The sequence below is a fragment of the Leopardus geoffroyi genome, chromosome C2 (assembly GCF_018350155.1).
Source record: "Leopardus geoffroyi isolate Oge1 chromosome C2, O.geoffroyi_Oge1_pat1.0, whole genome shotgun sequence".
NCBI classification, from domain to species: Eukaryota; Metazoa; Chordata; class Mammalia; order Carnivora; family Felidae; genus Leopardus; species Leopardus geoffroyi.
The window spans coordinates 153,152,004-153,708,556 of NC_059333.1; the positions used below are offsets into that span (position 1 = coordinate 153,152,004).

Below are 556,553 nucleotides of genomic sequence, written 5' to 3' on the forward strand. Positions count from 1 at the left end.
CTCACTGGACCATTGTCCTCAGAGTCAGACTCATCAGTGCTCTTTGCTGCAAACAAAGCTCTTCCTTTCTGGACTTGCAATTTGAGATCTCTTTTGGCTTAGCAATTCATATTCTCCCAGATGTGATTTTATTTAAAAAATAATTTGCATATGCCTCATTGTTGCAAAAGAAATACATGCTAAAAAATGCCTGGAACTACACTAAACCTCAGGCAAGGAAAAACAAAAAACAAAGCTAAAACAGTGACTTTCCCATCTACCTAAAGGCAACCATTTTTAATCCCTTGGCGTGTATCTTCTCATACCCTTCTTCTATACTGTGTGGTGTGTTTGTGCATGAATTTTAACTACGGGGCACTGTAATAACTTTTAATAAGTATAAAGCCAGTAATGAATGAGATAGAAAACAAAACCCGGTAGGTTTGATTGGTATGGCCAAAGGCTTATTCTTGAAAGCACTGGCAAAATAGATCTCTGTTGGTCTCATCCAGGGAAAAAAGAGAAACACACAGAAGTGAACAGCATTTGAGATAAGAACAGGGACGTAACTAGACAGATGGAGATTACAAATGTAAGAGAACACGATGTTTGTAAACGTGTAAGGATGCTACCAGAAAGCTTCTGGGGAAATGCTTGGTGACTAGTGGAAGCAGTCTACTAACAACAAGGAATCCACTCCATTTAATTTGGGCACGTTTGTCTTCAGATCAAAGTCCCAGGTGTGGCCCTGGGCAGGTGGGTGACGCACAGAGAAAGTCGTGACTACGGAATGGAGGCCAAGGATCGGGGACAGTTCGGCCACATGGAGGGGGTTGTTCATGCACGATTAGATAGACCTGCACGTGCTCTTTAACGCTCGTGACGTATTACATTCAAACCGCATCTTCAACACCCTAAAAAGGTTCAAGTTCTTCACCAGCAAAGAAATTACAGACCAAACTCCTGAATCATTTGCAGCCATTTTTTATTCCAAACATGTATTTTTGTAAACCTGCATTCCCCTAACAGTGCAAGTGAATTAGAAGTGACTGCATAAACTTTAATACACTTTTAATGACTTTGGGAGGAGGAACACCCCTCCCACCAAAATTCCTCAACGTAAATATACATGGATGCATCAGTCAAGTTCTGGAAGTGAAGTTAGCGTGGGTGTCTGCCATGCAATTAATCACTCTTAAAGCTTTTAAACTCACTCTGCCCGTCACACCGTGCACATTAGGAAAAACAACAACAACAACAACAACAACAAAGTCTGAAATCTAGACCATTGTGCTATAAAGCATTGCACCATGTGGGAAATTTGCTCGTTATCCCAATGTGCTGAAAATCGGAAGACATTCTAGTAGGTTCATCTTGGCCCTGGTGGCATCTGTATCTTCCCTTCAGCCATTCTTTGTTTCAGAAAATATTATCCGCTGTGTGTACCACTGCTCCACACAGCAGAACAACACATTGCTTAGACCCCTGTGCGTCGGAGCACTTCTGAAAGGACACTCACTTTCTGCCTTTTGTCTGCTAAAGGGCCATTTCCCCGACATAACAATCCTTTGCGTGGCCTCTATATTCCCAGAAGTCTGGGTCAGGTGCATGTGGGTTTCACCAGATGCACATTTCATATGTAACCTACGTGTAACTGCATTCCCCTGGCCATAATGTCTTTTCCAAGAATAAAAGTAGCGGAACAGCCTTTAAAAAAAAGGACTCTGCTAGGGTTTTAACAGGTAGCCCACAGCACATGTATCACTTGGGGGATCTACTATACTTCTGCATTGAAAACAGGTCCCAGATATTCCTGGGAGGCCTGCTGGTTTTCTGTTTGTTCTTAACTCCCTTGCCTTTGGCTCAAAGATGGTAGGCTATGCGTGACTTGGTGAAAGACGACTTTCTAGTGGATTTTCTACAACATTCACCAAACGTGAGAATACTCCTGGTGATGCTGATGCTGGTACCAGCTGACCGAGAGAGCGGATTCCTGACGTGTGCCTGTCAGTCACCATCAAGCCAATGGACCCGCCCCCTTCTTCTAGTATCTCCTTATTCCTAAACCTTGTGGTCTTTTCTTGGGAACAGGTCTAGGACTCACTCTGGGGATGTCCCCAACTCATGAGTCCCATATCAACGGAGCATAAGTCAACCATTCTTGAAAAGCGGGCATTATTTTCAATTTTTACAAAGGTCCTTTTTCATATTTAAAAAGTGTCTCAATCTTCCCATCAGTTAAAACCATACTGAATACATAACTAAAAGCCAAAGCAGATTGAACTAATGCTGTGTAAGAGGATATCTGATAGGATTCCACAGTGAACCCACAGAAGCAGGAGGGTTCGAAACTGGAATGCACTGTGGACTTTCAAAAGAATATTCTGGAGAAGTTGTACAGATGCCATTCACCCTGCCTGCTTCCCCTGAGAGCCTATTGAGAGGGCTCACGGTGGGCTGGGCTTCTTTATCACCGTGTCAAGCAGCTAACTTCCTGCTGTCGCCCCACCTGCTACTCAGCACCATCAGACGTGCAGAGGCACCGTCCTTCTCCGGACAGATTCCTGGAGTGGCTGCCTTGTGAAGTCTTAGTGATCTCCTGAGCGTATGACTGCCCATGTGGGTCTGCCGTTCAGAATCGACCAGGGGCAAACAGATCCTGGCTCCGAGACCGTCCACAGGGACAGGAGGAGTCATCCTCTACGTGGCCACCAGTGCGTCTGTACCCCTCGTAAGGGAGCTGGTTACAGGCTGTAAATGCGTTTGTCCAAAGCCGCTGAGGGAGCTGATGCAGGCCTACCGCCTAACAATCTTCAGTGGCTTATTAAAGGACAGCATGATACTATGAGCAAAAGTCCATTGAGGGAAAGCCGCACATGGGGTCTCACAGAGGAGACTCTCCATCCGCCTCTGGCGGGAAGGTTTGGCTCTCCGGGCAGAATGTGACGGAGTCCTCTGGGGAAGCCCCAGCACTTAACGCAGCTCCTGATGCACAGCTTAAAGGTGTCCTTTAAGCGAGTGACCAAGACCCCCTCAAAACTGCCCTCACTACTTTTGATACAACTCACGGGGGAACTCTGACAACTGGTGTCTTTGACTGCATCTGCCCGGTAGCTACCTCTGCCTCCGTCCCTGTCAGAAGCAACATCCCCGCCTTCATTCTAAGATCAGCCTAGTTCATGCCATTGACCCTCTGGCCTTGTCATCTATTCCCAGATTCACCAGGAAGGGACACATAATACGTTCATTGTCTTTCTGCATCAGAGTCAACTGCATAATAAGAAATGAAAAGACGCTTCTGTTCCACGCCAGGTTCACAACTGTCCGGCATCCTCACGATTTTGCCTAAACTTTGCTATCTTTCCAAGTATTAGCCAAGTATGTGCGTGGAAAAGCCTGTCTCCTCTGGAGTTCTGCGTCTTTGCCACGATGTTCACAGACCCCCCAACACGTTAGCTTCCAGTAGACGAGGCCCTACAAGAAAGGTCCCCGTCTTGTTTCTTCTTTCGGTCCCATTTGCTAACATCTTTTATGCACCTGGGGCTCCAGCGGGCTGTAATAAGCCGTTAAGGACCCTTTGTCAGACCCTGTTCTCAGCCGCGTGTTTTTTTCTCTCATCAGAAGGTTTGTGGCGACCGCGGCCAGGGCTGCGGCCAGTTACTGAGTGTCCCCTGCGGTCCAGGCGCTGTGCCGGGCACACTACACGCATCATCTCATTGCCCTTCTAGAAAATCACATTGCACTCAAAACCAGGCGGCACAGCGCGGCTGATGATAAACACCAACCGGCAAACAGGGAGACTGGAACCGAGGGCAGCAACTCAGCATTCAGGCGCGCGGTGGGCAGGGCAGTGCCAGCGCTGCGCCCAGGTCCCAGTGCATTCTTTTTCACATCCTTTCTGGATGCCTCCCCGGGCTGGGGGTGCATTTGCAGCTCTCCTGCAGAGGACTGCCTCTGGGCTGTCGGAGCCGTTCTGCCAGCCGGAGCTGAGAGTGGGAAATTTATAGCTCCCCTGCACCCAAGAATCTGAAAGATCAGCTCCCTTGCCCCGGGTTGGGGCGACTCTGGGACATAACTTACCTCCAGAGCTCCCTGCAGGATCAGGCTGAAGCTACCCTCCTCGGGATGTCCTCTGAAATGGCACCCTTGCCTGGCTTCCTCCCCTTCCCTGTCCTGCTTCCCTCACCCCTTTACTGCCGTCTCCTACGGGCAGAACACTACCTTATTCAGTTACTTGCAGGCAAATCTTTGTACTGGAGTCTGCTTTCGGGGAACCTCCCTTAAGACGCTGTTTTAAAAACTAAGGACAGGTTGAATGGTCATCTCTGGGAAGGAATCTGCAATGGCCATCAGCTGGGACAGCAAGAGTGGGAGGGGAAGTGGAGACCTCTGACCTCAAATTACCACGAAAAGGCAACACATCACAGCATTCTGACACAAGTCTTTGCTTGGTGGGCACTGACTTAGTCCTCGCGGTGAGTGGACTCGGATGCATGACGTCCAGGATGAGATGCCTTGCTGAGGTTTGCCGGGTGACCCAACGGCCTTGCTCCAAGCTCTCGTCCATCAATCCAAGCGGAAGGAGGGTGTGATGTCCGTATAGGTGATGCCGAGCAGACTTGTGCCAGGGGCAGGTTTTTCCATCCAAAGTCCTGTTGGAAGCCTTCCGATGCAAGGGATGTATGAAAAACCGCTTAGAGTCCTTTAGCACATTATTTCAAACGACTCCAGGCAACAAAGATGCGAATTGTCTTAGGGGTCTGACCTCAACCGGTATACGTGTGGTGCCGCCTGCTTCGTGGCTCACACGAGGTCTCCTCAGATTATTTTATGTGCACGTGTCTTTTTAACAGCAAGTCCCAAAGTACGATCAGATTTCTATGGATGCACACGTACTTCCAAGATTTCAGCCCAGAGATCAGTGCTTGAGTGAATTATATAACTATTTAATAGAAATAATAAAACATCGATACAAATATAAAGACATAATCAGTATATAAAAGGCTTATATTTATAAAAATACTTTTAGGTAACAGTTTTCCCCTGAGGGTTGACCACGCACGTTGCATCCATAAATATGGTTCACCTCTGTAGCTTGCTTTCCCAAGTTCGGAGTTCACCTTTAAGAAGACACAGGTGGTGGCTCCAGTCACGTGACCTGGCCGGAGCGGCTGCCTCAGGGTGGCTCCTGGGCTTGACAAAAAACGAGGAAGAGAACAGCATCAGTGGGGCCTCCGAAAAATCTGGAGAAGATTCTTTCTTCCAAATATGGAAGATACAAAGATCAAGGACGACAGGCGGCCGATTGGGTCACGTGACTGGTGTGGCAGGTCACTGGTTTTTCTGGACCCAGTCCCAACTGTCTTCGTTCTCTTTCCGGTTTTTCTCAGCTTCAATAATTTCTTTGTACCTTCGGCGAAAGAAGCCCATCTGAAAGGCAGAGAGAGGAGAAGCCGGGTTAGAATGCTGGAGAATCAGCCCTTTCGGTCCCAAGGCAGCCTGGGGGAGGAGGAGAAAAAGTCCTGTACTCACAGACCTGGGAAGGCTTGGAAAGCCCCTCAGATTAGACCGATTTAGGAAGAGCATTATTGTGGAGCCACTTTTCAAAATGCACGGACTTTCTGCAGGTTCTCTCATGACTGTTCCTTATAAAGTGCTTTTGGTGAAGTGTTTTCCGAACGGTGTGCTGGCGAACGCTAGTTACCGAGAGTTATTCAAAGGCATTTGGGAGTAAAATAGTGATTTGCGAATAAAATTCACAGTCAGATGAGTTTGGGAGATGCTGCCTTCTTTCTTCCTTAAAAAAAAATTTTTTTTAAATATATATTTTTGAGAGACAGAGCGAGACAGAGCACGAGCAGGAGAGGGGAAAAGAGAGAGGGGGGACACAGAATCCCAAGTGGGCTCCAGGCTCTGAGCGGGCAGCACAGAGCCTGACGTGGGGCTCGAACTCATGGATGGCGAGACCATCACCTGAGCTGCAGCTGGACGCTTAGCCGACTGAGCCATCCAGGCGCCCCTCTTCCTTTAAGACGTATGTAATGCACAGTAGAAAGTCAAGGATCTAATAACCCTTAGTAAAGGATCTAAGAAACTCAGGGACTTGACATTTCCTGAGCTCATTTGGCTTTTGATAAACCTATTGTTATCCGCGGAGACATCAGCCATCGTGGGGGAATTGCTAAATACTGCTCTCACAGAACAGGCTTTGAAAAGCGTCCGTCAGTCTGCATTCTTCCTTGCTGTTCCTCTAGATCTTTCTCTCAAACCTACAAAACATGCAGTACCTGCCCCACACCCAGCAGTGTGAACTCTCCGAAAACTGGCATCTCACCGGATCCGGGATGGCAGTTTCCTTCAGCTCAGTTCTGGAAAGACCTTCCCCTCTGACGTCACATCCGGCAAGACGAGTTTCTGGGTTTTCTCGAACAGGCATCACAGACATTAAAGCATGGGAGCTGACCTTCTCCCATGCTCGGAGAGACCCGGCACGTCTTGTCCTTTGTCGCCAGCATTCGTGGCCGCTGTTTCTGACGTCAGACATCCCTCCCTGCCTCTGCCCTTAAACGTGGCCAGCTGGAGTGGGGTACTCCAACACCCCCTCTTCTTGGCTGTGACAACCCTCAGGTGCACGACCTACCAGAGTTCCCCGGTGGAACTTGCCCGAAGCGGTAACCAGCCTTACTTACCACGTCTTGGTGGGCCTCCTTCTCTTTTGCTCTCTCGCTTTCCTGCTCTGATCAGGGTTTCCTGTGGTCACCTTGCAAATCAATGACCCGCCCTCAAATCCCCATTTCAATCCCCTCGAATGGAGGAATTCAAACGGCCGCACGCGTTCAGTCTGCTGTCGGTGAGCCTGCTGTCCTGCAGGCTTGTGGTTCCACACCGTCATGAGCTTGTGACTCCCGTGGCCACGTTCGAAAGCGCTCACGACCAGGAATTTCTGCAGTGTGTCGCCAGGAGCGAATCTGAAACCTGCACCCAGCGAGTCATCAGGCCAGCCCAGCTCTCACGGGCACGCCCACTTCTCTGTCCATTCGTCCTCATACTCCTTCCCTGTGAGCTGAGCGTCCTCAGTCATCCGACGGTCGGAATTCCTCGCCCCAGAGAAGGGGCTGATTGGCCTCTCCGGGTTGCCAGGGGAATCCTGGGAGCGCACTCGGAGTGCAGTCAGTGAAGGGGCTGATGCAGGTTGAATGACGGGGAAGAAGCTTTCTTAAAACAACTGCCAAGCGTTTGCGGCTCTGAGTGTCAATCCGCACGGCCAGTGTTGTGGACACTGAGTTCCTAGTGTTTTCGGCCCTGGAAGTTTCTTCTCGGCATAAGACTACATCTGCCAGGACCCCACTTTCTGGCACTCCCCTCCACCCCCCTGCCCACACACACTTTCCTCTCCTTAAGTCCCTATCACCTTCTCCCCTCTGCAAGGAATGTGGAATCAGGGCTTGGTCTGGATGTTCCGGAAAAAGGCCGTTGTCAAGGCCCTCAAAGCACGCCTGCAGAAGGTCAGGAGAGCAACCCAAGACTTACTGGAAATGTCTCAGGAGTTACTGCTTGAAATACCGTTAAGATAAAGATGTGGTTGGGGCGCCTGGGTGTCGCAGTCGGTTAAGCGTCCGACTTCAGCCAGGTCACGATCTCGCGGTCCGTGAGTTCGAGCCCCGCGTCAGGTTCTGGGCTGATGGCTCAGAGCCTGGAGCCTGTTTCCGATTCTGTGTCTCCCTCTCTCTCTGCCCCTCCCCCGTTCATGCTCTGTCTCTCTCTGTCCCAAAAATAAATAAACGTTGAAAAAAAAAAATTAAAAAAAAAAAAAAGATGTGGTTGACTGGGCAAACATGTCATGAGCACCTTCTGTGCTAAGGAGGACATAATCACGAGAGTAAGGCTGGATGTAAGATGGAAATAAGGTTCCTTAGCACGGAACTCTGCCTGCTGATGGTGCAATGCTTCACTAATCCCAGCTAATCCCAGATTACTCACTTTCAATCCCAGATAAGTAGCTCATCTCTAGTCAGGCGGAATTTCAACGGCTCCCTCATTATCCTTCACGTTTGTCTTAAGTCTGAGGACTCCTTGAAGGCAGGGTTTGTGCATTTTGTCCCCGGAGCTTAGCATATCACCTGTACTTGGCAGTAACTGCAGAAACACCCACAATCCTGCGTCCCCCGCGTCCAGGCCCCTTACCACGTGACTGTGTGGGAGTTCCCATCATGAGGAGGGGGCTGGCTCCCACCCCTTGACTCTGCCCTGTGACTTGTTCTGAAAACCGGATGCAGTGGAGGCGAAGCCGAGTCGGTACCCCGCTTGGGCCTCAAGAGGCCTGTCGCACTTCCCAGAACCCTGCCCAGCCTCCACGAGTTTGGTCGAGATGCGAGCGCGCTCAGTGAGGCCCCCGAAGACCGGCCAACCCCCAACTGCCTGCAGGCACAGACACGAGTCTACCCGAGACCAGAGAACCCCCCTGTTAAGCTCAGCCCGACCCACAGACTTGTGAGCTAGACAGACGTTTGCTGCTCTTAAGCCATTAAACTTCGGGATGGTTTGTCACGCAGCATGAGTCAAGCGATGCAGCACCCCGTGTTTTCTGTCTGACTTACTGAAAGTCTTCCTCGCAGGGAGAGAGGCAGGGGCAGCTGGTAGGGCTCTAGACCGAAGGAGCAGCGCCCTGCCTTGTCCTGCTGAACAGAATTTTCTTGCTCATCTCCAAGCGGCACAAAAGTCGGCTCACTTTCTCATAGCTGTGCTAGCATAAGGATTTAAAATAGAGTGTGCAAGCAATCTAGCAAGGATCTAGAGCAGCCAGATGCACGGTCGCATGGAGCTCCCGTGTGCCCATGTTTAAGTGTCATACTTGTTACCAACGAGGTGACAGCACCATCATCTCCTGAGCTCTGTGTCCGACACAACCCGGGCGTGGCCTCTTAGACGGAAGGCTGGAGCTGGCCACTGGTGTTGGCCCTTCTTCGATGCAGCCCAAAGACCATTTCTTAAAACTCAGTCCACTCTCACGGCTAGGGAGTTGGGTACAGTGGTGCAGGCTGTGCACTGTATGAAGGGGGCAGTGCCCCTCACGCTGTGGATATCATGGACATGTCCATTTATTACAACTATTTCCCAGCAGATGGCAGTAGAGTGTCTTTCCCCCCACTCCCCCTCAACAAAATCCGCAGGTTTCCTGAATTTTCTAAAGGATGGGAGTACAGTTTCTGGACGAAAGGGGCTCTGTTTGCTAGTTTGCACAAAGCTGAGTGGTGGCTCTCTGTCGAACTAATATTGTTTCTTACACAACTAAGCTAACTCCGTTTCAGAAAAAGAGAATATCAGCTTTGGGCCGTTTAGAGCCTCGTTGTGGCTTTTGATACAGAACCCAAAGCCCAGGCTCTGAGTTTACCGAGCAGTGGTCCCCCAACACCTGTGTCACACCAGGTCTGCCCATTGCCATAGGACCTTCTCGGAAGATGTGTACGGGAGAGACGCGACAGGGGGAGCCCCGAGTCCTGATGACTGCTCGTGCTCCAGCCACCTATCTCCTGGGCCACAGGTGAGGTCATTTCCTGGCTCTAAGACACCGATGGCATTCTCAGACCTCGGCGGGTTCCCAAAGCAACCCCGGGGCTGCAGCCTGGGGGGCACACAGCTGCATACACCCAGGGTTCACGCGAAGGCGGCCCAAGACACGGAGCCCTCGTCCGGTGGCGATCGTTTTCGAGGAGGTTTTGGAAATTTTGGGAAAACTGCATTTTCAAAGTTTATGCTACAGGATGGATACACACAAGGAGTTATAAAATTCTTAAAACGAAGATAAATTGAGACTTCAAAGACATTTCTCTGGCAGCAGGCCTTCCTTAGGCACCTCCTCTGGCTCTGGTTACTCTGGGGGAGACGTCTGAGAAGTGCTGGGCAAACCCGGTTTGGCTGCCAGCTGAGCCCCCTGGGGGATGATTCATAATGAGTTGAAGCTGGACCCTCAGCAGCCCCACAGCCCATCCCCATCCAGTGGAGTCAATGTTGTCCTGCACTTTTTTTTTCCGGAACCTTCCAAGGGCTTGCATTGCCACTAGAAGGGCAGAAGGCCGTGTTTAAAACAGTTCTGTCTGCAGCGGAGGAAACGTTCACGGAAACCCTCAAGGAGGACTCAAGCCAAGCCTTGCTCAGCTGCAGACAGAGGCATCAGCTTGCTTTCTGGCTTTTGTCCGCACCGGCCCTGATTGATGGCAGCCCGCAGCCCCAAAGAGCATCGCCCTGAGCCCTCCTGACAGACTCTCACAATTTTCCGATATAACCTTCTATCAAAAACCTACCCGAAAACAACTAGGGAAACGGCAGATTTCCTCAGGATAGCCCTCATCAGGGAGGTGTTGTGGGAGGCTCGAGGCCTAGGAAGAGAGAAGAAGGCCTGACCGAGTTTTGGGGTCTGCACCAGCCTCTTCCTTCCCAGCCCGATTTGGGGTGAGTGAGGGACTGGACTGCACAACTCCACAGCATCTGTGCTCTTGTGAGATCCGCACCCCCTCCTCCCCCGGCCTGTGGGTTACCTCCCGGGAAGCCGTTCCAAGGACCTCGGACACACTCCTTCTTTGGACTAGCTCGGGGCCTCATGTTTACGGTCTCTCCGGTTACCCGACTATTTACACAGCACGTCTCTGTCTGGAGATGTCGGCAGGGCAACATCAGTCCAATATTTACTTCCAAGCATAAATAAGTCCCCACTGAGTGTCCCTGGCACATGGTTTTAATTGAGGCAGCGTGAAGGGTGTTGGTGGCTGTGTGTGTTCGCACACGTGCGCGTGTATCTGTGCGTTCCTTCTCTGGAGGCGAGGCAAGGATGGGCCTGGTCGGAGGGAAGGCGATAAGGCCAACGACCCCCGGAGGGGCTGCCAAACCTTGCGCGTTCTCCGAGCCCTTTCACAGATTTCTTTTTCTCAGGGATTCTGCTTGAGATCAGAAGTAACGCTCTCAAATAAAAACCACGAACCCAACGCCAGCTCGAAAACGGCAGGCTCTTGGAGCGGGCCCAGCTGAGGGCGGGGAGCAGCCCGCCTGCCCGGTGCTTGGGAGAGGGGAGGGCCGGGGTCCTGGCCATCGTGGGAAGGGGCTGGCCACAGGGCTGGCAGGGGAGTGGCACTTCCCTCGCTGCTGGTCATCTCGCCTGGCAAAAGGGGCAAAGAGGAGGGAGGGGATGGTTCCTTGAACACGGGAGAGGAGGAGGCAGAGGGTTTCTCCTCGACCGAGGGGCGGCCTGTGGGTTCTGGCCAACTGCCCAGGGGAGGGGGTGGGAGGGAGAGAGAAGCGGGGGGCCCTAGACGCGGCTTCTTCTCCTAAAGGAAGAGCCTCCTGGCGGCCTCACTCGCTTGCCACCTGACTCAGAGGCTGGCTTAAGGAGCTGAAGGCACTTCTTAACGTGTCCGAGTCCCACACCAAGCGGTCTCCCTACCGTAGCTCTGAGCAACCACGCTTTCTTCCGTAAACAGGCCTTTGTGAGTGTCTTGGAGAGGCACGAGGCCCGGGCAGGAGCTAAGGGAGAGGGGAGGGAACTCATTTGGATTTTTCTCCCTTAAAAAGAGTCTCACGTTTCAAAGTTTTCTTCCTGCATGGTGGTTTGGCAGGCTACCGTAATCCTGACACGCACAGTTTAAATTATGGCCCTCGGCGTCTGCTAACATCCCAGCTTTGGCAAAGCTGATGAGGATCCATTTCAGTATCTGAAGAAGGGGCTGGTTAGCTCAGGGCCCTCACTGTGGATTTGGTACTGGAGTCAGGGCCTGGGGCTGCCAAGCAGGAGAGCGTCTGAGGTGCAGTGAGTGGGGGGGGGCGGGGAACCTTCGGGAAGGCCCCGGGTCTGCCCAGAGGAGGAGGCCAGTGGTGGGGGTGGGGGGCGGAGGGGGGTCTGGAGCCCGGCTCCGGAACAGGCCATCTGCTGACCTGTAAGGGGTTTCTTTTAGATAAACACGTAGAGCAACAGTGGATGATGGGCATGTCAGCGGCCCAACAGGGACATGCGGGAGGGCCCAGGAGCTGGTGGCACAAGCTTGGCCCGGCCAAGTCCTGCTCCGGTGTGTGTACGTGGCTCAGCCACCATCTCTGGTCACTTAACCGCATTTCCCAGAGGTCTTCCAGACTGACTAAGGCCTCTTCTGTCTACCTCTGTCCTTTTGCCCAGAGTCTGTCGCCTGGTAGGGACCCAACACTGTCTGCTGAGTGAAGGGACTAGCCATCTTTCAAGGGTGAAGCGTGCTGACCCGCAGGCCCGTGTGGCACAATGAATACATCAGCACAGCCACCTGCTTTGTTCCGTCTCCCGACCACGCTACGATTTGTGTTTACGTGGCACATTGTGGGGAACGGCCATTTTTGGCACATCGGCTCGAGGCAACGGCCAACGACCTCAGGGAGCCATGTCAGGAGCCACTCGAAAGGGAACTTCAAGAGATGTGGCTCCTCAAGGCAGAGGACTTGAACGCCGCCTACCTGTCTTCAAAGGCCCTGGGGAGGCACCCCCTGGTCAGCAGTAGCGACTGGGGACCACTCAGTGGCTTTCCCCTTGACGGAAACGGAGGGGAAATAAACGAACTGTGGCAATAAGCCCAAACCATTAAGACTTCCCATGGAAGTTACATATTAGGCTGGCTTTTAGTCCAACTAATCAACAGACTTCTAGGCACTGGACTGTCCATACGATATCAGATCTCAATTCACTGTATGTAAGGCATCATTCTGAGGTTATAGACATAGGAATCACAGTTGACAAGAGGTCTGTAGGTGAAGTTTTAGGAGTCAATAGGTCATCACAATAATCCTACATTTCGTTTGCCATTTTCAACCTCCTAGAAAGTCATCATATTTAGTTAGCTGTTTAAGAGAGAAGATATTGGGGCACCTGGGTGGCTCAGTCAGCTGAGTGTCTGGTTCTTGATTTCGGTTCAGGTCATGATCCCAGGGTTGTGGGATCGAGCCCTGTGGATCCTCGCTCAGCATGGAGCCTGCTTAAGATTCTCTCTCCGAAGAATGGAATCTTGCCATTTGCAGTGATGTGGATGGAACTGGAGGGTATTATGCTAAGTGAAATAAGTCAGGCAGAGAAAGATACCATATGTTTTCACTCAAATGTGGATCTTGAGAAACTTAACAGAAGACCATGGGGGAGGGGAAGGGAGGGAAGTTACAGACAGGGAAGGAGGCAAACCATAAGAGACTCTTAAATACTGAGAACAAACTGAGGGTTGATGGGGGGTGGGGGGAGGGGAAAGTGCGTGATGGGCATTGAGGAGGGCACTTGTTGGGATGAGCACTGGGCATTGTATGGGAGCCAATCTGACAATAAATTATATTAAAAAAAGAAGACTCTCTGTCTCCCTCTGCCCCTCCCCCACTCATGCACATGCACACGCACGTGTTCTCTCTAAAAGGAAAAAAGAAAAAAAAGAAAAACGCTATTTTTCTTAAACTTCCTCTGTCAACCTCCTTCCTGCATTGTAGCTTTGCCTGAAGAGATGACCCACACTGAATGCCGAGTGCATTCAGGAATGTTGCACCAAGATTTACTTTTACTCCCTTTTCCCCAAAGGAGCTCAATCATGATTTTCCCCCTGACACCATGGAAGAGAGGCGAGGTCTCATCTACTTGAAAACAATCGTGACTTTTGAAGAAACCATTGAACGTTTGCCCCTAGTTCTGAACATCACGAATGTGGCAGATGAAAGGCGGCCCCCCCTCCCATGAAGATGTGGCGTCTATTTCCCCTCCCTTGAACCTGGGCTGCCAGGTGACTGCTTTGACCAACCGAGTATGGGGGAACGATACTACGCCAGTTCTGGGCCAGCCTTTAAGAGAACGAGCAGCTTCCTCCATATGCTCTCTTGGGGCCTCAGCCACCACGTGAGAAGTCAGACCCCACCCTGGGGAGGCTCTAAGTCTACATGGAGAGAAAGAGGGGCTCAGCCGAGTCTGGCCCCCCAGACATCCTCACCAAGGTGCCAGGAATGTGACTAAGCTGTCTTAGACTCCTCAGACCAGCCTGGCCGCCAGGGAAATGCCACTGAGTGACCCCACTCAATGTCACGGGGAGCAGAAGAATCACCCAGGCAAACCCTTCCTGGATTCCCGCCCCACACATTTATAAGATACAATGCGCCTCAATTTGGGGGCAGTGTGTTACACAGCAGCGGCTAAAAGGTACGATATAAAAGCCCACAGGCTTGAGCAACGGCACCTCAGGAAACCATGAAACCCTAAGGGGGCGAATGCCTGTCTAACTTCCTTCTTTTATGAGAGTCACCCCAACCCCCACCCCGCCTGCCCAAGTGCCATCTTGAATCTTTCTCCTTCCCGAGTCTTAGCGGCTGGGATCAGTAGGGCACGTGGGACCGAAGCTGAGCCAAATTCTCTCCCTGCCAGCTCCCTGCCTCCAGCCACAGCGGTGGACATTCTCTCCCCTGGACTTGCAGAGCTGGGCGTCAGAGGTGGCCGATCAGTCTGTGTCCGGGGCTAGAAGTCACTGAGATGTACCCCTCAGGAGCAGCGGGGGGCACCCGTTTTTTTCCCGTGTGCAGAGAAGTGTGGAGAGGCAGGTCAGCTCGGGGAGAACAGGATGCAGGAGTGTAGAGGGGCAGCGGCGAGGGGCTGCGGGGGACAAAGGGAGGGAGAGAGGGGGTTACCTGGCTTGGTTTCTGGACACTTTCTGGGTCTGGATGCACACATCTCCTTTGGGGCCTATGTGTATTCTTCCATCCTTACAATTCTTTTTTTTTTTTTTTTAATTTTTTTTTTTTTTCAACGTTTATTTATTTTTGGGACAGAGAGAGACAGAGCATGAACGGGGGAGGGGCAGAGAGAGAGGGAGACACAGAATCGGAAACAGGCTCCAGGCTCTGAGCCATCAGCCCAGAGCCCGACTCGGGGCTCGAACTCACAGACCGCGAGATCGTGACCTGGCTGAAGTCGGACGCTTAACCGACTGCGCCACCCAGGCGCCCCCATCCTTACAATTCTTGCTGAAGTGGCTGTGAATGGATTTATGGGCCTTTTTTTTTTTTTTTTTTTTTTTGGCAACTGACAAGAAGGGCCTTGGTGATGCCTGAGGTAGGAAACGGAAGGGAAAGCGGGCAGGGCCGGTGAGGTGACAGGAATGTCCTTCTGTAGACCTTCCGCCTGCTGGGTGAGGGGGCCTGGGAGTGATTCACACCCAGTCTAGTCTCCTGTAGGCCCCGCACACTCAGAATGCCTCACCCCAAGCTGCCTCTCTTCCGGAATGAATTCAAATCGCACCTTCCTTACTCTCACCCAGGGAAACCATCCACTGTCTAGTGAAAACAGTGACGGACTGTCTTCCTTCCTGACCTCCCCAGTCCAACCGGCCACCAAATCCCTTTCTAATTGGCTCTCCTCTCCTCCATCCGTGGCCACTGCCCTAGCCCCCGTCCTGTCCCCAGATCTCTCTCCCGAGACAGCTCTGGCCATGCCACTGCTCTGTCCACAGACCCACCCCTCCCCCCTTTCCCCTTTCCCCTGGGTGGTGGGCGCTTTCAGAGAGTCGGGGTCGGCCATCTTACTGCGGGCCACTGCTTGCCCGTGACATACCTCCCACGCGGCTCCCATTCTCACCTCCTCTTCCTTCTTAGGGAACATCCACCTGCCCTTCCCTGCCTGGAGAACTCAAACCACATCCAAGGTCAGGCTTGGATGACACCTCCTTTGCGAAATGTCCTCTGACTTCTCTCGGGTGCTTCTGTGTGTTCAGCTCGGTGCTAAGCATTTTGCCTGCATCCTCCCTATACCTCGAGTTAGAGGTTGCGGTCTCCGTTTTACTGAGGGAACGGGGGGTCACAGAGGGTGACCGTCCCCAGCCACACGGCTGGCAAACGTGGGAGCCAGGTTTCAATGGTACCTTCTTCTCAGTTTCCTGAGAAGTTTGCACATGCTTATCACCCCCTATTCCATTTATAGGTCTGTGTGCTAGATGGCGGAGCATTCAGGGGCAGGGAGGAGTCCCAATTATCGTCGTATACAGGTGCCTACCCAGCGTTTGGTTCAAAACAAACGTTCAATAAATTGAGCTGAAGTGACATATTGCTCTTGGAGGATGAGCAAAGTGGCTTTCCGCTTTGGTGTCACTTAACTGCTTCCTGAAAGGTGTTGTTAGACCCTGCGCTTCCCCCTCGTTAGTGATGGCAAGACCTCGTCCGGGGTAACGCCACCGCTTGACTGCCGCCGCTCTGCCCCCTCGCCCAGTCCGTGGTAGAGGGTGGGGTTCGCCTCCTCGGGTCCTGGCCCTTTGGATCACACAGCAGCTGGGTGACATCAGGGTCCTGACTACCCACGGCAGCTATCTCCTGCAACCTCATTCTTTAAACAAACACAGCGGAAGCAAAGCTAGGCAGATGGCAGGTGGAAGAAGGCACGAGTGTGTACACAGAGTCGGGACACAGCCCTGAATGGCAGGGCCAAGGGGGTGGCCAGAAGGAGGGCATTCCCTCATGAGCAGGTACGGGGCATGGCCACCACACTGCCCACTCTCTGTCCCTGTCTGGTCTCACGTACCCAGCCTTGGAGGACTTTCTGTCATCTGAGGAGCCCAAAGGCAGAAGGAAGGAGTACACACACACACACACACACACACACACACACACACACACCCCAACCAAAGCTCTTGCTGTCTTTTCAGATCAAACATCGAGCTGGCTTTGTTCTCTGCCTGTAGACCTGAGGCCGTCCCGGCCGGAAGGAGTCGGAGGACACAAGGGGGAGTTGAGAACCTATCTGGCCACGCAGATTAAACAAACGACAAATTGGCACGTTATTTTTTGTTTCTTTTTGAACAGGTAATATGCACTCCTGGCAAATATATAGGGAAATGGACACTTTTGATATAGTGCTTGTGGGAGGGGGAATGGGTATAACCTTTCTAGAGGCGATTTGCAGGATGTAATAAAAGGCTTAAAGTATGCATTTCCTCTGACTCAGCAATTCCATTTCTAGGGTTTCATCTTAAGTACATAATGAAGGATTTGTGCAAATATTTGGCTCTAAGGATATTCACTGTGGCACCGTTTAAAGGGGGTGTGAATCCAGGAGCCACCTGGCTCCCAGCATCGGGGGACAGGACGGGTGCATGCAGACATGGGGCCGCCTGGAGGTGGGTTTTTAACAACACGGAAAGAGGTTTGCAGTATCGTGTTCGGGGTGGGGCGGGGGAGGCTGAAAAGAGTACACGGAATGTCTGAGAAGCACGGGAACATAAGAGAAACTTCTCTTCAAGGAATGTGTTCCATGCAGTTTTCTTTAAACCTCCAGAACTTTTTCAGGGGACGTAGCCCTCCACTTACGGCAATCAGCCCAATTGTCCGTCTGAAGAATGTGTAGTGAAAACACGGTGTTTCCTGTGTCTCGACTTCTTGGATACAAGTATGTGTATTATGCTTTTATTTCAGATGAATAATTGCACCCACTGTTTTAACGTTAGAGGCATTGTACCTCTAAACATGTCGTGTGTAGTACTGGGAAGCTCAACATCCTTCTCAGAAATAAATAGGTGCTATGAGAATGCTTGGTCTATATCTCTACAGAGAAGCAGGTCAAGAAGAGACAATACTGTTCATCGTGGTTATTCTGAGATGCAGACTCCTGACTGAGCGTTTTTGTACTTTTTTTCTTTTAGAGACTTAAAATTTTTTTAAGTCTTTATTTATTTGTTTGTTTATTTATTTAGAGAGACAGAGACAGAGCAAGCAGAGGAGGGGCAAAGAGAGAGGCAGAGAGAGAGAATCCCAAGCAGGCTCCACGCTGCCAGCATGGAACCTGATGTGGGGCTCGAACCCACGAACTGTGAGATCACGACCTGAGCTGAAATCAGGAGTCGGACACTTAACCGATGGAGCCACCCAGACGCCCCTATACCTTTTTTTTTTAATGTTTATTTATTTCTGCGAGAGAGAGAGAGAGAGAGAGAGACAGAGCACGAGTGGGGGAGGAGCAGAGAGAGAGGGAGACAGAATCCGAAGCAGGCTCCAGGCTCTAAGCTGCCAGCACAGAGCCAGACGCGGGGCTCGAATCCACAAGCCGGGAGATCAAGACCTGAGCCAAAGTCAGAGGCTCAACCGACTGAGCCACCCAGGTGCCCCATACACCTTTTTTTTTTTCTTATTGACAGGTTACAACGTCTGATCGATGAATACAAATTATTTTGTGACCCCCAAGAAAGTAATGATTTGAATTTAAAGCATCCGTCCATAATGATATAAGAGGCTGCTTCCCACCTGCATCTGAAACCCGGAACACTAGCAAAGCAGGGCTTTGGTGGCAACAAGTCCCAGCTCTGCCCCCTGGTGCTATTCTAGGACCTGGAGACGTAAGGACCAACCGGGGATCCACTTACCTGGGACATGAGCGCTCAGGAGGGGCACACCTTTGCTAGATAATGACTCTGAGGTTGTTACTGACGAGCACAGAGGCTCTGAAGGGAAGGGACTCCGGACCTCTGAGAGTGTGAGGCAGAGAAACCAGCTCAGACTTGGGGTGTGGACACCCCTTTCCCCTTGAGAAAGTGACAAGAGGCAAGAAGGCGGGGCCGGTGTTCCCCGGGGAAGGAAGCAGGGCAAGGATATCCCCGGGCTCACCTACAAGTGAACCACCCGGGGTCGGGAGAATGCACCACGCAGCTCCCCAGGCAGAACTCTGGACTATATCTCATCTTAGTTGCCCGAGTCCTCGGGGCAAAAGTCCTTTTCCTATTCCACATGGGAAGAAAACAAAGAGTCGCTCGGCAGTGGCTTTGCTTGCGTTTTCTCTGAGCAAACGGTGAACCACCCCAGGCCCTGCTGTTCCTCCCAAGCTTCTGTCGTGGAGTTGGGCTCCCGCCTTTCTGGTGGGACCAGTGAGAAGGTAAGAACAGGGCGGGGCTGAGACGACTGCTCTCGCTCTAAAGGTCCAGGCCTCGGCTGGAATGGCCTCAAGTGGAGCCAAGAGTCCATTCGAACCTGAGGGGGACGCTGACCTTGCTTCACTGTACCTGCACCGTGAAGGAAGTTCTAAAAGGAAGCTCCTTTCAAGAGGATCCTCGCGAGGCAGGAGGGCTGGGCATCCATGGGTGGGGGCTCCACAGGGCCCTGCAATCACCAGACTCACCTTCCAGAGCAGAACAGCCAGCAGCAGGAAGATGAGTATTCCCACCAGCAGACTTATGGCAATGATCCAGCCCACGACATAGCCACGGGGCTCCAGATTATGCAAGGCTTCGAAGACCACCTAGGAGGCAAAGCAGAAGGGGGAATGATTTTCAAATGGAAGTGCCCAGAGCGTGACAGAGCCCGGCCTGGGCTTGACGTTCGGAGCGAACTACAGAGGAGTCCAGACTGTCGTTACTGAAGACGGGACTCTGTTCAGTTCTCTCCTGGTTGTAGACCGATGGGTTTTTCACCATCAGGGGGTGAAAAAGCCACGTGAAATCCAAGCCCCAGGTCTTGAGAGGGTTGTAACAACAACAAGCCTGACTTCAATATCATGAAGTGAATCTAAGTGTGGTGAAAGTCTCAGAAGACGCACTCTTCTGCATTCGGGCAACAGCAGCCTCCCGTGCATTACGGTTTTGTGATGGAGGACGTGGGCGTGCCGGCTTCTTTCCAAGTGTTCGGCTCAACGTGTCGCTCAACGCAAGCATTTGACGGATGCCACTTTCCTGACAGACTGTCACTCCCCAAGGGTTGGGACACCATCCGTCTCCGGTCTCATGGCAATGCCTAGCACACGGGAGACCCTCACTCCTGAAGCTCCGGGCTCTGGTTTTCGGTGGGAACCATGTGCAATCCCAGCCCGTGCCTCCGTGAGGCAAGTTTCCCCAAGTTTTATGGGAAGTCAGTGGTGTGCTGGAACTAGCCATCGGCCGGCAAGGGCCAGCAGTGTGCTCCTCTTCCTGGTTGCATCGACGTGTGGGCATTTACGCTGCAGAAATTGGGAGACAAGTCAGGGCCCCCCACCCGCCTTCCGGAGAACGGATTGCTTAACATGTATTGGCTCAACACTAATTGGACCCTTTGGCTCTGCTCCAGCCCCACTGGGCACAGTGGGGTTTGGTTTTGTAGAATTCCAAGCATCCATTGTGTCCTTGCCGCATAGTAACTTTGCCCTAACGATCACTGCCCACTCAAGCTCGCTGCAAAAGAGACAAAAGTCCCAGCTCTGGGCAGTCATTGTTTCCCTTGGCTGCCCAGCTGGCCCATCCCCGGGTCTTTGTCCACGCTGGGCCATCCCCTCCTTGGGGAGAGCCTGTCTGAACCTAGCTAGATGCTGGAGGCCGGCTGTGGTTTCCACCTTGCCTGGAAGCTTCACTAATCATGGGAGCCCAGGGATTCCCCACTCAAGCCGCATGGGGTGATTGGGCACAGTACCTTACAGTGACCAGCACTGCTTATGGCCCCTTTTAGGGCCTGGCTCCCAGCTAACTCTTCCCAAATGCTCCTCTGTGCCTTGTAATCTCCTATCCACGTTACACAACTACCCTATGAGGGATTCAACACCCATTTTACAGAGGGGACCATGGAGGCCCAGAGAGGACAAGCCTTTTTCTCTGAGCCAAGTAGCTGAAGTACAGAGTCAGGATTTGAACTCAGGTCCAGCCAACCCCAACCCCCCAAATCTGAGCTTGCCAACACTGCACCAGTGAGTGCCTAGATGACGGTGGCTCTTCTTAAAGACTACCTGTTGGCTAAATAGGTCATTTGTTGACGGTGCCCTGGTGATAAGAAAAGCAAAGGTGTGCATCTCGATCTCATTGCATCCATTCCCACAGCCCGAGTAGGAGGGGAGGGGTGTGTGCTGGGGGAAGGGGCTGGATGGCCAGTCAGGAGGCAGACAAGCTGCCATAGTTGCACCCATAGACGCTGACTCCGGAACCTCATCTCAAAGACAATCAGGCAGAGCAGAGACCATCCCTTCCTACATGGGGGCAAATGAAAGAAAACTGCCTACACACATAGTCATTCTGGGAACGGAAAGGAGGCCTCTTTGCTGTATTGTGCTCACTGGCTATGTGACCTTGGGCAAGGTACTTAACCTCTATGAGCCCCCTTTCTCTCATCGCAACATAGGGGTAAAACAGCACCTCTGCAGAGAATTCAAGGGGCTAAGACACATAGAGCCCCAAGCATGGCACCGGGCAGAACCCAGCTCTGACAAACAGAAGGTGATTTCTCCATCACTGCCGGCAGGGAGGTATTTTTGAGGTTGGGCGTGGTTGGCTACTTTTCCATTTTTAAAAACTATATACAGAGAAAAGTAAACACAACCCAAGTGCACAGCTCACTGCATTCTTATCCCACGCATGCTAAATGCACAGGTGCAACCAGTACCCAGAATAAGAAACAGAATGGGACCAGAACCCCCCGGAAGTCCCCTTTGCACGCCTTTCCGGCTAACCACCTCCCCATCACGGGTCACCGTGACCCTGACTTCTAAGGGCCTGGATTAGCTGCACCTGCTTTTGTCCTCAGTACACCTGGAATGGCACAGCGTCAACTCTGAAGTCTGCCATCATGCGCCCATCTGTTCAGACTAGAGATTCAGGTCTTTAAAGACAGATTCACGCCCTTGGGTTCTTGCCCCTGAAAGGCTGTGGAGTGAGTCACCCCCTACATTCAGAATCTCTCATGGCGTCTTGTACAGATGAGCCTTGAGGCACTATGGCCAACAGGTACGGTCTTAGACAGCCAAGATACTGCCCTCCGTTTCCTCCTCTGTGAAACGGGGGTATGAGAGGGAAAATCAGATAGCGTTGTGAAAATTCCCAGTGCAGGGTCACGTAACATCAGTCTGCCGAACCTTCTCGCCGACAGAGAGTTGCTGAGACAGGCTGTGAGCTCAGTGTGGGTCAGCTGTGGTCGAGCCCCTTGGATCACCCCGATGGCTTCTCAGGGACGCTGCCTGCCCTCCGCATCAGAAATCTGCGTCCTGGCAAAGCCATGCTGGAGATCTGGTTTTGTGCATACAGACACAGCTAAGAGTATCCACAGCAGTTTAGTCTAGCAAATTCCACAAGAATGCCCTGTCACTTCGCCGGAATGTGTGTTTAATCCTTTCTTATTTTTAGTGATGCTGTCTGTCTTCTTGGATGCATGTCTCGTGCTTTGGCAGAGCGGGTTCCCGTGCGTCAAGCCCCTAATGAGCTCACATGGGGGAGAAAATCAGAGCGTCCTGCAGCTTTAAGAAGTCACATCTCAGATAAAACCCCAAAGGAAGGCACAGCAGCCGGACTACAGTGGGGAGTCAACAAGCAGTGACCATGAAGCCTCCACTATACCACTAAAGAGCTGGTGATCCTGGTCACGCCCCTGGACCTCTCTACGTATCTTTTCTCTGTATTCTCTTGTTCCCATCCCCAGTCACTATTCCAGGTCAGGCCTGGTCTGATCTCATAGCACCCTTTCAGGGGCCCCGGAAAGGCCATCAGGGGTTGTCTTTTTTTTTTTTTTTTTTTTCAAATATTTATTGTAGGAGAAAGAGAGAGAGGGAGGGAAGGGGGGAGGGAGGGAGAGGGAGAGAGAATGTGAGCAGGGGAGGGGCAGAGAGAGAGACACACACACACACACAGAATCTGAAGCAGGCTCCAGGCTCTGAGCTGTCAGCACAGAGCCTGATGCGGGGCTTGAACTCATGAGCTGTGAGATCATGACCTGAGCCAGAGTCAGCCACCCAGGTGCCCCAGGAGTTGTCTTCTTAAAACGCAGGTCTTATGTTGCTTCTCTGCTTACGCTATTGGTGACTTCCCTTTACGCTGAATACATATTCCAGGGTCCCAAGTTCTTTACAGTCTGGTCTCCTTCGTACCTTGCCAGCCCCTTGCCGGGCCATCATTCCCATCCTTGTTGGTTTGCATCATCTTGCCAGCCAGAACTGTGCTCTCCGGCCTCTGCAGGCTGCTTTGGCCGCCTGCAATGCCTTTCTGTTCTTGTCCATTTGACAAAATCCAATATTGCTCATCTTAAAAGTATTCAGGGGTGCCTGGGTGGCTCACTTGGTTAAGCTTCTGACTTCGGCTCAGGTCATGATCTCATGGTTCATGGCTTGGAGCCCCACTTCAGGCTCTGTGCTGACAGGGTAGAACCTGCTTGAGATTCTCTCTCTCTCCCTCTCTCTCCGTCTCTCTCTGCCCCTCCCCTGCTCACGTGCATATGTGCTCTCTCTCTCTCTCCTTGGTGACGCCAATGCCATTGGTCCATACTTAGAGCAGAAAGGGGCCAGGGAACGTTCCAGTCTACCATCGGAAGGACATGCAATCATCTTTTCGCCTGATTTCCAAGTTTTAAATACTTTTGAAAATAGGATAATATCATGGGGAAATGACAAATGTTACAACATTAAGTGCAAAAAAAAATCAAGATAGCAATTTAATATCTAGAAGACGTCAGCTTTGCAGAAGCATGGTAGGAAGTTTTAAAAGTACACAGGTGCTTTTTTGAGATTATGGGGTTTTTTTCCTTTTTTTCTGTTTTTTGCTCTTAAAACTTCTTTTTAACTCAGTGTTTTAAAGCCAAGTTGAAAAAAAAATGGAAAAAGAGAGACTCTGCTCCTACATCTGCTGTTCCAAGAAACCTGACTTTTTGGCAGGATTAGTCATTCTTTGAGCTTTTGGAAACATTGCCATTTTCAGCCTCTGTTAGCAGAGAAGCCCTATTGTGGCATCTCAATGTACAAAACGGAAGAAAACGGAGGTTCTCTGGTTGTAGAGAAGGTAGGCAGCCCGAACCCAGCCCACTCAGCACCCCCTTCCTACGCCGTCCCTCCCTACCCCAGCTGCAGCAGGCCCTGAACTGGATCAAGGGACCCCCATGGCTCCGCAGGACTTAGTTTTAAAACCTTAGCCGAGAAGTGCTGTCTCTTAGTCCTTATCACTCTGTAAGGTAACGATGCATCTTCCTGTTGACGGGCTCCAGCACCCTGTGAATTCCTACAGAACAAGGCTTCAAATGCACGTTCTCCAGCCACCTAAACCAGGATTGTGATTCATGGTGTGGTTCATGAATGCAATATCCTCTCGGCTCTAACATCAGGTGGAGCATGGATATAATTCAGTCTACAACAGAAGATGCTGGGGTTTGAAGCCGGACTCTCTGAGTGTTCTCTTCTCTACCTCAAAAATACATTTGCAAATGTTATCTCTCGGCGGGGAGTTCTGGCCATCCGTGCATCCATCTGCCCACCTACCCACACGCCCATCTGTCCATCCATTCGTCTGTCTGTCCACCCCATCCATCCATCCATCTGTTTGTCTATGTAGCAGCTGCTACGTGCCGGGCACTTGTAGGGGGTCCTTGATGAATCAAGCAGATAGTGTTGTCCTCACGAAGCTTCTGGCTTTTAGAGAATACTGATCAATTAGACACACAGATGTGAAATTATAATTTTGGCCAGTGCCCCAAGGCAGAGGTTCATGGTTATAAAAGACTCTGAGATAGGCGTGGCAGTCAGAAACAGTTCCTGGAGGAGCTGCTGATGCTGAGAGCGATGAGTCAAAGAGAGGGGAGGGAACAGCATTCCAAAGAGAAGGAACAGCCTATGCAAAACCCCTGTGGCCGCAGTAAGCTTGGCAGGGGTGAGACAGGGCCAGCAGACAGCGGGGTCGGAGCAGGCAGAATGAACAAGGTGCCGAAGGAAGATGTTCAAGGTGAAGCTGGAGAGACAGGAAGGGCTGGAGGCTGGGTTAAGAATCATACGTTTCATCTTAAGAGAAACGGGAATCCGACGCAGGGTGTGGACCCGGGGAGGGATATGGTTCACAGTTTGCCGGGAGCACTTCGCTGAAAAATGACAGTAGATGAGAAGGGAGAACTTCGTCCGGGGCGGGGGGAGGGGGGGGTGTTCAAGGAACAAACAGCCCTGGTAGCAGGGTTGCAGGGGAAGTGGTGCAGGGGAGATGTTGTGCTTCCAGCACGAAAGGAGGTGAGGAAAAAGGGGAAAAGATCTGCGGACGGTGGGGGGTCTGGTGGTGGAGGCTGGGAGACCCGAGGTGGCAGTTCTGCCGTGGATGAAAGCCGGGAGGCTCGTGTGCCGGACGTGAACTAATAATACGTAAGAGAAGGAGGGGCTTGAGGATTTGTCTCCACAGAGGCTTTGAGGAGGACGGACGTCAGGCCGGGGCAAGAGCGGGCCCACATCCTGGGTGTCCTGCCGGCTGCTGGGGAGTTTCACGCACCTGAGGTTGGCGAGCCGGTGTCTGGGAACCTCCGGAAGCCAACTTCCGGTCTGGGGCAGCTGGCAAACCCGAATCCCAGTGCTGGACTCGTTTCTGTGTTTCTGGAAACTTTCAAATTCCCACCACCGCAAGTAGGCCTCGTGTCACAGCTGGCAACGCTCGGGTCTCTGTGAGGCCTGAGGACATGACCACAACGGGGTGCGCCTGGCCCAGGCCCCTGCGGGACAAGGGTTTCCGGTGCTGAGAGGACCGTGCAGTCAGCACTACCCAAAGGGAGGTTCAACCTCAGACCCAGGTCGGCTGAAGGTCAATTACGACGGCAAGACGCTCTCTGCAGTCGACCTCACACGCACCTCACAGAGCAGGAGTTCGAGTAAGAGAAAAAGTGGAGGGGACGGAACATCTGGGACGATGAAATGACATCTCCACCTGCTTCTGATTACATCTAACAGCCAGTGAGGGGGTAGGCGCGGGGGGAGGAAATGTTCTCAGCAGAACCACGTCTTAAACTGCTCTCAGAACACAGCCCTCGGAAAGCACACCCGCTCAGGGGAGCAGGGCGACTTCTGGAGACCACATCAATGAACAGAAAATAAACGGCGCGTTTGGCGAGATCAGCATCATACGTCTGTGCCGTGACAAACAGAGACGTCACCCGTGCCCGTGGCTGCCGGGTGCCGGGTGTCGGAGATGGCCTGCTCTGTTAGAGTTTGCAGAGGCGAGAGCTGGGCTGGTGCCATAATCCCTTTGTGGTTAATCACGGGCCGCGTCTGTTGGGAACGGGCTGAGTTCTCGACGCCGCGTTGAGAGGTTTTATGGCCACCACTGCTGATAATCCTCACGGCTGCTCTTTAGAGGACAGCTCATCCACCTCAGGCTATCCGGACGAGGAGCTTATGCATCTGGTGAGGGACCAGGCCTCACCAGGAAGAGGGCCAGAATCAACAGACCCCGGAGTCGGCACGTGATGTGCTGCTCAGGCCACCAGAGCCGAGGGTCGCTCCTGAAACAAAGGGCCAGCTGCTTACCACCCAGGATTGTGATCCCTACCACCTGTTCAGAATGGCCTTCCCACTGTGCGTGTGGGCGCGAGGCAACGGGCCAGCACAGGGCAGAGGAGCACAGGGGTAAGGAAGGCTCGGGGCTTGCAAATAGCCAGCCCCAGCAGCCCGTCCTGGCTCTTCAAGCGACAAGCCGTGGCGCCCCAGGGTGGAAGGTCTTTTCACCTCCTGGAGCCTCAGTTTCCCTTCCTGGGCTCACAGGGAGCACTTCCTTAATAAACTGGTTGCACACACACGCTCATCTCACGTTGGCTCCTTTGAGAATCTAGCTTAGGACACCACACGGCTTCCTGTGGAATGCCTGTCCTTCGCCCGTCCCTTAGAAGACTCCTTCGGCACCTGCTCAGGGGTCGCTGTTTCTTCCCACGCAGCCCGCCCTAACCTCCTGAGCCGGGCATTCGCGGTACATAACCACACCGGGCTGCGAGCACGTCTGCGTGCCCACTTGCGTGTGCTGTGAAAGTCTTGAGGGTATAGAGCGATGCTGGTTCATACTCACTGGGGGTTCAACTCGTGTCTAGTGAGAGAAGTTGATGGACCGGACGGCAGTCTTGTCCTAAAATACCACCTTTCGTAGCAGAACTCTCTAGAGTCCAGGGGTTCGGCGTGGGGTACAGCGTCCACCAAGGGAAACGGAGAAGGGGGAAATGCCAGGCTCCCCACCCCTGAGGCAACTGAAGCGTATTTCAACCTAGGAGTGGGTTCTGTTGTTTACAAAAATAACAACGATGATAGTGATCGCGATGATAACCAGAAATCATCGGTTTAGGATAAACTGACCAAGACTCTTGAGGATTTGGGGGAGGAAGAGGCTTATTCTTCATGTGGTTCAGCCTGTCCTTGGCCATCTCTTTATGCAGTAAGAGCCACTATTTTTTTTTTTTTATTAAAGAGCAAAAAAATTTTTTTTTAAATGTTTATTCATTTTTGAGAGACAGAGAGAGACAGAGCACAAGCAGGGATGGGGCAGAGAGAGAGGGAGACACAGAATCTGAAGCGGGCTCTAGGCTCCGAGCGGTCAGCACAGAGCCCGACGCGGGGCTCGAACTCACAGACCGTGAGATCGTGACCTGAGCTGAGGTTGGACGCTCAACCGACTGAGCCCCTCAGGCGCCCCAGTGAGAGCCACTATTAACTGAATGTCCATGTGGACAAACCAGGCAAGGGGCTTTGCATCAAGGAATCCTTTGATTCCTCCCAACCCTTTCGGACGGGCATCCCCTACACGTGACCACACAAATTGCCACATCTTTACTGATGTAAATCTACCTGTCTGCCACCATCACCTCTTGCCAGGTAATGGTCACAACCTTCTAACTAGCCTTCTTATTTCCACCTTTCCTTCCTCCAGTCCACTACCCACACAGTAGCCTGTGGTTTGTTGTTGTTGTTGTTGTTTTTAATGTTTATTTTATTTATTAAAAAAAGTTTTTTTAACGTTTATTTATTTTTGAGACAGAGAGAGACAGAGCATGAAGGGGGGAGGGGCAGAGAGAGAAGGAGACACAGAATCGGAAGCAGGCTCCAGGCTCTGAGCCATCAGCCCAGAGCCGGACGCAGGGCTCGAACTCACGGACCGCGAGATCGTGACCTGAGCTGAAGTCGGACGCTTAACCGACTGCGCCATCCAGGCGCCCCTAATGTTTATTTATTTTTGAGAGAGACAGAGACAGAATGAGAGTGCGTTAGGGGCAGAGAGAGAGGGAGACACATATTCTGAAGCAGGTTCTGGGCTCTGAGAGGTCAGCACAGAGCTCGACGTGGGGCTCGAACTCAAGAGCTGTGAGATCACGACCTGAGCCGAAGTTGGACGCTCAACCGACTGAGCCACCCAGGCGCCCAGGAGCCTGTGGTTTTTAAAGAATACACAGCTGACCCTTGAACGACACAGGTTGAACTGCAGAGGTCCACTTACATGTGGATTTTTAAAAATAAATGCAGTGCAGTGCTGTGAATGTATTTTCTTTTCCTTATGATTTTCTTAATAACATTTTCTTTTCTCTAGCTTACTTTATACATAGTAAGGACACAGATATATAATACAGATTATTACATATCCGTATATAGGTATATAATACAGAGGACATAGTATATAATACGGATAACATACAAGTTACATGTTAATTGACTGCTTACATTATCAGTAAGGCTTCTGGTCAATAGCAGGCTGTTAATAGTTAAGTTTTGGGAGAGTCCAAAGTTCTACGTGGATTTCTGACAGCAACAGGGGTTGGTGCCCCTAACCCCTGTGTTGTTCAAAGGTCGACTGTGTATTAGATCATGCCATTCCCCTCTTCAAACAGAAGCTTTCATTGGCCTCCCTTCGCCACTGCCCCCTCTGGTGTTTCACGGCGCAGACCTGCCCGTGTGTTTCCCCACAGATGCGTTCACCCTTCCGCGGGCTCTTGCCACACTGGTCTTCAAGTTGTGAGCACAGCGGGCCGCTTGGGTGTTTAAGCAGCTCTCCCCCTGAGCTGGGGCGCTTCTCCCCATCCTTGGCAAGCCAATTCCTTCTCATTTTCTAGGTCTCACCTTCCTTGGAGAAAGACTCCCTGACACCTTTAAGAGAAAGCATGTTGCTCCCAGGGGGCCCCTGGGAGGCTCGGTCAGTTCAGCGTCTGACTCTTGATTTTGCTCAGGTCATAATCTTGCAGTTCGTGAGATCAAGCCCCACATTGGGCTCTGCTGACAGCACTGAGCCTGCTTGGGATTCTCTCTCTCCCTCTCTCTCCGCCCCTCCCCACTCATTCTCTCTCTCTCTCTCTCTCTCTCTCTCTCAAAATAAATAAATAAATAAACATTAAGAAAAAAAAAAGAAAAGAAAGCATGTTGCTCCCATAGAACTAACCTCAATTTGTTGTTGTTTTTTTAAAAAATGTTTTTAGGCTTATTTAATTTGAGAGAGAGAGAGACCATGTGTGCACAAGCAGGGGAGGGGCAGAGAGAAAGGGAGAGAGAGAATCCCAAGCGGGCTCCACACTGTCAACACAGAGCCCGACTCAGAGCGGCCTCAGTCTCACGAACAGTGAGATCGTGACCTGAGCCGAAATCAAGAGTCGGAAGCTTAACCAACTGAGCCACCCAGGTGCCCCAGAACTAACCTTAATTTGAAATGAAATCCTTCTTTGCTTCCCTGTTTACCATCCTCCGTCCCCTCAATCAGCCCTGGGAGGGCTGGGGCCACGTTTATTTTGTTCCCCATCGCATCCTAGCGCCTGCCTAGTACGGTACCTGGCTCTTAGCAAGGCCCCTGTAAATATTCATCAAATAAATAAGCAAATGTGACTATTAGGAAACAGGACTCATATTTTGGCAAACTTTGCTGGAATACTTCTCAATTCCTTATGGTTATAACTTAATTCTCACTTGTGGGGCTGGTGGGTGAGGAGTAGGACCGGTGGTGACCTTCCAATGACCCTCTCCTGCAACCTACATCTCAATGTAACTTGAGGTTCGAGGGGGAAAAACTCTCTTGCCTCGTGGAACCTAATTTTAAGTGTAACTGGCCACGTAAATGGTAAAGTACAGGTCACAATCTACTCGGTGGCTGTAAAAATTGTAAAGCTGGCATCAAGAAACAGCACAACAAAAGGACCATAAGTGGCATCTTTGAGAATAGTCTCTGTTTACCACGTTAGGTGACGCCCGTCTGGTTGAGATGCCCCGGCTTGTGTCTTTGGTTGGGGGGCACTGGTAGTTTGCAGAACAAGGGAGGAGATCTCTAGGACGGAGAAAGCAGCTTTCCCGTGTTATGGATGAGGAAACTGAGGCTCACACAGCCTACCTGATCCCCCAAGTCACAGGGAGGGAGAAGGGCTGGAACCCGGGCTTCTCTGACTCCCGAGGGGAGATGCAGTCCTCTGCATTCACAGAGGACTGGCTTCTCGAAAGGGCTGAGCTTGGGAGTTGAATGGAAATGGCTTCAGAGAAAATGAACTCGGTACTTGCTGCCCTGTTCAGCCAGTGCTTGGCTGGGCAGGTGACTTTAGAAGCGAAAGTGTGGCTGCAACGCTGAGGCTTCATTCTGGGGTCTGATTAGAACGAGAAGGGAAGGCCCCCTCTGGGGTGAGGACAGCCAGGTCCAGCCTGAAGGAGCTGGCTGGGCTCCCAGGCCACCTGGGCGGTTTTAACAGAGATACTTTAAAACAAGTCAACGATTTCTTTCCATGCTGGAGACTTTGCTTCTGTCCAGGCCCTTTCACCCACAAAGGCTCAGTGACTTCCTGGGGGAATGGCTGGCTGAGGCAGGGAGGGAGAAGGAGCCTCAGGCCGGGACGCGGTGTTCTTGCCTCAGTCACTGTGAGATGCCGGGCAAGTCATTTCTTCTTCCCAAGTGTCGGAGGTCCTTCGTTCACTAGAGGCAGAGGCTTAGTGGTTCTAACCGGGGTGGGGGGGGAGGGGGCACAAGGAAATCTCCAGGCACTTGTTAAAATTCTGACCCATCTGAAGGGGTGCTGAGGGCAGTGGGCTGTGTGAGGGAGGTGAACGCCCCAGTGTGGACAGATGGTTCCCATGCACCATGGCAGAAGGTGACGGGCCCCAAACGCCTGCCCTGTCAAATACGCAAGGAAGTATCACTCCTTCAGACATACTATTTCTTAAAAAAAGAAAGAAAGAAAGAAAAAAAGGCAAAAAAGCCCAAACACTCCTCAACCATCTTTGGACAAAGATTTTCACATTCTCTCATTAAGGCTGCAGATGGCCCGGGAAGTTACTACCAACAGAGTGGTCTAAATGACTGAACAAAGTGTGGCTCAGATGGGTGCCCCAAGAAGAGCCAGGGGTTAGCTGGCCTGATGCTGATCCTCAGGATAAGAGAAGCCCACGAGAGGGGACAACTGTCACTTCTTAGCAGCCCTGTATTGACCCCCTCCCTCCCTTCTAGTGCTGGGGAATCCTCCTCTGTGTAAGTCTCAGGGCAATGGTGACACAGAGATGCTAGTGGTTTGCTTTCCCTGGGGTGTGGTCTCCCGGCGACAGGGACCCAACCTCGGCCAGTGAGAGGCTCCCCACTGACTCTAGAGCAAGAGGCTGAGGGAAGCCAGGGACAGCTGTGTCCAAAGCACCACGTGCACTCTTCCCATGGCCTGAGCCCGTGGTCCTGGCTCCTCAGGTTTCTGGACTCCTCTCCTGCCCTCAGCCTGGTTCTCCAGACTTCCTGGCAATGCTGAGAGCTGCCACATATCCTTCGCACCCATTCTGACTCTGCCCAAAAGAGAATCAGTCCTTCCCACTTGCTCCTAAGATCTTAGCCCAGTATACACTCCACATGGCAATGACTTCTTCACCTGTGGATTTATGTGTGTATCCTATTTTCTTCAGCTGGAAAATATCAAGAAAATCGGTGTGCGATGTAATTCATACAAGCTTCTCATCCAGCCTGAGAAGGGGGTTGGGGATGGTGGCTCGCAGTAGTAAAGCTGATTCTCCAGATTCTTGGTTTGTCCTGGGGGAGTTTCTAGCCTCAGTTGTTGGCAAATCTCCCTGAAAAGTGAGAAGGGCCAGGTCGGGGCGCCTGGGTGGCTCAGGCGGTTAAGCAGCTGATTTCGGCTCAGGTCATGATCTCACAGTTTGTGAGTTTGAGCCCGGCATCGGGCTCTGTGCTGAAAGGGTGGAGCCTGCTTGGGATTCCGACTCCCTCGCTCTGTGCCCCTCCCCTGCTTGCTCTCTCTCTCTCAAAAATAAATAAAAATAAACTTAAAAAAAAAAAAAAACAAGGGCTGCGTTGAACAGAATAGGAAATTCAGCATACTACTGGCACTTGGAAACCAGTACAGAATATAACACGACAGATCTCACCTGGAGCTCTCAGGTTTGGATCTGTACAGGTGAGCTTGATGGGGCTGGTCTTAGACACCCCCCCCCCCCCGAAAGTACCCTCCAGATCTATTTGTTAATAAACATTCAAAAATCGATCACATATTTCTAGTTATTCACTCAAATGCTTTGTAAAGCACTCAGACCATAGCATAAAAAGAAAAGATCCAGAGAGTCCCAGGAAAATCACTTGATTTCCCGATTGGGGAAATTTACCACGGTATACACATTATGTGGTTACAAATCAGATTATTTCCCCTTCTCACCCACACCCTGCTCCTTACCAGCTGAAAGGACACTTCCTGTTCATTCCAAGGCCATCAGAATTTGGTATCTAATCTAAAATCTTGTGAAACTTTGCCCGGTTTAAATTTGGTGGCTAGCCTCCATGGAAATTTCCCCTCAAATAGATAGCTGACAGAGAGCCAGGCCTTCAGAAGACTCATGCAGGGAAGAACATGTTTGTTCTAAAAAAGTAAACCTTCCTACTCAGAAAAGACTTTTTTTTTTTCCTGCCAGGAAAATTGAGAACAGACTGTAGGACTTCATCTAGCTCCTGGGTTGAAAGGCAAAGTCCTGGAAAGGAGGGAGAAGGCGACATTGTAGGATTTTGATGGGTCAGTGCTAAAGAAAACTCATTGGAAGTGAGACCTTCTTTCTCTCTTGATAATGAAAATATCACCACAGTGCTCAAAATGGAACAGTAGTTAACGGAAGTGGCATTTTGGGGGCATCCAGATGACTCAGAAGGCCAACGATGGGATGTTAAGCAATGTCCTCCCGGACCCCACAGCTCAGTGTTCTCACTGAGGGCGATGTGCCCAGTCAATTGGTTTTTCATCTACACAAGGGATTCCACCTGTAGGAAACCTGCTAAATCACATCCCTTAGCTCTCAAGCGGGAACACCGTGGTCTACTCAAACTTTCCAAACCTCGCATGTTGGGCTATAAAACTTTTTAACCAGACCTATGACAATGAACGATGAACCAGTCTCCTTCACTTCTCAGGCGAGGGTCTGAATTAGCAGTGAAATGCCCAAAAGGCGGTGAGGAGAAGGCAAAAGCCCGCTCTGAACACCTGATCCGCTGGAAAAACTCGCCCTAGAGGGTGAGAGACGCCAGCGCCATTCCAAGTCACCCTTTTTGGTTCCTGTTATTAAAATTAGTGCCTGGACAATTTCTCAGAGTGAACAGAGGAGTCCAGCTCTGCACCTGGCCGCCCTTGCCCACACTGAGCATGGTATGCCCAAGCCCTGGTGCAGCTCTAATAACCCTCCCCCATTCCCCGATTCACCTTCGTTCCGCACTAGCTGGTGCTCTTGGCTCTGGCTCGCCACACACAGGAGCGGGACTGAGGTTTCGTTGCAGTCCCCAGAGACTTATTTTTTTTTCAGGGTCTTACACGAATGGGCTTTGGGCCGATTCATATCCTAACACTGAGACACGTGGTGCTCCTATTGTTGTTGCAAAATAAGTTAACAGCCTTTTCTTTGCAGGTACACAACCTCTATGACTTTATCACATTTGTAAATTTGTCACGGCAACACCGACCCCTCCAAGAGTCCCTTGAGAGGAGGTGAATTCCAGGGAAGTAGATGCAGAAAGGTAGCGTCACTGCCTAGCTCGGTGGCAAAACCCGTTCGCAGGCTGCTGTCTCGACCCTTTCTATCTGCCCAGGATCTGAGAGTGAGTGTCAAGAATGCACCTCCCCTCCCGACCCCTGAAAACCCGTAAAAGGCAGCACAATCCCAAGGCCACACTTCCCCTCCAGCCTCCCCCACACCCCTACATCCACGCCTCCCGCTGCCGCACCCTCCTGTGTCTCTGAAGCTTGCATCCCCCTAACTTTAGGCAGGACAAGGGGGCAGAGAGTGAAAGAAGGTTGGAGGGCTTAGAAATTTGGATGTGACTTCTTGAAAGTTATTCAAACCACTTGTTTTTAAGACGCCTAGTGTTTATCCATGGAGCAATATGATTGGGGAGGCAGATGAGGTTTCAGGGAAAGGTCTGAGAAAGATAAAAATAGTCTTGGCTTTCAGAGTGGAAATCCAAGCCCTGTCAAGGGTACTTCCAGACTATTTTTCCTTGAGCTGGTCATAGCAGAGAGCCTTCACATAATGATGGCACAGTAAAGAACAATGCTATCACAGGAGCAGACCGCAGCAGTTCTCCGTGGGGGCCTGGGAGCCAAGGCAGGCATGGTCTTGGGTCTACCGCAAAGCCAACATCTTGGCTCAGAGACTGTCTTTACCCTCAAATTCTAGCACCAAGCCACCCAGATTCCCTCACCCTCCCAAGAGGGCTGTTCTAAGGCTGGCTGACTCACCGTCATCTCTTCTGGGTTCCCATTGGCTATCTCCACCACCCTCAGGGCAGCATCCACCTTGACCTTGGCACGGGTCATGAACTGGATGACAGATGAACTGTCCTGTGGAGGAAACAACACAACTCAGTGACACATTTATCAGTGACAACGGCTGGGCCTCAACGTAGCAGGAAGAACTGAATTCCGAGATTCCATGTGGGCCGGACGAAAATTTTATCCCTGAACTAGGTACCTCCCCATTCCAGGCACCCACGTAAACAGAGGTTTCCAGTCTGCCTCTCGAGAATTCTTTCATACTATGGCGGATGCTGAAAAGCTGAAGTTTTGCCAGTCATCAATACACGCAAGCTTGTGCACTATGGTTTCCAAGCGGTAAGAGCCAGATATTTGGACACTGATATTGACATACTCACAAAGAGTAGAAAATAAATAAAGCTGTTTAACTGTGTACAACAAATCCAGGCCTGGCATTCCATGGAAGGCATCTGATTTATATTTCTCAAGCATCTTCCTGCTCTGACCACAACCCTCAAACCCTTCACATGAGTTACTTTTAACTCTTTTTTTACCCTTCAATGAGGCTGTCTGGGGGTCAAAAACCATTTAACATGGAGAGAGGAGGCTGGATGGAGTGATGAGAGAGGGACACATCTAGCTTATAAATCAGGCCATGGTTTGAGGAGTAAGGAGACGGGGGAGGGCTGCGTGGGCACATCTAAGACTCAGGAAGAGCCCACCAGCAGTGGCCTTGGTGTGGGGCTCAGATCCACAGAATGAGAAAATGGCCACCAGGCAGGGATGGGGTTGGGATCTGGAAAGAGGGCAAAACTGCGGCTCAGGGAAGGGTCAGCAGCTTGAGCCAGTGGTACAGACAGTGCTACCTTGACTGTGGGTGGAGGACCAGCCTGGCTTCCAGTGAGGAAGCAGGACAGGCAGGGAACTGGAACATTCCGCAGCCCACCTGTGGGGGTGGCTGGGGCTCTGCCAGCGAGGTGACTTGCAGTAGACCCACCCACACTTCCTCAGTCTGCCTGCCACACAAGGAGGTACGTATCAGATGCCAGCTCTGACCCACTTCTGGTAAAACCTACCCCCCCCCCGAAAGTGAAAGCAGAGGACCCTCTCAGAGAAAACAGTTCCCTCTGCTCATCTCTGCCAAAGAAACCACAAAGACCCTCCTGGGAGGGCACACGGGGAGGCCACTTTGCCTGCTTCACCTGGGAGGTATGCGCTAATTATTGTCCCCTTTTTTTAAAGGGCAGTGAAACCGATTTTCAATGCTTCCGGGAAGCTTGTCATGCAAACGAACCGCTCCCGTCAGCTCTCCTCCAGCAGTAAATACTTCTGTGTGCGAATAATCTTTTACCAATTTAACAGTTTCATAAATGTGTGGTTTATTCGCAACCTTGACTAATCGTCACTGTGGATCCTCATAATCACAAGGATAATAACAATGATGGTGGTAATTGTCAGAGTTAAAGGCGGGCAGATGAACAGCCCGCCCCAGGATAGGCCTCCCTGTGGTTGGAGAAGGGCACTTTCAGAGCAATCTGAATCCTCTGATAATTTAAAAAGTCAGACCCTGCATTTCAAATGAAAACTAGTTAAGATCAAAACAATAAAACCTCAAATTCCCTTGTCTGGGGCTGGACCTTGAGGTCAAAGGAAAATAAACACAACTGGAGGCCCAGGCCAACCTCAAGGCTGGAGGGGCTCCAGACCCTTAGGGAGGCCGGAGGGCTCTGGGGCGTCTCGTCTGGTGCTCACTCCCCAAGGGAGGTCATGGCTGGCTTCAGGGGACTGACATTCTGCATTTCAAGCTCTAGGAGCAGCTGGGGACCCATCTGGTTCCAGGGCAGCCTCATTTTAGGCTCTCCTCTGCACCTGAAATTTCTGGCTTCTGCAGAAAGGGCACTTTCAGGGAGACTGATCGTCCAGCACCTACACACGACACCCCACGGCTGTCTCTCAGGGCGCAGACTGGACTGGATGGTCCTTGGGAACGGCGGTCAGTGGGACATGATCCTTGGCAAAGGGTTACCACTGGCCACTGACAGGGAGAGTCACGCAGAAGGCCAGGCCACTGAGCCGTGTACACAAGAAAGGCCTGAGGCCTTGCAATTCAATTAAGGACAAATGACAGAGTGCAAGCGGCAAACATCTGGGTTGTGGGTGCAGGAGGAATCAGAATGGCTTCCCCCGTGCCGTCCATGCCCGGATCAGGACTCGTCGACAGTGACGAGTGTGGCGTGGGGACTAAAACTGTCAGATGAAGATGAACGGGACAGGTAAGTATACGGAAGCCTAATCTTTCAGCCTGACCCAGGAGACCCACGTTGGGAAGGCACTTCCTGCGATGTGGGGCTTCCAGACACGCTTCCGGAATCACAGGACGGCCACTGGGACTCTAGCTTTCGCCTGGTCCTCTCCCAACGCTGTCCCTTTTCTTTTCTTTTTTTTTGTAATTTGTTGATTTTTGAGAGAGTGAGTGGGGGGGGGGCAGAGATGGAGGGGGAGAGAGAGGGAGGGAGGGAGGAAGGGGAGGGAGAGAGAGAGAGAGAGAGGGAGGGAGAGAAAGAGAGAGAGAGGGAGAGAGAGAGAGAGAGAAAATGAATGAATCCCAAGCAGGCTGCCCATTGACAAGCGCAGAGTCTGAGGCGGGGCTTGAACTCACAAACCATGAGATCAGGACCTGAGCCAAAACTAAGAGTCAGATGCTTAACCGACTGAGCCACCCAGGTGCTGCCCCCCACCCCCCCAACGCTGTCCTTTTTTAAGGGAGAGGAGCAACAGGGAAACACTGCCGGGAGAGCCCAACTTGCCCCAAACTAGTTTCCCTGCAAAGGAAACCAAGGAAAAGAGAATTGTGCGCGGCTCTCCCTGGGCGTGTGGGGGCCGCACCAGTCACAGATGGAAAAGTGGGCGAAACATCTTGCATCTCTCGTGCCTGTGACTTCTCAGGTCAGCATGCTACTGCCAGGCCTAATTTAAAACTAACATTGGGATGACTTTTCTAAAGATATTCATTCAGGTTTATACCGACTAACACACACAGTTTTTCCAGAGGAAAATAAATAGAATCTCTGTAGCTAACACGCATATTTTATTTTATCTTCCCAAGTGATTCTTTTTAAAGCAGCTGGTTGGCTGTGGCCTTTCATACTCCGCAGCTCTTATGTTAAAATAAATCACAGGGAATTTGTATGATATTTTTAGAGAACCGCTAATTCACTGACTGAGGTATTTTTAAATGAGCCACTTGTGATAAACTCGTAATAGCAAAGTGACCTGAAGATCAAAAGTTGGACTTCCCTGAAATAAAGTGTCATCTAAACAAAGGACTGGCAAACTACCACCCATGGGTCAAATCTGGCCCTTTGCCTGTTCTTGTAAATAAAGTTTTATTGGAACACAGCCATGCCCATTCATCTGAGTATTGTCTATGGCTGCTTTCTCAAGACAATGGCCAAGTTGAGCTGTGACAAAAGACTGTGTACCCTGAAAAGCCAGAAATATTTACAACTGGCCTGTCACAGAAAAGGTGTGCTGACCCCCGATCTAGCATGGGGTCCGCAGAGCAGTGCTAGAGGTATCGCATGGGAGCTTGTCAGAACGACAGAATCTCAGACTCAGTCCCCAGGAATCTGCATTTTAACAAGGTCTCCAGGGGATTCTGATGCAAGCTGAAGTCGGGAGAAACTTAAATGTGCCAAACAAAACACCCGGGGAGCTTATTAAACTGAAGGATGCTGGTTCAGGAAGCCTGGGACGGAGCCCAAGATTCTGCATGTCTTTTCATGTTTCTTTTTAAATTCCACATTTCTAACAAGATCCCAAGTGCTGCTGATACTGTTGGTGCTCAGACCGCATGTACAATAGCAAGGGTCTAGTGGCCCCCACCCCTACCCCAGCATCTTCCTGCAGCGAATTACCAATGGCACTTGCCAGAAACGTTTTAAAGGGGGCAGGCAGTGTTTCATGAGAAAACCTACTCCAAGGCTTTTCTTTTTAAAATCTCTTTTTTTTCATTGCTAAATAAAACTTTTATTTTATTTTTTTAAATACAATTTATTGTCAAGTTAGCTAGCATACAGCGTATTCATACTGGATATCACTATACCTAATAATAATACCAATGTTTAAAAGAATTTTTTTTAATGTTTTACTTAAAAAAAATTTTTTTTTACATTTATTTATTTTTGAGAGACAGGGAGAGACAGAGTGTGAGCAGGGGAGGGGCAGAGAGAGAGGGAGACACAGAATCCAAAACAGGCTCCAGGCTCTGAGCTGTCGGCACAGAGCCCGACGCAGGGCTCGAACTCACGGACCGTGAGATCATGACCTGAGCCAAAGTTGGACACTTAACCCACTGAGCCACTCAGGCGCCCCTGTAATACCAATGCTTTTAAATGAACCGAAGGGCATTACCTTCTTCAATATTTCTGTGTTCAGCAGCATGTAAATGTCTATAGTACGACTTTCTTCTTTAGCAAGCGCGCTAAGGTTACAGTGCATTGTTAGGCAAGAGATTCCTGGTTTTTCACAGTCCTGAGAAGAGAAATCAGAGAACTTTCTTTCAAACGGTATTAAGAACAAAGACAAATGCGCAGCAGTTTATGGAGCAGAGGGCTCCATGAGCTTCTATTCTGGCGACTAAAACAATCCTAGGCAGAGAATTCCAAAGGAAGATCGTAATCATTCCTTCTTGCCACCAGAGGGCAATGGAGGGATTTCCTGCCCCTGCAGGCACCAGAACACAGCTTCAGGTCAAGCAAATGGGAAAAAGCCACTCACTGGTTTACACTACCCAAAAACTGGATTTCACAGGGACAGATGACTGTTTTCAAAAAGACACACATTTACGTATTCCAAAAGAATTTTTCTTATGAGTTTTGAACACAGGATGTTATTTCCTGCATTATGTGATCTCTGCCTGTGCAGTTGGCAAACACACTTTCGTGCTCCTTTTCCAGGTAGAGCAAATTAGAGGGCTCAGAAGTCATATCATGACTCACGAAAACACAGGAGGAAAGAAAAGCACGTTTGACCAAGAAAACACGCGAATCACCAACAGACACCTACATTCCAAATGTAAGTTACAAAAGAGGAATTCTTCTCTTTCGTATGGTAGAATCCAAAACGCACACACCTACCGGCATGATGTTTCGTGGCTGGGGTAAAACTGCCAGCCGCACACAGAGTTGTGTCTGTCAAACAACGAGGTATCACTATACCTAATAATGCTAAGGGCTTTTAAAAATAATTGTATCATCAGCACTAGGTAAGTTAAAAACAAAACAAAATACAAACCAAAAGAACCCATAGTGCAAGTGGCAAACAGTCCTCCTTTTTTTTTTTTAGGAAAAAAGAGAAAAAGAAAAGTGAGATGTGCCCATCCTGAAATAATAAGCTAAAGAGATATAACCAAATATATGGGGAAAGGAGGCTTGGGGAAAGCATATAACTGTATCTTCAATACCTTCACTTTAAAAAAAAAATGGAGGTATAACTTACATAGAGTAGATGGAATAAATCTTAAGGGTCCCCCTTGATATATTTTTCATGTTTATACCCAGATCAAGGTGTAGAATAATTCTGGTACTGAAGCAGGTTCCCTCATGCCCTCTCCTGTTGACATTCCTTCAAATGTAGCCACTATCCTGAACTTCATTACTATTGCTAGCCTTGGTTTTTCTGAACTTCCTATAAGTGAAATATTATGCTATGTGTGCTTTGGCTCCAGCTTCTTTCAGGCATTATTATGTCTGTGAAATTCGTTCCTGTTGTAACGTGGGGTAGTATTTTTCCTTGCTCTGTAATATTCCTGCATGTGGGGCTACACCACAATTGTTTACCCATTCTCCTGTTGATGGGGATCTGGACTGTTCCCAGCTTTTAGCTCTAAGAAGATTGCTGTCAACCTTCTTATCCATGTCTTTTAGGGCACATAAGTACACATTTCTCTTGGGGGTATACCTCAGAGTGGAACTGCTGGGTCGTGGGATATGGAGATGTTTAGTTTTAGTGGAGACTGCCCAGGAGTTTTCCCAAGTGGTTGTAGAACCATCAGTCTTGATTAGACTCATACTCGTTGGAGAAATGTTTTACTTTGTGCTTGGTGGGTTGCAAGGGTTTTCCCTTTGCCAGGCAATGGAATTTGGAATGTAAATTTAACACTTTGATTGAAACCTCAGGCTGAAAAATAGGACTTGACCACAGTCCTTGTGACTTGAGACGTCAATTGATTAAAACCAGATTTGGAAAATAATAAATGCCAAATAGAAAACTAGTCTCTCTATCTCCTACTCGCCTTCCTCGTGAGGACCACCCATGTTAACCCAACCAGTGAGCAAATTCTTACCAAGACTTTTCTTCCAGACTTTGTGAAAAAGGCAAATATCGTATGGAAGATATTTTCTTGCTCTTGAGGGATGATGCAGGGGGTTGGGTTTTTTTGGAAAGAACAGTTTCCCTTCTCTTGGCCCACCTGAAAGGGAAAAGAAATCTGTCACAGTGGTCCATCCCAAGAATGAATTATGAACCTGGAATCCCTTACTGCAAAGTCATCCCTTCCCCCTTGACCATCCTCCAGCGGACAATATTGCTGCCAAGCTGAAGGGTGAAAGCAGTACCATCAACGAGGCCAGATAATCCGAAGTCCCTAAATAATTGAGATGAGATGGCACGCAACATGCGAATGGAATGTCACCAGGAGACGGTAAGACTTAAGGAACAAAATAAACCTTATACTTCATGGTTTCCAAAGCACATTTATAAGCATCCCGGTAGCTACTCCTGGAGATGAGCTTTCACCCTCCTTGTCTGGAGGAGGAAAATGAGACTCAAGTTAAGTCCTTGCCAGCATCACAGAGTCTAGAACCCAGGTTTTGAACCCAGGTCTTCTAAGACCAAGCGTTCATGCATGGTCCACTGCCAGAGGTTTTCAATCTGTGTTCCACAGAATACCTAGGGTGCTATCAACCCCCCTTAGTCATCTCCCTAGAGAGGAGAAGAGGCATCCAGCAGGACTTCTCTGGGCCCCTTTCTCTGCTCCAACTAGAGAATGACCTATAACGTCATTTGAAATCAGAGTTCTGCGGGGCTCCTGGGCGGTTCAGTCGGTTGAGCGTCCGACTTTGGCTCAGGTCATGATCTCACAGTTTGTGAGTTCGAGCCCCACGTCGGGCTCTGTGCTGACAGCTCGGAGCCTGGAGCCCGTTTCAGATTCTGTGTCTCCCTCTCCCTCTCCCTCTGCCCCTCCCCTGCTCGTGCCCTGTCTCTCTCTCTCTCTCAAAACTCAACATTAAAAATTTTTTTAAAACAAAACAAAAAACAAACCGAAACAACAGTGTAAGCCTTCCATGGTGGTTTCTTTAAGAATAACACTATTTTTGATGCCTAAATTGAGGATATGGTGAGAAAAACAGACTTCTTTACATACATCATTACATAACCCTGCTTGTCGCTGAAGACCGGACATAACTTAAGGTCAAGTTGTAAAATTTGTAATTAGTAATTCATAATTTAGGACTGCGTTTATAATCCCTTTTCTAACCAGAATCATCTGTTTAAATCAAACTCTCTCATTTTTAAAGCTCTTAAGGAAAATATAGTGTGTCTGAATTTATTCAAGAATGTTTCAGGGGTGCCTGGGTGGCTCAGTCGTTTGAGCATCTGACTCTTGGTTTCAGCTCAGGTCACGATCTCATGGTTCGTGGGTTTAAGCCCCACATCCAGCTCTGTGCTGACAGTGCTGAGGCTGCTTGAGATTCTCTCTCTCTCCCTCTATCTCTGCCCCTCCCCCCCAAATAAACATTAAAAAAGAAAAAAGAATGTTTCAACTTCCCATTCACAGTAGGGAGCAAAACTTAACATTTTACAGCAAGAAACTTCTAACTTAAGCCAACAGTGCTCATCTTTTAATAACAAACTATAGAATAAGATCCCCAAATTTGCTGCATTAATCTCGATTTTATCTTTGGTCTAAACACATATGCCAGGATTTACTATAATATATCTGAAAACAAATAAGATGGTCTAATTCCCCCAATTAATTATTACAAAAGAGTGTGCTGCCTTTACAAATCTCTCCTAGTTTAGGACTTCTTATTCTTTAAGAATATCTCATAATTTGGTACGGTCTCAATTACTTTGTTTGAACCACAGAATCTGGGAAGATACATCAGCCTGATTCAGTCTCAATCAGCCCTGGTTTTGGCTGCTTTTAGAGGCCACCAGAGGGAATTAATGGGAAGAAGGCAATGAGATTTAACACAGATTTGGGAATTATTCTTCGGAGAGAGTATGGCAAACTGTGATAACTATTTGAAAGTCCCTTTTAGAAAGCAAAACACAGGTCCCTGATGTAGTGAGGATCACGTATAATCACGAGACAAATGAGAAAAACCGTTGCAATGTTATGGAAATGGGCATTCACGGTTTGCAAAAAAAATTTCAATAAGAAGCTTGGATTGAAAATGTACTGCATTTCCGGGGCATCCGGCTGGCTCAGTCAGTAGAGCATGCAGCTCTCGATCTCGGGATCGCCAGTTTGAGCCCCATGTTGGGTGTAGAGATTACTTAAAAATAAAGTCTTTGAGGGACACCTGGGTGGCTTAGTTGGTTAAGCATTAGACTCAGTTTGGGCTCAGGTCATGATCTCATGGTTCGTGAGTTTGAGCCCTGCATGGGGATTCTCTCTTCCTCTTTCTCTGCCCCGCCTGTGCTCATACGCACACGTGTGCGCGCGCGCTCTCTCTCTCTCTCAGAAGTAAACATTTAAAAAATTTTTGAAAAGTGGCTTTGTCATGATATATGCTGATGTCAAAGGATGTACGTGTACATAAAACCATTTTGTGAGATGTGTGAATGGGAAGAATAATATAAGTTGACGTATTATTCTTAACGTAATTTTAAGAATGCAACTGCGTAGTTAGGTTAAATATTGTGAGTCGAAGTTATTTAATTCGCGTTTCTAACTTCTTTTATTGAGGAAAAGTTTATATTCTAATATGCACGGATCTTCAGAGTGTAGTTTGATGAATGCTGACAAATGAAGTCACCCACATCACCACCCGCCCCAGTGAAGGTACAATCTGTCTCTCATTCCAGAAAGTTCCCTCCTGCCTCTTTCCAGTCCAGTCCCATCCCCCACCCCCAAGGCAACCCCATTTCTGATTCCTATTAAGCTGGCCCAAAGAAATGTTGAATGCACCTCATTAGGGAAGCGGGGTATTGTGTTATCTGGGGGTTGCCCTCTATTTAGGCACGAAGGGCACACAGTGGGTGGATGGAACGCATTTCGTTCACTCAGCATTGGAGAATTTGCACGTGTGGTGCTCATGTTCTTAATTCCACTCGTTTCTCATTCTGAAGCATCCTCCACTTAACCTGTTGGTCTTCTGGAGCAAACATTCGCCGAAAGGTCACTGCGAAAACCGGTCCTGCTGCAGCCCCGGGGTGCCTGCATGCCTCTGCTGAGAGGGCGGGGCCTGGTCACACAAACACTTTGGTCTGGGTTTAGAGACACAGAATCTCTGAGTCTTGTGCGATGCATTTGTCCCCGATCAAAATCAGGCGTGGAGGCAGAGTTCTTCCTGGCTCTGCAAATTGGTGCTTTGGGTCTCTAGGCTGGGAGAGGAAGGGCGGGAACAGAGCCCCAGACCAGCCAAGTTGGCTATCCTTGGGTGCAAGGAGCCCAGCACTGTGAATACCCCCAAACAGGAGGAAGCTGGGAGGCAGGGCGAGGGGGTGAGCACCAGCTGAAGCCTCAGCGTGTGCCAGGCGGGGTGGAGACGCGGCTCAGAGCTTCTGGCCCCTGGAGTCTTGGGCGGCCTGCGAACAGGGTGCCGACAGCTATGTGATGTGACCCCGTGTGACGTCTGATCTGCCCCAGGGGAATGTGGAGAAGGGAAGTGGAGACTGAGTCTGTGGTGAATGAAAATCTCAGCCAGTTGTGCTCCCGACTGTGGTTACACGGGAATCACTTCAATTGGGGAAAATGACATTTTTCGGGGAGGTTCAGGGTGGTCCTCGTTCAAAGGGAGTTCGAAGGTTGCTTGGCGCTCTAATGGGTCTGATTCCGATCGCCTAATCCTGTTGCCGATGTGCAGATGTTCCCTCAGCTAGAACTGAGCAACCCAGTCCCTGTCCGGGTCGTGGAAGGGCAGGATTTTTCTATGTTGGGTAGGTTTGTATGCAACAGCCACGACACTACCTAACACGTGTGCAGGCTCTGAGTGCTTTACACACATTAGCGCGTGCAGTCCTTGCCCTGGGAGGTGAGTGCTAGTACCATCCCCATTTTACAGATGGAGAAACTGAGAGGCAAGGGGAGGCCAGAGGTCTGCCTGAGGTCTCTCAGCTGGCAGGCCATCCAGCTCCAGAGCCGGTAATTATAACCATGTCCCTGCCTCTCAGGTACAGAGGAGGCTGGGGCTGGGGTGGCAGTCACGCACAGGCACAGGTGGGGGGAAAACCAGACCTTCCTGTTCCTCCCTTGATCAAGAAGAAGGAAGCACTAGCTCAAAGTCTGGGAGGCCCAGAACCCTTCATCCTGACCCATTTCTGCCACTGGGGCCAAAGACTGACTCCTGGCCAGAGTGTGGGAGATAAAAGCGCCTGTTGGCTGAGAGGCCAGGCTTCTCCATGCTGTCTCGGCCTGGAAGGGGAACAGAGCATCCCGGAATGTGGTTTCTGGGAGGCAGCTTGGAGATCACGCCGTCCCTTGGCCTCAGCTGACAGATAAGGAACCACAGGCCCTGAGTTCCAGGACTTGTCCAGGTCATGTGACTGGCTGCTGGCGGCAAGAAGCACCCAGTGAAGGCCCAGAGGGCCTTGGGGGGCACTCGACAGTCCCGGGCGTCGGCCCGAGCTCTGCCTGCTAACAGCTGCCCGTTCGAGTCCCCGGGGTCTCGGCGTCCTTGTGTTCAATCAGGGTGGTCGCCTAGGTGGTCACTAAGGTTGTCTTCACCTGCTTATTCCATACTTTGAGGACCACCCGTGCCTTTTGTAAGAGCAGGGGGCCACCTGATCTCACGTCATGTAGGTAAGCAATTGCCGACATCCCCTACTCCCAGCTTGGTTGTAAACACCTTCTTTGCATACTTTTTTTAAAATGTATTTTGAGAGGTGGGGGGAGGGACAGAGAGAGAGAGAGGGAGGGAGGGAGAGAGAGAACCCCAAGCAGGCTCGGTGCTGTCAGCCCAGAGCCTGACACAGGGCTCGAACTCATGACCATGACACTGTGACCTGAGCTGAGATCAAGAGTCGGACGCTTACCAACTGAGCCACCCAGGTGCTCCCTCGCCACTTCTTTGCTTAAAACCAAAGGGAAACGCTGTTTTCTTCCTGCGTTGCAGACAAGCCAAACACCACGGCGCTCGTGTCCAACAGATTCATTTCTGTGGCTGGCCAAGGACTCTGTGGCCATTGCCCCCTGCTCGTCCCTGCCCACTCAATTCTCATCTATTTTCCAGACCAGCCGAGTCCAAATGCTTCCCATGACACGGCTGCTTATCTTCCAGGACCTCTGGGAGCTGGATGAGGCCCATGTCTACTGGAATGTGAATAATAGGTCTTCACCAAACACACACAACAAGGACAAGAGGATGTGGGCCATAGTGTCAAGGCTGGATTCGGCCAAGGCAGCTAATGAGGGTTTTCTGCTGGCATTTGGTCTCCTTTACTCCCCTTGTCCGGACCCCAAAGAAAACATTGTGTAAGTCAAAACCAGGAGATGGTGGTGATTTGGGAAACTGTCAGGAGCCCAAGGACAATGTGGACATCACTTGGTGGCAGAGTCCGAGTTAGCCTCGGTCAGGAGCCTCTGTGGTCAGAAGCCTCCGAGGTCCCAGGCCCATCTGAGGACGAAGTGCTTGGTACACTTGGCGTGGTCTAGCCAAACCTCCCTGCATAAACTACGGGGTTCAAAGTATGAATCGGGACGATTCCAAAGGCATGATGCTGCAACAGAGAGTCCGTTACCATTCAGAGGAACGTCTAGAGCTTTTACTAAAGACTCTCCAGGCCGTGGTGGTCTGATAAAGGGGTTGGAGAAAACAAAGCACTCCCATGTTGTGGCCTCAAGAGAGGGGCCTGCCTATGGTACCTCTGAGTTGTTTGCTGACCTAGAGGTAGAGAGAGGACATAGGTCTCTCCTGGGGTCCCAGAACAGAGCCACCCTAATGCAGTTCTTGTCCCTGGGCCTCAAGACTGGAGGGACAGAGCAGTCCTCCAGTCTGTTTTCGGAGTCTCATTCCCCAAGCGTATCACCCTCGAAATCAATCCCAGCTGCTTACGGCCCCATCCCTGTACGGAGTTCAGATATAAACGGGAATTACACCAGCTAACGTGGGTACCATTCTAAAAGTTATGGGGGTGCCTGGGTGGCTCGGTTGGTTAACATCCAACTCTTGACTTTGGCTCAAGTCATGATGTCGTAGTCATGAGATCAAGCCCTGAGTTGGGCTCTGCAATGAGCGTGGAGCCTGCTTGGGATTCTCTCTCTTCCTCTCTCTGGGCCACGCCCCTGCTCATGCTTTCTTTTTTGAAATAAATAAACTTAAAAAAAACCCAAAAACCATTAACAGCTAAGGCACATACTGAATCCTCAGTACCCATGCATAGAAGGTGCTGCTATCAGTGGGGTGATCATATAATTTATTGCCGAAACGAGGATATTTTCGAGAGTGAAGCGGGAGACTTAATCAGATGGACGAGCAAGACAGAGACACATATCAGGGATGTGCCAGGCAAACTGGGCCATCTGGTCTCCTTAACTTTCACTCCTATTTTACAAATGGGAAGACTGAAGCCCAGAGGGCTTAAGCAGCCTGTCACACACCTAGATGCTTTGATTATGGAAGGAGTACCATCTCCAAAGCTTCCCCCAGGATGCCCCCTTCCTGTTCCTCCTTCCTTGGGCCCAGGCTGCAGAGCCTCTGTCCCCCACACTCCCGGGCCCTAACCTCATCGTCGGCTCTCTCACAAGCCCTCAGAAATGTTTCCCTCTACCGGCAGTCGGCCTGTCATGATCTGCATTCTTGACTCAGAGGAGGTAGTGCTTCATGTGGATCTTGGAAGATAAAGAGAACTCCTAGAGAGCAGAGTGAGAAGAGGAAGGCAGTTCCAGGCAGGGACGAATAGCACGTGCAAGGGCACAGAGGTGCCAACAGCAGACTTGCACTAGAGAGTACCTATGAGTTCAACATGGCTCACGCACTGGACGAATGTTGGGTTGCGGTGGGCAGAAAGGAGGCAGTAGAGGTGGGCCTTGCCACAGAGGAGGGTCCTGCAGACAAATCTCAGATGGAGGTGGGACAGCCACCTAGAAGGCGATGAACAAGTCTCAAAGTGAAGGAACCACTTTTCACCCGGGGCGTGTGATATTACTGCAGATTTTTAACAGGCTAAGGCATAGACGTCCCCTTTCTACCAGAATCAGCCCCATTTCTTGACCATCCTCCAGCTGGCTGGGGTCCAGGGATGGGAAAGTTCACCAAAGTGTCCCTGGCTTGATGTACAAAGTGAACTGCCTTGAACACAGTACACAGCCAATAAAAGAGAAACGGGGGATCAGATCAGCAGGGGAGCAAACTCAATGACATTAGTGCTCCCTATGAAAGATGCTCAGAGTCTTTGCCAACGTGGGTCTTAGATGAAGTTTGATTCGAAAACTATGTTTGTTGAACTGACTTGGATTAAAGAGGGCACAGGTTCATTTTTGAATAACACGTGTTTCACGTTAACTCACATTCATCTGTTAATCAGTGACTCTGTGTTCTCTGTTACATCTTGGGGCCACTTTTCCGTATCATGTCCCACCAATCACAGCGGATGGCAACTGGGTAAACATGACCCGTCCCCTGACTTGCCACCTGCTCCTCTGGATTCACACACCCCTGGAGTTTGAAAACCCAGAGAATGTTTCGAATGCCTACTTTGCTAATTCAATTACCTACTGCCCAATCTCGGAACCAAGTATCAAAAGATAATAGGCCCCTTCTGCCACAGGAGGCAGAACCTTCACCACAGTGGCTTTGGTGATACTAATTTTAGGACTTCAAGATTTGAAATAAAAATAGTACTCAGAAAATGTTTGAGAAATGATACCCACTGGCTAATCAGGCTGACCTAAGAGGTTTACTAACAGAAAGATACACCGAAACTATACCTTTTCCATTCAGCAAAATATAAACTGATAGACCATCTTTCCTCTTATAGAGCTCTTTATGTTATGCCTTATGTTAAATCACGTTGCTCTGATTCACTATTATTTCTTGGTGTTGACCGAAGAACGGTACAAGAGGCTAACATTTTACGAACAAATCCTAAAACAAACATTTTCACGCATTACCAGTCATTTCAAGTCTTTGCAAGAATATAGACCCAGAATAACGCAGAAGAGGCTGGCTGCCCAAAGGCTCCGTTCATTTACCTTGATTTTTCGACTGCAAGGACACTATTTAACATGAGCAGAGAAACCGCTAACAATCCTGGGTAGTTCCTCCTAACAGATAGACCTAGCTTTATGTAACGAGTGTCTTTGAAAGGTTGGAAACAGTTTTTGTGTGCATGCATCATTTCATGCGAAGGAAGGTTCTCAAAGGTGTCCTTTGGTAGACGCTCCCGGAGCACGGATTCTTCTGCTTTGCGAAAAGGGCCCTCTTGCTTATCAGTTCAGCAAGTTCTGACTTTCCGATATTTACCTCTGCGTGGAGCTAGACACTTTCTGTGTTCATACGGACACACAGAAAGGACAGACACTCTGATGATCTCAACAACAGGAGGTACGTTAACATGAGGTGCTGACTTTGGCCAGTCCCTCCCAGCCTGCATCCCCAAATGAAGCGAATACCCTGTGTCTGAACCGAAACAGCTAAATGAGGGCCTAGCAGTCTTCCGTAAAACAATAGCCCACCTCCAGACTGGCAGTGTTGGGGATGAAGCAGGAAGACGAGGGGGTTTAAGAATGATCTGGTGTCGTTTAATTTTCCAGACAGGCAAAGACGGTTACTTTTAAAGAGACTGAATGGGCAAGGGGCACTAAGGAATCTACTCCTGGAATCATTGTTGCACTATATGCTAACTAATTTGGATGTAAATTTTAAAAAATAACAAAAAAAAACAAAATAAAAAAAAAATAACCAATGGAAAAAAAGAAAAAAAAGAAAAAGACTGAAAAGATCATAATGTTCACTCTAGATGTCTCCTCTCTTTCTAATTAAAAATTATCCTCTAAATAAAATGCTATCTTCTTGGGGCACCTGGGTGGCTCAGTTGGTTAAGCGTCCAACTTCAGCTCAGGTCACGATCTTGCTGTTTGAGAGTTCAAGCCCCAGGTCGGGCTCTGTGCTGACAGCTCGGAGCCTGGAGCCTGCTTCAGATTCGGTGTCTCCCTCTCTCTGCCCTTCCCCTGCTTGTGCTCTGTCTCTCTCTCTCTCTCAAAAGTAAACATAAAAAAAAAAAAAAAAAAGCTTTCTTCTTCCCATTCCCCATGTCACCCGGCCTCAGCTCCCACCCCTCAAGGCCGCCACCACCTCTGTGAAATGTCAGGGTGTTACAGAGAACAAAACTGAAACAGGAAATCAAGGGGCAAAGCTTCAGAACCAATCTTCCAAAGGAAAAGGAGAGCATAATCCATTGTACAATGTGACCTCTGTGTGAGTCCGCCATTATTTCATACCATATTTCACTCCTTACGATAAAAGCCAACGATTGTTTCCCCCTCACCAGCTCTAGGGTTTGGCGAAAACAATGGCATGCCCTCCCCGCTCCCCCACACCCTTTTCCTCTGGGTGTGCTGGCCAACAGGCTGGAAAGTCCGTACTTCAGGCACCACCAGGCCGCCCAGTAGAACAGAATTCATTTACATTCAATCGGAGAAAGCCAAATCTCCCAGAGGAGGCCCATTTCGCGAGCACCGGGATGGTCTTTTACTGGAGTTAAAGGGATACAGATGGGAAATAGTTTCAGAGAAGCGGTGACAACAGAAGAATTTCCAGATGCGGTCAGATTCTCTTCAGTGAAAAAAGTGAGACATAAATATGTTATCTGAGCACTTTGACGTGCATGCCAAAAATGTTTTCCTTCCACAGATAATGAAACATTTTGGAAACAGAACAATCTGTTGATGTGGATAATAAATGAGTCAGTAGCCCTCATGTGGGACACAACACAGCCCTTGGATTTGGATCGGTTTATTCAGATTCCGGGTCTAGCTCTTAGACCCATCTTATGGTAAAGAACAAAGCCCGTCCCCATCTTCCATGAAAAGATAAAGTAACACACCTGTTGATTCACTGAGTTGTCGCTGCATTTATTAGATGTATCCCTTTATAATTATCCCTTTCTCAAAAAGTAAAGAACGATCATTTTCTGATTATCTCCCGTGGAGCCATCTGTCTAACCTCCCTTCCAACTTTCTGAGAGTATATTCGTCAGAGCGGTGAAAAGAGAATCCTTAAGTCTAAAGTTTCAAGACTGTGAGACGCCTAAAATGTGCTCTCGGTCCTCATGAAGGACGAGTGAAGCTGGTTCCCGGACAGCTGGGGAGAGAATCACTTCTCAGCGTCTAACAATGTTGAGAAAGTTCCTTTCGGTCAGAAGAAACTTGGTGTGTATATCAGAGAGGAGTCTTCCTGTTTTGGTGCTTCTGAGGCATCCACAGTAAGTCCTGGGCAGGTTCAATGAGAACCACGTGTTTCTAGGCAATGACCGACAGCTCTGTTTATCCTCAGGGAGATTTCCTGTTAGCAACTCCAGGCACCACCCCTCACCCGGCAACGACAGGGCTCTGTGTCATGATGCTCTTAAGGAATGAAGGAAAGTAAATGGTAGAATCACTCACTTCTAACCTTTATCCATGTCAGGGACCAGAATAATCCTGTCCCAAAGTGTGAGCATTCCAACCGGCCCACACACCAGCTACGGAGCATTAATGCTTCCAGATGTCACAGCGGCCGTGAGTATAGGACCCTGGGCTCCTTGATCAGCTGGCACCCTCAGTCAGCAGGCCGAGGTCACTGACTTGATTCATTGGCTCCGCCCACACGGGTTAAAGGGCAGCCTCTGGACCACACTGTGCAGGGACAGCCCCGGCTGAAGCTTATCGCCACCTTCCAGAGGCTGCGTGCCAAATGTAAGCTGTGCAAAGAAACACACTTCCTCCCTCTAGCCAAAACTAAAATTGACCCAAGAACCCAGGAACGTATGTCTCTCTCCAGAATTCAATCAGCCGTCTCCCCGTTTTTAAGTGTCTGGCTTCTGTTAGAAAGAAAAAAAAAATTGAAGCCAACAGAATCCTGACTCATTTTAGGAACTGGACTATTCAGCTCACATTCAGACATATGCAGAACCAAGGGAAAAAGAAAAAAGAAAAAATGGTTGGAGGCCATTGCTGAGATCAGCGGACTTGACTCTGTGTGTGTGTGTGTGTGTGTGTGTGTGTGTGTGTGTGTGTGTGTCTGTGAGGGAAAAGGAGCATGTTTTCACGATGTCAGAGAAAGTGGAGTTCAAGTTTGTTCTGAGAGGCCTTCATTTCTGGTAAGTGATTTGGCCCCTTATTTCAAAGTTTTACCTTTTTACTTATTCCCACTTTACAATTAAGGCAGCCTCTGCTGTGAGTTAAGGGAAGTTGCCAAAACATCTTGGGATTTCAACTCCATGCAAATTTCCTGAGTTCCGAGGACATATGAGGTGCTCGTTAGATGTGTTGCAGGGTATGCAGGGGTCTAAGGACACCACCCTGTCCTACGGCAGAAAGAAATACTTAATGTCGATTCTATTCTTTCATTTATCTGAGCATATACTATAGTCGGGCCACCAAATGCTGGACACAAGGCAGCCATGACTTTCTTGTCATAGTGTTTTCAATCTTGTGGAAGAGGACAATTGAAAAATAGTCATTTCAGGCGGTGACAAGTACTATGAAGAAAGTAACACAGAGAAATGGGATGGAGTTGATGGAGATTTGCAACATTAGCTAAGGTGACCAGGGAAGACCTCGGTGAAAAGGTGAACTTGGGGCTCAGGCTCACACTATGAGAAGGAGCCAGCCATGCAAAGAACTGGGGATAGAGTGCTCTCACAGCAGAGGCAGGGGCAAAGGCCCTGGGCAGGACTACCCAGGAAGGTATCTGGGAAAGCTTGATGGGAGAGAGGATGTGTGAGAACTAGGTCTTGAGGAATGAGTGGGCTTTCCGTAGCCAGAGGGAAGGAAGGAACCATTAGGAAGGCTAGGAGGCCCAGCGACATGCGTGGTGGGTAAATCAGCAGCCCTCATGGTCCAGAGTGGCTGGAAGACAAGGCCGGGGGCAGAGGATATTGGAGGACATGGCCTGGAAAGGTGAATGGGAGGTCACGCAGGGTTTTAGACCACGTGGTTTTGACCATTCAGATCTCCTTGTTAATCTTTTTACAGAGAACCCCAGGGGTGTCCCTGAGAGTTACACAGATAAGTTAATACAAGCCCTCAAATGGCAAACCAGGTCCTCAAGGAGAAGAAGAACATCCCCCTGGACTCCGCATCCTGGGCTTTCTAGGCCTTGAATTCTTGTTGGTAGGAAAGCCCCTCCCCGGATGAACGCTGGTTTGGTATAGGATAAGCCCTCGCATTTCAACAGAAAAGCTGAGAGTGGAGAAGGGGGAATAAAAGAAGCATGGGTCCACTATGGAGGAGAGTAGTAGACTCTGAAAAAAAAAGTGAGTGGTTCAGTGTTGGGTTATCTGCTGGGTTGGTTTGGAGCACCAGACCTGGCTGGTGCACAAGTTAAGTTCTGGCCTCCAGCAAGCCTGCCACAGGGGAGACTTCTTGCAATTATCCTCCGTGTGTAACTAAGTCATGGAGCCCAGGCCTTCGCTCTTGCAAAATGTGCCTTAACAACCGGCCGGCTTCAGAAACCGGTGTTACTGTCCAACTGCTGTTGCCCTCGAACTAAGTGATTTCCTTTGCGGCAGAAAGCTCCCCCCGGGTAAGGGCTAGCAAGCACACACGAAGGGTCCTGGATGTCCAGTCTGGACACCGCCAAGGGCACATGGGGCCTGGGGCTTCACCGGAGAGAAACCACAGAGGGCTAAAAGCAAGGAGAGAGAATTCTCAGGAAACACAGACTCGCCAAGCCAAACCTTCACACGCAAAGATCACGTTACAACCTCCCGAGACAGCTCGGGGCCTCCACCCTGAATGAAGGTCTCCACGAGACCTCCCCGACCACAGTTCTAACTTCCAGGTAATGCTAACGTCCAAAGAGATGTCACAAGGCCTTGCACGTGGCTGTACGGTCTGGTCGTTAAGAGTGAATACTGACTTTGAGCATCCGACCTCAGCTCAGGTCATGAGCTCACAGTGTGTGGATTCGAGCCCCACATCAGGCTCACTGCCGTCGGCACAGAGCCTGCTTCGGATCCTCTGTCCCCGCTCTCGCTGCACCTCCTCGCCCCTCTCAAAAATAAACATAAAAAAAAAAAAAAAGTGAACGCTAACTTAGCCACTTATCAGCTCTGTGACCTAGGCACATCCCTATGCCTCTGCTTCCTTGGTAATTTCTAATGAATATTAAGTTAATTTGTCCAGATAAAGTACTTGGTATATTGCCTCATCTGTAACAAGTTCTTAACAAAAAGTTATTATTATTACTACTTTTTTAAAGCCTGAATCTAACAGCTCCCTCTCAGAATCCTTGTGGAATATTATTTGCTACTTCACCAAAATAGAAAGGGTTTACTTTCATGCTGAGAACAATGACATCCATATCTACCATCCAACAGAAGTTTCTGCTGGATATATTTATGTGAGAATTTTGACACAGGTTCCTAAAAGTGGAATTGCTGGTAATCGCATTTTACATTTTGATGGTTACTGTCAAATTGCTTTTTAAAAGTCGATTTACTTATATTGAGAGAGAGTGGGGGAGGGACAGAGAGAGATAGAGAGACAGAGAATTCCAAGCAGGTGCCTCGCTGTCAGTGCAGAGCCCAGTGCATGGCTCAAACCCATGAACCATGAAACCGTGACCCAAGGCAAAACCAAGAGTTGGACGCTCAACTAACTGAGCCACCCGTGTGCCCCTATCAGATTGCCTTTCATACCAATGGTATTTAGGAGTGCTCATTTTCCCTCATCTTAACCAACTATGGATATTAACAATCTTTTAGATTTTTTCCAGTTTAATTGGGGAGGGATCTTGTTTTCATTTGAGTTTACACTGCTCTGATTACTGGTGAGGCTAATGTTTATTGCTTATTTGCATTTGTTTTTTTTAATGTTTATTTGCCATGAAAACTTCTGTGAATTGCCTGTTCATATCCCTTCACCCATTTTTATAATTTTTGGCCTTTTCCTTATTGATCTGAAGAAGACATTTACATATTTGTCTGTCAACCATGTTGCAAATATATTCTCCTAAATAATCTTTTAGTTTGTTTGGGATGTTTTATGATCACACAAAAGTTTAACATTTTTATAGATTTAAATCTGTCAATCTTTCCTTTAATGGTTCTGGATTTTATGATTTGATTAGGAAGAAGAGCTTTCCCATCCAAATATTATGAAAATATTCAGTACTTTCTGCTAATATTCCTTTTTTACCTATAACTTTCTAATCTGCCTGTTTTTTTCCCCCAGTGAGGTCGAGGTTTTCTGTAACTTCTTTCCAAATGGAGAGTCAGTTGCCTCCATATCTTTTATTGTGAAGGAGTCTAAACATCTCTACTATTTGGGGCAATTGTTTCATTGGATATTTTTTCTGCCTCTTTCTCTCTATCCTCTCCTTCTGGAACTCCAATTATGAGTATTTCTATGTGTATACTTTATGATGTCTAACAGGTCTCTGAGGCTTCCCTCATTTTTTGTATTTTTTTTCCCTTTCTGTTCTTCAGATGGGATATTTCTACTGATCTTCAAGTTTGCTGATTCCCTGTCAGTTCAAATTTGCTACTGAGCCCCTCTAATGAATTTTTCATTTCAGCTATTTTCCTTTCAACTCCAGAAAAGTATTTTTTGGAATTTTTGGAACAGAATTTCTGTTTGGCTCTTTTTATAATTTCCATCTTTTACTGACGTTCTTTGTCCAATGAGTCATTGTTATTATACTTACCTTTAATTCTTTAAACATGGTTTCTTTTAGTTCTCTGAACATATTTATAATGGCTGCTTTGAAGTCCTTGATTACTAAATCTAACATCTGGGCTTCTCAAAGGCAGCTTCGATTGATTCCTTTTCTCCCCCTGCGCCCTGTTTACCCTGTTCCTTCTTCTTTGCATGTTTCACATACGTATTTTTCTAAACTGAAAGTTTTAGATAAATATTGTGGCAACTCTGAGTTCTTACCCTCCTTTGGGAAGAGGTAGTCATTACTTTTTTTGTTTTGCTTATTTGTTTAGTGCCTTGATTGGACTAATTCTGTGGAATCTGTGTCTTCTGCAATGTGTAATCTCTGAGGTCTCTGCTTTCTTTTTTTTTTTTTTTTTTTGTTGTTGTTTACATTTGTTTTACTTTTAAGCCTGGTTTCCTAGGGGTTGTCCTGGTTCAGCATAGCCTAGTGATGAGCCAATGACTGGCCAGAGGCTGTACATAACCACCTGGGTCTTGTAAGGCTTTTCCACCCTTAGCCAGTGGACCGGTGTGTGGCTTGAGGAATGCAAGGTCAGACAGTTTATAAGCGTGCCCCAAGCTTTTACTTTCCGCATGCACAAGGCCTCATATCCAGTTAGTTGATTACCTTATATTTCCTGGGGGTGAGCAACATTGTTTGCCATAGAGATACGTCTCTTTCTTTCCTTACAATAAAGGTTATTCATTTCTTTTTAAATGTTTTTAGTGTTTATTATTTTGAGAGAGAGAGCCAGCGAGTGAGCAGGGGAGGGAGAGAGAGAGGGAGACAGAATCTGAAGCAGGCTCCACGCTCTAGGCTGTCAGCACAGCCTAACGGACTGAGCTACCCAGGCAGCCCAACCTTATGGGTCATTTTAAAGGTGTGCCTCTTGTAAGTAACTTACGCTTGGATTAAAAAAAATCTAACCTAGGGCGACTGGGTGGCTCAGTCAGTTGAGTGTCCGACTTTGGCTCAGGTCCTCAGGTCACGATCTCACAGCTGTGAGTTCAAGCCCCGTGTTGGGCTCTGTGCTGACAGCTCGGAGCCTGGATCCTGCTTCAGATTCTGTGTCTCCCTCTCTGTTGGCCCCTAACCCACTTGTATTCTGTCTCTGTCTCTCTCAAAAATAAATAAACATTAAAAAAAAAAAAAAGAAAAACAAACAAAAAAAAACCCTAACCTGACAGGCTCTGTCATTTACTAGGGCATTTATTTCATTCACAGTTATTTTGATTATTGATATGTTTGGATTTATTCTTGCCATCGTATTATATATAAACATGTGTATGTATTTATTAGTGAGTTTTTTTTTTTTTTCAACGTTTATTTATTTTTGGGACAGAGAGAGACAGAGCATGAACGGGGGAGGGGCAGAGAGAGAGGGAGACACAGAATCGGAAACAGGCTCCAGGCTCTGAGCCATCAGCCCAGAGCCCGACGCGGGGCTCGAACTCACGGACCGCGAGATCGTGACCTGGCTGAAGTCGGACGCTTAACCGACTGCGCCACCCAGGCGCTCCTATTAGTGAGTTTTTAAAAAATTTTTTATTTTTAGAGAAAGTGTGCATGAGAGGGGGCAGGGACAGAGGGAGAGGGAGGAAGAGAATCTTGAGCAGGCCCCACACTCAGCACAGAGCCAGATGAGGGGCTCAATCTCGCGACCATGAGATCGTGACCTGAGCCAAAATCAAGAGTCAGACGCTTAACTGACTGAGCCACCCAGGCACCTATGAGTTCTTTTAAAATGCTTCTTTGGTGGTTTGGGTGTCTTTGCTTTCATTCTTTTAAGGCATCACTAAAACTTTCATGTATTTAGACTTTTTATTTTATCAAAGCCTTGAGCTAATTGGTACAGAAACTCTTCCCCCAAACAAGACGAGAATCTTGACTTGCTTTCATTTCCATTTTTCCTGCCTTCTCATTCTCATCTTGAGATCATTTGGATCTCCCTTTCAGGTTGTTATAAAATAACGGAATAAGTTCAACTGGCATTTTGGGGGTCATTTAGTGCTACATTATTGGAAAACCCCTCCAGTTTCCAACACGATGCTTTATTCTCTTACATCCATTCTACGACACAGCTCATAGGCTGAGGTTTTTGTTTGAGGGATCAAAATTTTAGATGTATGAGACGCGAGCTTCTCTATTTCACGGAAACACTGTCTTCTTGCTTCTCTCTGAAGATATCAATCTCGCTCATTCTACCATATTCTGTCGGCATCACGATTACACCGTCCGGGATGAGGTTTTCTTTTTACAGCAGTTGGTGCCTCTCTGTCCTGGGGTTGACATGCTGCAATTCAGTGAGTGTTTCCTGGTGGTCTGTTCATCGTCTGTCCGTTCTACTGATTGAGTCTGCCTCTGGTGGCTGGGCAATGCTCTGAGGAGGGGTGTGAAATACACTGGAGTAGGAAACACATGAGCTTTGGAGCCAGACAGACCCGATTACGGACGCTTCTCTCTGACTTACCAGCTGTGTAAGACGCTGGGCCAGCCTCTGAGACTGGTTCCTCTACCTGGGATAAGGACCACCCTCCCCACCCCACCGCCACCCCCGCCCCTTGTAGAGGTGCTATGTGGATTACATTTGACAGCTCATGAACACAGGCCACGAAAGCCTCAGGACAGCAGGAAATGGTATGTTAGCTTGTCAGGTATTTAGGAGAAAGCTCTTCATTCTTTAGTCATTGATTAAATGTGATCGAGTTAATGGTGCCAACACCACCGTCTTTTAAGAAGCTTCTCCAGGGGCGCCCGGGTGGCTCAGTTGGTTAAGCGTCTGACTTCAGCTCAGGTCATGATCTCGCCGTCTGTGGGTCTGAGCCCCATGTCAGGCTCTGTGCTGACAGCTCGGAGCTTGGAGCCTGCCTCTGCTTCCGTGTCTCTCTCTCTCTCTGCCCCTCCCCTGTTCACACTCTGTCCCTGCCAAAAATAAATAAACATTAAAAAAAAAAAAAGAAGCTTTTCCAGATCATTCTAGGGGAAAGCAATTCAGTCCTCCATTTCTAAGTTTAAGCTTCTGCACTGATGTATCAGGTACATCTTTCCTTTATAGGGATATAGACTCATCACAAGTCAGGTGAAGCTCCCATATCAACTGACTCATTCTGGTAGAAATTAGATCATGGGCAGTCCCGTCTGATGTGTCTGCAGGGACAGGGTTGGAGGGGGTTTATAATTTACTTCGATATATTTTAATTTTTTTTTTCAACGTTTATTTATTTTTGGGACAGAGAGAGACAGAGCATGAACGGGGGAGGGGCAGAGAGAGAGGGAGACACAGAATCGGAAACAGGCTCCAGGCTCTGAGCCATCAGCCCAGAGCCCGACGCGGGGCTCGAACTCACGGACCGCGAGATCGCGACCTGGCTGAAGTCGGACGCTTAACCGACTGCGCGACCCAGGCGCCCCAACTTCGATATATTTTAATGGATACTAGTTATTAATATCATATTGATGTCAACATCCTAACGATGCCCTATGGCAAAGTTATTGATGTGTCTCCTCAGAAAATCATCCCTTATTTCCACATTCTTTTACCTCCTGGAAATCAGGTCAGTTCTTCAGAATAGCTGTCCCAAAGCAAGGACAGAGCTGGCCAGAGAGGTAAACCTTTTCAGATGGTTTTGTGGGAGGAACAAAGAATGGAATGCGTACTCAGTGTCTCTAGATTAACACTAGAGTTCTTTGAAAGACCCAGGCTTTCACCTAGCATACGGTTCCAGCCCTTTATTCTCTGTAAACTGTCATGTCTGACTTTCTTCCATCTTGCATTTTTACAAGAGCCAAACCCCAAAGCCCCCACTTCCAGCATCAGAAAGCTGCACACACATAGGTTTTCAGTGTCAGCAAATAAAACTTGAATCCTGAGACAAACCTCCCATCCCTGTCCTTGAACTTCATACATTGTGAGTAAAACTTAACTCTGGAGTGGGACCACCACCCAAGTTCAAATGGTCGCCCCTTCATAAGCCATAATGCTTGTAACCTATGTGCTAACTTAGCTTCTCTGAGGCCCGTGCCTAGGGGCTCTGCTAAAAGGCTTGTCTGTGTAGACAGACTACACCAAAGTGAAAGCCATTACATTTTCCAGGCCAATTCCCATCAAGCTGTATGAGAGGTTATGTCCTCACTTCCAATAGGAACTTTCTCTAAGGAGCAAACGCTTGCCTCACAAGGGCTGTCTGGCCCACAGAAGCCACTGTCCACAGGTCATTTATTGGCAACATCCATGACGTGTGGTTTGACAGCCTCTGGTGGCAAGTGGCTTGGCCTTTCCCATTCCTAGGTCAGGAGAGATGGAGTGATCCACAAGTACACAGAAATGAGGCACCCCAGAAGGAATGATTAACTTACCAACTGTCACAGGAAATGACTTCCTATCACACTGCCCAGGTATCTGTCTGCAGTATGCTCTGGAGAAGGTGTAGAAAACAGCTACCTTTGCCAATTCTGTATAAGACCAGGCACAGAGAACAGAGAATCCGATACTGCCTCCATTGTACACATACAACTGGTGACCTTTCCCCGTCTGGAAAGTTCTCCCCTTCACGTGTTCTCCTGGTGAACAACCACACATCCTCTCAGCCCTGACTCAAAGAGTCTGCGTTTCCTTTGCCCTTCCCAAGGTGGGATTTGCACCTTTGTACCACGTGCCTGGGTCTGGGCATGCCTCCATGCATCTGGCACATGGTATTGCAGTGACATTTCCTAGGTCAGTCTCCTGCAAGTCTGAATTTCCGGAAGTGCTGAGTGACTTATTCCTCTTAGCAGAGCCTGGCACATAATAGGTACTTTTTCCGCCAGTGTTTGCAGAAGAAACCCAGAATGACTTATTGTCTGCCATGGTATAGATGTATGTATGTATGTGTGTATTTAGGAAAGAGAGAGGGAGTGTGCACATGTGTGAGTGGGGGGGAGGAGAGAGAGAGAGAGAGAGAGAGAGAGAGAGAGAGAGAGTCAGATGCTCAACCAACTACCCAGGCATCCCTGCGATGATTTTATTTTAGATGGTCCAGAGAAGTCTGATGTTCTTTCCCTCTCACTCTCTTTCATGGTTATTGCACCTTGGCTTCCTGGTGGATACCGTGCTCACCGCGGCTCACCCACACTTTTGCTGTGCTGTGAGAAGTCAGTGTGTCCCCACAGGGCACCGCACAACGCTGATGGGTGGGAGGCAGTGGAAATTAAGTCTTTCGTCGGACCACCACCGTGGCTCTATTTCTAAATAGAACACAAGCAGAGTGGAGGGGCTTAGAACATTTGCTACAAGGAAAGATCATGAACCACAGCGGGGAGTATGAAGGGGTCACGCTTCCTTAGGCTCCCTAGAAAAATCTCTCCCACATGAGCAAAGCCACACTCCACTCGCAGCAGCTGGACCTTAAGAAACCCTCTGGGAAAACACAGAGTCTTTGGTGAAACCTAGAGGCAGGTCTGTCCTGCCCAGGGATCATAGCTCTAGCCCCAGACGGGCCTGAACGAATTACTATTTTTTAAGCCGTTTTTTCATGTTTATTTATTTATTTTTGAAAGAGAGAGCAGGGAGAGGCAGAGAGAGAGAGAGAGGGAGAGAGAGAGAATCCCAAACAGTGTCTGCACTGTCAGTGTGGAGCCTGATGTTGGGGCTCAATCTTACAAACTGTGAGATCGTGACCTGAGTTGAAATCAAGAGTCGGATGCTTAACCTATTGAGTCACCCAGATGTCCCTGAGTCATTATTATTTTTTTATGTTTCTTTATTTATTTTGAGAGATCGAGGAGGGGAGGGGCAGAGAGAAAGGGAAAGAGAATCTTAAGCAGGCTCCACGCCCAGCACACAGCCCATAAGTGGGGCTCAAACTCACGACTGTGAGATTGTGACCTGAGCCGAAATCAAGAGTCAGATGCTTAACCGACTGAGCCGCCCAGACGCTCCTGAATGAATTCTGAGCCAACAGCTGGAAAACTGTGCCACAGGCTCAGGGCCAGAGGTGGGGTGATGGTCCAGTGCCCATGGGGACGGCACGCCCACCCTTAGCATTCTACGTGGATGGCGACCACAGGCAAAACAGATAGTGAGGGCAATGTTGGAAACAATCTGAGGGTCCCACAGGGTGTGGGGAGGGATGACGGAGGGCCCTCCCCCAAGAGGGTGCTTCGGTTGGCTTAACCGTAGCTGGCGGCTGGCCGCTCAGCCGTCCCAGGCTGGGAAATGGAGGTGGCCTGGGGAGGGGATGCCACCAGGCCGTAGAGTTGCCTCCTGTGCGGTACAGGAAACGCGGGCCGGTTTCTCCCCAAATGGGTGAGTTCCACTTGCACGACGCCACCCAAATCTCCCAAATGAAATCCCTACTCCACTCGCAGTCCTGGAGGGCCAATATATAGAACGCCATGAGCTTTAGGGGCCACACCTGTCCCAGGGAGCATTCTCGGGCTCTGCTGAGAAAGGGAGGGGCTGAAGCTGGGGACACGCTGAGCTTGCCTCAGAACAGGACGCCCTTGCTCTCAGCCCCGAGGGCTTCAGGGCAGAGGATGTCCTGCCCATCGGCCTCTGAAACAGGTACCCGGGGACCCTCGCCTCACCACTGCATCGCCTTTACATTACCAGGGTCGTCGTAATCCAGCCCTGACTGTTCACGGGAACGAGGTGCTTCACTACCTGCTTAGCGAGGTCGGCCAGTGAGTTGGGTTTTCCATACCATGAAAAGGCCGTAAGCCTCTGACCACGGGTTGGCGTATCCAACGGGAGGCTTGGCCATCCTTGCGGATTCTGTTACAGACTTCGTGAAAATTCTAAATACGGCCTTGAACATCGAACGGGTTTGCTTCTGAGGACTCCAACGGTGGAATGAGGCCAGCTGACACCACGTGGGCTTTTGAGCGTCCACTCAGCCACACTAACAGCCGTGCAGTTCTGCAGACCTTCAGGAAAACCATGTCTCACGCCTCCCAGGCAAGCCAGCTATTTATAAATGTGTTCCAAAGTCCGTCCCAGTGGCTCCTCCTTGGTCCAATGATTAGTCAAGAGAAAGAGGGGTGTAGTTGGTTCTGAGATCCTCTCAGAAACTGAGTGCCTTAAATTTCCTGTTTCGGTCAATAAATAATTCTGTCTATGAAGAAAAAAGTTCTCTCTGCCACCCTACAGACGTTTCTGCCGACAACTCTCAGGGCACGCTGAAGAGGAAAACGCTCCTGGGCCCGGGGGAATAGGTGGAGTGGTGGGTATGACTGATAATATTTAAGGGGGTAGACAAGAGCACGCGTGACCTTACGCCGGGTTCAAGCCACGGCACACCGCTGGGAAGGAACGTGGGCTCTTTTCTTCTGTGTCAGCAGAGCTCACAGACGTGGGCCCTTCACGGAACAGGAATGGAATATCATGAGGGAAGGAAATGACCAAGCAGGCAACTCGGGACGGGGCGACCTGTTCTACGTTCGACGCTTCACACGGTCCGGGTTTTCAGGCCACAAAGACCCAAGCGGACCGAGATGCCAGGTACTGCTGTCACCATCACATGACGCTTTCCACACCTGTTGGGCAGCGTCTGCTTCAACTGTCGGCTCAGATGTGTGACATGTGGTGGGCCTTGCTACCCCAGTTTTCAAGCTCTCGGCGGAGAGACCGTCCCTTCGTCTGGCTAGAGCTATGTCCCTCGCGTGCCCGCGTGAAGAGCAATGATTCCGTGACTCCCTCAATGTGACGGCATGCCTTGACTCACTTGAGCATCCTGCCCCGGTCCTTCCCAGGAAGGGTCCCCCCTCACACCCAGCCACTTCAGACTGAATCAGCCTGAGGCAGTTTTGAACAGTATGGCTCTCTTCCTGAATTCATGTGGACAGAGTGAACAACTCTGTTTCAGACTGTAGATTTTTCTTTCAGCCCACAGATATTCGTTGAGCATATATTACATGCCAAGCATCGTACTAGGGTCTGGAGATATCGCAGTGAGCAGAGAGAAACCCTCGTCCTTATACTGTAGGGGGCCAGGAGGAGGCAGATAAACTGGTCAAACATGAAAACACATGGGATGTCAGCTGGTGATGAAGGTGACAGTGAAGAATGAGCAGGAAAAGGGCACGAGGAGTGGCGGGACCAAGGCCGGCCAGGGAGGGTGTCACTGGGCAGGTGGTATTTGAGCACACAGCTGAAGGAGGTAAGCTGGAGGTCATGTGGCTCCCTGGGGGAAGGGTATCTGGGTAGAGGGAAGGTCAAGGGCAAGTTCTGGAGGTAGGAAAGTGTCTGGTGTGCTCTAGGACCAGCAAGGGACAGTGTGGCAGGAGTGGAGAGAGCGGTCAAGGAGGAGGAACTGAGGTCACAGAGCGACAGGAGACAGACTGTGGGCCAGCTGGGGTGCCGGAAAATTTGGGGGTGGGTAAGCCATTGGATTAAGATGACCTGACCCACATTTTGGGAGGCTCGCTCTGCTGCCGGGCCAGGAACAGACTGCAGGGGGGCCCAGAAGGAAGCAGGGACACAAGTGAGGGGCTACTGCGATAACTGAAGACAGATGATGGTGCCTGCGAGCTGGCAGTGGAGGTATAACACGCGGTAACATTGTGTGAAGGTGGAGACATTAGAGTTGCTGGCGGATCAGAAGGGAAGTATGGGAAGAGAGGCGTCAAGGATGATCCAAGGTCTTTGATCTGAATCACTGGAGAGACTGAGTAGCCATTTGCAAAGATGGGGAAGGCTGTGGGAGCAGCAGATTTGGAAGGGGACCACTGAGAAGACCACAGTTTTGGAGAAGATTGAGATTCCTGTCAGGCATCTAGATAGAGATGGCCTGAAGGCAGTTAACCATTAAAGTCTGGATTTCAAGGGAGAAGTCTGGGCTGGATGTCATCAGCACACATTGAATACAAAGCCACGAGTCTGGGTGAGGTCTCTGAGATTGACCCCGAGCCCTACAGATGTTGGGGGGATGAGGAGAAAAGCCAGTGAGAAAGGAGGAACCAAGGAGACCATTTCAAGGAGGTGAGAGGGATGATCACATACTAGCTGTCAAACTTCCCCTTGAGATAAAATCGACAGTTGACATAGAATCAAGTAGAACTACACATTCTGTACATAAATGTCAGTTTCAATCTACACCTGTCTTAGGAACTAAGCCTTCATCCCCCAGGCCTCGGTGACCCCTTGAGAATCTTCATGAATGCTGTGGATCTTCCCCACAGAAAAATGTAGCCTTAGCCACACCTAAGGTTGCCAGGAGTTTCCAGAACCAGAAAAGTCTATCCCAGAAGTCATGTTCATAATCAACCCTTCCCCATCCCCAGAGACGTCTTATGGCATTAACCAAACTGTCCCAATGCAGAAATTCAGGTGTTGAGGGTCCCCGGCTTCTCCAGGTATGTTTCTAAAGGTTGGAATGAGCTAAACTTTCTGGGTCCTCGGGGCAGAAGGCAAAATGTGGATGGGCTAGTTCGAATCTGAAGGCAACAGTGACAATAAGCGAGAACTCACCATCATCTCCTGGACATGAAACATTTCTGCACCTCCAGATGACAGTCGATTGGGGAAAGTGATACTGACAGATGACCCAGGAAGGGTGCTTGGCCCAGTATTATAGACCTGTGGGTGTGAGACACACACAGTGAGTTTTAATAGAAATACAGATCTTCGTTTCATGGCATGCAGCAGATACTCCCACAGAGACTGTAGGGTTTGGGATCTAAAAGGTCATGACTTCAAGTGATCTGAGATATTGAATAATGGCAGGTTTTAATGAAACAGAAATCCGCCTAATACACATTTTAAACCCCCCAAACTTCCAAATTACCTTGTTCCCTTTCAGCATGTCTTTGTCTTCTTCCTGCTAAAAATCATATTTCCTTTTACATACCTAGGAATTACTCATCGGCTATTACACTTGGTGGGAATATAAACATAGTCTAGTCCCGTGGTTCTCAAACTTTAATGTACATCAGAAAAACCAGATGGGCTTGTTAAAACATATACTGGGGGAGAGTCGTGCCCAGAGTTTCTGCAGTAGATCTGCTGGTGGGGGGGGGGGGTGGTGGTGGTGTTGTTGTGAGGGGATTTACGGACTTCTAGTAAGTTCCCAGAAGATGCTGACGCTACTGGCCCAGGAACTGTAGTTTCAGAAGCACTGATCTGGTCCAAGTCCTGCTTTTACAGTTTGAGGTAACAGAGAAGACGAAGTGAATTTTCCCCAAACCAAATGATGTAACTTACAGAAAGGGCTGTTCTTACTACACCCCCCAGCTGATCAGGTTTCTCCATAACTTACAGCTGATCTCTTGCTCATCCTGTTTGAGGACATCTGTGTACCTCTTTTCTGCCCCAGCATTTGGTCCTGCAAAACTTTATCCTCCCACCCTCCTGATAGTCCTGTTTTCTGTCTCCAGAAGCGCATCATGTCCTAAGAAATGAGAGGAAAGACGGTGGCCGCAAAGAGACAGATAAGGGAAAGGGGATGGAGGAAAGGTCGAGAATGGAAGTCAAGGCAAAAACGGAGTATGAAGGAGAATAAAAAAGATGGATAGAGGTGTAGAGACAGAAGGTAGATTAGTGGTTGCCTGGGGCCGGGATACGGGAAATGCGGCAGGCAGAAGAATGGCCTCCCGAGACGTCCCTGTCCCCAAATCCAAGGAACCAAATCGTGAACACGCTATATGGCAAGGGGGATCTAAGGTTGCTAATCAGTGTCCCTTAAAATGAAGAGAGTACGTTGGACTATCCAGGTGGGTGTAATGTAACCACAAGGGTCCTTAATACAGGGAAGAGGGAGACGGTCAGAATCAGGGAGGTGAACTTTGAGAAAGACGCAGCTGGCCATTGCCGGCTTTGAAGATGAAGGGGACCATGAGTCAAAGAATGCAGCAGCCCGTAGAAGCCGGAAAAAGTAAGACAGATTTTCCCCTCGTGGCTTCAGAAAGGAACAGAGCCCTGCTGGCACCTTGATTTTTGCCCGATGAGACCCATTTTGAACTTCTGACCCTCTAGAACTGTACGGTAATGCATTTGTGTTGTTCTCAGCCACCGAGTTTGTGGTCATTTCTTACAGCGGCAACAGAAACGCCAACACGGGGAGTGACTGCTCAAGACTGTGGAGCTCCTTTTCGGGGGGTGACGAAAATGGTCTAAAATTAGGTGACAGTGATGGTTGCACGATTCTGTAAACACGCTAAAAATCCATAAACTGCACACTTTAAACGGGTGAACTTCACGGCAGAAAAACGGTATCTCGATAAAGATGTTATTGCTTTAAAAAAACCAAAACATGGGTAGAATCAAGAGAGAGAAGCAGCTAAAGGCTGCTCTGGGGCCTGGGGACTAGAGACAGAACTCGGGGATTCAAGGCGTCTCTGAAGTTGGGGTCAGAAGGGCAGAGCCGGGAGGGGAAGGGAAATCTGGCCAGGTCTGCAGACACCGACAGGACGTCTCAGGATCGAGCTCCAGCCAGCTCGTCCCTAGAAAACCGCGTGCTCATTGTTTCTGCAGTAGTTGGTTCTGCTTCAAAGCGCAGGGACATGACGGAGGGGAGGGGCAGTCCTTGCCAGCTCTTGATTCCAAAAGAACAAAATCCACCAAAGACAACCGCCCCAAGACGCAAGAAAAGGAAGGAGTATCTAACCACAACTGAAGGAACGAATTGGAAGTGAAACATGAGTGCGCAGAATTGAAAAGACAGTTATTGACTTGTCTGAGGGAATCCCGATGAGAAGCATGAGGCAGGGGTGGGGGGGGGGGGGAAGAAGAAAGTGGTTTTGCTCTGTGCTAGTTCACTCACTACCGCAGGACGGGTGAGAGGGCCCCGTGTTACCACGGTTATTTTTTAACAAACGCCTTAAGCTTGGATTCTCCGCCAATGTTCTCGTGCAGTAGATGTGTTCTTTTCCACCATTATTTTTCAGGTGAGAAAAATGATGAACTCTCGATGAAAAAAAGACAGCCTATCAGGGCTCAACAGATGATTGTGTTCCTGTTAAGAAAAGTTTGATGGAAGGCAGAAGGCAGGCCCAAGGCTAGTATTTCTGCCTTTCACCTGTCTGCATCCGCAGTGAAGTCTTTAAACAATTAGTAGCTTGTTGAATAATAGCTTTGGAAAAGACAGAAAGACCACGCTATACGGAAAGTCTTATGCCCTTCCTCAGGAGCGATGCTGCCAGAATAAGGAAATACGGAACAGATTTATCCACATTCCTGATCTTACCCTCCCCCACTAGCTCCGTTCCTTGGTCATTAGGACCATCAGCCTGGTCGGTGGCCTTCCTACATTTCAGTCATAATAGTGACGATTAGATCAGAAAGATGAGTCACCAGAGCACCCTCAAGGAAACTGTCAGCTTTGCTGACACAAGAGGATCGCCTTCTAATCGACGACACACGCTATCCATCTTTCGGACTCAGTCAGCTCCCCTAATCCTGAACGGAATGCCGTGTACTTCCTCAGGCAACTGCTAATCAAGAGATTTATCTAAGGGGCACGGCCCAGCCACTCACTCCTGGCCCCCTTCTCCAGCCTGTATCCTATGTCGGGTCAGATGTGAAGAAAGCTTTTTGCTTGAATACCAAACTTTAAGCTCCCTGCAAAAATGCCTTCAGAGAAACACGACTTAACCACATGCCCTCAGATGCATTGATCTTTCTTTCCTTCTTTCATTTTAGAGGGTGATAAGAACACTTTTGGATCTTCAGTATAACTCCGACTCTTGTCTTCTCTCTTAACACCTACACCCTCTTCATTAATGGTGTGCGTCACGTGAACCCTTCTGAATCATTTTCTGGACTGTATCTTTTGTTGTAAGACACCTCCAAAACTTACCGCTAAGAGTGGGTACGTAATTAAAGTGATTTAAGTGAACGAAATCACTCCATCTGGTCTTTATCTGTTTTCCATCCAATTACAAAAAGCAATGGAGAAAGATAAACTAATTCTGAGAAGCAATTCAGAAACACAGAGGTCCTACTCACAGCAATCACTGTGAGGCTTCGAAAGCAGGTCTAACCCCATCCTCCCCTTTTCCCTGGAAACTAAGCACAGCGTGTGACAGTAGGGGCTTAGCTGGTCAGGAAGCACCTCCTCTCTGAGCTGGGAACAGGCATCCCTCATCACGGTTTTAGAGGTCTCTTCGCTGGGACAACACTTTAGAGAGAGGAAGACCATTGTCTGGGAGATCCCACAAATGTTTCACCACCTCGTTCTCTAGACCCACACCCCATGATTATTTCTCATCTCTTCAGTCCACCTCGGAGTGGCCACGGGGAAAGAAAATAGTAATTATTGGTCATGGCAGTCGATGCCAGACCGGAAAACCATCTTCTCTATGGGGACGAACGGGTAGAGGCCGGGGACAGCTCTAGGAGCTGGAATGGAGAGATGTGGGCTGTAGATTCCAGTGCACCATGGGTCAGCCAGGTTCATCTCCCTTCACTTCAGCCACAGCTCCTGGCAGGGGGCTTGGCCACACGGGGTTGTCCCGTCAGAGCCTGACCAGTGTTTGCCAACTGAGGAGAATGGACTGGATGAGGCCGAGGTCCCTCTAGCTTAACACACAAAGATGTTCATGTTGAACAGTGCTGGCCTGAGAATTTATACTTCACAATGAGGGTCGGCAAACTGGCCTGTAGGCCAAATCTGGCCTGCCACCTGTTTTTGGCATGGGCTGCAAGCTCAGAATGGTTTTACACTTTCAAATAATTGGGAAATACACACACACACACACACACACACACACACAGACACTGCGTGGCCCACAAAACCTAAAATCCTTACCTGCTGGCCCCTGGCAGAAGATGTTTGCCCACCCTGGTCTAGAGAAGGAATGGTGTTCCTTATGATGTCCAGGGTCCACACCGGGTGGACCTGCTGAAAATGGTGCTTCTATGACCAGGGAGAGCCAGCCACGGCTCCGTGAGGGAGCAGCACGCTGCTTCCCGTGGGGAGCTTACACATTCTCACACCACTTTGCTATTGGAAGACAGCACTTGTGAATGGCTGTCCCTGTCCCTTCAGGCCGAGTCAGCATGAAGAACCCCAGGAAAAAGGGGACAAAGCAAATGCTGGGGGCTGCCCTCCCCATAAGCTGAATAATGATGGAGAACTCAAAGGGATCCTTTGGGGCCAGTTGGGTTGGGATGCTGGCCAGAGGCCTTCTTGGGGAAAGCTGGGGTTTATCACACAGTTCTCCTTCCAAGTGTTGAAAAGCAGAGGGGTCTATACAGCAGACAGGGAAGGGATTAATTCTGCGTGGTTACGGGAAACAGCCCCCCCCCCCCCCACCTTCCCCGGCCACACACACACTACACTCTAGCCAAGCAGGCTGGGACAATTTCTCTTGGAAAGAGCCTAGTTCTTTAGCTGTTTTTCAGCAGAAGATCCATCTCATGGGCCCTTCCGTGGGCCCTCAGTGACAGAGACCGTCTCCAGGGGTGGGTACCTGAAGGGTGATGTTGAGGGGCTGAAAGTGACACTCCGTGTCATCCAGCTGAATGAAGTTGGACGCATCCACAGACTCGCCGTACACAAAGGAGGTTGGAGACATGATTCTGAAAGAGGAAAGCATTTAATCCGTCACCCTAAACCTCGGTCAAGCAATCCATGGTCACAGTTGTCCTGAGAACCCAAACCTCTGTCTCTATTTAATCTAGAACCTTGCTCCCTCCAGTGTCTTCACCAAACCCTTCCCTTCTGGAATTGTTACTTCTTTTTCCTATAAAAGGACACAGCCAGATTTATGTTTTCCTAAACAGAAGCTTCCAGGAATGTCTTGTTTTATATTAAATCAATAAACTACACATACAAATATGTACTGAGATTACATTTCTAAAAGGAAGACGATGACAATGGTAGCTTTGAGTTCAGCTGTTTGTTGTTGTTGTTTTTTTTTTTTTAACTGGATCACAAAATTATACATGTTCTGTTTTATCATTTGAAAAACATTTTGGGGATTGAGGAATAACAGGACAAGCTTTTAAGAAATAAATATAAATGAATTATGTATCTGGCGTCCTACACCCCACTCCGACAGATTCATTAAAACAACTTAAATGTCAGACTACCAAAACCACGAGAAATTAGGTATTAAAAGCCGAGTCTGTTCAATGATAGCATTTTTCTTCAGACTTCAAACAGTGGCTATTTAAGATGTGGTTAAGAATTCGAGCTCAGTTTGTAGCGATGCTTTCCACATTGCCCATGTGAACAAAATTGAGACGAAACCAAGCTCGGACTCACTTGAATTCCGAGACAAATCACGGATTCTAGATGACATTCTAGAAGCCACTCGCTTGCTCACACACGGTAATGTAAGATTTCTGGTACCAAACCTGAACGGACAGCTATTCATCTACTTCCAACGTACATGTATTATTTTAGAAATGTAGTGAGTTTCTGGAGTTACCAAATGGCAAGAACTGATTCCTTTAAACTAGCTTTGTTTTACGTTCCTGGAAAGGTCAGAGGTTGACTCGTGTGTGTGTGTGTGTGTGTGTGTGTGTGTGTGTGTAACTGATGGCTTCAGTGGGGGCTGTTAACGCCTCCACAATGAGGCCTCCTAGGGCCTGACAACAGGATCCAGTGTTTTCTCTTTCCTCCCCAAGGGCAGGGCTTGGTTCAGGCCATATTCTCACCGTGCCTCTGATGAGGCAAGTAAATAAACCGCACGTGGTTAAAAATAGAACAGAGGCAGATCTATGCTAACTTGCAAATATATTCCTCTGATGCCTCCTGTCTCAAAGACTTGACAAGAACGCCCAGAGGGCAAGCACTCCCAGAGGCTCGTTGCAGGCACCCAGCGGCATGTGAACTCTTGCAGAACGGCCCTTCTGCAATGCGTTAACACTTCCGCTTCTAGCCAAGGCCAGGACCCAGAAGCACTTGAGAAGTGAAAAATGAGAAACTCTGAACCTCTAGAAAGTTCAGCTTGCATCGGGGCAGGGGTTCAGTGGGTCCTCATTTGATCTACACTTAATTGTGCAAATCCTTTTTCCACTATCAAAGAGGTATGTGCTCTGTTTTCTGAAGCCAGAAACAGGAACTGAGTTCTCATTTTTCCAGGCCTGGGCTTTGGCTGAAAACCACCCCGGTTGCTTTGGGTCCCTGCAGTCTGCGGCCTGCAGCCCTGCCTTCCAATGCCAGCAACGCTGAGTGGCCGTGGACTTCCCCCGGGGCAGACGCCGTGCCCGTTGGATTTGTTCCCTACCCATTCCGGACCACCACAGATGTCGGGCAGAGCCACCGCAGGCTCTGCAGAAGGGGTTAACAGAAACATGCAAAGCCAGCGCTGACTGTGAAGCTGATCGGAAAGGTGGACCTTTCTGCAAGCCAGCCAGGGTCGTTGGGACACATCTGGCTGTAACCTCCGGCCCAGCAGCGTTCGGCTGAGATTTGAATCCCAGACATGATGACACTCTGGAGGGGTGGGTGCTGGGAAAACACGCACATTAAGGTGTACAGAACGCTCAAAGAAATTATGGGGCTTCACCTTGCCGTCCAACTTCTTGTGCTACCCAGCAGGTGGGTGGGTAGCTGGGAAAGAGGAGAAAACAAGCAGGGAGGAGGGCACGGGCCAGTAGCTCTAGCTTTTGCCCTGCATTTCAAAGCTGGGAAGAAGTGGGACCGGCAGGGCCCCGGACTCCCGGCTACTCATGCTAATACAAGCAAGGCCCGGTGTGCCACCGTGGGGTCCCCCTGCGTTTTGGCCGGCCTGGCTACTCACCCAGTGATGGACGTGTCCACCTCGTGCATCAGCGGCACCGTCAGCGTGAGGGTGTTGTCATGCAGGGACTCGGAGCGCTCCACGTTGCCACTGCGCGGGAGGGAGACGGGTGAGTGCCAGTCAGTGCTAGCTACCCGGCAGCAAGCTTGTTTGTTCCGAGTTAGACCTCAGTCCGTCACCCTCCAAGGGCTGACTGTGCACCTTACGTGTCCTCAGTTCTGTTTCCGGTCCCTGTACAGAGTCACGGTGGGCACTGTGTTGTCCCGGTCGCGATCCCCTTCCCAAGACGTGAGTACAGGAAGTGTGTCGGGGAGGTGACCCCCGGAGACACCAGTTGGGAGTGGAGGAGGGAGACGGGGAAGGGAAGGAAGACGAAGAAGGCACACAGGGCAGGCGGTCGGCTCTGTAGTGGGGTTGGTCTGGCTACGGGCATCTGGGAGGCAGCGTGGAACACACAGCTCGTCTTCCCAACTCAGTCTTCCCAGGGAGGTGGGTCTTTGTCCACGGACTCCTGAGACCCGCCACTCGGGGGACAGGGAGCATGCATTTCCTGGCACCTGCCCCACGCACCCAAGTGGGTGGGCTCTGGCCAGAGAAAGCCTCGGCAGAGGGGCAGGTGCGGGGAGCTGAAAGCTGGCCGGTGGGTGCAGGGGCAAGGGGAGTGCTGAACGCTTATGGCGGGACACCGCCAGCGCGTGCGACTTCTGTAAGTGCTTGTTCCGCGAGCGGCGGGCCGGCAAGGTGCGGGCACTGCCGCTGGGAAAGGGTCTGCTGGACTTGAGCAGCTGCTGCTCAGCTGGGGGCCTCACCCACCAGCCATGGAGCCGAGCAGCCGAGCCCGGGAGAGAGGCCCTGGCCAATCCTGTCATGAGAAAGATCACGGGGGCTCCCTCTGGAGACTTCTGGCTGCGGCATGTCCACATACAGGTGTCCCCTTTGGAGCGAGAAAGGGGAGTGTTGTTGAGGTCTTTCTGGAAAAGGGAGGGCAAGGAGGCTGATGCTGTTGGGTGGCCGCTTTGTGCCAGGCATATTGCACAGCATGATCTCACTGGGTCCTAAGAGGAACCCCGGAAGGGATTGCCCACCTCTGACAGGTAAGGAGCAGCTCAGACAGATTAGGGAGCTTGCCCAAAGGGACCCAGAGCAAACCAGGTCAGTCTGACTCCCAAACGAGGGCTTTTCCATCGTGATTCCTCCTCCAAATCTGATAGGAGATTTGGGAGGTTGTGGAGAGGGAGGAAGAAGAGGAGGAGAGAGAGAGAGAAGACGGAACTTGCTTTCACTATTTTGTTACATTTCCCAGATGATGGGTTCCACCACATGGCCTGAGTGTGGGACCCCGGCTGGAAGCCAAGCTCATTTTCCAGGGGTGGAATGCAGTAGCTCGGAGCCCTGCTGAGGTTTGGGCACGGCTCACTGGATCGCTCCCCACCACCCCCATTCCCTGAGGCAGGCAGAGTTCCTGCCTGCTCCCGGCCCTCCTTCCGCCCCCACTGCCTTCCTCTCCCACCAGCAAGTGCTAAAGGCAACAATACTTAAATAGCAGCCCACATCCCCTCTCCTTCTTTCTCCTATTGTTCTGAAACAATGGTGCTCTGTGACTCTGACCCCTGGCTCTTCATCCGTCTTCCGCATATGGGGTGACATCCATCACTCAGAGGGCAGCCAGTCTGCAGAAGCCGGATTGTCAGGTGCCCACCTGGCCTCTCCTTCCCCGGGGGGGGGGGGGGGGGGCAATAAAAGCCTTAGAATCACTGCTAGAGGCCCACCAGGCTGCAGAATGGATGGGACAGTCACGCCCTGGCCTGCCCCCTCCCCACACCCGGCATCCTGCCAGGTCTGAGTAATGGGTTCCTGAAAGAAGCCCCACCCCTTGCCCTACCAATTGTGCAGCCACCTGTGGCTGCTGGCCGCTCGGGCCCAAACGGTCTCATCTGTCATCGAGTGACTGCTCCAGACCGGCTGAAGTTGAAAAGTTGAGATACAGAGGCCAGACATCAAAAGGCTTCCGGTCACTCTGCAAGCTCGTGACTTGGGATGCTTTCCCAGGGTCTGCAGAGCCAGGCTGCTGAGAGAGCTCTGGAGGACTGTTTAGCCTCAACTTTACATCCTCCTAAATCCACAAGTAGGCAGGAGATCTTCAAAGGGTGGCGACGGGGAGGACTGAACGATTGATATTTTAACTGTGGCTTTCAAGATAAGGGGCTTTAGGGATCTTTCAGTCATAGCAGGGAGTCAAGAGCTGAGGCCGCCCTCTGGGGCAGTGAGACAAGTTTTCCCACCATCTGGCAAGAAACGAGTGCCGGCTGATATTCCGCTGCATGTTTAACATATAATACAGCTTCCTTAACGTTTGTGATTCAAAGGCTAGAAGATTCTATTTCAATTACGTAAGCTGCCACTACTACGTGTCCCCTGATGCGATGTAGCAGTATTAATGCACAAAAGGGGGTGTTCTTGATTTTAGTAAGTTATTAGCATGATTTCTTATGTGCCCAGCACTGCATTGAGACGTAGTACCCGCTTAATAGGTGTTTGCTGAGTGGAAATGTGCCCAGTCTAGAGGCAGGGACCCCGATAGTGGTTCTCAGCCTTGGCTGCTTCTTAGAATCACCTGATGAGACTATTTCAAGCTGCCGAAGCTCAGATGTCATGCAGACCAATAAACCGGAATTTCTGCAGGGTGGACCAGACGTAGGTAGCTTTGAAAGCCCCCTGGGGTGATTCCAATGGGCACAGCTGGAGTCTACGGACATGCGATTCTAACAGATAAGAGTTTTCACCCTGGTGCCCGGGGGCTCTCCTTCTCTGACCACTGATTAGCTCTGGGTGGGGTTGGAAGGCAGGTGGAGTTTCCTCTTTTTAACCAGGGAAGTCGCTTCCAATGTCATTTATTTCCTGCCCAGGAATATCGACTGTCCCAGGTGGAGAGGGACGGAGAGTGCACTCTGATGGGTCTGCCCGACCACAGGGTTTTCTGTGGATCCAAGACTCAGCAGGAGAATGAGAATTTCCAGGTTTGATCGGCCATTTGCCTCCTTTTATTAAATTCAACGATCTCGTGCTCTGTGGGCAAACTGTGGCACGCGTCACTTCCCGCTTCAAACACTTTCTGCCTTTGGGATGGAGGGCGGACTTCCTGAGCTACGTGGGCCTTCCGTGGCCCAGCCGGATCTCCTCCGTCAGTCATCTTCCCCAGCCTTCCCCAGAGATGGCTCACGAACCCCCCTCCGTTCCCTGCAATGCCCACCACCTGCATGGGTCTTAGGTTCTCCTGTGTGAGCTCTCGACGCCGTGCCTCTGCGTCTTCAGCCTGAAAACACACTCTTCTGGTAAATACCATCCCCCGGGGACGCCATTCTGGGTTCTAGCAATGGGAAGAGAGTCCATCTTCTCTATGCTTTGTATGCAGTTCTGTTAGGTCGCAGTCACGTTTTAGGTGGCCGGGAACCGTGTGATCCTCAAACAGTACGCATGGGAAATAACCAAGTCTCACACAAGCCCGAAGCTCGCAAGCCCCGCCAATGGTCATCGGCGTGGAAACGCTAGTAGCCCGTGGCGCGGTCCCCCCTTGCCAGGCTAGAAGGTTCTGCAGCATTTCCGGGCTTGCTGGGCTGGCTGTGAACAATCACGGCTGTTGGTATTGACGTCTACTTTTTACATGCGCTTAGTGTGTGTTCACCACGTCCGACTAGTGCTGAACCGAAGGCCAGAGAGTCATTGCCTCTGGAGCGGATGTCGGACACGAAAACGCGAGGGAAAAAGAGCCAAATAAGCACTGTGACATGCGGCGCTCTTCGTTTTAGGAGAGAGAACATTCTCCGAAATGTTAGTGATAATGCTTTAAAAAAAAAAAAAAAAGAAAGAAAGAAAAGAAAGAAAATACAGAAAGGGGCACTGAAGCCAAAAGAGGCGACCGTGGTTGTGGACGGAGGGGCTCTGAAAATGCATGCTTCCGGCAGCCAGTCGTTCCCAAGGGAAAGGGAATCTGAATGCTGCGAGCTTCAAATAACACGGAGACTGAGGAAGGCCTCAAAGGAAAACAAAAGCGAAGGGCAGTGGGAGATACAATCAGGGCTTCTTTGTGTCTGCATCTCACCGGAGGTGCCTGCTGGTCTGTGCTTGTTGGGGACCGACCTGAGCTTCCCAAACCAGCGGCTAGAGATGGAGATGGGATACCTGAGGGCAAAGCCATTCGTGAGGGGCCCGGCATGGACTGCAGAGAACGGAAAGACTCAGGGCTTGGGAAGGATCTCAGTCCGAGACTCTGGGGAATTGGTGCGTCTGTGAAAATTCAACAATCCCTGGGGGTGGGGGGGGGTGGGGGGGAGGTGATAGTGTGTTCGCTCCGATGCATGGTTTGGCTGGGGTATAAAAGATGCCAAGATTCAGAGGAAAGCACCAGACCAGGATTTCCTACGGTCGGGGGCAAAAAATCCAAGCTGAAACGTCAAGGATGTACTAGCAGAGAAAGGAGGATTTCTGGAGAAACAGCTTTTAGAGAGAAGTGCTCGTGAGGGCAGGGTGTCTGCCCTTTCAGGCCTCAGGGCACCTTGATCAGCACAGGGTGCTGTGGGGTGGGGGGGTGGGGTGCATCCCCAGAGAATGTAGGGGAAGGCGTCTGGCTTTCCCTCTCCTGGCCCAGTGAAGAGAGAGGGGCATGAAGAATCCAGAGACCAGCAGGGCTGAGGCTACTGAGTAAGGACTCTGTGTGAGAGCCCGTGTGGGGTCCCCTTTGGTCCCGTCCCTGAGGGTAGCCTCAGCTGAACGGGTCTCTAGCTGTGGACAGGCTGAGGTTGGAGGATATGAGGAGGGAGAGCAGCTGAGAGCCCGCAGCAGGGGGCTGGCTGTGCAAAGGCAAGAGTTAGCTTGCGAACACCCCTGCGGCCGGGGGAGTGCAGACACCAGCACCTGTTAAGGGACGGGCACTTTTCCTGCTTCACACACACCTCCCACAAGCCCTGCTGCGAGCCTGGGGGGCCCGGGAACTCTCCCAGGGAAAGAGGGGGCAGGAGCAGCATCCCTGGAGGAAAGCAAGACCATTCCCGAGAGAGACAGAGACAGAGACAGAGACAGAGACGGAGAGACAGAGAGGGAGGCAGGTAGGTTTCCCTTCTGCCGCCTGCCCACCCTGAGGGGCGAGAGCCTTCACTTTAAATCAAATTTTGATTATTTCAAGGGACACCTTAATCACAGGTTTGTGAATCTGCTGTGAGGCTTGAAGTGACTGAGACCTCAGAATGCACAGGACTGTCCTGGACCCCCTCCTAGGACAGCCAAAGAACCAACCCCCCCGAGTGGGCTTAAAGAGAGTACAGGACAAAAAGAAGATGCTTTAGGACTGCCGGCGAATGTGTCCCGCTTGCTGGATGAATCCCGCTGTCTCCTGGTCTCTGACTGATGTTACGTAGTCATTTGCTCATTATCTGTCCCCCTGCTACCAGCCCACTGGTTCCCCAGGAGGAGGGGCTGTGCCAGTGTCTTAAGCAGCACACTGGCTTGTGGGAAGTGCTCGGACATTTGCAGACTGAAGGGGCGAAGCGTGCCTGCCCTCGCTCGTTCCTGTCTCCTCCCCTGTAGGAAGCTGCGTGTCTGCCTCCAACTCCAGACTGGAGCCTTCTTGAGATGCAAGACTCCCCCTTGCATGGGATGCAAGACTCCCCCTCACCCATCCAGGATCCCTCTCAGCCCCAGTTCGGTCCTTGGCCCATGACAGCCACTTGGCGATCGTGCACGGGGGGTGGGCAGATGGTCCCAAGCGTGACTCTTGCTGTATCTGGGGGCCGGAGACGTGGCTGAGCCGGTGCCTGTTATCCTGTGCGGCACGTCGCCCCTGAGCTGGCCCCAACGGGGCTCATTTGAAGAGTCTAGGACATGTCTTTCTCTAGGATTGTCATTCTCATCTCCTGAGGGCATTCTCCTCATAGGAAGGCTTGGGTTAGTTTCACGAAGCTGAGCTTGCTGTCTCCCTCTCTCTGCACCCCAGATCCTGCGGATTTTCAGGTCTGAACCCTGTGCCAATAACCTTGTGACTCCACAGAGCATCTTTCCCTGGTTGACTTTCAGTCCTTGCCCGCTCACTCGGTGTCTGGCCTTCCGACTTCCTGGCCTCTATTAATCATGCAGGTTCTTCGTTTTGTTTTCTCACCTTTTTCAGTGGTCCTTGCCTGACCTTGGCCTTCAGGGCGTTTGGTTCAGATCGCCAGACCACCTCCAGGATGGACTTAGGACTCGTGGCATGAAAGTTTGTTTGGAGGTTAAGGCAACTATAGATAAGACATGATAACTGAACGCAATGCGTGATCCTTGACCGGACTGTGGACCAGTGAAAAGTGACTGAAGAGTCACTGGGACGACTGGGACAACTGGAACACAGACTGCAGATAACAGCATTGTATCGGCAAATTTCCTGAATTTGCTAACTCTATGTGGTTATTTAAGAGAATGGCTTCCTTTAAGAAGGACGTGCCCCCTGAGGTACTTACGGGAGGGAGGCATGACTTCTGCAACTTACTTCCAGATGATTAAGAAAAAACACACACACACACACAGAGAATGAGAAAGCAAATGGAGCAAAGTGTGGCCGCCGGGTGATACCGGGCAAAGGCTATGTGGGAGTTCTTGAATTACACTTGGCAACATTTCCGGTGAGTTTAAAAAATCATTTCCAGAAAAAGAAAATTCAATAGCCTTGGGTGTCCACCCTACAGCTCAATTGAAGCTTTTTTTTTTTTTTCCCTATTCACCCACCTAAATACCTCTCCGTCCATCCCAGCTGTCAGCCGACCGCTACCCCGATGGCGCTTCAAGGTGCGTGTGGGTCCTGGCTCGTGGAGGCAGCTGACAACCCCCAAGGCCCTTGGGGCTCGAGGATACATTGCAGAGAGAGGGGCGGGAGCACCGTGCGGGGGGCAGGAGCTGCCCTGCATCGTCCCCCCGCCCTCACTGTCGGCCCACAGGTTTTCCAGGACAAGCTCTCTCTTGCGGAGTAGGTCTCGGGGCCTGTGACCACGGGCTCGGCCAGGCCCTCTGACTGCAGGGCCCTCTCCCCACGTCAGGGAATGCAACGGTGTGCTCGTGAGAAACAGCTGACTCCGTCCGACAACCCACGGGGGAAGTTTGTGAACGAATCCGCCACGTGAGCTTGGCTGAGAATCCTCACCTCTCCCGGTCTGTCTCTCCTTGGCTGTAAAAATCATCAGCTCCGACTGGATGATCCCCAGACACTCCGAGCTCCGTCTGGCCCGGTAGCCGCATAAGCAGAGCTAGACAAGCACCACCCCTGAGAGATGTGGTTCCACCCCGCGGCCTGGGGCTTCACTGCTGAACTGTTTCTTCCTCCTCAGCGTCCTGAGCCTCATCAAAGCATGACCTGGCCGTGTCCTCTCCCATGTGCACAACTCTGTTATCTTTGAAAAAAAAAACATGAAATCCCCCTTACCTCTGAGCGGTAACGATGAAGCTAAGAACTTCCTCTTCCCCAGACACGTGGCTGGTGTCAAAGATCACGCTGAATTCATACTAGGGGGAAAAGAAAGTGACACCTGGCGTTAGCAGGCATTCTGAACTTAACCGCTACGGTCTTCTGCAGTTTATGACCTCTGGAAGCCCACTTGCATGACAAGCTTTATTTTTCACGTGTATCTTTCTGGTTGCCAGGCCAGAGATACAGCTTTAGCAGTAAAGCCAAGCCCGGAGGGCGCTCTGGTGAGAGGCACGCTGTCCTTTTCAGCAACTGGGGTTCCCTAGGAAGTGATAGGCTTGTCCTTTAACCCAGGCACCTTTCTAAATACCACTCACACACCACCTTCCTAAAGTCTGCAACATCTGCATATCGTATCACCTGTGTCATTTACTTTGTACTTTCCCTGCCTTACTTTTTGTTTAAAGACTTTAAGTTTATTTATTTTGAGAGAGAGAGAGTAGAGGGGGGGGGGGGGGACAGAGAGAGACAGAGAGAGAGACCCAAGCAGGCTCCGTGTTGTTAGCAAGGAGCCCGATGCAGGGGTTGATCTCATGACCTGAGCTGAAATCGAGAGTCGGAGGCTTAACCGACTGAGCCACCTAGGGGTCCCTAAAGACAGGAAAATTTCTATTCCCGATCACAGATGGGAACCAGGGTCCCTTACCATTAAGAGAAGACTGTCATAAAAATAAATGAAAACAAAGCATTCTGTTGCCTGCTGAAGGCCCTGAGCCGGAAGGTCCACTCTATTTTGGTGAGAGGGAGATTAGCAAGTGACAGGGAGGTGTGAAACACATGCCAGCACTATCAGAGACCTTCTTCTGCATACGATGAGGGAGAAAGGGTGTTGAACAGGTAATGCCTGTCTCACTGAGAGTCAATTGAGTGCAGTGTCCCTGTTCTGCCTCAAATAATCTCGGGACCTACAATCGTCTCAGGTACTCCCAGGGGTGAGCATCCTGTGACTGGGGGCAGACCGCCCTGAACAAATGGTTTTCACCAGGTACATACTGGGCATTTGTGGGAATGTGGGAGGGGCCTCTGGGTAAGGGTTATAAAACCAGGCTCTGCCACAAACTATGTGATCTCAGCCAAGACATTCAACCTCTTTGCATTTCAACAAAAAGAGGTTGGACAAAGCGATTTTTTTTAATGTTTATTTTTGAGAGGGAGGGAGGGAGGGAGGGAGGGAAAGACAGAGTGCAAGCAGGGGAGGGGCAGGGCGGTGGGGGGAGACACAGAATCTGAAGCAGGCCCCAGGCTCTGAGCTGTCAGCACAGAGCCCAAGGCGGGGCTCGAACTCATGGACCGCGAGATCATGACCCGAGCCAAAGTCGGATGTTTAACCAACTGAGCCACCCAGGTGCCCCTGGACAAAATGGTTCTTAAATTCCACCAAGCTCTGAGAGTCTCTGATTATTTCATATGTAAATATTTGGGTTCCTTTATGACTAATGCCAGGCACTGGTCTAACTTTGCAACACTGGACTCAACTGCCCTGAATGCTACCTGAAAGTAACGGACGTTGGCCCATCAAATACAATGTATACTGGACATCCCTCTCTGGACGGAAATTTCTGCTGCAGCAGGGGTTGTTAGTTTCCAGGGAGGGTGGGGCATGGAGACGGGATGGGAAGCAGAGCTGGAGGACACAAAAGAAGGGAAAGTCAAGGGTCTTGTCCCAGCACAGGGTCAGAACTGGCAGGAGATCGGAATTGAACACACTAAAGACCCAGGTGAGGTCAGAAGCCAAAACCAGAGACGGGGGGCCTGGGAGAACGGAAGGCCGGAGACTGGGCGGGCTGGTCATGACCGACGGAAACGCGTGGCCTACAAAGCAAGCTGACGGTGCTATCACGAGGCTCTGCAGGTGGTCTGCAGCCTGATGAGCCACAGGGTCTCAGGCACAGGGGAGGGCAAGGCGGGCACGGAGAGAGGCAGTTCCTGTCCCCGCTGTGTCATTTCTTGGGCCTTCTCCAGGGACTCACCCCTAGACCTCCTGTCTCCAGGTTTAGGGTCGCTATGGTTTCAGCCTCTGTACGTGGGAGGAAGGTAGCAGCATTACCAAGCTGGGAAAAAATCCAACTTTCCAACGTTCATACTTCTGTTGGTTCCCAGGACTATTTTGAGAGTTAATGAATTTTGACAAAATTCAATGCTTCCGAATTCAACGTGGCTTTGTTTTCGCTATATTCATTTTTATGACTACATACCCTCTCTTTATGGTAAGCGATCCTGGATCCGTACATGGAAGGGATAAAATTTTCCTCTTAACGTAATCTTTAAACTAAAATTAGCCAGACACACCTTAGGTTTGATTTGGGATACAGGCTGGATTTTACAATGAAATGGCAACTGCTACTGTTTTTCAATTAAGTCTATTTTCTGTTGCTGAAAAGATTTCAATTAAATTTGTGTGTGGAGGTGCCATGTATGTTTCCACGGGGCAATCACGTCCAGGGTTCAGGGTGGGATGTGGCCAGGGTCCTGCTGGCTATTTGTAACTCGTTTTTTCTTTTCTTTTTTTAATGTTTATTTATTTCTGAGACAGAGAGAGACAGAGCATGAGCAGAGGAGGGTAGAGAGAGAGAGGGACATACAGAATCCGAAGCAGGCTCCAGGCTCTGAGCTGTCAGCACAGAGCCCAACGTGGGGCTTGAACTCACGAGCTGTGAGACCATGACCTGAGCTGAAGTCGGACGCCCAACTGACTGAGCCACCCAGGTGCCCCTGTAACTCGTTTTCTAGGGGAAGCTACATCATCCCTTCTCCTGGGATGATTGTGGACAGAATGAGCAACAGAGCAGGAGAGGGGTTAGAAATCACAGATGTAAGAGCCACTGTAGTTTGGAGCAGACATATTCAATGAGACTGAAGGGTCTGAGCGATTTGCTAGGAAATAAGCAAACCTTCTTGTCACTAGAATATTCTCACAAATGGTTTGCAAAACAGCTACCAGGTACTGGGACCAAAATGCCTTGGAGATTAAAACAATTTGATTCTATGACAAGGGGGAGGGGAGGGGAGGATTACATTTTCATTTTTGGGGGTGGGGGGGATGTTCGGCAAAGGAATGTGAAATTTCCTTCAAATCGTAGCAGGAAAAAAATAGCTTCCATTTCAAAAGGCAGACCTGATCTTTTAGATCCTAGTTTTGCTTCCAAAAATCACATCTTCTACATATCTTTGCATATTCTTATAAAGCTGGCATACACCAGAATGTTCCATGAATGTTTGAATATACTGGACCATGACCACATTATTTAAGCTCAGAAAATTTGGGTTCCTATAAATGCCAAAGTGACTCTAATTTCTTTCACTTTAAAAAAACAAAATGCAATACCAGTATTTATGTTTTAAGAATTTTATGAGGTCTCTTCAGAAAATTTTGAGTACCCAGGGGAGTGACAGAACGGTAGGTCACTAGCCCAGACCACGTTTCTCCTATGTTGTCTCTCTCACAGTGGCATGGAATGTCCCAGAGCAAGATTTTCAAGAAGGCCAACCAGACGGGGCTTGCCCAAGTCCCAAGGCCATGGTACGTCTCTCACATTCAGGGTACGTCACGTGGATCAAAGGGGAACATGTGCCCAGGGCCCCTGGGGTGCCACTGCCCAGGGCAGGGTTGTGGAGGAAGACTGAGGGTGGGGGTGCAGCTGACCGGGCAGGTGGCTGATGGGAAGGGCTGGGGGCCTCTGTGAAGGAAGTGCCCTGTATCTGCCCCTTACCTTTGACTTGGACCTCATGAAAGGAAATCCCACGCTGCATTTGAGGAAGTCTGATTCCAGCAGTTCACAGGAAATGCCCATTTCCTCCTGAAAGAGAAAAAGCACCAACGGATGGGCTGGCTGTGTGGACAGATATGTGTAAGTGGCCTCTGAGAGGCAGATCGAGACTTTAGCAAACACGGTCCTTCTTTGGGGCAGTTCCCAGACAACGATCACTGCTGGCTCCGGTGGGAGGGGAACCTGGGACCAGGCCCAGTCCCCTAGCCCTCCTCTGGTGGCCCACCCTACCTATGGTCCCCCTGGGAAGGGAAGCAGGTACCCAGGACATTCTTAACTAATGTTTCGGCTCTGAACCCCGGTGCTCTCCTGGTAAACTGAACCAGCCGCACGTGAGCTGGATGTCTCCAAAGGTTTGGCTTAAAGACAACAGGACACTTTCTGGACACTTTCTCCTAAGCCCACACTCGAATCCTGCCTTTCAAGGTCTTGCTAGTTTTGGAAAGACAGACTCTAAGGAAAATACACACCAAGGAGGTGTGTGAGGGCTGAGCAGGGCCCCTGCAAGCCTGCCCAGGTACAAGGGCAAGGAGAAGTTTCCTTGTGTAGCCCACCAGGGCTGGACCCTACACACGGTGGCCTGAGAAAGCCAGGAGAGGGGTCGTGGCCAGCTGCTGTCTTTCCACCTGTGTCTACAACACAGGGAAGCCAAGAGGCTCTTCAGAACCCACAGGATCCAAGTTACTGAAGCCAAATCAAGACTTCCAAGGGGAGACGGTATGTTGCAGATTCTGGAGAAGGCAAAGGCACAGAACTAGCACTTGCTGTGTGTCTAGAGGCCAGGACACCAAAGTTCAATGAGGTCATGTGCCTTCTTGGTGCACTCTAAAGCCTGTCTCCTTCTCCATTCCACAGCTCTGATTTTCTAGAGGGAATAAGCATACACATTACTATTCTACGAACACCCTTTGCTATTCTACACCTCTCTTTAAGTTGTCCCCACTATCAGGAACACTCTTTCTCAGTCCTGCTTCCAAGGCTTACTTCGTGCATCTTGGCACCAAATACTCATGGGTGCTAAGTTCACACCCAGAGTATGGAAATGGAACAGGATTCAGAACAGACCCTGAGCATCTGTTGGGTTCGCTGAGTCAGCATATCACCTACCATGATCAGTGTGAAGGGCACAGGTCTGAAAGATGTCAGTCCTGTCCTTGAAGAGCTCATAGCTTAGAAAGAAGAGACCTCCCAGCAGAGAAACCGACATTTACACGTCAGAGTGAGGGGCTGCTCTTGGAGCCTGGGGGTACGTGTTGGCAATTTCGATAAGGAAACCAGAGAATAGTTTCTCAAATGCTGTCTCGAGACCTGCATATCCCAAAGATTGGTCCTAATGATTCACTGTGGTGGCTTTGTCACCATCCCCTTCCTCATACTCCTCCCTGCAGAAGCAGAGTCCACATTGGCCCAAGGAGAAGCTCCTTGAAATCCTAGCTAATCAGCCTGTGGGCATCAGAGGCAGCGAGCCCAAGCCTAGGTGATGCTGACTCTCAGTTTCCCTGGCACAGTTCCCGTTCATACCTGTCATGGGTATAATTACTCTCAAGAGCATCCCAGCATGTATATAAATTACACGATTATTCAACCTAGTTCCAAACTCCCTTTGTGAAGTTCAATACCCCACTAGAAATCCCTTTCAAAGAAGGAAAGAGGTCTTCCTTCCTTCCCTCCCTCCTTCCTTCCCTCCCTCCCTCCCTCCTTCCTTCCTTCCTTCCTTCCTTCCTTCCTTCCTTCCTTCCCCTTCTTTCTCCCTCCCTCCCTTCCTTCAACTTGAGAGGGTGAGAGAAAGTAAGAGAGAGCACACGCACGTGGGCAGGAGAGCATACGAGTATGTGTAGCAGGGGCAGAGAGAGAGAGAATCCCAAGTAGGCTCTGCAATATCAGCACAGAGCCTGACGTGGTGTTCAATCCCACGAACCATGAGATCATGACCTGAGCCAAGATCAAGAGCTGGATGCTTAACCAACTGAGCCACCCAGACGCCTCCAGGAGAGAGGTTTTCAATTCAAGTCAAAGGTCTACCTGTTCTTGAAATAAAGACTTATTGCCCCAAAGACCTTTTTAGTTTTTGCGTGAGTGTGCAGGAATGACCGTGGCTTCAAAAACTTGCTCTGGTACTTGAGAAGCCCTTGGTTTTCTTGGCCTTGGCCTAAGATTGCTTTTGATCGATTATTCAAGAGCTGCTGAATTTCTTTCTTTCTGTTAATTCCAAAATGCTAGAAAATAACATTGAAGCCAGCATTTCTTGCATTAGTCTAACTCTTTCTGTCACTCTACTCAGTCTACTAGAGATTATAAAATTCTGGTTGGATCTTGGTGGGGTTAAGCAGAAAGAGCAAAAACCACAGACCTCTCTGGGATTCGGAGCGCTCAGTGTACGACTCATGACTCATGAGCTCCTGGTGGCGCTACAGGAAGGAATATCATGCATCACCCTTCTGCTGCCTGTCGGCACCAATACAGCCCTGCTGGGGTCATCTATTTCCGCACCCCGCTCTCCTACGACAGTTGTGAAGTACGCAAACACCGTGACTCCTTGTACGGATGGTGTGGGTGCTTGCCCGAGGACCCCTTTACTACATGGGTTCAATCAGCTCCCGGCTGAATGGGAGCCGCTTCGCCCGGGGGCTTACAACGCCCTTCCCCGCAAGGATTCTGCAGCCTGTGGTTGGCATGGGCGCAAAAGGCCATCCCTCTGCCTCCAGGTGAGACCAGCTCTGCTGTGCAACTCGGGTTCCAGTGGGATTAGGTTGAAGCAGCCTCCAGCTGACAGCACATCCATTTGGTTCCTTCCTCTGTCCCGTTCTGCTCCATTCATTCCGCTTCTTTCCAGAGCATTTCCCTAATAAATCGCTTGCACGGAAACGCCCAGCTCGGGTTCTGCTTCTGGTGAACCTGACCTCACGCAATACTCTGTAGAGCTGAGGCTCCCGGCACTGGGAGTCACTGGCAAGTACGGGGCATTTGGTCTCAGGTGAGGAAAGGGAATGCAAGGGGAACCTACAATGCTAACTGGTCACGTTTAAATCCACACTCACCAAGAGAGAGCTTTCTTATCTGCAGTGAATAAAATCTGTATAGCCCCGCCCAGCCAGGGGAACAATTTACCCCAAAGCAGCATCACGTCCTCTTTGTTCTGGCTTCACGTTATGCCCAGCGCAGAACTGGAAAACAGGCTTATTATGGAGCCGTTCGCCCCCTTGGCAGGGGCAGGCACGTTGTAGACACAGAGAGACCCAGTGAGGTTTCAAAATAGTGACCTACTGGGGGTTGCTCATCACTTCTGCCCGGCTCTGGGTACCGTACCGCCAGGAGGTAGGTGGGCGAGGTTCCAGACACCAGGTGTCTCCTTAGCTCCGCTTTTCCCCATGTCCCAATCGTTGCTTACCCTGACTTTAGGTTAGAAAACACAACTTTGTCACTGTCGCAAGACTTATGATGACCAGCTCTCAGCTGACTGGGAACACGGACCAGTGAACAAACTGTCTCCCTTTGTCCCTGATTGCCAGACAGTGTAGACATCTGATGACCCAATTCAAATACGGTACAAATTTACTGCGGAGGGAAACGAAGCCCTTGCTGCAAAAAAAAAAAAAAAAAAAAAAAAAAAAAAAAGCAGGCTTTCATGAAATCAACGAAAGTGATGTTGGAAAACTGCTCAAACCACCGAAAGCCACTGATAAATCTCGATCTGGCTGAGTTTAGGTTGGTTAACTGATAATTATCCCTGGATGACAACACTTTAAGATGCTTCCAAAGATATGGATTTAAATAAAAAAGATCAAGAGAAGTGCTTGGAAAAAATACACCCTTGTAAAATGACCCTTTTGTGATTGTCCTAAAAAAAAAAAAAAGGCAAAATCTGAAACAAAGAATATTACCTTATGATATAATAGGAATATTCACACCCCAAAGCTGCCTATCTAGCACTCGATTTCTTCGTCTCCAAAATTAACATGTTATTTTAAAGATGCTAGTAAAGCAAATAAGCTTTTGCCCTGGGTCTAAGATGTCCTTGACATTATAATTCCAGTGCGACAAGGACTGTTAAATGTAGGATAATATAAACTTATTTCCATAATTTTTAGTTTTCCTCTTCTTTTAACAAAATATTTTAAAATGTTTTATTTATTTTTGAGAGAGAGACAGAGCACCAGTGGGGGAAGGCAGAGAGAGAGAGAGAGAGAGAGACAGACAGACAGAATCCAAAGCAGGCTCCAGGCTCCAAGCTGTCAGCACAGAGCCCCACATGGGTCTTGAACTCACAAACCATGAGATCGTGACCTGAGTGGAAGTCAGACGCTTAACCAACTGAGCCACCCAGGCACCCCTAGTTTACTTTTCAAGTAAACACCCAATCAAGTCTGAAAAAAGGTTTTTACTCTGAAATTTTGGATCTTATTCTAAGAAGATTCACATAACTGGCCTTTTTCCCAGTCCCACTTTTCCTTGGCTAACAAGAATATCCAATACCATAAAATGCTATCGGGGCTTCTCCCTGGAGATTAAGTGATTCAATTTGAATTAATTTTTTTTTTTTGTAACCGACACGCATTACTCTCGGGATCAGGAAAACATCAATGAACATTTTCTAGAACACGTGATGAAAAGCATACTTGGTTTATGCACATTTGCCTCTGTGTCCTCGATGCCTGGCACCGTGCCTGGCACTTAGGGGCTCCTGAGTTTGCATTGATTAAATGAATGGGCCTTGGATGGTCGAGGATTCGGATGGAGGGACTGCAAGAAGAAGTTCATTTGCTGGTCTGCCTGGCAGGGGCGATGCTTGCCTTGGCAAAGTCCCCCTTTCTTCCAGACATACCTCAGCTGTCCCAGGCCCGGGAGCTTGGCCGGTGGAGTCAAGCCCCAGTCCTGTTTGTAACGTGCAGTGGTTGGCAAGAAGAATCAGACGATGAGGTTAGGGAGCCTCCTTGGACTCCTTCCTCCCAATCACACGCCATCTCATTTCATTCTGGAGTGTGCTTTATTTGACTACCAACACAGCGCTCTTTGCGAGCCGCATATCTGCAAGGTCCGGGCAAGGGCTAGGCACCCGCAGAAGTTTGAAATTTGACTTCTCATTTTCTAGCTTCCTCATGTGTCTGTCAAACTGAAGGTGACACTCATGTTCCCATGTCTGGCTGCCAGTCTAGAAATTTAGTGTTCATCTAAGATCTCCTCCTCCCACCTTTTTTTTTTTTTTTTTTTTTAAGTAGGCTTCATGCCCAGTGGGGACTCCCAACGCAGGGCTTGAACAGACAACCCTGAGATCAAGACATGAGATGGAGTCAGACACTGAACCGACTGAGCTACCCAGGCACCCCCTCCCCATTCCTTCTAGGCACTTGAGGTGTGATCCTTATGAGCTGGTGAGAGAGACCTCCATGTTAACTCAGCTAATACAGAATTCGGGTAAATTTCGGAAGCACTTTATCCCCAATTCCCTAATCAACCGAGGGCTCAGAGGTGAGCGGGGGTTCCCAATAAGTTGGCCAACTGCGTTAACATAAAGAGAGTTTATTCCCAGGAAATACTTTATTGGCCCCATTTGACCATGAGTCAGCCTGAGCCTCACCAGAAAAAACAGTCCTATTCTCAGAAGGGAATCCTTTGGGACGGGGCCCATGAAATTCCTACCCAAGAAGAAAACCACATGGGCTTACAGCATAGAAAGTGCACAAGTTAGCGTCCCAACTGTAATTACTGGCTCAGGTCTGCAACAGCTATGTGTCCTCAGGGAAATTAACCATCCTTTCCTTAAGCTTCTGTTTCCTCACCTGTCAAAGGAAGGCAAAACACCTGCCTTATAGGACTCTGCTGGTGCCGATGGCCATAAGCACGGAATCCACAGATGGCCCCTACTCAGTAATGGCTTACTACGTGCCAAGTGGCTCCTCTGTGTGGTAGCTTCCCCTCTGATGCCATTTTACAAGGAGGAAACTGGAACGCCAAGCAGTGACGTCGCTTGCCCAGGCATTCCTAGCTGGCACCGTAAGAATGAATCAGAAGGGGCCTGGGTGGGGAATACCAAACAAGGAACGGACAAGGCCCCCCTTTCCCCCTCCCCCGAAGAATCCATGGAAACCAAGCCTAAAGGCGGGGAGCACAACCCGGCAAACCTGGCACATATGTTACAGATGCCAAATATGGCTGATGGCCTGGCAAGGCCGGGTCCGTGGTTACAGACCTCCTGCCAGGCGGGAGCCGGCAGCTGAGCAGCCCAGGGCACCAGAGATGATCACCCACACACACGGGGCGTTTGGAGGAACGGGGTAAAGAAAGCGCTACAAAACAAGTGCCTTTCTCAAATTTTGTCAAAACCCCGTTGGGCAGCCAAGGCGCAGACCGTGCTGGGTTTGTTCTTTTCACGCTTAAAAAAGTGAAACAAGCAGGAACTACTGTCCGGACAAATGTTTGAGACGGACGAACCGTGTAACTGTTAACGCAAAATTCCCCTCTGACGTGAAGTCCTCGAATTTGGCGAGGAATTTGGTGAGTGCAATTTAAGCAACTCTGAGCCAGTCACAGGCAGGGGGATGTCAGTGGTAGGTAGGTCGGTTGGTCATGGGAGGGAGGAGCAATTATCTGACCCAAGTGGAGCCAGGCGTATTCTTCCCAACAGTCCTCTTGGCCCTTAGAAAATAGTGCTTTGAAAGCTTTAAAATGAGTAAAAATATTACATTTTAAAAGCCAATATGAATTAGAAATGAGTTGAATAAGCTTATTCCTGTAACATGTCCCCCTTTGGTGCATTACATCAACCCCATATAGAGCTAATCGTTATATTTTCACAAAGTGCACACAAATAAAAACACCTCCCTCAGTGCTGGGGGTTGCTCCCTTTGGAACCACAGGGATATGAACTTGAGAATACAAACAAAAAGAAATCAGGCAGCTCTAACTGAAAAGCCCAAAGTGCAAAGAAAGGTGAGTAAGCCATGCCTTTTAAGGCTTAAGACATCATGATTTGATTTTCATCTAGGAACTTTGTCCTTCTGTTAAACAGAGGCAATGTCTTGTCTTAGATTTAAAAAAAAAAATTTTTTTAATGTTTATTCATTTTTGAAAGACAGAGAGAGACAGAGCATGAGGAGGGGAAGGGCAGAGAGAGGGGGAGACACAGAATCGGAAGCAGGCTCCAGGCTCTGAGCCATCAGCACAGAGCCCGACGCGGGGCCCCAACCCAGGGCCCGTGAGATCATGACCTGAGCTGAAGCCAGACGCTCAACTGACTGAGCCACCCAGACACCCGCAAAGAAAGATCAGTAAGCCATGCCTTTTAAGCCTTAAGACGTAATGATTTGACTTTCATCTAGGAACTTTGTCCACCTGTTAAACAGAAGCAACGTCTTGTCTTAGATTTTTAAAAACACGCTTTCTATTCTTAGATTAAAAAAAAAATAGTTCCCAGATTTTGCAAATTCTTCATCAACCAAGAATTCAAAGTTGAATTCTATCTCACAAATCAAATTATTTCGATTTTCTTTCACTCTTTTTTCCTCTTCCCTACAGGTTGGCTGGAAAATCAATAGGGTGAGGGCCTCTCCGGAACCTGCAGGAAAGAATTTAACATCGGGGGCATAAAAACAATGTATGAGTGGTGTTTGCATGAGAAAGGAATTAAGTGTTTGCAGGAATTCAGTGTTTGAGGGTTACTTATTAAAATCCTGGCCAGGAATCTTGGTGTTAGAGATGTACTAACAGTGAAGAGTTTTACCCCACCTACAAACCCGCTTACACTCCTGCCCACTCGAAACCCATTTTCAAAAGGACTGCGCCAGGAAGGGCGTTGCTACTCAAAGTGTGTTCCTTGCACCTGCAGCATCACCGACACTTGGGAAACGTGTTAGAAATGCAGATTCTCAGGTCGGACCCCAGACCTGCTGAATTAGAGTCTGTATGTTAACACGACCTCCAGGTAGCCTCTGATCGTGACCATGTGACAAGCACTGCTCTGCATCACTGAGCCCACCCGCTCAGGAAACAAGAGTGGAGACCACCTTCCTCATGCTCCCCGCCCTCCAGAAAAATATGCACACGGCTGATGTTGAGGGCTACTGCGTGTGTGAGGACACACTCTTCTGGAGCTGGAGATCTGCCCATTCCCATGTCCCTTATCTAGGTCCCCCCCACAGCAGACGCCGGGACAAGGATTGGGCTGCAAGTCCTCTATTTGGGAGGCGACCCCAGGGCAGGAATGCCACGGACGGGTGAGAAATCCGGGGCGTCTACCCTTCAACATCCGACTCTCCTTGTCTGAGTTGTCCCAGGAACGCCGACCGTCCTGCACTCCCAGCCCCTCGGTGCCCGAGCACAGCACACGCCGGTCGCCGAGAGCGCCGCGGGCAGAGGGACACAGTCCAAGCCTCAGCTTACAGAGGAGCTGGCAAAGGTGGTCTCCAGGATGGGTGGAGGGGATATGAAAGGACTTGGCCATTACCTCTCCCGTCCTCTCCCCTCTCCACAAGCAGTTGGTGCGGTAAGCTGTGCGCCTAGGACACAGACAGCCACTGACGAACTCCCCTTGGCCACAGATGAGGAGACGGGGCCTCAGAGAGGACAGGGCATGCTATGGGCCGGCGAAGGCACGCCCCTGGGGCCAGCCGCTGACTCGTTTCTTCCATCTGGTTGGTGCGTCCACTTAGCTGCTTTTGGACACACCTCAGGACTCTCCTTAAACAACTGGCATCTTCTTTTAGAATGATCCCTCCCTCCTTTTTCTTTCTTTGCTGCCATTACACATCAGCTCTAATGTCCTCCCATCCAGACCAGCACAAGCCCCCTCTTAGTGGATGCCCTGCTCTCGGCTATTCCCCAATCTGTTCTACAAGCTACTCCAGGTGAATCCTTTGTTTGCTTTTAACCTTTTAACCTTCAAAGGTTATTACCAACCAACACCCCTCACTGGTTTCTGACGGGAGGATGCACTGGAACCAGCTGGAGCCAGGGATATCATGCGCAGTTGTGTAGGCTGTTTACTGCACAAGAGAAGTAGCTGAGGGGGGAGAAGGGTTGAAAAGCAGCTCACGGCTGCTCTCAAATCCTGCTCCTCGACAAGAGGCCGTGGGCCACCAGAGGGGGCACTTCTCTCCAATTTGCATGACAAGTGCTAGAAAGACCATGTCTAACGTGGAAAGCTTTCTAAAAAGGACTCAGGTGGAGCCCTGATGCAGACCCACTGAATCACGGCACACAGCCCAGGCAAGCATTTGCTCAACAAGCTCCCCGGGGGGTTCCAACGTGCACTCGAGTTACACACCCTCAAAGGTGAGATGACATTACAATCACTGTTCAAGATGCAGATGGCAGGCCCCACCCTCCAGAGCGGGGCTCCTTAGAGCAGAAGCAGGGTCAGAACACGTGGATTTGGAATCATCGGAAGCACAGGTACGATGCCAGCTTTTGAAACAGACCCCAAGGGCTAGGAGAGTCACTGCCTTTTTGGAGGTTAAGAGATTGAGACCCAGACTGAAGGGGGGTAAAAAAAAAAAAAAGTGCTTTCCTTGGGTTCCAACTCGTGAGGACAGAACACCTGTCAATAGGTCCCACACTGCCTCACACGGGAGCCTCACACACTGGAGCCCCCATGCCCTCCAGGAAGTGGCAAAGAGAGGCGAACTCCAGAGACCCAGGCCAGCGCCAACATGGGTGCCCGCCTTCTGCTGCCCCCGAGGAAGCCCATCCATTCATTCAACAAGTGTTTCTTATTTTGTCTCAAATGGGAAACAGCTCCTGCAGAATAATTCTCATGTACGAGAGACGCGTGTTTTCTGTTACGTCTCACATTCTTTTGTTCGTCCTCTCATTTAATAATTGTCTGCTGAGCAGCCCTGCTGTCCTTCGCTGCTCTTACAAGCAGGCCCCTGTTGCCTCCCAGGAGGTGCTCCCAGCCTGCGGGGAGGGAGAAGGACCCAGCTGCTGGACGAAAGACCCCTGTATACTCACTCCTGTATGATGGCTGCCCGGGAGTGATGCACTCGATGGGCAGAAATTGAGCTCCCTGTACAAATCCAGAACACGGAGGTCAAAAACTATTACAAATGATGAGCAACTCAAATTAAAAAGTACTCTTCATAGGGGCGCCTGGGTGGCTCAGTCGGTTGAGCGTCCGACTTCGGCTCAGGTCATGGTCTCACAGCTTGTGAGTTCGAGGCCCGCGTCGGGCGCTGTGCTGACAGCTCAGAGCCTGGAGCCTGCTTCGGATTCCGTGTCTCCCTCTCTGCCCCTAACCCACTCGCATTCTGTCTCTGTCTCTTTCAAAAATAAATAAACATTTAAAAAAAAATTTCAAAACCGACTCTTCCTAAAATGGCAAGATCTAGCTGAGGGCCCTCTTATTCAGAACTGTATCTAGCAGACTGAATAAGGCAAACGGGTCCCTGCGGGACTTACGCTCCGTTATTAACGTACTCACCAGGCATTAGTGGACTAATCTCGGGTGCCAAGCACGGAGGTACTAAGCAAGCCTTCCTGTTAAATACCAGACGTAGAGCGACGGCCTTGGTGGCTGATCTAACAGAGCAACATACACCGGTTGAGGACTCGAGGTGTAGGGAATGCCCACGGGAAGGTCAGAGAGGAGAGCACAGGCTGTATCTCAGGATGTTCCGATCGCTCACATGCCAAGGAAAAGCCTGGTACCAAGAACCTTGAGTATCAATACCAAGATTAGGACAAGAGCAAGTTGGGACACCCGGGTGGCTCGGTCGGTTAAGCGCCCGCGACTCTTGGTGTCGGCTCGGGTCATGATCTCACGGTTCGTGGGTTCGAGCCCTGCGTTGGGGTCCACGCTGACAGCGTGGAGCCTGCTTGGGATTCTCTCTCTCCCTCTCTCTCTGCCTCTCCCCTGCTCGCTCGCTCTCTCTTTCTCAATAAATAAATAAACTCAAGTTAAAAAAAAAATAAAAAAATTTAAAAAAGAACAAGAAGAAGCCCGTTTTATAGCACTGAACTGAGAAGGGCCCTCTACTGTAACTAAATGCTAATGTCATGTGTCCTTTTTGTGTTTTCAAGAACGCCATGGGGAGTGTCCTGGTTTTCTAGGATTATGGTTGGCTTTCTCTATATTTGGTTTCAACATTTTCAGTTAATTGGCCAATTATTTAAAATGACTCACACACACAAAGAGTAAGGGTTGCTTTTGGTTGTTTTAATGACTAGGTTTTAAGTTTAATCTTGCTGGAGTTGTTTGTAAAAGATCTGAATTTTCCTGGTTCTCTTTAAAAAAAAAAAGGTGAGCCGCAGGTTCATAACACGTTCTCGGGGCCCGTGTGTTCTGAACTTGTTGTTCCGACACTCGTGATGTCAGAAGCTGGCTTTGGTGGCAGGGGACCGGCGCATGGACTGCCTTCTTCATTACCTCCCAAGCCCTGACGCTGCAAAAGTAATCGGCTGATCCGCATTTTCTGTGCCTCCGTCTGTCATCTCCTGGGTGTCTCCCCCACAGACAGTTTTTGCTCGTTCTTTATTCTCCCTTGGACAACGTTTTCATTTGTCTTGCTTTCCACACTGGGTTTTAGTTCCACTTCAGCGGGCTAGACTGACCACACAGCGCCCCGCTCACAGCAGGGCAGAGGAAGGGTCCACAGCGCTGGAAGGGCCCCCTCCCTCTCCCCTCGCACCTCTCCACACACACACACACACACACACACACACACACACGGCCGTGCACACACAGCAACTCTTTGTGAACGGGGAGAGAGAGATGGCCACGCTTGGGAATTCCCATCCCCTCGGGGGAACTCTTACCCTGATGGGGATGCACTGAGATGTCACTTGTAACTCTGGGCCGAAGTTACCCACCTTCTTTCTCCTCCCCCGCCCCGAGAACTTCAATATACCTTCCTTGGCCTCCTTCTCCACTTCCCTCCTGGTTTCTCCTGGGAACACTTCCTAGTATGTTACTTTTGCAGGACGCCTTATCTCAGGATTTCAGTCCAGGGAACTCAGAGGCCATCAGAGAAACACACAGGTTCCCTCCTCTGTCTGTACTCCAGGTAGGGGGAAGGCGCCGGTGGGAACACTTCAGGATGTGAGCACCTGGCCTCCCGGGCCTTAGAAAAGCTCTCATTCTCTCTAACGCACGATGCAGCGCTGAGCTGCTTTACTGGGAACGTCCGTTCCAACGGAGCAAACCGGGATCTTTTAAAACAAAGAATTCCACCCGCCCAGCGTGAAGGGTGCAAGCTAAGACAGCGGGTGCAGACTTATGTGACTCATATATTGATTTCAATCCACTTAAGTGCCTCTTAAACATAGACTCGTTTAATTAACGTTCCTAAGCATTTTCTCTTTGTCCACTTTGGGAAGGAGGCCTCCCACGCTGCCTGCACCAGGCTCCGGGAAGGGGCCCTGAACGGCGGGCGGCGGGCGGGTTAAAGCCACTCTCCTCTTTACAGAGCTTTCCAGGGGGAGGGCCCCGGGGCCCCGTGAGCTTCTCGACCTGTGATTGCACAGTGAGTTTTTTCACACTGACTCGGGTTCAGGTCGTGGTTCTAGCACTTGTCCGGTGGTGCCTTAAGAACCTCCCTGTAAAAACACAGAGAGGAATTCCTACCCCACCAGCTTGCCGTAAGGACTTAGCCAATCACTTTGGTGCTGCCACCGCGGTGCAGGTGGTTGCTACTCAGCTCCCCGGTGGGGTGGGGGGGGTACTTTTCAAGTGCTTCCTTCCCTCTGAGCCGCTACATTTGGGGGCAAATCCTTAGGCCTGTTTAAAGCCTCTCCCAGAGCTCGACCCTCAACCTGGCTGGGCTGCCTGAAAACTAAGTGACACAATCAACGTGCACTGAACTCTGACCACATGGCAGGCTCCGCCCTAGGCGCTTTGTCAGGACGGATGGGTTTATGCTTCTCAACAACCCTGCGAGGTAAGTATTAGATCATCCATTTTGCAGAGGAGCATCCGGAGGCCGAGGGAGGGTGAAGGAACCGGTCCGAGGCCCCCCGGCAGCTGCGTGGTAGCACCAGAACTCGACTGGGGCCGACCGACCCCAGAGCCGATAGCTCCTCCCCGGGACCAGTCTGCAAGGGGGCCTTCAGGGCACCGGGGGCGCAGGTTTTCCTTCCTCTGTTCTGCAATCACGTGCCTACAGCGCAGAGGTTCTCCAAGTCTCTTGTGCATCAGACGGACCCTGCTGGGACTCGCCCGCAGGACTTCTGATTCAACGGTCCGTGAATGCACTTTCCTCATCGGGTCCCAGGTGATGCGGACGCTGGTGTCCCGCTGGGGTCAGGAGGCCATGCTCGGAGTAGCGCCAAGCTGGATTCTCAGAGCCACTGGCCCTGGGCACCACCCACAGTGGAGGACGGCCTCCTGAGAAGGAGTAGGACTTGGGGCGAGTGGGTGGCTCAGTCGGTTAAGCATGGGACTCTGGATTTCGGCTCAAGTCACGGTCCTGCAGGATGTGAGCCCGGCGTGTGGGCTGTGGGCTGACAGCACGGAGCCCGCTTTGGATTCTGTCTCCCTCTCTCTCTGCCCCTCCCCCCACTTGTTCGTGTTCTCTCTCTCTCTCTCAAAATAAATAAACTTAAAACAAAAAAAAAAAGAGGGAGTAGGACTCAGTCTGCTCAGCCAGTGAACACGGGACACGGCCCCTTCCAGGGAGGCTAGGAAGTCTGTGGGGCCCCTGCTGCTGGGGTACGGGAGCCCTGCACGGGCCAACCACTGTCACCGGGATACCCCCACGTCACCTTTCTCTACACTGCCCCTCACCCCCCTCAAGCCCCAAAACGCAGCCAGAAGATTGACATGACGGTACCGTGGTGAAGAAATGCTGAAGAGAACAGAAGGGCAGGAGGGAATAAACATTTACCGAATGCCCTCTCCTGTTGGGCCTTGAAGTGCCATGTCATCTGAGCCTGCCACTGTGAGGCAGGGCTCATAACCCCCACTTTACAGATGAGGAACATGAGGCCCCAGGAAGTTGGACAACTTGCCATAATGTGGGCAGCTACATCGCGATTCCAACCCAGGTCAGTTTGGCCGCTCGGCACCCAAGCCTCCTCCACCCCGGGTTGCGCCCCTGTGACCGTCTGGATGGTAGGCATCCTGTCTCAGACATAACCGGACCCAGGCAGGCTGCAGAGAGAGGCCTGGGGCCCCGTGTGGTATTTCTGCTGGAGAAGGAAACATTTCACACACAGCGTCTCAAGCCATGAAACGGACTCTGGTCTATGCAGGGTTTCCCGGCCAGAAATAAAAGGGCCAGATGGTGTCTCACCTGCCTGGGGGATCCACGGCTTATCCTCGGCCCAAATAGAAACAGCAGTGTGACTGCAAGGAGGGCGGCCCCAGGCCTTCAGAAATGGCCAGCAGATGCCTATGGTGGCAGGCAACGTGCCCATCCGTGAGCCTCAACCAGCAGCCCCCTCGTGAAGAGAGCATAGCAGCTTTTTACAAAGAGCACAGAGAGTTTTCTTTGGCACAAGATTCAGGTTTCCTGCCCTGTTCCAATGACCTCACGAGGGAAGCGCCCTTGGACCCCTCCCCAGTGCCAACAATCTCGGTTTCACAGCTCAGGCTTTCTGCTTATTAGGGGAGAGACCTTGTTTCTTGTCTTCTCGAGGCCCTCCTCCCTCCTCCATCTGTGGCTCAGTCCTGCCTTCCTCTGTGCTTGGAGACGACAGGCTGTCCTTTCAGCTGGAACCTTCCGGATGAAGGGATACAGAGGAGGGAGGCCCCTCTGTTGCGAGCACCAACTCTGCACCTCCTCAGAGCTCTCCTGAGAAAGGACACGCGGGGGAAGAATTCTGTGTTTGAATCTTACAATTGGCACTAAAAAGTGACAGGAGAAGTCACGTGAACCTTGAGACAACAAAAGCTCCCACTTGGGTTGTCCAGGCCTGAGTTCTTTCAAGGGTTGCAGAGAAGAACCAGAAATTCTGGCTCCTCCCCTGGGTGGATATCATCCAATGTCACGATCCCACCATTGGCATTTTAACCCACTCATTTCTAGAGCCATTGGTCATGTCCTAGAGTTACAAGTGGACACTTAAGATGGCCACAGAGCACTTAGGAGTCAAGGATGGGGTAGGGAGAACCTCTTCCTTCATCAACATGAGCAGGGGAAGTAGGAACCCTCAACTACTGTGTCTATGGTTAAGTTACTTGCCTGGGCTGAGCCCGGTTTCTTGCCCTGGCACGTGAGGATAATAACGCTCGTCATCCAGCTTTGTGAGAGCCTACCACAAATTCCCTCTGGGGAGCCAGGAATTGTGGGTGGCACTCCCCACGCCCAACTCCCACCCCCCCCCGAGGGGTGGGGCATGTGACCTAGGCTAGGACTTTTATGACATGAGATTGCTCATTCACTGCAGCTTGGCAGCCATTTTGCCACCCTGAGGGGACAGCCTGTCTGAGCAATGGACCAAAATGACAAAGAGAAGCTGACAGATGGGGAGACACTGTAACAACTTTCTGAGGCCCAAACAACAGACTGTGGCTCACGCCAACCCTAGGTGTTTTTTGTTTTTCGTTTTTTTTCCAGTTTGCAAAGTAATACATTGTTTTTTCACCCAAGCCAGTTTTTATCACTTGCCACAAAAAGCATTAAAACATGTATAAGTACCTATCTCAGTGTTCTGGGAAGCAAATTAAGTGAAAGCCCTTGAAAGGGCCTAGCAGAGGGTGGTGTGGAGAAGGGTCCCCAAATTCGGGCCATGTGCTACAACTCTGGGGCCCAGCTCCCTGGAGAGGGGGGGAGACTCAGCCACGATGGCTCCAGGCACCAGAGGGGGGCCGGGGGGGTTCTCATCAGAGGGTTTTAGGGGGACATGTGTTAGATTCCACACTGAGATGGAGTCTTCTATCTGGATCCCACAGAGGAATGGCCTATATCTGAAGCAGCCTCAGAGCTGACCTAATATCATCAGCCCTTTAGTTGTAAAGGTGACTCAGGTTCATTCGTGTCTGGCAGGCATGCCTAGGCTTGCGGGACCTTGAACCCTGTCCTTGTCCATCGTCATTTGGGAATGCTGCTTCTGGACCTTGGAGGGCCAAGAGAATCTTTGTTTTTAACGAGTGCCAGGAACTGTTGCAGGCACTCTACGGACAGTACTAACTTATAAGTCCGGAACATCCATCCTGAATAGGGACAGTGATCTCCAAGTGTGTCTATAAATTATTTGCTCCTCCTCCCCTCAAACTGTGGAGTCTCAGTCCCCAGCCTCTGAACGTGGGCCAGACTTACTGACTCACTTCCAAATAACATCATGTGGCACAAGTGATGCATTCTGTGTGACCTTCTGAGAGAAGGTCGTGAGCAGGTGAGCTGCCTGGTTCGCTCTGGGGAAAGTCAGCCGCCATGTTGTAAGGACACTCAGACAACCTGCTGGCAGCACCCTGGGGGGAAAATGTGAGGCCTCCCGCCGACCGCCACCACCAACCTGCCAGCCACGTGGGGAGCTACCTCAGAAGCAAATCCTCCAGCCCCACAGCCCAGCCAAGGCTTAGACAGCTGTAGCCCTAATCAGATCCTGATGGAGCTCTCGTGAGAGACCCTGAGCGAGAAGCATCCCAAACTCCCGACCCGCTGTGAACGATAACGACCGTTGTTTGCAGCGACTAGGTTTTGAAGTGATTTGCTGCACAGCAATAGATGCGTAGGCATCGTTAGGGCTGCGGTACAGAGACCCAGACTCAGACAGTTGGGGAAGGGGGTAGACTAAGGCCCACCTCATCTGGCTCCAAGGCCAGAGTCTTCTCCTCGCGCCCACTCCTGGGAGGGTGCTGAGTCACCAAGCCTTCCTTGTATTTTGGTCATAGGTAGGGTGACCATGGATCCCAGTTGCCTGGGACAGTCCCAAGTTATGCCTGCTTTCCTGGGGCTAATTATTAATGATGCTCCCAGTAAGTCCCTGAAGTGTCCCAGTTTGATAGACTCTATGGTCACCCCAGAAATAAGGAACCCTCTTGGAGGACACTCTGAAGCCACAATGACTCTGTTCAGTGTCCAAGTGACAGTCCTGCTCACCTTCCTCCCACCTGACCCACACCTGTGAGCTCATCCTCTATTTTGGATATTTCCAGATAGGAAAGATATTTCCAAGATCCTATCTTATCTCCTTCTCTATTTTGGGCAGGGGACGGCAGCAGGTAGGATGACAATATTTACTTCCTGGCAGTTTCCTGATGTCGAGGATTAGGCCCTGTCCTTAACTGTGAGGCAGCATGGCAACAGAAAAGCTTTGTCATCAGACAGATGGGGGGTATAGTCCCACACTGCCACTTGGTAGCTTGGTGACTTGGAGAAAACCAGCTCAGGTCATCCTGAGCTGAGTCTTCCCCTCTGCGAAACAGAGATGATCATTGTATCTCCTCAGGATCAGCAGGGGTGCTTCCTGACACAATGTCTGTGACTGTGCCCAACAGAGGCCCTGTCACACCCTGGGTGTGCTCCTCTCCCTAGCACGGCTCTGCTGAGTCTTTGTGAAAATCAAGCCAGAGCCGGAAGCCAACCCGTACTCGGTTTTCTCTATCACAAGAAAGAGTTGGATGGGGTCCTTTCCTCCTCCTGCTGTCATTTTCACCCAGACAGAGAGACAGAGAGGGCACAAGCAGGGGAGGGACAGAAAGAGGGAGGGAGGGAGAGAGAATGCCAAGCAGGCTCTGCACTCTCAGCGCACAGCCCGACTCGGGGCTCGAATTCACGAAACTGTGAGATCGTGACCTGTTCACAACTGACGGAGCCACCCAGGTGCACCCAGGGAGTATCCTTTAGAAACACCGGATTCTCGAGCTCTGCTCCCGACTTTCCAAAACCTCCCAAAGCTGTGCTCTGCTTCCTCCCTGTAGGATCCTTGAGTTAAGGTTGAGAAGTAAAGACAATGACACCCCTCTCCATCCCGCCTCACGTCCGCGCCTCCTGGCAGCTGCCCCCAGCAGGAAGTAGACTTCATTTTTCCACCTCGAGTCCGGGTGGAACGCGTGACTTAGTCTGACCAACAGAACGCAGCAGAAGCGATGCTCTGCCTGTGGCAGGCTTCATCTCCGGAGCGCTTGGAACTTCTGCTGGCTCTCCTGGAGCCCACATGAGCCTGGGCTGGCCTGCTGGAGGACGAGACCACAGAGCTGTCACTCCCGTGGCCCCAGACAACTGCCCGCAGGCCTGCCGGCTCCCCACAGATGCCCCCGCAAAGTCGGAAGATGGGTCTGGTGTTGCGGGACCACCGCCAGGGTCATGAGCAACGTAAGATTACTGTTACTGTATTGGGCCACTACAGCTGGGGGTGGTCTGTGCCAGTGATGGGTACAGAGTTGTTGTGAAGGGTACATGAGGGCCCCTGTGAGTTACTGACATCCCACCCGGCCAGCAGGAAGCACTGAGGAAGGGGTGGCCATGATGACGTGGTTGGCCACCCATCCGCCTCGCCAAGCCCATGCTGCCAGCCCAGGAAAGCCCTGGCCTGTCCCTACTCTTCTTGCTATGAAGTTATGGTCAGTTCTTCTTTGGTTAGCCCCCATGGAGAGGCAGAACGGATGTCCACAGAGGAAAGCAGAGAAAGAGGAGAGAGACAGAATATAAGAACACAACTGCAGAGTGGTAGTACATCTTTCGCTAGGCTCTGAGGGGTGGGGTCCCCACTGGGCCCACTGACTCAAGCTAAGGGAAACGGGGCCCTGGAGACACGGGACGTGCACGAGAAACCCGGGCATCAACGCATTCCACTGTACTTGTGTCCCTGGGGACCGAGGAGTGAACTCCTGAACACGGGAGAACATACCAACTCAGGATGGATGACAAAAAATGGCCATCAGTTTTATTTACTGTCCCCAAACCTTCAAAGTGCTTGAGGGTACCTCAAGTAGAAAGAAATGGGACAAAAACACAAATAGAACAAAAACAAGGGAGGTGTTTCATACACTTCTTCAAAGAGATGGTTTTCCTCAGTCCCACTTAAACAGAAGATAACTCACCGGTAAGACTGTTCTTTACCTCAGTATTTGTTAAGTTATTGAAGCACATTTAACTTTTTATTTGCGCTGCACTGACCTGTGTTAAGATGTTAAGATTAAAATTTCTTCAGCATTGATATTCTTGTAAACAGAAGGAGTTTGTGGTTGAAGTAATCGATTCCTTATTTACCTTTCCTAAAGCCTGGGTTTTATTTGTTTATCTCAAAATAAGGTCTCTTGCACAGTATAGTTTAAATGTCATAACTTTTCAGGCACTTTCCCATTTACATTGCTTCCTAATTTATATCTCGCGTCAAGCACAGTGATCAGGAGGAGTCAAGGTCTAGATTCAAACTCCACCCATCTCCATCCAAAACACAAAGTCCTATCTGTTTACCTCTACTTAGAATGCAGACTGTCTTCCCTTCGGGCTCACAGAAAATCTCAGGAAGGGATTACGGCCAGGAGGAGAGTTAACCAATGCTTTTGTTCAAATGGCAAAAGGCAGTTATGGGTTGAACTCGTGTTGTGGGAGCTGGCGTTGGGGTTGGGGTCAGAAACCAGTTTAGCATATGCCTCAGATGCCCTGCGTCATTTGCTCCTGGCCCAACTCTGATTCCAGCTCTGGCACGGCAGACGGTCCCGTGGGCATTCACACTCAACTGCGCCCTTGCCAAGGTAGGACCATCTCATCCTTCAGAGGGAGCCCTCAAACGACTGGGAGCAGGAGCTGGTAAATGAATGCCCAGTCTCCTGTCCTCTAACCGAGATTTCTGGTGACTTTCTGCACACCTCTAGAAGGTACAGGCACCACCAGCAGTGACCTATACTCATATGGGCTTTTCTTCCCTCCTTCCTGTTCCCTGGGACCCCGCACCCGCATCCTCATTTCAGGCTTGGCAAAGGGCAGACATCATTTGCCTGGGTGGGGGAGCGTAGTAGATCTTAGGAAAAGGAATGGTCTGGAAAACATCACTTTGGGGAAAAGTTGAACCAAAAAGCCCAACAGTCCCACCGAGGCTGAGAGGAAGACGTCCAGAGGGAGCTCACGGGGAAGAGCCATCCCGACAGCTTACAGGGCTCACGGGCAAGATACGCAAGGACAAATGGCTCTTCTGGACAAACGGCCAGTGTGTGCAGGGGGAAGCAGAGCAAGAATGGAAGAAATTAACCCGCTCGGGTTCCTGTTCTGCAAAACCAAACTTCCTCTGGCCTTCCTTTCATCCTTCATATCCGTTTTGTCCCAGATGTCAAGCGCAGCCCATGGAAACTGCTAGACTCTAGGTCAACCTTTTCATTTTCTGCTGCCTCCACTCCAAAGTCCCCTTTAGAGCAGTGGCAGAGCACACTCCTTCCTTGCCAAAGAGCAAGACGGGTTCTAGAAAGCTGGGTGGACTGTGGGTTTAAGAAAACCCAGACGCCCAGGATGCATACCCTGTCTCCTCATTGCCCAATTAATTCATGGGGCGCAAGCAAAATAAAATGGTCGCTGTTATACTTCCAGCCAAGTGAAAGAGACCTTATTTCCCAAAGCCAAAACTAATATTGCATACTGGAGCTGGCTGGAAGCCGATGCAGAGCACAGGTACGGCATTTCAGGGAACACACATCGTAACCCTGAGCCTGGAAATCAGAGCGAGGAGCCTCGGGGTTCTCCCGCACCAAGCTACGCTTTCAGAGGGGCTGAAGAAAGAGGGAACTGTTATGCTAAACCTAGCTATGGTTTTCTGAAACGAGGATCAAAAAATCGGTATGCGTGCGCCTTTGTGATGTTCGATGCACCATTTCCTTTTCCAGGGGCTTGTCCCACTGGTAAAACGTTAACGTTTTAGGTCTTTTAGAGTCTGAGCTTCCCTCCCCCATGACACGGTTCAGATTTAAAGCTTGGATCCGTCAGCTGGCTAATGACCATCAGCACCAACCAAATGTATAAACGGTTCTTTTATGATGACAATTCTGGTCTCAATTAAAAAGCTTCTATTTTCATTAAGGACAACTTTTTTTTTTTTTTTTTTTGTGGGGGGGGGGCGCAGTGCTGATTTTCTAAAGTAAGGAAAAATAACAAAAGTAGGCCCTTTCTTCCTTGGATATAACCGTGGGACTAGAGCTTTATAATAAATAAGTACATAAACATTTTTATGGTATTTTGTAAACCTATTTGGAGGTCCCAATAATAAGGAAAAGCAGAAGTTGAAATACACACACAGCCTCCCTCCCTGCGGCTCACGCGGGGACATCTGGCCGTGGGTCTGAAGTCGGCCGGTGCCATCCGGCCCCACTAGTCCCTCGCTTCATGCTGGTCTCTCCCCAGCTCACTCGCTCACCCATCTTAGGCATGCCGAGCTTCCCTGCAGGGTCTGTGTTCCTCCCAGTCTCAGCGTCTCTACTGGAAACCTCCCACAGCGCCTCAGGAACATCTTCTCTGGCAGCCAAGTAAGTTCCAGTCACCAAGGTCACAATCCACCCCATGCAGGATTGTTTCCTTGATGGACTGTAAGCAGATCGAGGGGAGGGCTTACGTCTGTTTCACTCATGTATCTCCTATGCCTGATCCACGTTAAACACACGACTGAGGTTTGCTGAGTGAATGGATGGCACTGTGATCCCAGTCATGACCCAGGTAGCCGCCATTTCTGCCATTCTAAACACCCACCTGGCCATTTGTGAGTTGTGTACTTGCAGAACTGATTACTATAGACCTTAGGATCTAGATTAATGGTTACCTCCCAAGCCTTGTACTAAACGATGCCAGCGAGGGTTCTATGTGATTCATTCAGCTTCTTGTTGGTACAACTAGCCTTTGGCTTATTGAGAGTAAAGCAAAACAAAAATAAAGGCTTTTATCTTATGAAAATCACAGCTGGGTCTACAACCCAGTATCACTCCATGGTACACAGTTCGGCAGGAAGTTAGAAGCGTCACAGGATTCCGGCCGTTGCATGATACCATCATTCAATAGCCCACTGGTCTCCTTGTTAGACTCGCTGGCCAATAGCTCAAAGCACCAGCAGCTCCTCTCTCACCTGTCAAATGCTCAACTGGTAAATGTAAACACAGGGAGGATGGTGCTATTTCCACCTTTCCAATCCCACTGAAGGCAAAGCCTTCCCGGGTGATCTTCCTCTTATGTTGGGTTCACTTGGGGACAAAGTCATTTCCTCCCATTCCTTGGGAGGAAAACCCAAGGGTGAGGCTCCTGCCAGTCTTCCAGGATCCGGCGTGGAGACACGCAGGCACCGAAGGAAAGCTAACTCCAGGAGGAACAGGTAGGGAGCTGGGTCTCCGTGCCAGTATCCCTGGGAGACTGAAGACAGCCTTGCTCAAACTGCAGCCGTCTCTGCAAATTCATCAATGCTTCCTTGCCCCTTACCTCCCACACAAAACACTGGTAATAACGTGTAATGAAAAAGACCTGCTTTCCAAAGCGCCTGGCCCTCCACAGGGTGATGGCCCCTGGCACCATATCACGCTGCGTGGGATATGTAAATAAGCCTCTTTATGCAAATAAGATGCACTTGAGCTCACTGGGGTTGGCCCGTCTGGGCCTGAATTCCCACTCTGCTACTTAAGAGCTCCGGCTCTTCCTTAACCTCCTGGAGCCTCGGTTTCCTCATCGGGAAAACGAAGCTCGTGGTTGGACACACCTCGCCGGGTTGGTGTGAGGGTGCCGCACGTTAATAAAAGTTCAGTCCCGGGCAGAGGCGCGTAATAGTGCTGCGGTAAGGGTCAGCGCCGGCGGCCTGCTGCTGTGCCCATGCATGTATGTTTCTGGAGTACAGAGAAAGAACGTAAACTTCCTGCTTCTTTTTGTGAACACTGGCCAAAGCCTGACACCGATCTGACAGAGGCCACACAAGAAAGACAACTCCAGACAAATCTTGTTTATGAAACCAGGAACAACAATACTAAACAAAATGTTCGCAAAATGAGTCGGGCAACAAAGTGAGAGCATGATACACAATGACCAAGTAGAGATTGGAGCTTCTATTAAAAAAAAAAAATTTTTTTTAATGTTTATTTTTGAGAGAGACAAGAGCTCGAGTGGGTGAGGGGCAGAGAGAGAGAGAGACATGGGTTCGGAAGCAGGCTCCGGGCTCTGAGCTGTCAGCACAGAGCCTGACACGGGGCTTGAACCCACGAACCGCGAGAACATGACCTGAGCCAAAGTCAGCGCTTAACCGACTGAGCCACCCAGGCGCCCCATAGGTTGGAGATTTTAAAATACATTTGATCTTATTAAAAGGTCAAAAAAGGGAAGCAATATGAATAGTTTCATAGGCCAATATTTGAAGAATAGTAATGAAAATAAGTAATTTCAGTGACCCAAATCGGTCAAAAACTTTAGACTTAACTGAATTGCACTGGGCCTCATTCAGAACAGAAAATCACTCAAAACAAATACTTATAAAGAGGATTTCTATTAGGTTGTGTTATAACGATAAGATATTCCAAACAGGTCATTTGAGGAAAAAGGCTGTGGTAACAGAGAAACAAAACAAAACATAACTGATTGGTCAGATCTGTAATTTGGGATGTTTCTGCTATAATGAGCAAAGCCTATTTATAGAAAAGGGGGCCTGTCTGCTCTAGGTCTGGGTACCGAGAAGCAGACCCTGAGATGAGGGTTCTTGTTCAAAAGATGCATTAAAAAATGTGTTCCAGGGAACCGGCAAAAAAAAGTGGGGGAAGCAGGAAAAGGGATCTGGGGAATGGAGGAATCAGGCAAGGATGTAAGCTCAGGCCGAGTCCCACAGAAGGTGGCCTCACCTGATCCCACGAGGGAGCTCTGGAGTGAGGCACCTCATAGCTGTCCTGATCTGGGGTGCTGGGCGTTGATAACATCTGTACCACAGTCACGGTCAAAGGCCGTCCAGGTCAAAGCACTTGTGGTTCTTCATAACTATAGGTAAAGTGGCTTCTGGAACCTGAGGTCAGTCCTCAATAAAAGAGTCACAGCTCCTGGGTGTTAAAAGAAAACCAAAGTTTGGGGCGCCTGGGTGGCGCAGTCGGTTGAGCGTCCGACTTCAGCCAGGTCACGATCTCGCGGTCCGTGAGTTCGAGCCCCGCGTCGGGCTCTGGGCTGATGGCTCGGAGCCTGGAGCCTGTTTCCGATTCTGTGTCTCCCTCTCTCTCTACCCCTCCCCCGTTCATGCTCTGTCTCTCTCTGTCCCAAAAATAAATAAACGTTGGGAAAAAAAAAAAAAAAAAAAAAGAAATGCAAGGATCTTACAAATAGACTGAAAGTATATCTGGCAATATGTCAACGCTGATCCATGTTAATGCACTTCCTTAATGTGACTAATAAAATATAGAACTCAGGTCTCTAACCACCAGCATGATCCATTCAAGTTGACAATGAGAAGGATGCTCACTGTGTCCACTGTTGTCCAACCTTGCCTTGAAGTGAAGGGCAAGGTGTTCCTCTGGGAGAAGGAGTGAGGTTTTAATGTTAAAAGGGAGGGTTAAATCGTGATTTGCATAGGATACGATTTCTACCTAAAAAGGGTTGAGATGAAGGACACTGATAAACTAAGATGCATGTCAGTAAAGTCACCTGCTGAACTTACACCAAACTTGAAAGCTTTTTCCCCCATATATATGTAAGAGCCAGTTAAAAAATATAATGGATCTTCCAAAAATTGTAACAAAAGGACCCCATCTACAACGGCAAATATCCAAGAATGACAAGAAGATGGGGGAGCTCACTGGGGACATGACGATATTCTTTTGAGGGATGGAAAGGAAGAGTAAATGAACAGAGTAGATTCTTGGATGAGAAACCTGAAAACTGAAAAATGTACATGTTCTTCCAACATTAAAATTAAAGTACATATTTACAATGATTCCAGTCACATTGCAATGGAATTTTTCTGAACTTAAAAGAATGATCTCAATAAACATGTGACATTAGACAGAACAAGTTGACAACGTGGAGTGCTAAGGGAGACATTGCTTCTTCCAGATGTTCAACTGTCATATAAAGCTTCCGCAATTAAAGCTGCATTTGGTGACCCTGACGTAGAGAGATCAGAGGACAGAACAGAGAAATCCAGAAATGGATCCAAATGTAAACGAGAATTCAGAACAAAGATGGTGGCTTCAAGTCAGTGGTGGTGTGGGTGGGTAAGGGGGTGTTTAACAGATCTTTTGGAGACATCTATTTGGAAAAAATAAAGTTGGATCTGTACGTTTTTCTCCTTACACCAAAGTAAATTCCACGGAAAATGTACATGTAAGAAAAATAAAACTAGGCAGTTCAGATACATATTGGGTAGATATCTGGAGACTGGAGAATTTCTAAGCCAACACCAAAGTCAGAAACTACGCATAAAGGGCCACCTGCGTGGCTGAGTTGGTTAAGCATCTGACTCTGGCTCAGGTCACGATCTCACGGTTTGTGAATTTGAGCCCTACATGGGGCTCTGTGCTGTCAACACAGAGCCTGCTTCAGACCCTCTGTCCCCCACCCGCCCCGCCCCCACTCAAGTGTATGCACACATGTTTTCTCTCTCTTAAAAATAAACAAACTTAAAAAAAAACAACAACATGGGGCGCCTGGGTGGCTCAGTCGGTTAAGCGTCCGACTTCAGCCAGGTCACGATCTCGCGGTCCAGGAGTTCGAGCCCCGCGTCGGGCTCTGGGCTGATGGCTCAGAGGCTGGAGCCTGCTTCAGATTCTGTGTCTCCCTCTCTCTCTGCCCCTCCCCCGTTCATGCTCTGTCTCTCTCTGTCTCAAAAATAAATAAAAACGTTAAAAAAAAATAAAACAACAACAACAACAACAACAACAAAGAAACTATGCATAAAGAAAAAGACAAATAGGGGTGCCTGGCTGGCTGAGTCAGTACAGTATGTGACTCCTGATCTCGGGGTCGTGAGTTTGAGCCTCATGCTGAGCATAGAGATCACTTAAAAAAAGTTTTTTATAAAAAAAAAAAAAAAAAAGAAAAAGAAAAAGAAAAAGAAAAAGATGAATGACTTTGACCACATACGAGTTAAAGGCTTCTGTTGGGCAAATTGTCACAAAAAAAGTTAAAAAACAAAGGACAAATTGGGGACAAATGTCATTGGCAAAGGATTAGAGTTCCTGGTATGATGTGCATAAAATATTCCACATGTCCTCTCATATGATATATATTCAAGTACATAAAAATACAAGAAACTTGAGACCTATGCCAACAATTCCCAGTGGTCATCGTGGTGCTGCGGGGTCGCAGCAGATCTCTCTGCTAAGCAGAACCGATGCCCCTTCCAGGCTCGAGTGGCAACAGGACCTCTTGCTACCCCTCTTCCCAGGCACAGAGCCGACACCTGCTTCATCTTTGGGTCCTCGGCCTCTCCAGATACCGCCGAGGTGTTCAGTGGAGGTCTATGGAAGTCTCACGCCTCTGCTTAGAGGAGCTAGGCTGCATTCAGGAAGGCCGAGCTTTCGTTAGGCAGATGCTTGGCCAAGGGGGCACCCCACCATGACGTGTGGTTTTCCCAACTGTGGCTTTCAGGAACGTGGCACCCTTAGGAGGCGCGCTGGCCACTCCTCTCCCGCGGCTGACCTCACTGCAGGGTGTTCTGGGACAGCTCCCACCCTCCCCAGTACAGCCCCACCTCTCCTGCCAGGACCTTCCCTGCTCAGCCCCAGACGCCAGCAGCCCCAGGTTTCTCCGTTGCCCTCTGGCCAAGCCTTGGGGGAACTGCACCCACCTGCTGAGGTGGGCCAGCCAGGGCAAAGGGAACAGAGCCCTGCAGCCAAAGGCTGGGGGCTCTGAGAGGTCCTTCTTTCATCTTCTCAGGGGGAAAACCAGAACTTTGGTGGAGACCTCTCAATGCACAGCTCTAACCACCTTGCAACCCGAGGGACCCCCAAGGGGCTGTCGCTGTCACACACATCCGCCGGGGTGAAGGGAAACCTTGACCTGGGAGCAGCATGAGCACAGTGGACAAAGCCCAGCCTTGGCCTCCAGGCAGACTGGGCTCACATCCCAGCTATGCTGTTTCCTGGAACTGCCTGATTTCTTTAGGAGCCTCAGATTCCTCTTTTTATTTTTAAATTTTTTTTTTTTTTTAACATTTATTCATTGTTGAGAGACGGAGAGAGACAGAGCACGAGTATGGGAGGGGCAGAGAGAGAAGGAGACACAGAATCCGAAGCAGGCTCCAGGCTCTGAGCTGTCCGACGAGGGCTCGAACCCACAAGCAGTGAGATCATGGCCTGAGCCGAAGTCAGAGCCCTAACTGACCGAGCCACCCAGGTGCCCCAGATTCCTCTTTTTAAAATGGGTTGCTGAGAGGCGACAGTGGGTGCTTAGAACGAGTCTTCATATCCCCCCTTATCACAGATAGGTCTGCATACCCACCACGTAAGCCCTGTTAGCGGCTCACGTGTGTTGGTAGTCTTGGCTAAAATTAGCCAAATAACTTGCACCAAATAACTTGCTCTTTGGCCTGCCAAACACCCGCCTTGGGTCCTGCGCCACACTTCTGGTGGGTCACGTGCATGTGAGGCCATGTGACCTGTCCCGCAGAGTCTGGGGACTCCCTGAAGGCAGAGGTGGCCTGCCTCGTGTCTGTCAACCTGAGGCCGATGTTTCTAGATAGCTCAGTATGAGGCCTGCATTTACTCCAGTCTCCTTCAGTCCTACAGCCCCTGGACCACTCTTGCAGATGCTTCACTCTGTCTCAGTGACCAGCAGAAAGAAGCAAGTGAGAAAGAAAGAAATGTGGCCAGTGACTGAAGAGTCAGAGGTCAGCCTCGGCTGCGCGATTTCTTTCTGGGGTGAGGGCAGTCACTGCAGACGCTGTTGGTCCATATCCCTGCCCCCCTCTCTCCAGCTGTGGCACCCGAGGTTTTGCATTGGCGGGCTTTCTCTAGGGACAAAGCCGCTGCGGCCTCCATGCAAGGCAAGCTGGAAGTGATCAGCAGTGTAACGCCCTCGGGAGCAGCCCTCGTCCACTGACTGTGGGGAGGTGTGGATAAGGCCCTCACCCGCCTTGGGCAGCCTAGCTCTCAGCTGTCTGATCTATGGGCGCAGAGCTCCCCAGTGGGAGCGGACCCAGTCGCCCAGAGTATACCTGCCTTGATAACCTATCCTTTTCCTGCTGCTTTCTTTCCTCTCTCCCCTCATCACCCCCTGCCTTTACCTCTGCAACAAATACCCTGCATTTGAATTCCCGTCTCAGGGTTTACTTTCGGGGAAACCTAATGAAGACATATATGTTGCTTTTTGTTCTTTGCAAGAACCCACAGCGTAGATGGCTTTCAAGCCCGTGGGACCGTCGCTCACATGCCCGGGCCTATCACGGGCCTACAAACCTAGGGCAGAAACCCATAGACAGAGGACTGCTCTGGCAAGGAAAAGCTGCTGGCCTCAAATGAGGGAGCGCAGGGGGACCCGCATGGTCTGTCACCCCCACAAGGCACAGACAACATCCCTCAGCACCAGTGGTGGCTTTCAGCACCAAAGGACCGAATTCGTTCTTCGGGTCAGGCCCGAGTCTCCACAGCAAGGCTCTCTCACCAGGTGGGGGTAGCATTTCTCCGTTTCTCTGATTCTTTGTGGTTTGCCTTTCCAGGGAGATAAGAGATCAGCATAACTCTCCAAACCACCAAGTTGTTCAAAAAGAGCATTTAGCACTTAAAAACTACTAGGGCAATATAAAATTTAATGACGACTCACATAGTGACCATAAAGTACCCAGAAATAAATATCTCTACATATAGGTATATCTATCTATATACCCATTTGCCAGCCATTCCTTTATTCAGGCAACAATATTGAGATGTGACTATACCCCAGGCATGGCTACAGGCGGTAGGGATGAACTGATGAATAAAAAGTTATTCCAGGGGCGCCTGTGTGGCTGAGTCGGTTAAGCGTCCGACTTTGGCCCAGGTCATGATCTCACGGTTGGCGAGTTCGAGCCCCGCATCGGGCTCTGTGCCGACAGCTTGGAGCCTGGAGCCTGCTTTGGATTCTGTGTCTCCCTCTCTCTCTGCCCTTCCCTAGCTCACGCTCACTCTCTGTGTCAAAAATAAATAAACTTAAAAAAAAAAAAACTTATTCCATACTATATGGAGCTTAGTCCAGTGGGAGGGCTAAGACAATCAGCGAAACAAATGGTATATCAGATGGTAATAAGGTCTATGGAAAAAATCAGGGTATGGGAATGTGATAGGGGTGTTTGAGACAGTAGGGTATTTCTAATCGGGTGACATTTAAGCCAAAATGGAAAGGAATTGAGGGATTGGGCCATGTGCATATCTGACAGAAGAGCCCGTGCAAAGGCCCAGAGATAGGAACAAGCTTGGTGTGTCACAAGGAACAGCAAGGAAGCCACTGTGGCTACAGTGGAGAGGGCAAGGGGGAAAATTATAGGAAATGTGTTGAGAGAGACAGCAACTGGGCCAGATCTTATAGTCTTCTAGGTATTACAAAGAATGAAGTTTACAGTGAGATAGGAAGCCATTGGAGGGTTCTGGACAAAGGAATGTAAGGGGGCAAGAGGGGAAGCAGGGAGACCGATTATGAAGGAAGCGACTGCAGTCAATAATCAGGCAAAATAAGGTGGGGACTTGGGTCAGGATATAAGCAGTGGTAATGGTGCAAAGGGTTGGATTATGGATATACTCTGCAGGTCCAGCCAACAGGCCATTTGTGCAACAGATGCAGGCGTGAGAGGAAGAGGGGTGGGGTAAGAAGAAGGGAGTTGCTATTTCCTGCAAATGGAAGGTTTGGTGGAGTTAGGATCCCATTTCAGACATCTTCCTGTGCCACTAGGAATGTTCTCATTCTTTTTTTTTTTTTTTCTTAATGTTTAATTATATTTAAGAGAGAGAGAGAGGGATAGGAGCAGAGAGAGAGGGAGACAGAGGATCAGAAGCAGACTCCGCGCTGACAGAAAAGAGCCTGACGTGGGGCTCGAACTCACAAACCACGAGATCATGACCTGGGCTGAACTCGGACGCTCAACTGACTGAGCCACTCAAGCGCCCCTGTTCTCATTTTTGATGTGGGTGGTAGCTAGATGGGTATAGACACATACAAAAATTATGGATCTGTATGCGTAAGACGTGTGCATTTTACACTACGTAAATTATATCTTAATTAAGACATGCTATTATAGGGGCGCCTGGGTGACTCCTATAGACATGCTATTATAGGGGCGTCGGTTAAACATCTGACCAGCTCAGGTCACGACCTCACGGTCCGTGAGTTCAAGCCCCGCATCAGGCTCTGTGCTGACAGCTCAGAGCCTGGAGCCTGCTTCAGATTCTGTGTCTTCCTCTCTCTCTACCCCTCCCCCACTCAGGCTCTGTCTCTCTCTCTCTCTCTGTCAAAAATAAACATTAAAAAAAAAAAGACATGCTATTAAAGACTAAAACCAAAAGCAGACGAAAAAGGGAGGTAATTAACTGTGCTACCCGTTGTGCTGGGCTCAGAAAGAAGACTGCATTTAGCCAGGTGGAGTCCTACTTGTCTTGGTAGTAACACAGCTGATCTCCAGACAGCCCCCTCCTTGGCCCAGTTTCACCTTTTCTTTTTCTCAATCTTAGTCCACCGCAGCTGGGCTCATGGTTGTGCATGACTTTCTCACCCTGAAGAAGGGCCCCTCCCCCTGACCGTTCTAAGCTGTCTTGAGGCTCTCCTCTGGATCCCTCAAGACCTCTCCTTGGTTTTGGGCTTCTCTCTCTGCTCCATCATATGTACCAGCTAGCTTCTTTTCCTTTAGGGAAGAGCCCACCTCATTGCTTCCTACGTGGGCAGCCATTTTCATGCTGGGGAGAAACAGTAGTAGAGGCAGAGACCGATTTCCCTGGTTAGCCAACCACATTGTTGGCAAAACCTCTGAGAGATTTCCTGGCGGATGAGACAATGAAATCTGGGCCAGAAGGTGACGTTAGCATCAGCTCAGCCACTCTCTGGTGTGACCTCAGTCTTGTTAACCTTTCTGAGTCTTGAGCATAAAATGAGTGTGTTCCTTTAGTCTTGTGAGTTTCTCTTCCTTCATCTATACATTGGGAATAAAAGCACCCATCACACAGGGCCATGGTGAGGTTTCAATGAGATAAAGCACCCAGTATAGTGCCTGAAGGATGTTCCATAGATGTCTACTCCTTCTCTCCCAGTCCACTCGGCAAGTGTCCTCTGGGCCATCACACCTGGAGCCCACCAGGCCCCTTCCTCCAAGTGCATTTAAGGGTTCTCGTCAATGTCTTGCTAAGTTACCAGGTCAGATGACATAAAGTCAGGAGCTACGACCAACCGCAAATTTTGCTGTGTATAAATACTCAGTGTGAAAATGCGGACCCTGATTCAGCAGGTTGGGGATGGTCAGGTCTGAGAGTCTGCATTTCTAACAAGCTCCTGAGTGATGCCATGCTGCTGGTCCATGACCATATTTTGAGTCACAAAGCTATAAATAACACAACTAGATTTCCAAATAGCATAAAAAGACTAGAAGAAAAATAGAGAGTAAATGCATCACAAATAAATATAATTGTGCTGTGGCTGCCACATTAACAGAAATACCATGTTTAGAACTGGGGCAATCATAATCCATGCTGGGCTCACTGGACGGCAGTTCAGGCCTGGGATCCACATTTTAAGAAGGAAGAGGCCAAACCAGACACAGCATAAAAACAGAAATAGAACAGCGAGGAAGGGACTGGAAATATATACAGCAAACAGAAGGCCAGGGGTACTGGATGCTGGCCTCTCTTGTTGGCTGGACAGAGAGCTGTGGAAGCATTGGAATGGCTTCCTCTTGTGAAAATAAGAAATGTATACGTCAATGAAGATAGATAAGGTAGACGGTGTAAAGATCATCTTACACTTTATCAGGGTCTGACATCAGCTGGAGTAGATTCATTGGGTGCTGCCTGGTAAGACAGAACTGAGTCATATCACCTGCTGGTTCATAGCAGGTGCTCTGTTACTCTCCCCAACAGGTATCCTTGACGATGACTTTAAAATATCCAAAGGGGTGCCTGGGTGGCTCAGTCGGTTAATGGCCAACTTCAGCTCAGGTCATGATTTCACAGTCTGTGAGTTCAAGCCTCACATCGGGCTCTCTGCTGTCAGCACAGAGACCGCTTTGGATCCTCTGTCTGCCTCTCTCTCTGCCCCTTCCCTGTTTGCTCACTCTCTCTCAAAAATAAAGAAACACTAAAATACATATATTTATGGGGCACCTGGGTGGCTCACTTAGTTAAGCATCCAACTTCCCCTCAAGTCGTGACCTCATGGTTTGTGGGTTTGAGCCCTGCATTGAGCTCTGTGCTGACAGCTCAGAGCCTGGAGCCTGCTTTGGACTCTGTCTACTTCTTTACCTGTGTCGTTCCCCCCACTCATGTGCTCTCTCTCTCTCTCTCTCTCTCTCTCAAAACTAAATAAACATTTAAAAAATTAAAAATATATATATATTTAAAATATCCTAAATGCAGTAATGGAGAGTCTGAAAGAAATTTAGCAAATGGAAAATAAGATGGTGATCATGGGGGTCATTTGTCTGTTTGTGATTCATTCTCTCTCCTTCCCCCTTTCTGCTATGTTTCTCAGAGACACGTCCTTGTAGACAACCTCTCTCAGGTTTCTGCTATGGCTGACTCCATCAATGCCTCTCAACGGCCACTCTTCCCTTCCTCTCATAGACAAAACAACCTGTGTTTGGGGGCAGCGACGTGCCGAGCTAAGAAAACTTTCTCTCAGCCCTCATTGTGGCTAGGGTTGGCCATGTGACAGGGTTCTGGCCAATGAGAGGTACATGGAAAATGCCAAGTGGAGCTTCAGGAAAGCTATTTAAAAGGGGGCAGGTTTGGGGCGCCTGGGTGGCTCAATCGGTTGAGCGTCCGACTTTGGCTCAGGTCATGAGCTCGTGGTTTGTGAGTTCGAGCCCCGCATCAGGCTCTGTGCACAGAGCCTGGAGCCTGCTTTGGATCCTGTGTCTCCCCCTCTTTCTGCCCCTCCCATGCTCATGTTCTGTCTCTCAATAATAAATAAACGTTAAAAAATTAAAAAAGAAAAAGGGGGGCAGGCCTAAGTGGACAGCTACACGCAAAAGCATGACACTGGACTACTTTTTTACACCATAAAAACTGCATCACAAACAAAAAAATTAATTACACCATAAAAAATTAAAGTGGATTAAAGACCTAAATGTGGGACCTGAAACTATCAGAATCCTTGAAGAGAGCACAAGCAATAATTTCTTTGACATTGGCCAAAGCAACATTTTTAAAAATATGTCTCCTGAGGCCAGGGAAACAAAAGCAAAAATAAACTGTTGGGACTACTTCAAAATAAAAAGCTTCTGCACAGTAAAGGAAACAACCAGTAAAACAAAATGACAGTCTATTGAATGGGAGAAGGTATTTGCAAATGACGTATCTAACAAAGGGTTACTATCTAAAATATATAAAGAACTTATACAACTCAACACCAAAAAACCCCAAATAATCCATTTAAAAAATGAACACGAACAGACATTTCTCCAAAGGAGACATACAGATGACCAACAGACACATGAAAAGATGTCCATCATCACAAATCATCACGGAAATGCAAATCAAAACCACCCCACCTCTGTCAGAATGGCTAAAATCAAAAACTCAAGAAGCAACAAGTGTTGGCCAGGATGTGGAGAGAAAGGAACCCTCGTGCACTGTTGGTGGGAATGCAAACTGGTGCAGCCACTGTGGAGAACAATATGGAGGTTTCTCCGAAAAATTAAAAACAGAACTACCATATGATCCAGTAATCCCACTACCGGGTATTTGCCAAAAGAATACAAAAACATTAATTCGAAAAGATACACACACCCCTGTGTTTGTAGCAGCATTATTTACAACAGCCAAATTGTGAAAGGAACCCAAGTGTCCACTGATAGATGAATGGGTAGAGATTATAAATATTTTTACATAATAAAATATTACCTGGCCATAAAAAGGGATGATATCTTGCATTTGCAACAACATGGATGGATCTAGGGAATATAATGCCAAGCAAAATAAGTGAATCAGAGAAAGACAAACACCATAGGATTTCACTCATACGTGGAATTTAAGAAACAAAACAAACGAATAAATTAAAAAAGAGAAAGAGACCAAAAAAACCCCCAGACTCATAAATATAAAGAACAAACTGGTGGTCACCAGATGCGAGGGGGGGGTCGGGAGATAGGTGAAAGAGGGGATTAAGAGTCTTTATCACGATGAGCACTGAGTAATGTATAGAAGTGTGGAATCACCATATTGCACACCTGAAACCAACATAGCACTGTATGTTAGCTATTGAAAAGAAAATAAAAAACAAATAAAAGGGGGCAGGGCTGTTCTCTTTCCTCGTCTTACTGCAGCTGCGGTGTTGGAAGTGGAAACCAGGAAACAACATGCATGAAGGAAGGCTGTCTGTGCGCAAAGACCAAAGGAACTAGGTTTCCTGATGGCATCACACAGTTGCTTCCCAATCCTGGACGGACCACTTCTGGATTTATCTTTACAAAAGAAAAGCCAAAATCCCATTAGGATCGGCTGCTAAAAGTTGGCCCGTCTGTTACATGCAGCCAAACACATTCCAAACTATTTTCTCAATCAGTGGTTTAATCCATCTGCCTAGGGTAGAGGACAGGCTGGCCAGTTACACTCAGGTGCCTGGGTAAGTGGCCATCAGGAAGCAGCGAGGCTACTGGGAAGTCTGGCCTCAAAGGGATGAAATAACAAGTTCTGGCAAGCTGGATCTTAACAGGACGTAGCTATGTATTCACGTTCTCTGTGAAATTCCAAGGGCATATATATTTGTTCCCAAATTCAGATGCTCGCAGAAATATCCTGTGTGCCACTGACATTATCACGTGAGAATATCTCACACACACACACACACACACACACACACACACACACACGTCAAGAGCTGGATCTTTGTCAATATGCTTATAACACAGCCTTCAGGACGCAAAGAACACCAGTCAGCGGCAATCCTACTATAGCAAACACTTTCAGGGTTCCACCAGATCCCCTAGGACCCCGTCTAGGTGTCCACCTTCTGGCTCCAGTATGCGTCTTCTTCCAAGAGCCAGCATCTGTGGGTCTTCCTTGGAGGCTTGCCCTCAGGCTACTGGACCACTATGTCCACACCTCACCCACAGAGGGCGGAAAGTGCTGGGACTTTGATCCCTCAGTAGGGGCCCTTAACCAATGACTGGTGCCGTGGGGGAACAAAAGCCCAGCTTCCTGACCTCGACCAGGACTTCGCTGAGGTGGGACTCACACTTCCCAGCTCCCCTGCAGGATCAGGCAGAGGCCACCCTCTGCAGCACTGAGCCTGAGATCACCCCTGCCCTGTCCCGCTTCCCCGCTTCCCCACTCCCTCTGCGTCTGCTTCAGGGAAACCCAGCCTGAGGCACCCTTGTTCTCCTTAATCTTTTTCGTTTTCTTTTGTTTGCCTTGGCTTAGCAGTCCATTTTCATGGCTTTCCTTTTAAGAGGTGTTGCACTGCTTTATGAAAAAGATTTAAAATCCAAGACTCTCCTTCCCCTTAGAAGAGGAAATTATTAAATTGCTGTTTTTCAATTCATTAGAAAAAAAATCCAGAGGTTTAACACATGTTTTCTAAAATAACCCCTCCCCCCATAGATTTACCCAAGTCCTGCAGCTCTGGGAAACGTCCTTCTTAATTGATCCTTGTTGTAGCTAAGGCTCTGTTGACATTTCTAAAGCAAAACGTAGCCTTCCTTCCAAACACAGTGAATACACAAATGAAGCTTTTCATATATGTGAAAAACGAGCCCCACCGTGGAACACCGAGGCCACGTTGTGATGGGAAATGGACATCTGGGTTTTTCTATCACCTCTCACTGCCGACTGGGGCAGGAAGGGCCCAGGCTGGCTCTCAGGCACAATTTCTCCAGCGGTTAGAATCTCTGACCTGGCCGCAAGGCCAAGTAATCCAGGTGAGGAGCTAGGAACCTGGCCTCAGGGTACCTGCTCCCTACCACCCACTCTTGTCCTCTCCAGGAGGAAGGGCAGCAACCAGCAGAAAGAGCTCAGAAATGGGAAAGGCACTAGGCAACTTGGGATTTACCCTCGGCAAGCGGGATGGGGAAGACCGACAAGGGAAGAAAGAGGAAAAGAACTCGCTGCTATGTCAGAGCCACAGATAGGCTTGGAACCCGGTGAGTTTTTTCTGCCTGGCATTATGCAGGAAGTTCAAGGTAAAGTCACCGAGGGGCTTGGGGCACTGGATTAAAAACAGAAAAGGGGCGGAAAAGACTTATTATTTTCTGAGTATCGATATCCACCCTCAGGCCTCCCTTACAAGGGCAAGAAGCAAGTTCATTCATCATCTTAATGGCCGGGCCAAGATGACTATAAACATCTAAGGGTTGCATTTTACTCGGGGCGACTATTAACTTGACAAGAGACGGGAGAAAGCAGAACACAATGAAAATCAGTTCCTGCCGAGCAGCCGCAGAGGGAAGGCAGGCTCTTTGAAATGTGCTCACACCAACGGCCACTCGGCCACTCGCGCTCCTGCCTGGAAACCCTTCCTGACACAATGCTGGCCTTCCCAGCTCCACAGAAGACATCTCGTCGTGTTCCTTGGTGCAGGTTGCAGTTCCTGTGTGCAAACTTCTATCTGAGAACGGGCCAGGGCACTCCCACAAATATAAAGGCATACAAACATGTAAGTCCCTAATCTTTCCCACTCTTCTTTGGGTTAGAAATGGGATCATTTTTATCGCCTGGCGCCATCTTGAGTGGTTTGCCTTGAAAGGGAGAAGAGAGAAGCCCCTGAGAGAAGGCCTTTCTGTGCTAAAGGTAGAAACAAACTGGAAGAATCACTTTACAAGAAAAACAAACTTATGAGCCCTCTCTGCCTTTGTCATAAAGAACAAGCCATTGAATGCCACAAAAGCTGACCTGGTGCTTTCAACTCAGAGGCCAAGTTTAATTTGGAATGCAAAGCACTCCTCAGAAAGAGCAAAACTAGGCTTTCCTTCACACCACTTCTAATGGACATCATCAGGCTTCCCACACTGGGCCCTGTCGTGGGAGGAGACAGAAGGGCCCGGTGCCCACTTCTCTACCTCAGTCTCTCAGGGAGGTTAGATGGTGACACCACAGTGTGTCAGTGGGATTCAGTGACTTACAAACAACCGGGGCCGGGCACTAACTATGTTTCTTATGAACTTGAAAGGGCACAAAGCTCTAAAAGGCATTGTAAGTGGTAGGTCTCCATTTTCCCAGCGGGATTCAGGACTCTACTGTTTCCTTACTGGTCTCTTTCCTTCCGGCAATCCCAAGACTGAGTCTCACCCGGTCTTCCCTGGTCTGTTTGCTCTTTCTTGATTCTTCCTCCAGCATGTCACAAACTTCTGTCCTCTCTTCTATTTCCTTAGTCCATATAAAAATGCTGGATTCCCCCCACCAGGCTTCACTGGGCCTGCAGACCTTTGGGTCGGTCCCAAAGGTCTGATGAGGGAGCATGATGCAGGCTAAGGGGCAAGCACAAGCTAGCACCGCCCCCCTCCCTAGGTGGAGACATGTGTGATATTCCTTGGACACCCCCGGCTACCCAAAACAGGAAAGGACAAAACAAAACAAAAAGCAAATGGTTAAGAAAAAGGCAATCCCATCCGCAGCCTCAAGTCCAGGAACTCCCTACAATCAAGGTTAATGCTTTGCTAGAGAGAAAAACAACCTTAGATTGACAACAGCTAGGCCTCCAGTAAGTCTTCAGCACATGAACGTCTCTCTGGAAACTCCCTCTTGACTTTGTCTCTGACTCCATGAAATGGTCACCCCCCCCCGCCCCCCCACTTTCAGTGCAGCTCTTCCTGCCTCCAGGTCCTGTCCCTATGCTTTCATAAAATCACCTTTTTGCACCAAAGACATCTTCAAGAATTCTTTCTTGCTCGTTGGCTCCAGACCCCACGAACCCCCCATCACCCTCCAAATTTATCACTCTCCCTGCCTAAAGACTCCGGGCCTAGCCCTACATTGTTCCGGGGGTACATTATTTTCCTCATTCTCTAAACTCTGATATTCATCACACATATCACACATTTGAACCATATAGATCTTGGATTTTAAAACGTCGACATCCCCAAACCAAAAATTCTAACACTTCGGCAAATAGTAATGAAAAAAGAAATCAATAGGCATTATTAAAAAAAATGTTTTTAATGTTTATTTATCTTTGAGAGAGACAGAGACAGAATGCGAGTGGGTTAGAGGCAGAGAGAGAGAGAGACCCAGAAGCAGAAGCAGGCTCCAGGCCCCGAGTGGTCAGCACAGAGCAGGACGCGGGGCTTGAACTCACAAGCTCTGAGATCATGACCTGAGCCGAAGTCGGACGCTCAACCGTCTGAGCCACCCAGGCACCCCAATCAATAGGCATTATTAAAAGCAAACAAATGGGGACTACAAAAGTTAGCCCACTTACTTAACTGATGTATATATTTACACATATACACGTGTAAATATATATATTTACACATATACGTATATATACATATATATTTACACATATACATATATGTATATTTACACACACACACATATACACCAAATTTTCCATTATTTTCATGTAATTTCAATTTTTTAAATAAAGGTAACTAATTAAATATAAAAATATGTTCAGTTTAACACTAGCTATATTTTTTGATGTTATGAAGGCACACGCCCATGCACACACACTCCTGCAATCCCTTTGTTAAGACCACAGGTCTTGATTTTCAGTTTAAAAGGAAGAGTCTGGGCGCCTGGCTGGGTCAGTGGGTTAAGCGTCCAATTCTTGATTTTGGCTCAGGTCATGATCTCATGGTTCAAGGGTTCAAGCCGTGTTGGGCTCTGTGCTGACAGCACGGAGCCTGCTTGGGTGTCTCTCTAACCTCCCTCTCTGCCCCTTCCCCGCTCATACTCCTCTCTCTCTCTCTCAAAATAAAATAAACATAAAAAAAAAAAAAAAAGGAAGAGTCAACACCCTCTGACTTACAGCGCACGGTCTAGTATTCTTGCTTTTTTCCCCTCCTCCCCCTCAGCATGTAATCTTGGTCTGGAGTAGGTGACCAATGCATACCTTCTGAGTAAATGAATGAATTGTAGACTTGGTGCTTGCGGGTGGTGGGGGCCGCCATGGTAGCCGCGCATCATGTACGAGTAGTCTGCATAGACGCCATTTGACCCTCAGCACGTCTCATTTCACAGAGAAGGAAACTGGGTCACAGAGAGAAGACCCTTGGCTCAAGGTCCTGCTGAGCGCAAGAAACAGAGCTGAGTTTCTGCATCTGCGTGGGATGGGAGCGAGAGCCTCGCCTTCCCTCTCCCCTACCTTGGCGGCTTGCTGTGTTACTTCTAAGAATTTCTGAAGCACAACCCCCGGCTTGGCTGCCTCTTGCAATCACACAAGGGTTTTGAGAACATCATTGGCTTTAAAGTGCTATGGATACTACCTGTAAGTTGACCCTCCCTCCCCCCCAAGCAGACACTCACACTTGAACCCCCAGACTCCAATCTCTTTGGCTAGCTAACCTGCCACCCAGGGACAGGTATGAAATGTAGTCATGCCTGCACACACACCAGGCAGGCAGGCAGAACTGCCTACAGCATATGGAAAACAGCTAAGCCAGAGGTCACGAGTTGGTGGCCTACAGACTGGATGCAGTCAGTTGGATATGTTTTGTTTGGCCCATACAATGTCCAGAAAACATTTTAATTAGCTGCCAAAGTCATGAGATTTCACATAAAAATGTGGACTTCTGGCTTTTCTTGAAAAGTAGGAAATCTGGCTGCATCGGCCCTCACTCCCACCTGGGAACCGTGGCCTGCTCTCTCTGGATGAGGCCCCGTTTTTCCACAGTCTTCCCTGCCTCCTATTGTCCCACACCTGGGCCCCTTGTCCCACTTACAATACCAGCCTTGCGCCACTCCCGTAAGACCGTGAGGTGTGCATCGCTAGTTCTCGAGCTAGAACCCGGGCAAAGTTCCATTACGCTAACTTGTGACTTCTGGAAGTCTAGAAAGTGAGGTGTTTAGGTTGCAAATGCTTCCAACCCTGTGGGCATCTCTACAGGTGCTGGGGAACCTCACACAGACGTGTTACACCTTTCAGGGTGCCCCACCCCACTTCCAGTTGCCAGTGGCTGCAACCCTGTGCTTGAATGGAACTTTCCAGAATGAGATTGGTTGTTCTGGCCACGCACAGCACAGGATAGAGGTCTGGGGGATGCGTGCTCCTAGAAAGCTTCAACGACTGACTCCCCCAGCTGCCTCAGCCCTCAAGTTTGGGTTTTACACTGCTTCCCAGGGTTGTCCTGGGATAAAGTCCCACTGCCCACTGTGGCAGCTGGTTCAACAGCACCCCCTGCATTATTAGCTGCCTCCACCTGCCTGTCGCTGCTCCATTTCCCTCCCAGTGTTTCTTGCACCTCTCAAACAAACAACTGCCCTCAATTCCTTGCTTCAAGGTCAGCGTCTGGGAGATCCAAACCAAGAGAGCACTCATGCTACAGAGGGTGCTAGGTCAGGGACCCCCTCCTCGTTCTTTCTTGCCAATCACGACCTCTTCTGTAACTCTGTGGCAAGCCACCATGCCCCCTTGGGACCCAAAGGTCACCTGGGAGTACCCTTGCACTATCTTAAAGCTTACAACTGTCCATGTCCCTGTCTGTTCCCATGCGGGCCCTAACAGGCACTGACTGCCATGAAGATACGTGACCACGCACCCGGCCTCTTCTTTGAGCTGATCTGTCTGGCCACATGAAGCATTCCTGAGCGCCGGAGCCCCAACCGACAAGCAACTTCAGCATAGGACAGCAGGCATCTGCATTCCTAAAACGTCCAGAGGCCACGCTGCCACTCGGAGCGTCGCTGGCCCTTAGACTCACACGGGAAAGCCTTTTTCCACCTTGCTGGATTGCTCCTGTCCCTCTTCCTCTGCCCTCTCACGGGGCTCCAGCCAGCTCTCCCCTTCACCGAATAAACTCACTCATCCATCCCAGCTCTGCGACGGCAGCACCAGCTGATACCAACTCTTCAGAGGAGTCTGGGAGCTTCAGGCAACCCGAGACTAGCTGGTGTAGGTCATCGCATGCTTCAGAGCAATGTCATGTCCCAGTGCTCTGGACAGCAGTTGGCCTCCGGTGCTGTTTGCTGACATGCCTCGCACCCCACTAAGCCAGGAGTTCTTCGCAAGCAGGGACCGGCCCTTACTCGTCTTTGGGTCCCCCAGCCGTTGGTACGGCCCCTGGCACTTAGCAGGTACCTAACGACTGCTGTCTGAACAAATGCGTTCCTGTTCCACGGAGGCAAGAAGAGCCGCTGTGTGCCGAGCGGCATCGCGGCGAGAAATTAAAACTCAACTTTCCCTTGACCCCACAGCCACATGGCTGTACAACTCCGGAGGCGGGGGCACCATCCACGTAGCCTGTGGGGTGGTGTTCCGGGGGTGCCACTCACGCAGAATCTAACCTGAATGTGACCGTGGGGCTGTGCGGTGCAGATGTGCTCCAAGCGCATCGTCTCCGTTGTTCTTTACTCTCCTTTTCCACTGTGCCCCTCCCCCATCCCTATGAGACCCGGCACACAGCTTCACAGACGGCCACTACACGACCGCCGTGGGCTGCGCCCCGGCCAACCCGCACGTGCCAGTCAATGAGTGGCCACCGGCACACGAAGCCCAGTTTTACGGAGTGTTTTCACGTTAGCTTGATGGAGGCGAGAGAAAAGCCAGCAGATGGTTATCCAATGTGCATCCCACATTTTTGTAACCAGTCTTCCCTTACAGGAAAGAACCAGCATGAATCTTTGGAAGCAGTTCTGCATTACAGAGGACAGAAGAGTCCGTGTTAGGGGAGACGTTTTGTCCAGTCTCAGAAACGAATACATCACCAACTGGGTGATGACAGAGAAGACCGGAGACCTTGGAGGCCTACGCCCCGAGCCGCCTTGTGGCTTTGGACAGAGGGAGAGCCACCCACCCACCCACATCACCCATGCAGCCAGGGGAGGCATCGGAGTGGAGATCTGAGGGCAGGGCAGTTCACTGAAGAAAATGGGGGCGGAGGGAATTCTAGGATAAAGGCAGCTTTGGGACTGAATTATAACTGGATTCAAGTGCATATGTGGGGCATGGCGAACACCGAGGCTGGGGAAGTGGGGAGGCAGGAAGCGGCGGCTCAGAATGGCCTCTCACCAACAGCTGAGGAGTCCAAACTCCCTTCTGAAGAATGTGAAGCAGCAACAGTGATGAGATTATGTTTCTTCCCAAATTTGTACGGTACAACTGATATTACAGTCTTAGTTTTTAAGTTAATTGTTTCAATTATGTCTTTACTGGGGCAATAAATCTTTTTTTTTTTTGTTTTAACATTTGCTTCCTATTTTAAACGTTTGCAAAATTTGTTTTTTCTTACTTCTACGTTTCTTTGGCCCTAACACTTTATTCGACGACTCTATTCTTGAGTGCTTTATCTGTAAGTATCCTATTTCTCAGGAATAGTTTCATGCTTATTAAAGCTTCAACAGTTATTGAAGCAGATGCTGCCTTGCTCACATTCCCTAGAACTAACCAAAGGGTTGGTCACCTGAAGCCAGTGCCCTCTGGGCCAGAGGCTTCCAACTTCTCACTGCTGGAATTGTTCACTCACCCCAGGGAGTGTGGCTCATAGCCAGAGAAGGCTGGAAGTGCCAGGGTGTTAAAGCCCTTGGAGTGATTTTCTGTGGATGAGTGGTGAGAGTTGGTGGAGCAATCTGGGGAGCCTGAGTGGCTCAGTCACTCTTGATTTTGGCTCAGGTCATGATCCTGGGGTTGTGGGATGGAGCCTTATGTCAGGCTCTGCACAGAGCATGGAACCTTCTTAAGATTCTCTCTCTCTCACTCTCTTTCTCTTTCTGTTTCTTTCCCTCTCTGTCCCTCTCCCCTGCTTGCATGTTTTTTTTTAAAGTTTAGTTTTTTGAAGGGGGGGCAGAGAGAGAGAGAGAGAGAGACAGAAAGACACAGAATCCAAAACAGACTCCAGGCTCTGCACTGTCAGCACAGAGCTTGATGTGGGGCTCGAACTCAGGAATTGTGAGATCATGACTTGAGTCAAAGTCAGAGGCTTAACGGACTCAGTCACCCAGGTGCCCTTGTGTACTCTCTTTCTCTTTCTCTCTCTCTCAAAAAAAAAAAAGTTGGTGGAGAAATCCTCTAGCAGCTTCCTTACCCCTGGGGGTGACTCTGAGAGCGTGTTCCACAGAGACTGTCTGAGAAGGTCTGCAGCAGGACACAGCCCAAGTTCCCCCATGGCTCATCAGCACACACTTTCCTAGCTTTCATCCCTTCCCCGTCTAAACGCACCACTCCCACAACGTGCCTCCTGAGATCACTCCCCAAATAAACCACCTGTACCTACGTCATAGTGTCAGAGTCTGCCTGGGGGAAATCTAAACTAGGAGAGTTAACGGACTTTATGAATTCTCACATATTCAGGGATGTCTTCATTTTGTCTTCACGAGGGAGTGCAACTTGGCTGGGTATAGAATTCTTAATTGACAAGAACCTACTCTGACTTTTTAATACTGTTAAAGAAGTCTATGGAACCTTGATTTCTTTGTTTTCTGTTAGGTATCAGTAGCATCACTTTCACATTTTGAAAATTAAAACTCTCGTGAAGCTGTGTGTTGACATTAAAGTGTTCTCCGTATTTTTGCCTGGTATTTGCAGAGACCATTCAAGAGAATGGAGATCCTTCTTTGGTATCTACTCATGTCTTCTGTTCCAAGTATTCTGGACCCACTTATCTATGCTGATTCTCCAGTCTCCACCTTCTACATGTATAGTTTTCACCATCATCCTTCTTCACTGACTTTTTTTTTTCTCTGAATCCTCAGAGACCATCTCAAATATGTCCTGTACAGCAATGAATCAGATTTCCATACTACTAATTCTGCTCTTTCCTAATTACAGCACGTTTTAATTCTGCCATTGCTTTCTTGGTTTCATTATATTTCCTTATCCTATCTACAACCTTTATTTTTTTTTGGCCTCTCGGTTCATTCCTTTTTCATCCCAGTTTATCATTCTACTCTCTGATCTTTTGTGATGCTCATATTTTTCTTGAATTTCATCAAGAACAAAAGTGGGTGCTCTGTAAAATTTACTTTTGTTCTCTATTAATAATCTTTCTAAAGAGTATGCTTTTCTTCTGTGTCCTGAGTTACACTCGTCTTGGTTTATGTGGTAGGACCTTTTTGTAGGGTCCACGTTGGTTCTGTTAGGCCTACGTGGGGTGGGTGGGCTCTCTTGGTTCCTTTGTACCACCCATCTGGGTGCTATTAGAATCTTGCTCTGGGCTGAGTGATGCCATGTACATCTCCACGTGCAGTTGTGGTCATGGGAGAGGAGTTTTTGTTTTTTTACCTTCTCCTATCACATTGAGGGTCATCTTCCCTGTTTTTCTAGACAGTCCTGCCCCCACGGCAGCTACGTGCTGTCTCTGTACCCTGCCACCTTTTCACGCTAATGCGTCCCACATCCAGAAGAGCCCCCGAAACCTTGTCAACTCTCTGCCAAATTGAAACCAGGGCTCCCTGTGCCAAAGCTTGTTGGGATTTGACGGAGAAGAGATAAAAATGATCGGCTATAGGAGCTAATGACATCCCTGTGGCCTTCCCAGGTACACTGTCCTCACCTGACTAGAGCCCCTCATCAAGAATGCCCGGGGGGTTACTTACTACTCCTCAAGGTAGTCAGTACGATACAAGGGTGGGAATGGTGCTCTCCTGCCACTTCAAGAGGGGACTATTCTGCTGAGTGATTTATGCTCTTGGGCATTCCTCCACATCTTTCCACCCTATCATTCAGACTAAGGCTACGTTTTACAACAGCATCCCCTTACTCAGCCCTTTCCCTGCCTCATCCTGCTTCCCTCACTTCTCTCCTGCAGCATTCCTCCAATATGGCAGATGTGCCCAGATCCTACGCAGTAAGGAGGGAATGGGAAGATGCGTGTGAAACCCCTGGTATATAGTGGGTGGTTAATCACTGCTGTGGCCCATCCCCCAGATAGTTACAAGACTACAGATAAAATCACTTGTTCAGGGCAATCTCTGTGAGAGACAGTCATCACAGTATTGTTTTTCAATTTTTTAAAAAAATATTTATTTTAAGAGAGAAAGCACACAGGCACGCACACGAGCAGGGTTGGGGCAGAGAGAGAGGGAGACAGGGAGAGGGAGAGAGGGAATCCCAAGCAGGGTCCATGCTCAGCACAGAGCCTGACATGAGGCTCAGTCTCACAGATTGTGAGATTGTGACCTGAGCCGAAATCAAGAGCCAGATGCTTAACAGACTGAGCCACCTAGGCGCCCCTCATCACAGCATTAAAGACAATAAAACTAGAATGAAATATCTACATAACAGGAATTTAAGGGTAATCCCATAGAATACTTCATGACAGAATATTATGTAGCCTCCATGCTAAAAAGAAACCTATGATGAAGGAAGTAAAGTAAGATATAGGCAGTTATACAGTTTATGAAATAATACCACCAAATCCTATATACCGAAAGAGCGGGGCCAGCTCTCAACTTTGTAGCAGACAACAGACAGAACAAAGCTTTGTCACAAGGATGACTGTGTCTATAGGCAAAAATAAGCCAAGGTACTTGGGGAGACACAGCTCTTCCTAATTCTGAGGCCGGAAAGAAATTTCGCCGGTGGGTCCTAAGTGAGAGGAACCTGCAACGTAATGACCCAAGTCACCAACCACATCCTTTCAGTTACCCCAGAGAGGAGTTTTACAGATCTGTCCTTGAGTCTGCCCCTTCCCCAAATCCACCCCCTACAAGACGATGGCACAGCACAGGAAATCCTATAAAAGACATTCTGTATGGAGCCAGAGATACTAGAACCCTAGAGATACTTGGTTCTCTCTTGACTGGGCTTACCCCAGGACAATTTTAGCTTACAGAGAATGGGAAGTGTGCCCTTCTCATAGTCCTTCTTGATCGTTTTTGTGACCTTCCCAACCCTGGCGTTCCTAAAAGCTATGAAGCAGCAGAGATTTGAGATAACCTCTTGTAAAGTTCTTGGAGCCCCATCACTATAGATCTCTCTATAGCCTTCAGGTGCCCCCTAAGCTGGGCAAGGTTGGTGTAATCCTGTCAAAACTGATGAGCTTGCCAGGATCTGTGTCTGAACAGACGTTTTCCCATGGGCTTGAAGGCACGCTCAGTGCTCCTCTGTGGGCAGGGCACGACTGTTCCTCAGAAAGTGATTTTGGTTCTGTTTAACACAGATGTCAAGGTACTGCAGTTCCATGTTGTAAACACGTTGAAAAGTGACAAGATTTGCCTTCAAAACTGCTGTCAAGAGTTAGAGCAACCACCGGGAAGGGTGAGGTCTGTCTGAGCCCACTCATTCCTGTTGCCTCCTGGTGACTCGTTCTTCCTTCTTCCCATAGGTGGTTCACTGAGTTGGATTACAGGACAGGAGAGAATACCAACTGCTTTTTCCTTTCTGAGTCACTCTACTTAAACTTCAATTCATTCAAGTACATTAGTTCATGCTGAAAAATTTACTCATTTCATGAAAGTAATTTAATTTCCTCAATTCACTCAAATATATCGTAAATAAACATGCCAAAGCTTAGGCTGACATACGTGACCCTTTCATGGAAACAGTCAAGTGCACCAGTGGTGATAACAGGCAGCGATTTGTCCTCATTTCTTATCTCGTTCCTTCCAACTACCGATGTACAACTGGAATTCTCTAGAACATGCGAGTGTTTGGAGAAGTGGTGAGACAAAACAGGAGGGGGAGGGTTCCACGAGACAAAATGGATGGGGGGGCAGTGTTAGATATGGATATCGCTCCAGCACCCTGTAGGTATCTACGGTTTCTTCTTTGGCCGCACCAACGCACCTTCTAAGTCCAGGAGGAGGAAAAATCCCCAGAGTTCCAAATGATGCCCCACATAATGAAACAGGCTTTGCAGAACCACTGCACGTTCCAAGCTGTGATGAAAGTCAGAGAACACACCAGACGGAACAAAGGCTCCCTTTCGGGGGTGCCTTCCTTACCTTCTGCCACATGTTGATAAAGAAGAGCTCGCGGGAAACATTGAAGGACACGTTGGCATCGTAGGCGTCGTCCCCAAGGTTTGAGATCGAGATGTTTAGGGAGATATTCTTCACAGCTCCCAAAGCTAGGTATGGGGTTTTCTCATCCACACTGTAATGAGCAATAAACAGCAATAAATGCCCTGAAGCTTTCATAACATCATATGAGGCATCAGAGGGTAGCTGAGGGTTGGGGGCAGAAACTCCACTGGGGTCAGAAGTACAAGTCCCAGGAAACTCATTCACTGGCCATGCATTCGTGGGTAAGCAGTTAGCTCCCATGGACCTCGGTTTCCTCATCTAACAGCCTAACTTGCTAGGCTCTTCTGGGGCTCACATCAAACTCAGAAAATCATAAGACATTTAATACCCTGGACATGGAATTCGGTCATGTATTCATTCAAGTATTTTTGAACACCTACTAAATGCCAATCACTACTACTGTATGTGCTAGAAGAAAGAACAGTGGACAGAGGTCTTGCCTTCGTGTGGCTTTAGGGAAACAGAAAACATACACAATGCAGCAAACGTACAGCATGGTCAGAACGTGGAGAAAATTCACAGAGAGTATGAAGGGTGGAGAACGTCAGATTGGAAGGGAGAGTGGGTTGTGATTTCAAATAGGGTAGTTGGGGAAGGCTCACTGGTGAGGTGACCTCTGAGTAGAAACCTGAAGGCATAAAAGGAGCAAGATACATAGACATCTGGGAACTAGCAAGGGAAAGTCGGGCCTGGCACGTTCAAGACATGCCAAGGAGGCCAGAGTGGCTAAGAGGAGTGAGCAAAGGGGTATGGGGAAGGAAACGGGCTCAGAGAGATGAAGGGAGTGGGGGCAGGCAGAGCATATGGGGCACTGTGGGACCTTCACAAGGACCTTGGTTTGACTCTGAGAGGAAGCTCCTGCAGGGCTCTGAGCAGAGGAGTGGTGTGACCCGACTTCCACATTTGAAGGCTCACACTGGCTGTGATGTGAACGGTCCGTGGAGTATGTGGTCAGGGGTGAGCAGGGAGTCTGGTTAGGAAGCTCTCGCAATAAACCAGGTGGCAGCTCAGACCACAATGGTAGAAGCTGAGGTTGTGAGAAGAGGTCGTGTCCTGGATGTGTTTCCATGGTTATGGCCAACAGACTGTGCTCACAGATTGATTGGATGAGGGGTATTTGGGAAAGAGAGGCATCGAGGATGGCTGCAAGGATTTTAGGTTCAACACGTGGAAGGGAAGAATTGTCATTCATTGACATGGGAAAGGCCATAGGTGTAGAAGGTTCAGCAGAAAAAATCCAAAATGACCGTTGGATCTTTAAGAAGAGGTGTTGGACAGCTGGATGCATACGTCTAGAAGGAGGGTCTAGGCCGGGGATACACATTTGGGATGGACTGGATACGATCACTGGGGAATGAGTGTAGACAGAGAAGAGGACTCACACGTGGAAACTGCAGATGGGGAGGAGCCACCGAGGTTAAGAAAAAGCATGACAAGGGAGGTAGGAGGAAAAGCAAGAGAGATGGTCTCTCTGTGGCCACAGAAGACATGTTTTGCCTGTTTTGTCAAATGTTGGCAGATAGGCCAAAATAACATGAAGAAGTAGGATTGGCCACTGGAATTAGCCACCTGAAGGTCACTGGTGATCTCAGTAAGAGCTGCTCGAGTGGAGTGATAGGGATGGAAGCTTGGAATTGGTTTAAGTGTTGGAATAGCCGAACAGATGGAAACAGTGAGAATACTCAACCATTTGGAGTTGGTTTCCTGTAATGGGGAGCAGAGCAATGGGATGAGGGCTGGGGGTGGGGAGTGGGCGCAAGGGAATCATTATCTTTTTCAAGATTGAAACTATGGTCGCACATTTGCACGATAAAGGGAAGGGACGCACCACAGAAGGGACAGTTGCTGGATGGCCTGGTGAACAAATGGAGGGGCTAGGACCAGATGGGACCAGGTGAGAAACCAGCCCACGGCACAGATGCGTTAGTAGATGGGTGTTAGAAACAAAGTGGAGGCTCCTTTGTGATTACGTCCATTTTGCACGGAAACAGAAGTAGAGTCAAAGACTGGGAAGGGAGAGGAGGAGGAGGGAATGTTTGAGGGGCGAAGAGGAGGGGGGAAATGGCAGCCCTGGCAAGTGGGGGAGCGAGTGGGCCGTCGGTGGGACGACAAGGGGATGAGGACAATACGAAGTGGCGGACTATCATGTGACGCACACTGTGGACAAAGTAAATTCACCCCGGTAGCCAATCTCTGGCCAACCACTTAAGGGATGACGTGATTAAGCTCACGCAGGTTCGTGTAATGGACAGTTGGTATTTTGGGCTGCTCAGCAAAATAATAATAACAATAATAAATAATAATATAAATGTATGACTTTAAATAATACAAAATACAATATAAAATAATAATAATTAAATGACACCTTCCTGTTTGGGAGGAATCTCAAGATAGATGGGAAGGGCACATCAGAAGAAAAGGGGCAGTCCCTCCCATTCTCCCCCTCTTGATAGCTAAAGTGTGGGCACCTGACTGTATGTAGTCATGTGGCCTCAGTATGCGCAGATGCTCCCAGCCAGGGCCAGGAATTTTGAGGGGTTCTCAAAGACAGCCACCAGGGCCCTCTGAGATCATCTGAGGTGGCTCCTGAGATGTTGAGGTGACATCCTGAGCTAAGCCTTATCTCCCCTGTTTCCTGTCCCCATTGGTTCTGCAGGCTTCCTGCCTATGCTCCGAACTGGCCCACAGCCTTCCAATAAATTCCTTTTCTGCATAACCAGCACATGTTTATTGTTGTTTGTAAGCATTAATATGGTGAATATAGCATGAAGGAGAAGAGAAAGATCCAAAATCTCAGTAGGCTATAATACTTTGAAGCACAGACTTTTGTGGAGAGCAATCCTCATTACCCAGCCATGAGGACAAGGCCTCACTTTCCTGCATCAGCAAGAATTAACATGTGCACCGAGAGATCTGATGGCCTTGCTTTTGGAAGCACGAGCTTTAAGGATCCAAACAAGATGTGGAAAATTAACTCAGAAAAAAAGCTTCAAATTCTTGAGTGGCCTCCAATAAATTAAGACCCTGACCTGAAGCTATTGCAGCAATGATTTATTATTGTTGGCCATTTTAATTTTTAACGATTGATGGGCTATTTCTGTCCTCCTGTTTGCTTTTGTGAGATTACAGAAGTAATCCTCAGGCCTTGAGGAGTTATGAGGGACTGATAAGCTTGCTTTCTCTCGAGAAGGAATTGCATACGCACTCACAGGTAGCCCAGTCGCCTCAGAAAGTAGCCAGTTTCCAAATGGAACATAGAGAAACAATATAGAAAAGCACAGGACCGTGGGGGCAGGGAGCTGCCTCCTCGTTCCCATTTTGTTGTTTGTGATCAGCCTCCTTTCCTCACGTGTAAATGGCAAGAGATCAGGCCTGGGACGTCTCACCTTCTCCAGCCCCCGGAGCCTGGGCCTCTGTCACTTAATCAGGCGAGCAAGGTCGTCCCTGGGCTTCCAGTCAAGTGATTCTAACGTGTCTCCATGATGAAGGGAAGCCAGGCGCCTTCCAGGGTGGAATGTGAACTCAGACTTCTTTAAAAAGGGGAGCCTGAAAGCTGGTTTTGCTCTTTCTCCACAGCTGAAAACCTATGTATAAAATAGTACGTCTCTGCTTCCAAAACTATTCTTAGAAATGAAATGAAATGAAATGTAATTTGCCTGGTGTTGGGCGCTTTGAAACATGTCAACTTTCTGAAACTTTACAACGCTGCGAGCGAGCGGTTCCTGACATTAGTCCCATTTTTAGAAGTGAGGAAATCGAGAAGCAGAGATAGAGGCTGGCCGAGGAGCTGTGCTGGGCTTTGAACACAGCACCTCCTAGGCCTTCAAAGCCCGCCCCCTTCCACTGCAAGCCCCTTCTGATCTCTCTCCTGGGGGAGAATAAATCTCCCTATTATAAACCCCTCCAGCCCATGTGCTCTGTCAGTCCTTCACAGCACTTACCAAGGTTGGGACGACACATTTATTTGTGTGGCTATTTGATTAAGAAATCTCTCTTCCCAATTAAAATCTAAGCCCCAGAAGGCAAGGACCCTGGTCTGGTTTTGGTCATCAGTGAAGTCCTCGAGACTCAAGACTTGTGCCTGGCACATAGCAGGTGTCCAGTGAACCCTTAAGGAATTGATGAATGAATGGAAATGCCCAACGTTCCCACAACAGCTCAACAGCTCAATCTTTGTATTTTACAGTTGAAGATGAGTCCCCCTACCCCAAAGGGGAACCCACTTTGGTCAAGGTCACAGAGCCATGCAGTGGCTGAGCTAGCACTAATGCCCAGTTCCCTTTGACATGAAGGTTGTCTGAGCCACAGCTCTTACATAAACTCCATCTCAGTCGGGAAGGGCTTTGGCAAGAAATGGCTTTTGATGGCGTCTAACAAGGACAGAACTCCATGAAGACCAATCCCTTTGACAGGACTGAAGGAGTAAGACAATCGAGCACAGGGGTTTTTGCCAAACACCCCATGGGTGCTTAGTTACTAAAGAACCACCCTTCTTATTTTCAGGAAATCTTATTCCCTGAGAAATTTTCCCATGAATTCTAATTTGCTTCTGCCGTCTTTTACATGAGTCATATCACTTTGTACACCAATCACTGGTGTATTCTTATGTGGAAAGTGTTACTAATAATAGTCAACATATGACACAAATCGTATAGTTTCTATAAAGATAATCTTACAGCACATATACAGCCCAATGGAAATATACTGCTCATCTCTTATAAAAAATAACATATGGAACTGCTCTAATACATCTTACAGCACCTTGGGCTTATATTTAAGTTTAGCATTGATTTGATGTTACTGCTGCCATCTCGGCAGCTGTGTGGTGCCCAGGAGTCACTGTGGAACCTGTTCTCTGACCTCACTCATCACCATACGGTAAGAGTGAGTGCCACACGACGCTTAATCTCAGGATCTTGAGTTTGAGTCCCATGTTGGGCATGGAGCCTACTTAAAAAAAAAATAAGAGTGCATCCCATTCCAAATTCCTTATTGGGTAAATGCAATACATTTCCGTATCAGTCATCATATACTGAATGACTAAGGCCACTGGGGTAAATGCTTTCCCCTCTACCATCAAGCAAACAATTTTATGCAAGTAATTTTTTGAGAAGGTGCTAAGGGAAGAAACCAAAGTAGCTTAAGGGTGTTTAATTATTAATTATCCACTGGATCATTTTAGATTTTCCTTAAGTCTTAAAGATAAAAGCTGTGACCTTATTTAAATATTTGTGGTTATAATCTACCTTCCATAAAACGCCTTACATAAAATGTAGCACTTTCATTTTCTTTTACTGCTAGCTTCAATCTAGCCTGAGTAAAGGATGTTAATGTGGGAGTTAATCAAGTGCATTCTAGTCAACTGCACTTAAGTTTTAAAAACCTGTTACATCATTATCATTACTGATCATGTACTTGCCACCCACAGCTATACTTAATAATGACAACCAGGATAATAGTATAGGGCAGCCAAGTCCATCCATTTTTAATTCCTGCCTTCACTCTTTCATCCACTTCCCTCCCTCCCTTTCTTCTAACCATCCATCCATCCATCCGTCCATCCATCCATCCATCCACAATTTTTTTTAAGACTATATTCTCAACATAGGCATCAGGGTACAGGTCCCAGACCCCAAGGAGTTCTCAGTCTAATAGAGGGGACAAACACATAAGACATGAGTTAACATCAACACGTGTGAAGCGCTGACCCAAAAACCTTCCTAGGAGGTCCCCTATGCTATGAGAGTACAAAGAAGGGATTCTTCAGGTCAGTGAGGGGAGCGGAGGGGAGGGTGGGGGTATTTGGCAAAGTATTACTGAGGAGGCAAACGAACCATGAGTCCTACAGCAATGGCAAGACAGCTCTTCCAACAAAACTGTTGCTAAGCTTGATTATACGGATACACACACACATGCGCACGCGCGCGCACACACACACGGAATCCTTAGTTTTCCACTCATGGAAATCATATTAAGAAGGGCATTGTGAAGCAGATCATATTCTCCCATAGGAGAAATGTCAAAACTGGGGGCGGCATTCCTGAGTAAGGATTCAGCATCCAACAAATCACAGATATCCTCAACAATGTGTCATAAAAGCACGGATATAAATTATAGCCACTGCAACTTATAATCATAGACAATGCTTCCTATTCTCACAAATGGGTAGACATCATAAAATCAGAAATGGAATTTGACAGCTGGATGGGGACTCGCTTGAGTCATCATTTTGCAGAGAGGCCAGAGAGTCAACCGCGTCCCTGCGGCCACTCAGCAGACAGCGGCGAAGCCAGGCAGCCCTCCCAACTCCCGTGGGAGGTCTGGTATTCCTCCCTGTGTTCTCAGTGCTCCTAAAGTAGAGAAAAATGCGATTAAACAGACTAAGATTCACATGAAGCTTCTTTGGCTATGATAAGATGAGCAATGAAATTGTGTTTGCCTTGTTGGCATCTAGAATATTTAGACTCTCGGGAGGTATCATCTCTTTACAAAAGCTCTCCGAGGTGCTTAGTTTCCTCTAGACAGTGTCCTTGAAATTGGAAATGATTGTGGATGCCTTTAGCAGCTCCTGTGGGCAACCTCCTCCTTGGCACTTTGTTGACAACTATCAAGAGGTTTTCAACTATAAGTGCTTAACATCACAAACGTGAAAAAACCATAAAGCCGCTGGTGTGGGTTTTTTTGCTCATCTGAAGTCTTCCTAGAAGGGGTATGTGCAAAAGTACCAGACAAATTGATTATGACGTGAAGGACATATACCACAAAGCTGAGAAGATGAGTCATGCCAAAGATACAGGTGCAGAATAAGGTGCAAAAAAAAAAAAAAAAATTCCAAGTAAAGGAATCACTGTAGGACTGTAGTTACCATAAGATGTTCCTGAGAGAGGTAGGAATTGAGCCACGTCTTAAAGGATGAAGAGCACATGGGTGGAAACAGGAAGTAGATTTCAGACATAGAAGGAAATAAATAACAGATAAAAGGATGGACGTGACTGAAATAATATGGAAAGGAGCAAGAAAAGGGCATCCTTAATAGTAAGGTAAGTGAGAGGCACGTAGGATATAGACGAGGCATCCAGAGTCCCATGAATCTCGAATGTCACAGTTTGGGGTTGGTCTTCTAGGCCAGTGAACCTAATCATGTAATCTTGAGTCACCAGTGTCAGGTAGTGCCGTAAGTAATTAATTAACAAATAATAAGGCACCAAGGTGAAAGTATTGTAGCCTATTGGCTATGGGTGGTTCTCCCCTTGTCCCTGGGGTCTCACCACTGTGGCCTGCACAGACTGCAATTCCATCTGCCAGCCTCCCCATCTTTTGCTGGAGGACTTCCCTCTGCAGGCTGGCAGAGTGCCAAAGAATAGAGTCCCTAAAGGCCCATCGCAGCTCTCGACCAATGACTGATGGCGGCCGGTGTGCAATGACCTCAGCCCCCTTGCCTACTGGGTGCGACAACTCCAAAGTACGTGTTCCAAGCCTATGCTGTCCCACATGGTAGCCACTGGTCACATGTGGCTTCTGAGCACTTGAAATGCAGCAGCTCTGAATCAGGTGTAAAACTCACATCAGATTTCTAAGACTTAGCACAATAAAATAAAGAAAAGGATGTAAAGAACCTCAACGGTCATTTTCATATTAATTACAAGCTTAAATGATTTTTTAAATATGTTAAATAACATTTTTTTCCCATGCATTTGTTTCACTTGAATTTTTCAGTGTGGCTGCCAGAAAATTCTACATTGCATAGGTGGCCTGCATTCTGTCTCTACTGGTCAGGACTGTTCCAGACTTTCAGTAAATTCTATGTATTTTACTTTCAACCGTATGGTTGGTTTATGATTTACCTTCGGTGGTACATATTTGTTCATGTTACTTGTCAAGTAGAGGTTTGGGGAAAATAAAGTACATGGGTAAAAATAAAATTCTCAAAAAAATAAAATTGATGATATTAGCTCCTAAAATTCACTTGCTTATAAAATGCTGTTAATAAATATTACGAAATTTCAGAAAAGAAAAAGCGTTCCACCACGTGTGCTTTTTTTCCCCCCCAGAGTAATTTTGTGGGCTGCCCACCGTTGTCCACTGTGCAGGTAAGCCTTCCCGGTTACGTGTCACTTGGTGGGAGAAAAGGAAGCCAGCACGTGACCTCAGCAATCAGCAATGTCTTAGCCTGACTCTGTCAGAAGCAGACCCTGACGCAAGTCTGAGAACGAGTCACTTATTCCTGAGGTGGTCCCCGAAAACACCGGTAGGGGCAAGATGGACTGAGACGTGCAGGGACAGGCAACCGAAAATGGGCGTGACATCAAGTCCGTCCCCTCTGTGGGCACCGGCAGCTTCGTGTTGCCGCGGTTTCCGGGGACTTACAGAATGTGCGCCTCAGAAGATCCCAACTGCGAGGGGAGGGAGGTATTTGCATGTGACTCCGGTCAGCCACTGGTCAGAGGCTGCTGCTGGCGGGGGGGGGGACGGTCCGTCCCCAGCGCCTCGGCCTGCTCCCTGGCGGGCAGAGCAGGCCAACACGCGGTTGCAAGAGCTGTTACGCAGGGCCTGCTGGGGGGTCTTCTCCAGCTTTAGGGGTGGACGCGTGACCCAGCGATCTGGCGCTGGCAGATCGGCTCAGTTGATCCTCTCTGCCCTGCCAGTCTGGAAGGGACACAAGGCCTGGGGAAACCCCAGCCCACCCCTTGCAATACCTCCTGCACACTTCCCTTCTGGAGCAACTGTTACGAGGATCCATCTGAGGTGTCTGCGTCTCCACTGTGGCTCCGGCCCACTCAGGCCTCAGTCCTGCCGAATGTGGTATGGGTGAACGAACACACCCGTTCCCCGGGCTGGCCGCCGGTGGGTGAGAGCAGGGGCACCGTACTAGTCGTCCGTGACTGGCAACTGCTCTTAAGGGTAAACACGCCGATTCTCTAAAGGTTGTTAACTGTTCTGAATACTGCCCCTGCCCCAAACCAGTGCACATTAAAGCAAGACAAAAGGACACCACCCTTGCTAAATCTGAGGGGTATATATTCCGGAGCTAACCCAGTGCAATCACTTTGGAAAGAATGACCCGCGATCAATCCGAGAAGGTCTAGACGACAACAGACATAAGTTTCTGAGCCCATCTCTGCAGGCGTGTGCTCTGTAAGGGACCTCCCTCAGCTTCCCAGCCTGGGGAGCCAGATGCTGGTTCTGCCAAGGCCCAATACTGGTGGTCACGGCATTTTGCCCCAGAATGTCATTACGGTGTTCATGCCTCAGCCTCTGTTCACCTTTAGGGGCTGAGACCTGTCACGGTCAAGCCTACTGCTGCTTCTGAGGGTGATTCCAAAGCCCCCCTGAATCCGTGAACACAAGCGTTTGCATTCAAAGAGCCAGACCCGAGGCCTCTCCTCTGTGATACGGGCAACTCCTCTATATAGAAAATTAGCCATCTGACCAAACAGCATTCGCAAAACCCCAACATTTCTACGGCTCCAAAGAAGAAAGCTGCTAAGCCCAGCCTTTACGGGTAAGATGCCAGGATAAATGCCCTCATCAGATTCTGTTCACGCTGAGTGTTAGACACCATGTTTTCAGACTCTTGATCCCTCTCTCTCAGCCTGTAGTAAGTTGGAGAAGCCATTCTTTCCCCGAGATGGTCATTCTCATGTGACAGCACTCCGGATAAGGAAACCAGAAGTATAGCAAGGGACTACAAAGGACTCAATCCTCATGCCATGTTCCAGCATCAGCTCTGAAATTCCTCTTTCCTATCCTCTTTCCTATAGGGATAGGAAATCATTTTGTCTTGCTGGCTTACTTTAGTCAGTGACTGCCTATTACTTAGTTTTCCTGTAGATCTCATTGATAAGTTATTTAGAATTCAAATACCAATTTTCACTGCTGTGAAAAATCACTATAGTTTCCGGATTTATAAGGTTCTAGCTATTAAGGCAAATATTCAGGAATTTATTTTACCTAACCAAGAGCACCAAAAACAAAAAACAAAAAAAAAAAAAAAACAAAGCTTCTTCTTTGGGTAAAAATATTTTTTGCAAAAAAATAAAAAAACAAAAAATCACCAAGAACTATCCAAAAAGTATATTGTATCCAAAAGGCACAATTCTAAATATGGCTAATAAATCAAATCTAACCTTGCATTACATTTTAATATACTCTAGAATGCTAGGAGTTGTTACCTCTGCCTGATTATTAGTCTTATTCCTGTGGTGACCCCAGAGCTGGCCCCACAGACACCCAGGCCTCCAGCCACCTCCTGTGGTTTACAGCCTCGTACCTGAACCACCTGCTTCAACCCGTTTGGTGCTCCTCATGCCGGCTTGCTCAAGACCCTCTCATTTCACAGCCTATGACGCATTTTGCTTTAAAACTCAGCGCCACATCTGGGAGCAGCCTGCTGCTCAGATGTCCGTGCCCTACCCCTGCCACCACTCAGCCCCTCCTCCAGCTGTCCTGCCTTTGGTCCCCCTGGACACACACCACAGGCTTCAGCTGACTCCCTTGGCTGATGTGCTCACACGGCTTGTCCCAGATCCCTACCAGGGCCTGTCTGGACACATGTCTGCTTCCATACACACTTAAAAAATATATAAACGGCAACCGTCTACCTTCATTTCTCCTTTTGTTTTAAATCCGTAACTTTAAGTAGCTTTAACAGTCATATTGTTTATACTCTCAAATGCCGCCTCAACCCGATAATGCTATCCTTAAACAGAACGCACTGGATGTTGGATGTAGGTTTTAAACTTCTCCAAAAATGGGTTATCACGCCATATAGTTTGAGACGTGCCTCACATCTCACCAGGCTTTATAAATCCCTTCTAATCATGCAAAACAGATCCATATGGTTATTAGCTCCAGAGAGAGATCATGAGGCACCTCGGGAAGGCACGTCAATTAAAGTTCACAGGGGGTCACCAAAATGATTCCAGGGACTGAGTTTCTGGTTTGAAAACCACTTATATGAAGCCAGAAACACCTCTGTCTCCCTCAAATGTACCCACCCGGGCCAGTTTTATGCTCATAAAGTGAGAGAAAAGCATATACTAACGTGATGCGAACCAAAATAGTGGTTTCCCTAGCAGCATTCAGATAATGAACATAAATTCAGATAACGAACGGTATTTAAAAAAAAATAAATAGCATGCCTATATCCTCACTGACTTTGCTAGCATCAATGTGGCCCCAAATCTGGCTCATTTAAGAACTCAGGTAGCAGTAGAATCAGCATTTGCTTTAATGGTCGTTCTTGATCCAAGAAGGCAAACATGAGAAGCCAGAGGGTCCGCCCTCCCCCGGCCCCATCTGTCTAACTGTGAAAGGAACTGCTAGTTCTCAGCTCACAGAGGAATTCAAATCCTCATCAGCCTTTACTTGAGTAGTTTCTGGAATCACTAAATCTTAGGACATCTGGAACAAATCAGGTCCACTCACTGTAACAACTGGATTAAGGACAAAGAATAGTCGGGTGGGTGGGGGGAGGGCGCAAAGGAATTCCCCAAATCTGCAGGCTGCTCAGAGGTCTGATGTCATAAGACAGGATGGCGGGCAGCGAAGTAGGACCCGACCGGGCAATGGCACGGTGCCACCCTCTACCCCACATACGCCGTTTCTTCAACCTGACCGCCACATACTCAGAATGTAAGAAGCTGATGCGTATTTCATGGAAGCTGGCAGGCCAGATAACTCAAGAGAACCCAAGTCAGCAGGGCCACTGTGGTCCCTTGACAAGTAAGTCTGTCGTGGCTGTAATTTCTCCTTGCTTCGAGCCCAAGAAGCAAATGGGAGACATAAATGGTCACAGACAATAAAACGTGTTGACATTACAAGCCTCCCTGGATTCGGAACCGTTCTTCCTGTGAGGTGAGCAGCCATAGGAACAAGGAGAAAACAGCTCTGCCCACCTGGGTCCTCTGGATCTCCCTGAAGCTAGAAACAAGAATACACATGGCAGATTCAGCATGTCCAACAACCACGAATGTGCCCCTCTGTCCACAACGTAGCTGCCACGTTCACCCCAAGCTCAGTTTCTCTGCTGTGGGCCTGAGGCACTAGTTTCCTTGAGCTCATCAAAGGTCTGACGGGAAGTTACCTGTGCCTTTAATATAACCCAAGAACAAGGAACGGTTGTTTACGACAATAGCTTTCTAATGAAGTCCCCGTTGTGGGTATTACACTAAAAATCTCTCTACTCCAGTGGGCAAGGCAAAAATATTTGCTTCTCTAGTATGTATCTTTTCCTGTAATCAGGAAAAACTTCTGAACAGGGGTTTTTATGGCACCAGATGCTCTTGGTGGTCTACTGAAATGAACGGTCCCCTTATCAAAGTAATGTTTTAAAAATGCATAAAATGAAAAATCAGATTACAAAGAAACCAATCATCCAAAAAATGATAATTATATTTTAAGATGTGTGGTTTAGCAATATGTGTTTTGTTTTGTTTTGACAACATTAAGTAATAAGATTTGGCGGTGGGTCTAGTAACCACCATAACTTTGAAGTAGGGGTGAAGGTAAGTGATATTTTGAAATATCTTCGACATGGTAAGTTGATAGGAAAACATCAGTGATTTCTATGTGTGACAGTCACAGGTCCTGCTAGTATTCCTATGCTTTGGGGTCTATGTTCATAATCGAATAAAATGCTGCATTTCAGCTTAGAGCTAGTGAAAATAAAGATCTGATTGTTTTCCTCTTCAAGTTCACAGACCCCACGGACTCTATGCACAGGTCACTAAGGGGATGTGAACCCAGGCTAGAGCCTCTGTCCTGTGGGCAGGTGGGGGGGGGGGCTGGTTTAATGAGGGGAAGGAGAGGCCACACTGGGGGAGTGAGGAGAGACAAGAACGACATTTTTGAAGGATGAACAATAAGATATTTGCAGCTGCTGTGGATTTCTTTCACCTCAATTCCACTGTCCCTGGACTAACAATGAACCTGGGGAGGCTGGCGGGGAGGTCCACAAGTGAGAACCTTCTCCCTGGCTTAGAAGCTTAAATTGTTTGTGTTTTTCCACACTGGGCGGGGACAAAAGGAAACGCTTTAAAAATTGTCTTTCAGTTTTCTTCTTGAAGAAACACAACTGTTGCCAGAAGTAATGGCATTCACGTCTTGTTCAAATTTCATTATCACAGGAAACATTCTAAAAAAGAGCCCAGTGCTCCCGGCGAGGAGGGCTGATTTATTCCATCTGAGTATCATGTGTTCCCTCATGTACTGAGGACTCTAACTGCTTTCAGTTTCTACCACTCAGGACATTTTGCAGTGAAAGCCATTTCTCACAGGGGTACCCCTCTCCTGTTAGCCCTCGTGTCTGCACAGTTCTCCTTCTTTAAAAATTATTTTTTAAATGTTTATTTATTTTTGAGACACACACACACACACACACACACACACACACACAGTGTGAGTGGAGGAGAGGCAGAGAGAGAGAGATACAGAATTTGAAGCAGGCTCCAGGCTCTGAGCCGTCAGCACAGAGCCCGATGCGGGGCTTTGAACTCACACACTGCGAGATCATGACCTGAGCCGAAGTCGGACGATCAACTGACTGAGCCACCCAGGCGCCCCTGCATAACCCTCTTAAAAAAAAAAAAAAAAAAAAAAGTCCCAGGGACAAAGCAACCAGAAGTAATCCTAAAGACACAGAATCCCACTCACCCCCTGAAGGGACCTCCTACACGTGACTCCACAGGCCTGGTTTTTAAAAATCCCTAAAACCTCTCCAATTCTGAGAGGGCAGGTGAAAAGTCCATTGGCAACTATTTCCCCCCACTGATACCTGACAAACACATTAGATTTAGTTTCCTCCTGAAACGCACAGTCTTAAAGAAAGAGATCTAAGAATGGACAAATAAAACCTGAGGTCTGAGTGCTACAGCCTGTCAGGTGGGTTTCTTCGGAAGCAGTCTCTCCCGGGGATTCAGGCGGTTCTATCAAGGGATGCCCTGAGGGGCAAGGGGCCATGGAAGGAGGACAGGTGGGGAAGGAGCTGAGCAGGACCATGGTCTTGGGCAGGGTCTAGCCTTGGCCTGGTTCACATGGGGCACAAGGTACAGCATGGAATTAGCTGCACTTGAGATGGGGAGGCTGGCTGTTTTTACCCCAAATGAGTCCATCACTGGCTGAGAGCTGCCCCGGGGTGGGTATAACCTCCCAGGCAGGGCGACTGCTGTGAGAAAGGGCCATTCTCCAGACCAGAGGCGGGGCAGCTGGGAGCTCTTAGCAGCCAGCACTTATGGCAGCTGCACAGTAAAAGGGACCCGGGGGTGACCCCAACAGCAGCCAGCCAGCCTCATCACGTTTGGGTCAAGATCACCCAAGCATGGAGTCAGAGGAGCAGGATCACGGAATCCAGAAGTCCTTGACACAGCATCTCCCTTCTCAGGGCAATCGCAAGGATCCGTGACTTCCGGGCAGGACATGCGACGCCCAAGCTTGTCACCTTTGCCTCTGGGGGAGGAGCCAGGAGCCGCAGGGGACAAAGCAAAAGGATGGTCCCTCCTCAGCTGCAGGTGTCTGTGGTTCTTCCTCTGTGGAGAGCAGCAAGGCCAATTTCTGATTTGCCAGGGGCCACATCAGATGGCTCAGAACAAACTGGGGAAAGATGCTACCAAGGGTGTGTGTACCAAGGCAACAAGAAAAGTATGTGCGGGGGGCGGGGGGGACATTTACCGGTGGCAAGAGACCACAGACCCAGTCACAGGACACACTGCAAAAGTCCTAGCACAGACATAGCAGGTGGCTCCCTGTCTGCTCTCGGCTTGAGAAGCAAAGGATCTAGCTGCCACCTTCTCTTCGCTGCTCCTTTTCGTGGCTTAAATGGCCACGGAGAAGGAAAGTAACAGCCATATCACTTGGACCCTGTGGGAAAGATGCTTCCACATAAAACCTCCGACGGTTGGCTGTACTTGAAAGCCAAGGAAAATGCTACCAAATAACATTTTATTAGGTACACCTGTGACGTAGACCCAGCCTCCCCAGGTCGCTCAGGAGGGAGGTGGGCTATGTGCAAGCCCTTTCCCAGCAGCGTCTGTGGTTGCCATGGTCACCCACAAGCCTGCCTTCAGCAGGATCCGTAAGCTCCTTTCTGGATTCCCCAACCTCTCAGCATCCAGATGGAAAATCCCCATGTGTGCTCAGCTGGGGGAGGGCTGTCCCTGAAATCTAGTGTTTGTTGGGATAGATTTCTGCTGCTCTTGGGCGGGGGGAGGGGGGAGTAGGTGGTGCTGAACACGAAGTGACCTCCCCTCCATGTTTTCCAATCTGCCTAACAAGGGAACACGGTCAGTTCCTCAGGCGGTGACCCTGAGTTCACCTTCTCAAAGAATCAGCGACCCACTGTCCGCAACCTCACGCTGAGGCTGGTAGGCCGTTTAGGAAACTACAGATCAGGTCCTCCCTGAGATAGGAAGGAAGTTCCTCAAGTCATTTCCACTTGGTTAGCGAGGGTGGCACAGTGGGCGTGAAAGCGAGGCCAGGTTCCCCAAGCTGCCGTGGCTACTTAAAGACAGAGGCCATGGGTCTAATGGCCAGGACGCTAGACTGGGACTCAGGAACCTACCAGCAGGTGTTTTTCCTGCCACTGCCATTTAACTTTCTTTTTGACCTCAGGTAAGTGACTCAAATTCCTACCCGCTTCCTGTTTGGAACCCGAAACCCTATGGTTCCAAGTACGTCCATGAAAGCCACCAACCACGAAGGACCTGTGAGCTGGGCTTGTTTCTGCCCTGCCTGAGTCACTTTAATGGGGACAGCATCTCAGAGCCACAGGGTGATCCTCTGTGCTCATCCCCAGGCTGGGCTGGAGTCAGGGCTCCAAAGAAACACTTAGTCCAGTTCCACTCAGGTCCCTCCCAGGATGATGGAGGGGCCAGAGGTCTTATCCTCTGCCACTCGGATGTGCCATGGACACACCCTTACCTGTCTTTCCTGCTGTCCTCAGGAAAATGGGAACAAAGCTCCTATCCTTGTGCCTGGCTCTTGGGTTTGCTCTAAAACCAAATGCTCTTCAACACATGGGCAATACTTGGTTCTGTTTGCAAGAGAAGAGACAAAGGAATAGAATACAGACAAACGCAATAGGAAAGAAAGTTACCATAGTAATGGAGAATGTTGGGTATTTGGCAAAACGTGGAAAGAAAGCATTCTCGGGAAGTTGAAGGGAAGAAGCCTGGGGGGGGGGGTCAAAGGTGGTATAACACTCCTGCTAGAAATTCCAGAATAAATTCATTAACTGAGATTCTTTGAGAAAGTGGGTGTAGCAGACATAATCCATGCACCTACTGCCCCCCTCAGACTGTTCCAAATGTCCTTGTTGACTTCCAGCTGCCAGTGTTTGCTTCTTTGTATCCAAGGGTCTTTTTCTAGAGCCAGACAAGGCTGCTGCCTGCCACAGGTTGGGAGTGCCAGGGAATTAACTGTCCCTACCTTCCCAACCCGAGAGCAGCCCTCAACCAATGACTGTGAGTCAAACACCCCAGTCCCTTCACCCCTCTGCTGCAATGCCTATGGGGTGAGCGTTTTCCACCTTTCCTTCACATGTCCTTGCAGGATGAAGCTACTATCCACAGTGGTAGCCGGGTATGACGAACTGACTGATGGCCTCTGTTCACATCCTTTGTCATGTGACATTGCAGCCCCTCCCGTCAGGAAGTCAAGTTTATGTCCCCATCCCTCAAATCCCGTTGGCCCTTTGGCTTCGCTTTGGCCTACAGAATGTGGCCACGAAACTAGACTTCACGAGTCTTTGTGCGTCGCTGTTCTAGATTTCAGACCCCCGCCACACAGTAAGAATAAGCCTGGGCTAGCCTGCTAGAGGATGAGAAACCTTGTGGAGGCCAATGGCGGAACCCCAGTCAACAATAAGCCAACTGCAAGCCGAGGCAACTAGCCAATCTACACTTGGCTGCAGATCCATGAGGGAGCCCAGGAGACCCCCAGGCCCAAATGGCTGAGCCCAGCCTAAAGAGCGGACTCACAGATTCAGGAGATAAATAAATGGCAGTTGTTCCAAGGCATGAAGTTTTGGCACTATTTGTTACACAGCAATAAGTAACTGGTACATTGGGTGTTGCACTGTGATACGGTGAATCTTCCCTATTTGTTTCCACCAAGCCCGGCATATCCACAGCGAGTGCTCTATTATTATTTGTCACATGAGTGAATATACTAGCACTGTGTCACCTCCTGTCAGGTGAGTAGAAGCTATCTACCCTGGATCTTTCAGTCTCCCTTCCAGTGTGCGAATGTCTCTTTGCTTGCCTGACTCTGCTGATTACCTTCCCAGGGGCCTAAATCCTACCCTCTGCTTAGGTAACTCCTACCGAAGGACCACCCACATGTCCATTCAGCCTTGCTGTGTTCCTGAAATGTGGGAGACACGCCTGCTGCCCTCCATTAGGGAACCCGCATCAGAGCAAAAGCAAACTCATTCTGAGAGAGGGCAGTAAAGATGAGCAATCCTTTGACTCATTCAAAAACTCCTCTTCATTGGAGCATTTCATTTTTCTTTCAAGAATACACCCTTGAAAAAAAAACCATCCCTGTTTCCAGAGACTCCAGAAACAGCCATTGCAAAAGCCAGCTGCTCCCAATTAACAAACTTCTTTTGCATCCCCCCCCCACCTCCCCCAGATCTGGGACAGACAGCGAAGAGAAAAGAAACAGTAAATCACATGGTTGATATTCTGGCAAAGGGCACACGTTTTCCGTGTTTCTGACCAGCCTCCAATCATCCTCTTTCGTAAAATAACAACAACAACAACGATGATGATGATGTTATGATGATAATGACTGAGGAAACTGCTCACGTGACAGCCACGAGCTCATGGTCAAATCCGAGGCCTGCCAAGGAGAGGAAAATCCAACCTATGTGGATTAAGGATGGGTGACTCAATGCAGAGACCACCACTGACCCAGCAGGACGGGCAGTGGACCCCTCCAGGGAGAAGAGCTGTTGAACGGAGCTCCACATGTCCGACAGCACGTGAGGAAGCATGAGCGGGGAACGGATGGAAGCCATCTTGAAAATGGCTTCTTTAACCTCTCCACCTCCTTTCTGAATGGAACTTCTCACACAGAGGATGACTCTCTCCCCAAGGTCCCCAGCCACGGTACTTCTGGTCCAGAGACAGTGGTATCAGACCCCAACAGCAAATAGTAGACATTCCCAGCTTCAATGACTTGAGCCAGTAACCCAGCTTTCCTGAGCATCTGTATCCTCCCCACTAAAAAGAGTGTAATAGTTTTTATCTACTTCTCAGTGTCATGGAGAGGACTAAATGAAACAATAATGCTAACTCATTTACTCAGTGCTTATTATATGCTACGCACTTCTGGAAGTACTTAAATATGTTTTAAGTCATTAAACGCTTAAAATAACTTGCTAAGGTATTGCTATTATTTCTCCCATTTCATAGATGAGGGCACAGGTGCAGAGACATTAAGCAACTTGCTCAAGGTTGCACAGCTGGTAAGACACTACGGTGTGCTTAATGTATACCAAATACTCTCTAGAGGATCTGGTGCACGGCAGGTGTTCCAGAAACAGGGGTCTCTTCCCCTTTATCTACCTGCCGTGCCATGGATGATTCTGGCCACTTTGCTACTTTTGAGAGAAGAATAATTTGTTTCAAGTTCTAAACAGCTCTCTGCGTGCAGCGCTCCTCCTCTTGAAGCCTGATTTTTCATGGATGCAGTGGTCTCCCCACCAAGGATTCTGGGAAATGCTCCTGACCCCCCACCCCCACTGTGGTAATAGCATTGCTAAGGCTACAAACATTGGACCATTAAATGTGGCCACTAGATGGTTCTTCTAACTTCGTAAATATTTTACTGTGTTTCTTCAGTTCCCTTAAGAGTTCTTTCATTATTCCAGTTGGCGAGCCAGAAGGCACTGAAATGTTCCACTGGTCTCCTATGGGATGCATCTAGATAGACAGATAGATCAACTGCCATAGTCTATATTTCTTTTTCTTTATCTTAATCACACGTGATATAGTCTTAGGTACTGTAAGTATTCAGACAGACAAAACAAAACAGTTACATCATTTCACAAATGGAGTTTTCAGTTCTGTTTAATAGAAACAATCTAAACAGCTTCATCCCTATTCCTGGACATTTTGGAAATGGCATGTTTTGGAAATAGGCTCAAGACCATTAAAGACTGTGAACTCTAATTAAAAGAGTTTGATTGCTTTAAGAGACAACAGGCCTGCCAGAATTCATGCTCTCCGGAGAGAAAAATAAAAACATCATGAGTCCTCGTCACAGATAGCATTTCCTGGCTTGATCCCCGGCCACTCTGGGGGACCCAATCATTCCCAGATGTCTTTCCCTCCATCCTCTCCAGACAAAGCCTCCTCAGTCTGGTGGGTACTTGGCTGCTTCCAGCCACAACACCTTGTCTGCACCCTCCGCCCAGTCATTGGAAGGATCTTTCTCGGTTACCACTTGGCTTCAACTTCTCAGTACCGTGGGTCACAGCGAACACGAGAGCCAGGTTCTAGAGACGCTATGAAATGCATAACTCATGTCCAAGTTGCCCTTTTGAAATAGTTGGGGAGACACCATGGTGGAGATCAACAAAACATGTCTTCTCAGCCCAACGCTGCCAAGGGGATTCTGTGCCTGGACAAAGGGCAGTCACCCCATGGACCTGTGCCAGGGACTAAGAACTGAGAGGGATGGCTGACTCAAAACCCAAGCTTTTGCTGAGTGGAAGAGAGGACAAAATGACCCATCCCACGTCAGTCTCTCTCAGTCTTGCCTCATCTCTCACTGTGTTCTCCTGACCCCCTCCTTCACTCCAGACACCTGCAGATCTCATGGGAATCAGCCCTCCACACTGCCATGCCTCTGCTCACATTTTCCCTCTGCCCAGGATGCCCGCATCCTCCTCCTCACTCCCTTCGTTCCTCCCCTTGGAAGCTGCTCTCTGGTCCTACAATGACCCATCTGCCTCTCTTCGAGCACTGACCAGGTGGGGCCACCATCACCCAGCTGTCCTCTCCAACCCACACTGTGCATATCAGGAGAGCAGGGCACACACACTGTTCATTTCTGCAGCTTGGAGCCCAGTTCTTGACTTGAACAATGAAGAGGTGTGCAACCCACCTGGGGCAGAAATGATAACCAGAGCAGGTTGTTTCTGATTCTGGCCACTAAGCCTTTGTCAACCAAATTCAGACCTTGGCTTCCACCAGCAGTTTATGGACTGTGCCTTCTCTCACTTTGTGCCTGGCTCTACACGAAGGTCCAGGGAAATGCAATGTAATTGGAACTACCATTTGGTTTTGTATGTTTCCCTATCCAATTACCAATTAATGTTTCTCTGATGACTCTTTTGGGGACAGCTATGGGCCCAAGATACAATGAAGGTTTAATGGGGGATCCAGACAAAAGGCTATTTTGAGAGACCAGGGGGCCTCCCAGGAAATAACTCATCCTAAGGAGAGGCTTAGACCTTTCATCCAAGGACACTGCTTCTGAGATTCAGAACATCTCCCCACCCAGTCTAGGTCACATGTCTGCGTTGAGGATGACGGAATTATAAGAAAGAGACACAGAATCTGAAGCAGGCTCCGGGCCCTGAGCTGTCAGCACAGACCCTGATGCGGGGCTCAAAGCCACAAACTGCAAGATCATGACTTGAGCTGAAGTCGGACGCTTAACCGACTGAGCCGCCCGGGAGAGCTGCCTTCTTCTTTATGTGGTGGTACAGCAGATTGTCTCACGGGTCCCAATTTACCCCTCCCTATACTTATGCCCTTTGCTCTGTGACTTTGCAGTTCCTCTCACTAAAGGGGCACAGAATATGTTCCTCTCCCCTGGCTTTGGGGTTGACCATATGACTTGTGGTGACCAACAGAATAAGGCTAACGTGAGAGTACACCAGGTCTGAGCCTAGGCCTTAGGGTTACTGCATGTTTCTGCTTGCCCTCTGAAGTGTCACCTTGCCACCAGAAGAATATGCCCAGGCTAGCCGACTGGCTCCAGCAGGACAATGAAAGACACATGAAGCGGAGCTAAAGTGGATCACCCGAGCCCAGCCGAGATCAACCTACCCTCTGTTCACCCCCACATGCACGGGCGAGTCAGTCAAGATCCAGCTGAGTCTGACCCTCCACCGACCTGAGGATGCATGAGAATAAATGATTGCTGTTTTAAGCCATTGAGTTTGGAGACGCAAACTCCAAATGATTGCTGTTTTAAGCCATTGAGTTTGGAATGCTGGTCACGCAGCATTCTTCTGCGGCTGTAGCTAGCTGATACATCGGGGGGGCTGGGTCCTGGCCATCATACCCGTCATTCTCAAATGATTAATTACTGGGCTCACAGAGCAGAACTCATTCTGATCAACACCCCTGAGGGGCCAGGGAGGGGCAGCGGAGGCAGTTTTAAGCACAAGGTGTCTTATTGGCCCTGAGCTTTGGGTAGTTATCTTAATACATGAAAAGTATAATTGAACAGAGATAGATTTGCCCATATCCATTAATGGGCAGCGAGAACATCAGGACTTCTGTAACCTAATATTTAACCTTGGAGCAAGTGACATTTTTCCCACCGCTCAGGGTTTTCTGATCCAAAACAAATTTCCAACATTTACAGTCTGCCTCAAGACAAAACAAATTCATAGATTTTTGTTTCACGTGACTTTTTCCCTAAAACACTTTTTGGAAGACCTATTTAAAACTAAGAGTAATGACCTGATAATTTATGAACTTTCTGTAGAACTGGTTTCTCTTTCCAGAAAATTCTTCTTAATGTTAAAAAATTCCAATATCCATTTCATTCATTTGAAGTAATCTTCTAAGCTTGGCAAAACACATGCCGTTTTAATGCACTATTCTTATCCTAAGTAAAAGTAATGTGAATGAACATTTAAGTGGTTTAGGGGAGTATTGTTGGAGGAGAGGAGGGTGTTACACCATCTTCTGCCCAATAAATGCAAACAAAAGAATCTTACTGTTACTTTCCTTTGATGACTAATAGATTATTTATCAACAAGTAAGTATTTATCAAGTAAGTATTTATCAAGTAAGTATTCCACTGCTGTCACTGATAGACGAGGCACTGATAGACTGAGGTTCAAGAGGGGATATTTCTTACATTTCACCCAAACGTAACTTTCATGGTTACAAATACGGGACAGAGGCGCCTGGGTGGCTCAGTTAGTTAAGCGACTTCTGATTTTGGCTCAGGTCATGATCTCAGCCTGGTGAGATCAAGCCGCACGTTGGGCTGCACACTGGGTACGGAATCTGCTTGGGATTCTCTCTCTCCCTTTCTCTCTCTGTCCCTGCCTCACTCTTTCTTCCTCTGTCAAAAACAAAAACAAAAACAAAACCCAGGGACGCCTGGGTGGCTCGGTCGGTTGAGCATCTGACATTGGCTCAGGTCATGATCTCATGGTTCGTGGATTCGGGCCCCACCTTGGGCTCTGTGCTGACAGCTCAGAGCCTGGAGCCTGCTTCAGATTCTCTGTCTCCTCTCTCTGCCCCTCTCCTGCTTGTGCTGTCTCTCTCTCTTTCTCTCTCTTTCTCTCTCAAAACTGAATAAACATTAAAGAAAATTAAAACAAAACCAAACCCAAAAAACAAAAAAAAACAAATAAGGGATAGAGTATGACATGTTAGAGAATAACTGTCACAAGTGATGACTCTTTGTGAGAAGTGGTAACAGACACCTGGAGAGACTTTCTGGCCCCCAGGCTAAAACAATCTTTCAGAAGAAACTGTCCCAAAAGGACACCATTCTCTGAAATGTGGCCAGATGACTCAGGACCAGCACCTTCGTTGTACAAGAAATCTAAAGTAAAAGGTTGGCAAAGAGGAAACAGAAGGCCTCTGTGTGGTTTACCCTTGCCTGGGGACCCACATATGGTGGGAAGAAAGCCTGAAACAATATGGACTGTTTACTTGAGTCAGGACAGCCTGCCCCTCTCCTTCACCCCCTTCCTCCATAGAACCTTTACCTGTTGTTAAAGCAAATGCCAGTGTTAAGTGCCAGGTGGCGGGAGCGGGGGGGGGGGGGGAGTTTTTTCTTTTTTTTTTAAAGAATCTTTATATAACAGTAAGTCGCATTACAAGAAATGTCCCAATTAAATACTGGCAGTTTCTTCTGGTTCAACCTAACACAACGAGTCAACAAAAAATAGCTCCTCCTTGGGGCGCCTGGGTGGCTCAGCCGGTTAAGCGTCCGACTTCGGCTCAGGTCGTGAACTCGCGGTTCGTGAGTTCAAGCCCCGCTTCGGGCTCTGTGCTGACAGCTCAGAGCCTGGAGCCTGTTTCAGATTCTGTGTCTCCCTCTGTGTCTCTCTGCCCCTCCCCCGTTCATGCTCTGTCTCTCTCTGTCTCAAAAATAAATCAACGTTAAAAAAAATTTTTTTTAATAAAAATAAAAAAATAGCTCCTCCCTTCCCCCCACGTCACACAGATCCAGGAATGAGAAACATGGGCTACATTGGGAGGTATGTGGAATTGTAAAGAAAACAAAAAGCGAATCATCCCATCCGTATGACAGCTATTGTGAAAATGCTCGCAGAACATACACTCTTTTAAGCTGTAAGATGCCCTTGTCACCCACCAACTCTAGTGACCCTCTTCGGTGGGGAAATGGGCACATTCCCGCTTTGGGCCTGGAGGCAAGACACTCTGGAAGCTCTCAGAACGAGGTCGTGGGAGGAGCCCCGAGTTACCTGGAGAGCAACAGCTGACCCCGAAGCTGCAGGTCTGTGGCACAGTCCTCTGAACGGCAATTCCTTTCGAAGACGGTCTGGGGGGAGATAGAACAGGAAGGACAGGATTTAACGGCAAAAGAGTACACACCAGCCAACCACGTCCTTCTAGATGGGCGGGAACGCTTCCCGGGGAACCGGCACCCACGCCCTCCCCGCCCACGAAGCCAGGCTCCAAGAAAGCCCGGGTCGGCGGTGGCCTTGGCTGCGGAGCGCGTTCCTTATCTGATTCACTTCTCAGTGTGTGGAGAGGCTTCTTCGGGTGGTTTCCTCAACACGGGTACATGGCAGGTGTCCTTTCCACCTGTGAGAAGATCTTTAAATGCTCTCAGACGTGAGTTTGTAAGAGTCCGGTCGTGTAAAGAATTCTTCGACGACAGCGGGGTCATTGTCTTCTGTCCGCTGTCTTGGGAAGTGGGGAGGCAGAAAATCTCTGCTTGACGTGGGTTCCGCCTGAGCGATGGGATTTCATCATCTTAGTTTCAAAGAGAAAAGTCAAAGGCAATGACGCCATTAGGCTGAGGGCAGCACACCGGGGCGGAAGGGACCCTTTCCCGTGTCTCGGGAGTGGGGAGGCAGCCTCTAACCCAGAGTGGGCCTCGAAGGCCAAAGCCCCACCCAGTGCCGGGGCCTAATGCTCGGTGTGTCCAGAGGGCCTGCCCTGTGTTCGGGGCTGGGCCTACCCGTGGGGGTTGGCAGGGGAATCGGGAGCGGCACTTCAGGAGGAGTTACGGTTTTCCCCTACGGCCCACAAGCAGGCTTGCCGATGTCTCCCTCAGACTGCTCTCCAGCTCTCGTACGTGTCTCATCTACGGACGGCAGGTTCCCTGTGTTCCAGACTGACAGACGCTGCTCAGTATTGTTAAGCGGCTTTGATCACTGCTGGATTTTGGAGAGAAGAGCCTGTTGTCATTTTTCAGTTGTAAATCATTCACTGTTAAACCTCTCCTCTGTCACTGCTTGTGTCTGGGTTTTTCCCCACCACAAAAAACGGTTCCCGGTGATTTGCTCCCCTCCCACAGGGTACGTCCAGGCGGCTCTCGGAACGCCAGTGCGCACTCCGGTGAACTTGCTGGCCAGCGGAAAGTCTAGACCCACCAGACAGAGTAATTTTGCCCTATGGAAATTCATACTCCTGTGTCAAACTTCCAGAAGAATAAAGCACCCCAGCCAACATTCCCTGCCTTGATTGTGGCGGGGGAGAAACTCACGGAAGGCTTGGGCAAAAAAGGAAATTCCCATGTTCTTTTGGACACTACTGGGGGCAGGGAGAGAGCCAGACTTCCAGGAGACTTCATTAGAAGACTGTTGAATAGAAGCGCTTTGTTTCCCATCTCAAGCAAGGAGAGAACAGGAGGAAGAGGATGTGGGCCACATGGATGTCTCGGGCGAGAGAAGCGGGCTCTCCAAGGGCAGGAATGAGGGAAAAGCACCAAACGTGGCTTTACCATCAAGCTAGCGAAACCGAAGCCTCAGGGTCTCTCGCTGTCAAGCCCTGACAGAGGCCTTTTACCTAACGTTTTCTTTCATAACTTCACATTTTTCTTCAAGAGGACTTTCCTCCCAATCGAATAAGCTTCAGGCCAGCTCTGCCCCTGCTGACAGGCTCCTCCTCTGCACGAGTCCATCCAGTGTCATGGGTCCCCCCTGGTTCACCCGCCGTGTGTCCCCCCATCCCGCCAGGAGCAAGTCAATACCACGTCTCTGAGCCCCTTCCCCAGGAGCTCAGGCTCCCGCCGTCAGCTCTGGCCACTCTGGGCACTTCCTCCCGCTACTGGTCATCTCAGTCGTAACTCGTTGATTGGATCACTACATGTTTCCTGTTTATCTCCCCTGCTAAAATTATGCTCCTTGAAGACGGGGACTCTATTGGTCTTGTTCACCTCTGTGCTGGTCCCTAGAGCCTGGCAGGTTGAAGTTGCTTCGTGCCACACGGAGGACCACACGGTGCTCTGAGAGATGGGGTGACCCCTGAAATGGGGAGCCTAAAGGCGGATGCCCCGGTCTGGGTCAATGCTATTGCACCTTCTGCTCCCTATTTCCTGTCACTGAAACTGGCTGAAGTCTTCCAGTGCTGCTAAATTTCCATCCAATAAAGACAAGACCTGAGTCTTCCATAAATAGATAGATATGCACACACACGCAGGGGTACGTATACTTACGTACACACATACACGTATACACACACGTTATGCAATCGCTTACACTCACCAGCTAAAATTAAGCACAACCTATACTGAGAAGATAAAGTACCAGCTTAGACATCAGGCAGGACTCAATTTCCACAGTCATAAAAGGAAAATAAGCCAAGGCTTTAGGCAAAGACCCTCCCACGCTGGGGATGCACTTGTCTTAGAGGGAGAGCAGTAAAGACCGAGGGATCAAACACCTGCCTCACGCAGCAGGGAGGCTGAAGTGGAATCTCAGATTCAACTCTGGACCTGGATTTGTCTCTCTGGGCAAACGACCATTTTGGTTCCTGAGGAACTGAAAAGCATGTCCCGGGACAGAACAGGGGCAGACTGAAGCCTCAGAATGCCAACTGGCAACACTGAGTTTCCAGAAGCAAGTAAAAACTACTTCTCCTTTACTAAGTACAAAGCGTACAGGTTCCCTGTGAAGCCAACGGGCCAAACTCCCAATTTCCCTCTCAGGAACGACCCCAGCGCCAACCAGGGCCTCCGAAGAAATTCCTCTGCCCGCTTTTCCCCCCATCTCCCTAGTCTTCCGGGCAAACACAAGCTTGGCTGTTCCAATCGGACAAATCCCCCGCCGGCTTGGATGCAGTCTCTCCCGCCTCCCTCCAGCCTCCACCTACTGGTTGGCAAAGCTGGGTCAATGTCTTTACCTGGAAGAAGCCTTTCTGGAAAATACAAACAGATCTGAGGAGCCATCGTCTCTCATTTCTCTCGGGTAAAAGGAGGCAAATCCTTTCTCTCAGGAGAAAGCTGTTTCCTGCCTCAGACTTTGGTGACTTGTAGACTAGACATCCAGTGGCCTCTTCAGCCCCAAGGACTAGATTTCCTTGTTGGCTCCTTCCTCACCCTGGTCTCTCGGGAGAACAGTTTTCTTTTTCAAATCCTTTATCCAGCTTCTCCCCAAATCCTTACTCGGCTTCGTTTAGAACAGGGTTGGCAGACTTTTTCTGTAAAGGCCATCTAGTAACTACTTTTGGCCTTGTGAGCCACCTGGTCTCTATTGCGCCTAGTGGCATGAAAGCAGCCATATGCAATATGTAAAGAAACAGGGGTGGCCGTGTCTCAATAAAACTTTATTTATAAAAGCAGGCAGCAGACCAGAGTTGGCCTGCAGGCTATAGTTCATGGCCTCCTATTCTAGAATATTTATTTGGCTACTGGTTTCCTCATTCCCTTCGGGCCAGAAAAAAAAAAAAAAAAATACAATGAACCCGGCTGAAGTTACATTTCTCTCTGAGCCAGAGTACAGAGGCTGGAGCTGGGAGTGCTTTCTTCCCAATGCCGTGGCCACCAAGGCCAAGGCAGCCCTGGATGTGTGACTCGGGGCTGGCAGCTCAATGGCTGTCCTGGCCAAGGCCGACTTCAGACAGGACATTGGTCTAGATGCTCAAGCCTTGGGGTGCCCATTTCTCCTACTCAAATCTGCACCGGAAAAAAAAAATCTTCCCTTCTGATGTAATAGGAAGTAGGATTCTTCGCTTATTCCAGCTGTCCTGTTCACAGGAGAGTCAATTTCTTGGACTTGGGTGATACTTGCTTTAAGATATATAAATATAATCATTGACACAGATACATACTGTTTACAGGGTTGCTGTGGCAACCACATCCATGCTGAGGCCTGAGAAAATTGGGACAACTGGACTGGGTGGGAATACATGCTTGTGAAATCCCACCCCAAGGGGACCAAACAAGAAGACTATTTTTAAGCTAATGTGAGCGAGGCATTTCCTGATGGGCAACGTGGCTTTGCAAAGGGTCTCTGCCTGGATGATAGGAGGAACATTTCGGAACTTCTCTTCCTCCCACAGTTTTACAGAAGCTCCCGGAGGCCCTGGCCACATGTAAATCATGTCTGCAACCCGCGGCACCTGGTACCGTGTTAAAAAACTGTTTGTGTAAATGCCATGACCGGGAGTGCAAAAGGTTTCTCTTCCCGATTCCGTTTCAGTGGGCTCTTTTTCCAGAATCCAGCACTGTCTTTAATGTGACACACTGTAAGGGCTCTGGGTCGTCCCAGAGATTTCTCTGTTCAGCCCTGTGCCCGGATGAAGAAGGGAGATGTCTCACTGCCTGGTATTTACAATCAGGTCATACAGACAGAGTGGCTTTCTAACAAGATAACACGTCCAAAGGACCAAGTGAAAGACAAAGACGTCATAAAATTAAAGTGGAGGAACTCCTTCTAGCTCAGGGTCTGTACTGACTGTCCTTTTAGATTTTAAAATCACGGGACGGCAAATACTCTATAGGTTTTCCTCGAAACACAGACACAGAGCGAGTTTTGCTTTACGGAAAACCTGGAGGTGGCTGAGTTCTGTCTGAGGGCATCCTTTGGTTTGCTCCATGGCCCTGCACCTCGCAGAACAGTCCCCTCTGCCTCAAGACAGCCTTTCCGCGATCCGGGTCAACCCCTGTGAACAACGGAGTGGAGAGCTGAGCTGGCCCACCTGGGACTGCACCTGGGATCTGGACTCACCCGGATTCCAGGACTGCCTGGGGCTGGGTGGCCTTTTACAGGCCACATTTCACGTCCCCTTACAACCTCCGACTTTTTTTTTTTTTTTAACATGAGTCACTAAAGGCTGTCCTTGACCAAATTCAGGGTTTTTTTTTTTTTAATTTTTATTTATTTCTGGGGGCGGGGGCGGGGGGGACGGGTGGAGAACAAGGGGACAGAGGATCCGAACAGGCTCTGAGTTGACAGCAGCAAGCCCGACTCGGGGCTCGAACTCATGAACCGTGAGAGTACGACTCAAGCCGAAATCAAGAGTCGGACGCTCAACTGACTGAGCCACCCAGGCGCCCCAACCTCTGACTTTTAGTATCAGCCATAAACTTGCTTCTAGAGACCTTCTGCCTCCCCGGACCAGAAATGCTCTCACCCTTGATGTTTACCCAGGAAGCTTTTGTGTTCTAGGCTTCACTTATTATTTTTTAAAGCGGTTCCTACTAATCAGTCACCAGAGGCAGAAAACAGAGCCGGCAATAAAGGTGCTCGTGCCGTCAGAGCAAAGGAAGGCTATGCTAGCCGTTATTTCTAAAAGCTGCGGAGCTAGATGCAGGCAGGCAGCGGGGGGTGCGAAAGATACCCTCAAACTAGACAGGCTGCTAGTAAGACCGATCCCCACGCGCTCACGAGAGCCTCACCTCGGTGGGGCCCCAGGTGTGGCTCTGAGCAAATGCCTGGCCTCTGACTTCCTCAAACACCGTAGGAGAGAACAAGGGAGGGGTGGACGTTTCCTCCTTTGCCAGAGACCGTCCACTGGACACGCGCCCTCGTTCGTTTATATACACTCTGCAGGCTCGCGGGCGAGGCTTTCCGTTAGGCAGAATGGAAGAAAGAAAACCCGACAGGCCTGAAGATTTGGGGGAAAAAAACCCCACTGTTTTCCCCTACAAAGAGTTTGGGAGGGTCAGGAGACGCTCCTTCCATGAGTTGCAAAGAGGAAGTGCCAAGGAAGAAATTTTGCAGACGGAACAGGTCACTCCTGGGGACAACCCAGCCTTTGAGAGACGGGAGTCCCCTCTCCCCTGCTTTCGGGGTTGACCCTGGAGGAGAAGCCAGAGACACAGGGAGGTAGCCAGGCTTCCGCGGTCGGTGGGGGCGGAACTACCTGTCTGCCTCACACACACTTGAAGCAGATGGCTTGCACACGTGTTTCACTACGGTGCCCTTTCTGAAAAGATTGCCCAGAAGCTGTGCCAGGCAGCTGATGCTTGCAAAAGTGGGGCTGATCTGGTTGGAAGAGGCATGGGGTGGAAGCTTCTGCCTTTAACCGCCCCCCCTTCTCCTCCGCTGGGCCAAACTGCTCCCCTGAATCCAGATGCCTAATCTGCCCCCCGAGATTGGATGGTCCCTGACACCTGTCTGGCTCCGATGTCTGCGGTGACACGCCCTCTCTCTTCCACCCTCCAAACCACCCAGCTTTCCACCGTTCTGCAGAGACTTCATACGTGATAACGAAAATAAACCTCAGAGCTGGCATTTCGACGCGGCTGGGCACCTCACCCGGGAAAGTACTACCTCACGTCCAGGCTGAACAAACAGTGCGTTCTCACAGGCATGGGCTCTGTTTCCACACACACAGGCGCTGAGGGGTCTAGGGTGAGGGGCGGGGGGACAGATGGTGACGATTTCCAGTACAACGGAGGCCCAAAGTCTACGGCTTCAGCAGAATTAAAAATTAACGTGGGAGTCAAACAGCTCACTTTTCACTTGAAAGGTGACAAAGTGAGTATTCTCAACGCAGGCGATGCCTCTTCTTTGACTGGGTGTGTTTCCTCCATCTTGTTTCTTGGGAAGGACATCCACACGTGCACGAACGTACTATGGCTGTTAGGTGAATCTCCCTAAAGCACAGGCCATGTTCTCCTGCCTGACTGGAACTCCCAGAGAGATCAGAAAGCGCGTTTTCCAAAGTGACACAGCTTTGCTGCATGTTGTCAGTGAAAAAACTCTGATAGGATGTCCAACCTCCGCGGGATGACCCGGCCTTGTGTTCTTTCAGAGGCTGTCCGCCGAGATACGTTTGCTGAGCGCCCACTGATCCAGGCCCTGTGCTAGGTACTAGGGATCAGCAGACGATGAGGTAAAATAGACCCCTGCCCTCTTGAGCCTCCACTCAAGTGAGGGAGACAGAAAAGCAATTAGACAAAGTAGTAATAAATTGGGACAGGTTTCATAGAGGAATCAAATAGTTAAGTCAGGGCATACAGGTAGTTGGAGAACGGTTCTCTGAGGAGGTGACAGGTAAACGGAGACCTGAAGAGTGAAGAACGGGCTGTGAGAAAGACATAGTAAGAGCCTTCTAGAAGTGGTATCAGCATGTGCAAAGGGCCTGAAGCAGCAGAGGGTTTGGAGAGTTTGGGGGTGGTTGGCGTGTGATGTGGGGCTAGCATTGGATGATACTGGAGAGGCCAGGGCCCCACTGTGCAGGGTCTGTGGACCTTAATATGAGTCTGGATGACGTTCTTCTTCTTCTTTTTAATGTTTGTTTATTTTTGAGACAGAGAGAGACAGAGCATGAGCAAGGGAGGGGCGGAGAGAGAAGGAGACGCAGAGTCCGAAGCGGGCTCCAGGCTCCGAGCCGTCAGCACAGAGCCCGACGCGGGGCTCGACCTCACGGACCGCGAGATCGTGACCTGGGCTGAAGGTGGATGCTTAACTGACTGAGCCACCCAGGTGCCCCTGGGTCTTCTAAGGGCAGAGGAGAGTTGGAGGGCAGGGAGCGGTAGGCATTATGCAGAGAAATGACCTGGTCCAGGTGAGAAATGGTGGTGGCCTGGACTAGATTAGTGGCAGAGGCTTGTGCTGGGAGAGCCAGCTCTCAGGTTCTGGCTGGATAGGTCATCTCCATACCAACCCCTCTAAGGCAAGGGCATCTCTGGGCCTGACAGCCAAGGACCAGTCATGAAGACCACAAGAGGTCCACGTGAAGAACCAGCCAGAGCCCTTAGATGGTGCCACTGCGTCTCACCCAGGGAAACTACTCACGGACTGGCTGTGACTGGACACAGCCCAAGCAGAGAGGAAGGGGAGGGAAGGGGAGGGGAGGGGAGGGGAGGGGAGGGGAGGGGCGGGGAGGGAGCAGAGTCTGATAATGCCTTACCATTTCAATGCTTCTCGCCTGTGATTACACAGAACCCCACAGGGAGGCAGAGCAGATGACACCCCAAGTGACAGGTGCTAAACAGGGCTCTCAGGAGGTAAGTGACCTGCCCTGGGAGAATACTCTGCTTGGGCCGGGGCCCCTGATCTCACGCCAGAGACTGTGCCCCTTCCCCAGGGAAGCCAGGGGAAGAAAGAAGGCCTGGGGTTCTCTGGGGTGTAGGACACGTTCATTCTCCACCGCTGCAGGTATGAATTAGCACAAATTTGGCAACTTAAAACGAGACAGACTTCGTATCTCACAGCTCTGTAGGGCTCGGCCGGTTTCTCCGCTGTGGGTTTCACGAGGCCAAAATCCAGCTGTCGCCTGGCTGGGCCCTTATCTGGAGGTTCTGGGGGACAAGCTGCTTCCGGGCTTCCTCGGGTCGTTGGCAGAATTCAGTTCCCTGGGGCCGTAAGACTGAGGTCCTGCTTTCCTTGCTGACCCTAACCGGGGGCCTCTCGTGGCCCCTGCAGATTCCCCACATTCCTTTTCAAACCGCCCCTCCATCTTCAAAACCAACCGTGGCCTGTCACGTCCTTCTCATGCTTCACATCTGACTCCTTCTCTTCCGTCTCCCTGACCCCCTTCCTCTGCCTCCAGCTGGAGAAAGATGGGGCCCAGCTGGATAACCCAGGAGCGCCCACAACCTTAATTACACCTGCAAAGTCCCCTCTGCCGTGTAGCTTATCGTAGTCACAGGTTTCAGGAATAAGGGTGTAGACATCTCCGGGGGCCATTCTGTCTACACAGTGGGCAACCTGGAAGTCCAGCCGCAGCCAGGTCTTTGGGGGCCTCCTGAGGAAGCATGAGTGCCATCATAGTTTTTAAAGCTTTACTCTGTGCCCAGGGTTTGAAGACAGGGTCTCTGTCATAGCCACTGGTATAGCCACCTGAAGGGGAAAGATAAGGTCCCCTCACTGATAAGTCTAGTGCCAGCCTTCCTTCTTTCCCAGCACGCAGGCCAACCAGGGCCTTGCAGGAGCCTTTCATTTAGTGCCATACTGTTTCAGCAGATGAGACCAACCGGGAGCCATTAGTGAGAAAACTCTCCGGGTCTATCGCACCGAACTTCCAACAACCCACCTGCAAAGCCTTCCTGGGGCTACCGTGAGAGCTCCCAGGTCCTCCCCCGAACCCAGGCCAACCAGTCTCCCTGAGGCACGCCTCTGATCTCCCTGCACTCAGAAAGATGTAATGGTCTCCTGTCCCCTGCAGAATCAAGTCCAGCTCCACGGCCAGAACAAGTAGCCCCCGTCTTCACAGCTCGTCCTCCGTCCCGGACACTAGACGTTCAACCATGTGGAAGACCGTCGGCATCCATCAGTCCCTCCTTCTCGGTTAGTCTGTCAAACCCCTCCAGCCCTGAGTGTCCAAATCCTACTTCTTCCTTAAGGCTCCAGCCAATTGTCCTTTTCCCCGCAGAACACGGTCTCCTCAGCTGGAAATAGTCTCTGGAATGAAACACTCACGCACACTCATCTGAATCTCATTGTCTGCTCTGTACAAGTTATTCCTGTCCTGTAAGTCCACTGAAGGTAGCAATGTTTTAACTTTTTTTAAGTTTTGTTTTATTTATTTTGAGAGAGACAGAGGGGGGTGGGGAGGAGGGAGAGAGAGAGAGGGAGAGGGAGAGAGATGAGTCGGGGAGGGACAGAGAAAGAGAATTCCAAGCAGGCTTCATACTGTCAGTGCAGAGCCCGATGCGAGGCTCGATCCCATGAACATGAGCTCATGACCTGAGCCAAAATCCAGTTAGATGCTTAACTAACCGAGCCACCCAGGCACCCCAGCAATCTTCTATCTTTTTATCAAGGTCTTACACGAAATAGACATTCAAATGACCGAATTGCTCTTGGATTTATAGTCCTTTTAAATACGCTTCTGGTTAAGGGATAAAACAAGTTGTTTTTTTAAATTTTGTTTTAAATGTTTATTTATTTTTGAGAGAGAGAGAGACAGACAGAGCATGAGCGAGGGAAGGGCAGAGAGAGAGAGAGACACAGAATGGGAAGCAGGCTCCAGGCTCTGAGTTGTTAGCACAGAGCCCGACACAGGGCTCGAACTCACAGACCGCGAAATCGTGACCTGAGCCGAAGTTGGATGCTCAACCGACTGAGCCACCCAGGCGCCCCAAGTTGTGTTTTGATATTCTTGTTGCTTGCTTTTGTATTGAGTATCCCCTGACGAGAAGTATGTCTCTGCTTTCCTTAAATGTTTAAGGAAAGTGTATTCTCAAGAGGCTGAATGTCCTACCGAGGCCTGCAGAGGTCCCAGAATCCCAGTCAGTTCTCGGCACTGGCGGCAACTCCACTCGTCACCCCACAGCCTAGCCCTTATCCCACAGCCCAGACTCTCCCAACACTGTTCTTCACCCAGCAGAGGGGAGGCTCCGTCCCACTCACTGCAAAACACCGCAGATCCATCAGAAAGCCTGAACTGCACATGCTTCGTCACTGTCTCCAGGTTCTACACGTCTGTGCAGTTACCACCTGAACGAGACCGTCCGTGAGGGCAGGCCCTGACTCCAAAGAATCACTAGGGTTCAGTTCACGCCGCTGCACAATCCTGTGTACCTACATGGGCTCGGTGCCTTTTAGTTAAAGAGACTGCAGTATTTAAGCCCTAATGTTCTCTGGCAACATGACTTAAAGAGCTCCCATGAGATTATTCCTCCCTATGGAGAGGCCAGATGCTCTTTGTGGAACTGTCATATACGCATACGCGGGCTGAAACACAGCTCTGTCCGCTGGAGCGGGCCTAGCTCTCAGAATCTTTCTCCCCCCGCAAACCGAGCCAACATCTGGAAGACACATGGAGGATGATCATTCAATGAGTCCCCCTCCCACCTAATCAGGGAAAGGAGAAAAAGCAAGGATCACTCTCCCAGAATATTTCTCAGACTCCTGCACAATCTCCCCGAGCTAAGAACAATATTTTTCTTTCATTTTCATTTCAATCGAAGAATCACATGGTTCAGAAAAAATAACGACCCCCCTGCCACACACCTCCCTGGACCAAGTCCTGCTGTCCAGGGGCAACCACATGTTGCCACACGACCACGTGTTTCTTTTGATGATTAGTCAGATTTAGACACTTTCTTACTGAATTCTCGCCACGATGGACAGGAACTTATCTCACACGATTGCCCCCTCTCCTCTGCCTTCCTAATTCTCACAGGCGGACAGGCAAATCATTACTCTTAGCTCCTCTGTTGCATGGCTTCTCAGACCCCAGCTGCCTTAGAATCACCTGGTCAGCTTGTCAAAGCACGGATTGTTGGGGCCTCCCCCATGAGTTTCTGATTCAGTGGGTCTGGGGTGGGGCCCAAGAATTTTTGTTTCTCACGAGATCCCCAAAGAGGCTGACATGGCTGGTTCAGCAACCACAGTTTAAGAGGTAGTACTCCGCTGATGACCTCTGTAATTTTAAGTCGTAAATAGCTAGCTCTCACTTCATCAAGTTTTGCACCACCTCTCGACTCTCCGATTTAAAAGATTAAGATGTTAAGAGAACTTCGATCATCATTCTGTTTTGACCTCTGGGAAGTCAAATTTAATGACATTTACATTTTATACTATAACCGAAAATCAATAAATAATGCTAATTTTATGGCTACATGATTGTTCACATTAGAACCGAGACAAGTGTCATGATTACATACCCTTTTCTATGGGTGCAAAGCTCAACTCTGCAACAGGCTCAACAGGTGCAAATGCTCAACTTCCACTTCGGGGAGAATATTTCTAGTATCAAAGTCCTTCTCTTCCTTATACTCTTCTACTTGCTCAAAGTCCCATGACATTTTATGTTTCAACCATGACACAGAGACCAAATTTCTGTTTTTCTGAGAGTTTTCGATTGCCTTTATTTTTCTTATTTGAGAAGCAATTTATTTCATCTATACTGTATCTTAAGTTTTGCTACGTTCTGTTATTCTGTCTATTGCCGGCTTCATTCTCCCTGAAGTTCACTGATCCCCTATTCTAATTTGGTCAATTAGTTTTTAAATTTGCTGTTACCCTTTTGTTTCGTTGGAGTGCATCTAGAGTTATTTCCTTGGAAGGGTTCCTAGGGAGATAAACTATCTGGTTCTTGCTTATCTGAAAAATTACTGTATTCCAACCTCATACTTTACTGTTAGGCTAAGTATAAAATTCCAGTCTCAAATCACTTTCTCTCAGCATTCTGAAGCCTTATTTCACCATATTCTGGCTTCTAATCTTGCCAATCAGGAGTCTGATGGTCTGTTTAGTATGTTTGATTCCAATAATGTTGTAAGTGGACATATATCCACCGCCCCCCCCCCCACCGCCAATCCTGAACTCTCTAGCCTGTAAGCATTTAGAAGTTTCCTTAAATCTTAGTAGCAGTGACATTACAAATATCTTAGAAATTATATCTAGAATATTTTTGGTTTATCCTGCTTGTAAGTTGGGGAGACCTTTAAATTTAAAAAAAATGTTTCCCTTTAACTCTGGGAAATTTTATTCTTTTGTCTCTCTTATAACTTTTAAAATTTTCTCTGTTTACCTTTTCTGGTATTCCTATTACTTGAATCTAGGACCTTTCAAATTGATAATTTAGCTCTCTCTTCTATTTGTCTTTTAGCTCTCCTTACTGGGGGATTTCTTTCCATTATCTTCTAATCCTACAAAATTTTTGCCTCTGCAACCATATAGTTAATTTTTAGGAAACTTTTCTTTTTTCTGTTTCTTCCCTTTAAAGAAAAAATTCCAACCATTTCCTAACGGACAGAATATATTCTGAAATCTCCTTGTGTTAATTACATATATTTTAAGGTGGTTTTTAAGGTTATATAATCTCTTCTATTCCCCGAACAACCTATTTCCTTCTAAGTCAGCTATTCTGTTGTTCATTTGGTCTTTTTATTCTTCTCAATGTACCACATCGCCCCCTCCAATCTCAGGTTTCATTGGTTGTCCATTTGTATTTAGGAATAAGGCCAAAGGGCTGATTAGACAATCTGGGGACGAATGGTAGGAGGGGACGAATGGTAGGAGGCTTACATTGGAGCCTCTAAATGCCAGAAGAAGCAAGGCTTTCCTGTGGGGAGCTAGCCACACTATCTCAAGCAATTTGTTAAATTCTTTAGAGAAGAAAATGCCTGGTTGCATGCTACTCTGAATGTCTCAAGTACATGGGGACAAGGACAGGGGTGAAGAGTCAACTCTTCCACTTACTAAACTTCACTTAATACCTCCCTTCCCTGTTCAGTCCCACCTGTCACTCTGGCACCCTTCTGTAAACCACTGCCCTGGCCATGGCTGCAGCGTTCTGGATCCCTGGGTAGACGGGCACCCAGCCTCTCTATGTATGGTTCAAGGTTCACCCACCAACACTCTTTCATCTTCTTCCCTCACTGCAGAAAATTAACTCTCATTAGACTCTCTCATTGGCTGATGCCCCTTCCCCCACAGTGTTTTCCTCCCCGTCCCTATTTACTCGTATTTAATCATTGTAACGGGGTCTCAGGAAGCGTGAACATACGTACTTGGTCAGCCATCTTGAACCAGAAGTGACCAAGAATAGCACTTTAATACTAAGCTGTCCCTGCATCATTGGCTTTGATCAGGCCGATTTACCGAGTCCCCAGCCTGCTCCAAGTGTTAATAACCAGCCACCTTCCAGAGTCCTTGTGTTTTGAAAGAAGTTCGTGTGTGAAATCAAAAGGAGAACCTGAAAAGTCAGAGTTGCCAGCAGGTTGTATGCGTATGTGTTGCGGGCGCTGGGCGCCCTGCTCACATCCCTGTACAACTGCTACCCGTCACCCTGCTGACGGCAACGTAGGCAGCTAACGGCTCACCGCCCCCCCCCCATTCTTCCACAGAGAACTGTCCAAAGCTGAAGAGAATCTCCTTCAAGAAGACCTACGCTCTGCTTCTACGCCAGCCAGCCAGCCGATGGTTGACTAACAAGGGGTACAAAAGGCCAGCCCCTCCTTTTGTACCCCTCCTGAGAAGACAACCTGTTGGTGTAATTTGTGCTCCCGAGTTCCCCAGCTGAGGCTAGACTAGCTGAGGCCAGATCCTTGCTCCGTCCCTCCACTTCCATCCCTTCCTTCAGCTTCTCCTAAGAACACAGCCTCATCGGACCATGTGCCCCCAAATGCCTGCCTCAGGCTCTGCTTCTAGGGAACCTGACCCAAGATCACGTGGGAGGTACTTTGGTAGAGAATTGGGATGCCTTGCTAAAAACCTCACCACTGAACTGAACATCTGGATGGACATCTCAAACCTGACACTTCTCTGTGGCTCTGTTCACAGCTCTAATCTGCAAGGCATGGCTCACTGACGTGCTAGTTTTCCCCTGAGCTCAGAGCGGTCGGCGGGGGAGGGGGGCAGCGTGTGGTTCCACAGCTTTGCTCCCACCTGCACAGGAGTCTGGTTTCGCCAAGAAGCAGTTTTGCCTGACCTTCTCCCCACCAACGTCCTGGATCTGTGGTGATCTTGGATGTTGAGGGAAGATTTAAAACAGATTTGGGACCAGATTCCTTGCATATTTCCTGTATAGTAGACAGCGATGCTCATCTCACGGATGGCTCAGGGCCGACGGGCCGCGCTGCAGTACAGAATCAGTTCACAGGCTCGCTCCTGCTTGTAGGGTCCGCACCCGACATTGCTCTGAAGCTCTGTTCCACACAGCAGAATCTGATGAGTACCCGACGGGATGGGTGGCCCACCCACACTTGCAGTGCTTGGGCCATCCAGTGATGCTTGGGTTGAAAATTTCTAACTCAACCGCTGGTTCTACAAGATGATGTTCTTTTCTTGTTGTTGTTGTTTTTTTAATTCTTTAAAATTATTTTTGAGAGAGAGACAGAGAGAGAGAGCGTGCACATGCGAGCAGGGGAGGGGCAGAGAGAGAGGGAGACACAGAATCCGAAGCAGGCTCCAGGCTCCGAGCTGTCAGCACAGAGCCCGACGCGGGGCTCGAACTCATGAACCGCGAGATCGTGAGCCGAGCCGAAGTCGGACGCTCAACCCACTGAGCCTCCGGCACCCCGACAAGATGACGCTCTTGCTTCTTCACTTCACTCATGCCCTCACCAACAAAACATTTAGTGAGCACCTACTGTGTGATCTGGGCTCTGGAAACAGTCTAGGAACAAGTGTCAGGTTCAGGGGCCAAGGAACCAGTTCATGGCCTCGAAGGGATTATGAGGAATAGTCCCTCAATGCGTTTAACTCATGTGGCTGTTAGAAGGACCCCCCACGAAACATGCGTTCCATCATTTTGCAGATCAGGAAAGGGAGGCGCAGAGAGGGGGTGTGCCCTTGCCACAGTCCGCCAGGGCCACAACTTCCGCCACAGGCACCTGCCACCCCGGGCCCCGGTCCAGAGCTTCAAGGTTCTGACCTGATTCTTCTGGGCAATCTTCTGTCCCTTTTTCCAGCGGAGCACTGGTGTCAGAGGCGGCAGCTCCCTCTCCTCGTCTCCGGTCACATGCTCACCCAGGCTGTAGGCGGCTTCAAACACGATGGGACTGATGACGTCCTGAACTCTCCGCTGAAACAATAAACAAGCACGCGCGTTAACCGCTAATACTGGCCGACACGTGCGGAGCATTTCACAGTTTACGGAGGTCTTCCACAGGGATGGCCTCACATGGTCCTCACGGCCACCCTTGTGAGGGAAGATTTCACTGCTCGCACCTTTTAGATGAGGTAACTGGGACCAAAAGCAGGGAATGTCTCATCCAAGGTCACCTTGTGACCCAGTGGGGCCTTCCCCACTCTACCGCGCACAGTGCTAAATCGTCTTTCTCTTTAGCATATGGAATGCATTACCTTACCCGTCTTCCAAATATTCTTAGAAGCCAGCTGACGGGAGGGAGAGCGTCTGTGCGCCACTGCAGGCTAACCCTTTGCATCCGTGGCGTTTTGGTGACCAAAGGCCTTTTGTATTGACATAAATACGGCTCTTATGCCGGGGCAGGAAATCCAATGATACTGGGGGGCCTAGGGTCTTCCCAGGGTTGGTGGTCAGTGGAGTCAGGATTGAAAGTCTTAACTTCTGGCCTTTGAAATCGAAGGGCTTGAAGACCCAAAGGAAGGACAGGTCGATGGTCACAACAGGAAACGAAAGGAAACGAAAGGAAACGAAAGGAAACGAAAGGAAAGGAAAGGAAAGGAAAGGAAAGGGAAGGGAAGGAAGCAAACATACAATGAACACCTACAAGATGCCTGGCACTGTGTCAGGTGTTCTAGACAGATGAGCAACGGGCCCAAGCCCTGTGAACTAGGCCCTCTCATCCTCCATCATACGGAAAAAAGGAAAAGGAAGATACAAAGATAAGTCCCCCGGGCCACAAGGCTGACAAGGATTTTTGAGTCACATCTGTTCAAGCCTGCAGTTCTTGGCCTTTTGGCACAAGGCGTCACCATCTCCGGGGGTCTCTGGGTTCCCGGAGAGGTAGGTAGTCCCCCATGAGGGCCAGCATGCGGGGAGCCAGCAGAGGAGAAGAGTGGCCCTGCCAGGGACTGAGAGAAGCTGGGCAGGTGGGCAGAAGCCAACCACAGGGCCGTCAGCAGAGCCAAGGATTCCCGCACACCACTGTCTGTGCGAAGTCTGGTGGAATTTCAAACAGATCGGAGCTGTGTTCGAAACAGCAGAAAGTTCTAAAGTTCCCAAGAAGTGCACAGCGAGGAGCCTGCTCCCACCCCTCCCTGACACCCAGAAGCCCTCTCCAGAGGCAGATACGCCAGTCAGTTTTTGCATATTCGTCCAGTCTAGGCGTATGCAGGCAAATCGGACCCTGTGGCATCCTGCGGTTTGTTTTCTGTGCTTCACATGGGTCCTGGAGACGGTCCAGTCAGGATGGAGGGCCGTGGTGCCTCTTTTCTCATAGCACAGGGCGTGTTCTATGGATGCCCTTACTGACCAACGTGTGTCCTCAAATCTGCTTTAACAAGCGAATGGGCGACGGCCCATCCTTCTCCAAGATGGGGTCTACTAACCTCAGTCCCCTAGGAGGGGAAAAGATAAAAGGGTCTGTGACCAAACAAGTTGGAGGAGGGGAGGGGGAGATACCAGGTTAAAGAAAGTCAAAGAGGGTTTTTATTCTGCTTTGTTTCCTCCTTTGTTGTGACTGCCTTTGAAAAAGGGTAAGGTCGTTTGTGGAGCGGACACTCAGGGACACTGGAGGGCAGAGGAGAAACCTTATGCACACCCAGGAAAGGGGGTGGTACCCAAGCCAGGGCGGTGTGGGGCAGGGAGCCAGATGTGGCCACACCTGTGGCTGCTCACTGTGGAGCATGGGCACAGGGCACAGGGGCACGTTGAATGACTCTGTGGGTGGGGGGCCTGCAGACAATTTCTATTTGCGTTCAGAAAACACAGCCGGGAACACATTCAATCGTTCAGCAGACACAAAATATAGGACCTCTCCAGGAGCGTGATGGGGAAGACTTTTGGATAAACTGCTTCCAGCAAATTCCGTCCGACTTCAGATTTTACGAACAGATCTTTAATACATGTCCCTTCCGGGAGCAAAACACACACCTGGGAACCAGATCTCTTCTGCCTTTGCTGACTCTGTTAAGCAGAATTTAAGGACTGTTGGAGGTGGGAGAACAACAGACGAGGGCCAACTGAATGGTTTTACAAATAAATGCTTTAGTGGTGTTTTTAAAGGTTGACTATCTTCAGGGTTTGGACTTAAATTCTTCATGTTGAAATAAGTTGGTCCCTTATTCTTTTTTTTTTTTTTTTTAATTTTTTTTTAACGTTTATTTATTTTTGAGACAGAGAGAGACAGAGCATGAATGGGGGAGGGGCAGAGAGAGAGGGAGACACAGAATGGGAAGCAGGCTCCAGGCTCTGAGCCATCAGCGCAGAGCCCGACGTGGGGCTCGAACTCACGGACCGCGAGATCGTGACCTGAGCTGAAGTCGGACGCTTAACCGACTGAGCCACCCAGGCGCCCCAGTTGGTCCCTTATTCTTGGGGAAAGGTTGAATCCGGGGGTGGGGGAGACAGACATCACTCATCATTTCCTGGCTACCAAATGCATGTGTTCCAGAGACTGGCCAAGATGTTATTTTACTTAACCTGCGTAACACCTGAGCTTGGTAGATGATTGCTCCCATTTTATAGATGAGGCAACAGAGGCTCAGGAGCTCAAATAAACTGCGCTCCACCCCAAAGCTAGCAATTAGTGCTAGAGCCAGACTCCTTCTTAGAACCAGAAGCAAAACTGCTTTCCCTGAAGTTTCTAAAATACTATTTAAAAGTTATCCCGGGGCGCCTGGGTGGCTCAGTCGGTTCAGCAGCCAACTTCGGCTCAGGTCATGATCTCACGGTCCGAGTGTTCGAGCCCTGCGTCGGGCTCTGTGCTGACTGCTCGGAGCCTGGAGCCTGCTTCCAATTCTGTGTCTCCCCCGCTCTCTGCCCCTCCCCCACTGGCTCGCGCTCTCTCTCTCTCTCTCTCTCTCTCTCTCTCTCTCTCTCGAAAATAAATAAAGATTAAAAAAAAAAAGTTACCCCAACTGCTTTAGGTTCGGACATCACCCTAAGAAGTCATCTGTTAAGAGGACACAGGGCAGGGGTGGGGGATGTTTCTCACACCAGGATGAGTGTGAACAAGCAGCAAGTAGGAGACGGGGGGTGGTCTGCAAGCGAGTGCCGCTCCTCGCCGCGTGGCCCTTGAGCCTGGCTCACCGCGGGGGGAAACCTTACTCATGGTGTGGCTTATTCGGGGTGAGTAATGAAGTCCGACATCCAGATGCTCTGGCACTGACTGCACGAACCTGTTTTAACTAAGACGTTTGGAAAACGGCTCTTTTTACATGTCCCGGTAGCTCTGGGCCGAAGGGAACAAAGCCACACGGAGCCGTGGGTGGAGGCAGAGGAGGGTCCCGCATTTTGAATGGAGCCAACACCCCCCCCCCCAGAGGACCCCGGCCCTCCCACGCTGTGTTTGTTTTATCTGAGCTGCAAAGGAAAAGGAGCAGTAACACTCGGTGGTTTCCTTTTCATTTCTGAAAGCTTCCCGCAGATCAGCACTGCAATTAGCGGAAGAATTCCTTAGGATAGAGGAGGCTTAGCCTTCTGGCACGGACTGGAATCGCTGACATTTTACTGCTTAAAAAAAACAAAAAAACAAAAAAACCACCACTACGAACTGAAGCTTCTAAAGTTGAACTTACTGACAGGCCGAAAGGCCTAAGAATCTACGTCTTCACGCTAAAATTCTACGGGGGTCTCCTGATGCTTGAAAAGCTGAAGGAGCCCATGTGGAGACCACACCCGGGCTGGCGGCAGAATCTTCGGTGGCTTTCGTTTTACAGGGGACTTACCATACGCTCAATTTGAAATTTATTGGGTGCTTACGAGATGCCAGGCAACGTTCTGGGCCCAAGGGAGACAGAGGTAAAAGACCTTTGGGGAAACAGGCAAGCGATGACGACAAGCTAGTGTAACATGCACAAAACAGAAGAGGCTGTGGGGACACAAATGGGGGGCATCTGATTCGGCCGGTGGGTTGGAAGGCTGCCCGGAGGAGAGATACCCTTGGCTCAGCTGTAAGACAGAACCACATCATCCCACGGAGCAGGCAGGAAGCATGGGTGGTCCAGCAGGGTGGAGGGGACACGGGCGTCCAATGGATCGCATCTGACTCCCAAAGGTGGGAAAGTCAGGCTTGTGGGCAGGAGTAGGGAGAGAAGAGGCTGAAGCAGAGACTGGCTCTCAGGGGGCCTCACAGGTTGTGCTGACTTCATCCTGAGAGCTGGGAAGAACTGGGAAGAGGGTAAGATGAGGCTAGCGGCCGTGTTAGAGAAGAACCCCTCTGGTGTCTTGCATTGATAGGTGGGAGGCAGGGAGGCCAGGAAGGAGGCTGGAGGAAGCTGTGTTCTGTAAAGATCCCTCCAGCTGTAGCATGGAAGAAGACCGATGGGGGTAGGCCTGGGTGTAAGCAGGATAGGAGGAGGCTGCCATTGGGCTTCGGAGGAGAGATCACGATGGCCTGTGCCAGGACACAGCAGCGGTGATGGAACAAAGGGGAGGGATGGGAAGGTGACTTGGGAGGAAGAGGAGATGGGACTGGGGACTGGCTATGGGGACGACGTCTCTTCCATCAAGAGTTATGGACGCCCTAGTGTTCAGCTTGCACCAGTGCACAGACACGTATCAGTCAGCATCACGGTACCAGCGGGACAAGGGTGCGTTGAGCTTGGGCGTAGACATACTGGGCTTTGCTACGGCACAGAAATCCCCTTCCTGTCTCCAGACTCGAACTGCACGAGGAATCTCCCCAAATATACTGATTTGGGCCTAAAACATGGTGCCTCCTTTTTCCTCCCCCAAAACTGTCCCCCTGCCCCAGTGTCCAGGGTCAGCCTTCCCTGGACAGACCCACACAGGCCCTTTGCCTATAGCATAGCCCACCGACCCATCTTTCCAGGGACGGGTTCTACTCTCCTTTGGACTAGGTCTTCTTCCTTCCTCAGCTCGCCTCACTTGTCAATACATTCTCCTGGGGCCCCTGGAGAGGGTCGTGGGGCCTCGCAAGGTCTGCTGACAAGAGGGAGTGAGGGCCTCAGAGCGAGATGCCTTCCTATGGACTCCCGTTCCTTCCTGGAGAGTCCCTCGGGCTTCTCCTTCTAACCCGTTACCTTGCTCTGAAAATGAAATACAAGTAACTCAGGTGGGAAATGAAGCAGGAGAAGCCCATGACGGGCAGGTGCCACCCACCCCCGGGGTTTCTACGAGAGAGGCGGTGCCCTGCCCTGTTACCCTGGGGCACAGAGGCAGCTGTCAGAGACCTCAAAGTCTCTGTCCCTTTTATTTGTAGAATCCTAGACTTTTCATGGGTGAGTGTAATTAGTATCAAGTCACAAGACCCCACCGACCTGCCCAAAAGAGGACACGCACTACTGTCTGGGGGAACCCCCGCTCTCCCCCGCCCAGGGTGATTCGATTCCACACCTCCCTGCCCCAAGACTGAAGTAAGCGGGCCCAGGGCACCGTGTATCCCCGACCTGCCTCGTGAATTAGAACCCCACTTAGCTGCTTTTCCCCAAGAAATGAAGGGTTTTCATCTTTCTTAGCTAAGTCACAGCTGCAGGGGTCAGCTAAATGAAAACAGGAAGGGCTGGCCTCACTTTAAATGGGCAAATAACACAGAAGGTCAGCAACTAAGCCACTAGCATTAAGCCAGATAATTGGTTTCGGAAAAACCCTCTAAGTGTTTTTTAAAGAGGCCTTGGTATTTTTTCTTTTTCCAAACATGTGATTTTTTTTTTTTTTTGGTCCCTTTCCTGTATCCTTTCTCCCTATTTCTGCCTATGCTCAGCTCTGCTTCTGCCCGTGACAGCCTCGCAGGCAGGCCCAGGAATGAGAAAGCCCCAAAGTGGAATGCTTTTTATGTCCTTGATCATAATGGTTAAAATGGCAGTCAAATGTTATAACAGTTTAAAATTCTCATTAGCTTGAAGATTCTTTCCTATTAATTTAAAAAAATTTTTTTAGTATATGTATTTATTTTGAGAGAGAGAGAACACAAAGCGGGGAGGGGCAGAGAGAGGGACAGAGAGAATCCCAAGCAGGCTCACCACTCCATCTCACGACCATGAGATCATGATCTGAGCTGAAAACCAAGAGTCAGATGCTTAACCGACTGAGCCACCCGGGTGCCCGCTTGAAGATTCTTTTAAAAGCAAGGTGAGGATTTCACATTTCTCATAATAATAGAGTAACACTGCAGATCTACCCTCAATACAGGTAACAACTAGAAAAGCTGGATGGATCTCTCTCTCTCTCTCTCTCTCTCTCACACACACACACACACACACACACACACACACACACACACACCTGTTTAAAGGTACTAGGGAACTATGAAGAGAGGCAGGACTTCAGAGTCTAGGGTCCCAACAAGAAGGCAAGGACAGTGAGGGGACCCCTTACGCTGTGTACGGATCTGGAGGCAGCGGGGGATGGGAAGCAAAGAAAGTGAATGTGAAGTGGTGGCCAAGAGGCCGAGTTTCTGAGCTGAGTTGTATGAGTCTGTGAAGATAAAACCTCTAAGGCCGCCTGGACTTGAGGGCCAAGACCCCAAAGAGAAGGGAAGCACACCAAGGCTGATATTGGACACCATATTTACTCCCAAGGCACTGGCTGAGCCCACAGCTCTATGGGGCTATGAGAGGCGGAATCCAAGCAGAAGACAGTGGTGAAGGCAAGAGAGGGTATACTCAACTGTGTACCAGACAAAGCAGAAGACCAGGGATCCAGAATATAAGTCAACAGAAAATATCCAAACTGAAGCATGGAGAGGAAAACGGATAGAATATTCAGAAAGGTAAGAGGCCACAATGAAAGGAATAACATTTATAATGATACACTAATTTCTACGATTATATAAAAACCTAACACAAGCAGTAAGTGCTTTTTTATTTTAATTTGAGAGAGAGAGAGAGAGAGAGAGAGAGAGAACACGAGCAGAGGGGGGCAGAGGGAGAGAGAGAATCTTATGCAAGGTCCATGCTTAGCGTGGAGCCCGACAAAGGGCTCAAACCTCCAACCCTGAAATTGTGACCTGAGCTGAAATCAAGAGTCAGATGCTCAACCAACTGAGCCACTTCCTGGGAGGTGGAGCGTCCCCTTTATTTGTGGCTACTATTTTTTTAATGTTTTATCTATTTTTGAGAGAGAGCTTGCAAGCAGGGGAGGGGCAGAGACAGAGGGGGGACAGCGGATCAGAAGCAGGCTCCGCACTGACACTGGTGAGCCCCACATGGGGCTCAAACTCATGAACTGTGAGATCATGACCTGAGTCAAAGTTGGATGCTCAACCAACTGAGTCACCCAGGCACGCCTGTGGCTACTATTTTTATCATGATTTTTAAGTGGCAACTTCAAAAAAAGAGCTAAAAAAAACCCCGCTCTATTACAAAATGAATTCTTATTATGAACTCCACATGTAGCCAGAAACGATTTCCCATTTTATGAGAGAATACACTGAGGCCAAGTGTTTCACTTAGAGTCCTATAAATTTAAAAACAAACAAACAAAAATTTAAATTAAAGCTGAAGGATAAAGTTCCAGAAAAAAATTTTAAACAAAACTTTATGAAAAGCACAAGCGACTACAAGAATCTCATGAGACAAGATTCACCCTGGGAAGAGACAAAGCTTTATCTTTGGGCGAGTACAGTTTATAAACACAGACTAGACGGAGCTCTGAAAAACAGCTGAATTCAACGAACTCCAATAATGCTGTCATAAGAGAAGGAAATAAGTGGTGAGCAAATCAGTACGTCTTATTTCTGAAAGTTTCTCAATGAGATTGGAGATTTTAATTATGACCACGTATTAGTTTATATATAATATCTTATGGAAACAACGTTATTAGTCTGGGATGTAGGATTCTCTGAAGCATCTGTGCTCAGGAAGCCATCAATGACTCTGCAATGGACATATCTGCATACATTATCTATGAAAAGCACATAACCTGCTGATGCTTTTTCCTTGTCAAAGATAAAACAACGTCTAGCTGGATATCTGGAAATGGTTTGCTCTTGTGTTTGAGAGTTTCTGTATGGGTGTGGGGGTGGGGGGAGGGTGCTGCTTATCTAGCTGATTTGTATGTTCTGTGATTTTCATTTCTTCTCTGCATCCATTCCAAAATATGCTAGCGGGGGATTAGAATGTTAGACAATTTGGAAATAATCTTTTAAGAGCATGTCACATCCTTGTGTAACATTCTTTGCAAAGAGACATGTTAATTACATCATAGATAATTACACACATCATTTGGCAGCTAAATGAAAACAGACGAAATTGGCTCAGCATAGAGATTATCCAGCCTATGTGTCCTCCAGGGGCAACCAAATTTTGGCCTCTAATCTACTGTCCTGCCCTTCCTCTCTTAATTCTCTCTTCCCATCTCCTATCCCCAAGCTCCCATAGTAGCTTGTAAAGGTATTTGTAGGTGACTAAGAAACACAAAAGAAAATGCTAAAAATGTAACCCATGAAAGAAAAACGAGCATAGCTGACCCAGGCAGGTTTTTTTTTTTTCTTGAGGGGGGGTGCAAGTGAGTGAGGGGCAGAGAGAGAGAGAGAGAGAAAGAGAGAGAAGTGGGGTTCACCTGAAGCAGGGCTCCAGCTCACCCAGGGTGGGGTTTGAACTCACAAACCATGAGATCATGACCTGAGCCAAAGTCAGATGCTTAACGACTGAGCCACCCAGGCACCCAAGGTTTTCTTGCTCCACCACCCTTCTCCCACATCATCTCAGCCATCAGTCCTGTAGCCACTTGGTGTGTCAGCCTCAGTCATCATATTAGAAGAGACGCTCTGGGGTCACCAGAGTGAAAAGTGGCCTTTGTGCTACCACTCGGTGGTCTCTTCCTATTAGGTGAAGGATGTGGGGACATGGTTCCCACGTCTGCACTGCCCTTTTCCCCACCGAACAGGATTCCATCCTTCGAGGCCCAGCTCAAGGCTGCTCCTTCTGTAAGACTTTCCTTGACGATGTCAGCCCTCTGGCCATGGCCCCCCAGAACCCCAGTCTGGCACTTGATTATTTTCTGTCTTCTCCTACTGTCTTTCCTTGACTTTAAGGACTCTCCCTCACCTCCAATTTAAAGTTTCTGAAGCTGAGATGCGTCTTAGCATTGAATAACACATTTTATCATAAGAACGTTTCCCCTCCTCAACTCCTGCCTGAACAGCTGTCATTACATTGCTAGCAATGCTGGGAGTGAGGAAATAGGGGTGCTAATAGTTCTGGGGTGAGCTAACTCACGGTTGGTAAGCATGGCTGTGGGAACTGGATGTCAGCTCTGGCTTGAGTTTGCAGTGTCTCTTGGACAGCACCGAGCATGCTCTTGTCTGACAAGGTAGCAGGTGGCAGCCACGGCCAGGACATGGCGCTCAGGGATCCCTCAGGGCCAGGGATGACAGGTGAGTATGGCAGAGGGGCGGAAGGGTGCATGGACATTGTGGTTGACCCTCCTGCGGCACGTCAGCCGTTTGCCTTTGGCCAACACTTGGTTGCCGTGGGCCTGTGCCAGGCGTAGGGAAGCAGAGAGGAGGCAGGCAGGAGGGTGTGAGCAAGCGGCCATGATGCAGAGGGGAAGGTGCCCGCTCAGGAACTGTGGCAATCTGATGAAAAGGAATTGCTTTGGGCCCAGAGTCGGGCGTGAGTGGGGGTACCAAGAGTTCTTGGAGACGAGGTGACTCTGGAGGAAAAACTAGAAGTTCAGCAGGCTGATGGAGGAATGGGAAAGAGGTCTTCCATGGCAGCTGGGGGAGATGGTTTGGAGGTCTCATAGACCACCGCATGCCTGGGGAACGGAGGCATCAGACAAGGTGGAGGGCAAGGACACTGACATAAGATGTCCCAGGTCTGAGGGAGTCCCAGCTCCATCTCCTACAGACTGTGCGACATTGGTTACTCCATCTCTCCGAACCTGCTTTTCACGGAATGTAAAATGGGGTGACACAGTCCACCTGGCAGGACTGTTGCGAAGACTGGAGACCATACATGTTGAGCACCATGGAGAGCTCCTGGCACTCAGGAAAAGCCAGTGGCACCTGCATTACCATCATCACCATCATCTCACTGCTACCACCATGGGCACCACCTGAGAAGGGGCAAGAACACAGGGTGAGGGGCGGGGGTGGGGGGGCTGCAGACAGGGAGGGGAAAGTGGGCTAGAACCAGGCAGCAGGACCTGAGAACCAGGTGAAGGCCTTTCATTCAATTCTGTAGGCAATGGGGACTGTCACGAATTTTTTAAGCCAGCCTTAGGATAAGAACTGCAGAGGTGACACAAACGACTGACCGTGGATGGAAAGGGAGGACAGGACCTTTGCGGGGCTGGAGCACCCATCCCCCAGCTGCATAAGCTCGCAGCTACTTCTTACAGAGAAATGTCCTTGGTTGAATGGGAGCCACGTCATAAAATGGGTTTTATGCCCTCCACTCCTCCTCACTGGCAATGAGGGACTGCCACGGGGGTAGAAAAGGGGATGCTCCCTTGATTTAAGGTGAGACAATTCTGTGTGCACCTGATGCCCCAGAGCTCCTCCGCGGGATCAGGCTGAGGCTGGCCTCCAGCTGGGATGCTGGAACCAAGCCTTGCTTAGCTCCCTCCCCTGTCCCCTCCTGCTCTCCTCCTTGTCCTTTCCTGAGAGCCCCTCAATAAATCCTGTGCAAGTGAATTCCTATCTCAAGCTCTGCCTGCTGGGAAGCTGATCTCACATAGCAACCCAGTGTTACAAAAAGTTGAGGCAGCAGACATCTGTATGTACACACACGGTGCACAAAATACAGACTTAGACATAGGGAGACAGAGTCCCTGCTTGCCTACCGCCCTACCCTCACCCCCTTGGCATACCCAAGGGGAATCCCTATGCCCCCTGGGAAACCTTCATGAAAGAGATGAAAAGCCAAGAGGTGAAGAGACTTAGCGAGATCACAGGACCAGCACCCCTCCTTCCTCCGCACCCCTAGATTCTGTGAAGGAGTGAATGCAGCAGGGTCTGGGGGGGGGGCGGTTTGCTCTGGCCAGGGAAGCCTTTGAACGCGGTGAGAAGGAACGCCTCCGCAGCTCCGTGGATCCTGTGGCTCCCAGCCTCTGACCGGGAGGGAAACGCGGCAGACAAGGCAGCATCCTAAGAGCTGCGAATGGTCTCAAAAGTGACCCAGTTGAGCCCTCCAAGCTCCCAGAAGGTGCTGCTCCACAGGTGGCAAATTCCCCCTCATTCGGACTCCAGCCCGCCCACCCAGTGCTGCGTGAGTGACGCAGTCACTCGCCCTCATGCCTGTCTCGCCTGCCAAACTGGCAGATTGAAATAGCACAAGGGGCAGAAATCAGACTCCCAGGGCAGCTCATCCCACATCAGCTTCGACCTCTATTTCAATGATTATAGTGACTCCCGGCTGCAGCAGGCTCTGGCTCCTAGCAGCTCATATCCACAACCTTCTTCAGAGGATGGCCTCTGGCTGATGGGAGCCATCTCCTCCAGAGATGCCTGCCAGGTGACGCTCTGTGACAGGCAGAGTTCCAAGGTGACCCCCGATGACTCATGCTCTTGTATAACCCTCCCTCCACCCCTTGAGTCCAGGAAGGACTGTAAATATGACACACGTCACTCCCGCGATAATGTTATATTATATGGCACTGGGCAAAAGGATTTTGCAGATGGAAGTAAGGTCTCAAATCCGTTGAATTTGAGTTGATCAACAGGGACATTATCTGGGTGGGCCTACTCAGGCGAATCCTTTATAGGTGGGCTTAGACGTTCTCTGAGCTAAGAGACTGGACTCAGGAGACACTCTTCCTGCCAATCTTGAAGAAGCAAGCCACCATGGTTCTAAGCTGCAAAGAAACGACAAAGCCTACCACCGACCACGTGGGCCTGGAAAAAGACACCAAGCCTCGGACAAGACCTAAGACCCGGCTGACGACCTGGATTACAGCTTTGAGGTCCTGTGGAAGGGGACCCAGGTCGGCCGTGCCCGGGCTCCTGACCCGCGGAAACTATGAGATGGTAAATGTGGGTTGTTTCAAGCTTCTGGATCTGTAAGTTTTTATGTATCATAGAAAACTAAACTGTGCCCCATTCCCCCGGCTGGCCTGCTGGCCTCTGCATGGATGAGCTCTGTGCTGTGATCCATTCTCCCGGGCTCCCTCGCAGAACTAGGCTGAGGCTCAACTTCTCCAGAGGCCACATCCTCAACCCAACTTTTCCCTACCCTGTTCTGTCTCCCTCACTTCTGAGAGCCCTCCCCAAGTCAATCTGGCAGAAGCCCTCACCCCAGATTCTGCTCCTGGGGAAGCGGATGTGAGATCCCACACAGTGAGTACCACACCCAATTGGTTGGTTGAAATATCCTTAAAGAGAAGAGAGGAGCCAGGGAGGGTAACCCAGGGCTCACGGCTGACTAAAACACAAGCAGATCCAGAACAGTGCCATGAGTGGGGGGTTCCACATGGGCTACAGTGTTGACCATTACATGTGCCACAACTTTCACCTCGGAGTTGTACTGTGCCCTTCTTTCATTTGTTCTCAAAAACAACAGAACACTCCATGAAGGAGTCTTGGGGCTCAGGGGGTGGGTGAAAGATACAGCCCCAGGCCTCCTCAAGGCAAACCTTTCCTTTCCTTTCTTTCTTAGAGCTGCTCACAAAGCACCTTGGTCTTTAGTGCACATGACACCGAGTTTTACAAAGCGCAGAGCGGCAAGAAAGGGACAAAATTAATAAAAAGAACTGGGGCTTGGAGTAGCTATAAAATTAACCCTGAAGAGGTAGGATGCACATCATGTAACCTGTAGAGCTGTTTGCCTTCCTACTTGTGACCCAAATTGCATCTTAACCCAGAGGTTCTCAACCTAGATGAGAATTTAGGGGTCTGTGAACTTGGAGGGAAAGGAAAAAATTACATCTTCATTTTTATTAACTTCTCGCTGAAATTTAGCATTTCCTTTCATTGTAAATGTAGGCAGCAAACCACTGAAGTATTAGAAAGACTTATGACTCTGTCATCGATAGAAATCTGAGATATTTTCATGTTAAACTGCAGTTACAGAGTCCTTGAAATAATGTTTATACTCACTAATACTTCAAATAATGTCAGACTGCATTCTTTTTTTTTTTTTTAATTTTTTTTTCAACGTTTATTTATTTTTGGGACAGAGAGAGACAGAGCATGAACGGGGGAGGGGCAGAGAGAGAGGGAGACACAGAATCGGAAACAGGCTCCAGGCTCTGAGCCATCAGCCCAGAGCCTGACACGGGGCTCGAACTCCCGGACCAGGAGATCGTGACCTGGCTGAAGTCGGACGCTTAACCGACTGCGCCACCCAGGCGCCCCCAGACTGCATTCTTTACTGCATTAAAAAAAAAAAGGCAGGTATAAGACTATATCATAAATGGGGGTTTCCTTTTTAACACTTTGATAGCTGAATTTCAGTCTAAATCTACAGCGTTTAAAAAGTTCTATGTATTTGGGGCACGTAGGTGGCTCAGTTGGTTAGGCATCCAACTCCTGGTTTCAGCTCAGGTCATGATCTCATGGTTTGTAAGTTTGAGCCTCGCGTGGGGCTCCGTACTGACAGTGTGGAGTGTGCTTGGGATTCTCCCTCCCTCTATTTCTCTCCCTTCCCTGCTCTCTTCCTCTCTCAAAATAAATAAAATGTAAAAAACTTTTTAAGTTCTACGTATTTGATTATATGCATTTAAAAACATTATTCTTTTTTTTTTTTAATTTTTTTTTTCAACGTTTATTTTTGGGACAGAGAGAGACAGAGCATGAACGGGGGAGGGGCAGAGAGAGAGGGAGGCACAGAACCGGAAACAGGCTCCAGGCTCTGAGCCATCAGCCCAGAGCCTGACGCGGGGCTCGAACTCACGGACCACGAGATCGTGACTTGGCTGAAGCCGGACGCTTAACCGACTGCGCCACCCAGGCGCCCCTAAAAACATTATTCTTTATAACATCTTCTCCCAACTGCCAAAGGGGTCCGTGTACAAAAACGGTCAAGAACTTTGGTCTTTATGGTAAATGATACAACGAGAGGGACCATCTTGTGGTTTCTGAAATGCTTCCAAATATCCTTCAAAAACGGCAGAAAGAAGCGTGACGTTGTTCCAGTCTTCACAGGTTATATGAACTCCCTGGTTTCAGCAGTTAAAAAATATACTGTCCATTACATTTTATGACAGGTTCAAGGCCTGGGCTCAAAATCATACCAGGGCCCTTGGGGTTTTAAGAATTTGGTCCTGGACAGATATTTCGCGCCAGAGTACAGCAAATGTGCTTCGATGCTGAGAATTGTATGAAAGCATCTGTTTCTCTGTGTGAGCCCGTAGGAGGGGAAGGAGAGAGAGAGTAGGTTCTCTGGGCTACATGTAGTGTTCACTGCTTTTACAAAAGGAATCCTGACCTTCCCGGGGCAGGCCTGCTGCTTCACGATCCCTGAGAGGGTATCTAGAAAGCTGAGAAGCTTGCCCTGGACCATGGTGGTGTGTGAAAATCCTGAACCGTGACTAAAATGAAGGAGAGACTCAACATACCGACCCCACAAGATTCCTAAGTTACTCAAACCACAGTGGGCCTATCTACTCAGCTTGAGGGCACAATTTCTTTGAATGATTTGCAGCTTAGCAAGTGAAGAAAGTAGCTCCCCTCAAACCTGTAATAAAACAAGGTCATCAAAATTCCAGTGAATTTCATCAGAACTTATTCACTCTTGGGGCTATTCCATTCTCCTTTTTGCCACCAACAGCTTCCATGTTGCTAGATCCAATGGGCAGCCCCTCTCTGTTCTCATCTTTCTTGATCCCCACAGGTACTGTTTGTAGTTGGGTCTCTTCTGCCTGAAGCTCATCCTTCCCTGACTCACCCAGGGGAGGGCCCACTTCTCCTGTCTCCACTATTCCTTGTCCTCCTGAGATGATATCCAAAGCAACACTTGGCATCTACTGGGTAACATATTCCCCACTCCCACATGAGACTAAAACTCTTTGGGAGCGGGGGCCATGTCCCATTCATCTCGACACGTCCCAGGGCATGGGACACAGCAGACACTCAATAAACATTTGCTGCGGTGTATAAGAAGCGGACATTCATACAAAAAAGAAGGCATGGCTGAATTTGAGATCACCCTTCCCAAGAAAGGCCGCTTTTCTCAATAGACCAATCCTACACCTACAGTTAATGTGCACGAGTGTACATTATTAGCTTTATTTCTTTGCTCTGCCATCACTTCCTTTCCGTGTTTATATACCTCACACCTCTTTCTTTTCAAACTTCCTTTTCAAACTTCCCTCCTTCTTAACCTTGGCTAGTCTCAACATCTTTAAGTTCAAAAGAAGCATGTCACACTTATCCACAAAAACCTTATTAAACCACTTAATAAATACCATTTATTACACCTCTTAGCTAGCACTGTTGAGTTTACTGGATACTGTGGGATCCTAATCCAGTAATAAAGAAAACAGACTGGTTTCTTACTCGTGGAGGAGGGGCTGGAACCACTGGTAAAGGGACGCTCTGAGTGAGGACTCCTTTAGTTTTGGTCCCTTCAGCATTGGCGCCTATCACATTTGAGTTCAACTACATTGATCAGTCGCCAATACCCAAGACTGAGCCACATGTTCAGTTACCTGCTTACCTGGTATAACCTCTCCGTAGGGATTACTTTTCCTCAAATAGTGAAACTCAGGCTTAGACAGATTAAGTCTGTATATGTATCATTTCAGAGTTTACTGATATGATCCCAAGAAACCGTCAAAGTTCTCAGGAATCACAGCAGAAGACTCCGAATTATTGCTGTATTTCTGGATATCGTTTTCATGTGTCCGCCTCATCTCTCCCCCTTCTATTTGGATAAGGCTCATTTCCTTTCCCACCTGACTCTTGGACAGAAACTTTGTACAAACTTAAGACGACATGAGTTTTAATTAGACAACTGAGAGAATGAAAAAAATCTCAACTTCCTGGATAAATATTAAACATCCCTGCCCTCCAAAAGTTAAAAGCTTTCTGTAAAAGATATAAAGAAAACAAAATAATGCAATTATTATTTGCAATAATACTAAAAATAATACTTGGGAATAAATTTAATCAAGGAAGTGAAAGATTCATAAGACACCACTGAAAGAAATCGAAGATAACACAAATACATGGAAAGATAGCTTGTGTTCATGGATCAGAGGAATTAATATTGTTAAACTGACCATACTATCCAAAGCAATCTACAGATTCAATGCAATCACTATCAAAATTGCAAAGGCATTTTTTCATTGAAAGATAAAGAATGATCCTAAAATTTGTCTGGAATCACAGAAGACCCCAAATACCCAAAGCAATCCTGAGAAAGAACAAAAATGGAAGTATCACACTTCCTGACCTCAAAGTATACTACAATACTACAGCAACCACAACAGTCTGGTACTGGCACAAAAGTATACATGCTGACCAATGGAATAAAACTGAGAGGCCAGAAATAAACCCACGAATAGATGGTCAATATCTGTCAAGGAAACCAAGAAGACTTAATGGGGAAAAAAAGTCTCTTCAATAAATGGTGCTGGGGAAGAAGGATATCCACATGCAAGGGAATGAAATGGATCCTATATCACTCAAAAAATTAGCTCAAAGTAGGTTAAAGACTTAAATGTAAGACCTGCACTATGAAATTCTGAAACACTCCTTGACATTGGTCTTGGAAATTATTATTATTATTTTTTGGATATGGTACCAAAAGGGCAAGCAATAAAAGCCAAAATAACCAAGTGGAACTATATCAAACTAGAAGTTTCTGCACAGTAAAAGAATGATAGACAAAAGAAAAAGGCAGCCTACAGAATGGGAGAAAATATTTGCAAACCAGATATCTGATAAGAAGTTAATATCCAATATAAGGAATTCATACAACAGCAAAAACAGAAACAAAAACAAAAAAACCCAAAGTTTAAAAAATCCCCAATGATCCAATTAAAAAATGGTCAAAGGAACTGAACATTTTCCCAAAGAAGATATACAAAGGGCCAATGGGTACATGAAAAGGTACTCAAAATCATTAATCGGGGAAATTTAAATCAAAACCACAAGATATCACCTCACAGCTGTTACAATAGTTATTACCAAAAGGACAAGAGATAATGAGTGTTGGGCAAGGATATGGAGAAAGCAGAACCCTTGGGCACTGTTAGTGGGGATGTAACTTGGTACAGTTACTATGGTTTCCCATGCCTCCCATGGAGGCGCCTCAGGTTAAAAACAGAATTACCTTATGATCCAAGCAATCCCACTTCTGGGTATATGTCCAAAGGGAAGGAAATGCCCATCTCAAAGACATATCTGCTCCCCATGGTCATCGCAACATTATTTACAACAGCCAAGACGTGGAAACAACCTAAGTGTTCAATTGATGAGTGGAGAAAGAAGATGTGAGACACACAGACACAAATGTTACTCAGCCAGAAGGAGGAGGAGGAGGAGGAGGAGGAGGAGGAGGAGGAGGAAACCCTGCCATCTGCAACAACACGAATGAACCCTGAGGGCATTATTCTAAGTGAAATAAGTCAGACAGAGAAAGACAAATACAGCGTGATCTCACTTACACGTGGAAAGTAGAGCGCTAGTTGCTGGAGGTGGGGGTTGTGAGTGGCGGGGGTGGGGAGAAGGGAAGTAATCAAAGGATACAAACTTCTAGTTATAAGATGAACGAGTTCTAGGGATCTAATGCACAATATGGTGACCATAGCTAACAATACTGTACATATACTTGCATCTTGCCAAGATAATAGATCTGAAATGTCTCGTCACACACCGAAAAAGAGATTGGAACTCTGGAGTGAGGTGATAGATATGTTAACTAACCTTACTCTGGTAATCACACCGCAAGAAATACAGGTCACACAATCGTCACACCGCACACGTTAAACTTACACAATGTTACATGTCAATTATATCTCAGTAAAGCTGGAAAAAATGTGAAATCGAGTTTAGAAGACGTAACAGGCCCTTCAACTCAGCTAGCCAGTCTAGGCCTGTATCTCTTTTCCCACTACACAAGACTCCTCATCCCTACTTAAAGAACCTTACTGTGGACCCCTTGCTCTTCCTCTTCCAGAGTTCAAGGTCAATTCCAAGATCTCATTCTCCAGGACATTTTCCCCAAGGGCCTCTCTGTCATCTAGTAATAATTACCATTGGTGCTGCCCATGTGGGCATTTACTTACCGCTGCAGACTGGATTTTCCAAAGATGGCTGCAAAATATCTGCCACCCCACATGTTCTTCTACAACGTGACCTTGATACTCCCCGCCCCCCATGAAAACGTAGGGTGCAATTCTCCTCCTTTTGAATCTGGATGGGCCTCAGGACTCACTTGTAGCCAACAGGACACAACGCAAGTGGTGTTATATGACTTCCAGCCTGGGTCAGAAAAAGCCACGTGGCTTCCAACTAATGCTCTTGGGATGCTTGCTCTGGAAGATGCCAGTGGCCCTGTAAGAAGCATATTCCCTCTAAGCCCCCAGATTATATGGCTGGAGGTGCCAGGCCCAGCTGCGCCCAGGCTTCCAGCCAGCCCTGAGCCGAGGTGCCAGATGCGTGAATGAAGAAGGCTGGTCGGAGCCCTAAACCGTTAACGTCTAGACCTCCCAGCTGAGGCACCAGCATCGTGGAGCGACTCTAGTTGCCCTGCCCAAAGTCCTTGCCTGGAGAACCTAGGGGCACAACAAAATCGCTGCTGTTCCGCACCATTAAGCTTATGGTGGTTTGTTACACAGCAGTAGATAATTGAAAGACCCATATTTTGTGATGCATAGTTGTTCACGGGTGCCGTGGGGGGAGGCCATGTCATTCTTTGATAAACCTTCCACTGTACCTGGCACAACAAGGTGCACGTAAGTGTTGAAGAACTCATTTAGTTGTTCAGCAAACACTTGTTTAGAACGCCCTCTGTAAGGTTGACAAAGATGCATAAGATACCATCTTCCTTGTAGGGAGCTCGCAAATTTTCTTTACATGGGAGATAAGACCTGCTTACGAATAGCTCTAACACAAACGTAGAGACACAGAGTGCTTTGGGAATTCATGCAAAGAACACCTTCCTGTCAAATTGAATGAGAGGTGGAGTATTATATAGGAGGATGCCAGCAGGTGGGAGATGAGAATAGGGGGAGTGACAGGTGCTACTCCTGTGAGCATCCGGGATGGACAGAGCCGGAAAAGCACAGAGCATGTCCCGCCTCTCAGGAAGGGCAGGGAAGGGACTGAGCCTGGGGCTTCAGTCAAGAATTTCTTGCTCAGTGGATGAAAAGAAAGGGTAAAACATCACTTACTTTGGGGGAGTCACAAATTCAGGAAATATTGACCTACATCTTAGGACAGCATGACATGGAGGGCACAGCCCCTTCCAAGCAGGACGCCAGCCCCTGGTCCCAGGTACCCAGATCTCTGGGTTCCATCCCTGCCCAGCTCCCTCTGCCTCCCCGTGCAACAGATAACACCAGGACTTACAGTGTCTGCTTTAAGGACTACGCCAATCTGGAGTTTAAAAGAAAACCTCAAAGAAACAAGGAAAGAAATCCTCTAGACCTGTAAAACACACCATAAAAGAGTGGGTCCCTCTCACCACATAAACAATATTTATGTCCTTCAGCTCCATGCCACTGAAAAGCCCAGTAAAAGCTTTTCGTCGGGATGGGGAAGAGTCTCCAGGAACTCTAAGTGCAGCCCTATTTGTACCAAGGACAAGCTCGTCTGGAATGATTCATGAGTGCCGGTGGACAATCTGGGGCCACAAGGACAAACCTGATTCACGTGAACCAGCATCCTTGACATAACCAGAGCCAAAGAAGATGAAAACGTTTTTGTTATGTAAGTCTCAGTTGAATGGCCCATTTTCCACTAAATACAAGCCTATTTGCACTGATACTCCATATGGTCACTTAGGGGGGAAAAAACAAAGAGAGAAAAGAAAAAGCACTTAACACTTTTGGGGGTTTACCTTCAAAGACATTGTCCCAAACCCTTTCTGTTACTTAAAATAGCTGAAGTTTCTGTTCTTGAAGTAGCATTCATGCTATATTTTAAGATTTCTTTTATCTTAACTTTTTCAGCGGGTAAATTAAGAACACTCTGTATCCTGGGAAGGGAAACATAAATGACTGAGGCTTTTATGATAAGTCACTACCCTCCCCAATTGATGTAAATTTGGTCACAGTATTTAAAAGCATATTCTGGAAATACAGAGCCCACAGATAATCTCCATACACACCCAAACCACCTGTCTATAAGCAGATGTGCTCAAACCCAGGGTCTCAACGAAGATGTACCAAGTAGAAAAGGCTGTGGCTGCCTTTGGATAATTTGGATAATTACCTGTAATTGAAAAACCCTGCCTGGTTGTCCCAGCAGGAAGAAAAATAGCTTTGAGAAACGACCACCAATGGTGAGACAGGGCTACCCCCAAATTAAAGTTGGTTCCCATTCGACTTACTTACTTACTTATTTTTTGTGACATTGATTTATTTTGAGAGAGAGAGAGAATGAACCCCAAGCAGGCTCTGCCCTAGCAGCACAGAGCCCAACATGGGGCTTGAACCCATGAAACTGTGAGATCATGACCTGAGCAGAAATCAAGAATTGGACACTTAACCAACTGAGCCACCGAGGTGCCCCTCGACTTGAATTTTTTTTTTGAACATTTATTTATTTTTGAGACAGAGAGAGACAGAGCATGAACAAGGGAGGGTCAGAGAAAGAGGGAGACACAGAATCTGAAACAGGCTCCAGGCTCTGAGCTGTCAGCACAGAGCCCGATGCGGGGCTCAAACCCACGGACCGCGAGATCATGACCTGAGCCGAAGTCGGACGCTTAACCGACTGAGCCACCCGGGGGGCCCCATCGACTTGAATTTTTTTTAAAAAAAAGACCCAGCAGCCACGTCTACAGGGTCCCGGCCTCCCTGCTCTGAGCTGTTGCTGGGCAGTCATGTTGTTTCCATCAGATGTGATGGACTCTGAGCATCTCTTTCCTGTAATAAACAGCACCAGGCACTTTAACCCCTTTCTTCCCTAGAAAAGTTATATTCTAAATCCAGGGCAAGCTGCTCTCCATCAAACATTCATCTGTTATCCTTCAAGTGTCTTTTTCTGCATAGGATATAAGTGACTCCACCGTACGTTGAATGCTGATACGTTCATATGAGGGGCAGGACCCACACAGACCTCAAATTCCAGGATGGGGGAGAATTAGACGCCATTCACAACTAACACTCATTCAACCATCGAGTGTGGGTGCATCGCCAACCTTTCTTTCCCCACCTAGAGACTGGAGAGAACAAGGCTGAGCCCAAGTTTTTGTCCTTACACTGCTTCTCACCTGCACTGGCGTCCCCTTCAACTTCTCCCTCTGTGGACACGTGAGCCACCTGATTTCTGACCTTGAATCCAGGAGTCTCTGGTTCTGGAAAGCACTGCTAGCTAGCTAGTCCACCTGCCTGACTGCCATTCAGCAAGGGCCTCCTGAAAACACTCCCGTCCCCAAGGAAGTGAGCACACCCTGAAGTTCATTTGGCTTTGCTATTGTTATGGCCCCTGCCCTGTGCTCACTGTTCTCCAGAACTCTCTAGCACAGCCCACAAAGCGGGCACATGCCAAGGAGCCACTGACTTTCAAGTGTCTGTGCTAGTGGGAACAATTTAAAATGCTGAGTGACAAGCGCCCTCCCTGGGCCTTGCTGTCCTGCACAGCCATGGCCGGGCACCCAGAGATCCAACAGGAGAAGGCCAGAGCTCAGAGCAGCGCTCCGTGCCGGAGACACGCGTCCCTCCGTGGACAGCCTTCTCCATACCGCTTAAATCTCACGGCACGGACAGCGGTGCAGGCCGAGGTGGCAAAGCGACGCCCCGTATCCGCCCAACAACGAGTCTGCATCACAGCGCCCCCCAAACACAAGAGACACAAACCCCGGTGAGGTTTCTCCGTGGGCATCAGAACGGTCTGTGAGCTCCTGGTTCACACAGCCCCTGGGGCACGGAGGAGGGGTCTTCCATGAGGAAAAAGAAAATTCCTCTAGAACCACACTGTCCAATACAGTAGCTATTAGCCACACGGGGCCACTGAAATTGAAACTAAGTGAAAGGCCACCCAACGTCGCTAGTTGCACTGGCCACATTCTGAGTGCTCCCCACCACACGTGGCCAGTGGCTACCGTACCAAACAAGGCTTACAGGGAACGTGCCTACCACCGCAGCGTGTCCCCAGCCAATATTTTTAAATCGGTCTCTGGAGACCCTCTTGGATGTCAGGGCAGCAAATCTCAGCATCTGTTCAGGGCCCTAACAGAGAACTGCATTTGAAACAGGATATTTCCTTGTAATATAAGGATTCCGAAAGGCCCAAACTCGTGACAAAAGATAGACGTGCTTTGTCCAAAGTCGAAGTAAGTGCTATTCACCCTAAGAATATCAGGGTGCTTGGGGGTTGAGAACCCAGCACTCCACTGGACCGGGGCAGTGATGGTCCACAGGTACGCGTGGGCCACGAAAAGCATGCCGTCTCTTGTCAGAAGGGGAGTGACTGCGGGGGGGTTTAATGGGCCTCCATCACACCTACACGCTTTATCACATGCATGTGTCCCCCACAGATGGTGACCAGAGACATGAAGCTAATGGGGGGTGGGGAGGAGGAAGGCTCACCATTCCAAGTTATTACCCTAGTAAATGACTACATATAAATGACCACACCATGTGATTTTTCACCAGCCGCCCTCCCCGAGAGAGACATTGATGGCAGTGAGAAACAAAAGCATCTTTTCAGCTCCAGGCTGTAATAAGATGTCGCTCACACAGGGGCAGCTGAGTGATTTTTCCAACATTGCAGGAGTGCACCTCCTCTCAATATGAATCATATTATAGCTCAGATCAGCATATGGTCCAAGTTTATAGAGGACTTTATGAATGCTTATTCCTTCCAGAGACCACATGGGAAAATACTTGTCCTTACTTTACGAGGGGTGAACAGTTGAATGCCAGAGATGTGAGGTGACCTACCCAAAGTTGTAACGGAGAGGCAGGGGCAGAATTCGAGTCCTCTCCGGGTCACTGGGATGCACAGCAATTTCTTGCCTGACCTACCACATGAATCTCCTCTCTGCCTCCCTGCCTGCTCCCTGCCTCTTTCTTATCCACTGTCCATGCAGAAGCCAGAGTAGATTCCTTAAGATACAAGGAAAGGGGCACCTGGGTGGCTCAGTCGGTTGAGCGTCCGACTTCGGCTCAGGTCATGATCTCACGGTCCGTGAGTTCGAGCCCCGCGTCGGGCTCTGTGCTGGCAGCTCAGAGCCTGGAGCCTGCTTCAGATTCTGCATCTCCCTCTCTCTCTGACCCTCCCCTGTTCATGATCTGTCTCTCTCTGTCTCAAAAATAAATAAACATTAAAAAAAAAAAAAGATACAAGGAAAACCCACATACTCCTCCTGGAAACCCTTCCATAACTTCCCATGGCTCATCTAATTAGACCCATTTGCTGAGCATGGCCACCAGGCCCCGTGGCTCTGCAGACTACTCTGCTCTCCCCTCCCTCCTCTGCTCGATCGTCCACCACACTGGCCTTCCTGCTGCCCCTCTGAACACTCATTCCTGCCTCCGGGGCACCACACTGCCTGTTCCCCCTGCCTCAATGTTTTTCCCCCAACACTGAGCATGACCGATTCCTTCTCAAACATTTCACCCTGGTCGTCTTCCTCACACCAGCTGTAATAATCAATTTCTACTTCTTCGGTTATCACATGTTTATATCTAGCATTCCTATTAGATGCTAAGCTTGGCAAAGAGGAATCACGTCTATTTGATCGGCCTGAACACCCCGCCCCAAAAAAGACTCAGTAAATGAGCCGAATACATTGATGCACCGGATGCATGACTGCTTTTTCAGGCCTGGCCAACAGGCCTCGGTGCTTTCGTGGGCCGGAGGAGGAGAACCTCTGTGTGGTTTCCCTCAACTTTCTGAAACCAACTCTACTTTCAGGTCATAAACGGGTGGGGTGAGAAATACTGCACGCTCTCCCAAGGCCATCGGCCAAAAGCGACATCTTTCGGGTTTCTGTTCCATAGTGAGTACCGAAGAGAGAGGACATTGAGGAAAGGCGAATCATAATTAAAGGCTGCACACAGCTAGAGCCACACGTGACTTCTACACCGTTCCCAAAAGCCACACAAAGCCCTCAGTGTGGAAACCCTCTGGCTAAACATTTGCTTCCATAAGCAAGCTTTTCCTCAATGTTCAGCTTGAGCTCCGGATTCTCACAAGGAGCCCCTTTTCTACTTACACTCCAGGCATACGCAGTAGAGAAATGATACAGATTTCCGTGAATTATTTCCAAAACACCCCAAAAAGGCAAGCGTCTAGCAAATCTGCTTCTAGAATTCTGCTGCCAGTGGGGATTTCTACCTCTGTAACCAAGTGGTGGCAAGTGGAGAAAACTAGTGCCTCACGAAACGGGAGCTTTGCCTTCTCCGGATCTTGTTAGCACCTCTCTGAGCCTATTATCCACATCCAGCTTTCAGTCTCTCCCTATTCCTCATCCATTGAAATCTCAGACGCTTCAGGGACTGAGATGCTGCAGAAAATAAGAACCACGGACATCTACCGTCTCTGAGAGGGGGTGTGATCTGGGAGAGGGGGGCAGGGGAGGAACCCGAAAATTTCTTAAAACTGAATTCGTTTCCATTCTGATAGAAATGTTTGCCTGCCTGTGTTCTTTGTCTACTTCCTGGTTGAATAGGTAGCCCGCTGTGCAGTTCTAGGGCTAGGCATAAGGGAACTCGCGCACGAAGGACTTAGTGCGGACACGCTTCAAATCGGGCACACGACTGATTCCTTCATTTAGCACTGGGCTTCCTCGTTGCCCTTCGCCATTCCAACAAGGTAAAAATAACGGCAGCATGGTGTGGTGGGAAGAGCAGGGCCCTGGGGTCAGAAACTTCGGGTTTGAACCCTTTCATCTGTGATCCCTTGTGTAAGGAATTTAGCCTGAGTTTCTGTTCCCTCCTCTGACAAAGGAACACATATGAGCGAGTATGCATCTCAGGGCGTCTGGCACACTGGGGGAAAAGGAACCATCACAACACGTTCAAAGAAGCAAAAGCTCCTGTCACGCGGCCCCTTGTCAGTTACCTCCACGATGGAAACACACATGCTCCATTCAAAGCTTCACAGCATTCCTGAATTCTCAGGAAGCATCATGCATCAAGGACCTCTTGTGATCTCATGACTGGGACTTAGCCTTAGGTGTGGGGAATACTGGGCAACACAAACCCCACTTGGCGTGGCCCTCAGGACGTCAAAGATTCTTGAGTGGCTGGAATAAATGGTTCGCGTGAAGTCGTGAAGGAGTTGAAGAGCTGGGTCAAGGGGAAGAGTGCGTTGGCCACTCTGTGTGCATCCAGATCGTCCTGTCCTGGGTCCAGACACACCATCGTGAAAAAGTGGCCATTCCTCAGAGAAATTCTGGGATGGGTGTTTCACCCTCGTGAGAGAACATTACAGAATAATGGCTGACATCTCCACCTCTGAAATAAGATGGACCTTTGCCCCAGCTTTGCCAAAGGGTGGGTGTGTGGCCTCCGATAACCTGTCTGTCCTCTCTAGCTAACCCTCAGTTCTCTCTTTGGCAAAATCACAGTCATGGTGGCAGCCAAGGCAGAGATGCTGGTTTCGATCAAATGAGATGCTGCACACAAGACACGTGGCATCAAACAAGGTCTCAGTGACTACAAAATACCATCGTTAAAAGAGAAACTTATTTATAATGACAGCTTGAATCCACTAACTCTGTGGTTGACCTCACTTGCGAAAGGGCAAGAAATGTAGAAAACCAGAAGAGAATGCCTGATTTAATAATAAAAGAAAAGATACAAATACGAAAGAGAGAAGAATCTAGATCTTAATGCAAAACTCATCATCTAATGAAGGAAGATATTATTTCACGAGATATACTTTGATTTTAAAAAGATGATGGATGGATGTATGTGTGATAAAGCAAATACAGCAAAATGCTAATTGTCAAATCAGAGTGATGATTTTATACAGATGTTCACGGTGAGCATCTTTAAACTCTTCTGATTGTTCAAAATCTTTCATAATAAAATGCTGGGATAAAGGAAGTGGGGATCCTCGTTTAGAACTCCAGACTTACCCAAAACGTTTCTGAAGTTTATAATCCGTGAAAGAATTCCAGTTTATCCTTCGGGACAGTCTTCAAATCTCATCACTTCTCTGAACTCCCTTCAGATCGTTCTCATAGCACTTAAGGGGTGTGTATGAACTACTCAAGAAATACATGAACATATTCCTACCAGGTAAGATCAACTCCCTTCCTTGTCCATCTTAGTCCTCTTTCCGTACACAGTCACTGTGATCAGTCTTCCAGAACTTAAAAAAAATTTTTTTAATGTTTATTTATTGTTGAAGGAGAGAGAGACAGAGTGTGATCAGGGGCAGGGGGCAGAGAGAGAGGGAGACAAAGAATCCCAAGCAGGCTCCAGGCTCTGAGCTGTCAGCACAGAGCCCGACGCGGGGCTCGAAGTCACAAACCGTGAGATCGCGACCTGAGCCGAAGTTATATGCTTAACCGACTGAGCCACCAGGCACCCCAGTCTTCCAGAACTTTAAAATGTACTTTATACATATAAAAAGGAATATATAGCGGTGTGGGAATTGTTTTCATGTAAGTGGTACCAATAGGTCTATGGTTCTGCCACCTTACTGTCACAGGCTGGGTTCTGGGGAGTCAACTCTGAGACGGCGATTAGTTGCATTATCCCCCCTAATGAGGATTATTAAGGAGTGCCCTTGGAATCAAAACTGGTGGAGAAGTTATAGAAGCAGACCGGGCAGACGGAAGTTGAACTGTGATGCGGTCTCAATGGACTTAGCCAAACCTATTAATTACTCAAGAAATAATAAATAATATGTATCATACATTATATATTGTTATTATTATTATTATTAGTTCTAATGATGGAATGACCTTTCAAGGTTGTTCCAAGTGGGGCCAAGAGCCCCAGGCCTTTATTCCTCTGTGAGGATCAGCCACTGGATACAGGTTGCTCCAGGAACGGGGTGTGACCTTAGACAAGGTCCACTGAAGGTGGTATCCAAAGGGAGAAGACAGCTGAGGGCCTCAGCTGGAGGAAGAAGTCCATCATTCTTGGAGGCAGACTGAGCCATGAGTCATGCATTATAGTACCCACCATATCGCTTTCTTCATTTCTCATTTTTCTTTTTTCCAGGTATGATCTCTAAGAGCTTTCTATTGCCACTACAAATACATCTGCCTCATTCACTGTACCTGCCGAATACTAGATTCCATACTACAGTCCGTTTATCCATCTCCCTATTTGTGGATACCTAGGTGGTTTTAACTGTTCTACCATGAAAAACAACACTGTAATAAACATCCTTGCTTTAAGGATGTGTGCAAATGTTTCTATAAAGAGGTCAAAAAATGGAGTCATTAGGTTGAAGGATACGAACAATTAAAACATTTGATAGAAGTCAAATACACATGCAACACTGGTAAATCCAAGTAACTATTTCCCTATTTTCACCAACCTTGGATAGAGTTAATTTTTTAAAAATTTAAAAATTTTGAAAATGGTAAAAATGGCATCTCATTGTTCTGTGCTACCTTAATTACAAGTAAGCATAAATAAGTATATTTTTGCTTGCTTATTGGGCTCCTGTATTTCCTAGACTATTAACTGCCTCTTCATAGCTTTTATGAGTGGTAAATGGTTTTCTTTATTGTTTTTCTTAAGTTCTTTATAACCTTCTGCACAGTGAAGTAAACAATCAACAAAACTAAAAGGCAACCTACTGAATGGCAGAAGATACTTGCAAATGACATATCCAATAAAGGCTTAGTATGCAAAATATATAAAGAACTGATAAGGGGTGCCTGGGTGGCTCAGTCGGTTAAGTGGCCGACTTGGGCTCAGGTCATAATCTCATGGTTAGTGAGTTCGAGCCCCGTGTCAGGCCCTGTGTTGACAGCTCACAGCCAGGTGCCTGCTTCTGATTCTGTGTCTCCCTCCCTCTCTTCCCTTTCCTGCTCACACTCTGTCTCTCTCAAAAATAAACATAAAAAGAAAAAGGAAGAACTGATACAATGCAACACCCCAAAAAACAAATAACCCAATTAAAAAGTGGGCAGAAGACATGAACAGACTTTTCTCCAAAGAAGACATTCAGATACCCAAAAGACACGTGAAAAGACACTCAATATCACTCATCATCAGGGAAATACAAATCAAAACCACAGTGAGGGGTGCCTGGATGGCTCAGCTGGTGAAGCATCTGACTTCGGCTCAGGTCGTGATCTCACGGTTTGCGGGTTCGAGCCCCGTGTCAGGCTCTGTGCTAACACGTCAGAGCCTGGAGCCTGCTTTAGACTGTGTGTCTCCCTCTCTGTACCTCCCCCACTCACACTTTCTCTCTCTCACTCTCCCTCCCTCCCTCTCTCAAAAATAAACATTAAAAAAAAAAACACAGTGAGATATCACCTCCCATGTGTCAGAATGGCTAAAATAAAATGACAATAAACAAGTGTTGGTGAGGATGTGGAGAAAAAGGAACGTTCTTGCACTGTTGGTGGGAATGAAAACTGTTGCAGCCACTGTGGAAAACAATATGGAAGTTCCTCAGAAAGTTAAAAATAGAACCACCCTATAAGCTGGTAATCATACTCCTGGGTATTTACCCCCTCAACATTAAAGAAAAACACTAATTCAAAGGGATATATGCCCCTATGTTCATAGCAGTATTATTTACAATAGCCAAATATGGAAGCAGCCCAAGTGTCCATCCATAGGTGAATGGACAAAGAAGAGGTAGTAAATATATAGACAGTGGAATATCATTCAGCCACACACAAAAAACGAATAAGTCTTACCATTTGCAATGGCATGGATGGGGTTAGACAGTATAATGCTAAGTGAAATAAATCAGAGAAAGACAAATACCGTATGATCTCACTCATACGTGGAATTTAAGAAACAAAACAAATAAGCAAAGGAAAAAAAGGGAGCTAGAGAGAGATACACCAAGAAACAGACCCCTAAGAATAGAGAACAAACTTATGGTTACCCTAGGGGGGGCAGGTAGGGGGATGGATGAAAAGGGTGACGGGGATTAAGAGTACACTTATCTTGATGAGCGCTAAGTAATGTATAAAATTGTTGAATCATTATATTGTACACATGAAACTAATAAAACACCGTGGTAACTATACTGGGGAATTAAAATAAAAACTTTTTAAAAAGTTCTTTATATATTCTGATTAGAAATCCTTTGCCTAGTATATATATTCTCTACTAGTCATTTTGCTTTGTTGAAGGTATCAATTGTTATAAAAGGGGCTTTCATACAATAAAATGTATCACTTATTTTTTATGGTATTGACATCTCATATCTTGTTTGAACAGCTCTCCCTCACTCCAAGTTCCTAAATATGGTCTTTTTTTCTGCCTATGTTTCCTATAATCCTGCTTTTTACACTTAACTCCTCAATCCATGTGGAAATTATTTTTGTGAATGGCATGCAGTAGGGATTTAACTATTTTTTTCAAATGGATAGTTATTTCTGCTAATATTTAATAAATAATTCAGCCCTTTCCCCAAGACTTGAAACATAATCTCTATCATCTATTAAAATCTTATATATACATGTGTTTCTGAACTCTATATTTGACTGATCTATTTGCCTATTTTTGTAGCAATTCTATACGGTTTTAATACTACTTTATGTTTTCATATCTGGCTGAGCAATTTCCTTCTGCCAGTATTTTTTTTCCTTTTAAAAAGGGTTTGATTCTTTTTACTCATTTTATTTTATATATGAATTATAGATCGGCCTGTCAAGTTCCATGTAAGAAAAATCTTACTGTAATAGTGTTTGAAGATAATTGGTAGATTTGTATGCTATATCTCTTTATTTAGTCAAACCTTTTAAGTCCTTTTAAAAAATTTAAAAGTTTCCCTATATGGGTCTTACACAATTCTTAGGTTCATTCTTAGATACTCTGGTATTTGCTGCTATCATGAATTGTGATTTTTTAAAAATATTATCTAAGTACTGGTATACAGGAAAGCTATTGGGTTTTTTGTATATGGATTCAGATAAACTGCTGAAATCTATTACTCTAACAGTTCAATTATTCTGTACATTTTCTAGGTAGATAGTATTATCTGTCAGCAATGACAGTATTATCTTTCACTTTCCACTATTTACAACTATTTTTCTTGCCTTATTACACTGGCAAGAACCTTCAAGTAGCAATGACAGCATGCATTCTTGCCTGTAGTTGCTATTACAATGAAAATTATTTCTATATTCCACCAATAAGATACTTGTGAGTTTCTGGTTGAGAGATTTTATTAAATTAAGGAAATTTACTTTAGACCCTAGAGTTTGCTCCTTGTATTTTAGCTCTATTTTATTACAGTAAAATGGGCAGGGATCTCCCTGTTTCACTCAGTTTTGTAACTCCAACTCCTAAAACATCATTTGTTCACAAGAGGTTCACAATTATTGTTATTTGAGCAAATTGATGGGATAAAAGAACAAAGATGGGAATTTTTTTTTTTTAGAATAGTACTTTGGGATATTTTTTTCATCTTTTAGAAAAACAAAGCCATCAATTTTGCCTTTAAGAATCTGATGAAAGGAAGAAATGCAAGTTCTGATATGTATATGAGAATTTCATTAAAGTCTGTGTGTACAGAGTTCAAGTCTCAATAACATCTGAGAAGAAAGCCTAAGACTGTTCATGTTGGTGATTAGCAGAAGTGATGATCTGGAAATTTTCAGTATTTTATCTGGAGTCCTTGGAAAAATTCCTAACTGTACATGGCTTCTGAAAATCTTCAGGATTATGCTGCTTCTGAAAAATACCCAACAGTAGACTCATGCTAATGAGGTGTTAAAAGGTGAATTGATAAGATGCTGATACCTCTCCATTTTATTTACTGCTTTCTGAAAGCGACACCAACTGGGTTATGCCACTCATTGTCTGTACTCCTCCTGACTGCCATGTTCCTGCCCGCTAAGGGAGCTCTCTCTTCTGTTTCTGGTGCATTTACTCTCCCTCCCCTATCCCCCCACCCTGACCTCCATGGAGCAGTTATGGTTTGGTTAAGAGCTGTTCCACTCAGCAAAAATGCCACAGAGGGGAAGTCTCCAAGGGAAGATGGAGACATGACAGAAAATAAAGAAGAAAAGAAAAGAAAAGAAAAGAAAAGAAAAGAAAAGAAAGAAAGAAAGAAAGAAAGAAAGAAAGAAAGAAAGAAAGAAAGAAAAGAACGAAGGAAGGAAGGAAGGAAGGAAGGAAAGAAAGGAAGGAAGGAAGGAAGGAAGGAAGGAAGGAAGGAAGGAAGGAAGGAAAAGGAAGAAAGGAAGAAAGGAAGGAAGGAAGGAAGGAAGGAAGAAAGAGAAAAGAAACAAAGGAAGGAAGGAAGGAAGGAAGGAAAGAAAGGAAGGAAGAAAGAGAAAGAGAAAGAGAAAGAAAGAAATAAAGGAAAGGAAAAGAAAGAAAAGAAAGAAACCACTATTCCCCTTTTCCCTCCAATAAGGCTAGGAGGTATGTGGGAAGAGAGTCTGAAGTCTTAGAGAGTTGCTGATGGGTCTCCGAAGGGCTGGTGATGGGGAAGAGAGGGATTCCCGAGCTTATCTTGGGTTCAGGGGGAAGGTACAAAGTCTCCCCTCCACAGGCACATGACTGGTGTCCTTGGATGGCTTCAAGTTTTGATGTCATTTATTAAACTAGTGTTTGTATTGTGCTATATCCCACCCAAGATTTGCAGGTTAAGGGAAAAGAGTATGGGGCAGGCTCCACAGCCTCCCGTGTCTTCAGACATTCCGCTAGAAGTATGGGTGTGTGGATGCGGGTGGGGGGTTTCTGTCATTGCCTGTGGCACTCCTAGGAAGGGGTTTCACACACTTCGGGCCTAAGAGCAGGTGCTCTGCTTGTGGAGGAGGGGCTAAACCCCACGCAGCAGCAGCATGCCTCAGGGCTGGTACTCCTCCTGGCCAACCAGCCTCTCCGATTTCACTGGGTGCCAAGGTCTCCCTGCCCACCCCCGACCTGACTCTCTCACAAGACTGAGTAATCACTGCTGTGTCCCTTGCACCTAAAAGAACATGCTGCACATGGTGCCAAAGAGACACTATTAGAAGGAAGTAAATTACTCACTTCCATGCATCCGGATTGCATCCAGAATCTCCCACACACTCTGTCACCTCTTCACTCCAGAGCCCCTGTGCTACCTTACGTCCATGCCTGTGTCCATGCTACTTCTCCAGCTTAGCGCTGCCTCTCCTCCCTTTGTCTCTTCTCCATCTTGGAAGAGTCTGCTTTTTCTCATCTATACTTGTGCCATAGGCAGAATTATTTATCCCCTTGGGATGACAGGAGATATTCCCACTGTTATCCAACCCTCATGTCCAGGTAAGATCGAGTTTCTTAGCCCTGTTGTACAGATGAAGACATTAAGGCACAAAACGTAAAACAACTGGCTGAAGGTCGCACGACCAGTGAGTGTTGCAGATGACATTGAAGCCTACGTCAATCTGCAGTAGATGACTCTGTCGTTGGCCCCTTCCGTCGCCATGAAGACATGCCAGGGCTGGCCTTTTGTGATGAGGTTCCTGTGAAACAGAGCTGAGCTGCCAGAGTCGCCTCAGCCAAGGACGGTTAAGATAGCCGAGAGCCAGCTGACCCCTAGTCACATGCACAAGGCCGACCAGATTTGTGAACGTGCTCAACATTATACGCCGACTGAGGTGTTGCGTTTGTTTGTTACGCGTTATTGTTGTAACAGATCACTGAAACAAACTCTAATGCTCGTTTTTCTTACTACACCTTATTTAAGAAGTATCCATTGGTCAGTTACTGAATACCCTGGATGGGTAGGTGCATATCATAGATCCTGGGGGGGACGGGGGTTGCTAAATCAGAATTCTCTTCATACAATAGAGACAAGTCCACGGTAGAGACAAAAAAAAAAAAAAAAGACCACAGGAGTCATACATCACTGTATGTTGCCTTCTCTGCAGCCTACCTTCCCTCTTCACCTCCACCACAGACCACTGCCAACTTTCTCCCTATTCTCCTCAAATCCTCATTCACCCCCTAATGCCTCTTCCCGAACCTGCAGCCAGCACGAGCGTCCTGAAATGTGACACTGATTGCGCCCTCCTGCACTCCCAAACGCTTAGCTATCTAGGTCGGTCCCTTTCTCCCTGCTGCCCTAGGTGAAACTGTAGGCAGTTCCTGTTCTCTCTCCGATCACTCTTACATCACAAAAAGTCTTGCAGCCCCTCCAGAATAACCCCATCCTGTATTAAAATGGCCAGGCCTGGGGCGCCTGGGTGGCGCAGTCGGTTAAGCGTCCGACTTCAGCCAGGTCACGATCTCGCGGTCTGCGAGTTCGAGCCCCGCGTCAGGCTCTGGGCTGATGGCTCAGAGCCTGGAGCCTGTTTCCGATTCTGTGTCTCCCTCTCTCTCTGCCCCTCCCCCGTTCATGCTCTGTCTCTCTCTGTCCCAAAAATAAATAAACATTGAAAAAAAAAAATTTTTTTTTAAAAAATGGCCAGGCCTACCTAACAGTATGAAATTCCAAATTTCGTTTGAAGTTCACCTTTGCTGTGTCCCATTTCAGGTTTGAAGGCTGCTAGGAGGTGGGGGCGGCAGGTGGTCACTTTCTTCCTTATCCTGCCTTTCCCAGCAACTGCCTAGGACACCTCTGGGGGCATGGCGGTGGGAAGGAGGGGAAGTCACGCTTGGCTGGAACACGTATCATCAGGTATTGATGGCCACTGCGGACGTTCAAAGCCGACTCTCTCTCTCTCTCTCTCTCTGGACACTTCCGTGGGGTGGCAGGACTGCACGCTGACTTCTCTTGGCTTGGCGGGTGTTCCCGGTTAAATTTCTAGGCACATTTCAAGGCTCCCTGGAGCTTCTTTAGCATTGGGACCCTTCCCTGAAGCTCCTGAGATGATCACTGCTCTCCAATCCCTCTTAGATGGGGCAGGGTGACACAGTGGGTCAAGTCTCCCCGTGATGCTCTCACGCATCCTTCTGCGGGAACAGGGCTCTGCTGCCTCCTCTCGGAGCTGGATGTCCGACGTCCACCTTTGGGCCCTGAGACCCTGAAAGACACCTGGGCAAGCACTCTGGTCTTCTTTCTCTTGGCTTTAGGGGACACACCCTCACCTCTCCCCTGACAAGCTCAGGTGGGAAACCACCACACCACACCATCAGCCTTCTCCAAAAACACCCCTCTCCCAAGTCAAACTTCCTGGGCTTCTCTAATGGCAATCCCCTTGCATCCTGGGCATCCAGAAGGGGCTAGTCCAAAACTGAGAGGTGGCCTTTCTCTTTTCAAGTCCTCACAGGTGGCGACGCATGCCGACCGAGGACGTGGCAAGAGCGGTGACCGCGCGGGGCTCGGTGGAGACTGACGACCGTATGCCACACGGAAACACTGGGCTACGCTTCAACGGCAACGTGTTCCTTCACAGCAGGTCCCACAGCTGGAAGGAGACGCTGACTCGCGGGATTATTTTATTCCCGCTGGAACCTTCTGTAGGACAAGGACCAGGTCTGCTTTTCCTCATCACGGTATCTGCAGCACCTTGCCCAGTGCCGGTCCACGGAAGGTGCTCGATAAATGTTTGCTGGCTGACCGAATGCATCGAGGAATGGACGGAAGAAAAAGAAACCATCTGCAACTGGGAAGCGTGGTTCAACCCTCCCGCCACAGTGGGACAAGTGGATGGTGCTTTTCATCGCCTCTCAGGCCTGGGCACAGAGGCAGACTGACTCCCAAAGCCCTGGCTGCGGGGGCCAGACGGTCTTTTTCTGCCACACACAGGGACGGAGAAAATGCTCCTAAAAACCGGGTGGCAGGAAACCACCCCGTGGCTTTCGTCACGCAAACACTGCCATCACACGGACGACCCGAACGCCAAGCCAGGAAAGGCAGGAGAGGCAGACTTAGCAACTTGTTCCGACAGCGAGGAAAAGCCAAGCGGGGCCAAGGGGCTCTGCGTCAGACTCTGCTCTTACCAGCGTTCCCGGTGCCGCCTCTGATCACTAAAATAAAGAGATTAAGTAGCCGACTTGGGTTTGCAGTGTTTATGCTTTTTCTCCGTTGTCTGAACTGTGCACTCGGGATGAGGGGAACAAGCTTCTCAACTCAGAGTCCGTTTGCTTTCAATTTTGCTTGTTTTTTTCTATGCAGCTTTCGGACTCCAACCTGGTCACACGCCATCAGAATTCCCTGACATCTGCACTTCTTGTTTCAAAGGCTTTTGCTCACTGTTTTCTTCTTTTCCCCAGCCTGGCCCTTGGGTTGCCAAGGGTACGGCCTGGCCTCATGGTGGGGCTGGCCACAGGAGGGCAGCTGACCCTGCTCCGGGGTGGACAGGCCTGTCCCGTTCTGTGGCCTGGGCCCCCTGGGGTCCGCTGGTCCTTTACCTCCCAAAGCCCAGGCCTCTGAGGCTCCCAGCTCCTACCAGCCTCCCAGACATGGCTGGGCTCCCGGATGCCTCCCTCTTCTAGCCTGGACTTCTAGCAACGTCAAAAACCTTCTGAATCTGAATAAGGCAAAGACATTACAGGTGCCTTGTCAGGACACTCTAGGAGAGGATACCTTTGTTAGATTTACCATTTAGTCCTGAACAGGGCCCAAACTATTGACAGTTAAATGTCCATCTGTGGAATACTGATAATCTGGAATGGTTTCTGTTTACTGGAAAGATATCCCCCCCAAAGTTTCCACTTTATTAGCTGGAGGACACTAACCCAGTTTTAAACCAAACTTGGCAATCTTACTATCTTATTCCAGCATCCTTTCCCCCCTGACTATATAGGGCTGGCTCTCACCCGTTCCTCTTTCCCCTCTGTGCTCTCAAAGGGCCTCTCCTCCTCCCTCCCCTTCCTGAAACCTTGCTCAGCCATCAGGGCAAGGCTGCAGGGCATATTCCATCAGGGGAAGCTTCTGTGGGCCCCAGAGCGCTCTCCCCAGCAGCACTGGCAGGAAGGAACCTGGAACCTCACACTGAGTCACACTGCATTCTAGGCCATTCCTCAACACGCTCACATCTCTTGTGTCTCAATCACTGCCTCATCTGTAGCTGTCTTCTGTCTTCCCACAGTTCTCCACACTGAGCGGATGCTCAATAAACACTGCGACCCAACATGTGAGGTCGAGTATAAGGATAACGCTTAACCAAATGGCAACTGAAGCTCACAACATTTGCGGAGAGGAGAAGCCAGGCACTGTGGAGAGATCAGGCTCCTCCGACAAACAGAGGTGTTGAGTCCTGGACTCTGGGCCAATTGCCAGACTCACTCTCAGGCTCAGCTGGCTCATCTGTGAAATGGACACAGCACCCCCAACCCTCAGGACGGGGGTACCGTTATCACCGTTTTACGTGTGGGGAAACTGAGGCACTGAGCAGTTAGTGACTCATCCAAGGACGTAAGCGGCAGAATTTAGATTCAAACCTGGGCTGTCTGGCTCCCTAATCTGTGCCCTTAACCTCTGCTACGCAGCCTTACAAACACTTTGGGCTTCACTTAGGAATTAAACAAACAGCGGCGCCCAGGGGGTTCAGTCAGCTAAGCGCCCAACTTCGGCTCAGGTCATGGTCTCACGGTTTGTGAGTTCGAGCCCCGCGTTGGGCTCTGTGCGGACAGCTCGGAGCCTGGACCCGGCTTCCGATTCTGGGTCTCCCTCTCCCTCTGCCCCTCCCCTGCTTGTGCTTCTCTCTCTCTCTCTCTCTCTCTCTCAAAAATAAATTAAAAAAAAATTGAAACAAACAAAATTTCCCTAACAGTGACCTCCTTACTCCAAAAACTTGTGTGCTCCTCACGGTGGAAGCTTCTCCGTAGGCTTTAACAGAAGTAAGGGAGGAGCGCAGGGATTTGCTGAGAGCAAGGGGAGAGGTGAGAAAGCAGTTTGGCTGTCAACTCTCCCCTCCCTCATCCAGGCTTGCCCTCCAGGGAGGGGTGTGAGTCCCTATGCTCCCCAGTCCCGGGCGAGTCAGGCGGTGCCCCCTCTTGCTGCCGGTGTAGAGGCATAACAGAAGGTGCCCAGTTTGACGGGAGTGGGGCCAACCCCACCCCACCCCCCAGCCCTCCCCTGCAAAGCTTCTCTAAATCCCTGCCCCCATGACCTGCCGCTGACTCAGAGCTCAGGTGGCCCAGTCTGCCTGGCACCTGGGGTGAGCCCAGTGACCAAGCGGACTGTGGCTGCAGCCCAGGACCTGGCCCACAGCTGGCTCCCCCTTTCTTTCTGATGAGGGGAGGAGGGGGCAGCCTGTGGCCTCTGGTCAGACGCCTGGGAAGTCAGCTCCCAGGCCTTCTTAGAGCCCGTCATGGAGCAATGAGACCGAGGCCAAGGAGGGCAGAGGGAGCTGTGCCAGTATGAGGCGGGCGGGCCCTCCTCACCTGAGTCAGGTGGGCCAGGATACGCATCTGGATGGTTCTTACCTCTCTCCCCTGGCTCAGAGAAACGAGAACCCGGTGCTGAAGAGGGCTCGATGCCTGGGCTGGTGCCCTCTTCTGAGTCACTGATGATGCCTTTTTCCTCTCAATTATTCTTATCAGCTTTGCACTTGCACACTGATGGTCCGACCCCACCGGGTGCTGTAGTTTCCGGCTGTGAGTACAGCGTCTTTTCCCAACTGGACCTCCATGGGGTGCGCAGAAGGGCCTCAAGTTCACCCACTCCTGTTTCTACTCGTTCCCAAATCACACAACATCCCTATAGCGCCCCGCCAAGGCTGGGCACGGGACAGACAGCAGCCTCCCCTCTCGACCCCACCCCTCTTCCTGCTGACTTCACATCCTTGGGTGGCAGCACTGTCTAACCTCTCCCCCAAACCAGAAACCTGGACGGGGACGGGCCTCGGACTCCTGATCTCTCTTCGCTGCCCCCACGCTCACCCGCCAAGTCCTCTGACATCACCGCCTCTCCGGGGCACCTCCTCTCTCCATCTCCTTCTGCTGATGCCATGTGGCGTGATTGCCGTGGTAACTCCTAACCTAGGACCGCCTTCCTCGGAGGCCAGTGGCCGTGTGGCTGGGTCTCACCGATAGGAAGGGGTGCAGGTCGTGTCCAGGCTGGAGTGTTTAAGGAGTGGACGTGCCTCCTTCACTGGCTCTATCTCCTCCTGCTCCCAAGAAAGCAGACCACCTTGAGGCCCTGAGGGATGACAGAGCCAGCCATGGAAGGAATCCGGGTCCCAGAATCACCATGGGGAGGAAGCTGCCTCCTCGGAGGAAGAGCCTTATTTGATGGATACATGAGCAGTGAGCATACTTCTGGTGGGTTAAATAAGTCACTGAAAATTGAGGCTTTATTAGCTACAGCGGTTAGCATTATGGGAATGGACACACACACATATGGTCGACAAGCATATTTAAGCAGAGAAATCACGCGATGGGAGACAGCGCAAGCCAGACCGGGGTGGGGAGAGTGAAGAATGGGTTTCTTACCACCTCCCTGGATGGGGGTGCATCCCCTTGTCCCCCCACCCCATCCACCCCAACCAGGCCTCTTTGTGACTAAGCTCAGTCCAGGGTTCCTAAAACCACTGTATGTCTTTGTCTCCTGTTAAACTCGAGAAGTCGGTTTAAACCTCCAGCTCCTTATAACCCAGGACAACACCCTGTCCCCTGTCAAAGTAATTCCCTGTAGACCTAGGTTTTAGAGTAGAAATCAAGGGGTCTGGGGCCGGAACGTAGGGGCAGAAGTGGCCTTCAGTCAGGGTTCTGCCGGGGACCCAGAGGAGCATGGAGACAAGTTCCACAAGCCAGCCAGGAAGGACGGTGCCAGAAACAGCTCACACGTCCTTCCAAGGCTCAGACAGTGATGCTCGGGCTTTTTGCAAAGGTCCAGAGGCAGATTGGAGGAAGGGTCTGAGCTTTGTACGTGAGGAGGGTCTAGGACCGAGGAGCAGGCAGCAGACCCAGAGAAGATAGAAGAACTCAGCCCCCAAAGAAATGGCCCTCCTGACTCCATTCTGCCAAGTGCTTCTCTGCCAACCGCCCCCGCTCCCCGGCTCCCTCCCTCCGGCAACTCCCAGAGGCAACTTGAGTGTTCAGGATGCCCACCCTCACAGGAATGGCGAGGGTGGGGTGCGCTGGAGGGGGGGGGGGTCCCCGGATGCCAGTGGGATTCATTCCATCCCAGGTTACATAACCTCTTGGCTGCGGCTAAGGTCTGAACTGAATATGAAAACGGAAAATGCTCCAGCAAATAAATTCCAGGGGCATTAGGCAAATGGCCCTTTTAAATAAACAATAGCTTTCATTTTCACACAGACATGAGGGAAGGGAGGTGGGAGGAAAATGAAGACCAATCGAGCCTGCCCTGATCACAGAGCTTACCCTTAGCAGAGCCCAGGGCCCTGGCGTCAAGGGCAGGAGGGGCAGCCGCACTGCCTGGCGTGAGCCGGACTCTCCCATGGGCAGGGCTCCCCTCTGTAGGGCAGGGTGGGGCAGAGCAGCACAGGGCGGCAGGGGAGGACTTCCCTAATCTGAGCAACCCTGATAACCCATGGGGCTCCACTAAGGGAGGCGGTGTTTCCACTGGCAGAGTTCTTCCTGAAACAGAGCCATGGGGGGTCTTGGCATTTACTTAGGGTAGTGGTGGGAGGGAGGAGTCTATCAGCGGGAGCTCTGACTCAACGGGAAACCCTCTGTCCCTGAGCCACCCCTCACCTCTGCTGCTGTGAACAGTGGGTGACGCCAGCCTTGCCTATCCCCATCCCATCCCCCCCCCGGGGCCCACCCATAGAGCTGCAAAGGGGGACGTCGGCACCTTGGCATAGGATCCCAGAGAGCCTTCCAGCCCCGGCAAGGCCGTCCAGGCTGATGCCGGGGGCAAGGCAGCTATCTCTTAGAGGGTGTCTGGACTGGTGCCTGTGTCACAGTCCGTGCTGAGCCGAGCAAGGGCTAGTATGGCCACAACTAAAGGTCTGGACTGTGCCATCCACAGGAACAATGCGTCTCCAGACTGAGCCCCGAAATCCCCCTGGGAGAGCCTGACAGAGAACAAAACCCAGCCCTGTTTCCTGTCGGCTCCCTCACACACACACCCTCACCCTGCTGCCCTCCACCCAGCCTGGGATATCTTCTTCCTGCCTTCCTGTCCCTCCACACTGTGCACAGGACAAAGGCAGCCGGGAGCCCAGGGGCCCAAGGTGGCCTGGGCCCCGGCCCTGGGCTCCATGCGAAGCGAGGAGAGCCCAGCCAAACCCAGGCTCGCAGAAGGGTGGTCATCAGCAGCTCTGTCAGAGACGAGGTGAGCGCCCACAACTTGCCCAGGTCTGCATTCCCACCGGCAACGTCACTACAGAACATGACGCCTCAGATCGCTGGCTGTAGACAGACATCTGGGACTTGAGGGAATGGGACCCAGGGCATAGGTGGAGAAGGCCGTGCAACACGGATGGGGGCAGCGAGCCCGCAACAGGAACAGGAAGCGGGTGAGGTCTGGGGGCTCGCACAGATGATACACAGGCAGCCTGAGGGCCCTAGCCGCGGGGAGGTGTGGAGGACCAGTCACCTCCTTGTTAATGCCCCGCAACGGCCCCTCTCACTCGGAGCAACAGGCCAACCCCTACTGCGGTCGATGAGGCCCTCCCTGAACTGGCCCATCACTTCTCCAACCTCATCTGTAATCTGTGTGCGTGTATACACACACACACACACACACACACACACACACACACGTGCACACGCGCTCATTCTGCTCCAGTAACACCGGCCTCTTGGTTGTTCCTGGAGTAACAGATGCTTCAGGGCCTTAGCACTGTCTGTTCCTTCTACGTGGGATGCTCTTCCCCCATATCTTTCTACATGGCTCCTTCCCCTACTTCCTTCAAGTCTTTGCTCAGACGTCCTCTTTCATAGGGCCTGTCCCGACCACCCTACTGAAAACTACCGCCCACCTTGGCGTGGCCAAACCTTCTTCCCCTCTCAACTTTGCCCCCCCCCCCCCCCATAGCTTATCGGCTTCTATGCAACGTCCGTAATTCCTGTGCGTCTGATTTATCTCTGCTTTTGCCTACCAGGAGGTCCGCTCTGTTACGGCAAGGCATTTTGCTTCTCTTGTTCACCGGTGAAGACCAAGCTCCCAGAACAGTGCCTGGCACATGGTAAGCGCTCTGTAAATACGCGTTGGATGGACGAATGGACAGACGGACAAACGGATGGCAACCGCTTGGAGAACAGCAACAGGTCTCATCTCAATAGCTGCCCTTCACTGAGCACTCACTGCGGGCAAAGCCACACGCTGGGTTTCCACACACTTCACTCTCCGCCTGTGCAACTCCACCCACAGATTCCATTTTATCCTCAGTTTCCAGACGAGGGAAGTGGAAATCACTAAGCGCGTCAGTGTTGCTACTGAGGTATGCCCCTCAGACACCTGTCCCTGAAGCTCCCCACGGAGTCACCCACGGCAGGCCTGGCCTCAGGCGCTCACACCTCGGAGTGCCGCTAGGCATTTCACTAGGCGTTTCGAGAAGCTCAGCCTTCTGAAACCTGCGTGCAGGTGGCACGCTTACAGCGTAAGATGAGAACAGGGCACCGGCTGAGGGGCTGGAAACCGGGCTCCAGACTCCGCTCTGAGATTTACAAGCTCGGCTCTTTGTTGTATAAAATGCAGCCCCCGCTATCCAATGACTTGGCAGGTCTGGTATCACGTAGGACCCACGCAAAGGGGCCCTTGCCTTGAACCCCACCCTCAGGGGAACGCTTTAGTTATACTTATCCACCGGGGGGGGGGGCGGCAAGGAGCTGGTAAAGCCAAGGGCAGAGTCCGTGTTCTCCCCACCTCAGACAAGCTGCGGGTGCCCAGGATCCCCGAATATGCCAGAGCCTACTTTCAGGGTCCATGTTGGGCTCTTCTCCAGGCCCATTCCCTCAACTGCAAACTGTTCCACTACCGAGCCCCCCTGGGCCCCGGGGCAGCCTTCTGCGAGGAACGGGTGGGTGGAGCCCGGGTGGGCGTGCACACACATGTATGCCTACCCCGCTTGCTTGCGTACCGACACGCACTGCAACGTGGAATGGGGCCAGATGGAAGGCAACGTAGGAGCCGGGCTGGGGACCCGCTGTCCTCAAGCTGTAAATTTCTACACTCGACTCTGAGGAGCCTGAAAAATGTACATTCCATCCTGGCCTTGCACGTGGTCATAAAGGTCTATTTGCCAAGATAGGAGGACAGAACGGAGTGTTCCAAACAGCTGTCTTCCTTTGTGTCTTTTTAATATTTAGACACCTGCTAAGTGGATCCCCATTTGTACTCTTGCACAGTGTGCCATCCTCCAGGGACAGGGGGAGTCTGGACAGAACCTCAAGCTTCCAAGAGATTGCCAAGGGAAAGCAGGGGAATGAGAGCTGACGGGCTTCCCCGTGGTTCCGTCCTATGCGCGCCCCTCGCCCTGTTTCACTGATGGCAGGAAGACAGCCCTGACAAGCCAGGTCTGGCCCTGCCACAGAATGCTCACTCTCCCCTCCGGTGTGGGCCTGGGTCCAGGCAAACAGCAGAGGCCAGGTAACGTAGAAGAAGGCAAGGCTGCTCCCATCCTACGTGTCCCAAGGATGCGTCCGGCCTGCTCCGCCCCGACTGGCTGAGCCATCCGGGTAAGGTACGTTAGCTTCTGTTCTCTCATGGAGGGGGGTGGGGGGTAAGAATTCTTACCTCACAAAGGTGCTTGGAACATTGGAGACTGTCTGGCAATAGCAGGCTGTGATACATGATGCAACGCTATGCTTTTCCATTATAATCCCAGCATGTAAACACAGTGTCAGGTACCTCGTAGGAATTAGTAAATGCTGCTATGGATGGACGGACGGACAGACAGCAGACCAGTGAGTAGATTCTTGGTTGGATTCTTTAAAGGACATTACAGGGGCGCCTGGGTGGCGCAGTCGGTTAAGCGTCCGACTTCAGCCAGGTCACGATCTCGCGGTCCGTGAGTTCGAGCCCCGCGTCGGGCTCTGGGCTGATGGCTCAGAGCCTGGAGCCTGTTTCCGATTCTGTGTCTCCCTCCCTCTCTCTCTCTCTGACCCTCCCCCGTTCATGCTCGGTCTCTCTCTGTCCCAAAAATAAATAAACGTTGAAAAAAAATTAAAAAAAAAAAAAAAAAGGACATTACAAATTTTGTAGCACTCACAAAACTCCCTATCCAACACTGCCCTTGAACTGAACCTCAAATACCAGGGCATAAAACTCCCTTTGTCTTTCAGGAAGAAAAACAATAACAACAAGCTTGGAATTTATCACTGGAATTAGGACTTGGACTTAAGCGTATCCTCCTAAAACATGTGCTATAAGGTCATGTGCAACAGTCGTAAGCAAGGGTCATAAGCTCAGTTCTAGGAGATGCATTTTGCAAGGTTCACGGCCTCAAGGGTCGCCATGTCCACCACGGCTTAATCTCTGCCTGCGGACATGGAAACCTTTATTAATATCACAACTACTGGCTCAACTAATTGAGGCCCCAATCTCGGTCAATGCTGTGCAGAATGAGAAAACAGGTATCACACCCTTCCCAGACATGTGATGAAGTGTGTGCTCTACCAGGGAAGCGGGAAAATCAGCTTCGATCCAAGGTCTTGACCAAGGATGAGGGAAAGGTGCCAGCACTGAAAGGCACGGACATCATAGCTCTGCGCTCCACCAAGCCCCCCAGGCTTATATTATTCGTTCAGTACTGTCAGAGATTCCGCAAAAGGCAGAAGAAAGCGTGTGGACCAAGGGAGGGAGGCAAGAATGTGAGAGAACCAAATGCTACAAACAGCACGCACAGGGGAAAGAGAAAAATGGAGCAGTCAGCACCCGGAGAGGACTCTGCTTCGCCGGCAAGGCATTTCTTTCCTCGGTGGGACATAGAAACAATAACCAGCTGAGCTAGAAGTCAGCAGGCAGCCCAGGATCTCTTATGAAAATAAATAACATGAAGGTTCCCCAAATGTATTAATTAATAAAGTCTGAACACCCACCCCCCGCCCCGAATCCCAGAGCACGCTCACAGCACGTTTGATGGCGAAGGCTGCAGAGTCATCTGCTGTGAGAGTAATTCACAGATTTCTAGGCCTGGCTTTCTGCAGGACTGCTACAGAAACCTGGGATGGCGTTCCTGAAGGCAGGCCTCCCAACCTGCAGGCAAGAGACAACCCTGCACGCCCTTTTTAGGAGGGAACATCTGTGCTCCTCTCCGGGAGAACAGCGAATGGGACACGCCCTGGCCTGAAGATGCCTCTGGGAAAACCCTCTGCAGAGCTTTCTAGAAACTCCTCTTGCAAGATCCAGGCATGGGATGAGGTTGAAAGAATCCTATCCAGAGGTCGTGCGGGGGTTCTCAAAGGGTGGGCTAAAGGCTGCTGGCTCTGGAGTGTGGCATATGCGTAACGTGAGAGCTGCCCCACCCTCACTTGTGGCATCAATTAGGACACTTAACAAAAACCTGATGGTACCGTTCTTCCCATTCAATTCTGGTCAAAGAATGTTGGCACAGGCAATACCAGACAAGAACAAGTCCTCATGGGGTCAGTGTGGTTAATGAGACAACATATGCAAAATCTTGGCAAGCTAGGGGCCCCTGGGTGGCTCAGTCGGTTAAGCATTGGACTCTTGATTTTGGCTCAGGTCACGATCTCACGGTTCGGGAGTTCGAGCCCCGTGTCAGACTCTCTGCACTGACGGTACGGAGCCTGCTTGGGGTTTTCTCTCTCTCCCTCTCTCTTCCCCTCCCTCCCTCATTCTCTCTCTCCCCAAAATAAAGAAATTTTAAAAAAATTCTCAGCGGGGTGCCTGGGTGGCTCAGTCGATTGAGCGTCCGACTTCAGCTCAGGTCATGATCTCACAGCTCATGGGTTTGAGCCCCACATAGGGCTCTGTGCTCACAGCTCAGAGCCTGGGGCCTGCTTCAGATTCTGTCTCCCTCTCTTTCTGCCCCTTCCCCACTCGTGCTCTCTTGTCTCTTAAAAATAAATAAACGTTAAAAAAAAATCTTTGCAAACTATAGAGTGCTTTCTAAATGTTACATATTCTTGTATATGATCATCGTCACCACTGGATTTCTCCTTAGTCAACAGACCAAAACCTGTGAGAATCATTAGCCATGCCCAGTGTATCCCACACTTGATTAACATGACTCACCCAAGATCCACGTTGAAAGCAGGTTTCTGAGGCCCCACCCCAGGACCAGTGATCCTGAATCACTAGGAATCTGAATTTTTAGCAAAACATTATCTTGACTGGGGAAGTTTGGGAACTACTCCAGTGGTTCCCAAACTCACTTGGGAAATTGAAATTTGGGGCCCTTTTTTTTAAAAAAAAAAAAATTTGGGGGCGCCTGGGTGGCGCAGTCGGTTGAGCGTCCGACTTCAGCTAGGTCACGATCTCGCGGTCCGTGAGTTCGAGCCCCGCGTCGGGCTCTGGGCTGATGGCTCAGAGCCTGGAGCCTGTTTCCGATTCTGTGTCTCCCTCTCTCTCTGCCCCTCCCCCGTTCATGCTCTGTCTCTCTCTGTCCCCAAAAATAAATAAACATTGAAAAAAAAATTAAAAAAAAATTTTTTTTAACGTTTATTTATTTTTGAGACAGAGCATGAACGGGGAAGGGTCAGAGAGAGGGAGACACAGAATCTGAAACAGGCTCCAGGCTCTGAGCTGTCAGCACAGAGCCTGAGGCGGGGCTCGAACTCACGGACCGCGAGATCGTGACCTGAGCCGAAGTCGTTCGCTCAACCGACTGAGCCACCCAGGTGCCCCTTTCCTACTCAAACAGGCAAACAAACAAAAAACAAATGCATTGACCTGCTTTTTCAGGTACAGTGGTGTTAATTACCCCCTTCAGAAATTAACTAAGGAATTTATTATTGGAAGGATCTACATATCGCTTCCTTATGTTGAGAGTTCTTTAGCTACAGACATTGCCTACATTCCCTTCTTGGAACATAATATGGCATAAATCACACCTCAGAAATAACCCCCCCCACACACAATTTATGAAGAAAACGTTGCACTTGAAAGAATCCCCAATTATCCCAAAGGGCATGCCAAAAAATCTCGGATTAAAAAACATAACCCTATCTATGCAAAGTCCCTCCGATGAACATACTGGGCCAGGTTCCTATAAGAGGGCCAGGTTACCTCTTATTGCAGACAAATAATGGCAGAAATCCCATTGGGTTTTCAAGTAGAAGTGACCAGTCACTTCTGTAAAAGTGGTGTAAAAACCAGAGGGCAGGAAAAGCAAGGAGCCCGGATACTCACTCAACCGTGCACTTACTGAGCACCTAATGTATCCACGAGGGTCCCTGCCAGGAACAGGTGGCTCTTGCAAAGAGGGAGAGAGAGAAGGGCTCCGGGAAGGGATTATTTAGGAGAGAGGGGCAGGTTTTAACAGGGAGACCCTGCGGTAAGGCATCCCAAGCCAGCAACGGCAGGGAGTCTTGCCGCCCCTAGGGCAAAGGTTACTAGGACCCCAAGGTTATAAGGACTAGCCACCTGGTAAAGCTATGGCCTTCTGCAGTGGATCACACACCAACCTGTGGGCGGGCACACTTCCACCCTCTTTTTCCAGGGTTCCCCTCTGACTGAACCAGGCTGAAAGCCAGAGGGAAGGTCAGCCTCCCAGGTCACGAGGCAGGGAGAACCATTATATAGCATGGATCTGGACAGGGAAATGGAGGATATCCAACATACTTCCCAAGGGCCAGGTACTGCTGTCTGCCCACCCTGGGGCTCTGCAACTGAATCTATTGCGTGTGGTAAACTGCTTCCCCTACCCACCCACCCGCCCCAACCCCCGGCCAGCTGGTGTTCTTGCCTTTTTGTCACGGACCCTGAAGTCCCTCTCACTAGAGGCAAACTCTGTTCCCCTGCTCCCCTGATGTTGGATTTGGCCACATGACTTGCTCTGGCCAAGGAAACGTGGAAGAGACGATGGTGCCAGTTCTGAGCCTGCCCCTCGCATGTTTCTGTTCACCCCTCCTACACTTCTGCCCTCACCGTGAGAAGAGTCTGCCCCAGCAGCATGTGGGTTCTAGACACACAAGAGACAAGGAGAAAGAGCTTCCTTCCCCTGCCAGCCTGTGGACCTGTGGCTTGAACCACAACTGTCCAGGCATCCCTCAGACATGTGAGAATGAGAAATACTTCTGGTTGTGTGCATTTTGGGGTGCATTTGGGGCACCGAGTTTTGGGACAGTTTGTTACACAGAAATGGCTGACTGATACATCAGTCCAGCCAGGTAAATAAGCCATCCCAATTCAGGAACAGAAGCTATGGGGCCAAAGATGAAAAGAAACACGACAGCACACCTGATACAGCCCGGTCCAATGCGGGTGTTAAAGTGGTGCCCAGTAGTAAGAGAGACCAAGGCTTAGTCATGGGGCCTCAACAAATGTGGGAGCCTGTCTGCAGTGATAACATAAATTGTCTCTCAAAGGGAACAGATGCTCTGCTTATTGATTTTTATTGTTTTTTAATTTTTTTAATGTTTATTTTGAGAGAGAGAGAGACAGAGACAGAGCATGAGCTGGGGAGGGGCAGAGAGAGACAGGGAGATGCAGAATCCGAAGCAGGCTCCAGGCTCTGAGCTGTCAGCACAGAGCCTGACACGAAGCTTGAACTCATGAACTGTGAGATCATGACCTGAGCCAAAGTCAGACGCTTAACCGACTGAGCCACCCAGGGGCCCCTATTATTGATTTTTAATTTACACCTAGCCTTGTTCCAAACGGAATTGAAGTATGCTTTTAAAAATGCCCACAATAGAATAAGCAAGTAAGAACAGCAGAGATAAAATGATGGGATATGAAACCAAGGGCTCGATAAACCAAGTGCCCGCCATGAAGCCATGTCATCTGGCTAGATGTGAGCCACAAAGTTGCCTCTAAGCTTCCCAGCAGCTAAGACAAAGACAGAAACAAGATTCAGGGCATGAGTAAGGCACGGATGAGCTAGTAACTCAGAAGGACAATTATCTCGTGGAACAGAGCTCTGATAGACATGTCTTCTCTGGGGGCCCCGTAAGACCCTACATAGTGAATACTGGTTCTGTCTTCAACAGAACGCTCACAGAAACACTCAATGCCATAATGATGAGGACAGCAACAGCTAATGCTTACAGAGTGCTCGCCACACGTGTGCAGGTGTTTTCTGGGTGCTTAACATACAACCTGTTTCATTCTTTTCCTACTACCCTCTTAGAAGTAGCAGTGGCTGCTTCATATCATGACCCACCGGATGGCTGCCCTTGGGAGGACAGGCATCTATGCACTACGGTCTGGGGACTCCCCAATCAGAAGAAGTAGAAACCAAGCATATCTTAGACCCCTCCTGAGAATCCGGAAATCAAGATCTGCAAACAAAATGTTCCACTTTTCCATCGTGGTGATGGTATAGGTCAACACCAAACAGGACCAACAAAACATGACTAAGATCTGGCCTGCAGGCTATCAGTTCTCAACCTCTGGCTGAGACACAGATGGGCAGCATTACCCTCGGGCCCTCCACCATAAATAGAATTAATTCCAGCCAACGTTCTAATAAATGTCGAAGAGGAGGAGGTTTGAAGCCCTCCTGATTGACAACTTTCGGGATGCTGACATTAGATAATGTTGTTAAGTATACAGGCCTGATGACTGCCTAGGCCAGGGGTGGGAAAGACCCTTCTTTTGTGGGTTGTGGAGGACAGAGTCAGCCTCCCTGCCCGGAAATGGAACAAGGAAGGCCCAGGAAATCAGCCGATCGGTCTGGGAGAACGAACACCATTATTTCGCCAACTGTGGGTTTATTTCTTCAACTTAGTGGATGTGTGTGGAGCCCACGAAGACCCAACAATGAGTCCACCGCCATCACCCCTGCTCAGAGCAGCATCATCAAACCTGCCATCAACAGGCAACATCACAGACCCCATTTGAAGTTGTGCCCCTCCCCCGCCAGCCCCCACCCCCGCCAGCCCCCCCCTACTCTGCTGAGAAAACCTAACCTTTCTTTTTCTTAAGAGGAAGGGTGGGGTGATGCAGGAGGTAGGAAAAGGGAGAGAAGAAAACGAGAAATTCCGTACGCACCCAGCCATCTTCCTCCCCTTCAAAAGCAGTCCCTATTTGGAAATGTTTGCTGCCCCTTCTTAAACAAGACAAGTGACCTCAGGTCTGGAGAAATAAAATCCCCTTCCTGTCTCCGCTCAACAGGTTCCCCGACAAGCGGCACTTCGGCCGCTATTTTTAGACCCCATAAATTCTGTTCTCTCTTTCTGTCTCAGAAATGTTCTTTACAGATTTGCCAAAGACTTTTATCTGGGCTCTGACTCCGTGACAATAACTTCGTGAATACAGAGTCCTCGCTGTGCCTTTGTTTGATGCTCTTGTCATTTTAGGGACATACTCATAAAGCACGTCGAGCGTTTCTTCTTCCTCGGAGAGGAAGCTGCCTGCCCCTCATTGCTCCCAGAGTCTGAACTATGAACAGGAAGAGGAAATACTACCACCAAACGGATTGTTAAAAAGAGGAGTAAATAAATAAAAGTGGGAGGAAAAGAACCAGGCAGGAGTCGCCTGGAACCCCTCCTCCAGGACAGTGTTTCTCCAAGTGGTTCAAAACCCTGGTTTCCAGGTGACCATCCCTCCCCAGTCCCCTGAGATCTACCTACGTGGAATCCCCACGGGCATGACCCCACCTGTAACTGTCGCGCCGTCACAGCACCCAGATTTGAGGACGTGGCCAAAGTCTGTCCCTAATCCAACGCGGGGTTAGCTTTCGCTTTGTTCCGTCTCTGTTAGAGCGGGCGGCTGCACTGGCTGTACCGGGGTCACCTGAGATGGTATCAGGGTGAAGATCAGAGGCCCCTCAAGCTTTCGAGAGACTGTGTCACTTCCCAGGCCCAACTTGCTTCTAAAAGCTGCATGTGAGCGGGTGGATGGCCAGAACATGATGGCTTCCAAGCAAGAGCAGAAGCGGACGGTGGCCTGTCCCACTGTTTGTCATCCAACATGGCCCAAGCACAGGCAGTCCTTCTTTGCCCCAGGTACGCATGATGTTGGCCCCCCAGCTACCACTCTGCAGCTGTCATCCACATGCAGTCCTTTGCTAGGTTCCATGACAGGCACCACAGCACCACGACCCCCGAAGCCAGGATTTCCGCTTGACCCTTCCCCTTCCTTCCCTCCCTGTCCACATCGAAGACCTCAGCTGCTTTCCCTGCCATCAAAAGGTCTCCGGGTCGGTCTGCTTCCCCCTGACCCAGCCATCTGGTATACTGCCCTCGCCCTCTAGCTGGCCTTCTCAAAAACACCTATCACATCACATCACATCACTGCCCTGCTTCCCAAAGCGCTCAAATAAAGTGCAAACTCCCAGCATGCTTTATGCAGCCCAACACAGTCTGCTCTTTGTCTACTTCTCTGGGCTTTTCTGCTACATTATCTCATTCGGTTCTCCTAGCAAACCTCTCAGGGAGACATTAACCAAAGTTTATAGATGAGATTCGGGAGATTTGGCAAAGGGAAGTAATCTGCCCCGAGTTACACGGCCAATGATGTTGGAGCTGGAGTGGACACCTGCATCTTTCAGACATGAAGCCCATGTTCTTTCCACCTGCCCTCCTAGCTCACATTAACCAGATTCAGAAACAGAAAGATGGCAGGAAACCCCCACAGCTCCTTGCTCATGCATTTCCAAAGGTCACACCTGAGTTAATTCAGGGAGAGCAGAATTGTTGCACAGAGGACCACAGCCGGGGGTGGGGGAGAGGAAGAGCCAGAAAGAGGAGGGAAGAAGAGAAAATGAGGACAATGAAACAAGAGATGTTGCAAGTGACATTTAAAACAGAATTACAAAACATAGCTGCAAAACTCCATCTGCTTTTGGCCAGAGCTCTGTTAAGTTCCTAATGCCAGAGGGCTGGGCTGACAATGAGTTTCCCCCTCCCCTAGAAGCTGCAGTCCCTGGTTACATCACCTCTCCAGGGACCTAGCAGACAGTGAATCAGCCGGTCACATGGGGAGGGCTCAGCAAAGACACTTTCCAACTGACATGTGCTGCACAAAGTTTCCTTCCCTCCCAGAGCAAAAGGGAAAGCCCTTCCCTCCAACCATGCTGATTTTTTTTCCATCCGCTTTTTTTTTTTTTTTTTTTTTTTTTTTTTTTTTTTTTTTACGCGGTGGAACATAAATTTACGTAACTAGATTTTCAGAAGGATTCCCTGCCTTCTACAAACACCAAGTACGGACACACGTTTTCTTAGCGAAATCCCACCCTCCCACATTGCTCAAACTCACACAGAAGAGCCAAACTTTTTCATACATATTTTTCATGAAAGTTTCCAGCATTCTACTCATACTGACTAGTGGTATGCTCCAACATTATTGGCAATGCAACTCGGGGCAGATTACTTCCCTTTGCCAAATCTCCCGAATCAGATGTTAGAGGAGCAAATTCGTATCTCTTGCTCCTCTAATATCTGGATAGTATACCTACATTTAAAGTAAATAGTATGACTATGTATTTACTAACACCACCAATTTCCATGGCCTGCATTTTTCTCATTTTACTGACAATTATTAGCACCTTTACTATTACTCCGTGTAAGCTGAAAATTATGTAAAAGCCCTCCGGGGAGAATTTACTTTTTTAAAAAAATGTTTGGGGGCGCCTGGGTGGCGCAGTCGGTTAAGCGTCCGACTTCAGCCAGGTCACGATCTCGCGGTCCGTGAGTTCGAGCCCCGCGTCGGGCTCTGGGCTGATGGCTCAGAGCCTGGAGCCTGTTTCCGATTCTGTGTCTCCCTCTCTCTCTGCCCCTCCCCCGTTCATGCTCTGTCTCTCTGTGTCCCAAAAATAAAAAATAAACGTTGAAAAAAAAAATTTTTTTTAAATGTTTGTAAGTGACTTCTTACTAACTGTAGATCCATTGAGGGAGGGAAGGGCAAGGGTGAATCCGATTCAAATCTATAAGATGGGCTGAGAACCCACCATGCATGCCCCGGGGTTAGGAGCTACAGATGGAACAGGAGGAAGGGGATATGATCAGGGCTTCCAAATAGCTCAGGGTCTGATAAGAGGGTTAGATATTCTCTAAATGGCTAAAATGCCAGGAGGAATACATTATGGTTCACACAGAAGGTAGAGACTGCTATTTACCTAGCCAACACCATTCTCCCCTTCTCCCTTTTTACTGAACTTCAGTTTTATTCCAGCCTGCAAGGACGAGCTCAAGGGCGGCATTTCCCAATCGCCCCTGGGGGAAGAGGTGGTCCACAGGACGTAAGCAGAAACCATCATGTGAGGCTTCTATGAAGGGAGACAACTTTGCTGAGACATGTACTCTTTTCTCTTCCTCTTGTTTCTTATCTGGAATTTGGAGGCGATAATTAGAGCCATGACGGCCACGCGGGGTGATGAAGCAGCGTTGAGGCTGGAAGCCACGGTCTGAAGATGGCGGAACAGAAAAAGAGAGGAGTCCTGGCACCTTGACGGCCACGAAGGACCATTCCAATCTCGAACTTCTTTCGCGTGAGAGCAATCAACCTGCATCTTATAAACTTCTTACTGGGATTTTCTGCTCCCTGCGACTGGCCTGGCCGAAAAGAGTAGCCACCAAGAGAGGAATCAAGAGGAGGGTGGGTAGTGAGAGTGTTTCCCTGGGGCTGCAGGCCCTGCTGACAGGCCACTGCTCAGAGACCAGAGGGCAGGTTCTCAGAACTTCTCGTGGGAAGGACAGGAGAGTACATGATGAGGGAGGGGACAATGAGGCAGGGGCAAGCAGCTTGCTCTTATCAGGATCGAACTTCCACTCATCAGTTACAAAGCACCCAAGACAGCCTTCCTTCTCCGCTCTCTTTCTGCTTGTTCCCCCTTCACGGCTCTAGGTGACTTTACATGGCCACAGACGACTGAGCCTCAAGAGCAATGGGGAGGAAATCTTGGGACCTCCTTCTTACCTTCCTTTCTCCCTCCCACCTCCATGAGGCTTTTCCTGCAGCTCTCTCAGGGACCTGGGCATGGAAATAAGTGGGGACATGCCAGGAAGAAATATTCTTGTGATTATGGATTATGGGAGGTAGGTTTCTCTCGTCTCTCAAAGGACAAAAGGATGCTCGACAAAATCCCTGATTCCACGTAAATCCAAATCAGAGTGGTGGACTACTGCCTAGGAAGTTGGTCTCTGTTGTCCACATTGGCGGATGCACTAAACAAGGCTGAGAAGTCAAGGGCCACATAAAAGGGAGGCAATTCCCAAGGGCACTCCAACACAAGACTGAAGAGGGGACAGCTGCAATCTTCTTTGAAAATTCATCCAAGAGTAGACCAGCCTTGGGACGTCTGGGCAGCTCAGCGGGTTGAGGATCTGACTCTTGATCCCGGCTCAGGTCATGATCCCAGGGTTGTGGGACTGGGCCCCGTGTCGCGCTCCATGGTGAGTGTGGAGCCTGCTTGAGATTCTCTGTCTCTCCCTCTGCCCCTCCCCGACTCTCTCAAATAAGTAAGAAAGTAAGTAGACCAGCCTTTACATTTCCCACCAAAAAGCAGCAGGTCATGCCACGTCCCTCCGAGGATGCAGGAGGTAAGCTTTCCCATGCCCTGATGCCAGCTCGTAAGACACGTAAATGTTTATGAAATGAGCTCATTTCCCAGCAATGAATTAAAATTTAGCAACACCAAGCAAGACACTTAAAAGTTCCACAATCTAACTTTATTGTTTCCCCAAATGCGAGTTTTTATTTTTATTTATTTTGCAAGAGAGGAAGAGCACAGGAGAGGGGCAGAGAGAGAGAGAGACAGAGACAGAGAGACAGAGAGAGAGAATCCCAAGCAGGCTCTGCACTGTCAGCACAGAGCCCAACACGGAGCTTGAACTCACGAACCGCAAGATCATGACCTGAGTCGAAATCAAGAGCCAGACACTTAATTGACTGAGCTACCCAGGCGCCCCCCCCCGCCCGCGCCGAATGCAAGTTTTGAAAGAACAAAAGGAAAAGGAGACAAAATATCTCCCCACACTGAACATTTCTTCCACCTTTTAGATGCATCCCATCCCCCCAAAAGAATTCTTTTCAGAACTAAAAATACCACACTTCCATCTCTCCCTCACTAGGAGCCATGTTTGGGCTTGAGATTAAATAGCAAGAATTCTTTAAAACTACATTATTTTTAAAAACGTAAATAACGACCAAGGGGAAAAGAATCTCACGTTTTTCCAATACAACAAAAAGAGGACAGCTCGAGATAATTCTGAAGGCCTCCAGGAGGAAAGACCAATATGAGAATCATTTCGGGCCCTATTTATACCCCGTGTGACACTCACTGCTGAATAAAAATGTGTTTATGTTTCCACATGTCTACTTAGATTTCACACGCTGTGCTCACTTAGCCATCGCCACACAGGAAGAAGTTACAAAGCTTCACAGCGGATGTAGAAATAGACAGCTTTATTAATCGCCCCTCTTGTACTACAATCTCATTTAAAACAGAACTAAAACAAGGAGAATTAAGAGAATCTTCTAGTGTACAAGAATTGGGGGGCGGGGTAGCTGATTACTCCAAAATTAGGCCACTGAAAAGGGTTTTTAACCTTTCTAGCCACATCTGTGCCATTTTTCAGGCCTTTTATAAGGGCACGTTAAATACAAAATGACAGACAGGGCTGGAAAAAGCCGTTTGGATGATACACTCAAGGCAGAGAGAGCTGGTTTACTGCTGGTCGGGGAGCTCAGTGCGGCCACATTTTATGGGTCTCCAGGGAGCCCCAAGTCCACCCTGCAGTCAAGTAAAAAGACTCTCTGACTTGCCTCTGAAGGACACGTAAAAGTCCGCCGTCCCCACAGCCGTCGACCATGAGGGCGTGAACAGCACCCTTGGCACAGATGAGGCCGAAGTCATCGTTTGGTTTTTATGATTAGAGTCACTCCATGTCCAGCCAGATGTTTTGTACTCAAGAAAACCAAAACAATGAATTGAGGCTCAAGGCATTCCCACCCAGGAAGGGATGGGCAGTGAGGCTCAGCCTGTGCAACTCGAGACACGGGGGAGCCCCTCACCCACGGGGCGCTGTGACGGGCGGCACCACGGCAAGTCAACGGCCTCCCTGGACGTGGCCCTCACCGGCCTGCTCTTCCCATGCCTGTGGCCAGCTTCCGCGGCTCAGAGAACAGAGCTCGGGGACCGCGCTGCCCCAGGATGCGGTCCTGAGACTCAGGGGCCAGCCTCGGGCAGCCCAGATCTCAAGGCATCCCAGCAGTGCCTGGCTTCTGAGCTCTAGCCCTCCAACTTGACTCTCTAGTTCCTGCTTTGCGATCTTGAAACGAGAGCCGTGGCCAGGGATGCCTGCTTGGCTGTGGCTCCCACCAGCACCCTACCACAAGCTGGGAAGTCTTTCGCTATTTTTTCGCACGTGGACTCCTCCAGCAGGACAGGGAGACGATCCTCACGGGAACTTCTCTTGAGCCCCCTCACGCTGGACCGAAATTTCTCGTAACCACATGGAGATCTCAACACTTAGGTGTGATTTTTATTGAAAGCTTGCTTTCTCTTATTAAAAGGAAAAACTCAAGAGTTCCTATTCACAGGAAGTGCACTGCAGGAAGGTTATGAGTGTTTCTATTAAAAGACATTAAGAGGTTGCATCAGGGTGCCTGGGTGGCTCAGTCGGTTAAGCATCTGACCTTGGCTCAGGTCACGATCTTGCAGTTCATGAACATGAGCCCCCGCTTCTCCTTCTCTCTCTCTGCCCCTTGCGGGATTCTCTCCCCTCCCCGTGCTCTCTCTCTGTCCCTCACTCACTTGCCCCCACCCCCGCCAAAAAAAAAAAAAAAAAAAAAAAAAGACATTAAGAGGTTGCCCCAGGCCACGGCCAATTTCACACTTTTCTCCCCTCTGCTTCCCCAGCCCTGTGTGCCCACCAGAGAAGGGCTCCGTCACACCATCATACGTCGTCCCCTAGGAGGATGAGGTCCTTGAGGACAAGAACGTGGCTGGTCAGAGAGCAGCAGGAGCCTCAATAGTATGCAGGGCAGGTGCTCCACAAACAGCAGCAGAATTAAAGCCACGGGAGGGCCTGCTGGCTCTGGGCTCTGGGCAGCGGGCCTCCCCCAGGGTCGCGGCTAACCCTTTCGCCACTTCTGAGACACCTTTGCTCCAAAAGAGTCCTTTTCCTTGACTTCAGGCTTTGTTTCTTGAGATTTTCGGATGGTCTAAAATTAGCAACCCCCCAACTCAGTTATGAAAACCTTGACATTTTAGGAAGTGAAACAATCCCTTGGCTTTAATGACTTGCTCCACAGTGTTCCACGCACCTTCCAGATAGCCCCACTTCCGGTGAGCAGATACCCGAGGGGCACGATTATCCGCACAGCTGTGCTTTGTCAGCCGGGTCACAGAGCCCACGCTCTACCAGGATGGCCTGGACGCTCCATGAAACAGCCCGGCCCCAGCGTCCAGGCTCTGGGGTCAAATAAACTGGGCTTGGGGCCCGTCTCATTGCTTTCTGCTTCTAAGAGCACGGGCTGAATCACTCGCCTCTGTTTCCTCGCGAGTACAGTGGGGATGATGACAGCACGTACTTCATGGGACTGAGGTAAAGATTAGCAGACAGCTGGGTGTAGCGAGCATTCAATAAACAGCAGCCATCAACACCGAGGTTGTTGTTACGACACTCGCTACATTTTACTCTTAAATAGGAGACAGCAGATACTGTCAAATAAAGTAACAGCCTGAACAAAACACCAGCAGGTGTGAGGCTGGTGGCTTATGTTGTATAACAGCTGCTAAAGGCCCACCGGTCCCGTGGGGAGCCCCTCCTCCCCAGAGTGCTCTGAGCCACCCCTACGTGGGCAGACGGGATAATCCGGAATCTGTCACTGAAAACCAGGAACACATGAGGGTGAGCCACAACAGAGGCACGGGGCATGGGTGTTCCGGGTGACAGCAGTCTGTGGCTGCCCGAGCTGCCTCACCAGCAAGACCCTCACCGGCGGGTGCCATCCGTTTACCACCAAATGTCACATGTGCAGTCGCCACCCACCCCCCACCTCTGTTAGCCCTCACTCAGGGGTCCCTTCGGGGAAGCGCCTTTCAAGGAAACAGACTCTGTATACAGGTCAAAAAGACGATTCCAAGGCAAAGTTCGGGGAAAATTCCAGAAGGAGCTCTGTACATCTGGACCAGGTGCCGACGTGGACCGTTCTGCCATGTGACCTCAGAGCTGCCCCACCAGGAAGGATGGAACGGCCCCACCCAGGGAGAACTCTCCTCTGCAGGGGAGAAATGCAGCTGAAAAGCCTGGGACCTCAGGAGCTTTGCACAGCTAAGAGTCCCCCTCTGATGAGAAATGGCACTGAAACATCAGGGACCCTCCCAAAGGCTCAATAAGAAAGCAACTCTGGGGCTAAGAGACAAATCAGGAAGTTTAGGAAAAGGTAACCATATCCCAGTGGGAGTTCAACGGCTTTCTAGCTTATTGGTTAAAGCCTGGAGTTTTAATTTTAGGTTGGATCTTGATGTAACAATCCTTGGCCGCAAGAGCTGGAGGAATATGGAATAACAGGAAAGAATAATAGGAAAAAATCAGCAAAGGTGACTCTTGGGACTGATACTTTATTACACCACACTTGATCCTAACCCAAAGGTCAAGACGCAACAGCAGTTTACTCTCTACTTAACCTGGAGCGTCTCCAACCGTTATTTAAAGCGAGACCTTCTAAGGATACGAAGATGGTTCAAAGCTCAGAGTTCTTTTGGTGGGGAGTGGCAAATGAAAAGGAAATACACTATTAACAGTCTTAAAAGAGAGACCTACCCTACGAAGAATACCAGGACCAAAAATAAACCTCACACAAATGTTAAATAAACTTCGACAAGCACTCTTGTCCTGGTAACGATTTTTTTTTTCTTCCCATCTGACTTAAATATAAGTGAGACAGGATGCTGACGGAGATGAACTTTTCGCTTTTTTACATAGTAAATGGAACTCTGCAGGTCCTGTGCTGGATATAAATAAATCTTAAAATGGTCTCCGAGGAGGTCAAATTTTCAACAGGATGAGTCTATTCTACAGAGCCCAGGGTCTCCTTTGAGAAGTGATTATTTGGAAGCCCTGCTCACTCTGCTTGGCTCCAAGATAATCTGAACAAACATGTGTGGGGTGAATGCCTCCCTTTCTTCCTCTACTCCCCACCTCACTATGTCCAAACTGACCTGACCCTGACCTTGCACTCCGGATCCTCATCAAGGTCTCCCTAGGCCTAGAACCTATCTGCTCATATTCTCTGCTGTCAATGTTTAAAAAAAAAAAAAAAAGGATATACTTCCTTCAATCATCTGCTTTTCTATAATGTGACCTTGACACTCCTCCCACTGAGTGACAAGGTCAAGGTCTACACGCCTCCCCTTTGAGCTTGGGCAGATGACAAACATCCCGTGCATTTGCCCTCTGCTGTCCTGTGGCTCCAGCTAGGAATACCCCCCCCCCCATGTGGCGAGGAAACCCAGATCAGCACACACACACACAGAGAACATGTAGGTGTTCTAGCCAACAGCCCATCTGAGGTCCCTGCCCCAGCCAAGTAGCTGCCACGCATGTGAGGGAAGATGCCCCAGATGATAACAGCCCCAACACAGGCATCTTCCCCATGGAGGACCCAAATATCATGTAACTCTGAGAGCCACCCCACTGTGCCCAATCTGAATGACCCACACAGGATCCATGAGCGAAATAAAATGGTTGTTTCACACCCTCAGGTTTGTTATAGAGCGAGAATCACCTGGGTATCATCCCTCCATGAACAGAATCACAAATGTGCACGAGAGCCCAAAGTAACACATGAGCCAGGGGTTACACACGCTGGGAAGAGAGTGATCCCAGAGGCACGAGAGGAGGCTGAGAGTCTAGCTGTCGCCATCCACCTGTGGGGCCTGAGCCAGCCACTTCTCTGAGGTCGTTCTCGTACAAACTATATAACGGGACTGACACAACCTAGTAAGACCACTGTAAGAATTAAATGAAACACCGCATACAAAGACCCTCTGAAGGGAGTCAAGTGGGAGGCATTATTATCACCGCCACATGCGAGGTCTTACGATCTCATATACATCTTCATTTTAGACTTCGTTTTATGAATTTCATGGCTCCGTAACACTGGTCAAAGCCTACTGGAGGGGCGCCTGGGTGGCGCAGTCGGTTAAGTGTCCGACTTCAGCCAGGTCACGATCTCGCGGTCCGTGAGTTCGAGCCCCGCGTCGGGCTCTGGGCTGATGGCTCAGAGCCTGGAGCCTGCTTCCGATTCTGTGTCTCCCTCTCTCTCTGCCCCTCCCCCGTTCATGCTCTGTCTCTGTCTCAAAAATTTAAAAAAAAAAAAAGTGCTGTTAATGGTGTTCCGCCACTGCAGCTCCCCTGAAGAGGGAATGACAGAAAGTACTTTTATCGGAACACAGCGAAGAAAGGTTGTTTGCTCCGTCTCCAATGGACTCAGGGCCTGAATCACATGTTCACATCCTCAGAGCCCGTGGACGTGACTACAAAGCAGGACCCAGCAGGTCCCAGCTGAATATCAGGGGGCCACGTCACGTGGCAGGGACCCTGGAGAAATCCAGACACAGAACTGAATGGGCGACCGAAATAATCTACAAAACCCCAGGAGCCACGTGGCAGGTTGTTCAGCTCTCTCCTCGAACTAAAAATGCAGTTTCACAAGCCGCCCTTCAGAATTTCTGAGACTGAAGGACAGAACGAAATGAAGACTGGCGGGTCTTCAGATGGTGAGCCAGGACTATGACGGGAAGCTCCCCTGTCACCTCCCAGCACCAGATATCTACTTGGCTTCCTAGAGTCTAGAAGTAGAAAGCAGGTCCCCTCCCCAGGAGCCAGACCTCTTCCGTCGTCTACGTCAGTGGTCCCGGACCAGGGCATCAACATCTCCAGGAAGTGGTTAGAAATGCATGTTCCCGGCTCCCCCCGAATCCAAAACCTGAGGGTGGGGCCCAGCAACCTGTGTTTTAACAAGTCCTCCAGGTGATTCTGATACCTGCTAAAATTTGAGAACCACTCGTCCCACCTGAGAGCCGCGGACCTGAGCTATGGGACCACAAGAAGACTCTAATCCCGTCTCGTCCCAGCCCCGGCCCCACCCCTGGCCTGCGTCTAGGTAGTGGTCCTAGCTCCTGAATCACCTCACACCAGGGCCCTTCCTGAGTTTGCTAGGCAGCCCTGTGGGCCAAGCACAGCCTTCTAATCCAATGGTCTTGATCTTGATCAATTACCATCTCAGTCATTGAACCCAAACCACGGGCGACCTGGATGCAGTACTGAGACCCCTGAGCACAGCTCAGACCTCGCGTGCTTCCCCAAGCTCTTAAACAACTCATGTGCCTGATACACTGCCTCCAGCCGACCCCTGCCCTGGGCTGATCCTTGGCCAGGAAACAGCCGCCCCGGGCACTCGGGATTGCTATGCATCCCCTCTGCCCTTAGCCAATGCCTTTGAGGACATGATTCCCAGCAGCCAACTTTCCCAGGGTCTGTGCATGAGGCTTGTTCTCCTGTTTCAAATCATCACATCCGTATGAACAGCCAATGTGTTTGACAGAAAGTCAGTAAGTTCTTACCATCAAACTGTTATTTACAAATCAAGTTTGATGAAGTGATCACCGTCCACAGTGGTTCGACTTTGAAGTTAAGAAAAAACGGTTTATGTTGTAGGTAACATAATTTACAAGAAGTCCACATTCCCTTCTCAGAAAAAGTGGGTCACACGTTTCTGGCCTGGAGAGCCCCGGTGTCTTGGGAAATTGGAGAGTGGTGGGCCTAATATCCAGCCCACTGCTGCTGGACACACTCGTATCATGCAATCCAAGCAGCTCCACGGGAGCCCTGATTTGAATTCCTGGACCAGGGTTTTTAATTTCCATCCACCGCTCACCAGGAGGTTCTCATCACCTGGCTTCTCATCCAGCACTACGTTTGGACTGTTGTTTTCTTCCCTAATGTTTTCTCATCTCTCTCCTCTCCACAGCTGCTCCATTCCACTCTTATTTCCCTTCTGCAATCAAAAAGTATTAAAATAAGGGGGGTCTGGTGGCTCAGCCGGTTGAGTGTCTGACTCTTGGTTTGGGCTCAGGACACGTTCTCACGGTTCGTGAGTTTGAGCCCCGTGTCGGGCTCCGTGCTGATGGTGCGGAGTCCGCTTGGAATTCTCTCTCTCCCTTTCTCTCTGACCCTCCCCCACTTGTGTTCTCTCTCTCTCTCTCTCTCAAAATAAATAAATACGTTTTTTAAAAAAAAGTATTAAAATAAGAACCCCTATTTTCAGGAACTGAAGGAAGGAAGTTGTCAAACGTTGAGTCTGCCTTGGTGGCAGATGTCCTCCCCGGTCCTCACCCAGGTCCGCGACAGAGGCAGATCCTCCTGCTCTGGGAATCACACAGGTTCCCCGATCGGGCTTCCGATGAAATATCCCAAAGTGGGTCTGAGAGGTGATACCAAGGGGCAACCGAACAGGAAAGGATGGGCACTTCCAGAGCCTCCATGTGGTTCAGAAGACATTTGTACAACAGTCTGCTCCCCAAACTGCTCACTGCAACTCATAGCTGTACTATTCCCCCACCCCTGTCCCAAAGGGTCCCACCCGGCGGAGATCCAGTCTGTGAATCTTTCGGGCACTCAACACGTAAGAGTAGCCCACAGGAAGCTGCCAAACCCTTGAGAGGTGCATCCTGTTCGTCTCTGCCGCACTCTTGAGAAGGAGGTCAGCCAAGGCCAAGGGTAGCCAAGCCCAGCGAAGAAATGCTGGGACTCTGGGAGATCAAGGCAGCTGCTTCAGGACAGGGCAAAATTGCTGGCCAACCCCACTTTGAGGGAGCTAATTTCTCACAATTACATGATCCTCAGATGGTTTTAAAGCTCTCACTGGCATGACTCAATAGTACAATTCTCAAAGCTGTCAGCAGGACTGACATTGGTCATCCGCGTCAGGCGGTGGCCAATTCTGATCTGGCTTGATGTGCAGCCACTACTTTACCCCCTGGAGCCTACAATCTGTCACACCAAGGTTTCTTGACATCTCCCATGCATATACAAAGGCCATGCCACAGGACCTTTGCATGTGCTGTGTCCTCTCCCTAGGATGTCTTCACTTCTCTTGATTCTACCCCCAACTCCTCATCAACCCAGCAAACTCCAACCCATCTTCTGTGGTCTAGCTCTTCTCTCAAACTTGCACCCTCCCAGCCTTGTAGATAATTGTAGAACTACTTTCCTGAGCCTGTCAGTACCTCACACCCACATGTATCGGGGCACTTAGTTACATTCGAGTTGTGTGTCTGTATCCATCTTCCCCACTGTATGCTGCCCAGACTCACAATGTGTTCATCTCTGTACCTCAAGGTCTAGACACTGCCTGCTAAGTAGTGTGTCAGGATTTAACTCACATGAACTAAGCAGACCACAGCCCAGGAAGTTAATCACTTTGGCAACTATATCGACGTGCAGTGAAACCTGATTCATAGTCTAATCAATGTTAGTTGCAAACTCTGCCAAAGCAATTGGGAGAATGACAGGATTTTCAAGGGGTAATAAGACACTCGAGGAGCATCTGGTCCAAGCTCCCTCTCAGTGCTGGGGACGGGGATCCTAAAGCTCATGCTTGAGCATCTCTTCTGATGAGAAACTCACTACCTCATAAGGCAGTCAATCCCAAAGAATAAGCTGGATCAGCCACAAGCCACAGGTGATCAACACAGGGAACCTACCTGGTCCAGATCCCGTTTCTCTGAAGCCAAGCTTGGCTGAAGACTGGCTAACCCACCCCAGGGTCCCAGGCACTTATGTCACCAAAGCAGAGACAAAGTAGGCAGCTCAAATATTGGGCTGCAAATACATTCCTAGTCTTGAGCTGGGTACTCTTTCCAAAAAAAAAAAAAAAAAAAATTATGGTATTATACTAATGCCAATGTCCTAGTTTGATAATGTGCTACAGATAGGTAAGATGTCATCAGTGCATAAAGGGTACACGAGAACTTCCGATACGCCATTTTTGTAATTTGTTATGAGTCCAACTATTTCAAAATTTAAAACAGATTAAAAATACATTTTAAGAAGCTATTAAATTAGAAATAAATTTTATAGGGGCGCCTGGGTGGCTTGGTTGGTTAAGTGTCTGACTTCAGCTCAGGTCATGATCTCACGGTCCGTGGGTTCGAGCCCCGCATCGGGCTCTGTGCTGACAGCTCAGAGCCTGGAGCCTGTTTCAGATTCTGTGTCTCCCTCTCTCTCTGCCCCTCCCCTGTTCATGCTCTGTCTCTCTCTGTGTCAAAAATAAATAAAAGTTAAAAAAAATTAAAAAAAAAAGAAATAAATTTTATACACACACACACACACACATGCACACACACACAGAAATATGAGAGGCAGGGTCACTGCCTTGAGGGTATGTGCCCGTAATGGAATGCTCTGTGAATGGACTCCTTTCTCTGAGGTCCTTACCATCTGTAAGGTAAGGCACATTCCATGATCTCCATGGCCTTGTCCTCTCACCCACCGCTTTACAGGCATCTTGAGACCAGAGAAGTCCCATCGGTTTATCTGCCAGTCCCCCTAACGCCACCCCACCCCAGGACTATCCACAATACGAGGCACATCCCTATTTGCATTAGCCGACCCGGCCTTTACCCAGGCTTCCCCAGTCCTGGGAATACCCAGGTCTCCAGGAGGCCCCAGAAGGGAAAGTAAATGAACCGTAAGGAGCACCAGCTATGAGCTAAGCAACCCCCTGGGGTGCTCTGCACATGTTACCTCCGCTAATCCCCACTATAATCCCATGTTGTGTCCATTCCATAGAGAAGGAAAACTGGGGGCCCAGGAGGTGGGAAATGTGCATGAGGTCACCAGGCCAGGGAGTGCAGAGGTGGAAGTCACACAACGGTTTGGTCCTCACTCACCGATAACTCACTGAAGGACGGCCGCTGACCCATTGGGCAGGTTGACACAAGCCCAAGACCCAGCCTGTTTTGTTCAAACCCTTGACCTTCGCTCGTGCCTTGAATCCCAATACCCATTTCCACTCCTCTGCAGGGTTGGTCTTTTGGAATGTCCATTAATCCTGTGGGCTTCTTTTAGCCACTTTCTCCTCATTAAGTCTGGGTGGGGACGGGTGTGGCTGAAGCTCCGGCCCTTCAGCCAAAGCCCGAGGGCCCCCGGCCAGCATGATGTTTGCACTCAAAGGCATTCAACAGATGCCTGTTGGAGTAAAGGGACAAATATATGTCCATCTGGGTGATGTGTCACAAGTTTTAAAAAGACACCCACTCATCCAGTGGCTGCTTCCTTTGGTCATAAATCAGTAAAAATCTAATGATGGGGAGGAGGAAAAAGGATCGCATTTTCTTCCATTAAGACCAGCAATCAATCAAGCCTGCTGAAAGCCCAGCTAAATTTAGCATGAGATATGGGCTTTCAGAAAATCTTCCACAGTGTAGGAGGCCACTAAAAATATAGCAAAAACAATGAAGTCACCACAGGATTGATGGACACGTATAAAGGGTGAGGGCCCGAGAGATTGGTACAAGGGCCTGCCATACCTTTAAACAGGTCTTATCGATGAGAAGGACCTAGAAAAAAATCTCTAGATGTGAAATATCACTAAGTTCTTCTATTATTAAAACGTGTGGGTAGGAAGGCTAACCGTGTGGATAGGAAGAAAGGGAATAGGAAGGTGCAAAGCCAAATTACTTAGAGAAAACAAATCTACAACGTAGCAAAGTCTTCTAAAGTTCAGGAGAGAAAAGCATTCTGCGGTCAAGTGGTCAGGTACGTTGGGGAAATGCTGAAGACTGCATTCCCCTTGTGCATGAGCTTCCAAAGCTCTAGGAGATCCGGGAATAAAGAAACCTGTCCAATGTTAAATGCGGTATTTTCCAATATTTATCTGAATACAAAACTTTACTTTTGTTATTGACATAAACCCCGCTACCATCCCATACGGAGAAAAAAAACCCAGCTCTGGGAAACGCTGGTATCAAAGATAATATTCTTTAAGCTGTCGATGTGATTTAAACAGGGATCTGGGGTGTCGCCAAAGACTCTTCCATAAAAACGATCAGCCTCCTCTTTGCTGCTGACCCACAGGATGGCAAAAACAGAGGGGTGGTCCGACAAGGTGTGAGAAACCAAGCCAAGCCCAGCATCTTCTACACGCAAGGCAGGACTTCCAGATGGATGGGCAGAGGAAGAGGACAGAAGCTCTAGTGACCAAAGCCAACAAAGGCGGGATGGTAAGTGGCTAGACCCAGCAAAGCCACGGATAAGAATTTATTCTCCAGGAAGAACAAGCAGGCACCCAAAGACATGCACTGCGGCCTGACAGTAACAGGGCAAATGAGGAGGAAGCGAAACCTTTAACAGCAGTAGTTGGGACAACCAGAACGGGGAGGCGGGCTTCTCCATCCACTGACGCCCTAGCTCCGGGCTAAGCAGTGTCAGCTGAGCACTGCCCACACCAGCACCCCGAGAAAGGCTGGCTGAAGATTCAGTGCTTCCGCCCAAGACGCAGCCATGACAACCCCTAATTTGGCAGGGGGAGGTGGAGAGCTACTGGCCCCCCACTCGGAAGCCATACTTAAAATGGAGGACCTCTCAGGTAACTGTTTTTCAAGCTTTCAGGCCCCATGGTCTGACAGGTATTATTGACTTACAGTTGCAATCAAACGGAATATTTTTATTCACACCTGCTTTACAATATCCTGGACGACACACAGAGATGAACTCGAAACAGATCGCTGACTTAAACTGTGAACGCTAACACTATAAACTTCTAGCAGCCTCTCTTGGGCATATGTTCATCTTGGACATAGCCCGGCTTCTAACATTCAGTGAACATTTACTGAATGATTAGTCGATGTCAACGACTCTGCTTAGCGCTGGATACACGGTGAGAACGAGACAGTCCCTGATGCCAAATGTCTTATCTTTTAGGAGCTTGTTATGCCTTTGTCGTTAATAAAACGATCCCCAACTTCTTGGAATCCGTGTCTATTCCTTGCCAGCACTACCTTGGTCCTAACCTAGCTTTATGGAACTTTTGGGCTCATTAACTGACGAGGCATCTCATCTGCTACATGCTAACATTTTCTCACCAAGAGGATGGGAAGAAGGACATCCAGCCTGGGGAAGTCTAGGGTGAACGAGGAAAAACTGTCAGGTTCCCGAGAGCCTAACAGATGAGCGTCACTGTTAAATCCAACCATCCCAGACTCCAATGTGCTCGAAGAGCCGAGCCAGCCGGGACACCAGGTGAGAGGATGTCAACCAGTCGGAGGGAGCTGGCTAACAGGAAGGAACTGGCCCATCCATTTAACCCCCTTTTTACAGCATCTTCCCCATACTCTTGTGGACACACAGAAATAGGGCTGCTTTGAATTTCTTCTCCTTCACTTCTTTCCCTGGTAGCGGGGTGGGGAGCACAGATTGGCTGAAGGTTGGATACGAAGGAAGAAAAGAATAAAAACGGAGGCTGGGTATCTCACCAGTGGAATATCCAACTGGACGCCCAAAGGAACAGGGGACACTGAGCTCCGAGGGGAGGAGGAAGTGGGGGACTGGGGAGATAGACAAATGCCTGTGACTGCTCAGGCACAGAACTAGGAGAAGGGGCGAGATCACACGGAGGCAGCCTCTGGTCCGGTGGAAGGAAGGACTTTCGGGTGATCTGCACCACCGAGAGCTGGATGGGCTGCCGAACCCACCGGAATCCTCCCACAACCAGGGTGGCCGCCCCCCACCCCCACCCCACGCTCTATTCATGGCTCTCTGCTCTGGGAACAGGGGAAACCCCCCAGCACGGCAGCTGGAGGCCGAGGAGAAGGCCGGCCAGAGCTGCGTTTCCCAGGCATTCCACACGGGTGGAGAGCATTATTTGTGGCACACAGGAAATGATTACGGCCTGACTTCAACACCGGAAGCACCTCTAACCAGTCATAGTGTTGGCTCACTTCATCCACCTTTCGTGCCCTCCAGGGCCTCTGAGCGTTAACAGGGCTGACAGACGAGTCCCTCCCTGGGAGGTCTGTCTTTGCGCCACGGGTGAGAGCACGGTCACCGGAAACGTGGGCCTCTCCAGCCCCAAGGGCTTCTTGACCCACGGCCTCCGGTGTGACCCCAGGAAGCCTGACCTGATGTCGGTAAAAGCTAAGCGGCCCGGGGTCACCTGCAAGCTAGGTGACCACCCCAGCAGACAGCGATGATGCTGACACTGTCACAGCCGGATGGCAATCAGGGGGCCTCCCACAGGCTTTCTGAAACGCTGGGAAGATTTCACAGTCCCTCACCACCATGTTTATGGCCCCTTAGGCTGCAGAAACTCCAGCTCCGGAAACTGAGAAACCTGCTCCCTATCTGAAGCATAAGGACAACCTTTAGAGCACTAAAGTCCTCCTCGGAACCTCCGGTGATAGAAGCTGTACTCTGTTGGTTGGTTAAGGAAACGAGCGTTTCAAAAACCTAGTACAAAAAAAACGAATGTTTCATTAATAACGTTTCTACTGATTACATGCTGAAATGATAATATTTTGGATTTAAATCTTATTAAGATTAATGCGACCTGTTTAACTTTTTCAACACGGCAACTAAGAAAATTTACAATTACACGTGTGGCCTCCATTACATTTCTGTTGGGCAGCACCGTTCTAGAGTTTCCACTCTGGGGACAACAGCCCTTCCCGGACCGAAGTAAAAAAGCCACCACTGCCTTGTAGTCACGCCTGCATGACTCCCTATCACCTAAATCAACTTCTTGCCACTAGGCAACCCAGCAAGCCATGGAACTGACTTTCTACACAGGGCGATAGCTCGGTATGGTTTTCTTTCTTTCTTTTTTTTTTTTTTAAGCTTTCAATAAGCACATAGTGCTTTATTTTTTTTTTTCAACGTTTACTTATTTTTGGGACAGAGAGAGACAGAGCATGAACGGGGGAGGGGCAGAGAGAGAGGGAGACACAGAATCGGAAACAGGCTCCAGGCTCTGAGCCATCAGCCCAGAGCCTGACGCGGGGCCCGAACTCACGAACCGCGAGATCGTGACCTGGCTGAAGTCGGACGCTTAACCGACTGTGCCACCCAGGTGCCCCGGTATGGTTTTCTTAAAGACGGCATAGCCTTGGACCATTTCCTGAAATTGGGTCCCTCCCTCATTCCTTCCGAGCCGAGTTAAGTAATCTGGGAAGGGATGTAGGGTAGCACTCACATGTGATTCCACAATCACCATCCAGCGGGCCTTTGGTATTACACAAATACAAAGCAAAATTACCAAGGGCTAAAAAGAGGCAATGAGGGCACCTGCCTGGAAATTCCAGCTCAATAGATTCACAGAAGACTCCTATGAATGCATGTGCACGTTTCTCGTGTGCTGAGTTTAGCTCACTGCAAGCAAGGTCTCACTTTATCTTTACAGTGACACTATGGGGTTAATACCCGGGCCCTGGATTTTCCCGGTATTGCATTTATAGCCAAGAAGAGAGATTATCCAGAAAGAAACTCGTTACTTTTAAATACATGACCCCAGAAGAGTAATGTCGTATGTGGATGTGTTCATGCGGTTTCATCCAGCAAATTCTTTCCAGGATCAGGGAAGTTTGATCCATTACATCAGGGGGAAAAAAAATAAACGTCTCCTTCGAACTTCAGTCCATGAACCCTACTCATCCTTTGAAACGGACAGTAAGGAAGAAATGATACTGGAACTTATTCATTTGACAAGCGTTTTGGGGGTCCTACTGGATATTAGGCATGGCTCAGAGTGACCATGCCCAGTGTCGTAAGTTCCCTGCCCTTAAAGAGCTGACACTCTGATAAAGGAGACGAACGAACAGTAAGTACCAACGTGTTACAGGCAAAAGTGTGTCCTTCCCAAACCCCTATGCTGAAGCCCCAGCCTTTGGTGCCTCAAAACGTGGTCCTATCTGGAGACAGGGTAATTAGTGGTAATTAAGTTAAAATGAGGTCTTTAGCATCGGCCCTAACCCAGCATGACTGCCGTCCTTATAAGAAGAGGTGATGAGGACACAGACAAGCACGGAGGGAGAAGCAAAGGAGGAGGGGGTGGCATCTGTGAGCTTGGAGAAGGGCTTCGGAAGAAACCAGCCCTGCCCAAACCTTGATCTCGGACCTCCGGCCTCCAGAACTGCGGCTATAAATTCCTGTTGTTGAAGCCGCCCGTCCATGGGATTTTGATAGGACGGGGCCCGAGCAGGCCAGGACGCCAAATAACAAGCGGGAAGAAGGCCCAGCCCACCCGAGGGGCGGGGGTGTGGAGAGGAATCAAGGTGGTGGGCAGTTATGCTGGAGAGGGAGCCTCGCGGCTAGATCAGGAAAGGGATGGTTTGGGCAGGTGGGGGTGGTGGGAGGACAGCGACAAGGGTGAGCGTGAGGAGTGTGGGAGGCCCGGGTGGCCTGATGTACGGAGCCTCACTTCCAGAACAGATGTCCCCGCACAGCAAGAGTTGTTTTGGAGGCAGGGGCCGTGTTCGGCGGGGCTCCATCTGCGCGGGGCTCCACGGCGTTTGGCAGGTGCTCAACAAACGGAGTGGCCCCAACAGGCCCACCTGGATGGAGGTTGCCACACCGGTGATGCGCGTCGAAGCGAACTCAAAACGCAGCGTGGGGGGGAGAAGGGCAAAGCCGTCAGGTGGCCGAATAAGATGTGAGATGATCCGAGCTTCCAAGGGCGGGCCCCAGGGCTTTTCCGTCCCTGTTGCCCCCCACTCAGCCGCGCCTGGCACCCAAGACATACGTGTTGGTGGGCCGAATGCGTGAACCAGACTTCAAGGTCTTCAAAATACTCATTGACGTTTGTTTTTTATTTTTATTTATTTTTTTAGAGAGAGTGAGAGAGCATGCAAGCAGGGGAGAGGGACAGAGGGAGAGAGAGAGAATCTTAAGCAGGCTCCACACTCAGCACAGAGCCCGACATGGGGCTCCATCCCACGACCCTGGGATCATGACCTGAGTCGAAACCAAGAGTTAGACGCTCAACTAACTGAGCCACCCAGGTGCCCCCTGACATGCATGTTTTAAATGGCTGAGGCCAGGGGCGCCTGGGTGGCGCAGTCGGTTAAGCGTCCGACTTCAGCCAGGTCACGATCTCATGGTCCGTGAGTTCGAGACCCGCGTCAGGCTCTGGGCTGATGGCACAGAGCCTGGAGCCTGTTTCCGATTCTGTGTCTCCCTCTCTCTCTGCCCCTCCCCCGTTCATGCTCTGTCTCTCTCTGTCCCAAAAATAAATAAACGTTGAAAAAAAAAATTAAAAAAAAAAATGGCTGAGGCCAAAAACAGATTGGGAAGTCCAAAGAGAGAATGAGAACCTCCATTTCCCCAGGCCTCTCCCTTGCTCTGGGCTCACCAACCCACCCCGAGCCTCTCTCCTATCCTGGACAGACCACATCAGATGCACATCAGATGCAGACACACATGTGCAGCCCTGAGTCAAGTTCTATGGCCAACATGGGAACCCAAGCACCGATGTGCCTGGAGACAGGCCTCCCAGAGCCAGGACCCTCTCTTCCTCAGACCGATCTGATGTCATCAGACAGCAATCGACACTTCTTATGGGCCCTGGTGCTATGATTACGTAATTGGTACAAGGTCACAGAACTACTGAGCTGCCACATGGGATTCAAACCCAAGACCTGGCTGGTGAGCAGTTGCGAGGTCCTGAGTAAATCAAACACTCAAGTGTCAGATTCGTCAACTCTAAAATGGGATTTTATTTTGTCTATGTATATAGAATGACAATACATGTAATTTTATGTATAATTTATCGCATGTCATTAGGTTCTCATAAGGACTAAATGTACATGTAAAACACTTCGTGCAAATAGTCAACATTCAATAAAAATAGTTACTGTCACTGTTATCATGGACTTTTTTTTCCGTTTTGCACAGCCCCAGTGCAGCATTTGAAAAAGAAGCAATTTCCTGTCACACAAAACTTGTGGGATGCGTCGGTAGACTTTACTTTGGGGTCCCCATTATTCCAAGTATAATGACGCAGGTCTACATCGGTCTTGTGAGAAGACCCCAAAAGCCAGGGGTCGGGCTTTCAGGGTGGGGGCTTCCCTGGCTGGCTGCGATGTGGGAGCACCCTTTCTACCACCCACATTCATTACATCCTCAAACACAGGGGTCACCAGGAGCCTGGTGTCCCACTGTAACCTGCAAGGGAGGAGAACGTGTATGACCACCATATCTGTCAAATGCGGGAAGAACCCACACAATCTAAGTCGTCTCTCATTCTCTTTGCTCCGAGAGAGCCGACCCCAGGAAAACAGGAAGAAAGAAAAAAATCTTAAATTATTCTGCTTATTAAGAGCTTGTCCTTCAAGAAGTTCCTAGTCTCTGGGGAAGAGAAATGGATTTCTGACATGGCTGTACCCAAAACACTCCGGTGAAGTCAAACAGAACTGCCAAAAAAGTTATGCTCCGTAAGCTGACTGCTGACAATTCTGTCTTTCAGGCGACAGGCAGTGAGCGGACAGGGGACCCCGGCTCCCGCACCAGCCCTCCTATACGGGGCCCTCCCTCTGTTACCGCCAAGCATCCGCGTGACCCAGTGGGTCGCACAAGGTCACAATGAAGCCAGAGTGTTACCGGCAGAACTACATTCCCTCCTCACTGATGGGGGGCTCTCCCACCAGCAGTGCGAGGGGAGAAGCTTCTGGCCCCTCTGAAGCCTTGTGATGCCCGGGAAACGGCCCAGCGATGGTCTTCATCCTACTCGACTTGTAACTCTTGGTACCTATTTGTTCCAGCTCCTTTCCTCGTAGAGTGCGGTCTGTGGACCAGCAGCACGGGCATGACGGGGGAGCTTGGCAGAAATTCACCTCAGACCTGCTGCATCAGGCTCTGCACATGACACTTTGCACGGTCCCCAGGTGACCGGTGTGCACGCTGCACAGGGGCCCCGGGAAGCCGGCTCACAAAGGTAACTCTGTCTTTCTAACTTGCTCCGTTCCGGATGAAGGAAGGTGCCAGTTATGCGACCATCTGCCCTCCTCTCTTCCCACATAGATTTCTCGTTTGGGCCACACTTTCTATTTCCTTCTCACCATCTGCTGCTAATCAGTAAAATCAAAAAATCCCCCGAACACCTAGGAAATGAGTCTTGATCCATTCCACACAGGGAGGCAGCAAGGCAGAGCCATAGATGTACGGGCTAGAAAAGGAAAGAGGCGCTCAGTGCTAACTGGACCCCTACTATGGAGTCGATATTCTCCTGCCCATTTTCAGCCAAGGAAACTGAGGCTGAGCAATAAAGGTGAAGCAGGTTGCCCATGACCACGTGACCGATGAGACAGAGCTGCCCATCCTGGCTTGTGCCATGCGGGAAAGTGCTTCAGCTGCTGTGCTCACAAATGCTGAGTTCAGAAGGAATCACTCTACCCCATATCATCAGGACAGGCGACCTTTATAAACCACAAGGCAGTTTTGCAATCTGTCTCCAACTTTAAAATGCTCTTGCTTTGGACCCAGCAATTGTGTCTCTCTCCTCTATACTGCCACCGTTTATACAGTTTCAGGCCACAGAGAAGAAAACAGAGGACATCAGATGCAAGATTGTGACACTCCTTCAGGAACATCCGATTTTCTCAGTTCTAATGCTCTTCCCCGCCCCTCGCGGTATATGGCCTATAGACACCAGGTGGATACAGGCACGTGTGTGTGCATGCGTATGTGTTTATGTGTGTGACTGTGTACACGCTCCAAAAGGACCCTGGAAAGACAGACCGGAAACTCAGGTTTTAATCAACATGTGTAAATACAAAGTGAAGCAGCCCAATGTAACTTCCAACCCAGTGCTTTAAATTCCCATTTAGCTTACGAGGCTTGACTTGTAGGACCACGTGTCCTGTGATGACTCCATGCCCTCTTGTCACAGAGTCTACAGGTTGTCCACCCAGGGTCCATCCCTCCTCCTCCTGTCATAACCAAACTTCAATACTGGCACTGGCCAATATGGTAGTTACTAGCCACATGTGATCACTTGAGTTTAAACTTGGAGTGAAAATTCAATTCCTCAGTGATACTAGCTACATTTCAAGTTCTCAGTAGTCATATGTGGTTAGTGGCCACCATAAGGGACAGTACAGATAACAGCACACTTCCGTCTCAGAAAGTTCTACAGGACAGCAGAGGTCTCCACTGTTAGAGTGTGTAGGACGTCCAGCCACAACTGTCACCTCCCGACCTCCCTTAAGATACGGTCAGTGAGTTGTTAGAAGTCACTGGAGACTCTTCCAAGGGGCCTCAGATCAGATGGAAAGAGCCTTTTGCCCTTCTCCCTTTGTGGAAAGCAGACACAGTAGCTAGAACTCAGCAGCCTTCCTGGTACCATGAGGAAAAGGTGCTCCTAATGTTTGAGGAGTGTCTTTGCTTCTTCTCTCTTCCCCTCAGCTTGGTGACCTCCTCAAATCTCACGGCTTTGGGTACAATCTATCTGCTAATGACTCCCAAATTTATACCTCCAACCCAGACCACCACTCAACCTGCAGGTTCATATATACACGTAGCCACTTCACCATCTAATGCGCCCTTCTAACTCAATGTGTCTAAATAGGAACTCCAGATCTTTCCTTTACAACCTGGTCCACCCGCAACCTTTCCAATTCCAGTTGAAGACACCACCATTGACAACTCCATGCTTCCAGTTACTCAGGCTGAAAATTTTGGAGTCAACTATGACATCTCATCCCCTGATACCTGACTATCAAAGCCTCAGGATCCACCTTCAACAGGAACGAGAATGCAACCACTTCTCCCCAGCTCCACTGCTATCACTCCAGGGGAGTCACCAAGCTTTCTTCCCGGATGCTTGAATAGTCCCCTAAACGTATCCCTGCTCCTATCTCATCTCCTATGGCCCATTTCAACATGGCAGCCAAAAGGGTCCTTTCAAAGTAAGAGCCCTTACTTCAAAGTGGAAGGTAAGACCGCATCGCCGCTCTGCTCCCATGTATTCAAGGTAAACGCAAGTCCTCCCCACGGCCTGTGGGGCCCTCCGTGGTCTGCCCCATGCCCACCACTGCCACCCAGACTCCTCTCCTCCAATCCCACTCTCACACCAGCCCTCTGCCCCTCCTCAAACACGTCTCACACCCCAGGACCCTCTCTGAATGGTTCCTGCAGGAATCCATCTTGCTAGCTGCCTGCCTCCTCCCAGTCTCTGCCCAGATCCCACCTTCTCGGTAAGGTTGCCTTGACCTCCAGAACCCCAACGCCGCACTCCCAACCTGCTTCATCTTGCTCTATTTCTTTTCTTTTGCCATCGCCCTCATCACCTAACAAGATTTAAATTACTCCTTTATTATACTTATTGTCTGTCTCTCTCCACTGGCACGTAAGCCCCCAGAGGGCATGGATTTCTGTCTGCTCCCAGACCTGAGAACCCACACAGTCCAGGACGTAGTAGGCACTCAGTAAATACTTCCTAAGTGAAAGGTCATGAGAATCGCATCCCTGAGCCACTGAAATAACACCAGAAACTTCTCTCCTGTAAGAAGTCTTATAATGTGGGGAAAGGTCAACTGATGTGCTTAAGCCCCTATAGCCAGGTCTCCATTCCTGGTGGCTGGATGGATTGCTGTGAAAGCCAAGGGTATCATGCTGTATCCACAGAGTGCAAGGAGAACGGGGAGCTCCTTGCGGAGGTAATGATACTGGAAGGCCTACTAATGACCCAATCAGTATATCACCTCCCAGGAGCTGGAACTTACCTCTGCTCCAGGGAGCAGAGGAGACGTGGTGAAGCAAATTATCCTGTTATTATGGCCATCTCCTTCAAGTCCTTAGCTGACTTGGAATTCTTCCTCAGAAGCTTTCCCTGGACAGACCCCCCCCTCCCCCGCAACCGCCACCCTTACCAGATACAGTCATCACCCTCTGACGGATGTCTTTATCCACATCCTATCTCGACTTGCAGTGCAGCACAAAGGGAGCTCTCTTCCCCCACTTCCCCTTCTTGCAGCTCCCAGCCAAACACATGACTCTCGTTTTCAGTCTGGGCTTGAGCCCCCTAGCCAGCCTCGGAGATAGCACCGGATGACCGATGAGCTGGCCGCAGGGTCTGCTGCCTTTGTAAGAAGACACTGGGCTCGTCCACGTTCATCCAGAAGCCACTGTGGGCCCTCCCACATGGAGTTGGACGTGTCTCAGACACAAATGCTCTACCTGGGAGGAGACAGCAAGGGCTGCGTGGCCTGGTGGAGGCAGCTCTGGGGTAGACTGAGGGGCCAGCTACTCCACAAAGGGTGGTTTCCAGGCCTGGTACGTCTTAATTCATGTGGAGCTCCCTTATTAGGTCAAAGAACTCTCAGCTGGCTTTGGGAACAGGTGCCTCAGGAGGGAGTAAAGACAACAAAGAAAAGCATAATAGTACATTTTGGGCCACCTTGATATGCTGCTTTTGATTAGAGTAATTGGTAAGAAAAGGGCAGGACCAGCCCTAAGGTTCTACTCGATCCGATCACCATGCAAGAAAACCGAGGGGCTGAAGAAAGCGGCCAGCCCAACCCACGCTAATCAGGACTGGGCCAAACTCAAGTCTCCAGAGGTGATGGGATTCCCAGGGTTTAAACTGGCCTAAGGGAGATCATCTCCCCTGTCCCAGGCCCTTTTCCTCCTCCAAGACAACTCCACAGTCAGCCCATGTTTCTTTGGTGTGTAAAGGGTTGCTGAACAGAACCCCAACATGCATACATGGGGTGGGGAGTGAGGAGTGGCTACCTCGATAAACTTAAATAAAATCTTTTTCATTATTTTGAATGGAAACTATGAAACTACCTAACAGTTTCCATCAAAACACAGAGTGCCTCTGAACCCAATGTACAAATAGAAGAGCTGTGGTCTGGTAGTTAAACTAACCCCACAGATTGACTTTCTGATTATTTGTCAATCTAAAAAACCACAGGAAACAACAATGAAAAGACGCCGATAACCAAACATCTGTGTGTAAGGCAGGACTTGAGTGATGTGACCAGCTTAGAGACAAACACAGCAGACACAGTGGTCACAGCCAGCGGAACATTCTGTAGCGGGCTTGTAAGAGCCAATCGTTCAATTTTCAGAAAGCACATGAGCCAGTGGTTAAAACAGCCATTCTTAACTTGCATAAGCGTACCATCAAATGAATTAAGTTAAAGGAGGATAATAAATACTCAAAACTCATTACTTCCCAATTATTTTATTATGCTTTATTATTATCTATGGTCTTAAGGTTATCAGATCTGGCATGTTCCCTCATATGTGGTAGAAATACTATACAATAACACACTACGGTACATCTCTTCCTAACGCAATGATGTCACATTGATACAACGACATCAGCCACGGTGGGAGTATTTATACCAGGGAAACTGGCAGAATGCTCTAAGTCAGGTCCTCTCCCCCAAGCGCTGGTTGTTACACATTACGAGCACACCACAGCTCCGCGATGTGGTCATCGAAAGCTGTTACCCGTGGTGGCCAGGTGCTCCTCCCAATAAACGGAGAGCTTTGCAATCTTGGGCAAATTACACAGCCTCTTTGTCCACGCCAAGCCAAGAGGGCGTGGCATAAAAGTCCTGGGTTGGCTGTGGCTTACACTTACGAGAGGTGTTACAGTGTGGTAATGAAGGGCCCAGCCTTGGGAACCCCACTTGCTGGGTTCAAATCACACCTCTGCTTCTAGTCAGCTGTAAGGTACGAGTAAGTTCCTTGACTCCTTTATGCCTTGTCTTTTAACTGCCCCAAATAAGGATACCAGCAATCATTACCTCTCACATTAGTGTGAGAAGAAAACGAAGATTAAAAGCAGTCAGACAGTGACTGTGTTTGCAGCTTCCGTTATCATTACTCTGAATGTCCAATGTCGTGGCAATTCTCTTAGTGAGAACCACTTTCAAAGGGGGTGTGCTTACCAAATTCTTTACTACTAATTTCGGTATTATCACATCCCACTCTTTTACAAATAGACTATTATCTACTGGAGAGGATCACAGAGAAATCCTGCTGCTTTCAAAATTCAAGTTCACTCTGGGGCATCTGAGTGGCTCAGCCAGTTGAGCATCCAACTTTGATTTCGGCTCAGGACACGATCTCATGGTTCATGAGATCTAGCCCGTGTCGGGCTCTGCGTGGACAGCATAGAGCCTGCTTGGGATTCTCTCTCTCCTTCTCTCTCTGCTCCTCTCCCACTTGCACACTCTTTCTGCCCCCCACTCTCAAAATAAATAAACTTAAAAAAGAATTAAAAATTTAAGTCAACTCCAAAAGTTTACCACAATTAAAAGTGAATATTTAAAAACAGAATTACCGTATGATCTACAAATTCCAATTCTGGGTATTCACCCAGAAAAAACAAAAACACTAATCTGAAAAGATATCTGCACCCCTATATTCACTGCAGCATTATTTACAACAGCCAAGACATGGAAGCAATTTAAGTGTCCAGGAATGAGTGACCGGATCAAGACGAGGTAGTATGTCTACACACACACACACACACACACAAATAAGAATTTACTCCTCAGCCATAAAAAAAAAAAAAAAAGATGGAAATCCTACCATTTGCAGCCACACGGATGGACCTTGAGAGCATTATGCTGAGTGAAATAATACAGAATAAGATGAATGCCTTGTGATCTCATGTATATGTGAAATCTAAAACAAAATTCACAGAGAACAGACTGGTGATTACTCGAGATGGGGGTGGGTAGGTAAAATGGGCAAAGGAGGTCAAAAGGCATAAATTTCCAGTTTTAAAATAAATAAGCCCTGGGAATATAATGCACAGCATATGCTATAGGCAATAATACTGTACTGTATTTTTGAAAGTTGCTAAGAGACTAAATCTTAAATAAATGTGTAACTAAATGTGGTGACAGATGTTAACTATACTTACTGTAGTGAGCATTTTGCAATGTATACATATGGCAAATCATTAAGTACACCTAAAACTAATATAATGTGCTATGTCAATTATATCTTAATTTTTAAAAAAAAGGGAATAAATAAGCCATGGAGGAAATTCCAAAACATGAACTACTAAGAGATGATCACTTTGAAAGAAATCACTTTTACAATAAACACGTAAGGTTTAGGTTTGAGGGGGTAAAGAAAATCCTCGTAACCCTTGAAAATCATATCTCAAATAGAGGGACAAAACCAGGAAGACAAAACACATCATCAGGTGTGGCTTCAAAAGAATAGTAGTGCTCTAAAGGCATCGACAACATACAGGTAAATCCAGAGTAAATAACAACGAACAGAAAGTTGTCTCCTCAAATGAGGACTTCAGCCGCAATTGATATAAGGCTTGTCTCATACAACATACCAAAAAAAAAAAAAAGCCTATGATAAAACCATCAGTGTTGACGCCATGCCTCTGTATTTATATCGGCCTTGTTTCCAGGAAAAAAAAAAAAAAATTTGAGGTGGGCAAAGCCGTTGTATGAGAATTATTGTACCTTCCGAGCTTCCGTCACTGATCCCAAGGTCTCCGGTGACACTGTCCAAACTCAGAAGACCAAGGACCCTTCAGTCCACCCAGCAAAGAAATCAATGGCCAAATGGTACTCACAGAGGATAGCAACACCCCTGTGGAACGTCCACCACACCCCTTCAATTCCTGATCACTCCCCAGTGTGCCCCCCAGCTCTCCACAACAGTCTCCCGGAGGAGGTCGCCAGAGGAACCACACTCCGGGGGTTGAATTCAAGCACGGGCTCCAAAGCCCAGCCACCGGTTCCTTGTGACATCTGTGTGACCAGAGTGCATCACATGAGCCACTTTGCAACGGGGCTGAACAGTGATGGCAGCTTCCTTCCCACCTATCAATTCCAGCCATCTCAGCCTCCCCACGTCCCCTGCCCCACGTTATAGCATGCCTTTAACAAACACTCGGGCTATCTGTGCCACCTACAGCCAACGAGAACCTGACAAAGGCAGAAAGCTCGCTGCAGGAATGAAGAAAGATACCCTCAGTTTTCCTCGGGCACGCCACAGTTGAAAGGCTCACCCTTCTCAGGCAGGACACGTGTCCAAGGCCACCTCAGAGACCACCAGGGCCCCTCCATCTGTCCTCTTCAGGGGTCCTAGCAAGCCCTCAACCGGGACACTATAGACTCAAAGCGGGGAAGAAGAAATGACTGCAGCTGGAGGGGACGTTTCTTGCATGTTTAAGGGCTATCCCGCTTCCCTAGGCAGGCTGAGGGTCTTCTGAAAAGGGACCGTGCACCACATCGAGAGAAGCAAAGTGAGCTTACTAACCTACAAACTCCAGGTGAAGTGAGCTTGGAGCTGGCTTATTTATTTATTTAATGGTTTATTTATTTTTGATAGAGAGAGACAGAGTGTGAGCAGGGGAAGAGCAGAGAGAGAGAGGGAGACACAGAATCCGAAGCAGCCTCCAGGCTCTGAGCGGTCAGCACACAGCCAGACGCGGGGCTCAAACTCACAAACTGCGAGATCAGGACCTGAGCTGAAGTCGGACGCTCAACCGATTGAGCCACCCAGGCTCCCCTGGAGCTGGCATTTAGAAAATCCCCTGGGCAGGTTAAATAAAAGAAGGGATAGTCTTTCAACAGAACACCAGGCGGCCATGGCAAAGAACAGGGAAATTTCGTGCACCAATATGGAACAACCCTCAAGATGCCTTAAAAAAAAAAAAAAACAAAAGTTCGGTTGAAATATAATCCATATACAGTAACATTTACCAAGTTTAACTCTACACTGTGATGAGCTGTAATAAATGTATTTGATCATATAACCGTCACCACAGTCATGATCCAGAATATTTTCATCCCCCCAGAAAGGTCCCTCTTGCCTCTATGCAGTTAATTATCCCCATCTCCTCCCCATCCCTGGCCCCCGGAAACTACTGATCTGCTTTCTGTCTCTGTAGTTGGCCTTTTCTACAATGTCGTATGAATGGAACCACAGGACAAGTAGTGTTTTATGTCCAGCTTCTTTCGCTTAGCGTAATGCTTTGGGGTTTGGTCGTGTTATTGCACGTTATACACACATACACGTGTTGTCACACACATCAGTAGTTCTTTGCTACTGCTGAGTAGTATTCCATTGTACACATTTACCAAAATTTGCTTCTCCGTGTAATTGGAAACTCTAAAAGGAAAATGCAAGCCGCTCAGCAGTCTGCCACTGCATGCTTCCAGGGACGTGAAAAGGGGACGTAGGCACACAACTTTGTGCATTTATTGACAAGCTCTTGAAACACACACAGGAAACCGGAACCACGGCTGCCTCTTGAAGAGAAACAGAATGGCTGAGATACGTCCCTTCTCCGTGTACCTTTTGGTACAGTTAAAAATTTTTTTAAGTATGGACAGCGACTAGGAATTCAAATAAATAAGCCTTAAGATGACTTCCTCCATCTATATCCCTTTTCTCCAAATCCTACAACTTTTTTTTTTTTTTTAGCTATTTCCTTCACTCATCCAGATGACCAAAAAGATTCAGCGTGCTACTTTCCCGATAAAGAAGGAAATGTTCCCGTTTTCCTTTCTCCTGTTCCTCATGGAGTTCTTACACATCCAACTGAAATTTCCCTTAACTATGTGCTTCATAGGAAAGGAAATAAAGCCCTCTAACATCTGACCGCTGCACCCAGGAGATCCAAAGGCCCTGCCAAAGCACAGCCCGTCGTGTGACCGGAGCTCGGTCGGACGCATCTTGTTGGATGTGAGAATGGAAACAGACTGGACCACCTGGGCAGAGCCCGAGGCATGACCTCTGAGGAGACCTGGTGGCCAGAGATGCCCTTCCCTTTGCCAGACCAGGCCGGCCATCTGGCCCTGCCAGCGACAAAGGGGCTGTAGTATCTTAGGGTTTGAACTCTGCTGAAAAACCCTCCCACAACACGAAAGCACAGCCACGTGGACATCTGCAGCTCCTCAGGAAAGCCCGTGCGCATTCATACTCCCTTGTCTGGTGCGGGGTCGGGGGTTTTCCCCTCGTCCCATTAATCCTAGTTCTTGGCTCTCCTGACAATGTCTGACACACGGCTTTGCTCACTGAAGGTTTTCCGAAGGCCTCTAGAGGGGTCGCCGGTCCTCACGGTTGGGAATGACGTAACTGACCCCGTGCCCGGGCCTCCCCCCGACCTCCCTGGAGAGTTCCGGCCACTGCCCTGCTCTCTGACTCCTGAGGAGGCTCTCACCTGCCTGGCACACACACGCATCCAGAGTCCAAGGCCTGGCTTCTCCAGACACTGTGTGGGACTTGAGGGCGGAGCCCAGGTGCCACCCCGGGGAACACACACGCGTGCCGGGAAACAAGGGGGGGGGTGACGGGCCATGCTTATTCGGTCTTCAGCTGGGGCCACAGGCCTGCAACTCTTCCCTGCTGCATCATGCCACCAGCTCCCAGCAGCAGGTTCCCGGGGAGGCGGGCAGTCCCCACCCCGACCGGATGCTCCCTGGTCTGGCTCCAGCCGACCAATCAGTCACTTCAACGAGGCTCGGCGGGACCAGCATTTGTTCTGTGCCTTTCATCCCCAAAGCAGGAATGAGGACAAGCTCCCGGGACACAGGTGGCTGATGGCCGCATCCCCAGGGCAGCGGCCGGCCGTGGCCCGACGGAGCCTTGAACAGACAACCCTCAGCAGGCAAGTGGGGGAGGTGTATCCAAGCAAAGCAGAGCAGGGCCAGGCCTTCCCAGACAGGGCTCAAGACACGGCTTTCCACAGGGCTATCTCGGGACCCACACGTTTGGCAAGTCATCCCCCAGGGAGTACCCCTCCGGTCAGTTCGGTGTGGTGTCCACTGTGTCCTTGACACGTCCCTAGCACTCCAAAATTTCCCCTCCTCGTACACAGGAAGAGTGGGCCACTTCTCCCCAGACTTTGGCAAAGGATGAAATCCAGTTAGAATCTGAGGACGCTGTTGTGTCTTCAATGTATTTATTTTTACAGTTACTTTCTGTTTGGTATGCAATCGTGGGTTTTCTGCATACACGAGGGTACAAAGTTTCCGTTTCAAGTTATTCTACTGGAGGCAAAAAGCCAGCTGATTTAAATAAAAAAATATGAAATAAAATACCACGGGAGGCATGTGTTTGAGATATAAAAAAAAAAAAGCAACAACCATGTAGGTGGTTATATACACGAATATGATCACTGAGGTGCCAGAAATGCTGGGGTGAACATGAGCACCCGAGATGCGGAGGCTTGAGAGGCACGTTCCGGAAGAAAAGGGGTCAGTTCACCTTGACAGGAGCTCAGAGCACATATGACGTGATGCAGACGATGCGTCTAGAAGTGTGAGCCGAGGGCAGGTTGTGGGGAGCGCTGAGGCTGAATGGCTTTCCTCCAGTGACAGGGAAGACCCCTGAGAGGCTTGGAGCCACTTTATTAATGGGAGGGAGCCCATCCCCCAAACTGGGCTGCTCTGGGGGAGGAGGGGAGTTAAATTGGGGCATGTGGACTCTGAGGCAGAGAGGCCAGGGAAGCAGCCAGAACCGCCTCTGCTCTGTGGGCCACAGCGAGCTCTTGAGAACAGACCCCGAGGAGGATGGGACTTATCACCAAATCCCGTCCCTGCTGGAGGCCCCACCAGGGCTGAGAAGGGAACAAAGCGTGGGACAACACAGCTAGCCTGGGAGGGGCGGGGGGGGGGCAGGTGTTAGCTCAAACAGTCTTCTACAATAGAGATATTTAAATTTATCGCCATATATGGAAGGAAAACTTCTAGGGAAAAGAAGGAAAAAAAAAAAAAAAAAAAGATTGGAATAGGCTTAAAGCAAAAAAGAAAAAAATACCTAAAGATAGCCTAAACAAAACACGCCCAGCCCTTAGCGCCTGCCTCACTGTCTGCTGGCCATATGGTGTGCGATAAGCCAGAGCGCTTTTATTTACCTTCCGTCAATGTCTGCAAAGCTGAGAGCCAGCCCATCGAGAAGGTTCCACTTGCAGCAGAGGCTACACCAAGCCCTCGTCCCCAGACAGCCAGCATCCCCCCTCCAGCCCCTGCTTCAGGAGGCTGGCCCTGTCTCTCCCCCTGTCTCCTGCCTCAACTCCCACAAGAGCCACGGCTCCCCCAGCTGTTTTCCCATGATGGACAAACCAGGGCCAGGCCTTCTGCCTCCTCGGCCAGCTGGGCTGCTGGGCCACACCACGGACAGCCAGCCAGCTCCCCAGAGCTCGCCCTCACTGGCTCACTCTGCCATTCACCAGGGTCCTCTGCTATGGCCCAGACAACAAGAGATCAATACATTTTCTCAGTGGATATGAATCATCAGCCACCTGAGCGACATTTGACAGGGATGCTGCTTCTTGAACCATAAAGGCCACAGAGGCACGAGCCTTCCTCAAGCATCCCACCAGCCCCATGTCCTCACGTGAGAAGACAGTCAAGTATTAATCATGTCCTAATTTCTCTAGGTCCAATGTACTAGACTGTCCTCTTGCTCCTCCCGAAGACGACCCAAATCATCACATACAGGTATGTGCTCCCACTGCCCTCCCGGGCTGCCCTCACTCTCCCCAATCTTCTGACCACCCCCTTAGCCTCTCTTCTTGACGACCATGGTTCTTTTGTGATTTTAGATTTTCTTGGTCTTTTAATTCTTTTTGGGTTCTATACGCGGACACAGAAGTAAAAGAAAATGACACTTAAATATGAAAGAACTCTTTGCAATTAAATCCACAACTATATATGTTTAGCTCCAGAGGCAGGCTCCCGAGTTCCCATTCCCACCCTTCCAACAGGATGCCCGGTTAAATCTGAATTTCAGATAAACAAATAATTTTTAGTACGTATATCCCATGCACTATTTGGGCTACGCTTCCACTAATATATACATACATATATATATATATATATATATATATATATATATATATATATACACACACACACACACGTACATATACACATATACACGCACACGTACACACACACATATATGTGTATATATATTTTTTTATTTTTTATTTTTATTTATTTTTTTCAATATATGAAATTCATTGTCAAATTGGTTTCCATACAACACCCAGTGCTCATCCCAACAGGTACCCTCCTCGATACCCATCACCCACCCTCCCTTCCCTCCCACCCCCCATCAACCCTCAGTTTGTTCTCAGTTTTTAGGAGTCTCTTATGCCTTGGCTCTCTCCCACTCTAACCTCTTTTTTTTTTTTCCTCCTCCCCCTCCCCCATGGGTTTCTGTTAAGTTTCTCAGGATCCACATAAGAGTGAAAACATGGTATCTTTCTCTGTATGGCTTATTTCACTTAGCATCACACTCTCCAGTTCCATCCACGTTGCTACAAAGGGCCAGATTTCATTCTTTCTCATCGCCACGTAGTATTCCATTGTGTATATAAACCACAATTTCTTTATCCATTCGTCAGTTGATGGACATTTAGGCTCTTTCCATAATTTGGCTATTGTTGAGAGTGCTGCTATAAACACTGGGGTACAAGTGCCCCTATGCATCAGTACTCCTCTATCCCTTGGGTCAATTCCTAGCAGTGCTACTGCTGGGTCATATATATATAAATATGCTGCTTATTAGTGAATTTAACTAGGAAGGCTTTATGTTTATTTGCTAAACTCTGGCAACCTCGGCTATCGGGAAGCAGCCGGACCAACAGCCTTGGGCAGCCCTGCTCTGCCCCTCTCGTTACCCCCAGAGGCCACCACGGAAACAGCCCTGCCCCCAGCTGACACCTCATCACCTCATCATTGCTGTTCCCTGAGTGCACTTTGCAAAGGCCTGCAGGCTCTTTGTGGCCCCATCTTGAGGCCTGACATGAAGGGCAACCCTTCAACCAAAGCGAGAGGTCGCAAAGAGCCCTGAAGGAAAGCACTTGTGGAAGAGACCCAGCACGAGGAAGCCGAGGGCAGATGTCCCATCTCTGGGAAGTATGGACACACCAAGCATAGGCACTTAAAAGGTGTCGCAGCCTGTCCTGGGCAGCCCCCCACCCTCAAGGGCACCCACAAACTAATGTAATCTAAGACCTAGAGGCATGAAGGGCTGGCTGGCTCAACACTTTATAAATGGCCTTCACCCGGGCCATAGGGCTGCTGGTCTGAGCAGGCCCCGGCACGAGTCCTGGCAAGAGACATAGCCCAACCCCACTGAAAAGCATCTCAGGGGCACGGACGCACGGGCTCTGGGCCAGACCGAGTGCCATGGGCGTGTGGGGCATTTCTCTACATACGATCCAGAAGCATCAAGAAGCAGCTGTTACCCTCCTGCTCCGGCACCAACAACTCAATAATGGAATGAGACTCTACTCTGCGGACTATTTTTACTCTCGTCCAGAAAGCCACGGGCTAATATTAGGTTGAACTACATGAAAATACCAGTTTTGTAAGTCAAGAATGCCAGAATATTGGCAGCTACATATGGCCCAAACAAATAATAATGCCAAGTGCCTGCTGGGAGTCAGACTCCGCCCAAGGCCCTTCAGGTATACGTGCCCACTTTAGAGACGGGCAGAAACTAAGACACAGGGAGGTCAAAGCACCACCCAGCAGGACGCACACCAGGTCTGTGGGACTCCAAAACCCACATCCATTTTGCACCCATGTGGCCGGTTCACATGGGTCGTTCTATCTCCCGTGCTCTCTGCCGGTGGGTTGGCACCTAGCCACGGCTGCAGGATCGGGCACCACCGGGACCCCCACCCTGCCGGCACCTGTCTACACAGAGGCCGCCCTGTAGCTAATCAAAGCCTGGCGTCCGGAATTAGCAGCAAAGTGTATTTAACAAACACTCTCAAGAGGAAAAAAATACTTGAAAGTTTATTTAGAGTAAGAGGGAAAAGGGGCCAAAAAAAGCACTCCTAAAATAAACAGAAAGTAATCAAGGGATAAAACCTAGCCCAACTAGTTTTAAAATGCCTTAGCCATGACTATGCACTAACATGCAGTGGACCACTGAGGAAGCCATCAGGCGCGGTGTGATCCAGGACCACTGCAGAGCCAGACACACGTGCTTCCACGGCTCTCCTCTGACAAGACCGCCGAGCTTCGAAGAGGGAAGAGGACGAGAAGCCTCCCAAAGGACAAGTCAAGGTCCGAGAGTGTCACTGGTCTCCTGGCCCACCATGACCCCCCGCCCCTGCCTCCGAGGCTAAGACCAGCACAGTAAGATAAATAAAAGGGCCGTCGGGCTCCAAGTTGAAAAGAAAAAGTGAATGTTCTCCTCCTCGTGAAATAAAGTGTCAGGAGTCAGAGCGTTCGTAACACCCAACAAAAGTAGTTCCCACGAGCGTGCAACGAATACCCACAGGGATTAAGGCTTGAGAATAAAAAAGAGGACTGACCTTCACGTGGGCCACGTAGTGGTGACACATCTCCTCCATGTGGACCAGCTGCAGCTTCTCTGTGACCTGACCCACGGACTCGCCCAGCAACACAAAGTAGACCCTGGGCAACTGGCCCTTTGCCTTTTTGGCCACATCAGCCGTCAGAACGTAGTTGAGGCCTGCCAATAAATAAGGTCAAGATGTCAGCACTCGGAGAAGGCCACCTCAGTGCCCCCTCAAATGCTCACGAGCGCATTTCACACACCACCTAGCCCTCCACAGCACAGAGGACGGCCGCCCCAAGTCAACACCTTTGCGGAGAGAAGCATGCAGCCAGGGCCCTCACAGAATCAACACACACCCAGGCTGCCCCCCGCCTCCCTGGTGATGCTCTGTGTGCCACACCCCCTGGCTCTCCCTCACTTAAACCCCATGAGCTACCAACTGAGTCACCGATAGACGCCTCAACAATTAGCCGTACTCAACACAGCGTCCTGAAAAGGGGATACCATGGTGAACCTGTAGCCTATTACTAAAATCTGCAGAAATGATCACGGCTGCACGTTATCCTGATTCCTATAAAGCAACGGGGCATATGCCCTACACAGGGAGCAATCACCCAGTAATTCACAGATGCTGAGTCGTGCTCTCCAAATTTTTTTTTAATATTCATTTATTTTTTTAAATTTTTTTTAATGTTTGTTTGTTTTTTGTTTTTTGTTTTTTGAGACAGAGAGAGACAGAGCATGAACGGGGGAAGGTCAGAGAGAGAGGGAGACACAGAATCTGAAGCAGGCTCCAGGCTCTGAGCGGTCAGCACAGAGCCCGACACGGGGCTCGAACTCACGAACCGCGAGATCACGACCTGAGCCGAGGTCAGACGCTTAACCAACTGAGCCACCCAGGCGCCCCTAGTCGTGCTCTCTAACTGCTACATCTCTTGGACCGTGTGCCACCAGGTCCACCCGGCACTGACTACAGGCCAGGCACTATTAAAGGCATGTGACATGGAACATGAACCGTGCAGGCAAAGCCCTGCCCTCATGGTGCTTACACTCACAGAAACTCAGACATAGGCTAAAGCTGACTTCATTCCCAAGTAGGTGAGGATACTGATCACGTATGTATATTACAGTGCCCATCGTTCCAACAAAACCATGACCACTGTGGGGCCTGAACTCAGGCGTACTGCAATGCACTCTTGAAGACAAAAACTCCACCTATAGCTGAATGTGTGATGTCAGATGGCAAAAGCAAGGGTGACACGGTCTGGAACTTAAAAAAAAAAAAAAAGTTGGTTACAACATAGGGCCACCTGGCTGGCTCAGTCAGTTAAGCAACCTACTCCGGCTCAGGTCATAATCTCACAGTTCAGATGTTCGAGCCCCGTACGGGGCTCTCTGCTGTCAGCACGGAGCCTGGAGCCTGCTTCGGATCCTCTGTCCCTCTCGCTCTCTTCCCTTCCCCCACTTGCGTGGGCTCTCTTTCTCTTCCAAAAATAAATAAACATCCAAAAAAAAAAAAAAAAAAAGATGGTCACAGCATAGAATGCACGTTGGACAAACCCAAAAGGCTTTACTTCCATTAGTTCAGAGTCAGTAACCCTACAACAATGTGTTTCATTCGGCAAATAGGGCTGTGGGGTCAATGGACCCAGCTCGCTGCTTTTCTGCACCACAGAACCCTGCTTCAGAGGCCAGTCCTCTGTGATACTTTTTATTTTTTAAATGCTTTGGGGATTCCGGGGGATGTGGCAGTTTTCAAGTGAGAGAGAGGGAACGTTCTGTCCCCAAAATTACCAGATGAGGCCATGGGAAACCATGCCCAGGCCCTGTCTCCACAAACCAGCCCCTTAGAACCTGGGGCTCTTGCACCTGTAATAAGCACTCACATCTGCCCACATTTAAGTCTGTGAAGCAGGGCAGCAGCGATGACTCTGGCTTTTAATAGCATCAAAGGGATCAGCCACCAGGGTACGTACAAGCAAGGAGGGAGGAAAGTGACCGGGACAGGCATTCTGCAGCTGCCACAGGGCGTATTTTTGACGCGCGTAATGGTTTTCCTGGGCCTCTGCCATCTCGGGGATCTTCCCATGCCCCCTGGCAGATTCCTGGTCAGCAAGGGCCGGTCTGCCCCAACTTGTTTATTTCGGCAAACGGCCGATTGCCAAGGCCAGGCAGGGTCACCAGGGGGGCCTGAGACCTGGATACTCGCAGCCAATATTATGAAGGAAAGAATGCATTGTGGGAAAGGAATGTGACAGAGCAAACATGGAGCCCATGTGAGAGTTACACACCGACTCCCTCGGTGACAGCAGGTAGCGAGGTGGACACACAGAATGCCGAAGCTTTGGGGCAATCTAGGGACCGTCCAGCTCAAAACCTTCATTTTTCAGGTGTACAACTGAGTCCCCAAAAAGGGAGCCAGACTTGCTCCTGGCCAGAGGGCCATCCCCCACAGAGCCGAATCTAGAACTCTCCTAACCTCCAGGGTAGGGCTATTCCAACCACACTGGTGCTTGGGGTATTTTTTACATTTTCTGACCAAAAAAAAAAAAAAAAACAAAGGCAAAACAAAAAGTCACATTTTTTGCATGCACACACAGCAGAACCAAACACACACAATGATCCAGAACTGAACTCTGGCCCACTTGTTTTCTACTGATCGCAATTTCCCTGGGCAACAGCCAAACAGTAGGAAAGGACACGTATAAATGGACTGAATTTGCACCTTCTGTTCCGCAAGTCCAGGGCTAGAGATGGGCACTGCTGGAAAACAAGCCAGGCCATGGCCAGGCAAACCAACATGGCGGTGGGAAGCTGCTGAGTGGGCCTGGTCCCGGGCAGCGCCCTCCCTGGCCTTCCTCCCGGGTGGGAGAGCTGCCCTCTCTTAGGAAGGGTGGGCATGGGGAGAAGACAGCGTGTGAACCCTCTTGCCAGCGATGAGCTAGCTGAGCTCAGAGAAAGTCTGGGTAGAAATGATCACAGGAAGACGGAGAAGACAGTATCAGTGCCCCACCCACATCCTCTTGGCTCGTCCCATTCCTCTGCTGCCAGCCCAGCTTGCACCCTCACCCCCTTTCCTGAGAGCTTTCTCTGGTGGCTCCGCCCACACGCATGGCAGACCAGAAGTGCCAGAGAACCCAGGTCCCCGCCACAGTCCCTCATCCCTTGGCTGGGGTAACCCTGAGGGTGCTCCACACTGACTCTCAGGGTTCCCCAGCAGGACTCAGCTCCAGCTGCCTGCAGTGATAACGTGTTCCACAACACACCTTCTGTGCGGCTGCTGTGATGGTTTGTTTGTTTTCAACCTTTTTTGAGAGACAGAGAGGCAGAGCGTGAGCGGGGGAGAGACAGAGAGAGAGGGAGACACAGAACCCGAAGCAGGCTCCAGGCTCCGAGCTGTCAGCACAGAGCCCGACGCGGGGCTCGAACTCAAACTGTGAGATCACGACCTGAGCCAAAGGTGGACGTTTAACCGACTGGGCCACCTAGGCGCCCCTGTGATGGTTTATTTTATGTGTCAACTTGACTAGGCTTCACTACCCAATCTAGATGTCATTGCAAACGTATTTTTAAATGAGATTACATTTAATTCAGTAGACTCTGAATAAAGATTGCCCTCCACAATGCGGGTGGGCCTCATCGGATCAAAGACCTTATGAGAAAAAGACCAAAGTCACCCCAAAAGAAGGAATTCTACTTTCAGACCGCCTCCACCCTCCAGTGTTAGTACACACACATTCTATTGGTTCTGTTTCTCTGCAGAACCCTGACGGGCATCGCTGCCTTCCTTTCTTGTCTCACTGTCACACTTTCCTACCCGTCCTTGCTGGGACTGATCATCACCCAGGTCAACCACATGAGCTCGAATCCTTGACTCACGGGTCTGCTTCTGGGAGAATCCGAATTAAGATGGGGCAGCTCAGGAAAGGGGATTGGATTCAACCTTCAGTGTGGGCCAAGCACGGTGCTGGATACTTTTCAAACACCTGTGAAACCCCATCTCGCCGTGGACTCTCCAACCCGACAGATCCCTCTTACGACTCAAGGGGGGGGGGGGGGGACAGAGACAACTCACAGTTACTAGAAACTGAGCTGAGGACCACGACCGTTGCTCCGCTCCAGGCAGAGCGCGGGCATGCCAACACGTTCACCTATCAGATTTTTTCTAAACTGTTAAAATATACAGTCACAGACAGACCGAATTATCCAATTCGCCAAGCGCGATCATTCTGGAAGCTTTTCATCTTTAGAACCGCCTGCTTAACGTTTCTCCTTGATTTAAAATTTACTTTGACATTTTAAATCACACAAAAAGAAGTCGGCTCCATATCAAACTCTCTCTTCTAGAAGAAAGCCACCACAAGTCTCACCATGGGAAGCCCAGCCCAAGGGAGGAGGGTCGACCCTAGCTACCAGCGTGGCAAGAAGTAGGGCGGATCATTCTGGAGCCCCGAGTTCGACTGGCAGTTCTAAACAGTACCAACCCCAAGAGTATCTGAAAGGGAGTCCCTGAGAAGTGGAGGAGATCCCAGAGAAGCAGCCAATCAGCTGGCGTGGTTCAGCCCGTGGGAGGGTGGCCGCCCCTAATGCAAGCCAGGCCAGCCAGCCCCCATCCCGGGGAGGGTTCTGGTTCTGATTAGTGCCTGCTCCCACCACACGGTCCACATCTTCAGGTTTTCCTTCTGGCAGCTTGTGTCCATGCCATGTCGAATGATGTCATGTTGATGGAAAAGCTGACCAGCCCCAAGTCATGTTTCAGCCTCCTCCTTTCCCTGCCCCCAGCTGGCTCCTAAGGGCCCCCCATGCTGGCCCGGGCCAGGAGGGAGCCAGATGTCTCACATCAACTCAGCTCTGCTGGGTCCCAGCAAGTTTTTGATTCATTCCCATTCTCCATCACAACATGGTTTCAGCTGTGAAATTCTACTAATAAATCCTCCTTCCAGACTTACAGAGCTTCCCTCGGAGTCTCCCAAGAGAAGGGGAAAAAAAGGATATTTCCCCCTTTACTAGCTTTCATAAGCTTTGTCTCCATCCCATAAAGGGATGAGGTGGTAATTATTAGACGAGGTGACCCCATTCCTCATATAACATGGATCTGCCTCATTATCCCATCTCTGTGCTTCTCAAGAGACCACAAGGAGCTCAGAGAATGTTCTCTGTGTGCAAATACTCTCTGGAGGGGACACACCCCCTAAAGCCAGAGGAAGGGTCTGGGGACAACCCTACTTCTGCTACTGGCTTGGATGACCTGGTGCCATCTCTCAGGACCTGGAGGGAGGGCAGGCACCCCTGCTTGCTCACAGCTCTGCTGAGAGCCACGGAAACCAGGGGCGCCAGATCAGAGCACAAAACACAACCACTTAGGGCTCATCCTCTCCTGGTTTTCATTTAGCACGCTGGCGAGAGTCCAGAATTGTCGGCTGGATCCTTAGCCTCCAGAGACCGACAAGCACATTGAGGCATTAGCCTGGTCAGGCGGTAGGTAGAGGCTCAGCCCGTGGGTAAGGGCAGGACCCTTCAGGCACAGCACTCACCACCCTTACTTACAGCAGCCAGGAGGCTCCGAGGAGTGAAAATCTGCTCCCCAGGCCAGGAATGAAGTCAGCAATAAGACCTGGGATGGGCAGAACTCTTGTTTTCAACCGCTTGGTGAAGTAAGTTATAAATCTGTTCTCTGAACCTCTGCCGTTGGATGTGCGCCTGCACCCCAGCACTGAACTTGGGGCCTACCGCACAGAGGGACCCAGACACATGGGTCTGGGAGCGAGGGAGCAGGGGCGGTTTTTGTCTGCCTCCTTCCCTGCAGACAGAGTGCAAGCTCAGTGAGGGCCAGGGCTCGGCCTGGCCTCTGCCTTGCTGCCAGGGAATGCACAGTGTGGCACCCCTAGGAACTTAGTAACTGTTGAACGGCTCAGCAGGCGCCTCGGTAATTCCATGTGACTGGCCATCTGCTGCCCCAGTTTCCAAAGCTGTTGTCTCTCAGCTCCAGACCCCCCTGCTCCGCGATGCTGGGTCTGGGGCTCTCCAAACCTCATTTCTGCTTTGCCAGCAGTTCTGTGGGAGGCTCTACCCGGATGGACAGCTCGAGGGAGGCTGCAAGGCTGGTGGACAGAGAAGGGACTGTATCATCTCCCTGCCTGCTTCCTACTCCTATCAGCTTCACCCAGCGACAGTTTTCCCCAGCGGCTGGTTCCAGCAGCACTTGACACCAATCTCAGTTCCCCACCCCCCCCTGCACCCCTCGGAGTCACTGTCAGCACCAGCTAGGGCCCTTCTCCGAGGTTTAGGTCCCCAGGTCTGCAGGGTCCCTTCTCTGAGCTTCTAGGTTTTTTAAATTAAAAAAAAAAAAAAAAATTTTTTTTTTTTTGAGAGAAAAGGAGAACAAGTCGGGGAAGGACACAGAGAGAGGGAGACACAGAATCCGAAGCAGGCTCCAGGCTCCGAGCTGTCAGCACAGAGCCCGACGCGGGGCTCGAACTCACGGACCGGGAGACCACGACCTGAGCTGAAGTTGGACACCCAGGCGCCCCCCTGAGCTTCTAGGTTTTGACAACCCCAAGGAAGCATTTCACCCCAAGTGTGACCTTTTCCCTTTGTCTGCCTGACCAGTGGTTCTCAGGTCTAAGCCACGTGGAGGCTTGCTAAATTCCAGGGGCCAGGCCCCGCCCTCAGTGTTGGATTCAGTCGGAACGTAGATCCGGACATCCCACGGGCTACAACTGGACTGGGGACCACACCGCACACCCACCTGGTGCCGACCCAGAAGTGGGGGGCTGCTTCCTCCAGTTACCAGCAGGCCCTTCATGACCTGCTTTGCCAGTTCCCAGTGTTAAATTCTGTTGCAGTAACTGGTTGCTGCTTTCCTAACTGGACCCTGCCATGACAGGGGCCACAGCCGTGCCACCCCTACCGAGAGCCTGTGTCGTCCCCACAGTACTGCCAGGGGCCACCCCTGCCCCTCCAGGGGCTCGGCAAATCAGCTGGCCCCGAATACTCCTGAGAGCAAGTGGGAGCTGTGGTTTTCCATTGCTAACGCAGAAAACGAAGGGGAGAATGGTGTCCCTTCTCTATGCACCCGCTTGAGCCCCATCAGGTCCTCAAGGAGAGAAGAAACCAGAGGCAAGACTGTTAAAGTAAGACGAAGTTCCTACAGCTCCCAAAACCACCCCGAGGGAGGCCCTGTGGCAAAGCTGCCAGCAGCTGGATTATGCCCTCACAGCCATTCAGAAGTCCCGAGCACACCACGGGTGCCTCTTTATCGCACCGCGCCAGCCGCACGGCCCCAACGCGGCCCTTCTAGGGACAAGACACAGCCCCGGATACGCAGACCTTGAGAGGTGCCTGGAAGGTGGGCCCGAGGAAGACTTCATTTGCCAGGCAGCCCGGGGCCAGAACCACCACCGGCAAGGCTCCTGCACAGCTTCCGGCTCTGGGCTCCCAAGGCGCGGGCCAGGCCGTGACCGTGACACTGAGCCGGTCAGCTGGGCTGCTGAGCCTGGAAAGCTGGAGGATGGCGGTGCCCACCCCCCCTCCACCACCTGGAGACCAGGGACCCGATCTTCCTGACCACGCAGGGCCAAGACGCTGTCTTCCGTGCTGGGCTCGGGGACACCCCGGGGCAGTGTGACCCACACAAGCTACCTCCCACTCCCTGATTTCTATCACATTTCCATAGCGGCTGCCCATTTCTCCTTCCTCAAGTCTCTCCACATTCCACTGCTGGCTCGTCTTTTACCGGATTTCAGCAAAGACGGAGACACAGCACATTTCCCTGAACGCCAGGGGAGGACAAAGAAAAACAGAATGTGGTAATTTTCTGCACTGCCCTGCCAGTACCAAAATTCTCCAGTTGTCATGATCACGAAGCCCCAGCCTTAAACAGGCGTGAGGGAAGACCCGCTTAGATTGTAAAGGGATGTCTGGGTTCCTCAATGAGCCCATGTGGCTGACGGAGGCCAAGGAAGCGAGCTGAGCGGGACAGCACTCTGCTACTTGACGTCCAGCACCTGCTTCCGCTGCCCGCCGGGGGCACTGCCGTGTGCCCCCCAACTGCCCGTTTCGCTCTTTATTCCCTGACACTTCAAGGGTCACGGTGAAGCCCAGACTTCATTACAATTCTCCCTCGAGGTCAATGAAAAGGGGCCCCAGTGACCGGAGCCCAGAAAGGCCCACTGGTGGGGAGCAGCACGAGAAGACGGCCACTTCTCCTCCTGGCTCAGCCATGAACTTCAAATCAGGGTTTTCTCTACTACCTTCCTTGTGCTCTGAAATCCCTCTTGCTCAGAACTTACATCTTGGGCTTCTTCTCCTCTCTTCCTGCTCTGCCAAATTACCTTCCGTTTCACCCTAACAGTGAGGTCACTAAAGAGCCTGGGAATTGTGTATGCTGCTTCAGGATCGAGAGATAGAAACTCTGCGATTCCCATTAGAAGCTCCACGAGGATATGCTTGGCACATGTCGGCCCACAATAAACATTTGTCGAATGAACACACACAAGAACTATTAATCACTTGCTTCTTTTAGAGTTCTAGAAGAGTTCTGCTTATTTTTATGCACACCAACATTAACCTTCAACTCAACAATTCTTTTATAACATTCTTTAATAGAGTCCAACTACATCAGGAGTTGGTAGTTGATAGAACACACACCATCTAATTAGGCAGAGGACACAGGAGTCCCGGGACCAATAGAAAAAAAATTTTCTTCCCTAGAGACTGAGGTTTTAAACAATTAGTTTTTGGAAAGCAAAACCAGGTGTCATCAGACCAGGATTCAATTCCTGGCTTCACCGATGGCTATGTGATCCTGACAGAGCAATTTTCTCATTGAGCATGATCTTTTCCTCCCTGGGCTACACAGAAAACATTTCTTATTCCTCTGTCACTAACCAAGTCTCAAGTTCACGGTATGTTTACATCCAATTTTGAAATTTCTAAGTTCTTCTAAAAAATATTTATACGAAAAAGTTCAAGGTTTGATTGCAGAACTTACTCAATCCACCTGAAGATCAAGATAAAGTACCAATGAGACCCTTAGCCTAGAAGGATTAGCCCACTGTTGAATAAGGCAGAGCATTCAAGGTGCAGTTGGGAAATGGACCACACACACACACACACACTCCAGCAGCACTTCTCGAACATAAATGTGTACACGGGTCTTGTGGGATCTTATGAAAATGCAGATTCTGATTCTGAGGTCTAGCGCAAAACCTGAGATTCTGCATTTATAACAAGCTCCCAGAGAGGCTGGTACTGCTGGGTCCAGGGACCAGCGTGAGTAGGGAAGGAAGATAACTTGATCCTAAAAATGTCTAAGAAGGGGCGCCTGGGTGGCTCGGTCGGTTAAGCGTCCGACTTCAGCTCAGGTCATGATCTCGCGGTTTGTGAGTTCAAGCCTTGCATCAAGCTCTGTGCTGACAGCTCTGAGCCTGGAACCTGCTTCAGATTCTATGTCTCCCTCTCTCTCTGCTCCTTTTCCACTCACATTCTGTCTCTGTCTGTCTCTGTCTCTCTCTCTCTCAAAAATAAACATTAAAAACATTTTGGGGGGGGCGGGGGCGCCTGGGTGGCTCGGTCGGTTAGGCGTCCGACTTCAGCTTGGGTCATGATCTCATGGTTCGTGGGCTGGAGCCCCGCATAGGGCTCTGTGCTGACAGCTCAGAGCCTGCAGCCTGCTTCGGATTCTGTGTCTCCCCCTCTCTCTGCCCCGCCCCTGCTCGCACTCTGTCTTTCTCAAAAAATGAATAAAACAAAATAAAAAAAAAAACCATTTTGGGGTGGCTGGATGGTTTAGCCAGTTGAGCATCTGACTTCAGCTCAGGTCATGATCTCATGGTCTGTGAGTTGGAGCCCCGCATCGGGCTCTGTGCTGACAGCTCGGAGCCCGGAGCCTGCTTCGGATTCTGTGTCTCCCTCTCTCTCTCTGCCCCTCCCCACTCGTGCTCTGTCTCTCTCAAAAATAAATAAATGTTTAAAGAAATTTTTTAAATGTCTAAGAAAGGCAGTAAGTCCAGGTCCTTATTGTGTTGTGGGTTATTTTTTTCCTAGAACTCTGTTTTCTATTATTAAATCAGCCTTTCAAATAAAAACAAAGCACCTATTGATCTGCACAACTAACTGCTCCAGATTCGTGTCCTTCAGGTGATCACACACTGAGCTCTCCTCCACACGGAGCCCATCCTGTTCGAGGGCTTGGTGCCGTCTCTGGAGCTGGGCTAGCAAGCTGGCCTTCCCCAGCCAGAGACACACGGCAGGGCTGGGGGTCTCTGTCCAATCATCTGAAGCCGACAAAGCAGCTCCCCCTCTTTTGCAGGCCTAAGCCTCCATAAACCTCAGCATCCCAATCTTACCATCGACCCGTGGTCTCAGATTCCTCAGGCTTAAGGCCCTGACATCTGGCGGTGCCACAGGCTCAGGGGAAGTCTCCAAATACCCACCACTCCTTTTTTCTAACTGAATGGAATGTTCTGTAAGGGCCAGGCTCCAGTCACTACCTTTCCACAAGTCCCACTGGCCGGTGACACCTGTGGCCCAGTGAGGTTTCAGTCTGGTCACACGTGTGGGGAAAGGATGCTTGGGGTCAAATGTTATTCGCTCTAGAACCGGACGTTATGCTAAACAGGGGGAACCATGGGAAGCAGAAAAAAGCAAGAACCCCAGGGGGAAAGGGTATCCGGCCTGCGTGCCTGCTGCCTGCAAAACCAGTCGGAATGCACAGGGAGGGCAAAGAATCCAGAAGAACCCATCAGCAGCCACAATCCCACAAGCCCACGCCAGCCAAGGTGGCCTCCTGAGCCCTCACTCAGTGGCTCATTACCAATTTCTCCTGGAACATGCTTGCCGTGGAAGCTAAAGCAGGCGGTGACATTCAGGCAGTTCACAGGCTGCAGCCCATCGTGACACTGAGGCGCCGTGATGTTGATGGAGGCCGGGAGGAAGATGGAGACATCCACCGTGATGACGGGTCTCGCCCTGCATGTCGAGAGGTGGAGGTGACTTAGTCATGCTCTCTCGGAACCAAACAAGAACTAACCGGGCGAAAGAAATCCTAGGCCTTCAGCCCAGCATTTAATTAAAGCATGAAATTACCCATGAGGGAAGGGCCGGTGTGCCCCGTAAATACTTTTTCCTGGTTTTAGAAGTGGTTTATTTCCTAATAAATTAATGGTTAGCTTCCCAGTAATAAAGGCACGTCAGTTGTTAATAAAACACATCTGGTTGAAGCCATAAATGAGCTGCCAGATGTTGGGTGATTATTTAAAATTTCACCAATTAAGTTCCGATTTCCATTTTATTAGAAGGATAGTAATATATTTAAGAGGAGTTCCTACAGCGGATGCCAGGGCTGGAGACAGAGATGCACCATGGGGAATCCCCCAAAGCATGTACTGTCATTGGGAACAAGAACTACAGAGTTCCAGTCCCATCCGCGGGGTCAAACCTCCCCCTCCATTTACTCCCCTCAATTCATCAAGTATTTTTCTAAAAGAACCTGATTCATGGAGTCCCAGCTGGTAACAGCAAAGCACTTCAGAGCTGAAGAAATCAACCGCTGGCCTCAGGAGCCAGTGAAACCCCATAAACATCCGCACTCTTATCGCCAACATGGACCACCCTCAACCCCCCACCCTGTGCTTACTGGATGCACAGCCTCCCTGCTGTGCCCCCCGTGGATCCCCAGGGTCGCCCAGGGAAAGCCGAGTGACTCCCACCATTCCATTCTCCTCGTAAACACCTGCTCAGGCACGGTTCACCTAAGCGGGTGGCTTAACCTTCTTCCCTCCAGGGCTCACAAAGAGATCCTCTTACCTCTAGGGAGCCCCGGCCTTCATGCCACTGGGGTGACATAACAAGATTAAGGGGCTTTAGTGGCTTGTGAACAATGACCTCCCTTGTGTGCAAAGATCCTGCAGAGCGCCCGCGGTGACAAGACAGATGGGAAAGAGGAACACAACTCTCAGAGACACAAGTATTAAGGAAGACCTCGGAGAAAGAGGGAAGGAGGGAGACACGAGGCCCGGGGGGGGAGGGGTTTTCATTGCTGCCACCACTGCCATGGATGTGGGCCAAGATCAGGACAGCTGTGACAAGTACAAGGGAACTGTGGGTCTCCCAGAGCAAATCCAGCTGAGAGGCCGGCAGAAGTCAGACAACAGCGGTGCCTGAAAGAAATCCAATGTGCTGGGGCCTTCCAACTTTCTTCTGGGTTCACCCTGAGAAGATGCTATAAATAACTTAGAAAACAAATGGCCTGCTCTTGGTCAGTGTGTTTGTACAAATGCCAGAGACACTCTCTAAAGCCCCAGGGGTCCTTCTACAGCCAGCTTGCCTTCCCCCTCCCAGGAGGCCTTCCCGAAGACCCCTGGTAGTTGGGTCCCCTCCCCCACGGCCCCAGCACTATATTCACACCTCACCTCACTTATTAATTAAGTTCCTTATCTATTTCCAAACCTGCCCCACCAGACTGCAGGCCCCTTAAGGGCTAGGATCCCAGCAAATTCATCCTGACATCCTCAGGGTAGGTGTTCAAATTCCCTAGGTGTTAAATGGGTACCAACTTCACTCTAGGCCAAGGTGCTGAAAACCACAGGAGGGCCTCAAGTTTCATACAACTGACACAGGCACCAGGGAGAGCTGGTCTCCACCCCATGAAAGCCTCCACCCTGCCCAGGGCACATCCTGCCTGGTCACCACATGGAAGAAAGGCCTTTCTGCCTCCCACCATCCCAGGGGCCACCGTGTCGGGGAGGTCGCCTGGTCCTTCCTCACAGCAGAGCCCTGCAGAGGATGGCAGGGTGAGCCCTCTGGCAAACTGACAGGGACACGGACAGAGGCTACCAACGCAGAATCCTCTAACGTGAGGACAAGGACCTTCAGAAGCACATGTCCCACCAACATCAGATCGGGCCCTCGAACCTGTTTCAATTCCAAGAATCGTCTTTGGACCACAGAAAGCCCCAAAATCTCTCCTGAACTCTCTCACCATTTCCTTTGAACTTAAGCGGCACAGGAAGAGTAGCCTATCACCCTGACACATGCCCTGCCCTCCCAAGCTAATCTGAGAAGGCAAACTCACGCAGGGCAGAGCCGGGCCAGCCTCGGAGAGAAAAGCAAAGGGGCACCCAAGGACAGCACTGCAAAGGCTTCCAAGACTTTAAAGTTTATTTATTTTGAGAGACAGAGAGAGAGAGAGAGCCCCCACATACACACAATGGGGGAGAGGCAGAGAGAGAATCTCAAGCAGGCTCTGCATGGTCAGCGTGAAGCCCGATGCGGGGCTCGAACCCACAAACCGTGAGATCATGACCTGAGCTGAAGTCAGATGCTTAACCAGCTGAGCCACCCAGGTGCCCCAAGACTTTATTTCCAAAAAGCTGGTGGCTGGAATACTTCTTTCTGATGACTCTGACAGTTCAGATCCTGATACAGATGGTCCCTGACTTATGAGGGTTCGACTTAACGATTTTTCTACTTGATGAAGGGACGAAAGCCATGTGCATTTAGTAGAAACTGAACTTTGAATTGTGAATTTGGGTCTTTTCGCATGCTGGTGCTATGTGGGATGATCGTGTGGGGACCAGTGGGCGCAGCTCCTAGGGTCAGCAACCAGTCACGAGAGAGCCAGATCTTCTGTACCCACATGGCCATTCTGATGGTCGCTCTCCGTAGAGTTCAATAATTTGCATGAGATAATCAACACTGTGTTATCAAATAGGCCTTGTGTTGGATCATTCTGCCCCACCTTCAGCAAATGTAAGTGCTCTGAGCACAGTCAACGTAGGCTCGGCTAAGCTGTGATGTTCAGGAGGTTTCAGGCAGTAAATGCATTTCCACTCATGATATTTTCAATTTATGATGGGTTTATCATAACATTAACTCCTTCCTAAGTCAAGGTAGATCTGTATTTCACCTGTATGTACTTCGAAGCAAACAGTAAAACCAGTTAGGATGTCCTCTGATGTGGTACCGGCTCCCATCACCCCGGCTTCCAACGGGGGCAGGTGCCGCTTATGGGACAGACACAGGGGAACAAAGAGCCTACACCCCTGGTGGAGATGCCAGGCTACCAAACAGCCCTGGAGCCGCCTCGTCCAGGAAGCTAATGAAGGTCTAGGTAGTTAAAACCAATCTCAGTAAGGTTTTTCTCTTAACGGCAGCCCAGAGGATTTCAAGCCCATACACATGTGGAGTCTCTTCCTTAGAAGTGTAAGAATGGGCGTGCTGTGTTTTGCACATACACATACACATGCTTGGCTTCCTTTTCAGGTCCCACCCAAACTCCGAAGTGACTCAAAGTCCACCTAAGTTGCCAGCCAGCTAGGCCCTGCCGGGGATGCCCACCTAGCTTAGCCAGCTGATGTCTCCAGACCTTCTTGCCCACGGTTGTTCAGCCATGTCCAGCAGCTCATCAGCAGATGTCACCACAGATGACCAGCATTCCTGGCCGCTCAGACATCCTCAGCAGTCCCTCCGCCTGCCTGCTCCTCCCTGTCCCCTCTCTAACGGGCCCCAGCTCACCTCTAAAGCCTTCCCAGGACTCTGAGTACCTGAAGCTCCCAGAAGAGACCCGAGGAGCTCCTCCTCGCCCACGTCCCCTGCTGAACCTTGCCCGGGGCCTGTTCCGATCTTGGAGCCCAGCTCCAAGAGGAGGTCCCTGCCACTCACAGCCTACACACATCCCACCTCCCTCCTCCCCCTTCAACCCCCATTCATCCTCGTCCTCTCCTCCCTGTCTCTTCTGGCCCCAAGGCAAGAGAGGGGTTGGGGCAAGGTTTGTATGGACAAGGGTGAAGTGAAAGGTGACCACCTCTGATTCTTGCAGGATAGTAAGGGACTCGGGAGAGCAGGGGAGGCTTCAAAGACGCTCTCAGCCTAATCCCAGAGCCAGGCGGCAATCCCATTTGCTCCTTTGTAGCCTAGCTGTTGGAAAGGAGTCAAACTCCACCATCTGTAGACCTGCCAGAGACAAGGGCACCGCTGACCCCACACCACCACCTCTAACAGGACTCACTCTACATGGCCTTCCCTGCTGGACTCAATGCGGGCAGGTGCCCTCAACCACATAACCCTGCTCTATCATCTTCCCGGCACTGACCACAACCTACGATGATCTTCTTTTTCAAAATTAATAAAACTTCAGTGCCACCTGGTTTCCTCATCCGTAAAATGAGAATAAAAATATCTATATCATGGAGCTGTTACAGAAACTAAGAATTAGGCGTCCCTGGGTGGCTCGGTCGGTTAAGCATCCGACTCTTGGTTTCGGCTCAGGTCATGATCTCACAGTTCATGAGTTCAAGCCCCACACTAGTTCAAACTCCACACTGACAGCACGGAGCCTGCCTGGGATTCTCGCTCTCCCTCTCTCTCTGCCCACCCCTGCACCCCCCATGCGCTCTCTCTCTCTCTCAAAACAAATAAGCTTTAAAAATTAAAAAAAAAAACCTAAGAATTAAAATATGTTCTATCGACAAGAGAACCAATGAACAGACTACAGTATATTCAGTCAACAGACAGCTACTCAGTAAGGGGGAAAAAAGAACTGAACAACACACAAAGCATAGATGAGTCTCTATTGAGGGAAAGAAGCCAGAACCAAAAGGGTGTATACTATATAATTCCACTCATGTGAAATTTTAGAACAGGAAGAATTGCTCTATCAGGAGGGGGCATAACTGGGAAGAGGCAGGAAGAAACTTTCTGGACTGATGGAAATGTTCTTTATCTATTTTTTTTTTAAGTTTATTTATTTATTTTGAGAGACAGAGAGACAGAGAACATGAGGGGGGGGGGCAGAGAGAGAGGGAGAGAGAAAGAATCCCCAGTAGGCTCCGCACTGACTGTGATGTGGGGCTCGAACCCGTGAACCGTGGGATCATGACCTGAGCCGAAGTCACGAGCTGGACACTTAACTGACTGAGCCACCCAGGCTCCCAGCTATGTTATTTATCTTCATGGGGTGGCAGTTCCACGGGCAGCTACACTGGTCAAAACTCACCAAAGCAGTATGTTTCCGTGGGTGGGCTCTGCTGTATGCAAATTTACCTCAATACAAAAAACAAAAAAACAAGAACCACCAAAAAGAGTTAAGGCATGTGAGTGCCTAAACAGTGCCTGGCATGTGGTAGGTGGGCACTTACCAAACACTAGTTGTATCATTTACTTGTTTATTGTTCTGCAAGGTGCACCCAGAATCAGACGCAGCTGCACCACAGCAGGTCAATGATATCAGCCGAACAAAGGAGGGCCTTCTGCTGACCACCTCGGCCGGGCAGTGCCCCGCATTCCCTCTCCTAAAGCCTCTTCTCTTGATAAGCCATCCCGGCATTCCCCCGGAAGGACCCTGCCTTCATCCCTGGAAGGTCTCTCCTCACCAGATTCACCCCCACCCCCACCCCAGGCTGGGATCTGGGGCCCCCATCGCCGTGTAACTGCCTCACTTGACGTTGACATCCATGTGTGGGCAAAACTCCAGGAGAAGGCCGTGCGTTGCCATGAAAGAGAGGGAAAGAAAACCCCCTCTGGGCCGAAGCTCACGGCTGGAAGTTTATAAAATACAAGAACGACGAAAAGGAGAATTTCCAGGATCGACCTTAAGTCAGCCGCTCCCGGTTTTGGGAGGGCCCGTTTTCAACTGCGAGAGCCGGGGATCGTGTTTTGTTCAAGAGGAGTTGCAACAAGCCAGAGCAGGCTGCTCGGGGTGAGGAAGAGGGGGAGGACAGCACAGAGGCACAGGGGTGGTGGGCTAACTCAGCTTCTGAAGTGTGACTTCAGTCATCTATCTGTACATAAGCTGGCTTATCTCAGAGGAAACGGCCAACCCACAGGAAGGGTTGGTTGCTGAAGAAAGCGGAGACCTAATCACACGGCAATAATGAAAACAACAGGGAGGCGTCATCTTAGTGAAGTCACATGCCACCGTCAAGTACTGAAGGGCTGCTGCGTGCAAGATACAGGATCAAGAGGCAGAATTTAGCCCAGTTTATCTAACTGCTAACACGTATCGACCCCCGGACCGTTCTTACGCATTTTGCTTGAACTACTAACTCGTACTAACTCAATGGAGTTCTACCGACCCAGCCCGTTATCCTTTTTAACGGGTGAGAATACTGCGAGAGGTTACCTGACCCACCCAGGAACCCCCCTCCTGCCAAACAGAGGAAGGGTTCAAATCCAGGCCATCCGCCCCCCACCCCCAGTTGACCCTCCTAACTTAAGGCTATCCTGCCTCCTTAACAATTTAACATTCCGAATTGCCTGGGGGTTAACTGATTCCCTCAGAAGTTACTAAGCTCCCACCCCGGGGCACCTCATGCGAAAGGAGGCCCTGTGCCTTGCTTGCAGCCGCCGGAGACTCAGAGGAAGGCACTCAGAGGAAGGCACTGCTGAATGAGAAGAATCTGGGGTGTGCAACTACATGGCCTCTGGGATCCCTTCCAGCTCTCAGATCCTACTGGCCTGTTTTAGAAAGTTCTGCCATCAGGTTATTAACAAAACCTAAGAGCTGGCTCCCACTCCAAAGGGTAATTCTGCCTCCTCTGACTCACACAGACAGAAATCCTTGGAGATGGTTCACAGCGGGACGGCAGCCCACAGCCTCTGTAGGAGAGAGCCAGGCCACAGGGGCTCTAGGAACCCTGGGCCCGAGCTCACGAGCTCATGTCCCTCACCTTGGCCTCCGCAGGCAGTGGTGTCTTGTCCTAAGGGCAAGAGGCTCCCGGCCCCCAGGTGTCTAGGGAGTAACAGGTCGGGACTAAAAGATGGGACAGGGCAGTGCTTCAGAGCCCCCTTGAGTGTCCTGCACCCATAGGAAACGATCATATCGTGCACACATGTTAATGAAGCAGTTGTTCAAGGCAAGAGGCAAAATCCCTAGGGCTTAAGCCACCCCAGGCTCTGTCTAGAAGTTCCAGGGATGCTACCACCTCATAGCTGCAGGCCATTCAAGGGCCACCAGCTGGAACTCTGGGATAGGAGATAAGAAGAACGAGAAAAGAAAGGCAACATCCTCACTTTCCAAGCACCCCTCGCTTCCAGGAAGAGGACAGACGGAATTACGGACTAACGGGGAATAACTCCCCTTACCACCCTACCGCCAAACTCCAGCCCCCACCACGAAGAATGGAATTCGAGAAGCATCTCACCTTAGGAGAACTACACTGTCGGACATGAAGGCTCCAACAGTCACATCTGAAAATGAGAAGTTCACAGCATTCAAAAATGTGTTGAAGCCCATCCCACCCACCCCCTGCCTAGGTCGACAGCCACGGGGGCCCAGCACTGAGGTCAGAGGCCCCTGACAGCCTTCCTCTGGGCCATACAAGAATCTCGTAAAAGTGACAGCCACACTGTCCTGCATGGTAGCCCGTCAGCAGGTGTGGCTTGTCGAGACCTTGAAACGGGGTCAGTCTGAACTGAGATGTGTAGGAAATGTGAAATACAGACCAATTTCAAAGACCTGGCACAAAAAACACGAACTAGCTCAAAATTTTTTCCATTGATTATCAGAATTAATTTCACCTATTTCTTTTCATCTTTTTTTATATAATTCCCAGAATATTTTAAATATATATGTGGCTCATGTTATGTATCTTTTGGACACCAGTGAACTAGAGAGATGGGTATTTGGAACTAGAGGACCTGGAAAAAGCTCTAGGTTCTGTAGAACCTGTGAATCATCTCTGCTCCACCCCTCACTCTGTGTGACCTCAGAGGTTCTCAGGGTGTCCTTGCCTGTAGTATGGACATAATTATCCCCAGTGTCTTCTTCAAAATCTGATGAGAGTTCATAACGTTTAAATCAGAAGACCTCTGTTAAATATTTATTAAACACAAAATTAAATAGTTGTTAAATATGATAATTTTTAAATATTTAAGTACATGTTAAATATGTTAAATCATATAGTTACATCTGAAAGTTCATGAAATACTTAGTACACTACAAACCAACCTGCAAGTGTTAGCTGGTAATGTTTATTCTTGGATAACTTTAATTTAGGAAATATATACTCATCCAAGAACTCTCTGCCTTTCTTCCCCTCGAATACAGACTCCTTAGTCCTGGGATTCCCATTACCGCCTCACAGAGCCAAGCATCTGAATCCGAGAGAGCCTGAATCCCCATGTCTATACAATACTCTCATCAAGGAAAAAGAAACAGCAAACCCATGAATTGTAGTGCTGCTAAAATTTCTGTACTTGGGTGTGCTTGTTAATTTTGCTGTTTCCAATAGTCTTTTTGAGTTGACTAGATATTTGAAAATAAAAGAACCAGGGCAATTTGTCATTTCTTTTACAAAAAAGGCAAGAAATTCACACGGGTCACGAAGTGTGAACACACCTACTCACAGTGCGTGTGCAGAGCTGAAGGTATGTCCCCTCCCACCACGATGTGGTCTCTGGCCAGTCCCCTAAGTTCTCTGTGGCTCAGTATCCTTGTCAAGTGGAGGACACCCTGTCTCTACCTACCTGCTGCGCTAACCATAAGATGTATGTTACATGTGGGAGCATTTTGCGTATATTGAAGTGCTAAACCAATGTCAGGTATTATTTTGAGGCGGCCACAAGTTACCCCAAATGAGAACAACTGCCTTCTCCCACTTACAAAGACCCATGAGTGTCCACAGGAACAAAAACTTCGACAATGACCCTTTCCTATTCCTTCCTCCTAGCCCAGGAAAGTCACAAGAAATGATCAAAACTGCTGCCCATAAGAAACTACAAGAGTCCGGTGGTGCCCTTGTACAGGACGCACTGGATTTCAGAGATCCTTTGGAGGCGTTTTAGGTGGAAAGAAATACTTCCTGCAGATAGCAAGATGATCTATGGTTTCATGGAAACGTTTTCTGGATTCCATGATGGTTTTGGATTCTTTCAAATTTCCTTCCTTTCTTCCTTCCTTCCTTCCTTCCTTCCTTCCCAACCTCTCTTCTTCCTTTCTCCCTCCCTCCCTCCCTCCCTCCCTCTTTCTCTCTTTCTTTCTTTCTTTCTTTCTTTCAGTAGGCTTCATGCTAGCATGGAGCCCAATACAGAGCCCAACACAGGGCTCAACTTCACGATCCTGAGGATCATGACCTGGGCTGAGCTCAACAGTGAGTCAGACGCTTAACCAACTGAGCCACCCAGGTGCCCCCTGGATTTTTTCTAATTCTTATCTCATTTCCTCACCTAACCACACTGCATCCCCTTCAAACACCAGAAGAACCATCATCCCACTGCCCAGTCAATTTTACCTAACTGGACAACACTTGGGATTGAGGTTGGAAATCGTGCATTTTTAGTCAATTAGCCTCAACCACCACAAGGCATTCATTAACCCTGAAGCCAAGGCAGGCAGCCTTGAAGGGTGAAAGTCTGTTCTGTCCATCAGGGAGAGGGCATGGTTTTCTTTTCTGCTCCAAATTTTTTTAATTTTCTTGCCGGGGCTGGGAGGTGGGGAAGGGATTGCTCAGCTCCTTTTTCCCTCTCAAGAGTAAGAAGCCTCTTAATACGGGTAATTATTGAGCAAAACATGAGTTTTTGCTAACATTTTCAAAGTGGACAGTGCTTTTAGAAAGAGCTGCTGCCACAGAAATCACTGTTTTTTGTTTTCATTTTTCTTTCGTTGTTTCCTTCGAAATCACTGTTGCAATCCACCCTTGTGGTGCTTCAAGTCTTCAGCACAGATCATTCTAAAAGCCCAAAATAAACGTCAACACCTTCAAATCAAACACTAGGCAAAGCATCCCATTCTACTGTGGGAATTTTCCTGATTCTAAATAGATGTCGCCGCTGCTTACCAGACTGGAAATGACTCTACCTAGAGCATTTATGCTCATTTATCCCATTTGCCTTTAAAGAAAAACAGCTTACCAGGATAGCCATTTCCATCCATATCAATGCCTCCTGATATGGACTGACCAAACATCCCCAGAACCGGACTTATCTTCTGCCCCGACAGTTTCTGAAACAGATAATAGGGAAATTGAGTCGCCGGACAGGAGCACAGTCATAAACAAGAACCCAGGACTGTTCTGTGCAGCTTCTGTAGGACACTTGGTCCTCAAACTGTGGAAACAGAAAACTGTAGTCCTAATTTGATCACGGAGTTCTTAGCGTGCAGTTGAAGACCACACACTCCTGTATTATTACTTGCCTTCGTCACATGTCATTGTTTAAAAATGTTTCCAAGCTCAGTGTTAATGAAAACTCCACCTAGACTGGTGTGTAATGTTTTCACCTGCCAAATGAAGTTCGAAACGGATGTTTACTTCCATTTCCAACAGAGGTTCTGTTTTGTTTCCACACAGGTAGAGCTGGCTGAAGTTTTGTTTTGTTTTGTTTTTTTCTTTAAATATTTATTTATTTTTCAGAGAGAGGCAGAGCACAAGCAGGGGAGGGACAGAGAGAGAGGGAGACACAGAGACGGAAGCAGGCCCCAGGCTCCAAGCTGTCAGCACAGAGCCCGACGTGGGGCTCAGACTCACAAACCATGAGATCGTGACCTGAGCCAAAGCCGGATGCTTGACCAAATGAGCCAGCCAGGCGCCCCAAGCTGGCTGGAGTTCTAAGAACGTGTTTTCCTTAGATCTCTCTACCTAAATATGTACCCAACATGCGACACCCCTCTGCTCATGTTAGTCTTTCCCTAAGTGGACAGGCCACTGGTGCATCTAGCTGGAAAAGATGGCCACAGGGAAACTGCCACTCAGTCAAGTTAACCAGAAGATCTACGGGCTCCTGAGCCTCACAGACAGGATGAAACAGTTCTCGCTAGTAAATCTGGAGCTCCATGGCCCTGAACCTTCCTACCACAAACGGTGGGAAATGCAAAACAGCAGAGGAAGCCACCCTCCTCCCTAAAAGGCGGCCCTGTGGAGTTCACAGCTCTACCGCCAAGGGGCATCTGTACTGTTACTCAGCTTAATGATGAGTAAACCTAAGTTAACTCAACTTATGTTCAACTTATGTTCGCACAGGACTGCACTGGTTCAGGACTCTTTACCACACAACCAAACCCCTTCATTCGTTTGGGTGGCACAGTTCCTCAAAAGATATCACACTTCCTGAATCAGAAAAGTCCCATCCCCTGGGATCTGGTGTGTTCCTTCTTCCCTTTGTTTATACGGTCTCTTTTGGGAGGCTAACCTCCCAGGGCCCTCATTGTGGATGATAAGAAAAATGCTTTGTTTTCATGCCATGCAGCAAAATCCCTATCAGAACCAGGTTCACAGATATCCAGGGGCTCTCTAAGGACTCTCTTTCCATATCCTTTTTCCTTATTGAGTCATCCTGCGGAGAAGTCATGAGAGTGGGGAGAGGGAGTTTCCATAGGATCCACAGACAGAGACGCCAGGGACCTTCCCCGACCCCTCCCGGGAGCCCATCGCTGCAAATAACCCTCCACTTGCCATCTTCAGTTAAGCCATCCAACCGAAAATACATGAGCATCAATGTACGAATCACAACAGCACAGCACACACTCAAGAAATGTTTCTTGCTAACAGGCAGAGTTCCTCATCCCACATGACTCTGTCTAAACAAACGTGTGTGTGTGTCTCTTTCTTCCAAGCCACTTTTTGAAGGCCACCGTCTCAGCTCCGCAGCCCAAGCAGGTTAGCAGCGGCTGGTCCCGGGTCTCCCCTTCTAAGCTATGTTGTGGCTGGGACGAGGGGGAAGAGTGAAGGGGTGGTCCATCTGGGGGTGGCAATGCAGGCTTAAGTTATCCCACAGACATCTGCAGGCCATTATGCCATAAAGCCAGGAAGATAAGTCTGCTCAGTGCTAATAACCCTAAATGGAAACCAGGAGCCTTGGAAAACCTCCGCTTGACCAGGTTTACGTGCAGTGTCCTTACTAGCAGGAGAAAGATCACACGGGCCGCCATGACATGCCCAGGGGACTCTCAAATTGAGAAAGGCACACAAGGATCTTAAAATCAACACTTTTCATGGCGAACTCAAGAAAGAGGAATGAGTTAAAGAGTAACGCGGACAAACTGCAGCCCTGATCTCACAATTTACCCGGCAGAAATAATACCAGTCTGGGCCAAAGAAAAGCAACTCCTTTGCCCAGAGCTGTTTCTGATTTCTTCCTCCGGTTCACCAGCACAATGCCTGCTCTGTCTGGACCCCAGCCCTGAAGAATCTGTCGTTAAAGGATTTTTTTTTTTTTCCTTTTAAATCAGTGACCTTATCATATACATATTAGCGGCTTAGAAAAGCATAAGCAGAGTTGTATCTTTCCTTTTTTTTTTTTTTTTAAAGTGCCCCAAACCACTTCTCTTTGTCAAAGCTAATGAGCCTGCCAGCCTGCTGACAAAGGCAGGATGGGTCCAGCTGCTTGCTGATCCCTGCTTCCGACTGAAGGCACTCCACGCTAACCACAAAATCTGTACTTCAGTTCTCTGTAGGGATTCCCACCCAGCAACAAAACAAAACACTGGAGGAGGGAAGCAGGGGTCTCTGACAGGTTGCCTCTCCCTACGATTTGCTTCCAAGGTCCAGGAACAAGCTTCCAGGAGGATGCGTGGAAAGTGACCCCGGCAACTGCCCGAGGACACGGTTCCCTGGATGATTTTCTGCTCGTCACATCGGGAAGAGGGTCCCTACCTCAGACTACAGCAGCCCGCACCACACAGACGTGGCCGCCAACCCGTGCCCAAAGCTCTCTTCCTCCTGCCACATTGGCTGAGTCACCTACGAGCTTATTGCCACCATTGATTGCCATCATTTCTAGTGAAAAGACGGTGGTCCGGGTAAACCCATGCCCCTTGGAGTATGCACGCCTCACAAGCAAAATGAGTTTCCTTACTTCTAAGTTTTCCAAGTGAGCTTCCCTGAGCGTTCCTTCCTCCCGTGTGGAGTTGAGGGCGTGGTTACAATAAAAGGTTTGGGAGTCAGGCTGGCAAAGTTTCAGTGGCCACACTGCCATTTACTAGCCGGAGACCCTGGACAAGCAAAGTCACCTCCCTGGGCTGGACCCCTCATAAAGAAAAGGTGGAAAATAAAGATACCATCTCACGGGACTACGACAAGGACTAAAGAAAAGAATAGGGCAGAGTGGTCCCTCCTCTCTGCGCTCCGTGCCTGCTGCTATGGGAGCCACTGAGCTGGGCCGGCCCCAGCAGAGAGGGTGCTGGAAGCTGGCGATAAATCAACCCTCAACCCTTAATCAGCTCACTTGTATCTCCTGCAAGAAGAACAATCATGAGTGCATGGACTGAACTTACAATTGGGCACTGCCTCTTAAAATCGACTTGTAAAGTCTCTTTCTTACCTTCATGTGCTTTAGTACATGAACAGGCTTTGACGCTTTACTAACACCTCACTTGTAGAACATTTTATGAGAACATGACTCCGTTAAAAGTTCTGTTTCCTTAGCGATAATCAAGATACGAGGCAAGCTTCTTCATGATGGGAAATAGAAGCAGGAGTAGGAAGCGGTGAGCACATAAAAAGCGCTCAATAGATCAATATTTGCTGATGGGAAATTTCTCGACTTGTGCTCAGTCCCTTTCTGTCACTGACCCACTCCCTGGGAGAATAACACAGGCCTGTGCCAACTCTAGACACAGACATCCGCAAATACCCTGACGATGCTTCTGTCCAAAGAGTGACTTCCTTTTTTCCCATGGGCTGGGCTTAACACCATCAGCAAGATTGAACACCCAGCTGATATGGCAAAAAACCAGAACTCAAACCACTTCCACATTCCCAAGTCTGGCGCCCAAGGCCAGAGCTTTGACCAGCTCATTTCAGTGCTGTTACAACCATCAGCCCCGTGAAAGCTTTCAAGCCCCCTCTTCTGTGGACCACTGTCTCTCTACATTATATTTTACAATTCAGGGTGCCTAGGTGGCTCAGTCGGTTAAGCGTCCGACTTCGGCTCAGGTCATGATCTCACGGTTCATGGGTTCGAGCCCCGCATCAGGCTCTGTGCTGACAGCTCAGAGCCTGGAGCCTGCTTCAGATTCTGTGTCTCCCTCTCTCTGCCCCTCCCCCACTCACCCTCTGTCTCTCTCTCTCTCTCTCTCTCTCTCTCTCTCTCTCTCTCTCTCTCTCCCTCTCTCTCTCAAAAATAAATCAACGTTAAAAAAAATTCTATTTTGGGGATGCCTGGGTGGCTCAGTCGGATAAGTGCCTGACTCTTGGTTTCATTCGGTTCAGGTCATGATCTCGCGATTTTGTGAGTTTGAGCTCCAAATCAGGCTCTGAGCTGATGGTGTGGAGTCTGCTTGGGATTCTCTCTCTCTCTCTCTCTCTCTCTCTCTCTCTGTCTCTGTCTCTGTCTCTGTCTCTCTCTCTGCCCCTACCCTGATCATGCTGTCTCTGTCTCTCTCAAAAATAAATAAATAAACTTTTAAAAAGTTTATATTTTACGGTGTATTCCTTTGGCTTGCACCGACGGTTGATAAAGGAGTCACGAAAAAAAAAAGCAAGCCTCTTCCTCATCTTCAATAAATAACTCTAACTGGGGGTAAGAATTTGGATGTAATCTTTCACACAGGCAGAATGCATCCCCGAATGTGAGCAAACTCGGGAGTCTCTGAATAGGTTTTTAGTTTTAATAAGCAATACCAATTGTTTCTCTCTTTCACTGGAGGGTGAGAAGGTTGAAGGTAGGAACTGTGTTGTGTTTTCCTCTGTACCCCGGGGTGTGGCATGGACTACAGGTTCCCTATGTGTTCGTCAGATGAAGGTATGAACAGTTAGCATGTTATTCTCACAGCAATTACCATTGAGTACTGAGGGACGATCCCACTAGCGTCGCCGTGATAGATATAGACGGCCCCCGAGAAGTCATCCTCCTTGGGTGCACCAATGGCCACATCTGAGGGGAGAAAAACAGCTATGGGTTAGAAAGCCACGTGGAATACTACTGTAAGGACAGTTTTCCTCATTCCTGCCCTCACGTGGGTCCCTCTGTACCAGAAATTTCTTGGTTGTTGGTTGCTCAGACATTAAAGTAGACCCACAGTTGCTTAGCAGGAAAAAAAAAAAAAAGTAGGAAGAAAATCACCAAAACTGAGAAGGGTTTAGTTCCAGAAAAGTTCCGACCTCATCCTTTCATAAAAAAATCATGGACCCATCCAATAAACAAAAAAAATGCAAATATAAACCACCCACCCAAATTTCTGTCAGACAGGGGACTTCCATAGACTATGGTTATTGCATAACTGAGAGAGTCAACTGTTCCTGGAGAAGGGACTTGCACAAAATGGCGTTCACTTCCCCCCAAAAAAAAGAAAAAGAAAGAAAAAAAATCAACGCTACCCTCACAAACTGACAACCCCTGGAACAAAGCCTAGATCTTCCTGACTTTCCTCCCTTTGCTTCTAACAAAAGTCATGTGTTTGCAGAAGCGAGGTCAAGGGTGAGGGGCACGCGCCCACAGGACCTCAAGCCGAGGTCCTCTCTGGCCGGGGCATGAGGGGTATCCAAGGAGCCTGGTTGTCTGGCCTAAGGCAAGAGCTGCCCCCCCCACTTCCGCCTCAGCCTCCCCCTAGCGAGGCGGCTCCCCCACGTCCCGACGTCTGCCTACCGCATACACAGTAAGCAGAGGCACCGGACAGACCAGAGAGAGAAGCCAAGAGACCGTGAAGGAATCTGCAGTCCAGACAGAGTGGACATCAGTACCCACAGCCCGACCCTCCCGGCACGGACGCATTCAAATCTGTCCCCTCGCTGTCGCTCTCGGGGCTGAGAAGGTCTAACTCCCTCCTCACTCAGCAACATGGCAGAGCCTCGGACACAAGAAAGGTTGGTGGCAGGAGGGCGCGCGTTCAAACTTGTCTGCAACAAGCCAAAGCACGGTGGGCTCAGAGCCCAGCCCCGAGTGTCCGCACGGGGACCATCTTCTCCAAAGGGCACCCCCTCCCCATAGGGGCCTCCCAAGAGGGGCAGGTGGGCCCAGGAGCACGTCTTGCCGGGGCGAAGCCAGAGGGCAGGTGTGAGCTCACTGACCCGGGAAGCCATCGTCATCAAGGTCGCCCAGGCTGGCGATGCTCTCCCCAAAGTGTGCGTTGTAGGTGCCATCGCCGTTGAGGGCCAGCTGCTCCTCGAGGGCTCCCTGGGAAACAGGACGGAGGACAAAATGGAAAACACAAACAAAAACAGAACCAAAACAAAGAAAAAACACAATAAAACCAGAGCTTCAAATGCCACCGCCAAAGCACTCCCATCAGCGGGAAACACCCGGGCATAATCACGGGCACCCAAACTTCTCTCTCCTCGTGGCAAAAGGAGTCCCTTTCACCTATGCAGCCAGAGGGTCTCCCACAGTCTGATGCCTTTTAGAGGGAAGGAGACGGTCATGTTGGCCGATGACTCCACCTCCCCCTTGTCCTGACACTCTATAAACCTGCCTGCCTACCTACACACCTGTCCCTACGGCATCCTCTAGCTGCCCTTACCTTTTCTCCCCAAAGTTGTTTGACACGGGCAAGCGCATCTCTACTTTTTGTCTCCTGCGCCTTTCGGTGCAAGGTTACAGAGCTGCTTTGCAAGGTGCGTGTGTCAGTCATCTTGACCGTCATGATTCAGAAAATCCAACACCCAGTAGGTCTTGGTCAGGGGGTGGGGGGTGCACACAGCCGGGCCCATCAGCACGTGTGGCTCAGATTTGGATTTCCTGAGCGAACACCCACCGACAGAGGGAGGGAGTCAACGGTGCCCGGTGGCGACAAAAGCCACCCGAGGACACACGCTCTGCCTCCAAATCACTGACGTGTCAGTATCAGAGTATGAACACGCAATCTGATATCTCGAGGCAGAAGAACTTCGAAACCTGCCCCAGGGCAGAGGTACTCTGGACCCACTGCACACCCTCAAGCCAGCCCGGGGAGTACCTGGCTTCACATCACACCTTCTGACTCTCCCCACTTTACAGATGAGGAAACTGAGCCACCCGTTTGGAGCTCCTTTTCCACATCGCACAGGCTAGTGAGGGGAAAAGCCAAGATCCAGGTTCCCACGGACTCCAAAGCCACCGTGTTTTCCACTCCTCTGTGCTGCTTCGTAATCACTCACCAACAGGGAGGGGCCCAACAGGTCGAAGAATATCTCGGTGCTCAGCGCAACCACCGGGCACTTAGGATACAGTGGTTGGGGGGGGGGGGGTGGAACGTATGGGTGCCGCGTGTCGGGGGGAATTATCCTGCCCCAAGATTCCTCGTGTAGACACTCTCTAGTTGGCTGCTGCGCTGCTCACCTTACTGCCTGACAAGTTAATACCTACACAAATGTTTCATCCTCTTGCAAACGTGGCTGGGCGGCCGCTAAATAAATGCGGATGGTCTCACCTGTATCATGACCACCTCACCTCTCCCCACACGTGCCTGTCCCTCTCCCTTAGAACGTCAATGGGGACGCAGGTGCCAAGCCTCACGGCCACAGGTGCCAGGAAGTTATCTTGGCTCCCAGGTTTTCGATTCACTTTCTCAAAGAGTCTGCAAGCATCCAAGATAGCCCAAGGCTCTAACGCGCGCTGGCTCCTGTTCAAAAGGTTGTCCTTTCTTTCCGACATCTGCCCACCTACAGTTCAATACCACAGCCCCCTCCGACTGGATTAGTTATCCGACTGGGATAACGAGCATCTGGGTCCCTGCCTAAAAGTACATTTTTACCGATTATTATTTTTTTTACTATGAAAGTATTACATTCTTGCTCCTTGGATAAAATGAAAGCTAGAAATCTACCCAAGCCCCACCACCTACAAAGATCTGTTGTTAACATCCTCTATGTATTTTGCATACTTTTAACATTTTGGTGGGGGGGGGTGTTGTTTTTTGTTTTTTGAGAGAGAAAGAGAGCTTGTGTGTATACAAGTGAGGGAGGGGCAGAGACAGAGGGACACAGAGGATCCCAAGCAGGCTCAGCACTGTGAGCACAGAGCTCAGTGTGGGGCTTGAATCCACGAACCACGAGATCCTGACCTGAGCCGCAATCAAGAGTGGGCTGCTTACCCGATGGAGCCACCCAGGCGCCCCTGCGTATTTTTCAAGGTTGTTTGTACAGGCAGTCTTTATCCCTCTTTTCACTCATTAGCCCGTAAGCATTTTCTCATGTTTGCTCAAAGGCTGCTGGTCACAAAATTGATGCCTTTCACTCTCTTGTTGAACATTCTTAATTCTAGATGCTGAAGAGTCCGCTCTCTCATTGGTCTCCTGCCTCCATGGGTGCACTGCTCCCCCTCCTCCCCGTCCCTGTCCCCCCAACCCTCCACTCAGCGGCAGAGGGGCGGAGGCACCTTTCTGACACCTTCACACCCCTTTCAAGGATCTGCGGAATCAGGGACATAGGGATCACAGCCCTTGGCCGCTGCATTGGCCCCCACCCGACCCCCGACGCTGCACTAAGGGGTCCTGCCGCCCCACGCCTCAACCTGCTTGCCGAGCTCCAGCCCACCCCTGCCTGTGTGCCTGACTGCTTCCCCTTCTTTAAGAGTCTGCCCAGCCACTGCATCCTCCAGAAGGCCTCTCTGCCCCCCTGGGCATGCGTCTATATACTGCCAGGGAGCCAGCTGGCCCAGGTGCAAGTCCCAGCCCACCGCTTCCAGTCGTGTGATGGGGGGCAGTGGACTTGACTTCTCTGGGCCTCGGCTGCTTCACCTGAAAAATGGGGACCCCTGACACCATGCGTACGTTACACTGAAATCATTTCTAGAAAATAGGAGGAACGGTTTCAGGTACGGGGTCAACACTCAAAGTCAAATAACAGGGGTGCCTGGGTGGCTCAGCTGGTTAAGGAGCCCACTCTTCATTTCGGCTCAGGTCATGACTTGGGTTTGTGAAATTGTGAGACTGCTTGGGATTCTCTCTCTCCCTCTCTCTGCCCCTGCCCCGCTCACACGCACAAATGCACTCTCTCTCTCTCTCTCTCTCTCTCAAAATAAATAAACATTAAAAAAAAATCAAACAACAGACATCAGACCTTACCGTTTTTCTCAATCCCCGCGCGTCTGCAGTAATCATGCTGCGTATAGCTTTCCATTAATGGAACGCTGGGTTCTCTGACGGCAGGAGGCAGGTCTTTTCTCCTCCCCTGGGTAACGGGGCCCAGTGCCCAGCCCAGCGGGCTGTTCAGTCACTCCTCGCTGGACACGTGTCCCTCTCCCACACCCGTCCACCTGGCACCCAGCGCTGTACTCACATTGCCTCTGTTGATGTAGACAGTGACCTGCCCCTCGTCCCTGATCTCAGAGAACATGGGGGCCCCCACCAGCAGGTCAGAGAGGCCGTCCGCGTTCAGGTCAACTGCGCATAAGGAGGAGCCGAAGTAAGAGCCCATCTGCAACCAAGTTGAGTCGCAACAAAGCGTTCAGTGTCTGCCCTCACACAGGAGGCCCTCGCTTTCCTCCAGCCCGCTGCTTTAGAAACACTTGCTCCCAAGGGTGATGGCCGTGCTGCCCCACAGGCCAGAGGGCCCCGGGGAAGTGGGGAAGCACCTGACTTCCCCGGCTGCCGGTAGCGGGGCCGGGCCCCCGTCCGCGTGACCGCGAAGCTAACCGGCTCGGAGTCCCCCCTCCGCGGGGAGCCCTACCAAGCGGAAAACAAGCGGACCGGTGCGGGGAGAACAAGGTATGGGTCTTAAAAGTGCAAGCTGAGGTTGCGAAACGGGTTACAACCATAGTAAGAGCGCCTCGTATAACAGACACGTGACAGGGCCAACCGAGCGGGAATATGAGATTTCATAACACAAGGCAAGCGTGAAAACAAATGCTGCACGGGGAGCTAGGTTCCCCTCTCCCAGGCCGGCACGGAGCTAAAGCTAACCAGGAAGGCGTGAACTCCAGTGGCAGGAAAAGGTACAACTCACAAAACTAGTTAACGGATAAGGGAACACAGCTTACAGCTGGCCAGTCTTGGATCGTGGCTGAATTCAATACCTATTCCTGTAAATCAGGGGCCTCAAATCCAAATGCCAAGGGGATCCAGGAAGGTGTCGTAACAGGTGTAAGAACAAGTAACACTGCAAGTAGGCTGACGGGTGACGAGGGACACCTGGCTTGGAACCAGCTAAGGAGGCCACTCCTACCCAGCCGAAGTCCACTGCCCCCACGAGGGAGGCTGACCCCGAGAAGGCCGACCTGCGTGTTTTTCCAGAGAAGCCAAAGGTCTACGATGTCATTTGAAGTGCCTACTTTTAGAACGCGGGCAACGAGTTCACAATAAAAAAAGAACAAACAAACATACCGGCAGGCCCAACAAAAGAATTTATGGGCTGCATTCTTTCCAAAGGCTGCCGGTTTGCAACCTCTGTTGGAAAGGAAAAAAAAAAAAAAAAAAAAAAGCCATTCTTTTAAAATAAATGCTTTCAAATAAAAGGGCTCCAGCTCTGCTGATGGGAACAAGCATTCTCTTTCAGTGTTGGGGTGTGCTGCAGCCGCCCCGGGGAGTGTGAGCAGTGGAAGGCACCCCGGTCTACTTCCTGCAGTGAACCCTGGGACAGGGGCCCTTCCCCAGTCACACGCTGAGGCCCACTTGTGCTCAACCCACCCCACCCTGCGACCAGCCATTCCCCAAGGAGAAGGGTGTGGGGAGAGCTCAGAGTCAGGCAGAGACCAAGCGGCCGGCTCCAAATCCGTGGCTTTGCCAATCACTCTATCTGGACTTTAGTAAAACAAACAAACAAACAAACAAGCTGGAAAGGCCCGGAGGACCTGGCTGTTCGCCCTGGTTGAGCCCCAGGGGAACGGTTAGTCTCATTCCAATGGGCTATTTAACTTGGCATCTTCGTCAATGTTCAATCAGAAATCCCTGTACGTGAATTTTCCTAAGTTTTGACATACAAACACTTCAGATACCCCGTTAACTCAGTAAAACTCCTATATGGCAGTGGTGTGCTTTGGGGTAGGTGTTCCTTGATCAGAGCTCTCCCAGCAGTCTGGAAATGTGCAGACACGTGTCTAAATTGACACCTGGATTGAGCACACATTGGTGATTTCTTAGGAGCCCTATACGAAGGATGTCAACCAATAAAAACCGGAATTTGGGGGTATTTTTTTTTCTTACGATGAGGTCAAGAGATAGGGTCGCCTGACTGAATTCTGGACGAACAAAAGCAGAAGTGGACCAGTGGTGGACTGAGTCGGAACCCTCCCCCATGTGTGTGACTCTGGACACAGGGGTAAAGAGCTACAGACATCCCTTGAAAGCCTGCGGTCACGTCCTTTCCCTCTGAAATAACGGAGAAGTCAGACTAGAATTCCTGGTTTCTTCTGGCAAAAAAGCAGAATAGGACATATAAAGAGAGTAATGGCATTTTTCAAAATCAGGAAGCGGACGGTGGGGATCAAGGTAGAAACCAGAGAAGTGGGAAGGAGAGTGAGAGGCAGAAAGGGAAGGCCCTAAAGCCAGAGTGGTGAAAGTGAGGGCAAGAGCCCTCATGAAAATGACAGGTGACACGGCCATGGAGCCCTTCAGTCCCCTCCCAGGGAGCCCCAACACATCATCAGGGCATCCAAGCAGACACGAAGGCCGGTCTGTCCTGGGACCCCCCGTCATAAAGTCCTCGGGATGTGTGCACAAGGGGCTTCTCAAATGTTTACCTCTCCCACCGCCCACTCTGAAATCTGTGGCCACAAACCTGACCGTGACCAGTCACAGATGGGTGACCAGGTAAGTTGTCATGTGCACTGGGAGGTTTTTGAGCAGGAGGGGGGCACAGTTATGGGCTGTTAATAACGCCAGGATGACCGGCATTAACTGGGCCTGCCCTGGGCACAGGCAGTAAGAGCGCCTCGTATGGTGGCTGGGAGTGGGGGGTCGGAGGCAGCAGGTGCAGAGGCACAGGTGGACCCTGAAGACTGGGTGACAGATGTGTTCAGCTCCACATGCCGCTTCAGAGTCCTTAAAGAAGAGCAGTTACGTGAGGGGACGGGTGTGTTAACTAACCACACTGTGACGTCACAAAAGACGCACGTACCAAAGCATTGCGTTCAACACCTTACACCCACCCAATGCTACATACGTCAAGTATATCTCCATAAAGCTAGGGGTGGGGCGTCCTTTAACGTGGTGCTTTGAAGCCCAGGTAGATTTGAATGGGCGGGGTGGGGGTCTGGCTTTCCCACAGTAGGCACACTTACCCGTTTATTTTTAAGAAAAATATAAAACGATAGGAGAATTCACACCCTACTTGCTCTGTGGGGCTCTCTCTACCACAAATGGCACGGAGTTATTTCTTGTCTAACTGTAAGGGGTGCTCGGAAAAACTTTTTTGCAGAATTGTTCACCGTCCTTTTCCAGTGTTGTTGCTTTGGGGTTTTGGAAATGTTAAAATAACAGGCCAGTGCGGTTCCCAGGGGAGTGCAGAGCTGTTCTCGGGGAACTCTTCACAAAACTGACTTAGTGATGCATTTTTTTTTTTACTGAAAAGATTTTGACAGTTCTATACTAAGTACACACATTAAGGCTGTTAAAATTGAAAAGAAGGGGCGCCTGGGTGGCGCAGTCGGTTAAGCATCCGACCTCAGCCAGGTCACGATCTCGCGATCCGTGAGTTCGAGCCCCGCGTCGGGCTCTGGGCTGATGGCTCAGAGCCTGGAGCCTGTTTCCGATTCTGTGTCTCCCTCTCTCTCTGCCCCTCCCCCGTTCATGCTCTGTCTCTCTCTGTCCCAAAAATAAATAAACGTTGAAAAAAAATTTAAAAAAAAAATTGAAAAGAAAAGCGGGGGGGGCACATAAGTGGCTCAATCGGTTAAGCATCTAGCCTCAGCTCAAGTCATGATCTTGCCACTCGTGAGTTCGAGCCCCGCATCGGGCTCTCTGCTGTCAGCTCAGAGCCTGCTTCGGATTCTCTGTCTCCCTCTCTCTCTCTATCAAAAACAAACAAAAAATTACAAAACAAACAAAAAAAAAAAACCAAAAAAACCCCACATTTTTTTTAAAAAAACGGAAAACCAATCTCTACTTGTGAGTGGGATTTGGGGACTGGGAAGATTCGTCACCAGCACAGTATGTAATGGTGCCTGGAGCAAAGCAGGTCTAACCCACAGGGGGACCTGAAATGGGCCGGGGCATGTGGCCCGCCCACAAAGGAAACAGTCATTCTCCCCACTTTTATTGAGGGCAGTGGTAGGTAAAACCACCTTCCACATTCTCCCACCTCCTAGAATCTCCCTCCCAAGTCCCAGGTGTCCTGTGCTTCCTCCCGAAGCCCACAAAGCCTTCTACCAAGACAAGCCTCCAAATTATGCCCTGGCCTCCGAGCCCAAATGTGTGCGTCCCAAGAGCAGCCAGTCTCAACAGTCCTGCTGATCTAAGCCACACGAAGGTGTGCAGGACGGAGAAGCCCATAAAAAATGTTGCTTATTAGTCAAAGGATTCTCTACCTGCCTCAATTTCAGACTATGGTACAGTGCAATGGGAGCACGCAGGAAATGGAGAGAGGATTAGGGCCAGGACCAGGAAAAAAATGACACAGCAGACAAACCTCGTCCAGGACTGATTTCAAGCCAGCCTTCCCAAGCGATTTCTCTTTCAAGGTTCTCAAAGTTGCTGAGTGACTTTCCTTTGGTTTTTCTTTGCGTGCATCACAATAGTCCTTGTGGCAATGGTGATGCGGGGCTCAGGATGGGAGGGGGTGGGTGGCCCTGGGCCAGTGACACAGGGAGAATGAGAACAATCTGCCTGATGAGTCCATGTCATGGGTTTGCCACCGTAGTCAACTGCGTCTGAGCTCTCTGGGGTGTGGAGCGTGTAGGCATAGAAGAGACAGGCGGATGAAGGGGCAGAGAGGTAGAAAAAGGCAGAGGCAGAGCCAGCAGTAGTTCTGATGCCTGTCTAGACTATGAAAACCCTTTTAAAACTCTGTGACGTAACTTGGTCGTGTACAAACTCACCTTGCTACCTGTCTCCTGCAACAAGCACGAATTCCACAACGTGCAGGTTACACGCGGTGCCGAGGTCATAAAGGCAATTGCACTGGAGCCACCGTACTGACTTAGGGCGTGGATTGGGCCTTCCACCACTTTTCTAGAAAGTGAACTGATTTCCCACATGATGACATCTCACAAGCAAAAAGACGACACTAGTACCAAGAGCCTCACCTTTTTACCTGATGCCTGAAAAATCTTAATCAAGGTGCCCGATCTTCGATCAGCTCTAAAAATATAAACCTAAGGAATGAAAAAAAAAATTGGTTAAGATGGAAGCGATGACCAAAGGTACTTATCAGCACCCTCCTGAGAGTCCTACTTAAATGGCCAACCAGGCACAAGGCATCCCAAGCTTCAGTTGGCTGATAATGAGGAAGTCAGTGGGCCTTGCGTTTTGCCAACTCTGCGAAGAGTGTGTCCTTCGATCCTGGGCAGAATCCACCTCCTCTGCTCCTGGACCACATCGTTTACGGAAGCCGTGCACGGTAAGTCCCGAGGACCTTGCAAATTACTAGTCAACAATTCACCTCTTAGATAAAGTGATTTTCTTCCTTGAAATATTTCTTTCCTTCCTAGGAGTTAGAGCTGTCACAGGTACAGCATTGAAAGACAGAGGGGTAGGGGCGCCTGGGTGGCGCAGTCGGTTAAGCGTCCGACTTCATCCAGGTCACGATCTCGCGGTCCGTGAGTTCGAGCCCCGCGTCAGGCTCTGGGCTGACGCTCAGAGCCTGGTGCCTGTTTCCGATTCTGTGTCTCCCTCTCTCTCTGCCCCTCCCCCGTTCATGCTCTGTCTCTCTCTCTCTCTGTCCCAAAAATAAATAAAACGTTGAAAAAAAAAAGAAAAAAAAAAAAAAAAGACAGAGGGGTGGAAGGGACAAGTTTAGACAAAGCAGTTTTCCAAAGTGATTCCATAGAACACCAGAGCCGGGAGATCTGCTCGGGTAAACAGGAATTAAACATTAGGGGCGCCTGGGTGGCTCAGTTGGGTTCGAGCCCCGCATCAGGCTCTGTGCTGACAGCTCAGAGCCCGGAGCCTGCTTCGGATTCTGTGTCTCCCTCTCTCTGCCCCTCCTCACCCATGGTCTGTCTGTTTCTCAAAAATAAATAGACATTAAAAAAATTTTCTTTTATAAAAAAGGAATTAAACATTAAATCAAAGCCTCTGCTGCAGGACTTTGAGAGCCTTTAGTGTGTACATTAACTACCACAAAGAGGATCACTGATACGGAACTTCCCAAGTGACAGGACTATGGAAGTTCTTTCTCAAGGTGCATCTTACGGGAACAGTGTCCCTTGAGAACTAGGGTCAGGGACCCTCCTGTGGCGTAAGCAGCCACCGCCTTAGTGAGAATGTGCTTGTGCCCTTGACCCCAGAAATGATCAACCGCCAAAATCCTGCAGACCAGAGGTCTGTTCTAGTGTCCCTGGGAATGGGACAGTCAGCAACTTTATCAACTACGCCCAATTTCCCCAGCAACTCTCACATGATCCGACCGAAAGAAGCATTTTCAGGTTCTTTTTCTGTCAACAGAATACAAGATTCTCTCTGTCTGGCTCTATCAGTTACAAATACGGTTCTCGTCCTAAGACTTGACTATCTTAAGGCTATCACAAGCCTGAAAGGAAAACAATGCGATTAGATAAAAGTCCTTGTAACTGGGGAGAAAAGGATGCACTGAGGCATCCGCATGGCTGCGAACCAGGAGGTAAGCATTTTTGCCAACATTCCAGACACGCCTGGTCACACGCACACAGCTTCTTTCCTGAAGGACATTAGCAGCGTGGGGACAGTTCTTGGTGCCTCTTCACTCTACCACGTAGAAGAATCGTGGGATCTGAAAGGATCTGCTTCCTTCTTGCACGACTCGCCCTGCTCAGTGCCCTAACGTTTTATCTGGTTTCATTTTCAAAGATCCTTTCTCCCTAGCATCAGTGTTAGTAGGGAGGAAGGGACACTTCCAGAAATGAGGGCTGAGGCTCCTAACTCCTGCCCAGGAGCATGCAGGGAAATGACCCTCACGCATCAGTGAAGCCCAGTCAGCTGACCACACTGACCTGCTGGCTCAAGGCTCCAATTAACAGTGGTTCTGGCCCATCTGGGCCTCTCTAGAACCCAGACCCCACTTCTCTGAGCCCCCGGACATATGGCCAGACTCTATTCTAGGTCCACCCCATGGGCTCGGGTCCAAAGATCATTCCTTTGTTCAGACTTTTCTATCAGAGAACCCAATGTAGTTTGTTAAAAACGCAGGTTCCAGACTCATACAGACCTACTGGGCGTAGATTTCCCATACCCTGGAGCTAAAGAATCAGCAAGCGTGGTTGTTCATATTCTCAGCCCCCCTGAGGCCATGCTTCCCAAAGCGACTCAGACAGCCCTAGATCCAGTCTAGGTCTTTCCTATACTCTGGGCAAATCCTTTAGGAAAAGTGACCCACATATTCCCGGTCCAGCCTTTGGGCTGAACGGGTCTTGGCTCTAGAACACTAGGGAAACAGGCCGCCTCGGTGGCTGTCGGTTGAGTGTTGACTTCAGTTCAGGTCACTATCTCGTGGTTCGTGGGTTCGAGCCCTGCGCTGGGCTCTGTGCTGACAGCTCGGAGCCTGCAGCCTGCTTCGGATTCTGTGTCTCCCTCTCTCTCTGCCCCTCCCCCGTTCACTTGCACTCCTTCTCTCTCTCTCAAAAATAAACATTAAAAACAAAACAAAATAAAAAAACCACTGGGGAAATAAATACGCGACCCTAGGCCCCAAGATAAGTAAAGTCCCAAAGATACCCAGGACTAGGCTTGGCTCTATTAAGTCAAAGCCAAGATTGGGAAGAGCTTGGCAGAGTGGACAGTTTGAAGCTGGAGGGCGCTGGACGCCATTCACTTGGAGGATGCCACGGTGCCAACGGTTGGTCTCGACAGTCTCACACACACGTAGTCGGCTGCAGAACGCAGCCGAGAAGAGAAGGGGCCGGGAAGGGCGAGGTCTGGGAGCAGCGGTCACTCCCTGATTCAGCTTTCAAGGCACACTCGCAAAAGCGGTTGGAAGGAGGCCGACAGGAGACTCACGATGTCACCCTTTACCTGCCAGCCATCCAGCAGGGCATTCGGACCGAGTAAGTGACAAACCTCTACGACAGGGGCAGCACGCTTCCCCCTCAGGTCTGGCCCCATGCTCTCGCGCAGACTTTTCTCCTCACCTTCCCGACGCCTTCGTCCTGGGGGGCACCTCCCACCACGTCGGTGGTGGACGGTCGAGAGAAGGAGCCGGCAGTCACTGCGTAGCCTGAAAAGGGTGGACATTAACCAAGGAGAGGATGAGACAGGGCAGGGGAGAAAAAGAGCCACCAGAGAAAAAAGGGTCTCAAGCATCCCTTAAATCTGGACAGTTACGACCCAGCTATTTTTGGAACAGAAGCCACCAGGGAACAAACAGCTGTCAGGCTTCTCACATTGAAATGGCTCATCTCACAAAAAGTCATGTTCCCCAAGACATCAGGGGCAGGAAAGAGTGTTTTCTGAGGGTCCTCTTTAAAGCAGGTACTGTGCTAAATACTTTATACCTGCTTTTCTCTTTCTTTTAAAAATGTTTGTATGTATTTTTGAGAGAGAGAGAGAGAAAGCACAAGCCAGGAAGGGGCAGAGAGAGAGGGAGAAAGAAATCCCAAGTAGGCTCCACACTGTCAGTGCAGAGCCCAACGTGGGGCTCGAGCTCACGAACTGTGAGATCATGATCTTAGCTGAAGCCAAGAGTCGGATGCTTAAGCAACAGAGCCACCCAGGCACCCCTGTTTTTTTCTTTTTGAGATAGAAGTTTCATACAGTGAAGCACATACACCTGAAGTGGAGAACTCATTGAAAGTGGCCCCATGTACACAGCCATGTGACCACCACCCGGAGTGAACAGAAGCATAGAACTCTAACCAGAAGGTTCCCTCCTACCCTCTCAAGTCAATGCCTTCCCTCAGGCAGACACCATTTGGATTCCTATCACTATATATTAGGTTTACGTGTTCTAGAAGCTCACTTAACATCACACCTGTGACATTCATCCATACTGAGTGTAAGAGTCGTTTCTTTTTATTGTCGAGCAATGGTCCACTGTATGAATAGGTCATAACACCTTTATTCTCCCGCTGCTGGGCACCTGGGCTGTTTCCAGTTGTTCCCGCTTTACTCCCAATAAAGCTGCTGTGAACATTCCTATGCGTGTCTTTGGACGCCAGCATCGTTTAATGACACAGTTCTATGAGGAAGGTATGATCATTTCTTCCCTTTTACAGAGGTAGGAACTGAGACTAAATGTGGTTCAGTAACATGCCCAAGATAACCTGGCAAGATTCAAATCTAATCTGTGCATCTCGAAAGCCCTTGCCGGTAACCACTATGCCACCCTCCCTCCTAAGAGAAGGCAGAAAGAAGCTGACAGTGGGTGGGTGGGTGGATGGATGAGGGAAGAGTTTGGACGCAAAAGGAGCCTAGAAACAAAGGCAAAATTTGTCTGAGCTTAGTCTAAATGTCTCCTGCTTCACAAGCAGGCTAAAGTCTCTAGCTAGCATATATTCCCAAACCTTGTCCTCACATTTATACCCTAATGCTGTGACCACAGGCTGTTTGGATTTTGTGATGATACCCTATTGTGACCAATCCTTATTGACCTGACCACATTACCTAAGAGTATTACGCGTGATCGCAAAGCCTCGAGTGACCCTTGAAAGCCTTTCAGCAACAAGGGTCTCTGGTACACAGGGAGAAGCCATGGGCCCTCAAGTTCAAAGGACCTGTCCCAGACCCTAAAGCCAAACCCAAACCAAGCTCTCTGCTGCCTTCTCTCCACTCTCCAATCTACCAAACATACGCTGGAACTCCCTGCTGTGTACCAAGCACTCTATCAAGTCCTGGAAACGTCAGACCAACTCCCTACCTCCAAGGTGCTCCCAGCCGAGTGAGGGGTCCATACCGGTGGTCAGTGCTGTCTCCACAGCCCAGGAGGCAGCTCCGCATTGGGACTCTGGGCTCTGAAACCACAGGTTTAAGCCCCCCACGCCGCTCTTTACAAGCCACGTGATCTTAGCAAGTTGCGTACTTTTCTGTACCTCGGTTGCTCTGCCTACAAAACGTGGGTAATAATAGTTGCCTCGTATGGTTGTCTCAGGAATTCAAAGAAATGGTATCCAGGAATACCGGGATGGCTCAGTCAGTTAAGCGTCCAGCTCTTGATTTCATCTCAGGTCATGATCTCTTGCTTCATGAGACTGAGCTCCGTGTCGGGCTCTGTGCTGACAGCACAGAGCCTGCTTGGGATTCTCTCTCTCTCTATGCCCCTCCCCTGCTTGCACTCTCTCTAAATAAATATTTTTTTTAAAAAAAAAGAGAAAATAATATCCAGAATGATAGCATTCAGGACATGAACTAAGGAAAAGAGCCACATAAAATCTTCGCGCCCACAAAGACAGCCTATCTCTTGGTTGTATCCATCTTCTTTCTAGAAGGTTAAAAGAGCTGAGAACGGAAGAGAAATCTTCTGAGCCTGCGGTTCACCTTCAGCATTACCCTGCCATCCATCGTGCTAATTATTGCTTCTTATCATTTCTATTTGCAACTGCTGTTGAGACCGGGAGGCGGAGGCTGCACCCAAAGAAATGCCGTGGAAAACCAGGATTCTCTTGCACTCATGTTGTATCTGAACTTGAGGAATGGCTCAAACAAGAAAATAAAATGTCTGCCTCCAGCTCTGCACCACGATCACAGTTTTAATCCGAGCCCTCCTTTGTTCTCTCCCTGCTGGGTGTGAGGCTGCACGTGAGGTGCCCGGAGGGAACGTGGACCGAATTGGAAAAATACCCGTAAACGCCAATAAACCCTTCTTTCCCCCCGTAAAGCAATAGTGTGTGAGCTTGGCGAGAATCGCTCCCGTTTCCCCTTCTCACCTGTCCGCGTCCCTGAGCTACTCACCCAGGTACGTGTACCGCCTGTTCATGATCGCTTCGTCGTTCAGCTTGAAATAGGTGTTGTCCGTAAGGTTCAGCACCTTGACCGTGCCGGCCCAATAAAATGACCCTGGGGCACCCATCACCACCAGCTCCTGCCGAAGAGAGACCCAGAGGTGAACGCGGAAGGAAGCGGAAGAGGGAGGGCAGGTGAGAGCAGGGAGAACCCACAGCCACATCAAAGAACTCCGTGAAAGACGCCTCACACCCCGGACTTTCTTTCGCTGAGCAATAAAAATGACTTCAGCGGGTCCCCTGGCATGACGGGATCCACCAAACACCCAGGGTCGGCAGGGATGCAGACGGGGAGAACGCAGCGAGGTGACGACAGAGTGACTCACGTACCAGGTCCCTAGCCCACCCACGGGTGAGCGCACGCACATCCCCTCACCTTCACGCCTGGATCAAATGAGGAAATGGCATCAGGGCACATCCTTATAAATCACAGAATTCCAGGAAACAGAGCTCATGAAAAGACAGCACCCCCCTCAGCATCCTGGCCTCCCACCCCACCTCCCCCACGCAGAGCAAGGAGAAAACAAGTGACCAGAAGCATCTCTGCGCACACCGGGGAGATCCCCACATCCTCGCTCAGGACGCTCTTCCCAGGAAGGGCTCTGAAGCTCGCATTTGTGGCTGCTGTGACCCACTGCGAACTCACGACAGAAGTACGAGGGCAGAGAGGTTAAGGGAAGGACAGGGACTCGAGACAGCAGGAGACAGCACTGCTGTTAAAAACAGACCCAGGGGGCACCTCAGCGGTTAAGCGTCTGACTCTTGGTTTCGGCTCAGGTCGCGATCTCACGGTTTGTGAGTTCAAGCCCTGCGTCGGGCTCTGTGCTGACAGTGTGGAGCCTGCTTGGGATTCTCTCTCTCTCTCTCTCTCTCTCTCTCTCTCTCTGTCCCTCCCCTGCTCATGCTCTATCTCTCATTCTCTCAAAATAAACTTAAAAAAAAAAAAAAAAAAAAAAAAAAACAGACCCAGAAACACAGAGACACAGCTGTCTCCAGCGTTTGGAGTGGGGGCAAATGGCCCTGTGCCCTCAACGGGGCCGAGAGCAAGTTTGTGCTACAAAACCACCCAATGAGCAATACGGATGAGCATTCCAAGTGCTCCCAAGTGACGTACCTACCTACGGGGGTCAGCGTGGACAACAGCATGGTTTTACCCACAAGAACAGGCATCATCACTGTGCTAAAGAAAGTTGGACATGACCTAAATGTCTCACAGCAGGGATTCTAAATCATGGCACATCCAATTCAACAGAATCCTGCAGCAATAAAAATACTGTAGATCTGATAGCACTGAGACAGAATCACAAAGTGCTAAGTTAATAAGGACAGGCCACACAATATACAGTCAATGATCATGTTTGATAAAAGGAAAAAAGATGCATACAGGAGCAAGACAGACAAAACAAAGACGAGCAGCGTAAGTCCCAAACGTTTATGGTTTCTTCCACTGGGTGATAAGGATTACAGGAATCCCTCCCTTCTTCTGGCACTTTTTTTTTTTTTTAAGTTTATTTATTTGTTTTGAGAGAGAGAGAGAGAGAGCACGCAAGTAGGGAAGGGGCAGAGAGAGGATCTGAAGCCGGCCCCACCCCTGTCAGTACAGAACCCGACGTGGGGCTTACACTCAATGAACTATGAGATCATCACCTGAGTTAAAGCCAGACGCTTAACCAAGTGAGCCCCCCAGGCGCCCCATCTCTCTCTTTACATCTCTCTGTCATCCCTAAAATTTATTTTGGTTTTCAAAATTCCAGAACAATGACTGGACACTGACAAGGAAGTCCCCTCCCAAAACGCCGACTGTGTTCCAAATGGAGCACACAGTGTGGCCGCTGTAGGCAGGGTGGTGCCCACTACAGCGTTGTGTCCACTGGATGACCCTGGCTGAGGCCTTCCTCCCTTCCTCCCTTCCTCCCTTCCTTCCTTCCCCAACGGGGAACGTCGTCTCTTGATTACATTTTCCAAAGTAGCTACGCTGCACTAAGAATCAATAAAAGTTATTTTCCTAACAAAATCATGAATTTTTCCTCCAACAATATGAAGCACCTGCGATTACATATGGAAGCTTCTACTAGAGACACAGACCAACAAAGTCCCTTTGTATGGCCTTCCCTGGGGAAGGTGACACGGAAACGTACAAAATACTTTAGAGAAAAAAATTCTTTCCAAAAGGGTTCAGACAACTTTAATGGAAACCCCTCAGCTGCACAAAAACACCAAAGGAGAGGGCCACGCAGACACTGGAGACCAGACACTCCAATGTCATCAAGGCCTCTTGCTCCCAAAACACGGCCACCCCTCCTTTGGCCCTTAGGGCCCCCCACATGCTGTCCTATTTCAGAAACGTCCTTCCAGGTTGACCCCCCTCTGCAGAGCTGGCCTCAACACTGTGGGCGCCTGGGTGGCTTAGTCAGCCGAGTGTCTGCCTTTGGCTCAGGTCATGATCTCTCAGTCTGAGGGTCGAGCCCCACATCTGCTGTGTGCTGACAGCTCGGAGCCTGGAGCCTGCTTCCGATTCTGTGCCTCCCTCTCTCTCTCTCTGCCCCTCCCCTGCTCATGCTCTCTCTCTCAAAAAGAAACATTAAAAAATTAAAAAAAAAAAAAAAAAGCATATCACCTTCCTTCCACACTCAGAACGCATCACTGAAAACACACAGGTGGTGGTGCTTTTATTAAGTCCCACCCCCTGTACTCATCTGTGCTGTGCAGGGACTGTGCCAGTTCTAGAAGGAGTGTTAGACAAATGATCAGTTCATCAGAGGAGAGAGCCTTTTTCCTTGGGCTTGAACTCGGAAAGGAAATTGGAATCGGTGTCCCAACACACAGGCCACGGAAGAACATAAGGACCAGTATCCCTGGTGCCAATCGCACACACCATGTAACAGCTTTCTCTACCCGCAGCCCCTCCTAAGCCAAAGCCTTGAGCATCACCAGAGACCCCCGTGAAGCTCTTTAGGACACCAGGTGGTAGACACGTTGCTTTCTGATGATTTAAAATCAATCCAACATCGGGGCCCTTGGGTGGCTCAGTTAAACATCCGACTCTTGATTTTGGAATCAGGGGCCCAGGTCACGATCTCACAGTTCGTAGGATCGAGCTCCACACCGGGCTCTGCGCTGACAGCACAGAGCCTGCTTGGGATTCTCTCTTCCCCTCTCTCTCTCAAAATAAATATTTAAAAATATATATTAAAAAAATAAAATAAAATAAATCCAGCTTAAAGACTCAGAACTATATGTCTAATATATCCCTGCACCCACCCTCTCACAAACGTCACAGAGTCTGAGAAGGCAATCCCTCTCCTCAAAATCCTTTATTTTTTGTTAATGTTTTATTTATTTTTGAGAGAGAGAGAGAGAGAGAGAAAGAGAGAAGGCACGAGCAGGGGAGGGGAAGAGAGAGAGGGATACACAAAGCAGGCTCCAGGCTCTGAGCTGTCAGCACAGAGCCCGACACGGGGCTCGAACCCATGAGCCGTGAGATCATAACCTGAGCCAAAGTCAGACGCTTAACCGACTGAGCCACCCAGGCACCCCACCTCCTCAAAAACCTTTAAAACCAACAGCTCTTATCTATCTTGCCTCTCCTCTTTGTGTTCAGGCCTCCTTCTCCCTTGGTTCAAACTAGATAAGCTGAAGCTGAGCCTGAGACCCACGGGGAGGGGCAGGATACTGTCCTCCTGAAACTCCCTGGATTCGGTTCTCCAGGTCACCAGGGATGGCCTGCGCCCTTGTGGCACTGTTCACAAGCGCCAGGAAAATGGCCTCAACGCTTAGCCCCCCACCACCCAGAAACAGCTCATGCAAATGGCCCACAGAAATGCAAGTTTCTCTGCAAGGCAAAGGCCACCCCGCCTGACTCACATGTAGAATCCCTTCCGTAAACAGTGCGGGCCTTTTCCCTAGGTACACATTAGCAGAACCTCCAGAGGTACCAGGGCGTGGGGTGTGCCTCAGGAGCCACGGGCTTTTCTCTGTGAGCTGTAAGTTGGCCTGAGCGGAGGTGGGGGCAGGGCAGATGGGCACTCAGGCTCTGCAACAGAAGTCTGTGTCCCAGACTTCACCCAGATGTCTCCAGGCTCCCGCGGTAGTGCTCCTACACGGGTGGGCCGGTCCACGTCTCCTCTAGCTACTCACAAGGATCTGGCTCTGTCCTCCGGAGCTACAAAAATAAAGGTCCCAGGAAGCTCTCCCTTATCCTCAGGAACAGGCTAAAACTCACGTGGTACCCATAACGCAGACAGCTTTGGTAGCCCCTGGGTCACAGACCTTCAGGCCAAGCAGGCGCCTTGGGCCAGCGTCCTTGGGGGCAACGTGGCCACATCCGGAAGGCCACAGAAGCAGTTGCCAGCCCTGTGCAGGAACAGCTGAGCCCACAGCAAAAGCAAGCCCAAGTGACGAGGTCAGCGGGAGGGCAGGCGAGGGGAGAAGTCCTGCCTGACCCTTTCAACCACATTTCCTGCACGGCCTCCGACAGCTGAAGTTCCAGAAACAAGAGAGGCCGTGAGTTCAAAGACCTCCTGTTTAGGGAGGCAAAGCCCAGGGCAGCCAGGAGACGGTGGCCGGGTCAGAGGGCTGAGCCTCCCACTCCCTGGCCCCACAACCGCACATCACATGCCCTCCAGCCCCACTGCTGTTTGCCCAGCCGGCACATGCTGAGACTCCGTGGCTCCCGGAGCCTCGAGTTCCAACAGGGGCTCCCGTTCCTCTGGTCACCAGCAGCTGGCACAGGCACCTGGGCTCCCATCCGGCCCTGCCCTTCCCGCTCCTCCTGCCAAGACCTCCTTCTGCCTGGCCCCGATGCCCTGCCTTCCCTGACCTTCTGGCTGGTGAGACCATAAGGACACGCCCTCCCTGGGAACTCCTTCTCTCCCTTCGTTCTCCACCAATGGTTCTGATGAGCCCTCATTTCTCATTTCTGCAATGAGTCTACTCTTTCTCCCCCACTGGCTGAAGGGGGCATCCTTCCCCCCACCCCACCCCCAGTTCCAGGCTGAGCATACCCAGCCCCCTTGCAGAGGTACTAGCAATGGCCAGGTCCGAGTTTCCAACTCGGGTGGGATTGTCTCTGCATCCAAGCATCTTCCAAAAACACCTCTGAGTGTCCCATCCATCATCTCACACCTATCCCTTCACCTCCTCTGGTGATTCATCTCTAGACAGCCTTCTTCCCACTGGGGCACTACTGTTCTCCAGAACCCTGGCTCAACACATACTTCATCTATACCACAGTCCCCTGGCCATCCAGCCCACCGATACGGCCTTGATATTCTCCAATTGCTCCGCTCGCTTCTTATTCCCGCCCTGCCGTTTTGTGGCTGGACCCCATCACAGACCCCCCCCCCCCCGCCCCAGCCTCCCTCCAGGCCCTCCCACTTTTAAAGTCCCGGCCACACCAGCCCACCCAGCCTTTCTCTCTCAGCACTGCCATCCATGGTGTCCGTGACCTGCTCGTGGACTGACAGTGGTTCCCTGTTGCCTACTGAGCTGAGTCATACTTTACTAGACCTTCCTGGAGGAGCGACAGCCCCAGAAGTTACCCCATCTAAATGTGCAACAGAGATGGAAGAAGTGTATGAGCTTGGCATATGGCAGGATAGGATTTGAAGCCAGTGGGGTGACAAAACCTGGCTAGCAGACCAATATGACAACAAGCAACTACACGTTTAGGAAAACAACGGACTTCGTTTCCAGCATATAATGTCTGCGAAAACAAATCCAAGAGATAAATCTTTTTTTTTTCCTTAAATTTTTTTAACGTTTATTTATTTTTGAGAGAGACAGAGACAGAATGCGAGCGGGTTAGGGGCTGAGAGAGAGGGAGACACAGAACCCAAATCAGGCTCCAGGCTCCGAGCTGTCAGCACAGAGCCCGACGCGGGGCGCGAACTCACAAACCGTGAGATCATGACCCGAGCCGAAGTCGGACGCTCAACTGACTTCATGAACCACCCAGGTGCCCCTGACAGGGCTCGATTTTGAAAGATTCCTCAGGCTGCTGTGCAGAAAACACAGGGTGGGAGTTGAGAACAGATGCAGGCTGAGGTGATGGAAATGTTCTCAAGCTAGAGAGGCCATGGTTACACAACACTGTGAATGCAGTAAATACCACTGGATTGTTTGCTTCAATACGGTCAATATACGGTCGCCCGGGCGGCTCAATCAGTTAAACACTGACTCTTGATTTTGGCTCAGGTCATGATTTCACCGTTTATTTAGTGGGACTGAGCCCACGTTGGGCTGTGCACGGACAGCACAGAGCCTGCCTGAGATTCTCTCTCTCCCCCTCTCTCTGCCCCTCCTCCCACTCAGGCTCTCTCTCTCTCTCAATATAAACTTTTAAAAAAATGGTCAAAATGGTCAATTTCATGTTATGTATATTTTACTACAAAAAAAAAAAAAAGCAGATGCAGGGAGACTAGTTCAAACCAGAGCATCTCAGGGGCACCTGGGGGGCTCAGTCGGTTGAGCGTCCGACTTCGGCTCAGGTCATGATCTCACAGTTCGTGAGCTCGAGCCCCGCATCAGGCTCTGTGCTGACAGCTCGGAGCCTGGAGCCTGCTTCAGATTCTGTGTCTCCCTCTCTCTCTGCCCCTCCCCTGCTCACACTCTGTCTGTCTCTCTCTCTCTCATAAATAAACATCAGGGGTGCCTGGGTGGCTCAGTCGGTTGAGCATCCAACTTCGGCTCAGGTCACGCATAGTCTTATGGTTTATGAGTTCGAGCCCCGCATCAGGATCTGTGCTGACAGCTCAGAGCCTGGAGCCTGCTTTGGTTTCTGTGTCTCCTTCTCTCTCTGTTCCTCCCCTGCTCACACTCTGTCTCTCTCAAAAATAAATAAAGATTAAAAAAAATTTTTTAATAAATAAGCATCAAACCAGCGCATCTCCAGGTGACGACCGTGGCTTTTCCAGAGGGTGATGATGGTGGGGAATTGAAACGGTCACATTTGGGATATGTTTTGGAGGTTCAAATAACAGGAGTGCAGATGAATTCTAAATGAAAAGCAGTCTTTCGTTTGGGCCTGGACAACCACCTGGGTGACTGGGCCACTTACAGGACCTGACACGGAACTTCGCACACGGCACATAATCAAAATGATGCCTGCGAAACGAGGGGCGGATGCGAAGGGGACACTCAAAGTAGGTAAGACTCACTTAAGAACAGTCCCTCAAGATGTACCAGCAGCCAAAGATCATGGTGCCACTACACAGGCACACGAGTATTCAAGTGCACGGTCCTTTGCAATTTGGGAAAGGGGCTGGCTGAGTTGCATACAAAATCCTACGATCTCTCCGCCCAGGACACAGGAATGATGGGAGGTGACGCTTCATACATCCTCCTCGCTGCCAGCAACAAGACACACACTTGACTGAGCACCACCCCACCTGCACTCCCCGTGAATCAATTCCTTCCACGGGTCTCCGAGTCAAGAGGACTCCTTAGAGAAACCGTCCAAATAGCTGTGCCCTCCAGATGAGCCCGCCCACCCTCCCCCGGTGCTTTCTGGACATCAGGTGCCCCCGCCGGTTTCCATGAGCTTCCCTGGATGCGACTGGAGGCATCATCTCCAGAAGCTCCCAAGACCACCATCAGCCAGGAAATGAACACCACCAGCAGGAGGGCAGAGACGCCCAGCGGCCGACACCCACCTCGGTGAAGAAGCCTGCTATCCCAGCCTGGCAGGAGCCGTGTTCCTCTCCGTACTTCTTCTTATACTCTAGAGGGGAGGAAGGAAAGAAGCAAACCACAGCCTCGTCAGTCTGTACCGGTCGCGTGTGGAGCGGCTGAGCGTGCTGGCCGCTTCCCCGTGCGCCGCTGTGGGCCGGGCCCAGGGACGCCTTCCAGGCTGGGGTGTGGAAGGAAAGTCTCGGGAATCCACCAGACCTCAAAACGCCAGGCTCTGGTGCCATCGGGCCGTGAGGCTCCCAAGCGCCCCTGCGGACTTCTTGCACGCGTGTAGGGGCGAGAGGAGCGGCAGCCGTGGTAATTAAGTGGGAGGCGGGTGACGATTATTTCATTTACTCCAGACAGGATGGAGCGCCCCGGGCGGAAAAGGAGCTGAACACATGACCCAGAAATGGAATGATGTGGCCATCCCTGTGTGGAGTCCACTGGAATACAACCCCTCCTTAGAGCTGGAGGCAATATGATTCCTGCCATCCATCCAGAAACCAGCCATCGGAGCCTGGGGCTGCAGGAAGAGGGGACCCCACCAGACCTGCCCCGCACTCGGTTACACTATCACTGATGGGGTACGGTGACGCTATACATTGACCTCTGTATCTTCCATAAAAGGGGAAGCTCTCTCCAGGTCAAAATAAACACAAGCAGTTAAGTTCTTTTTCCTCTACTGTTCCCTCGCCGTTCCCAACACTCTGACCGGACAAAGCGGGCATCATTCTGTTGCTGATGTTCTATTCTTCAGTTGGAAGGAAGATGTTTTCGCACGTTCTAGGCACTGTTAGCTGTGTCCACGCACGCCATTGCCTTGGTCTCTTATCCCTGGGAGCCCATACTGTCATCGGTTAAATAGGTAAAACTCCTGAGGCTCAGAGAGGTTAGGTGAATTGTTCAAGGTCACACAGCTAGTACATGGCAAAGCCAAGATGCACATTTGTTCACCTCTGTGGCCTATCAAAGGCTCTGTGGAGTGAGTGATTACTCAAAACCCATACAGTGACCAGCCGGCTGAAATAATTACATGGGTAAAGACACGGAGAGAGAGAGAGAGACATTCTGCTCAGGTGACTCTGATTAATTACACATGAAACCAATACTGTCCGATACAGGTTCATGGCTGCCTGCCCCTGGGCACCTGCAGGCCTGGGCTACCCAACAGAATAACCCAGTGATCCCCATGTCACCCCGGGGCTCTTGGCACAGCTCTGCTACCATTAAAGGCAATATACTTAATTTTGAAACAAAATAAATAATCCAGAGGAACAATGAAGCTATGATTGCAACAAAAAGCCACTTCCTGCAGCTCGAGTGTGCACTAGAGGAGAAGGGGGAAAAGGACCCTGGGGAAATATACAGAGTAATTCAGTTTCTAACAACACTCACCGCAGAGCCTGGTAACATTTTCCAGTAAGTGGCCATTAACCGACTGCTAAATTACAACGGAATGTCAATTGAGTTACTCCTCTTCCTTGAGAGGGCTAAATCAGTTCCTCCAGCCTTGTTCTGTTATTACAAGGAGAACTCACAGGCCTGTCAGCAAGCAACCCAGGGACAATGGACCCCGCCTGTTCTCTGCAAAAATCTTGCACCAGGGCTGGAAGTGGGGCTTATGCAAAGTCATAAAGACATCATGCGTCAAACTGTCTGATGGCAAGAAATAATAAAAATTAATACTAAATCCTACATCAAATAGCATAATGGCAAGAAGGATCAAAATGTCCCAACCCGAACAAACAGTTACATTACATCTGGAAGGTCCGGCAAAAAGCGTATCCAACCACACTGCCTCCGGGGGTTAAACAGCCAAATGTAACTCTCATGCAAATGAACCGAAGAAAATTCAGACCCCACCAGCTGAACGAAGGGACAGAGCAGGACACATCGGTTCAGCCTCAGCAATGTATGACATGAGTAAGGACTGCGCAGGAATCTTTGACATTTCAAAGAAAATAGTCTCAAGGTCTCCTTTGTAACAGGGACTCCAAAAATAGCAGATAGGAAAACGTGTCTTTCTCCATCTCATCCCCAAACTGTGCTGGTCAGCTCTACGCCAGGAGCAGGACGCAGGGCTCCTGAGGGAGCCACGGCCACTCCGGGAGCTAGCAGTGCTCCCACTCCCGGCCCCAAGAAAAAGTCCTGAGCCAGCATCGAGGTACCGTTAGAGGCCAGCCCCAGGCTCCCCAAGCTGGGACGGCCTCATCAGAGGTCTGAGGGCCAGGGACACACAGAAAACAGGCACGATCCCACCGGCTTTGACTTTCTGAGACCCAAGGGTCTATACCTGCCTTCTTGGGATGCTCTAGAACAAGGGATCGAACCACGTGGGGCTCCTGACTAGTACCCAGAGCGCTGACCTCCCAGAAACTTCTGTAACGCCGATTCACCCCTTCAACTTGGATCCTAACACTTCCAGCCCCACCCCATCCCACCACACATACTCTGCGGGGAGGAGAGGCAGTCACGGCAGTTCAAGTCTAGGAAGGATCAGCTGGTGTGACCAGATCAGACGCTTGCGTATTCTGAGCTGTCCACAGCCTTCCAGAACTCCTGCTCAGAACAGCTTCTCTGTCCAGGTGAGCTTGGAGGTGTATGTAAATCATACCCCCCCCCCCCCCATCACAGCAGGTGTTTGTTTATCACGGCTGATTCGACACCAAGATGAATTGGTTCATCTCACTGTCCCCAACACCGGCCTTGTGCCAGTTAGGAGCAGGAGCCAGCGCTGGTGTGCTAAGGGAACACGCAGGCAAGTGGCTCTGTGCACAGCCCCAAGGCCCAGGCGGAGACACAAGAGGAACAAGCACATTCCTCCAGCCACGAAGCACCGGAACTCTCCAACCTACATGCTTTGGACCTTTGTCCCCACTGCTCTGCCAGCCCTGACCTCTGCCTTCCAATAGGTCAGGCTCCGCGACCACCAGCCCCAGCCTCGTTTCAAAAGGAGTTGTGTTCTGGGTACCAGGAATCCTGAGCTCCCCGCCCGGGGCCACCACTAACCCTAAGGATGGTGGTGGTGGTGGTGGTTGGGATTGGAGCAGGGCAGGGACCCACAGGATCGATGTTTCTGGGCTTTCTAAACCTAGATTGGCTAATTCTACCTCGGGCAATTCCGTTCCCTTTGGGGCCTCAGGAGGAAAGGGACAGAATGCTCAGATCCGGTTCCTGAGACGGCAGGAAAGCCTGTATAGCACAGAGCTTTGAAAAGGGAGGTAGGCATGGAGACAAGAGGCTGCCCCATCCCAGCATCCCCAAGAACCCCCCCCCCGCCCAGGTCACAATCCCTTCCTCCACTGAGAAGTCCAGGAGTGCAGGCTGGAAGGATGGGGTCGGACCTCCAGACGCCTGTGTCCCCAGAAGAACTTCTCCTGCACAAACACAGGCTGTGGGCCCCACATTGGCGACTCCTGGCCATGTCCACACAATCTCCACCTGCCCCAAGGATGTGGCCGGGCAGAGAGCTACAACAAGCCCGTACCCTCCCCTGCTGCCGTGGAACAAAACATTTATCCACCTTGAAGCAGCAGAGGGGAATCAGGCTTGGCATGACAGCAGCCCACGGATGCAACAACAAACCTAACACCGTTTAATCCAGCGGGACTGAATCCGAGAAGCCAAAGATGTGGCTGAACAAGGGGACCTGGAAGTCACACGGCGGAGGTGGGAACAGGTTGCCGTGGGTGGGTTTGAATTTCTTGGCCCGTGGCACACGCTGATCCATTAAGTTGTGTGGCTCCTCTGTTCTAAAAATGGTAGTATTTTCCTTGGGTGAGCTGCTGCCTTTACTAAGCCCTGTCTAAACAGAAGGCAATTCAGAGAGGAAAAAACATAGTGGTTTCCAAGTGTTCACAACCCACGACTCAATACATGGACCTTACGCTAATGAATTTTAATTCGATCAAGAATTTAATTGGGCGGGGTCACCTCCTGCACCTCCTCCCCAATTGCTGGTGGGATAAAACCAGCCCATGGAAAGATCAAGATTTACATGCAGCGTAACATATTATTCCTTCTGATCTCTCTTCCTATTTCAGAAAGGTTCGGCTCTCAAAGATAGTCTTTGCAATGCGTCAATTTTAAAATTATTTTTTCCCATAGCTCCTGAACTTAGCCATGAAACAGAGACAAAAATAGCCTTCTGGTCTTAAGTCGTTCCTGAATTTTTGCTCAATTTCTGAGTGAATACCAAGTAACTAATCATTAAGCTACAATTTAGAGGACAATGAATTCGGGAAGACAGATCTCTGCTAGTAAGAAGGGCAGCTCAACATGTAAAACTGAAAAGACAAAACTATCCTCAGGTGCAAGGGACCACAGTCTAAGTGGAAAAAAAAAAAAAAAAAGTAAATAACCTAAATAGCTAGGTTAGAGAAGAAAGGAAACCGTTTTATCAAAATAATTAACAATTAGGGGCGCCTGGGTGGCTCAGTCGGTCAAGCATCCGACTTCAGCTCAGGTCCTGATCTCGCAGTCTATGAGTTCGAGCCCCGCATCGGACTCTGCGCTGACAGCTCAGAGCCTGGAGCCTGCTTCACATTCTGTGTCTCCCTCTCTCTCTGCCCCTCCCCCACTCGTATCTGTCTCTCTCTCTCTCTGTCAAAAATAAACAAACATTAAAAGATTTGTGTTTAAATATTTAATAATTAAGCAATGGTGGGCATTATAAGGCAAACTACAGAAAGCCAGAAACTTACAATAGAGAGAAGCTTTAAGAGGGGAAGAGATCTTTAGAGCATGTCTATAATGCGAACCCTATCCGTTTATTTTACAGATGGGAGTCACTATTGCTCAGAGAGAGCAAGGAGTCTATTGCAAGGCACACAGCAAATTAGGCTGAGTCAGGATGAAAGGGCACGGCTCCTGAATGCCCACACCATCATGCTTCACAGAGCACATCTGCAGTGATAAAATCCTCATCCTTTAAAAAAAAAAAAAAAAAAAAAAAAAAGTTTTCCATCGATGGATGAATGGATACACAAACTGGCATTCATTCAGCGGAATACGAAGTCTTAGGGAAGGAAACTCTAATGCGTGCTACAATACGGATGCCCCTGAGGACATCATGTTAAGTGAAATAAGCCAGTCGCAAAAGGACAAATACTGTGTGATTGCACTTCCACGAGGCGTCTGAAGTGGTGAAACTCATGGAGACAGAAAGGAGAATGGCAGTTGTCAGGGCCCGCAGGGGCGGCGGTGGGGGGCGAGGGGGTGCGGCGGAGCAATGGAGCGTTGTCTCATGGGGACAGAGTTTCAGTCTGGGACGCTGACAAAGTTCTCAAGATGGACAGCGGTGTTTGCACGGCAACGCATGTATGCGATACCCCAACGGCACACTTAGAAACGGTTATGATGGGAAATGTCACGTGTTGTACTTTCTGCAAAAATTCTGAAAGGGTTTTAATGTTTTGTAGCCTTGAAATAGTTCCTTCCACACCCAGAATACACTACCAATCTTGCCAACTTCAGAAGCAGAAGCGAGCAACTGTACAGGCACAAAATCATATGCCTGCACTCGACGTACTGTGTGTCACAGACGACGTGTTTGTGTCACCCTAGAATTCCTACCTTGAAACCCTAATCCCCGATGCAACGGTATCAGGTGATGGGGCCTCGGCAGGTGACCAGCATTAGGTGAGGTCATGAGGGTAGAGCCCCCATAAGTGGGCGTGGTGCTCTCTTGTGAGCCCCGAAAGTCCTAAGGGAGTTTGTCTGTCTCTGCCCTCCACCACGTGAGGACACAGAAGAGCATCCTCACCAGATGCCAAATCGGCCAGGGCCTTGATCTTGGGCTTCCCAGCCTCCAGAACAGTGAGATATACGTGCCTGTTGTTTGCAGCTGCCGCGTCTGTGGTACTCTCCTTACGGCAGCCCGCAACGACCAACAACGCACGCTGTGTTAGCTTTCGTCCCTCCAAAAAAAAGTGACCCCGAACATGGGACAGTCACATCTCAGTGAGAGTCCCAGCTCCGAACAGAATAGAATTCACATGATGACCGAAGCTAACAGACTCAGGGAATGACTACCCCTGCTGCATGGACAGGCCACTGTTCAGACGTGACACCAAATGCTTACAGTAAGGAAAGATCTAGGACGCAGAGCAGATGGGCCTCCCAGTAAACGTTATCAGGCTGAGGGGCCCCATCTGCCCCCTGTACCTGCTTGAACTTGTCTATAGTTTGCGTCTACAGTTACAACCGCAACGTAGCTTGAGAAGTCTCTAGCGTAGCGTCCTAAAAATTCAGGATAAAATTATGACATGACCGGAGATTTTGCGGAGCGATGGGCCACAGCACCCCAGGAGTCACAAAGAAAACCAACACCCCAACAGAACAGGTGGTGCAAAGACACCTTCTCTAAACTTAAAAGCCAACGATCATTTCTCTGCTGAATGAGCCTGTGACCTTCACCATCCTCCCCCCAAGCCTGTTTTCTCATCTGTATAATGGGGATAAGAATACTTACCCCCAAAATGATGTCACTACTCAGGAGGATCGTAAGTGTTCAGTACCTAACACAATTCCTGGCAGCCGGTAGGTAACTCTGAAACTGTTAGTTTCTGTGAGAGGAATAAAACCCAGGATAGCCATCATACAGATTTGCAATTTTAGGAGAGGAGATTCCTAACATTTGGACCTCCAGAAGGAAATGTTAGACGATGCGGTCTGAGCAGTCAAGGATTCCACACGATGCATGGAAACATGTTTGGAATACAGAATATATTTGTGCCCGTGGTAACATTCTTGGCACAAAACGGAAATCTTGATGGGGTTCCCTGAGCCCCAAGAGCCACTGCCGCAGAGCTGGTCTCTTCTTCTGGCCCTGGCGTTTCCCTCTGGCCACCCTCCCTCTCTCTCTCTCTCCTCAGGGTCCCTCTCCGCCTTGACTGGCTATAACACAGAACTACATCTGTTTTTAAATTTGCTGTATTTACTTAAATGAGATAATGTTTATGAAAGCTCTTTAGAAACCATAAAATCCTATGTAAATGTAGAGTTCTTTATTTAATAAAAATGTATGGGGCTTGTTCTTGAATTTTTAAATGGATCAACTTAGCCTTTTAGGGATCTCTCCAAAACGAAACAAAAACACAACCAAACAAGACAAAACCTCAAACCCTTTTCATTTGTAAATGGACCTTGATTGATTTTTATCCCCTGTAGAGCCACAGCATTCAACATTAGACAGGGGGGATAAAAACTTCACATCTGAATGGGTGATCTATTGCCTTCTCTAGAAATAAGCACCGTCCTGAGAGCTACAAATCAGCTGGGAATAAAAGGCCAGTCACACCCAGATAAGAAAGAAGGAAAGTGGCACAGAAATCTTGGGAATCAATGGGACAATTTTAAAGCACAGTAAAACTTGATAAATTCAGACCCTAACAATCCCCAACATGAGAAGGTTTAAACACGGCATGAATTAAATTTGAGAGCATCTGGGGGCGCCTGGGTGGCGCAGTCGGTTAAGCATCCGACTTCAGCCAGGTCACGATCTCGCGGTCTGGGAGTTCGAGCCCCGCGTCAGGCTCTGGGCTGACGGCTCGGAGCCTGGAGCCTGTTTCCGATTCTGTGTCTCCCTCTCTCTCTGCCCCTCCCCCGTTCATGCTCTGTCTCTCTCTGTCCCAAAAATAAATAAACGTTGAAAAAAAAATTAATAAAAAAAAAAAAAATTTGAGAGCATCTACAAAAACAAAAAGAAAAAAAAAGGGGGGGGAGGAAGGGGGGAGGAGATCTCACCAAGCAAATAAATCGTGCCAACAGGATGTTTAAAGATATTTAAGAAATTATAATCTTTTCATAGAGCCTTCAAATCATTTTTGTAATATCCAACTTTCTACAGCCTTCATTATCTAGTCATTAAAGCAGGATCGGCTAGAAACCTTCTCAGAAGGTTTAAGGATACCGTAACAGCACTTAATTAGAAAAATCACACTTACTGAGGCTTCACCCTGAGCCCCGAACTATGTTAGGCACCTGCTATATCTCAAATACCTCTTTAGGAGGGATTAATCTCCCCATTTTTACAGATGAGGGTCCCGAGGCTCAAAGTCACCCAAAGTAGGAGCTGTGGGTGCAACGACAGGGACAAGTGATTCTGAAACCGGGTCTAATATCCAATGTTGCTCTGCCTGCTGCTGTTCATCAGTGTTTTACCTGGACCACTTTTTGTTAATTTAGCAGAGCTGCTCCCTGGTGTTTCCATATTCGTGAGGCTTTTTCTGTCGCGGTAAAAAGAGGACTTGTTCAGACCCCACTGCTGCCGAGCTCTGGCTTCTTGCCTCGGTGGGCTCAAGGGCAAACGATGGAAGACATCTCTGTGCCTCATAGTCTCCATGCGCTGACTTAACTTCTGGGAGCCGCCAAGTAGGACTTGGTTGACAGTCCCAGGTTTCACAGAGCTTTCCCTTCAGTTTACAACTGGCTTCCCCCCTCACCGTCCCACTGAACCTCCCGTTTTCCCACACGTTCTGATAAAACCAAACCACATATGGTAGCAATGATGCTGTTCTTGTATCAAACATAAACTAAACGGCTGACTTAACGGCATGCTCCACTGGTTTACTTTGTGTCCTAAGTTCATTTTTGTTTCCCATTCCCTTCACATTTCCTGGTTCCAAACAGGATATTCTGATAGCATTTCCCACCCACCCAGAAACAGGAAGCACCTGAAAAGTCAGGAGAAAAATGTCTTTGTGCCAAAGACCGATTTTTTAAGAATTCAAAAGTTTTGAGACAGTTTGGACAGGGGCCCACATACTTCGAGGCTTTCCTCTATTAAACCAAACTTGCAACATTCTGAAGAGAGCACAGGTGACCCTCAGCGAGACCCATAATAAGGCAGCAACGAGAGCACAACGTGTGGTCTTTCTCAGCACTTCTGAAATTTCTCATGAGCCCCTAACAATAACCTTCCCAAGTAATGCCAGGGAGGCACCACGGCATGAATTCCCACGGAGGGCCCAGCCACAGGCGTGAGGCCACAGAGGCACAGAGGAGCAGGCCCCAGCCCAGCTTCCTACGCCCTTCAGTGGTCCTCCAGCTATCCCACAAAATGCACACCCAGAAGCAGCCGGGCCCCCTCCTCCCCTGCCAGCACCCACCGCCACGACCGACACTGGATTCCCACCGTTCTTTTCTTCCGTGAGCCCCAGTCGGGTGCAGACTCTAAGGGGGTATCCATTCCTCCAGGAGTTGCAAATTGAAATAAGCTGTCTTAAGGCCACTTAGACCCGGGATGCGGCTTGGGCCCTTGGGGTGAGGTGCCCTGTAGTATATACACTGGCATGAGATTCTCTCCCCCGCACGGCTCTCCCACTTGTGAAACATCATGTTTCCACTGTTTTCCCCTGTGGATGGGGAACTTGACAGCTGGGACTGGGTCACTTGGGTTTGATTTATCAGGCACTTAAGATTGTGTGGATTTTATTCCTAGCAGACAAATCAGGAACCCCACAGTGATTGACAAACACTTGCCTAGCATGCATATAGTACATTAGCACGGAAGACAGACTACAAGCACACATATGCTTAGTGCGCACGCTCGTGTGGACACGCTCACAGGGCACTGTTCTAAGAACTTACAAGTTTTAACTCACTTCGTCCTCTTCACAGACCCCTGAGGTAGCTTAGGCACAGCTCAGCACATTAACAATGCGGCAGAGCTAGGACTCGAACCCTGGCAGTCTGGGTCTGGAGTCTGTGCTCTTAGCCACCAGGCTACTTGGCCTCTCCATTGCATGGCACATGAATAACGGGAGGGAACGAAAAACTTGGCCTGGAGCAAGCCACACCGCATCTCTAGACCTCAATAAAGATAGGCTGGCCGAGATGATATCCAAAAGGTCCTGTCAAATTGTGAAATATTTTAGTTGTACCGTACTTAGCTGTAACGTGATCCCCCACTTGGAACAGAGAGCCTGAGTCACCGAGTTTTTCCACATGAAGAGAAAATCTGGTTGCTTTAAGACCAAAAGTAGTCCACAGAACTGGGAGGTGGACATCCCCAAAGTCAACAGAGCCCAGGCCAGGGTTCTCTGTGGCCGGCATCCCCCATCCTGCCAAGCCAGTCTTCTAGAGAAATCTGAGCATTTACCACTCTTGCCTCCACAGGACCAAGCACCACAGAAACATTCTCTTCGGTGTCCCATTGTTCTAGGGGCTGCTCTTATACCCTAACACTCCTGGGGGAGTGTTGAGTTAGGACACGGAAGTGTGTGTGTGCCCACGGGAAAGGAGGATTAGGCAGAGGGACGGGGTGAAGAGGGACCACCCCTCTTGCTTATTTTTTGGCTGGCTCCATTTGGCCACCATTAAGCCAAGGAACAGTGGAAGAGGAATCCTGGGAGCCTGAGCTGATCCCACATCCACTGTCGTGTGAGGAATCTGGGATCACGAGATGAGCCCCGTGTCAGCTTAAACTGCGTAATAACCACAAAATCTGTGACAGATAACAGGCATTCGTTTCTCACTCCCACTCCTACAGATCAGCTGGGGTTTGGCCATCTAGTTGGGCTCTGGCTGTAGGTTCAGTTCAAGTCTGTTCCACACGTAGCTCGTCTGGGACCAGTGAGCCACAGGGGCCACGTCCTATGGTGAGGATCCCAAGCACCCAGGGGGGTGGAGTGGGGTGGGGGACACACACAACACCTCCGAAGGCCCAGAGCTCACACACACTTGTGAATGACGGACACTTGTGGAACAGTCACCTGGCCTCGCTGTGGCCCTCCTTGGCTCACGTGGGTTTCCATCTTCCTGCCAAGCATCACACCAGAGCCACCAGCAACGGGGACGGCAGGCAGGGCCTGCTCTTGAGAGCACCGACACCCAAAACGTTCACGTCTGGGTAGTTCAGTCGCCCTCTCTTGTTCTGTGAGGGTTGTTGACTGGCTCTTATTAACGTCTCATTTAAGTTGGAAATTTCAAAACACACACAGAAATCACCACTAACCAAGAGGGCACAAAATGACTTGCTGAGGTCAGACAGACGAGAAATCCAAATCCCAGCTCTAACATTTACTGTAGGAGTGACCTCCGGCAATTTATTTCAATGGAGTCTCAGCTTCCTCATCTGTCACAGAAGGCCAACCTCCAAGCCCATCTTTGGGGGCCCCACCCATTTCCCCTCGGCCCTCACCATTTCCGTGACGCAGCCTGGCCTCCGGCACCTACATCTCTCCGCCAGGGGCCTTGCCCTGCCCCCACACACGGCAGGACAGAATGGTGGAAAGACTCCAGCCCCCACACTCTTCAGGTGGGTAATTCCAAGGTATGCTCCATGCTGGCCCCCGAGCTCCCAAGACTTGCCCACGACGGTAGCCTGTTAGGCAGCGTCCCTTATTGGGCTGCGATTCCTTCCCTTTCTCGTTTCCCACGCCCCCACTGGCGTCTTCTAGAACAACCTCCAGAAAACTACCCCTCTTCAAACCCCAGCAAAGAATAGCTACGTTCTCAGGGTTTGTAACGATTAAGTGAGAGAACGTGTGAAGGCCCCAAACCAACACCGGCCTAGTGCTGATCTCACATCTGAGGACAACAGACGTGCCGGAAGCGTGAGCCACGGTGGCTGGTGGTGCATGTAACACTGGGCTCCAGCGACCGCGTCAGAGGTCTGTCCTTTTGCGTTCTGATTCTTATAGGGGTACACAGAGGAATCGCTGGGGATGGCAACGTGTCCATATTTCACAACGCGTCTCCTGGGAAAACCAACATGCCGGTCGTATCGCGTAACTAGTTTGGATTCCATCGTCACTGCCTCTAGTACCTCTGTCGATTTCCTCACCTCTCCCTGGGCCAACGAGCTACCCAAAAAGTTGTTCCAGGGGCTTTGCCTTTTCTTCCTGGGGGGACAAAGTGAGGAATAGGCTGGGGCAGTCAGGACACTGCCTTGACCCCTTATTTGTGACTTCATACTATCTACCCCTCCCTCTTGACGGACTACATCACACCTATTTTTCAGATGAAGTTTTTCTTCTGACCGGGACAATGCAGAGACAAAGGGGGCCAGAGTTCAATTTCCCCACATGGCCCGGCAACAGCTGACCAAATGCTGACACAGGAAAAGAACAAGGCTCACCCTCACGGAAGGATGAGGTTCGCGTCTCCTGCAGGGACCCTGCCAGCTCTTCTGCGGGGACATTGCACGGAACACCTGCTCGGGACGCTTGAGTCCCCTTCGGGGCCCTGGAGGGTCCTTCATGAGGCAGAAAAATGAATGTGTCCAGACAGCATTTCTCAGAATCATTTTTGGTGGCCACAGATTTGAAACCTGGGAAACCCCAGGGAGACCCAGAGGAAACGTGAACAGAGGCTGGTGGAGACTTGGGTCCAAACAAATAAATTAGGGGGAATATAACCAGCACAGCACTTAAAGAGGAAACGAGTTCTATCTCACTCGGAACTAAGCAAAGAAAACCTGATATACAAGCTATAAAACTGATGAAAAGGAGAGTGTTTCCTGAACCCTTCAAGCTCAAGTTCAACTGAGCTAAATAACGATCAGCTCAAAAAGAATTTTTTTAAGAAACGATAATAACAACAGTGATGATGATGATCAGCTCATGGTCCAGTGCCCAGGTGTTTGGAGGTTTTAAGCAGGGAGCCTGAGAAATACATCTCCTTCCAAGACCCCAGGTGCCCCTTGGCAAGGTCTGAAAACTGCCATGAGGTGCGCAGACCAGATGGGAAGGAAGGTCAGCCGTGGGATGTCACGGAATGACTGAATCCTGAGTCTCCTCTTCCCCCTGCCTCAGGACGTTTGTCCGTGGAGCTGTCTCCGGAGCATTAGGATCCTTTGGGAGCTGGGACTGCGGAGACTCTCTGGGCCAACTTCTGAATTTTCAGGCGAGGACACTGAGGTCCAGAGAGAGAAAGTACGTTTCCCAAGGCTGCACAGCATGTGGCAGTGCCTCGGCCTGATGGCTTGGCTGAGGCTCAGTGAATCTCGGTCTGAGACTTCACATAGCTCTGTAAGCACCGTGGACTCTGGGGCAGAGATGGGCCGGGCTGGGCAGGGCCTGGAACCATGGCCCCCTTGTCACCCCATTCCCTGGGTGGGGCCGTGGGTGCCAAGAGGCCAATCAGGGACCCAGTGCTGCCTCTGGTCAGAATTTGGGAAGCTGAGGGGAATGGAGATGATGGGCGTGGCTTTGGGTACCTTGGGGGTGGAGATCTGGCATGGGGATGGGGGTGAGAATCAGCAGCTCTCACCTTCATAGCAGGGGATCAGCGTCCTGCCTTTGGCCTGGAGGTTGGACGGGATGATGTAACAGAAGCCATGGGGCAGGATGTGGTCTGTTTCATAGTAGATGTTCTTCCAGCGGTGGGCACAGGCCTAAAGGACAGAGAGGGGGGTCAGAACAGGAAAGTCAGCCCCAGCAGGTCCCAAAGCAGAACCCAGGCAACACCTGGTGGTTGTGTGGGAGGAGAGGGCCAGAAAGCCACCCTCCCTCCTGTCCCGCCAGAGCTTGGCACCAGCTGTTTGGGGGCATCGGCAACCTACATGAGCGAACTCCAGGAAGCTACTAGGAAAAGAGAGGAAACGAATACGTAAACTAACGAGGACTGTGCCTAGTGCTGAGCGCCGGGAAGGAAAGGCCGGAGTTATGGGACAGAGACTCTGGAGGTGGGAAGGATGGAGGTCAGGGAGACAGGAGAGCAAACCAGCCACGCTGAGGGTGCAGGACAGTGTTCCAGGAGAGGGGTCACTGGGTGCAGAGGAAGCCCCCGCGAAAGGCTTGAAGGTTCGAGGGAAAGGAAGGTGGGCGGGTCTGGACTGTGGTGGGAGGGAAGAGGTCAGAGAGGGGACGGGGCCAGCCCACGGGGGTCTTGAAGACCGTGGGGACTATTACCTTCGTGGACACGCAAAGGAAGCCGCCAGTCTCACACAGGTGAGTGGCATGACCTGGTTTACAGTTTAGAGAGAGAACGTAGCCACAGTGCGGAGCCCGCAGGCGGGCAAGAGTGGAAGTGAACGTCCAACGGATGCTGGGCTGGGGGGAGCAGCAGGAACGCGGGAGGGGCGCGTCCTTCCCCACCCACCACAGAAGTCCCCCACTCGGACACACCTGCCCGCTCCAGTTACATGTGTGCGCGCGACCTCGCACACCCCAGCACCCACAAGTTTGGTTAGGGGCCGCCCCGCTTCCTGCGAGGGCGGGCACCCTGCCCAGCCTGTTTCTCATGGACACACACTCACTTCTGCCCCCGGTCCACTCTGGCCTACAAATGTATTTTCCTAAAATATTGCATTCTAAAATAATCAGAGCTTTTGCTTGTTTGTGTAAAGTTTATTTATTTTGAGTGTGAGAGAGACTAGGGGAGGAACAGAGAGAGAGAGCGAGAGAGAGAGCGAGAGAGAGAGAGAGAGAGAATATCCCAAGCAGGCTCTGAACTGCCAGTGTGGAGCCCAAGGTGGGGTTCAATCTCACAACCATGAGATCGTGACCTGAGCCAAGATCGAGAGTCGGACGCTCAACTGACTGAGCTGTCAAATATTTTGGCATCCCAGAATAATCAGACCTTTTAACTTCTTGGTCCCTTTCCTTCGAATGCGCAACAGGTCACAACGTTCAGCATCTACAGGGCCCACATTTGCCTTCTTCTGCAGTGCTAGAGGGAGGCCAGAGGCGTCTTTGGAATTCCGATTTTCCACACGGGAAGCCCAAGTGTCAGCGTGGCTCCCTTAAGTCTCAGAGCCAGCAAGTGCTGGCTACCGCGGAGGAACCCGCCGCTTCAGGGTCCTCCTTGTCTCACTAGAAAACCTTGTTCATTTTCCATTTGGAAGTCCCCATTCCGGCCATCCCTATCAAGACAACACCAGCATTCTTCACAGAGCTAGAACACACAATCCTACAATTTGTATGGAACCACAAAAGACCCTGAATGGCCAAAGCGATCTTGAAAAAGAAAGCCAAAGCTGGAGGCCTCACAATCCCCGACTTCAAGCTGTATTACAAAGCTGCAATCATCAAGGCAGTATGGTACTGGCACAAAAACAGACATCTGGGTCAGTGGAACAGAACAGAGAACCCGGAAAGGGACCCACAAACGTATGGCCAACTAATCTTTGACAAAGCAGGAAAGAATAACCAATGTTACAAAGACAGTCTCTTCAGCAAGTGGTGCTGGGAAAACTGGACAGCGACATGCAGAGGAATGAACCTGGACCACTTTCTTACACCAGACACAAAAAGAAACTCAAAATGGATGAAAGACCTAAATGCAAGATAAGAAGCCATCAAAATCCTAGAGGGGAAAGCAGGTAAAAACCTCTTTGACCTCAGCGCCAGCAACTTCTTATTTAACATGTCTCCAGAAGCAAGGGAAACAAAAGCAAAAATGAACTATTGGGACCTCATCAACATAAAAATCTTCTGCACAATGAAGGAAACAATCAGCAAAACTAAAAGGCAACCTACAGAATGGGAGAAGATATTTGCAAATGACAGATCAGATAAAGGGTTAGGATCCAAAATCTACCAAGAACCTATCAAACTCAACACCCAAAAAACAAATAATCCAGTGAAGAAATGGGCAAAAGACATGAATAGACACTTCTCCAAAGAAGACATCCAGATGGCAAACAGACACATGAAAAAATGCTCAACATCACTCATCCTCAGGGAAATGCAAATCAAAACCAAATGAGATACCACCTCATACCTGTCAGAATGGCTAACATTAACAACTCAGGCAACAACAGGTGTTGGTGAGGATGCAGAGAAAGAGGATCTCTTTCGCACTGTTGGTGGGAATGCAAACTGGTGCAGCCACTCTGGAGAACAGTATGGAGGTTCCTCAAAAAATTAAAAATAGAACTACCTACGACCCAGCAATTGCAGTACTAAGCATTTATCCAAGGGATACAGGTGTGCGGTTTTTCAAAGGGGTACGCGCACCCCAGTGTTTATAGCAGCATAATTGACAATAGCCAAAGTATGGAAAGAGCCCAAATGTCCATGGACAGATGAATGGATAAAGAATATGTGGTATGTGTATACAATGGAGTATTACTTGCCAATAAGAAAGAAAGAAATCTCGCCATTTGCAACTACGTGGATGGAACTAGAGGGTATTATTCTAAGTGAATTTAGTCAGTCAGAGAAAGACAAATATCACATGACTTCACTCATATGAGGAATTTAAGAGACAAACAGATGAACATAAGGGAAGGGAAGCAAAAATAATATAAAAACAGGAAGGGGCACAACACATAAGAGACTCTTAAATCTGGAGAACAAACTGAGGGTTGCTGGAGGGGTGGCGGGAGGGGGGATGGGCTAAATGGGTAAGGGGTGTTAAGGAATCTACTCCTGAAATCATTGTTGCACTATATGCTAATGTGGATGTAAATTAAAAAATAAATAAATTTTTTAAAAACGTTCCCATTCCTGCCTGAGGAGCAGTCAAACCCACCCCGAAGGAGATCTAGTAGCTGTTGTTACTGGCCTACCCAGAGGTCCCAACACCCCTGAGATAACCATTCTGGGGTCGAATGAAATACCCAGGTCACCAAAGAAGAGAGGGGCCTCTTTGGGGCTTGGTCATCCCTCAGATCATCTTCTGATGAAAATCACTGCCTGCCAGCCTCTTTGCTCTTCCTTCCTTCAAATCCACCGCCCACAGGACCCTTGAAGACAAGGCCACTCACCGCCCAAAGGCAAAACTACCGGAAATGTGGATCTGCCCACACATTGGTGCTTGCCCTGTGAGATTAAACTACACAGGAAAACCTCCTGTTGTTCCTTATACTGCAAACCACCTTCATTCCTCCCCACTTGATACAGTTTTGTGCCGACAGCATAGTTTCTCAAGGACCTGTGCAAATCTATCGCAAAGCACATAATCACTCCATTTCACCAAACAGTTGATTTCTTAAATTTTTAGCTCTGACTCAGTTCTGATGGCTTGCAAACTTGAATCACTTATCTAGTTGGCTGGTAAATTACTTCCAGTTTAGCTTATAGATTCAGCAAAGCCCTTGGCTTCCAGGACTCACCATGTTTTATTGTACTTCTGGGCTGGAGGGACCGTACAAAGGGGCGCGTATTTATCATGGGGCATGCTGACTCTTCTAAGGAAGGACATTCTGCATTTAATGTCTAGTTTACTGTCTCCTCATTTGTTTTTGTTTTTTTTAAGTGCCATAAATTGTTTAAGGAGTGATCTTGGAGAATTCCTAGAAAATCCAAATATTGCATTTCACAGTAAACTAAACTAAAATTCAGGCACACTGTGAGGTCAGAGATCAAAGTGTCAAAGGCAGTATGCATGTAGGGAAACAAAGAAGACTGTTTCTGAATATAAATTACAGAAAGAAAAGACTGTTTAGCCTTGATTATCATTATATATACACTCACACGTCAATCTGACCCCTACATTAAAAAAAATTCCTAGGGACTGTCTCCAAAGGATTACTAACCCCATCCATCTCTCCAAATGAGTTCTGCCATGAGGGAGGAAGGGAGAGCAGGGAAGAACGGGAAAAGAACCGCATTCTCTAGAAACAACAAGACTAATCAAACTCAGATTCCAAATGATCTAAAAAGGGGAAGATGGTCTCACATTACCCCAAACCTTAGAATTTGACATCTTTCAAGTTATGAGGATTGTTTTTTACTACCCCCCCCAAAAAAAAAAATAAAAAGGAGAAAATGAGCAATTTATTACAAAGGTCTTTTTTGTTGTATGGAAACAGCACGTCCTTCTGGGGGAGGGGGTGGGAGGATCCTGGGCCTCTCCCGATGGCTCAGCCACAAAGACACGTAGGTCCCCACCCCACCCTCTTACACAGATGGCCAGAGCTGTTACCACGCCTCAGGTCCACCCTGCACAGCCAGGGCCAGGCCCCAGGCCACCGAGAACACCCCACCCGGCAAGGAAGTCCCCCCCACCCGCCAGCCCTGCTCCAAGGGCTCCAAGGGAGGAGGGAGTAGCCTGGGAGGCCCAGGGAAGGGGCTTCTGGAATGCTGGGAAAGTCCTTCTGAGACTGCCGACCCAATGACAATTCATCGAAGTGAACACAAATCATCTGTGTACTTTCCTCCGTATGTGTTATAGCACATTAGACGTTCTCTAGCCATCACCACCAGGAAACACGGCAATGGAAGTAAACGCAACACCGTATGCCGCGGCTTTGAAAGAAGTGGACAGATGAGAAGTTGTGAGCAGACAGGGGCCTCCATGATGTTTAGGAAGGACGAGGCATAGAGCCCAGAACGCCGCTGCCACGAGGAATAATCTGGATGCTTCAATTATTTGTTGTCTGAGCCTTGGAGACTAATGACAAGCAGAAAACATCAGACTTGAACATCCTGAGGTGCCCTCCCAAATCCAAGAAAAGGGCCCGTGCCTATGCGGAGTTGCCTGGGTGGCCATGGCAACAAAGGCTGCTTCTTCTCTATTTCTTAAACGGTCGTCTGCACACGGGGGAGCAGGCAGACAGCGTGGGAAGGGCCTTGCCCCTAATCCCGACGCTGTGTTTGCATCTGGTATCATCTGGATGGAAAACAGGAAGACTGGAGGAAAACAGGAAGGCACCACGACACCTATGAGCCCAGACTGCAGACACTAAGCCAAAGTCAGCCCACCAGAGCTGGTTGCCGGGTTCAGGGCTCAGAAAACGTCACTTGTCGATGAGACACTTGACACCCTGTCGCGGCTTTCAAATTCTCCATCTGTTCTATACTTGGAAGTCAGCACCTGGTGCCATTTAAAAAAAAAACAAACTCACCCCACCTCCCCCTCTTCAAAGCCACTATGGAATCCAATATTACGTTCCATGGGGACACAGGTCCCACGCTCACACCCCAGGTACCTCCTGAGTGCTCAAAGTGTGTTCGAATAACACCCATCTTCCTGTGTTTAATTTTAAAACAAATGCCTGCCTAGCAGAAAGCCTTGACAGGTAGATTTGACACCTTAAAGAAAAAGCAAGTGGATACGAGGCCTCCAAAATGTAAATACGGATGAAGTCACCACTCCTTGTACCTTGTCACCTCTCATTTCTAGGGCTGTTTTATAGCATTTTGCCTCATGCTTCCATCAACCACTCAGCCACCAAGAAGAGATGGCAACTGATTTGCTTTCTAACTGTTTTAATAGTGACTCTCTGCCCTTCCATTATTCAAACATACTTTTAGATACCCCTCCTTAGAGAGACCATCTCTAGGCACTGATAACTGACAGTGAAAAGGGTGAAAAAAATGCGGTCTCTCCCCAGGCAGCTTCCATAAAAAGGGAGACATACACGCAAGATAAACTATACTGACAAAGGTCACAACATAACGCTGAGTTCCGAACGACACACAAGATGCTAGGCTTATTCCAGAAAGCGCAGTCGCCAATGACAGGCCTCAAGGAGGAAGCAGAGTCTAAACTGGGAGGACGGAGGGGGCTGGGAACAGAGGAGACTCAGGACAAGCCTTTCCTAGCAAGACGCCACAGGTGCAAAAAGCCACCGGGACAACTCAACAACAACAAACAATCCAACTTAAACACGGGCAAAGGAGTCAAACAGACATTTCTCCAAAGAGGACATACAAATAGCCAGGAAGCACGTGAAGAGATGCTCGGTATCACCAATTCCTAGGGAAATTCAAATCAAACCCACCACGAGATACCATCTTGCACCCATAGGATGGCCACTCTTAAAAAAACCTGTCGGCAACGATGTGGAGAAAGTGGAACCCTTCTCTTGTGCACTGCTGGTGAGAATGTAAAATGGTGCGGCCGCTGCGGGAAAACAGGGTGGCGGTGCCTCCAAAAAATTAAAAATAGAATTTCCATAGGGTTTGGTGATGCCACCTCTGGACAGCTATACAAAAACACTGAAAACAGGATCTTGAAGAGATCATCGCACACCTGTGGTCATAGCGACACTGTTCACAACAACCAGGCCACCCAAACATCCATCAGTGGATACAATAGTATTCGGCCCTGGCAAAAAGAAATACTGCCACATGCTACAACACAGATGAAACTTGAGGACATCGTGCCAAGCGAAAGAAGCCGACGTCAAGATAAATACTGCATGATTCCACTCACGTTGTTATCGAAAGCAGTTCAACTCTTAGAAACAGAAGGATGGTGGTTGCCAGAGACTGGGGGGGAGAGGGATGGGGGTAAGCGTTCAGTGCAGAGTTTGTTTTACAAGGTGAAGAAGTTGAGAGGTCTGTAGCCCAACAATGTGCACACCGCTAACACTACTGTGCTGCTCGTTTAAAAACGGGTAAGATGGTAAATTTCAAGTTGTGTCTTTGACCACAGTGAAAAAAACAAAGCCACGAGGAAAACGGATGCTGTTGGGTGCCCTCTTTCCCCAGCACCCACAGGCTGGCTTATCGAATGAAGCCGGGCTCGTGTAAGACGTGAGGAAAGCAGCTCTGCGTGCGACGAACGAGAACTGGGTTATCACGGCAGACTACCCTGTCGTGGCACCATCACCCTGAGCCCCAGCTCCGCCTTCTCAGCTTCCTTTGCTAACTCATCCCCGCGATCCTCACTGCCGTTCATGTCCCCAGAGGTGGCCCCCTCCTCTGATTGGCAGTGACACAGAACTCTCTGGAAATAAGCTCTTGGCTGCACAGAGCTCATCTTTCTGTGGGAGGAAGAAACGTTTTCACAGGAGCAACTTCTGGCTCTAGGCTCCACGTGCCCTGCAGCATCGTGTGGGGTGCCTCCACCAGACCGCCACCGCCTCTGTGCTGAGTCTTGACCTCAGGCCACCCTGATTTATAGATGGATCAGCTTCTTCCCTCCTTTCTAGAGGATGGCGGGCAACATTCCAGCCGTCCTGGGGCCGAGTTGTCTGGTCAGGGTCAGGCCACTACGTCTGGAGGCCTGGAGATGGTCCAGGGCAGCGTGTAAACTGGACACAGAGACAGAGGGGCTGGGGGCCCTGTGCAGACCGACAGTGGTTCCAGTAGGAAGGTCCCTCCACACTGGTGACAGCATCCAGCTGCTTCTTCCCTCCCCCAAGGGGCCGACCAGGGGCAGATGCTAACTTTGTGGTGAGAAGGCAGGCCGAATTCACACAAATAGCCTCTTCCATGGAGAAGTTTAACGCAAAAGCGGGCTCCTCAGGCAGGGAAGGAAACATTTTGCCTAGATCCTGAAGGAAAACCTGTTTCTCCTGGGATAAAATATAAATATATAAAACCCTCAACTTTACAGCACGTGGCCCAGAGGAAGCCCTCAATGAATGGCAGCTGGTAGTGTTTTCCCTCCTTGATCTTCTGCTTTTATGAGAAAACGCTTCACACAGCTTCCAAGAAAAGCCAATGAAAAGAAAAGGCCTATGAAGTCAGAATGCTGGTTCTCTCAGTGGAGAGGGGCACAGGGGAACAGTCTGGCCTTAGCCATGGGGATGCAGAAGCATGTGTGTGAAAAGGCCACCAAGCCGTCCGCATCAAGTTGTGTGCGTCGGTATGTAGGGTCATACCTCCATAGGAAAGAGTAAAAGAGAAAGGAAAAAGTGGACAAAACTTCTGAGGCAGTTACAAATGCCTGTCTCGTGGAGTCCAGTACAAGTCTCTGTGGTGACGGAAGGGTTTCCTCTGTGTGCTGTCCAACACAGTAGCCAGTAGCCACGTGCTGTTACTTATCACTTGAAATGTGGCTAGTACAGAGGACTGAATTTTTGATTAGATTGGCTTAAAATGCACGGACTCCACGTGGCTGGCAACTACCTCACTGGACGGCGTAGCTCTCGAAAAGCCTCCAGGACAAAGACTTTTCTTTGCGCCTCCTCGACGCACCTAACAGACCTGAGAAGGCCACATGCACTTTGGAAGCCAAATATAGTTGACCCTTGAATGACAGTGGGGGTTAGGGGCACCGACCCTCTCATGCAGTTGAAAATCTGCATATAACTTTTGACTCCCCGACAACTTAACGAATAGTTGACCTATTCGTTGACCTAACAGTTGACCAAGAACATCAAAAGAGGTTAACACAGATTTTGTGTCTTATATGTACTACTCTCTTCTTACAATAAACTAAAGGAAAGAAAACATTAAGAAAATCACACGGAACAGAAAATACACTTAGAGTGCTGTAAACAATCCACGAATAAGTGGACCCATGCAGTCCCAACCCATGTTGTTCAAAGGTCAACTGTAGAGCGCCAAAAATAACATGGGTTTCCTAACGTGTAATACTATGTAGGAATAAATAGGAATAAACTGCTGATACACACAAGTTAATCTCAGAAGTATTCTGAGTGAAAGAAGTCTTAGACAAAAGAGCACACAGGTAGCTTTCCATTTATACGAAGATCTAGAAAAATCGAAAGGAATCCATGGTAGTACTGATCATAAGAGCGGTTGCCTTGGGGTGGGAGGAACTGACTCGTAAGGAACATAAGAGAACTTTCTGGGATGACAGAGATAGTCCATAACTCGATGGGGGTCAGGGCGTCACACAGGAGTGTACCTTTGTCAAAAATAAAACTACAATCTTAAGTTCTGTGCATGTTATGCTCACTATACCTCAACTTAAAAGACACACATTCACAAAAATACTTATGCAACAAACACGATCGCGTTTCAACAGCCATATCTCCGCACCCCGGGACGGGCACTGAACATCTGACAGATGGAAAAAAATAAAAAGATCAGTCATCTGTTCAAGCAGTAGTCCAGAACGGGCAACAACCTCAAGGCCATGCCCCTGTCACCGTGCCGCCCAGCCTTCCTAAGGCACCTAGAAGTCATTCACCCTCAGAGTGCCGCCCCCTCCCCACGGCACTTACCAGCACGCGGCCATCAGCCTTGGGCTGCCGGGCCAGGCTCACCCCCATCCACTCGTCATCCCTGTCTTCCCGGCAGGTCTTTCCACACGACATGCCCCGATTCTTCCCTGGATGAAAAAGAGAAAAGCCAGACTTGCTTTGAGAAATGATGTTCCGTTGGCTGCTTTTCAAAGGGTGGTCTACAGTCCAAGTGCTGGTCACCTGCCAGTGAGGAAATAAGGAACTTGGAACAAAATGGAAATCAACTCCAGCGCGATGCATGCCGTTTGATTCAGCCAATACTTTTTTCATCGCAAGACTTCCTCGAGGAGGGAAGTGGTGCAGTGATTTGTGTTCTGAAGCTAGCTCCTTCATCTGTTACGTACCAGTAATAAGCAGTTTGCAAACCGGACATTTTGAGCGGCACTAAAGAACACAATGGCACGATGGACAGCTCTCCTTTTCAGCTAACGAATATCATGACAATTCTTCATTAAAAAAAAAAAATTAGAAGCTCTAGATGGGAAAGAACTTTGGAGAAAGTGAGGACACGAAGGGATTATAATGAAATAGCTCTCACTATGTACAGATATATGTGTCACCTCTATTATCTCATTTGTCCTTCTCAAGGTAGTCAGGTAAGGTAGGTATCTTAGTCCTGACTTTACAGGCAAGGAAACTGAGGCCAAAGAGGCTGCGGGACTTTCGTAGTAAGTCCCAACTAGTAACTAGCAGAGCTAGGCTCTGAACCCAGGCAGAGTCACCTGATTCCAAAGATGATGGATCATGTATTTTCCACTGGACTACAAGGTGAGCTTTGAAGTCTATCACATCTTTCCTTACTTAAAATATAAAACCTGCGATAAATTTTAATGGCCTCCCCCCTCATGCACAGCATGAAATCTTAACACTTTACTCCAGCCTACTGGGCCCTGTGTGAGCCAGCCCCAGCCCACCCTGCCAACCCCCTCCACTTCCACTCCCGCCCACCACTCCAGCTGCACTGCCCTCACTCGGAGCTTTAAAATGGCACATGCTTCCTCTGCTTGGATGTTCTGCCTCCCATACCTGCCCGGCTAACTACCGTGAATCCTTCCAACCAGGTGTAGATCAACTACCCACCTCCCCTCTGGTATTCTTGCACTCAACTACTGATTTTAATGTCTCTTGGCCCACTAATTTGTAAGGTCGAGGATGGCAAGATCTTTGTTTTGTTCACCAGTATGTCTCAGTGATTAATGAGTAACAGGTACCTAGCATATGATGGATGGATGGATGGATGGATAGATGGAAGGGAGGGGAGGGAGGAAGAGAGGGAGGGAAGGAGGGAGGGAGGAATAAAGGAGGGAGGGAGGAAGGAAGGAAGAGAGGAAGACAGGAAGGGAGGGAGGAAGAAGGGAGGAAGGGAGGGAGGGAGGAAGGAGGAAGGGAGGGAAGGAGAGAGGGAGGGAAGGAGAGAGGGAGGGAGGGAGGAAGGAAGGGAGGAGGAAGGGAAGGAGGAAGGAAGGGAGAGGGGATGAATGATGAGGCCACCCTGAGAAGAAAAAGAGGAAGTGGGAGGGCACGGAACCCATTTCCACCTTGGCAGTGATATCCACCCACCTCGAGCCATGTCTAATTCGGTGCATCTCCGGTCAGGGTTGGTGTGGACGCGGCACTTAAACACAGCCCCGGGGACTTCACTGAAGTGCTGTACTTGGACTCTGCCTTTGGTGCGCCCACAAGGACCCTGCACATCAAGAAGAAAGGACATTCTGTCACAACCCAGTACCGGCAAAGAGGAGGCCAATGCTTAAATCCTCACCCAGTGGTGGGTGGGCTGCCTGAATGCTCTAGGGGGCCCAAGGGGGAGGGCCTCCAACAGTGAGCCTGTTAGATTTTCTCCAGGCACATTATTTTTAAATGTTTATTTATTTTGAGAGAGAGAGAAAGAGAGAGAGAGAGAGAGAGAGAAAGAACGAGCATGAGTGGGGGAGGGGCAGAGGGAGAGAGAGAATCCCAAGTAGGCTCCACACTGACAGCACAGAGCCCGACACAGGGCTCGATCTCATGAACTGTGAGATCGTGGCCTGAGCCAAAATCAAGAGTCAGAGGCTTAACCAACCGAGCCACCCAAGCGCCCCTCTCCAGGCACATTTAAAGCTTAAGACTGGCTGGGAACACATCCAAGCAAAGAGTTCCTATCCACAATCTATGAAGAACTCCTACAAATCAATAAAAAAAAAAAAAAAAAATACAGACCAATAGAATAGTGGGCCAGATACTTGACGAAAGGAGATAACCAAATGGCGAATGAACATAGACAAGATCTTCAACTGCATTAGTTGTCAGAGAAACCCAAGTGAGAGGCCACTTCACACCTACTAGAAGGCAAAACCGAAAGCGCTGAAAATGCCAAGCGCTGGCCAACCACAGCTCCGCAGGTAAATCTCACAAGTACAACACCGGGCAAAAGACAGGAGGGCCAACGGTACTCACTGAGACCGCTTATCTGAAGTTCGGAGCAGGTGAAATTTAACTGGTGCTAGAGGTCATGCTATGGGTTACTTCTGGAGAGGAGCAAGGGGGCTGGTGTAGCTAGGGAGAGGGGGCTTTCCAGGGGTGCTTATCATGTTCTATTTCCAACCTGAGTAGTGTCTACTCAGATTTATGATAATTCATTGAATTGCATGTATAGGACATGGGTACTTTCCTGGATGTGTGGGATGCTTTAGTAAAAAAATAAATAAATAAAAAGCAGGAAATTTAGAGATGCCATTTCTCTTCTGTGCCCCCCTCTTCCCCTCCCCCCCCCCCACAAAACATACGTACTTAGGGGGCAAAAGGAAAGAAACAGCAGGAGTGTCGAATTATAAACCACATCCTCTGTCCCAAGGCAAACCAGAGACAGAATAGTTCACATGTGAATAAGGGCAAGAAGGAAGCTCTACATCCTTTATCTTGAACCGGAAACTGCCGGGGTCAGTGGGGTGGGGGAGGATGGCCCCTGCAGGGCCCCTCCCACGGGAGGAAAAGAGCAAGCCATGCTAAGAAGACAGACGAGACATATTCAGGGCTGTGTGGACGTAGGACATCGGGGGGGGGGGGGGCAGACTAGCAACAAGCTCCCTACAGATGTCACAGAAACGATTCTGCCCTGCATTTGTATGCACTGTTTCCAGAGTGGTCAAGAGCAGTGTTTAGAATACTTAGCGGCACCAATCAGGCAGGCTGTGCTGAGCCACAAGCCATTTGGAAGAGGACTTGTAAGGTGAGACCCTGAACAAGACCTACACCGATGTCCAAAAAGTAGAAAATCCCAAGCCACTGCTTGGAGAACATGACCTGCTCCTTACGTCTAGCAGCCTAGAAAGGAGATGCCGTTCACCTGGAAAGGTTCCAGGCACATCGTGAAGTGTACTGTGCCCCCTAACCCTGCGACAGAAAGAGTTACCCCTCGTGTGTCTGTGGAAAAGCAGCCTAGCAGAGGTTAGAATGACCCCAGAGAGCCTCCCTGGAGATGTGGCCCAGGCTCCCCTCACTTTGTCCTGAAAGCCACCTTCACCTTGGGGTCATGATATCCACCCCTGCCCTGGCAGCAGAGTGATGCTGTTCCCTCCCCAGCACCCCAGCTGAAAGGAGTGGAGATCTATACATCAGATAACAAAAGTCTGGGACCTTCAGATGGACCCTCAGCAAAGGCTGGACACCCATACTAATCCGGCCCAGAGACACGGTATCAGGTTCACGGGAAGGGACGTGGGTCCTGTCTTTGTAGGCTCCACACTCAACGTGGGGCTCGAACTCACGACCCTGAGATCTAGAGTCGCACGCTCTACTGACTGAGCCGGCAAGAATGTGGGTCCTGTCTTAATTCCCAGCGCCCTGAGTCCAATCCCTCAACGCCCACACATTGACGACACAAAGGGTCACCAAGGATCTCTGGGGACACACAGAGCCAGGAAGACCCACCCTCACTGGAGCATTTCCTGCCAGGTGGTCTTGAGAGTTGGTGCTTGATCCCGGGCGGGGGGCGGGGGGTGAGAGGAACAGATCCCCGAGCTTCCCCAGGGCCCCTCGGCAGCACCCGGGGAAGCTCGCCGGCTGCTCCCTACTCCTGCAGCCTCACCACGGGGGGCCCCAGCTGCAGAATCCCCAGGCTGAAGCAGGGCTGCACCCCCAGCCTCCAGAAATCTCAGCGAGCACTTTCCCTCGCAGGGCGGGCGGCTGGGCCGGCTCCTGGCGGCTCCAGCTCAAACGCAGGATGACACATAAAACGCAACCCCGGCGAGAAGAAAGCCACATTAAGGGACCGGCTTCCCCCCTGGCTTCTGGGGCTGAGCCTCAGAGCCACCGGGGCCAGCAGAGGGTTGCTCGCGATAAGGCCCGTTATGTTTTCACAGGTGAGAAGAATTAGCAGTTTGACGGGTCTAAACTGCCGAACCGTCCTCCGCCTTTCCACGTGTCAGGTCGTAGAAGCCTGGGAACATAAAACGCCTCCTGCACTCGAAAACCCCAGCGGCACAGGGCTGGGCCCACAAGTTCCCACAAACTCCAAATTTACATTAGCTCGGCGAATAAATGCCACTTGCAATTCATTTGATTAAAAACCACGAAAATTAGACAAAGGGGAGAAGTATTCACACAGCAAGGAAGGGACACGGCTGCAAGGAGCAAGCTGTTTCTCCACCGCATCCCCCCTGTCAGACAGTGCCACTGGGCCGAAGTCACAGACCCAGGGTCACGGGTTATCCCGGGAAGGAAGGGACCCCGGAGAGCCGAAATCCCAGGCGCCGGTGCTTCCAGCCCAGAGCGGAGACTGAGAGGGACAAAGTTCGTATCCGAGTCTAAGGTGGAGAAAGGGTCCGCTGGATGAGTTTTTTCCCCTTCCAAACCCACGGTACACAGCCGTTCTAGCGACGGCTGATCGAGCACTGATAACAACCCTTTGGTTCCAAGTCCCCCATCAGCCGGTCAGACGAGAAGGTTTTTCCAAGTCCTTTGCAATGGGAAACGAAGCAGGAGATAAGGGGGCGTGTGCACACACACATGCGCTCCCGGGGGCAGCGCGGCGGAGCCCCGGCTTGTATCTCTGTGTTTACAGAACGCTGTGGCTTCCTCCCCAGCCTGGCGTTGCTCTGGGGCTGCCCAGCAGCAAGACCGCTGCCGTAGGCCAGCCCATGAGCCGGTCTCTTCTGAAGCCAGTTCAGCTGGCTGTGTGCCAGGCCGATCCTGGGAGACAGAGCGTGCGACCGCCCAGAGTTCAGGACAAGCCACCGCACAGACGCCATCCGCCTCTTCTCGTCTGTTATTCTCTGCGTTATAAAGAGACAGCCCGTCCTTCCCAGAGCCCCCACAATCTTCCCTGGTACCTTCGACACGACACTGAGATGGCTGCTTCCTTTGTACGGTTGCCACAGGAAAGGGCCCAGGTGTCCCCGCCAACAGGCTCCCATCAACAAGCCATCAGGCCGATTCTCACCCTTGCTTGCTACTTCACGTGTGGTCCTCAGACCAGCAGCAGGGAAAGCAGGGGGAATGCCCGGGAGCTTGATGGAAAAGCAGGACCTCAGGCCTCAGCCCCCCAAATCAAAACGCGCGTCTTGACCGGCCCTCCCGGCGATGCGGAGGCTAACACGCTATACAACCCCCTACGTGGACGACAAATAATCGCACTCCATCTGCGGCCAGTACGAATGGATGACTCTTGAGAAAGGAACCCTGCTCCTATCCCACCCCTAAAGATGCGCTCAAACTTCAAGGACATTTTAGACTCCTCTCCTTAACTCGTTACTTTAGATTTCTAATGACGAGGACAATCAGGGTGTATCAGGCACTTGGAGGGCGCAGGATCTGGGCTAGCCGGGTATAGCACGCACCCCGGCGGTCGAGCGCACTGCCCACCCCCCTATTCTGCCCACCCCCACATCAGCCAGAAAGGAGGAAAAGGGACCCAGAAAGCGCAGGGCGACCAGTCTGCAGCCAGCCACCACAGTGTGATCTTGCCCAAGAAAAGCCCTCACGAGGCTCTTTGGGTGGTTCGCGGGTTAACACTTTGATTTGGAGCTTCTGTCATGCCAAAGAACAGGGGTTTAAAACAGAAAGAAGCCCTCTCTCCTCCCCACCAAGCTGAATGTCAATCACGTCCTCGCTTTTCTAAAACGCGTTATGTGGCTGGCAGAGTGATGCCCAGAGGTTTGCTTTTTTTTTTTTTTTTTAAGAAGAAATCATCAACACCTATCTTTTTTTTTATTTTAGAGACGGAGAGAGCATGAGAGGGGGCGGGGCAGAGAGAGAGAGGGAGAGAGGAAGAATCCCAGGCAGGCTCCACCCCCAACGCAGAGCCTGACACGGGGCTCAATCCCACGACCCTGGGGTCGTAACCTGAGCCGAAATCAAGAGTCGGACACTCAGCTGACTGAGCCACCCGGGCGCCCCCAGATTTGCCTCTCTTAATGAGTAGTTCACACACCTGTCTGGAAATGTGGGCCCATCTGTCCACCTGCCAACACAGGTTAAGCTCACGGGTTGTCTGATTTCTTGCTCAAGGCAACCCTGTCGGGCAGCTTCCCGTGTGCGCTTTACTCAGAGACGGAGGTTACGCTGCTGGTAAGCTGGGATTTAAACCCGGGGCATCCGTGGCCAGTCCTCCAAACTCCGCCTCTCCAACACAGCCACCCCCCTGGTTCTGAAGCCCTCCCTCGCAGACGGCAGGTAAACTCCCTGGCCAGCAGGCAACAGAAGAGGACCGAGCTGCCTCCCTGGGGAAGGCTCCCTCCCTACCCACAAAGACCTCAGCAGTGATTCCCCAGGGCGAAATCACAGCCGGGAGGACAACAACTGGGAATGGAAAACCTTAAACGCATTAGGTTTGCGCTCACGCATTTGAAGCCAAAGCCAAAGCTTCCCCAGAGACACGTGTCAGTGACAGGCGTGGAATGCGTTCATTGCGTGTCCCACAGGACCACCCAAGGAGTCCCTCCCCGTCCCTTACTGGGCAAAAAACAGCTGAGATCTGAACACACAGGGGGCTGTTTGGGGCCAGGGAGCCACCTCTGACCGCATGGAACCCTTCCCCCCCAGAGAGAGGAGACTCTGGGGCCAGTGCTTGCCAACTGGAGCTGGGGACCCGAAAGGCTTCGGAAGCTCCTCCTTTTATGTTTGGAGAAACTGAGGCTCCAGCTCAAAACACTGGATACTAATTGCTTTTCAGGGGGTTGAAACTAATAGTTCCACTAGAATTCTAGGCTTTGAGGGCAAATTACTCAGGGTGGTAATTTGGCAAGAAGCACAGGGTTCGAGTTCTGCCGCAACCACTGATAAGCTACGTGACCTCAGGCAAGTTTCTTAACTACTCCGGCCTCGGTCTTCTTCCTCCGTAAAATGGGAAAAGATAAAAAACATACCTAGTAAGGGTGCTTGCAAGGTGGAAGACAACGTTTATAAAGGACCTGGCACAAAAGGGGCGCCTGGGTGGCTCGGTCGGTTAAGCGTCCGACTTCGGCTCAGGTCATGATCTCGCGGTCTGTGTATTCGAGCCCCATGTCGGGCTCTGTGCTGACCGCTTGGAGCCTGGAGCCTGCTTCACATTCTGTGTCTCCCTCTCTCTCTGCCCCTCCCCCGCTCGCGCTCTGTCTCAAAAATAAACAAACTTTAAAAAAAATATATTTTTTAATAAAAAATGTACCTAGCACCGCGCTTGGTACAAAGTAGGTGTTCAGTGAAACATAAGAATGTTCGACATAGGCCAAACACCCTCGCACCCAACTCACCCCCGCTCCCCCTCTTGGCAGAACTCCCAGGAGCTCCTCAGAACCTGGAATTCATTTGGACCCTTAGCTGAGGTCACAGAAATCCAGGAGTGGCTGGGACACTTTCGCCACTAGCAGTGGACTGCAAAAGTAGTCACAGTTCGTCATCCCTCCCGTATCCACGCCTTTCTTCCTGGTACCTCGCAGCGTCTCCCATCAGGAGGTGGAGTCTGTCTCCCCCTCTTGAATGCGGGCAGGCCCCGGAACTTGCCTCGGCCAACACCATGTGACCGAGGGGGTGGTCTGACTTCCCAGCTCGGGCTTCAAGAGACCGCGCGTGCCTCTGATTCCTCCCTCGGCACCTTGCCCAGCGCATGTACAAGCCCAGGCTGCGGGAGCACGAAAGACACACGGAGATGGGCCGTCTCACCTGAAGCCATCCTAGACCAGCCGGCCCGCCTGCCTGCCCAGAAGCTGAGAGCAGACGCGTGAGGGAGCCCAGCGAGAGAAGAACCATCCCGCTGAACCCCGCCAAAACCGCCAACTACAGACTCAGTGGTTTAAACCACTGAGTTTTAGGGTGATTTGCGACCAGCAACACTGTGGAAGCAGAAAAGAGATACAGCATCAAGGCAGGACACGCTACTTCTGAAGGGACCTTATGGCCACCCAGGGCCACACACGTTTACTGAGGGCCCTGATATGGGAAAGGCAGGGTGGGGTGGCAGATTCGGCCCCGAAGAATGTGGCGTCTCCTCTCTAGCTCTGTGACCTCGGGCAAAGCCCCCTGACCACCCCGGCCCTCCCTCATCTTTAAAAGATAGTACAGGGGCTCCGGGGTGGCTCAGTTGGTTGAGCAACCGACTCTTGGTTTCAGCTCAGGTCATGATCTTATGGTTCAGGGGCTTAAGCCCCATGCTGGGCTCTGCACTGTCAGTGTGGAAACTTCTTTAGATTCTCTCTCTCTCTCTCTCTCCCTCCCTCCCTCTCTTTTGCCCATCACCTGCTTGTGCTCGCCCTCTTTCTCAAAACAAATTGACATTTAAAATTTTTTAGTTAAAAAGAACAAAAAAAAAGATAATAAAAACACACAGTCCCCTTCCCAGTGCAGCAGGGAGGCACAAAAAAAAAAAAAATGGCAAGTGTTGGGGGCGGGGTGCATCCAGGATGGCCTGACTTTTGAGAATGGGGTAGGAGTTTTCACCTGCCAAGGCCAAGAGCAGACAGAAACGCTCCCAGAAAAAGCATCAGGGCACTTTTTCTTCCTCCTTTGGAAATGGATACCTTGGACAGGGACTCGGTGAGGGAGGGGACAGCAGCAAGCCCGACCCTGGGAACAGCCAGACAGACAAGCATTGAGTCAGGCCCACCTGGGTTCAAATCACAAGCCTGCCATCTGCTTGCTGGATAACCTCGGATCTGGCTTCTGCACCTCAGCCGCAGCTCCCACTGCAACAGAGTAACCATGAGCACAGCACCCTTGGCACATAGAGAGTACTCATAAAAGGCTGGCAATAATCCAGCTCAGAAAATGCTAAGTCTGAGAATGAAACAGGTGAGTTCATGCCCAACTGGGGAAGAGCAGAAACACAGGCAGGGTCCCCCCCGCCCCGCCCTTGGAGAGGCATCAGTCTGCTGGTCGCCCTGGCAGGAAGTGGAGGGCCCTCAGAGCCTGCCGCCCTGCCCTGGCCGGGGCCTCGGGTCTTGGCAGATGCACTGAGAAGCAGCAGCTGGAGAAGGAAGCATGGTGAAAGGGCCAATGTTCTCCTTCCCCACCTAAGAGCGTCAAGGACACATTAAAATCCAAGAGAGGAAAGCCACAGACATCACGGAGATGAGTAAAAGCCGTGCGTGAGGTCTTCCTGGTAGTTTCTTGCGATGATTTTCTTCTCCAAGAACAATACTTTTACTTTTTGCTAAAATTCTCACCACCCCCTCCCAGACTTATGTGGAGCCCAGGATGGGGGCCAGAGCTCCCCAACCAGGGGCGGCCTCCCACCTGCTGAGAGAAGAAAGCAGCCTGCAGAGCCCTGGGATGGACAATCCCACGGGTCTCCAAGAAAAGGAGCCATCTCAGGGCCTTTCTGGAAGCAGACAGCATGTCAATGAATACACAGAAACGCAGATTTACGTAGAGCATGACCACAATTTTAGAGACCACACATAATGAGGGGTGCGTCTTAACACAAGACTATCTCATTCATTTCTGTATTGAGAATTGACACTCAGATCATGAGAAATGAACAAAGGATTCAACAAATGTACCAAAAGCAAACTCTTTGAACATCTAAAGTCAGGATAAAGATGACCATTAGTTCCACAAGTCAAATCAAAGTAACAAAAAGAGTAACTACCAGTGTTGATGGAGGGTGTCCTACAAAGTAACAATAGGGTAAGTACTAGTATTTACCCAGGGTTTCCTTTGTGCTGGAGGCTATGTTCCAGGCTTTGCAGCGATCATCTCATTTAATGCACTCAACAACGTGGTGAGAGAAACGCTTTATTATTACTCTTTTCCAAAGAGCTGAACAAGGACTCAAACACCTGAAGGGACTGACGGTCCTACAAACGTCTCCGAGGCTAAAATAGCCAACCGGGGCAGGGCTGACCTTGAAGCCCACCCTCGTGGCCACCAGGTACTTGGGCATCTCAGAAGCCCCCCCTTTCATGGCCTGGAAACCATGGGTTTGGCTGTTGCTGGGGAATCAGGGGCCACAATGAAGGCAGAGCCAGGAAGAACCCCGCTCCCTGTGCCTGGGACATTCGCTCTGGAGGCGCCATCCTGGTGGGTAAGAGGTGAAGTCCCGCCTTTAGAAGACCCTGCACCATGCCAGTTTCGCTCCAGGGGGTGTGCACCCCGCAGCACTGGAACACCACGCATCCAGGACAGGGCAGGAGAGGCCACCTGGGCTTCAACGTACCAAGGGACGTGCGGAAATGGAGAAGGTTGGCTTTGTGTTTGTTATCTTCAGGTTCTGGGGGACACAAGTCATCCTGTCTCGCGTGTCGGCCACTCGTGCGGAAAGTCAGTGTGGGTTTCCTCAATAAAGTTATAAATCCAGGGCTGAGTCCTAAATGCTGGCTGCCATGGTTACCTTCCCTAGCTCCTCTCCAAACTAAGCTGCTTAAATGGAGATAGAAGGTAACAAACTCAGCCCAGGGAGATTAGGATGAAGACACGGAATAGTCCAGAATGTGCCATCTTTCCTAGGACACTTCTTACCTTCACACAGACTTGGGGTGAGAGCAGGCCTACAAATGTCCCTGGCAGAATCACTGGGTCCCTGTTTACCCAGTGATCAAGCATCTCTGGAAAACAGAACCCCCAGAATCCCTCCACCTGTGCCCAGTGGATCATGAATAAGTACCCCAAAGGATGTCACAGGGAAGTTACCACTGCTATAATTCCAAAACTTTTCCAGAAAAGCCAGGGAGGAAAGAACCTTACGAGACAGATGCTTGGATGCCTTGAAGCCCCAAACTTAGACTCCTGACTCTGTGAGAGGCATAAGCACACTCCCAAGTCGACCACTTTGGCCAGGTGACCTGGGCAAGCAACACCTGTGTTTGTTTTCTCCTTCATGTTTGGGGCTAGAATGACAACCAGCCGACACTTGGGGACATTCAACGAGCTAGAGGACATAAAGCACATGGAACAGCACTCAACACCTGCTCAGGACTCAGTAAGTGCATAGCTGCGGCCACCATTTTGTTTCTGCTGGGAACTGAAACTCACGGCATGAGTCCCTTCTAACGTTCCCCCACAAAGCACAAACTGGGGACCCAGTGAGGCTGTAGTTTCAAAGACTCCAGATCTTTCCCAATCTTGGATTCACTTTCCCAGGTTCTGTCAAAAAGGAAGGTCCTGATAAAACACTTTCTTCTGCTTTGGTTGGTCACCAACCCACTTGGCTTGATGGTTTGGGGTTTGTGAAGTCCCAGGAAGGAAGTGCTGCTGCTCCCTCTGGTCGGGAGCTCATCGGCTGCCCGATGGCTCAAGGCAATGGCAGGGGGGGTCTCTCTCTCCTCCATCCCTCACCTGTGACTTCTCTGAAGTCAGGAAGAGGCGCCCTGTGTGAAAGTTGGCGGCTAGAATGCTCTGGAGTCTGCTTCAGGCCAGATTTCTAATGTCCCCCATGCTGACCCAGTGCAATAAGGCACAGATAATCCCCAGCCACAACTGCTGGCCAAGGAGTACATCTCCTGCCTTCCTAACACAGCAATCCACAAATGATGGGTTCCGTGGCCACCATGGAGGCGTGCATCCCCTGTGCCACCTCGTGCCATTCAGCTGCAAGTCAGCCGGCAGTCCCCACCGGCAGCCCCTTCAGGAAGGCCACAGAAATCAAGACGAGGCCACACTCCACCCAAGGGGCAGCAGCCAGTGACTGATTATGACGATCACGGTTGCGGGGCGGGGGGGGGGGGGGGGGGGGGGCGGCGTCCTGTTAAGTTGGTGGACATCTTAATCAGGTCAACAGCACAGTCTGAGGCTCTCTCTGCCCAGTCTTGCTCCCTCCCCCTTGCTCCTCCCCAGGCCTTGTCCCCACACCTAACACGTCCCTTGCACTCCTACCTCTGCCTTAGCATCTGCTCCCAGAGGACGCACACTGACAATGTGCGTTGATCACCGAGGCTGGGGCAGGCTTCGGACAAGGCGTGGAACTCTAAGCTCCAGTTCTCTGACTGGCACACTGGAAACCACCAGCCAGGCGGTCCCAAAGATTCAAGTAAATTCTATCATGCCTATGAGAGCGTTTTATCTCTTGGAGATAGATGCCCAGCAGATAATATCTGATCGAATTACTGATTTTTATTTCTTTTTTTTTTTTTTTTCAATGTTTATTTATTTTTGGGACAGAGAGAGACAGAGCATGAACGGGGGAGGGGCAGAGAGAGAGGGAGACACAGAATCGGAAACAGGCTCCAGGCTCTGAGCTGTCAGCCCAGAGCCCGACGTGGGGCTCGAACTCCCGGACCGTGAGATCGTGACCTGGCTGAAGTCGGACGCTTAACCGACTGCGCCACCCAGGCGCCCCCTGATTTTTATTTCTTAAAGTTACAGGCTGCTCCCTTGATTTCTGAGGGCGACACAGAGACTGCTTTCTAATACACATGAAAACATGTTCCCTAGACAAATCACAGTAAAAGCTATCAGAGGAAGACCATTTCCGGACGTCAGCGGGGAATCAGAGCTGGCTGGGGCCCAGTTCTTCACACCCTCACACCCAGAGCTGTTAGTGACTAACTGAGAAAAGTCCTCTTCTTGTCTCTGAAGTTTCTCCCCCGGGCAAGACAGCTGCCTCCGACCGGCGGCCAGCAATCAGCACTAGCTCTGCAAACAGCACCCTTGCCAGCTTCCCCAGATCTCCAGGGAAACGCCCCGGAAACCCCAAGAGACACTTTCTGGGTCCCCTTAGAACTTGGGCCTCACACACGCACCCTGCCTTCCTGAGAGCATGAGAAGCGGGCTCTTCGGGGCAGTAAGACCCAGGAATAAGGTCTGAAAATGCTACGTCAAGGAAAGCCAGATGGGGAAGTGGACCCACACTCCCACCTGAGGGCCTGGCGTGGGACAGCAAAGACCTCCATCACACGGGGTTCGAGAAGGCCCGGCTGCCACTGCCATTTCTGGGTGTCTCCTCACAAAGATGGGGTGCAGCAGGGCCCGTGATCCCACGGCCCCCCTTCTCAAGGTTCTACCTTCACAAGGGTCTCCCCTCTGCCCGTCGGAACAACCGTGTCTGCCCAAGGACAAGCCTCTCTCCCATCAGAGCCCGTAGCCGATATTTTGCCTGGGATGCTAGAACCGCATGATCTCCTCACCCATCAGACAGTGGGTGGAGTTTTCGTTCTTGAATCCCTCCCCCTTAGCGCTCCAGTGTTTGACCAGGGAAAGGACAAAGAAGTGGGCCTCCCTGGCTGTCCGTTGCTAATTCTGAGTTAGATTTAAGCACCCACACTTGTTTTGACACACAAACCCTCCAAGGGTTGATTTTTTCCTTTTTCTCATGTTGCCTGTCGATCTTTGTCTAGCCCTTTAAGACTTAATTTGTTGCTCTAAACCAGCACTATCCAGGGGCGCCTGGGTGGCGCAGTCGGTTAAGCGTCCGACTTCAGCCAGGTCACGATCTCGCGGTCTGTGAGTTCGAGCCCCGCGTCGGGCTCTGGGCTGATGGCTCAGAGCCTGGAGCCTGTTTCCGATTCTGTGTCTCCCTCTCTCTCTGCCCCTCCCCCATTCATGCTCTGTCTCTCTCTGTCCCAAAAATAAATAAACGTTGAAAAAAAAAATTTATAAACCAGCACTATCCAGAACTTTCTGCCACGGGGTGCCTGGGTGGCTCAATCTATTCAGCCTCTGGCTCTCGATTTTGGCTCCAGTCATGATCTCACGGTTCCTGCGATTGGGCCCCAAGTTGGGCTCTACACCGACACTGTGGAGCCAGCTTGGGATATTCTCTCTCTCTCTCTCTCTCTCTCTCTCTCTCTCTCTCTGCCCCTCCCCTGCTTGTTCTTTCTCTCTCTCTCAAAATAAACTTAAAAAACAAAAACAACCTTTCTGCTCTAAGTGTTCCGTGTACTGCCCAGTCCCACAGCCACCAGCCACATGCGGATACTGAGCACTTGAAACGTGGCTAGTGCACCTGAGAAAGGGAATTCTTAATTTTGTTTGGTCGTAATTAATTTTAATTTAAATAGCAATACACCTGGCCAATGGTAACGGCATTGGCAATGCAGCCGAACTGTCTCGCTTGTTCTTTTCATTCTCAACCTTAATGCACACTGAGAATGCTGTGTTCTCCTTGGCTCTGAATTACCTCCTATTCCTCACTGAATGCTCTTCTGACAACCTTAACAAAGCAGAAAGCCGGCGTGTCTTCCATTTCCGAGCACTTGCTCTGTGCCTGAGCACAGCCGTCTTGATGTGTCCCGGGAGATGGGACAGGAAGCGCGTCGCCAGAAAGGAAGCCAATGCACCCAACCACCTCGGACTCCAGGGCGTCTGGGGCACAGAGGAAGGAGGGCAGGGGAGGGGTGTGAAAGAAACCCACTCTGGGGGCTGGACGCCAGCCGGGGCTGCATTTATTTATATCACAGGGTGTTACAGTCGTCTGCCCTGCAGCTGAAGAACCGCTACATGTCTAAGGGAAGGGGACAGAAATCGGCTTTGTCCATGTTCCCTGGCAGCTACTACTGTGGCTCAAAGGGTGCAAGGAGACCCCGGGCACGGGGGCGGGGGGACAGGAGGGGAAGCAGGCTCTGGCAGGCAGACACCCTCGGAGTGTGGTTGGAAAGGAGGAAACTGAGTCATTCGCATGTTTGCATCCAAACAGATACAAATGACATCTGCAGCGCTGTCCAGGATATCCTGGTCCACCTGGCCATGGGGACAACCGTCACTGCCTAGAGCACGGCCACAGAGGGACCGTTCAAGCCAAACACTTGGAGAGGTGCTGGGTCTGGGGCTCTGCTCTCAATGCAGTATGACTGCAGAAGCCGTGTTCAAGCCTCCAGGCTTAGAAAAGCAAGGTTATTACCCCCATCTGTTACAGAAATCGTGACAATTTTGGCTTAAAAAGAAAAGAACTGACAGGTATGCTGGGTTATGGGGTTCGGGAACAAATGCGAGCGCTGCTGGCAGGAGCATACGAGAGCGCTGTGACCCGCGCCCGGTCCGCCAACACCAAAGACCCTCGGCTCTGCCACTTGCAGAGCTCACGCTGGCTCCGGTGGCCGGGCTGTCCCCCCCGTGTTCTCCAGCACATTCTTCCTGCTCCTCTGCCCTACTCCCAACAAATCCTGCTACCTGTACAAAGGTGTTTAATTAGCATGAAGCCGACTTATTAAACCATTGATACCGAATTCGGAGGCTAAGGAGTAATTTCTTAAGAAAGGCGCCAGATACAGAGAAAGTTTAATTCACGTTTTCCTTCGTTTCAGAGTTTCAAGGGATTACTTTTCCTTCTCATATCTCTTACCTCCTTCATCCATTCTATTCGTGACCTTTTGAAGTTCCCCTCTTGCAGATAGCTAAGCTCCTCTAAAGCAATGGATCCAGCCCGTTAGCATATTACTCCAAAACTCCAGTGCCTGAGAAACTTAATGCATTTTCTAAAGCGCACGCTTTAACTTCACTGGCACTTGGAAAATGCATAGAAAATGCCTCAAAACCTCCCTCCTCTCAGACCCAGCCATTCTATGCCCAGGAATTTATTCAAAGGAAATAATTAAGGATGTCCGCAAGGCTTTAGTTACAAGGATGTTTACCCCTGCTGTTGTTTATAATTGTGAAGAATTGGAAACAACCTACATGTCCCTCAGGCAAGGCTAAAAGATCCAGGGTCCTGGGACTGCCTGGTAGGAAGAGACGAACAACCAGTCGCTAAGTCAATCAATCAACCAACCACAGAGCTACAAGTTCAGATAGAGATGTAGGGTAGATCCAGATTCCACAGGGCCCGAATCATGTAAATTTAGGGTGACCACCTTTAAGAAAATACAAAACAAAATTAGGTACAGGGGCTCGGTGGGGGCCCATGTGAGTGAGGGGCCTTTGGTGGAAGTTTCATTAGCCTCACGCCAAGTCTAGTCTCTAGAGAAAAGGAGAAAGGAGGCAATGCCGGAAGTCTATTGCTTCAAGAGCTGCAGCTCACAAAGTCTGGGCGGCATAGTCAGCTGAGAATAATGTTCAAGGCCTAAGACAAAGAATACTGGGAGGAAAGCAGAAGAGAGAAAAGGATAAGGAGGAAAGTAGTTGGAAAAGGCAGCAAGAGGACAGCTATCAAGGACATAGCCAAACGAAGATACAATTAAGACAATGTGAGGCAAAAACGGAAAAAGAAATTTTGCTTGAAAGAGATTTCCGTAGAGTTTAGTTGCTACCTGAGAAATTACAGGGACAAGCCCTCCAATGGAAAGAACAGCATGCTCCTGTCAGAAGCAGACAGCGCACTTTCGAGAGCAGGAGCCTGGCTGTTGACGGGTTCCTTAGGACCCCAGGCATTTCCGCCCCACGGCCATACACCAGCATCACCTTCCAGTTTCACACCCCCCGTGTCTGCCCTGTCCTCTGGGTGCCAAGTTGAAAGCCAGCCCGTCATTTCCTGCAATTGCCCTATCCCAGTCCCACAGCTTTTCCTCATGCCCTTTTTGAAACAAAGCAGGTCAAACCTGCTCTTGCCTCCCCTGCCCCCCATCGTTCCCCAGCCAGGGCAGCTTTGACCTGCGGCCCCTCCAAAGCCAGGTGATTGAGTCCTGGCACTTCCCCCTCGAGCTGAGCCATTAAAGAGCCCGGAGGAGAACAAGCCTGTGCAGCTACAGATCCAGCTACAGATCCGGCACAGAGCACAGCTCTCCCGCCTGCCTTTCCTCAGGAGCCCCCCATCCACAGACGCCCTTCGATTCCTGACAGCGCTCCCCACGTACTTTGTGCCAAGGTCACACGGTCCAGGAGCCCAGCCTGGGATTCTGGGATGCGTTCTCCCACGGCTCCTGCCGCATTCTCTACCAAATCCAAAGCCCACAGTGGACTCTGAGTGTACGAGACATGGAAAAGGTGTGCAGCCCGCTTTACTCGAAAAAGAGGACTTGGCGGGGCACCCGGGGGGCTCGGTCGGTTAAGCGTCCCACTCTTGATTTCGGCTCAGGTTGTGACCTCACAGTCTGTGAGCTCGAGCCCTGCATCAGGCTTCGCATGCTGACAGTGCAGAGGCTGCTTGGGATTCTCTCTCTCTCTCTCTCTCTCTCTCTCTCTCTGCCCCTCCCCTGCTTACTTGCCCGCTCTCCCTCAAAATAAAAATAAAAATATTTAAAAGGCATATTTGGCAAGTGCAGGAAAAGATAGTCTGGCCTTAAATTCAGCAACTGGGGTAAACGGTGGGGAAGGAGACCCCCTTCTGGACAGGGGCTACGCGGGACTTTAAATACTGGGTGTCCTGGAGGCAGTTCTCCTAAACAACATGACTTTTAATGGGCTGGCTGGTCACGGAGTCCTCCCTTTTCCAGGAATGCTTGAGGACTCAGATCTACAAATCCACCCTCTTGGGTCAGCCTCTGTCCAATTCGGAGCAGGAACTCTCCCACAGAGCTGCATGCTGGGAGCACACATTACTGACCGCGCCTTCCTAACCTGCAACCCCGAAGGACACTGGCACTGGTGACCACACAATAAAGCCAACCCCACACTAGCTGTCCCGGGGCCCCCACTGGGACATGGCCTTGAACAGGGGAACTGTCCACCGCCTAGCTCTCAGATGAAGAGGTAATGACCCTTGTCAAGGAAGGTCAAGGAAAAGGTCAAGGAAGGACCAGCCTCGCCTCCGCGCTTCTCGGGGGGGGGGGGGGGGGGGGGGGGGGGGGCTGGGCGCTCAAGCTCTGCGCCCCTTAGCTGATGGCACTTAGCGCGGAGAGCTCTTAGGGGGCAGCTGAACTCCTTGACCTCTGCAGAACCACATCCTTTCTCCCAAGACTTAAGGTGCTTGTCTCCAGGTCAGATGACCCGGGTGAAATGAGGCCCAGGCTGCCCCAGAAATCACCCACCAGCATCCCGGACCCTCTCAGCTCGCGTCCTCGGAGAGCCTTGCAAGGAAGGACGGGGCCCCTCGGGCTCCCACTCACGTCTGGGGGGCCCCCACTCACGTCTGGGGGGCCCCCACGCCCTCCCTGCACACTCACAGCCCGCCCCTCTCACGTCCCGGGTGACCGCGCTTCCCCGGCGCCGCGCACCGGAGCGGCTCGAAGCCGGGGAGCGGTGGGTGGGGTGTCACCAGGAGCTCCCTGAAACCGAGGGGTCTGCGTCTCGAGTGCCCGGTGTCCCGGGGCGTTCGCCTGGAGGTTGTGGGGGGGGAGGGGTGGGGGGCTCGGGGACAGAGGGGACGAGTTACTTCGCGAGCGGGCGTTCCCGCTCCGCCGGCTAGGAGGCCGAGGGGGGACCGCCCGCGCGGCTGTCCCCGCGCACGCCGGGCTGGGACCGCGGGCAGCGCCGGCCCGGCCGCCTCCAGCCCCGGGCGCCCACCGCGACGGCGGCGGGACCGGAGCCCGGCGCCCGGCCCTCCCGCCGTCCGCCGCCGGGCTGCGCGCCGCCGAGCCGTTTCTCTCGGGCCCCGGGGAGCGCGGCGCGGGGGCGGCCGGGCCGGGCCGGGGTCGCGGGGCGCAACTCACCAGCGCGTGTTGTCGTGGAAGTGCTCCAGCACCGCGTAGCCGAAGAAGGAACCGGCGGGGCCCTGGAAGCGCACGGGGCGCTGCGGGTCCAGGTTGTAGGCGCCCGCGGGGGTCCCCGCGGCCAGCAGCGCCAGGAGCAGCGCGCGGAGCCCCCCGGCGCCCCTCCGCGCCGCCGGGCCGCCCATCCCCGGCCGGCCGCCGCCCTCCGCTGTGCCCCGCGAGCCGGGCGCCGAGCGCGCGGGCGCCGGGGCCGCGGGCTCCGCCGACGGCCGGGGGCTCTGCGCCGGGACGCGGCGCGGGCCCGAGGGCGGGAGGCCGAGCGGGCGCCGCAGGCGAGCGCAGGGGCGGCCCGGAGCGGGCGGCGTCCTCAGGTCCGGCCGAAAGGTCTGCGCGCTCGGCGCGAGCGGTCCCGGGCCGGGCGGCGCTGGGCTGCGGAGAGGCGCGCCCGCGGGGTGGGCGGCCCGGAGGCCGGCGGCGGGACGGCGCACCGGCGCCCTCTGCCGGCCTCCAGCCGCGCCCCCCGCCCCAGCCCCTGCCCCGGGCGCCCCGGCCGGACAGGGCCCGACACCCGCCCGGGCACCGCGGCTGCGGCGCCTCCCACCACGCCCTGGGGCCGGACAGCTGCCCCGACGCGGCCCCGCGGCTGCGCGCTCAGCCCCTTCTGCGGGGTCGCGGGGTCGCGGGGTCGCGGGGTCAGCGGCTCCCTCCGGGTCTCACACCCACAGCGAGGACCAAAGGAAGCCGGGTGACGGGTCGGGCTTCTGCTCCGGCCCCGCCCGTCTGCTGTCCCTCGCCGGGGCTGTGAGTCCCCCTGAGGAACAGAGGCGCTCCACCGGCGCCAGCTGTGCTTTGGGGGACAACTAGAGCCACGTGGGGGTGAGCGGAGGGCCTGCCCTTCCGACTACCCTCACCTGGCCCCCTGCACCGGCGATCCCTTGGTGTGGTCTCGGCCCCAGCAACAGCCACGTCCCCCGGGGAACCTGCCAGAAATGCGCCTCCGCAGTCCCACCCCAGGGTAGGGGCCCAGCTGGGGGCGGGCAGGGGTAATGGTGATAAAATGCACAGGGTACAAAACCTACTGTCTTAAGCATCTTGAGTGTAAGTTTCGTGGCGTTGAGAACATTGGCACCGTGGTGCAGCCGCCGCCGCCAGTCTCTACAACTTTTCCGTCTGGCAAAACTGAGACTCTGTATGCATGAAACCCTAACTCCCCACCCCCCGCCCCCCGAGCCCTTGGCAATCACCACTCTCCTCTCCGCCCGTGAGTTTCACGGCTGGCGGTACCTCATGTGAGTGGAATCATCTGTGGCTGCCTTACTCGCTCCACGTGGCATGATGCCCTCAAGGTTCATCCGTGTTGTAGCAGGTATCAGTATTTCCTTCCTTTTTAAGGCTGAATAATATTGTATGTAACATGTGTTCCTTATCTGTTGATCCCTTGATGGGCACTTGGGTTGGTACCACCTTTTGGCTGTCGTGAGTATGTGACTAACGCAGCTGTGCATGTAAGGGCACGGTTATCTTTTCGGGGTAACTGCCTTCGGGTCTTTAGGGGGTATGCCCAGAAGCAGGATTGCTGGATCATATGGTAGTTCTGTTTTTAATTTTTTGAGGAACAACCATGTTTTCCGCAAGAGCCACACCATTTTACATCCCACAGACAGGGCACAGAATTCCGGTTTCTCTACATGTTCTTAATGAACACTTTTATTTTCGGGGGGGAGGGGGGTGGAGTTTTTTATTTTTATATGTAGGAACCTAATGGGTGTGAGGTGGTATCTCCCTCTGGCTTTGATTTTCGTTTCCCCAAGGATTAGTGATGTTGAGCGTCTTTTCATGGGCTTATTGGCCATTTGTATATCTTATGAACAAATGTCTGTTCAAAAGGACTGTGTTTAACAGTCTGTGGTTCTGATATATGCTCAAGTTTGAGAATCGATACCACATCAATACTGACACACTTCCCTTTCCCTCGAGCCACTATGCCCTGCGAGTCAGTAGAAAGCAGAACTCACCGCCTACTTGTTGCATGAACCCATGTTCCAAAACCCGCCCTAAGTTCCAATACAGGCTCCCCAAGGGGAAAAAAAAATGAGAACTCTGCCTCCTTGACCACCTGCTCCCAGCTGCTTACACACATATCAGAAGAGACCCATGGGGGGCGCCTGGGGGGCGCAGTCGGTTAAGCGTCCGACTTCAGCCAGGTCACGATCTCGCGGTCCGTGAGTTCGAGCCCCGCGTCAGGCTCTGGGCTGATGGCTCAGAGCCTGGAGCCTGTTTCCGATTCTGTGTCTCCCTCTCTCTCTGCCCCTCCCCCGTTCATGCTCTGTCTCTCTCTGTCCCAAAAATAAATAAACGTTGAAAAAAAAAAAAAAAGAAGAGACCCATGGTCCCAGAAGCCCCAATGACCGTAGGAAAGAGTGAGAGGAAGGAAAGGAACAGCACCCTTTACTGAGCACTTCCTACCTGCCAAGTACTTTGCACATCGTATTTTATTCAATTCTCGCAACATCCCTTTAAAATACGTACTGTTGGGGCGCCTGGGTGGCTCGGTCAGTTGAGTGTCTGACTCTTTGATTTCAGCTCAGGTCATGATGTCCCCTTTGCCAGCTGTAGGTAGATGCTTAAACATTGTTGAAAGAAGGAAGTCCTTGAAGGAAAGCAAGCTGAGTTAAAAGATAAAAACGCTTTGGAAGAGACTCTGAAGGAGAGTGTTAACTTTCTCTGAGTTCTGGTTGTGAGGGTGAAAAATGGTCCATTCTACTTTTAGGAAACAAAGCCTAAGTTTCTGTTGACTGCTAGTACCTTCCCAATATCTATACTTCCCATTTTCTTAACGAAAAGAGCTTGGAATTCTTGGAGCATAAATGTATCTATCTTAAAAAATAAGTAAATGAGGGGCGCCTGGGTGGCGCAGTCGGTTAAGCGTCCGACTTCAGCCAGGTCACGATCTCGCGGTCTGTGAGTTCGAGCCCCGCGTCGGGCTCTGGGCTGATGGCTCAGAGCCTGGAGCCTGTTTCCGATTCTGTGTCTCCCTCTCTCTCTGCCCCTCCCCCGTTCATGCTCTGTCTCTCTCTGTCCCAAAAATAAATAAACGTTGAAAAAAAAAAAAAAAAGAAAAAATAAGTAAATGAAACTATGTTGCTCAGTCTCTAGCAGATGGGGAGGCCACCTGTCCGTGTCTGGCCAATGAGATACAAATGTACATTGTGGGGGGTGGGGCTTCTGGAAAGGATTTTTAAAGGGGAGCCGACTGGGCTGAGCTGTGACTCTCCCCCTGTGTCCTTCCCTCTCTTGCCCACACCACAGACAGAGGTCATGCCCGGAGATTGCAGCAGCCATCATGAAGGCTACCTCAAAGTAATTGCAGGGACCTCAGCGCGGCCACACTTGACCTGGGCTGCCTTCCTTGGGATTTCTTATCACATAAGGAAAAATAAACACCAGTTCATAGGAGCCACTGCTTTTGAGGAGTCGGTTATTTGTAGCTAAGCAGACTTCTGTGCTGACTCAACACTAGAATGAACAGTTTCTTAGAACAGATGCTCCTAATCTAGGGTTCACACAGTTCTATAGGTAGCTTCAGAGGTTCTGAGACCCCTGCGGTTGGCAGAATAATGCCCTCCCACACGAAGATGTCCACATCTTTACCCCTGGAAGCTGTGAATAGGTTACCTCACCTGGCAAAGGGGACTTTGCCAACGTGCTTACAGTTAAAGACTTGAGAGCAAGATTTTCCCAGATTATCTGCACGGACCTCATATATTCATTTGAACCCTTACATGTAGAGAGAACCTTTCTTGGTCGTCAGATAAAAAGATGTGACCGTGGGGCGCCTGGGTGGCGCAGTCGGTTAAGTGTCCGACTTCAGCCAGGTCACGATCTCGCGGTCCGGGAGTTCGAGCCCCGCGTCAGGCTCTGGGCTGATGGCTCAGAGCCTGGAGCCTGTTTCCGATTCTGTGTCTCCCTCTCTCTCTGCCCCTCCCCCGTTCATGCTCTGTCTCTCTCTGTCCCAAAAATAAATAAACGTTGAAAAAAAAAAAAAAAAAAAAAAAGATGTGACCGTGAAGGGAGGGGCAGGGTGATGCTTTACAGATGGAGGTAGGGGGTCCATGAACCAAGAGATACTGGCTGGAAGCTGACAAGTTTTGGTGAAAATGATTGTTCCCCAGAACATCCAGAAAGAAATGCAGCCCACTAGCACCTCAAAGATAGTCTGGTCAGATTTCTGACCTCAGAACTCTAAGATAATAATAATTGTGTTGTTTTAAGCTGCTGAGTTTGTGGTAATATGTTATAGCAGCAACAGATACTAATACACCCCCTAAAAAGGGTAGGTGCGGGTATGTGTGTTTCTTAGGGAAAGATCCATAGATTTCAACAAAAATCTTAAAAGGGAAGGTAGTTTATTTTTTTTAACGTTTATTTATTTTTGAGAGAAGGAGACAGAGCGTGAGGGGGAGAGGGACAGAGAGAGAGGGGGAGACACAGAATCCGAAGCAGGCTCCAGGCTCCAAACTGTCAGCACAGAGCCCGACGCGGGGCTCGTACTCACAAACCGTGAGATCGTGACCTGAGCTGAAGTCGGACTCTCAACCAACTGAGCCACCCAGGCGCCCCAAAGTTTAAACATCCAATTATAAAAGTAAGTCCTGGCTGGGGTTGTAAGGTACAGCATCGTGACTGTAGTTCGTAACACTGTATGGTATATTTGAAAGCTGCTACGAGAGGGTAAATCTTCAAAATTCTCATCACAGCAAAAAACAATCTGTAACCCTATGTGGATGTTAACTAGACTTATTGTGATGATCGCGTCACAATATAAACAAATATCGAATCATTATGTTATGCGCTGAAACTAATATCGTATGTCAATTAGACCTCAATTTAAAAGAAAGGCAAGGTAGTTTTTAGAAGGTTAGAAACTACAGAGCTAAATCCCACTGTTTTCAACCCCTATAAACCAAACTCTGAAAGTGATATCAGGTGCAGGGCTCAGTCGCTTAAGTGTCTGACTCTTGATTTCGGCTCGGGTCATGATCTCACGGTGTGTGAGTTGGGAGCCCTGCTTCAGGCTTTGCGCTGACAGCATGCAGCCTGCTTGGGATTCTCCCCCCCACCCCCCATCCCTCCCCTGCTCACACTACAAATAAATAAATAAGATACCGGGTGAAAACTGTAGCATCCCTCCTCGATGAACCAATGCGGCCCAGACTTGGCTGTATACCAGACCCCCAAGGAACCGCTGAAAAATACAGATTTACAACCACCGCTGAGTCAGGTCTGGAGGTGAGGCCCAGGAAGATGTATTTCACGTCCCTCTCGGAAAACTTACCACGTGGCCAGGTTGAGGAAGCAAGGTCCTACGGGAGATTCACAATCCTGCATTGCTTTCCTGAACACGTGACACCATGATATGGTAGGAAAAAATAGAATTTGGCCTCAGATGGAGAGGATTTAAATCTCAGGTCTGACCAGCTGTGTAATCCCCAGTAAGTCAACGAAATAGGGAAACGAATAAACATACCTACGGATGGGCTTCTTGGGACGTTATTTTCTAACCGTAAAACTCTAAAAACATTTGTCATCCATACAACCTCACATCAAGAGTGAGCTCAATTTCCTGGTTGCCAGAATGAGCTTTCCTATAGAGACTTGAACTGAAGTATGAGTCTGTAGCCTGACTATTGGGGGAGAGAATGTTCCAAACCTGGCCACGTAGAATGCAGATTTGCTTCAAGCCCATGTGCCTTTTGGAAAACAGAACCTCTTGTCCCATTTTCTAAGGGAAGTGACAACCAACTTTTTTTCCTCCCTTTTCGGTCTCTCGCTTCAAGGACTGATCTGGGAAGGTTTTCTGTTGACTCTGGTGGTTGCAAACGGAACAACCTGCACTGTCAGCTGACCTGTCATTAGCCTTTTCCAGAATCTGCCATCAGTTTCTCTAAGGCAAGCTTGACTTCCTCCCAGAGGGGCAGAAAACCGTGGAGAGCATCCTTTTCATAACAATGCAAAAGAAGCGATTGTTTGCACTCACTCCCTTCCTGCCACACAGCACAGAGGAATAATGTATTGAAATGATTAACTGTCCCGACGGAAACTTTGGTTTCTCCTAACCTTTGAAAAAGTCTGAAGATGTATTGGTCTATTCTCCCCTTCCTTTCTCTACCAACTTTTTTTTTTCTTATAAATTCAATATTTCCCAACTGCTTGAATACCAGGTCAAAGTTAAGTACATTTCTAAGGCTTCCTACAAGCTGGTTGGCTCCGTAATCTCTAGGTTTAGAATATGATTTTTTTTCATCCCCAAAACCTTCGATTATGACAGAAAATACACATAGTTCTTCCAGTTGAAAAGAAAAGTCAAGTGAGTATTTTCAAGCCCTATCTTGATCCCCAACTTTGCCCGGGATCTCTTTTCCTAAACTGTAGCCCCCTGGTCTCTGATGGGAAGTACTGATTCCTTCCTGATGGAATGACCCCAACATGACTCTCTAACATCTTCCTCAGCCCCTCCTGGTGAGTGTTCATCTTTCTGGGCACTGAGTGTATATGCCAGCCGGGTGCCGCGGGGAGGTGCAGCCCGCAGTGGTGACTATCGGCGCTGCTTTGCAAAGATGGGAGTCTAGACAACGAGCAGACCAGGCACTGCTGTGAGCGAGCCGTGCAGCCAACTGCAAAGCAGGTGAATTTAGCACGCATCTCACGCTGCAGCAGGCATTTCCCTGACCACGTTGTCTCACTTAAACCACACGGTGATCTGATGAGGAAGATACAGGTGAGGACTTGATCTCAGTTACCAAAGGGCTGTGCAAACCGAGGACTGTCGATATTACAAGTTCACAATCCTTGTCCAAAACTCTTGGGGCCAGGTATGTTTCAGAATTCAGATTTTTTTTCCCCAGAATTTAGAAGACAACACAGCATGATGACCTCTGAAGATTGGCATCTTTCCTCAGTGCTAGAAAGGTCTCAGTTATTGCTTACTCTTTGAATCTGTATTCTCTCCTTCTGGAACTCTAATGTGCCGTACTTTAAGCCTTCTTGCTCTATCATGCGTGGGTATAAGCCCTCATATTTGCCATCTTTTTGCCTCATTCAGCTGCATTCCGAGTGATTTACTTCCTTATGTTTTCTGGGTCACTGTCTCTTCAGTATAATCCATTGTTTTACCAGTCCTTTGAATTTGTAATTTTCATTATTACATTTCTTTAACCTAAAATGTTCTAACAAGAGGAACAAATAAAATCAGGGACGCCTGGGTGGCTCAGTTGGTCACGTATCTGACTTCGGCTCAGGTCCAAGCCCCCAGTCGGGCTCTGTGCTGACAGCTCAGAACCTGGAGCCTGGTTTGGATCCCGTGTCTCCCTCTCTCTCCGCCCCTCCCCCACTCGCACTCTGTCCCTCTCAAAAATGAGTAAACATTAAAATTTTTTTTTTTTTAATTTGTGTAAAATAAATAAATAAATAAAGTCATTGATTAAATTAAAAGTTCCATGTGGTCCTTGTTTGAAAACCCGCCTTGCCAACCTGATGGTGTGTGCCTTGCTCCTTAATTGTACTTCTGACATCTTCCTTCATTTCCTTAAGGTTAAACTTGTTTATTTTATATTCCGTTTCTGATGATTCTAATACCTTCATTCTGTACCTTTGCTTCTGTAGTCTGCTTATTCTCTCTCACGGTGGCTTGTTTCCTTGTGCCTTATGTAACCTTTGCTTGTGAGCTCCTGTCCCACGGGCGTTTATCTTTGTTTGGAATACGTTCCTCCACGAGCGATTCGTGTTTGCGGCTGCCAGTGGGCTGGGGTAGTGGTGCTTCGGCACTTTAACCTAAATTTCTACTGGGATTTTCTTCTGCTACATGTATGTGGCTCAGCGTGCTCAGAGAACACGTCTTCCTTTTTTTTTTTTATTCCACCAAGAACCAAGGAGGCCATGACACAAAAGACTTCTTTCAGTCCCTCCCCATGGGCAGGTGTTATCCTAATTCGCCCACTACATGTGAACTCAGCTTAATTTGGGGTCTCCGACCTGACTCCACCCAGGCTTTGGTTGCTGTCCCCTGTCTGTGTGGGAGCCACTTAAATCCAGATATCCCCAGGGTGAATGCTGACATCAGCACTCCCTTTTTCCCCTAGGTTAGAACTTTTTTTTCATTATTTCTGGCCTCTGAACATGTATTTCTTGCCAGCTTCGCAAACCATTATTCATGTTTATATGCTGTTCAGCAATTTTAGGTGTTTTTGCACCAGGAAAGATTCCCACATGTCTGCCACGTCTTCCACCATATTGCCAAAAAGGAAGCCTCACTGATTTTTAAGTCACTGAACAATAATTTAATAATAAGTCAGGAAGAATAACGACCCAATCATGTTTTTGAAGCCTTTGAAGTTCTCCTAGGAGTTTTCATGTGATTTCAAATCCTTAAAGAAGGAGCCAGGATAAAAGTGGGGCCCTAGAACTGGAAGGTCGGTGTGGTGTGAAGACAAGACCTTCGCCCCCCGGGCGAGAGGCCGTGGAATGAGATGACGTTCGTGGCATCGTGGCTCTTTAGTCCCTCAGGATCCGCTGTAGCAGGACAGTCACAAGAGGACAGAGGAGGGTGACAGGTAAAGCCTTTGACGTGTGTGGTTGTTTCCTTATTTATTTGCTCAAATGTATTTGAACCCCTCATCCCTTAGGTTCAACTTTTTCCAACAGTAGAAAGAGTTCCTGCAAGGCCGCAGTTCCTAGAGGCAACCACGGCGGCCAGTTTCTCAGCCTGCTTCTGGAAATATTCTGCGCCTACTCAAGTCGAAGGCTTTTTCATACGCACTTAGCGCACGCATCGTGTCACGCCTTGTCTTTTTAAAACTTAGCAATATGTAAGAAACGTTCCATATCGATACGACTTACTTTTCTAACGGCTGCGTGGATGGTCATCGTATGGCTGAATTCACCGTAATTGATTTAAACAACCTCCCCCCTCCCATCTGGGAGACATTGGTGACTGCCAGACGCACGGAAGTGCGTCGATCCTGTGACCGCAGGCAAGTATTTCTGTAGAACAAACTCCTAAAGGCAGAATTCCTTCATCAAGGGGAGTGTACATTTCAATTATTGTGGATATCCTCAAACTGCCCTCCAAACAAGCTGAGCCAGTTTGCAGGCCCAACAGCATCACAAGAGAATACTTGCTTCTGAGAGCTCTTTTATAATCTACTTCAATCAATATGTTCTTACTCTCTTAATATGTTAACAGCTTGCCCAGCTAATTGAATTCATCCAGAAAGCCTCTCTATGAATGCACATCATATGCCATGCCTAGTATTATTGTGTATGACGCCTGTTATTGAATATAGGAATAGCTCTCAAAATTGCATTTAACTTAATATGTAAAAGTAACAGTGTTCTATTTCTAAATTCCTTTCTGATTTTAACTACCCTACTGATTGCTAGTCAATTGGAAATGGATCCTTAGACATTCAAGCTAAGTTTATACACGTCCTCTTCCCCACTCCACCTCTGCACAAACTGAACCTCAGATATTAACAATCTGATAATATTGTAGAGTCCTATCCTCCCTAGCAGTCACTTCTTAGGAATTTATCATAAGAAAATAATTGAATATAAGACTTTTTAATGTTTGCATAAAGGTTTTCATGGCAGCTTTGCAACGGTGAAAATCAGAAAGCACTAAATGACTAAATTCTATCAGGAAAACATTGGCTTAGGGCGCCTGGGTGGCTCAGTCGGTTGAGCGTCCGACTTCGGCTCAGGTCACGATCTCACAGTTCGTGGGTGCGAGCCCCGCATCGGGCTCTGTGCTGACAGCTCGGAGCCCGGAGCCTGCTTCAGATTCTGTGTCTCCTTTTATCTCTGCCCCTCCCCAACTTGGGCTCTGTCTCTGTCTCTCAGAAATAAATAAATGTAAACCTCAGGAGTTTCCGCTGATGTAAACCTCTGGGAGGGGGGATGGGCTAAACGGGTAAGGGGCATTAGGGAGGGCACTTGTTGGCATGGAGCACTGGGTGTTATACACAGGGGATGAATCACTGGAATCTGCTCCTGAAATCATTGTCGCACTATATACTGACGAACTTGGGTGTAAATTAAAAATAAACAAAAATAAAAACAAAACAAACAACAAACATTAAAAGAAGAGTCATTGGTGTTCGTGGTGTTCTACTGTTTGATTAAGAAGTGTTGCCATTCCTTGGAAAAAGAGAAGAGTGGATCAGGAGCTACGCACACGAAACTGTCACTCATCCAAATCAGAAGGAAACTTGACCTTCACGTAACAGGGGAAGAAAGTGGGGCAGAGTCAGCCCTCATTACCCAACTGTTGACGAAGTCCCGCTACGTACAGTGCAGACCCGTGGAGGGGCTGGCATCCGCTTCCCGTGAAGGGGCTTTGCCAGCAGAGGTAAGGAGGAGAGCAGCCAGCATGTGGAAGAAAGTGGTCAAAGCCAGATGTCTCCTCACGGCATTTTCAAAGGAGGGAGAGAAAAGTAAGAAGGGCCTAGATCATTCACACACCAGATAATCATTCTCTAAATGACTGATGCTTAGCTAAATGCACTTCTTAAAGGCAGTTCTTCAAAACTGGCCTGGCCTTAGTTTTTATACAAGACAAACTGCATTTCCACATGGTTTTCAAATTCAGAAAGTTCAGGGGAAGGGTAATTACTATCGCAAACCTTCAACTCTCATAGCAGGCGGAGATTTAAGCAAATACTTTCCCACTGAAGTAGTTCACAAGCCAAAAGTCCAACTGTTATTATTGGGTGCAACATTTCCAACCTGCTTCCATGCTCAAAAAAAAAAAAAAAAAAGATTTTTCCAGAGATCTCAATTTAGTGAAACTGCAGCCATCAATGTTAGAATACATCTGTATACTATAATGCCAAGTTTTTAAAATATTTCTCACCCCCGTTCAAATATTAAAACTAGCATGACACTTGTCAAAACATAAAAAGGCTTAAAAAAATTACAAATGTTTAAGTGATGATATTTCTAGAAGGCAGTGCAGGGGCATGGAGCAGAGGCTCTGGGGTTTGTGATCCCATGTAGTTTTGTCCAATCAGGTGTCTTAGTCAGCTGGGGTTGCCATGACAACATACGACAGCCTGGGCGGCTGAAACTGTGTTTCCTCACAGTTCTGGAGACGGCGGGTCCGATATCAAGGTGCCAGCAAGGCTGACGTCTGGTGAGAGCTCCCCCCTCAGCCTGCGAAACAGCCGCTCTCTCCCTGTGCACTCACACGACCTGTGCCCCGGGCTCACGTGTGAGGAGTGAGCTCACAGGCATCCCTTTTTGTAAGGACACCAATCGGTTCGGGCCCGACTCTTACGACCGCACTTCACCTTCATCACTTCCTTACTCCACGTACTGCCCCTTGGGGGGCTAGGACTTCAACACATGAACTTGGGGGGACATATATATTCAGTTCATAACATCAGATATGTGACTGAGAAGTCATTTAACTCCTCTAAGCCTCCATGTTTCCGCTGGTAAAAAGGAGATCATACCCAGAATTTTGTTGTGAATACTAATTAGGTAAGCCGTGCAAAGCGCATTACATTAATATTCACAACAAAATTCTGGGTATGATCTTTTTACCAACGGAAAAATTGAGGCTTAGAGGGGTTAAGTAACTCCTGGGAAGAAACTGATAAATGTGAAGCAATCTAATGCCACTATTACTCTGCTATTTATTTTACTTTTTATTTTTTTAAGTGCTTATTTATTTTTGAGAGAGAGAGAAAATGTGGGGGAGGGGCGGAGAGAGAGGGAGACGGAGGGTCTGATGCAGGCTCTGTGCTGATGGCAGAGAGCCCGATGCGGGGCTCGAACTCACAAGCCACCAGATCGTGACCTGAGCCAAAGTCAGTGATTAATCAAATGAGCCACCAGGCACCCCTTTATTTTACTCTCTAAAAAAACAGGTGTTGGGGCACTGGGGTGGCTCAGTTGTTTAAGCACCGACTTTGGCTCAGGTCATGATCTCATGGTTTTGTGAGTTTGAGCCCCACATCGGGCCCTGTGCTGCTAAGGATTCTCCCTCTCTCTCTCTCTCTCTCTCCCCCCCCCCCCCCCCACTCACACTGTCTCTGTCTCTCTCAAAATAAATTTAAAAAAATTTTAAAACTAGGTGTTTTTGTTTGGCCGAAAGGAGACAAGACACAAAACACTATTCTTCAGGTGGCTTCATTTTTAAGCGGGTTATTTTAGAGCCTTCTTTGGCTTAGAAGTTCCAGACCTCAGGCTCCCACGTGCTTCGGGTGCACCTCGTGAAGAGCCGGGAAGTAAATGACCACGGCCACGACCTCAAGCTCACATCAGTGGCCCACACCAGCCGGGCTCCTTCCTCAGGGCTCTCTGGACAGTCACTTTGGTGAATTGTCACGTCTGCGTCTCACCGGCTTTCCAGATGTGAACCATCAGCGGAAACTCCTGAAATGCCTTCCTTGGCCATTTCCTCAAGTTCCCACCCACTATTTTCCCGGTTTAAATGCAGTGGGGTTTGGAGGTATCGCTGTGTGCGTGTGTGTGTGTGTGTGTGTGTGTGCTTGTGAGACAGGGGTTGGGGGAGGTTTCTGATGGGACATCCATAAACTAAGTTTCCAGAATTGAGTGTGTCCGAGGTTAGCTGCCCTAGTGGAGGAATGGAGACTTGGGAGCGAGGAAGGGGGTCGGGGGTGACGCTCCTGGACATACGGAAGCACAGCCCCAGCCCCTCTGTGTCCTCTTTCAGGCGGCCCCGGCTTACCGCAAACTCGAGGTGGACGGGCTTGTCTTCAGGGAAGGGCAGGATTCCTTCGGACAAGGATTCAGTCCTCGTTTCAGAGCCTGGGACTTCGTGCTGGAAGTGCTTCAGGCTGCAAAACAGACACGATCTACTCTAAATGCACACGTCTTTCCAGCAACGTGATGGGGGAATTCGGTAGTACGTAGTGAGGCTCGGATGGCCCTGAGCCGAACCCGGCGACAGGGACCTGTCATAAAAGCAAGGTGACCGGCGCATCCATGCACAGCGTCGGGCTGAGGAGGGAACAGTGATTCTGAGCCCATGAGGTGAGACGCCCTTCCCTCCCGGAAGCAGGCTTACTACCTGGACGAGGGCTGAGGGAACGTGACTGCGTTGGTGACACCACAGGCGGGGCCGCACCTGCTGAGGGGCAGAGGGGGGCAGGAGACAGGTCCCCAGCCCCAGGGACCACGGCGGCTGTGAAGGGTCTGTGCCAGCGGCCGTGGGAAGAGCCGGAGGGGTACCCGAAGCCCCGGTCACATTACCTGGGACACCAATGAGGCGGTGCTCACGCAGGCATATGGCGGTCATCCTTGGGCCTCGAGGTGGGGGTTCTGACTCCGGTTCCCCTCACAAACCCAGGGGTGGAAACTTGGTACCTACCCCGGGCACTCTGACTAAAGGTGGGGCAGCAGATGAGTCTCCAGAAAAAACCTCCAGAAAAAAATTGCTTTGCTCTCGCCCCGTACTGAGTAACCCAAACTCAACGCACGTGAAGCCCCGTGTACGCGTTTAGTCAACGAACACTTAAGGTGCTGAACACCCGTCACACAGGACCTGTGCCGTGTACCGGAGGTGCTGCGATAAAGAATGCACAGTCCCCCAGGCAGCTAGTGGAGGGCCGGGGGCGCCATAGGTTAACAAGGTCATCAGTGGGAAGAATATCAGGTCAGAGGACAGGAGGGCAAGGACACACGAAGGTCACCTTCTGCACCTTCTGCCACCACATCCAACCACGACGATCTTCAGAGAGCACCAACCACGGCTTCCCTTTTGCCTTCCAAGTCTGGTGCCAACTGCCCTTTCGACCAACTCCAGCTCGAGAGCACACCGGGAAGGGGGCTCTGGGAAACGCACCCCCCGCTTAGCCACCACAGGCCTCAACAGAATCTCTCCGTCAGCCCCCGTCACACTAGCTGATGTTCTGGGGGGAAATAAGGCTTCTCAACCCAGCATCTGACAAACACCTACGTTGGCGTTCCATACGAACTCGCGACACGGTTTAGGGGGTCACTTCACCCTAAGTACCGTGATTGAGCTGAGACAGCCACAAAACATTTGCTGTCACTCACAACCGCCTGTAAGTTAGAACCTATAGACATAAAAAGCAAGGAAAAAAGTTCGGGGCGCCTGGGTGGCTCAGTGGGCTAAGCATCTGACTTCAGCTCAGCTCATGATCTCACGGTTCGTGGGTTCGAGCCCCGCGTGGGGCTCTGTGCTGACAGCTCAGAGCCTGGATCCTGCTTCAGATTCTGTGTCTCCCTCTCTCTCTCTGCCCCTCCCCTGCTCGCACTCTCTCTCTCTCTCTCTGAAAAATAAATAAACGTTAAAAAAAAATTAAAGTCTTCCCCAAAAGGGCCTCACTGACCCCGGAGTCAGCTTCCTGAATTTGAATCTCAGCTCCCACATTTACCTGTCAGTAGTAAAAACAAAACAAAACGAAACAAAATACTGAAGCTACTTAATCTTTCCGAGATTCGGTGTCCTCAAAAATACGATGTAAAATGATGACAGTACCCACTCAGGGAACTTTTGGCAAGATTTGTATAACGTGATTAGAACAATTCCTGGCCTATCGGGGGCCCCCGCCATGTTGGTGGCAGGAGGCCTCAGACATCAGCGCCTCTACACCCAAGACTACAGGTGCAGAAGCACAGCCATGAAGCCGGCATGCCTCTCCAGAGAGCAGTCTGGTGAGGGACGCTAGTGACTAATCACTTGGTTACAACATGAAAATGCCAGCAATGGGGGGAGACGGCTGGCAGAGAGGTCTTAGGAGTACAGAGCAAAGGTCCTTGTGGGGGGCTCTCATGGCTCCCCTCAAGAGGCATCCTCAGTTGAGACCTGAAGGGCTAAGAGTGGGCCAGTTAAACGGGTGTTGTGGTGCAGGTGGGACAAGGGGATGATGAGACGGTCATTGGAGGAATACCGGAGGTCAAGGGAGGGTTTTTTGTAATTGGGGGGTGGGCACCTGGGTGGCTCAGTTGGCTAAGCATCTGACTTTGGCTCAGGTCACGATCTCACGGCCCGTGCGTTGGAGCCCCGCGTCGGGCTCTGTGCTGACAGCTCAGAGCCCGGAGCTGCTTCGGATTCTGTGCCTCCCTCTCTCTCTGACCCTCCCCCCGCTCATGCTCTGTCTCTCTCTGTCTCAAAAATAAATAAACATTAAAAAATTTTTCAAAAAGACTGAGATCTTGCCCTTTGCAACGATATGGATGAAGTGAGAGCATATAAGAAGTGAAATAAATCAGTCAAAGACAAAGGCATTTGTGGAATTTAAGAAACAAAACGAACGAGCAAAGGCAAACAAAAGAGAGAAAGAGAGAGACAGAGAGGCAAACCAAGAAACAGAGCCTTAACTATACAGAACAAACTGGTGGTTACCAGAGGGAGGGCGTGGGATGGGGGAAACAGGTGATGGGGGCAAAAGAGTCAAAGCCTGCTTGGGACTCTCTCTCTCTCTCTCTCTCAAAATAAATAAATAAATAAATATTTTTTAAAAGGTTAAACATATACGTACCCTATCACCTAGCCATTCCACTCTTAGGTATCTATCCAAGAGAAAAGAAAGCTCAAGTCCTGCAAAGACTGAACCACGAATGTGCACAGCAGCTTTATTTGTAAGAGCCCCAAACTGGAAACAACGTAAACGTCCATCTACAGATGAATAGACAAACTGTGGCATAGTCATACAATGGAACAAACACGTAACAATGTGAGTGAATCTCAAAATAGTCATGCGGAGCTAAGAAGACAGGCAAAAAGAAGAATATACATTGTGTGATTCCATTTATAGAAAACTCTAGAAAATGCAGCTAATCTATAGTGATGGAAAGAAGATAAGCAGTTGTCTGAGATTAAGGGTGGGAGGGACGGGAGGAAGGAATTACAAAGGAGCATAAGGAAACTTTTGAGAGTAATGGATGTGTTCATTATGTTGATTGTGGTGATGATTTCACAGGTCACACACATGTCAAAACACATCAGGCTGTGTGGTTTAAATATGTATAATTTATTATATGGCAATTATGCCTCAATTAGACTGTTACTATATAAATATACATATTATACATATATAGCATATATACATATATGTATAATCTGTGTCTCTCTATATATGTATGTATATGTATATGTAAAATATATCATTCCTCCCTCGTGTTGCTAGCCCCCTAGGATTCTGTCCTGGATCTCTGTCTAATCTCTCTCTCTCTCTCTATCTCACTGATATATATATATATATATAGGGGGAGATGGTGTATACATATGTCGGTGTTTTTCAAATTGATTTGACTATGATCCTTTTTCTCTGCTCACCTGTTACCCTAGTTTGCAGGAAAATGGCATATGCAGAGACAGACCTAGGACTGATCCTGGCTTCACTCTCTTGTTGGCTGTATGCCTTTCGGTAAGTGAAGCCTCAGTTTCCCTGTCTGTAAAATGGAGCTGTGGTCCGGATTTAAGTAGTGAATTTCAAATGCCTGCCACATCGTAGGTTCTTAAAACCACCCCAGAAATCAAGCCCGCCATATTTACAGGTTTCCCCAGTTGCATTAGCTTTATTTCCAACTAAAGAAACCAGCATTCAGTCATCTTGAGTCCACAAGTCCAAGGGGAAAGATGTTGAGATGCTTAGCATTTGCGGGCCCATCTGCTCTGCATTAACTGGTCTTCCTCTGTTTATTATTCCTGGTGTTAAGTCTCCTCCAATTCTTGTGTGAAAAGTTCGGACACACAATAACCTCTTTATCACATTTTCAAAATCTGGGCTTGTTCTGGAAAGCTTGCACCTTTTTCTTGTTGCCATTGTTTTCATGGGGATTCAGATTTCCGAAAGAGACATTTGGAGCACTCGCCTGGAAGCATTTATGTGTAAGCTGGATACAGACAAATATCATCAAAGAACGAAAATGGGATGTCGGAGGAATCAGAGCCGCCCTCCATGGGCTCTGTGCTGTTCGTTGAGGCTCAGGCTGGTGGTCGGGATCCAGGGCTGCTCAGCCCCTCCCTCGGCCCCTCTCCTTTGGGGGTAGAAATTGAACAGTGCCAAAAAGATAAACAGAAACATGGCGATGTTAGGGTATAGACTAAAAAGTGCACGTAACTATAAAGATAAACATATCATAACAACGATATTGGTTGCCATTCGTTGACTATTAATTGTGGTCCATGCTTTGCTAAATGCTATTTTTTTTTTTTTTAAGTAATCTCTACACCGATTTGGGACTCAAACTCATGACCCCAAGATCAGGAGTCACATGCTCTACACACTGAGCCAGCCGGGCACACCTAAATGCTATTTTATGTAAACCTCAAAACAAGCCTGTGAGTTAAGTATGGAACCAGGGAGGACTCGTTCAGTCACAAGTGACAGAAAATTCACTTTAAAGTGACTCATAATATAAAGGGGTTTTTTTATTGGGTATGTCAGTTAAAAACCTAGATTTAATCTTGGCTTCAAGTGAGATTGGACCCAGTAGCTCCAGATGTCTCCAAAGGCTCATATTCTCTCCCTCTCCTCCCTCCTTCTTCTTGGCTTTCTCTCTGGGCTTCACGAAGTCAGTCCGGAAGTGCCAAGCTTTCTCATGGTGGCAAAATGGTTGCGGTTGTTCCAGACCTCACACCTTTACACCACATCACTCAGAGAAAGAGAGAGTAAGCCCTAGAATTTACTCTCTCACGCTGGTCCCACACAAGTCGTGTGTCTGTCCCCAAACAGATCACTGTGGTGGCAGAGACGAAAAGAAGAGGTGAGTGACAGCAGGTGGCTGGATTAAGACCTTGAGGGTCATGGAGGGGTCCATGCCCAGGAATGAGGGGTGGGGACAGTCCCAACCAAAGCCCCAGGCTGAGAAATTGGAAGAAGTGGTTTTTCAAAGGACAATGGAAATGAAATTGATACGAAAAGGGGAAATGAATGGTGGGGACACACTTACAAGTGTTTAGGGGAAAAAAAAAATCCCTATGATAGATGGTGTGGATGCTCGCCCCGCCCCTGCATGCCCCTGACCCGCCTACAACTGTGACGGACCATTCCCGTTCCTGGGGACCGGGTGTACCTCCTTGCTTCTCCCCCTGAAGACTTTTCCCAGCACTGGAAGCTTGTGCGGCCCACGCGCACGGCTGCCTGGGCGTGCCAGAGGTTTAATGCAAACTGAAGGCGACAAGGGACAGGAGCTGGGGACAAATGCTCCAGGTTTTTGGTTTTAATCTCTGGGTGGAAAATCTCTGGGGCTGGTTTGGCAGGGCTTCTCAGAGGGTCTCAGAAGTGTTGACCCCCAGGTCAGAGCAGCAATGAGCTGATTAATGCATCCCTTACTGCTTTTGCCCCCTTCCTGGTCTGTCTTCCCCCAACCCTCTCTCTTGTGCGCCTTGGGGTCACCTCCCAATGACGAAGTGGCACCAAAGTCCTTGACTCACAGTCTGCTTTCAGTGGAACCCAAACTCACACTCTCCCTGCCTTCATGAACTCACAGTCTGATGGCAGAGGGAGACAGATAATAACACATTAAAAAAAAATTTTTTTTTAACGTTTATTTATTTTTGAGACAGGGAGAGACAGAGCATGAACGGGCGAGGGTCAGAGAGAGAGGGAGACGCAGAATCCGAAACAGGCTCCAGGCTCCAAGCTGTCAGCACAGAGCCTGACACGGGGCTCGAACTCACGGACCGCGAGATCATGACCTGAGCCAAAGTTGGATGCTCAATCGACTGGGCCACCCAGGCACCCCTAACACATGTTTTTAAATTGTTAAAATGTTTATTTTATTTTTATTAACAACTCAGGCAACGACAGATGTTGGCGAGGATGCGGAGGAAGAGGATCTCTTTTGCATTGTTGGTGGCAATGCAAGCTGGTGCGGCCACTCTGGAAAACGGTATGGAGGTTCCTCAAAAAACTAAAAATAGAACCACCCTACGACCCAGCAATTAAAGTACTAGGCATTTATCCAAGGGATACAGATGTGCTGTTTCAAAGGGACACATGCACCCCCATGTTTATAGCAGCACTATCCACAATAGCCAAAAAGTGTGGAAAGAGCCCAAATGTCCATCAGTGGATGAATGGATAAAGAAGATGTGGTATATATATACAATGGAGTATTCCTCGGCAATCAAAAAGAATGAAATCTTGCCATTTGCAACTATGTGGATGGAACTGGAGGGTGTTATGAAAAGGAAATTAGAAAAAGAAAGACAAAAATCATATGACTTCACTCATATGAGGACTTTAAAAGACAAAACAGATGAATATAAGGGAAGGAAAATAAAAATAATATAAAAACAGGGAGGGGGACAAAACAGAAGAGACCCTTAAAAATGGAGAACAAACAGAGGGTTACTGGAGGGGTTGTGGGAAGGGGGATGGGCTCAATGGGTAAGGGGCGTTAAGGAATCTACTCCTGAAATCACTGTTGCACTATATGCTAACTAATTTGGATGTAAATTTAAATTTTTTTTTAACGTTTATTTATTTTTGAGACAGAGAGAGACAGAGCATGAACGGGGGAGGGGCAGAGAGAGAGGGAGACACAGAATCTGAAGCAGGCTACAGTCTCTGAGCTGTCAGCACAAGCCTGACGCAGGGCTCGAACTCATGGACCGTGAGATCATGTCCTGAGCCGAAGTCGGACGCTTACTGACTGAGCCACCCAGGCGCCCCTGGATGTAAATTTTAAAAAATAAAAAATAGGGGCGCCTGGGTGGCACAGTCGGTTAAGCCTCCGACTTCAGCCAGGTCACGATCTTGCGGTCCGTGAGTTCCAGCCCCGCGTCGGGCTCTGGGCTCATGGCTCAGAGCCTGGAGCCTGTTTCCGATTCTGTGTCTCCCTCTCTCTCTGCCCCTCCCCCGTTCATGCTCTGTCTCTCTCTGTCCCAAAAATAAATAAACGTTGAAAAAAAAAATTAAAAAATTAAAAAAAAATAAATAAATAAAAAATAAAATTAAAAAAATACATAAAAAAAACCCATCTACAAATCCTTAAATAAATAAATAAATAAAATGTTTATTTTGTTTTTGAGAGAGAGAGACAGAATATAAGACGGGGAGGGGCAGAGAGAGAGAGAGGGAGATACAGAATCCAAAGCAGGCTCCAGGCTCTGAGCTGTTAGCACAGAGCCTGACGTGGGGCTTGAACTCACAGACCATGAGATCATGACCTGAGCCAAGGTCGGACACTTAACTGACTGAGCCACCCAGGCGCCCCTAATTTTCTTAAAATGTCTATTTATTTTGAGAGAGAGAGAGAGAGAGAGAGAACGAGCAGGGAAGGGGCAGAGAGAGACAGAGACACAGAATCCAAAGCAGGTTCCAGGCTCTGAGCTGTGAGCACGGAGCCGGACGCGGGGTTCGAACTCATGAGTCCTGAGATCATTAGCTGGGCGGATGATGCTCTGGTGCCCTGGAGGGAGAGAGATAACAGAATAACCGAGCAAACTCTATAATGTTCAATGGAGATGGTCTTTGTGGAGAAATACAAAGTGGGGAAGAGGGTAAGGGGTTCCAGGGATGTGGAGCTATTTTATACAGGGCCCAGGAAGGCTTGGATCAGGGGCGCCTGGGGGGCTCAGTCAGCTAAGCATCCGACTCTTGATTTCGGCTCAGGTCATGATCTCAGGGTTCGTGAGATTGAGCCCCACACGGGGCTCCATGCTGACAGCACAGAGCCTGCTTGGGATTCTCTCTCTCTCTCTCTCTCTCTCTCTCTCTCTCTCCCCCTCCCCCTGCCCCTCCCCCCACAAAATAAACAAGTAAACCTTTTAAAAAAGGAAGGCCTAGAGGAGAAGGTGACATGTGAATCAAGACCTAAAGAAGCCTATCAGGTCAAGCTGCCTTATCTGAGTTAACAAGCGACCTCCAGATCGTAGCGGCTTAGAGGTCTATTGCCCTCGTGTGCCTGCTGTAGATCAGCAAGGACTTTGCTCCACACGCTTTCACTTAGTAGCCGGCTGAGGAGACATTGCTGGTCTCTATCCCCATATACGTGTATTTTTGCCAAGTGCCTGGGTGGTAGAGAGCTAAAAATGGTTGGAGGACAAACCTAATAACACATCGTCGATCTTTCTGATCATCAAATATTCAGGCAAAAGATACTCATCCTCTCCCCGATAAGGGGGGGGGGGGGGATGTCAATCATAGCATCAAACTCAAAGTCCATCTAGGAGTAACTTCTCTGCATCAAGTGTATTATGGTTCCTCTTGACCCAGAGACCTATGAACCAAAAAGACACGTTGCCTGAACCCACCAGGCCATACATGTCTAGCTTTCGACACGAATTATAAAGCATAGTAAAAAGGCAAATTACACAATTTGAAGACACAGGGTGACCATCAGAACTAGAGTCAGATATGGCAGCGATATTGGAATGATCAGACCCGGAGCTTAAGTAACTCTGATTATTATGCTAAGGGCTCTAATGGAAAAGGTAGACGGCAAATGAGTGTAGATGGGGAATGTAAGCACAGAGATGGAAATTCTAAGAAATAACTTCTTTAAATGCTAGAGATCCAAAATACTGTGACAGGAGTGAAGAATATGCCTCTGTGGGGCTCATTCAGTGGACAGGACGCGGCTGAGGAGAGACTCTGTGAGCTTGAGGCTACGTCAATGAAAATCTCCAAAACTGGAAAGCAAAGAGAACCGAGATGGGGAAAACATGGACGGGGTCCCCAGGAACTGTGGCACAACTACGACATGTGTAACATATGCATACTGGGAACACCAGAAGAAGAGAGAGAGGGACGCAAGGAATCGTTGAAGCAATTATGACTGAGATGTCCCCCTCCCCCAAATTTACATCACATACGAAACCACGGATCCAGGAAGCTCAGAGAACACGAGGCAGGATAAATGCTCCAACCTCTACACCCAGGCATATCATATTCAAACGGCAGACAATCAAAATAAAGAAATTAATGCATCCACTATTGTGGTTGGAGACCTCAACACCCCCTTATCAGAAACGGACAGATCCTGCAGGCAGGAAATTGGTAAGGACACATGGGACCGCACAGCACCAAGAGGCCAACTCCGAAAGGGAACAACAGAAGAAACAGAGCAGGCCCTGCTCGGCAACAATTCTGAGATCTCAGGATCTCAGGATCGGCCAAGGCCAGGGCGCCCCACCCCGGAGGCAGGGAGTGCTCCCTGAGCAGGTCCCGTTCTGCTCCCTGGCATATTGGGGCTTTTTATCCCCCAGCTCCCTGCTCTGGGACACTCCTTTCTCCATTATCCTCCTCGGCTGCGTCTAAATTGGGCATTGGTGAATACGTCCTCCGTGGGGGCTGCACTAGGACACAGACCCCGCACAACTTCCCAGATTCTGTCGGTGGCTTCCTCCCACCGACAAAAATCTACCCTGAAGATACCCTTCCAAAGCACGGACAACATACACACAGAGTCATTAATGACAGCCATGTTTGTAATAACAAAAGGCTGGGAACAACTCAAATGCTCATCAGGAGGGGTCTGGTGGGATCAATTACATCCACACAGTGAAACTGATGCAGCTGGGGAAAGAATGAGGAAGTTCTGGGAGCTGGAGTGAACTCGAGGAGACACTGTCAGATGAGAAAAGGTACAGAACGATGCGTCTAGTATGCCAACTTCTGTTTGGGAAAGGGGGGACATCAATGCTTCGGCTTATTTTTGCCAGAAGAAACGCTGGCAATGGGGTAAAGAAGAGAGGGAGGGCGGCGGGACCCCTGCAAGGGCTCCTGCTTAATATTGTTTTGACACTGAACCGTGAAGTGCGTTACATATTCAACAAGACAGTTGAAACAGAAAGGGAAGCACGGAAACCCCCAGATCGATGCTAGTAATATGAGGGCTCAGGGACCATGAGATGTGGTGTGCACAAAACAGAGGAATGCACATGCGAAAGTGGAAAGACGACACTACGTTTTGCTGACATGGGGGCGGCAGTTGGGGTGGGGGGTGCAGGTTTGGAAGGACAGTCAGGACCCAGTCTTGGATGCGCTAACTTTGAGATGCTCTCTGAGTATCCAGGCGGAGACACTGAACAGACGCTTTGTGTGAGTCTGGGGACCGGGGAAGGCGGTCGAGCTGCAGATATGAATATGAGCGTCATGGGCTTGGAGCTGGTGCTTCAAGCCACGAGACAGGATGAGATCACCGAGGGGATGTAGATAAGAAAGAGGAAAGGCCTGGGGCCTGAACCTTAGGGCCCTAAGTCGTCGGGGTCAGGGGGAAATGAGGATGTGCCAGCCAGTGGGGAGGGAAGCAGGAGCCGGGCGCTCAGGAAGCCAAGCGAGGGGAGGGTTTCTCAGAGGAGAAAGGGGCCCCCCTGGAGGTTCAGATCGAGACCTCCGGAGACCACTGGTCAGAGCAGCTGAGCAGGCAGAGAGCAGCTTCCGAGGAGGGGTGAGGGGCCCTGACCAGTACGGTTAACATACAGTTCTGTGTTAGTTTCACGTGTACAGTGATCTCTTTCTGAGGCGTCGTCTAAAGAGGAGTCGAGAAATGGGGTAACAGGTGGGGGGGGGGGGGCGGTGTGGAGCCTGGGCAGCAGTGCGTTTTAAGATAAGAGCCATAAAGCCCATCTGTCTGCGACGGTAATGATCCAGTAGAGAGAGAGAGAGAGAGAAACATGACGGCAAGAGAGAGGCATGATTATACAATCTATAAGGCGAAGGAAATGACACTTTGGGACGCGGCTCCTGGAGGCTGGGACAGTGACTTGCCGGGGTCACCCAGCAGGACGTGCCCCCCACCTCCAAGCCCACCGTGCTCCCCAGTGAGCCCCTCGGGGCTCTGGCTCTGCCCATAAATGGCCACAGACCCGGGGGCAGCCTCTGCCCCGGCCGCCGGGAGACAGCGAAGGCGAAACCACCTCCATTAATCAGTGTGCGGGATTAGATAGGAGCGTCTGAAGCCCTGCCAACAAGTCCAGCTGACAGCTGACCGGGCAAGTCAGGAGGCTCTTGAGCACAAGCATGCCTCCGAGAGCTTCCACGAAGCCTATCAGAGAGAGGTCACATGGCTCACATACACGGCCGCGGGGCCCAAGGTCACAGGAGACACGACCCCCACAGAACCCGCCACCCTCTGCGATCGGAGCCGTGCACCAAGGACCTGTGAAAACCAGAAAACGCACTGGCCTGTGGATGCAGACGCCTCTCTCCCCTTTCTCGCTCACACCTGTGGGATCTGTCCACTGGCGCCCCGTGGTACATTATAAAAATGGCCACGGTTTCCCCCCCGCCTCTACCCACACCCCTCCTTTTAATGGCTGTGGGTTACAGAGACGGAATACCCAGAGATTGAATACCCAAGTCCTGGAAGCTCATTTTCAGACAAGTTCTGGGTTCTGAAGATACCCCAGCGAAGAAAACAGACTAAGTCCCCATCCTCATGGAGCCACAATCTGGTGAGGAGAGGGGACAATAAATGAATTCCCAGTTCCCAAGAAAAAAATCTAGACAGAAACAGAGTCATATGGAGTTGACTGCTGTGGGAAAACACAGAGCAGAGTGAGGGAGATAGAATCTTAGCAGGAGGGGAACCCAATTTGTTGTAAGGTACTCAAAGAAGACCTCTCTGAAAATTCAAGTTTGAGCAGATACCAGGCACAGACGAGGGAAACATACTGTATAATGTCCAGGGTTAAGAACATTTCAACTGGAAGGAACAGCAAATGCAAGGGCCCCGAGGTAGAAACAGGTCTCAAGGAAAAGCAAGGAAGGCACTGTGACCGAGGCAGAGGGAGCAAGCAGCAGAAAGCTAAGAGGTTTCGGTGGTGATCATGTAGGGCTTGCTGGCCACTGAAAGGACACTTTCCCTAGAGTGCTCTGGGGTCTACCGGGGGAAGGGAGTTAAGCAGAGAGTGAAATGGTCGGACTTCTATTTTAGGAGAATTGTTCTGGCTGCCATGTTGAAAAGGATATTGGAGGCCAAAGGCACAGACAGGATGCCATGTAGGAGGCCGCTGTCATAATTCAGTTTAAAAATGATGACGGCTCTGATCAGAGTAATGACAACGGGGGTAGGAAAACGTAATTTAGAATCCAGACACATTGTGAAAGTTGAGACAACAGGATTTGCCGATGAACTGAAATGTGAGCAAGAGAGGGGGGTCGAGGGTCTGGTAAGGTTTGGGCCTGAGCGATTAGAAGGACTGAGTTTCCGTTCACCAAAAAGGCAAAGGCTGCCAATGGGAACAGGTTTCGGAGGGAAGGTTAAGAGCTTCGTGACGGATACGTTAGGTCTGAGATGCCCACTACACCCTTGTTACGGACTGAATTGTGTCCTTCCAAATTCACGTGTTGAAGCCCTACCCCTCAATGTGACTGTGGAGATAGCACCTGTGAGGACATAACTGGGGTTAAATTAGGTCAGAAGGACAGGGCCCTAATCTGATGGGACTGGTGTGCTTATAAGAAGAGGAAGCGATACCAGAGTTCTCTCCCTCCCCACACATGTGCGGAGGAAAGGTCACGTGAGGACACGGTGCGAAGGCGGCCGTCTGCAAGCCAGGGAGAGAAGCATCCGGAGAAGCCCACTCTGCCCCCAGAACTGCAAGAAAATCATTTCTGTTGTTTAAGCCTCCTGGTCTGTGGTATTTTGTTATGACAGCCCAACACAACATCTAAGCGGAGAGGTGGAATGAGCAGATAGATCTTTAGGTCTGGAGTAAGCTCGAGCGCTGGGCTGGAGAAGTATGTGCCGGAGTTGTCGAGCACTTGAACGACGTTTGAAGTCAGGAGACCAAATGAGGCCAGCCAGGGAAGGAGTACATTACGGATGGAGAAGGAAGGTGGTTGTAGGAGTGATCCTGACGGTGCCTGAAAGAAGCTGGGGAATGTGGCTGAGGGAGAGGTGGCCAGTGGGGTGAGGCCAGAAACAAGAAAGGAATGTCCCAGAAGCCGAGAGGAGAGAATGGCCAACAATGTCACACGCTGTTGACAGTTTGAGCAAGATAAGCACTGAGGATCAACCATCGGATAGGACTCTTTGGAGATCACTCGTGACCTTGGAAAGAATCATCCTAGTGCAATTAGGGGGCGAATCCCTGATTTCAGTGGGTCAGATAGAAAGAAGGTGAGAGACGCCTGAGTGGCTCAGTCGGTTAAGTGTCCAATTCTTGATTTCGGCTCGGGTCATGATCTCACGGCTCGTGTGTTTGAGCCCCACATCTGGCTATCTGCTCAGGGCAGAGGCTGCTTCAGACCCTCTGTCTCCCTCTCTCTCTCTGACCCTCCCCTGCTCACCCTCTCTCTCTCTCTCTCTCAAAAATAAGTAAACATTTTATTTATTTTTTTAATGTTTATTTTTTGAGAGAGAGAGAGAGAGAGACAGAGCATGAGTGGGAGAGAGGCAGAGAGAGAGGGAGACAGAATCCAAAGCAGGCTCCGGGCTCTGAGCTGTCAGCACAGAGCCGGACCCACCACTGGAACTCACCGACCGCGAGATCATGACCTGAGCAGAAGTCGGACACCTGAACCGACTGAGCCACCCAGGCGTCCCAAGGTAAATCAGCATATTTAAAAATAAATATGATAGAAACTTAAAACAGTTTTTGTTGTCGTTGCTAAAGAAAACCACCCATGCACAGCGCCTGGCATAAAGGGACCATCAGCCAGGGCCAACCTGCTTCTGCCCTGGCTCCGAAGTTTCCACCCCAGCTTCTGAAGATCACACGTGGTTCAGTGGCTGTCTTACCAGCTGTTTCCAACAAGAGCCCTTCCCTCTCCTGACTGCTCTCTCTCTCTCTCCCCCTTCCCCTCCCATCGCCACCCCACGCCATCCCTGCTCAAGCAGTGCTAACAGATCTCATTCCCCCCTAGCAAAGAATCCGAGCGTGGAGTGTCACCAGGCCACAAGGCACCTGACGTTTTTCTGAGCCTTGAGCACTTCCCTGTTTAAGCTTCGATTCCTGTCACCGCTCGGTAAAGCCCAGTTTCAACTTGTGAAACGGCTATAAGATACGGCGCAAAGGACACCCTGGTTCGTAAATTGGTGACAAACATGCCAACATCCCCAGGAGGGCGAACGTGGGCCAGTGTGCCTGAGTCCCTCAGGCGGTGCCCAGAAAGAGAAGACGGGGCCTAAGAGCTCAGCGTCTCCTCCTTCTCAGTCTTCCTTCCTAGAAGAGAGCAGCGCCCTCTGTGGGTGCCCTGAGGCAAAGCTAGTGTTCGCAGGCGTAAAAGAGAAGGTGAGAGAGAGGGAGAGAGAGGCAGCGACAGAGACAGAGACAGAGGATCAAAGGGAAACTCGTTCCAGCCATGACAGGAACCTACCTTGGCCTCCACTGGCCAACCAAGGGCTGCCAGACATCAGGGAATACCAGTCACATTAAGAAAAAATTAACAAACAGAAGAACTCGCCCCAGAAAAAGAAGCTATAGGATAAAGAAGGAAAAAAAAAATTCTAATTAGTATCTTCAGAGAGATTTAAGAGGAAGTTTCATTAGAAGACTCCTTTAGTTAAAAAAAATTTTAGTAGTAAGGGATACCTGGATGGCTCAGTCGGTTCAGCGTCAGACTCTTGATTTCAGCTCAGGCCGTGATCTCACGGTTCATGGGTTCGAGCGCTACGAGCACGGAGCCTGCTTGGGATTCTCTCTCTCCCTCTCTCCCTGTCCCTCCCCTGCTCATCTCTGTCTCTCAAACTAAATAAACTTAAAATAAATTTAGTATTGAATTTATTAACATCACAAAAGTAGAACTTTTTAGAATTTAAGTTTAGCTTATAGTTCTCATTCTAACTATTTATTTTGAGAGAGAGAGAGAGAGAGTACGTGAGCAGGGGAGGGGCAGAGAGAGAGGGAGAGAGAGAATCCCAAGCAGACTCTGTGCTGTCAGCACAGAGCCTGACATGAGATTATGACCTGATGGGAAATCAAGAGTCAGACGCTTTACAGGCTGAGCCACCCAGGCGTCCCGAATGCCAGATTATCTTAAAAATACAAATAACCTCGGGGAACCTGGGTGGCTCAGCCTGTAAAGCGTCTGACTTTCGATTTCGGGTCAGGTCATGATCTCACTGTCCTGATCTCTCCATGCTGAGCCTGCTTGGGATTCTCTCTCTCCCTCTCTCTCTCTCTGCCCCTCCCCCATACATGTGTACACAAAAACACTCTCTCTCTCTCTCTCAACATAAATAACTAAACTGTAAAAATACAAATAACCTCAAAAGACCAGAACTATGGATTTGTTCTACTTCAACATTTATATTTGATTCTAAATTCAACCTCATCCTAGAGAATGATCACGTTCTTCTGAACAATTTTTGGCCAAGCCTGCATATCGAATTAACCTCCGGGAGCCTGAGTTTCCCCACCTAAATTTAGGGGTACCCAAGGATGAAAGAGTTGGGTGTGGAGCCCCGTGTGAGCCGGGGTTCAGGACGCTGCAGGGGACCTGGCGGGCTGTGTGGCTCTTTCTCAGCCTGGAGCCTGCTTCCCCGAGAGCCCCGGGGTGTTTTGGCTCCTGGCCCAGCCTCAGCCCCAGATCAGGCCTCCCCCTGGCCGCCCTCTGGGGAATACACCTGGATTTGCAACCCCCACAGAGCTGGAGGGTCCTGGCACCTCTACCCTCTCCTCTGCTGAGGGTCTGTCTGCCCTTCTCCGGCTGGGCACGGCCTCCTCCGGCCCCACGAGCAGCCCCCTCCTCGCAGACAGTTCGGGCCTACAAAGCATCGAGAGTATAAGACAAAAGAACGATCAGAGCCCGAGTACGCATATGTCAGAAGCAGAGGGCAAGTCCAGGCCAGAGCAAGAGAGCAGAAACAATGAAGCCACCAGGGACAGCCCGGCGGTTCAGACTGAAACAGAATCTCTGCAGTTGAAGCCTCGGAATCTGTATTTTAAAGGCACCTTGGGCCAGTCTGGTTTTAAGAGTTCTGTAAACCTGTGACCTAAGTTTGGCATCGTGCTTCCAGGTGGCCAAGGTGAAAAGGGAGATACGTTACATGACACATAAAATAGTTCTAAGAGAGCAAATACACTGAAACTTCCCCTGGCACTTGGCCATGAAATAAATATCTTATAGACAGGGGACTCTCATAAAATAGTTTTAAAGAACATGCAATCATTGATTCCCTGGTTTTTCTTCTCCTAATGGCCTTTAAGGAGAGCCTAGGGCACAGCGAAGAAAGACTTTGGTTCCTCAGGGACCAAAGAAATCTGTGCTAAGCACGTTCCTCCTGCTGGTCTGAACACATCCAAGGAGAGGACGCGTTTTAAAGTCATTTGACGGCAGAACCTTTTTTCAAATAAAATCTCATGTCGAACCCCAGTATCTAAACCAAATAAAAGTGCGGCAGCTCTGAGTGGGGAGAGGCCCAGAGCCATGCCTTTTTGTCCTCTCCCTGCCCCTGCAGACTTCCCTGAAGCACCCCCTTTGGAACCAAAAGGCTCCACGAAACCCAGCTTGAAGGTTGCACATTCACGGTTGTGAAGGCAAACAGGTTTGAGGTCAGGTGTGAACACAACTGATGGGCAGCGGCTGGGGGGTGCTGAGTTGAGAAGTGTTTTGATAACCTGCTCGCCTTAAGGGCCCCAATCTTCAGCCCCTTACTGTATTCAGTACACGTCCTTATGATGTGACTGTTTTTTAATTTGGGAGAGAGAGAGCAAGCAGGGGAGGGGCAGAGAGAGAATCCCAAGCAGACTCTGTGGTGTGAGCACAGAGCCGGACACGGGGCTCAAACCCACGAACCAGGAGATCGTGACCTGAGCAAAGAACGAAAGCCAAACGCTCCACCGACTGAGCCGCCCAGGCACCCCTGCAACGTGCCGTTCCTCCTTGGATCCTCCTTGGAGCATCCTTGATAGGAATCCTCCTGTCAAGAGACGTTGTTTCCGTCCCCCTTGACCCTGAGTTGGGCCCAGGTCGTGATACAAGCGGCAGGTTGCCACCTCTGCTCTCGCGTCTGTGCCTTGACGTGAGAACGTGCCCGGCCAGCCTGCTGCAAGGATGGCAGCCAGGGAGTGGAGCCAAGTGTCCCCAGCTGAGCCGCTACGAGATGGCCCGCCAACCCCCCAGATCACGGAGGGGGCCCAGCCTGAGCCACTGACCTGCAGGTACCCTTGAGCTAAATAGATGCTTATTTTAAGCCACCGGATCCCGTGCGGTTTGCTCTATAGGATGATCGTGGCAACAGGGAACGAGACGCGTGTGGGCAGTTATGTCTGGCACGGGGCGGGGAGGGGCTCCGCACCATTACCCGCACCCCACCGTCCCCGGGCTCCCCGCACATTACACGCCACGGGCACATGCCCTTCGTCGGACACTCACCTGCGATCACCCAGCCGGCGGCAGAGCCTGGGGGCGGGTCCAGTCCTGGCCGCCCGGTGACACGCCGGGGAAGCCAGGGGTGCAGGTGAGGCTGGGCCAGGCACCTGCTTCTCGGCAGTGGCTCCACAGTCCAGAACTGGGGAGCGAGGGCGGGGGAGGAATCTGCTCTTGAAAGGCACACACAACTCCCTCCCTCCCTTTAGATCACCCTCCAGTCATTGGGTTGGCTTGCTTCTAGTCATTCACACCTTCAGCTGGACGCGGAACGGGCTCGCCGTCTCCAGGGTGGGATCCGCTTGCGCCAGCTTGAGCAGTGGGCCAAGGGGCCTGGAGGCTGCTCTAAAGCTTTGCCTGTGAAGCCGCTCGGTCTGGGGGCCTCGGTGACAAAGGCCAGCTGGCTGTAGCCTCGTTCTCCTGGGCCCAGAGACGAGCAACGCCGTGCACACAGCACCAATAAACAAACTCGACTTCAAACAGCTCCTTCCCCGCTGGCCACCCCCTGCCCGGATCACTCTGTGCATTGCGTTCGGCTTGAGCAACGGAACACCCCGTGTGCCTTCCATGTTTTAGAGCCCACGCTGGTGAAAGCTGCTTTTGCAAGATTCCTGGCAGCAAAACTGGCCTTGGACTTTCAAGGAAGAAGATAAATGGCTTTGAGCTGAGAACATCAAGAGTGTTGCGCAGTTCTCTCTCGTTACTGCTTGCGATGAAGTCTAAGAACTGAGCGGGCACTCGGTGGCCTTCGTCACCGGCCCCGCCCGCCCCACACCCGAGGCCGGCAGCTCCCCCTTGCCGTGGCGTCACGACCACACCCCACACCCGCCGTCCCTCACCTCTGCTCCTGCCTTGGAGGCCTCCCCGCCCTCGCCGGCTTGCTCCTGCTCCCCCCGGGGACTCAGGTCCCGTGTCACCCTGGCAAAGCTCAGTGAGGGGTGTTCTCACCCTGCCCCCACTCAGGGATCTGTTCCTTCTGGCGATTCTCCGTGGGAGCCCCAGCAGCCTGGGACGTGCAGGCTTCCTGAACGCGGCGGCTTCTGGCTCGCTAATGCTGGGGTTCCAGGGGCTCCGGAGCTGTGTTTCTGTGCCTTTCCTTGCTCAGGGTCTTGGCACGACTCTGTTCTGGCACCACCTGGGTGGTGGGAATCTGACCGTCGCACACTCACTGACTCACACACACCCCTCAGTGGCTAGGGCTGCAAACCTGGTCACGGTGGACACGGGTGGGAACAGGGTGAATAAAGGTGTTAAGTGTCCTGGGCAGCTGGTCCCCTTGAAGACCTAAGGCAGAGCCGCACGAGCCCCGATTGGCCCCGGAAGGTGGTCCCCTGCGGGACCAACAGAACCTTATGGTAAGACTGGTCTGCAGGCCCAGGAAATCCTGAGCCTTCAACAGACACGGAGCCAAGGTTGAAGGAGGGGATCTGTCCTGAGCCCCCCTCTGAGCCAGCACCCAGGGAAGTCCCGGCCTCTCCAGGTGACAGAGATCCTCAAGGTTCCCTGCAGGATGAGGGCACAGAGGGTGCGGTGCAGACCCAACCCACCCCGGGGGGGTACCTCTGAGAATCGAGAGGAAAAGGAAAGGAAACCCTGCTCTTGAGGCCGGGAAGCATGTGGAGAGGAGAGTGGGCACTGGTGACCCCTCCCACATGGGTGACACCCCTCCCCACAGTCTTTGCTGTGACTCCCGTTGGCCCGCTTCCAGGCAGGATTTGGGCCCTTGTTCTGATCGAGGCTCTTGAGGTCTTCCTGACATAGGCAGGGGTTGGTTCTAGCCAATGTTTCTCTAGATCTTACCATGTTTTAGATACCATTCCAAGCATTTTATAAACACTGATTCAATCTAAGATGTAGATGCTATTATTATTATTATTATTATTATTATTATTATGCCCATTTTACAGATGAACTGAGGTTTACAGGTTAGGACCCTTGGCTAGCGAATAAATGGCCAATCCAGGCCTTGAACCCCGGCCATCTGGCCCCAGAGCCTACACTTCTAGCCAGCCTCCCCAAGAGATTAGGAAAATTTAACATGGACAGATTCTTTCCCTGGGCCCAAACTAATCTTCACATCCAATGTGGCTCAGTCTTGAAAGAAAAACATCTAGGAAATGAGGAATGAAAACAACGGGGAAGGGATTCTTTCCAGTGGTGCTCATTTCCACTGGTGCGTCCTGAGGTGCGTTTCCAGGACTTGGTTCCTTAAAATGTCAGTCTTTGTAATTTATAAAACAAGTTAAAACAAAGTCCAGGCTTTGCCATGAGTATGGTCCTCTTGCCGCCCTGCACTCCTGTGTGCCTTCTCAATGCAGAGAGAAAGACGCCTTTAAACACTTTTCCAGTCTCCGGGCGCCTGGATGGCTCAGTCAGTTTAGCATCTGCCTGACTCCTGATTTCGGCTCAGGTCACGATCACACAGTTTGTGAGTTCAAGCCCCGAGTCCGGCTCTGAGCTGACAGCGTGGAGCCTACTTGGGACTCTCTGTCTCCCTCTCTCTCTCTGCCCCTCTCCCTCATTCTCTCTCTCTCAAAATAAATAAATAAATATTTTTTAAAATTAAAAAAAAAAAAATTCCAGTCTTTAAAAACATTTTTGTTTCCCATTACAAAGAAAGTACTAGTACATTTTTTCCTCTTTCTTAAGTCACTTGTTCATTCATTCATTCATTCAGTGCTCACCACATGTTCTAGGTCCTAACAATATAGTCGTGGACAAGACAGATACTGTGCTTGACCTCTTAGATCTTTCATTCTAGTTCAAGGAAAAAGACCATGTTTACTGAGCGCAGGCTGCTGGATGCCCATGAAGAAAGCTAGAGAAGGTGAGGAAGCAGAGATAGGGTAGACGTGATCCGGGAAAACCGGTTTTAACCACTGTTGTGAATCGGCTGTATGCTCTTCTGGTTTACATATTCATACAGTTATTAAAAGTACGTGCATCTGTAACAATATGTAGAATTCTCTGAACCGAATAAATAATACATAATAAATGCTAAATAAAATCACACTGTGTAGGAGACTTCCCCTTCTAGGAACACGGACACACACACTTCTCCCTGCTCCTCCCACCAAGTACAACTAAAAACCCAGGACAGGGGCGCCTGGGTGGCTCAGTCGGTTGGGCGTCCGACTTCGACTCAGGTCACCATCTTGCGGTTTGTGAGTTCGAGCCCCGCGTCGGGCTCTGTGCTGCCAGCTCGGAGCCTGGAGCCTGCTTCGGATTCTGTGTCTCCCTCGCTCTCTGCCCCTCCCATGCTCTGTCTCTGTCTCTCAATAATAAATAAATCTTTTAAAAAAAATTTAAAAAAACCCAAAAAACCCAGGACGTGATCCAGAAGACAAATGTGAGAAGATTCCGAAAGGTGGAGGGAAGATGGCGGACCAGCCTTGGGGCCTTGGGGCCTTGGGGCCTGAGGAACGGCCTGCTGTGAATTCCCCAGGGCTCCCTGCCTCGTACACACAGGCAGACCCGGGGCCGAAGGAGCCAGCTGCCTGCAAGCGCTCGATGCCCTCCCTGGCCGGAGGGCTGGGAAAGGAGCCACCTGGCCAGACGGGGGGCTTTCAGATGACAACTGCCGTGGTACTCTGCCCAAACACGGCAGAAAACCCCACGGCCCTACCCCCACCCTGCCAGCGAAGGCCCAGTGGGGAGCCTAGACCCCTAACAGAACCAGGCTGTAGGGAGGGGCCCTCAACTCATGTCAGGGTGATGGTAGAGAAGATACAACAGGTAGCGGGACTTGCGTGCCGGCAGGTAGCCGTGGGCCTTCCCCATCCCACCTCATCCCCATGTCGGTGGGGGAGCCTGGACTCCCATCCCTGCTGGCACCAAACAGCTTTCCTCCCCGTCTCTGCTGGGGGTGTATGAGGAGGCCCAGTGGAGAGTTGAGGACTTTGACTACTACCCGAAGGTAGAGAGGTCACCCTTTCCATCACTCCTCCCAGGTGTGAGTGGAGGCCACATGGGGAAGAGTAAAGGGGCACCTCCTATCCTTCCCAGCCCACGTGGCATTGGCAGGGATCTGTAATTCTACACCCCCACCTGGCAGTAATGAGGGGACCCTCCCCGCCTTGGGTGTCAGGGAAGGCCAAGTAGAGACTTCTATCCCCGCCTGGCACAGCCCCGCCCTTTCCCCTGCCAGAGCAGTCCCCGAGGAGGCCAGCTAAAACAGGTTTCAATAAATTCCAGAGTCTCATAACATAATATCCAGCATTTCCAGGTTTCCACTGAAAGTCATTAGACCAAGAACCAGGAAAATCTCAACTTGAGTGAAAGAAGATAATAAATGTCAGCATCACAATAACAGAGATGTTAGAATTACCTGACAAAGATTTCAAAGCAGCCGTCATAAATATATTGCTTTCAACAGCAATTACAACCTGCTTGAAGCAAACAAGAAAACGAAATCTCAGCAAGGAAACAGAAAATCTCAGGAAAGAAATAGAAGAGGTAAAGACCCAAGTGGGAATCTTAGAACTGAAAAATACAATAGCTGAAATGAAAAACTCCCTGGATGCGGGTTCAACAGCAGAATGGAGAGACAGAGGAAGGAGTCAATGAACCTGAGACAGAACAACAGAAATTGCTCAGTCTGAATAAGAGAGAGGAAACAGGCTGAAAAAAGAAATGAACAGAGCCTCGGGGACTTGGGGGACGGTAACAAAAGATCTAACATTGTGTCACTGGAGTTCCAGAAGGAGAGGACGGAGCGGAGAAAGAGGGTAGGGCTGAAAAGACACTCAAAGAAATAATGGCTGAAAACATCCCAAACTTGGCAAAAGACAAACCTGTAGACTCAAGAAGCTGGGAAAACCCCAGACAGGATAAATCTGAGGAAATCTACACCAAGACATAGAGCCAAACTCTAAAATCTAAACACATGATCTTGTAACCTGTTTTGCTTCTTTTTCTTCATGACGTACTAATCAGCTTTCGCTAGGTTAGGCCACAGTAACAAATGATCCCCACATGTCGGGGGCTTACGACAATAAATGTTTATTTCTCACTCGTGTCATACGTCTAGCTGATGTGCCCTCACGATTCCAAGGCCCAAGCCGAAGGGGCAACCGCATCTCAGTCCCATGGCGGAGGTCAAGAGCAGTGGCTGACCTGCGCAAGGGTTCTTAAGACCGCTGCTCAGACACGGCGTTCATCATGTTCACTCAAAACCCCTGGGCGACGGTCACATGGCCATGCTCAGTGTTGGTGGAGAAATGCGTTCTGCCCACTCTGACAGGACGTACTACTAAGTCAGGTGGCAAAGTGTGTGAAGACTTGGAAACAAGAATCCAATCCACCACAATCTGCTCACAGCATCATACATATTCATCTCCTTCCCGGCTGCCCAAACAATGCACTCGGCCTCCTCCCAACGGCATCCCCAAAGTCTCAGCCAATCACTGCACCAGACATTATGGCCAGCACCTCAGGATCCACCCCAGATCTTGTGTCAGCTTCTCCTGGAGACCATGAATGAAAAAGACAAATTATCCGTCCTACCCACTTCGACAGACAGCAATGGGAGAGAAAAGAGGGACAGACAGGGAAACACGAAATACTCCCCATTTAAAAGGGAAAGGCGGCCTGCTCTAGGTGTGGGGTAACCAAGAGGCAGTCTTCCTGCAGCGGGGAATGAGCTGGGAAAGTGAAAGAGACGTTCCCATGGCTGCATTTTAGGCTGATTTAGGGGAAAATACTTGGAGCAGAGTTAAAAAAATGTTTTTAATGTTTATTTATTTTGAGAGAGAGAGAGAGAGAGAGGGAGACACAGAATCCGAGGCAGGCTCCAGACTCCAGGCTTTGTGCTGTCAGCACAGAGCCCGAAGCGGGGCTTGAACTCACGAACCACGAGATCACGACCTGAGCCGAAGTCAGACGCTTAACCGACTGAGCCACCGAGATGCCCCTGAATCAGAGTTTTAAATGGCTGTATTGTTTACTGTGTCATTGAGGACAAGTTCATCTATGTTTGGTGTTTGAATGCTTCTAGAGAACATTCCAACAACAAAACCTAAAGAGGATCCCAAACTGAAGTCTGAGGAAATTGTTGTTACTACAGAAACACATGGCTCGAGGACGTAAGGAATGTCCCTTGCTGCCTTGTCTGAACCTTCACCTGCACCCACCCACCCACCCTGCTGTGGAAAGTATGCTTTAGGCATTGCTATTTCATCTTGGGCATGTCAAATTTGGGTGAAGCCCAGTTCTGAAATGTAGTGTTCTAAGTGTACTGACTCAGAATGTTCCCGCATGCATCACATCTTTGGAATGTTAGGGGAAAAGATGCCAGACAAATGTGGCACGTAGTAAAGTAAAACGTGTCCACTTGTTTGGAAACCAAAGGCTGTTGAGGGAAATGCAGGTTGGTCCCGGATTGTTTTGTTTTTGGCTTTTTTCAAGGATGCTTACAATACAGACAGTGAGATCATCATGGAGAACTAAATGAGAGTGACTAATTACACATAACCTAAATGTTCAAGAGTAGAAAAGGGGATTAAACAAGAATATATCCACTGGATGAAATGTGGGGCAATTACAAATAGTTTCAAAGAAGTTTTAATGGTCCCCAATGTAAACAGACATATGATTGTAGGCATGTCTGCACACACACACACACACACACACACACACAGAGCTCCATGATTAAAGGCACCAAAGGAAGAAAGAAAGAACAAGAAAAAGAAAGGCACCAAAGTAGTAATAGTGCTGATTTCTTGGTGGGGGATTCCAGAAGATTATTTTCTCTTTTTAAAATGTATTCTCCAAATTGTCTACAATGAACCTAAATTTCTTTCAGAATCAGAAAGAAAATCAAATCAAAAAGTCTTTTTTGCTTTTTCAAAGAAACATCGTATTTTATCCCATGGCCTTCAGACCCTTGTCTGCTGTGCCTGGAAAGATGGCTGTGCCTGGGCCACCCCCATCTTCTGGGCCCCACGGCCAGAGAAAGGCATGAGCATCCTTCTAGCATCTGTGTCCTACTTCCTCTACAAGCACTTTTTGTGGTCAGTGAATTTTGGTAAGAAGAAAAGTAAACACACTTCAGAAAACCATAAATGATGTTCCAGTCCTTTGTTTAGAAATGCCTAATTCTGGGGCGCCTGGGTGGCGCAGTCGGTTAAGCGGCCGACTTCAGCCAGGTCACGATCTCGCGGTCCGGGAGTTCGAGCCCCGCGTCAGGCTCTGGGCTGATGGCTCAGAGCCTGGAGCCTGTTTCCGATTCTGTGTCTCCCTCTCTCTCTGCCCCTCCCCCGTCATGCTCTGTCTCTCTCTGTCCCAAAAATAAATAAACATTGAAAAAAAAAATTAAAAAAAAAAAAAAAAAAAAAGAAATGCCTAATTCAAAAACTCCCAAGTTGCTATAGATTGAATGTTTGAATCCCACCCCCCCCACCAAGATTCATGTTAAAGCCTATCCCCCAACGTGAGGCACCTGGGTGGCTCAGTCAGTTAAGTGTCTGACTTCGGCTGGGGTCATGATCTCGCAGTTTGTGAGTTTGAGTCAGCATCCAGCTCTGTGCTGACAGCTCAGAGCGTGGAGCCTGCCTTGGATTCTGTGTCTCCCCCTCTCGCTGCCCCTTCCCATGTTCATGCTCTATCTCTGTCTCTCAATAATAAAAACAATGTTAAAAAAAATTTTTTAAGCAAAACAAAAATAAACCTGTCCCTCAATGTGACGGTATTAGGAGGTGGGGCCCCTGGGCAGGGATCAGATCATGAAGGTGGAACCCTCATGAACGGAATAAATGCCCTTAAAAAAGAGGCCAGAGAAAGAAAACTCCTGCCTTTCTGCCACGGGAGGGTATCCTGAAAAGGCATCTATGCACCAGGAAGTGGCCCCTCCCCAGACACCAGGTCTGCCATGACTGTGGACTTCTCAGTCCGTGGACCTGTGAGAAATAAACGTTCCATGTTTATAAGCCACCCAATTTTGTTACAGCAGCGTGAAGAGACTAAGACACAAGTCAACAAGGAGATGGTTCTCTACCAAAATTCACACGCACCTGCCCTGAACAAAGTGACTATACAATTAATTCCTGTTAGGTGCAAGTGATTTTCACCAACCACTTGCTAATGTAATGTCTTACCAGCATCTAACACCTTTCGAGGTGAACGGCTGGTTTCCTGGCAGTAAATGTACTGCACCAACCTTTTCATGTGCTGCTGTCACGAGGTCTTGGAGACGGCCTTGGGTTCAGAGCCCCAGCGCCAGGATCTCTGTGCTGGGATCACAGCTCTCTCTGTGGCAAGTCACGGTCAGAGTGGAAGGCCAAGTCCTCAGCAGTCTGAAATCTACGATGCAAACATGTCCTGTTAAGTACTGGTGGAAAAACTGTCCTTTCTCGGGCATCAAGGGGGGACACACGTACAGGGGAGGGTCTTCAAGAAAAGGTCCCAGACGGGTCTGAGACCCTGACACTGACCACCGTGAAAGATGAAAGGCTTTGTCCTTCTTGCTGGAGCAAGCCGTTGAGAAAATGTCACCATCATTCTTGATCAAGGTGAACTGAATGTGCTGTGCCTTTTTCCGAAAGAAGAGGCCGCCTGCCTGCACTGGGGGAAAATGAGCAAGTCCTAGGATTAAGGGATTGTCACTCCTCCCCCAGCTCCACGATGACAATCCAGCTTGTTCACTTTCTCAGGGGTTGGCAAACCACAGCCTGAAGCCAAATCCAGCCTCCCACCTGCTCTTGTAAATGGAGCTTTACTGGAACACAGCTCTGCTCATTAACTTAACGTATGACGTACGATTGTACTTATACGACAGTGACGGAGGGCGGTTGTGGCAGAGACTGGATGGCCTATAAAGCAGAAAATGCTTACTATTTGACCCTTTCTAGAAAAGGCGTGCTGACCCCCTACATACTTTCTGATATGCTTATCTCCATAAAGGAGTTAGTAGGAAGTCATATGCAAATGTTACTAAGAGTACACAATTTCTACCTTAGGACAAGCTATATAAAAAGGTAAGAAGTCATGTCTGTTGTCAGAAACCCTTTGGTGGCACAAAATTTTGCCCCTTCAGTAAATCCTGACTTAAAAAAAAGCGGGGGTGGTGGTTAAGAAGACCCTCTTCCCTTGCTGGAACAGGTGTCCTCAGAGGAGTCAGCTGTGGGTTATGTAGGAAGACCCCCCCGCCCGGTCATCTACCCACCCCCTCCCCGAGCTCCCCACTTTTTATCACAAAATAAGATACACCAGGAGCGCTAAGGTGCACACTGTCTGTACTGAGGTTCCACCTCGAGGCAGAGGTTAGGAAATACTTGGATACTGAATACTGTGTTTGCTAGAACATAGAGCATGAAACCCTCTGAACAGTTCCCATCTCTTGCTGTCCAGAAGACGCTCTCTCATTAAGTGTAAAAAAACAAAATCAGAGTATGGTCTACTCCAGAGAGAGGAGGCATCTCCAAGTTGGCAGACTCCTGAAACGTACACCATGAAGTATTTTTTGTTTCCATACTTCTTCTAACTTGGTCATGCTGATTTTGGAAAAAAAAAAAAAAAAAAAAAAAAAATCTTTCCAAATGGTTAGCATTTAGCTATCTTGACAAACAGTTCCTCATGATATTCACCCGGACAGAACATCATTTCCTAACTATTTTGAAATACAGTTCAACTTAGGAAACAGCACTATAAGCAAATTTTATACAGTAAATAAACTTTATTTATTCTTCCAAGATGACATTGCCAACAGTCACAGGTCTGCATACAATACAGTATTGACTATTTACAATTTACAGTAGTATTTTTTTCCTCTGAAAAATATAAGTACAAAAGCTAAGTAAACAATGAGGTACTGCTATTTGGATTTATCATATGTATAGCTTAAAGAACTTTAGCAAATATTCAACAAATCTGGATAAAATATTCAATTAAATGCTCTAATTTATCAGAAAAAAATCCACTACGTTTCACCTCAAAATGTATTGCACAAGTCTTTAAAAAAAAAAATCACCCTAAAAATAAATAGGAAGGGCAAGCAGTTCTTTAAAAAGAGGGACAAAAAGAATGGAAGAGAGGAACATTAAATGAGCCCATAAGTCAGGTTGAGTTATTCAAAAAAATCTCTTAAACGACATAAAACTCTTCCCAAGAAAAAAAACTGAAGAAAAAAGAAACAACTATCACCATTTCTCCACTGATATAATCAATCTGAAAGGCAGTCTGCAATATTAGCTGTGGGCCAATGTCAGATTTTTCTTGGTCTTTGGCTCCATAAGGGGCCCTGAATAACAGCTTGCTTCTCCAAGAGGCAGATGCAGACTGTCCTCCACGCTTGCCCAACATCACCACCCCATTTCCTCAAGACGATGATCGGAGCCATGACTGGAAAAGAAGAAAGGAAAAAGGGTAAAGTTAAAATAGAATTATATTCTACGGTCTAGGGAATGAAGTAGAAATATTCTAAATAGTAAACCCTAAAAAAAAATCTTCTAAAACTTAATGTTCTTGGAATGATCTGACCTATGTAGTCCGTGGTCCTGGAAAACAGGATGCTTCAGCGAAAACTGTAACTGCCACCTTCCACCAGGTTGTACCTGGAGAAGCCAGGAGGAGGCGTGCTGACTTGGGAGACCCTCACAAGGCCCCAGCTGCTCAGACTGAAAGAGGACACACAGCTCTTCCCTCTTCTCTTTGTGCCCATCTTTCTACGTATCGCAATTCTCCCGGGATGATATGCATGGCAGCAAAGGATGGGAAATGAACAAACTCAATCTTAAAGACTAAAAATGCTGAGAGAAACAATGGTGATGAGTGATTCCTAATAAGGTTTCTCTGATTAAAACACTAAAGCCAGTAGCCCGGGTAAGTTAGAATGCCACAAAAATAAATTACCAAATAAGATTAATGGAGATGAACTTTTTATACATATTTAGCAGAAAGAGAAAGTTTTAAAGTCTTCTCCATTTGTAAATGAAAAATATAATCCACTGACACTCGTGATGCACTCCCCATAGTGTATTATTATGTATAAAACCTGCTCAATAATCATGTTGGTCCTAGCAGCCTAGAGAAGATGAGAGATCTTCTGTCATATTTAAGTTCCTGTGTCAGATAGTATTTTGAAACTTGGCTTGTGCTGTTTGTGGAAAAAGAAACTCACGCACAATTCAATAATGCTGCACAGTGTCAATGTCATGTAAGACAAAAAAAACAAAGCTGGGAGAACATTTCTAGTTTAAAAGAGACTAGAGAAATTGGGGCGCCTGGGTGGCTCAGTCGGTTGAGCATCCGACTTCGGCTCAGGTCACGATCTCGCGGTTTGTGAGTTCAAGCCCTGCGTCAGGCTCTGTGCTGACAGCTCAGAGCCTGGAGCCTGCTTCGGATTCTGTGTCTCCTCCTCTCTCTGCCCCTCCCATGTTCATGCTCTGTCTCTCTCTGTCTCTCAATAATAAATAAACATTAAGAAAAAAAAATTAAAAAAAAAGAGACTAGAGAAACATGACAATGACATGTGATGTGCAATCTCGGAGTAGATCGTGGAATTTAAAAGTCTGTGAAAGACATTATTTGAAAAACTGGAAAAATGTGAATATTTACTATATACCAGATAACAGTATTATGTTAAATTTCCTGAGAGTGATAAATGTATTGTTGAGTTTGTAGGAAAATGTCCTTTTCTTAAAGATATTTGCTGAAGTATTTAGTTTTCTTTGCAAGTAACTGTCAAATGTGTGCGGGCACAAGTGTTTGCAAGCAACGGTCACGCCATTACTGATGGGAGGATATATATGCAGAGAGAGAGCAAGTGAGAAAATTTTGCAAAAGGTTAAGAATTGGTGAATATCGGTGAAGGGTATACAGGTATTCACTGCACTACTTTTACTAATCTTATGTTTGAAATGTTTTAAAAGTTGACATAGTCAATTGATCAATCAACAGAAATGCTGGAAGTGTGGTCACTTCCAGTGATAAAGGACGGTACTGAAATGCAAGAATACAATGACAAGCATGATGCAGTGTTTACAACATAAAAAAAAAAAAAAAAGGAAAATGTTAAGGGATTTATGAGACTAAAGATAGTTCTAGACAATCACTAAGGCAGGTTAATTGGTACATAGTAAAATCGAAATGAGACTCGAATGTGGGCATAAATGATTTTTAAAGCTAAGAGGTTGAAAAAGAAAAGCTGTCTACTGGCATTTTAAACCTTAATACCATTAGCTGAATACTAGTTGAATTAACAATCACAATTAACAATCGAATTATTTCGATTATAATTAAGCTCTATTAATGGCGATCGAGCTTGTTTGTGATTTGTAAAAATTACAGCCAAGTCTGAGGCAAAGATGTACAAAGATGTACCCCAAATTTTAGGGGGTGCCTAAAGTCTAGCTAATAGCATGACCACTACACGGAGGCCACGGCAGAGGGGTTTAAACGGTGAAGACCTATGACTGTGTGGAAACAATCTAGATGCCTCCAGTTGAGTTAACAATATGTTAATTACTAACAGCCACACTCAACTGAAGCAGGCTGCCCAAGGGTCTCCTGGGGACAGATGTTTTCTTGTTATACTGTACCATCCCCGGAAGTAATAAAATGATACTTCTTTTAAATCAACTTTACTAGCCTTCACGATTTCAGGCTATAGCCTTGATAAGTGGACCTTATGATGTTTTGAAATCTGGCTTCGTGAAGTATATCACTTCACTTCTATCTAGAAAATGATTTTTCATTTCTCTCCCACAATTTTTATTGATTTCCAAGACTATGCTTGGGAAACAAAAACAAAAAAGATTATAAAATATATAATTTCTTTGAGTTGATAAAATTTCCAAGAGCAATTTTAAAACTTTCAATTACTATTTAAAGAAGTAAAACTTCCTAAAATTGTATAACTCTTCCGGTGGTGGTGATTATTAATCTATTTATTAATCTATAAAGCAAAATTAACAGAAAACACTTATATTAACACATAGCATAATCATGTATTCATTAAACAAAAGAGCACAAGAATTCCAGCAAAATGGTTAGTATCATGCAACACATTTAATTTTTGCACAAAAGACACAAGACATTATTCTTCACTCACCACATGCTAACTAAGCACAGACTGATGGTTTACTCAGAAGATACCACTGCGAGGTGAAGAATACTACAAGCCAGGAAGAAAAAAAGCTTATTGGGTTAGTTTTAAGACTTAATATAACATAGAGATTATATGTGTATATGAACTTCAAAGGACTAAACAGAATGTACTTAAAATTTTCTCAAATCTCCCCCAAGTCAGGGGAGGCTAGGCAAAGTATAAGGAACCTATAATAAGTCCCACCCATCCTAAGAAAATACAGTAATTTGTAGCTGAGATTTCATTTGCAACTTTAATTTTAAAATGTAAGCAACATAATTAAAGATGCTTTCACACTTTAAGTAAATATTTATATAACATTAACTGGGTATGATTATTTGCCTTATAAAAATATTTTTCATAATTCCATTAAAGTACACATGAAATTTGATTTATATAATATCTATCAATTTACCATCAAAAATTGGGGGGAAATGATGATGAATGTGAATACAGTAGGTCTATATGTTGAATTATCATTCCTAATATATGTCAGTTTTATCACTGAGTAATTTGCTTATAATTCAACAGTATATCATCAGGAATGGTTTCAGCAAGGATAACCCAAATTGAAATTTCCATTCAAAGGGACCCAATCTCAAACATAGTTTTTACTGTAGCAACCTTCTTAAATTAATTCTTTGTCCTATCTAAAATGGTCATAATTTAAGATTATTGATTAGCTTTCTGGTTTGTTAAAAGAGCATCAGTAAAAAAAAAAAGGGGGGATTATTTATAAAATGAGTCTATTCTTAGCATGACGAACCTCAGAAGCATCATTTCATTTACCTTATTTAAGGGTACAGTTAGTAAGAAGCAACAAAATCAAAAGACAAACTAGAAAATGATATTTGCAACACAGCACACAACACAATAAGGTCAATACCCTCTTGAAAAACTTGCAGAAGTATGCAAAATACATATATAATGCATGCTCCCTGTGTCTGTGCTTGTACGTCCTGAACAACTGCAAACAACCTAAGTGTCCATGAATAGGAAACTGGTGAACTACATTGTAGGACAGCCATGTAATCATACAATCGGCCATTGAAAAGAATAAAGTACATCAATTTGTAATGAGGTGAGATAAAATAAAAATACGTTAAGTGAAAAAAGCAAGCTGTTGCATTCTGCCATTTTTATAAAATAATTAAGTAATTAAAAACATAACTATAAGTATACATTTATAAAGCTTAGAAACCCTGGGGATATTCACCAACTGTTTACAAAGATGATCGTGGCATGGTGGGAAGTGTTGGGAGGCTGAGAACACGAAGGTCTCCCTCTCTATGTAACATGATTCCGAATCATTTGCAATGTTTTCTTTTGCAATGATCACATATTATGTAATTCTAACAGAATCAAGAGTCTAACCACTTTTGAGACAACAAACGTGTACTTCATCTGTACAGTTTTTTTGTTTTGTTTTGTTTTCACTTCACAGCAGTTCTATTTACACCGGTTTCCTGATCCACCTTCCAGGTATCCACTGAGCCCGCACAAAGGTAAGCCTCTTCTGGGATGGGAAAGTTTTCCAGCTAACAGTGCTGAAAAGTTTGGATGAATTTGTTAACTCAGAAGAGATTTTTAGAATTCCAACCAAAGGGAGAAAAGTGCGAAACATGAAGTACAGACGGGTCAAGGGCAAGGATGGATCGAGAACTGGACACAACACAAAGGATCAATGTGAAAGAAAAGTAAAAAACAAAGGCAACAGAAAATCAATTTTTAAAAATGACTAGAATGGGTGGGATGAAAATAAGCCAAAACTTCTCCATCAGAAGAGAAAAATTTTCTTTCAACGAGGTCATCAGGAAAATAGCTGTCTAGGTGAAATAACGTCGCTTTGCTAGCACTCTGAAAAGGAAAATGCATTTCTAGAAACATTTTTCAGAAGAGATGTCTATATAACAAAAGAACCTCTCAATTTCAAGAGATGATTTAGCACCTGATTGAAACAAACTTTCTTAATAAAATTACCCTAAATAATAACACTCTCCTTTAATAAAAAAATCTGATGGCGTACTTTTAGGGCAGTTTTCTTCAGCACAAAATAGACGAGCCCAAGACTTTTGTATTCACGCTTGCTCCTACCCTGTTACTCAAATATCCAGTCTGCTCTGCCCATCCAAACTGCCTAAACCATCACAAAATGAGGCACAATAAGCTAAGAGCTGAGAGAAGGTAAAAGGCTGTTCTCACAAAGATAAAAGGGTGTGCCTTTGGTATGTGCGTTTTCTTTTGAACTTCTGCCTATTGTATAGAAGGCAATTTTTTCCCAGTTGAAACAAATCCAAAACTTTAAAATCTACAAATAATTGAGAACTTTAGAAGGAAAGAAGCCTTAGGGATAGAACAACCCACCGTGCTCATTTTACGAGCAAGGGCCAGAAACATGGAAAGGGCCTGCTCCAAGTCTACCAGGGCTGGGCTGGTGAGATCCACACTCACCACAGCAGTGCCACTCGCTCTGAGGGGGACAATTTCTGAGATGACGTCATTCCTGTGAAATGACCTGCCTGTCCTACTGACGTCTTTAATGACCGATCTCACACACATTAATATTAACTCACCAACCTGAGTCTCCTTTTCTAGGAAAGACTAATTCTACACCCACATGTTGCTCTCTGGTGGCTAAGAGATTGTCACCACCACCCCTGCCACCATCTCAAAATCCCAGGGCAGGCACTATAGTCTGGCCTTCCAATAATGCTAACAAAATGATGTTCGCTTTGTGAAAAACCTGAGGCTCTGAGACTTGTCAATGAAGGACGTAGGATAGTCCTTCCCTACACATCACAGCCTTCAGATAAACCAGAATTTAATTATGCTCTACAATTTAATCTTACTTGACAGATAACGACTTCTCATCTATGAAATGTAATCTTGAAATTAGGTTAAACTCTGAAACCACTTATTAAGTAATAACTGTTGTGATCTAGAATGGGGTGTCTCGAATACAGACTGGAAAACTCACTGAGGGGAGGGGAAGTAAAATAAAAAGGGGATACACTGAGAAAGATCCTACCAGCAGTCACAGAAATGTTTGGCCGATGCCAAAAAGCTAATGTGTAATCACCAGAGTCATGAAGCCAGTTTTTAGACGGTCTCCTCCTACAATACCCAGTAAATACTGCAAGCGCTGATGTGGCTGCACGCTGTCAGCTCTCAGCGCAGTTCACACTCTCTCTCCAGCATCCCAAATATTAACGGATGGGGAGGGCAGCTCTGAAACGTGTTCGGGGTTGTTTTGGTTTACTTTTCCCAGCCTTTCAGCCTTCACAGCTAAAAATAACAAAGCACTCAAGGTTGCTGATTTTAAATACGAGGGAAAACATAGCTCCACACTTGTAACAAATTACAGAAGAGATCCATTTGGAATGTACGTTTAAAGCTAACACGACTAAGTAGTTTTTAAATGTTCACTTAATAAACTGCTAAAAAGGCTGGTTTTCTATACATTTATATATCTTTCTATTGGAAAAATAGTTTCTATATTTACATTGAAAGAATATAAATATCTTTCTATTGGATATCTTATCTTTCTATTAGAAGAAGATACGTCACTCTTTTTTGCAGTGTTTTTTCCTAATCAGCTACGGACACTGGACAGGAGTAAGAAACAGGTTGTAATTCCAAGAGACCTGTTCAAAGATAATGATTCTCATTGCTCATTTTATGAATGGCACCGGTCTTAAAGGCAAATGTGTCTCTTGGTTCAACCTTCTCAATCAACAACAATCTTAATCTTCCATCAAATATAAAAACACAATCATGAATCACTATCAAGTACCAAGAATCTCAAACCAATGAAGAGTGACTCAAATTGATTTACAGGCCATCAGTGGGCCTCACTTCATGCTCATTATAAGTCACTTCCTATTTCCTAAGCATCTACTTTTATTATCTGAATTACGTGACTTAGACATATCTTTCATTCATGCATGATCCATGGGTACTACGTCTTCCCCCGAAAATTAAAGGCTCCACAAGGTCAGCAACCATTATCTTCCACGTCTTCAATGCTCCTATACCGGCCACAACAAGCAGGAGAGTATGTGTGTGCTGACTGCACTCATTCATTAAGCAAAAGATAATGATGGATAAGACTCTGCTTAAAGTAGCAGTGGAAAGAGTGGTACTTTCTTCCTGGGCAAATCAGCCTCTGAGACAAGGGAGGATTATTTCAGGAAGGAATAAACAGTCACCATTTCATTCCTATCCAGAATGAATACCACTTTATTCAGGAATAAAGAATGTAATGGTTTTCAAAGATTTCTTTTTAGTGAAACTAAAAAAAAAAAAAAAAAAAAAAAAATCCATCTCCTTTAAAAGGTTTTTTTTTTTTAACATGGTTCACTATGTACATGTATCAATTCAATTAATTTCCTTCAAGGCGAACCAGTCTAAGACTGCATGTGTGTATGGGGTGAAGGGGGATGTTTCCCACCATATCTGCCGTGGCCATGACTTAGGATGAAACTAAACTGTAAAGCAAATCCAGATAAAATGTAGCCCAACAATGAGAGTTTGCCATACCCCAACATCAAGATGATAAAGAGGCCATGGGAGAATGAACAAAGGTGCATTAGATCATTTAAAAATATTTTCTTCAACAGGCCATAATGACAGAATCATGTTGACAGGTTCCAATTGCACTGGAGAGTTTTATTTACACAAAGGCAAATTCAGTGAGGAGAAAAACTACTCTGAGCAACTGCATTTTAGAACTGTTTGCTATAATTTAAAACAACATTCTATTGGTGAAGGGCATACATTATAGTGACATACTTCTTATAAAAAATATGTATAACCAGAGGGGCTCAGCTGGCTCGGCCGATTAAGCATCCAACTCTTGTTTCGGCTCAGGTCATGATCTCAGGTTCATGAGATTGAGCCCCATCTATACTGCACTGACATTATAGAGCCTGCTTGAGATTCTCTCCCTCTCTCTCTCTCTCTGCCCTTCCCCTACCTCTCAAAATAAATAAATAAACATCAAAAAAAATGTATAACCAGAAATAACTACAGAGGTATAACAATGTTTTTCAGGCCACTAGATACCAGGGAGGAATACTTTCCAAAAAACACTTAATGTTAGCCAAAATAATTGTAACTGTCTCAGAAAATATACAATAGGTATATGACAAAATATGCAATAAAGTACTAGGACAAAGGTCAGGGATGCGGGGATGACCCTGGAGAAAGCAATGCATCAGAAGAGAGAAGCCATACCTGGCTGGCTCAGTCAGTAGGGATGCAATTTTTTTTAATTTTAAGCAGACTCCACGCCCAATGTAGGGCTTGAATTTATGACCCTGAGATTAAGAGCTGCACGCTCTACCCACTGAGCCAACCAGGAGGAGCCCTGGGATGCAGCTCCAGGTATCTGGCCTGGAGAAGAAAAGCCTTCCATTCAGGCCATTGACAGATTTTTTGGTTGAGTTCCATAGGTAAAAACCAGAAGAAATCGGTGACCACTACTAGGGAGGAAGACTGGGGCTCAAGATAAGCAAGAACTTTTGTTAAGAGATGTAGTCTGTTGAATTAAGATAGGATGCTTTAGGAGGTAATGACTTAGTCCTTACTGGAGATGGTCACACACAGGCTAACCCATCACTAAGGAGAAGACCTTTGCTTGCTTCAGTGAGGAGAGAGAAGAGAACAGCGGTGCTGAAATCTTAAAACAGGTAGAGAAATGGGGGAGGACGTGGAGGGTGATGCAGGCTACCAGCAAGACAAGACAAGGAAGGAGAAAGAGAAAGCTGAGGCAAGACCCGAGACTTCCCAACAAATTTCACACTGTGCTTAGAATGGATCTTTTCTTACTGCATTACTGGCCCAGAGCAAAAAGAAGTCAGGCAAGAGGATTCTGCATCATTTATGAAGCGTGTATTTATTTCATTTCAATCACATCTGACTTCACACAAAGGTTTCTAATAATTCCGTTACCTACATCTCCCTTGCTGGGTATCTCAAAAGCTCAAAAATGCTTACATTCTTTCAGTCAGAATTACTGTATTTGAAAACCACTACGGAGGATAAGGAAATGTAATACAGAACACCTAACATCATGGTGTAATCTGATCAAAAATTATTACTGGATATACCAGGACAAATGCCTTTTCTGTCCTTTCCATAAACAGCCCGGGTTCTGGAAATCCCAGATAGCACGTGTAGGTGTTAACCTCATAAAAGCTATTGAAAAAGACTGTTCTTTCCTTGAAGACACCAATTCCTATTTGCCCTCGGTTAAACTTTCTTAATGTAGATTCGCTCTCAGTTTTTACGCTACACTACAATAAAAATGATACATTTAAAATGTCTTTGACCACCTCAGTGTCTTCGTAAATGAAACAGAGCATGCGATAAAGTCAGAGATGGCGCTAAAGTCGTCTTCTATCCGCAGCCTACTTTTAAAGCTTACCATTAGCCGAGCATCTTCTCTTTCCAAAATTTTCTGAGTCTGATCATCAGGGAACTTCAGGACAGTGGTTATAACCTTCGCCATGGTCTACAAGAAAAACAAGAGATGATCACAGACAGTTGAGCAGATGACGTTTCCCCCATTCTGACATGTTCTGCTGGTGGGATTCTTTAGTGCTCTCAATGGAAGCCACGACCAAAGAAGTATGATGTGAAGATATTAGTCAAGGAAATAACAGCCAACGCTAGAATTTCAATTTAAAAGGACTCTCCACAATGCCTGAGTTGGTATTATTTCAAGAAGGTGCAATTACAATAGCATGAAGCTATATAAAGTTCTAATGCTCTTGGCCCTTTATCGTATTAAAATGGAACTTTATTACTCATTCATTTTATAAGGCTTTTCACTTATAGAAATCTATCTAGAAAGTAATGTATTGCCAAGCTCTAAATCATCAGAAGTTCAGCTTTAACTAAATCACATCATATATCTCATAAACATGGGCTACTGCATGAACATGAACATGCTTAGTAGGTATTTTTTACAACATGCAGCACATCAGCCTAATAGAAATACAAATTACATTTTAAATAAACACGAGATGTTTTGTTGGATAGAAAACATGATGAATCAAAACATTACACATGGTGGCTTGCAAAACAAGATCATAAATTGTGCAGATCTAAATGCATATACCGTAAGTCAGACTGTCACCCATAAGCTCGTGGAAAATTCTCCTCAAAGGCTGAAATTCCCTATTTTGTATCAAGATGAGATGTTTTGAGGGAGACAGAGAGGAAAGAAGATACCTTATGAAATAAGATACACTCACGAAATAAGTAGGATAACAAGTTCAGTGCTTACATACAAATTCAGGTGCTAGTGCTCTCTCCTCCACGGATGCCCACAGAGGACGGCAGGGGCACCTAGGGAACTCACTGTAACGTTCTTTGTTCACGGTTACACACACTGTGTGTGTGCGTGTGTGTGTGCAGGGGGCGGGGCTGGGGACTAGAGAAGGTCACTGAGGAAAAGATGACATAATAATCAAAAATTTTACATTTCTCGGGGTGCCTGGGTGACTCAGTCGGTTAAGCTTCCGACTTCGGCTCAGGTCATGATCTCATGGCTCGTGAGTTCGAGCCCCGCGTCGGGCTCTGTGCTGACAGCTCAGAGCCTGGAGCCTGCTTCAGATTCTGTGTCTCCCTCTCTCTGCCCCTCCCCCATTCACGTTCTGTCTCTCTCTGTCTCTCAAAAATAAACAAACATTAAAAAAAATTTTTTTTAATTTTACATTACTCACATCATTAGAAAAAAAGGTAGAATTATCGCCAGGAAGGAAAGAAACTAACACTTTTTAAATTCCTATTATGTGCTAAGCCTAGGCCAGGCATCTTACATACTTCTAATATTTGTTTCAACTAACAGATCAACTAATACTCTTCTTTAGTCACAAACCCCATATGTGGCAAGGTTTCAGCACCCTTCCCTCCTTTTACCTTTGCCTCTGCCATTCTGAGAATCAAAAAAAAAAAAAAAAATACCATTTAAACTCTTGGAGAATTCCAAAGGCATTTTACAAAAACCCTCATCCTTTAAATTGTACTGCCTAGACAGAACAGTCTTCACGTTAAAGCCAAGTCGAGAAACTAAGCATATATGTGGCCTTAAATGGCAAGAGAAAATAAGAAGTGGTTAAGTTTTTCCGTATTCTTTTTATTAACACTCTGAAGCAATTTTAAATGGTTTTGGTATACTGTCTACGAAGACTGTTTTTAGGAAGCAACAAACACCTAGAATTTAGGGACTCATGATTATAGGAACATTTCTTTACTGTCAATAGCTTGTAAGGTTCAAAGCACCCAGGAGTCCGTTTATATTCACTAGGAACCACACACGCACATGCAAGTATGTCTGTCAAAAGACCCCAGGACTGTCGCCAGGTGTTTCTTCACGTTTCTAAACGTTAATGAGGAACCCACCTCTAAATTCACCAGTGATCCTGAATCTGCAGCAGATTACCCAGCAAAGACTTAAAGCTCTTCCCTGGCTTACCAAAACGCACTTACATGAAGAAACCCAGGCTCTCTCTGCCTGTCAGACTGTCTACTCTACGTACAGTATCCTCGGGCCCCGGGAAGTAAGGAAAAGTTCAAATGAGCCACCTGGTGGAGAGGCTGTGTCTCCTGCCAGGTCTTCTTTAAGGAGGGGCTTTACTAGAAGGTTACAATGAGAGGGGCGCCTGGGTGGCTCAGTCGGTTAAGCGTCCGACTTCAGCCAGGTCACGATCTCGTGGTCCGTGAGTTCGAGCCCCGCGTCGGGCTCTGGGCTGATGGCTCAGAGCCTGGAGCCTGTTTCTGATTCTGTGTCTCCCTCTCTCTCTGCCCCTCCCCCGTTCATGCTCTGTCTCTCTAAATTCACAGACTGAATTTTAGTGTCCGTAACAGCACGGGAGGACCAGAACCCGAGAGAAGGAAAGTAAAGAAGACAGAGGAAGCTTCATGCCGTAAGAATGTGTGTCCTACGTGTGGTCTTCTTACATAAGTCATCTGCCTCATCAAGTAAGGAACACCGTGTGCAGAAGCAGAGGAAGGAACACAGGGGGGGATGACACACATATCCCGCTGGACGAGGGTCAGAGCACAAAGGCCACAACACACACTGGCTCATTCTAAGGCCGCAACCCGGTTTCCATTTCAAACTCTTTGTTACTGTGTAGAAATTAAGGAAATCGGTGAAAGATGTGTCTAAAACCAGCTCTGATCTTGTCAACCTCAGCTCAAGGGCTAGCCACCCCCCCCCCCCCGATGCCTACAGGCAACACTCGGAAGTCATCCCGGGCCCTCCACACTCTGTGCAGCCCTGGAAGGAGTCACTTCCAGCACACAGATCCAGTGTTTCCGTCGGACCAGACGACGTGTCATTCCAAAACCCAATGTCCTGCCTTGGACCTTCTGTCTAGACTTTCCCTCCCGTCTGAGCACCTCTATTAAAATCAAACCACACCTGCACACACCTCATCCCGCTTTAAAGCCCAGCAGATACACCTGCTTCTCCACGATGCCCCCCTTGACCTTCTCACAAGCAAACAGGAGAACTCTGTGCCTCTCTTAACAGCCCCGGCCACCTTCTGCATCACGTCAAGCTTAACTACAAATAGCTCCACTTTGCTACTGTAGAGTAAACTCCTTAGAATTAGGGACAGTGTCACATTTCATCTTCTTATCCATCGGGGTGATAAACAGAAGGCCACATGGGGCAAGCACTCAATAAACACGCAGTAAATTAAGCAGAGCGTCTGCACCGATGTTCTAGATTGACCTGGACACTGTGATGGCACAGTGACAGCCTCACCATTTGTAGTAACCAGGTGCACTGAGTGTTGACGACAAAAGACCAGGGAGAGCCCTCGGCAGCATGGCTTCCCAGTCAGGTGTCAGACGGGGCGTGGGGACATCCCTTCCAGCTGTCTCCTCAGGCACAGCCTCCAACTAACCGCACGGCCCTGACGGCGCGAGCTGGCGCCCGGCACATCTCACGTTTGCGCCTTTCTTCAGGAGGACTCAAGCTCTGTAGGGCTCCTACCCCGCACAGTTCACAACCTCCAGAAGACACGGTCTGAGGCACGTAAATAATTTATTTAGCGACACTGGGATCACAGCTTTACATTCACAAATGAACCAATACGGCTAAACTGCTGAGAGGCTTTTTTTTTTTTTTTTTTTTTTTAAGATACATCCTTCTCCCTTCCCTGCAATAACAAAGTAACATTAAATTATTTACCCCACCTCAAATACGGGCTGCTATCCAATACAAGCCTTAATAAGAGGAAGCTATATGTCATTAGCTTTATTTATTTTTTTATTATTTTTTCATTAGCTTACTTTTAAAAAGATAAGGAGAAAATTAGTTTTAGCTGTTCTCTGAATTAAAAAAAAAAGCCCTTTAAGGAAAAAAATACTGAATCACTGTGAATTAATATATCCCTCTGTATTACATGTTCAGGATCACACTAGATATTACTTTAATTTGAAACTATTTGATATAATGAAATGAGATTTCTACAGATATTATGGATTAAAACAACTTCCATTTCTATAACTCCTAGTGTTTAGCAGAATCTATAGTCTATAAGTTCATAATATTCTTTTAAGAGATTTCTTATGTCCTTACTTTTTAGGCTTTTAATATACCTGCCAAATTAATCCCTGAACTGGCTTAGCACTCCTTGACTTAGTAACCCCCCAAGGGACCCCTAAGTTAAAAACACTGATTGCTTCTAAAAATGGAAAACTCATGATCCCATCCTCAGCCAAGGTATACGGACAATGTAAAAGTTTATGAAGGTAAAAAGTTGAAGCAATGTCGGAAAAGAAATTGCTTTAAATGAAAAATTTGTTTGAGGAAAGGTTCATGAATTTCCCTAAATACATGGTTCAATTCAATTCAAGATATATTTACCAAAAGTCCAATATAAGGCTCTTTTAAAAACACTGCGGGGGATACAAACAAGAAAAAGACAAGACTATACACTCAAGAACCTTACAATAATTTAATATTCCAGAAAACAAATTTAGCCAAGCATTACTACCTATATGATGTGGTAATTTTAATGACTGATATTCCATATGTTTTGGAATGATTTTCTCACTGTAACTAAAGTAAAATATTTAGAAATGCCCCTAAGTAGTCATTCTTGATTATGACCATTTCCAATACTTCCACATTATCCTGAAGTTTCCATGAAAATGAAATCAAATTTTGACTTGACTCTAAAAGTAAAAATACCCATGTTTTACAAAATATTAAGTCAATGAAATTTCTATTTTTAGTATTTAGCATCATCCAACAGTATTTTTTAAATTAATATTTTATAACTGAAACAAATATCTACAAATCATTTGTGTAAACAACGAACTATAACACAATTACCTATCACCTTTTAGCATGTGTGGTCTGCTAACAGTAAAATATGGCATCAATATGTGTATTAAAGTATTAGAAGTGGGCACATTTCCTTTTAAATTAAGCCACACGCCAAGTCACCAGAAATTATTTATACCTTAGTCTCACGACCCATCATATACTCAAAAAGCACTTTTCGCAAATACTCAAACTCGGTAGGTTCTCCAAAGAGCGAGACATCAGTATGATACAAATTGCCACCTGTCAAATAAAAAAAAAAAAAAAAAAAAGATCAAATCTTAAAGAAAATCCAGATCAACTACTTATTACTTAGACACCAGACAAAGCAAGGCATAACTCTTATATTAATTATATTGTACTGTGTAGTACTGTACATACATACATAAATAAAATATTTCAATGGTATTTTTCCCTTGGAAAAGAAAATTAGAATTATTATAACAATTTTATTTCTCAAATCTTTTCCTCCTCTTCCTCCTCCTCCTCCTCCTCTTGGAATGGCAATTTTAAAAGACTATACTTAGGAAATACAAAGATTCCTTAAAACCGGTATTTCTCTCCTCAATATTCTGTGGTTGACTGCAGATAGTCCACAATGAGTGAAATTAACAATAATGTTTATTTTATTAAGAATTCATTATATCAGTATAGTATTCTAGTTTTTCTAGTATTCCAAACCTAAAAGCACTTAGGTTTAAATCAAATTTTCAAAACTGTTTGAAACACAGGATAGATAAAATAACTAGAAAACACATGAAATATTAATGCCATTATAGTGGTTTTCAAATATTTTGATTTGACATCTTAAAGCCTGTCATAAGAAGTCACAGTTCGTCTGTTAATCAAGCCCCATTTCAGCCTGAAAGTAAACAATAATTACAGTTCAGGTATATGAAATCACACTGAATATTACTACGTGTATATTTATGCCTTGATAACTCCTAAGTTTTTAAAAAACTGAATCAATAACAGGAGATCACACTGTGCCGTAGGATAATATAATAAAGCTTCCACTATCAGAGCTATGAACAATAAGTGAGCCTCTAAATGCCAAAGCTGAAAGCAGCCTTTTATTGTAACTTTATATTCCTTTTGGCTTAGAATTTAAGTCACCATTTGTTCAGTGAAAAGAAACAAACAAATGAAAGCTCCTGAAGTACTATTCACACGTATGAGATTGGCAAAGTCCCGAAAGTTGGACAGCATCTGAGACTGGCAAAGTCCCGAAAGTCGGACAGCATCTGAGACTGGCAAAGTCCCGAAAGTCGGACAGCATCTGAGACTGGCAAAGTCCCGAAAGTCGGACAGCATCTGAGACTGGCAAAGTCCCGAAAGTCGGACAGCATCTGAGACTGGCAAAGTCCCGAAAGTCGGACAGCATCTGAGACTGGCAAAGTCCCGAAAGTCGGACAGCATCTGAGACTGGCAAAGTCCCGAAAGTCGGACAGCATCTGAGACTGGCAAAGTCCCGAAAGTCGGACAGCATCTGAGACTGGCAAAGTCCCGAAAGTCGGACAGCATCTGAGACTGGCAAAGTCCCGAAAAGTCGGACAGCATCTGAGATTGGCAAAGTCCCGAAAGTCGGACAATTCCAAGCACTGGTGAGTACACAGAACCACGGAGATGCCTGTGCATGTGTGGAGTGAGCTGATACAAGCACTCTAAACAACTTCACATTACTTTGCAGAACTTCCTAAAGTGGAAGGATGAGCATGTTCTATAACGCAGTAATTTAATTCCTACCAGTACATCCTAGAGAAATGCTTCACATGTACACCAGAAGTCAATGTTCACAGTTACACTGTTTATAAAAGCAAAATTAAGACAATTCAAAGGTCCACCAATAGGAGAATAAAGTATGGTATAAAGATACAATATATTGTGAAAATCAGCATTCAAAATGGTTAAACTATAGCTTCACACACATTAAAATTAACAACTCAGGAAACTGATGTTGGCAAGGATGCAGAGAAAGGGGGAAACGTTTACACCGTTGGTGGGCATGCAAACTGGTGCAGCCGCTCTGGAAAACAGCATGGAGGTTCCTCAAAAAACTAAAACTAGAACTACCCTACGACCCAGCAATAGCACTACTAGGTATTTACCCAAAGGATACAAAAATGCTGATTCAAAGGGGCACACGCACCCCAATGTTTATAGCAGCACTACTGACAACAGCCAAAGTATGGAAAGAGCCCAATGTCCATCCACTGATGAATGGATAAAGATGTGGTATACGTATACAATGGAATACTGCTTGGCAATGAAAAATAGTGAAATCTTGTCATTTACAACAAAGTGTATGCAACTAGAGTATATTATGCTAAGTGAAATAAGTCAGAGAGAGACAAGTATCATATGATTTCACTCATATGTGGAATTTAAAAAACAAAACAGATGAACATAGGAGAAAGGAAGGAAAAAAATTAGGTAAAAAGACAGAGGAAGGAAAAACATAAGAGACTCTTAAATACAGAGAACAAACTGAGGGCTGCTGGAGGGGAGGTGGGTGGGGGAATGGGCTAAATGGGAGATGGGTATTAAGGAGGACCCTTGTTGGGATGAGCACTGGGTGCTGTATGTAAGTGACGAATCACTAAACTCTACTCCTGAAATCAATACTACACTGTGTGTTAACTATTGTGAATTTAAATTAAAAAAAAAAAAAAAAGGTTGAACTATAGCTTCACACCTATTAGAATGAAATCCAAAATCATAATGCTGGGTGAAATAAAGGCAAGAACATGCAGAATACATATAATCTGATATCATTTCTATACAGCCCAAACATTAAAGTCAATTGTTTTAGGGAACAGTACGTATACACGTTAACAGTGGTTACCTTCGGGAGAGAACAGAGAGATACAAGACTAAAGAGCAGTACGAGGAGCACTGACAATGTTCTAGATGGTGAATTCACAGGTGTTAACCGTCTTCATACTTGATATTTACACCCTGTGTGTTTGTACGTTTGGAATATTTCACTTTTAAAAAGCATACACTTTTAAAGACCCAATTCACTCAAACCACACTTAGCAAATACAGAGCGCCCAGAACTAAATAATGACAATGTACTATTTCCTCTTCAAAAACCATCTCTCTATATATCATACTTAAGTGTTTCATTCCTCTAGATTGACGCAAAGTGTTAAGAGTTTACAATGTACACTTTTCAGAAAAATAATTGATTTTATTATTATAAACATGTAGATCACTTACATATAGCCATTTTCCTGGACAAGTAATTAATAGTTTTCCAATGCATGTACCCTTTCCTGTCTTCTCCCTAACAGTGGCATATAAAAGAAATTTCTTCCTCTTTTTATAATTCTTACTTTGGGTTTTAAGCAATGAGAGTGGAAATCAGTTATCGTTCAAATAAAGATGCTTGCCAAATTGTCTACCCATTGCTTCTTGTGAGTCTTTCCAAATAACTTTGTGGGAATATTGCTCAGCATTTTTAATACAATCCTTTACCTGGGCCCAATTCCAAAATGTACAACTGGAAAATCCATTTAACTACACTTAACACAACCTTAATCAACTAAGCGTATTACAGATAATTTTAGTTAAAAGCAGACATGCTCAGATATCCTTCAAAAATGCACAAGAATGTCTCCTGAAAATGCATTTACTTAACTGGAAAATAAAAACGAGAAACAGATTTTACATTTACAATCACACCTAAGAATAAATGTAAGAAGAGAGATACAAGAGGTACTCAGAACAATAAACATTATTGACTGAAATTACAGAAGGCCTAAGTAAATGTTGAAAGATCATGATTATGGGTTGGAGACTCGATCCCATATAGGTGCCAATTCTCCCCAATTTTTCTATAAATTCAGTGCAATCCTAATCAAAATCTTCCCAGGTTTGGGTGTGTGTTATGAATGCAATTTTACAATCTGATTCTAAAACTTAAACTGACAAAGAGTTAAGAATAGCTAAGACATTCTTGAAAAACAGAAAGTAGGAGGGCTTCCCCAACTAAACAGCAAGATATATTATAAAGTCATCATAACTGAGTGAGGTGTTAGAGCAGGCAAAGACAAATTCACGTAGGAGCTATACCCCAGATAGATAACAGGGCACATTTCCGCTTACAGAAGAACGCCAGTTAATATCTGCACAAGAAATGGTAGAATCTGAATGATCACCGTTACACGATGACTGGTGAAACAACCGATGTTGGCCAACGATCACCACCGGGTGCTAACGTCTAAGGCGAAAGGTGAGGAATCAGACTGACGCACCCGGAACTGTGTGAAAGATACTGCAACGATAACGTGTGTCTTTCGCTGGGAGGCAACAGGCGGTACGGCTCCCTTGAGGAGGCACCACTGGCAATAATACAGTCTCCATCTGATCAAGCCCCTCGTTCTAACTACCAGGGGCTGGAACACCAAGAGTTCAGAACGTGTGAAACTTAAGCACAAGTAATTTGGTCTCTTCAATAAATAAAGAGGAAAGGAAGAGAGAAAGAGAGAGGGAGACAGAGAGAGACAAGGAAGGCAGACTTTTAAAAGAGATTTAAGCAATTTCTCAATCAAATGCAGGGTATGGATACTATTTGGCTACTGATTCAAATAAACCAACTGTTTACCACCATCACCACAAGAAAACATTTGTGAAACTACAGGTAAGTTTCGCTGTGACTAGTTATTTGAACATACTAAGGAATTGCTGTGAAATTTTTTGGTGTGATACTAGTAGTATGGTTATTGGTTTCATTTCATCTTATTTTTTAATGTTTATTTATTTTTGAGAGAGAGAGAGAGAGAGAGAGAGAGCATGAGCAGGGGAGGGACAGACAGAGAGGGAGACACAGAATCCAAAACAGGTTCCAGTCTCTGAGCTGTCAGCACAGAGCCCGATGCGGGGATTGAACTCACAAACCGTGATATCATGACTTGAGCCAAAGTCAGATGCTTATCCGACTGAGCCACCCAGGTGCCCCTAGTACTACAGTTATTGTTAAGGAATCCTTTGTATAGATGTATACTGAAATTATTTATATCAAATAAGATATGATATTTAGGACTGACTTTAAAATAATCCAATAGAGCAAGGTTAGGAAAGGTTGGGGGTACAGATGAATCAAGATTAGATATGTCTTGATATTTGTTGAGGGTGACGTGTACATGTGTGTTCATTATATACCACACTTATTACTTTTCTATACGTCTAAAAAATAAAAAAATTAAAAGACAATAAAGACACAAGCTAGTAAATATCTTTACAATACATATATACATATACACACACACATACATATATGTATTATACATGTATATGTAGTATACAAAACAAGGATTAATATTCAGAATTGTTTTAAAACTGCAAATCAAAGGAAAAGGGGAGATAACCTAATCTTAGAAAACAAAAAAAGAAATGGCTGGGACTTCGCAAAAGAAGAAATACGCACAGCTAAAATGAATGAATAAAAAAATGAACAATCATATAAGATGTTCAACATGATTACTAGTAAAAGAGAGGTAATTAAAATCACAAGTCATAGCTTAGCATTAAGGGCCATAGCCAAGCATTAAGGGCCTTTAATAAATTTAGCGCCGCTGAATTAATTTAGCACCAGCATTAAGGGGCTGGAGTGATAAGACCTCACACACACTGCTGGTGGGAATGAAAACTAGTACAAAAAACATAGAAAACAATCTCCTATATTATCTTCAAATTGCATCTAGTTTGCCAATCTAAGATAGGATGTGCGTGAAAGCATTCACATCCTATGACTCAGCAAGCCCGGTTGTAGTTGTACAGAGAAAGTCTCTCACGTGAGTACGAGGAAGACGTGTACAAGAACGTACAAAACTGGTAAGTCGAATTGAGTGAACAAGGGCCACACACAACACAGACATATCTCAAAACTTGTATTATGCAAAAGAAACAAATACAACCTTACAGTATGATTCTATTACATAAAGTTTCAAAACGAGCAAAATCTAAACAAAATATTGTTTAGAAATATATACATAGGTGGTACACAATGAAGAAGAACAATGGTTAACATAGAGTCGGGAAAAAGTCAAGGTGAGGGGAGGAATAAAGATATTATTGCAGAGGCTTGCATAAAGGTTTCTGAAGAACCGGTCAGTAATCTTTTATTTCTTCCTGTATGATGGGTGCTTATTCTGTTGTTACTCTTTAGAAAGACTCAGCATGGTCACCTGGGGGGCTCAGTCAGTTAAGCGTCTGACTTCAGCTCAGGTCACGATCTCACGGTCTGTGGGCTCGAGCCCCACGTCGGGCTCTGTGCTGACCGTTCGAGCCTGGAGCCTGCTTTCAGATTCTGCGTCTCCCTCGCTCTCTGCCCCTCCCCTGCTCATGTTCTCTCTCTCTCTCTCTCCCTCTCTCTCTCTCTCTCAAAAATAAATAAACATTAAAAAAAAAAAAAAAAAAGGCAGCATGGTGAGGAGATTAATGTGCATATTCAACCAGACTGATTGGGCTGGTGAGAGGATTAAACGAGCTGAGATACGAAACAGCGCCTCACACTTAGTGTCACTCAGGTGTTCCCCGCCTTTCGAAAATTCACATCACGCCGCTTCTCTTTCACAAAAGGCCTGCATCAGTACGTGCCTCTGCTAACCGCAAGATATCTAAAGAGGCTTTTTGCTTTTACGAAAAAAGGTGAAGTGAAAAGCGTGCTCGGCATCCATTCTGCAGGAGGCCATCAGAGACGCGGCACAGACCGCTGCAGCCAGCGCGGCCCCACCTCACCCCTTCCCCAGCAACCACACTCAGTATCTGGCCGCCGTCGCTTTGCACCATGCCTGTGAGCATCTGTGTTTTATCTCGATTGGTTTTGTGCGTCTGTTAGCAAGACATGTCTAAGGTATCAGACAGGCCTAAGAGAGGAGATTTTCGGGTCTGGGGATGCTAAACATTTTTCCACATAAACTAATGGTAATTGCTTCTTTGTTTTACACCATTTCAGCTAATGAAAGGTATGACAGGAACGCTCTGCTCTCGGAGGAGGGAAGGGACGCGTACAGGTGTTAGTTATTAAATAAAATGGACATGTGTGTTCATTTTACAATTTAAAACTGAGAACAGGGGCGCCTGGGTGGCGCAGTCGGTTAAGCGTCCGACTTCAGCCAGGTCACGATCTCGCGGTCCGTGAGTTCGAGCCCCGCGTCGGGCTCTGGGCTGATGGCTCAGAGCCTGGAGCCTGCTTCCGGTTCTGTGTCTCCCTCTCTCTCTGCCCCTCCCCCGTTCATGCTCTGTCTCTCTCTGTCCCAAAGATGAATAAACGTTGAAAAAAAAAAAAAAAAAATTAAAAAAAAATAAAAAAAATAAAAAAAAAAATAAAACTGAGAACAGGGGCGCCTGGGTGGCGCAGTCGGTTAAGCATCCGACTTCAGCCAGGTCACGATCTCGCGGTCCGTGAGTTCGAGCCCCGCGTCGGGCTCTGGGCTGATGGCTCAGAGCCTGGAGCCTGTTTCTGATTCTGTGTCTCCCTCTCTCTCTGCCCCTCCCCCGTTCATGCTCTGTCTCTCTCTGTCCCAAAAATAAATAAAGAAAAAAAAATAAAATAAAATAAAATAAAACTGAGAACAAAAGAAAATGATAAAAATCTGAAGGTGAAACTAACAAAAAGAATCAACAGTATTCTCTATGCACTGCTGAGCACTGATGCAGCAGTTACGCGGAAGATCGCATCTGCCGACTTAGACATGGCAAACGATCCTTGTAGCAGGAGTCCTCTCTGCAATGAGCCACGGGCCACTTCCAAGGCGGTTTTCTCTTGTTTTTGAAGAGCATTTTGGAAAGAATCCAAAGCGAGGCCTTGCTTAATTTAATTAAAAATCGTGTAATATCTTGTCATTTCATTGCATTAAGTAAGAGCTTTCAAAAACACAAAGGAAAGGTTTAGATTTAGGCCCTAGTGCTTCCCCGAAGAAGCAGAAAGCTTTACAAAACATTCAGCAAAATAAAACTATTCTTAATGAAGTGAGGTGTAAAACTGAGAATGGAAAATTGTAATGAGATTATTCAAGGACCATGATTACCTCACGATCGTGAGTTTACATAGTTGTATATAACCATGTAAACACTCAAGTTCATTTTTAAAACCCTTTGTAAGTAGTGTATTTATTTCAATCAAGACAATATTTCCAAATCATCCTTTCCTACCTTGAATATAAGAATTTTTATGAAATTATTTTCTCCCTAAATCCAAGCTTAAAGTTAATAATTGTGGCGTTATTATAATAGTAAAAAACGGAAGCATCTAAAAGATATAACTGTGTCTGTATGAGTACATACAGTAGATTACACAAATGTCTACATACGTACAGAAGAGTCTGGAAGAATATACATAAATTGCCAGTAGGTCGGTTCCATCTGGATAGCGTGAAACAAGTGCAGTCCCACTTACACACCGCAGCAGTTTGATTTTTTTTTACAATGAATACGCATTATTTTGTTTTAGATTACTAGCATGCTTTCCTTAAAACTGGCTGTTATCGGTGAATTACAAAGGCAAAATATATTCATGGTAAAGAACAGACGCGCAAAGACAAAAACAAAAATCATCCCTAAGTGCACCAATAGGAGATAACCATGGATCACATAAGAGACCATTCATACCTTTGTAAGGTGTCCCCACAGTTGTTGCATATACATTCTTTTCATATTTCTTCAAACGGTCTTCTAAATTGTGAATCTAAAAGTAACAAATACTCAAATTGTATCATAAGATTCACACAGAAACCATATGTAAAAAAAAGGGCTTCTGTAGGCACTAGGTTCTTTAATACTTAAGACAGAATACAGGCAAATACAATTAATACAAATGGTTTCTTAGATATGGCACCAAAAGCCATATCTACAACAAACAAAAGAGAAACATATCTACAACATATCTACAACATACAACATAGAGAAACACATCTACAACAACAAAAGGGAAAACATACAAAATGACCTTTATCAAAAGTAAAACTTTTGTGCCTCAAAGGATATTATCAAGAAACTCAAAAGAGAACCCACAAAATGGAGAAAATACTTGCAAATCACATACCCGATAAGGGACTTGTATCTAGCATACAAGTGTGAAGCGTACAACTAAACACGAAACCAAATAACCCAACTAAAAAATGAGCAAAGGACTTGAACAGACATTGTTCCAAATAAGACATGCAAATGGCCAACAAGCAGATAATAAGATGCTCAACATCATCAGTCATTAGGAAAATGCAAATGAAAACCATAATGAGAAACCACCTCATACCAACTACCATGGCTATATCCAAAACACTTGTTGGTGAGGATGTGGAAAAATTGGAATCCTTATAACTTTGTTGGTGTGAACATAAAATGGTGCCACCACGTAAAATAGTTTGGCGGTTCATCAAAAAGGGAAACATATAATTACCACATGATCTAGCAATTCCACTCCTGGGTATACATACCCCAAAAAAGTGGAAATAGGTACTCAAACCAAAACTTGTACATAATGTTCCTGATGGCACTATTCATAATAGCCAAAAGGTAGAAACACCCCAAACATTCATAAACTGATGAATGGATAAACAAAGTACGGTATATCCATATAATGAAATAGTATTCACCCATAAAAAAGTATCAAGTACTGATACATGCCACAATGATGAATCTTAGAAACATCATGCTAAGCAGAAGAAGCCACATAAGAAAGCTAGGTTTTGGGGCGCCTGGGTGGCTTGGTCGGTTAAGCGTCCGACTTTGGCTCAGGTCATGAGCTCACAGTCCGTGAGTTCGAGCCCCGCATCGGGCTCTGTGCTGACAGCTCAGAGCCTGGAGCCTGTTTCAGATGCTGTGTCTCCCTCTCTCTCTGCCCCTCCCCTGTTCATGCTCTGTCTCTCTCTGTCTCAAAAATAAATAAATGTTAAAAAAAAAAATTAAAAAAAAAAAGAAAGCTAGGTTTTATATGATTATATTTACAAAAGATACTCATAACAGGCAAATTCACAGACACAGGAGTAGATCAGCGGTTGCCAAAAGGTAACAAGGAATGACTGCTTAATGGGTTAGGAGGTTTTCTGATGGGGTGATGAAGAATTCTGGAACTAGATAATGGTGATTGTTTCACAACACTGTGAATGAACTAAATGTCAATGAACTATGCACTTTGGTTAAGATGGTCAGTGTTATGTTATGTGTATTCTGCCACCATAAAAATAACTAATATAAAAATTGCCATGCTAGCAGTTGGAAATTTTGAGGATGCTAAAAGAAGGGAATTTTAAGGCAGCAATCTTGAGAATAGATGAGAAAAGATAAACCACTGGGAAGTAGGAAAAAATTAAGTAGCATTGGGACTTAGTGTCCATAATTTTTTTAAAAATACTGTGAAAATTTTCTATCATACTCAGCCACAGAGAATATAGTACAATTAATGCCCATATGCCCATCCATTACCTAAGTTCAATGATTATCAAGATTTTTGTATGTATGACTTTTTAAGAAAACTGGAAAATCCCCAGAGATGTAGCCTTCAAACAGCCTGCTGACTTGTGTCGTTCTCTCTCCGGAGTTTGGAAAAAAAGACTTCTAAAGATGATGCACCACAGACACGTACACTGGGATTTTTATGCTTGTGCATCCTTTTAGGCACATATACATAATCCTTTTTAAATCTAATAATTGGACAATGTATGAACAAAACTTATTCAAGTAAGACAATTTAGCCACTAGGAAAAAGTAGTAAAAATTGATGTCAAATATATTTTCCCTCTGATAAAAACAAGAAAATTCCTTTTTTGATTTTTTTTAATGTTGATTTATTTTTGAGACACAGAGAGAGAGAGAGAGAGAAAGAGTGTGAGCAAGGGAGGGGCACACAGAGAAAGAGGGAGACACAGAATGCAAAGAGGCTCCAGGCTCTGAGCTGTCAGCACAGAGCCTGATGCGGGGCTTGAACTCACAAACTGTGAGATCATGACCTGAGCCGAAGTCAGATGTTTAACCGACTGGGCCACCCAGGTGCCCCAGAAAATTGCTTTTTTAAAAAACTTAAGTTATTACAAATTAAACAAAGATTCTTATCCAAGATGTTAAGCACTGGAAAGAGTAAGATGCAAATGTTCTTGTTTAAATACATGCGATCGATCACAAATTTAAGAGATATCCTCTAGCACATTCAGATTCGGGAATAAAATTTCCTGTGCGAGACAAAATTGCAAAGCCAACTATTAAATCAGTACGATATCAGGTCTTTTTTAAAAATTAGCTAAATGAGATCCAAGTACATACTAATGTAAATTTTAAGGCAGTCGGTTTAAAACAGAAGGCACCAATTAAACCCGTACCTGTTCTCTGAACTCTTGCTCTTTCAACTTTGAATCACTGATTAGAGTAGTCTTCTGTGCCAGTTGCGTCTGAAAGAACAAAAGTCAGATCTGAAGCACGTATGAATTTCATCACCGCCTGAATATACTACTATATTGCTTCGTAAAATTTTCCTTGCTAAAACAGTTACCTTTATGTTTTAACTTAAAACAGAAACTACTCCTGAATACAATACAATGCACAATACAATACAATATACAATATACTGCCTTCAGTCAAATTCAAGGAAGAACTAGTCTTACCTGTAACTCCATAATTGTTACCTGAAAATGGAAAAGAAAAAAAATGAGTGGATACTACACTAAAATCTGTAGGAAACAATAAAATAGAATAATAGGAAATAACTAGAAAATAAAAACTTGGTCTTTTGGAAGTGATAAGATTTGAGATGAGACAACTTTAAATATTTGCTTTTAACCCGGTCTATTTTGTTATACAAACTATTGTAGTGTGGATACACACCAACATAGGTAAACACAAAGAAAAAGTACTGGAAATTCACTCACCAAACTCCTAACAATGATTATTACTTGGCAAGGACAGGTGCCCACCAGAGAAGGCTCATTCTATATACTTACGTATTATCTCTTTTGTAACAAGAATATATTCATTTATTATTTCTATGATTCAAAAAAATTAAACATACTAACATCTATTTAAAGCATATCGGCCCCTTAGGGAAACTTCTCAAGGACAATTTCTGGGAATCCACTCGAAGCTATAATCACAAACTATTCTTCATTGAACTCAACACTGATACATAACTCACTGTCTCCCAGAAGCATCAAAGAGGCTCAAGAAAGGATAAAAACTCATGAAGAATAAAAACATTTTTTAGCGTAGAAATAATAATTAAGGATTTTTTTAATGTTTATGTAATTTTGAGAGAGAGAACAGGGGAGGGGAAGAGAGAGAGAGAGAGAGAAAGAGACTGAGGATCTGAAGTGGGTCTGCTCTGTCAGCAGAGAGTCCGACGCGGGACTCGAACTCACAACCCGCGAGATCACGACCTGAGCCAAAGTCAGATGCTTAACCAACTGAGCCACCCAGCCGCCCCAATTTCTCTCCCCTTTCTTTTGACACAAGGGAAAGGACTCAGGAGACCTTCTGAATATTAATTTCATGTTTCAATACTGGAAGGCATCCCAACACAGGTCAAAGTAACACTACATGCAACGATGCTTATTCTGATACTAAGGAAAAGAACACGTAGTGAAGTACATGTACTCTCCTCAGAGAATTAATGTTTAACAGCACCTGGTATATTCAAATCGTGACCAGATGGCAAAAACCAAAAACAGGAAAGCTAACTTGCAACTATTAAAGAAATAGAGACATAGTCCAGTAAACCTGCTGGGTGCTAACTGCTAAGACATATGCACCAAGTAGCACAGCATAGCAGAGCCCCTTATAAAGGCTTCTCCTCTCCCTCTGGAAGAAGTGATCCAGGCGATGCGTCGTCTAGAAAATTGCCCCCTGGTAACTGACATTCTATAATGAATCCTCTACAGCTCTCGACGAGGAGATCATGAACCTCATGGCCTCAGGCCGGTACCCTGTCCGGCGTCTCGAACTGGGGCCCACAAGCCCTGTCAGCGTGCATTTGCTGGGGTGCAGACTGGGAAAGGCAGCCACACGGCAAACATGGCCTATCTTCATAGCATCGATTATACGGCTGGAATTCTAAAAATGCCTAGTTATGGACTGCCAGGTAGCTCTGAATCCAGTCCCATTTTCCAAAATAATCCCACTACATTTGCCTCTAGTCCATTAACCAAGGAGAAAAAGAAAAATTGTTTTTCTTACTGATAAATAACCAAAAACAATTTATGTGACGACAAAGAAGGATGTATTATAGAAGAGAATATAAAATCTATACGAATATTTAGCACAAAATATAAAAACTTAAAATTATCATATTTTCAGTGTGCCTGGATGACTCAGGCAGTTGGGCGTCCGACTTCGGCTCAGGTCATGATCTCATGCTCGTGAGAGTCCCCGCGTTGGACTCTGTGCTGATACCTCGGAGCCTGGAGCCTGCTTCGGATTCTGTATCTCTGGCTCCCTCTGCCCCTCCCCCACTCATGCTCTGTCTCTCAAAAATAAATAAAAACATTACAAACTTTTTTTTAATTATCAAATTTTCTATGGATGCTTTTTGCCTAAGCCCCTGGGCAATGAGGTTCACTTTCTGCTGTATTCTTTCTTTCTAAGGAAAAGACTAAGAAGCATTGCTGTAACAGAAATGTCCAGGGGTGCCTGGGTGGCTCAGTCGGCTGAGCATCCGACTTCGGCTCAGGTCATAATCTCGCGGTTCGTGAGTTCAAGCCCCACATCGGGCTCCGTGCTGACAGCTGGGAGCCTGGATCCTGCTTCGGATTCTGTGTCTCCCTCTCTCTCTGCCTCTTTCCTGCTCACACTCAATCTCTCTCTCTCTCAAAATAAATAAATAAATAAATTTTTTTTTTTTAATTAGAAAAAAAAAAAAAAAAGAAATGTCCAGGCTCAGAATGCCTGGGTGGCTCAGTTGGTTGAGCGTCTGACTCTTTTTGGCTCAGGTCATGATCTCACAGTTCAGGAGATCGAGCCTCATGTTGGGCTCTGCGCTGACAGTGCAGAGATTCTCTCTCTGTCTCTCTCTCTCTGCCCCTCTCCCACTCATGTGCACACACACACTCTCTAAATAAATAAATAAACGTTAAAAAAAAAAAAAAAAAAAGAAATGTCTAGGCTCTGAAGTCTGGCAGATGAGGTTTAAATTCCCAACATAACATTTATAGTGTGAGCTTGGACACTTTATTTAACCTCTATGAACCTCGGTTTCACTGCCTATAAAACAGAGGCAAAAACCTCTCTCCTCAAGGTTTTGGGTAGGATTAAATGAGGTAGGTATGCAGGTTAGGAGGCAAGTCAAATGACAGAAACGACAGTGTCTTTAAGAAACAGCAGCAAAGACCAGTTCCCCTCACTTTATCATTGCTAGGATTCTCCTCCTGATGCAGCTTTTGCTGGTATTTATTCTGTAGCTCCTCGAGTTGAGTCTGGAGGTCCATTACTTTAGCAGTCATTTCCTCTTCACGAGCCTTTAGGATAAAGACAAACAAACAAGTGTTAATTAACATATCAAAAAGAACATCATAGAGAGGCAACGCAGTATACAGAAAACCACCTCTGAAGGAGAAACAAATACCTCAACAGTTTGGAGGCACAAACCACTGTTTCTATGATCAGTCATGACTATGCTCTACGCACCTTCTTTCATATCCCACTTTAAACACCAAGCTCGCCATTCCTACGATATCACTGTTCCCTCTCACTCCCTCTGTCCCCACCCCATAAAGCCCATTGAGCAGTGTCCTTCCCCCGAAGCTAGGGCTCTCAGGTTTGAACAACCAGCAGGTGTTCGCCAGGTGGTGACAGAACTCGGACACAGAGCCTGTGTGTTAGGACTCTGCCCTTTTCCACATTAGGATTTGATTTCCAGAAAATACCCGTTCACATAAACGAGGAGAGGGGCGCCTCGGTGGCACAGTCAGTTAAGCGTCCAACTCTTGCTCTTGGCTCAGGTCACGATCTCATGGTTTTGGAGTTCGGGTCACGAGCTGGGCTCTGTGCTGACAGTGTGGAGCCTGCTTGGGATTCTCTCACTCTCTCTGCCCTGCCCCTCCCCTGCTCATGCTCTCTCCCTTTCTCTCTCTCTCTCAAAATAAACAAATAAACTTAATTATGATGGCGTGGAGCCTGCTTCAGATTCTGTCTCTCCTCCTCTCTGCCCTCCACTTGTGCTTGCTCTCTCTCTCTCAAATAAATAAACTTAAAAAAAATTATAAACTAGTACTTTTAGGCACAGCAGTGCTCAACCAGCTAGTAACATACTGATCACAAGAAGCTGTGGAGGCCTTCCCCAACCCTTTGGAAAAGCCGTGAAAATCAAGAAATGATTCTTTGTCCTGGTTCAGTACACCTGCACATCTATACGTGTGCCTCCCAACAACACCAGTGGTTCTCTGGGCTAAAATGTTCAACTAAAGTCTATGTGAAAAAAAAAAAAAAAAAAAAAGATAAGTTATTGTCCAGTGTATTAGTAGCCATGTAATGTCTCCATTTGCCCCAAACTTAACAAAAAACAAAAACAAAAACAAACAAACAACAACAAAAAAACAAAGCTGAAAAAGTATATGTGACTTATCAGTCCAAAACTCCTCCTTAGAAAATTTGGTATTCAAATCATTCTCTCTTCTGCTTTGATTACCTTGTAAAGGCTATTGCCCATTCTAGATTTCTTCATTTGTCTTGATAACTGCCCTGACTTATCATACAGAACAGTCCAGACCTCTTCTTGCTCTTATAAATCTTGCAATAACCTCTGTGCTGAAAGAACATTTGGAATTGGAATATTGATCAGATTTGAGTAATGAAGACAGGACAAGTGTTTGCTGAGTAAGAAGCTAAACAGGAAAAGCAGCAACCAACGGGGATGTGATGTAACAGATGCTGACTGGACAGGACCATCATCCCCAAAAACAAACAAAAAGAAACAGGCCCCTGGCACAAAATAAGGCAACGAACCACGGGGACATTTGGAAAATTTACTTTTAAATGCCACTTGTCACGAAACAGACCAACTGAGAAAGACTGAACCCCTTCCGGCAACATAAGCAGGGCCATCTGGTAACCAGCCTCCTCAGACATCTCCCCACTGAGGCTCGCCTAAACCTAGCCTCCACCCCTAAAACACCAGCAACCACAAACTCTTGTCAATGTTATTGCCCACGGTCTTGGTTTACTGCTTTTATTCTACCACGGCATATCCTGCGTGGACGTCTATGTCAATGTGGTTTAGGCACCTTTGAAAGGATCACCTCTACAGCTACTTATTCAGTTGGGCTCAGGTTTTAATACGACAATCAGCGATGTCTGACATTTCCTATGACAGTTGTGGGACACCAATCTACAGTAAACCCTCTAAGAATTAGGAGAAGAATCCCTTCTGTATTATTCTGTACTTTAAGAAACACTTTTGTAACTTCCTTTATAAAAGTATTCTAGTCTCTTGGAGGAGGAAAAAAAAGTACTGTTTACTTCAAAGTAAAAACAATAAAGAAAACTCATTAAATTCAATGTTAACGCACACCATGGAAATTATGTTTGAGAGTCTAGTTATTACACCAAAGCAGCCCATGTCAAAAGGAAAATGCAGCCCATGTCAAAAGGAAACCAGTTTTGTATCATGTAGCCATGATACAAAACTTCCTCCCAGTGGGATTGCTTGGAGTTGGGACCAGGCTATTACTTAAGCTCACTTATGTGAGCACTCCGTTCTTCCTTGAAGATGTCACCAGTCCCTCTTCCCAAACGAATTCTTGCCTGCCATACCACATGCCTCCTCTTTCGAATTCACCAAGTATCTGGTCTGTGCCAAGTACATAGCTAGGTCCTCAAGACTAGAGATGATAAACAAAACCCCTCCCCACAAAATGCTTGTAATCTAGGAGAAAGGACAGATACATTAATATTTTCCTACACACGTTATGTATGTATGAAAAAAGTTACATGTTATAAGTGAAGTGATGAATACAGGTGAGTACCAAAAGAACACAGATGCAATTAATTCTATTTAAGGAGTTCAAAAAAAAACTGTAAGGGAAAACAGTATGACGCAAAAAAAAAAAAAAAATTCAAAAAGCAAACTTTTGGTAGAAAAGGGAAAAAATAAGAACGTATTTCATTTTTGTTTCTGTTTACATAAGAAAACACTGGAATATTATTACAGAAACTAATCATTGACTTCTGGTTCAACATGGCGACATAGGAAGGTCCTGAACTCACCTCCTCCCACAGACACACTGTGTCTCCAACTACCTATGAAACAATTTCCTCTTCAAAAAAACAAAACAAGAAACAAAAGCCTGGCTGAGTGATGACCACACATCAGGCAAAGAGGGGGAAAAAACACACTGAAGAGGGCAGGAGAGGCTAAGATACAACCTTGCTAAACCCCATCCCCAGTGTTACAACGAACAACTGGGAGGAAACTCAAAACCCAGAACTTCTCCCTGAGGACTGAAGGGTTTGAAACCCACACTGGGCATCCCAACTTTTAAGACATATACTTCAGAGACAAGCCCCCAATACATCTAACTTTGAAAACCAACAGGGCTCACATCCTGAGACCCACAAACTGTAGTGATCTGAGTAACCATTCTTAGAGGGCTCACCAAGGTGCCTGGACTCACCCACCCCGAGGCCCAGCTCACAGGTAGCCAACTGCACCCAGACTTCAAGTGAAGGGGACGCACTTGCTTACATTAAAGCGTCTGCCTGAAGGGCAGACATCTGATTTAACACACACATCTAGGAGGCCACAGAACGCTCTCCAGGGACACAGACTGGCGGGTGCTATTTTTGCATGCTCCCTTTGACACGTTCCAGAGCACCAGTATCTCCCAGAAGGCAGCTTTTACGTGCATCTGGTGCCTGGATTTTTGCAGCTGCCAAGGTAGGGGACACCTCCTGATCACATTGCTCTGGAGGTCAGGGGAGCTTGTGTGCCTCGTCTCATGAGACTGTCATAATCAATGTCACCCAGAAAGGAACCCCATCTGGGGTCCCAATTTTTACAGCTGCTGCCAGGGAACACTGCTACATTTCCTGGCTCTAGTGGACATTGGTCATGGATCCTGCATAAATGTACAGGAAAAAGGTCTTAAACAGCTACCACCCCAAGGGCAAAGCAAGAGGCAACAGACGCAGGAGTTCAGAGTTTCTGTGAAGGAGGCCTATTGGCTAATCACCATGACGGTGGCCTAAGGAGAAGGCTTCTGCTGAAACAAGCACGTGAGGGCAGAATGTAATCTTTTCCTTGGGCCATCTTCGAGCGCACCCTCTGCCACCCTCCAGAGCACCTGTCCCCTGGATGAGATGCGTCTGGTCCCCTGGTTCTTGCCACTACTGCCCACGGGACACCCCTTGATCACCAGGCCCTGGTGGCTGGGACAGCTTGCATTTCTGGACCCCATGGGACTATGGCAACTGGAGAGCCGGTTCTTCGCAGACTGCCACCCCCGGGGCGCTGCGCGGAGAGCGGACTGAAGTACACCCTGAAATCTTACTGTGAAGGAGGCCTCTTTGCTTGTCCCGGAGCTTTGGCCCGAAGGGCAGGCTTCAGGTTTGGCTCACATTTTGTGGCCAATGGAGCTGCTCTCAAGGAACACAGGCTGTGCATGTCATTAGGGGGCTCTCCCTGCCTCTGCTGTGCTCCAGCTTACCAGTATCACCCAGAAAAGAGCTTATAAATTCATTTGGAGCCCTGAGTTTTGGGACTGCCACCCAAGGTACCTACCCAGATTGCCTACCTCTGGTGGCCAGCAGGACTCACACTTGCTTACAGTCCCACAGGACTGTGTACGTTTGCCTACGGTTAAAAGCTGATACCTGAGGGTCGGGCTTCCAGCCAGCATGAATCTAGGCGCTGAGATCCTCCCTTCTGAAATACTGACAGGTGGCCGCACTTCCTCAACTACTGGGAACCATTAAAAAATATAACAGGCTGCTCGGACAAGCACAAAGGATTAAGAGAAAACCAACAACTCAGGCAGGGCTGAATCGTAAGATTCATCTCCTACATGAGGCCACTCCTTCAAGACTGAGAGGGGTGGTTGTCTCATCTACTGTATAATCACTTATAAAGCTAGTTTACAGTTAAAAGACAAAAATAGTAAAAATAATTATGGTTATAAGAATGAATAAAGATAAAAAGAAGACGTAGAATGAGGGGCACCTGGATGGCTCAGTTGGTTAAGCATCTGACTTCAGCTCAGGTCATGATCTCATGGTTTGTGAGTTCAAGTCCCACATGGGGCTTGCTGCTGTCAGTGCAGAGCCTCCTTCAGATCCCCTGTCTCTCTCTCTCTCTCTCTCTCTGCTCCTCCCCTGCTTGTGCTCTCTCTCTCTCTCTCTCAAAAGTAAATAAACATTATTAAAAAAATGTAGAACGTAACATCGAAAACAAAAATGTCACAGAGTGATTATAATGCTGGGCTTTACAATAGAATCAAGCTTACGTTATCGACTTAAAATACTGTTATAAGTTGTTTTATGTAAGCCTCATAGTAATCACGAAGCAAAAACTATAGTAAATACACAAAAGAGAAATATAAACATACGGCCAAAGAAAGTCATCAAACCATAAAGAAAGAGAACAGGAAAATCAGTATGGAACAGAGAGGAACTACAAAAACAGCCAGGAAACAATGAACAAAATGGCAATAAGCATTTACTTATCAAGAATTACTTTAAGTGTAAATGGACTAAATTTTCCAATCAGAAGACTCAGGATGCCTAAATACATTAAAAACAAGACCCATCCGGGGCATCTGGGTGGCTCAGTCGGTTAAGTGACCAACTTCAGCTCAGGTCATGATCTCACGGTTTGTGAGTTCGAGCCCCACAACAGGCTCTGTGCTGACAGCTCAGAGTCTGGAGCCTGCTTCGGATTCTGTGTCTCCCTCTCTCTCTGCCCCTCCCCTGCTCATGCTGTCTCTCAAAAATAAATAAACATTAAAAATTTTTTTTTAAAACAAGACCTATCTATATGCTGCCCACAAGAGACTCGCTTTATTTTTTTAGTTAATTTATTTTTGAGAGAGAGAGAGACCAAGTGGGATGGGGGAAGAGAGAGAGAGAGAGAGAGAGAGAGAGAGAGAATCTCAAGCAGACTCTGCACTGTCAGCACAGAGCCCAACGCGGGGCTTGAACTCACTAACTATGAGATCGTGACCTGAGCTGAAATCCAGTCAGACGCTTAACCAATTGAGCTACCCAGGCACCCCTAGAGATTCACTTTAGATGTAAGGATACACACACCAAAAGTAAAAGGATGAGAAAAGGTATTCCATGCAAATGTAAACAACAACAAAAAGCCAGGAGAGAATATCAGACAAAATAAGACTTTAAAACAAAGACTGTAAAATCAGAGACAAAGAAGGATATCACATAGTGAGGGATAAAGGGGTCAGCTCAACAAAAAAGACAAAACTTTTACAAATATTTATGCACCCAACATATGCACACCTAAATATATAAAGCAAATGCTAACAGACCTAAAGGGAGTAATAGACAGTAATACAATAATAGTGGGGGACTGTAAACCCCACTTACATCAATGGATAGATCATCCAGGCATACATAGATAATCAATAAGAAAATAATGGCCTTAAGTGACATATTACACCAAATGAACTTAACAGAATTATACAGAATACTCCATCCAAAAGCAAGAGAATACACATTCTTCTCAAGTGCACATGGAACATTTTCCAAGATAGATCATATGTTAGGCCACAAAACAAGTCTTAATAAAGTTAGAGAATTGAACTCTATCAAGCATCTTTTCCAACCACAACAGTATGAAACTAGAAATTAATTTCACAAAGACAACTAGAAGGCATAGCCCAGGGAATATAGTCCATAATACTGAAACAGCATTGTATGTTGATAGATGGTAGTTATACTTATGGTGAGTGTAGCATAATATATAGAGAAGCTGAATCTCTATGTTGTACACCTGAAACTAATGTAACATTATGTGTCAACTGTACCCAAATAAAATTTTTTTAAAAAACACACACAAAGAAAACTGGAAAATTCACAAATATGTAGAGAATAACCACATGCTACTAAACAACCAATGGGTCAAAGTAGAAATCAAAAGAAAAAAAATCTTGAGACAAAAATGGAAATAGAACACACTAAAATTTATAGAATGGCAGCAAAAGCAGTTCTGAGGGAAGTCCATAGTGATAAATACCTACTTCAAGACGCATGAAAATTCTCAAATAAACAACCTAACTTTACGTACACCTCAAGGAACTAGAAAAACACTGAATGAAGCCCAAAGTTAGCAGAAGAAAGGAAATAACACATTGGAGCAGAAATAAATGATCTAAAGACTAAAAACACAATAGAAAATTGATCAATAAAACTAAGAGCTGGTTTCTCTAAAAAGATATACAAAAATGACGAAACTTTATCTAGACTCTCCAGGAAAAAAAAAAGAAAGAAAAATCAAATAAATGAAATAAGAAATCAAAGAGAAGTTACAACTGATACCACAGAAATACAAGAATCGTAAGACACTACAATGAAAAATTCCAAGTTAACAAATTGGACAGCCTAGCAGACACGGATAAATTCCTAGAAACATATAACCTACCAACACTAAGTCATGATGAAGTAGAAAAATCTGAACAGACCAATTACTGGTAATGAGATTGAATCAGTCATCAAAAACCTCCCCATAACAAAAGTCCAGGACCAGAAGACTTCACAGGTGAAATGTACTGAACATCCAAAGAAGAATTAATACTAATTATTATTTCTTAAACCTCTTCCAGAAAAACAGAAGAAGGAACTTTTCCAAACTCATTTAAAGAGGCCAGCATTACCCTGATACCAAAGCCAGACAAAGATACCATACACTTACACAAAAATTATAGGCCAGTACCCGAATGAGCATAAATGGAAAAATCCTCAACAAAATATTATTTTAAAAAAATTTTTTTTTCAACGTTTATTTATTTTTGGGACAGAGAGAGACAGAGCATGAACGGGAGAGGGGCAGAGAGAGAGGGAGACACAGAATCGGAAACAGGCTCCAGGCTCTGAGCCATCAGCCCAGAGCCTGACGCGGGGCTCGAACTCACGGACCGCGAGATCGTGACCTGGCTGACGTCGGACGCTTAACCGACTGCGCCACCCAGGCGCCCCACAAAATATTATTAGCAAACCAAATTCAACAATACATTTAAAGGATCATATACCACGATCAAGTGGGATTTATTCCAGGGATGCAAGGATGCCTCAACATCTGCCAATCAATCAATGTGATACACATGAACAAAATGAAGGATAGAAATCATATGGTTATCTCAAGAGATGACAAAAAAGCATTCGACAAAATTCAACATCCATTTGTAATAAAAACTCTCAACAAAGTGAGTACAGAAGGAATGTACCTCAACATAATACAGGCCAAATATGACAAGTCCCTAGCTAACATCATACTTAATGGTGAAATGCCAAAAGCTTTTCCTCTAAGATCAGGAACAAGACAAGGATACCCACTCTCACTACTTTTATTCAACACAGTATCGAAAGTCCTAACCAGGGAAATTAGGCAAGAAAAGTAAGTAAAAGGCACCCAAACTGGAAGGGAGGAAAAGAAGACGTAAAACTGTCACCATTTGCAGGTTACGTATTACACACAGAAGATCCTAAAGACCCCACCAAAAACCTGTTAGAACCAAAAAATGAATTAGGTTGTGGGGCACAAAATCAATACACGAAAATCTGTTGCATTTCTAGACACTGATAAATAAACTATCAGAAATAAAATTAATAACACAATCCCACTTCCAATTGCATCAAAAAGAATAAAACACGTAGGCACAAATTTAACCAAGGAAGTAGAAGACCTGGGCTCTGAAAACTAAGAGACACTGACGAAAGACACTGAAACATACATTAACAAAGGTAAAGAAATTCTGTGTTTACGGACTGGAAGAATTAATATTGTTAAATGTCCACACTACTCAAAGCAATCTACAAATTCAAGGTTATCTCTATTAAAATCCCAATGGCATTTTTCACAGAACTAGAACAAATAAATTTAAAATTTGTACGGAACCATAAAAGACTCCAAATAGCCAAAGCAATTGTGGGAAAGACGAACGAAGCAGGCAGCATCTTGTCCCCTCATTTCAAACTATATTGTAAAGCCATAGTAATTAAAACAGTATAGTACTGGCATAAAAACAGACACGGAGCTCAATGGACGAGGACAGAGCCAAGAAATAAACCTATGCACAGACGGTCAATTAATTTGCAACAAAGGAGCCAAAAACATACAACAGAGGAAAGGCTAGTCTCTTCAATAAGTTGGGTCAGGAAAATTGGACAGCCATGTGCAAAAGACTGAAACTGGACTGCCATCTTATACCATACAAAAAATTAACTCAAAATGGATTAAAAACTTGAATGTAAGACCTAAAAACATAAAACTCCTAGAAGAGAACATAGGCAGTAAGCTCCCTGACACAGGTCTTGGTGACAATTTTTGAATCTGACACCAAAAGCAAAACAACAATCACAAAAGTAAACAGGTGGCACTATATCAAACTAAAAGAATTCTGGACAGTGAAGGAAACCGTCAAGAAAATGGAAAGGCAACCTACTAAATGAGAGAAAATATTTGATCTGATATGTCGATAAGGGCTAATACCTGATAAGGGGCTACTATACAAAATATATAAGGAATTCATACAACTCAACAGCAAAAAGAAAAAAAATCCAATTAAAAAATGGGCAGAATACCCATTTTTTCCCAAAGATATGCAGATGGCCAATAGGTCCATGAGAAGATGCTTTCCACCACTAATCATCAGAAAAATGCACATCAAAACCAAAATGAAATATCCACTAACAGATGTTAGAATGACTATTACCTTAAAAACAAAAACACTAGAAATAACAAACGTTGGTGAGGATGTGGAGAAAAGGGAGCCCATGTGCACTGCTGGTGGGAATGTAAACTGGTACAGCCACTACGAAAAATAATGTGGAGGCTCCTTGAAACATTAAAAATAGAACCACCATACCATCCAGCAATTCCACTTCTGGGTATTTACGCAAAGAAAACAAAAACACAAGCTCAAAAAGATGGAAGTACCCCCATGTTCACTGCAGCATTATTTACAATAGCCAAGATATGGAAATAACGTAAGTGTCCATAAAAAACTGAATGGATAGGGGTGCCTGGGTGGCACAGTCGGTTAAGCGTCCGACTTCAGCCAGGTCACGATCTCGCGGTCCGTGAGTTCGAGCCCCGCGTCAGGCTCTGGGCTGATGGCTCAGAGCCTGGAGCCTGTTTCCAATTCTGTGTCTCCCTCTCTCTCTGCCCCTCCCCCGGTCATGCTCTGTCTCTCTCTGTCCCAAAAATAAATAAACGTTGAAAAAAAAAAAAAACAAAAAAAAAACTGAATGGATAAAGAAATTGTAATACACAAACACACACACACGAATATCATTCAGCCATAAAAAAGAATGAAAACCTGCTATTTGTGACCACATGGATGGACTTGAGAACATTATGCCAAGTGAAAGAAGTCAGAGAAAGACAAATACCATAATGATCTTGCTCGTATGTGAAATCTAAAAATAAGTAAGTAAAAATTTAAAACCAAACTCGTAGATACAGAGAACGGATTGGTGGCTGCCAGAGGTAGGGTGAGGCGGGGCGGGGAGGGTGGTGGTGATGACTGGGAAAAACGGATGAACTGTTTTTGTTTGGGTTTTTTTACTTAACTAAATTTAAAAAAGAAAAGAAAAGAACAGTGAGGTGTCTGGGTGGCTCAGTCAGTTAAGCATCCCATTCGTATTCAGTTCAGGTCATGATCTCACGGTTCGTGGGTTCCAGCCCCACGTCGGTCTCTGCACTGTTAGCGTAGAGCCCGCTTGGGATTCTCTCTCTCTGCCCTTCCTCCAGTTGCTCGCTCTCCCTCTCAAAAATAAATTTAAAAAATACACTTAAAAAAATAAAGAAAAGAATGGTTACCTGTGGAGAGAGAAGGGGGCCAGATATATATAGAATACAGAGAACAGGCATACGCTTTCATTACAGACCATTTTCTCACTATCCTTTTTGATGTTATTTGATCCTTAAACTGTGTGCAAAGATGGACTCAGATTTTTTTTTCTAAGTAAAAGTTAAATTTAAAGCTTATTTTTTTAAAGCCAAAATTTGACAGATGGCAACAGCTGCACTAATTCGCAAAGCTTGAGAAAGTGGTCTTCAGGCACACAGAAAAGCATGCCCAAAGGTAAAATATGGAGAAGAACAAGCCTACGTTGAGCTCGTCTATGACACAGGCAGAACTGGAGGAGGTATCACTGGGACAACGGGAAGCCATCGGAGGTACTTAGGAGGAGAAGTGGTATGATCACATCCTCATTCCAAAATAGAAAAGAACTCTGACAAGAAGAGATGAGTAGCTTAGAAAAAAGACCAGCAGCAAAGACATCAGTTGGGAAGTTAACCCAAAAGACCAGACCACATGAAAGATGGCGGCCAGACTGTGGCAACAGCAGCGGGGTTAGAAACATGCAGTACAGCTCAGTGGGAAAACATGTCCTGAGAGTCCTACATGTCAGGTACTGTGCTGCTAGTACACATTTAAAGGAAGACACAGGATTTCTCTGCCTAGTAACTCAGGGAACATAAGTCGATCACATGCCCTAAAACGTGTGGTGATGCATATGTGTGAGGGGCTGAGAAGGACAGAGGTGTGAATCAAGGATGACAAAAGTTCCCAGCACCTTCAAACGCAGCAAAGAATAGTAAGAATGTTACCTAAGACAGCAAAGTCAGGAAAATGAAAATGTCTCTGTGCTCTATTTTGCTATCGACAAGTCACAAAACTGTTTTGATGGATGACAAAAATACAGCATTCTACAAGGTCATCATTCGGACACATCAGCAATGTGATTAATAGTTTTTCAGAGGGTGAAAACACACCACTATGTAAGATACACAAATCCCAGGTAAAATTCTGGAAATTTTAAAATGGGAGAATAGTACAGACTATGACTCAGAATTAAAGGAATATGGTATTTGGTAAGAATTGCCAGGATCTCTCTTAGTAGTATCTGTAACTTTTGAGAAGAAATTCTTCGAGGCAGAGTGCGTATCTGAAGTGTTCGGATGGGGACCGCCCATTTATCGCAAAGTCAGCCGTGGACCTGGCCGTTGGAAAGTCTGAGGCTACACTGCAGAATGCGGTAGCCACAAGCCGCCCCACTATGGCCACGAGCACTGGAAATGCAGCCTATCCAAACTGATACGGGCTGCAATATGTTTCTATATTTGCAGCTCGCATCAGTTTGGATTGGCTGCATTTCCAGTGCTCGTGGCCACAGTTCTGGGGGGGCTTATATATGATAAATATAAATATAAATATAAATACAAATACAAATATAAATGTCTTTATAATTGACCACATATTGAAATAATAATATTTTGGATATAATGGGGTTACCATTTTACTATTAAAATTAAAGTCACCTAGGAGCGCCTGGGTGGCTCAAGTGGTTAAGTGTCCAACTTCGGCTCAGGTCAAGATCTCGTGGTTCGTGAGCTCGAGCCCTGCATCAGGCTCTGTGCTGACAGCTCAGAGCCTGGAGCGTGCTTCGGATTCTGTGTCTCCCTCTCTCTCTCTCTGCCCCTCTCCCGCGCCCACTTTATGTCTCTCTCAAAAATAAAGAGTAAAAAAAAAATTTTTTTAATTAAATTCACGTAATAAGTCAGAAGAAAGACAAATACTGTATGATTTCACTCATCTGTGGAATTAAAGGAACAAAACAAATGAGCAAAGGGGGAAAAAGAGAGAGAGAGAGAGAGACAAACCAAGAAACAGACTCTTAACTACAGAGAACTGATGGTCCCCAGAGGGGAAGGAGTGGGGAATGGGGGAAATAGGTGATGGGGGTTAAGGAGGGCACTTGTGATGAGCACAGGGTGTTGTATGGAAGTGATGAATCACTATATTGTACACCTGAAACTAATATTACACTGTATGTTAACTCACTGGAATTAAAATAAAAACTTAAAAAAAAAATTAAGCTCACCTGTTTCTTTTTCCTAATGTGGATTCTAGAAAATGTTCAAACACATGTATGGCTCACATTTGTGGCCTGCGTTGTATTTCTAATGGACAGTGCCAGTGTGAGGCCCAGGAAGGGGTTTTGGAGAAGAGTCCAACTCCTTCGCTCACCCTCCACTTCCTGCCTCCAAGCCTCCAAGCCTCCAAACCTAGAGGGCCACTGTTTTAATTTCCCTAATAAACAGCAGATTTTCAAGGAGGGACTTACTGTTACCTGCCTCCTGTTTCCTCACCCCTCTACCTACAGAGGTCTGTTGTGACCCTAGAAAGTCTTTCGTCTGCTACCCCATACATCCAGAGACAGAGAAGTGGTTCACAAGAGGGAACATTCTAGCTATGACACCGTTCGTCCCCTGCAAACGAAGCTCACTGACTTACTTATCCATGATAAGTAACTACTGCCCTCCCCCAAATTCCTTTCTTAGAGAGAAGTCTTCACAAATACATGAAGCTAATGAAGGGTCAGTGCTCTCCCACTCATTCTGAAGCTTTAGGGAAATCATTTAACTGTGCTGAATTTGCTTTCCCTTCTGCAAAAAAAAAAAAAAAAAAAAAAAAAAAGCAAGTAAAAGGAAACAAAAGAAAAGAAAAAAATAAAAAGAAACTAAACTAGCTGTAATGTATCTTCCAATTCCAACATTCTCTAAGCATTCAAGAAACAATAGTGTCTTTTAAAGCTTTTCACATTTATACTCTATGGAAGTGTAAGAAAACGTGAAATTATTCAAACCTTTTCATCATGAGATCTAAAGTTCAAAAATTACACAAAGGTGGCATTTCTATGCATGTGCCTTTCCTGGAATTTCAGCCTTTTCAATTGCATTTAAAATAATTATTATTACACTCTGTTCCTGGCTCAGACTTCCCTTGCTGCCATAGTCAGCTGAGGCATGATTCTCTGATTTATGGATTCTTAAACACCAAACGGTTCCTGGCATAGAGTGAAATAAGGCTTGGAGTAACTAAGGAACCTACATCCCAACAGAGCATGATTTACATTGTGTTTCACTTGAAAAATTTCTGGAGTCCAAAATACTCACTGGCATTCACGGCTTATTTTGACACACAAAAATGGCCATGCCAATCCACCACAGGCAGAATAGGTACACTCCACCAACCTTCCACTAAATATAAAAGATTTAGCTGATGCGCTCCATTCTTCCCCCATCTTTTTTCTCCCTTGAGAGCAATAAAAACTATGCAAATTGGTTGGGGATGGCCCTCCTGGAAAGATCCCAGCTGGGTGGCCACGCTCATGCACACGCTAACTGTCCCATTACCGAGACTCGGCCCAAGCACAAGCTCTCGATTCTTAGCCTGGTTCTCTTACAACTCAGTCTGACTCCGAGAGAAAGAGGAGAAGAGAGCCCATCTCCCCACGTGTGGTGACTCACTGTTGCTTCCACACCTGCCAAGTGGACTGAGCTGCCGGGTTAGCAGAATCTGATCAGGGCACTATGATCCCGGCAGAAATCAGTCAGACTCCTTATGAAGCTGCATAGGGTGCCAATATCAAATTTGGGTCATACTGAGCCTCGACACTAGACAAACAGGACATCTGACAGCCCAATCTTTAGCGCCACCATGAAATCTATTATAGCTGAATTTCAAAAAAGAGAAAGAAAATCAAGTACATCAAGGATTTCTTCATATCTTTTGGCTGTTCTTTGTAAATCATCTTCCTTCTCTGCAATTTTTTTATATAACTGATTTGTCTCTTCTTGATGACTTTCCAAAAGTTCGGCTTCCACTTCCTGGGCTTTATCTAAGATACAAAAAATGGGCACACAAACAAGAAAACACATTAAGGAAGAATTAATATCTATCTCCCAATTTCAGTTCCCAATCAAATTTGCTAAAAACCAGTTGGTCACGTGTCCCCTCTCCCAGAGCAGAAACGTCTTTAGGAGGCAACTAAGTAGCTAATGTTCCAGGTCCTCTCACCGGCTCCTCCTCTCCTAAAGGCGAGCCGCTGCCAGGCGGCTCACGTTCCCGTTAGAGAACTTTCTTGGGTAGGAATCACTTTTTTTCTCCAGTTTAATTACTTCAGGCACTTAGCACAGTGTGAAAACAGTAAGCTTAAATTACAAATCGTCTCTGCTGATTCCGACTTGTTCTTTACGGACTCTAAAATAGGACTTACCGATGGTTTCTTTTATGGTCATTTCCAGCTCCTGTTCCTTTTGGGCCAGCTGCGTGTGGAACTCCCTCATCAGCTGTTTTAGCGTAGAACTGTGCTTCAGCTCGAGATCTTCCTGCTCCTGTCTGCGTAACAAAAATATAAAGAGCTAACAGCTGTCAAACACAAAACAAGCTGTAAAGAGTCACCTAATCTTCAGGAGATGGTGCACGTAACAAGATCTCGCTAGTATAAAAACAGGTTTAAGGGCGCACATGCGTGTGTGTGTGTGTGTGTGTGTGGTGTGTGTGTGTGGTGTGTGTGTGTGTGTGTGGGCATGCACACACGTCCAGAAACAGAAAACTCCTGGGAGGATAGTAAACTAGGATTATCTCTAGACAATGTCCTGGGGATTTAAGAATTTTTCTTTTCCACTTAAAACTTTCATCACACACTGGGGCGCCTAGGTGGCTTAGGCGGATAAGGGTAAGCGTCCGACTTCGGCTCAGGTCACGATCTCGCGGTTGATGGGTTCGAGCCCCACCTCGGGCTCTGTGCTGACAGCTCAGAGCCTGGAGCCTGCCTCGGATTCCGTGTCTCCCTCTCTCTCTTCCCCTCCCCGGCTCGCGCTCTGTCTCTCTTTCTCAAAAATAAATAAACATTAAAAATATCAAAAACAAAATTTTCGTCATACACATCTATGTTGTATAATAATGCGAATACTAAAAATAAAATGAGAAGAGTATTTGCTGGGATATATACCTAATAAGCATAATCTTCCAGGCAAAAAATGGTTTTCCCCCTTTAAACGGACATGAAATAACACCGCCTCTTGCCTTAAATTGTTTTTACTTCTCCTCAGCATTTAACTTACTCGATTTATGTTTCATAGTTTGCGTTGGTGAAATTTAAGTGTATTTGGCACGACAAAAGGGAGTGAGTTAAGGAGGACTGTCTTATAAACATTCACGCTGAAAAACTCACTTGATTTTCTCTTCCATTTCTTGTTCATATTCTCTCTTCACGATATCCAATTCTTGCTGATGCTCCTTCCGTAACGTTCGGAGATCTTTCTGCAACCTGACGATCTCCTTGCCCAGCTTCTCCTTCTCCTGCTCTGCCCCTGCTAACTGAAGTTCCAGGTCATTGTGCTGGGCCTCCGTGTCAGCAGGCGACGTGGGTTGCACGACACACGACGTGGACTTTTCTGCAGCACTTCCTCCCCAGGCTTCTGTGGGTTTAGCTGCTCCCTCCGTCTGCTGTTGTAAAGCCTGCAATTTTTCAAGTTTTGAGGTCAAGTCTTCCATTTCCAGCCTGTGCCCTTCCCTCTCTCTTGCTAAGCAGGAATCCAGCTCTGTTATCTTTTGCTCCAAGATCTGACAGGTCAGTTCCTTCTCCCGGAGAACCTTCTGGACGTCATCAACCACGTTTTCCCAGTGTTGCTTCGCCCCTGTGTTATTTTTACCCCCGTCTTCCTCCACGTGCTGGGATGCTATCAAGGAACATCTCTTGCTTTTCTCTTCAAGTTCTTCTCGAAGACGACTTATCACAACCTGGTCCTCACGCTGCTTTGCGTCGGCGTGTTCTAGCTTGATTAGGAGCTCCCGGTAGCTGCACTGCATTTCAGAAGGAGAAGAAACCGTCTCTTCTTTGTCCTGCTCTGGCCTCTGCAACAGCTCTTCTCTTTCCATTAGACTTCTTTGCAAAGCGCTGAGCTTCTCTTCACGTCCCTCCTGCAGACAGCCTTGGAGATCTGCCTCTTCGTGCTCAGCCCAGGCTGCCGCGGTTTTTGCTGACCTGGGTACAACCGGTGCTTCTGGCCGTGGTGAACCTTCCACCGACTTCAGTTTTGCTTCCAAGGCCTGAATTTCTCGCTCTCTCTCCTGAAGCTTTGCGTTTAGCTCCCCCAGATGGCCTTCTGCATCTTTTTTATATTGCCGCTCTTTCTCCTCCATTTGAGACAACAACTGCTTCTTGATGGCAGCAATTTTTTGCTCGGCTTTTTTCTTCAGTTCTGCCAGTTTCGCGGCACCCTCCAGCTCAAGCCTGTCTTCCAGGGCCCTCAGCTCCTCTTCTCTGCCCTTGACGCTTGCATTTGCGTGCTCCAATTCTTTCTCCTTGGTTTCGAGTGCGGACGTCATAGAAGACACTTGCCTTTCGAGTCGCAAGACTTTTTCTTCAGCTTCTTGAACCCTGCTGTCCTTTTCTTCTCCTGACCCTTGCGTGTGCTGAAGCTCACGAAGCATCTCTTCCCGTTCGGCGTCCTTTTGCCGACTGTGTTTGTTAAGAGCTTCATTCAGGGACTCAGTTTCAGCTGTCTTCCGAGCCAGACGCTCCTCTAACTCCACAACTCTCGCCTTCTGGGTTTCTAACTCGCTCTCTAAATTACGCTCCTCTTGCTCCAGCTTGCTCTTACCTTCCATTTCGCCCTTGGAACATCCAAACCTTCCGTTCTGCCGATCAGGGTCCGCCTTCGATAAGTTTACCTGCTCGGCCGCGTCGCTGGCTTCCTTGGCTTTTGACTCGAGCTGCATCTGCAGTTCTTTGATAGTATTTTGATACTGTATGAATTTTGACTGTGCTCTCTTCTTCCACTCGGACAGTTTGCCGGACAAGTGATCTACCTGTGCGAGAGCAGAGGTTTTCTCCTTACTCAGAGTTTCAGCGTTCAAGGATAAGTTTTGCACCTGGTCCAGCAAGTCACGTTGCTGTTCGTCGTATTGCTTCCTCAGTGACGCAACGGCCGCTTCTTTTTCCGTTGCGCTGATGCTGTTCTGAAGCTGAGTGTTCAGATCGATCAGCTGTTTGCTAAGACTGCCGATCTCAGATTTCTTTTCCCTGAGCTCTTCTCTCATCAGGGTGACAGCATTGATGTTTTCAGATAACTCTTTCTTCAACTGCGTGATACAAGACTCCTTTTCAGAGGCAGCCTGCTGCTGACTGCCTCCTTCCTTCTGCAAGGCTTCTTTTTCCATCACGAGACCTTCAATGTCAGCCTTCATGCTCTTAATTTGACTTTCTTTTTCTTCTAATTGATGGGTAGCTTGTTGAAAAGAACTATTTAGTGCGTTCTGCTCTTCTGTTAGCTGTCTAAGCTGCGCTTCTAACTCAGAAGCCTTGCAAGTTTTAACCAGTAGTGCCTCCTTCACTTTTGTCGTGTGGTGTTGACAGCGGGAAATTCTAGAGAGAATGGCATTCATTTTACTGCTACTCTGGTTGATCAGCTCATCTGTTTTAGCTTGTAACAAGGCTTCGGTTTTCCTAGAGTAAATACCCAGCTGAACTGCTACTTCCTGAGACAGTTTCTTGAATTCCGAGCTTTTGTCTTCTAGGCTTTTCTCGCTTCTTTCATGCAAAGACTTCAGACTCTGGAATTCCTCATCCGTGGCTCTCAACTTGTCAGTCAACTCAGAAACCTTCCGCTTCTCTTCCCCTGCCAGTTTCTCCAGCTCAACTATGCGCTCTTGAAGAGAAGTATTTTCCTGCAGAGAACGAGTCAAGTCAACCTCCAGCTTTTCAAGTTGTGCCCTTAGCTTAGCTTCATCTTGTGAGAGAGCATCCATGTGAGCAGACTTCTGGTGCAGCTGTTCCTGTAGTTCCTTTAATACCGTGTCCTGCCTAGCGCCTTCTTCCTTCAGCCACACCAGCTCCTTGCTCGCCTCTTCTTTTTCACAGCCGGATCGGAGGACCCTTTGCCTCAGTTCTGCTACCTCTCGTTCTTTTTCCTGTAATTGGACTTCATGTTTTTCCTGAAGTTCTTCCGCTTGCTGGTTAAGTTTCTTTTCCCAGCCGGATACCACATCGCTGAGCTCTCGTCTATGTACCTCGGTGAGACTTTCTATTTGCTCCTTTTGGTTTGCTTCCAGTCTCGACACTGCATCGCTGATTCCAGCGGAGTTTGCCTGTGCCATTTCCAAAATTTTGGCATTGAACTGTTTTTCTTTCTGACTCAGCTCTAGAACGGTATTTTCAAGCTCTTTTTTAAGTTTGGCTTCCTGATCCAGCCATTTCTTCTTTAACGTTTCTTGCATCTCCTTTGCTTTCTGCTTAATTTTTTCCATCTTCTCTTCTTGATTTTTGAATTTGGCTTCATATTCCTCATGTAAAATACTAATATCGTCCTCCTTGGCTGATAATTTCTGTTTGAGAGTTTCGATTTCTTGGCTCTGCCCTTCTCTCATTTGTAAAATTACATTTTCCTTTTCTATCAAGATTTGCTTTGTCTGAGCCTGTTCTGTGTTACTATCTCTAAGCTGGGCCTCATAGAGTTGGGTTAAAGATTGCACTTTTTCCTCCATTTCACTTTTCTGCTTTTCAAGTTGCTGCGCTAAGTCCCGCACCTGGACTTTGTGAGCGTCTAACTCGGAGCAAACATCATTCTTCTGCGCTTCAACTTCGGCTGCCTGTTTCGCGAGGAGAGCTCTTTCCGTTTCCAAGGCCAACAACTCCTCCCGCAGCTGAGCCAAGCGCGCCTCGGACGCTGCAGCCTGCTCGTGCGTGGCACTCTGCTGTGACTGAAAAAGAGCCAGCTTAGCCGATGCCTGCTGGAGTTCCTCTTTGGACCTCTTAATATCGGCCTCCAAGTTCTCCACACGAGCCTGATGCTCGTTCAGATGCCTGTCCTTTTCCTTCAGAAGAAGCCCCAGCTGATTAATTTCATCTTTTAATGCCTTCTCGCTTCTCTGCATAGACCTCTCTTGTTCTTCAATGATGCTGTTGACTTGCTGCTCGTGATGACTTTTCTGTTCGTCCAGCTTGGCCTCTAGTTCCTGCTTTCTTTTATCTGCTTGATCCTTTAGTACCGAAAGCTCCTCTTCTAGCTTGTCACGGGCTTTCAACGCTTCCGCCAGCTCAGAAGACAGTGACTCCAGTTCTGTTTGCTTCACATCAAGCTTTTCTAAAGTCTTTTCATTCATCTCTTCTATGTGGGCCTGGAAGAGACTCTCTTTGTCTTTCAACAATGTTTCTTTCTCTTGTTCGTGCTTTTCTCTAACTTTTGCCATTTCGGCCTGATGCTGTTGCTTTAAGACTTGGAGTTTTTCAGCCCAAAGAGTATCCTGCTGATGCCGCAGGCTTTCCAATTCTGTCTTGTGTTTTTCAACCATGATTGTCAGTTCTTTATCGTGCTTATTTTTTTCAGCTTCCAAATGGATAGCTAAATCTTCTGATTGATTTTTGCTTTCTTGCAAGCTTTTTTCCAAAGAACTTTCCAATTCAAGAATTCTCTGTTAAGAAAAACAGATGTATTTTTATTAAAGTACAGACTTATTTATTAGCAATGATACACATGACATAATGTCCACACCTGTTTAAAGATTAAAACTTAGAAAAATAACTCTACGTATCATGCCAAACACTAGAAAGCACAAATAATCTGTGCCCAATTCCTAAAGGAATCATGTAACAAAGAAAAGATTTTCTATTTTAATACAACTTAAGGTTCCAAATTCTTTCTCCCTCCCTGGGTAATTACTTCAACCACCTATATTTTCAAGAATATTCTGAATGGATAGTCAAAAAGAAATAAATCATAAAGAAGATAACAGTGACTTTTGGTAGGAAATTTTTTTCCATGTGTTTTCTTAAGGCCTACATCAGTTTTCTATTACTTTCATAATTTAATTCTGGAAAATAAATAATGTATCTGGTTTTTCCACCTCAAAAATGATTATTTACAAGATGTTTTGCAAAAAGAAGGAACTTATACAAATTTTACTGAAGATAACTCTTAGCTCATGAGAATATCAATCTTGATTCTAAAGGAAAAAGAGCCAAGACAGAGCCATGCAATGTCACAGCTGGAAAGGTCCTAAGGAATTACCACATCCAAGTCTCCATGTGACAGGTGAAGATATTAAGGTATAATTAATTTACAAAGCTAGCAAGTGGAAAAATCCAGGCCTCCTGAGTATCAATTCCCTTCTACCATGCCACCTTACATCAATGTTGGAAATGGGAAATTAAGGCACAGTTTAGAACTATGGGAAAAAAGTGTGACTCTTTCACTGTCTAAACCAAAGCAAAAAATCTAAATAACGTGTCAGTTTATTTAAAACAGGTCATACGTTTTATATACTACCGTGGGAAGAGCCAGAGGGCCTTAAAAATGTGCATCCGGGGACATATCTATAAATTTATTGACTATAGGACTATGTTTAACATGGGAAAACCAGGAAAAACTTAAATGTTTTATAAATAAATATTCCACAGTCCAACCATCCAGGCATGGACTATGATTGTTTGGTTTTTTAAATTTTTTTAATGTTTATTTATTTTTGAGAGAGAGAGAGAGAGAGAGAGCGCGCGAGCTGGGGAAGGGGCAGAGACCGGGAGACACAGAACCCGAAGCAGGCTCCAGGCTCCGAGCTGTCAGCACAGAGCCTGATGCGGGGCTCGAACCCACGAACCTCGCGAGATCAGGACCTGAGCGGAAGTCGGACGCATAACCGACTGAGCCACCCAGGCGCCCCAAATGTTTGTTTATTTTGAGACACAGAGAGGGAGCAAGCAGAGGAGGGGTGGGACAGGTGGAGGGAATCCCAAGCAAGCTCCGTGCTGTCAGTGCAGAGCCCAAAGCAGGGCTCAAACCCACGAACTGCAAGATCATGACCTGAGCAAAGTCGGACACTTAACCAACTGAGCCACCCAGGCACCCCCAGAACTTAAATGTTTTAAAAGCAGGGCACTGGGGTCCCTATACTGTGATGTAAACAGAGAATGAATTAGGTCCAGGACATAGCAGGAGATGGACACAGCACGGCAGGAAGGTGCCAGAGCAAGTGCTGCCTGCAAAGTGAGGCGACTTCCTAAAGGTCAAGGGCAAGTAAGCAACGGAACAGAGATGCCACAGAGCCTGAGTGCAGAGAATCAGAGTGAGTGGCTGACAGAAACACGGCCAGACGCAGCCAGTGAAAGGCAGAGTCAGCAGCAGCATGCAGCGAACACTAAAACCACTCCCGGAAAAGCTCTGATTATCTAAAAATGAGGTGCGTGTACATGTGAATCTCACCCAGTAAAACAAAAGCTCTCGACAACTCCATATTGATTGGAGGGATGACAACAGTTTCCCCCTGCAGATAATTCCACAACTCTGGAACCGGAACATTACTTAGACTTACAGTTCTATAAGTCTCTGCTTCTTGTTGAAGGTCCCGAAGTTTATTTTCACTCTCCGTGAGGATTGCTTTCTTCTGCAGTTCTAACTCTTCCAGGGCCAAAGATTCTTGCTGTTCTTTTTCTTGGGTGATCTTCAGATATTCTGATTGACTTTTTTCCTGTGCCAAAAACAATACCACCTTAGACCCACATAAATCTTCAGCATTCCCAAGGCACTTCCACAGGAACCACGTGTTTCATTAGATCTGCACACCAGCCCTGTGAGGTAGGCAATATCATCACCTCTCTCTTCCCGTGCCCTAGTCTGCAGAAACAAAGCACTGTGGCTTTTCCAGTGTGGTCTGGCCCACATTTGCCACAATTACTATTGATAGGAAAAATTTTGTTCCAGTAACCCCACTACGTCTGCTATTTTTCCACTACTTAAAAGGTTTTGCAAAACACGGCTCGATGTGAAGGGTCACGAAAGTGTCACTACCTCTTCTCTGTACTCCAGAGTTTGGTTATTTCAACTCCAGGCCAAGGAACTAGGTTGTGGGCTTATATAATTTGTGAGAAACACCTCATTAGGGAACCCTAGGTAGAAAACCGAATCAAAATCAGAAGATTACATGTGAATAATGGATTAGATCAAGGAAGCACCTGTAAGAGCCTACCTGAGCTCTTCTACCCACCCCATCAATCCTGAAAGGCTTCTTCTTTGTCCTTATTACATATCAACATTTCTATTAAAAAGTGTTTACTGTTTGGAAAAGAGAAGCTCTAGACAGCACTTTCAACATTTAGTGGCTTTGGATTCCACTGAAGAATACTTTATCCATACCTACTGCATAGGGATCGTGTTGCCAGCAGCAATATTTTCAGTTCACTACACTCTGGTGAAACGTTGCTTTAAGGAAAGATGCTGTGCCATATTACAAGCAGACTGATAAGAAACTATTAGTTTCTAATCAATTTCAAAACATCACTTAAGGGGTTCCCGGGTGGCTCAGTAGTAAGTGTCTGACTCTTGATTTCAGCTCAGGTCATGATCTCATGGTTTGTGAGTTCAATCCCCACATCGGGCTCTGCAGAGCCAACTTGGGATTCTCTCTCCCTCTCCCTCTGTCCCTCCCCTGCTCATATCCTCTCTCTCCCTCTCTCTCTCCCTCTCTCAAAATAAATACATAAACTTTAAAAAAATCTATAAAGTTTTTTTTAACATCTTAAACATACTATACTGTCTAATGTAAACTACATTTTACATGCATCTCTCTATGCCCATAAAAATAAGAGGAGGGGCGCCTGGGTAGCTCGGTCAGTTGAGCATCCGACTCTTGGTTTCGGCTCAGGTCATCATCTCCGGGTGAATGAGTTTGAACCCCCCTGTCCTCCTCTGCATGGACAGCATGGAGCCTGCTTGAGATTCTCTCCTTCTCTCTCTGCCCCTCCCTGACTTGTTCTCTCTTTCTCTCTCAAAATAAATAAATAAACTTCACAAAAAAATAATAGTAAGAGAACATTTTAGTAGCCTGTTGAACTTTGGCTAGCAACACAAAGCTAACTTCTTTGAAGAACTAGGTAGAAAGGGGAGTGGAAGGCAGGAAATGCGCCCGCGTATGTGTGTGCATGCACGCGCGTGTGCTTCACATGTATCTGCATCCTGCTTTCTCTACTCAGACTATATCTGAGTATATCAGTTCTGGAACACAGTTTTGGTTTTTTTTAATTTTTTTTTTTTAACATTTATTTATTTTTGAGACAGAGAGAGAGACAGAGCATGAACGGGGGAGGGTCAGAGAGAGAGGGAGACACAGAATCTGAAACAGGCTCCAGGCTCTGAGCTGTCAGCCCAGAGCCCGACGCGGGGCTCAAACTCACGGACCGCGAGATCATGACCTGAGCCAAAGTCGGCCGCTTAACCGACTGAGCCACCCAGGCGCCCCTGGAACGCAGTTTTTAACAAGGCCAATGTTCAAGTCTCAGCGTCCCCAAAGGCCAATTACTCCAGCATGAAAACACACAGATCTTTATGACAGGAATTTTTAGAACAATTCCTGGCTTCATTTATGCCCACTTTGTTCTTAATTTTCATGCCCCTATTTTATTTTATTTTTTTTTTTTTTCAACGTTTATTTATTTTTGGGACAGAGAGAGACAGAGCATGAACGGGGGAGGGGCAGAGAGAGAGGGAGACACAGAATCGGAAACAGGCTCCAGGCTCTGAGCCATCAGCCCAGAGCCTGACGCGGGGCTCGAACTCACGGACCGCGAGATCGTGACCTGGCTGAAGTCGGACGCTTAACCGACTGCGCCACCCAGGCGCCCCCATGCCCCTATTTTAAATGTATGCTGTCCTATTATAGTTTAAGCATTCTTGTAAACTACCTTAAATCCTTTCTGGACTAGAGCACCTGGCTGGCTCGGTCAGTAGAGCATGCGACTCTTGATCTTGGGGTCATGAGTTCAAGCCCCACATTGGGGACAGAGTGTACTTAACAACAACAACAACAGCAATAATATAATTAATTAAATACATAGATTGGTTGATCCTCTCTGGACCAAGAAAGAATACAAGTACGTGCCCATTACACGTTCATTTCATGAATGTAGAGCAAACCCCTAACCTCGGCCAACAAAACCGTACATCCATGCGCCTGTTCGCCCCAGAGATCAGAGAACTCCCCGACTCAGTTCAAAAATAACTGCTGCTGGAAATTCTCAGAGCCCCAGATCCAAATGAGAGTGAAAAAACACAAATGTGTGAAAGCAAGAAGACTAAAATTACAAATACTATTTCCCTTCCTTCTGCACTAAAAGTGTTTTTAGGGGCGCCTGGGTGGCTCAGTCGGTTGAGCATCCGACTTCGGCTCAGGTCACAATCTTGCGGTCCGAGAGTTCGAGCCCCGCGTTGGGCTCTGTGCTGACAGCTCAGAGCCTGGAGCCTGCTTCCGATTCTGTGTCTCCCTCTCTCTGACCCTCCCCTGTTCATGCTCTGTCTCTCCCTGTCTCAAAAATAAAATAAACATTAAAAAAAAATAAATAAAAGTGTTTTTAAATTATACACACTGTCTAATGGATACTAATTTCACATAAAGACAATCAAGTACATTTTTGGCATTAATACTTCTTATGGTAACTTATATAAAAGGCTTTTCACAATTTGAAAAAAAAAATTGTTATAAACCTTCAAATTATACTATTCCCAAAAACCTTATCTTTGTTTTTCTGGATATTATTTTGGTTAGTTCGGTCAGTGGTTTCTTATTTTATTTTTTTAATAAAAATCATGTGTATTGAAAATTACTACTGAAACCATTCTACTTAAAATGAAAACTACTTGGGTCATTTTCATTTTTTCTCCTTTAAAATGCATTTCATGGGGCACTTGGGTAGCTCAGTTGGTTAAGCATCAGACTCCTGACCTCAGCTCAGGTCACGGTCTCACAATTTATGAGACAAGCCCCGCTAACAGTGCAGAGTCTGCTTGGAATTCTCTCTCTCCGTCTCTCTGTCCTTCCCGTGCATGCGCATGCACAGTGCGCTCTCTCTCAAAATAAATAAACTTAAAATAAAATAAAAATAGAATGCATTTCAGACAAAACTCTCTGAGCTTGGAACTCTGGTACACTCAATCTGGTGAGTCTTTAGACATTCTTCCTAAGTTACACAGTCCCTGGTTCACAGCTTCAATTAGCCGACCGTCCCCTTTACTTCTCCACCATCACAGCCTACCCTACCCCAGGGTAAGAGGGATGATACACAAACAAACTGGCTAATGAAAGCTTGTTGGTTAATACAATTTTCACACAATGCCAAGTTAACAAGCTGTGACAGCCTCTTTCCTGCCTACATCCTATCCTCTCTACGCACTCAAAGGTCAAGGCCGCCAGTAGTCTGACTTCAAGCTGGAAGTTAGGGGTGAGGAGAGAACTCTATAAAGCTACAAAGTTTACCTATAACAAAAACAAAACGGGTACTTACGAGAGCTATTTTCATTTGCTCCTGAAATTGCCTTTCTTGGGTCTGAAACTTCTTGGTCAGTTCCTGCTCTTTTCTGGCCAACTCCTTTTCATGAAGCTTCTGCAGTTTAGCAATTTGTTCTGAGTGTTTCTGAAGGTCAGCCAAATAGTTAAAGTGAAACTCCCAAAATATGTATTCTACAACTAAGTAACCCTTTATTACAATTTAATCAGCAAGACAACAGTGTAAGAGGAAAAATCAAAACGTATTTCCCACAGAAATCAAAAGTGACCAAAGTCTCAATAGTTAAAAAGAAAAGCCTACAGAGTGTATCACTCATTTGAGACAAGGAGAGCTGTTGCTGCAGGAGTCATTCTTACAGGGTTGAAGCGCCATTTCCACATCTTGCAGGGATATTCCCCACCAATGGCGATGGGGAAGTGCAGGAGAGGGGAGTAAAGATGCTCTCAGAGAGGGCACTCCACTGAGGTCAAGTTGCCCTGGCTGCACCAATCTAGCTTTCCGGTAAATACACTATTTATTAGAAAGTACTGGCCTTGTTCTTTCTGGGAGAGGAAGACGTAATCTTACAAAAAGGTCAAACCTCCCTGAATAAATCTAAAAATTTAATGTAACTGAACAAAACTACCAACAGAATGGGGGTGGAGGGGACCGGTGGACAAAATAAACATGTAAGAATAGCCAGCACTCTTCTGAAAAATAAGCATAATAAGGGGAGGCTACCAAATAATAGAACATATTATAAAACCAGAGTAATTATAACAGTGTAATACTGGCATATAGTCAGGAAAAGCAATGGAATAGCACAGAGAATTCAGGAAAGAGACCAATATGTAGCACAACAATTTAGGATGAAATAAAGTAGTACATCATGTCAAAAAGGAAAACATGCATTATAGTCACCTGGAAACAAATCAAAGTTGGATCCCTACCTCACTCCTTACACCAAATAAATTCCAATTGGATCGAAGATTTAACAATAAAAAATGAAAGCATATACGTGCCATAAAAAAAGTAGAATTTTTAAATGATGTCAGTGAGAATGTATTTTTAAAAGCAGAACAAAAATCCAAATAGAAAAATCTCTACATGGCCAACAAAACAACAAAAGGCCAATCCCAAAGCAAAAATAAGTGATAAACAAAGTCAATTAAAATGAGAGAGAGAAAAAAATTATTTGGATAAATGCACTGTATAGTCAAGGAACTAATTCCTACTATACGTAAAAAAACTTACACAAATCAGTAAGACCAACTGTCCAAAAGGAAAATGAGTTAAAGAGTTGACCAAGCAACTCAAAGAGAAAAAACTACCAATTCCTTTTAAATATATAAAAACATGTTTATCAGGGGTGCCTGGGTGGCTCAGTCAGTTGAGCACAGAGCCTCCAGGCTCTGTGCTGAAGCGTCTGACTCTTGATTTTGACTCAGGTCATGATCTCACAATTCATGAGTTCGAGCCCTGCGTCAGGCTCCACGCTGACAGTGAGAAGCCTGCTTGGGATTCTCCCTCCCACTCTCTCTGACCCTCCACCACTTGCACACGTGTGCATGCCTGCTCTCTCAAAATAAAAAATGTTTATCATGCTGATAAAAAGATAAGCACATTAAAACTACAATGTCATTTTCTTTTAACTCATCTTGGAAAGATAAAAAAAAAAAAAAAAAAAGCAACACCATCCTTCTGAGGTAATGCATCACTTGCAAGAGTATAAAGTGTCCTCTATCCTCTACAGAGCTTGTAGCAACTATGCAATAATTGAAAGTACACATAATCTCTGCCTAATATCCCACTTCTAGGAAACTATCCTAAAGAAACATACATGTGAGCAAATACGATAAGGATATTCACCAACTGCAACAGCAGAAAATGAAAAAAACCAGAAAATGAAAAAATCAGAAGACGGATTAAATTATGAAACATTCATACGGTGAAATCCTGAGCAGTCTTTAAAACAAATGCAGCAGGGGCGCCTGGGTGGCTCAGTCGGTTAAGCGTCCGACTTCAGCTCAGGTCACGATCTCACAGTCCGTGAGTTCGAGCCCCGTGTCAGTCTCTGGGCTGATGGCTCAGAGCCTGGAGCCTGCTTCCAGTTCTGTGTCTCCCTCTCTCTCTGCCCCTCCCCCGTTCATGCTCTGTCTCTCTCTGTCTCAAAAATAAATAAACGTTAAAAAAAAAAAATTTTTTTTAAAACAAATGCAGCATAACAAAAACCAAAACCTCAAATGTGGCATCATTACCAATTGTCAACGATATGGAACACATTAAGCAGTGTGTGTGTGTGTGTGTGTGTGTGTGTGTGTGTGTGTATATATGTATATATATACACACACACACACAGAACAGTATATATAACATACTATCTTTTTTTGTGTTAAAAAATTTAAAAGAGATTATAAAACAGCAAAGAGAAATTATATGCAGAGACTACCTCTGGAAAGTGTATCCACAATGATATAAATTCTTTTCTCTATCAAAGTGATTTTTTTCCTATATCCTGAACTCACAAAATGGTCAAGGTCTAAAACATAAATTAATTCTTCTTTACAGTCAAAAATTGTAGGAAAAGCATAAGACTTTAAGTTTCAAAATTGCTGTAGCCTGTTTCAACCTAGAATGATTCTTACTTTCATCACATCAACAACCTCCTGCTTCACCCGACTTAATTCGTTCTGTAGAATGGTGCGTTCCTCCTCCCTCGCTTTTTCAATAGCTTTTATTTGTTCATCCATTTCCGTCTTCATTTTTCTCCGTGCTTCTTCTGTTTTTTGGGCTGTACTCAAGGCTTTTTCAAGTTCCTCAAAAGCTATAAGGAAAACAGCAGAAAACAAGTATCTCAAGAAATACTATCATTGAGCTAACGTGTTTCATGTCCAATTTATGGGAACTATGAGCAGCAGTAGCAAGACAGGTTAAAATACTCATTTTCGTTTTAAGCCAAGAGATATTTCTGAGCCGTTCCACAAAGCCGCAAGAAGTGTCCAGGTACTGAAATCAGCTTGTCACTGAATTCTGGATTCAGATCTTAAGACTACTTATATGAACTTAAACTCAGGAGTTTGCTAAAAAATTAAATTACTAATGGTTCCCCACACTTTCTGCCTACAAGTGTCCTTACAGATAGCAAATGCAAAGAAAGGAAGACTTACTCCTCCTTCTGTATGATGGAATTTCAACTGCTTTCTTGTTTGCTATGGAGTTCTTACCTATTGTCAATAAGTAGGTATTATTATTATATACTCACAAGGACATTTTTAAGAATGGAAAAATTATTCTTTGACTGATCCTATTTTTACAAACCTCTTAACCATATAATAAAAGAGCAGAGTTTCTTGGTTTTTGTTTTACCATTTACCAGCTGAATCACATATTTAAACGATGTATAATGACATGAAACGTACCCTTTGTATAAGCTTCAAACTAGGGCCACTGACTAGAAAGAAACCTTTACTGATTCAACTGTATATAGAAAGGCACTGCTAGGGGCACCTGGGTGGCTCAGTGGGGTTAAGCTTCTGACTCTTGATTTCGGCTCAGGTCATGATCTCACGGTTCATGAGGCTGAGCCCTGCGTCAGGCTCTGTGCTGACAGCGTGGAGCCTGCTTGGGATTCTTTCTTTCCCCCTCTCTCTGCTCCTCCCTCACTTATGCACTCCTCCTCTCTCTCTCTCAAAATAAATAAACTTAAAAAAAAAAAAAAAAAAAAAAAACCCGGCTCTACCAGCAGGGTGTCCTTGTGTGAGAGAAGAATTCAGGCCCTGCAAAAGCAATCATCTAGGATACAGTAGTATTATCTTTAAGGAGGCCAACAGCTCACCCGGCTTCCAACAAAACCAGATAGGGTGGGTACAACAACTGGGTAACTCGGCACTGAAAATGTGTGCATGTGCTTGTGTGTAGATGTATCTATGCACAAGTATGTGTGTGCATGTGTGCACTGTATGTGTTTCTCTTTCTCTCTACCGGCATAGTGATATGCTATCAAAATAGCAGTGGGAACTGCTATTATCATCCTAGATTATTTTCTTTAGTCCTCACAGAAGACACCAGGCTCCCTTTACCACAGAGATGGACTATAAATAAAACACAAATTTTCAGGATGTGTTTTTAATGCTATCAAGAAACCTATGTCCAGAGGAGAGGCAGTTCATTAATATTTATAGTATTTTTACCCGCAGTGGTATAAGAAATGTGCAACTTTAACCTATGGCATCTCAAAAACAAAAAGCCCATTTACTAACCACAACTTGGCTTCACCTTAACAGACAGTGGTTTGGGCACAGGAATTTCGTACCTGAAGACAAACAGCTGTTCTACAGCATTTTCTTAATGGTAAGTTGCATTAGTACAAAAAAAAAAAAAAAAAAAGGGCATGAGAAAGGCTGTACTCTAGTAACAACTGGGAAACACAACTTACTTCGCTCAACATTTAAAAAAATAACTTCTCTAGCAACCATATATCTTGATTTTTAAAAAAAAAAAACCTGTTCAGGGGTGCCTGGGTGGCTCAGTCAGTTAAGCGTCCAATTCTTGATCTCGGCTCAAGTCATGATCTCACCATTTGTGAGTTCAAGTCCCGTGTCAGGCTCTGCATTGACAGTGCAGAACCTACTTGGAATTCTCTCTCCTTCTCTCTCTGTCCCTACCCCACTCATGCCCACTCTCTTTCTTTCTCAAAATAAATAAATAAACTTAAAAATTTTTTTTATTAAAAAAATGTTTTAAACCTGTCCAATTTGTTCATTTTATATGCCCAACGTAAAAAACTGATGCTTTAAATTTCAAAAGGTTATTAATTAGCTGACATTCTTTTTTAAAGATTCCTGCTCATGGGGGTGCCTGGGTGGCTCCGTCGGTTAAGCAGCAGACTTCAGCTCAGGTCATGATCTCACGGTCCGTGAGTTCAAGCCCCACGTCCGGCTCTGTGCTGACAGCTCAGAGCCTGGATCCTGCTGTGGATTCTGTGTCTCCCTCTCTCTCTGCCCCTCCCCTGCTCTTGCTCAGTCTCATTCTCTCTCTCTCTCTCTCTCTCTCTCAAAAATAAATAAAAACATTTAAAAAAAAATTTTAAAGATTCCTGCTCTAACTTTACTGGTATTTGCCTGCAAACACCAAGATTCTCAGATATAAATATGTTGGAAAACAAAATATTCAAAGGAAAATGTTGTTTTTGTTTTCTTTAGATGTTCTTTTACTATAGTAAATGTTAGCATCAAGCATCAAGAAATATCTCTTGTTACTAACACAAAATTAGTTTCCTAATTTCTTAAGAACCAGTTTCCTAAAGTCAAGTGATCAATTATGGGAAAGAAATTCTATAATAAAGTGCTTACTGCTCAGTTTGTGCTGATGGTTTAAATCTGGGAAAGAAAAAAAAACGGAAAAAGAATTTTTTTAATGCTTGGATGTCACCAGCATCGTTTCATTAGCACTATTATTCAGCATGTCAAATAGTATCCTGGCATTTCTAAGCACTTTACAGAAATCTCTGAAATCAGGCTCTGGAAAACCTGAAGGTAGTTTTGATATTCGTCCAACAAATCAAGTTTTAAATGAAAAACTTGTCCTGATTAAGCAAAATAAAACAAAACTGTATATAGGCAATACCAAGTGAATTTTCCTCATTTTCATTCTTAAAATTCCAGAATCCAGCACAGTACAAAAATAGATGTAGTGCTCTCACCTTTGGAAACAACAAAAATGTATGTCACAAAGTTCCTATTCAGAAATAATTTTCCAATAATTCAGTTTTCTAACCACACTCAGTAAAATTTAGAATATTCTCCTCTATTACATTCTAATTTTAGTCTTTCATCCACTGAAATCATTTTCTTAAGTCACTTGATTATGCATCATACAATGATTAAAATAGGACAGATCTCGGGGCTCCTGGGTGGCTCAGTCGGTTAAGCGTCCGACTTCGGCTCAGGTCATGATCTCCCGGTTCGTGGGTTCGAGCCCCGCATCGGGCTCTGTGCTGACAGCTCAGAGCCTGAAGCCTGTTTCGGATTCTGTGTCTCCCTCTCTCTCTGCCCCTCCCCCACTTGGGCTCTGTCTCTCTCGGTCTCAAAAATAAACAAACATTAAAAAAAATTTTTTAATAAATAAATAAATAAATAAATAAATAATAGGATAGATCCGGTTCCAGAGTTCTTTTTATCTCCCACTTTCTGCTACCATGTCAGAGAACCACATAATTTTATACCTAGAAAGAAATCTTCGAAATTTTTTAATTCAACATTCTCATTCAAATGCAAAAACTAAGGCATCCAACTTTCCCCTCAGATGATAAATCAACTTGAATATACAAAGCTTGGTGCCAGAACTTTCAAATTTTATTTAAGGAATAATCCTCACCTTGCATTATTTTTAAAAACTCTAAGACTGCTGACATTGATCCAGCTCAGTTGGACAATAATGCATCTTACTAAACCAGAATTTCTGAATCGGTCAATTACTGATGGCTTCTAACTCTCAACAAAACATAGTTATGTTATACTTCTGAGAGACACGCAAAAACTCAACCGTGTTCCATCTCCAGTCTGCTCTATGGAAATGTTAGTAAGCATCCAGAAAAAGGGCGGGGGGGGCGGGTTGTCACACTGCAAATCCATCTGGATTCTACCCCGTACCACCAATGAAGCCGCTTCCTGGCAGGAAGTGTGCCTCCAACAAGGAGTCCCATCATCTCAACGTTGAAGGAGGCTATCCTGAGAGTTTGCTTACTAACCAGAAATGTCTCACCTTCTGATCTTATTACCATCGGATGCAGAAAAGTGGTGTCCACAGCTGGTAACACTCCAAAGATGAATTTCCCACTCTTCCCAAAATGAAACTATGCTAGGATTTTAACGTGAGTACTGAAGAGGTATGTTCTGAACGTCTACATAATTAATTTACCTTCTAGTCGCCAACAAAGGATAAGTGAGCGGGGAGAAAGAAAGCGTGCATCAGCCACCGCTGGCAAGTCCTCCGCCAACATGCAAGAGTGCGCAGGAAAACCACGGTCACAGCACACGACAACGGGAAGGCGAAGCACAGGCTGCTGCCACATGTTGCAAGAACACACGGTGTTCTTCCAAAGCAAAATTCAATGTATCTCAGGCACTTTGTATTCAATTTGAAAAAAACACAAAACTTTGAAAACGTTTCTAGGCAAAAATTTAATAAACCTTAAGAAGGGTCCTCTGTCAAAAGTAAAATGCCAGGGGAGGCCATAACTTTATCACCAGGTTCCTCGCCTTCCACTTCAGACGAGTTTCACTGACATCCACGGGGAGTCCAAAAACAGACAAAGGCTCGCCGGCAGTTAAATTTAAGTGAGAAAGGCTGGTCACCTATAGCTAATCAATCATCCAACCATTCACTCATCAAACATTTACTGGCTAGTAGCTAGTAGGCACTGGGTGTCAAAAAGACCCTTTTCGACGAAAAGGCGGCTGAAGGAGTAAAGGGACTGGGGAATAAACCTTGGGCGAAGCGAGCAGGAATGTAACATTTGGCACTTCACCACCTCTGCCTCTCCTCATCCTCAAACTCCTGACCAATCAATCGCAGTAACAATTGCCAGAACGCCGAGATCGAGGTAGTGCTCCTGTTCGTGGTTCTATCCCAGAGGACGCTCTACCGAAGGATGAGAAGGCCCATCTCTACTCCCTCTGCAGGGAATAAGCACAGATGCACAGGTGGGGAAAGGCTGCCAAGCTGTAGATTAACTGTTGACCCTAAGAAGCTGATTGATACCATCAAGAGTGAATAAGTAAGCCAGTGCCTGTTTCTCTCTCCCAGCAAAAGAACTGCTGAAATTCAGGTTACTGAACAAAAAAACAAAAACAAAAACAAAAAAACAAAAACAAAAACAAAAACAAAAAAACAGGCAATACTACAAAATGAATGAAATGCAAGTTAACAGAAAGCAATGAAGAGAATTTTATCAGAATTCCAACCCACCGTCAAGGCTCTTTTGTGAACAAAAGCAAAAGTGTAGAGTAGCAGTTTTCAAGGTGTGGTACAAAGATCCAAGGGTCCTGAGACCCTTTCAGAGGTCATCTGTTTTCCAAATACATATCTGCATAGCTGTATAATGGCAGATTTTCCTCATATATTTCAACCAAAATAACATATCCCAACAGATTGAATATAGAAATAGGCATGAAAATCCGCTTATTATAAGCCAAACAATGAGATAAGAAAAAATGTAAAACAAGACCACTCTTCACACTAAATTTTGTTTTAAAAAATATTAGTAATTTTTATAAAAGCATTTAGGCCAGGGGCGCCTGGGTGGCACAGTCGGTTAAGCGTCCGACTTCAGCCAGGTCACGATCTCGCGGTCCGTGAGTTCGAGCCCCGCGTCGGGCTCTGGGCTGATGGCTCAGAGCCTGGAGCCTGTTTCCGATCCTGTGTCTCCCTCTCTCTCTGCCCCTCCCCCGTTCATGCTCTGTCTCTCTCTGTCCCAAAAATAAATAAAAACATTGGAAAAAAAAAAAAATTTTTAAAAAAGCATTTAGGCCAATATGTAACAGGTTTATAATTGGTATTTTTAAATGAACTAAGAAATGTTTTCATTTCCTAGTCTTAATTTCTAATACAGCAAATATCGTTACACGTAACCCACATAAACAAAAGCTCTTTGGCATCCTCAGTAAGTTTTAACAGGGTAAAGAGGTTCCCGAGATGAAGAAAGTTTGAAAACCACTGGGTCTAGAGCTTATGTAAAAGAGAATACTACTACCACCCAGTGGTATGAACCAGATAGTACAACACATATACAAACTGGGGCCTTCAGAAATGTAAGATCACCTTTGCAATGGAAATCTACTCTTTAAGCCACTTTCCAAAATACATAACAAGGTTCACTCTATAGACGGACCGTGCCCTGACTTTTAAAAATTTTTTTAATTTTACAGATCTATCCAAATGTTCATGCAATCCTTACATCAACCATGCAACTTATCTATACCTTGAAAACACCAGGCTAATCTTGAAAAATGTAACTAAAGACAAGTAAAATTAATTAAATCAAAAATATGATTGACAGTCAGGGGTACTGTAACAGCACTGTGTGAGAACAGATGGGGAGTTACACTTGTGAGCACAGCATAATGTACAGTTTTGTCCAATCATTAGGTCATACATCTGAAACTGATGTAATATTGTGCGTCAACTACATTCAGATAAAAAAGAAGGAATGAAAATATGATTCTGTAGCAAAGAAGTGTGTTCCCGATGCTTTCCAGTAACAGTGACATTGCCAGGGACGTAAGTGCAAGATGACAAGACTATGGAAATATGAGGATGCACAGCTACTGCTGTAGAAATATATCAAGTACCATGGATATACGGCTATTAAATAAACCACCTATAGTGAATGAAAATCTAATTCCATTTAAAATAATAAATTTTTCTGTCAGGTATACATTTAGTGCCAAAATAGGTACATATTACTTATCGAACATGACAGATTTAAACTCTACTTTGATTCATACTTTTTTGCCTGAGAAACATGGAATTTTCTTGATAAAGCTTTTTCTAAGTACCCATGATAAGAAAAAAAAAAATCAGCCCTTACCCCAGTCCTGTTCATACAAGGCTTGGGAAAGGCACCATGATTCACTTATTGGCATGTGTGGATGCACAAAAATAAGATGTTTTGTGAGACTTAAGACTCCAAGAAAACTGTTACATAAATTATCAGCAACTAACAAAGCACTTAAATACACATGTGATTTTCGTTTACTATATAAATATGAATAAATCTTACATATTATTGAACTACATGAACTCTATTAAGAGGGTCCTTCGAATGTCAAATAAATATATTCCACTGAGTATCTGACATCAGGCCTATACCACACAAATGAATAAAAAACTTATTTCCTGCACAAACACAACATGGCAATAAAAAAGCAAAGAATGTTATGAGTTAATCCAAGTGTTTAAATGCAGCCAATCATATAAAACACATGACTTAGGCAAAGACAGGGTAAATGAAAGGGAAACAAGGTTTACAAAAGATATTCTGGAAAGCACTCTGGAAACTTTCCTAATCCAAACAGAATATTTTATTCATTTTACGTAACTATAGGCAAGAACATTTTAAGGGGGAGGGGGAGGGGGGCAGTTAACATTGTGGTGTGGATTTTTTGTAGTGGCTATATTTAAATACATAAAGGTAACTTACAAAAAAGACTCGAAGTCTATGGGTAAGAATTTATCCTGAGAAAAAATTCAAAGGTGGAATAAGCTGTATCACAGAGTTGTTACAGTATTATTCATAACAGCAAAAATATAAAATAACTTAGATGTTGATCAAGAGAGAAATGGTTAAGTAAATGACGTACATGCATTCTGACACAGCCATTAAAATGTTAGTATTTTAGCAACATGTAAGAGTACTCCTAATATAATGCTAAATGGAAAAAAGGGAGCATATAAAATTATATGTATAATATGATTACAATAATATAAAAATAAGGATTGGAGAAAAGACTAAATGGAAGTGTACTGAAACAACAGCGACGTGCTTACATTTTCTCTATTTTCCAATGTTTTTGTAACACACTGTATTAATAACTAGCCAGCTGCCTCCCCCCCACCCTGCCCGCACTTAAAACATACACATGCACACATACAGAACAGCCAAAACCTAGTGTGAACTTAAGCAGCAGTAACATTCTGCACTGGTGTTGCGCTGAATTGATAATATTCTAGACAACTAGTGATAATACCTAGCATCTAAAATACGGCATTATGCAACTAAAGCTCAACCACCAGACTTCTCTAAGTTTAAAACCTGGTTACTTGAAGATACAGCCATCTGTTCTTAAGTTACAGCTAGAAAGGAACACTATCAACAATTGGAGCAAAACGCTTCTAACAAATAGATTTGGCTTTGGTTTTCTTTATCCACTAAAATAAATAATTTTAACAAAACAAGAGTGCTATAGTACCATACGTCAAAAACCATGCCCAGCTTCCTCTCCCCTAGGGAGGACAGGAAGTAATACAGGTTGATACAGCATATACTGCAAAGGAGACAGATCACCACATTCACATAGTTTCAGCCTTTTGGGATAGAACTGTTCTTTTTAAAATCAAAGCCATGCCGATTTCCTTGTCCTCTAACATATGGCAGGCATCACAGCTCATTTAGAAAAACTATTAGAACTAGGGCAATAGATTGTTTTCCAAGAAAAGTAGTGGGAAATGCACTTGAGCTGGTTTTTAACTCCAAAATACGTGAGCCAAAAAAATAAACTATTGTCTACTGATGGCCACATGCCAAGAATTACTAAATAGAGTTAAATTTTTTACGGTTAAAAATCCATTAGGAGAGTTTATATTCTCTTATAATTGTTTTATGTAGACAAATTTACTTCTAAAAATCTTTAACAACTACAAGCTTTAACGATGTTAATTAATGCTGTTAATGCTCCTTTCCCATGGCCAGCTTTTATGTGTTTAGCCTCTGAATTTTAAATTCGAGAAAGAGAAAGACAAATGTTTCACAGAGGAAGAGACTTCTCCAAGTGCCAGATAATGTTCACAGACCATATGGAACCTCTGCTTCCTTTACAAACACCTTTTCCTACTCTCAGCACTAAATTGGAATTCTCCTGTCAATTGGCATAGGCATTTTCTATTTGAACTAAACACTGTTTTACATTTCAACAGTTCTGTTCAGACTCAAGATCAGTAGATGAAATGCACTTGTGCAAAACCAGCTTTCATTATAGATCGAAAAGGCAGTATCTTCAATGCAGAATGAGTCTGTTACAACTTTCTGTCACGGTCCAATAATTGGGACTACAAATATAATTTCTAAAATATCTATAAAAACACTTACAACAAAGTGATCCAAAGACTTTCCAAAGTTAATGTCTCTATTAAATAACTTTAAATCATAATTCCCTCTTTAAGTACTTACTAAGTTTTGATATTTTTACAGTAACAGAAACAGAGAAGTTTCTCAACCTATAAGCTATGAAATATTTACACAAAATACAGTTTTATGAAAATGCCATTTAAAGACAAAATACACCCATGTTCTGAAGAAGCAAGAAAAGGAAGGCTATGCTAACTGATGAACTGACTGGAATAGGAGCCTGTGAAACGTTAGCCCTACATGTGAATTAACTATATATTTTGTCTACCTTTCTGTCACTCACCTCTTTCAACTTGATACTGGGTCATGGGTTTCTACCTCCTCCCAAGATACACTCCAATTTAAAAAAAAAAAAAAATTTAACCCCCTAAACAGTATTATTTTCTCTTGACTGGTTACATTAGTCAACAAAAGCAGTCTGAAAATGGTAAGGCTTGCTATGAGGAACTGAGACCATACATTAGGTTTTTTATTCACTGAAAGCAAACCTGTTTCACAATGTCTCACAACCCTCAAACTGCTTCCGGTAATTTTTCAGAGATTACATTCTGACAGTTGCTGTCAATTAATGCTCTCTGAAGGGATATTTTCTTGGGTTTACTGGGAACAAATTCATTAACTAAATTCCCCAGATACTTACCAATAAAACACTTCAAAGAGATATTTATGAGCACATCTGGTGTCAAGCAAATAGCTCTCTCATCCAGATTCATTTCCCTCCTTAAATTTTATAATCTGGTTTCTAAAATCATTTTTGAAACTGCATCCTGGGAGTCAAATCCTCGCCAAAGTTGAAGACCTTTCTTAAAATCTTCAACCTACCTCTCTCGCACTTCTGCAAACGGTTTTTATATTCCCCCAAAAGCACAACTATCCACAATTCCTGTGACTTCTTGTGTAACTTTTTCCCCTCTCGCTTATCTCTCTGCCAGACTCTAGATTTCTACGGTTCAGAGCACAGACTCTGGACTCAAAATGAGTGGATTCAAAACCTACTACACACACACTCACTCTCTCGTGCGTGAATGCAGGCAAACTACTTAACTTCCACGATCGTGGGTTTTCCTATTTGTAATAACACTACCTATTTCAAAGAAACTGAGGGGACTGAATGCATGTACACACCCGAGAAAACACAAGCAAAGCATTTACAAGAGCCTTGCCTAAGAAAACTAAATGTTGGCCAACAGTCGTAGTAGCAGCCGCGGCTGTGCTAACACACAGCAACCCCACTGCTCGTACCGCGGCAAAACTCAACCCTTGGGAGAGATCAGCCGCTCTCTCCCACAGACTTCACCACAGGCTTCAACCTTAGGCTACGGACTCCCGAAAAATGCCCTAGTGTCTTTTTCCAAATTCCTGTAAGTCACCTTCATTTGGAAAGCTCATGGCTGAGAAAATTCAAAGTATCCAAGCAAACCCCTCCTTTTACTCCATTCCTCAGACTCCCCGGTTGGATTTCCTATTCTGACTTCTCACTTTTCATTCAGTCTCCCCAGCTTCAAACCTTGGAGTCATCTTAGATTTCTGCTGTTTTTCTGCCCCTGAAAGTTGATCACACACCAAATTTGGCAGGTTCTACTCTTCCTCTCTTTTCCAGACCCATCCCAGCCAAGGTGGCCCAAGTTCTCAGTCCTTCACGCCCAGATTTCTGCCTTTGCTTTTTTAAGTCTGACTTCCCACTTCATTTTCTTTTCAGTATAAAACACTAGCTGCCATCACAGTATGCTTTCCTACGACTGGTTTCTTGTTGCCTTGTACACCAAAGTCTAAGCTGAGCTACTCACCTTTCAACATGTTAACAGTCCGTTCTTTCACAATCCAACTTCGTTTCCCACTCGAGCAAGGACTGTTTGCCGCCGATTCACTCCCCCGCTCGATTCACCGTGCCTGCCGCTGACCTTGTAGTAACTGAAATGTGTGCTGCCCCCACCTCTCCGCCTAGGCCCCTTCTATTCATTCCCGGAGACCCAACTCCACACTCACACCCTCACGAACCCGAAGTGCCCATTCACTCTGCTCTCTCCTCTCTTTCTTCACGTTACTCAGCATCGCACCTTGTGGAATACTATGCTGGTCTCTACACTTTCACGGCCTCCATTTGTTGTGACAAAACTAATTCTGCTATGTGTAAAGGCTTATCTTAGACTTTTTTCTATACTCTATCTTAAGCTCTTTGTTTACCCTAGAGCATCTGTAGGGCAGCAATTGTTTGCCGTGTACTGCTGTGCCTACTTGGGGAGTTCCAAAATTGTCAACCTGAAGTTTGACACTCCGAGGCAGTAGTCAGCAAACGTTTCTATAAAGGGGCCAAACGATAACCATTTTAGGCTTGGCGGGCCACGCGTGGTGTCTGTCACATATTCTTCTTTTTTCTAACTATAGAAAAATGTAAAAAGCATTCTAAGCTTGAGAGTCCCACAAATGGGCCATCCATGGGCTGGATTCCACCCAGGCTGCAGTCCACCAGCCCCTCCCTCCTCTAAGGAACAGTTCGGTATCTATACAGAATCTCTGTATCAATATCAAAAGCTAACTAGTTTCTCTCAATGTTGTTTGGTCGATCACTTTACATGACTTTTGAGTTCTAACGCAAAACAAATAACCCCTGAGTTCTTACCAGCTCTTTCGGACTTTTCTTTCTGTTCCCGTAACTCCTCTCCCTGGGTAGTCATCTGTTTGATGCGACTACGAAGTTGAGCAATTTCTTCTTCTTTCATTTCCAGGGTTTCGTGCATCTGACGTTTCGTCTCTGCTATTACCATTCCCTAAACAGAAGTGCAGACACTGAAGTGCTTGCATAACAAAGCTGCATCATCGATAGCACATATCAAACTCACTTAAAAGGCAGAAAACCTAGTATTTCGTACTAAGTAGAACATAAGAATTATTTTAGTATTTCACAAACTGAAGTGTGTGCTCTGTGCTCTATACTACACTATACACTATAACAACTCTGGTTACCTGGCAGATCAGGGTATTTGTTGATATGAAAAATTATTTTAATAGTAAGTTCAAACTTTTGAGTGTTAAAACACATTTTAGTTAAAAGATTTATAATCTTCCTATAAGTGTTTGCTCCAATGTTCCCTATCTCAGTAACTAGTTTATAATGAACACAATACAGCCTTTTGTACTTGGCTCAGGGCTACCATGAACTACGGTTATCAATCTGTGCTGGAACATGGGGAGAGCCTCAGAGGCCACTAAAGGCGGAAGGTTACTGCTGCCACAATGATGGGCCAAGACTGTGGTAGTCTGCCTGCTTTTTCTCTTTTCTCTTGTGCCAGTCTCTGGTGCCACCCCAACCCCTCCAATTTGCTAACTGCTACTGTCCTCCCACTCTCTGGATAATCTACACATGAAATGAAGGTCACTAAGGGGAAAAGGGATATTATGTATTATACATTATATATTATACACCGAATCAGTCATTTGCGACTAACAAAAAACAGGGTGGTTCAACTTGTCTCCTGAAAAATAAGACCTGGGGACAGCTATTTCATGATCTTAAGATTATGACTTTACTTGTGGGGTCTGTCAAACCTCGGTTTACGCTGTGACTCTTCCGGATGGCTGATATTAATGGACAGATACAAACCAGGTGAATGGGGATTATACAAAATTTCAAAACAAGATCGTCAATCTTCAGTTTCTTCTAAAACCAAATCACAATGGAGAAAAAGAGACACGGGGTGGGAGGGATGGGCAATGGAACCTACTGATTAAAAGAAGTCTTAAGAGTCACATGTCAACCAACTGCAATGAAAGAAACTTACTTAGATCTTGACTCACAGAGAAGGGGGAAAAAGTGTGAGACAAAAGGCAAAACCTGAAACTAGATAGGTGGTGGTATTAAGGAATTATTACATTTTTAGATGGTGAACATGAAAATGTAGTTCTATTTTTATAGAAATAAAAAGAGTCTTTTGTTTTAAGAATACATCAAAATACTTAGGGAAGAAATTATGAGACTTCTTGGATTTGCTCTACAACAAAGTAAATTCTGGGTTGAGGATAATAAGGGCTAGACATGTGCAGGCAAAACAAGATGAGCCCAGAGATGTCAACTGTTGAAGCTGGGTGGTGGGTTCGCTTTTTTTAAGGTGGGCCTTCATGAAGTGGATAGAGTTGAATCTAGCAAAATGACATCGGAGAATGAAAAGATTGCTAACACGTTTCAAAAGTCAACAGCTCTGACATGTTCTTAATTGCCTGGTCACCTTAAACACTATAGCTATAATGTAGCATATTAAAGAAAACGGTGGACAACGTGAACCAACTGGGAGCTGCTTTAGAAAAAGAAACCAAGAACTTGGGGCTGAAAGACCTGGGTGGAAAGGATTCGCCCATGAATTTTCAGTTGTCTTTGCTGCCATGGCCACAGCTGCTACTCCCTCTGTAAACTGCCAATCTCACCTGTACATCCTAAAATCTGTTGGCACAAACTTCCGTTTATACTAATACACACACTACCACTTCTTTACTTAAGGCAATTTATCTGAGAGATTAATCTGTTTCCGTTATATTTGAAGACAATACTTAACATCATTCACTTTTAGTAATGTCTTACCTATAAAAAAAATTCAACGTTTCTCTGAAAAGTACTTAGGGACTATAACTAGATTTATTTTGCAATAGTTACGCTAATCTATAAATCGAAACGCTTACTGGAATCAAAAAATGACAGAGAATCGGCTTCACGTGATATACAACTAATGCTAACAGTTATTTAAATTTCAAAAGTACAACAAAAAGCTGTTTCAGGGAAGCAGCTGTAGTAACTTTGGAAAGCATATGCCTGAATGCTTCTACCTGCTTCCAAAGTGAATTCTGGGGCCCCCTGAAAACTTTTAGTATCATAAGGTTTATTGGTTTACCTTATCTTGTTCAAGCTGTTCAATTAAGTTCTTTGCATCACGCAACTGAGTGATAAGTTTAGTCTTCTCAGCCATATGAAGCTCCTAAAAAAATTTTAAAAATTCATTTCCATCTCTAAGAAAGCTTCTCCTCACATGAGAACTCTACACATTTTATCTAATTTGGACACTTCTCGGTCCAGGAAGAGCAACAGCACACGGGACGTCTGAAAAGGACGGTCGATGCTACGAGTCCCAGGGCGACCGGGAGTCCTCTCCGTACTGCGCAGGGAATGTGAAGGGAAGGGCTTCGCAGGAGAGGGCGATGCAGGCCACGCTGGGGCCGGCGGATCTAGCTTTACAGGGTTTCATTGAGCCAAACTCAGTTGAGCTTTTACCTTCATCTTTTCGAGTTCTTGAAGCCTTTCATCTAGCTGTTCTTGCAGAGCCTCCTTCTCGCTGGTTAGCAGTGCGCATTGTTCCTGATGCGACTGAATCGTTGCCTTACAACGCTGCAGGAGATTCTCTTGCCGCTTAACTCTCTGCTGAAGTACTTGCAGTGTTTTAGCAGAAGCTCCATCTACGGCGATCGATAAAGCAGCACGGGCAGGGGCAGTCAGTAAGGAACACAAGGGCTCTCTGGGAACAGCCCCTCTGTCAGCACACAGGGGTGCACTCTCACCCTACGCTCTGCTGTCCTCTGGGCCGGACGGAGAAGAGAGGCCTACCCTTCCCAGCCTCTGCTCAGTCACTATCTGTATGGCCGGTGTCTGGAGAAGCAGGGCAGTGCATTCACCTGACCTATGGTACAACCCCACCCCAAAGGGCACAAACCACCCAGTAGTTAACTAACTTACCAGAGTCCACCCTCCTTGAAAGACAGTTGGATGACCATCTTTTGTTATTCAAAAGTGCCCTCTGTGTCCTGGCTCCCATCCCAAAAGGATTAATAAGAAATTTTTCTAATGTATTCTCATCTGTTCCTGAGAGGAGTTCTGGTAAGTACAGCTTTCTACATTCTCCATACGTTTGTGAGTGAAGTTTTCATACTCATAGGGGAATTTCAGGACCCTGTATAGGCTGGTTGCTCACACAGATGGCTGTTCAGCACCTAACTCTGGCCCTGCCTGGACTAACGATTTGTCATAAGCATCTTTGAGAGAAAGACCTACTAAATAAAAAGTGGGGATTTTGCTGACTATGTACCTTAAAGCCTCAAAGGGTATGGAGGGCAACAATTGGATTGTGAGACAAAATTTACTATCCTTTCTTTTCTTTTTTTAATGTTTATTTATTTTTGAGAGAGAGAGAGAGAGACACAGAACGAGCGGGGAAGGGGCAGAGAGAAGAGGAGACACGGGCAGGCCCCAGGCTCTGAGCTGCCAGCACAGAGCCTGACGCGGGGCTCAAACTCAAGGACTGTGAGATCATGACCTGAGCTGAAGTTGGACGCTTAACTGCCTGAGCCACCCAGGTGCCCCTATGCCTTCTTTTCTAATTAGAAAGCAAATACAGATATCTTTGAATGCAGAAATATTTAAGCAGTGTTACTTAAAAAATGAAATAGCCAGTGCCAAGAACAAATTCACTTATCTTAAACAGGATGCATCTGTTTATACGAAATCTAGCTACCACTATCAATAAAACAGTGTAACATCATGAATTTTAGTGTATGTGCTGCTGAAGTGAGCGCTAGAGTGAATTTTAATTACAACGAAAACGTGGTGCTACTCACAGGCTTTCAAGTCTTAAAACAATGACTTAGCTCCGTTCTCCTGAATAACCACGACAAACAAAGAACCAAAGTAACAAACACTCGTGCATCTTTCTGGAAATCGTAGGAGGACACTTTCCTACCTCAGCCCACATCATGCCCCGGAAACTCTCAACATCCTCCTCTAGCTTCTAAACTAACTTTTTGACAAGATGAAGCTTACCTACTGGCTCTATATCACTATCTGTGTTCTCTTTAGTGGCACCTTCAGCCTGTGGTTCCATCTGAGGACACGGTTTCGGTAAATCAACATTCATGGGGCCATTTCGTAACCGCTGTTTCAGCAGAGAAACCTAAAAAAGAAATGTGCATTCGAAAATAAGATGATAAACTACGGCGGTTTCTTTAAAAGAGAGAGGCGAGAGAGTAAAGGATATTCTTTTTCACTATGATGGAGGGGGTGGGGAATCAACATAAAATGTTCACTCTTAAATGCCGTTGATTTTAATTGCTATTTTCAATGATATCATAGCCAAACGACACAATAAATTTAAAAATTATACTGAAAAAAAAAAAAAAAAAAACTGAGGAAAAGCAAGAGTTCTAAAAATAGGCCAGGGGCGCCTGGGTGGCTCAGTCGGTTAAGCATCCAACTTCAGCTCAGGTCATGAGTTTGAGACCCACATGGGGTCAGTGCTGCCCGTGCAGAGCCCACTTTGGATTCTGTGTCTCCCTCTCTCTGTGCCCTCCCTCGCTCATGCTCACTTGCTCACTCTCTCTCAAAAATTAAAAAAAAAAAAAAAAAATAGGCCATTTTGGGTCACCTGGTGGCTGAGCTCAGGTCATGATCTCATGGTCCTGGGATCGACCCCATGTCAGGCTCTGTGCTGAGCATGGAGCCTGCTTGGGATTCTCTCCCCCACTGCCCCCCTCTGGCTCACACATGTGCCCCCCCCACAAACACACACACACATTCTCTCTCTCTCTCTCTCTCGCTCTCAAAAAAAAAAGGAAAAAAGGCCATTTTGTAACATCTAGAGCCTCAAAACTCCCTTCATTTTTCTCTATCCAAACACCACACACTTTTTCTTGTAATCTTTTACCTGAGTCTGGAGAACACTGATGTGCTGATCTTTTTCCTCTAAAGATGCATCGAACTCCTCTTGCAGACGTTTCTTCGCTTGTTGATCCATCTGCAGCTCCTAGAACACAAAGAGCCTTAAAGTCGTTTTCGGTAAAAAACAAAAAAATACAAACCTGAGGTTTTCAAAGCTCAAAAACATAATCAATCCAGATTTGCGCTTCTCTGAAGGTAAGGTATCAGCAACAATAATTAGAGGAGAATCAGCGCATAAAACGTTCACATTTCTCCCAGCAGATAATTTTGTTCCTTCAAAACCACGAAGGTCCAAGAAGACAGTGTATTTGTAGAGCTGGAATGTAGAGCTGCTCTATGATGTTAATAGTGTGGAGAGGACAAATAATTATTTAAGCTAAAAAATCTTTATCCGACTTTAAGACATCTTACTCCTTGTGCTCTCTTGATGCACGTGACCTAAAACTACATTGTTTTCTACCAAACAGAGAGCCAATACAACCTTCCTCCTCCCAATACCCAGAAGCAAGAGACAGCCAAAGTCAGAAGCTTCCTCATCTGTGAAACGAAAAGGCTGAACTAGCCGATCACCAAACTGAAAAATTTCAAGTTCCTGAAATTACTTAAAATGCTCCTTTCTTTGGGTCATTAGGGAGCCTTCCCAACTAAATCCAATGATCTTTACCTCTCTGTTATAGCAGTCACCAATAATTGCCTTCTCAGATGAGGCATCTGCTCTCTGGGGCTTTAGGCTCCTGTCTCTTATTTTGCCCCACCCGCTTCACAGATTCTATTGGCGTCTATCCCCCTTCAGTCCTGTGCCTTCGGTGCTTCTGACACTTATTCCGTTAGAATGCTAGAGATTACAGTCTGGAGCATATGAAATATCCCATCAAAACCCATCCATTTTTCTAGGATTCCTCCTTTTCTAGTTCCCTGAGCTCAAAATATTCACAGTCACATTTTACCTACCTTTGCCAGTCCCTGCGTATGATCAGATTCTTTTACTGCTTTTACAATATTTGAGTGCTCTCGTTTTCCACATCCATAACTATAGTCCAGATCTTTGTCGTTTCAATGACTAATTTCCTTCAGCAGCCTTCTAGAGAGAATTCTCACCTCAAGTCTTCCTCTGGTTTAAACCATCCCTTGCACACACATTTGCTAGAAAATTTTCCCCAAACAATATTTGCAAGGACTTAACAAGCAACGCCCTCTTTCTGCAATGTTTCAAATTTCCTAGCTCTCAGAACACTGAAGCACTAACTGTTCTCTATTCTCCCCCACACCTACACCGCCCCAAGATCCCACTGGCACCGCTCCTCTCGCTAAAACTCCTGGCTTGACTCCTCCCACAGAACGAGTCTCCAAATGCCAGTCTTTGAGTCAGGACAGGTCCACAATGAAGTCTTGACGGATCCGTGGTGAAATAACAAACACAAAGCCGGTGTAGACAGTTTTTCCTTCATTTAAACAGCTGTCCTTTACTCTGAGAATATGTCTTTCCTACTCTTTTTTGTTATTAAAAAAAAAAAAACCTTTCAGGGCACCTGGCTGGCTCAGTTGGAAGAGCAGGCAACAGTCGATCCCAGGGTTGTGACATGGGTATAGAAATTACTTAAAAATTAAAAAAGAAAAAAAAATCTTTCACAAAATAATGACAATAAAAGAATCTGGTTCCTTATTCAATGTCCCACTTGAAAAAATAAAAGTTTGCAGCTCCCTGACAATTCTCCTTTCCCCTATATCTGGAAGGAACTAGAAGGTAATTTTTCAGTCCATGAAAGCCAAACAGTCTGGAAAGCACTGCCGTCCATGACTCCGCACAGGCCAATTCTTTATGATCCTTTACTCTCCTTAAAATTCATTTCTTCCAAATAATTTTCTACATCCTACCATACTAGACTCTGTTATATGCCATCTCTAACAGCCAACAAAAATTCCTCAATTTTTTTTTGAGAGAGAGCACGTGCACGCACACACACACACACACACACGCACACACACACACACGTGCATGGGGGAGGGGAAAAGGGGGAGAGGGAGAAAGAATCGTAAGCAGGCTTCATGGTCAGTGCAGAGTCTGACACAGGGCTCGATCCCATGACCATGAGATCATGACCTGAGCTGAAATCAAGAGTCAGACGTTTAACCAACCTAGCCACCCAGGTGTCCCCAAATTCCTCAATATGTATGATGATTTTCAGGTTTTTAATGTTTTAACCTCTCCGTGTAGACAAGAAATCCTTGGATACAACAGCAGCATCTTTTAACCATACACTCCACTCCCTCCACTTGTCACTTTACCCTATTCTACTAAGTACTCCATAAACAATACAGACTACAGTTAAAAAGGAACTAAGAACTGTCTACTTATATCCTGACGACGGCCCACAGGCTGGCTAGCCAATTGTCCAATATTTCCTTGATAGGGATCTCACTACCTCTAGAACTGGACCCTAGTATCTGGGGTCATTTCTTACTTTAAAAATTTCTTCTGGAGCACCTGGGTGGCTCAGTTGGTTAAGCGTCAGACTTCGGCTCAGGTCACGATCTCGCGGTCCGTGAGTTCGAGCCCCGCGTCAGGCTCTGGGCTGATGGCTCAGAGCCTGGAGCCTGTTTCCGATTCTGTGTCTCCCTCTCTCTCTCTGCTCCTACCCCGTTCATGCTCTGTCTCTCTCTGTCCCAAAAATAGATAAACGTTGAAAAAAAAATAAAAAAAATAAAAAATAAAAAATAAAAAAAAATAAAAATTTCTTCTGGAGCACCTGGGTGGCTCAGTTGGTTAAGTGTCAGACTTCGGCTCAGGTCATGATCTCATGGCTGGTGAATTCGAGCCCCACATCAGGCTGTGTCCTGCCAGCTCAGAGTCTCCATCTCTCTCTCTGCCCCTCCCCCATTCATGCTCGGTCTCTCTCGCTCTCTCAAAAATTAAATAAAACATTAAAAAAAATTTCTTTTGGGGTGCCTGAGTGGCTCGGTCAGTTAAGCATCCGACTTCAGCTCAGGTCATGATCTCACGGTTTGTGAGTTTGAGCCCCGCGTCAGGCTCTGTGCTGACAGCTCAGAGCCTGGAGCCTGCTTCGGATTCTGTGTCTCCCTCTCTCTCTCTGCCCCTCCCCCACTCATGCTCTGTCTCTCTCACTCTCTCAAAAGTAAGTAAACATTAAAAAAATTTTTTTTAATTTATTTTTGATTAAATCTTCAGGGTATATCTAATACTATTTGAACTTTTTAGCCAAATAATAATAAATGGCTCTATAATACTACTAAATATAACAAACTAATTCAATAATGTTCCTATTTTTGGCCATTCAGACTGTTTACAAATTTTGGCAAATCTTGAAATTAACATTTTTATGCATATGATTTGAAAGGTCTTTCTGATTATACCCTTAGAGAGAATCCTGATGAGTAGAATGTATCAAATACATTAACTATTTCACTATTTTTTATCTTTGCCCTATGCTACCCATTATGTTCAGAGGTGATTTCAAGCTGCAAAAAATGAACCCTCCTCCCTAAAGTTAGCTTTGAGAACAGCAGTTGCTTATAATGAACTGCATCCAGGTGAGCCTAGAAAAAGTACATGCCATGCACGGACAGAAGGACAGAGAAAGGAGGAAATATCTAGGATAGTGTCTTCATTTACTCCCCATTTACCTGGCCTTAAAAGGGAATCAGAACCCTATCTACTTGGATGAGCTCATAATATTCATAGTTCTATTAACTTTCTCATAATATGATATTCCTATTTAATATCTGTGGATGTTATAAGATTCAAGATCAGGCAAAAAAAATTACATGCTATCTGTTGGAAATGGTTTTGCTTACCTTTTTACTTATCTGATTCATTAACAAATGCCTAATATGCTAGAAATCAGCATAAGAATAAAATACACATACATATATGTATATGTATATACAGGACTGCTGTTTTGTTTTGTCATCCATCCAAAAAATATTAGGAGAGATCTTCATGGATTCTACTCACGTGTATATGCATGAGGAAGAAATAAAATACTAAGCAAGCAATGTTTTCTGAATATCTTTTTTTATTACAGTTATTTGTTAGCTGCCTTGTTTATCAAGAGAAACTATGTCATAACCGAGTATTCATGTTCCATAATTGAGGAACACAGATCAGTGACAAAATTCCATGGGACTCAACCCAAAGAAATTCTTTACATTCCAAAATCCTTTTAGCCCCTGAAAGATACCAGCCTTCCTCATCTCTTCAAAATCTTTCATGGAATCTTAATTTCCATAGAAATCTGCATATGCCTTCTTTCTTGGTTCAGCCACAGCAAACTTACAGAAAGCTGCAACCCCCCAGGGATACAGTGAATATGCCAACAATAAGAAACTGCAGACGCTTAGCCAGAAGGCCTTGCATCTGAGGTTTCGTCAAAGCACTGGAAGTCATGGTAGTTCTCGATGCTAGCCTCAAACCCGACATCCTTCCTGATACCCTGAATATCTTCATATAACAAAATAAAGAAAACTATACTCTTGCCTGGTCTGAATCAATAAAGTACTAATGAACCTGCGTGTAACTTCTCTTCAGACTTTAATTCCAAAGAAACGAAATACTTTATGACTTACAGCACTTTGAATGTTTAATTAAATACTAATCATGATTTTATGGATTATACTATTTAGCTGAAGGAAATTTTTTGTTCTTTGTGAACAAAATTTAAAATATCCAGACCCTCACTTATCCATTTAGTATCTACACATAAATTACGGAATAAATCTCTCTTCATGTAACTGGAACCAGAGTTATAGTTCAGAAATAGATCTCAGCTACTAAAAAAATAGTGTAGATCTGTACCAAACAACAATTTATTCTATGGCCTCTAGACCCCTTGTTCCTCCTCTCTTCCCTTGGCCCAGCAGTCTCCTGGCCATTCCATTGATTACAGTCTTGACTAAAGACAGTGTGGTAGGCAGAATATGGCCCCACAGATCCCAAGTCCTAATTCCTGAACCTGGAATATATCAGGAGAAGGTGCAGATGTGAATAAATCAAGAGCCCCGAAATAGGAGATTATCCTGGATTATCTGGGTGGGCCCAATCTAATCTCATGGGTTCTTAAAATCAGAACCTTTCCCAATTGAGTTCAAAGAGAAGGGGAGAAGTGATTATGGTCGAATGGGCAGAGATGCAACATTGATAGCTTTGAAGATAAAGGAAAAAGGCTTTGCCACATCCAAGGATCAGAGGACGTGGCAGCCTCAACAGCTGGAAATGGCAAAGAAACAGATTGTCCCCTAGAACCTTCATTAAGGAACAGTCCAACCGACACCTTGATTTCAGCTGGGTAAGACTTGTGTCAAATTTCTGAGATTTGTGTTGTCTTAAGCCACTAAGGTTGTGGTATTTGTTGCAGCAGCAACGAAAAACTAACACAGGTAGGCAGATACTAAAAATAACTAAAACTTGTCAATCTGTGTCTCTGACAAGTATTTCCTAACAGGGTTTTCATTTTCACACGGGTTAAAAGGAAAAGAATACATATGTAATGGCTTATGACCTAACAGTATACATATGGAAAAAGATCTTTAAATGGTGGAAAAACTGGAACAGTATATAAAAATTTATTTAACTAATTTCATGAATCATAATTGATGGTGGTAGTATTAGAATTGTTATTCTAAGACTGTTGTGTTTATAATGCTGGAATAAGGCCAATAAGTGATTTTGGGTCTTTTATCATCAGGTTCTTCCACACATGAACTGTAAGGAAAAGAAAGGGATCCAGGGGGATGTGTAGATTCAAGGAGACTTTTCAAGATATACCAAAACAATTTTTACACAGGCAAGACTATTAGTCTAGAGGTGCACACTTAGGTGATAAAACCTTAGGGGTACCTGGGTGGCTCAATCAGTTAAGCGTTGGACTCTTCCTTTGGGCTCAGGTCATGATCTCACGGTTCATGGGTTCGAGCCCTGTCTCAGACTCCATGCTGCCAGTGTGGAGCCTGCTTGGAATTCTCTCTCTCTCTCTCTCTCTCTCTCTCTCTCTCAAAATAACTAAAAAAAAAAAAAAAAAAAAAAAAAAGGCTCAAAGAGACACAGGGAAGTACAACACAAGTCAGTAGTTATTTTTGGAGAAAGGGACGGGACTATGACTTGGTTGGGAAACACACAGGGGCTCTTGGGATGACAAGGAACATTCTATTTCTTGACCATGGTGGTGGTTATGATGTGTTCACCATACACATATAAGGCATATATTTTTGTGCATGATTTTCCATATTTGTTGTACTTTACAATTAAAATATTTTCACAATCAAAATATTTTTAAAATTTTACCATAAGCGATACAGGAGCGATATAGAATCCTATCCTCTAACCAATACAAGTCAATAATATCTGTTCTTCTCAAGACAGGACAGGAGCAGAAATGAGCAAAGTATGATTCCAAATGATAAATATTTGCCTGGATTCTAATACCTCATTGTAAAAGTCATCCCCCAAAATTATAATGAACATAATTTTTATCTAATTTTACCAAGATTATTGGTTAGGAAAAACAAAAAACAAGCCTGAAATACCTAACAGAGGAGACAGGTTAGCCTTGGAAGTTGCCACTGACTGTTCAAGCTGGCAAATGATATTCTACTGCTAACCATGATATTCTTTTTCTCTTATCTATTCATTTTGAGAGAGAGGGTGTGTGTGTCTGTGTGCACATGCACAGGGGAGACACAGAGAGAGAGGGAGGGAGAAAATCCCAGGCAGGCTCCTGACGTCAGCACAGAGCCAGACTCGTTAGAGCGGGGCTCCAACCCATGAACTGTGAGATCACGACCTAAGCCCAAACCAAGAGTCGGATGCTTACCCAACTGAGCCACCTAGGTGCCCCTAAACAAGATACTCTTATGTCATTAATTCCACCAACAGTACATACCTTAGGAAAACGACACAAATAAAAACTTATGAGCTGGGCTGTTTAGTTTTTACTCTAACTACCGAAGTGTATATGAAACTCTCCCAACAAGTACAAGAGTTCTGATAAATGTAAGAGATTTAATTACTATTCTCAAAGTACTAGTCACAACTTACCTCTCTTAACTCTCCAATTCTCCGAAGTGCTTTATCCTGACTCTGACTTAATATACCCTTCAATTTAAAAAGAAAAAAAAAGTTGGCTCAAACAACTGCATGACATACTAATGAAAAGCAAGTAGAAAAAGAGCACAAATCATTGAACTTTATCTTTAACATCCTTTACACTGGGACTATGCAACCACAGTTCTCTACCGCCACTTAGTGGTAGAATTACATACATCTAGAAATAAAAATCCATAGACAATTCATAGATACACAAGCAAGGTACCCACAGACTGGAGGAATAAGATGAACTTTTGAATATGAATTTATGAAATATTAATAATACAATGGATTAAAACAGAGCTACCCCTCATGTCAAAAGACCCCCATGTTCAAGAAAACATTAACAAACTAAAAACTCTATTTGTAATACCCTGATTTCCACATTTGTTATGGACAATGAGAACACTGAATCAGCAATAAATAATTGGTATTATCATTCTGAACTGATTATACTCCAGATCAAAGCCAGAAAATTTAATGTTGTGCTTAATGGAGATTATTATTTATAGCAGATTAAATATTTTACAATAATGCACATGGGGAAATTAATTAGTGTCTTTAGATGGGACAAAATGCTAAACTGTTTATAAAATAACTTTTACTGTAAAACATAAGACTATATTTTTGGTGCATGACTTTCTGTATCTGTTATATTTTACCATTAAAAGACATTAAAATGTTTATCGTGATACAGCAGAGATAAAAAATGCTATCCCCTAACAAAAATAAGCCTATATTCTCCATCCTTCTCAAGACAGGACAGAAACAGAAATTAATACAGCATGATTCCAAATGATAAATATTTATACATCTTATCACAACAAACTGATGGTACCGTTTGAAGTGGAATGGATACTTCCCCTTAGCTCTGACCTGTGAATTATCACCTGGGATACCTGGTGGGAAATGTCTAGCCACAGAACAGGGTGACACAGTGGGGCTGAGGTGCGCCACCCAGAAGAGCTTCCTCTCTCCACATACTTAACCAAGAGCTTTACAAGCAGCAGCCTCAGGAAAAAACAGAGAAGATGCTTGTGTTTGGACCTTGATATAATGATAAGGAACAAAGATGTCTGCAGATATTTCAAAAATAGAAGGGAAAGCTTTGAAGGCTGTATGTCTCTACCACTAAAAACCAAGATGTGACTTGCAAATTGAGACACCAGAAAGCATGTTTGAAAGAGGCAAACACGCCTTAAATCCGAACCTCTTACACACCGCAGGGGATCCACAATTCAAAAAAGCCCATCCCGACCAGAGGTAAAAATCTCTGGAATTTCTCATTCGCTCCCTTTATTAAAACAACGGGGTGCCTGGGTGGCTCAGCTGGTTAAGCGTGACTCTTGGTTTCAGCTCAGGTCATGATCTCAGGTCAGTTAGTGAGTTCGAACCCTGGAGAGTGATTCTCTCTCCCTCTCTCTGCTCCTCTTGTGCTCTCTTTCTCTTTCAAAATAAATAAATAAACTTAAAAAAAAAATACTTGGGTCACATGGAGAATTATTAAAAGTGAGGGTCAGAACTATCTTGCTATAAGACTCTAATTTTTTTTTTTTAATTTTTTTTTTTTCAACGTTTATTTATTTTTGGGACAGAGAGAGACAGAGCATGAACGGGGGAGGGGCAGAGAGAGAGGGAGACACAGAATCGGAAACAGGCTCCAGGCTCTGAGCCATCAGCCCAGAGCCCGACGCGGGGCTCGAACTCACGGACCGCGAGATCGTGACCTGAGCTGAAGTCGGATGCTTAACCGACTGCACCACCCAGGCGCCCCAAGACTCTAATTTTTAAATAATGTATGAATCAATATCACAGCCAAGATATCACTTACTTGGAGCTTCTTCTTCTCTCTCTGAAGAGTCTGATAAGCTATAACAAACTAAAATAAAGAACAAGTCACCAATAATATCAGTCATTCCTAAATAAACGAGTTATTTTATTTTATTTTTTTATTCTTTTATTTTTTTATTTTTTAATAAATGAGTTATTTTAAATACTGCTAACGCATCTCTTTATGAAAGTCAAAAATACACAAATCAGGAGAATCCTTTTATAGATCATTCAACCTAATTAGATGCATATAGCGTACAGTCAAAATTAACAAATGAAATGTATTTCTAAAAAATAAAATATAACTTGACTGTATAAAGATATTAAATCTGTACTCGATTCCACCTCAGGCACATACACCTTTAAATCTCAGTACCCAATTATGATCAGAGCCAACTTGCCTAAAGGCACGAGGCTACTCAAACTGTAGCCACAAACCAGTACCATCAGCAACAGCATCCCCTGGGAGCTTGCTTAGGAGGAGAAATTCTTGGGTCCCACGCCACACTAACTGAATGAGGCTGGAGTTGGGGGTGAGGGGAGGGATATGTGTTTATTTAGCAAGCTCACCGGGCGGTTTTTTTGCTTTGGGCTATTATAGACCACGTAATTCATCTCTAAAAGACTCTGATTATAGGAACTGTGACGAGGGTTGGGTAAAAATCTGAAGAAAGGGACTCGTAACCAGTAGATGAAAACTGGTAATTTAGGTTCTGAAGAGATGCTTCACCATTTAACCTAATTAAATAGGATATTTAAACATTCTACACAACCTGATGAAATTATACACTAACAAATCTCTTAAACCTAGAGATTACATAGCCCTATTCGTCTGAAAAATAAGCACACGGCTCCCATGGATTATTTGGACCCTATTTCAGAAGTACCAGAGGGCTCTGAAGAGACAGGCTGCAGCTTGAGGAGGAAGCACTCCCCTACTCCGCGCCCTGCCATTCTCCTTGGAAGGTTGCTGTGTGCCCCTCAACGCATCTACTGACGCCTTGAGTTAAGAGGCAGGAAGTCACGGAAGGGGAGTCCATGCAATAAAGAATTAAAAAAAAAAAAACAATCTGCCTGAGACCACAATCATCCTCCTCTTACTACCCTAAAATAGGTATTCTTATTCCCGGATAGGAAAACGGTGCTCAACAAGCGGGGAGTAGGAGAGGTGGGAAGAGTAAGCCAACAATGAGATGTCACTTACGGCACGATCTTATCCTGGTCACCTACAATGGCAAGGAAAGACGGACATGAAGACTATGTGCTCTTTTCATCCCTAAGAAGCCGCATGACTCTACCTGAGGTGGCACAGAAGGGTGGAAACAACCAGAAAGACCTAAGGTCTGTCAGCTGCTACCTGTGTGACTTTAAGCACATTTTCTTCATCTCCACGAGCCTCTCAACCCCATTCTACTAAATGAAGCTACTTAATATCTACTTCACAGAGAAGGTGCAAAATTCAATGGCACCGGAAACTTAAAATGCATAGTGTCTTGCATACTTTCATACTAATTACACTGCTGCCCCAGCTTTAAACTTAGAAGCAACAGGCAAGTTAGTAAAAATAACATAAGTCTATACAACAAATAATTCAGGACAATTATTAACTTGGACAGAAATGAATAACAATAAATTTATGGGAAAAAGCTGCCTGATTCCACAAGTACCTCATGAAACAGATGGCTTTAATGCTATTTACATGTCTAGCTTCCAGCGAGCTGAGAGAGTTTAGCCTAATAATTCCTTCCTATTTTGTCAGCACTTTGTAGTTTTATTTATTTATTTTTTTATTTTATTTTTTTTTTTTTTAGCACTTTGTAGTTTTAAAAAGATATTTTACATATTTCGTCTAGGGGTTTCTGTTTTTATGTTTGGCTGCAAGGGTAAAACTAAGCATACTACAGCCATGATCGAAAATGGCAGTTATGGCTAACATTATATACGGACCTTGAACCTTATTATTCATCAATTAAAGTTAACTATAGTGCTGAGTTAACTGGTAAGGCAATAAAACATTATGCACTGTCTAAAGAAAAAAATTCCATGGGCAACTCGCCCCAGAAAGGCTTTCCTAAGGAAGAAGAGTTTTCACTGCACAGGACAGGGAGGGAAACTAATACAACCCAGCCCAAAGGGAAGAGCGGAAAAAAGATGGAATGGGACTGCTTCCTTCCTCTCTTAGACCACACAGACAGTGCCATCCTCAAGGGATTTAGCAATTAAAGATTCATCTGAGGTGAAGTTTAAATGCAGGTATAATGAGAGTGAACCAAATGTGTCAGAAAATCGGACCACCTAAAACATAATTAGGGTAAGCAGCGATGGAAGTCTGGTCGGCAGAAGAGGTAACTTCGGAAGCACAGCAGTTAGAAGATGAACAAGAAAAGGGGATGTGAGGAGGCAAGATGATGCACTCTGCACTGGGGGCACTGGGGGGGGGTGCAAGCAATGTTGGGGAGAGGGGCTGGGGGAGAAGAGGGGCACAGAAGGTGCAAACCGGAAATGATCTCCAAAATTTGACTAACGGTCTTGCCAAAGGGGTTCTGTACACCTGAAAATCTTTAGATAATGCCAGAGACTAGCCATGATAATCAGCGGATATGGGGAATCAATGGTTTAGCCAACCACAAGAGTAAAAGCCATTCAGTAATATGAACTAGACAGAGAACAAGAGGGAAATTTTTCGTATTGGCAAAAAAAAAAAAAAAAAAAAAAAATTATGCTCCTACCTCGGAACATTTTCCTTTGTAGCTATTCAACCTTCGTTCCATTTTTCGCAAGCACTGAATCAACTGTTCCTTGTTGAGACTGTCTAAGTTAGGGAGTGAGTCTTCTGGTTCACTCTCCATATCAGAGGATGGATCAAAGGTGGCCGCAGAAAAGTCCAGGTCAAATCGATTCAGGGACTCTCTGGAAGACGTTCGTACCAAAGACTCTTTAGAAGAAGATCTGAACAGAGACTCCTTTAGTGGACTTCGAAACAAAGACTCCACTGAAGGTACCCGGAGCTGGAGCTTCTGTGCAAAAGACTGCGTGTCACCTGACTGCAACCAAAACCCGACAAAATATGTGGTTAAAATGCACATTTAGACTTCTAGTATTCCCTATCACCACCAACACCAGTAACCTATTAAAAGCTCTAACAAATGCAATTCACATTCCTGACATTTTGCATAACACACTGTTTTCTGGAAAACAAGAGACACCTGGTTATTTCTGAAAAAGCACTGGACTTGGAGTCAGAGGGCTGGGATACAGGTCCCAGGTCCGTCACCAAGCAGTGGAACGACCTTCACTCAGTCACTTCCCTTCAGTTTGCACATCTGTAAAAAAGGAGGATGCCATGCTTTCCCAGCCGACCTCCCCGGTGTGCCGTGAACGTCCGTCCACTCAACTAGAAGATCCTCGGAAGCAGTGATGTCTGTATCACCAGTATACACACCCAGTGCCTAAAAGGGGGGTATATATGTTGTGAAGTGTGTGGCTAGAATCAAGTGGGCTTTACCTTGAGTCTCCATGAGGTGCTGATTCCTGATTGCCCTCTTTAACACAAGAGGGGACTGGGGGAAGGGGGAGGGGAATGCTTAGTGAGCCCACTCTGTTCACTAAGAGAATGCCAGGCAGGGTTGACTAGTGACATCCAGCTCGGCGTAATTACCGTTCTGTCTACTGAGAATAAAAATGAGCATTAAAAAGTCACGGAGGACGACTCAAAAATCTGAGCTAGAATCCCTCCGCACAAATCAGTAAGTCTGATGTTAGAAACAGTAATAAGCAAGAGCTGTTCTCTTAATTTGAATGATGTGTTAATGTGAATAGTAACAACGAAAAATAACATAACATAATTCAACAAAAATGCTCCAAACTGCATTGTTTTGTTCAGGGGACAGCAGTATTTAACAGGTGTTTCCTAGGAACTCATTCTCATTAGTGTGCCACAGGGTCCCCTGCTAGATCTCAGCAATGCCAGGAATGAATGCCCACGAAAGACAGAGGCCATGTGTGGGCAAAAATTACAGGAAAATAAAAATATTCTCTTTAGTATACAATTTAAAAAAGCAAACCAGGAAAACTTTACTCATGGATGCTAGAGACTTAGTATCAGTACTAGGCAAGGCGGGAGTGAGGGGAGATAACATGCCCCTCCCCCTTCACGTGCACAGAGATTTCTCACAGGTGATTTATAATAGTAAAAACCGGAAACCCAAATGTACACCCACTAGAGGATACGTCATGTACATTACAGTATATGAAAAGAGGTTCAAGACATACTATTAAATGGAAAAACACCAAGTTAGAAAATAATACGCACACTGTGAACTCGTTTTGATTTAAAGCAATTACAGGTACTTTTCCATATGCAGTATATGTATTTACACAAACACCCTTCTATCATAATGTGCAAGTTTACCTTTATGGGGGGTGGAGGGATGGAGAAAGTCTTAAGGGAGAGGAGGGACCCTCATGCTCAAAACCTTTTAAGAACTGCTTTACTGGGGCGCCTGGGTGGCGCAGTCGGTTAAGCGTCCGACTTCAGCCAGGTCACGATCTCGCGGTCCGGGAGTTCGAGCCCCGCGTCGGGCTCTGGGCTGATGGCTCAGAGCCTGGAGCCTGTTTCTGATTCTGTGTCTCCCTCTCTCTCTGCCCCTCCCCTGTTCATGCTCTGTCTCTCCCTGTCCCAAAAATAAATAAACGTTGAAAAAAAAAAAAACATTTAAAAAAAAAAAAAAGAACTGCTTTACTGATACTCCACGACCAGCCACTTCTGACCTATGCAAAAAGTGCTTTTCACTTCACACAGACGGTGAGTTGCCCTAGGACAGACAAGTGAAGCAAGTTCGAATTACACTAGAAACAGTTGTTGTCTTAGGGTCAGCCAGAAGCTAAAGAACAATGTCAAAGACACGTCTTCGCAGAAGCTGATAAACCTGGTAACAGCCACCCCGGCACATTTGGAAGTGACACATTTAAGTGTAGTGATTCGGCCTGTGGACTATCGAATTAGGGTGCCTAAGTTCAAATCCTGGTTCCCCCAGTATGTTCGACATGACCTTGACCAAATTACTTAACTTCACTAGTCTTCTTTCTTCCTCCTTAAAATGGGGATGACAAAAATAATTATATGACGATGATGATAATACTACCCACCTCAGATGGATGCCACAAGCACTGAGTTAATACATGCAAAGTGCTTACAATGTAGCAAATACTCAATATACATTAATAATCATTACAATCATTAGAGAAAGGAGACTAAAATAAAAGACAAACTTACAAATGAGAATGTCATACACAAGCTTCTGTGGCAGACCCTTTCATATGATGCAGTAGCTAAGAGCATAGGCTATGAAACCAGACCTCTTGGGCCCAAGTCTTAGCTCTGCCATTACTGGCACTATGACCTTGGGCAAGCTACCTGACCTTTGGTGCTTCTGCTTCCTCATATGTAAAATGCACTCATCGCACAGGGTAGTTGTGAAGGGTAATAAGTCAATACATGCACAGTACTTCAAGGTAAGACTGGCTTAAGGTAAACAATAAATACTGGCTACCACCTGGTATCTAATCTTCCTGTTTTTCTTTTTACCAGGACCCAGTTTTGTTCAAGTAAGTAATACTCACCTTCCCAAACACAAATTAAAGCCACATGAGACACCACCACCCATCCACCAGAATGGCTAAAATTAAAACTATGGAAAATACCAAGTATTGGTAAGGATATGGAGTAGTCCACTTTGGAAAACTACTTGTCAGTATTTACTAAAACCAAATACAAGTACATAACCTGAATCAGCAATTTCATTACTAAGAATGGACTCAGTGGAAATGTGTATGTATGTTCAGCAAAAGATAAACTAGAAAGTTTACAGCAATCTTATTCAAAATAGCCCCAGGGGCGCCTGGGTGACTCAGTCGGTTAAGCACCCGACTTCGGCTCAGGTCATGATCTCGCAGTCCGTGGGTTTGAGCCCCGCATCGGGCTCTGTGCTGACAGCTCGGAGCCTGGAGCCTGCTTCGGATTCCGTGTCTCCTTTTATCTCTGCCCCTCCCCAACTTGTGCTCTGTCTCTGTCTCTCAGAAATAAATAAATGTAAAAAAAAAAAAAAAATAGTCCCAAACCTGAAGCTACTGTTGATGCCTATCAATAACCGAATGGATAGATTGCAGTCTGTTCACCAACGGAATACTAGACAGCAGTGAGAATGACTTACAGCCACAACAATATAGACGAATCTCATAAAGAATTGAGCAAAAGAAGACAGACGAAAGAATACTCATTTTTATTCCATTTACATAAAGTTCAAAAACAGAAAATTAACCTAGACGTCAGGATAGTCGTTATCCTTGGGAGTCAGAGCAGGGAATGGAAGCGACACTGGTAATTTCTGTGTCTTGATTTGGAGCATTGGCTACAAAGGTGTGCTTGATGTGTAAGCATTCAGAAAGCTGTATACGGTGTATATCATACTTTTCTGTATACATTATATTGCGATATATTTCAGTTAAAGGGGTTTTTCTAATTAGCTTTTCCCAGACCCTGTTTCATCTAGGAGGGAGCCAGGAGACTAAGTTCAGCCAATAAGGCACGATACATGGAAATCTATACAATGGAACCTTCTAGGAGACAGATTATTTTCTTCATAAAAAGGAATATGCCTTTTGTCTTTGCCTTGAGTCTTTCCTTCTGTCTAGAATGAAGATGCAACTCTTGGAGGGCAGCTTGTAGTTGTGAGGGTGAAAGGCAGTGGTAAAGGATGTGGGGGGACAAGAAGCTAACTGGAGAAGGGCCCTTAAAGACTGTTTATCCTCAAGCTTTCTGATATGTGAAAAAATACACTCCCACTGGTGCCAAATGTTGTCAGGTTTCTGATATCAAAGACATTCACGGATTTAGAATTCATTTTTGAAAAAAACTGATGGGGGGGTAGGGAAGGAGAAATGTATACGCCAAAATAAGTGAACATATCAGAGTTACTTTTAATTCCTTTCTGTCTCCCCCGTTTGACCCCGTTTTCAATCCCTCCTTTTTATTCCCCCAACACTATTCTTATTCAGAACCTTATCCTCTATAAGCTGGATACCAGCAGCAGTCTTCCATTCCCCTGCCTCTAATCTCTTACCCTAATCTGCCCTGTCACACTGTCACCAGAATTGTCTTCCTAAAACATCATTTAGATCATTTCATTCCAATTCTTAAACTGGATTCCCATTTAATATAAGGTTCAAGATCCTGAGCTTATATTCAAGGTTCCCATCTCCCAAGACCCATTTCTCTATAAACTCACCCCTCCATGTACCAAAAACCTGAGTCACAACAGGCAACTTCCCGCCCCCTTAACAAACGCATCAGTGTGTGCCTCTGTACCACTGCCCATAATTTCCCTGCATACGAAAATCCAGACATCCTGCAAAACTCAGCTCAGATGTCCGCTTTTCCAGGAAACCTCAGATCTCACTCATCAGAAACAACCTTTCTTTATGGCCTAAGCTTTTACCAGAACCATTCCTGGAGCACTGACTGCATTCTGACTCACCATTAGTTACTTACATACTGGTGTAACAACCAGCTGAGTTGTTTATGCCCCAAAATAACTACGGTCACTTACAGCACAGTGACTAAGAACACAGACTCTGAACCGAATTCCCTGATTTGAATCCCAGTTTCACCACTTACTAGTTTTAAGACCTCTATGTTTTAATTTTCTCATGTGTAAAATGGAAATAACAACAGTCCTGCCCAGTAGGATTGTTATGAGAATTAAATAAATGAAAACATTTCAAATGGTGTGCTATATGCAGTAAGCACTAAGTTTTCCTGCCATTATATCTGCTACATACATACCCTCACCTCTAAATATGCTCATTTTTTTTAAATTTTTTTCTACATTTATTTATTTTTGAGAGACAGAGAGAGACAGCATGAGCAGGGGAGGGGCGGAGAGAGACGGAGACACAGAATCAGAAGAAGGTTCCAGGCTCCGAGCTGTCAGCACAGAGCCCGACGTGGGGCTCAAACCCACGAACCGTGAGATCGTGACCTGAGCCGAAGTCAGACGCTTAACCGACTGAGCCACCCAGGCGCCCCTAAATATGCTCATTTAGAAAAGAATCCATATTCTCTATCTCTGTCTCCTTGCCACAATGCTTTCCATAAAGTAGGTACTTAGTACACATTTGTTCAGTTAGGCCTTAATCTGGCAATATGATAATGATGATCCAATAAGAGATATTTAAACATTCCATGCTTGGTCAAAAGGATATGTAACAAATACATCATTTTATATATACAGTATATGTTATTCTAGAAATCATCAAAACATATTAGTACACAATCAATAACAGTCAAAAAGAAAAAGAAAGAAAAACATACATCCACAAAAAGATTTCTACAATAATGCTCGTAGTAATTCTATTCATAATAGTTGAAAACTGGAAACGGCCCAGGTGTCCATTAACAGGTAATAAACTGTTCAAAGGGATTCTACACAGCAATAAAAAGGGACAAACTACTGATAACCACAACAACATGGATGAAATTCCAAAAACACTGCGGTGAGTGACAGAAGCATTCTACAAGAGAGTACGTACCACATACGTGAGGCTACTATATAAAGTCCTAAAACAAGCAAAACTAGTCCCCCGCGGTTTGGTGGGAAAAAATTTTAAGAGATTGCCTTTAGGAGGAAGAAGAACCATAAAGGAACTTTCTGGGGTCTTGATAATGTTCTGTAATCTCTGCATGGGATTAACATATGGCTTCAGCATACACATTTGTTAAAACTCGGGTCGATGCACACTTGAGGTCTGTACATTTCACTTTATGTAAAATTTACCTCAAAAAAGAAAACACAACTCCTAGAAGAAAAAGGCAGTAAGCTCTTTGATATCAGTCTTAGCAGTATGTTTTTTGGACCAGTCTCATTAGGCAAGGATAACAAAAGCTAAAATAAACAAATGGGATTACATCGAACTAAAAGGCTTTTTTTGCACAGTGAAGGAAACCATCAACAAAATGAAAAGGCAACCTACTGAATGGGAAAAGGTACCTGCAAATCATACATTTGATAAGGCACTAACATCCAAAATACATAAAGAACTTACACAACATAAAAAAAATTTTTTTAACGGGCATAGGACTTGAATAGACATTTTTCCAAAGGAGACAAGCAGATGGCCAACGGGCCTGGGAAAAGAACATCACTAACCATCAAGGAATTGCAAACCAAAAGCACAATGAGACAGCACCTCACAGTGGTCAGATCGGCTATTATCACAAAGACAAAGAACAGCAAGTGTTGGTGAGGATGTAGGGAAAGGGAACCCTTGTACACTGCTGGTGGGAACGTAAACTGGTGTGGCCACGATGGAAACCAGTATGGAGGTCATCAAAAAATTAAAAATAGAACTACCATACAATCCAGCAATTCCCCTTCTGGGGACTGATGTGCAAAAAAGAACGGAAACACAAACTCCAGGAGAAGTATGCATCCTCACGTTCACTGCATTATCTACACAAGCCAAGATATGGAAGCAACCCAAGTGTCCTTCAACAGCTGAATGGATAAAGAAAATGTGATGTATAGACAGAACAGACACAGACACAGACACAGAGATAGAGATTATAAGAATATTATAGGAACATATATATAAAAATATTACTTGGGGCACCTGGGTGGCTCAGTCAGCGAAGCGTCAGACTCTTGATTTCCGCTCAGGTCATGATCTCAAGATTCGTGAGATAGAGCCCCACATTGGGCTCTGCACCATCAGCACAGAGCCCGCTTGGGATTCTCTCTCTTCCTCTCTCTCTCTGTCCCTCCCCACTGGCGTGCACAAGCATGTGTGCTCACTCTCTCTCTCAAAATAGATACATTTTTTTAAAAAAGAATATTACTTAGCCATGTAAAAAGAGTGAAATCTTGCCATTTGTGACATGGATGGACCTAGAGGGTACTATTCTAGGTGAGATAAGTCAAAGAACGTCAAATGCCATATGATTTCACTGATATATAAAATTTAAAAAAATAAAACAAACAAAACAATACAGTTGCATAGATACAGGAAACAAACTATCGGTTACATGAAGAGGGAGGGGTTTGGGGAAGAAGGAAAAATAGGTGAAGAGAATTAATAAGTACAAACTTCCAGTTGTAAAAGAAAGAAGTCAGAGGGATGTAATGTACAGCATAGGGAACCCAGTCATTAATACTGTAATAATTCTGCATGGCGACAGATTCTGGTAACTAGACTAATCATGGGGATCATTTCCTAATGTACAAAAATATCAAATCACTATGATGTATACCTGAAACTAAGGAGGTATCATATGTCAATTATACTTCAATCTAAAAAAAAAAAAAAAACTAGGGAGATAACTACCTTTTAACCAGACAAATTAACTAAAAAATTAGTAAAGTAAATTTTCATCGTGATTCATTACTACAAAACCTCTAGGCTGTGTGTCCTTAGTAGCTATATATGTAATTATACCACTAATTAAACCTCTGAAACTAGTCAGTTTCATAGTAAGGTCCTTTAAAATTTGATTTAACTTGTATTTTTAAGAATTAATTCTTACATGTGGTATTTCCATTCCTCTCTCCTCAAAGTAATTATAATACTTAAAAAAAATACAAGTAATGAACTCTGGTTAATGATACACATGCTAAAACATTAAAGGGAAGGATATCATGACCCACAACTTACTCTGAAATGCCATTAAGAAAGTAAAATTGGAGGGGCGCCTGAGTGGCTCAGTCGGTTGAGCGTCCCACTTTGGCTCAGGTCATGACCTCATGGCTCACGAGTTCGAGCCCCGCATCGGGCTCTGTGCCGACGGCTCAGAGCCTGGAGCCTGCTTCAGATTCTGTGTCTCCCTCTCCCTCTGCCCCTCCCCTGCCTGCGCTTCTCTCTCTCTCTCTCAAAAAATAAATAAACGTTTAAAAAATTAAAAAATAAATAAGTAATTTTTAAAAGTAAAAATGGATTGAGGGGCAGACAGAAGAATGTAGACACAGACAGACTGGTGATAAAGCAAACACAGTAAAGTACCAATGACAGAATCTAGGTGGTAGGTATACAGATGCTCACTTGAAAGTTCTAGTTCTCTGTATGTTTGAAGTTTTTCACAATATACTGTGTGGAAAAGAAAAAAGGAGCAAATGCTTATTAAATCATTATACTGGGTGCCACAAGCAACTGAAATACGTAGGATGTTCAACGCAGTAACGGGGGGGGAATCACCGGCAGCTGTATGAACTCTCGGGCTTGCTTTATGCCGTCTCTTCTCCCTTGGCGTCAACTCTCTGATCTCCTGCTGCTGTCAAGATACCCAATCACAGGAAGCATTCCACCCCCTTGGAGGATATGCATCATTCCCAATTTGCTAACAACAGCCAACAACCAACTAATCAGAAACGTGTTTAAAAATAAAGACTTCTGAGTAAGGGCATCTGCTTGTGATTAAGAATTCAATGAGATCATATATATAAAATGTTTAACGATGTCTGACACATAGTAAACACTCAATAACTACTACTTTATTATTTTTGAGAAAAATATTTGTATTTTTTTAAGAAAGTTCCAAGCCTTTGGTGGGCTTACTTCCTGAGTATCACCCATGTTCATTCTTCACCTTCATTAAACCTTAAATTTCTCCTGAATGTGTTAGAAAGCTGGTTCTCATTCATTCTAGTTTTTGCATTTACAACAGTATTTAGCCTTTTTGAACTATTCTGTAAGAGAGGAAAATACGCGTTCTAAATAATAGTCTTAAATAATATTCACTAAAGACCACTGGATCTGTCCAGAACCACTTAGACCAGTGCCTCCAAATATTTTACCCCTACTTCATGGCATTTCTAGATAATGATGTATTTGTAGAGGACTGGAAGAGTTTAACTAGGAAGGCTGAGCAAAGCCAGAGCCAGAAGCCCAGGGACTTGGACTATGCCCAGAACCTGACCGGCTCCCCCCAAAAGGAACAAAGTTCTCAGCTCATAGAATCTGTTCACGGAGTTTGCGAAGCTATAATCTGGATCTGTGCTAGACAATACTTTAGAATGTTTAGTCTACACAATTTAGTTCATAAATCATCTAGCTCCTAAATTGTCTACATATATGCTCCAGGTTCACAGATTAGAAATGTTTCTGCCCTACATTAGAGACTGCTAAGAATAGCCAGGTTAATGATAACATCATCCCTAGAGCCAAAGTAAACGAATGTTCATGTCAGACATTGCTGTCATAATGACGTTTTTAATGAATTTTTTTTCTTTTGTTTTCGGAAAGAATCAAAAGAATGTCACTTGTGCTGCACCCCCCAAGTAACTTTTTTAAATCAAAGATAACACAAGTGCTCTAGTAGTAAAACACTCTGCATTAGAGCAAACTTTAAAAGAAATCCCATTTCGTCCATATCCCCCCCTTCCAAATTATGTAATTCAATATGTCTTTCAATATAAACTATCCATAATATTTTACAAGCATAAAGTCATATTCCTTTTTTTCAAAAAGTTTTCTCTTCACTGCCACTAATTTTTTAAATGAGTAACAACGTCGTATTACATGACTGGTGTATATACATGCATGATTTTTATTTAAAACTGTTTCCAAGAAAGCATCAACACACTTGGATTTACCATACATATACATATTATATCAAATGTTTGGACATCACTCTTTCAATAGGAAGTCAAATGCTAATAATATAGATTGACCAACACTCTGAAATGACTTGCTATTTTTTAAAAATAACAGTAGTAACAGACCTGAGGAGTGGTTGGTTCACTTCCATTAACACTGTCAGGAGATTTCGTGGCTTGGATAGATGCATTCTAAGAAAAACAAAGAAGTATCATAAAGAAAAGGAACAGAAAAAACTGTTAAGAACAAACGCCAAGCACCAAGACCCATTAGATACATTTATCAAACACAATTAGTTCATTTATTAGAATGTTTTCATGCAAGGCAAAACTAGTACGGTGAGTATTTAGAAAATTTATTTTGCTATAATATATGTAACTAAATAGCAAAGATTAGTATGTTGAAAATTTCATTTTAAGCTAATCACATACCTCTCCCCATTATAAGGTCCCTAGCTTTTTCCCCCATGACAAAATTAACATCAGGGATTCAATTAGCAAAACTCATTCAAATAGACAACTATCCAGAAAAAGCAATGTCAAGTGTTCCCTACGATAAAATAATACTCAAAGTTACTTGGGCTAAGGCCTCAAAAACATCTTTGCTACAAGAGATGGAAATGCCTCATTCATCTGAAGCCAGCAGTCTAAATGAAATTGTTATGGCAATTTTCAGAAAAACCTGTCATTAAAAATATCTTCTTCCACATATGAAAGCTTTTTGTTTGGTTCTGTTGCTATGACAAATGCTCCAAATTAAGCGACATTCTCCTGATTACATCAGCCTGGCATAGGTTCCATGATAATGAAGGAGATTCTCTGAGATTCAAAATTCTGTACTGCATTTGTAATACACTGACCAAAATTAGAGCCTTAAAAGCAGCTCATGATAAAATAACTTCTAAGTTTTAAACAAAGCGTTAGAGCAAATCCTAGCCACTATGTTTCAGTAACTTGGTAGATTTTTAAATAAGACATTTCCTGTACATTTCTACAGCTGACCAAGGAAAGGTCAAATAATGAATATTCTTTTTTTTAATGTTTATTTATTTTTGAGGGTGGGTGCAGAGAGAGAGGAAGAGAGAGAATCCCCCCGATGCAGGGCTCGATCCCTCGAGCCATGAGATCATGACCTGAGCCGAGATCAAGAGTCAGACGCCCAACCAACAGAGCCACCCAGGGACCCCTGAGTATTCTTGAATATCAGTGGAGATGGCACTCAGCTTTGCAGGTGTTCTCAATTTTCTGAACTGTACTCCCATTAGGTATTTGGTACTAAGAAATTACTAATTTTTAGGTGTGATCAATGTACTGTGTTATATATTTTTAGTCATTATCTTTCAGAAACATACACCAAAACATTTAGATGGAATAAGGTTTCTGAAATTTGCTTCAAATAACCCAACAGGGATGGGGACAGGGGAAGGGAGGTGTGCATGTGTGGGAGGGTGGTTAGACAAGTGTGGGGGTATGATAATAAAATAAGAGAGCCATGAGCCATTAACTGATGCTACTGGGTACTGGGCATGCGGGGTGGGATTCTTTTGCCACCGTTACTACTATTTCCACTTTTGTAACACGTTTGGATTTTCCCCTAGAACAACTGATACACCTTCTCCCTCTAATATAAAAAGACTTATCAAATTTTATCAGTCCAAGACATCTCCCTTAGGGTTATATTAGGGAGAAAAGTTGGGAGAACGTAACTCTTATCTTCCTATTCTCTACCATTTCAAAGAATTACAAGCTGTATACATGGCTATATTTGTGTGGCGTGACCATTAATGCTTTCTGGCCCTAAAGATATACTACATTACACACTACAAAATAAAAAACATACTTTATAGAGTTCAAGAAGTCTCTCAATCCCTATATTGAAAATTAAGATCGTTAAACTGCAGAGAAAGGAAATGAAATGGTTCCATAAAACATTTCAGTCAGGGGGCGCCTGGGTGGCGCAGTCGGTTAAGCGTCCGACTTCAGCCAGGTCACGATCTCGCAGTCCGTGAGTTCGAGCCCCGCGTCAGGCTCTGGGCTGATGGCTCAGAGCCTGGAGCCTGTTTCCGATTCTGTGTCTCCCTCTCTCTCTGCCCCTCCCCCGTTCATGCTCTGTCTCTCTCTGTCCCAAAAATAAATAAACGCTGAAAAAAAAAATTTAAAAAAATAAAAAAAAAAAAAAAACATTTCAGTCAGGATGAAGAGTGGCAAGAGAGTCTATATTCTATTTTAAGTAAATTACTTGACACATGATTGTGGTCCATACAAAAAGCTATTCTATAACTGACCTATCACACTATCGGACAAACATTACCTAACGTTTAAAAACTTTCCCTCTCTGCAAATATATTTCAATACGTGTATTACATCACATATTTAAATAGACACAGCTAAGGAAAGCATTGCCATGTTACCCTGTACGTTTAAATTAGGAATCGGTAGAAGCAAAATTAAAGATTTGTCACTACTTGTAACACCTTCACTTTTGCCCAGCAAATTCTCATTTACTTTTCAACTTTCAAACGCAGCATCTTTCATGAAGTTTCATATGGCTTGCCTGAGCGCTAACACATTTCCCATCCCTGTTATTTTCTTCTAGGAAGGCTTGATTCCTTTGTATTCTAAGTGTTTGTCTCTAGACTAAACTATAAATGCTCCGAGGGCAGGAGCCCTGCGTGTCCATCTTGGTGCCCAGGACTAGTGGTAGAGGCTTAGTATATGCTTTTGCCTGACTGGTGGTAGAGGCTTAGTATATGCTTGTCAAATCCTTATGCAGTTACTTCCTTCAGTATAAAAAAGCTTCTGAAGTCCTTCTCCCAGAGAGAAGCCAAAAGAACCAGCTCAACGCATGTCAATACTCAGCTGTCACCAGTACTTTCTCCCGGAGGCAATTCTTAGATAACAGAAAAATTCTTCTAATCTAAAGTGCATTTAATTTAAAAGCACACACAGTTCCCTGCCAGATTTGTCTTCAATTATGTTTTGTTCTCTCTTTCAACAACTATTTTTTTGACTGCTGAGCACTAAGGATACAGTGATTTTTAGAATTTGGGGTCATTTTCAAAAATCTGAATGAAGGAAAAATCAATAGCTGGTGAACTCAAAAGTAGGCCCTCACTAAATTTGTGTTCCATTTGTACTTTGTTATAGGTTATGCCGTGATTTCCCTTTGTTGCACAGAGAGAAGTTTTTATCTGGACAAAATTTAAATAAGATAAATGAAGACTTTTAGTCTACTTAAGGTATTTTTAAATAATTACAACTTTATTTTATAAACATATAAAATACATATATTTCAAAGGCATCAGCATTTTTTACAATAGAATAGGTACTTAAATTACTTTTATGTATATGGAAGTAGGCCTAGGAGGGGATCTTCTTTTTTTTTAAGTCTCTGTTACTATTACATAAAATATAGAGTAATATCATTTTATGTTTTTAAAGTAAATTAGTGGGGTGTCTGTTAAGTGTCTGACTCTTAGATCTCAGCTCAGGTCTTGATCTCAGCATCATGAGTTTGAGCCTCGCGTGGAGTCTACTTAAAAAAAAAAATTTTTTTTTAATAAAATAAATTGGTAGGTTAACTTAGATTCCTGTCTGCCTCTCAAACCAGTTTTGAAAATAGTGAGGTATTACTTGTAGCCAGAACCAAGGAGAGACCCTTGGCCCTGAGATCCAAGCTAGGGCATCACTAGAACTCTCAGCTGTTTTCTTTTCTTTTTTTTTTTTTTTTTTTTTTTTTTTTTTTAATTTTTCAACGTTTATTTATTTTTGGGACAGAGAGAGACAGAGCATGAACGGGGGAGGGGCAGAGAGAGAGGGAGACACAGAATCGGAAACAGGCTCCAGGCTCTGAGCCATCAGCCCAGAGCCCGACGCGGGGCTCGAACTCACGGACCGCGAGATCGTGACCTGGCTGAAGTCGGACGCCCAACCGACTGCGCCACCCAGGCGCCCCTTCTTTTCTAAAACCAAGTTCAGAATGTGATTTAGCATTGCTACTGACCACATGCACACCAAGTCCTTCCTGGCTGCATGGATTAAGTACAGAAATGTTCTAGTTTCATCACCAGCTACTTAATAAATTAAACCAATTCTCCTCGTTTAAAAAAAACCTCAATCCCTTAGGGCACCTGGGTAGCTCAGTCGGTAAAGCATCCGACTTTGATTTCAGCTCAGGTCATGATCTCATGGTTCGTGAGTTGGAGCCCCGCATCGGGCTCTGTGCTGACAGTGCGGAGTCTGCTTGGGATTCTCTGTCTCTGTCTCTGTCTCTCTCTCTCTACCCCTCCCCGTTTGCTGGCTCTCTCTCAAAAATAAACACTAAAAAAAAATAAAAAAAAAAAAAAGGAAAACCTCAATCCCAATTAGTGTCCAATGCAACACAAAAAGCTTTCCTTACTGGGCAATCAAAGATCTCTAAGTTTTAATTTCCTAACTTAAGAACTTAAGATACATATGAAAACAGTCCACTTTCTCAAAGTGAAGTTACATGCAGGATTCAAAATTATATGAATTCAGTCAATTGAAACATAATGAGATTAATTACTTCCTTTCAGATGTTTTATAGAAAACTGGTACTCTCCCCAAATAAGATGCAATTATTTGTTACAGTAGAATCCACCCACCTACTCAATGTTGTTCAATTACGGATTTATGAACAATGCATTGTTTTTCTCAGTGAGTCATAGCTCAAAATATTCTTGGCCTCCTGCCAAAAGTAGAACAGCGATTTCTAGCAATACATACCATTTTTAGTTAATGAGCAAACATTCCCCAGAGAGAAAACTTAGAGTTTAGACCAAGTTCGCCACATTAATGAAAACAGTGTTATTTTGCTGCTGTTAAAAAGCTGCCAGAAAACACACCAGCCGTCAGAATTCAGCAGTTTACTCTGATTTTTTAGAGCAGGGTTAGCAACAGGGCACTGAAGATGCTTGGAGGGACAGTGAGCGACAAGCAGCAGGAGATGTGCTTCTAGAATTACCAAATTCCTTTGCTTCCCCACAGGGGGAATGCAGAAAGCGGTGGAAGGACTCACCACACTGTCAGTCTGTGTTTTAGGCTGCTTGGAGGGATCCAAAGCAAAGATAGTATACTCAGAGAGAAAAGCAGGCTCTGCTATCATCCCGGCTAGCAGCTGTCTCATTCAGTGTAATAAGCAGAGGCACAAAAACAAAACACATCATGAAAAACGAATCATGAGGGCGTGTCGCAAAGTGTCCTCGCCACGCCGCACGTGCACCACCACCACGGCTACCATCTCCCCACCCGCAGAAATAGCAAGTTGCCAGAAAGCTCAGCAATGGAGGGGACTTGAGCTCCCTGGAATCTCAACTTGCTTCCTGGCGCACAAATGACATGGGCGACAGCCACCACAGCGCACAGCGTGTCCGCCAACTCGGTGTAAGAGTCCACACCGATAAGAACCACACACGGTAAAGAACACAAAGCCTTCATAGAACAAATGTTGACCGGGGTCACACATTCAACAAGAGAGCACTGAGATTGGGGGCAGGACAAAACACAGAAAATGTTAAATAATTGTTTATTTTGTGCTTAGAAACTTAAATATGTACAGAAGGAACTTTTGAAACTGACATTTATATAATGAGTCTTCAGGACAAATCCTATTACACTAATTCTTTTAGTATACTAAGATCTACTAAGATCTACTTGAGCTTAGCCAAAAGGCTGAGAAGCGATCATCATACGAATTCTTTTAATATGTATTCTCTTCTGTCCTTCAGTTTCTGTCACAAGCTGTACACTATACACCAGAATATGAATGATCATGAATTAGATTAGAAGAAATTATAATTAAAATGAACTTTGAAATGTAAAACTGGTGAACTCTGAATAATCTCTGTGGATGTCACAGTTTACCAATGGCAATTCCCTCATTTTGCCGGTGTACCATAGTTATACAAGATGTTATCTTTGGGAGAAAATGGGTAAAGGGTACAACAGGGCCTCCCTAAAAAAAATTTTGTAACCTCCTGCGAATCTATGTTTATCTCAAAAACTAAATCAATTTTTAAAAACCCAAATCTTTTGCAACATCAACTCAGCAGTTAATGTATATTATTATTATATACTATATATAATAAAGGAATTAACAGAAAATAAATGTCTGCACAGGCTGAAGAACTTAGACTTTTCATCTCAGTACTACAGCGTTATAGATACTGAGTAGAGCCTCCACTAACTCTCTTCATCTGGTCCTAAAAATTGAGTATTAGTGGTGTACTAAAATATACTAGATGCCTGTTTGGCTCTGGGTACTCATCTTATTCAAGTTTCTATTCTTGCTGAAAATCTGAATTCTCCTGGGAACTCAGAAAGGTCATCCTTGGAATGGATGTGATTTTAAGTTAAAGGCTATACAAATTCACTCTTCTTAGGCTCCCAAGATTAATGTTTGAAACGAAGTCACTCTGGCCCACACAACAAAATAACTTAAAATTTCAGGGGCGCCTGGTGGCTCAGTCGGTTAAGTGTCCGACTTCAGCTCAGGTCATGATCTCTCAGTCTGTGAGTTCGAGCCCCACATCGGGCTCTGCGCTGACAGCTCAGAGTCTGGAGCCTGCTTCGGACCCTATGTCTCCCTCTCTCTCTGCCCCATCCCTGCTCATGTTCTCTCTTCCTCTTTCAAAATTGAATAAATGTTAAAAAAAATTTTTTTTAATTATTTTTTCACAGTTAAGCAAGCTCTACCAAAATAACAACAGCATTCTTCACAGAACTAGGACAAACAATCCTAAAATATGTATGGAACCAGAAAAGACCCCGAATAGCCAAAGTAATCCTGAAAAAGAAAACCAAAGCTGGAGACATCATAGTCGTGGACTTCCAGACGCATTACAAAGCTGTAATCATCAAGACAGTATGGTACTGGCACAAAAAACAGACACTCAGACCAATGGAACAGAATAGAGAACCCGGAAATGGACCCACAAACGTATGGCCAACTAATGTTTGACAAAGCAGGAAAGAATAGCCAATGGAATAAAGACAGTCTCGTCAGCAAGTGGTGCTGGGAAAACTGGACAGCGACATGCAGAAGAATGAACCTGGACCACTTTCTTACACCAGACACAAAAATAAACTCAAAATGGATAAAAGACCTAAACGTAAGACAGGAAGCCATCAAAATCCTAGAGGAGAAAGCAAGCAAAAACCTCTTTGACCCTGGCCACAGCAAGTTATTCAACACATCTCTGGAGGCAAGAGAAACAAAAGTAAAACTGAACTACTGGGGCATCAAGATAAAAAGCTTCTGCACAATGAAGGAAACAATCAGCAAAACTAAAAGGCAACTGACAGAATAGGAGAAGATACTTGCAAATGACATATCAGATAAAAGGTTAGTATCCAAAATCTATAAAGATCTTATCAAACTCAACACCCAAAAAACAAATAATCCAGTGAAGAAATGGGCAAAAGACATGAATAGACACTTCTCCAAAGAAGACATCCAGATGGCAAACAGACACATGAAAAAATGCTCAACATCACTCGTCATCAGGGAAATACAAATTAAAACACAATGAGATACCACCTCACACCAGTCAGAATGGTTAAAATTAACAACCCAGGCAACGAGACATGTTGGCGAGGATGCAGAGAAAGAGGAACTCTTTTGCACTGCTGGTGGGATTGCAAACTGGTGCAGCCACTCTGGAAAACAGTATGGAGGTTCCTCAAAAAATTAAAAATAGAATTACCCTATGGCCCAGCAATTGCACTACTAGGTATCTATCCAAAGGATACAGGTGTGCTGTTTTGAAGGGGCACATGCACCCCCATGTTTATAGCAGCACTTTCAATAATAGCCAAAGTATGGAAAGAGCCCAAATGGCCATCGATGGATGAATGGTATATACATACAATGGAGTATTACTCGGCAATCAAAAAGAATGAAATCTTGCCATTTGCAACTACGTGGATGGAACTAGAGGGTATTATGCTAAGCGAAATTAGTCAGAGAAAGACAAATATCACATGACTTCACTCATACGAGAAATTTAAGATACAAAACAGATGAACATAAGGGAGGGAAGCAAAAATAATATAAAAACAGGGAGGGGGATAAAACAGAAGAGACTCTCAAATACGGAGAACAAACAGAGGGTTGCTGGAGGGGTGGTGGGAGGGGGGATGGGCTACATGGGGAAGGGGCACTAAGGAATCTACTCCTGAAATCACTGTTGCACCATATGCTAACTTGGATCTAAATGAAACATTTAATTAATTAATTTAAAAAATAATTAATACATTTTTACAGTTAAGAGTGTATTTGAAATTCTAAGAGAAAAACACAAAAGCTGATGTTCAGTATGGAAGGTCTTGTTGAGCAAACGTCTCAAAGGAAGGTCCTGTCAAGCAACAATCTATACCCCTGCCTGTTGCCCAAGTAGAAGCCAGGTGTGATGCGCATCCGACCCTGAATTTCAGCTCAGGTCATGATCCCAAGGCTGTAGGATCAAGCCCCACATCAGGCTCTACGCTGAGCATGGAGCCTGCCTGAGATTCTTTCTCTCACTCTCCCTCTCTCTCCCTCCCCACTTCTCTCCTGCTCCTATACACTCTAAAAATAAAATAAGTCTTAAAGAAAACAAACGTTCCCATTGACACGACCTCAAAACCCAAAGGGCTTTCCCCCCCCCCTTGCTGTCCTTGTCATTTCCTTCTTGTGCCTATGAAAATCTTCTACACATCGGTTCTCAAATATTCTCAATCAGATTCTGTCTCAATTCCGTGTCTCTCAAACTTTGTTCAAATTCTAATCCAAATCTGTTAAGAACTTAACTCACTTCTTGTGCAGTCCTTAGGTGAAGCCATCAGCTGCACTAACACTGATTGAAGTTCTGTGTCTAAACATTCACGAAGATACAGAAAACTCCAATTAGATATCTGTTGAAGGCGTTTATCTATCTTCCGTATCTTTTACGCTCATATACATATTTCTTTATCTCTGTGCGTTTTTGATAGAATTACTCAGTATTCTTTCGGAATACCCTAATTTCCCCATGAACTGGGACTTCTGTTTTATTCTGACTTATGTTTTTATATCAATTTTTTTTTCACTTCAAGGATTCCTAATCGGTTCTTTTTCAGACCTAATCTACTTTTGTTTTTTCCCTGCAATTTTATCTTCTTTTTCAGAATTATTATTGCTTCAGGTATCTTATTAAAGATATTTCTTTTAAAGTCTTTTTTAATTTCATCTAGGATAAATTCATATTCCAATTCCTGTTTTGTTTGCCTGCCTTTGTAGCATTTGTTTCAGAATTTTCATTTACAGGTTCATTTTGAGGAAGGTATTGTCTTTCTCCTTCCTTCTGTACTCATCTTTCCTTATCCCATCAATCTGATTCCCTGGGCCCCAGTTTGAGTTTCCTGCCTTATGGCAACACAGGGGTCATCACGGACTCAGTCGCAATAAGCCAACGTGAGGTTTGCTTCAGTTCTTGGTCATGAGGTCTCCCTAGAGATGGCTGCTTCTCGTAATGGGCCACAGAGCACTCTAGGCAGCAGTTTGCAAAAGCTTTTCTCAATCTCTTTCTGCCAAAGCTGGGAGCTCCACTTTAGCTCCTGGCACCAAATCTAACTTTGGCAGTTAGATCTAACCCTTCCAGTCCTTCTGAACCAGAGTTCGAAGAGAAAATTAAGTCCTAATGCCTGCCCTAAGGCATCCAGTAGCACCTGCTGTATGTAACAAATAAGCTTATCTCCTATGAATTAATGTATCTCCTGTTAGAGGGAGGTCTCTAAAAAGTTTACTATCTTAGGGAGTGTGTTTAAGTCTCTCTGTTTTGAAGACAGAAGTCCTGTTTCTACCTTCCTAGACACTACTATATACAGATGTCAGTTGCAATACTCACTATTAGGGTACATTAAACTCATTCTGTTTTTATTTCCAACAATGTGTATTTTAAGAAGTACTTGCAATAATATATTCTACTAAAGATATAAGATGCTAAGTCCCAGCGCACCTGAGACTTAAGAAAAATAAGTCATTCTAATTCTGAAAATGCTCAGCACACTCAACAAGAAAGTGGAACTGAAAGTTGGTTCTTCAAAAAGATACAAACAAATATTTAGCTTGACTGACAAAGAAAAATAGAAGACTCATATTACTAATATAAGGAATGAAAGGGGAAATTACTACAGCATTTATAGAAATAAAAAGGATTATAAGATAATGCTATGAACAACTGTATGCCAACAAATGAGACAACTTGGATGATAAAGACGAATTTCTAGAAGGATACAAATTACCGAAACTGACTCAGGAAGAAAGAGAAAACCTCAATGGAGCTACAAACAGTAAAAAGATGGAATTTGTAATCAAACACTTCCCACAAAGAAAAGCCCAGGATCAGATGGCTTCACTGGTCAATTATACCAAACATTTGAAGAATTAATACTAATCTTCACAAATTCTTCCCAAAATATACAAACAGAGGGAATATTTCCCAACTCATTTGATGAGGCTAATAATATCCTGATACCAAATCCAGACATCACAAAAAAGAAAACCACAAGCCAACATCTTTTAGGAATAGAAACATAAAAATCCTCAACAATATACTAGCAAATCAAACCCAGCAATAAAAGATATACACCGTGAACAAATGGGATATATCCAGGAATGCAAGGTTAGTTTAACATCCAAAAACCAATTACCATACCTCACCATGTCAAGAGAATAAAGGACAAAACCATATGCCCATCTCAATAAACACTAAGAAAGCATCTGACAACATTCAACACAGCTTCAGAAGAACACTCAACAAATTATGAAAGTAAAGGAACTTTCTCAGCATTATAAAGGCAATCTCCTAACACCACAGATAACATCATACTTAATGACAAAAGACTAAATGCTTTCCCCCTAAGATCAGGAATGATCTGTCTACTTTCACATCTGTTCAAATTGCACTGAAGCTCGTAGCCATAGCAATTAGGAAGAAAATGTTATAAAAGGCAGCCAGATTAAAAGAAGATATAAAACTACTTCCTTTGCAGATGACATGATCTTGTACAATCCACTAAATAACTATTAGAATCTAATAAACAAGTTCAGCAAGGTTGCAGGATACAAGATCAATTGACAAAAATCAATTTTACCTCTATAAAGTAGTAATGAGAACACAAAAAAATGAAATTAGGAAAACAATTAAATTTATAGTAGCATCCAAAGAATAAAATACTTGTGAATAAATTTAACAAAAATAGTATAAACCTTATATTCTGAAAAGTGTAAATTTTTTTGAAAAAAAAAACAAAGAAGATCTAAATAAATGGAGGGGGGAAAAAGGAAGGAGAGAAAAGATAAGATAGGAAGCTTCCCAACTAATTAAAATTGATAAAGATAACACAAACAGAAAAGTACAAACCACTCCCTTACAAATAGAATTGGGACAAATGTAAATAAAGCAACTACCAAAGTGAATGCAGCAGGATATTAATAATGCACTCTGACATTAGTAGAGTTGACTTACGGAATGAAAGATTGGCTTCATAGCAGGAAGCCTATTAATATAACTCATTTCCTATCATTAGGTCAAAAGAAAAAAATAGGAGAACTGAAGAGATACCAAGGCAATTGGACGGGGACATTTTTTACTTTCGTTAACTGACAGAGGGTAGGGGCAGGTAGCTTCTAATCTAATGTCTAACAGTAAAATCTTTGAAAGTCAATCTATTAGGGGCAAAATTAATTCCAAACTTAAGAAACATTTCTTGGGGCGCATCCCAACTCTTGGTTTTGGCTCGGGTCACGATCTCACAATTCGTGTGTTCGAGCCCCATATCGGGCTCTGTGCTGACAGTCGGGAGCCTGCATGCAATTCTCTGTCTCCCTCTCTCTCTGCCCCTCACTCCCACCTCTCAAAATAAATAAACATTTAAAAAAAGAAGAAGAACATTTCTGATCCATTACTTTCAAGATACTTCTCAGTAATTCCTAAAGAACAATGCCTATAGCCCTGAAACAGAATAAATTTCTAAAAATGTGGTTAAGAATTATCAAAAGCTGAGGGGCACCTGACTGACTCAGTCGGTTAAGGGACCAACCTTCGGCTCCGGTCATGATCTCGCGGTCTGTGAGTTTGAGCCCCGCGGCAGGCTCTGTGCTGACAGCTCAGAGCCTGCAGCCTGCTTCTAATTCTATGTCTCCCTCTCTGTCCACCCCTCCTCCCTCCCCTGGTCTCAAAAATAAGTAAACATTAAAAAAAAAAAATGTTTTTAATTGAATTCCCAAAAGCTGAGACTGTCAAGAATCTCTGTTACAGATGATTTCATGGAACAGTGCAAACTGACTCAGAATGACAAAGACAACTAGAGAGGCAGTATTTTATTTCTGAAAGATATCTCAAATTAAGAAGAATAAAAAAGAGGGGCGCTGGCTGACTCAGTTCGTGGGGCATGCAACTCTTGATCTCGAGGTTGTAAGTTCAAGCCCTATGGTGGGTGTAGGGATTGCTTGAAAATGAAACCTTAAGGGGAAAAAAAGGAAGAAAAATAACTAAGAAAAGCAAAAAGTGACCAAAAAAAAGACAAGAAAAAGTGACATTTTTCTTGAAGTTTGGGAAAGCATTCCAATCCAAAGCAGCCTAATGCTTCATTATTTTTCACTTGCAATGTCGCGATTAACAAAAAATTTGTTATGTGCTATGCCATCCAAGAACTGACAGGCACAGCAAAAGCCTTTTTGTTTCCATATAATAATAATCTTCGGTATGTGATTCACAAATTATGAGTATTTTCATACTTCTGAATTCGTTTGCTCGTCACAAGGACCCTAAGAAGGGGATATGCATTTCACCACAATTTTAAGGCTCTCAGAAGTTAAAGGCAGTTTTGCCCAAAGCCACCTGGCAGGTAAGGGATGAAATCCTGTGATCCCTCCACTATTCCAGGCTGTCTCTATGGGGAAGTATGCCTGAAAAACAGCAAGTTAATGAGCAGGGTAAGTGAAGGTATCAATCCTTCCTTCAAAAGCTCAACAAGTAAAAAGACAGATAACATCCAGGACCAAAGTCCACATAATGGTCTGTCTGTTTCCCTCCCTCCATGTAGGGACCTAAGCAGAACAAGCATGACAGGCCTTCCCATCTTCCATGGCTGCCCCCAGTAACAACTTCACGAGCACCTACTATGTGCAAAGCATCATGAGAGGAGATTTACATGCCGTGTTACTGGTAATGCCCACAGCTCCACGAGGCAAGTACTATTATTTCCATTTTACAAAGAGAAAACCTGAGTCACTGAAAAGTTAACTTCCAAAGGTCCTTCAGCCAGCAAGAGGCAAAGCTAGGATATAAATCCAGGCTGATCCAGAAGACTCCAAAAACCATCCTCTTCTCACTAGTCTATACCAGGTCTTACTCCAAACTATATAAATAGATTATCATGCTCTTAGAAAAATCATTAGATTCAGCCATAAAAAAGGAATGAAGTAATGAAACCTGTTACAACATAGATGAACCTTGAAAACATGCTAACTGAAAACAGCCCAGACACAAAGGGTCACAAATTGTATGGTTCCGTTTACACAACATATCCTGAATAAGCACATCCACAGAGACAGCAAGCAGATTAGTGGTCACCAGGGACTGGGGGGAGAGAGCGCAGGGAGTAAGTGTGTAATGAGCATGGGGTTTCTTTTTGGATTAATGAAAATGTCATGGAACTAGAGAGATACGATGAATACACGGTATCACTAAGGTACCATATGCCACTTTAAAATGGTAAATGTTGGGGCGCCTGGGTGGCTCAGTCGGTTAAGCGTCCGACTTCAGCCAGGTCACGATCTCGCGGTCCGTGAGTTCAAGCCCCGCGTCGGGCTCTGGGCTGATGGCTCGGAGCCTGCAGCCTGTTTCCGATTCTGTGTCTCCCTCTCTCTCTGCCCCTCCCCCGTTCATGCTCTGTCTCTCTCTGTCCCAAAAATAAAAAATAAACGTTGAAAAATAAATAAATTAATTAAAATAAAATAAAATAAAATGGTAAATGTTATGTTACAGGAATTTAATCTCAATTAAAAAAAAATCATCAGAGTGGAACAGAGGGCAGGAGGCTATGGTCGCTTTATGGGGCCTAGTTAGCCTTTCACATGCTCTTACGCTCTCAGCTGTTCTAAAGCACCCTGCCCTAGAGAGGCAAAAAAGATTCATCTCAAGCAACAAAAACGGAAGGAAGCTCTACGCTGATGTTAAAGCAAGACTATGCCCAGGATCACAAGGGGAAAGCATATGGTCAACTGAACAGATCTGCCATTTACACAGGGTGAGAGAGTGTCAGAAATCTACAGACTTCAGAGTCAGTGCAAATTCAGTCTGCTCTCCTTTGCCTTCAATGCCTACAATCATATAGATGATTTTTTATATCCTTATAAGGAAGCTTGCAACCAAAGACCGACTTATTTAGATTTACATATAGTATTTACTGACACAAGAAAATAGACATATTAGGATTTTCTGCAATAGCTGAAAAAAGGTAAAACCTTTAACTGACCAAGAAATTAACTTAATGAAACCATCTACTTCCCAAGCATTCTGGATCACAAAGACTTTACTGTATCTACTGGAGAGGTGAACGGATATTTACATCGAGTTAAACTTCCACGTTTTGCTAAAAGAAACCTTATAACATTGAACACAATAAGTCGGGGTCCTAACCCATGCGGAGTATCTGCCATCTTGGAGGTTTAACAAAACCAAAACCCCAGGGAGTGGGAGGGCAAAGAAGACACACCCTTTTAATCAATAACTTAATTATGAAATGAGAAAGTACTTCCTGTAAAACAAACTGAACTGGGGTTTAGTCTACATTGTACTTCGTGGTCAAAAATACCTTTTAGAATTGTCAGAAAATGCTGTAAAAGCAAAGAGATGAAGGGTAATGCTACTCTTTCAATCAGAAACGACTTCTGAAGTTAAACCTCTGAAGCACAGGATCTTCAGGATTGAAATTTGGGAGTTTGGGAAGAAATAAAAAGATAACCTTTACCTTACTTAGCCTATTGTAAAAGAATGTTCAAATCATCCCTTTCAAAAAGGATTGTTTTGGGGAAAAAAATATTATTTTGTAAAGAAATATTCAATTAAAAATTTTTTTTAATTTTTGTTAATGTTTATTTTTGAGAGAGACAGAGACAGAGCACGAGCAGGGGAGGGGCAGAGAGAAGGGGAGACACAGAATCTGAAGCAGGCTCCAGGCTCCTAGCTTGTCAGCACAGAGCCTGACGTGGGGTTTGAACCCACAAACCACGAGATCATGACCTGAGCCAAAGTCGGATGCTTAATCAACTGAGCCACCCAGAAGTCCCCCCCGCCCAAAAAAAATTTTTTAATGTTTATTTATTTTTGAAAAGGAGAGACAGAGCATGAGCAGGGGAGGGGCAGAGAGAAAGGGAGACACAGAATCCAAAGCAGGCTCCAGGCTATGAGCTATCGGCACAGAGCCCCACGCAGGGCTGGAACTTAGGCAGGGCTCGAACTCAGGAGCTGTGAGATCATGACCTGAGCCAAATTCAGAGGCTTAACCAACTGACCCACACGGGTGTCCCTCAATTAAAATGTTTTAAGCATCCTGGATAAAATAAGCCTTTTTAAAAAGCAGTAGTAGCAATCAACTACTAAAAACAAGTTATTTTCAGGGTTTCAACTGTATTGTATAGAAACCAATATACTAGAATATCAACCAATGTACTGAGTATAGTCATGATGCTATCAACACTGACTATTACTCGGTACTGCAGATTTCAATCAAATTGGTTACATGTATAAACTAAGTTCAACAGCATTAAACTCGAAATCACAAAGTGAAAGAGATGCAATACTGCAAGAAAATAAGATCCCAAAGAAAGTATGCACGTGCTTCATATGCTTATACAACTTGCAAGATCATTTAAATGTATTCACCAAGGACACCGTATAATATGCCATTAACTTTGAATGCAATAATTGTACTATAAAGTGTTTATTTTGCTACCAACATCTACTATAAAAAGTCAAAAATTTTTTTGTTTTAATGTAACTTTCATCAAACCAACATCTATAAAAGCTAAAAAAAAATTTGTTTTAATGTAACTTTCATCAAATCGACATCTATAAAAAGTTAAAAAATTTTTGTTATAATGTAACTTTCATCAAAATGTTTAAATTTGCATCTACCCTAGAACCCAGCAGTCCCATTCCTAGGATTCTATCCTACAGAAAAAGAGCATTATAAGTGTTTATGTACATGCTCAGTACAGTACTGCTTGTAATACTGAAAAGATTATAACATTTGACTTTTTTTTTTTTTTTAATTTTTTTTTTCAACGTTTATTCATTTTTGGGACAGAGAGAGACAGAGCATGAACGGGGGAGGGGCAGAGAGAGAGGGAGATGCAGAATCGGAAACAGGCTCCAGGCTCTGAGCCATCAGCCCAGAGCCTGATGCGGGGCTCGAACCCACGGACCGCGAGATCGTGACCTGGCTGAAGTCGGACGCCTAACCGACTGCGCCACCCAGGCGCCCCAACATTTGACTTTTAATACTGAGACTTTCTCCAACCTAATCTATAGAATCGATACAATCCCAATCAAAATCTCTATAGGTTTGTTTTGTTGTTGTCACTGTTGGTGTTTTATTTTGTTGTGAGTTTGTTTTTGTGAGACTTGAAAATCTGATTCTAAAATTTATATGGAATTTATATGGAAAGGAATAAGAATAACAAGACATTCTAGAACAAGATGGGAGTGCTGTCGTGTGTCCCCCAAAATTCACACGTTGAAGCCCCAGCCCTCAAAATGTGATGTTATTTGGAGACAGAGCCTTTGGGAGGTAATTAGCTAGATAAGGTCAAGAGGACGGGCCTTCATGATGGGATTAGTGCCCTTGCAAAAAGAGGAAGAGACAGGAGAGCTGTCTTTCCCCACTACTCCCACCCATCCCTCTCTACCTAGGTGCATGTAGTAAGGAAGGCCCACGCTAAGACGTCATGAGAACACAGCTATCGGCAAACCAGGAAGAGAGCCCTCACCAGACAGCCAATCTGCTAGCACCTTGATCTTAGATCGCCCAGCCTCTGGAAACATGACAAACAAGTGTTTGTTGTTTAAGCCCTAGTCTATGAAATGCTGTTAAAGCACCCAAATCGACTAAGACAGGAAAGACCTGCTGTACGGAGGGTAAGATTTAAAATAAAACATTAATTAAAGATTTAGTATAAAATATTAAGACAGTGTGGTATTGGATCACAGACAGACAAAGCAAACAGGGGTACAGAATAGGGAGCACAGAAACAAACCCACTCAATATAGGCACTCAGTTTCTGAAAAAAGGTAGCACAGTAGAGCAATGTGGAAAGAATGGGACAACTGGATAGCATTATGGGGGGGGGGGGGAGGAGTCCCAGGCTTGATCCCTACCTCACACCATATTGAAAAAAAAAAATCATTTCCCAAAGGAATGTAGATCCAAATGTGAAAAGTAAAACAGGAGGGGAATATTTGCAAAATGGGTGAAGGAGAGCAAGAGGTACGAGCTTCTAGTTATGGGATGATTAAGTCACAGGAATAAAAAGGACAGCATAGAGAATATAATCAACGATATTGTAATACCATTGCACGGCGACAGATGGCAGCCACACTTTGGGTGAGCCCAGCAGAACTTACAGACTTGTCAAATCACTATGTTGCACACCTGAAACTAATGTTAACATTCTATGTCAAACATACTTCAATGAAAAAAAAAAAAGTATTTTTTAAAAGTAAAACAGGAAAATACCCTCAGAGTAAGAAAAGAATTCTTTAATAAGAAACAAAAACACTAGCCAGAAAATATGCATACACCAGAGCACATTAAATCTAAGAATTTCAATTCCTCAAAGGACACCATTAAGAGGGTAAAAGGGAAGCCACAGGGCAGAAGATACCTGCAAGGCATAAAGCCAATAAAAAACTCCCATCCACACTGTATAAAAAAGAACTACAAACCAACAAAAGACAAACCAACAGAAAAATGAGCACATAAACAAGCACTTCACAAAAAGAGACATCGAATGGCCAATACACAGATGAAAAACGCTCAATGTTAATAGTCATCAATTAAAACTACAATAAGAGAACACTATACACCCACCAGAATGGCTGAGATTTTAAAGACTAGCAAGGACGTAGAGCAACATTAACTTTCAGAAGCTCCTGGTGGAAAGGTAAAGTTCTACAACTATTTTGAAAAACAACAGGCATTATCTTCTAGAGTGTCAAAACTATATACGCCTTTGGACCCAGTGTTCTACTCCTAGGTACACAGCAAATGACATGCTGTGTCATTTGGTACACAGGTATGTGTGTACCAGAAGAAAGGTACAACGATGTTCACAGCAGCATAATTTATAATAACCAAAAACTGTTAACAACCTAAATGTTTATAATGTTTACAATAGAAAGCATACTTAAGTGGTACTATAAAGAAAAGGACAGAAACAAATACCAAAAGATCAGGATGAGGGCAATCTTTTTGGGGGGAGAAAACAGTGCTATGACGCTAGCAATGTGCCTTTTCTTGACTTCAGTGGTGGTTACATGGGGTTTACTTCATAATAATTGATTGACTTGTGCATTTCTGTTTTACTCTCTTCTGTATCTGTATCACAGTTCACAGAAAGACAAAAAGTTGAAAAAATCTAATCTGAACTATGTTGCTGGCTGCAAGTCACATAGAATCAGTTGTTACTACATAGTTTCCAATCAATAGCTTGAAAAAATAGAACTTTGCCCTGTATGTTGCTATGTTGAACAAATTATTATCAAATTATTGTAAATCTCAAATATTAAAGGCAGAGTATATTATCCTCTCAAATTAAGATTCTCAAAGAAAACATAGTTTACAAAAGCATAATTACTATTTTCCAAAAAAGAGTAATTGCTACTAATAAAAATAATACCTAGCAATTAAATAATTGACCTGTCCAAGTAATGTAGTAGCCTACATTTTAGATTAATAAGCTTCTTGTAAGACGTTTATTTTAGAAGAAATTCCAAACTCACCTCTCTGTTGGGTGTACCTTCATCAAGTTGCTCTGTAAATGAAGATGCCCTGCTCCTGGTTCCTGTTGGTGTTGAAGAATTGGAGGGAGCCTAGATTAAAAGATTATTGCACGAATTAGAAAGACTTCATTGACTAGTGGGCTATGCACCGTGTAGTCCTTCTCTCAGTCCCCGCCCAAAGAACCCCAGGAAAGAAAGGAAAAAAACAAACACATGAAAAACAGAAAATGATACCTAAAACATAATTAACTAGAAGGCCTAGGCTGCCTACTCAGTCCTCGGTAGGACTCTGCCACCAACCAGAGCTATGATCTTAGCTCTATTAACTTTTGGAGGGCTATGTGTCCTCACATATAAAAGAAGGTTGTGAAGTTAACATAAGATGATAACATTAGGTGAAACTGAAACCAGTTGAGGAGTATATGAAACACTCTGTACAATTCAGGCAATTATCCTGTAAACCAAAATTATTCCAAACCTGAAAGTTCATTAAAAGCAATAAAGTTGCCAATTTAATCTTTAAAGTGATTTCCAGTTCTAATATTCAATACTGTGTAATGCACAGGAAAACATTTCTTTTTTTTAATGTTTCTTTCTTTGAGAGAGAGGGAGTGTGCATAAGCAGGGGAGGGACAGAGTGATGGGGAGAGAATCCTAAAGAGGCTCCCTGCTCAGCACACAGTCCTACACAGGGCTCAATCCCACAACCCTGGGATCTTGACCTGAGCCGAAATCAAGAGTTGGACGTTTAACCAAAAGAGCCACCCAGGCGCCCCACAGGTAAACACTTATCTAGTCAAGAGCCTTGTTTTAAGTCTATCTTGCACACCACAGCTAGATCCTGAGATGCCAGTCCATTTAATTCTATGAAGGACAGCCTGGCTCCTATAATTCTCAGTACAAAAACCTTCAGGAGAAAGGGCCCAACCTTAAACTAGAAGGTTGAGGTCTATTCCAAGGTGAACTCAAGAGTCCTAAAAGTATAAAGCCAAAACCTTAAGACCCTCCCTTACCCAAAATAAATAGATCTGAGCTCATCTAACATAGAACATCTAACATAGAAATCAGTCTTGATGTCTTACCCTTTTGTAGTCTGCATATGCATAGCTTTCCATAAATAAAAGGCACTTAATAAATATCTGTTAAATAAATGAGTGAATGAATGAACAAATGGAACCCTGATCTATCCTATAGGCACATACCGTTACCGCTAAGCTGGAACAGGTCATTAGGGACAATGTTCACGCATACACATGGACGTATTTAGTTTACGATAAGTGTAACATTTCAAATCAAGATAGATGTTCCATAAACGGTATTGAGACAAATGGCCATGCAGATGAGAGCAGAGACACCAATCAGATGTTTCCTTCATACTTACCTATATTGAAGGTATTTTTTCAGTTTTTATTTAAATTCCAGTTAGTTACATACAGTGTAATATTAGTTTCAGGTGTACAAAATAGTGATTCAGCACCTTCCATGTAACACCCTGTGCTCATCACAAGTGTACTCCTTAATCCCCATCACCTATCTAACCCATGATTTTTTTAAAACTGCAATATAAAAGAAGAGAGGAGAGTCTATTTCTGTAATCACTGAATGGGAAAGAGATTTTTTATGTCAAAAGCAGAAATCAAAAGGATAATTTTAATTGGGACCGGGGCGGGGGGGGGAGGGGGGGATGTCAACAAAATAATGACAAAAATCTAATAACCTTTTTTTATTTCTAAACAGCTCTTGTAAGTTCATAAATTAGAACTCAGAAAGCTTACTAACCCGGGCTCCCTTTCACCTCGGGCAGGTGACCTGAGCTCCACCAATGAATACACCCATATGAAACTCTGAGTCATAAGTGAGGGATGTGAGGAAACAGGCATACGAATTTAAAGTTTATCATCTGGTGAACGATGGAGACCAAGCTTCCTGCAGTTGTGCACGGGAGTGATTAATGCAGCTTTCCAGATGCCTGGCAAGGGCTCCCGCAGACAGTAACCATCCAATCACTTGAAAAGTACACCCCCGCACAGTAAAGGTTTACAATTGCCATTACGTCTTTAGGCTTTGGCTTCGTGTGAGCCTAATCAGTAACTGACAGCTGCATCAGCTCCGGATTAACTGGCAAAATCAAATGTTGAATTTACAAAGTTGAAGAACAGGTCATAAAACACACCGTCTTCAGAAAAGTTAGTACCGCTTGGCAGGCTTGGCCTGATGGCTGGTAGGTCTGCAAGAGTAGGGATCGCGGACATCACATGTGACTGCAAAATATAAAACATGCATAAAAACTAACTGTACTTGAGCATTTATCCGAAGGAAGGTCCTGGATCTTTAATGGGATATCCTCACTGCAAAATGTAAATGGGTTCAGGAATATCTGGGTGGCTCAGTCGGTTGAGTGCCTGACTCTTGACTTCGGCTCACGTCACGATCTCACAGTTCACGAGTTTGAGACCCACTTTAGGCTCTGCACTGACACTGCGGAGCCTGCTTGGGATTCTCTCTCACTCCCTCTCCCTCTCCCTCTCTTGCTACCCCGCCCCTGCTCACTCGCTCTCTCTCAAAATAAATAAATAAACTAAAAAAAAAAAAAAAAAAAAATCAAAATATCAATGGATTTAGATTCCTTCAAACTAAACTTGGTCTAATTAATTCTCATAGCCATGAGAAATCTAGATAGGTTTCTAAGCTACTTGTCACAATTAATATCTTTATTGCCCACCAATGGATTATTAACTAACCATAGGCCTCAATTTCAGTAAGAAAAAGCTTTCAGTCACTGTGGTAGGCAGAATTCTAAGATGACCCCAAATGACCCTCACCCTGTGAGTATGATGAGATCACTCCCCTGATTATCTCACATTACATAGTAAAAGGAACTTCTACAGGCATGTTGAAAGCTACTAATCAGTAGTTTTTGAGTCAATCAAAAGATTAGCTGGATGGTCTAGCCTCATCACAAAAGCCCTTCAAAGAGTCTAGAAGGCAGAGGCAGAAGGCAGAGAGATACACTCCTGCTATCCTAAAAGAAAGCAAGTGCCTATGAGGGCCAAGTGACACGGGGCTCCAGGTAGCCTCTAGGGGCTGAGTGGCCCCCTTCAATAGCCAGGAAGAAATAAGGACCTCAGTGCTACAACCACGGACGACTAAATTCTACGACAGGCACGTGAGCATGGAAGAATACTCCAAGCTCCAGATGAGAACCCAGTCGGGTTAACACCCTGTGAGACTCTTAGTGGAGAAGCCAGTCACCCATACCAGACTTCTGACCTACAGACTATGAGGTAACAACTGGGTTATTAGGCGCTAAGATTGCAGTAATTTGTTATGCAACATTAGAAACATACACAATCACTTGTATAAGCCTTGGGAACAATAAGCCTTAACTGGCTTGTCCCTATACCACGACTTTTCACCACCCATCAAGACTCTGCTCAGATGTCACCCTCTCTCCAGAAATGCCTTCCTATAGACACTACCACTCTACTAGGAGTACATGCCTCTCTACCTTATGGCACAGAGACTACATCTACCCTTCAAGGCAAATGCAACACTTGGCATAGCACCTAGAAGGCACTGTTAAATAAGTAAGTGCTCTGTAATTGTAAATCCTTTTTATTAAGGTAAGTTCCATGCCCAGCGTGGGGCTTGAACTCACAACCCTCAGATCAAGAGTCACATGCTCTACCAACTGAGTCAACCAGGCACCCCAACAAATGCTTTTAAATACTGTTTCAGATTCTGTGTCTGTGTCTGTGCCTGTTTCGGATTCTGTGTCTCCCTCTCTCTCAGCCCCTCCCCCACTTGTACTCCGTCTCTCTCTCTCTCTCTCTCTCTCTCAAAAGTAAATAAAACCTCAACAATAATTTTTTAATAAAAAAAAATCTGGGGTGCCTGGGTGGCGCAGTCGGTTAAGCGTCCGACTTCAGCCAGGTCACGATCTCGCGGTCTGTGAGTTCAAGCCCCGCGTCGGGCTCTGGGCTGATGGCTCAGAGCCTGGAGCCTGTTTCTGATTCTGTGTCTCCCTCTCTCTCTGCCCCTCTCCCGTTCATGCTTTGTCTCTCTCTGTCCCAAAAATAAATAAACGTTGAAAAAAAAAAAAAAAATCTGCTCAACCCACTGATTCCACAACCCTCTTCAACTGCTTTTACCATACCATGCCACACTTTGTAAGAAGAATGTATATAAACACAGCCACTAACTCTTAAATCTAGAGTACATCAAATATACTTATGTATTTTAGTTGTCTTGAGAAATAAAAATTAAAAAGCATCAACTCTAGGTTAAACAATATAATCTAAACACAACAAAAACACAAATTTTGGATATTCATATTACTGAAAAGTTCTACATATTTTTTAAATTCCATTTTTTTTTTTTTTAATTTTTTTTTTTCAACGTTTATTTATTTTTGGGACAGAGAGAGACAGAGCATGAACGGGGGAGGGGCAGAGAGAGAGGGAGACACAGAATCGGAAACAGGCTCCAGGCTCTGAGCCATCAGCCCAGAGCCCGACGCGGGGCTCGAACTCACGGACCGCGAGATCGTGACCTGGCTGAAGTCGGACGCCCAACCGACTGCGCCACCCAGGCGCCCCAATTCTATTTATTTATTTTGAGAGACAGTGCGTACATGTGCACAAGAGAAAGAATCCCAAGCAGGCTCCCAGCTGCCGGTGCAGAGCCCAATGTGGGGCTTGAACTCACGAAACCGTGAGATCATGACCTGAGGCAAAGTCAAGACTCAGATGCTTAACTGAACCACCCAGGTGCCCCTGAAAAGTTCGACATATAGTCACAACTATGATAACCAAAGTTTACGCACTGGGGGCTCTATTATCTGGGAGTTTTCATGGAAAGAATTGAGACAGCTGAATTGTTAGATTTAGAAAAATAAAATATAAATATAAATATAGGTATAGATGTCTATATAGAGTTACAGATCCAAAACAGTTAAACCTCATTGGTGCCTGAAAGGCTCTGGAGATACAATGAGGTTCAACCATTCTGAATGTATAACTTTTTGAAATCAATTAACAAACTGTAGCTTTTAAAGACAAAAAGAAACTGAACATAATTTAACATTTTCCAGGTCAGTTGTCACTCACACAACTTGTATAAGTCTTCTCTACTTATTTTAGCCTACTACTAGTTTAGAAACTGGATAATTACACTTATTGGAATTCTAGACAAAATAAGCATGAGGAGGGGGCACCTGGGTGGCTCAGTCGGATGAGCATCCGACTTCGGCTCGGGTCCTGATCTCGCGGTTAGTGAATTCAAGCCCCACATCGAGCTCTCTGCTGACAGCACGGAGCCTGCTTTGGATCCTCTGTCTCCCCCTCCCCACCCTTCCCTGGCTCCCATTCTCTCTCTTGAAAATAAACATTAAAAAAAAATAAGAATAAGGAAGCTTTAAATGAAAGTTTTTTTAAAGCTTCCTTATGAATAACTCAGATTAGCTATGGAATATGAGGTTGGTGACATTAAAATTTTGGCTGCCTTTTGACTTATTTCATGGTTTAAGTTATGCCCCAAAGAGATGAGATGTTATTCCTACACAGCATAACAAAATCTGGCTTCCCTGCTCCCTCCCGCACCCATGGATAATCAATATGGCAAGGGCACCACCACAGAATCCTTCTTATCACAGCCCTGGTGTAAGTCTCTTCCTAATCTATTTGACGTTCCAACTCTATTGGAATGGCCAAAGTAACTTGGGAGTTAATTCTTCATATAAACCTTTATATCCTACTTACCAAAATTATCAGGGCTTTCACGTGTCCTTAATAAAGCACCTTCTGTATCCCAACATCTAAAACAGTAGTGCCGTAAATGAATACTGCTGTTCATGTTATAAATGCTTACCTCTCAAAACAAGTCCTTTAATATAGTGAAACCCACTCACCCAAAAGTAATTTAAGGAAACTTCAGTCAAACAGATGGCAGATGGACTATATGCTCATACTTTGTCTACCTCTTTCTACTTTCTACCTCTACCTACTTTCTCTACCTTGAAATTAAAAATTTTCAGCCAAGTTTCAGAAGACTGGTATGAATGAAAGAACAGGAAAATAGTTAACACAGATGAGGACACTCTAACCCCAAGGACCTACAGATGGGAAAGTGATGAGAAGCAAGCCTCTTTTCATCCTCATGACCACGAAAAGACTTAGGACTTAAAACAAAAACTATAAATGCAAGATGCAAAGTGAAGAGAGAGAATCGAAAACAAAGATTGGTTGAAAGATCCTCAGGTCCCCGTCCTACCTTACAGATCCTCTAAAGAACCTGAGGTTTATTTTCAGGAGCTAATGAGGCTCCAAACTGGGTGAAACCAAGCATAGTAAGAGAGGAGTGAAGGGCAAAGTATATGACTAACTTTGGAGGGATTAAGTGATACTATCCACAGTGAACTAGCCCTACTTCAGAAAGTTGGCAGCTTGGCTTAAAACCCCTCACCCTTTCTCTAAAATACACCATGCTTCTCTGGAGAAACCAAATGACCTCTTTAGAAAGAACTCTGGTTACCAGCATGAAGATATTTCCCCCAACAGTAACTCAGCAGTGAGCCCCAGTGTCTCTATGCCATCACATGCCATTTCCAAAGAGTATCAGATTTTTAGTGCCTCACCCTTGATGGTCCAGAGCACTTAATAAAGTTTCCAAAGTAAAAAAGGGAGCCAAAAAAAAAAAAAAAAACTAGAAAAAACAAACAATAGAGATTAAAAGAAAACTTCAAAACAAAAAAATCACCATTATTCTCAGAGATATTAAAAATATTATATCTACATAAGAATAATGCTATGAAAAAGCAAAAGACAGTAAGAAACAGCCCTTAGAAATTTTAAGATAGCCAAATTAGTTAAAAATTCAATTGAGTTTGAAAGTTGAAGCAATCTCTCAAAAGTAGAGCAAAACAAAACAAAAATCCGAACACACACACACACACACACACACACACACACACACACACAAAACAACAACAACAACAAAACCAAAAACGGAAAATAAAGGGTAACAAAAGTGAAAGAATCTATCCTGAAGGCACAAAAGCTACCAAACTGCAGCTCAAGAGAAAAGACAAAAAACAAAGGAGAGGGAATTATCAAAGAAATTACATCTAAAAGTTTCCAAGAAGGTAAGCGCAGGAGTCACAAACAATGCCCACCAAGTGTCCAGAACAAAGCATATAGATATCCATTCAAAGGCATATTTACCATGAAACTTGAGACAAGATATAAAAGGAAGATCCTAGAGTCTCCAGAAAGAAAAAAAACAGCACAATGACAATGGACTTCTCAATAGCAACACTGCAAACAGAAAACAATGGGTCAATGCTCCCAAAATCATCGACCTTGGCGGGAAATCAGTAAATACGGTTTATAATGTACAAATCAACAAACCAGCAAAGCAACAAAATCTTTTTATTAGAAATATGAAGTTAAATATCTGGGCAAACAGAAAATATTGAGAACATGGAGAACAGGACTGCAGGGTTGGAGCAGACAATGGTTCTTTTTTGCATAATACCCTTTTAGTAGTACTTGACCTTTTAAAACCATACATTATTTTTGATAAAAATAAAAGCAAATCTTTACTTTAAAATTTAAATTAAATATCATAAGCAATACAAAATACCCAACAAAATTTAAAAGCATGACTAAGAGATGATCTATTTCTCATCTTAAATCTCATCCAATAGTTGATAAGAAATAGTAAGTGGACTGATATTCTCAACCCTTCAGACACTACTATTGTTAACAGCATATCTAAAGGCCCGTCACATGGTACATGCTAACTTAACCCCAGTGATCCTATAAAATATGACAGAAAAATCAGTAATACCTTTACAATCTAAGGAATATACACTTGCTGAGAATTTATAATTTAAAGTCAAATATTTCAGAATTCGAATTTATGTTTAAGTACATCATGGTGATTAGGTTTCTAGTATAAGAATGTAGACTGAATGCTATTGTTTACCTTCTCTCCCTCCCCAAAACTTATTGAAACAAAGGCTTAAAAAAAAAGTAGAAAAACAGATTAATGAAAACTCACGAACAAGACAGAGAACAGCAGCGAAAAGATAAAACAAAATTCTTAAGACTCGAAGGCAAAAGGATTCAAATTGGTTGAGAAATCGGGGCAAAGGTAGCTACAGCTCCAAATTTGCACAGAAGGCTAAAGAAGAGGCAGCAGCAACTTTTTCCAATAGGAAAAAAAAAAAAAAATCATGGGTTTAAAGTACTAGAACGGGAAATTATTGTTTCATTATTGCTCTCAGGGATTAATTAAGGGTTTGCGTAACAAACAGGTACTTGAGGTCAGCCTCCTCCAACCCAAACATTTACAGACCAAAGTAACTGCAAAATATCATAAGCAACCTACCTTGTAGGAGTTAGATCTTCAATAGTGGGGGCTGGTACCACAAAGCAGCAGGGTAACAACATACCCACGTTTGCCCAATGCAATCCCAGGCCCACCCCGTTCATGCCAGTTTCTGTTCCAAGATCATTATTAGTAGTGTCCCCTTTCACTCTCAAGAATGTTAGCGTAATAAATTATACGGTCACCTTTCAAAGTAGGTAGACCCTCTTTGTTTAGGCTGGCAGAGGAGGCATTGTCTTACTTGCACAAGCACTCTCCACACAGGACAGAAGCACGTAAGAGCAGAGAAAACCCATGTCATCTATCAAAATAAATCACCCTCCAGGACTTCATAAGTATAAATGAACAAACAATAATCACAAGACGTCTGACTTTAAAAAAAAAAAAAAAAAAAACAAAGCAAAACAAGATGATCAGTACAAATACAACAAGTGACTCAGAAAAATTAGATAAATCAAGAAACAGAACTTAGGGGTGCCTGGGTGGCTCAGTCAGTTGAGCATCCAACTTAAATTTCAGCTCAGGTCTTGATCCCAGAGTTGCGAGTTCAAGCCCCATGCTGGGCTCCCCGCTGGGTGTGGAACCTACTTAATCAAAAATAAATTAATTTTAAAAAAATAAAAATTTTTAACTTCATTTTTAATTGGTGATTAGGCTTCATCAGAGTTGATTAAATAATTACTTAAAATAATATCTGCAAGGAAGGATGCAAATACTCTTAGTGCCAACCAAACAGAAGCAACTGGGGAATATTAGAAGGCTATCCTGCTTTTATTAAATGTTTTCAAACTCTTAAGGGACCCTACACTATATCACTATTACTACTGCTGAAAAATTTTACAAATATTGTAAAGAAAATGGTTCACCTATCCCACAATTACCTACGCCTACTAGCTCAATCTACTGGAAACCTGCCGATCAGGCCACCTCACCTACGAAAAGCAAGCTGAGAACCAGGAAGTATGCACACAAAGGCCTCCAAAAACCTCAAAACAAATGTCTCAAAATTTGTGTTAATACACTAACGAATCCCTCAGGTACCTGCCCTTATTTAACGCAAAATTTTAGAAGCTTATGTGTCTTGATTCAAGCTGGAGACACTTGAAAAGCAGAAAGAAGAAAGACACAAGGCAGACAGCAAGGAAGGTAACAAAATTACAAAAGGTAGACCAAGAGCAAACAAACCTCTTTTTTTTTTTTAATTTCTTTTTAATTTTTTTAAATTTATTTTTGAGACAGAGAGAGACTGAGCATGAGCAGGGGAGGGGCAGAGAGCGAGGGAGACACAGAATCCGAAGCAGGCGCCAGGCTCCGAACTGTCAGCACAGAGCCCGACGCGGGGCTCGAACTCACGGAGCGTGAGATCATGACCTGAGCGGGAAGTGGGAAGCTTACCCGACTGAGCCACCCAGGCGCCCCAGGAGCAAACAAAACCTCTTGAGTGAATAAAAGGGAAGTGCCTTTCACACCCTGTTAAATTCTTGAGGGCACGGTGCATTCAACACAAAATAATTTATACTCAAAAATGAAGAGGACGCCTGAGTGGCTCAGTTGGTTACGCGTCAGACTTCAGCTGGGTCATGATCTCATGGTTCATTGGTTCCAGCCCCCACGTCGGGCTCTGTGCTAAAAGCTCAGAGCCTGGAGTCTGCTTTGGATTCTGTGTGTCTCTCTGTCTGTGTCCCTCCCCTCCCTGCTCTCTGTCTCTCAAAAGTAAATTAAAATGTTAAATTAAAAAAAGAATTTTTTAATGAAAAAATGATAATTTACAAATTCAAGATCCTTTGCTTAAGCAAACAAGTATACGTATAATCTACTGCAAAATGATTGTCATCAAAAAAGTTTTTTGTGTTTAATTTACCCGTTAAAAAAAGAACCATTAGATCTGAAAACAATAATCTAGAACTTCTCATCCTTAAAGGGTTCTTAACAGCTGAAGATCTGAGACCAGAACAGAATCAAGTTTCTATCGGTAGATGATCACTAACAGCTTAACTCTTTCGTTCTTGGAAAAATACACATATTATCAAAGAGGATTTTTTAAAATCTTGTATACCCAAAGTGATTTTATTTGATCCAGATGTACTGTCTCACTTAATAAGTTAGCTTGTACCTAATTTTTTACTATTCTAAAAACGATCTCTCTCAGTTAATGCACACAAGCAATTCATTTTCATGAAGAAAAACTAAACATTATTTATAAGAAAAATAATCTGGGGTACCCGGGTGGCTCGGTCGGTTGAGCATCTGACTCTCGGTTTCCCCTCTGATCATGATCCAAGGTTGTGGGATCGAGCCCTGCATCAGGCTCTGCATCCGGCTCTGTGGCCAGGCTCTGCACTGACTGTGGAGCCTGCTTAAGATTCTCTCTCTCCCTCTGCCCCTGCCCCCATCACGCTCTTGCTCTCCCTCTCTAAAATAAAAATAACCATATAGTATCTCATGAGCACTTCCCTCTTAAACTATTTTCACTGCCTGCATATAAATATCCTTTATATACATATTTTCCCCCACAAAACTGGGATCACACTTCACATGCTGCTTCTTAATCTGTCCTTTAACACAAATACCTTTGCACGTTAACTATTACTTTTCTGTGGGCTCTAACAATAGCTGTGTGACGTCAGGCAAGTTAGCCTCTTTGAACCTCACTCCTTCATCTATAAGGCTACCTACCTCTTTGGTTTACATAAGAATGAAATAAAAGAATCCACACAAAATACAAAGCAAAATGCCTCTCACGTAGTAAGAACCCAGTGAATATTGACTTTCGTTAAGGCTGCATAATAGCTGACTACCGAACACAGCCTATTAACCGATTTTCTATTTTTAGCCAGTTTTTACCTATTAAAACAGCACTGCGATAAAAATCCATGAGGCCAAATCTTTTAATACATCCTAAACTTTCTCAGGATAAACTCCCAGCGATGCAATCTTGGATCAATGATATTTTACGCATTCCCAAACGTAAGGGCTTTACGTCCACTCACCTGGTGCTTCCCCACATTCCTCCTCTGTACCTCACTTTTAAGTCTTTTGTTTCTTAAGAACCCTGTTTTGTAAAGTTAGAAAAGCCTGCAGTAAATGGCATGAACAGCAAGATACTTACTACTTGAATGTTATCACTATTTACATTTTACTCAGGAGAATGACCGAGCCTTCAGCGTCATGTTCCAATGTATTTCAGTTTTACTCTACATGAGTTTTAGCTTTTGCGAGGACAGCTTCGATTGATAGTTTCAGAATAAGCCCCATGCAAATAATCGATTTAATAATTGTTAATCAGTTGCTTCGCGGTTGTTAAAAAGCTGTGTAAGATAAATGCTGTATTTTTAAAACGTATTTTTAAAGGTCTCCAAATGAATCAAAACTCAGCCTTTCTTACAGAAACTCTAAAATAGAGAGAGAGAAGGGCTCAGTCCGTTGAGACTGAGAAAAGCCGGGAAGCAATGCAGAAGAAGCCCTCATCTTTGCTCAAGAGACCGGCTGCCGCAGGCACCAACACACACATCCTCCTCGGAGTCTAGGAGACTGTTTCTTTAACTTAACAATGCTAACACGCCCCCTTTTTCCTAGAAACTGTCACTTCCTGAAGCCACGGCATTCAAGAAAAAGGAACGGAGCACGGCTCTCGGAGAAGCAGAACGCCCGGCTGGGGACAGGCACAACCCTGGCCTGGCCTCGGGACGTCTGCCCCTCCGCCCGGCCCGGATCAACCAAGTTATGCGAAGTGACTAACTCGTGACAGCCTCGGGCTTTGGACGCGGGCCACACCGCCACCACTTTCAGGTCCAACGCTCCAGCGAGCAGCCTGGCCCGGAACGGCCGGACCCTCCGCCCTCCCCTCCCCACGGTTTGGCACTCCAGTCGCGTTAACAGGTCAGGAGTCTTGCGGGATCCTGGCCCTGGCACCCTCAATCCCCGGGCGGTGACGGGACAGGGAACTTCGGTGGGGAAGTCATCAGATACGACAAGGAACCCAAGTTTTCCCATCCTGCTCTCACGCCTGAGCTGGGGTCTCGGACGCGTGGGGGGGAACCTTCGGTACGGGTCAAAGGTCATGCAAGATCGGAGCCCTCGTCACGTATTCTCAGGCGAGGGTAGTTGCGCTGGGGGAAAACTAGAGGTCAGACGTCCCGAAGGATCCAGCCACCCCACCCATTCTCCTGAACGGAGTTTGAGGACGGGGGGAGGGGGGGCGGGTCCCCGACACAGAAGACCCGGGCCGTCCTGGGCTCATTCCCAGTCCGGAGTTTGGGGGCGATCCTCAAGTTCCAGGTCAAGGGTCACGAAAGAACCCTCCCCTGCCCTGGCCCCCGAGCCAGTATCGAGGGGGGTCGGGAACTAGAGAGCGGCGCCATAGTACCTGAGTCGAGGCCAGCGCCTGCTGGAGCTGCTGCTCCTCGATGATCTTCTGCTTCAGCTTCCTGAACATGGCGCAGCGCGGGGTCCCGAGTGTGAGACCGGAGGGGCGAGCGTCCACGGAGACCCGGCCGCGGCGGGGACGGCGGCTTCTCTACACCAGGGACCGCGGGGGCCGGGCCTCGCCGCCTCCTCCTTGGGCTCGCAGGCGGATCGGGACACTCGGCCTGCGGGTGTCGGCGTCGCCGCCGCCGCGTCTCTGTCTTCTGGGTGCCACTGGTTGGCCTATGCCCCCCATCCAGCCCCGGCGGCGGCGGCGGCGGCGACAACGGCAGCAGGTGAACCGGGGGCCAAAGACGCCTGCGCGGCCTACGTGGAGCTCGCCGAGGGAGCTCTACGGAGCGCCGGAGGGGCCAAGCGCCAGGTCGCACCGGCACATGCGCGCTCTGGGCGTCGCTCTCGAACGCGGCGGCGGGGGGGCCGGACGCCGCGCTTTGCGGTGCCGAGATTCGCGTCGTGCAGAGGTGCCCTCGGGGCTGAGTCTGAGTGCTGCACTGACGCGCTCCGGGGCTCCGCCACTGCAGAGCACAGCGGGGAGGGTGCCACTTCGGAGGAGGACGGCGGGCCGCACGGGCCCGCCGCGAAGAGCCGCGGGGGCGAGCGTCTGGGGTGGGAGAAAGGGGGTCGCCCGGGAACCCGCCTTGTGCTCTGAAGGACGGTGCTTTTGCTTAGTATTTGTGGTTAAGAATCTGCATCTTCAGTGCCTGGGACCCCTGCTGCTCCGCAGAAGGGCCCTCTTTCCTTCCCTGGACTCGCCCCGCGGTCAAGAAGCACCTGACCCGAGCCTCCCAGGGTCCAAACGTCTCAGGCCGATATTGGAAAATCTCAGTCGTTTGGACATCTGCCCTGATTTTTTTTATTTAACCGAAATTGTATACATTCACGTGTTCGTTCAAAAATCTTTATCATTCTAAGTGCCAGGATCTTCGGGGCTGTTAATTCACATGGGGCGCCTGGGTGGCTCAGTCGGTTAAGCTTCCGACTTCAGCTCAGGTCGTGATCTCATGCTCCGTGAGTTCGAGCCCCGCGTCAGGCTCTGTGCTGACAGTTCGGAGCCTGGCGCCTGCTTCGGATTCTGTGTCTCCCTCTCTCTCTGCCCCTCCCCTGCTCACACTCTCTCTCTCTCTCTCTCTCTAAATAATAAACATTAAAAAAAAATTTTTTTTAAAGAATTCACAGCCGGTAGAATGCACAAATTTTTAAAGGGTCCAAGTTCACCCCTAGTATCTGCAATCATCCTAAAAGAGTTTAATGTTGGAAGCTAATTCTTCCAACACCCGGAACTTAGACCGTCTGTGAACTCTCAAATCCATCTCGGCAGCGTGCTATACCAGATTGCTTCAGAACCTGAGAGGATATACGCCGATATTCACATTTTAGCTCATTTCATTTACTAACAAGTTCTTCCGTGAGATCCCATAGCACGATCCCTAAATGTGGGAGAGCCAGAGCAGGGTCTAGTGTGAGCACTGCATTGACAGCTGGGCTAAGTCCTCTCTTATCCCATAGTGAACACCTATATATTTACCAAGAAAGTTGTATCACTGTGACCTTTGGGCACGTAGTACAAGGTCAGATTCCTGAAGGGAGCAGAAAGGTCACGAGTGACACCCATGCGGAGAATGAGGGAAAGTAACAAACTAGATAGCGCAAGCCCATCCAGAGGCAATTTTAAATCCCTGCAGCACAACAGCTCTTAGAATAAAATTCAGCCCAAAGGCCAGATTGTGACCTCTGAGTCTCAACTCCCTGCCCCTCATTTTCCTCATCCGTAACCTTTTAACATTTCATGGGTATGTTGTCAAGCTTGAAGTGCATAGAGTATAGCTCATAGTAAACGATACTTAGAAGTTCTAGGAGTTTCATTCTCTTTTTACTTCTAATACTCTCCCTCTGTATGTCGAGAGCACTAGTCCAGACCTCTCCCGTGAGCCCCAGAGTATAGCATCTTCATTAGGCTGTCAGGTTTGGAAAGGCAAAAACCATGGCTGTCATACAACTCAGCTTGTGCCTGGTCCAGGGCCTGCCACTACATTTCTACAGAATTATGTAGAATACACCCAGCTGCCTATTGGACAACTTTTCTTAACGGTGCACGGTCACCTCGATTCAACATGTCTGAAATTGGAACCATCCGCTGTTGCACCCCTCCCGTCACCATCAGACTTGCCCCTTCTGTGTTTCCTCTCACCCTCCTGCATTTTCTCCTCCTCACAAGCTTGTTTTGCCGTCTGTATTTTATGCCTTGGCGGGTGTCACCGCCATCTGCCCAGTTCCCCAAGTGAAACGCGCGGAAGTGAGTCAAAATGTGCCTCTCATTCTTCACCCAGATCTGGAGAATCCCCAAGCCCTGTGTCTTTTACTCTGAAACACTTCTCAAATCCATTCTCTTTCGTATTCACCCTGCCACTAGTTAGTTTCGATTTCCATGGCATTCCACCACTTAAATGATCTCCCAGTTTCCAGATTGGCTGCTCTCCAATATATCTTCTACGTAGCTGATGTTACTCTCCTGCCGAAACCCCATCAGTGGTGTTCCAGTCCTGCAAAACACTATTCAAATTCTCAGGCAGTACGAGAAACCCTTGGCGGCCTGGGTCCTGCTTTCCCTCCAGCTGCACCCTCTCCATACTTCACACTTAAAACCTCTAGGAATTTCAAATTAACTTGTGGTTCTCTTGCACATCTGGCTTTTTAAAAAAGAAAAAAAAATTTTTTTTTTGAGGTGGGGAGGGACAGAGAGACTCTTAAGCAGGCTCCAAACTGTCAGCACAGAACCCGACATGGGGCTTGAGCCCACAAACCATGAGATCATGACCTGAGACGACATCAAGAGTGAGAGACTTAACAATGGAGTCACCGAGGCACCCCCACATCCAGCTTCTGTACTTCCTTGCCTTTCTTTTTTTAGTCCCCAAGCTATACGTAGTAGCTACACATACATTAAGAAAATCTTAATGGGGGCGCCTGGGTGGCGCAGTCGGTTAAGCGTCCGACTTCAGCCAGGTCACGATCTCGCGGTCCGTGAGTTCGAGCCCCGCGGCAGGCTCTGGGCTGATGGCTCAGAGCCTGGAGCCTGTTTCCGATTCTGTGTCTCCCTCTCTCTCTGCCCCTCCCCCGTTCATGCTTTGTCTCTCTCTGTCCCAAAAATAAATAAACGTTGAAAAAAAAATTAAAAAAAAAAAAAAAAGAAAATCTTAATGAATTCCGTATACTTATTTCCTCCACGACTTTGTACTGTTCTTCTTTTCCACCTTTCTCGTCTATCCGTGATAATCCTGCCTACATGTTTTCATCCCTTTCAAGTATTTCCTAACACTACCACTAAACCCCTTACCCACACACACATCAATGGGGTTAATCATCCTACCGTCTGAACAACCTCAGTCTTACATGCTGTTAACACATGTAACACACTGTATTTTTATCTTTTACTACAAAGGTAATATACGCTCACTGTAACAAAAACAAAAGTACCGTTGACCGTTGAACGACACAGATTTGAACTGAACAGGTCTAGTTATACGTGGATTTTTTTTCAGTAACTACAGTAGAGCAGTGTAAACGTATTTTCCTTACAACTTTCTTAATAACACCTTCTTTTCTCTAGCTTGCTTTATTATAAGAATGCAGGATATAATACATATAACATACAAAATATGTGTTCATTGGCTGTGTTATCAATAAGGCTCTTGGTCAACAGTATTTGTCGTCATCATAAGGCTTTTGTCATAAGTGCTCACGTTTTGGAAGAGACAAAAGTTACAGATTTTTCGACAGTGCATGAGGTTGGTACCCCTGACCCCTGCATTGTTCAGGCGTCGATTTGTATAATCTTATCCCCCAAATAACTCCTATTCATGATTTAGTTTGTATTCCTTCCATTTTGTTTCTGTATTTATGAAAACATGTATTTATGTGTACATGTAATTATCTGTATATATTTGTAGTTTTACAGAAACAGATCATACATACTCCACATCACGCCTTTCTCAATTAACTTGCTACGAATATCATTTCTAATCAGTGCCTGTATTTCAGTTTCCTTAATGTCCACATAGTATTGTATACAATGGATGAAGTATAATTTATGATTAATGTATTGATGCCCATGTATTAATGGATATTTTGCTTCTCTCCACTTTTTGCTATTAAAAAGACAATATTAAAGTGAACAATTTTACAAATATGTGCACTTGTGTGTATGTTTTTGTGGAAAATAGTGGATTTTTGGAAATGTAATTGAAGTATCCATTCATTATGCACAGTTAATGCCAACTTGATCTCCACAATGAATCCTAATTTATGTTTCTACCAACATATTTTTTTAATGTTTTATTTCTTTTTGAGACAGAGAGAGCCAGAGCATGAGCAGGGGAGGGGCAGAGAAAGAGGGAGACACAGAATCCAAAGCAGGCTCCAGGCTCCCAGCTGTCAGCACAGAGCCCGACGCAGGGCTCGAACTCACGAACCGTGAGATTATGACCTGAGCCGAAGTCGGACGCTTAACCGACTGAGCCACGCAGGCTCCCCTCTACCAACATATTTTTTTAAATGTTTTGACAATAAAAAGATGACAAATGGTATTTTACTGTTAATTTCCATTTATTTAATTGTAAGCAAAGTTAAAATTCAGTCACAAGTATACATGCTATTATAGATCTTTCAGATTATATTATAAAACTCATGTAACACAGGTATTAGCATTTCCTTTTCCCCTAAGGGACAACTCCCTCTAAGTAAATTTAGGGACATGGAGTGTTCCTTGATCTGCCAAGGCATGTGTTCTTCCTAAAGTCTCTCTACTAAATCCCATTCCACCTTGGGGAATGGTGGAACCAACTCCTCATTGGTTATTGTTCTCAGTCTGGAACTCGTGACCGTAGTCTCCCTGGGTACCTTGATGCTGTACCTCTAAGGGACTTTGCAGGATGAGAATCGGCAGGAAGTAGAAAAGCAAGTTGCATTTGGGGGACATACCGAATGGCCTAATGGACCCGCTCTCATTTCCTTCCATTACAGCCCTGCTCAAGACATGTGGACTCATCAGATTTATTAGCAGACTGGAAAACACTAAAGGAATTATGCCATATTAAAGGAAGAAATTAAAACTATATGTTAAATCAGGGTTGGGGAGTTGGGCAAAATAAACAAGGGAAGTGGGAGATACAGGCATTCCCAGGAATGAGTAAGTCATGGGAATAAAAGGCACAGCATAAGGAATCCAGTCAATGTACTGTAACAACATGACATGTGATGGAACGGATGGCAACTAGTGCTGAACGTAACAAAATGTATCAATCTGTCAAATCGCTAAGTGGTCCGCCTGAGACTAATGGAACATTGTGTGTCAACTATATTAAAAAGCAAATATATGCTAAATACAACTTTTCCCATAATTGAAGGAAAAAACTCATCAGAAGTTATATCTTTGGAGTGCCTGGTTGGCTGGGTTGGAAGAGTATGTGACTCTGATCTCAGGGTCATGAATTCCAGCCCCATGTTGAGTGTGGAGATTACTTAAAAAGAAAGAAAGAAAATAAAGAAAGAAAGAAAGAAAGAAAGGAAAGTTTAAAAAAAGTTATACCCTTAATATGATATGTTACATATATTGTATAATATTCTTAATCCTATTAAGGATATAACTGAAAATTATTTTTATGTTTACTTATTTTTGAGAGAGGGGAGAGAGAGCATGAGCAGGGGAGGGGCCGAGAGATGGAGAGACACAGAATCCGAAGCAGGTTCCAGGCCCCAAGCTGTCAGCACAGAGCCCAATGCCAGGCTTGAACTCACAGACCGCAAGATCGTGACCCGAGACGGTGTCGGACACTTCACCGACGGAGCCAGCCAGGCGCCCCGGAGACTCAGTACTTCTTAATTTTACATTTATCATACTCTGAGCTATTCAGGCTAGAGTAACGCCACATGGGAAGGAAACTGAGTTCCCAGGAGTAGATTCCATGGTAGACTGTGGCCCTCCATACCTGTCCTCCTCAAAGTCTCCCTTGAGAATTGAAAGTATGCTACTTTACTCTTCCCCACAGCACGGATGATCTTAAAAAGCAGCCAAAGAAAAAAAAGACATGTTATATACAGAAAACCAAAAGTGATGACTGCACGGAACAGCATCTTTAAAATGCTGAAACAAACCAAAAAATGCTGAGAAGTATTCATCTATAATGAAAGCCAAACAAAGACATTTTCAGAAAAAGGAAAGCTGAGATAATTTTTTACCAGCAAACTTGTACTATAAGAGATGCTCAAGGAGCGCCTGGGTGGCTCAGGTCATGATCTCGCAGTTCGTGGGTTCGAGCCCCGAGTCGGGCTCTGTGCAGACAGCTCAGAGCCTGGAGCCTGTTTCGGATTCTGTGTCTCCCTCTCTCTCTGACCCTCCCCCGCTCGTGCTCTGTCTCTCTCCATCTCTGAAAAATGAATAAATGTTTTAAAAAAATTAAAAAGAAGTGCTCAAGAAATGATACCAGATGGATATATAAGAGGGAAGGAAGAGCTCCGAAAATAATAAATATGTAGAAAAATATGAAAGACTAGTTTTTATCCTTTCTTAATTTCTTTAAAGTCAAACTGTTTAAAACAAAAATAATGACCCTATATTCTGGGGTTTCAACATACAAAGAAGTAAAATCTATGAAAACAGTAGCACAAAGGACAACACATAGTTAAATGGAAGCATACTGTCATAAGGTTCTTACGTTATATGTGAAGTGGTATAACATTTAAAAAAAATTTCTTTAATGTTTATTTTTGAGAGAAAGAGACAGAGACAGAGTGTAAGCCAGGGAGGGGCAAAGAGAGAGGGAGACACAGAATCTGAAGCGGGCTCCAGGCTCCGAGCTGTCAGCACAGAGCCGGACATGGGGCTTAAACCCACAAACTGTATGATCATGACCTGAGCTGAAGTCCAGTGCTTAACTGACTGAGCCACCCAGGCGCCCCTCTTTTAAGTTTTTTTAAAATGTATTTAAGCGATCTCCACCCCCAAAATGGGATTTGAACTCATGACCCTGAGATCAAGAGTCACACACTCTTCTCACTGAGCCAGCCAGTAGCCCCCTAAAATGCAATCCTAAAAACTCATGTAATCAAAAAGAAGGAAGCAGGGGTGCCTGGGTGGCTCAGTCCGTTAAGCGTCTGACTTCGGCTCAGGTCATGATCTCATGGTTCATGAGTTTGAGCCCCCCATCAGGCTCTGCATTGACAGCTGGGAGCCTGGAGCCTGCTTTGGATTCTGTGTCTCCCTCTCTCTGTGCCCCTCCCCCACTCATGTTCTCTCTCTGTCTCTCAAAAAAATAAACATTAAAAAAAATTTTTTAAAGAAAGGAAGCAATGAAAAGAAAAGGGAACAGAGAACTAATGTGACAAATACAAAACAAGGAGCAAGACGACAGACTTAAACCCAATCATATCAAAATTACATTAAACATAAATCGATTAAACACCTTGATGAAAAGGCAGAGATGGTCACGATGAATAGAAAAGCAAGATCCAACTCTATGCTGTTTTTAAGAGATGCAATTTCAAGATACAGACACGGGTAAGCTAATAATAAAAACATGGAAAAGAATATACTATATACAAAGTTCCCCTTGTAACAGACTCTGAGATTTATTTACAAGAGATTTGTTAGAAGTTGTTAGAGGGGAAAGAGAAGGACAATTCAGACAGGTGTGAGCCACCTGTAGCCACACTATTAGCTGCTGGGGAAATAAATGCCTCAGTTCCAACAGCACATCTGAACAATGCACTAGGGAATCCAGGATACTGTGCAAACCTGAACTGGAGGAAAACTGGTATGACTATATTAATACCAGATAAAGTAGACTTCAGGACAAGGAGTATTACCAAAAAAAAAAAAAGAGCATTTCAAAATAACAAAAAGGTCAACTCATCAAGAAGACATAATCCTAAATGTGCATCTACACAGTAACATAGTTTCAAAATCATGAAGCTGGAGGGACACCTGGGTGGCTCAGATGGTTAAGTGTCTGACTCTCGGTTTTGGCTCAGGTCATGATCTCATGGGTTCATGAGATCAAGCCCCACATTGGGCTCTGCGCTGACAGAATGAAGCCTGGTTATGATTCTCTCTCCCTCCCTCTCTCTCTCTCTCTCCCTCCCTCTCTCTCTCTCTCTCTCTGCCCCTCCCCTGCTCGCACATATGCTCTCTCTCAAAATAAAGAAACATTTTTTAAAAATGAAGCAAAAACCAACTGAAATGAAAGGACGATTTTTTTTTAATTTATTTTTGAGAGAGAGAGAAAGAAAGAGAACGAACACACGCACACCAAGTGGGGGAGGGGCAGAGAAAGGGAGACAGAGGACCTGAAGCCGCCTCTGTGTTGACAGCAGAAAACCCGAGGCAGGTCTCAAACTCATGAACCATGAGATCATGACCTAAGCTGAAACCAAGAGTTGGACACTCAACCAACTGAGCCATCCAGGCACCCTTGAAGGGACAAATTTTTAAATCTCCAGCTGTAGTTAGAGATTTTAAGATACCTCTCTTAGTCCTTGATAAAACAAGTAGACAAAAAAAGTAGGTAAGGATACAGAGGATTTGGGTCAGCTAACTTTGCCTAATTGATCTTTTTGGAAAACTACAACCAACAGCTGTACTCTTTTCGAGTACACGTGGAACGGCACGTTCACCAAGATAGACCATATGCTAATTCATAATACAAGTCTCAATAAATTTCAAAGGATTAATATCACATAGCGTATTCTCCGACCACAAAGGAGTTAAATTAGAAATCAATAACAAAAACAAATCTAGAAAATCCCCCAAATGTTTTGAAATTAGGCAGCTGACTTCCAAATGAGTGATGGGTCAAAAAACAAAGCACAAGGGACATCAGAAAATGTTTCAAATGAACGGAAACAAAAATAGAACATATCTAAATTTGTGAGGTGCAGTTAAAACAGTGCTTAGAAGGAAACTTATAATATCGCATGTCTGTATTAGAAAAGAAAATGGTTGGGACGCCTGGGTGGCTCCGTCAGGTAAGCATCCAACTCTTGACCTTGGCTCAGGTCATGATCTCACACTTGTGGGGCTGAGCCCCACGGTGGGGTCTGCACTGACAGAATGAAGCCCGCTTAGGATTCTCTCTCTCCCTCTCTCTCTGCCCCTCCCCTGCACGCTCTTTCTCTCAAAATAAATAGTCAAACATTAAAAAAAGAAAGAAAAGAAAAACCTTGAAAATCAATCATCTAAGACTTTGCCTTAAGAAGTTAGAAAGAAGACGAGAAAATTAAGGCCAAAGTAAGTAGAAGGCATCACACAATAAAGATAAGAGAGAAGAAAAATCAGTGAAATAGAAATCAGAGACACAACAGAGAAAAGCCAACAAAGCTAAAATTTAGTTCCTAGAGAAGGTGAATAAAAGTGATGAGCCCCTAGTAAGATTCATTCAGAGAAAGAAAAAAACTAGTTATCAATATCAGGAATTAAATTCTACAGATGGTATGAGGGAATATCACAGACAAGCGTAGGCCAACAAATTCAACAATGTAGAAAAATGGCCATATTCCTCGAAGACACAAATTGTCAAAACCCAGATGCTTCTCAGCCGGTGAATGGGTGAACAAATTGTGGCACATCCATACCATGGAATAGTACCCTGACATATAAAAAACCAATTATTGGTACCCACAACGACCTGAATGGACCTCAAGTAAGTTTTGCTAAGTGAAAGAAGTCAGACTCCAAAGATGCCATACGTATATATGGTTCCGTTTATATGACATTCTGGAAAAACAAAACTGAAGGGAAAGAGAACAGATCGGTATTTGCTCGGAGTTGAGAAGGGGGAGGGGTGGTTGTAGGGAAAGGCAGGGAATCTATGGGATGATGAAACAGTCCTTATCGTAACTACGGCAGTCAATACACAGCTTTGCACGCTCCTCAAAGACCCCAAGAACCTATACACTCCAAACACTGAACTTCGCTACATGAAACCTTTAAAATAAAAATTAAGGGCAGCTGGGCGGCTCAGTCAGTTGAGTGTCTGACTCTTGGTTTCAGCTCAGGTCATGATCCTGGGATCATGGGATCCAGTCCCATGGAGACTGCTTAAGAATCTCTCCTTCTGCCACTCTCCCCTGCTTGCTCTCTCTCTCTCAAAATAATAATTAAAAAAATTTTTTTAAATAAAAAACCTAAGGCTCAGAGAGGTAAAGAATCTCACCCAAAGTAACACAGCCTGGACACAGTAGAGGCAGCATTTGAACCCAGAGCTCTCATGGCTCTAAAGCTCACTAAAATAAATGTTCTCAGTTGTAAGAAGCGAAATATTTTATTATTTTTTAAAAGCTTATTTATTTATTTTGAGAGTTGGGGGAGAGGGGCAGAGAGAGGGGGATGTCAGGGTTCAGTCCCATGAACCATGAGATCATGACTTAAGCAGAAATCAAGAGTCAGACACTTAACCGACCGAGCACCTAGGCGCCCCAAGAAGTATTTTATTTGGTACATTCGGAGCACTATCCTCGAATGTGAAAGTGATGTTGTTCTCCACATACCAGATCTGTATGGAGCAGGGGGGATACATATGTATATGTGTATGTACATTCACACCATTTGACTGTGGCAAGAAACAGATCTGAGCAGATTGCAGTATTTCATTACACTGTCTTTTGTTTGTTTGTTTTAAATGTTTATTTATTTATTGAGAGAGAGTGAGAACAAGGAGGGGAGGGGCAGAGAGAGAGGGAGAGAGAGAAAATCCCAAGCATGGACTTGGTCCCATGGCCCTGGGATCATGACCTGAGCTGAAATCAAGAGTCAGCCACCTAACCCACGGAGCCACCCAGGAGCTCCCTCATTACACTGTTGTAATACACTTCTTGAGAACACTTGGAAACATGTTACGTTTTTACTATTTACATCTGCAAAAGAACATTGTATATCTATGTAAATTACAGTTACAAAACAGTTGGAAAGCCTCCCAGGAAAGAAAGGTCTCCATAGCTTTGTCTAAACTTGGACTAGGACTCTCCCAGGACTTTAGCCTACTTTTCCACCTCTGGTCTTTTTTTCAAATAACTTTTTTTTTTTGGGGGGGGGGTACCCTTGTTTTTAATTTAATTCCTATTAGAGGTAGAAAGGAAGTAAACTGGGGAAAAGTGAAGGGTTACGCTGTCATTGCTATTGCCCCCGTTTGACAAATAGACACAAAGAAAAGCACAAGTTACTCTCCTAAAGTCATATGATCTCGGTGACAGAACTGGAAAGTGACCTCAGGCCTTCTTGCCCTTTGTCCTGGTCTCCCGCTGTCCTATGTTTAACACTTCCTTCTCTTCTCTGAGACACACCCTGCTCAATTTTTCAAAGCAGTTCAATTTAATCTTCAACAGTTTTACGACCGTTTGCACGACATGTCCTAGAACAGTTTACACAGCTGATGGCAACAATGTAAGGAGAAGGATCTCTTGAAGGGAAAACCCAACACCGGGCTGAGAAAAAAAAAAAATCCAATTTGAAGAATGAAGCCTCTTGGTAACAAAGAGAAGGGTGGAGGGGATAAAGGTGAGAAGTGTCAAATTCTTTGCTCCTAAGTAACTGCTTGATAATCAGGCTCTTAAGTAAACAAAGTCACTCTTGAAAACATTTGCATGTTGTGTTTGTGTTACAGTGAAAAGAGGGAGAGCCCTTGCCCCATAGTCAAGATACTGTGTTGGTAGGTTCCTCCCATGTGGGAAGGCTGAGTAGATTAATGGATGAGCACACAGACATTAAACTCAACTGACTGGGTTCAAATCCCGGTTCTGCCACTTATTATTCTGTGATGGGGGCAAGTTACTTCACTTCTCTGTTTTAGTTTTTGCATCTGCAAAATGAAGACGTGTACGTATAGCCACCATAAATTTCCTATGAGGATTAAAGAAGCATTTTGTCGGTGTCTTTTTTTAGGTTTATTTATTTTGAGACACACACACACGCAGAATTCAAGGGAGGGACAGAGAAAGAGGGAGAGAGAGAATCCCTAGCAGGCTCTGCACCATCAGCACTGAGCCAGATGTGGGTCTCGATCTCACAAACCACGAGACCACGACCTGAAGCTGAAATCAAGAATCAGATGATAAGTCAGCACCTGAAGCAAAAAAAAAAAAAAAAAAAAAAAGTTGGCCTCATTCCTCAAACCTGAAAAATGAAATTATTAAAGCACAAGAAGAAAATGTGGGAGGGTTTATTTTATAATCTTGGAGTGGTAAAAGCCTTTCTAAGTATAATACAAACCCAGAAACCATTGTTAATAAACAACGTTGAATTTATCAATCTACGTAAAAATTTTTCCTTAATACTGCATGTCAAAAAATGCTATAATATAATGAAATAGTGTGCAGTGCATTGCTCGGGAGTCATCACATGAATCTTATGTCATGTTGAGTAAAAGAAGACAAGCCAAAGAACGTATGCTACGTGAGTTCATGGAGGCAAAACTAAACTATGGCATTGAAGGTCAAGGAGCATATTGCCTTGGGTGTGGGAAAGACATTGCAACAAGGAGAGGAAGTTTGAGTGGAGATCCTAGGTACCTTCAGGTAGTACTGTGTCTTTGCTGTTGGCAGTAATTACATGGATATGCTTGAAATACTTGTTTTCTGATGGAGTCTGTTTGCAAAGTGCAAAATCAAAGCGCACTACAGTTTATACAGCATGCTGCCTTTCGTGTGATTAAAAATTGTATTCATAGGGGCACCTGGGCGGCTCAGTCGGTTAAGGGTCCTTCTCTTGGTTTCGGCTCAGGTCATGATCTCACGGTGTGTGAGTTCGAGCCCCGCGTCGGTCTCTGTGCTGACAGCTCAGAGCCTGGAGCCCGCGTCGGGTTCTGTGTCTCCCTCTGCCCCTCCCCTGCTCATGCTCTGTCTCTCTCTCTCTCTCTCTCTCTCTCTCAAAAATAAACATTAAAAAAGATTGTGTTCCTGTATACATACATGTTATGTTGAATCTTATAAAATTGCTGATTTTTTAACCCCCAAAATGGTAATCTCCTCTGGTTCAACATGATATGCATATATATTTGTAAATACATAGGTATTCCAAAATACTCCTCAGAAGACACATAAAAAAAAAAAAATACCAAAAAACCCAAACCAATGACAGTGATTATTACCCACGAAGGCAACTAGGCAGCTGCAAGTATCAAGGCCTCTAGTCTCAGCCAAAAGCTCTGCCCACCCCCACCTTCGGGCCACGCTGTGTCTTTAGCTTCCAAAAGTAAAGAGGCATTTCTTCCCACAGAGTGCTCTCACCCCAGACCACGCACCTGTTCAGTGGCTCCCCCAAGGGGTGTGCCCAAAGACTGGCATGGCAGTTCGGGGCGGCTGGTGGCTCAGTCAGTTAAGCATCCGACTTCAGCTCAGGTCATGATCTCATGGTTTGTGAGTTCGAGCCCCACATGGGGCTCAGGGCTGACACCTCAGAGCCTGGAACCTGCTTCTGATTTTCTGTGTCTCCCTATCTCTCTGCCCTTCACCAGCTCACACTCTGTCTCTGTTTCTCTCTCCCTGAAATAAATAAGCGTTAAAAAAAAAACAAACTAAAAAAAACCCCACAAAACACCTGGCAGTTCTTGGTTCAACCTCCAGAAGAACATCACCTTAGTGATGAGTGTCCTTATGTGTGCCCTGTACTCTCAGCCTTAGCTCTGTCTATATTCCCAGGCACAGTATAATTGTCATCTTGATCATGGGGTACTTGAAGGATGATAATGTACATATACAAACATGCAATATTCTGAATATACACACTGTATTTATTTCAGACTTGGAGGCTTACGTTTCATTACAGAATCTTCCTGCAGAAATCATACTCGGCAAACAGCCATCTCTAACTGTCCCAGGAGTATGTGATTCTAGAATTCTATTCTTCCCTTTTGAAAGGGCATTATTCAGAGTCCACTGGCGTTCTACTTGAACAGTGTTTGGGAGAAAAAGACAGTCTCTCTTGTATCTATCCCCATTACGTATGAAAGAATTGCCTGTCCTCCAGGGCCACGGGGCGGATGCCAGGGTGAGCTGTAGCTCAGCAATGTGGGATGACTGTGAAAATATTGACACTTGACAATAGGCCCCAACCACCAACTGTGACAACTCAGCAGCTGGCCCAACCCAGACAGGTGATACACGCAGCCAAAGGCAGTTGTCGCCAACCTGCTCCAAGATGAAGTTTCTGTTGCCGGACAACTCCTCTGACCTCCACCCCAGCCAACTAACACAAGCAGTGATTTATCTGGGACTTAACAACCAGAGTCACTCTTGCGGAGGCAGGTGGATTGTCCTCCGTAACCTGCCCTTTTCCCTACATGAAACTTCCCCACAACCTCTAGATGGAAGACATTAGCTTTCAAGGAAGGTGCTATTGGAGGGACACTAGGTAAGAGCTTGTGACACAAATACGCTGTCATTGCCTCCTGGTCTCCGTTACTTGTCCTAGTGTGCCTGGACTTCAGGGTTGCCTATCGAGTCAAGTAGAATTTGCCTGTTTCTCAAATGTTTTGCCCCAATGCCCATTTTCTGATACTTCCGTGTATCAGTCAGGGTCCACTCAGGAAAGCATAGCCCATATCGGGTGTGGGAAACTAGTTATATAAGTGTTGAAAAAAATCAAAATGCCAGAGAACAGACAGGCAGCAGAGAGATCAGCAAGGACAGGAGGCGGTGTTAAGAGAGTCCAGGAGCGGGACCAGAACCGCAAAAGTGGTGTCGCCTCGATGGAGACACTCCTCCCCTCCCACCCTCAATCTGCCACCACTGCCCACCAGCCTGGGAACTATCATTCCAGGGTCAGCCCTTTGCAATATCAAGAGTGCAGAGCAGCGCTGAGAACAAACTGGAGAAGGACTGGTACGCTCCGAGAATGCCATTTCTGGGGCACCTGGGTGGCTCAGTTGGTTAAGCACCCGACTCTTGATGTCGGGTCAAGTGGTAATCTCCTGGTTCGTGAGAGCAAGCCCCAGGTTGGGCTCTATGCTGACAGCACAGAACCTGCTTGGGTTCTCTCACATAGTGCACATTCACAGGGCAAGGGAGTCAGGTGCTGTCACAAAGGCGGGACCAATGACCGCCCGGTGTTCACCAGAGAGGGTCTTTGGCAAACACATTTTAGGAAATCGGCAGTTGTGGAAGGGAAGGAGAGTAGGAGAGAAGAGAGTCCAGGAGCAGGGTGTTTTGGGTGGAGGTTAGATAAGATGGGATTTGCATTTTTACCAGAGGAACTTGGTTGTGGTTTAGAGCATGCTGATGTGCACACAGATCTCGTGGGGATTTTGTTAAACTGCAGATAATCAGCAGGCTGGGGTGGAGCTTGAGATTCCGCGTTTGTAGCAGACTCCTAGGTGATGTTGACCACATGGGGAAAAAAGCAAGGATCTAGGCTCTTGAGTTTGTGTAAATGCTGATGGCAAGGATCCAGGAGGGAGAAGGTGTCGGTCCAGAAAGAGATAAAGGGATAGAAAAGGTAGTACAACCTGGGGGTCCCCCAGATCTCTCTCTTGCTTCAAGTCTTTGGATGGGACCCAGGGACACGCCTTCTTCCAACCTCCAACCACCCTCCAGCCTCTCTTCCGGCCGTGCCGTTGTCTCAGCCACACTTTAACTCCAGGATCAGCAGACACCGTTGTGTGCGTGTGTGTGCGTGTGTGTGCACGTGCACGCACACGCATAGACTTATTGCCAATCAACCATCAACCCCCGGATTTGCCAGAATTATTCCACCAAGTTGGAGGCCACTGCCAACTGTCCGGTCAACACGCATCTGTGGCCTCCCCCGTATTTACCTCTCTCTCTCTGAGCTTCTATTTTGACCCAATGATGTGGTTTTGGAACGCATGGGCAACTTATTCCTGGAGCCGGCCACCAAGAGGCACAAGTGCATGGGCTCTGCCCTCTTCCAGGATATGTGGAAGCTGTCCCAGGATGAGCAGGGGTAAAACCCTCGTTGCCAGGGAAGCCACCATGATCCTGGAGGAGAAACTGAATCAGGCCCTTTTGGATCTGCATGCCCTGGGTTCTGCCCTTGCAGACCCCCATCTCTGTGACTTCCCAGAGAACGACTTCCTAGATGAAGAGGTGAAACTCATCAAAGAGATGGTCAACCACTTAACTCACCTCCACAGGGTGGCCAGCCCCCAGGCTGGGCTGGGCGAGTATCTCTTCTAGAAGGCTCACTTGCAAACACAACTAGGAGCTTAGAGGGCTCAATGGCCCTTAAAGGGACCCTTTGGCATTCTCCCTGGTGTCAGGACTTCTGCCTGAGCCTCTCTCTGCAGCTACAGAGAAGATTTTTAACCACCCTGGAGCCCTCTCCCAAGCCCTGGACCAAATGGAAACAATAGAGGTTTTCTTGCAGCAAAAAAATAAGATTCCTGAGATGGGGGGGGGGGGGGGGTGGTGGAGATAAGATGCTAGGCATAGATGAAGGGATAGGTTTTATGTGGTAAGAGATCATTTGTGAAAACAGAACAGAACAAGAGGAAATGGATGCAGAAGTAGGAGGTTTAGCATCCAATAACTTTGCAATATCCTTTTGATCAATGTTAAAAAGATCTCAGTTCATATAGGTTTCTTGAGTGTGGTTTCTTTCAGAACCTTTCGTGTACTATATTGATATGCTAATGTGAACATGCATCGTCAATCAATCAGAGGTTTCCTAATCCTAATCGACTACAAACCCCCTTTTCCTGGATATTCCAGGGACTCACATTCTGAACCTTTCGTGTACTATATTGATATGCTAATGTGAACATGCATCGTCAATCAATCAGAGGTTTCCTAATCCTAATCGACTACAAACCCCCTTTTCCTGGATATTCCAGGGACTCACATTCTGGAAAAGAAGTCTCGGAAAACACTGACCTACCCAATACATGCCTGGACTTTTCTAGTTATGGAATGGAGACTATAGATCTTATCTGACAATGACTTCATAATGACATTGTGAAGGTAAGTTTGAAAACTATACGCTGTATCTCACAGTTAAGTCCTCAACGTAGAAGTTCAATCAGGGACAGGCATAAATTCCATGTGGAGCAGGTTGTTGTCCCGGAGACCTCCCGGGGTGACACTTACTCACCTTGCTGAATTTAGCAAAACTCTCAGTCCTGCAGGCTCTGAGACTGTTTCCTCAACACACCCAGAGCAGACATCGTTCAGAAGCAAGTGCGTGCGCATAGCACCGGTATCTCAAGATAGAGACATAAACCAAAATGTGTTAGTTTATAACGATGGCGCTATATCTGCCACATGGGCCATTATAACCTTATTCATTCACTCAAGAATAATTATTGATTGCCTATTATGTGCCGGGCTATGAAATGTTTGGCTGCAGGATGGATCAGTACCAGCCTGTTTCCTGAATCGTGGTTTCTCCTCTGGCCACAGCTGCAGCCCAGCCTCCCGCCCCCACGCCCAATCATAGCCTGATAGAGGAGGCATCTGACTCGTTCTGGCCCCATAAGTTAGGCATCAAGACGGGTGATGTCACTCACTCTGGTTGCAGTGATACAGTTCTGATAAGTGAACTCTGGTCTCATCAGTAGGATCACATCCCCGGCACCCCCAAGCATTCTGATTGTTTGGCATTTGCCTCGTCCCTGGTCCTCAATTCTGATTCCGGTATGCTGCCTACTACCTCATTCTGCCTCCTCCTCTGTGGACTGTCGATTTGCTCCTCCCCTCAGGCCAGTGGCCAGCATCCAGCCACCCTCTGACCCGTCTACCAGGATTTTGCTCATCCTGACTTGCTATCTTTCTACCGGGCTTATTGCAACACTTTCGGGAGACTCGATTAATAAACCTCCTACTCTCCTTTCGAGTTCTGAGCCAACTGAGAAATCAACAACAGGACTTGGGGAACAAAGTATCAGCCATATAATTGATAAGAGTAAGAGGGAGCCAGTGGCACATTGTATGCCTCATACACTTGTTAATAACCTTCGCTGCAGAATTAAACTATTCGGCAGAGCTGGAGGCAAGGCATTCTACTCCAGCCTCCGAGCCCTGATGATGGTCCTAGGGCTCCGGTCGGGCAGCCGTCCCCAGTGACAACCGGGAGGGTGGACTGTAGCTAGGATCTTCATGCCTCCCCCCACCCCCAGAAGCAGATGCTGAGACCACGACTCAAGTGCAAGTAGTTCATTTGGAACCTAAAAAAACACCAGTAAGAGAGGAAGTGAGACAGTATTGGAAAGACAGCCAAAGGGGAGCTTGGACATTATCAAGCCACCTACCATGGGGACAACTGGAGCTCAATCACGATGGGGCACCAGGAGCCATGGTAGACCCGTGCTAGGCTATCCCACCCAAGGGATGAGGAGCTTTGGTATTTACACACTAACTTCCACTAATCATTGGTTGAAGGCCGGTGGGGGATGGGGGTGGGGTGAGGGGAGGCATAGTAATTCCTGGACACCCAGAGCCTACTCAGGTGAGCCAAATGGGCTTCGGTGGCCAGAGAACAGCCCTCAGACAGAGTTGCAGTGCCCACAGTTGGAAGTGGGGCTGGTGTGCCCTGAGAGGCCATACGAAGAACACCGCCAGGATCTTCTGGCCTTGGGATTCTGTCTTTGACCCAACGAGAAGAATCTGAATGAGAAGCTCCTTAGTTTCCTGCTCAGGGGCGACCATGACTTAGGCTCACACCACTTCCTCCTGCACCAACGCCCACCACGGCCACTCTGCCCTGGGGACCAAACCAGTGACGGAGCAGGTCCTCGGGGCCGTGGAGACCTGACCTGAGCTAGACCAGCCACTTTGGCAGCAGCTGTCGGGAAGTCAAGGAGAGTGATATCACATGCTTGTGTTATCTGAGGACTTTCCCCCCAGACAAGAATTAACCCCTGATCAAGGAAACTGAGGAGGAAGGTAGAGATGTGTCACTTTCCATCACAAACTGTGGGGATAAAAGAAATGTTTCTAAAGCAGCAGTAATAACGTATGAAAAAAACCAAAATATTTTGATACACCATGCAAGAGGAGACTGAATCATATTCTAGCCTCTTTCTGGAGGGCGGCATTACAAAGTTGGCGTCATAGGAGTAGATGGACGTAAAACACAGGAGAGCGTGTTATAGGAGCATGATGACCCCTTGACAAGAATTTACACCCTCACTTTCTTTCTACTTGGGCACAGAGGCCACATGAGACAGTTCTGGCACAGCTCCACGTTCTGTGCAGAGTCACCAGGCCTCTTGGACATTCGGGCACTTTATCTAGGCCTTACTCACTGGGCTGTGTGCCTTTCTCCCTCAGGGGCTGCTGTCTGAGCCTTCATTGTCTCCCCCACCCCCAACCCGTGAAACTGAACATCTCCGGAGTTGGTACACAGCCGAGCCGGGGATGGGTAGGGACCAAAGGTGTTCCCTAGCAGCAATCCCAGAAGACCGTGGACTCCCAGACTCTGGATCAGCAGGGGGAGGGGTGGGGCCTAACGACTGTGCCAAAAACATTGCTTCCCAGCTCACGCCTGCCTGCCACCAGGGTAGTAGTCACTGTAGGCAGTTCAGTTAGGCCCCTTTATTTAGTGGCCGGTCTGGAGCTGCTGTGGGTGCTGGGACTTTCCGTGCTCTCTCCTGGGGAATTGCCCTCGGCCGATAGGAGCCACCGCCCTGGGTCTCCCTGGGAGGATTTTGTCGCCACTCCCCGTAGGCCGGCAATGATCGACCAACACTGCAGTGCAAAACATCAAGGCAGGGCAACTGTGTGTTGTGTTATAACTTACTCTTCACAGAGCCATCCAGCGGAATTTTCTGTGATGATGGAAATGCCTCTCTCTGCTCTGTTAATATGGGAGGCACTAGCTCCCACGTGGCTACTGAGCACTTGGCATGAGACAGAGGAACTTAATTTCTTTTTTTTTCTAATATTTTTTTTTATTTTTTTTTTCAACGTTTATTTAGTTTTGGGACAGAGAGGGACAGAGCATGAACGGGGGAGGGGCAGAGAGAGAGGGAGACACAGAATCGGAAACAGGCTCCAGGCTCTGAGCCATCAGCCCAGAGCCCGACGCGGGGCTCGAACTCACGGACCGCGAGATCGTGACCTGGCTGAAGTCGGACGCTTAACCGACTGCGCCACCCAGGCGCCCCATCTAATATTTTATTTTTAAGTAATCTCTACACTCAACATGGGACTCGAACTTACAACCATGTGCTGCCTGACTGAGCCAGCCAAGTACCCCAAGACTAAGGAACCTAAGTTTAAATTTTAATCCCTTTTAATTAACTTAAATGTAAATGGCTGCACAGAGGTGGTAGTTACCTTATAAGATTATGCAGATCTAGGGCCTCTCATGGATCAGGCCAAGACTTTACCCGAGACCACACCCTTCCTTGCCTCTTCCCTTTTCCTATCCAATCTCACTCCCTCCTTTACTGGCTTGTCCTGAGATCACAACCTCAATAAATCACGTACCCTTGAACTCCTATCTCAGAATCTGCTTCTAGGGAACCCACTGAGACCTTATGTTACAATTACCCAAGAGTAGATCACAGAAAGCTTAAACCCTGCATCAAAAGCGCACGTATGAAGTCAGTACCAGTCAGAACGTTTTTAGCAGAAAATAGAAAAGAATCTCTAACTCATCTGGCTAAACAGCAAGGAGACACCTGGGAAGTCCAAGGATAAGACATCTCCGGACAATTCCGTGACTAAATGACATCTTGCTGCCCTGTCACCCTGGTGGGCAGCCTTCACCTTTGGACTAGCCTCCCTCTCGTTGTCACAAGGTGGCTATCCCACTGCCAGCCTCCACATCTGGACACAGCCACGTCCAGAAAACGAAACACCATCTTCCCCAGTGTGTCTTTTTTTTTTTTATGTTTATTTACTTTTGAGAGAGAGAGAGAGAGAGAGAGAGAGAGACCACGAGTGGGAGAGGGGCCGAGAGAGAAGGAGACACAGAATCCGAAGCAGGCTCCAGGCTCTGAGCTGTCAGCACAGAGCCCGATGGGGGGCTCGAACCCACGAGCCATGAGATCATGACCTGAACTGAAGTCGGAGGCTTAATCCACGGAGCCACCAAGGGCCCCTCCAGCCCATCTCTTATTAGGAGCAAGACATTCTTTCCCACAAACCTGCAGCTTTCTCCTCAATTTTTATTGGTCGGAACTGTATCACACGGCCATGTCTAAACCAATCCCTGAGAAGGGGAATGGGAAACCCATGATTGCTAGACCAGTCAGGACCAGCCTGTGGGTCTGTGGCCAGCCTCTCCTGAAGCACATGAGCAGAGAAGGGTGGGCACCAAACACAAGATAGCATCAGTGTGTACGGGCTGGGGACTGGATAAAATGGATGTTAGCGAGACAACCACAGTATCGGTTACAGGTTTCTTTAGGCCAACTTCTCCTACAATGTGTTCTGTGAACCACCTATGTGGAGATCATTTAGAGGGCTTGGTAATATGCAGATTCCCAGGCCTAAGGTATTGTGTGATCCACCAGGAGGGAAGGCAGGGTGAGACAGAGACCTACTGAGTTACGGTCACCCTCAGATGGTTTTCCTGCTCATTAATGCCGAAGAACCACTCACTTAAGCTGAAAACCAAAGATCCGCCTCTGGTCCCTTTGTTACCAGTCTCGCCAGAAGGGCTGTCGCGCATGACCAGGCATGGATGCCTCTTCGGTCTAACACTCTGAGTGACGTTCAGATGACAAGAGTGCCTATCAGTTGTACTTAACATGCATTATTAATATGACTGTCAGCTTCACTTGCTGAATCCACGATTCCTGTTACGACACTTCATGAAAAATGAATGTGATAATGGCTTCCCCTTTATGGGCTAATATATTGAAACACATCTAAGAAGACATAAGTATGAAGTTTATGGAAAGCAGCATCTGGGACCGGTTCTTTAACGCGGTGAAAGGTCTCAGGGGTGATTCTGATGTCGGAGAACAGCTGCCACCGAACGCAAAGGCTAGCTGTTTAAGTTCCGGATACCGCTAAACGGTGTCTGATATAATGTTCAGTCTCCAGTTAACTGACATCAGTCGCCAGGGGAAGAAAGCCTGGGCAGTGACCGGCCTTACGTCAGAGGCCGGACTTGTTGCCTGAGCCACTTGACGGGGACTACCGATTGCGAATAATTTGCCTCTTTTCGCCAGGTGCCTGCTTGAATTTTTCACTGGATGTCTAAAAATCACTTCGGACTCCATATATCCAAAATCAGACTCTTGATTACACCTGCACTGTGGATGTTCTTATCTTAGTTTTCCTCCCTTCCTGTTTGCCTCTGCTCCTTCCCTCTGCTGCAACCCATCACCTCCCTAATTCAGTGCTTTGCCTAAGTCCTGGCTTCAGTCTCTGCTTCTGAGGAAACCCCAGCTAAGACGGGTGACAGGAAAGGAACAAAGATGTCTTAAGATATTACTAGAACATTATTTCAAAGAATTATGAACATAGGATGTAGACAGCACAATTAATATATACTTAAAGGGAAAGCCATGATTAAAGACGCCCAGGAAACTGGCAACAACATTTACATCTGGAAAAAGGAAGGGAACCAAGGGAAGGATTGAGAAGAGAACTTAGTCTTCACTGTGGCCTTTTCTAATTTGAATGCTTTGTCTGGTTAAAAATATAATTGCCTATTGTATGTATGTATGTATTTTAGAGACAAAGCATGCATGAACAGGGGGTGGGGGGTAGAGGGAGAGGGAGAGAGAGAGCAAGAGAGAGAGAGAGAGAGAGAGAGAGAATCTCAGGAAGGCTCCATGCCCAGCCCAGCATGGAGCCAGACATGGGGATCGATCCCATGACTGCGAGATCATGACCCGAGCCGAAAACAAGAGTTGGGCACTTAACTGACTGGGCCACCCAGGCGCCCCAATAATTACCTATTTATTTTAATGTTTATTTATTTTTGAGCGAGAGCGAGACAGAGACAGAGTATGAGCGGGGGAGGGGCAGAGAGAGAGGGAGACTCAGAATCCGAAGCAGGCTCCAGGCTCTGAGCTGTCAGCACAGAGCCCGACACGGGGCTCAAACTCACGGACCGTGAGATCATGACCTGAGCTGAAGTCAGACGCTCAACCGAGCCACACAAGCGTCCCTTTTTTATTTTTTTTATTTCATTTTTTTTAATAATTACCTATTTTAAATGTAGATAGACATAGTGACTCTGAGATCAAACACCTGGATTGGACCATCCCACTATGGGATTTGCCTTATATCTGCATTTGGGGGAGTGTATTCCTCATTCCTAGAATCTCCACTTGACGTGATAGACACAATTGGTTTAAGTTGCTTTGTAAAGAGAGCCCAAGTATGTACAGACTTACTGGATTTGGTGAACAGAGTAGCAAATAAGAGAGGATTTATCATAGGTAAAGCTCCATGGCTCCAAGGGGAAAAAAGGGGGTATTTCACACCCCGAAGGTAATGAATACAATGTTTCTACTGTGGTTTTCACTGTGCAGTCTTATCATTCCTAAGGGTTTTAGGTCTTTGATCTGGAAGTGATGGAGGGCTTGGAGGATGGAATTACCAAGGAATAATTAGACCATTCTCCACAATATATGCTGCAAGTTACTGTTTCCCAAAGGGTGGATAGGACACACAAGTCTCTAGGGTACAGGAGGTGATTTTAGGTGGCCCCTCACCTTTCCTAACTGGTCTGCCTTTCATGATGACTCATTTCATACGTGCCCTTTGGGGGAAAGGATTTTCTAGTTCTGGACACGGCTGGCAGAGACAAATATGGCAGCAGGACTACTGACAGTGATTGTTCCTTCTGCTGATACAGGCCTGGGGAGAGGAGGCTGTGACCCACACCTCAATCAGGGTCAGAGATGAGCGTGACCTCCCCATCCCAGCTCATGGATAGATGGGGGTGGGGGCGGGCAGGGGAGAAAGCAGCATGCTGCCTACATTCTCTGGGTGTGTCGCTTAGTTGGATACACAGAAAACATTGTCCTAGACGATGAAGGAGGCCAGTTATCAAGGATAATTCTCTATATGTTATAAGACTCAAGGCAATCATACACCACTCCACAATGCATTTAAGTAAGTTTAGTATTAGCTGAATATTGGGGAGCCCAGGTGGCTCAGCCAGTTGAGCGTCTGACTCTTGATCGTGGCCCAGGTCATGATCTCGAGGATCATGGGATTGACCTCCATGTTGGGCTCTGTGTGGACAGCGTGGGGCCTGCTTGGGATTCTCTCTTGCCCTCTCTCTCTCTCTCTGCCCCTCACCCCCCTCTCTCATTCTCTCTCTGAATAAATAAATGCACTTTAAAAAATATCTTAGCTGAACACATTCCCTAAAATTATCCTCAGGCACCTCCCCACCTCCTGTCAAGCTACCCAAAAGGCCCAGGGTTTCCCCGTTTCCAGTGTTAGTCAGTCAGTGTGGCCTCCATACCTAGCTGGGTCTCTGGCTGTTGCGTATCTCAAACTGGGGTTTCTGTTCAACCTTGGCGGACTCTCTTGGGCCCTGGCCTCAGGCCTGCTCCTGTCCATTTTTAGCCGAAGTTAAGCGGGGATGGTGAATGGGCTGCAGCAACAGAACAGGAATGGTGAGGCAGGGGCAACGAGCGAGGCCTCGGAAGAGCCAGATATTAAGAGGTGACCAGCCATTGGGTGACAAGAACAGCGAGATGGTTGAAAGTAACCAAACAGACTTGATGTATTTATCAAGTCTGCAGGTAACAGCAGGCGGTGCTGGGTTAGGCCACAAAGCCTAGACTCCGAAAGAAGTCAGTTGGCTAGAATGTGAACTTAAAACATCAACATCCTGTTTTAAAGTCACAAAAGTGCTTTTGGTTTTGGTACCACCATGCCATGAGCACTGATGGAAACCCCTTGGCTTGGGAACAATTCTAAGTGAAAAACATCTTAGGGGTTAGATTATCACAGCCCCAGGGTGAGCCTAGACTATGGATCCCGGGCTAAGGAGATGGGATTTAATGGTCCCCTCAAATTCTACAGGTCAGACCGCATCTGGAATATGTGGGTTCTGGTCTGGGTCTTACAACTAAGACAGGATCTTAGCAGGAGGGAGACAGATCCCCTTTTCCTGGGTACCCATTCCCCACATGCTGTGACTGCTGGCTGCCACCAGCTCCCTGCTCCTGAGAACCACTTCACTCAGGAATGTCGCTCCTGGCTCTCTACACCCCTGGAGCCAACGACTGAGTGGCACAGAACGCAAAAGTCTGAACCACTCATCTCGTGGTGAAATCTCTGTGGTGCTACTGATGCCCCAGAACTACCCGGGGTATCAACCTGAGCCTCGTCGCCAGCTGAGACCACATACTTGCTCAGCGCCGTCCCCTGCCCCATCCGATACCCCTCATGTCCCGACAGGTGTACCCTGAGGAAACACCTCGGGTAAATCACTTGGACTAGAATCCCTGCCTCAGACTCTGCTCCTAGAGCACCTGACCTGAGAGAGAAGCACAGGACGGTGAGGGGTCTGCAAACCATATCATGAGGAGGGATGAAGGAGATGAAATAGTTAGTCCAGGAACAAAGAGGGTGGAAATATGATAAGCAACTGTCTTCAAATATGAAAAAAAAAAAAAAATGAGACAACAGCAAAAGGACAGATTGCACGGAAATTAGACCAAGGCACAATTTGGCTCAGTATCACAAAGAACTTTCTAATACTCAAATATGTACAACATAGGTATAGGCTGCCTTGCAAATCAGTAACCTGCGTAGAAAACGCTCACTCAGAATCCAGAGGACCGTTGGGTGGGGTGTAAGAGGAGGAACTCTGGGCATTGTCTGATGGGCGATCCCTAAGACCAAAGGCCAACAGTCTAGTTGTTATTATTTGAAGTGGCCACAAGATGGCAGCAGCAGAGAGTTTCCCCAAAAGACGATTAAATAAGAAATTGTCGTTTCCGCAAATTTGATTCAGATCTTCAGACATTACAGGAGGTGTCGTATATGCCGTCATAAGCCCTTAGAGATTTACGATACACAAAATTGCAAAGGAAAAACGTTTTCCCCAAACTGCATATTTTACAATTGGAAAAAACAAAATCTCAGAGGTCTAAAGAGGTAAACCCTAATCATTAAGGTCACAGTGAATCAGGATAAGCACACGTCTTACATTCTGATAATGACGTTACTTCTATCTTGTCACACGGCTTTCTAGGTCCAGTTATATTGTATCTTCCAGGGCAGGAGTCTGTGTTTGAAACAGGCTCAACAACGGGGTATATGGCAGGCCTCAGCCTGTCTTAGCCCACGGCCCTCACAGAAAGAATTCTCTACATTGCCAGGCCTCTTCTTGCGTCCACCTCAGCGTCTCCTGGGGGCCTGACACAACTCGATCGGGGAACGCAAGTAAACCTGTGATTCCACGGAGCGAGGTTATATCAGAGTTTGTTTGCAACCCTGAGGCCAATTAACCTCACCAGGCCCCACAACCCTCCATGTCTGGTCTCCACCTGTGGCAGCTGGCCTCTACGATGACCATCTTTCCTCTTGGTTTCCTCGCTCTTGTATTGTTCCCATCCATGCTGCACGGTAGCTGGTCTGTGTAACCAATAGGAGACCGTAGACGTGATGATATATGTCTTCTGAGGCTAGAAGGTGAAAGATGTTGCATCCTCCACCATACTCTTTTTGGATCACCCACTCTGGAGGACACAGGCTGCCGTATTGTTAGGACATTCAAGCAGCCCAATGGAGAGTTCCTCGTGGGGAAGAACTGAGGCCTCCTGCCAACAGCCAGCACTGACTTGCCATCCACATGAGTAAGCCATCTTGGAAACAGGTCCTCTAGACCTAGATAAGCCTTCAGGTGACCACAGCCCCGGCCAGCATCGTAACTGCAAACTCAGGAGAGGCTCTCGGTCGGAATTACCCAGCTATACTGCTTCCTGACCCACAGAAGCTTTGAGACTGTGTTTATTGTTGTTTCAAGCTAAGTTTTATAGTACTTTATTATGTAACAATAGATACCTAATACAACACTCTAAATGCCAGCTTCCCTGGCTGTATACACTCTCTTTTCAAACATTTTCCTCTCTTTTCTCTGGCTGCTGTCCTCACCATTTTAGTTAAGTGTAACTAACTTTGAAATGCAACAGATGTTTTCCAACCCTTATGTTACGGAATCTCTTTGCTCTCAATGGGGAGTCTTCTGGAGAATTCCTACTCATTGGCTTCCATGACCCTAAACCACCCTGGCTCTACTGATTTTTCTCTTTCAAGTCTTCCTACCTCCTTCTCCTTCCTACCTCTTTTGTCACATGCCGTATGAATGTGGATGCTGCCTCGGAGTCTATTCTTGTTCTCTTCTTTTGACCCTGAGCCAGCTCTGTGGGTCACTTTGCTGCTCCTTTGACCATCACCCTGCAGACGACCACCCAATCCATCGGTCCAGCCCACATCCCACTTGTGAGAATGGCGCCCTCACATCCACCTGCCTGTAGGTAGCCTTATGCTGGAGCCCACTTACGGCAGCTCCTGAGAACCAACGGCACACTTCTCTTCCCGATCCCACGTTTAGTATTGTCACACTGGTAGCCTCAAATCGGCCATGGTGGGAGTATTTACACCATGGTTTTCAACAAATGCTACTAACCAGGGCTTTATCAAGAACCAGTGGGTAAACATTATCAGCACATCACTGTTCAACTAGATGCTTCTGCCTTCTGTGTCCCACAAACACCTCAATTCAACATGTCTCCAATGGAGTTTTATTTTTCCATTCATTTATTCAAAACTATTTTTTATTCAAAATATTGCTTGCAGTTTTCTCAGGTTCTGGTGAAGAAGAAACATTCTGTGGCTTCCGTAAACTTGCTCTCTGTTGGCGTAGACAGAAGGGTAAACGGGCAGTCTCACTGCCATGGTAAATGCTCCAGCTCCAGTAAGCACAGGGGGCTCAGGGGCACAGAGCAGGGAAGACTTTAAAGAGGCTGTCTCGGGGCGCCTGGGTGGCTCAGTCTGTTAAGCGTCTGACTTCCGCTCAGGTCACGATCCCACAGTTTGTGAGTTCAAGCCTGGCGTCAGGCTCTGTGCTGACAGCTCAGACCCTGGAGCCTGCTTTGGGTTCTGTGTCTCCCTCTCTCTCTGGCCCTCCCTGCTCATGCTCTCTCTCTCTCTCTTTCAAAGCTAATAAACATTAAAAATTAAAAAAAAAAATCAGTGTGAAGGCACAGCACCCCATTTAGACAACAGCAAATGCTTCAGATAGGGATGGGCCCGGCATGAGGCAAGTAGGGGTCGGCCCATGAAAGCCTTTATAAGCCTGATAGTTGCCTTGGACTTTTCCTGAAGGCAGTGGGAAGTCGCTTAAGGGTTTTAAGTCTAATGCTGTGACTTGATTTGCTTTTTGGAACATTCACTGCTGTTACAGTCTTGGAAAGGGGCTAAATAGGACCTATCATCTCCTTTGAAAGTCTTTCTTCTCTTGGCTTCTAGGAAAACAGAGACTCTCCAGTCTTTTGCTGATTTCTTGTCTTGTCCTTGACCTGTTGGTGAACCCAGAGGCTTCTCCCTGCCCTGTTCCTGTGATCTACCCCCAATACAGCAGCCAGAGTTATTCTTTTATTTTTTTTTTATTTAATTTTTTTTTTTAATTTTTTTTTCAATGTTTATTTATTTTTGGGACAGAGAGAGACAGAGCATGAACGGGGGAGGGGCAGAGAAAGAGGGAGACACAGAATCGGAAACAGGCTCCAGGCTCTGAGCCATCAGCCCAGAGCCCGACGCGGGGCTCGAACTCCCGGACCGCGAGATCGTGACCTGGCTGAAGTCGGACGCTTAACCGACTGCGCCACCCAGGCGCCCCCAGAGTTATTCTTTTAAAACATGAGTCAGATCACGTCATTCTCTTGCTTAGGACCCTCCAATGGCTTCGTATTTCACACAAAGTAAAAGTCAAATCTCTTATGGGGGCCCATGAGGCCCGACACGGTCTGCCTTGCTTATCTCTCAAACCCCGTGTTTATTCTGCTACAGCCACTCTGTCCTGCACACACTAGAAATGCTTCTGCCTCAGGGCCTTTGCAGGGGCTCTGCCATTTACCTGGAGTCCTCTTTGCCCATAGATCCCACGGTTCCGTCCGTGACTTTCTTCAAGTCTTTTCTCACAGGTCACCTTCTCAGTGACACCCTCCCTAACTACTCCGGGGTGGCTCAGTTGGCGAAGTGTCCGACTTCAGCTCGGGTTATGATCTCGCCGTTTGTGGGTTCAAGCCCCGGGACGGGCCCTGTGCTGACAGCTCGGGGCCCGGAGCCTGCTTCGGATTCCGGGTCTCCCTCTCTCTCTCGGCACCTCCCCCGTGTGTGCTTTGTCTCTGTCTTTCAAAAGTGAATAAATGTTTAAAAAAATAAAAATAAATAAATAAAAGTGCAACACTTCCTCCCATCCTGTCGCCCGTTCCCCACTCCGGGAGGGGGATGAGGGTGCTCCAGACAGAGTGGGCCACAGTCACAAGTGCACAAAGGTGTGAGGAGCAGTGTGTGTGCCGTGGCTTGGGACTACTTTTTTTTTTAATTAAAAACATTTTTTTTAACGTTTTATTTATTTTTGAGAAGGAGAGAGAGACCGGGAGCGAGTGGGGGAGGGGCAGAGAGAGAGGGAGACAGAATCCGAAGCAGGCTCCAGGCTCCGAGCTGTCGGCACAGGGCCCGACGTGGGGCTCGAACTTACTGAGATCACAACCTGAGCGGAAGTCGGACGCTCGACCGACTGAGCCACCCAGGCGCCCCCCCCCCCCCGCCCCGCCTTTTTTTTCTTTATTTCTTTTTCTTTTTTTCATGGTATGGGAACTAATATGGGAAAGTCAGGCTTTAAGAGGATAAATCCTCTCAGATACAATGAGTCCTAACAGGCTCTGTGGAATCCAGAACTTCTAACTCCCAGACCAGCATCTTCCCCATCATTCCCATCTTCTAGAACGGTGATACATAAGATTATTTTGTTTTATTTTATTTATTAATTTCTTGAGAGAGAGAGAGAGAGAGCATATTGGGGAATCATACAATTACATTTTCAAGTCTAGTTCCTTAGGCTCACTGGGTACTTCCCGGACCAACATTCTCCTGTTGAAGCAGTATGGGCTGTACCTGTATCTAGTTTCCAAGGATCTTATTAGAAAGGGAAGTATTTTATGTCATTGTCCAGACTCTGCCAGTCACCCGGGTCCCTGCCTATTGCATAATGCTGTGTCTCAGACCACCATTTCCCTTTTAACACAATAGTAGAATTCTCTGCCTCTTGGATCTTTTCTTTTATGATATCTCATTGGCTTCGTCTCAGGTATAATGTCTCTGGTGATGTCAGGCTGGGCCTCAGGGGCATTTCTGAAATGTAACTGTGTTTTGGGTGTGGGTGGCTGCGCATTTAGGGACGATCTGTGGCTTTGAATCTGAAGTTTAATTTGTGATAATAATTGATAATCAACAATTTGGATTCATAGAATCAAATTTTATTGACAATAATAATAATAATAATAATGATAACCACCACTTACTGAGGGCTTGTTATTGGCCAGCCACTACATTAAATTGAAGTAGGGACTGCGTAAGGAATTCGCTCCCACAAAGTCAGTGATGGAGGCAGGATTCAGACCCAGGCAGACGGACTCAGGAGTCCCTTCTATTCTTTGACAATCACCACCTCCTCATATTCTCACCTCCTCCATAGTTCTTGTTCCCCTTGATCAAGGCTCCCAACTTTTGTGCTGCCTCAACTCACTAGATGGGTGATATTGCCCAGCAAGACCCACTCCCCTGGCCCATTCCCAATTTCACCCCCAGCCCACCTGTGCCGGCTGCCTCTCCCTCCATGTGATCCAGCTCTCCCGGATCATGGCCCAGCAGTGGATCCAACAGCATTGTGGGAACAGAAGAAAGATGAGTAGGAAAGGGCTTTCCCACGCCAGCCCCACCTCACGTCTCCCACTTGATTTCTCACGCTCCCTCCCGTGACGTCTGCCTTGAACCAGGCCAAGCAGAGTTCTTGAGAGGCTTTGCTGATACTGTCCTCCTCACCCGGAGTCTGTCCCACATCCTTTGCGGTGGTACGCTGGGTCAGCTCACACCCCACATTTTCCAGGAAACTTTCTGTACAAGGCACAGCAACAGAAACTGTTGGGTTGCCAGCAACAGAAACTGACCTTAAAAGGCCTTACTGGAATGATATGGGAAAGCTCACAGAATCTACAGAATCTGAGCTGGCAGGCCCTTGAAAGAAGAGGAATTTGGGTACCTACGGAGTCCGGAGTCCGGTAGCAGGAGTTAACTGATGGTCCTTTCAGGGAACTTCCCTCAGGCTAGATTTCCTACCCTTCTGTTTCTGTGCTCAAGATGCAAATTCCTGGAAGAAAGAGGATGAATGGCCTGGTGGGTCACTTGGTCACACATACCCCTTGGCCACAATCCCACCAAGACTGTAGGCAATGGGTTGGGCAGTTTTGTTTTTTTTTGGGGGGGTGGTGGTAAATCAAAGTGCCACAACCACAAGTGGGAAGGGAGGCTGAGCAGATCAGACATGAGGCCCACAACCTTTTCTTCATTCTCTCAAGCCTTAGACCCACATTGCTGTCTTCCCTCCCTCATGATGGCCTCTCGCCCACCTGTGTTACCTTTGGTCGTCATTTAAATTATGTGCAGCAAAATCACTATCAAGGCCATCATCGGTCTTGTTTCAGAAGCATGGTTATGTTGTCTTCCTCCAAAGTCTGGAAACAAGCCAAGAGCTGAGGCTCCTAATTCCATATGTTTGCTCAGAGCCTCACCATCAGTCAGGTCACGGCTGGGTGACCTGGTGCATGTTGGGTGGAAGAACAGGGCACCAAGGAGCTGAGGGGCTCTAGGTAAGTAGGAAGCTTTCCCTGGGGAGCCCTTTAACCCCAATGCACCTATTCCGAGGTAAGAGCAACCAGTTCAAGAAGCTCTGGGGGAATTTCTGTAAACCACATGCAGCTCAAGGCAGCCTCCGTGAGGTCAGGCTCCTCTTGACACATGGTCATGTGTGCTTCTGAAAGTGTCCCCGGCAATGAATCTTCCTTTATGCTTCTTTTTCTCAACTTAGTTTTTTTGTTTAAAGCCTTATGAAAACAACTGACTTTCCCTTTGCTAACCTACAGTTTGGGAACGAGCCTGGACAGAAATTCAGGACACGTGCATCAGGGGCCAGCTCTGCCCCTAACTGTTTAGTCTGGTGTTCATTCATTCATTCACTCAAGAAATAGGTATTTACAACCTACTGTGTACCGGGCGATGCTGGGGACGTAGCAGTGACCAGACAGACCAAGATCCTACCTGCTGGGGCTTATATCGCCCATCTGGGTCTCCATTTCCTGGAGGTGGGAGGCCTTCATCAGCCCTCGTGGCTTTTTCAGACCTACCATTCTAGAAGTATGTGAAGGGAAGACAATTTTCTATAACTTGCTCAAGGCAAAGGGGTATTCAAGTTATCCCAAGGGGTGAAGCATGGTGGTGGTATTTGGAAACAGTTCAGAATCTTGATGAAAGGACGGAGAGAGACAGACAGACAGACCGACAGACACAGAGACAGAGAGAGACTACATTAAAAAAAAGCTCCACAGGGGTGCCTGAGTGGCTCAGTCGGTTAAGTGTCTGACTTCGGAATCACTTCTCGGCCTTTTGGCTAAGATCAAGCGTAGTGTCTGACTCCGGCTCAGGTCATAATCTCACAGTTTATGAGTTCGAGCCCCGCGTCGGGCTCTGTGCTGACAGCTCAAAGCCTGAAGCCCCCTTTGGGGTCTGTGTCTCCCTCTCTCTCTGCCCCTCCCCTGCTCACACTCTGTCTCTCTCTCTCTTTCTTTCTCAAAAATAAATAAACAATAAAAGAAATTAAAAAAGAAAAAAGCTCCACAAAAGTTTGATCAACGCCTTAACCCCAGCCCCTAGAACAATGCCTGACACACAATGAATGTTTAATAAATATCTCTTCAGTGGATGAATCACATGGAAAAACCAAATGGGTGGTTGGGAGAGAAAATTTCCTCACCATGACCTCAGGTCTTTACGTACACCCTTTTCCCGTCTTAGGCACACCGTTCCTCCAAAGTAGCCTTTTCTGTAACTTCCCCGCCTCCTCAGACATTTGGACTCAAGCAGGGCGCCGAAGTGAATTGTGGGATCTGCTTCTTCTCACTCTCCACGGTGCTAAGAGACTCTGGCTCATTTTGCTTAGAACCCGGGGCCTTCCCTCTTCTGACAAGAAGCCTCCTTCTCCTAATCTTCCTGCTCCTTCCTCAGAGAGGAGAAGGTTTGCTTCCTGGGCACTGAACACGATCTTCCCTAATGGGTTTAGGCCTAGGGTCACAGATTCCAGTGCCCACACAAATAAACCAGGCAGGCAGTGTAGACGGTGATAGACGATAGGGAGAGTTGGGAGCTGTGACAAACTGTGGAGCTGGGAGCCCTGTGTGGCCCAAATCATACTTTGACAAGGTACTGTGTGGACCAAAAACACCTTCCCTGTAGACACTCCGAGACCAGGGCACCATTGGTTTATGGCATCTACCGGTCACTGGGAGCAAGCTAGAAAGACTTACCAACTTTTCACTCGACCCTCTGCAGGGTCTCACCTGGGACCACAGGAATGTCTGCTGGCATGGAGGGAGGGGAGAGGACGACACGCCCTCTGGAAAACAGAATGTATGTTGGTATCTTAAAATACCATCCTGCCAGATCCACGCTTGGCCCGGGGAGCAATTGGTCTTGGGCTAAACTACATAGAATTGCCATAGACGCACAATTACTGGCTCCCACAGGCCTTTGACCGTTAAGAGGGGAGAGTCGGAGTCTGGGGCAGAAGGATCCATTTTCTGATGAATCAGTGAACAATTCTGAGCAGAACTAATCAGGCTTGTATTGTGTCACCCTTCCTTTACAACCCATAGTTCAGTGATTTGAACTCTTACTGCCGGCCTGTGACTCCCCCCCAACCCCCTCCTCCTGCCTTCCTAACATGTACGCAAATGAACCGCATAGGCACGCACACGTGTACGCGCAGACAGCAGGGGGGTGTAGGAGAGTTCGGTTTAGGGATACAAAGTCTCAGAGAGATGCTCGAGCCTCCTGGACAGCACTGGAAACAAAGAGAAATGCGAGAGGATGATGTCCAGTGGAAGGAATTTAGTTTCTCTTGCCTCCAGGGAATCCAGAAGGTCTCAGGGAAGCATAGTCCTGGATAACTATTAGCTCCTTAGCAAGGCAAATTCCTGGGAGGATTAAAAGATGGGGAGCTTGCCCAGCAGTACTTGTAGTTACTGATGCCAAGGGAATGGGAAGGCTAATCAATTCATTTTTTTTCCCTCAGGATTCCAACTGATGTTATCCCACAAAGCATTGGGTCGTATTTCCAAAGCCATGTTAGGTCAGGCCTGGCTTACCCATCACATTAGTTAAGGTTATACTGGTTTCAGGGCAGAGAAATGGACTTTGGCTGACTTAAACAAAAAAGGGGATAATCGGAAAGCTCCTGGGGCCTTTTATGAAATGGGAGGAAAACTGAATAACCACGGCTCGGCAAGGGAAGGACTGGAGCTCCGGGAGTTTGTGGTTGTGTTGCCATCGATACAATCCTTTCGGCCTGCCCGGGGCCCTCGGGCTCTTTGGGGAGAGAAGATCTCACGCGTCCCGTGTGTTAGCGCAGGCTCCCCACAAGCAGAGCGATCCTGGTGCGGGTGATTTTTGTGGGGAGTGCCCTCGGCAGAACCGTGCAAGGCAGTGAGGGGGGCGGGATGAAGCAGAGCTAGTCTGGCCTCAGCAGGATCCTGCGGCGGAATCTGGAGAGTGGCACTTCCGAGTCAGCCCCCCTTGAAGCAATGGCGCTTGCCTTTTGTACACCCCCCCCCGTCCATCAGTTATTGGCTGTGGGCACGGTTTCTCAAGCATTTGGGGGCAACGTTATTTAAGTAGAAGGGGGTAGCCGTGAGCTGCTAGCAGCCAATATTCACTGCGGATGGTGCACTGCCCTCGCAAAGCGATCTGGGCAGATCACCGACTAGATCCAAGCACGGCTTGGGTAAGCTGTCCAGCCAAGAGCAATGAGCCATTGAGAGAGAAAGGTCGAAACCTGAGGTCTAGACGTGGCGGCAGGGGCTGTTTGCAGAGGGAAGTGAACGGCAGAGCGGAGGGCAGCTATGCCAGATAGTCGACCGATTATGCCCTTCTGGACAGTGTGCAGAGCTGTGGCCAGATGGGTTTCTTCTTCAGTGAGGAGGGTGCCTGCTTCCCAGGCACTAATCATAATCTTCCGTAATGGCTTTAGGCTTGGGATCACAAATTCAAATGCAAAAGAGATAGGCCAGCCAAGTAGCGTCATTTGTGATAGACAATAGGGAGTGCAGACGGTTTGCCACAGTCCCCGACACTCTGTATTGTCTACAGATTGTCTACAGATTGTATTGTCTACAATCGATATTATTGCCTGACCTCTCTCTGTGTGCATTTGAATGTGTGACTCCAAGCCTAAACTCCTTAAGGAGGGTTTGTGTTCGGTATGCGTGTACCTGGAAGTGGAATCTGTAAGTGGTGGGGTATACACGTGTTGAGCTTTAGTAGACATTGCCAAAGAGTTTCCCCAAGTGGTTGTACCATTGGATTCTGCTTTCGATAAGGTATGAAAGTTCTAATTGCCCCCCATCCTTACCAGCACTTGGTACGGTCTGTATTATCCCTTAGTGATTTTAATTTGCATCCCTCTGATGACGAATAAAATTAAGCACCATTTCATGTCTTTTTCTTATTGATTTATGGGAATGCTTTATATATTCTGTATATGAGGCTTTTGTCAGATATATATCTAACAAACAATATATAGATAGGTGTAGATATAGATACCTGTATACAGAGTTGGAGAAGATACACGTAATTTACATGTAAAAATCACATAATTTGCTTTTCAAATATTTTCTTAAATAATTCTTTTAAGTTTATTTATTTATTTTGAGAGAGAGATACAGAGAGAGCAAGCAGGGGAGGGGCAGAGAGAGAGGGAGAGACAGAATCCCAAGCAGACTCCGCACTCAGTGCAAAGCCTGACTTGGGACACAAACTCACAAGTCATGAGATTAAGACCTGAGCCGAGATCAAGACTTGGTTGCTTAACAGATTGAGCACCCCAGGTGCCCCTTCTTAAATAATTTTTTTTTTATGAAAACAAGTATTTGGGGCACCTGTATGGCTCAGTTGGTAGAGCATGTGACCCTGGATCTCTGGGTTGTAAGTGTGAGGCTCACGTAGGGTATAGAGATAACTTAAAAATAAAATCTTTAACAAAACACAAAACAAGTATTTAAATTTAATTTAGTCCAATTTAGCAATTTTTTTCTTAATGTTTAGCATTTTATGTTTTCTATTTAGGAAATCTTTGTCCATATCATGGTCATATAGATAACCTCTTATTTTTTTTCCTAAAAGCTTTACTACTCCACTTTTCACATGTTGAAATACAATTTATCTGAAATTTATTTGTCGTATTATGAGTTAGGAGTTGAGTTTCCACCCGCCCCCCCACCATATTGTTCATATTGATACCCAATTCGCACCATTTATGGAAAAGATCATCCTTTCCCAACTACTGTTGTGCCATCTTTATCATAGTAAGATGATAAAACTCATATATATGAGTCTATTGATGAGTCTAAAACACATATGAGTCTATTTCTGGTCTCTCTGTTCTCTTTCATTGGTTTATTTGTTTATACTCATGCCAGTATCACACTATCTTAATTCTAGTGCTATACTATGTCTTAGAGTGACTGATTGTCCTCATTGTCCCAGTACATTCTGCACACACCCCCTTTTCCATCTGAGATATGATTGACAATACAATTTTGTATCAGTTTAAGGTATACAACATAATGCTTTGATATATGCAAATTTCTGTGTTTTAAAACAGAAAGTATTGCATCTCAGAAAACCCCTCAGTCCCAGGCAAACTAGGACAGTTGGTTATCCTACTAGGTTGTGGTATCAGGTGGCATAGATCCTCCTTTGTTTCTCTTCTTCAAAATTGCCTCAGCTACTGTTCACCCTTCGCATTTCTTTAAAATTTTTAGAATCTGTTTGCCAATTTCAGCCACAAAAAAAAGGGGGTGGTCTTCTGGGATTTTCACTTAGACTGCATTAACCTATAGATAATTTGAGGAAATTGGCTGCACATCTTTCATTACATTTATTCCTACATATTTAATGCTTTTTTGATGCTATTATAAATAGTATCATTTTATTTTTGTTGTTGCTATGTTCTGGTATAGAAGTAAAATCAAATTTTATAAATTGACCCTCATCCAGTGACTTAAGTGAATTCACTTATTAATTATCATAACACATATTCTTTTGAATATTACATGTATACAATCACTTTCTGCAAAAAATGTTCTCTTTTTCTTCCTTTACAGTTGTATATTTATTATTTCACTTTCTTGTCTTATTGCACTGGCTGAAAACTCGAGTGCAATGTTGAATAAAAGTGGTGATGGGGTCACACAATTATCTTTTTATTTGATCCTTTGGAAGATATTGTTCATTAACTTAAAAACTATTGTTCCCAGGGTAATAATTTTATGTTCTGTGGCCAATGAATAGTTTTATGGCAGGTAGTCTAATTGTATCCCTTCTTTTGTGCTAACATATAATGGAAGTACCCCTCAGTGAAAATCAGTAAGATGACTTATTCTCACATTCACCCATTTGGTTCTAAAGTTGGCATGAAAGCCCATGTTTCCTGACAAGTTTTCTGTGAGCACACCTGTTGGTTTTTGTCTGCCTGGAATCCCTTCTCCTTTTTGACTTCCTCTTTATTTCTCCATTCCAACCATGTGATTCCAGAAAGACTCCCAATCATGTTACTCTGTGGGCCTTACATGAGGCCCATTGGTTTATTTCTCCCCAAAACTCAAATGGAAGTCTCCTCAAGTATTATGGAAATGCCCTGAAAGCAGGGTCTTTTCCTGCTGAGGATGTGGAGCTCTCCAGACTCCTGTCCTTCCAAACGTTATGATCTCTAGCTCTCCCATCAATTCTGGGATTGTTCGATAATTCTCTTTCCAATGAACTCCCTTTTCCCCTTAGCCAGAGTCAGTTTCTATTGTGTATTAATCAGAGAATAGATGTCCTCCTTATTCTCTTTACTTTGCCACCAACAATGAACAAAATGGGAACATATTTTTAAGAACTTAATTGTATTCTATTTATATTTTATTAAGTATATTTTATAAGTTCTTCCTAATTGACTCAAAAACAATCATTGCATATTAAAATCATAACTTTGAGTTTCTCTTATTGCATGTGCATAATTTAAATCCACACATCCCACAGGTTTATTTATCCCAGGGGGAAGCTGGCAAATTAGGAATTTTATTTTTAGATTCATTTAACATTTTTTTTTTTTTTAATTTTGGGGCACCTGGATGGCTCAGTTGGTTAGGCATCTGACTTTGGCTCAGGTCATGATCTCACGGTTGGTGGGTTCGAGTCCCACGTTGGGCTCTGTGCTGACAGCCAGAGCCTGGAGCCTGCTTCGGATTCTGTGTCTCCCTCTCTCTCTGCCCCTCCCCCACTCACACTCTGTATTTCTCTTTCTCTCTCTCTAAAAAATTAATACTGAAAAAATTAAAAATTAAAAAAAATTTTTTAATTTTGAGACAGAGAATGTGAGCGGGGGAGAGGGGCAGAGAGAGAGGGGAGAGAAAATCCCAAGCAGGTTCCATGCTGTTAGCACAGAGCCCAGGGGGAGGCTTGAACTCAAAAACTGTCAGATCATGACCTGAGCTGAAAACAAGAGTTGGACGCTTCACGCGCTGAGTCACCTAGGTGCCCCAGAAATTTTATTTTTAAGTTTATGTCCTTTTGAATCTGTTTCTATAAAGGGCCAGATAGTAAATACTTTAGGCTTTGTGAACCATACGGCCTCACTCACAACTGGTCAACTGCCGTTGCAGCCATGGACAGTACATAACTGAATGAATGTGGCTGTGTTCTGATAAATACACACTAAAATGAATTTCATATCCTTCTTTTGATTAAAAAAAATTCAAGGGGCTTGGCGCGGAGCCTGCTTGAGACTCTCTCTCTCTCTCTCTCTCTCTCTCTCTCACTCTGCCCCTCTCCACTGCTCATGTGCTCTCTCTCTAAAAGAAAATAGAAAATAAAAATATTCCAAAATGTCAAAACAATTCTTAGTTTGCAGGCCATACAAAATAGCGGTAGCCAGATTTGTTTTACAGGCTACAGTTTGTCAACTTCTGCTCTAGTCCCCCAGTTTTTTTTTTTTTTTTTCCAACGTTTATTTATTTTTGGGACAGAGAGAGACAGAGCATGAACGGGGGAGGGGCAGAGAGAGAGGGAGACACAGAATCGGAAACAGGCTCCAGGCTCCGAGCCATCAGCCCAGAGCCTGACGCGGGGCTCGAACTCACGGACCGCGAGATGGTGACCTGGCTGAGGTCGGATGCTCAACCGACTGCGCCACCCAGGCGCCCCTCTAGTCCCCCAGTTTTTTAAATATTATTGGACAAAAGAAATATTGACTTATGAAATTGAGATTGTAAAGTAATAAGCATTATTAATGAGATATAGAGCAATTTGTTTGTCTCCTAAATTAATGAGCATGCATTCAAGGATATAATTAGGAAAAAAATGTATGTATATAAAGGATATAACTGGATAAGATCTTCCTATTTCTAGGAATTCCTATGTAACATAGAAGAAAGTAAAAAGATCATACTATATGCTAAACTTCTCTGTAGTTGTTTCTTGACTATCTAATTTTATAATGTACTAATTAAACATTAATTGTTAACACAGAATCAAAGAAAATAAGGGGCTTTAAGATATGGATCACCTAGTCACTTACAGTAGTAATGATGCCTTATATTTGTATAGCATTTGATAGCTTACAAAAACTATAGTTCCACATATTATGTCTTCAGATCCTCAACACAACCCGGGAGGTAGAGAGGCAAGGTATTATTATCCAAATTTCCAGAGAACGACCTGCCCAAGATTACACAAGGGACAAGGGAGTGGGAGGAATTTTCTAGTCACACCTCTGAGTCATAGTCAGACTTATTGCCATTAAATATAATGATACAATCATGCAATTCAAGAGCAGGGCAATGAATAAATCCTGCTTCACCAGTTGATGAACACTCAGTGATTCAACATAGGGATGCCTCTGGTGTGTCAATGTAGGCCTCACATGTCTAGATGAGCGGGAAATCCCGAACTCTTGTCTTTTTTTGTTTTTAATTTTTTAAATGTTTATTTATTTCTGAGACAGAGACAGAGCATGAGGGGGGCGGGGCAGAGAGAGAGGGAGACCCAGAATCTGAAGCAGGCTCCAGGCTCTGAGCAAGCAGTCAGCACAAGGCCTAATGCGGGGGCTTGAACTCACAAACCGTGAGATCATGACCTGTGCTGAAGTCGGTCACTCAACCGACTGAGCTACCCAGGCGCTCCAAGAACTCTGGTCTTCTTGTCCCACGCATCGCCCTTTCCCCTGTCCGTCTAGGAATGACAGCAGTCACAATCATGGCTGATTGCTCTGGAAGGTGTTACCCTAACCGCCGTAGTAGCTGGGAGCCCAGTGTCATCGCTGACTCCAGAGCATTCCAAGGCTATTACCTTGGAAAGCAATGCCCTTGTCAACCTCTGCAGTTGCCCGCAGTTTTTGAGAGCAGTGCCCTTATACCGAATGAAGCACCAGTCTGAAATAATTACACCCTAACTCAGACCCAAGCTCCAGTGTCACCTTGGACTTTAGCTGCCACTACGTTGATCGCCTATGGACACAAAAGCCATCGGAAGAAAGGGACTTGGATTGTGCTTCCTGTCCTCATTGTGGCCATCACTGGGACACTTCCCCTCGGTGGTTCCACAAGAAAGAAAAGGAGATGCTCCTTTCCTCGGGATTACACATTTAGATGGTGCACCCACACCAACTGGCTCAGGGATCCTAATGTTACAGTTCTTTGTATTCATTCACTCAGTCACTTCCCCAGGGAATAAGTTGGGTGTAGAAACAAAATGCTCTAAAGCCTTTATGTACATTTGTGTGTTAAGTATGTATGTATTGACTGATTTAAATCTAACTTCGAGTTACGGAAAATTTAAAACATACACACAAAATAGAGAATGCGATATTAAACCCCAGTTCTCACCTCACGGACCCATCACTCTGCTTTAACACTTAACAATCCTCACCTAATCTTGTTTTCATTTCTTCTGCCACTCCTCCCTTTCCCCCTGGAGTATTTTGAAGGAAATCCTGGAGATCATTGAAATTTCACCCGTATTCAGTATACGACTCTAGCAGACTGCTTTCGAAAGCATCATTATGACAAAGACAAAATTATATACTACCACCTAATATCCAGCCTCTAGTCAAGTTTCCCAACTGTTTCAAAAATGTCTGTTTATAACTGGTTTGTCAAATCAGGATCCACATGCTGTACTTGGTTATTAGGTCTCTTAAATCTCTCTTTTTTTAAAGTTATTTATTTCTGAGAGAGAGGGCGAGAGAGAGCATGAGTGGGGGAGGGGCAGAGAGACGGAGAGAGAATTCCAAGCAGGCTCCACACTGTCAGCACAGAGCCCCAAGCAGGGCTCGAACTCACGAACCGTAAGATCATGACCTGGCTGAAATCAGGAGTCGGATGCTCAACTGACTGAGCCACCAGGCACGCCTTTAATCTCTTTAATTTATTAAGATAACTTATTTGTTGAAGAAATCCTGTCATTTGTGCTGTAGAACTTTCCACAGTCTGGGTTTAGTTGATCGCATCTTCTCTGGTGTTGTTTTACACTTTCCTATATTGTTCATTCTCCCTTCTCCTCATAAACTGTTACATTTAGAGGCTTTATTGGATTTAAACTCAAAATATTTGGGGAGTGGCAAAAATACGGCATAGGTGATTCAGCATATTTTGATCGCACCACATCAGGAAGCATATGATGTATGGTCATTCGACTCTGAGTGATGTTAAAATTGATCAGTGGGTTCAGGTGTTGTCTATTATTTTATTAGGAGATTGAAAAATGGTCTTTTGTCATTTCTCTTACCTTTATCAGTTGGAAATACTGTATACAAAAGGGCTTGCCCTTTACAACTCTGGTTACCCTAAAATGCAATTTGTATAAGAGAAGCAGAATGCTTGATTCTTTTCCTTTATTTACCAATCGTCGTTACCATATAACGTAGCAACTTACTATAGCAACTTCTAGGTGACTTATATGTATATTTTCTTTTCTCAGTGTCATTATGAACTTGTGGGTTTTAACATCACTCATGTGATAAATGACTTAAAATATATTCTGTAGGCAATGGTGGGCCACCACAGGCCATTTCCAACTTTCAAACATAAAGCATAACTGACCACGGATCTAAAAATCAGGGATGCCTGGGTGGCTCAGTCGGTTAAGCTTCCCACTTTGGCTCAGGTCATGATCTCATGGTTCGTGAATTTAAACCCCACGTCGGGCTCTGTTCTGACAGCTCAGAGCCTGGAGCCTGCTTCAAATTTAGTGTTTCCCTCTCTCTCTGCCTCTCCCCCACTCGTGCTATCTCTCTCTCTATGACACATAA

The 556,553-nt window shown here is 47.2% G+C and overlaps 2 protein-coding genes and 1 pseudogene across 16 annotated transcripts; 1 reads left to right on the top strand and 2 right to left on the bottom strand.

Moving 5' to 3' along the window:
• Nucleotides 1-947: 947 nt before the first annotated feature.
• Nucleotides 948-346,221, bottom strand: ITGA9 (integrin subunit alpha 9). Its single transcript, XM_045436561.1, is given in 29 exon segments — nt 948-5,409; nt 19,100-19,219; nt 34,363-34,464; nt 38,791-38,910; nt 40,724-40,849; nt 64,900-65,007; nt 69,840-69,948; nt 72,120-72,209; nt 79,561-79,640; nt 83,313-83,399; nt 130,321-130,471; nt 154,094-154,170; nt 169,359-169,508; nt 255,883-256,043; nt 266,686-266,840; nt 274,013-274,058; nt 276,720-276,810; nt 281,584-281,678; nt 282,812-282,917; nt 285,998-286,135; nt 290,898-290,966; nt 293,916-294,001; nt 296,671-296,800; nt 304,373-304,440; nt 317,607-317,730; nt 327,151-327,257; nt 328,732-328,806; nt 328,809-328,858; nt 346,020-346,221. Coding segments are annotated over 29 exon segments (3,105 nt in total). The 5' UTR covers nt 346,205-346,221; the 3' UTR covers nt 948-5,310.
• A 39,711-nt stretch (nt 346,222-385,932) lies between these two features.
• On the bottom strand, nt 385,933-514,473 carry GOLGA4 (golgin A4). Of its 15 annotated transcripts, XM_045436576.1 has the most exons (28): nt 513,939-514,315; nt 513,871-513,876; nt 503,355-503,408; nt 501,182-501,271; nt 487,174-487,272; nt 482,262-482,327; nt 472,221-472,535; nt 469,493-469,540; nt 467,614-467,670; nt 460,549-460,647; nt 459,669-459,798; nt 458,130-458,311; nt 457,753-457,836; nt 455,493-455,640; nt 443,613-443,791; nt 440,986-441,114; nt 437,025-437,180; nt 430,891-435,131; nt 429,931-430,052; nt 429,422-429,552; nt 415,041-415,154; nt 412,314-412,334; nt 412,032-412,100; nt 409,330-409,405; nt 400,853-400,956; nt 395,791-395,877; nt 389,328-389,390; nt 385,933-386,617 (listed from the first exon to the last, which is right to left on the bottom strand). In XM_045436576.1, exons 1-27 carry the CDS (start codon nt 514,005-514,007, stop codon nt 389,361-389,363), a joined length of 6,906 nt encoding a protein of 2,301 aa, XP_045292532.1. In that variant the 5' UTR covers nt 514,008-514,315; the 3' UTR covers nt 385,933-386,617; nt 389,328-389,360. The 15 variants fall into 15 exon arrangements, with proteins under 15 accessions (XP_045292532.1, XP_045292535.1, XP_045292536.1 ...); XM_045436579.1 differs by lacking the exon at nt 457,753-457,836; XM_045436580.1 differs by lacking the exon at nt 487,174-487,272 and having other exon boundaries at nt 513,939-514,314.
• Nucleotides 514,474-528,627: 14,154 nt separating this feature from the next.
• Nucleotides 528,628-530,608, top strand: LOC123610425 (annotated as a pseudogene).
• Nucleotides 530,609-556,553: the final 25,945 nt, after the last annotated feature.

Bases quoted from the DNA above. Each gene is read 5' to 3' on its own strand.
- GOLGA4 (XM_045436576.1), bottom strand. From the start codon at position 514,007: ATGTTCAGGAAGCTGAAGCAGAAGATCATCGAGGAGCAGCAGCTCCAG. The intron at 472,536-482,261 runs GTCTGTTACTAC...TTTTGGTTGCAG, and splicing joins GTGAACCAACCACTCCTCAG to TCAGGTGACACGCAGTCTTT. The intron at 441,115-443,612 runs GTAAGAATCATT...GCTGACCTTCAG, and splicing joins AGGTTGTTGATGTGATGAAA to AAACACTCAGAACAAATTGC.